A 409,264-nucleotide genomic window follows, 5' to 3' on the forward strand; every position below is an offset into this window, starting at 1 on the left:
TTAGCACCACCAGGAAACTCCACAATTAATGAGAACCTGGGCTGGGCCCACTGTGTACTTTTGCAATGATGGACCATCCGACCTATAATGGTTAGCTTGTGTTCAGAGAAAAATAAAATTGTAAGACTTCAGAATAACGGTTCTGCATCACCCTGGGCATAGGAGTGGGTGACCTCGGTCTGGGCTAGGTCAATCCGGGGACAGGTGGACACATTTCCCTCGCCCTTCCTCTGCTCCTGGTCTGGGTGTCGACAGGTGCTATTTGTACGTCACTCCACACCTATTTTTCCTCTCTCCCAGCTTTATAGCTGAGGAAGTGATCTGAATGACTTTCCCCGAAAACCGAGGCGACTGGGATCAAATCTTCTCTCGACCAAGGCCACCTTCAGTACGGGCTCGGGTCTCTTGCTCACTTTTAAAATGGCGGCCGCGACGCCGCGAGCTTGGCACGCGCACCTTCCTTACCCATGCCCCTCCCCCCAGCCTTCTCTCTTCCCCTTACCACCCCAACCCCCCCACCCCCAATCACACACACTACTCTCAGCATCGCTAGCCTCTACTCAGTGCCTCCCCACACACATACACACACCCCTAAGCGCCGCTCGCCTCCGCTCAGTGGCCTCTGGGGGCCGGAGGGAGACCGGGGAGACCGGGGAGACCGGGAATGCAAAAGACTAGAAAGCGAGGGAGGGAGAGGGCATAAGGAAGGGAAGAAAAGACTAGGAAATCTTGTCCCGCGCGGGACCAAGGAGCCCCAAAACGCCAAGCTGCTCAACGACTTAAAGGAAGGTGAAGAAGGAGGAAGAAGAAAAGAAGGAGGTGGAGGAGGAGTAGCAGCTTGAGACGTCTCCGCCTCAATTCCAGGAGAGAGGCAACATCCGGGCTACTGGCCCCGGAAGTGACGTAGCAGCAGGGGCGGCCACTCTCTGAAGCGCCCGTTTCGCTTTACCGCCTACCCCCGCCAGCGCCATGTCCCGCCGCCCTCTACCCTAACTGGTTTCTCCCTCACACTCTCTTTCGTTTGGGACGAAGCGGAGACGGGGGTTGGCAGGGGAAGTCCTCCTGTCAGAGCTATTCTCTTGAGCCGTTAGGCTTTTAAACTTGGAGACAAAAAGTCTCCAAACCCATCAAACCACCCGTCAAATCTCCCCCATCTCCTAGTTTCGCCTGCAGAAGCAATAGTGTCAGTTCGGAAGGAGCTTCTGGTCTCTCCTCTCCCGGCCCCTTCCCCCGCCTTGGATCCATTCCCGTCATTCGAGTCGCTAGTTTATGCTTGCCTCCGCCTTCTTCCCACTCCCACCGGGAGGTGTCAGTCACTGGACCCTGAGCCCGCCTCTTCCGGCGGCGGCGGCTCTCAGGTTCGGTTGCCTCCTCCCCTCTTCCCTCCCCCAACCCCCCCTCCCCGAGTGTCTCCCTCTCCCTCCTCTCTCCCTCTCTCTCTCCCTCTCTCTCCCTCTCTCTCTCTTTTGTGAGTTATAGCAACCGTTGCCTTGTGAATCAAGCGCCATAGTCACCGTAGTCCTGGCGACTGTTACCCATCAACAACAACTACTCCTCTCCTCCTCCTCCTCCTCTTCCTCCTCCTCCTCCCCACCACCACCATCTCCATCACCCACCAACAACACCACAATAATCCACAGCCAAGGTGAATATTATTCTATATCTACATGTGTGTGGGAGCGTGTGAATGTGTGTATACGCGTGTGTCCGTGCGTGTGTGTATTTGTGTGTATGTGTGTGCGCGCGTGTGTGTCTCACTCTTCTGCTGCTGCTGCTGCTTCTCCTCCTCACACCCCGGGGGCTGCTGCTGCTGCTGCTACTGCTGCTGCTGCTTGCTGCTGCTGCTTGCTGCTTGCTGCTGCTGCTGCTGCTTCTGCTGCTGCTGCTGTTGCTGCTGCTGCTGCTGTTGCTGCTGGGGCTTTTCCTCTCTTTCTGGAGCTTGTTTACAATTTGTATTTACTAACTATATAGATAGACTAGGATGTATGTGTACGTCTTTGGCCCCCCAACCTCCTCCCCCTCCTCTAGTTACACTTTAGGGATGGAGTATGATCTGGGGGGTCTGTGGGGAGTGAGAGAGGAAAATACAGTTTTCTGATTGGTATTGTGGAATATTTCTGATCTCAAGGTTGAGGAAGAGGGTCAGGTGGAGAGACCAGGAATTTTTCCCCCTTTCTTTTTTCTTTTTTAAACCTGTATGTTTCCTGCTTTTTTTCAAAACCGAAATAGATTACAATGTGCAGGAGGAGCCAGAGGTATTTTGTTGTTGTTGTTGACTTGTAGGGCCTGGTATGGATTTTTTTCCCTTTAACCTCAAACATTGGTGAACTTTTCCCACCTCTTTTCTCCATTCTGTCTTCTCTTTGCTTTGTGATAAATAGGGTATTCGTTAATCACCAGCAGTTTCATTGTTTTCTTTTTCTTTTAAAACTGTATTTTCTTTGTGCTGCAAACAGTCTTAATATCCATTCAGCACTCTTCTCCCTTCTCTTTCTCCCCCCACCCCCACCTCTGTCCCCCACCCCACCATACTGAAGACAGGGGCCTCTACCGTGCTCTTGCTGATTCGGAGAAAGAGATTTTTTTAAAGTGTCTTTTTTTGTGCTTGTGATTTAACCGGATGCAGAGCATCTGTGATAGTTCGGTTAGTAGTTATTGACAGAGCTTTATTTTCATGTGGAGATGGGAGGGTGGTTATGAGGTTCCATTTCACTTTGATAAACCTCTAAATAGTGTAAAAGGTCTTAGTAATTTACATTGAGGTATATTGACTGTATTTTAAACTGAGATAGGACAGAAGAAAGCTTTGAAAGAATTGTGTTATAATGGTATTTGTGAGTTATGGTACTTTGAGCTTTTTTCCCCCCTGTTCATTTTCCTTTGAGAGTTGAAATTGAAGTCAAGTTGTTCATAAAGAATGTATGAAGCTTCTCAACTTGAAACGTGTATATTTCCCTTACTTTGTGGTTTAGACCTGAAGACCTTTGTTGTTAACATATTCTTTGTATTTACTTTTTGTTTTCAAAGGACATGAAATTTATTTAATACTCTTATTAATTTAGCATGCTATTACTTCTGAAATATTTGTGTTTATGTTTATTTTTTCCTTTGTAGACCTAAAATATTAGCTCTTCACCAACAGGGTTGATCTTTAAAGTTAATCCAGTTTTACATTACAAACTCCTTAAATTTGTAAGTTGCATAGTGAAAGTTTTAATTAACTAATTAATAGTAAAGTGGTATTAGTTTTGTCAGTGTACATTTGTGGAAATAAATGTATTTTCCTATTTTAAATTGCATTTGTTTAGTTTGCCAATTTGGAACTTGTTAAATGATTTGAATATGCCTTGGTTTCTTGTAACTACCCCAACAACAACAACAACAAAAAACAAAAAAACGATATTGGCTTAATGGATAGGGCAGACTGAAGAATATGACAGCAATGAGATTGTAAAATGTTAAGCAGGTTAAATAATTGTAATACTTAAGTTGGACTAATCTTGCCAAATAAGAGTTATATTTTTCTAAGTTTTATTCCTTAACCTATTTTTCTGTGAAGGCTTTATATAAATGATGTTTTGGTCTGAGAACAGTTTCTCAAAGGATCCCAATTACTTTATGGTTTATCTTTCTGGATGTCAAATCTATAACTCTAACTTGTATTATTTTTTGCTCAGAGAAACGTCAAAACTCCTGGGTCTCATAAAGTCTCACTGAAGTTAATGGGAGTTTTGCTTTCATTAGATACTGGTTAGACTTTGTCATTTGCTTAATGGGTTGTCAGTAGAGTAGGTTTTGTTATGATGTTATGCTTTAGTATTTTAATGTTCATTTAAGGAACTTATAATTATTGCACATAGATTTTGTGGTGTGCTTTTTAAAAATTTAGTGGCATGTTGAAGTGAACACAGAACTTTCATAGGTGTAGCAGAATTATTAGTTTAAAAGAGATTATTGATAAAGTTATACTCATAGAAGATTATTTCCTCTTAAAAGTGAGTCGTCTTCATTTACTTAGGTTTTTAAAATAAATACTGAAGATGTTGGCAGATTTGTTAATCTTAAAGATAGTAGTGAGTAATTTTACTTATCATTTACATTATTGCCATCTTAATGTTTCTTAAGAGAAACATTTGGATTTTCCTGTTCTTAAGTTTTAGATTTAGCAAGTTATGCATTCTTTGAAAGTACAGTGATTTGGGGGGGTAAGGGAGGAGCCCCCCAAAATACTCACTTGAATACCTGTGTTATGTAGTTGAACATTTATGTTAATGTATCTTTGAATGCCCTAATATCTTTAATACATATTTTGAGTTTTCTAAATTGTTTATAGTATGTGCCCTGGTTTATTAGTTGCATTAAAAGAAAATAAATAATTTTTGAGTCATGCATTCATAAGTATTAAACAAAAATCTGTTCATTACATAGCTCCCCAGGCTTTTCATGAAATAGAAAAGTTAGGCCTACTTCACTATAATCATAAGGTTTTTAAATATACCAAGCCTTTCAATCTAGTATACTTTTATACAGTATACAGTTAGGTTAAAACCTGGATTTTGAAACATTGAGGTTTATTTTTCTTTTTTAAGGAAATGAACTAGCGATTCAAAATAAATGTACAACCTATCAAAGATAAGGTCATTGCTTTATTTCAATACTTGCACATGTTGCTTATTGGTAATATTTTAAAAATAAATCTTTTAAAAATTATGCTAGAGTTTACTTTAGTCTGAACTTTCTAATAGAAAAAAATGTAGGAGGAATATAAAGACTTCATTTTTTAGATTTTGAATGTGTGTTTTTCCTAGTTTTAGTACTTTTTACTAAAACAAATAACAATACAACAACAATACTATTCTTTATCAATAAAGTTATACAGAAAAATGGGACATGGAGTAAGGACTTAGATTACTGAAGAAATAAACTTTATTATTATGAATAGCATCATATGATAATTTTGTGTATGCTAAGTATGAGGATAAAAAAAGTCATATCCGGCCTTTAATATTAAATACTTATAATTCCTCAAACAGATTGGGTTTTTGCTGACTAGTATTATTTGTATATCCTTAGAATGGTCGCCACAAAATATATTTTGAGTTCTCAGCTCACAGGTGCATAGTGCTCCCATATTTTGGAAATCCAAGATTAAGTGGATTTGACTAAATCTAGCTTGTTAGAGACAGATGGCTTCTTTAAACAGGTGTCACTTTCATTTCTAGTGCATTGTGTTGGGACTTCCAGTGGCTCACAAAAGGGCTGTCTAAAGCAGGTGGCATCCTTTGCTTTTGTCATTAGTAAAATCTACTTTTAGAGCTAATTATTTTCCCAGGAAGAGGTACTTTTTTAATAAATGTTTTTTTTTAAATAGTTTAAAACTCTTGTAATTACTGAACACATTTCATTTTTAAAAATATACCTTTGTTTGAAAGTAGTTTAAAATGAACCTTTTTCTAAATCATCTAATTCTCGATAATATTGCTTGACTCCTTTTGATTACATAAAGAAAATTCAAAAGTTATCTGGCAATTCAAATAATGAGGTAATTTTGTAGGGCAAGAAGCCATAGTAGTTGAAAATGAAATACAATCTGATTACGATGACAAGTGAGCCCTAACTTTCACATATGATTGTACTTTTTAATGTAGTGTATTATAATGTGAACATATCTAAAACAGGTGAAGTTTTAGTTCTATTATATCATGTATTTTTACTAATTCATAGAGAAAAAAATCTTAAATTATCTTAATAACAGAAATTAAAGTTACCAGTATTTTTGAGAAGAAATATTATAAGAAGTTTCAAAAATAAAATTCTGTATCCGCCACTAAATGAAGCATATCCACCACCACCACCCCTTTTTAAGATGCCTTTCAGTGCTATCTTCATTGTGGGAATTTTATATTTCGTATAGCAAATGCACCAGAGGGTGCTATGCTATTTGGATTGCTGTCACTAAGCAACATGAACTTATTTGGACTTTTAGTTTATAGAAAAAAAGACATTTTTTTATTAGACTGAGAATATATGAGAAAATTGAGCGTAATTTAATTTTTAGAAGTTTTATATATACTATTTCATTATATGTCAATACAACACATAACCAGTATCAAGACCTAATCCTCACTATAATTTCATTCAAAATGAAAATCTGAAAATGTTAACTTTATTTGTATAGAGTGTACCCTGAATTTTAGTGTGTTAATCTCTGTTTCTATCAGTTTGCCTAACTTGAGATTTATGTCATTTTTGAACTATATACCTTCATAATATGTTGTCCTCTAAATTTGTTGATATACATCACACTACCGTGCACATTCATTTAAAACATTGCAAAATCAAATTCTGATAGAATTTGTGATTTTTTTTTTATTGAATGACTTAAGACTATCACTAGGCTGTCCCAAACAAGTGAAAATTTAATTGCTTCAGTTTAATAAATTAATGTAAATAAACTAGAGAATTTATTTACTTCAAATTCACTTTGGTTCTCACTAATCTGGTTTGGATAGATGGGGCTAATGTACCTCTTCTATCTACTTCGGAGGACTGTTGTAAGGAAAGTTCTTTGTAAACCTTAAAACATTGATTTTATAGTCAAGGGGAATTTTATGGGAGACCGAATGAATCTAAATCTTGTACTTTAAGTTAAACATACATCAATATGGACTGAAAGAGTCTGGTACTGTTTAAAACATAGCAAACATATATATATATAATTAATTTTTAAAATATTGCCTCATTTTATCCTGGAAGATCAATGCTATTATCTCCATTTTAAGGATAAAGAAACTGAAGCAGATAGATATTGAATGACTCACCCAGGGTCATATAGGTAGAAAGTATCTGAGATTGAATTTGAGCTTGGATCTGGATTTGAACCTAACAGCATCTTAAATGCAAGTAGTTATGGTAAACTGGGTTTGGAGTGGGAAAGCTTAGGCTTACCCTTAACTAATTTAGTTGACTGTGATCTTGAGAAATCAGTTTCTTCGTCAGTAAAAAGGAGACAATAAGGCTAACATTACTTACCGTGTAGTTGAATTATCATAAGGACAGTGCTTTGTAAATCTCAAAGTATAATATAAATGTAAACTATTATTAATAGTTAATATTTTTTTTCTTATTCAGGAGACCTTTTATACTGTTACAGAGCCAACTCCAATTGTAATTATTACTAAAAGTGATTTCATATTAAAGCATAGAACTATACATGTCCTAATACGGAATGATATTGTGTAGATATCAAAATCACCAATTTTAATAATGTATTTATATAGCACTTCAATTCAGCAAGCATTAAGCATCTGCTAAAGGGTTAGACATAGTTGATGCTAGAATACAGATACAAAACTGAAAATAGCTCAGCCCTCAGGGAGTTTATACTCTCCTAAGGGGTTTAAAGTTTGCCAAATGCTTTCTTCACAACAACTCTGTGAGGCAGACAGAGCTATTTTATTAACCAACATACTGAGGCTCTGAGAGATTAAAGAACTTGTTCATGGTCATATACCTAGTGGAACTCAGGTCTGTCAGTCACCTAATTTCAAGTCCAGCACTCTCCACTAGGGCATGCTGCACCCATACAAAATCCATGGTTTAGAGCTAGAAGGAGCCCTCAAGATCTCGGCTCAATTTTCTCATTTTACACATGAAGAAAGTGAGGCTCAGAGAAGTAACAACTAAGATTATAGATGTAGTGAGTGGCAAAGGCAGCACTGGAATTCCAGTCTTTTAATTCCAAGACCGGATTCCTTCTAGATCTTAAGTAGATGAGTCAGTTTTACTTAAGAGTTCTTTTTTTTTTCCCTCCCCCAAAGAATTAGAATTTAATAACTTCTCTCTCTCTCTCTCTCTCTCTCTCTCTCTCTCTCTCTCTCTCTCTCTCTCTCTCTCTCTCTCTCTTCCCTTTCTGTCTGTCTCTCTTTCTGTCTTCTCTATTTTTTGCCTCTTCTTTCCTTTTTTTTTTTTAACCCTTCTCCCCCCTTCTTTTCTCTCTCTTCTCCTCTCTCATACTAGCTATGTGATCAGTTAGTTCAAGGAAGACCCAAGTTTAAATCTCACTTGTAAGAACTAAATTAATTACACAGGTGTATACTATATGTGTACAATGTAAATAGTAGCTAAAATTATTAAGTCACTTCTCAACTTCCCAGATAACTCTAGAATGTAAGTTATGCTCCGACTGTTTATTTGCATCAGTGGAAGTATTGGAAGTTCCCCATCCAGTTAAATCATTGGTCAGTCCTTTCACCCCATCCCAAAACATTCATCTATCCACTCCTCTACTTATCAGGTTTCTCCCCAAAATTTCTTATCACAGTAAACATAACAGGTCAACATTTTTTGTCTGAAATTTTGCTAACCTCTGAAACTTTGTTATATTCAAAGAGTAAAATATAATTAATGCATATATGTCTATATTCCTCAGAGTAAATTCTGTATATTAAGTAGTTAACACTAAGACAACACCTATGATATGGTCATGTAACATCTATTTATCGCATTTATCTATCATCATGCAATGATTCTTAATTGTTACCTTTCTTTCAAAATGTATATCTGCCATATATGAAGAATTTTCTCTCTATGCACCCAAGTCAACCATATATTTCCATCAAAACCCTATTTCTAAGCCTTGTGTTTAGTATTCTGGTCATCATAAAAAATTCTTTTTCAGTTGATAGTCTATCTAACTTTTTGTACAATGTTGGATTTACCAGAAATGAGTCCCCCCAGTTTGTTATTTCCTAGGGACTATTAGCTGCATATCATGGAAGTATAAAATTTAAGACTCAGTGAAATGAATGTTTTAGTTAGCTTTTTAATATTTCACAGAGATAGCATATACAAAATCTTTAAAAACTGCATGTAGGAAATGGTAATTTTGGTTTAGTAGCTTTCTAACTTTATTCTTAGATCTATTAAGGGAATTTTAGATAATATCAGACATACACAAAATATAAACATGAAAGAGAACAAATATTATATAGTTGGCTCTCTCTTGAGTGCTAAAGAATGGTTAAGGATTTCTTTTGTCACCAGACACTTTGTATCATCTTTCAAGTTGCTGTTCAATACTTTGTTGCATTTCTGTATTTTGAGACATCTTGTAAAAATAAATATTTACTTGGGAGTTAAGGTCATATTTATAAATTTCTATAAATTTACTTGAGCTACATCAGGTTAGGTAGCTTTTCCCAAATTAGCAACCTGATTTATTTTAAAGAAAGTCGATCTGATAGTTTAGTTTATTTGCTCTTTAAGCTGAATTGGAGAAATTCTTACAGCTTCATGTTTTATCTCTTTTGAGGCCTGCCTTTTCATATAGCTTATAAGAGGTTTCAGACATGTAACCAGCTACACTCAAAGGGAACCCAAATCATATTAAAATATAATTGGGATATATTTAATGAAATTAATAAAAATATAATAAAACATACATAATATGAATATGTGGGTTTGTAAGTCAATATGTGGCCTATAGAAGTTCTGTAGAGTTTAGTGGGCCCCATTTCTATTTGGGTTTGATGCCATTGGGTTAGATTATATGTTTTCTTTTCTATTTTTTAATATACAACACTTTTTCTGTAAAAATTAATTTAAAAATAAAAAATAATGGCATTAATCCATGCCACTTTTTCCGATTCTTGTTCAAGTTTTTTTTTTTCTTTTTCTTTTTTTTTTTCCAAGTTTTTCAGTAGAGGATCTATCCTTTGCTTCTTTTAATATTTTATTTATGATGACTGCTTATTGTTCCTAATTTTCACTACTAGTCATCCTTCTTAGAAAGGCATAATAATACAGTTAGAGCACTGACTTTGAAATAGAAGACCTGAGTTTAGATTCTGCCTCTGTCATTTAACATCCATGTTATCTTGATTAGTTACTTAATGTCTATGCACTTCAGTCTCCTCATCTTTAAAATGAGAGGATTGTATTAATTGACCTATATGCTTCCTTCTAGTTCCAAGTCTATGATCCTGTGCTCTTCTTTGATGATGTCTTTTACCTTACTTGTCATGTACGAGTCATTTTTGGTAATGTGCTGTGCCTATTTTTACCTATCATTAAGCTTTCTTTTTAAAATCTACAGCTTGCCTTTCTTTTTCAGCATATAATTTATCTAACATGTAACAAAACTGTCCTGCTTATCTGTGATTCCTTTAAAAAATTTTTTTGGTGGTGATGGTGGAGAAGAGGAATCCTATCCTATCCCTAAACTCTCTTCATTTTCTATTCTTTCAATCAGCTGTAATTTGGATTCTGTCGAGGTCATAAGGGTCTGTGATTCATAGTCATATAATGCCACCGGGAGAATATCAGTGTTAAAAAGATTGGCTGTTGTGGCAATGAGCAGCTTGGGACTATTGACAGTACTGTACAATTTCTCAGATGCAATCTGGCATTCTTTCTTCTCCTATTCAATTCTAGGCTTAGATTATTGTCATTAATAGTGCCTGTTCAAAATATATAAACAAACTGACTAATCCTATGGGCTGTCATTCATTTGCATGTAACTTTGTTGGAGCTATTTTAGGTTTTCTTTTTTTTTTTTTTTCATTTAGTTCTGAAAGGTTCTAGTTCTCTTCTGCATTCAATGCAATGCCATCCACAAACAAAACATTTGAGGAATTTTACATTCTCTAAAAGATCTCTTCTGTTCTGTATATACCTATACTCAGCACATAAATTAGGCAGGATCTTAACTCTTAATACCCACCCCCTTTCTTTTTTGAAGATCGATTTTGTATGTATTCTTTTTGGATGTAGAAAGAAAGCAACCAAGAAGTATGACTTGGATATAAGATGACTACTTGACGGACCATCTTTCTTTTGGCTCACATTAATAAAACGTGCTCGCATGATGTCCCAATTGTGTTACATATTTCGTTGACTCTGATCTATAAACCATTAACTGGTCATTATAGTACTGTACTTGGAGCTTTACAATAGCTATTTTAGACTCAAGAAATACTCTCTAAGTGTGGCAAAATATAAAGGAACAATAAATTGGGAACATCAGGAAACTTTAGCTCTATTCACAATATTTTCACTATCCTGCTTATGACTTTGTCACTTGAACTCTTCTAGCCTCACTTAACCTATTTGCAAAGGGATGAGGTTGAGCTAGATAATCTTTGAAGTCCCTAGGTTCTAATATCTATGAATTTTGATGTTTCACATACTGGGACAATCATTTTTTCCTACCCCTTTGAGCTTCTTCCAGACCAAGGATTTTAGATTCATCCTTTTAGCCTGCATAAGAGACAATATAGCTGACCATTGAAACTATAGATTAATTCCCAGACTAGTCTAATTTAGACCTTTTTTTTCCCCCAGTTCACCTGATACTTACTCAAAGTAAACATTAGTAAACAAGAATATAGTTTGGGAAACCTAAGGTGAACAAGATAACTGGTCTGCAACAGGTATATAAGTCCATGCATGGTAGAGATAAAAGTTTGAGTAAGGGATGAGAAATAAGCAGGATGGCAGAGAAGAACCAACAATAAAATTGAGCAAAAATGGGATCAGAACAAAATAATGAATTATGAGTCTGGAAAACTCAGTTCTAGTTTCATTTCTGCCACTAACTAGTTGGAGGACTTTTGATAAGTCACTTAATATTCCCATCAGTTTTTAGTTTCCTTATCTGTGAAACAAATATGTTGAACTTGTTAACTTATAAGGTTCCTCGCAGAGCCACAGAATATGCTTCTTTAATTTTATTACTTTGGCAGCTAGGCAGCATCTAAATTGAGGGAATAGAACTGAAGATGGTTGCTGTGATCTCTATGATATTTGTGGCTGCTTACTGCATTCTCTATCTGGTCAAAACAACAACAACAAAAATTGTGAATCTGTGACTGTTTGCTGATCTGGCCACAGCTATGGCATCCTCTTAGAATCTTTCACTAGATCAGGGCCTCTACAGTAACTGTGGGCAAGTACACTGAACTCTTAACTGCAATTCAAGAGGTAACTTAGTTCTAGATATGGATTTTCAGCCTGAACAATATAATGAGAAGCTATTGAGGCCCCTTCTTTATCCCCTGAGGAGCTCAAGTCCAGAATGCCACTTCTCAAGAATGTAGATATGAAGTATCCAGAAAGAGGTCTCATTACTAGTAACTATAAAATTAACTACTTTGGGTACCAATGGCCTCATTTCTTAAAGTTTTTCTCGAATTTTCTTTTCATGTCTTTCATTTAAGGATGAGGGTAATTAGGATAAAGCTTATCAAAGAATCTGAAAATTATGTGGTAGCTTTTCTACAAGGCCCAGAGGTATTCCTGAGATTCTGCTCTAGGAAAAGTTACTTTCATACATGCCATAAGTTACACGTATATATATATATATATATATACATATATATATATATATATATATATATATGTATATATATATATATATATAAATTCATCGTTTTTCCATAAAAATTTTGTCAGAAATTTTTGCTTATTTCATGCAATTTTTTTGTGTGTACAGAGATCTTAACATATTTGTAGTTCTGTTAAAGCATGTTAGTTTGGCAAGTTGGGCAAATAAAGATTAAAAGTAAGCCACATGATTTTATCTTAAGTTTACTAATGTATTAAGGAGTCATTCTTTATCCCTCACCTTCATCTCCAAAAGTATAGCATCAAGAAAAATGTATAACTTTTTAATTAGTAGATTTCAGAGAGGGACACAGATAAGCAGTCCAATGTTAGCAACACACAGTTAAATTTAATGTGTTTTGAAAAAGAATGAGCCATATATTGGATTGGTAGTTTCATGTACAATTCCCATTTCTTGACTGCTTTTGTATATGAAAACAGTCACGTTTAATGATTTTCTAGTTAATTTTTTTTAAAAAAGGAAAACTGTTTTCTCTACTTTCACATTTGTCAAAATCTAATAGGACCCTTCCAGATAAATAAAAGGAGGTTCTTAATACTTTTAAAAACTTTTCCTGAATCTATTAGTTGGGTAATATAATTATTCTTATAATGCTTATCACATTTTATTTGTGAATTCATTTCTTCCTACAAAATAAGGTAGAAGTTGTTGAAGTGATAGAAGTAGAGCTTGAGTACGCCTGCATATACTACATTTGCCTTTTAGGGCTTTGCACTGCAAGTAGATTTAAGAGACATGAGTTCAAATACAAGATCTGATATTACTTGGAATGTTATCTTGTGCACTTAAATTCCCTGAATTTCCTTTTTTGCAAGATGGAGATAATACTATGTGTACTACCATTTTCATGGGGTTATTTGATAAATCTTATAAGCAGCAATAAAGAATCAGATTAATTTACAAGGTAATATAACTATCATAAAACTCTTTTCTTGCCTGTGCTGGATATACTACTTCCATTTCATGCCTTTGAGGCCACAAATTAGGGAAAAGAAAGAAACAAAAGTAGTGTTGCCAATAGACCTTGGCAACTAATATTTCCTACATGCTGCTTTCTAGCTACTCTAGATTTTTGCATAAAGAATGGAAAGATTTTTTTTATTGAAACATCAAGTTTTCAAGTATTATTTTGCTGTTTTGAAATAACCATGATTTTCCTTAGTATGGGTATTTACTCTTCCTTTGCCCCAAATTTGATCACAACTTCTTTACAATTTATGAATTGTTGGGCAAAAATATATATATATATATAATATATATATATATATATATATTATATATATATATAAATTCATCGTTTTTCCATAAAAATTTTGTCAGAAATTTTTGCTTATTTCATGCAATTTTTTTGTGTGTACAGAGATCTTAACATATTTGTAGTTCTGTTAAAGCATGTTAGTTTGGCAAGTTGGGCAAATAAAGATTAAAAGTAAGCCACATGATTTTATCTTAAGTTTACTAATGTATTAAGGAGTCATTCTTTATCCCTCACCTTCATCTCCAAAAGTATAGCATCAAGAAAAATGTATAACTTTTTAATTAGTAGATTTCAGAGAGGGACACAGATAAGCAGTCCAATGTTAGCAACACACAGTTAAATTTAATGTGTTTTGAAAAAGAATGAGCCATATATTGGATTGGTAGTTTCATGTACAATTCCCATTTCTTGACTGCTTTTGTATATGAAAACAGTCACGTTTAATGATTTTCTAGTTAATTTTTTTTAAAAAAGGAAAACTGTTTTCTCTACTTTCACATTTGTCAAAATCTAATAGGACCCTTCCAGATAAATAAAAGGAGGTTCTTAATACTTTTAAAAACTTTTCCTGAATCTATTAGTTGGGTAATATAATTATTCTTATAATGCTTATCACATTTTATTTGTGAATTCATTTCTTCCTACAAAATAAGGTAGAAGTTGTTGAAGTGATAGAAGTAGAGCTTGAGTACGCCTGCATATACTACATTTGCCTTTTAGGGCTTTGCACTGCAAGTAGATTTAAGAGACATGAGTTCAAATACAAGATCTGATATTACTTGGAATGTTATCTTGTGCACTTAAATTCCCTGAATTTCCTTTTTTGCAAGATGGAGATAATACTATGTGTACTACCATTTTCATGGGGTTATTTGATAAATCTTATAAGCAGCAATAAAGAATCAGATTAATTTACAAGGTAATATAACTATCATAAAACTCTTTTCTTGCCTGTGCTGGATATACTACTTCCATTTCATGCCTTTGAGGCCACAAATTAGGGAAAAGAAAGAAACAAAAGTAGTGTTGCCAATAGACCTTGGCAACTAATATTTCCTACATGCTGCTTTCTAGCTACTCTAGATTTTTGCATAAAGAATGGAAAGATTTTTTTTATTGAAACATCAAGTTTTCAAGTATTATTTTGCTGTTTTGAAATAACCATGATTTTCCTTAGTATGGGTATTTACTCTTCCTTTGCCCCAAATTTGATCACAACTTCTTTACAATTTATGAATTGTTGGGCAAAAATATATATATATATATATATATATATATATATATATATATTGCATGAAATCCTGTCTTCTGGTGATGATCCTCATCATACTAAGTTTCTTTTTAACAGACAGTCCATGTTTCTGCCCACTGTTCAGTATCTGTCCAGCTTAGTAGGACTTGCTTGATCTTTTTCTTCTCTACCATAAAGTTGTTCTTAGTGAAGGACAGATTGCACCTCTTCTATGAAGTTGATGGACACAAATTTTTTAGCCTCCAACATGCCTGATAATGAATAGACATACCCTTTATAGAGCTTATATTCTAAATTAAACATGCACATCCATAGAAAGGAGGAAAAAGAAAATCCTGCTTCTGTGCCAGAAAATAAAAATGATGGATTAACTCAGTTCCCTACCTTCTGCTCTGTGTGGGAAATTCCTAGTAGTCTTTGTGGATATGTTTGGTGATTGGACCAGGTTTTCTTTCCTACTTGTGTTCTGAACTGGCATTGTTTGGAACAAAAGAATGTAGCCTGTCTCATCCCTAATAATGCTTTGTTTGATTGACAGCCAATTATACCTAATGACACTATTAGACAATGGTTTTCAGAAAGTCTTAGTTTAGGAAAACTCCCCATCTCTTTAAAAATTAATTGATAGGACATTATTAAATTATTTGCAGATAAGTTTACCACTTCAGAATGTGTAGTTAATGCACAGAAATTTCTGGCTTTAAGTAGTCAGGGATGTCTTAATGAAAAACCAGTATGTAAAAATTCATTTACAGAACTAGAGTAGTTTGGAGGTAGTTGTTTGTATTGCAAATAGAGAATTCATTTTGGAACAATATTTCTTGTTCCACCCTTGGTGTATTTAAAAATATAAATCAGTTATATAAGATCAATTTATGCACTTTTCTAGGAATGTTTATGTGTAGTGCATTACCAAAATCAGACATTTTATACTCCATTAAGTATATCTTGTTTCTACATACAATTGAGTTTCAGTTCTCTGAATTGATACTTGGGACATGAATAACTTCTAGCATGGGTTTTAGTTTCTATTAATCAATAGTGTAATATTAAGATACATGAGCAATTTTTTTTCTGAGTTACATTTATGCAGATTAAGGAATATATTAAGATTAATACTTAAATTCATGTAACTATGCTGCTTTTTAGACAACACTTTTAGCAAATAATTCCATAAGCTTTAGAGCTGAAATGACTGGTTTGTTACTGTAAATGAAAATACTGCACCGTTGGATAGTAAACAGCTTTAAAATGGAAAATTAGCTTGCTTTTTTTTTTGATGGACATGGTACTGAACACTGAAGTGAACATATACTTCAGAATTTACTTAAAATTTTATCTCTTGAAAGCAAGTTGAGATTGCCTTGAATAAGGCATGGAAGCAAATTTTGATTGTATTGAACTAGGGTAGCATTTACCATAGTGAAGCTCTTAGAGTTACAAGTTACTGTGATTAGAAAGGAGAAGAATTTGAACATAGAAGGAAATGTGATAATTCTCTACCTGTTTCCACTTTTTTTTTATTCTCAATAACTATTGCTATTCTGAGTTTATAAAGATGTGGACCTAGACGCAGCTTGTCTTTGATGCTTTAGCCCCTATATTGAGTTGTGCTTGTATTAATTTGCATCACATTCTGGGATCCCTCAAATCCTATAATAATCTTGTATGATGCATGGTGCTTTGAGCTTTGGAATGCACCAAATTACCTTTTGCTTTGTAAGCCTTTTAGTCATTTCAATAGATGGCACAGCATATTTATAACAATAGTATTCTAATCTGAAGGGATAGAGTAAAAATCAGAGGAAGACAGGAAAAGAATGAGAATAGTACAAGTAGACCAAAAAAGGACAATAAAAAATTAGTAAAACAATGATTATAAAACCAAAGTAGTTCATCATATAGGCAATAAAGATAAGCAGTAAGGTATTTGACAGAAGGCAAAGGAGGAGAATGAGTTAAAAAAAACTCTGAGGAGGGAAGTAACGATAGATTCGCAATAAGAAGCTGGCATTATTCTAATTCTACGTTATAGCCACCCCTTTTTTTGTGAAGATATTCTATATATGAACCATGAGTAGTTTGGGGAAAGGGTATATGCCTTACAAAGGGAAACATTTAATAGAGATGTGTTTCAATTTAAATTAATATTGGCATAATTTAGTAAATTCAGGATATTCTTATACCTGGGATATCTGGTTATTCTAGAAACATCTTAATTTCACCTCAAGCTCAGTTATAGCTTAAAGATTTAGTAGTCTTTGGAAAATTACATTATAAAATTATCTTTTTTGAAAGTACCTTGCCTATTGAAATAAAAAGCAACTATTTTTTTTTCTGTTAACATTGATAATTGAAATATGTTATCAAATAGAACTTAATATGTACTGAAATCAATGTTTAGGATTATGTTTCAGGTCTTTTTTTTAAACTTATGTCATGATGTATGATTACATATTTCAAGTGTTTAATTTTTCCATTTCAACATATTTCTTAATCTAGAAGATTGTTCTTAGTTGTTGGTTAAGTATTCTGTTTAATAATTCCAGATTCCAGTACTTGAAATCTGACCGATTATTGAAAAGGGAGCAAGCAAAAGAGCAATGATCCATCTTAAAGTATACTAGAAAAAAATTGGTTTTTGATCTGACGAAGATGACATTGGTGCATAGAAGATTCATCATCTTCATAACAAGATTGCATAAAAACACTTCTCTCCCTTGTATTCTGTAATATTTCATTAAGCTTTCAGAAACCTTTTTTTAAATTAAGATTTTGGTCTTTTAGGATTCTGATCCATGTGCATTTTATTTGGAAAGTGGGTTGCTTCAACTTAAGGATATTTTCTGAAGCCTTATTTTAGTTGGTTGGAGAATGAAAGCAAAATTGATAATTTTTAAGAATTTAAATCTTAAAGTCAATTGAAATCCTATAAAAATCTTGTAATAAGAGTCCACAAATACTGAAACTAATTGCCATAGTAATATAAAATAATTTTTTATTAAACTTTAGTTTTTTTTTCCTCTCTCACCAATTAAAGTTTTCTTTAGTTAGCCAAACTCAAGTGTTTTAAACTTTTGCATATAATTCTTTTCATAGAATGGTAGAAGTGGTATGTGGTGATCTTTTTCTTCTCAAAAACGCAGCCAGGTGATAAAAGTTCAGATCTTTTATTGTCCCAATATAGCCCGGTTAGCTTAGAGGCCTATCTCTCTGCTTGGTTCCAAGAGCTCTCTCCGAATGTCACCAAATCCAAAGGTCTGGTCCTTCAGCCTCTGCCTCAGTTTTCTTCAGCCTCCAGCCAGCTCCAGTCTTCATGCCATTCCGGTGAAAATCCCCACTTGTAGCGTCTTCCTCTCTCCAGAACACTTCTGCCACCAGCCAGCCAAGTGGAAAATATTCTGCCTTGCCTCGGAGAGAGGGCTTCTGGCGTAACTCTACTGAAATCTGACCGAGAGCTTCTGTCTGTTTCTTTTATCCAAGAGGGAGGAATTGTGGGATACGAGAGAGAGGGATTATGGGTTTTCTCCCATAGTGCTCTCTGGCCCAACGAGCTTCAAGGGAGGTGTGAACTCATTGAACTTAGTTCTACTTAGTACCTTGTTTCAGGTTCTGCCCAAAACATCTTCTTGTAAGATTAGATCAACTCTAATTAGTTAGCAGTTAGTAAGGATTCCAACATCTCCCCCTTTCTTTTGTTTTAAAACATAGAGGGTTTCTGAAGGGGTACACATAAATCCATCAATATGGGCCAGAACTTTGTAACAGATATACATGGTATACATAAATCCATCAATATGGGAGGCATTATACATAATTTACAAAAGCACACAGCAATATAACACAGGCTAGTGGTAATGTAACAAATAACATGAATCAACATGAAAATTTAACTACTGCAAAAGTTTCATCAACAATCTTTCATCTCAAGAAATCCAATGATTCTTGCAATTGCTTAAAATACATAAGCACATAGTAATATAACACAGGCTAGTAGTAATGTAACAACATAAATCGACCTGAAAATTTACAAATGTCCATAAGTCCTAGAAATAGTCCATAAGGAATCCATTGTCCATTAGTTCATGTGCCAGGAATCTAATAATTCCTGTAAGCTCTGAAGTACTGCAAAAAGTCTCATCAACAATTTTTTTCATCTCAGGGAACCCAATGATTTCTGAAGATTTTAAGAATCCTTTTGACAGTCTCATTGTCAGCCATCTGATTCTTTCTTCATCTGTGGAAATATAAGCAGATCCTCTTCCCCAAGCACTTAACCTATCTAATTCTCTTCTATTTACCACTTTTGGGATTTCTCCTCATCATCTGGTAATTACATTGGAGCTGTTTGCATTGGATATTGTCTTGTTGTCTTAAAAGGCCTGTATTCTTCCCAACTGTAATCCTGATTGCTTTTCTGTTGGTTGATGACATCAGAGTTCTGAATTTCTAAAGTCTCTCTGGGTGTAACCTCAGCTGCTATCATGCCCCACCTGTCCTTTGATTGATACTTTGGAGCTGGGCCCTGCCTCTCATTCCTCTGGGTCAATATACATTTAGAGGCCCAGTGAAAGCCTCGGTTACATTTTGGACATGGGGTTTTGGGTTTTCTCTCACCCTGTCTTCTCACTCTATCTCCATATCTACAATGAGCTCTCAAATGTCCAATTTTTCCACAATGAAAACATCGACGAGTTTCTCTAGAATTCCTCTGCCAAGAAAGACCTTGTCTTTCCAAGTTCACCATAGTCTGGGCATAATAAGCATTTGTGCCCACTGTGGCACAGCGTCTTATGATTTCCTCTAAAGAAGCATTTTTGTCTAGCCCCCATATAATTCTCTTGCAAACCTCATTGGCATTTTCCTTAGCCAAATGTCTAGTCATTATTTCTGTGGCAGCATTATCTCCAATGGTTCTTATTACAGCTGTTTGCAGACGTCCCACAAAATCTGCGAAAGGTTCATTGGGACCTTGCTCTATTTTTGTGAAAGCATTATTTCCATCTTTCTGTCCAGGGAGAGAATTCCAAGCTTTTATTGCAGCCTTAGAAATTTGCTCATAGACTGTTATGGGATAATAAGTCTGTTCTGAACTCTCTGCATACTGACCTTCACCAGCTAGTTGGTCAAAAGTGATTTGTACAACAGCTCCTTTTTGCCTATTGCGTCCCAAATTAAAAGGAGTGTATTTTCTCTCTTTTTGACCTGAGGAGTTGAGCTCTTCAATCACAGGATATGCATTTATAAAATCAGATATATCTTCTCCTTCATTTTTTGCTTTAATTAATGCTTTTTCTAATCTTGTCAAATTCTGCTTTACAGGAGAAGCTGACTGTGTTTCTGTCTCTCTCCCTCCCCCTTGTTCTACCCATGAAGGGTTAATTGCGGGGGGAGGGTCATGAGATGTGGAATCACCTAATTCCTCCTTCTGTGAAGTATCATACTCAGAATTGTAATTAACTCCATTCTCATCTGATTTGTCCTCCTTTTCACCTAGTAAAGTTGGCACTTCCTCCTGTACTTTCCTTTTCATCATTCTATCACTTAAATAACTTCTTATAGCCAATTGTATTACATTATATGTATTAATTATTGAGTTAGGCCCATTTTTATCATAGAATTGACAAAGATCCTCTCCAACCAATTTCCATTCATTTAGATCTAATTCCTTATCAAGAGAGAAACAAGGGCATATGTCCTTTATAGTTTGTAAAAGTTCAGTGATTTGCTGTAAACTTATAATTAAACCTTGGCTTTCCATAACTTTGACAATACTCTCTAAACATTTTCCTTGAACAGAAACAGGCTGTTTTCTAAATATCTGTCCCATCTTAGATGAAATTCTACTTTAACTCTTCTAACAAAATTTCTTTGTTGCACTCACCCTAATTTCTGGGTTGAAGTCTTTTCCACTGGATCAGGATCAGAGGCTTTTCCACTTGAATCAGGATCGTAGCTTTTCCACTGAAATCCACTGAGGGATCTGTTAGCCCCACGTTCAGGGCGCCAAAATGTGGTGATCTTTTTCTTCTCAAAAACGCAGCCAGGTGATAAAAGTTCAGATCTTTTATTGTCCCAATATAGCCCGGTTAGCTTAGAGGCCTATCTCTCTGCTTGGTTCCAAGAGCTCTCTCCGAATGTCACCAAATCCAAAGGTCTGGTCCTTCAGCCTCTGCCTCAGTTTTCTTCAGCCTCCAGCCAGCTCCAGTCTTCATGCCATTCCGGTGAAAATCCCCACTTGTAGCGTCTTCCTCTCTCCAGAACACTTCTGCCACCAGCCAGCCAAGTGGAAAATATTCTGCCTTGCCTCGGAGAGAGGGCTTCTGGCGTAACTCTACTGAAATCTGACCGAGAGCTTCTGTCTGTTTCTTTTATCCAAGAGGGAGGAATTGTGGGATACGAGAGAGAGGGATTATGGGTTTTCTCCCATAGTGCTCTCTGGCCCAACGAGCTTCAAGGGAGGTGTGAACTCATTGAACTTAGTTCTACTTAGTACCTTGTTTCAGGTTCTGCCCAAAACATCTTCTTGTAAGATTAGATCAACTCTAATTAGTTAGCAGTTAGTAAGGATTCCAACAGTGGTAAGTGGTCAAAAGATTCCATTTTGAAAGGTGATGAGGAATTAAAATTAGCTGTTAATGACTGACTTGGAGAGGTATTCATAAAATAGAATTTATTCAAGGAGATAAGGGAGAAAGTTTAATTGAGAAAAAAGCAAAATATGGTAAATTATAAGGAAGGGCATATATTTGCTGACTTAACATCATTCAGACCAGTGTAATAATTTCTCTTTCATTGCCTTCAGGGAAAAAGGAGGTTCCTGTGGCCTATTTCTTTGGTTGAGGTCACATGGGTGTGAGGGAAGCTCATTTTCCAACGCTTAAGGCTATAACTGAAAAGGGAGTGGAAAGTAGAACTTTGTTTACTCATGATCAGAATTGCTCTTTTATGAACAGACTAATTTTATACATACACACATACGTATACATACCTGTATAAATAAAAATGTACATATTATATATAGAGAAATCTTACAAATGGTGATAAAGGGAATTTTAAAAATCAAGACAGAAATAAGAATTTCTTTTGCAAAGAAAATGCTTCTCTGTAAATGATCAAAGCATGCACAGATATATAGAAACTATATCTTTATGGGGAAAAATAATCCGTAATGTTTACTTCTGACATATTAAAAAGTTGAGTAGAAATGCATAGGCTACCAAATAAAATGTTCTATAGTGATCTTTTTCCCATTATAATTTAGCTAACCAAATAGAAGAGGGAAATTATATAAAATAGCTAGATATTATAGTGATGTTATATTGTAAATTCTGTTTCCAAAGACTCTCTCCATTTTATAATTAAAAAGTAAATAATCTTGTTTATATGACCTTTTTATGTATTGTAAAATCTTTAACAAATCACAATATAAATGCAGTATATGTAAGAAAAAATGTATGAGGTATATTTGGCCAAAAAAAATTTTGAAAAAATAAATATAACAAAAACAATTAACTCAATTCTGTATGTGCTAGTTTTGAGTAATATTCAGAGTAATATTTTATATGTGTGTAAATGGATATGTTTACTGATTTGAAATGACATTAAATTAAAAATAATTGAAAATAGTTTTCCCTCCGATACTATAGACTTCTACAATTAAATACATTAAATTGTTATTTAATTTGATGTTTCCTCATTTTTTACATTCATCATAAGTTGGGCAGAGATCTGCTTCATTTGTATGTTAAATGGTCCTCTGGATTTTAAGTTACATGATGTTTGACTTTTAAAATAGACCACTTTTATTTAAAAAATAACTTTTTTTTTAAACAGCTTACTGGACTTTATTCTTCAGGAAGGTAAATTATTTGTCCCTATCAAGTCTATGTTTGGAGAATGAACTCTTTAAGGGAGGTATCAGGGAGTTTTTCCCCTCAGTCATGAAATTATTTTTTTTTTCTGGCTTGACCTTTTTCATTTGAGCATAGATTTGGTATCACTTTTAAAATTAGGTTTCTGTAGCCTACTTCATACAGTGAAGTTGGAAGAGGCAAACAAGTTTAACCCAGATTTTAATAGTAATTGCTATTAAGAAATATTCAGGTAGCTATCTACTTATATAGCTTGAAGACCCTCCAGTGAAGAAGAACTCATTGAATTCCTAAGGCAACCTTTTAAATTTTTTGGTAACTTTAATTTTTAGGATATTTTTCATTACATCAAATCTAAATGTGCTTAAATCCCATCTTCTATAGGAAGCCTTTCCCAGTCCCTCTTTAATTCTAATCCCTTCCCTTTCAATTATTTGATATTTATCTTATATGTTGCTTCTGTGTACATTGTTTGTTTTCCCATTATATCCTTCTCCCCCTTCTCTATCTCTTTCCCCTTCTCTCTCTCTTTTTCTCCCCACCCTTCTCCCCACGTCTCTCCCCCTCTCCATTCCCTCCTCCTCCCCTAATGCTTAGCTGGTACAAAATAAGTACTTAATAAATTTTTATTGATTGATTGCCTCTTTTCAACTTCTACTCCTTGAACCTTAGTGTTTCTATGACCAACTAGAATAAACTTCATTACTTTTCTAATAGTTTTTTCCAACTACTTTGTGGTTAAATCATCTTTCCAAGATCCTCTCTTCTCAGACAACTATTCCCAATTTTTTAAACCGATTTATGTCAATGGTTCTTCATTATCATGGCTGCTGCTCTCTGGATGCTTCCACTTTATCAATGCACTTTTAATCTGACTAGGCAAGTGCAGCAAGATTTTCACTTTTACTTTAATTAAAATATAATTCACTGTTGATTTTAATTCATTTTGCCATGGTTCTTACCCTTATGTCTGACCTTATCCTGTCCTTTTCACATCATTGACCTGGTACCATTAGCCAATCAGCTGTCACCTATGGTTCCTAGACTGAGCAAAGGGGAGAGAATAGTTGGAAAACTATACAGTACCTCTATTTTTACATATTTACATATGTAAATATATGAATATTTATACATATACATCTATACTTATGTGATGCAAATATCTGCATTCTACCACATATATAAACATAAAGAAGTATATTACTATTTGCTGTGGTAATATTTTTATGTTATAAATGTTGTGGTAAAATACCCTTCTGAAAAGCGACTAAGAACCAGAGATATAGTACTAACCTTATTATTTAAAATACATTTATCTTATGCATAAGTTTTCTATAAATGATTTATTCCTAAATAAATTTAATGCCCTATATGCTTTTAAAAAAGAAATTGAGAAAATTTTTGTTTTACATTTCTTGTATTTCTCATCATATCTCTTTCCCTATCTTTTCACAGAGAATCACGCTCTATAATAAAGAGTAAAAAACAGAAATTTTTGAAAATTGGTGTTTATTTTTTTAAAAGTTAAAATATATTTAAACTTTTTTCTTTCTACCATATTGTTTAATATTTAGGTTATTCAGTTGTGAAATTTTTTTTACATATATGTAGTATATATGGCATGGCATGGAGAGTCTTGAGTATTAAATAACATCCACAAGCATATAAAATAAGGAGAGGGGAATGACTTACTTTAAAAAAAAAAAAGTTATCTGTGATGTGAATATAGATCATGGACCTTTATGATTAGAGAAAAGAACTTACAGGTTTTCACCTGCACATGATTCCTTTTTTCAGGAGACAAGGGGTGACTTTGATGATACAGAGGACTCTTTACAAACATGTATTTAATAAAAATATTAAATAATTTTCTAGTAGTAATGCTTATGGCACAAAAGTAAAATATTAGTGCTTATTGCAACTAGTGCTTGTTCAGAGCTGAAACTTGTCTCTACTCTGTTGCTTTAAAAGTGTTGTATCACTGTTAAGAAAAGTGAACCAGAAGAAATTGTCTTTCACTACATAGAGGATAAAAGCAATGCTGGTATCCTCACTATATTTCTTAATATTTATTAAGACCTGAGTTCTTGGTGGGATAGGTTTTTAGGATCATCATGTTTCTTGATTAATATTATATGGTGGTAGAATGAATTAATATTATATGGCTGTAGAAGGAATAATTTATGATTAAGGCTGTATCTTTCTTTCCTGATTATAAGAAATTTAAAAAAATGTTCAGTCAGATTTGAATTTAGTTTTTGTAACCATGTTGGATAAAATTAAGAATTGTTGGTCTGAGCATTAAGACTTAATTATTTGAAACAAATAGATTTTGAAAGAAAATCGGAATATGACAATAGGATTTTCCCAAAGTCACTTGATACTCTTGGCAGCCTCATTTGTGGTAACAAATATGAAAAGATACATTTATATAAAACAACTTTCCTATGGGGGCATATATTTGCTTTTAGTTCTACAGGAAATCTCTGTGGACAAGCCTTTCTTGCAAAACTATTCCCTTTGGATTTATTCTGACTTTCAATTTTTTTAAAAAAAAGTAGTATGATAAACAATGGCATGATGAAATTTTAGTAAGCTCTTGCATTTTTACCTAAAAGTTCTTTATTTTCATTATTTTTCATGGTTGTAATTTTCTATTTATTACTATTTCCATTTGACTTAAAATAAGGTTGAACTTAGAATGAATTGAATTTATTCATTTACTTTTAGTCTGATTATAACTTTGACCTATTGGCTTAGGTACTAACCCATGAAGCCAAAAGAAAATACAGATTTTAAAAACATGCTTGTAAGTCAGCAGAAAAAAAAGTATTAAATACCTTGAGGTCTTAAACTGAGATTTAAACATAGATGACAACTTTTAAGATTCAGTTACCAGAGTAACCAAATACTAGAATGCTAAATTTGTTGGCTATAGAAAGAAGTAATCTAAATAATGGAATGTGGTGTTAATATTTTATGTATTAAGATTAGCTAATAGTTTCACTTCAACTGTTTCTAAATAGAGATTTATAGAATACATTTAAAATGAAGTATTCTTTGTTTAAAATAACTAATAGACTTTATGGCTTAAAGACCTTTTATTGCTTTCACAGCTGTCCATTTGATAAAGTTCAGACTTTTTGGCCCAACCAAGAGACCATCACATTTTTCTAACCTGTTTTCCTACATTTTTTCTTTATGGTCAAACTAATTTAATTTGTTCTCAAAGCATGCTACTTCACTATTCTCTATGTAGGCTAACTAGTTTATTTTTTTTTCCCTTAGAATATACTGCTTTCTGCTAATTCCCATATAGTCAAATTAGTCTACTCATTATTTCTAGAATTTGCTTTTCTGTTGCTTTACCTTTGTTCACACTTTCCTTCCATCTGGAATGCCCTTTCCTACACCAGTGGTTTAACTTATGCAAATCTCATTTCTTACTGGAATCCTTCTTTGACCACATGGAAGGATCTGCCCCTTCCTCCAAACTTTTATAGCTTGTTTTGTACCACTTGCCTGTACCTCCTGTGTTTTGTGAGGTTGGCGTGTGTGTGTGTGTGTGTGTGTGTGTGTGTGTATGTGTGTGTGTGTGTGTACTTCATCTTCCTAATCAGATGATAATATTTTGCCATATAATTGTTTATATACCACTCAGAGCCAGTTATGCCACCTTGTACTTAGTAGGCACTTTGTAAATATTATTTGATCTTTATAATTAAGTTACTTTGAGGCTTTGAAGGATCTATAGTTTCATCATTTGGAACATAAATGCAGGTGTGATACTTCTGCTCAACCTTTTTAATCCTTCATAATTATTATCCATAAATCCCCTATAGAGGTTCCATCCAGTGTGCAGGAGGCCATCTTCTGATTATTTTAATAGAGTGGGAATATGAATTCAGCATTCAGAAGGTCTCTCCATTACTTCTTATTCTTGACACATGGCCAACCTCTTTTTCTGGTTATTCATGTTTTTTTCTGAATGATGCTTTTTCTTCTACTCCTTGTGCACAAGTTATTATTGATAATAATTGCAGTCTATTTATTCCATCATTTATCTTGACTTTGCCCTTTGAATTATTTGTAATTTTGTTTCCTCTGAGATTATACTGTTCATGATGCACAGTCATATATATCATCACTGGGTGGTTTAAAGAGATGGGCTTTTGTAAACACCAAGCAATTTGGGGTTCAATTGAAGCAATGTACATATTAAATGAAATTTAATATATTGAGTTGGCTTCCAGATATATCTGCTTGGGAATAATTTCTTTTTTACTTCTCTAAAATGAATATTTACTATTTTATACTCTTTTCAACTAGGTGGTGCAATGGATAGAATGCTCCTGTCTGGAGTCATCAGAAAAACCTAAATTTAAATCCAGCCTCAGATATTAACTAGCCCTGTAATCCTTCCTCCTCCTCTTCCTCTTCTTCCTCTTCCTCTTCCCTTCTTCTTTCTTCTTCTTTTTTTTTTTTTTTTTTGGCTGAGGTAATTGGGGTTAAGCAACTTGCCCAGGGTCACACCATTAGGAAGTGTTAATTGTCTGAGGTCAAATTTGAACTCAGGTCCTCCTGACTTCAGGGCTGTTACTCTATCCACTGCACTACATAGCTGCCCCACTACCTTTTTTGAAATTTGTAGGTGGTTTATACACACACATACATATATACGTATGTATATATTTTATGTCCACATACAGAATATTTACATGCATATATGTTTTGAAGTTTCTGAGTACTTGACAGGAGTCCCCTGATTCCTGATAAGAATATCTAAATTTATGGTTATGAGAATTCTCAATGTAGATTTGAGAATGGAGGCTGTGATATGAAGGCCCTTCCTCAAACTTGCAAATTGAGTAGCTATGGGAATACCTTGTTGCTTATTCCAGGCTCCTAAATAAAAGAGACACAAGAGAAGGGTCCTTTTTTTAGAGATTCGTAATTAAATTTGGCTTAGTGGAGACCTTGCTTTACTTTGCAGCATTGTTGAGTTGCTCTGTCCTTTCAGTGACCTTGGTGGACTTTCACAGTGTACAAGTAAGTCTTGGGACTAGGGGTCACTTCAGTGTAACTAGTAATATGTCATCCAAATTTTGTTAAGAAAACTGTAACATAGCTTGTAATTTGCTCAGAGGCACAGTTAAACACTGTTCCACTTGAGATGTGAACCTACATTTTCTCACTCTGAATCCTCCACTCTTTACATTGTAAAGCGTATATTAGATTTACAATTCTATCCAGTTTTCTAATCTGAGTGCCACACTAATTAATTTACTTTAGAAAGAGTTGTATCCCTTATTATCAATCTCAGAAATTAAGTATGTACCTTAAAATATCATTGTTTCCATTAATAGCAAATTATGGATTCTATCATCCATAAACTTATGTAAGTAAATATTTTTGAATATGTATTTTTAGCTTATAACATATCTAGGTATGATTAAGTCCATAAATGTGCTATTCATCATATGATGTAATATTTCTTTTTGTCCTAAACTGAGTTCTTTCAAACTTTTAAGGACTTGCCCTTTACTACAGTATTCTAGGAAATTAATCATGGGCTTTATTCACTTTTCTGGTACTACTCATGATTTGACAGATTTGAGTTTTTGTCTCATTCATCCTTATTTCTAGACTGGAGAATCAATCTTTCCCCTTTTATTCTCATGTGACACCTCTCTATCTTTTCATCATTGCCTTAATCACTTTATTTGTCCTTCTTTGTATATATATACCACTGTAACTCTGTATGTGTATGTGTGTGTATGTGTGTAGTTTAATAACCAAAAGGTATACTATCATAATTATGGATGTGTTTTGTACTAAGGAATAAAGTAGGTGGACTTTCAACATTCCTATGGTTAGAAAAGAGGAGAAAAACAAAGATCTTTTAGGATTCTCCATCCCAGATGAACTCAAAAGTCTGAGGTTCTTCTGATTATATTTCTGAAGCTCCCTTTGATGATGGAGCACATCCATGGGAATAGATTGGGATTATTTTACATGCAAGGAAATGGAACCCTAAATCACAGACAAAAGTTAGAACTAGCCAGCCTGCTTCCTAGGTTCATTATCTATCTATCCTCAGGAATAGTGTGACAAGTTATATTTTCAGTTTTCTGAATATGAACAATTTACATTGGAGAAAATTCTTAAAATATGGTAGTTTCTTGTTCTCTTATGCCTAAAACAGTTCATAAATGTCTTTTAAAAGAACTAAAAATGGAACATCATTTGCTATATAAAGAAATTTATCACTGTTCAGTCATCTTTAAAAACCATGAGTTTATATCAATGAAATTTATTTGTAGAAGATTGTATATGCAAAAAAAACATAAATGAGAGGTTATTTAGATAAATAAAAGTCACACAAATGCAGGAAAATTGCCTTGAATTCTGTTATTTTGACAAATAGATTGTCATGCTGATATTTTTAGAATAGATTTTTCAGTGTACTAATGTCAAAATCATATTTTCCATTTCACTTCAGTGTCAAATATTCAGCATTCTGTGCCTGTCATCCATTATGCAATGTACAGTTTGACAGAAATTGAGACTATCATCCTGTATTGGAATATTTTACCCAGAAGAGGGCTAATATATAATGTATTAACAAATATTTAAACATTGTAGAATTACTCAAGAACTTTCATCAAAAATAGATGTTTTATGTTTTTGTTTTTGAATGTTTAATTGTGTAAGTTTAATTTATGTCCATTTCTAACTTATATGCCTACAGGTTAGTGTTTTCTTGTTCATCTGAAATGTACATATCCAATTCTATATAACGAGATTGTGAGAAAAGATCTTCACAAAACTTAATTCATTATATTGTTATTTTATATATGAAGCTACTTAGATATGTCCTCATTTTAGCAAATTGTGGACCGTTGTTTATTTCACTCTTTGGCTCTGAATATGTCCATTTTGGACATAAAATATTTGGGCTCAACTTCCATATTTTTCATGACTTGAACATGACTTAGAACTCCATCTCACTTAATTAATGCAACACCTAATCTAAATTGTAAAATTTTAAGCATTTGAATGTCCAATCTTCTTATTTTAAATCTGAGGCTATAGTAGAGTTGGGTTTGAAACCCTATTTCTCAGTCTAGTGTTATTTTTCTTGTACAATGAAATATAGCCAACAAAGTATTGGATTAGAAGTCATAAATGTCAAGGTTTAAATCTTGCCTCTGACACCAAGTATATGTCAAGGAGCAAGTCATTTAACTTTTCTGCATATCACTTTGCTCAAATGAAAAGTAAAGATAATAACACCTTTTGTACTTAACTCTCAGAATTGTTGTGAGGGTCAAATGAGATAATATGTGTGGAGCACATTGAAAATCTTAAAAGCTATGTAAATGCAGTATCTCATCCTTAGCTTAGTGGACTATCAAAACTCAAGAGAGAATCTACTTATAAATAAATTTTGGAAATAGGAGAGCTCTTTTGTAATACCTCATTTTGGCTCAGAACTATGAGGAGTAATTTGAGTTTTCTGGTCAATGTTTTAACAGTTGCTATGCCCAAACAAGTTTTCAAAATTGTATGCTTACAAGCCCTCTGTTCCATCTGTTTTTCTCACATTGTCTCTTTATTTTTCTTTCTGTCTGTCTCTCCCATTCTTCCCTTTTCTCTTGCTCTCCCTTCTCCCATTTTATCCTCCCTTTCCTCCCGACCCAGACTTTGACCAACCTTCATTGCTGTAAATGTGACTCATCAAAAAAATAAACTTACATTCCAAGAGGAATGTTATTTTAAAATATTTATTTTATTAAAAAAAACTAACAAAAATGACCCCCTTATTGTCTTTTTTTATAGGATGTACTCTGCTCCTAGTTGCATTTTTGGTTAAAATGTGTTTGTTACGCTGTATTGTCAATGAAATACCATTTTGGCTCTTAGTATTAGATTTTTAATTGGGAATGACTGCTAGTCTTCAACCTTGGCAAAGGCTGAACAACCCAAAACTGGATGAATTTTGGGGAAGGGTAGTTATTCTTGATTGCTGGAAGTATGTAAACTAATTATTTTACTTTTAGAGCATTCTAGCCTTTTAAAGTAATTCATTGCTTTCCTGTAGTTCTGAAACTTGTGCTTGACTATAAAAGTACCCTATTAAGAACCCATTATCAGTAGTGTGGTTTAACAAATTAATTTATTTTATGGACCTATGTTAGTAATAAAGAAGAAACAAAATCCCTTTAGTAACATGCTATGATGGCAATTTAGCTTACTGAAGCAGCCCCCAATTTTTCTAAATGTGGTGTGTTTGCAGCATACATTAATGGAACTGAATAGATTATCAAGTTGGCTCAGAAAAAGGTCTTATTTGTTGAAAATTTGAGCACAAAGTTAATAAGTGGACTTTAATATTTTTGATATCTAATATTAAAGAAGTTCCCCTGAAATTAATACTTTTTTTTCTTTCAAAAAACTTATCTTAGATAAAGAATGAATATCTATGCGATTGCAAACTCTATAAGGAAGTGGTTTAAGTAAATGTGTACCTCCCTTATAATCCTCCGCCTGTTGTTCCTCATATGGGTTTTTTTTAATTGAAGTTACTTGAATTTGTTGGTGATGTATTAACATGCATCATAGTATTTGGACACTGCCTATTAAAACTTTTTTTCTAAATTAAAAATTCAAAAATTTGAAAACTATTTCTCTCTGTATAATAATTTGAATCTGTTATAGATTTTGATTGCTTAAATGCTCTGTGGCAGAAGTGTCAAACACATAGCTCAAAGTACTTTCAAGTGCTTCCTCAATCAGATTAAAATGTAATTGAGACATATTTAACATATAAAATAACAAAAAAATCAAAGCAAAAATATAACAAAACATAAATAATGTTAATATGTGATTTTCTAAATCATTATGCAGAACAACAGGGACCATTATGTTTCTATTTGAGTTTGACACTACTGCTCTGAAGAATGAAAATCTTTGAATTTAATGTTAAAATGTCACTTCAGGATTTGAATTGTTGATTTCAAGATATTTAGATGAGAATCCTACATTCTAAGGTTGTATTATGCATCACCTTCTATATTTTTGCCTAGGCTTAGGAGAAGTATTTGTTCATTGTGTTCTGACTCTAAAGAGAGACAACAAATACTCAAAAAACTTTGTTTGAGGTCCTTTCTATGAGATTACAGTAGGACACATATTTTGTGAAGACCAAGACTTTATATTAATTTTTTAAATGTTTATATCCTCTCTACCATACATCTAGACCAGTATTTGAGAAAGAGTAAGTAGATGTTTAATAAATACTATTGAGTTGAATTGAATATACTTTATAAGGAGATTAGTAAGAGTTTATGTGTCATGATAAATTATAAAATACATATGAGTCTGAATCTCAAAACATTCTTTTCAATTGTTCTTGAATAAATCATAGTTTTAAAATATAATTTTTAGTCAAGTATTACTAGATTTATTACTTATGGAATGTAGGTTAAAAAACAAGGAAATATTAGTGAATTTTTTCAGTATTTTTAATATGGTTTACACATGCTTTGATGTGTTACTTATCTGCTAATAACTGTGTATCAAATTTGACTTCCCCCACTGATTGAAAATCCTGGTTTGTGATAACAAAGAATGATGCCAATTTTCTTGAAATTTTAATGTTAGAAATTTCACTAATTAAAGTAATTTAAATGAGTATATAGGGCACTTTTAGGAAGATGAATGTGTAAAGTTTGCCATTTCAAGAAGTTTAGAAATTGCTACTTTAATTCATAGATTGGTTCTATTGATGGATAAGCTCTTTTCTAAAAATACTACTTTGTTACTGTAAATTCTGCCAATGTCCAACATAGATATATAAATATATGATGGCATTATTAGGGGTTAACTTCTAGATCCCAAAAGGTATTGGAGGCAGAAAGACAACCCTGCACTGCTGTGTACTTAATGGGACCTTTTAATGGTAGTCTTTGACAGAATCTTCTTGTGTTATTAGATAGTAGTAGAGTAAAACCTTATTCTAATCATGAACTTTGATATTTTTAAAATTTTGTAAATTAGTTGTATTAATCTATAAGCATCTTCAAACTTTAATAACAGATTTTTTTTTTTTGCATCAGGAGCATGTTTTAACCTTGCTATGTCTTCCAGAACCCCAAATTATGAGATGCTTTTCTAAGGAATAGGCATATTGAAATGAGACTTCAGATGTTAAATAAAATCGCTAAATCTAAATAGTCTCCTTTAGTACTTTTTCATTTTTCCTATTGTTTCTCCTTATATTTAAAATGAATAATATTTATTATCTCATATTCCAAAGATATATTCACAGAATTGTAGAATGTTAGAGCCAGAATGTTATCCCTTCAGGGAAATAAAAACGAGAAAAAGAGACGTGAATGGACTTGTCCAGAAACCAGATAGAGAGTTTTGGTTCAAGGACTTGATTCCAAACCTTGTAACACTTTTAAGTGCAGGGTTCTTTCTATCATCTAGTCACTCTAAGTATTCTTTTGTGTGGTGTTTTCAACTTGCTTTTATCTGTTGTTTTCCTCTATTTGAATTTCATCTAAATCCCAGGACATTTCAGTTCTCCCTCTTTCCCCCTCATACCTACTTTTTCTGTCAGATAATGCTTTTTTATTTCTCCGCCTCTATTTTAGCTAATTTCTTGGTTCTTTGTTTTATCTCGCCTTTACTTCATCCTCCTATATAATTACTCTACCTTGGCACTTTGTGTAATTCTGTACAACCTCTTTTTTAAACTTTACATCAACTGGTGTTTAAAGAGAAGAGGAAAATAGAAGCAACAATTGAAACACAGATAACAAGAACACCAGAAAGTGACATGTTATTTTAAAATGGACCCCTTGGTCAGAGTAGTTAATGTAATATTTGAAATTTGTCATGTATGTAAAGAAAAAGCGGCATTCCCTGAAGTTTTTTTTTTTTTTTTTTTTTTTAACTTCCCTATAGTTACTTAGTAGTGTCTTTGTACCTGGATCATCCCTGAAAAATCCCAGGATATAGATAGAGATAACAATATAGATTGTTAAATGATGGGTACCTATTTGAAATTTTAATTATAGAAAATCAATTGTTTTTAATTGATAGAAAAATAGCTTTTGTTTTTTTGATCAAGATAAAAAGCAATAAATATAGCAACCTGTGCCTACCTAAAGATCTCTGTCAATGTCTTAATCAAATTTAACCATAACAATATCCTGACTTTTTCTAAATTCTCATGGGAAATTATGCAATTTAAAGAATTTTTTTTAATGTTTCACTAGACTCTGAAATCTAGAGGTTTTTGTTTGCTTTTTAAATCAAATAGAATAACAGTTTACATGTCACTACAATTTTATAATTGGGTTTTTGTGGGGGGGTTCAGAAGAGGGACGCGTTTTTGTGGGGTTTTTTGTTTCTCTTTGGTTTTCAATTTTTGTAGGATCTTTATTTCCATTTTTTGAAGACTTCATGACCTGTTGTTCATGGGATTAGCTTCCATTAGTATGACTAAAGTTAAAGTACTTAGAGTTCTCATCAAAATATTTTCATGTGCCTCATTTTCCTGAAACTTTGCCATTTGTGTTTATGTTGTTTATATCCTTGTAGAGCAATCTAGAAATTAAAAAAAAATACAGGTGTTACAATCTATAATTGAAATGTAGCTCATAATCTATTCTTTGTTTTATCAAATTAGTTGGGGATTTTGTGGATAAATTTTGAATATTTGTGTATGTTTAGCATTTTGTTCCTTTGTTAGAAATCTCTCACTGTGATTTGTTTTTAATAGGATGTGTCTTGAATTGTGGGCAGATCACTCTAGAAGAGTATTAAGCTCTTTAAACATACTGGTCAGACTCATAAAGGGAAGCCTACAGGTTTATTAACACTCCTTAGCCTGAAAGCACGGCATACCCTTTTAGGTTGCACAGCAACAGACTCCTAGCAACCATAATAGATTGAATTTCTAAGAGTGACCAGGCCAGATGTAATAATAAAGCAAGAGGTACAAACAGTTGTCATGGTTTTCTTCTCAGAGTAAACTAGTCTAACTTGGGGGAGTTTTTGCCTTTTAAAGAATGACAAACTTAAAAACTAAGACTGCTTGTACACAGGACTTTGGGGATCACAATAGTTACATAGTATTATAAAAAAAAGGCCATAATTAAAAAAAATATATATATATATATATATATATATATATATATATATCAGAAAGCCACAAATAAAAAAGGAAAGGATTGTCATGTAAAGAGATTTTAAAGAAAACCAAGTCTATAGTCCTATGTTCTTTTAAAAATATTATTATAGTAAATTAAGAATCACACTACAGATTTTAGTTTTTTAGTCAAAGAGCTAAGGTATATTTCTTCATTTCTATGGTTTTCTTTTCCCAAATTCTTATTTAAGTTTTGTGTCCATTTATAGGCCCAATTTAATTCTTGCTTTTTCCTAAATACAAGTGTGTGTTTGAAACTAATGCTTTTAGTGCAAACAAGTCTTTTCTGTAAGCAGTAAAATAGTTTAAGTACTTACATAAACAACAATTTATGAAATTTATTATTACAAATTAATGAGAATTAGGATGTTGAAATAATGAAATCTGAAATGTATTTTTGCCTATAATTTAGGAAATGCTTGACTTTATTAATGCTTACCCACCTGTTTTTTCACAATGGAATTTCATCAGAAATTTCTCATGACTTTTTTATATAACTGTAGATGTTAATAAAAGTTTGAATTGAAGAGTAATTCAGGTACATTTACAACCAGAGACAGTATACTTCCATCAATAGAAACAGATTCTGATGTAGGAGCTTGAGTTAGGAATGGGAACTCTAGCCTTTGACAGCAGTAAAGCTGTAAATATACAAACATGCTAATACCCTTGATTTGTTCATCTTTTGTGTCAGCATTTGGAAAAGATTGTTAAAGTGGCAGTTATAGTAAAGACTGGCAATTACAGTAAAGAGCAGAAATTAGGTATTTGTGACCTATTATATTTCATTAAAAGACTTCCTTATTAAAATGGCACCGTTTATTCTGATTACTTGACAGCTGCCCTAAGCAGATTAGAAAACACACAGCTTTAGCTAAAGGTAAAATCAACCTCTCAAGTAAATGCATAGCAAAGAACAACTGAATGATATGTATAGCATATACTACTTTTGAAATAAATTTGCTTAAAGTAGATATATTTATTAATTATGTGGGATGCTATTTTGAATTGCTATAATAATAGGTTGATTACAATGCATTTTCCCATTGAGATCTTTTAAAACACCCACCTAACATCCTAACAGCTTCCTTCTCTAGAATTATATTGAGTTATATGATCAGAGATCATAGAGGTACTGTCAGTGAAGCTTTTTCTGTCTGATGAATTATTCTCCCAAAGAGTAATGTAAATATCACTTTTAAATGATAAAGTACAGTGCTTTAGGAGAAGTCATCACTGGCATGTCAATTTCTGAAACACTTTTAATGTTGGATCATCCTGAATTTTCAAAATTTTAATATATATATATATATATATACTATCTAACTAATAAAAGTATACCATCAGAATTAACTTTATAACTTAATTTTTTTTTTACATCTTTGGTCAGAAAAAAATTTTAGTGATTCATTAATCTTGAAATCTACATTATGAAAAAAATATTAGACTGGAAATCAGAAGATCTAGGTTAAAAGTTCTAGCTTTATCATCTATTTGATAGGTGACTGTAACCGAGTGTCCAAATCCCTCAGTTGCTTTGTTTCCTCATATACAAGATGAAAATAAACCCTATCTTGTACATCTCACAGGGTTACAGCAAGGATCAAATCAGATAATGTGTGTGAGAGTGCTTTATAAGCTTTTCAGTGCTATATAAATAAAGCATTATTAGGATGTTGGTTTAAACAATATCTGCTTATAACACTTTATATAGAACAGCAATAAATATAACTTATTCCATGTCATTGAAATTTAATATTTGTTTGCTCTATGCTATGATAAGTTCCTTTATAACTTTAGTGTATTCTTATTTACTGAATTGAATCAGTTTCACCACAGTTGTTATACATATAGAATCTGAGTTGGAAAGGAATCCAGACTATCAGTTCAGTCCCTGAACAAGGTATCTTGAGCTGCGAAGATCGTCTTTGCTTAAGGACTCCCTAATGAAAGGGAAAACATTTTTAAAAAAAATTTGTTAGTTCTAATTATTAGAAAGGTTTTGGTTTTTTACATCACACAAAGGATAATTCTGCTTCATCTCAGCCTATTACTCCTAATAATGAAAAACAAATCTATTCTCTTTCCACGTAGAGGTTATTCAAATACCTTAAGATAACTACCTTGTCTATTCCCTTATTCCCCTAGTTTTTTTTTTCTTCAAACAAAATATTGCCACTTCTTTTAGCTATTCATGATATATGGCTTGATCTCAAGGATCTTTCACTATCCTGGTCTCCCTCCTATAGATGTTCTCAAGCTTATCCTTTCTAAAACCTGCCCACATTTTTCTCCAGATATGGCCTAAGGCAAATATTATCACTCTTAATGAAGATTATATTGGCATATTTAGCTATATGATTATGCCATATCGAACTTGCTAAACACTAATGCTGTCTACTCTGTGTCCCTTATATAAAGTTTTTTTTTAGTCCAAATGTAAGCCTTTATTCCTATTAAATTTCAGTTTTATTCTGAACAGTGTTTAAGCCTAACAAGATCTTTTTGTATTCTTTCATTTAACTTACTAACCACCATTCCTAGCTTTATATTATCTCTAAGTTGACAAGGATGCCATCTATGCTTTATCCATGTCATTGTTAACAATGTTTTATAGTAAAGAGTCAAACATAGATCCTTAGAACATTCCAGTGGAGATCTCCAAAATTCACATTAAACTATTAATGACTATGATTGTCCAGGTAACTAGCTAGTTCTAGATATACCTAATTATACTATCTTCCCCAAACTACTCCATCTTTTATACAAAAATAGTATGAGAAACTTTGCCAAATATATTTTTAACAATCCTCATATCAACTATATATACATCAGTCCTAAATCTATCAGTATGGTAACATTGTCAAAAAAAAAATTAGTCTTGACATGACCTGTTCTCTTTTTTTTTTCCTTCTTTTTTTATTGAGGCAATTTGGGTTAAGTGACTTGCCCAGGGTCACATAGCTAGGAAGTGTTAAGTATCAGGTCCTCCTGACTTCAGAGCTGGTGTCCTATCTACAACATGACCTGTTCTTGATGAAGGTATTTGATTTCTGTTCACTATTCCTTTTAATAATACATTGATACATTATGGAACTATGCTAGTAGTAGAAGCGATGCTTATTGGTTATGGTTTGTAGATTCCATTCTTTTTTATTTTTTAAATATTTAAACTCTTTGCCTTTTTCTAATCCTCTAATAGCTCTCCTATTCCTATGCTTTTTTAGAAATCACTGCCAGTTGTTTTAGTACTATAGGCTATAGTCATCTGGGCCAAGTAACTTGAACTCAAATAGACCTTTACTACTTTGGTCTTTATCTTGGTTTTTTAATTCCCTATTAGCCATTTTTAGTTTATCTTGTCTACTTCAAAGATCAATCTTTGTGTCAGAAAAGAAAATCAGAAGTAAAATATGATTTTGAATACTTCTTCCTTCTCTCCTTCATATGTTATCACTCCCTCTTAAGTAATGTTCTTATCTTTTTGATCATTTCCCTCCTTAATACAATTTAAAAACCTTGTTCTTTAAGCACTTATCCCTATAAAGTTTTGAGTATTTTTATCCACTTAACAAATTTTACATCATGACTAGGTTTTGAAAATGAAGGTTCTAGAATGAAAAAAATATGAGAGGCCCTAGATGTCCACTGTCCTCTCAACTGCTTTTGATTATAGCTTCTTTTTGGAATTTTTACAACATTAGTAGAGAACTTTTGCAGGACCACTGTGAGATTTTGAGGTCCCTTTGGAGACACATAGACTTAAGTTTTTATAATATGGATATCACAGAGTATCAATAAAGCTACTTGAATATACTCTTCTGGAGATGTAATACTATGCTGAAAAGAAGAGTGGTCTAGAAATCAAGACTCTCAAACTTCTGTTCATATTTACCACTAGTTAGCCCCATGAACTTAAGACCAAATTTAAGCTTTAACTTGTCATCTGTAAGATAGGAATAATGTCTATTTTATCACTACCATAATTCAAATGATCAAGTTAGATTGGTGAGAGAGCTTTGTAATGCAAAGTATTGTTATATTTGTTCCCGCTTCACATATTAGTGACTTTTTATGATATTTTAATTTTTAAAATATACAGGCACACATATGTACATCTGTGTGTATGTATGTATGTATTGTACTCTCTGGGAACTAAATTTCCAGAGCCAAGAGGAGAGAGGAATCCCAGTTTCCTCTATCAAGTCACCATGACAGGATTTTAAGGAAATGAGAGGCATGAAGTAACTTTGAAGATGAAGGAGAACTAGTCATACTTAGGAGCCTAGACTATTTGCACAGAGGGAAATACTACAGAATATGTCCTATTAAGTTATTTTCAGTATTGGGAACTGGATAGAGTATTTTTTTTTAAAAAAAGAGTAGGAAATACTTGCTAGAGCAAATCATTTTATTCTGATGATATAGTTCACAGATTCACTCTTGAAATAATTTCTTATCTTCAAATATTTCCCCCCCTAAACAAAATATAAACTGTTAAATTAAAAATCATTTGTTATTCGGTTTGAAGTACGAGTATTCTGAAATCAAATGAAACAAAACTTAGTCATGTTGGTATTACCAACAGTCTTATATACTGAATGACACATATGCTCACTTTTATTTATATATATATATATATATATATATATATATATATACACACACACACACATATATATATGTATATTTGCAGTTCAAAATACTATAATAGCCAATGAATAACAAGTTATGGCTTAACTGTCAAAATTGCTGATCAATATAAGTGGGAGGCTGTTCTTAAAAATATGGGAAGGCAATAGTGGCAGAAACCACTTTAAGAGAAAGACTGGTTTCAAATATGTGCCTTTTTAGAAGAAAATTTTCATTATCTATTTGATAGATATGAAATCTATTCTATCTCAAATGCCATTTTATCATTTTACACTGAGAAATTCTTGAATGATTTTGGTTATGAAAAGGAATAATTTTGCAATAAGTGTAGAAATTGGGTAAATTATTAAGAAATGCAGTAGATAGTTGAAATAAACAGGTTTGAGTTCTAGTAACACAGCTGATATTTTGCAGAAGGTAGTTTTGGTTAAAGTTCAGGAAAAGAAAAGGGTATTGACTATTCTGATCACTGCATGAGCATTTTGAAGCTGAAATACCAAACCAAAGTCATATTTGGAGATGTTAACCTTTAGGTTGTTTAGAAAGTCTTTTAGCCAGCTATATACTTATAATTCTACTATCATTTAGCACTCTTTATATGTACCTGGAGCTTAATTACCTGACAATGCAGAGTTACATATTTCTTGACTAAAAGTTCTTTATTAACTTCAGGTAATCTAGCATGAAATGTTTTCAAATTATTTTCTGGTAAAGGTACATATTGACCTCAGTTACTATGTAATACTGACCTTTTATATGTGTAGTGATATTATCTAAATATAATTAGGATGAAGGAGCTATACTTTTTATGATAAATGGAATATGTTTTAGTTTATGTTTTCTAAGCACAGGATATCTTTTATTCCTCCCACAGAAGTATACTGCTGATAGTTGGCTTTTCTTCCATCGTAACCTGCCTTTGTTATAAGTACTTGTTAAGTGATGGAAATTTGTTATTTTGTTTAGAGTAAAATGTTTTGGGGAACCAGTTTTTTAAAAGGCAGTCTTTTTTCATTTTTTGAAGAATAATAATTTTTACAATCAAAATGACTGCTTATTCTCACTTAATCTTGAAACTATGTTTTATATCACCTAAATGTTGGAATACAAATGTTGATGTGCAAAATTTTAACAATGGTAACTTAAAGGAGAGAAGCAACAAAATAAGATAATTGTGAAAGTTTTAAAAATCATAAGTGATGGTGATGAATGGTATATTACCACAACTATTTTCCTCCAAAAGTATTGCTCATTAAATAAACATATGTTAAATATCTGTCATGCATCAAAGACTAGCTGAGAAAAGGAGAGGGGAAGGGAATAAGCACTTCCAACTATGTGCAGGCATTCTTCTAAGTACTTTATACATATTTTATCTTCACAATAACTGCAAGGTAGGTGCTATTATTATTCTCATGTTACAAAATAACAATGCAATTTGAACAACTTAATGAAGGTCACACAGAGAGCTAGTGTCTGATGCCAGATTTGAATTCAGGTCTTCCTTCAGGCCCATCACTCCATCCATTGTGAGACCTACCTAAGAAGAAAGTGATGTAAAGTTGCATCTCAGCTCTCTGTTTCTATATTCATTCTTTTGGGGAACTCATTTGATAAATGCAGAAATTGAAATCTGTATAGTTTAAAGGGCTTGCCAGAAATGACACAGGAAGTGTCAAACTGGATTTGAACCCAGGTTCCTTATCTATCACTTATTTTTAGTGTACCAGACTGCCTTCCTGATTATTATCTCACATTATCTCACTCATTATATCAAAACTGAATCCTTCTCCTATGTAATTGTTCCTTACTAATCTAATGCATTCAGTGTTAACACTGTCCTGCCAGTTCTTCAATCAGTAAATACCACTATAGACTCATTCTATCTCATCAGTCTAGAAACCAACATTTAAATTCCACTTGAGACTTTACCAAATGAGATGTTTAAAAGAAGGGTCAATAAGGAGAATGATGAAAAGTTCAATTTTGTACATACTGGATTTCACTTGCTAGCCAGACATCCAAGTATAAATGTTCATTAGGGAGTTGGCTATGGGACTTGACTTTAGAAGGACAGTGTAACAGAGTAATAAAGCCAGGAGGAATTGGGTTTAAGTCTTGTCTCCAATACATTCTTATTGACTGTGTTAACAGTGGGCAAAACATTTAAAACAACTCTTAAAACGGTCTTAAGACTATACATTGTAGAGAAAGTCATATTCTGTGTTGGTAGAGGGAATCACCGGAGAGTTCTTTTAAGTAATAAAATCATAATTTCAGTCCCTATTCCTATTTGGCTTCATCATGAGAGCTTAATGGGAATTGATAAAAGTGCATAGAAAGAGATAACAAAAGTCTTCCCAGGATGCACTCTTGGAGTGCACTGATACTTAGAGGGCAGAAGATGAATGACAGAAGCAGTAAAGGAAATTGAGAAGCAATAGTTGAAGAGGTAAGCGGAGAAATGAGAGAGCAATTTTATGGAAACCATATGAAGGGAGACTCATATTCCATGAGAAGGAAAGGTCAACAGTGGTAAAAGCTATAGAAAATTCAAAAGAAAGGTTAGAACTGAGAAAACACTTAAATGTTTCAATTAAAGGGCATCATTGGCAATCTTAAAAATCAATTTTGGTGGCATCAAAATCTTAAACTAAAAAGTGCAAGTAAGTGAGTAGAGACAATACAGGAAATACAGGAGTTTAATACAATTGAATTCTTATCAACAAATGTTAGGGAAAAAATGAAAACAGAATACCATAAGTCTGGCCTCGAGCAAAGGTTGTGTTTGGGCATATTCAGAAACATGAGACAGGATAGATAAGATGGGACCAGTATATGGAGTGATTTAGAATTATAGTCTGGATTTGCTCTACAAATAGGAAACATTTGTTAGGTTTTAAAGCAGAGGATTAAAATGAGAAGAAGTTAGGGATAGTAATGTGGAACACATGTTTGGGCTAGGTTGTGGGAGCATCTAATAAATGAAGATGGAGAAACTAGTTTAAGAGCAATCCAATATGATGAGTTCCTGGAATTAGATTGGTAGCAGTTAAAAAGAGAGTTAAGTCCATACCTGAAGGAGGAGAAAAAAAATCAAGAGACTTGATTACCAACTAAGTATAAGGAGATCATTAAGCAATTAAGATATTTGTGATAACATTGACAAAATTAGAAAAATTAAGAAGGGAAACTAAAGTGGAAAATTCTTGTTTTGGATATGTTGGGTTTGAACTTGAATTGCTTTCTATTATTTGGTTTCATCCCAAATCAGAACCAACATGGAAAAGGAATGCTTTCTACAGGGTTGCTCTCATATTGGATATAGCATACAAAGACTAACTTACATTTTCTATCACAAAACAATATGATCTTATGAGTTATCACCAGTAATTGATAGAATGTTTAAGTTGACTAGAATCTTGTATTATGAGCATATATATATATGACACTAGCTATAACTAAATCATTGTCACTAAAAATATAATGAAAGAGTGGTTCATTGTTGGAAAGTTGAACTTATTTTCAAATTCTGAAAGGCATCATGGGCATTTTGGAGAGAAAGCCTGTCTTGAAGCCAAGAAGACTTATGTTCATATTTAGTCTGACATACTGACTTTCTGATCATTAGTAACAGAAATACTGACTTCCATTAGTCAAGGAAGTTTCCTTGACTGGAAGTTCCCTAACTAATACAGTCACAGTTTTGATCCCTAAACTTGTTTCTATCATTAAAGCAAAATAATTCTTTTATCAAGTAACTGATTACTGAAGCTACAGTTTTTCAGAGTAGATCCAAGTAGAAGCATTTATGATTCAGGAGATAATAGTAGCAAGTCATTTGTTATCAGTACTAAATAAAAGTAAAAAAAGTAAAAAAAAAAAAAATCAGTAGTAAAAAAAAAAAAAAGGTAACTACAAACATTTACTAACCTAAACTTTGTACAAGGCATTGTAATATGTGTTAGGGGATATATAAAAATGATATGTAATCCTTGACTTCAGTGAGACTAGTAAAAAGGGAACAAATAACTTTGGAGGCAGAAGACCTGCATTTTAATCCCAGCTCTATCTGCCAAGTAGTTTTGTTACTTTAGGTAAATCCCTGGATCTCTGCTTTTCTCCATCTGAACATAGAAAATGTTACTCTTAGTACCCACCTCAGTTTTTTCAGGAACCAAATAGGTAATGTATATAAAGGATTTTATAACTTTAAAGTGATATAAACGTTATTAGAATAGAGATACAAAGTAACTAGCAATATAAATTATAATGCAAGACAAATAAAAAAGTAATCAAAGTACAGAGTGATTTTATAAAGCAGAGCCTTAGGTATGGAACCCAGTAATTTGAAATTCTTAACAATTTTTGTTGACTTCTGAACTTGTGTTTTATGAAAAAGGGAATCAACTTTATTATGATTGTATGTGGTGGAGAGGAGCTATCCTTTACCTTGGAATACAATATGCAATTTATTTTACTTGCACAAATATATCCTATTTAACCATTTTGAACATAATACTCTTTTGGCCTCATTTTCCTAGCATCAGAATCATTAATTTAGAACTGGAAAGGCCTCTTGAGGTCAGATAGTCCAATCTTCTCATTCTATAGAGGAGGACACTAAGGCACAGTACAACTTTGATAAAATAATACAAGTAGTAAATTGAGATATAAATCTAGGTTCTTGGATCAAATTCTTTTCAGTGCACCACATTTGCCTTCCTTTGCACATATGGAACATATGACTTAATCATAAATAACTGCTTGTTAAAGATGTCCTTTTACAACTTTTACAACTGTAAGCAGCACTTATTTTATTCATGTACATATTTTTGATATGCTTAAAAGTAACAAAATACATTTTCCCTGACAGCTATAATCCAGAGTTTTTACTAAATCAGATTAATCCCCAAATTATTTTGGGGTTTTTGTTCACTCATTTCAATTGTGTCCAAATCTTCATGACCCAATTTGGATTTTCTTGGCAAAGATACTGGAATGGTTTGCTGTTCCCTTCTCTAGATTGTTTTACAGATGAGGAAACTGAGGCAAATGGATTTAAGTGACTTTTGGTTAGCTAGTTAAATGTCTGAAACTAGATTTGAACTCAGGAAGATGAGTCGTCCTAACTTTAGTTCTGGCATTCTATCCAGTGAATCACCTAGATGTCCCATACTTTGTTAGTGAAGTTTTAATTTGCTTCTTTTCATCCAATATAAGTTAAATATATTTATTCATTGTTACTATATGTATTTCATGGACCTACCATATGTAATCCATGGCCAAGAATCAAAATTGTGACTTACAACATTTAATTTCAGACTCTTTAAGAGATGGAAAGGGCCTCAGAGTTCAGCTAGTTAAACAAGTTTCTGAACATGAATCTGTCCCCTCAAACAATGTACTCAATAAGACTCCATTCAGCCTTTTCATGAAGATCTCCAACCAAGACTTACTCAGTAATACCTAAAGAACCTGCATCTATTTTTGGACAGCTCTAATAGGAACTTTTTCCTAACATCAAGCCCAGAAGACTGATTGATTCCTTTGCCATGTGGAAGCCTTTTAAATACTTAAAAGTAGCCATGATGTCAGCTTCTCTTCTTCCTATCTTTGACCAGCTCTAGTGGTGTTTTTTTTTTTCCTTAGTCATATTATTTGAAGAAACTTGACCTCCTCTGAATGTTTTTTATCCTTCTTCAAAAATTATTACTAAAATTTCACATATTCATATTCTTTGACTTAAACCCTCAACTATGGTTTCTCATGGAAGAAACATTTGCCTCCCATATATGTGCTTAAATTAACAAGATCAAATAAAACTCAAAATAGGTTTTAATTTAAAATATCACAAGATTCATATCCTTGCCTATAAGCAAATGAACTAACTTTTCTCCTATCTACAGAGGATCTCCATGTTCCCAAGGAAGTTAAATAATTTCAAGATCAAGGAATTTTCACTGAGGTCTATGAACTTCTAAGTGGTCCTTAGATAGATTGCAGAGAGTCCATGACACTTTATCACAAAATTTTTAAAAAGTTAATTATATTTTTATGCATTAAAATACATTAAAACATTATCCAAGTCCGTTTGCTTCACCAGACTGCCCCAAAAGTTCACAAAATAGATGAACTACTACCTCAAAGCTAGAATTCTATCATTTTCCTAGCTCATAGCATATAATGGTGCTGGTATGAACTTCATTTTTCAGACACGTAGTTTATTTTATTTGACCAACATTACAAAGCTAGATAGTGATATATCTAAAGGCCAAACTAGACCTTCTATTAGCCAAATTCATTTTCTACCAAGTAATTTAACTTCATTAATTTCAACTCAATATCAAAGTCTATGTTAGGTGCTATGGAAATAGATACAAACAAGACCTGTTTCTTTTTCTCTTAGAGATTACAGACTTATAGAGGAATATAATATGTGCACATAAAACTATATTACCAAATAGTACATGACACATATATTGTAGAAGTAAAAGGGGAAAAAAAGTATCATGCAGGGGTTGAGAAAGGTAAGATTGATTCTAAGCGGGAATCAGGGAAACCTTTATGGTGGAAGTGGTATTTGGTTTCTATCTTAAATGATTCAAAGGATTTCAATAGTCTTAGAAAACTAAGGGGGAAAGAATAGCAATGCATTGTGGTATTGCATGAAGAATTAGATAAGAGCAAGGCAAAGAGGCTTATCATGGTGGTTGACTGTTTTGGTCCCCATTTGGTTCAAGATGTAGAATGGGGCCAGATTTTGGACAGTGAGAAGTGGCAAGATTTGATTTGTGCATAAGGAATGCTAATCTGTTCATCTAAAGTATGGATATGAATATAAAAGAGTAAGGGGGGCAAAGACTTGTTAGGAAGTTGTTGCTATTGTATACATACGTACTGGTTATTAGAATAGTGGAAGTAGAAACTCAAAAGGCCCAGGATTTCAGGGAGGTTTGGGTTTTTTGAAGGTATATTCTGTAGGAGGTAGCATCTGATGGGTGGTGATTAGAGAGGAAATATATTGGTATTTTGAATGTGCCATTAAAGAGATAATAAAATCAAAAGAGTTGAGGGAATAATAAGCTATTTTAGATAGCACTTTTAAGCTTGAGGTAGAGATAACTAGTTCTTGGAAATTCAGTTCTGATGGTTATAATTTTCAGTGCTAGAAATATTTTTTTTTCTCTTTTAAAAATTTTTACTAACTTTTAAAACAGCTTTTTGGATGTACCTCCTCCCTGATCCTTCACCACCAAAATTGAGCCCTTCCTTCTAAAAAAGATTAAGTTAAGCAAATACAACCGTACATTGACCACATCTGACTACCTATTGCCTCTCTTGTCCCTGGCTTCTCTGCTAAGAGTAGGAGACATGATTTGGATCTGTTCTCCAATATCAATGTTGGTTGTTATTATGATTACTCAAAGTTTTAGCATTTTTTAGCATCCTTTATATTATTGTTGTGATTATACATATTGTCCTTTTGTTCTGCTTGTATTACTTTTTATCAATTTATTCAAATCCTTTGTTTTTTCTGAACTTCTTAGAGTCATTATTTTTTCCTCTTTAATAATATATTTAATTTATTATCACAATTTCTTGACACCATTGAGGTTTCTGGTTCTTTTCTACCACAAAAATAGGTGTGGCTACAAATATTTTGGTATATATTGAACTTTTTATGTTTTTGACTAACTTGGGATGTATGCCTAGAAATTTCAGATTCATCTTCATTATGTAGTAATTATAATCATGGGAGGAAATTTCAAGGGAGAAGAAAATGAAAGGATAGAATATAAAAGTGCTAAGGAAAGAACTTTAGAGAACATCTACAATAATGCTTTAATAAGAAAGTGCCATTGATAGAGACAAAATGAGTAGTCAGAGGCTTTGTGATGAGAACTGTCTTTCACTATTTGATCCTAATTAATTATGTTTCCCCAAGGGGAAAAATTAAATGGTAAGTCTGTAATGCAGAATTTTAGTTATTACAAATTCCATTCTCTGTGGATTCTTTGTTCCTGAATTATCCAAATAGTTTCTCCCCTGTTCTTTCTTTTTATTCCCGACAGACATTGCTTGAGTATTTAGTAGATTTTCATTTGAACTAATTTTTAATTACCACAAGAAGAAAACTTTTAAGTTCTTGATTTCTGGAATTCCACTCATTTAATTTTATTTTAAATCTCTTGGTCAAGTTTATTGAAGATCTGTGTTTTCTTCATTGTGGTAATTCTGTGTGTGAATTTTCTTTCACCTTCAGAACTCTGCAATAACTAGATCTTAGAGTATTGCTGAAGACTCAGAAAGCTTAATAAGGTTAATTAATAAGTTAGAGTAGGGAATTGAACTCAGGTTTCCTGATTCCAGTATCTGAACTCTCTTTGCCATGACAAAACATCTCTTTCATATGTCCCCTCTCTTCACTCACTCACACAATCATGACCCTGTTTTAGCCTTTCTCATCTGAACTATTGCAATGATCTTCTAATTGGTCTTCCTTTCTAGTCTCTCCTTTTTAAAGCGATAACCGCAGGTATCAAAGTGATTTCATCTGTGTGTGTGTGTGTGTGTGTGTGTGTGTGTGTGTGTAGGGGTGGGTGTCTGGGTATAATATTGAAACCCAAAAACACAAGAAGAACACAGAACCAGTACATTCTTGCAACAGGAAGAGGAAGGAGCAGGAACTTATCTTCAGAGTACCACAGCCCCAATAAGAGCAGCAAAGGGAGGCCACTGTTGACAAAGTGTTTTTCTTAAAGCATAGGTCTATCCATATCATCCCCTTCCTCAAACTCTAGTAGTATCCTCTTACTTCCAGAATCAAATATAAAGTCCTCTGGATAACTTTTAAATTCTTCAAAAACTGTTCCCTTACCATATTTACTAGAAAAAAAAATCCATCAGCACACAATTCTACCGCCTTAATTTGATTTGCCATTCATTGCATATTAAACTGCATCTCCCATCTCTCCCATTTTTGCATTGGCTAGATCACTGTCTGCAGTGCTCTGCCCTCTTTTTATTAATTTTCCAGGCTTCTTTCAGGAGTCAGTTCAAACACTACTTTCTGCAAGAAGCCTCTCCCAGTTCTCCCATCTGCTAGGAACTTCCCTTCTTAGATTATCATCCATGTAGTCTATATATTATGCTTGCTTTTAATTATTTACTTGTTCTACCATTTTAACAAGAACTTCTTGGGGGTAAGAATTGATTTTTGCCTTTCTTTGAATTCACAGCACATAGTGTACTAAAATAAATTCTTGTGGACCAGCTGATCTGCTGAATACTTCTTGGTATTAGAATGTATTTAGAAAAACATTTCAATTTGACTTTGTTATATTTTAGTGGGGTTCAGTTTAAGGTTATTAAGTATTCTCTTTGGCGGTCCTAAGTTTTCAGATTACTAAAATGCTCATTTAAATAGTAAGAGGATTTAGAGGAAGTTTAGTCTTAACAGATACATAAAATTTGAACTTAATTTTTTGGTTAACCAGATAAATGGCTCAGGCTGTGTAACTGGTACTTAATGTGAAAAGAAAAACAGTATGTTTTGATGTGTTCAATTTTTTTTCAGTATTACTGTTGAGATTTAAGCATGATTCTATTAGGAATGACTCCTTAAGCTTATACTGAATTATAATATAAAATGGGTTGTACCACATTAGATTCTCCTTGATATTTAAACCAATCTCATAGTATAAAAATCAAATGTTAAGAAGAATAGAAACTGTATAGAGATCATGAATCAAAACCATCATTTTGAAATATGTTTTATGTTAAGCTTTGGACAAAGAGAATTCAGTAGGCTTAAAGCCTGTCTTCCATAAGTTAACAAGTTGAATTCATATACATGTGTAAAGCATATGCTGACAGTAGGAAAAAATATTATTAGTCATTAGTAAGATATTTATACCACAAATTATAGGTCATGAAGTCGGTTCATATTAAGGGTGATTAGAAATTAAGGAGATTAGACTCTCCAGTTTTCATAGGATAATCAATCTAGAGTGAGAGTCACTTCACTGTAGATTTGTTACTTCATTTTCAAGGTAACAGCATTATAATACATAATCTTTAAGGACCCTTCTATTTCTAGAGTCTAAAATTTGCAATGACTAAGACAGGGGAAAAGTATTCTTTTCCTGATGAATCCCAGAAGAATTTTTGAAGGAGACATTACAGGAACTCTTTAAATGATGGGAGCAATGGTTTGTCAGGCTGCAGAAGTGAACAAGCATTTAAAATAAGTCCCCCTGTGATTCGGGTACTGTGCTAAATGTTTTACAAATATTACCTCATTTGATATGGGGAGCAAAGCACTTTTAGACATATTAAGTTACTGCTTTGAAGCACATTAAATAAAGAAGTGAGATGAAGAAAGTGCATTATTCCTGAGATAGATATAATGAATAAATTTGGAATATAGGATGAGATGAGAAATAAAACCATTTGGGGCACTTCAGTAAGGGATTTGGAATTTAAGACAAGTATATTGGATATGACTTGTATGGAAATGAGAAGCCCCTCATTTTTTCAGTCATTGTATTGTTAAAGTAATGGGTAAAGAAATGAAAAGACAACTTGAAGAGATAGTAAAGGATTGTGGTCTCTGAAGAAACGTCCAAGTATTGAGTACCTCACATAAGGCAACAGAGCTATTATAGAAAGGTAGATGACAACAGAAAATTATATATAAAAAAGAGATAGGACTTAATAATCAATCGAGATTTGTATTAAGGAACAAAGTAAAAATGAGGATTATTCTAAGGTACCTCACTTGGGATGGTAGACAGATTATGCTATTAACCATTGATATTAAGTTCCTGGATAGATGAGTTATGGCAGTAATCTACATACAATGTATATATTTGTCAGGATTAATTTGCAGGTCCATTCATGTTCAGATATGGTAAATATCATTTAAATCAGTATTATATAGATCCCTACACAGGATATTAAAAATATATATATCATAAAAGCAAAAGAATATTCTGTTTTTAATAATAACTTATCTTAGCAAAATTAATGTCCTGTGTAATAAGTAATTGAGAAACTCACCTGTACACATTTTTACAAAAAGGACAAAGCCATGGTAACATAAGATCTCATTTTAGAAGTGTTTATTGAGAACATCTTATTGAGAGGTTGAAGCCAAATTTTTTGTGAAAAGGATGGCTTATTGTTTAGGCAAATTATTGCATTTTTGCTTTATCTGACTTGTTATCAGCTAAATACAGCAGAATACATTGTGATTATTTTAGGATTCACCCATTTTTTTCAAGTTACCTTAAACATGTATTTAGAATCCTTTTTGTTCCTAAACTCTGCTATTTACTGTTAATCTCGCAAATAAAGTGAATAATTTTAAAATGTATAAAAATGTCACCATTGCCAGAAAACCATTAAAAGCAAATGTTAACTAAAGTATAGCTGATAAATAAGATGAAATTTATAGTTACAGACATGGTCAAGCCTGCTATTTAATTAATCTATACTAAATTGAACTATTATGATATATGGATCAGATTTACTTTTCAAAATTTATGTACAAATGCAAACAAAAGTACATATATACACATATATCATTATTGCTTTTAGATTATATTAATGGCACCAGTAGAAAGCATGACTAAAAATAACTTCTTTTTTTCCCCAATTAACCGAAGAGCTGTTTTAAATCTCTGTAAGAGTCAAATTATTATGAATATCTGATTAATTTCTTAAGCTATGTGACCTGGCTCTCCATAGCTTTTATTTTTGAGAAACAGTCCCCACTTAATTATATTTGAGGAATGTGAACACTTAATGCCAACTGCTTTTGAATTTTTCCCTTCCAATGTTTCAAATCTAAAAGTCCGTGGAGGCATTATATACTTCATTCTTCTATCTTTCTACATTAGAATTTTAAAAAGCACATTGTTTAATATTTCCTACTCCTCATTATTTCTCATGTCTTATATATTTATTATTTGAATTCTGAAGAAATGTAAAATCTTTATTCAAAAACAAAGTAAATGTATTTTGGCAAAGTAATATTTTAAAATGTTTATATCTTATTATTTTGAGAATAAATAAAATGCAATGTAACAACATTTTACTTACAAAAGAAACAGTGTATAACATATTACATAGATATTAATCTATAAATCCTTCAAAGAGCTCAGTGGTTTTCTTCAAAAGTTAGTATTTTTTTCCTAACCACTAAAGAATAATTTTGTCAATCTTAAAATAACTGTTTGTTTCAAATATTCTTAATGCCAAGTTGATGAATCTGGAGCTTTTATGGTTGTGCTTGCATTACATAGTTTGGCTTGTGGAAAGAATACTTGCCAAGTAATTTGGTCACATCTTTTCTACATATCCAGAACTTCATGAATATCAGGTTGGGGCAAATATAAGACTTACTGTCAGAGAATTTTCAATAATTTTTTCCTTTAGATAAATTGTGGAAATAGTTTTTTTTTTCCTTGATAAAGGAAGGATTAATGATTAATTTGAAGAAGGGGGTGATTGTTTTTTAACTACTACATTTGTACAAAAGAAAACAGCACCACTGTTATTCACACTATTATGTGGTTACAGTTCATATTTTTAACTGCTTCAAATAGTCTTTAGCTTTTGTGGTGCTACAGAAACTGCAAAAGAATTTTACCCCATGCAGGAATTAAAGACAGGCTGTACTTGAAAATAATGGTACTCACACTGGGTTTGTAGGAAAGCATTTAGGAGAAAGCACGATAGTTGAATATAAAGACAGGAATAGAAAAAAATATTTTTAAGTTAGTTTTTATGTGTTAGGTCCTATCTTTTTGACAGATTTTGAAAAAATAAAAATGTTTTAACTTTCAAATAAGTTAATGGCAATTATTTAATACTTCAGAAATTTTTGTTTATTTGTTTTAAGGATTTTTTTTTGTTTGTTTTCTACTTCTTTCTCAGGACAAGTTATTTTTGAAATGTTACTTGATTAAAATCATTATTTGATAGAATTTAATATATGTACTTCCCATTCTTGGTTAGTAAGCAGAATTTACTAGTCTAAAACTTATTCAAAAATGTTTATCTCAAAATTTAGAGCTGGAAGAGAGCTAAGAAGTCATCTAACCCATTCTTCTCCCATTTTATAGTTGAAGAAACTAAGATCCTAAGAGTTACTTGCTTAAATTCACTTAAGTAATAATGACCCAGAATCTGAATACAAGTATTCTAACTATAAATCTAACTAATTCTATGCAGAAGGAGGTACTGTTAGGTCTTTGAGAGTACCCAGATGAATAATGTATGTTTTTCCCTTCAAGGAACTTATACTCTAGTTGTAGAAAGAAGTTGTTTGCAGCAAATAACATTAATACAAGGGCAGTATATACCTTTTTAATAAGGGTTTCTCATTCAAGTGGCATAAGGCCTGATGATAAATAAGACACAATTCCTAAGAAATTGGACTTACCTAACCATCAGGGTGATCTAAAGACATCACAAAGGGGAGCTTTTGGCTCTTGGTCTTGTCTCTGTATTCATGGAGCCCATATTTTACCCTTTCATGTAGCCCAGACATCATATTACATTCTTAAAAAATGGTCAGTTCGATGTATTTACTACATGTACATTTATAGTTTAGGGTTTCAAAGGTTAAAAAAAAAAAACCTTCAAGTCTTTATCAGTCTCATTCAGAATAAAAGGAATAGACAAAAGTAGGAACTAGTCTTAAGATATTTTAACCAATGACATGGTAGCATGCAAATCAGTGAAATCAACTTATTCAGTAGAATAATTGGCTAGGATACTTCTGATGTCATAATTCTACTACTTAATAATGGATTGATTATATAGAGAGCAGGTGTGTGAGCTTATGGTTCCACTTGAATAGCCTTTTAAAGAGGAGCTGTCCAGTGGTATTTGGAAAGTCCAAAAGAAGATAGGAGGACAAGGATCATCAGAGGGATGGGGATAGTGCCTGTGAGTACATGTAGACAGCAACACTGAACCTTGAGACGGTGTGCACTCTCCAAATTGCATCTTTGCCTTTTCAGGTACCATAAATGCACTGAGAAGATCCCATGTATTTAAGGATGACAAAGCTTTGCTTTTATAACGTATCTTTGTGTTGCTGCTCATTTAATGGGGGCATTCTAAATTATTGGTGGTAATTAAGAAAAAGAAAGCTGTGATTTTAAAATGGTATATTTTGATAATTGTTTGCTTAAGAGTGTGGATCTAGTTATTTTTAAATTTTAAAGTACTTGTGCTTACTCTTTAAAATTTTTAAAAATGCATTATTTAATTTTGGCACACATTTTTTTTCCAGCCAGGAAATGGGGGGGGGGGGGGCAGGAAAGGCCATCAACTGCACTAAGGAGCAAGCAGAAGTCTCTTACTAAATTTGATTTATGGCAATGTGGTGCAATGGAAAGAGGGCTAAACTCCAAGACCCAACATCCTTTTGAATCCTAGTCCTTCTTAACTACTTGGATTGCTCTGGGCAAGTTAGTCTCTCTCATTTCTAAAGTGTAGGAATTGTACTAGCACTAAGGGCTATAAGCCTGATCCACATTCTTAGTGCTCTATCCAGAATAAGGAGAAACCACTGCAAATTCTTCCTTTGACATTTAACTATCTCTGTGACCTTGGCTTTACCTCTCTGAATCTCAGTTTCTTCATTTGTAAAAAAAAAAAAAAAAAAAAAAAAAAAGGATAATAATACTCTTAAATCCATCACAAGGTGGTTGTGAGCCTCAATTATGAGATATGTAAAGGATTTTGTCAATTTTAAAGCACAAGTTGTTGGTTTTGTTTGTATTCCTTACCTTCTTTATTAAGGAAGCATTTTGGAATGGGGACTGAGCGGAAAATCCTCTGAGTCTTGATAGAGATTGCACAGGCAACTATCAGTTAAGCGAAAGAGGATTAGAAATGGGAAATATCTCAGTAATTTCAGATAAAGTACTTTTAAACTTTAATGATGAGCCAAAATTATAAAATCATAGATTTAAGTTGGGAAAGAACCTTAGAGGTCATCTAGTCCAACTTCCTTATTTTATAGCTGAGGAATCAGACACCCAGAAAGCTTAAAGTGGCTTGTCTTAGGCCATATTGATGGAGCAAATACAAGGCAGGATTTGAAATCAAGTCCTGTATTTCTAAAGCCAGTGCCTTTTCTTTTGTACCATATGCAGCCTTTTAATCTTAATGCTGAAAGGAAGGAACTTTTGGATTATAAATTTACAAGTAACATAAGTTATATAATTGTGCATTTGTAACTTGGGGGCATATATAATAATCACAAAATATGTATTATTAAAAAGTGTCATGACGATGTTTATAAAAATAAGTAAGGTATCTATATGTGTTGAGACTGATTTTTTTGTATGTATGAATAAGAGCAAAGCAAAATTTTGCCCACTCTTTCAAATAATAAAGGTAAATAGGGAAGTCTTTCAGTTTTGTCCACATTTCATAAACTACTATTGTTAATAATATTAAACAAAAGATTCCAAAATTTTGCTCTCTGCCCTATTTTGACTATCATTGTCAACTAGTGGGATAACCTTATTTAAATTTATTATTGTTGTTCATTCACGTCCAACTCTTCATTTACCCCAGTTGAGGTTTTCTTGGCAAAGATACAGAAGTGTTTTGCCATTTCCTTTTCCAATTCATTTTATAGATGAGGATATTTAGGCAGATAGGTTAAGTGACTTGCCCAGGGTACATAGTAACTGTCTGAGACCAGATTTGAATTGAGGTCTTCTTGACTCCTTTGCTGTATCCATTGTGCCATCTAGCTGCCCAACCTCATCTATGATATAGTGTGGAAGATAGTATGGGCCTTATAGATGACATTTTCACAGCTGTCTATGGGATACTGAAAGTATATCCATGAAATCATAAAGTTGTAAAAGACCTAAGAGCCTTTAGTCCGAGTCATACTTGTAGTAAAAATAGATTCCCTTTACAACATCTCTAATAACTGGTCATCTTGTCTTTATCTGATGAGCTAGATGGGTTTATTATTTCTTAAATGATACTATTGTATTTCTGGACATTCTAATTGTTAGGGAGCTTTTCCTAATTGAACCTCACTGCTATTACAAGCAAAATGGCAACCCGTGAGATGAACACTTATAACAAGGAATTCCTAAAATGCAAAGTGAACTACTGGTATTAATTAAACTTGAATTTTGATTTTCTTTGTGAATGACAATATTTATAACTTAACTGATCCTTACATTATTACTTCCAGTTTCTTAAAACCTCTCCAAATAATGGAAATTCTTTTAAAATCTATTGACCTGAACTGTGGTCTAATCAGTATGGAATACGGTATGACTATCAACCTGTCTTATTTGGACATTTATAATCATATTAGTGATCATAAGGCCTCCAAATCACATTGTTGGCTCATATCAGTTTATAGTGAACTATGTGTCTCCCCCCAGCCTTCATGAATTGTTTTCTAATCATGTCTCCCTCATCTTGTGTTTGTGCAATTGATTTTTAACTTGACTTTATGATTATACCTATTAAATTTAATCTTATTAGATAATCTATTGTTCTGGATTTTGAAACTCTTTGTGGGATGCCCATTTGACCATATATATATTAGCTATTCTTATCTATAGAATTGTTGACTATGACATGTTTGGCATGAAGTCAATTACTTTTTAAAATGTTGACTAGAACAAGCCACCTTTCACCTAGAGAACTCAACCCAGTTTCACCATTAATCTCCACTCTGTGTCTAGTTGTTCAATGAGTTTTGAATATACCTGTTCATAATAATATCTATCCTATATCTTTCCATTCTTCCCATTGCCCTGGAAGAAATATGGTGAAGGATTTTGTCAAACATCTTATTAAAATCTAGGCATTCTATCTATGTTTATGACATATCTCTGATCTATCACTGTAATATCTGTCAGAAAAGAAAATGAGGTTAATAAGGCATAATTTGTTCTTATTGAACCCATGCTGTCTCGGGCTGATCACTGCTTCCTTCTCTAAGTGCCTAAAACCATTTTTAATAATCTTTTTAGAATGATGCCAGAAATAATAGCAAGCTCATTGTCCAATAGTTTGTAGCATCTTCAATTTTCCATTTGAAAATTGTCATAATGCTTACTGAATTCCAGTTTCATGACATCTGTTTTTCTCCATGATTTCTCAGAGTGGTACAACAGTTACATCCACAAATTCTAACTTTGTGTTTTACAAATAGCAAGGCTTCAGAGGAATAGAGCAAAGACTGAAGTCAAGGATTCCCCTTACATTTAGGTAATTGTAGGAGAAACAGACTGTAAAGGTGCCTGAAAAACAACTTAAGCATGTGAGATTTTGTCCTGAGGTTAGAAGAGCAACTTTCCACTCATCTCTTACTTTCCACTCATTTATTACTACACTGTGTTTAGTCTTCATAGAATACAGTAGGGTGCTTTATGGAATATGGAAATAGCTTTGAAAGTTGCTAGTAAAAATTTTATATAAAGTAGAAAAATTACATATATATTTAAGGGCAGTACTACATGAATACCATATGTAATGAATTATTTAAGAAATTATAGACTGCCATATCTTTTCTTCTTAATTTTATATAGTTTTAAAAGTGATGGACTCCAGTTTTCATTAGGCATAATATATGCAAGCCAAGATACTAGATGGTATCATTGATTAGACTCATAGTTTCTTTATACCCACCCCAGTCCTCATCAACCAGTTTGTGTTATGCACATAGTATTCTAAGATATACTACTAAGTACTTGTACTACATCAAATCAAACTACTTTTTGATATCATGAAGTACTTCTCTCGGCAATTTGAGGCAGTAAAACAGAATATAGCAGATTGTGACTTTTGTCACTAGATCCAGCCTAATTAGAGCATATATTAAGTCTCACATATTTACTTTCAAGAAGGAATAAAAAGATAAGATTTTTAAAATGGGAGTAAGATTTCTTGAAATTAAAAGGCTACTTTAAAGGTAGTGGTAAAACTTCCTTGATAACTTTATAAATTACGTAGATTTAATATTGCTTGTTTTATGAATCAAATAAAACATTTCTTTACAGATGATGCTTGGATTTCTAATCAATAGGCTCTTCAGGGAACTGCATTGTTTCTTCAAGTCATGTCTAAGAACTACAAATTATTTTCAAATACTTGAAGATTCTAGTTTGTGGTGGTCTTGATGAGTAACCATAATGTCTTCTAGAATTGATTCATCCATATTATAGAATTTTTCAGGATTCTTGATCATTTTGAATTGCAAAATATGTGTCTATACTTTATCCATATGTAAGCATAAGCCTAATTTGTAATGTACTGAATCAGGCTGTGCAATTACTCTAAATATTCATCAGCAAATAGAAAATAAATCCCATCAGTACTCCTAAAAAAAATCATGAAATTTAGTAAGGATAAAATATGAATTAATTACCCAAATTCAAGATTCAACAACTATTTAGATTAGGATTATAGTGTTCTTCAAATTGAACATGAGTCAGTTTTTTAGTAAACTTAAAAGCATTTCATCATACAGGAATATAACATATAAGGAATGTGAAATACTATTTTTTCTATACTAAATGTTGGACACCTTTTTATTTTAAAGTATTATACTTGGATTTGGTCCCTATAGCTTAAAAATGAATATGGGGAAATTGAAAAACACTGTAAAAGTGCTCTAGACCAGAGTAAGGGCCAGACAGTGGAAATAAGCAAAGATACAAGATGCTCCAGTAATATAGTTAGTGCTGGTATAGTGGTTAACACAGTGCACTTGAAATCAGAAGATCTAAATTTGAGCCCTGGAGTTTCTGCTCCAAAACTTTTGACCTTGAGTTTTCTATTGACTAGATTTTTGCTTCAATTTCAATAAATTACTGATTGACTAATGAAGATGGATTTGGAATCCATGTCATTGCTATTCTTTAGGAATAAAGTGGGTAGTCATATATCTTATGATCTTGCCTGCCTGGATTTAGGAAGTATATAACTGATCACTTGAAGTGTTTTTCTGAGCTTAGAATACTGATTAAAATTATGGTACTTAACAGTTTGAAAACTTAATGCCATAGTATTACAAGTATATTATTAGTTTGATGCTCAGATTTGTGATTTTTTTTATCGGTTTGAGTACTTCCTCTTTTGATGTAGATTGCAGGCCCTTTACAATTTAGCAGATGATCATGTATTTCTATCATTTAAAAAAAGTCATTAAACTGTGGTGTGGCTTTTGTCAGTGAGTTTCAGTAGAATTAAAAATAGGATGATCCTCAGATAGCTTATGGCTAGATGTTTGTTCAGAACCTTTCTAGTCTAGAAGGAGTTGTGAGTTTGCACTCAGCTGGCATAATCTTTGAGAATCTGAGCTTCTATCCATACTGTTGAAGCATTGGAGGAGCACTTTAATGGAACTTTCTTATCGTTACATATACATAGTATATGTAACATTCTATATAATGTAGAAAAATGCTTACCATTTTCACAATGATTAAACAGGAAAAAAGTTAAGATAAAAATTGTAGATGCATTTGAAATTGGAGTGTAGGCTTTAAAAATAACTAAAATGTCTTTAATCTTAAAAATAAAGTAAGTTAGAGTTGGTTCAGTTTTTAAAAATACTTGAGGAAAAGTAAGTGAAGTGAAGAATTAACAGAGAAGTTTCATAACATTTGCTTTAGCCATTTTATTCTATCAGGGATTTGGGACATGTCACCTTAAAAAGATTGACCTTCAGTGTGATGTATTAAGTGCATTTTTCTGTTATAGTACATAGTCATCGTTTGTGGAGCTGAAAAAATATTCCCTGGATTTCAAATATTAAGACATTAGCAATGGATTAGCATTCCTGAAATATTCATTGCCTTCAGCTTCAGTCCTATTCTCTGTCATTCCTGGCATCAATCTTTATATCCATGAATCTTCTATATCAGCTTCTGTGTTCTCCTACTGTTTGCACAGTGAAAAGAGTTGGGTGTGAACTGCAAATTACTGTTATTATGTTTGTAACAACAGTAGTAGTATAGTAGAATAGAAAGAATTCTGCACTTGGTATCAGAAGATCTATGAGCTTCAGTTTTCTCAAATGTAAATGAGGGGAGGATTCTAACTGATGCCTCCTGAGGATGATCCTCTCAAGTGGATGATGTAAATTGTAGCTCCTGTACAATTTAGCAGATGATTTTCATGTGTTTTTGTGACCATTTTGTTTGTTATTAATGAAGTTTTCTTTGACTGTACCACTTTATACCATTTCTTTTTCTGAATAGTCAGTAGGAATAATTTAACAGTTTGCCTTTTTTCATACTTATTACTTTTGTCTTATTTGCCAAAATATAAATTGTTTGTTCACAGAACATGTGTTTGTGTCCTCTACATCAATGGTGTCAATCCCAAATAGAAATGGGGGTCACTAAACCATACATAAGTATCCTTCCTAGCTACATATGGGTAGATGATGACCTTTACATATTAATCTAGTTTGGGCAACCCTCTGAAGTGTTTTAACATTTCTCAGCTCTTCATTACCTAGTTTAGAGTACTTAGCAGAGTACTTGCTCAGAAAATAATTGCTCTTTTTCTTCTTCAGCTTTTTTATTCAGTTTTTTCTTCTATTCCCACCCTTCCCTTTCCTCCTTTTAAAAATAGCTTTCTGGGGCAGCTAGTTGGTATAGTGGATAGAGCACCAACTCTGAAGTCAGGCAGACCTGAGTTCAAATCTGGCCTCAGACATTTAACCCTTCCTGGCTGTGTGATCCTGGTTAAGTCACTTAACCCCAATTGCTTCAGGGGAAAAAAAAAGCTTTTCTAGGGTTCTTTGTAACTTATCTCCTTTAAACTTCCCAAAGTTACCCTAACCCCTGCTCTACTTAGAAACTGAATGGGAATTGTGAAAGATTGAAGAAGAAAAGTAAAAGATCACTTTGAAAAGTTAACCAAGTAGATATATATATATTTAATAACTAAATGTTCAGGCAAAGTTGTATCTAAACATAAGGTAAGCCTTTTGTGGGCCTTTTGGATAGGGCTGGTTTACCTTTCCTTATTTGAGCCACAGGGAAATGAAATACAGTCCAGAAGAAATTCTTCTCCTATCTCTAGTTAAAAACTTTTAATATTCTTTTGTAGAGAAGAAGTGGTGGTCACAGTAGATCTGTGTGGTTTTATTTATAATACGTAGTGCACCTTCCATTTATATATGAAATCAAATTTCTTGCCTTCTCAAGAAGGAGGGAGAAGTAGGAAAGAGGAAGAGAATTTGGAATTCAAAATTTTTTTTAAATTAAAATTTTCTTGCCTGTAATTTGGGAAAGATTTAATGAGAGAAATAAAAATAAAGAAATTTAAATAGGTCATGAGAGAATAATCTTATTTTATTTTTCTGACAATATTATTATGAGAGAACTTTGATTGTTATCTTATGGATGAGTAGGTTAAATAGAAGTCAGGAGTTAGGGAGATACTGACTATATCCAAAGAGAATCATTAACAGGTTGATATCCACTTGGGAAGATCTCTAAATTCAGATATGAGAAGGACTTCATAGGTAATCGATTGGACACTGCAACTCTTAGAAGTTAAAGATTTGCCCAGCAAAAAAAAAATCTTTCTCCAAGTTTAGTGCTCTCTCCATGATACTATGCCGCCTTGGAGAAGCATGTACAGTGGTAGAGACACCGAACTTCTGTTAGAAACCCTGTGTTTGGAGCCTTCTTAATCATATGACTTTCATCTGCCAGGAGAGGGAAGACTGACCTCTCAATCCTCTTAGCTCTAATTCTGTGAGGCTATAACTTTGCCTTTATTTCTGTAGTGATTCCAAAGAAAACTGTTGAATTTAACAAAAAGAAAGTGTGGTGATAAGGTCAACCAAATTCAGTGAGCAATAGAGCAGAATAACTTTCTTAGCATGTATGTTCTATAGTCAGATCAATTATTCTCATTCTAATGAGGGGAACTAGTAATTTCTATAATTGAACATAGGTAATTTACATTTGGCTTTGACATATTTTTCTGATATCAGTTTTGAATATAAATGTATTCAGTTTAAAGTAATGCATTGCCATTACCACAGTATCTCTTCCGCAAACATTTAGTTGAGCTGTAGCTTGAAAGAAGTCTGATTTCTCTATCCTGACCTTTATCAGCTTCTCCTTTTAGTACATGAGATTGTTTATGTCTCAAACTCATAGGAAACCTCAGCCTAGATAAATTTTTCCTTTATTATACTAGGTGAATATTTGGATCTTCAAATTCCCCCGTGGGAACTACACTACAGGTAGTGTAAATATAAATACATCATTCATGATTCAATAAGTGGTCATGCATCCTTTATTCAATGACTCCTGATAATGGAGGAAACCACTACTACCATTACTATTACACTTTTGAATAGTTCTAATTATTAAGAAGTTTAAATCCTTAAACCTAAACTTTAACTTTGCCAATACTCCCAGTTATTTTGAGTTCTGCCCATTGGAACTAAAAACAAATTGAATTCATCCTTGACATCAGAGGTCTTTAGGGTGCTAGCTCTTCCCTCTCCTGCCCCTCAGGTGGGAGAGGAGGGGGCTGTGTTGTTGTTCTCCTCCTAGGGGATATATATGTTGATTTTAAAGGTGGGAAGATGAATAGATCACTTTCCATCCTCCTCCTTAATATCCAATCATGATTCTTGGTCTCCAGTTATCTATTCCAATTCCATAATACTTTCCTACTTCTCCCTCTCCTGCTCCTTTGAAACTTCCAAACTTTAAGAGCTAGATGTTGGTTCCTCAGGGCATTTGTAACCCAACCACTGCCTAGCAGTGGCAATTGCACAGTTGACAATGGTAAAATCATTCTCTCTATCCCGAATACCTATCGCCTTCCTGGCACTTCTCTGATTGCACAGTCCATAGTGAATAAGAGCCCTGTCTCTTCCTTTCTAGATTTTAGATACGACAGAGTTGTATAGGATGGGTAGGCATGGATCAGATGTGTGATCTCCTTCAGTTACTTTCTCTCCCAGACTCATCCCTCTTCCACATTTCCTTATACTTCCAGTTGACCCTGATTCACAGTTTCAGCATCTATTCCTTAGATAGATAGGATGCAACTCACTCAACATATCCAATTAACTGCCATTTGGCTATTAACATCTCATTAACAACCCTTAACATCTCATCTCTGTTCCTTTATCTCTACTCATACAATCACCACCCTAGTTTAGGATCTTAACATCTCTTTCTTGGAATATTCTCGTTGACTCTGTCTATCCTTCTCCAATCCATGCTACACACAGCCACTAACATGATTTTCATGAGGTATGGACCTGCCCAAGTCACTCCCCTACTCATTAAACTCAAATGACTCCCTGTTGATCCTAGGATTAAATATTATTTCATCTTTATCTCATCATTTAAAAATTTATAGTTTTGCTGTAGTTTTATACTCTTAATACAAGAACTGCAATATTTATATGTATGTGTGTATATATCCATTACATATATCTATATATATGTGTGTATATATCTTATTAATTATTATTATTAATAATAATCTTCCTAATATGTAACACCCGGAACTGAAAGTCCAGATGTGGTATGACTGGGCCAGAATATACTGAATGAAACTTACTTAGCAGGCCCTTTAACCAGAAAGCTCTTCCTCTCTTAATGGGCATATTAACCTTTTTGTCTGTTGCATCATACTATATATATATATATATATAGTATATTAAACTTCAGGTCTTTTTAAGCATGCTGGTATATACCCACATCTCTCATGCTTTTATATTGACTTTTTGAACCCAGGTAGAAAGACTTTATATTTTTATTAAATGTCATTTTATTAGTCTTATATGAAGATTTTAGCTTATTTAGTATTTGTGGTCTTTCTGTTACTCTGAAAATGTTAGCTATCAGTTTCCTAGCTATGTGTGGTCTGCAAATTTGATAAATGTATCATCTATCACTTTATCTAAGTTAGTGATAAAAATGTTTCATAGCACAGGGCCTAGAACAGATCTCTGCGTGGAGCATTTTTCTAGAAACCTCTCTTTAAAATTACTATTCCTTGGATTTGACTAGTTCTAAATGATTTAGGCCACATCTTTCAACTTTGTCTACAGGAATAAAATGAGAAAGTTTATCTAATGTTTTGCTTAAATTTACATAAATATCTTCATCATTCCACTGATCAGATAATCTATCTAATGATCCTGCTAAAATGCAAGATTATTAATAGCATTAACTGTTTTTTTTTTAAGCTTTCCTGGCTTTTTGTGCTACATCCTCTACCTTTCTAAGTATTTATTAACCATCTTTTCAATTAATGTATTCTAAAATTTTGCCAGAAATCAAAGCCAACTCAATGACTTTATACACAAGTATTTTCTCATTTTAAAAATTAGGATTATAGTTCTCTTTCTTTACTTGTAAGTCATCTTTCTTCTTCTCCAAGAGCATTCAAAGATCCCAGACAATGAGTGGTTCAGCAATGCATAATACTTTTATTGCCCTACAAAGTTGAACTTAGTTTTCAGGAGGAAATAATCAAATCACCTCTATTTAAAGTGCCTCCTCTAAACTTGAAAACAAATTTCCTGTGGGTAATCTGTTCATGATTAATTGAGAATTACTCTTTTATTAACTATGAATGGGGAAATAAGCAGATGTACTCCCAAGTTAACTTAGCAAATGATACCAAAGGTGATAATGTATGAAATACAGATCACTTTTAGAATCTTAAGTTTCTAAAGAAAACATTTTCAGGCCATAAACACACTCTTGATCCTATCATCCCTACTATATTGTCTAATATCTTTCTGCCCCCTCCCCTCTTGAAAAAGACATTTAGGCACCTCTCCTATTCTTTCTTCTCACTAGTTTTTAAATCCTCTGCAATCTGGTTCCTGACCTCATCATCCAACTGTAATTTCCCTCCCCACATTACCAGAGATTTTTCTTAGTTGTCCAATGTAATAGCCATATATTAATCTTTCAATGTTTCACTATAGTCTTTGATTCTGTTGATCATCATTTCTTGTCTCCTCTCTGTGTTTTCTAGTCAATTTCCTGCCTGTTTGACTTCTTGTTTTCAGTCTCTTTTACTAGATTTTCATCCATGTTTCCTCTACTAGCCATGGATATTTTTTCAAAGCTGTGTTGTAGTGTCTCTTCTCCACTTAGATTGTCTTCTGAGATTTCATCAGCTCCTACAGTTTGAGTTATCTCTATCAATTATCTGAACTTTGTTATTCTCTTGAGCTGTTGTCTCAATATTACCAACTGTTTTTTTAAACTTTCAAACCAAATGTTACCTTGGCATCTCACACTCAATACATCTAAAAGAGAACGCGATATCTTTTCTCCAAAACCCTCATTTGTAATTAGATATTGCTGTTGTATCCTGCCTGTCATCCAAGTTTGCAATCCCAGAATCACCCCCAATACCTCAGTCTCACTTCATATATTTGGACCCTCCTCATGACCCATCTGGGGTATTGCAACAGCCATCTATTTGGTTTTCCCTGCCTTGCCTCTCTCCACTGCACTCAGCTACCAAAATGATTATACTGAAGTACAGATTTGACATCACCCTCCTAGTTAACGAACTTTGGTAGTTCCTTATTACCTCCAGGTTTAAAATTTAAAGTCCTCTTTTTGGCATTTAAAGTTCTTCAAGACTTGGTCTCATCCTATATTCCCAGTCTTATACTTTATTCCCTACTATTTATTCTGTGATTCAGTTGCACTAGACTATTGGCCTTCTTGTCTAATGCCCCTCCATCTACCTTGTCTTTGTACTAGCTGTCTTCATGCCTCGAATGCTCTCTCTTCATTTCTGCCTCTTAAAATTATTGACTTCATTCAAAATTCAGCTCAGATCCTACCTTCTGTAAGAGATCTTTCTAGATCCCCTTTAAAGATAGCACCTGCTCTCTGAGATTATCTCCAATTAATTAAATTATATTTATCTTGCATTTACCTAATTATTTACATGTTTATTTACATATATTATAAATATAATATTAATGTAATAAATTTGCATTACATATAAATATATTTATTTACATTTTTCCCAATGGAAAATAAGTGTTTTAAAAACATGGCTGGTGTTTTGGCCTTTGTATCCTCATTGCTTAGCATAATTCCTCAAACATGGTAAATGTGTGATAAATACTTGTTTACTCACTAGTACAGTTCCTATCATATTTTCTTATAAACATTTAATAAATGCCCTGTTTTTATTTTTTAAGAAATTGAATATATGTGGAATTGCATATTTTAAATAGTATAATACAGATGATGTATAACATAGCTATATATAAAAGCATTGTGCAAATTCCTGACATTTTTCTTAAGCCTTATTTCTTTTAGAGGAGAAAGGGAGTAATGAAATGTGTTTTCACTTGATATCACTCTTAACTTCAAGGTATATTTCTAAAGAATTTTAACATAAATCTCCTAGAGACAAAAATGTTTAAAGAAAAACAATTCTGAAATTGTTTCAGAGATGCAGTTAGCATTTAAGTGTTTTATATGAATTGCTCTTAGCAACTAAATACTTTCAGTCCAATTACTACTAACTATGTAAGAATTTGTTTCAGCAAACATTTGTTTTGCACCTACTATGTGCAAAGCACTGAATGATATATTTCATGTAATTACTCAAAAGCTTTGTATAATTATAACCCATTTTCCACAATATTGTTACTGTTATTTATTGCTTATGAATGCTACTCATGATTATCATAACACAGCCTTCGTGAGTAGAGAAAGGAACATAGTCACAAAATCACATCAGTCACTCTGTCTTAACTTTTTATAGTGGTTTATTATTTTAAAATAATTGACATATGGTATTTGATCTTTATAGAAGCTCTCCTAGGTAGATTCAAAACTCTGTTTAGCTATTTGTTAAAACAATATAAATTGTTTTATACAATTGTTGATTTTACTATACTACTTATCTCCAATTCAGGGCAGCTAAGTTGGTAAAGCAGATAAGAGTACTGGGCCTAGAGTCAGGAATTAACTTATCTAAGATCACATGGCTGTGGAGGGGATTCAAATCAAAGTTCCTTGAATCAAATTTACTTCTCTTTCCATGCTATCATTACATTTTCAGCTCCAGCCATATAGTCCTTCATTGTATGACAATAAAACATACAATCAAATTCCTCTTCCCTAATATTTAGTATTTCACAAGTTTTTCATAGTCCTCCTTATCATAGTATTTTATAAACCGATTTTGACATTATCTTTGGAAACTTTTTGTTGGAGGGGATGCCAGTGTCCTTGGATTGCTCTTGTGTTGTAAGACTAGACTGCCCTCACAAGTGTGGGCTACCACCAGTGTATAGCTATTTAAGGCTTATCAAATGATTTCCTTATACATCCCCGTGTAAGTATTATCATCCTTATTGTACAGTGATGGGATCCAGAAATGAGTTATCCTTTCTACCAATCGCCTTTAACCTATACCGTTTTCCTTCCAAACACCCAAGTTTACCACCCGCATTTGTTTGTCTAATAAGTTTTTGTAACACTCTTACTAGGTTAATTTGACATACTTTATCTTTAAAAAATCTTAAATTTGTATACTTCTATGCTTTGAAATTTATTAAAATGGTATCAGAACATCAAGCAAGTCATTTTTGTGGAAATGAATAATTATATTGTCTTCTTAACTAGTGATTAAAATTGTGATTTTTATCTGAATCTTAGAACTAGAAGGGACTTTTAGACATTATTTTGATTAAACTTAAATCTGCCTGATGAAACTCTTTTAGTTTTTAGTCTTTAATTTTATATTGAAGAATTATCAGTGCTTTATTCAGTAAATTATTATTGTTGATTTCAAGGTATTTTAGTTCTTAGGCTCTTATTTAGTAAGATTAGCATTATCTTTTCTTAACTTTTTTTCTTAATTCATTGTAAGATGTTATTTATTTAATATGTTTTCACTTAATTGTCTCAAGAGTCTTAGTGGATAACTGTAGTTTCCCCATATCCAGTTTCAGGATCAGCAGCAATTCTCAAACAGGGTATTGCTATATTCTTTCAAAGACCGTTAGCCTAGGATTGGCAAAATTTCTTCACTTTTGTACATTGGTTTTCACCTCATAAGCAGGAAGTGGGGAAAGATTATAAATATATATATATATATATATATATATATATATAGAGAGAGAGAGAGAGAGAGAGAGAGAGAGAGAGAGAGAGAGAGAGACCCTCTTCTTGGTTCAAGACTCAGTGAATGATCCTATCCTTAATTTAGGCTGCCCATCCAGAATATTACTTAAATCTTCATCCCTGTAGGCTAGGCCATAATCAGGCAATGAACTTTTTGCCTTATGATTGCCAAATATCTCTGGGGGTCAGGGTTCCCCAGTCTTTTTAAAACTTTAATATTCTCTTGTTGGACTGTGCAAACAACTGACTAGGAAAAAGTTACCAAAGCTGTGTATGCTGTGGTGGCAAGCTGACTGTCTCTATTGGTCTTTCCATATGTAAATTAGCTGCTCATAGTTCAGAGCCTCCAATCATGTAGTGATTCAATCACACCTGAAAAAACCTTGTCCTTACATCTCTTAGTCTCTGTCTCTATCTAGTAGAACATACAAAAGGACACACTCTTCAAATCCCAGAAGATTAATTTCTTTGAATAATAATACTTATTTTTACAGTTGAAGCATGATGTAATGAATAGAAGCAATCAGCTTTAGAGTCAGAAGAGCTGGGTTCAAATAATATCTCTATCACATCCTAGTTGTGCCTCTTATGCTGATTTTCTTAAAAGTATAAATTACAGATGGATTGCTGCATGGTGAAATTATAGTACCAGACCCACCCCCCAAAAAACAGTAACTTTCGTTTATATAGAATTATCATTCTATATCTCTTCTTCTTTTTGTGGTTAATAATTCTTCTTTCTTTCTTTCTTTCTTTCTTTCTTTCTTTCTTTCTTTCTTTCTTTCTTTCTTTCTTTCTTTCTTTCTTTCTTTCTTTCTTTCTCTTTCTTTCTTTCTTTCTTTCTTTCCTCCTTCCTTCCTTCCTTCCTTCCTTCCTTCCTTCCTTCCTTCCTTCCTTCCTTCCTTCCTTCCTTCCTTCCTTTCTCTCTCTCTCTCTCTCTCTCTCTCTCTCTCTCTCTCCTCTCTCTCTCTCTCTCTCTCTCCTCTCTCTCTTCTCTCTCTCTTTCTCTCTCTCTCTCTTTTTCTTTCTTTCTTTATTTCTGGCTTGGGCAAGTTATTTAACTTATGGTATGCCTCTTGTGCTGATTTTCTTAAAAGTATAAATTACAGATGGATTGCTGCATGGTGAAATTATAGTACCAGACCCACCCCCCAAAAAACAGTAACTTTCGTTTATATAGAATTATCATTCTATATCTCTTCTTCTTTTTGTGGTTAATAATTCTTTCTTTCTTTCTTTCTTTCTTTCTTTCTTTCTTTCTTTCTTTCTTTCTTTCTTTCTTTCTTTCTTTCTTTCTTTCCTTCCTTCCTTCCTTCCTTCCTTCCTTCCTTCCTTCCTTCCTTCCTCCTTCCTTCCTTCCTTCCTTCCTTCTCTCTCTCTCTCTCTCTCTCTCTCTCTCTCCTCTCTCTCTTCTCTCTCTCTTTCTCTCTCTCTCTCTTTTTCTTTCTTTCTTTATTTCTGGCTTGGGCAAGTTATTTAACTTATGGTATGCCTCTTGTGCTGATTTTCTTAAAAGTATAAATTACAGATGGATTGGATGGATTGCTGCATGGTGAAATTATTGTACCAGCCCCACCCTCCAAAAAACAGTAACTTACATTTATATAGAATTATCATTCTATATCCTCTTTCTTTCTTTCTTTCAATAATAATAAAAATTTCTTTCCTCTTTTTGCCTAGGGTTACACAGCTAGGATGTGTTAAGTGTTTGAGACTAGATTTGAATTCAGGTCCTCCTTGACTCCAGGTCTAGTGTTCTAACCACTAGGACACCTAGCTGCCCCTCAATAGCCTTTTCTTAATCCTTGTCCTCCTCAGCTAGATGGCACCTTGGATAGAGCCCTTGGGTTTAGAGCCAGGACAACCCAGGTACTTAGTGAGTAAATACTTTCTTACTTACTTACTTATGACTCTGGGAAAGTCAATTAACTCTGTTTACCTTCATTTATATCATCTGTAAAATGAAATAGAAACCACTCATTTATCTTTGCCAAGAAAACCCCAAATGGAATTATGATTGAATTACAACAACATTCAGCCTTTTTTTTGAAGCTTTTGACATTGTTGATAACTTTCTTCTCTTTGATAATCTCTTCTTTCTAGGTTTTCTAGATGTTGTTTTCTGGTGCTTTTCCCACCTAACTGACTGGTCCCTCTTAGTTTTCTTTGCTGGTTCTTTATCTAGATCATGTCTTCTAACTATAGGTGTTCCACAAGATTCTATCCTGGGCCCTCTCCTCTTCTACCTCTAAACTACTTGGTGATCTCATTATCTGCCATGGGGTTCATTACCATTACTGGACTTCAATTTAAGAGAATAACAAAGTTTACTTGTTTTTCCCCCCAACTACCTCCTTTCCTATTATTGTAAAAGGCATCATCATACTCTGTCTCTCAGATCCACAACCTAAGAGTCATCATTGAATCCGCACTCTCTCTTAGCTTTATCTCCTCCCATATCTAATTTACTGCCAAGATCTATTGATTTCATCTCTATAATGTCCCTCCAAAATGCCCTTCTTTCTGCTGACCTTGTCACCACTCTAGCACAGGCCCTCATCTTCTCACACCTTTTCTATTGGAATAGCTTGCTGTTGGGTCCGCCTGCCTTGTCTCTTCCTATTCCGATCCATCCTATATTTAGCCACTAAAGTGATTTTCCTAAAGCGCAGATCTGATCATGTCACACACACCCAATTACTCAGTTCAGTAAACTTAAGTGATTTTCAGTTGCCTTCAGGATCAAATACAAAATGCTTTGTTGGCATTCAAAAGCCCTCCTACTTTTCCGTGGTTTTTTATATCTTAACCCCTGCGGCATACTCTTTGATCCATTGATACCAGCTTTCTGGCAAACAGGATATTCTATCTCTCCATTTTGGGCATTTTCTGTGGCTATCCCCCATGCCTGGAACACACTCCCTCGTCATCCCCACAGACCCAGCTAAAATCACACCTTCTATTAGAAGCCTTCCTTAATTCCCATTTCTTCCTTTTTTTAATTATTTCCCATTTATTCTGCATAGAGCTTGTTTGTATGTATTTATTTGTTATTTCTACCTTTATATTGTGAGTTACTTCAAGGCAGAAATTATCATTTACCTTTTATATCTCCAAAAGCTAGCACACTGCCTGGCACATAGTGAGTACTTAATAAATGATTTTTGATTGATTGATTTTAATATTAACAAAATACTTTTCAAAAATCCTTAGGCGGTAGGTAGTGTGAGTGATATTACTCTGATTTTATAGATCAGGAAACTGAAATTTGGGAAGGTCAACAAGTTGGCCCATAGACACAGCCATAGCCATCATTCAAACCTTTGTTTCCCAACTATGCAAGCACAGCACTTTTACTTTCATTCTCACTTGCACAGGATTCTATTCTCTCTGATGTTTGTGATTATGCCACTAGACTTTCCTTTTGAAGGCTTTGCTTAAAAAGAGCCACCCTGCATGTAATTTGACTTATCAAGCTTACCTATCCTTATTACTTCCAAGATGATCTAGAGATGTGCCATATCATTTGATTGTGCTTTGTGTTATACTTAGTATGCTTGGTCCTTGATAATATATGGCTTCCTTATCAAATACATGATTCAGGGCCTGACCAAACTAAACCTACTTTTGTGTTTTCCTTTCTCAAGTGCCATTCAGGGAAGATGTATTGTATAACATGGGATGGCAAAGGTAGAGTTAAGTGATGAAAAGAGTGCTAGACTGGGAGTCATTTACCTGGCTGTGTGACATTGGACAAGGTAACCTAATTTCCCCAAGACTCTATTTCCTTTTTTATAAATTGGGGCAATATTACCTTCCTTCCTAACTATAGTAGAATTGTTAATAAAAATCAAATGAAATAAGGCTTAATATAATAAAGGCTAACAAGTCTGAGGTATTGAGGTTATTTTAGTGGCCTCCTAAAAAATCTTCCCTTCCCTGTTCTCTTCTTCCTTCCCACTGTTAGAATATGCATGATTCTGTTCATGTCACTCCTCAGCTCCAAAATAAGTCCCTATTGCCTTTTAAAGAAAATTCTTACTCCCATATTTGATATTCACCAGTTGCTACACCTTGGTAGTCATTTCATATGAATAGTTTCTACATCCAGCCAAATATATTCTCCTTTCTGACTCCTCAGTAAACTTGTGTTCTCCTACTTCAATGATTTTGTGTATACTGTTCCCTTGCCTGGAATACTCTCCTTCCTTCCCCTTCTTTGTCTGTTCTGACATATAAACTCAAATGCTGTTTCCTCCATGAAACCTTCCCTTATTCCATAGTTGGCAATAGCCTTTATCATTAGACCTCTTGTAATTCTTTTTACCCCCTTGATGCATTTATAATACAGTGTTGCCTATTATAGCTTTCTCTGCTTATATATTATCATTTTGTTAGATTATGACCTCCATAAAACTAGAACTTTTTATCTCCCTCAGGGCCAAGAATAATCCTTTCCACATTAAAGGTGATCAATGAATACTTGTTGAATTATAATGAATTTTGATATTGCAATAAAATTTGCTTTAATTCTAGAAGATTAGATATGTTACCTATGCCATATCCAGCTTTTAAAACAAGCTTCACCTGTATAATTGTTTGGCCTTGCTGTTTTGTACACCTTCAGTTTAGCCTGTAACTTGATCCCACATAGACCTCTCCCTATCCTTTATTTTATTGATCCTGGTTTTCTTCCTCTTGATCTGGTTGGAAATTCAGGGACCACTCTTAGGTCTTAGCCCATTGCTGATTACTAAGGAAGTTTGGTTCAATTTCTGACCAGGATCAGCTTACTTTCTTTCAGGAGCTCACCATATTTGTTCTGGATTTTTTGCAAATACTCATTTAACATTAGCTATATGATAGTGAGGCTGATATGATAGGTGATCTTGAGCTCAAGTGATTCAATAGTTTGTCTGCTAAGTAGCATGGAATACAAACATACATCATAGCAGTCAGCCATTCTCTTTATTATTACCCAAATTTTCCAATTTATCCAATATTATATCCAATATTTTCTGGATTTTATTTGAAGGCTTTCAGAGATGAGGAATTTATGAGGCAACTCTTGAATAGTTTGAATTATAAAGAGATTATTTAATTTGTGAGTGCCTTGAAATTAGGAAATATCCTTTGTCTTTTATCTCTAGCACTTAGCACTATGTTTGGCCCATGGTAGGTGCTGAACAAATGCTTGTTAATTGACTGACTTAAGGTGAATGGAAATTTGCTTCTTTGCAACTTCTACCCAGTGCTTCTAGTTTTAGGTTTTGGTTTCACGTAAAACAAATCTAGTAATTTTTCAACATGACATATTTAAAGATGCCTATTATATCCCACTAAGTCTTTTTTTTTCCTCAAGGCTAAACATGCTCACTGTCTCTTAAGTTTTATATGGCATTCTGTCTGAATAAACACTAGCTTTTCATTATCCATCCTAAAAAGTAGCATTCAAAATTGAACAATGGTATTGTGGATATGATCATCTTGGGTCAGAATATATAGCAGGGGCATTGTCATATCCTTTGGTTTGAATATTGTCCTAAAGATTCAGCCTTCCATTATGTTAATATGATGAGCTTCCATATCACATTGCAAATCTTTGATTGTATATACCATGTCTCTTGTTCATCTTTATGACTGTATCTTATTGTTCTATAGAGAGATGTCCTCTTTACTATCTTTTTGATTTAACTTGAAATTAAAGGGATTTTAGTAGTTCAAATGCATTCAAGTGCCAGTTTGGGAGTCAACGAGAGCTGGATTCAAGTTCCAGCTTTGACATCTTGGTTTTATGAAAATTCAACCTCTCAGTGACCTAGATAATTCTATGACACTAAGTTATGGATCTGGTTCTAATATATATATATATATCAGTAGAAAGGACTGACTTGCCAAAAATCCTATTCATCAAAGTCATACATCCAGCTAAAAATCAGCTAACCAACAAATCCATAATATTGTGCTATAATCTTTCTAGCTAGTTTAAAAAATGTTTCCCCTGCCTATCTGTCCTGAAGATCATATTCAATAACCTGACAATAATGATCTATCTAGAAAAATAACAAATTTTTATGAAACTATATGTCCCAAGTTTACTTTTTCCCCTCCAGAATCAAAATCAGTTACCTGCTCAAAAGCTGAAGACTAGAAAAATAAAAAAGACCCATGATCAAGTGTCTATACACATATATCGATATATTAGCTTGTGCTATTTTGTGTGTGTGTATGTGTGTGAACATAGGATCTTGAGCTAAAAAGGACTTTAGTGGACATCTAGCCCAGTAGTGTCAAACTTAAATGAAAGTATCCATGCAGGCTGTATGTTTACTTAGAAAATCACAAATCAACATTTAACCATGTTATGCTATATTTTTATTTTTTTTTATAACTTTCCCAATTTTTAGTATGATTCAGTCTGTCCTCTGGAGGTTTACTGGCCTGTGGGCTCTCCTAAGTTGATACTTCTTCTCTAGTCCAGGAGTCCTTCATTTTAAAAAACTAGGAATCTGAGGCAAAACGAGATGAAATGATTCACTCAAAGCATATATACTGTAGTGGCAAAATCAAAATCTGAACCTGTATTTGATTCCATTGCCTGCATTCTTCTATAACAAGCTGCCTCACTAGGTATTCCTTATGTGTTTGTAGAATAGCTTAGGTTAGGGTTTAGTGCTATACCCTTGCAATTGAATAGATTAACTTCCTAAATCCCAGCCTTGGTGCTCTATAAAAACACTTTTTTATATAACCTTAGAGTTTTAGAGATGAAAGAGGTTTTTAGAGTTTTCATTTCATGTTTTGTTCTGGGTGTTCTGAGAAAGCAAAAAGGAAACAATGTTGTTGCCTGTCCTGCCTAATAAATAGAAACAAAGGATTATTTTTCTGATAATTTAATAAGGTCCTAAATCTGGTTTACCTTTTTGGGGGGAGTGATTATAAAATTAATGTTCATCTTGGTAATGTTACAATTTAGCAATTCTTTTCTAATCATTTTTTAAAAAATCTTGGATGCCAAGTTCTGGAACTTTTACCAACTGAATATTTAGTTTCTAAGCAAATTTGCCTTTGACTTTTGAATGTTACACTTCACACAAAATGTGGTACCATCTCTGATAATGAGATTTTGGGAATTCATTCTGTCCACTGTTATCAAGATAATGGTCCCTTGAGCTCAGTTACACCGAGCTGACCATTTGATGAGAGGAAGATGACATCAGGGTGTCAAAGTAATTACTATATGACAAACCCAAAGAGATTGGTCTGATACAAGGTAGATAAAAGAAATGCTTCAATGATATGTTGAAGCCAATTTGAAACAGTGCAACATTAAAATTGACAGCCAGAGAATGCTAATAGTAGCAAATGATCTTGATAAGCGGCTGAAGAATGGACACAACTGGAAGTGAATGCTTTTTTTAAATGTACTTCTTAGGGAAGAGGTTTTTTGCATTACAATTTCATATTTGTTGAATTGAATTTAGGGGATCTCTGATGTAGCTATGTTAATTCTCAAGAAAAAAAAAACTGAAGCCAGGAATTGCATATGAAAGAATTGTGAAGCAGACATGTAGAATATTTGTCTTTCAATGTTATTAATATAGTTTAGGAAAGGAAAATTCAGGAATTGTAGTCAAGTAAAAGGGCTTTTGTTCACTTATTTTTAATTATATGCACAAAGATTGTTTGACTGCTGATCAGATTCAGTTTTTTTACCATTCCCTGACTTTTTAAAACAATTCCATCTTCATCAGATTTGAAAAGTTGGATATTTCTGGAGAACATTATTTTATTTGATTCAAAAGTAAATTAAAAGCTAACTAACTCAACTCTAGATTCTAATGGGACTTGTTTGGAAAACAGAAGGAAGATATTGGGAGAAAGAGAATGATATGGAAAGAGAAAACCTAAAAGTTTCTATGTGAATTCTTAATCTGTCAGTGTTAGAATATCTGTGAACTTTGAGGGAAGTTTTATAAATGAAGAACAATATTTCTTGCTTTTGATTATATCTATATTCGCATTATAACCAATAATTTCTATGCTTTATATTTCTTTAAACTTTAGTTTGTATCGAAAAGCTGCCTTAATTCTGGATATAGTAATTAGAGAATGAATATTACAAAAACTGGCACTTGAGTCTTTGAAATATTAAAATGCATTGTATATAAATAGGATGTAAATATGTAGTTCTATATATCTCAAGCCTTTCTGCTTCATTGTCTTTCTGAATGTTTATTATTTCATAATGAATTTGTTTTTTGAAAAAGAAAAAAAATCAATGAAATATATGAAAAATGTTTTCGTTTGTCCAAGGCTAATGTTGACTTAAATAGGTCTAGGTCTTCATGGTTGACAGCTGCAGATAATTAGCTTTTTCTTCCTTAACAAAGAAAGCAAATGGAACCGCAAGACATTCATTGCCTTTTCTGTCATCATAATAATAATGTATGTATTTAACTTCTGCAGTTCCTTAAATTGATTTAGTGCTAAGCTGCCTACATTACATATAAAGGGAGTGACAAGTGAAAGCTGCAGAGCATATTTGTGCTATAAAAGAAAGAAATGATTGACAGTAAGGTTCCTCTTTAGAAGAACTAGCAATGTTGTTGAGCTTTAAAGGGGGTTAGATTTAGCATTTTTAACTGTATATAGCATATTACAGAATATTTAGAAGTGGTTGCAACTTGGTCTTATTTTTGTTTCCCTGTGTTTTTGATTTGGGAATTTGGGGGAGGAGCTCGTGACTGAAGAATAGAAGGAAATCCTCCTTCATCAATATTTGTAATTTGTAATATCAAAATAATTTTAAATAAAAACACACCCATTTCTAAGGAATTTTCTTCTGAGAAAATCAAAAACTAAATAAATACATACAGATAAAGTATTTGGGGTGATAAACCAATATCTATTTTTCAGTAGAAATGAATTGTCATAATTTTTTGTAATGGCATTTTCTGAAGTGGAGAAGGATGCATGTTTTTATTGATTAGTAGGATAATTTTCAAAAAGAGCTTAAAATACTAGACACTTTTGCTCCTGAGGCACATGCCTCAATAAAAATGGCTTTTAAAAGGGGATGGAAGTTTATGGTGCTTCAGTTTGTATTTTAGGATATATTTTGGTATTTAACAAGTTTGATCTCTGTGGAACTGGGAGGGATAAGGAAAGGTACCATCTGTTCTAATGTACTGGCAGTCTCTATTGGTCATTAAAAAGAACAGCATTTGACTTTATGTTCTTTCATCCCTTGAAAAGGTGCTACTGATTTGGTTAACAGAGTTTGGAGGCTTTCTTGCTTCTGCAGCTCTAATCCTCTTTTCCCTTCCTTTTTGGAGGATGATTTAATTCTTGAGGATTAATCTTCTTATAATTATCAGTGATCTACCACTAATCCATCCAGTTAGAACCCTGTATGGAGTTGTGAATATAACCTTATTTTAAGAATATTTTTATCTTAAAATAAAATAAACCTATCTTCTGTGATTGCTCACTGTTTTTTCCATCCTAAATCTCTTGTCTCAGTCCCAGATAGGGAATTTAGATTTCAGAGAAATTTAAAAGGAACAAAAAGAAAAATCAAGATAAGATCGTTAATCATCTGAAAAGGACTGGTAACTTGGTAAAATCCTGGGCTTGACCTATTATTCTCTTCTATTTTGGTCCATATTCTTAGACATTCAGAAAATAAAGTATTTTATCTTTCAAAATGTACTAATAACCAAAAGCAAGGAAGATGTTAAGATCTGTATTTTTAAGTCTTTTACATCTGTCACTTTCTTTTTTTTAGCCTTTTTTTATTCAAAGTATTTCACTATATCACCAGAAAAAAATTGGCATGGATTAATCAAGTAATTTGTATACCTTAGGAATACATCATTTTGTATAGTAGATTAATGGCATCTAGAATAGATTTTTCATTTCTTCTTGTCTCTGTGTTTGCTCATTATATTTTATTGTTCTTTTATCTAATGTTGAAGAATCAGAGAATCTTGAGGTCAGAAGGGATGACCCTCAGATGTCATATAACCAAACCTATTTCTGAATAAAAATTCCCTCCACAATAAGCATGACTTTGATGGCATGGCGAGAGGCTAATTTGTAAAGAAGTCGCCTGATATATAGCACATAGGACTTGAGTCAACCTAGCTGGACTTAAATTTTTATTAACCAAAGTCACTCTGAGAAATTCTTTTACCTCTTTGAACTTCAGTTTTTTCATCTGTAAAATGATATTACTTCTAATACCAATTTTAGAAGGTTGTTCTAACTTATTCTGCCTATTATTTTTAATAACAGGCAATAAATTCTATTCTCATAATTTTCATTTCTCTTTAGAATCACTCAGGAGCAATGTATTAGAGTTCATTTTCTCACATTCTATAAAGTCCTCTGTCTTATCAAGAAATAGATTGTTTTCTTTAGTTTTGTAGTCCTTATTCAGACATGCTTGAAGTTGTTTAGTAGATCTAGAGACCGTAGTTCCTTCTGTTGTTACTTTTGTTCATTTATCTACTTATGTTCAAGGTCTTTTTTTGTTCTTGAAATCTTTGACAGATTTCCTCCCTTCCCCTAAGTCCCCAACCTGCTGCTGTAATTTCCCCCTATTGTTCATTTTCTGACTCCCTCCCCTCAAATTATAGTTTCCTTGGGGGATATAGCTCAAAGCATCTCAGCCTCTTCTCACACTGGGAAATTCAAAGTTCATCAATCTTCGTATTTGTTCTAGGTGATTTATGGAAGATCAGAACTGGCCCCTGTTGGAAACTGTCTACTTTCCTTTAAACTAAGTGGAATGTTGCATATAGCACCCTCCAAACAAAGGGTGTCCTGTCCCATTCTCTGATTCTTTGTTCTTTGGTCTGGCACCATAATTCAGAGCTTTGCAGCATTAATCCTATGAGGTTGTGGCCCCTGTTGAGCTTTTGCTCCTAAAGGGATATAATTGTATTGTTATGGCCAGGGCAGATTTCTGTAGTCTGAAGCTGCAAATTTAGACCTAGAAAGAGGTGTGATGTAGGTTGGTTTTGCTGTAAGCCTATGTTGGATCCTAGGTCGATTAGAGAAGCCTTACTGCTGGTTGTGTTGGAAGTGGGAGAGGGGTGCTGCAAGCGCTCAGGCTCAGTGAGCATCGTTGTTTTTGTTTTTTTTTTTTTTTTTAATCTTCTGGATCCCAGGTGTCCTAGAGTACAGAGACATCTGAAATTGTTCTGTCATCTTAGATATATAATTTCTATGTCAGAGAGGTTTGAGAGGTTGTGAGGATCAGAGAAAAATCTAGTCCTCTATCTTATTGCTCATGTGAGACCAAGGCTATAAACTAAGCACTTTAGAAACTATCAAATATGCAAATATGAGTTATTATAAGAAGATATTTATTGTAAAGTCTTCCTAATTGTAAGAAGCAATGTGACTTAGTGGTTAATAAAATGACTTTAGAGATGAGAAGGGCTGGTTTTTAAATCTTACCTGTGACATGTCACCTAACCTTTCATTGTTCTATTGAATTTTATAAAACTCGAAGTTAAGTTTATATAACCATCACAACAACAAATCAAAGCCTGATTGTTCTACTTATTCCAAAGTATAAATGTTCACACTGAAAATTTAACAAATGGCTGGGCATTCAAGCTGGCTCCAATACCTGCCTACACTGGTATCATAGTCCTAATTAAGTCACAGTATCAGACAAAGAACAACAAAATATTTCTTCATTGTCATTGATACATTTTCAGTGTTTCTGCTGATGTTAATCCTTTTCTGAAAAGGAAACTGATCTGATCTTTTATTATTCAACTCAAGAAGATATGTTATGATAGTAATGTATAGAATTGCTATTTAGAATGTAAACTGTAGATTTGATATCCCCAATTGACTACTTGTATTATTAAAGAGAATGAGCCATCATTTAAAAATCCTTTATGAAACATGGTATGGTACAGGATGGGAGGGAGGAACTATTATTTGTCAGAGTGTATAGTTATATGTGAAAATAGACACATCTTTTGTCATTTCTTGGTCTGTTTCCTTATCTATAAAATTAATTTGGATATGGAACCTGCCTTCAAATATTTGAAAAACTTACATAAAAAAAAAAGGGCTTGTTCATTCACTCTTTTCTCATTGACTTTTTGTGGGCTCATTTGGGTTTTTTTGGCAAAGATACTGGAATATCACTATTTTCTTCTCTATCTCATTTTACATATGAGGAAACTGAGACTATCAGGGTTAAGTAATTTGTCAAGGGTCACCCAGTTAGTAAATATCTGAGGCCAAATTTGAAGGCAGGAAGAAGGTCCTGACTTCAGGACCAGCCTCTAACCACTATGAACACCTAGTTACCCCAAAAGAAGGATTATACCTATTGTTCTATTTGACTCAAAATGGAAGTGTAATGGCTAAAAAAGTAGCAGAAAGCATAAAGAAACATTGTTTCATGAGTAGTAGGTATGAGAATTGTCTGAAAATGTGGAATGAGCTGCTTTGAAAGTAAAATGACTTCAGCCCTTAGTATCTCAAACAGACCTCACCACTGCTCCCATTCTTTTCATCTATCATCAGAACCTTAGGCACTTACTGAATCCTTATGGCTTTGGTTTCTTCTTCAGCAAAATGGAGCTTATAATACTTCCCTGATTAATTTTTAGGATAATTAGTTGTGAAATTTATATGAAGTGATATATTTTAAAATATTTTGAAAACTCTCAGGTGCTATAAAATGCATTGTATCATCATCATCATCATCATCATCATCATCACTTTATAAGATGTACTATGATAGAAATCAAACTTTTTTCCTTTTCATTCAAAGCTCTTTATAGCTTTATTTATAGCTCAAACATTAGGAAATGTTTCCAAACTATGCTAAGATAATAGGTTTTAAAATCAGAAGGAAAAACATAAATCACTTAATTTAACACTCTTGCATCATTTTACAGATGGGGAATCAGAAGTCAAAAGAAGTGAGTCTTGCCAGGTTCGCACAAATTATAAGAGAGTGAGGACCCAAACCTAGGTTTGCTGAACTTTCGAATGTAGCTTTTACCATTTACTAGGTAGCCTTTAAGTAAAAAAAGGTCTTTAACATCCTGTAGTACTTAATAAGTGAATTGATAACTAGGCATTTAACCATATTCACTGTTTCTCATCTCTTCTCTCCCCAAGTAGATCATGTAGTTTTAAGTCAGCATATACCATTTCTTTTCCTTCTTTTGTATCTCTCAAATCTTTCTCATTATTCAAAGTAAATATCTACTTCTTTAAATTCATTTATTTCTTTTAAGTATTACTGTGTACAGAATACTGTGGTGTCTTTTAGGTTTTAGAGGATATTTTTGTGAATTATCCAAATTTATATGATAATGAAACATGGAAGTAATAATTACATGATTATGAAATAGGGTTTTTATTATCACTAAGTGATAACACTGAAAACTGTGGGTTACAGTTCTGGTGTAGTAGTGACCCTAAAAGATAAAAGTCAAGGAGAAAAGACCTATGTTCGAAACTAATTTCTCTATCTTTCTTTGAATTATAAATTTATTTGAATTAATGTTTATCTTTTAAAATGTAAATGTCTCAGGAGGATATTTGTTACTAATCGATATCGTGGCCTAATTAGGTTACCTTTCTCTTAACATTTAGACATGCTGCCCTAAGTAAAGAGCTGTCCACAATCATTCAGATATTTAAACTTTTACTGAGTTAGGAACTACATTGATTATACATAAATTAGGAATATTCAGATAATAATCTGGGATATCTTTAATTTCTGCAAAAATTCCAAATGCACCTCTTTCATAATTCATTTGTTTATAAGGATTGTCTTATAAAGATTGTTTCTCCAAACTGTTAAAAATGTAGGGATTTTTTAAAAAGCTCAATCGATCTCCCTCTCTTCCCTCCCTCTCTCTCTCCTCCCTCCTTCTTCATCTCTCTCCCTGTCTTTCCCTCTCTTTCTCCCTCTCCCTTTGTTTGTCTTTCCCTCTCCCTCTTTCTCTCTCTCCTTCTTCTCCCTCCTTTTCCCTCTCCTTCTCCCTTTCTCTCTCTCTCTTCCTCTCCCTCTCCTTCTCTCTTCTTCTCCATTTTCTTCCCTCTTCCTCTCCTTCTCCTCCCTCCTTTTTTCCTTTCCCTCTTTCTCCCTCTCCCTCCCTTTTCTTTTCCCTCCCTTCCTCTCCTCCCCTTTTCTTTTCCCTCCCTTCCTCCCCTTTTCTTTTCTCTCCCTTCCTCCCCTTCCCTTTTCCTCTCCCTCCCTTTTCCTCTCCCTCCCTTTTCCTCTCCCTCCTTCCCTTCCTTCCCTCCCTTTTCCTCCTTCTCTCCCTCCCTCTCTCTTTCTCTTCCCCCCCCTTTCCTCTTCCCCCCCTCTCTGTCTTTCTGTCTCTGTCTCTTTCTTTCACAAACTCAGTTCTTGTAACAATTTTGTGAAACCTCAAAAGAAACATGATGACTAAGAAAGAGGATAATGCTGTTTTGAACAGTAAAGGATTTGAAAGAATTCTTATATAGTTCAATATAGCAATTCAAACAAAAATGTCTAAGAAATATAAATTGATTATGGTCATGTAACAATATTTTATTTTGCTACTGAAATATGATGTTTCCATGAGTACAAATAAAAGATACAAGTGCAAATTAAAGATATAGAGAATGTGCACGCTCAAAAAAAGACAAGAATCATCATGTAGCATAAGGTAACAGAAGAATATATCAAGGATTAACCTGGTCTTTTTCATTGAATACTCAGTATAAGGACCATAGATACTTTTGTGTATGCTTTGAGATGCAGAAAGTTAAATGAGATTTAAAGACAAATTTACCCTACCTTGCAGTTTGAAGTCATCTGCAGTTTTAAAATTCTTTTGAAATGGTGGCAGGTCATGATTATCCATCAAATAGAATCACAAGAAGAATTTATATTAAAATTTTAGTTTTATTTCCTGACAATAGCAATCTTTGTAGTCTCCTCTTATTGAATTCTGGGTCAAACATTGAGATTTTATATATTCAGTATGATAGATGAACAATGTATATATATGCATATATAAGTATATATATATATATATATACACTTATATGTATATGTATGCATGTACACACACAAACTGACTAATTCTACAGGATTATGCATCCCATTTTATGTCATAATCTGGGTAATAATGTATTCCCAATCCACTTGTTTTTTGCTAGGCCAATCCAGAGTGATGTATATATCTCATTGAGGAGGCCTTAAAAGTGTTAAAGGGCTAGATGCCATCCACAAACAGGAGTATCTGGACATTTGGTATCACCATCTATAGGGAATCCTTCTAATCCAACACACAACAAGTGTTTGTTAAGCATCATCTCCTAGGGAATCTTCCATGATACTGGGGAACAGCTTTGGTGAGCATATATCTCTTTTATGTCTCCCTTCATATTGATATTTAGAGAACTTAAGATAATAAAAGAATCAAAGAAGGATGTTAGATGTTTTATGGAAGATTTATACAAAAAGGAACACAAAATATATTGAATATATAAGAAATATGTTCAGAACATACTGAAAACTATATAAAGATTATATTGGCAATATATTATGAAGGGGGATAATGGAATGGAAAATTCTTAGAGTTAATAGTCTGAAAACTTAAGTTCACATTACAATTATTGGCTCTTTAATTTGTCCCTTTTTTTATCTGTGTAATGAGAAGACTAAATGAATTCTATTGATCTCTTCTAATTTTAAAGTCTAACTTATGAATCAAAAAGTTTTGTTTTAATTTATATCAATAGACATGGCATGATGAAATTGCATATATGTCAAAGTTTAAATGACAAAAGAATAGGAAATTCATCTAATTGTGTTCTATTTGGTTTTGTAAGCCAAATAACAACCATATAACAAAAAAAAAATTATTGGAATTAAGAAATTCAGAAGCCCACTAAAAAGTTGAAATTACAAGAAGGCAGGTTTTTATAGGGTGTTTAAATATATCCTTTTATTTTTTTCTTATTAAAGCAGTTCTGAAATTGGAATGTTTCTCCTGTGTAAATTTGCTAAATGTCCACCTCACAGTAGATACCACCTACATAATAACATAAGATAGTAGATTTAACTAAATCATTAAAGGATTTGTTGATGCTAGGCGTTCTTTTATCCCATGAGTTGCATTTGTGTTTATTTACTATTTGTAACTGTATAAAAGTAATTCTAGATATTTTGTATGAAGTGTAACAGTAAGACTGGGTTTGTTATTCAGAGTTATTTTGATTTTCATTTCTCTAATCAAAAGTGATTTAGAGCACTTCTTCATATGCCTATAGATGAAAATGCATTTTCATGTTCTTTTACCATTTATCAACTGAGGAATGGCTTGTAGTCTTTTTTTTTTATTTAATAATAACTTTGTATTGACAGAATCCATGCCAGGGTAATTTTTTACAACATTATCCCTTGCACTCGCTTATGTTTCGTTTTTTTCCCTCCCTCCCTCCACCCCCCCCCAAGATGGCAAGCAGTCCTATATATGTTAAATATGTTGCAGTATATCCTAGATATAATACATATTTGCAGAACCAAACAGTTCTCCTGTTGCACAGGGAGAATTGGATTCAGAAGGTAAAAATAACTCGGGAAGAAAATCAAAAATGCAAATAGTTCACATGGCTTGTAGTCTTATAAATTTTACTCAGTTCTCTATATATTTGAGAAAAAAAAAGCCTTTATCAGAGATGCTTTCTATAAAGATTGTTTCCCAGCTTTGTGCTTTCCTGCTAATCATGGTTACATTGGTTTTGTTTGTACAAAAGCTTTAACTTAATACAATCAAAATTATTTATTTTTCATTTTGTTATGGTGTCTATCTCTTGTTTGGTCATGAATTGTTTTTCTTCCCTTAGATCTGACCACATAAACTATTACTTACTCTTCTAATTTGTTTATAGTGTCACCCTTTATGTCTAAATTGTGTACCCTTTTTAACTTTATCTTGGTATGTGCTGTGAGGTATTGTCCTACATATAATTTATTTCTTATTATTTTCCAGTTTTTCCAACAGTTTTTAATTAAATAATAAGTTATTTCCAAATCTGGCATCTTTGGGTTCATCAAACACTAGATTACTATAGTGATTAATTATGTCTGCAGAAAATTTCAGAGAAAATGATCAAAAACCATTCATGTTTTAAACAGTTGAGTAAGTTGTCCTAGCCAAAACTAAGTTAAAACCAGTAGTCAATCTCTAGGTAATGAATGAGCCTCTTAACTCTTAGCTAGTTTTGGGTGATACATAGTGTACTGATTGGTTGACACAATTTATTTCTATGGGAAAAAAATAGAAAATGTAGAAGATCTGATACTTTTTTTTAGTGATGTTACAATTGCCAACCATTGCCTTAGTAACATCTTGATAGGTAGGTATAATAGGTACTATTCCTATTTCATCCTTAAAAAAAAAAAAAAGTTAACTGAGACTAAGAAAGGTTAAATGATTATACATGGTAAATAGACTTAATCCATATAGGAGCCTGAATTTGAACCCAGTGTTTTTTTTTTTTTTCTGACCAGATCTTTTTTTCTTTTTTTTAATAATTATAACTTTTTATTGACAGAACCCATGCCTGGGTAATTTTTTTTTTTACATTATCCCTTGCATTCACTTCTGTTCCGACTTTTCCCCTCTCTCCCTCCACCCCCTCCCCAGATGGCAAGAATCCTATACATGTTAAATATGTCACAGTATATCCTAGACACAATATATGTGTGCAGAACGGAACAGTTCTCTTGTTGCACAGGAAGAATTGGATTCAGAAGGTAAAAAATAACCTGGGAAGAAAAACAAAAATGCAAACCGTTTACATTCATTTCCCAGTGTTCTTTCTCTGTTGAAGTATATAATGATCTCCTGGTTCTGCTCATTTCACTTAGCATCAGTTCATGTAAATCTCTCCAAGCCTCTCTGTATTCATCCTGCTTGACCACATCTTTTTCAATGGAATATCATTGAAATGGTGCTGGGATTTGTTGCTATACTGCTATTTTTCTTTTATGTTTAGTGTTCTTTGGAGTATTACATTAGTAGGGAACACATTTCCTTTGTAGTTGAATAAAAACATTAGCATGCAAACCCTTCTGTACATTCAATGAAAGTATGCTTCATATAACTATTAGGAGAAATCAGAAATGGAATGTACTTTTTTGTTGTTGACATATGATTTGACCTCTTGTACTAGGTCTTTTTAAGCCATTTGTTCCACATAACTGATAGGTAACACATTAAAAATGTTCCTCCTAAGTTTTTCTGAATCACTCATATCTGGGCAATTGTAGACAATAGTTGGTTCTGTTTCAAGGTAGTTATTAATTGAGTTCTTGAGAGTATTTTGAGGTTTTTACTTTATTAGCATGGAAATAAATGTCTTTCAATTCATAATAGATATGAACTTTCTAATGTATGATTCTAGTCACCATTTCATATCTTTCTGGGCATTTAATACTAACTTTTGTAGTCTGTAGCAATGTGTTATGTTGTTCCTATCTTTTCCTTTTATTACCTGCAATCACTAAGTTCAGTATTTTCATACTTTCTCAAAATGACCTGGTCCAGATAATATCACAAATTGTTTTTTCGTTTCCATAAACAATTCTGTTTGATTCAACCATTCATTTAATATTTCATTTTTTAAATCTTTTCTTTTATTTCTTCCAGTATTTTTTCCCAAATACATATAAAGATAGTTTTCAGCAGGACTTTACATTCTAATTTTTTTCTCCCTCCTTTTCTTATCTTCCCCTACTCAAAAACAGCAAGCAATTTAATAGAGGTTAAATATGTACAATTTTTAAACATATTCTGTATTTGTCATATTGTACAAGAAAAATCAGACCAAAAGGGAAATAACCAAGAGAAAGAAAAACAAACACTATGCTTCAATCAGCATTCAGTTTCCATAGTTCTCTCTCTGGATGCAATTGGCATTTTCCCTTCCAAATCCACTAGAACTGCCTTTAATTACCACATTGGTTAGATTGGCTTAGATTGTGTAGGTGCAATGTTTTTATGGTCATGCTACTCGGTACAAAGACTCGATAATTCAAAAATAATGAAAAGCATTCCATAATAATCACTGGAAGCTATTTAAGACAGCCTTAAATATAGTTGGATGCCATAAAAATATTTTCATAACCAGAAATATAATAATCCATTTAAGTGTTAATAGATAGTTGTGTTAATAATATTCTGAAATTTATGGAAATTATGGGAAATTATGGAAACATAAGCTTAAGTCTATAACCATTGGGGGAAATGGTTGGATTTCCTGGATTACTTGTGAAGGTAGGGTATAGTTAGGATTGGGGAAATAGTACATAGATAATTTATAGTAGAAGTAAATCTATTTTTGCAGATTAGACTATCTTTGTGGGTGATGGAGTCAATAAACAAACAAGTATTCATTAAGCACCAACTGTGTTGCCAGACACATTCCTAGGTTCTGGGGACAAAAAGGGGAAAATGAAATTGTCTTGTGTTTGAGTTTATGGTCTAACTTGGCAAGACAGCATTTATATTTATAGATAACTACTAGATAATTTTGAGGGAATGGATAAAATCAGGAAAGACTTCAGTGAGAAAATGATCCTCAAAATTAGTCTTGAAAGAAATGAGGAAAACGGAAGATAAGGAAGGTATGTTCCAGGCACATGGATTATGCAAAAAAAAATATAAAGGCACAGGGTGGATGGAGTTGTATTACCACAAGTGTAAGAAGTTTGATTGGATCATAAGTGCATGAAGTGGGGAGTAAAATCCACTTTCATCAGAGTACATCCTCATACAGTATCGTTGTTTGAAGTGTATAATGATCTCCTGCTCATTTCACTTAGCATCAGTTCATGTAAGTCTCTCCAAGCCTCTCTATATTCATCCTGCTGGTCATTTCTTACAGAACAATAACATTCTATAACATTCATATACCACAATTTACCCATCCATTCTCCAATTGATGGGCATCCATTCAATTTCCAGTTTCTAGCCACTACAAACAGAGTTGCCACAAACATTTTGGCACATACAAGTCCCTTTCCCTTTAGTATCCCTTTATACCCTCTTTGGGGTATAAGCCTAGTAGTAGCACTACTGGATCAAAGGGTATGCACACTTTGATAACTTTTTTGAACATAGTTCCAAATTGCTCTCCAGAATGACTGGATGTATTCACAATCCCACCAACAATGTATTAGTGTGTGGGCAGTGATTTTTAACAAAGATGGAAAGGTAGGTTGAGGACAGATTGTGAAGGATTAAAGGCCAAATAGAGTAGATACTAGTGATAACCAGAAGGATTAAAAGCCAAATAGAGTAGATACTAGAGATAACCAACTCAATTAACCTGGGTTTTATTGAGTAGAAGGGTCATGGTCAGACTTATGCATTAGTGAAAATCATTTTAAGCTATATAGAGGCTAGAATAAAGTATGGGAAAATGAGGCAGATAATCTAATTAAATTATTGGCTCAATCATTGGTGACAAGGGGATTGAAAAATATTACTAAGTGAGTGGAAAGAAAATGGGGAGATTTTGTGAAACACTAGTGAAATGTAAAGTCATAGGAATCAGACAGTAACATATTTAGGGTAGAGTATGGTACAGATGGGTCTGCTCTGGAAACTCTAGGTAAACTGACTTGAGGATATCTGGGAAAGGTGGAAATATAATCAAGTGAATGGATTTAGGAAAGTTGTCACTTTGTGTTCTTATTTCACATAAATTCATTTCTTCATATTTGAATTTTTTTTTCTGATTTGTCCAGATACACCCCTCAAAATGAAGGAAATGATTTTGCTTCTTTATTTTTGATAGATTGATATTTTAATTTTCAACTTGTCATTAAATGACATTGCTATTGGCTCAAATGCTCAGTAGGAAAGGATTATTAAAACTTATGTAATTCAAAATGTAAACATAAATGAGGCCTCTGGATACTGCATTAGAGAGACAATTGGACCTGAAATCTGGAAAACTTGAGTTCAAATCCAATCAAGTACCTGAGACACTAGATTGGGGAGGGGGCGAGGACTATGGACAAGTCACTTGACAACCTTAAAACACTGTGTAAATAAATTTTTATAGCATTAGCTATTAATATTGATAATAAAATAAATATTTTATAATGTGGTATTTATGGCTACATAATCAATTTTAATTAAATTAATACTTTGCAAAACTGCTGGGAAAATTGGAAATTAGTATAGCAGAAATTAAGCATGGACCCACACTTAACACTATACACCAAGATAAGATTAAAATGGTTCCATGATTTAGGCATAAAGAATGAGATTATAAATAAATTAGATACCATAGGATAGTTTACCTCTCAGACTTGTGGAGAAGGAAGGAATTTGTGACCAAAGAAGAACTAGAGATCATTATTGATCACAAAATAGAAAATTTTGATTATATCAAATTAAAAAGCTTTTGTACAAACAAAACTAATGCAAGCAAGATTAGAAGGGAAGCAACAAATTGGAAAAACATTTTTACAGTTAAAATTTCTGATAAAGGCATCATTTCCAAAATATATAGAGAATTGACTCTAATTTTTAGAAATCAAGCCATTCTCCAATTGACAAATGATCAAAGGATATGAACAGACAATTTTCAGATGATGAAATTGAAACTATTTCTACCCATATGAAAGGGTGTTCCAAATCACTATTGATCAGAAAAATGCAAATTAAGACAACTCTGAGATACCACTACACACCTGTCAGATTGGCTAAGATGACAAGAAAAAATAATGATGAATGTTGGGATGCGGGAAAACTGGGACACTGATACATTGTTGGTGGAATTGTGAACGAATCCAACCATTCTGGAGAGCAATCTGGAATTATGCTCAGAAAGTTACCAAACTATGCATACCCTTTGACCCAGCAGTGTTACTACTGGGCTTATACCCCAAAGAGATACTAAAGAAGGGAAAGGGACCTGTATGTGCCAAAATGTTTGTGGCACTCCTGTTTGTAGTGGCTAAAATGGAAAATGAATGGATGCCTATCAATTGGAGAATGGTTGAGTAAATTGTGGTATATGAATATTATGGAATATTATTGTTCTGGAAGAAATGACCAGCAGGTTGATTTCAGAAAGGCCTGAAAAGACTTACATGAACTGATGCTAAGTGAAGTGAGCAGAACTAGGAGATCATTATATACTTCAATAATAATATTATATGAGGGTGTATTCTGATGGAAGTGGATTTCTTCAATAAAGAGATCTGACTCAGTTTCAGTTGATCAATGATGGACAGAATCAGCTACACCCAAAGAAGGAACACTGGGAAATGAGTGTGATCTGTTTGCATTTTTTGTTTTTCTTCCCAGGTTATTTTTACCTTCTGAATCCAATTCTTCTTGTGCAACAAGAGAACTGTATGGTTCTGCACACAAATATTGTATCTAGGATATACTATAACATATTTAACATGTATAAGACTGCCTGCCATCTAGGGGAGGGGAGAGGGAAGGGAAAAGTCAGAACAGAAGTGAGTTGAGTGCAAGGGATAATGTTGTAAAACATTACCCATGCATATATTCTGTCAATAAAAAGTTAAAATAGCAAAAATAATAAAAATTAAAACAAATAATAATAAAACTTAATACTTAGCAATTCATAAAATCTAATTGATGAAAATACATATTTTTATATTACTCTAATTCAACTTCAAGGTACCTATTTTTCTCTTTAATACATCCTCCCATTAGGTTGTCATTTAAGAATGATATTTATCACATATAAGTCTGAAATGATTTAAAATATCTGTTAGTGATTAGTCAGACCATCATCATATCATGAACATTATTATTAGCTTTTACATAACACATAAAAATTTGTATAGTGTTTTTTATAGTTTTTATTTGATCCTCACAATAACTCTGTGGGTATGGGTCAAGTAGTAGTCTATACATTTTCCACATGAGTACACTGAAGTTTTAAAAAATTATCATTTACCCAATGCAGTCATACAACTGGTACATAAGACTTAGATCTATGTCTTCCTTCTTAAAGGACTTCCTGCTATCCATATTATACCATACTTTTCAGATGTGAGATTTTAATTTTAAATATTATTAAAATAGTTGTATTTTTATTGAAGCTTTTTATTTTCAAAACATGCAAGAATAATTTTTCAACATTGACCCTTGAAAACCCTTGTGTTCTAATTCCCCCACTTCCCCTCATCCTCTCCCCTAGATGGCAAGCAATCCAATATATTTTAAACATGGTATATTTAAAGCCAATATACACATACATATTTATACAATTATCTTGCTGCAGAAGAAAAATCAGATCAAAAGGGAGAAAATAGAAAGAAAATAAAATTCAAGCAAACAACAACAAAAAATAAGTGAAAAGGCTATGTTGTGATCCACACTCAGTTTCCACAATCCTCTTAAGGTTTCATTTATAGCAAGATTACCAAGATTAATATGATTTTGCTTATTCAACAATACATCTACTTGTAATATACTGAATAGACAACTCATTTTTCTAAACTAATGATTAAATCAGTCTTTTTTGGTGATCTAAGAACTGTGATCTTAGGACAGTTTATCCCATCTGTCACATTATTACAGGAATGGAAGGGGGCTGCACAGGATTGAAGGCCATTTTTTTTCCCCGAATATTGCCAAGGTCATTAAAATGAAACCATCAAGTAGACAACTTTTTACTGGTTTACTACTCCATGAATAGCTAGGTGGGCCCTTGGAAAACAGAGGCAGCCTTTTTCCTGAGTTCAGCACTTGAAGACCTGTAAGAGTTAATAGTCTACAGACATAACCTTCAAGAAACCTGGGTCACCACAGGCAGGCATCACAATTGAACTTTAGTAGAGATAATTTTTGAAAATTATTTTCATATGCAAAATGAACTTTCTCTTTTAATAAAGAAAAACAGTTAAGAAAAACCAAGCAGGGTTATTCTAAACATTATTTAAGATCTCTGATGAAAGTATTGGTAAGGAATAATAAAGCTTTCCCAAATGATGTTCAACCATGAACCACATCATTGCCAATTTGAGACTGGCTGAAAGAAGTATAGAATATAAAATTACAATTGTGCCTCCAGATCATTAGAACTGTCCTGAATCATCTCATTGTTGAGAAGAGGTACAACCATCAGAATTGATCATCGTGTAATCATGGGTGTTGCCGTATACAGTGATCTTCTGGTTCTGCTCATTTCACTTAGCATCAGTTCATGTAAATCTCTCCAGGACTCTCTGAAACCATCCTGCTGATCATTTCTTATGGAATAAAAATATTCCATAATATTCATATACCATAACTTATTCAGCCATTCTCCAACAGATGGGCATCCACTTAGTTTCCAATTTCTTGCCACTACAAAAAGGGCTGCCACAAACATTTTTGCATATGTGGGCTCCTTTCCCTCCTTTAAGATCTCTTAGAAACACTGCTGGATCAAAGGATATGCACAATTTGATAACCCTTTGAGTATAGTTCCAAATTACTTTCCAGAATGGTTGGATCTGTTTACAATTCTACAACAATGTATTAGTGTCTCAGTTTTCCTACATCCCCTCCAACATTTATCATTATCTTTTTAAGATAGTTGTTTTTTAAATGCAGTTTTATTGGTGTTTTCTTTTTACATCATAGATTTTTTTTTGATATACTTGTCTTTTCTCTCTCTTCCCTAGTGAGCCTTCCCTTTCAACAAAGAAAAAATTCAGTAAAATTGAATGCATCTACATAATGAAAGCATACACAAATACTTTGTAGCAATGTTTCTTTACCTCTCCAAGAAAAAAGAAGTATAGTACTTTTCCTTAGCTTTTCCTTGAGTCCACAACTGGACTCATTATTAGTTATATTGAATTCAATTTCCTTTTTTTTTAGAAAGCCAGTTTTATTAGGTGAGATTTCAAAGGAAAATTTTTGAAAATGACTCCCATCTTTATAAAATAAGCTTAGACAGTGAGATTTACATTTCTCCTGCATTCCACTTATTTCATTCATCCATACATGATAGGTCTCCCTTTTTCAATGCAATCTTCTCATTCAAAAGACATAGAGGAAATGTTGAGAGGAGCTAGAACTTAACTGAACAGATTTCCTAGAAGAGATTATAATATGACTAGTTAAATAACAGATAACCTAGTTGAAATTGAAATCTAGAAACAAAGTTCAAGATAATAAATTGAAAAATCAAAACAAATCATACATGCTGGACACTCAGAATAATCTTAAGTAAATTTGCTTATGCATTTGGAAAATATCTCCTTTTCTGTGATGCATTTCTTGCCCCAAAGTTTTTGTTTTTTATCTTTCTATTGAAAAGTGCCCAAACTCCTATTTCTAGGCATTAGACTAATTCTATTATTATCCCCATTTAACCATCATATTTTCAAGGGGAAAATGATTGCATTTAATGCAATTTAAAATTGCTTCTCCTTTTTTGTCCCCTTTAAAGCCAAGTCCACTGTCATAGATTATTTGAAGATATTACTCTATATAATACTTTGGAGTTTTTGCTGTGTTTAAAAATGCATTTTAGTTCTTCCTTTGAGAAGAACCTTTTCAGCATAAATCAAAATGTTATTGCTATAATGAGACAGCATTGTAGAAGAGAATTACAAAAGTGTGAACTTCTTTTCTTTTTATCTGCATATATAAAGCATTAATTTCATAGATGAAGGGCCTATGTACATGTGAACAGGGTTATTTAGGGAAAGCATATTCTTCATGAATAAGTAGTGCTTTGTTTTCACACAGTGGATTGCTTTAGAACATTTCTTACATAGTTAAAATAATTTTTTCCATTACCTAAAAGTAGTCCCCAAAGCTTTTTACATTTTTAACCTTTTCAAAACTTTGCCATTTTGAAAAGAATTTTATCATAAAATAGCAATGTCCAATAGGAGTCTAACTTTATTCTATGTCACAGAGAGAACTCCAAACTAATATGTAAGAAGAGTTGTAACTTTTGTTAGCAATTTTTCTGCTCTCTGCTTATTCCATTCATTTACAGAGGATATATATATATATATATATGTGTGTATATATATATATATATCCCATTATATGCTTTTAAAGTCCAGAATTCGCTGAGTGTGAGTACTTCTTCCACTGATACAGGTCACAAACCTATGCTTTAGAAGATGGCTGTCATGAATTACTTTGAATAAAAATTTTCTCACTGAGGAGCCAACCTTGTGCTGAACCTCTCATTTTTAAGTCGGTCCTCAAGTGACAGATACAATCTGTTGCTCGAAACCTTTGCAGCATGATGGATGAGTCCTGCTAAAGTTTGTGGATCTTCAAGGTAATCTTTGAGAATGTAGGATCATTTACATGCTATGATGAGGTGCTGGAATTTGAAGGAAGACAGCTAGATTATTCTCTACAATATAGCCAACAAATTTTCTCTAGAAGTTCTGGAATTTAAAACTACTTTTATGGACTAAGTGGTACCAATTGATAACAGTATATTTACACATATTAGAGAGAGAGAAGAATGAATTTTTATTCCTCAAAGTGAACAAATAGTTCAAATATGGTCTCACCAACATCACAGAATGACTCTGGATATAAATCATTGCCTCTGACACTTTCTACCTGTGACTTTATACAAGGTATTAGGCCTTAGTTTACTCATCTCTAAAATGACAGGATTGGATTAGATGAGCCTTTCAATTCCTATAATCTAACTATCACTTCCCTAGGACGTGGTACTTCTTAGATTAGCCAAAGGTACTATTAGTATTTTTTTTTTTGGGGGGTGCTATGTCACACTCTTGATTCGTGTTGAGATTTTAGTACACTAGAAATCTCAAATCTTTTTCAAATGAGCTGTGATCCATTCAATCCAAGATTGTTATTCCTAGTTCCAGAACTCAAGGGAAGGGGAGGAGGAATAGGAAAAGGAGTGGGGATAAAAATTACTGATAAGGGAGGCTATGAGGAATATGGATGGAGAAGAGGGAGTGAAGTATTTCCTAAAATAATGGTCCAGGAAGGGAAATTACCAATCAAGAGAATCAAGTCCCAGGGCAAAATTTCTTTCAGGCCCTGGTCTCAGCAAGATGAGTGGCCAGGAGGTTATAAAATTTTATATATAGCTTGATAAGGGGTAGTGATGTAACATAATATAGTGACAAACTCCCTCTGGTTCAGAAATTCTGCAAAATTATCATCAGTATATATGCTTAGATTTAAACTGTGTCATTAAAATCTTACTGGTTTGGAGGTACTGAATATAATTCTGTTGATGAACTGTGAGTTCACCACAGGACCTGCATAACTCAATGTGAAACCACTTCATCAGTGGAACATTTGTCAGGAGATGATGACCATTCTTGTCCATTGTATCCTCTGTTAGTGAAGGGAACTCTTGCCCTGATAGAGATCTTTTAAAATACTGATTAGTAAAAGTATAATTTTTCAATATATTTATGGATACTGTCAAATTTTCTTTTTTTCCTTATTTTATTTTGCCTCTCTAATATCTTTATTCAATTTTATACACTTTGGAGACAGGAACCAAAGGTAAATTTTACTACATATCTGGAAAATCCTGCTATGGGCAACTTATCTCCAATTTATGACTTAAGTATGACTTAAGCCTGACTTAAATATGTCTCTTACATCAGTTCACTGTCCTGCTACCACTTCCATTCAACAACAGCATTAATTAGGGAGCTCCTTTGAATACATATATTCTCCTTCTTTCTTATCCTTCTGAATACAGGTGATCTTTAGAAAGGATATTGGGGTAGTCGAGAATGGGTCATTGATAATCTGCTTCTTTCACATATAGGCCCTATTATTCTTATTGTCTGCCTGCTAGAAATGGAACAATGTAAGGCAGGGATAGGAAATTCAGTCATTTTGTGAAAGGTTCAGGTACCATCTGAACAATGCTGGAAATGTTTCATAATGTTATTAATAGCAGCATTTATATAGCATTTCTGCTGTGTTAAGTATTTTACAAATATTATCTCATTTGATCCTCACAATAAGTCCAGATGATAGGTACTATTATTATCCCAGTTTTATAGATGAGGGAACTTAGGCAAACAGAAGTTAAAGTGACTTTCCCAGGTTCACACTGTAGGTATTGGAAGGGAGGAAATGAACAAAAGTCTTCCTGACCTCAGACCCAGTGCTCTGTCTTACCACTGTACCACTTACCCTGCCTCAAGATATGAATTTTTAAACAGCAAAATAGGTTCCCTGAATATTTCCAAACTAGGTAGATGATATCTACTACTACTACCATCATTACTACTAATAATAGCTAGTGGTTACGTAGCACTTTTAAGATCTACAAAGTATTTCACATATATCTCATTAAACCTGCAATATTACATGTGTCACAATCCCCAGTTTACAGATGAGGAAATTGTAGGCTCATTGAGACTAAGCAATATGCCCATGATCAGGCATATAAGTTTCCAAGGTAGGATTCAGACTCAGATTTTCCTGATTGCACATCAAGTGCTCTGTACATTATTCTGTACCATACATTATTGAGTTTGTGGTGCAAATACTGGATTCCCAGCTTTACTACTTCCCATTTATGGGATCCTGGGATGAGTTGTCCACCCTCTATGAACCTCAGTCATTTCATTAATAAAGTGAAAGGGTCAGAGTAAACATACTTAAGATTCCTTTCTTTTTTTATCTTGAGTAGTCAGGGAAATTTATTCACTGTATCTAGAGCATTACCTTTTGTGGTTCATTCTTTTTTGTTAGTGATCTAGTAATGACAGACATTTTTCCTCCTAACTGGGCCTATTTCTACTTTCCCAGTGTTTTCATGGCCCTTTGGGCTATGTTACGTATAGACAGTTGCATCATTTTTCTTTGTTCTTTGCAGTTTTTTTTTTCCCTCCAACAGAGTTTTGCCATGATGATAACCTTTAATTGCAGTTAGGAATGTAAAGCTAGTGTTTTCTTCATCCCAGTAACCAAAGTTTAGATGATTCTGAGATATTATGTCAAATAAAGACAAGAAGATAAGTACATGAATACTTCATAGCCACATCTGCTTCTGGTCATTCAAAAGTTACTATAAAAGTTACTTTATAAGATAGTGAAACTATGTCAATGAAATAATTTTACTGGAAGATTGTTTCCAACACCTTGATTTTCAGGAACTTTGTAACCAGAAATAAAAATAGTAGACATAAAGATGGTGATTCCCTCTATCTGCCTAGAGTTGGATTCTACCTTTCCAGCTGATGTGATTTCTTTCGGGCAGGGATGGTGACAGCAGTATGGGTATTCTTTAATGACTAGGTGCTGTCCAATTTTAGAGTGGCCCTTCCCAGTTTAGAAAAGTTTATACCTGATTAATTACCACTGTCTGCTAAGGATTTAGCATGGTGTAGTGACAAGAATATAGGAGTCTATCAGATAATCTGGGTTTAAATTCCAATTCTGTTTCTTCTTTTACGACCATAGAAAAATCTTTTAATTCTTTAGGTCTAATCTGTAAAATGTGGATGAAAGTATAGACTAGATGATTTTCTAAGGTAATTTCCAGTTTTAAATCCTGTAATTTTTAGCCATTTCTGCTGACACTAAAGAGATGCTAAAAAAGATGAGGACTTTGCTAAGTTTTGTGATCAGGCCAATCTTGTGAAAAGGTAGCTTTGTTCCTAAAAGATTTGTAATCAAGGTGTCATTATATACACTTCAATTTATACTCCTGAATACTTTCAAAGATGCTGACTGTAGAGTATAGCCTATTAGATGCAGGTGTTTTCTGTCCTATTTGCCTTGGAGAGCTGAGAGTGTGTTGTAGGTAGAAGTTAGAAACAACGATTTAAGCTTATGAAAGATGCCAAAAACTAAAATAATGTTTCATGAGTACAGTGGAGCCTATAGTCTAGTCTCCATGAATGTTAGGGCAGCATGCCAAGTAAAGCTGGCTTGATTCTACAAGCAGGAGCCCTTTGCAGAAGGATTCATGGTAATTAACCAATTCAAAGTGCAATATTTTCATTTCATTAATTTGGCAGAAAACAACTAAATATCGAAAGCAAGAGCATTTTTGACATTTAGTTTGCTTCTTGTAAAATAATGCATATTATGAGTTATGCTGTGAAAGACTTAGAATTTTCCTGTCTTCAATTCCAAACACTTGATGAAGATTCATTTTATTCAGTCTTTAAAGATAATAAATGGTAATGATGGGCTGCAGTGGTAGCTAATAAAAATACATTCTTATTTTGTGACTGTTGGCTTACAGGAGACTACATAGGAGGATGTTTCTGCTATGACCTGTTGCTTTCCAAATAATCTTTTTCCTCTGGCTTTTTGACATTTCTGGCATTCCAGTTAAATGCAACTTTTTTCACCCCTTTTTTCTTCTTAATTTCCCTTTCAGACAGTGAAATATTGCATGACTCCCACATGTTCTTTTTAAATAAAATTTTATCAGTATCTTTAATATTACTTACATTTATCTATTTATCCCTCTCCCAACTCTTCCTTGAGCACCATCATTGTAATAAAGAAAAAGAGTTTCAACTAATCAACGTAGCAAAAAATATTTTGACATCATATGCATATATCCATAATTTCCCCCTTTGCAAGGAGGAGCAGGTGATAAGAAGCAAAGGGGGGTGTCCTATCTCTTCTTTCAAACCAAGTTTGGCCATCATAATACTTTCAATTATTTTATTTTTTTCCATTTACATTGTTTTTGCTTACATTGTTCTATTTTTATTGTTTTCTTTCATATATATATATAATATATATGTGTATTGTATCTGATGGTTTTTCCACTTAAATATAAACATGTAATGATCTTTCCTTTTGGATGCCTTATTATTTGAAACACTGCTGTTTCTTCACTTAAACACTTTGCCTTTTATCTCTTTTTTTTCTGGATGCCATTTCTCTCCATAATCTTAGCAAACTGGGTGAAATTTAGTCCAAAAAGTATATAGTAGGAACAAATTACAGTTTCTAGAACATGAGAGTCTGTGATAAATTTATACATCCACACATGCTGAGCAGTTTCCATGAGCAAAGACACTTCTTTAAAGGATTGTCACCAGCAGTTCAAGTGTAGCGATCATGTTTTGCATCATTGATTTAGGTCAACATGAATGATTCTGAAATAGCCACAATCCTTGTGTAAAGCCAGGGCTCCTGTTAGCATAATCAACAACCTGGCATTTGTATGCTTGTCAAACTTAATGAGTACGTAGAGCCTCGTGGACTTTGAAATTTTTGAAGCATCAGCATATGGTTCCAGTGGTTCATTTCACTGACTCCAGTAAGCTTTTGAAATCTTAACTACTCAAAGCTGAGAGAGAATTGCTTCTTATTAACTAGCTATCAGGACAATATAACTTGAAGTGACAGCCAAAGTGGATTCATCAGTATACTTGTATGGCTAACATTATCTAGCAACTAGGTGTTTCCCAGAAGTGTGGCCTCAGAATCCTAATCTGAAAAATAAGTCAGAAATAAGGATCCTAGAACTTTATATTCCTCACAGAGCCATAGTGGCAATAATTTTTATAACATTAATTTTTATAGTTCTTGAGGTTTTTAATTTACTTTTTAAATAGCAATCTTATAAGGATAACTGGTAATTCAGATGTTATGTCCCTTTTACAGATAAGGAAACAAACATTATGGAAGGCCAAGTGATTTTCCCATGGTCATAAAATAAGTAGCAGATTCAAATTAATCTCCTTATCCATGACCAAAATTCTCTCTGCTATTCCATGTTACCTCCAACAAAAAGAGAGCATAGATAGGTGATCTTCTTTTATAACACTGAAATTGAATAAACTTTCCAGGATAGAAATTGGGAATTTACTGCTTAATTTGATAGACAAAAGATTTTTGCTACTTTGGCCCCATGCCAAGTATAATATCTGTTAGAGTGACAATAAATTTATCTTCATAAAACTTTTTATAATTTACAATGTGTAGATGAAATGAGTTATTCTTTGATAAGATATATTATAGAATTCCCTTTCCTTTGTCACAGCTTTTTCTCTTAAGAAAAAAAATAATTGTAGCTTTACTTACTGTGTTCAGAATTTTCAGATTTAGATGTCACCACACTTTCAGAACTTGTCTTTTCCCAGTTTCCAACTTTGGCCATTTTAAATCATCTCTCTGTGTTTCAAGCAACTGACTATGAACGCAAGTCATAGAACACTTCCTAATCTGCATTTGGGGCACTTTGCTCTCTAGGAATTCCTTCTACCAATGATAATCATAGCGGAATCTGATTCCCCATCAATGAGAGGAAAAAAAAAAGATCAATTTATCACTTAATCAAGAAGCATTTATTGCACCTTTATTGTGAGTCAGACTCTATGCTAAGCACTAGAAATACAAAGACAAAAGTAAACCTGTCCCTTCAAGGCACTTATATTAAAGTAGGGGAGAAAATATTTGTTTGGATTTATACTCATGCATGTGTGTACATACAAATACACACATATATATGCATATACATGCACACATATATTTATATGGTTTGGGAGATTTTTCACTAACAGATGGAGGGACCAGGAAAGGCCTTATGAAGAAGATAATGTTTGAGCTAAGTTCATGATGAAACTGTTGAATACAAAATGAATAAAGCAGAAAAATTAGGAGGCAAGTAAAACAATTCAAGTATCAGATGAATGAGAATCTGGCTATGAGGTTTTGAGAGGGAAAATGGACAGGGACCATTCACAAATGAGATTTTCCTTACTACACAGGTATTTTGAATGAATATCAAATACCTATAATGTTCAGAACTGCATTTAACAAATACAATAATTCACATATGAATGGGAAACATTTCAGTTCAATCAAAAATCATTTATTAAGTGCCTTTTATGTGCTGTATTCTGAGGATGCATCATTTCTGTCCTCAAGAGATTTGCATTTATTGGGGGCCACAGTATATATACATATGAATGTTTTCAAAATATAATGCAAATGCTAGCTATTTTGGGGGAGAAGACTCTAATAAATGGAAGGATCAGAAAAATTTCATTTAGAAGCTATGTGGTTCTGGAGCTGAGCTTTGAAGGAAACTATGAATTCTTAGAGGTGAAGGTGAGGAAGGAATGCACCAATGACTGGTGTATCAGTCAATAAACATTAAGTATCTACTATGTGGCCAGGCACTGTGCTAAGCACTGGGAATACAAAGAAAAGACATATACAGTCCCCACTCTCAAAGAGCTCAGTCTAGTAGGTGACTGGATAAATTGGAAATAATGAGTAGAGCAAAGGTGCTAGAATTAAAAGAGATGAGTAAAGACTTGCTGTAGAAGGTAAGATTTTAGCTGGGACTTAAAGCCAGGGAATCCAAGAGGCAGAGATTAAGAGGTAAGTATTCCAGACATGAAGGATAGCCAGATAAGATGACTAGAGTCAGAAGATGAAGTGTCAGGAGAAAGCAGCATAGAAACCAATGTCATTGTATAACAAGTTACAGGGAGGAGAGTATAAGGGACAGGCTATTCCTAAGAAAGAGAGATCGAAGATGGCATATCATGGCTATTCCTAAGAAAGTTAGATTGAAGATGGCATATCATATATGAGAAATAACATGAAAGCCAAATTGGCTGAATCATCAAATTTGTGAAGGGGAGCAACGTATAAAAAGGCTGGAAGGGGAAGTTGAAGCCAGGTTGTCAATAGTTTGACTAATTTTATTCAAATTCATAGAAATTTCAACTTGATTTGAGGGAAAATGAATAACTTACACTTCCTAGGCTCCATTATTATATTATTATTCTGCTTCTAAGGTGGATCCAGGGTTCTTACACTTTAAACTTATAGCTTGTCATTTTTCATTTCTTCAGTTTCCTTTTTTAAAAATGCTTTTCCTATTTTTATCTTGATTAAAAGCAAATTAACATACTGTAGCAAAGCTAGAAAATAAAAATGAATGTGAATACACAGTATTGCTGATGTTGCATGTTTTATTGTTGAAGTAGCAAAAAAGTAGAGGGATTTTTTTAAATATAAAAATATTAAACATATTAGCACCAAACTTTTGAAAGTAAAAACCTTGGTTAAGTCTACCACATTAATTACTACCACTTGTAATGACCACAATTACAAGTCATTGTAAAGAATGCAAATGACACACACACACATTTTTTTTTAATATAAAAAGGTAAACAACCATAGAATCTCACAGTAGGGAAGGACCTCAGAGACCAACCAGTTCTGCACCAGGAAAAAATATTCTTTCTCTGATATATTCAACAACCATTTAAAAGCATAGGGATAGAAAAAAAGATGCAGAAGAGACAGTGTCTGCCTTTAAAAAAGCTTACAGTCTTTAGGATGTTTATCCAGCTTTTAATTGAAGAACTCCATTGAGGAGTCATCTACTCCCTTCCCAAAGTTGGCTACATTGTTCAAATGCCAAATATATACTTGCCAAAAAGATTATTTTATGGAGAACTCACACAAGACAAGTGCTCACACACTTTGGTCAAAAAAGTGATACAAAAACACTCTCAAGGTCTCAAGAACTTTAGGAAGACATTGGGACAGGACCACCCAGCATGGCATGCCTTCATCAGAGAAAGTGCTGTACTCTATGAGCAAAGCAGAATTGAATTAGCTCAAAAGAAACATGAGATACACAAAGTTAAGCCCCCCCCCCCAATGTTCATAGGGACTATTTGTGTCCAACCTATATCAGAGCATTCTGAACTTGTATTGGTCTGATCAGCCACAGCTAACCACACTGTATCTCAACTCTAACATAGTAATATCATTTTGGTCCTCTTTGAGAGAGAGGACAACTACCACCTCATGAGGTACCATCATGGTCACCCTCTTTTGTTTATTTTCATTTATTAATGTTCTTCCTAAAATGTGGAACCTCCTCCTGAGCATAGTACTCTAGATATAGTCTAACCTTGTAACAGTATGATCCACAAAGCTCTTTATATATACAATCTGATTTGATCCTGACAACTCTAGTGAGATTGGGTTTATTATAATTCTTATTTTTTTAGATGAGAAAAATGAGACCAAGAAAAGAGAAGTTTACTTAGCCCAGGTCACATAATGAATGTCCAACTTGGGATTTGAACTCAGGATTGTCTGATTCCAGCATTCTATCCCATCTCAACTGAATGCCTATACCTACCTAGTAGAATGGATTCATCCTGTCTTACTGGACCCTTGCTTCCATCTTCTTGATGTATCTTCAAAGTCTCATTTGGCTTATGTGATTCCTTTGCATTCACGTTAATCTCTTTAGAGAGTTTTCCCTTTCTGTTCTCACTGGAATACTCTTAGAGTATTCAAAACATCATTCTTACGAGCTTCTCCTTTCTTTCAGAATGAATTTCCTTGTGATATTTATTCTAGGGGAATATGGGATTAGAAATTTAGTGTTCAAAGGAAATGTACAGGTCTTTTAGTTCAACCCCCTCAATTTACAGATCAGAAAATGGAGCCTACAAATCTTTTAACTTTTTGAAAAAAAATTTTTTTTTAATTTAGGATGCTGGTACAACTATGACTAACTTCCTTCTGTCACAAATTTTACAGATTAATGGTCACTTTGTTATAATGTTCTCAATGTTACCCCCAATCTCACATCATCCAGTTTCTCCTTGATTGTAAGCTTCACATCCAGAACAGTTATTTCCCTCATTTTTTCTCCAACTTTCAAAAGATGCAATTATCATTGAGGTGAGCTAAATAACTATTAGTTGCAAAACTGTTTCTACTATTACTATTTATTAGTTTTAACTATTAGTTGCACTATTTTTAGGAGAAAAATCAGATCGGCAAATGTACAGCTTATTGAAGTTTTTTAATCCCTGCTATATCATGCCTTTGTGCTAGGCTTGTGATCTATTGCTCAATTTTTTTATAGAGAAGAGGACATAGACAAGATATTTTATACATTTCAGTGACCATATCACCTCTCCTTATGTCTATTTATCTTAATCCAATACTCTTTTAAAATGCTTTGTCCTCTATACCACAATTTCTTGGTTTTGTCTTTTTACTATAATTTAATATGCACCAGCATTTTACATCTTCCTCTTTTCCCTTTTCTGTTTCTTTGGAATATATTACCATCCCAGAGCTATATTCCAGTTCCTGTCCAACAAAATATCATTAATAGCTGTACAATGAAATTTGTCTTCTTGAATTAGAGACTATAAATTATTTGTTATTCAGACTGTATGTTTGTTTATAGGCATCTGACATTCGTTTTATTATTAACTCTTTCATTAAATTTAATTTCCTCTTAATTTCTATCTGCTATTCTTCTTACATTGTATCTATTCCTTTTAATTTGTTTTTTCCTCCCTTTTTCCTTGTAGCTTATTGCCCTCCCCCTTCCCCTTTGTTTTTACATTTTGACGACTCCAGGCAAGTGCATTTTTTTTTCGGACCAGCCCTTATTGCACTCTGTCCTTGGTCAAGAGCCAATAATTCTTTTTTTGGTTGTTGTTAGCAGTGGTTCAAAATTCTAAATAGTTTTTGTCACCATCATTATAACTAGCCTTTTACTTTCTATTCCTTTCTTCCTATTCTAATATCTAAGTTTTTACTCATAACAGTAGTGAAATCACTAAGATGATCTTTTCTTGCTCAAGATTTCATTATCCATAGCAATATTTTCTAGATTCTTTTTGGGAGTATCATTTTTGCCCACCCAATGTGAATAGGAGTTTGACAAGTTTTGGATGGTTCTCCAACATATCCTAGATGCAACTGATACCTTAACAAGATCATAGACCTCTCTGTTACTTTTGTCAACTCAATAGTGTCTCAAAACTACTCAACAGGAAATAACTAAACATAACTATTTATCTCTTCCTCCTCTTATACTTATCAGATCATCCCTTTCTTGATATTATCTGTCACATCATCATTCCTTAGAGTATAATCAGCTACTTCCTTTTTTAGGGTATGTAGCTATTTCCTTTTAGAAGAGGAGATATCTATCACTTTATTTCCCAAAGCTTAATGATCTTTCTTCTCCCCATTATCTTTATGTAATATCCTTCTACCTGGCAACCTCCTGACACACACATTCTTATTTTTTGTCTTTAATATTGAAACTCCTTTTTATGATCATATGATCCTGTATGTAACTTTTAATACAACTTAACTGTTCTTCTTTGTATTTAAAAACCAACATATTGCTAACCTTTTATTTGATCTCTTAATGAATTCAAATATTTATCAGAGACTAGTTCTTTATCACTATTCAAGTGAAATATAAAGGTTCTTGCCTTTTACTGAGCAGCATCACTGATGTTTCTGCTTTCCTTCACATAGATGCCCCATCCTCTTGAATACATTTTGTTAACTGAAACTTTATATCATAAACTTTGTCAAATTATTGATGACTTTCTTCTGGGTAAGATTTTTTTTCTTTTGACATTTGAAAATTGAATAACAGTATTGCCTACTTCATTTGGGTATATATCAAGGAGAATAGGCATTTGAACTAAGGGATTCATCAAATTAAAAATGGATATAGTTGATCAATTTTACTTTGTTGCCATTTATACCTAACAAAATAAATATATAAATAAAATTACTGTGATATGGGGAAGACCACATGAAATCATAGACCCTTAGCGTTAATCTTTCAATATAGTACAGGAATCCCTTCTATAATATCTTGTCAGATAGTTAAACATCCATGGCACAAAAACTTTTTTAAGATAAGGCTCTTCCACCACTGGATAACTTTAATGGTAGAAAAGTTTTTCCTTGTGTTGAATTGAAATTGATCTCCCTGCCACTTTCATGTAGTTCTCATAGCCAGATTGAAACAATATTCAGTAATGCTCTAAATAAGTTACTATATCCTCTTCTCCTTAAAGCTCCTAAATGTTCTCTTCTTCACGATAAAAATCCCCAGTTCCTTTAGCTATTCCATATATGACTAGTTTCTTAGAATCCTAATTGTGATTACTTTCCAAATTACTTTACCAGTGTTCTATTAAAAAGATGGCCCACAAAACAGGACACATTCCATATGTGAGAATAATTTTATTCAAAATATCTATGTCTCTATTAGCCTTAATAATGGCCACATAACACTGTTTGTTCATATTAACTATACAGTTAACTGAAACACGCAAATATTTTTCACATGAATAGGTATTAAGTTAGCTTTTCACCATCATGTAATTGTACACTAATACAATGCTAAGTATAGTTGTTGCTAAGTAATTGCTCCATAGATTTTGTCCTTTTTCCTTTGGCCTCCATTTTTCAACTTCTTTGCTTTCCTCCATTTTTCCACAGCTTAAGTCCTTTTCTCACTCCATATCTCCTTTCTTCTCTGACTTTTACTTCTATTCTCCACCTCAGGACTTTCTACATATTTCCTTGCAGAGCAACTTAATGAAGATCGGAAAAGATTAGAAATTTTTTTAAAATGAAGGCTGTTTTTACAAACATTTAATTTTTTAAAAAATGCTGGAAGGTTGTTTCTTTTAAATTTAACTTATTTTTATGTTTTATTTTATTATTTTTGTTTTATTTGCACTGTTTGTTAATTTGCTTTTAAAGTCATTCCTCCATAGTGCTGTTTTTTTTTTCTGATTCCTCTATGCTTTCTATTTCATTTATGATACCATTTATTTTATTTTTTTTAATTTTAATATCTTTTTATTGATAGAACGCATGCCAGGGTAATTTTTTACAGCATTATCCCTTGCATTCATTTCTGTTCTGATTTTTCCCCTCCCTCCCTTCACCCTTTCCCCCAGATGGCAAGCAGTCCTTTACATGTTGAATAGGTTACAGTATATCCTGGATATAATATATTTGTGCAGAACCGGACAGTTTTCTTGTTGTACAGGGAGAATTGAATTCAGAAGGTATAAATAACCCGGGAAGAAAAACAAAAATGCAAGTAGTTTATATTCATTTCCCAGTGTTCTTTCTCTGGGTGTAGCTGCTTCTGTCCATCTTTGATTAATTAAGGCTCTCTTTATCGAAGAGATCCACTTCCATCAGAATACATCCTCAAACAGTATGGTTGTTGAGGTATATAATGATCTCCTGGTTCTGCTCATTTCACTCAGCATCAGTTCATGTAAGTCTCGCCAGTCCTCTCTGTATTCATCCTGCTGGTCATTCCTTACAGAACAATAATAATATTCCATAACATTCATATACCACAATTTACTTAACCATTCTCCAATTGATGGACATCCTTTCATTTTTCAGCTTCTAGCCACTACAAACAGGGCTGCCACAAACATTTTGGCACATATAGGTCCCTTTCCTTTCTTTAGTATCTCTTTGGGGTATAAGCCCAGTAGAAACACTGCTGGATCAAAGGGTATGCACAGTTTGATAACTTTTTGAGCATAGTTCCAAATTGCTCTCCAGAATGGCTGGATGTGTTCACAATTCCACCAACAATGTATCAGTGTCCCTGTTTTCCCACATCCCCTCCAACATTCCCCATTATTTTTCCCTGTCATTCTAGCCAATCTGACAGGTGTGTAGTGGTATCTCAGAGTTGTCTTAATTTGCATTTCTCTGATTAATAATGATTTGGAGCATATTTTCATATGTCTATAAATAGTTTCAATTTCTTCGTCTGAGAATTGTCTGTTCCTATCCTTTGACCATTTATCAATTGGAGAATGGTTTGATTTCTTATAAATTAGAGTCAATTCTCTATATAGTTTGGAAATGAGGCCTTTATCAGAACCTTTGATTGTAAAAAATGTTTTCCCAGTTTATTGTTTCCCTTCTAATCTTGTTTGCATTTGTTTTGTTTGTACAAAAACTTTTCAATTTGATATAATCAAAATTTTCTATGTTGTGGTCAATAGCGATCTCTAGTTCTTCTTTGGTCATAAATTCTTCCCTCTTCCACAGGTCTGCGAGGTAAACTATCCTATGCTCTTCCAATTTATTTATCATATGATACCATTTAAAAACTCATTTTAAAATCTAGCATTATTGTTGGTGGAGTTGTGAATGAATCCAACCATTCTTGAGAGCAATCTGGAATTACGCCCAAAAAGTTATCAAATTGTGCATACCCTTTGATCCAGGAATGTTTCTATTTGGCTTATATCCCAAAGAAATACTAAAGAAGGGAAAGGGACCTGTATGTGCTAAAATGTTTGTAGCAGCCCTGTTTGTAATGGCTAGAAACTGGAAAATTAATGGATGCCCATCAATTGGAGAATGGCTGGGTAAATTGTGGTATATGAATGTTATGGAATATTATTGTTCTGTAAGAAATGACCTGCAGGATGAATACAGAGAGGACTGGCGAGACTTACATGTACTGATGCTAAGTGAAATGAGCAGAACCAGGAGATCATTATACATTTCGACAACGATATTGTATGAGGACATATTTTGATGGAAGTGGATTTCTTTGACAAAGAGACCTAACTGAGTTTCAATTGATAAATGATGGACAGAAGCAGCTACACCCAAAGAAAGAACACTGGGAAACGAATGTGAACTATCTGCATTTTTGTCTTTCTTCCCGGGTTATTTATACCTTCTGAATCCAATTCTCCCTGTGCAACAAGAGAACTGTTCGGTTCTGCAAACATATATTGTATCTAGGATATGCTGCAACATATCCAACATATATAGGACTGCTTGCCATCTAGGGGAGGGGATGGAGGGAGGGAGGGGAAAAATCAGAACAGAAATGAGTGCAAGGGATAATGTTGTAAAAAAATTACCCTGGCATGGATTCTGTCAATATAAAGTAATTATTAAATAAAAATTAAAAAAAGAAGAAGAAAAAAAATAAAATCTAGCATTATTTCTTCAAGAATTCTAATTGATCTTGTGGGCAAGTTTTCTTTTTCTCTGATACATTGCTTTAGGTATTTTAGAATTATTCTCTTCTGGATTTGTGTCTTGGGCACCCTGACTTCAAAATATCTCTTTATCATTTTTTGCTTACTCAAACTAATTTTCTTTTGTGGTTTATGATCATTTTGGAAGAAAAAAACTTGATAGTGTAAAATATTAATATTTATATTCGTCTGTAAAAAAAAATCTTGTATTGGAAAGATGACTAACTTCTTAGATTGCAATTTCCTTCTTAGCTTGTTATCGGAGTGTTTGTGGGGAGAATGGGTCTATATATCTCTTCCTATTCCTTTGCCATCTTGACTGCATTTTCTATTTCATAGACTTTAGAGATGCCTCTGAATTGTTTTATTAAGTACTCTATATGTTTAGTGATTGTATTTTTGTATCATTGCAAACCTTTCTAAAAAAGTAGGAATAGATCCAGCATTTTGCCCATTTTCTTCTTCTATATCTAATGTATTAGATACTAATGGCTTCCATTTATTATGGCTTTTTACTCTTTGTGTTCACAGCAACAGTGGGGGGGGTTACATATTTTTAAAGGTCATTATTTCCATTTTTAAAAATCAATGAGAAAATTAAGGCTCAGAGAGGGATTAAATGATTTGCCTATAATCACTGCAACTTGAAAAGTGTCAATGCTAGGATTCAAATGTAAGGCTTTTGACTAACCTCATCTACAAGTGTGACTATATTTCCTAGGCCAAATAAAAGTCACCATGAAACAAAGTGCTGTTAAGTCACTCTAAATGACACTTTCCTGACAGTTTTAAGAGCATTTTATATTACTTTGAAAAGCCAGACAAATAATTACAAGGTCTTTAGCACAGATTTTTAAAAAAGAACTTCAAAACAGCTTTCACAAAATTGCTCAGACAGGCATAAGCCTATATCCTGACTCTGCATGTGCCATTAACTTTATGTGTAAAAAGTAGGCAAGAATCGTAATATATTACTTAGCTAACATTGAGTGAGTAGTGATATTCAAAAGAAGGGAAAGGTGGATCTTTTATGTTTGTGGCATATATTTGCAACTGTAACGTAAGCTCCTTAATAAGAGGGACCTAACTTTGTTTTCCTAATATTATCCTCCTAGAACTTCTATAATGTCTTCCATATTGTAAGCTCTTGGTCAATGTTGGTTCCATTTGTTCTATTCACTGGAATGCTTATCTACTTTGTACAAAAATATGAGTTGTGACTGAAATAATGACTGATTCTTTTTTATGGCTTGTGTAGTCCATCTTATTACTTTGTAGTCACCATAGTAACAGTTTAAGATGAGAGGATCTTAGAGTTGGACGTGACTAATGTTAGCTTTGGTCTTAAGTTTGGATTCTCTAGGAACAAAAACCCACAAATAATGCAAACCTCTTTTTTTTTTTAGAGGAATAAACAAAAATGGCATCCTGTATTTAATCAGTTCTCAAACTATTTCATGACTGAGTAAATATCTAATGAACATTAAGCCTTTGAAAATTCCTGTAATACAGCTCTGTCTGATTGGGCAGGTGCACCCCAGTCTAGAAAACTACTTTAATATTCTAATTCAATCCTCAATAATTACTGGAATGGGGATGAGAGGGAGACTCAATTCTGGGAATTCAGAGAGATGCCAGAATCCACCTATATTCTAAGGGCCACTGCTTTGAATAGACTGGAACTATTCTAACTTTTTTCTCTAGGAGAGGATAGAAAAATAATGAAAATTTTGCATTGGCATTTGCTACAGTGTTTTAACACAGAACTTTTTCATTTAAAATAGATTCCATAAATTAGGTATTCCTTCCCTACTATACAGCATTCTCCCGCTCAACTTTCCTGGAATTCTATTAAGTGCTCCAATATTATGATGACACCTAGTTATCTAATTGCCACTTTACCTTATCTCCAGGATGAAAGTGATATTGAGCCTTGACATTCTATCAGCTATTACTAAATTACCAATATGTTAGTCCCAGGTAAACTTTTTGGAAGTCACAGATCTTAGGTTTCCAAGGCAAATTGTTCCCTCCGATCAACACCTGCCAAATAATACATATTGAATTCTTTTTATGGTTATATATATATATATATATATATATATATATATATACACATACATACATACATACATACATACATACAGAGAGAGAGAAAATGAGAATGAAAAATCTAACATTGACCTGCAATTTTGCAAATGCTTCCTGACTGGATTTTTATGTCTCCTTTTCTTTTGCATTCAATCCATTCCTTCACACAGCTGCCCATAGTAATATTTCTAAAATAGAAATGATCATGGAATTTTTCTGCTCAAAGATTTCCAATGGCTCCTCATTATACCTATCCCATAAAGCTTTCTTATTTGTTAGAAATTTAAGAATCTCCACTGTATAATCATAATTCTGCTCTATTCTAATCTTATCTCATATTGCTTACCTTCACTTGTTCCATGTCCTGGTTAAATTAATCTACTCCCTTTCCCCATATGCTCTGTGCTTTCCCCTATCCACGATTTTGCTCCCATCATCCCCTACATCTCACTTTTTTGCTATTAAATGCCTACTTATACTTTAATCAACAAGGCAGTAAGCAAGCATCTTTCAAAGGCCAGTCACTTTAAATCAAATACTCTCTCCTTCATGAAACCCCTTTCCTACACCCTAGGACTTCACTTAGAATTTTATTTCCTACTTCTCTGATACACTTATTTAGTACTTTGTGTTATAATTACCTGCCTTGTTATCTTAATCTCCTGCTAGACAGTAAGCCCTAGTAAGGTAAGGTTCTTATCTAAACTTTAACTCTCTCTTAGTAGAGTCCTTTCTATCTACATGGCAATTCAATATTTATTGAATGTTAAATCAATGAATGGAAGAAGTGACCAGCAGAGAAACAGAAAATTGCACATGTAATCAAGGTCATTGTTAAGATTGATTTACCACTTACCTAGGGGCTTCTTACCTTAGAATTCTGAAAATTAATGTGAAGGAAAATCTTACTTATCATTAGATTCACCTGAACAGTCAGATTTCTTTAAGAAAGAATCATTCCTCCAAATAATAATGTCTCTTCACTTATGAAAACAATCTCCATTTTCAGCAGATTTGCGTTTTCAATTTTGATCATTTGCTCATAACTTTTCAGATGAGGGGTGGGTGTCAAAAGATAATCCAATCAAGAGTGGTCGTTTTATGTATTTTTGTCATATAAGGGAACAGCAGAATCCCACTATTTTAGGCCAATCCTTTGTAGGGATTCTGCTTTAAGTGCTATTGAAATAGAAACTTCTCAGTGTTGTAGTGTTTGAAGTTTGGTAAAGGTGCATATTTGCCCAGAGTTAGTAGAGTATGAGCAGTTGCCTCCATCTTGAATAGTGATCCCTGCTTCAGTTTTTTGTTTTTATTTTGTTTTTTGGGGGGGACCTGCATTAAACAATTCTAAAAATAGTTACTTCCAAGAAGTTTCTATATTCAATGTATTCATCTTCTTTTAGAGATATGTCTATTCTAGCCAAGAAACGATGGCTTAGAAGAGTACATATTTGCTAAATGGTAGTAAATTTAAGATATAAAAGGAGCACCTCTGAATAAGGGAATATGGAACTAAGTTAATTAAATGAATAGATTGAGTAGAGTCCCAGGTTAAGTCAAAGAAGCATGGGGGTGAAGAGAAGATCAGGAAGGGAGAAGGGGCCCCAAAAAGTAGGGTTTTTTGGGGAAAGGTAATAAAGAGTATGGGGGAATGTTATGACCCATCCCTCACCTTTTTTCTGTTTGCTTTATTCCACCTTCTATTACTGTTACAGGTCCCTTCAAATGAGTTTTTCTTTCCTTGTCTCTCCCTATTATTGTTTTTCCTGGCCACAATCCCTTCCCAACAATCAGTAGACTAAATACAGCTGTGATCCAGCTCACTCTTTCCCCACCTCACAACCTCCACAGCACAAGTTTCCCACCTTAATAGCCCACTTCCCCTAAGTGGTAAAAAGCAGCCCCACTGCTATTCCTTCTCAAAATTGCTTTCTGGTTATAATGCTTCTTGTGCTAGAAGAAGGAAAGGTCTAAAGCTGAGAGCTTTCATTTATCCTTTTTCTTTAACTTAAGGGATAGAGTAGGCCTGGGAGGCAGTTTCAGTGAGGAAACTCAGTAATGTTCCCCTATCACAGCTGTGCCTGGTTAGCTATAACCTTGATTTGCCTTCTGCTCACTGATGTCAGACTTCCATATATTTTGAGAGTAAATAAGCTCCATCTGTAGTGCATGAGAAGAATGAATGCTATGTATTTTTTTAAATGCAAAGTTCGGATGAAATTTCTGTCATATGTCAAAGGAACAGAAAAAAAAAATTGGTAATCGTTCATCTTAGTTCGCTTTACATGAGAAAGAATATAATTGTCAGACCCAGTCAGATCACAGTAATGCAATTGAACATTATAGAATGATTTGAAAGAAAGTATAGCCATCCCATTTGGTGTCAACCTCCAAAGAATAGGGCCTGGTTTAGAACAAAAATAGTTTTAAAAAACATATTAAAATACTTCTTACATTACTTTATTCATAAAGATTATGCAAGACAATTTTTTTTAAAGTCTCTGATATTTGGAACACATTATATAGTATAATGATATCAATTTGGTATTCTTTACAATTTGATAGTACTGTATCTATTTTTGTGCTTTTAGTAATGTATGCAGTGTTGAAAGCGTTGCATAAAATAAAAATGTGAAATTGTAGTCCACATTTTTTCATATCAAATGGAATTTGAGCAAGTAATTTGCTGCAGAATGCTAACTTTTTAGCCATTTCAAAACAAATTTAAAAATAAATGTTCTTTGTCTTTTGAAAGCTTTTTTTTTTTTTTTGGCTCATAAACTATCTGGTTGAATGAAAGCACATAATGAGTAATTTTGATGAGATAGATCTGAGGCAGCAGGACAAGGATAAAAGTGTAACTCTAGGTATTCTAGGTGTAACTTTAATAGCATCTCTCACATGCTATCATTAAATATGTATATATACATATATAATACATTTATATGTCAGTTAATGAAAAAGGCTTTAAAGATCTACTATACTAAAGCATTGTCAGTGGGTCCTTGTCCCATGTTTTGAGAATAATTGCCCCAGCTTTGTTTTCACATTGCCTTTCAATTAATTTCCAAGTTTTCTTTTAACATATATGAATTTCTACTGGCTCATTTTTCTATTATGACACCTTACCTTAATTACTGTTGTCTCTTACGTTTAAAAAAATAAAGAACACTCCATTGAATGTGTGATTTCATCAAATGGGGAGTTTCCTGCAAAGATGTAATCTATCTACTTTTGTTCATCCCATGCAACTCTTGTCCATGGCTTCCCAGAGTTTTGACTCAGGGTCCACTCAACATTCTGGAATTTTATTCCGGTACTATCAAGTACCAATGGAGCATTCTGGCCATTCTTCATTCTTAGCATAAGATTAACTTATCTTCTCTTTCAGTCATACAGAACCTTTGATATGGCATCTTTTATTTCAATTCTTTCAAGTTTGTCAGATATACACTATAGCTTGCTTGCACTCGCTGCACCCTTCCATTGCCCTCTTTGAGACAGTCATTCTTAGTTCTGAGGAAGCAATGCTGTTTTAGTTTTCAATGACATGCTGCAAATGGCATGCAACAGCAAAATGTTGGTATTGAAAAGATGGGCAACCAAGAGATGTAGTAGTTAGAGTTCTTGACCTGGAGTCAGGAAAACTTGTCTCCCTGTGTTCAAATCTGACCTCAGATACTTATTAGCTGTGTGATCCCAAGCAACTCACTTACCTTGCTTGCCTCAATTTTCTCATCTGTAAATTAAAATACATATTGAAATATGAACTATAGATGTGTTCTCCAAGAACCATTTGGTCTTTCTTGTGTGAATGGAAAAGCTGAACTCCTTTGAGTTATTACACATTTCTTCCTGAAGATTCTGCAATGCCATGGGGTTTGATGTAATCAGTACAATGTCCTTTGCCAACAGAAACAGCTGCAGGATCTTGTCATCCATTGGGAGTCCCTCCTTGTACTAGTTTCTTTACTGAATCTCCTCTATCCCAGGAGCAAATACCTTACATATCCCTGTTCATACATTTTGTGTGCATACACACATTCACATATACATATCATTTTGCTGTAAAAGAACTACTGTAAGTAGCATTTTATTCTGCCAAATTAATGCCTTTTTGTAATCATCAAGAAAAAGGCACAATTGTAATTTTATATTCTATACTTCTTTCAGCCAGTCTCAAATTGGCAATGATGTGGTTCATGGTTGAACATCATTTGGGAAAGCTTTATTATTCCTTACCAATACTTTCATCAGAGATCTTAAATAATGTTTAGAATAACCCTCATAAAGATTTTGTATAGCTAGAACCATAGGCATATTGGCTAAAAGTTTATATTTTATTAGTCATTTGGAGGAATTAATAAAATATAAGATTTTTCCCACACTATTGATATCTTTTTTTCCCTTTTTTAGATATCTTGATTTAATTCCTCAGTATCCTCAAAATTGTATCACTTCCATTATGATCTTTTGTCTTTATATTTCATACAGCTGGGATGCTTTCTCCATTTTGTCCATAGTTGTATTAAGGCAGACCTTATTAAAATTGGCCTTGGTTAATTTAGTTTTGATTAAATGAGGGGTTCTTAGAATATCAAAAGTTAGCAAAAAGGTTGTCTTAGTCATAGTATAGAAAAAAAGATTTAACAAAGATACTCCAATGCTTAATTTGAATAGACTGGTTCTTAGATGCTCTATTCCTTCCTACCTGTCTCTACATGGAAATGCATCTGACATCATTCTATCTTAGCTTAGTAGCCAAATTAGAAAGTCCTTGGACCCCATGTGAGTGGGACTTTTTATAACAATTGGGTGACTGGAAGCTACGTCAGTATCTGGGCCATGTTCATAGGTTACCAGAAAGCTGAAGTAAGGAAGTTTGCAATTTGAGGCTTGGCTTCAAACCAAGGATTTCTCAGAGAGAGATTTGTGGTATTTTAGCAAAAGACTACCACAACCCAAGTTTTGTGAGGTTTGGGGGGAGATCTTGATAGGCTGTCTTCCAATCACACACTGTTATTTCTGGGGACCATGTGGTTTTATCTTTAATTGCTTCTTTTTTTTAAAAAAATGAGATGATATTGTTCCTAGTCATCCATTACCCTTTCTTTTACAAAGGATAAAACTATTTCTTCTCTTCTTATCACCAAGCAGTACCTGAGTTCTATCTTTCTATTTACTTGAAACTTCTTCCCTTCTTAAGGTTTCATTTATAGCAAGATTACCAAGATTAATATGATTTTGCTTATTCAACAATATATCTACTTGTAATATACTGAATAGACAACTCATTTTTCTAAACTAATGATTAAATCAGTCTTTTTTGGTGATCTAAGAACTATGATCTTAGGACAGTTTATCCCATCTGTCACATTATTACAGGAATGGAAGGGGGCTGCACAGGATTGAAGGCCATTTTTTTCCCCCCGAATATTGCCAAGGTCATTAAAATGTAACCATCAAGTGGACAACTTTTTACTGGTTTACTACTCCATGAATAGCTAGGTGGGCCCTTGGAAAACAGAGGCAGCCTTTTTCCTGAGTTCAGCACTTGAAGACCTGTAAGAGTTAATAGTCTACAGGCATAACCTTCAAGAAACCTGGGTCACCACAGGCAGGCATCACAATTGAACTTTAGTAGAGATAATTTTTGAAAATTATTTTCATATGCAAAATGAGCTTTCTCTTTTAATAAAGAAAAACAGTTAAGAAAAACCAAGCAAAATATTCTTATCATTCTTCAACCTTAGTCTCCTACCTCTCTGCTTAAGAGAAGGGTTTGTATTTCATTGTTTTTTTTTTTTCAGACCCAAACATAGTCAATTTTAATTTCTCAACATTCAATTGAGTGAGAGCTCTATTCATTTATATTGTTATATGTATGTCATTCTCCTGGTTTTCCTTACTTTATATTAGTCCATACAAATCTTATCCCATTCTTCTGAATTAACTCACATTCCTCATTTATTAAGGTACAATAGTTGTACATTAAATTAATATGCCACTATTTGTTCAGCCATTTCTTCAATCAGTAAGCACCACTTGCTTCCTTCCTTTTTTCCTTCCTCCCTGTCTTCCTCCCTTCCTTCCTTCCTTTCCTTGCTTTCTTCCTTCCCTCCCTCTCTTCCTTCATTTCTTCCCTCCCTCCCTCCTTCTTTCCTTTCCTTCCTTCCTTCCTTCCTTCCTTCCTTCCTTCCTTCCTTCCTTTCTTTCTTCCTTCCTTCTTTCTCTCCCTCCCTCCTTCCCTTCCCTCTCTTCCTTTCTCCCTCCCTCTTTTCCTTTCTCCCTCCCTCCTTTCCTTTCTCTCTTCCTCCTTCCTTCCTTTCCTTCCTTCCTTTCTTCCTTCCCTCTTTCTCTCCCTCCCTCTTTCCCTTCCCTCCCTTTCTTCCCTTCCCTCCCTTCCTTTCTCTCTCCCTCCTTTCCTTTCTCTCTCCCTCCTTTCCTTTCTCCCTCCCTCCTTTCCTTCCTTCCTTCCTTATTTTTTCTTCCTTTCTTTCTTCCTTCCTTCCTCCCTCTTGAGCTGACTGTTCTTTACATATTCAAAATAAATTTATTATCTTTCTCACTGAATTTTGCTCCAGATCCAAATTTCCCTATTATTGATAAGGACATCAGCATCCCTTTGGTTACTAAAATATGCAATCTTGTTGTCATCATTGATTCCTCATTGTCATCTCATATATTAAATCAGTTGCTCATGATCCTTCTCTCCACTTATACAGCTATCATTTAAGCTGAGTCTTTATCATCTCTTATCTGGTTGCAATAGTGTCCTATTTGATTTTTCCTGCCTCTACTCTCTTCTTCACACCATCCTCCACACAATGGCAAAAATGATTTTTGAAAAGTGCAAGTTTAACTATGTCACTCCTGTACTCAGTAAATCCAATGACTCCTTATCCACTTCTAATATTAAATGTAAACTCTTGTATTTGGCATTCAAAGGTTTTCATATTCTGGCCTTTCCTGTCATATTATTAGAATGTAAAACACTAAAAAGAACTGCTTCATTTATATCTTTTTGTCATCAGAATTTGTCATCATAATTAACATATAGTAAGCATTAATTGATTAATGAACCTATGGTAGGATTAATGGATATTTTAAAATGTGATAGAATTTATGATGAATCCATTTCAACCAGTAGTATTATTTACCTCTTTCGTCCTCATTCCCCAACCCCCCCCTCGCCCCACATACATACACAGTGGATAGTTATGATGACTGCGTTTAGCACCCAGAGTATATTAAAATCAGCCGGAGTCAGGATAAGGGAAAATCCTTGATCTTTATTCTTTGTTGAGGTGAAGGGGAATGGCGATAGGAAGTGAGAGCAATGGCAACAGGAATTCGGCCAGCAGTCTCTCTGGCTCTCATACTCCACCCACCAAATCCTCTATGCAATCTCCTATACAACACATCAAACTTGCATAGAGAGTGGGCGGGGCCATTCTTTCTCAAGCTATCTTAATATTATACTCTATATTAATATAGTAATTAATATTTAATATTACTTATTAATTGATTACTAAAATTAGCCATCAATATCATTCTATATTAACAGAGCATTGACCAATCGCTAATTAGCCTCAAGTATTCGGGACCTCGGTGCAACGACTCAAGAGCTTCAGCCCATTACAGATAGTTCTTTCTTTTTTTTGAAATTGCATTAAAATCTCTTTGTGTTGTTTAGTTACTTGGGATATGTTTTAAAGCTATTTGATTCCTTTAAATTCTAATATTTGCTGTCATAAAACCATGTTCACTTTAAATTTAGCAACTTGATTTCTCTGGTCAAAATAGTTATATGTTCATAACTTTTGTGAATCTTTAAAAACATTGTTTGTAATTTTTATAGTCTATTTCATTTCATCAATTTCTCTCTTAATATTCAAAGTTCCTTTTGTGTTTCTTTTGGATTTGTTAATTTCCCAGTTTTCTAATTTAAAAAATATATACCATGATAAATTAATCTAATCTTTTTTGTATTTTATTAATGTGTGTTTTCAAAAATATAATTTTTATTCTGGGTACTTTTTAGCTTAATCCTTACAATTTTTGTTATTTTCTTGTTATCATTCTCTTTTTATAATTATTGATTCTATAAATTTGGTCTTTGATTCACCCCTTATTCTGAATCTTATTACATAGTTTTCATTTAAGTCTTTTTTTCTGTACTGTGTACTAGCAAAATTTTATTGCATTATTGCCCAAAATGTTTACTATTTATATTTATTTAGAATTTCTCTATGATCGTAGCACATAGTATTTTTCTAATGTATCTTGTGATGTTGAGAAATATGTCTATTCTTTCATCTTCCCATTCAGAAATCACCCTAAGTCTTTCAAATCTAACTTCTCCACTGAGAAGGCAGCATGGCATAGTTGATATTAAGCCAGCCTTGGAGTCAGGATGACCTGGGTTCAAGTACCACTTCTGACACATACTGGCTTTGTGACTCTGGGCAAGCCACTTAAACTCTCTGTGATCCAGGTAATTTTCTAATACATTAAGTTGCAGAACAGTTGCTGGTCTGTATTAGCAAAGAGAGAGGCTTTCTTTATGTGAGGAGCCCCCCACAGTAATGAAATGATAGCTCAGGTTTCCCCCACATATGCAATTCTAACTTTTCCAAGTTTGTTAAGTACTATAGTTCCCTTTTTGTTTAGATTCATCTGATTATCAGAAAGGAAGAGTTTATTGTGTGACTTTACATGTCTTTTTTTTTTCAATTTTTTAATTGATCATCTTTTCTTAATGAATATAGATGCTATGCAATTTGATATTATTTAACAATAATATTGTTTTGTTTTACATAATATCTTTAATATGTTTATAGATATTGATCTTGTCAATTGTTATTTTTTTAATGTGTTTGATGAAATGATTGCAATTTCTACTTTTTCTGTACCACATGATCTAGAATTTTATTCCAGTTTCTCATTTTCATTTTGTATGTATCTATTTTTAGCTATGTTTCTTGCATGCAGCAAAATTTCAGGTTTATTTCCTTATCCAATCTGCTATTTTCTTTTATTTTATTGAGGAGAGTTTAATCTACTAAGGTTTATTAGGGTTGCGTTTTCCCCTATTTCTTTTGTAATGATTTTTCTTCTTCCTCTTTTACATGAGCACTTTGTCTCTCTGATTAATTTAAACAACTGTCTTGCCTTATGCTAGAAACATGAAATAATTTATTACATTGCTTAGCATTTTCCTCGGTATTTATAGTTTATTTTTCTTATGTTTTCTCTTGTTCATAGTGTTTTGGTATCTTGGTTGCTTACGTAAGTTGTTTTGGAGAAGTGACTCAAATGTGCCTATATATTTTGTTGAAGGTACATATTTTTCATTGATATTATTGGACTCATCTTTACACAATAAGCTATTATAGAGTGTATCTCAGTTTCATTGATTTTCTGGAGTATTATTCTTTTCTGTGATTTCAGGGAGATGCAAATTAGTCTTGGACTATTCAAATGGACTTTCACAGCTAAGGACTTTTATCTTGGATACTCAAAATTTGATCACCATTGAAATTCTGAAATTTAATCATGTGCATTGGAGTTCAGACTTTTTCTATCTTTGTATTCTTTTTTTCAAAACTTCTGAACAGTTTTCTTTCACTATTTCCTAGAGTATGTTGAAGGCATTTTTTTGGGGGGAGTGGGGAAATATTAGTGCTTGGAGACTTACATTTCTTAAATTATTTTTATACAACTTATCCTCAATGACATCCCTTTTATGAGTTCTCTCAGAATTGTTTTTGCTTCACTTCTGTAAAATTTTCATCCCTTTCTGCACTTTTGAGTTCCAAATTTACACTTCAATTTTTTTCAGTTTCTATTCTTTTGGAGGAATGTACTATTATGTATTATATGTTACTTTCTCTGTTGTTTCTGATTTATTTCTTCTTTTTTCTGACCTATATTCCAAAGTATTTCTTTTAATTTGTTCTTTTTTCAAACCATTTTGAAATATTTTGCTATCCTATCACATCTGGGAAATCTATAAAATTTATTGTCTTGCTTTCTCTTCTTTGGGGATTATATAATTCACTTTTAATGCATAACATATTTGTTTTATTATGGCCTTTTCTGGAATGCTTGTTCATTTTCCCCTTTTCCTTATGAGCCTTATTTTTTTTTTATTTATCTATACAGGAACTGGGTATATTATAGCAAATATGCTTTCTTGACCTTTTTGTGTATCATGGATCATCTTCTTTCTTCTGTTTCTCTCATTCTTTTTCTTCTTGAACCCACAAAAATATCATGCATGTTTATTCTTTACCTCAGCCAGTTAGCCTCAGCCTCCTTCAGCTGGGTGACCCTATGCCTAAATCTTTTAAAGAATTTTTTGTACTGAGAGCTCCTATATTGTACTGCTGATCATGGGAGATTTTCCCAACTTAATCTAGATAATTATAAGTAGCTCTAATTGGAAGGATTGAATGCAAACTTCAATGATATGTGTTTTCCCTGGAGTTAGTATTTATTTCTCCTGTGTAACTTATAACTGCTATATGTCAAAGTAGATATTCTTCATTACATAATGTAACAAAAAACACTCATTACCCAATGAGTAGCATTATGATAGTATAGGACAGTAGAATAGGTCAGTTTAATATCAGACCTCAAAGAATTTGTGTTTTACTGGCATAACTTTCAAGAAGCCAGAGTGACTTCTATGTCATAAGGGGAATGTAATAGAGCTTTACTTTTGTATATAAACTATAACACCTCCAAATTATTTAGGTTTGGTAAAGATTATATCTACATATGCTCACATACTATTTTCTACAATTATGACCATCATTTTTGGTTGGAAGGAAGCAATTAAATAGTTGCTGCATTTTTGTATATTGTATAATTATCAATGAATATTAATTTTTAAGAATATTTATAGATACTATATAAATTGAAAATACATAAAATATAATGTATTTTAAGGAGAATTTACTAGTACTCCTTGCCACTAAATCATTAATTATACACACACACACACACACACACACACACACACACACACACACACATATATGTTAAAGAGAGCAAAAAAGAGATTTAAGCAGCATACTTTTTGATATAAAATTTAATTATGTCATAAAGTGCATGCATTTCTTATCACTTTGTTTTTTAATTATATGTTAAATGCCAGTACCATTTCATCATGAATAATAGCTCTTTTATCAATAGGATTTTTCAAATAAAGAATCACATAATTGAAACTGATATACTATGACACAGAATATTTTAAGAAAGCAAGAACTAAGATAATCAAGCACATAGAAATGTTTATTATAATTGTTATTTTACTGAATTCCTTTGTTAGACAGGTACTAAGAAATAAAAATATTTTTCCTCTCCATTTATTTTCATTAACTAAGAAATATATGTAAATAATTATCTTAATGATAAGATTGAATTGGAGTTGAATTTGGAAAAATAAAATGCTGAGTTTTGAGAGAAACTTTTAGAATTCTATCTCATGCATAACATGCCAACTTTTTCACACATTTTGTTCTCTAGGAAGAAAGTGCAATTTTTCCAGGTTCTTCATTCATTCGTTATTCAAGTTCTTATACCCACATTGAGGTGATCATGCAAACAATTTTTTTTTACATGTAAATTTTTACTCCACAGCATATTCTGTATTTGCTTAGAATAGCTTGATATAGATATTAAAGGAATGTCTTTGTTAGTTTGAACTCATAATTCAGAAGCTTTTATGCTTCATTTATCTGTTATAAAGGGAAGTAGAGACTGAAAAATACTTCAGAGATTTTACATATGATATTTTTGCATGTTGTTCAAAATCTTCTATTCAATTCTGTTTTATTAGAAATATGTCTCCTGTTTGTGCTTCATGGTGGCACAAAGTTAGTCTTAAATCCTGAAGGATTACACTAATACAAAAATAGCTTTGGTAGATTCTCTGGAAAGACATCAGATAGGGTCCTGGCAACATAATGCATCTATACACTTAATTTCAGGAACCAATTTATGGATAACAAACGTCATCACCACAAAGCTAGCCACTAAGTGGTAAATTCTTTGGCTATAACAACCTAAGAAATAAAGCCATAGAAATAATGATCCTTGATCCTTCTAATCATAAAGTAATGATGATAGAGAGTAGTTAAAAAGTATCAAGAGTACTATAACCAGTTTTAGACTACTTATAAAGGCTAACTTAATTGTAGGTATTTTAAATAAGATAGCTTTGTGATGAACAAATTAACATATCATTGGAATAACTGAATTTCAAATTTGATGTTGTCACAGTAAATGAAAACAGAAAGTAAGTTGCAACTAAATGAAACAATGGCTCATAAATCTTCTTTAACAGGGCAAAAAGAGATGAGGGACTTGGTTTCATCTGCACAAAAGCATAATGAAACATCATTTTATGGGATGCTTATCACCTCATGCACTGAGCTTATTGATTATAACAAAAAAGAATACACTAAAAATAATTGAACCTTATGTACCCAAGTACTGGAAAAGATTCTACAAATCAAGTGGATATATAGTCTGATACAGAGGAGAATGACAAAATGTTTTGATGGAAAATATGGCTTAGATTGAACCATAAGAACATAAGTTTAGAACTGAAAAGGACCATCAGTGCCTTGAAGAAAACCTTTGAATTCAAACCTTTCATTTTACAGATAAAAGACTTAAGAAAGATTAAGTGTCTTGTCCGGGATCACACAGCCAGCAAATGTCTGAGGTAGTATTTGAACTCAGGTCTTCATGACTTCAATTTTATTGACTAACACTATCCTAAATCTAACACATTATCCAAGTCACCCTTGTAAAGAAAGAAGCCAAATAATTTATAGATCATTCAGAAATCTGATTCATCTTCTTTCAGAAGAGAGTGAAAGATGTTGCCAAAGTCAAGCAACATCACAATAAGTAAAACTGACAGTATTGTAATGAACAGACAGTAACTGGTTACTATATGGGAATCCTCACATTCAGCATTTTGTGTGTAGTCATTTGACAACTTAAACCAAAGATGAAAATCAATATCTACTTAGAAGAAAGGATAAAAAGTGAGAAGTAAACACTGTGAACATTGAAGCAACTGCACGATGGTTCATTCAAATGATCCTTTGCTTAAAAATGGGAAATGGAAAAAGACAAAAATATTTATCTAGATTAGCATCATTTCTTGTATATACTTAACCAATGTAAGTAGTCATCAGAACAAATAGCAGAAAGAGGGAAATACAAAAACTACCTCAGTTAGCTAACACTTGATCATCCTGTCAAACATCTTCATAATCTTCTAGCATGCTAGCTTAATACATCACATAATACATCACATTCTTGTGAGTATTATGAATTAGTTTATATTCCAAAATGATATTGATATGTCATAAAATAACAAAAAGCAGCAGAAGCATAAATAAGTCTACAGAAACCTTGGAACTATGTTATTTCTATAATATTCTTGGTGAAACTGAATAAAAACTGAATGAAAAATGGAAATGCTTTTCATTGTAACTATAATATTGATATTAATATTGACAATAGAAACATCATGCTTAGACTCTAATATCTCTTAACATATATAAAAAGACTTAAATTTGTAGAACCAAGAAACTAATTATGACTAAACTAGACTAAATATAGAACTAGGAAATACATAATGGAAATAAAACAATATCAAAAGCACTGAGAGATTTTTTCTTAAAAGATAATCTCAAAGAAGTGAAGGTACCAAAAAAATAAAAATGTCATTGTTAAAATTACACCCAAAAAGTAATTGGAGTATTATTACACCATATTTCAACACTCATACAAAGGACTAAAAGGTTTAGGGAGTGTAAAATTCTGCTTTTTATTGTATATTGATTATATAAACAATGAATCAAACATATTAAGTGTTTATTGTATTCCAGGCACAAGGTTAAAATAGGGGATACCAAGGTAAAAATGAAACAGTTTTTGCACTTAAGGAATCTATTTTCTAATGGGAAAGACAATATGTATAAATAAAACTATGGCAAATACAAACAAAATCAATACAAAATAATTTTTGGAAGGAATTCCTAGAGCTCAGTTAGGAAAAACTTTTTGTAGACATGATGTTTGAACTGAGTCTTGAAGAAAGGCATCAGTGTGGAAATAGAATTATAGGCTTGGGGAACAGTCAGTGCAAAGCATAGAGATAGAAATGGGAAATGGGATGTCATGTAAGCAATAAAATGTGTGGAATAGAATAATATGTGAAATAATGTGTAAGAATATTGGAAATATAGGAAAGTGCCACATTAAATGACAGGAGAAATAGTTTAGAGTTGATCCTATAGGCAAGAGGGAGTCACTGGAGGTTTATTGAGTAGAAGAAGTAACATAATCAGGAAAATCATTTTAGCAGGTGATTGTAGATAGACTGGCTTGGAAAGAAACTTGAGGCAGGGAATCCCAAAAGGAAGCCACTGCTGTAATTTAGAAGAGAGGAATGAAGTGACCTGACTTTGAGTGGTAGTCATGCGAATAGAGACAATAGAGATTATGATTTGGAACTGATGGGATAAGTGGGATGTGTGAGAGTGAAGATTTGAAGGTGATATTGAAGTTGTGAACCTAGGTAACTGGAAAGATGGTAGTATGGTCCTTTCAGAAGTTCAGAAGAAGAATGGATTTAATGAGAAAGGCCATATTTTCTGGACATACTAAGTTTGAGATGCCTATGGGACACTGAGTTTGTGATGTCCAATGATGCTAGACTAAAGATTGGGAGAGAAACTAAGGCTGGATATATAGAATCTGGGAACTATCTGCAGAGTATTTGAATACCTGGAAGCTGATGAGGTCACCAAGTAAAAGTATACAGAGAAAAAAGGACCCAGAACAGAGCCTTAAGATATACTCAAAATAGCAAAATGCACTATTCCTACAAAGCATCTCTTGTCTATATATTATCTTGTGAACCCTTGATAAATGATAATGATAAATGATAAATGAAGCATAGAAATAATCTTATTCAATGACCCTTAGTTTTTTATAAAGCCAGATATAAAATAAGGGGATGAATGCTCACCCAGAGTCATGAGATGTTCTGAGTAAGGTTCTCAGTTTATGGTGATATTCTCTAATGTGCCCATTTGTGAGTTAATTTGTGATTCCTCAGAGAGATCTGTGATTACTTAAAAGAGATCAACCTACCATACAGATAAAGTATTTCAAATGAGATATTTGTAAAGCACATTAGCACAATGCCTGGCAATAAGCTCTTAATAAATAAACATGTGCTTCCTTCTCATGTTGAGAGCATAGATTTAGAACTAGAAGGGATCATAAGGATCTTTTTCAAAAGGATTCTTTTATTATACACATGAAGAACCTAGGACCCATAGAAGCAAAGTTAACTTGACCCAAGGTCACACTGAGCGAATAGCAAAAGTGGTATTTAAATAAAAGTCCTCAGACTCAAAATCCAGTGTTTTCTCCATTATGACATGTTGTTCCCTCTCCGTACCCCTAATTTGGGTAGTGTTTTTGTTGATTTAAAACATCGTATAAATGTAACCTATGGCTCATCTATGCCTCCCCATCCACAACCTATCTCATTTTCTCTCTTTGGCTCTTTATACCCTGATTTGGAGTTACTCCAGGAAATTTCTTAACATAACAATATGTGAGACTGGAGCTCAGTATAGAGAATAGAACTGGATACATAGAGATAATAGTTGTCTGACTAGTGAGAATAGGCAAGCAAAGGACTTACAGGAGACCACAAACAGATGTAGATAGAAAGTATTAGAAAATTCATAAACCTCATTATCCTCGTGCCCCAAATTATATTTTGGTACTGTTGTTTAAACAACTCTTCTCATTGGTCTTGAATTACTCCCAATCAGTCACTGTCATATTTGTTGCCAGAATATGATTTGTTTCTCAAAGTCATTAGTCCCCTTCACTGTTATCCTTTTGAAACTAGGGATAAATCTATCCCTAATGCTTGTAGTGCTGAAGATTTTCTTCTTTGATTAGAATGCTGTATTTTAGGATCAAGCGGTCTAGAACATGAAAATCCTCTTTCCTCTGGGTTGAATTAGGCATATCAAGGATGAGCTTACCTTTTGTTCTGAGTGGACACATACTTGTTTGCTTTCTTAAGAAATCTGTCAGTGCCACAGCTCTTGCCCTCTCTTTAGCTAGGAAAATTTATCCCCAGGAATTCTTCTCTCAGACTGTTCAGGCAAAATAATGCAACTTCCACCTGCTTCTAGCTCAGGATAACCATTAACATGTTGATACAGGTGTCACGGGAATGGGAGACAAAGTATGAGTAGTCCTACTCTCTTGTACTTTGGTCTGTCCTCTTAACAGGGTAAAGGTGAAAAAAGCAAAAGGACTAGGAGTCATCTTATATTTTTTTTAAACAGTAAAATGTTCTACAATGAGCCACTCCCATGATATAAGTCTATCATTCTGAGCCCTAAGTAGCGTACTATTTAGGTGTCAGCCTAGTGACTGGAAACCAGTCAGGAGTTGACAGCTGTCTTCTTAACAAGGTACCAGTGTTCATGAAGGGGAAGAGATTTGTCTGATACATCAGGGGTCTGTCAAGTCCCCTAAATAGATATTCAGAATAGTCATTGCAAATGCAAAATGACTTGGACTCAGAATTGAATATAAGGAAGAGAAGCCTGATTTACTTCTGAGAAAATAGATAGTTTAGCAATCACAAACTGCTCCCAATGAAAAACTTCAGCTTGCTCCACAAGAATTGTGACTTCTGGGAGGAAGAAAAGGGAGAGAAAGAAATTAAGAATGTATATATCAGCTACTGTGAACCAGGCACTGTGCTAAGTGCTTAACAAGCATCTATTCGATTTGATCTTCACCACAACTCTTAAGAGTTGGGGGTGTTATTATCCTCATTTTATAGTTGAAGAAGCTGAGATGAACTGAAATTAAGTTACTTGCTAATGGTCACACAGATAGTAGTGTATTAGGCCAAATTCAAACTTTTGTCTTTCTGACTCCAGATCTCATGCTGTAGTCCAATGGTTCTCAAACTTTTGTTTTCAGTATCTTTATCCTATTAAAAATTATTGAGGATCTCTTCAAAGAGTCTTTGTTTATCTGGATTATATTTATAGACATTTACCATATTGGAAATAAAAACTATTTTTGAATTTGTAGATCCTCTAAAAGGGTTTCAGAGATCCCCAGGATTCTCTGGACCATATTTTGAGAACCACTGCTTTAGGCACCAAATTGCCTCTTGAAAGACCACAGTATCTAAAATCACAATAGTAGATTCCTTAAGAGAAATGGGTGGAAGTAATCTGTGAAATAAAATAAATAAATAAATAAATGAAACACAAAGCATGGGCCACTTTGCAAAATATACTAAAGAAAACAATTATATTGAAATGCAGTTATCAATTTTTAAAAATGCACCCCAAGTTAAGCACCCTTTTGATCTAGAAGGTCTTTAACATTTTAGGGAGTTCTTTTAAGTATGACATGAACAAGAATCACAAAGGTTAAAAAGACATGAGTTGTATTCTATTCCAGAAGTTTGCAAACAACAATTTATAGGTCAAATACAGCTTACTCCTTATTTTTCTAGGACTAATGAACTTGGAATACTTTTTACATTTTTAAAAACAATAAAGCCTTATGTACATTGGTATAGGTTTTATGTCAATGGAGAGATGCCTTCATCAATAAAAGATAACCAATCCACAGAATACAAACATATTAAAACAAGTACAGTTGAAATACGTAATTTAAAAAAGTTTTTAGTGATATCCTTCATTTTTGTATCACAACTGTTTTAAAATATATCCATCCCTTCTCAGGGAACCAATCCTTGAAACAATGAATAAATATTCCTCTTCCTACCCCCATATCACAAAAAGAGGCAATTCATTTAACAAAACCAACTCACCAGCCAAATCTGATAGTCTGTGCAATATTCTATACCCAGAATCCCGTACCTCTGCCAAGAAGGGAAAGAGGGGTGAATTTTCTCATCTCTTTTCCTGAGCCAAACATGGTCATTATCATTTGAAAAAGCATTCAGTTTTGTGTTATTGTTCTTTACATTTATATTATTGGGCTCTTGTGTATTGTTTCCTTGGATATGCTTGCTTCTCTCTGTCCATTCAAATGCCTTTATTTCTGAATACTTCAAATTCATTGTTTCTTGAGACATAGGAATTCCAGTGTATATCATAATTTGCTCAGTCATTTCCCAATTATTGAGTATCTACTTTGTTTTCAGGTCTCTGTTACACTGTGATCTTGGAAATATTTTACAGTATATTTAATCTTTCTGGTTTTGACCTGGCAGGGGCATTTAAGTCCCACCTCTCTTTTTAAAGCATAATTTCGAATTGCTTTGCAGAATGGTTATACCAGTTCACACCTCAACCAATGATATGTGCCTTTCTGTAGTCCTTTCAGATTTAACTATCTTAAACCAAAACCAATATGATTCTCATTGACCACCAATAGATCCTAGGTGAAGTCCTATTTGTTCATTGTTTGGGTCCTGATTGACTCAGATTGAATGTAAATAGCAATCATTCCTGCTTTTCCCAGAAACTACAAGGGTCTTTCCCTCTTCTATCTATCTATCTATCTATCTATCTATCTATCTATCTATCTATCTATCTGTCTGTCTGTCTATCTATCTAATCTATCCATTCATTCATTTATTTATTGGTTTTTGTTTTTGTTTTTGTTTTGGGGGTATTTTTTTGAACTGGGTGAAAGAGATTCTTTGCCTCAATTGCTACCTAGTTGTAATCACTGAATGGATGCAGTCTCAGTCAAACTGCGATCTGTTCAAGACTTTAGCTTAAAAAGACCAAGATCTCCCATTTTACCCAGGGCCATCTCTAGTTGTCTTGATCTGTAGCTTGCCTCTGGTCCCAGATGGCTCTAGAGGGGAAAATGAGACAGGTGACCTTGTCCAACCCTCCTTCACTTAAATCTAATTCATTTGTACGTCATAGCATCCCCTCCTTGATGTCATGGTCTTTTTCAAGAAAAAAGGACAAACAACATTTCTGAGGTAGCATGATGTTGCAGTGAAGACAGCACTGAACTAGGAGTCAGAAAGATCTAAGTTCAAATTTAGTTCCAGACACTTTGTAGCTGTGTAACCCTGAACAAATCACTTAACCTCTATTTGTCTCAGGTTCTTCAACTCTTAAAACTGCATATAATAATAGGACTTAGATTGCAGGGGTTTTATAAGGACCAAATGAGACGTTTGTAAAGCATTTCAGTTCCTGACAATAGAATAGGCACTACTTTATAAATGTTTATTGCTTTTTCAATCTTTTCCAATCTTTCCCAATTTGCAAGATATGAGATATGAAATCTTAAGATCTTTTGAATCATATGCAATATTAGCAACCTCATTTTCTCTGCCAGAGCCAGCTGAGTCCAGTGGCCATATGTAGATCAGGACAAATGGAGATGACCCAAGATGCAGTGGAAAACCTTGGCCTTTTGACTGAGGCCATTACGCAATCAGTGATTAAGGCTAGATAAGAAAGAAATGAGGCAAAGAATGGTCTTTTTTATTTAGTCAAAAATAATTCTTTTTGAAGATTTAAAAATTAAATATTAGCCAGATAGATGGCACAGTGGATAGAATGCTGGGCCAGTATTCAGAAAGACCTGAGTTCAAATCCAGCCTCAGACACAGAGATATAATGTTAATGTATCTCCAAATGACCACCCCAAGCTTGTATGCTCAGTACAGATATGCAAAATAGAAGAAAATACCAATTTATTAATACAAGCTATAAAAACTAACCACCTACCAAATAATCTAGTAATACGTAGTCTCCAAATGCAGACCATAAAATATAATGGAAAATTCAACCAGTAAACTCCACTGGAATTAGACCTTTATTACAGTCTAAACTATCACTTACAATTGGCTAGATTTAACACTAATCTAGAAATATAAAAGCCAACCTTTTCAAATACTGTTGGTCCCCATACAAAATGCTCATAATCTCTAAGTTTCATGAAATCAAAAACTTTCAAAATGTGGAGATTTAGGAAAAAAAAGCACAATCTTATGGTACATAGCATATCTGTCATTCTGTCTGCTACTGGAATTGAATTGCCAAATGTTTTCACTGACCCTACTGAATAGAAACTTATATACTGTTATTTTTATTCACTTGTAAAAACGAAGTATTTCCCTACCTGTGCAATAGTCTGCAGAACTTTAAATTAAAAAAAAATTATAGCAGAATATATAACATTCATTATTGTTTTTATCCAAACTTCATTGAAAAAGATGAGTGAAATGATAATAGCTACCTATTCTGATTATGTCCAGCTGGTTCAAAATATTTTTGTCTATCAGCTTAAAAATATTTGAAAATAGCATTTTGAAAATTCTTAATGACCATGTTGTATAGAATGATGATTAGAATCGATAGAGCAGAAGTCAGTTTTTTAACATGAGAAATGATGCATAAAAGGCTCATCACTTTTCTTACCTCAAAAACGTAGTGAGCTCATTCTAATTGTTTGAGCGACCCACTTTCACTTATATAGATATAAAAACATACATTTATTTATTTTTTCACAGATTCCTCTTTTTTTTTTTTTTTTTTTTTTTTACTACAGATAATTTGCTATTCAGTGTTAAGGAAGCCTCATTAGGAAAGTAAGAGAGGAGTATGAAGTTTAGAAGTGACTTGTGAACTTGGCATAGGAGAAAGTAATACCATGGGATTATAGAAAATAGCCTCCTTATATTTTTATGTTTTATGTTTTTTTGACATAGAAGGATGAGCTTATTGTTCTGTACTAGTAGGAGATCATTCAGATTACTTATATGAGTGACTGCAAAAGAGATAAAATTTTATACCAGTTATGTTTGGAGGTATTAAAGCATCTGTCTTTACCTTGTAATAACTTTCAATACAGAAGAAGTATTGCTTCTTTGTAAATTAATTATGAACAACTTGTGATCTACAGAAAATCCAAATATGAGTCTGATGACTAATCAGAGAGAAAAACAATATAGTTGGTTCAGGATTTACAGCCATTCCTACAAAAACTACTTAAAGTTCATTTAAAAGGAAGAAAAAATGAGTATAACATGATATACAGAGATAATTGCAGAGATGTTTTAACATGGATAAATAGTACAAGTTCTGGAAAGCTTGTAAACCTGCCATGTAAAACTGATTATAGCTATGAGCATCTCATGCATCTGACAATGAAAAGTGCACCTTATAAAGGCTGTTTTTTTTTTTAACACAAACCATTAACATTGAAAAGATTTCCATTTTACAATCCCAAATTATACTTATTTACTACAAGTAAAAATTCAAAAATTTTCTTCTTTTTATTTTAGTGCCAAATTACTATTAGGTTGAATTTTGTTTTCCTCTCCCTTCTTCCCACTCCTATCCTTACCCCACCCATAACCCCCAACAAACAAGGAATTTTTTTTTGTTGTTCTTTTATTTCTTTGTAAACTCTGTTAGGCAGAATGCACATTATTGGTTACCCACAGAGATGATGCAGTATAAAATACTGAGTATGACACACCCAGCTATTTACATTGACAAATAACTATACCACACCTGATCCACATGTACAATTCTTTTAAAAATAATAAATTAGGAAATTAAATGCATATTATAGATGTATGTAATTACATGTGTGTATAAGTATTGTGTTTACATATTATACATCATATGGGTATATATAATGTATGTGTGTTTTGTATAAGTATGTATATCAAATGACCATAGAATATGTAGTATAGTCTGGTTGTTATCCCAAATAGACATATTACTTAACATCTTCTAAATTTCCACAAATTTTAGCTGATTCATCTATCTGATAAAAAATATTTTGGAAACCTTTCACCTTTTAGAAATCCTTCAATTATAGGGCTCCCCACTTATTTTACATTTTATATTACATTAATTGTATGTGGTTTTTTATTCATTAATCTCTATGTAGCCTGTTGTTATTAAGCTGTGATCCCTATTCCTCAACTTAGGTTTGCTTCTTTACTCATTTCCTTCTCTTTATACTCTCGTATGGTCAGTCAAGTGGTAGATTGGATAAAATGGCTGTACCTGAAGTCAGGAAGACTCATCTTCCTGAGTTCAAATATGGCATCTTATATTACCTAGCTGTATGACCTTTGTCAAGTCACTTAGCCCTTCAATTTTCCCATCTGTAAAATGATCTGGAGACATGACAAATCACTCTAGTATCTTTACCAAGAAAACCCCTCATGGAATCAAGAAGAGTCAGACACAACTGAAAGAACAATATGACTAAAGAACAACAATGATATTCCCTTATGAAACAGCTCCAACATTAGATGGTTAGGAAATAATGGAATAGAAAAATCACCTGAGAGTAAAATTAATTTGTTCCTCTACAGCAAAGTTAGGAAAGATAAAAAGGAAGTAGAAGGGGGGAGGTTATTGTGGTATAATTGTAACCATGAAAATTCAGTGTTGGATTTTAGGGGGAGTGTCTTGCATCATGACATAGAGATTCTATGAGAAGTTGAATAAATACCAGAATCATTTTGATGATGGTGGCAAAAGACAGATTTCAAGGACTATGGCCTTTTGTGAGAGGATATGATATGGGAACTGTTGATAGTACAGGTCAGCCTCTGGAGAAATTTGGCAAAGAAATGAACACTTTCAATTGTAGAGAACTTAAAATTGCTATTAATCACATTAGTATAAGGACTGTTAGATAAACAATTAAAAGATGTAAAGAAAAGACCCTTGAAAATATCTAACATAACAAGCAAGGGAATATGTATGGTATTGGTTCTAAAGAATATGAATTTATGAATGATAATGAATCAATATGAAATTAATTTAAATGCAGGATTGGTCTCACTTTTTGATGTGGCAATCTCCAAGGGAATAATATTTTATGTTTTCCTATAATATTTATATTTGCTGAGCAGCTTCAAATATTTGCAGAAAATGGTAATTTTTTCTTTGTGTGTAATTATTAAAAGTTCATATAATTATTTAGTGTGATTTTCATTCCATCTTAGAGCTAATTCTCCTTCCCCCATGGCAATTCTAATTTTGCAATTAAAGTCTAAGAAATCTTTCATGGCAAGAAGTTTTCTTTACAGCCAGTGTTTAAGGAATTCTGTAAGGTGAAATGCAAATTATATTCATGTTTACAACATTTATCAAATAAATTGTTGATGGCAAGAGTAATATGAATTTTTTTTAAAGTACAACTTATTAATAATATGGGATAGTATGAGATGTTAGTCTATAGATATTGATAATTATATATTATTTGTTTCAAATAAATGTGGTAGTCTCTTGAACACATTTAACTTCTCAATGCCTCAGTTATGTCATTTATAAAATAAGAAGGTGTGTATTCAAAGCTCTGTACAAGGACCCTTTCAACTGCAATCTGTGATGTTATGATCTCATAGGGGTGAAATAAATTGGATAATTAACAGATATTTATTAAGTATGTGTTGTATACCAGGCATTTTTGTAGTCACCAGAGATACAAAGATGGGCTATTGACTTTAAAAAAAAAAAAAAAAAAACATTTCATCAGGGGAACCAACATGTTTTGTTGTAAATATAAAAATATTTGTAAAGTAAATTACAAGGTAATTTAGCTTGGCATGGATTGTGACTAGTGGATGGAGAGATTAAGAAAGGGCTCAATATGATAGGATCTTTGGATTGAGAATTGAAGGTGGCTATAGATGCTGGGAGTTGGAAGTGAGAAGAAAATGTATTGTAAATATGGGACACAACCCATGCATAGGAACAGAGTCAGTAAGGGAATATTGACTGTGGGGAAGAGCAAATATCTTTGTTGTCCTTGATGGCATGATAGAAAGAGTGCTATATTTGGTGTCGACAGGACCTCTACCTGTGTAAACTTAAGCAAATCTCTTCTCATCTGTAAACTGTGAAAGTTGAATGAATTTTATGGAAATGTTTTGCATCATTTTACATGTGCCTTCTTAATGGGGGAAGGTAGAAGTGAGGAGAAAGGAAGAGAATCTGAAACTCAAAGTTTTAAAAACATGTAAAAATATGTTATATGTAATGGGGAAAGTAAAAATATTAAATATTTTAAATTATGAAGGTTTGTCTGTGCCTTCTAATTTAAAGCCTATGATGGTTGTTGCCTTTATAAAGAAGGAAAAGAAGAAATAGGATAAAGAAGATAGGGAAGAAATTAGAATATATCCATTTGGAAAAGAAGATTAGAAAAATAGGGAGACAGAGCTTTTATTATGGTAGGTGTAAAAGAAAAGTGGAAATTTGTCTTACTGTCTCCACTTTCCGTGAAGCCAACAAAAACTCATAATAATTGTAAGAAAACCATGATCTTTGTTTTGCTCTTGCAGGAATCCGCAATTTCCAGCTATTCTGGGTCCAATATCTGCTCTTCCCCTACTCCATCCCAAAAGAGAAAACCTCTTTGCATTGCCCCTCCTAGCACACAGCATAATAGTTGCTCATGATCTTTAAAAAATAAAAAAAATGCTAGTTTGTTTTCCAGATAATACTGAATGCAGGAAAAAGATACCTTGGGTTTGGGGTAGAGTTCTGAGTCAGTACTAAGGGAATAGGACAGCTACATGACTTAATGGAGAGAGTATTTGGTTTGGAATCAAGAAGACTCATCTTCATGAGTTCAAATTCAGCCTCAGACACTTGCTAGCTGTGTGACCCTGGGCAAGTTACTTAACTTTGCTTCAGTTTCCTCATCTGTAAAATGAGCTGAAAGAGGAAATTGCAAATTATTTTGTTATCTTTGCCAAGATAATCCCAAAGGGGGTCATGAAGAGTCAAACATGGTTGGAAAATGATTCAACTGGGAGGAAAAGAAAAGTGAAAGGGGAAGTCTTAATAGTCATTTATTTTGAATATCTGTATTTCTGGAAAACTGCTCATCCATAACTTAAAAGCATTGAGAAAAGAGGCATTGCTGTCTATAGGTGGGATAAGAAAGAATGCCCTTGGATTTTGTTGAAACTGCTTTGAAACGGAGTAGTGAAAGCAACCAGCTCTAAAAGAGGGAGGGGGGAAAACTCTTAGAATGAAGAGAGAGTAGAAAAGCATATCTGATACTTTGGTTTCCTTCCCAACTGACACAACTTTCTATTTCTTTCTGTTTTTCTTAGTGACTAATACAGTATTTCTTACAAGATAGGTACTCAGTCAGTTTTTGTTCATATGTGCAACTGCTATTATCTACTGTAAATAATTATAAAAGTATTTATCTATCCTGTTTTATAGAATGATATAGTCTACCCTATAGAATAATTTGTTGTGTTTATTCTGTAATTTTTATGTATATATGCATATATATGTAATATGTCTCTCCCAATAAAAATAAAGTCTTAAGAATAGTAATTATTTAACTGTTTGTATACCCAGCACTCAACACAGTACCTAGCACATCAAGTGCTTAATAAATACTTGTTTATTGATTAAATTAAATTCGAGGGTCTTGTAACTGAAACCTACTCTTTATTTATAATTTTTTTTTAACCCAAGTGCAAGATTTTGCATTTGTCATTCATTTTTTCATTTCATTACCTTCAACCCAGCATTCCTGGCTCCTGATCCTGATTTTGTCATGTTATAATAGCTTTGACTTCCAGATTTTTCATACACAGATTTGTAGATATGATAGTTTTGCCTTCATCTTAGTCCCTGGTAAAAATATACATAATAAAATTAAGAAGAGTGCCCTGTGACAGCCACTTGAAGAAACCCTTCAAATTAACATAGACTCACCAATCAATACAATATTCTTGGGGTCTTATAAATCAAATAGTTCTGGACACATCTAATAATACTATCATTTAGTTTATATTGATTTTCATTTATCCATTCATTTATTCAACAGGTATTAAGTGCTTACTGAGTTCAAGGTATAGTAATAGGCATTGAGGACACAAAGATAGTTAAAATTATATGACAATATTAGATTTGTTTTGGGTTTTTTGACCATGTGTTGCAGTAACTTTTAATGTAAAATTATTTAAGTATAACAATGTCTTTTAATCCATCTAAAGAGGAAAAGGTATAGAGTAAGGATATTATGACCAAGAGGTATTTCCATAGTGATTACTCCCCAGACACTATTTATGTGACTGATTCAAATTTTCTTTGGAATTAAGAAAAGGATTTAAATAAATCATCATATATCTGTTATACAATTTCAGCTGTTTGCTTTTTCTAAATAAAATGTGGCTTGAGTTATGTGTTAACAGATTGCTTTTATTTTTAATGAATTAAGCCTTTAAGATGAAAACTGTTAATTTAATTTTTCTCATGAAAGAAAGACTTTCATAATCTGCTCTGATTAAGAAAAGAATTGGCTTTTTAAAAAAGGAAAAGGAAAACCTTTGTTTAGAAACGTAAAAAAGTTACCCAGGCAACCTGTATATGTTACCAGTACACAGATTAATCATCTCCAGCATTAATCACTGACATCAGTTATCTCAGGAAGGTGACTGCTGAACAATCTGCATCATTATCATTCAGTCATTTTTCTTACAAATCAGTTTGGCACAATAGATTTATTTTATAAAATCATGAGAATTAGAATATTAAAACTAAATAAAGAAGCAGAGATTTTAAAAGAAAAATAAAAATCCCTTTTACATACTTCAATTTGTTCTACTTCTTCCTTTTTCTTCTATTCTCCCAACCACTGAATGTGAAAAGGTGCTGCACCTTGCAATCAGTAAATTTTATATTAAGTTGGGTTTCAAATAAGGAAGTCTTAGCATTAGACCACATCTTGTTTTATTTGTAAATAACCTAACTTCAAATCAGATTATAGATAAATTACTGGCCAATGAAAGATGGTATGATACTGTTTAAAAAAAAAATTAAAACTGCTTGCCATCTGGGGGAGGGGGTGGAAGGAGAGAGGGGAAAAATCGGAACAGAAGTGAGTGCAAGGGATAATGCTGTAAAAAATTACCCTGGCATGGGTTCTATCAATAAAAAAGTTTTTAAAAAACCATAAACAATATATGATGACCCTCCTGATTATAATGCTATTTTAATATTTTCTAATATGTTGAAAAAAAATTGCAGTTTTTGATGCTGAAGTTCTATTATGTCCAGCTGTTAATCTGAAAGTATTCTTCTCTTTTTTCTTTCAAATACAAATATATTCAACTCTAACAACTTTATATTCATGAAATTAAATGTCATGAGAAAACAAATTCTTCAACACTTTTCATTTTGGTTATATAATTTTAAGAAAAATAGAGCTAACAGTTGCTATGGGCATTATGCACTAAATTAAAGTAGTTTTTTAAAAATACATGCATACATATGTGTGTGTGTGTGTGTGTGTGTGTGTGTGTACATATATATTTCCTAGGAAACAGTTTGAGAAGAAAATTTCTTGCTTCTCTCATCAAAAATGTAGGTGCTTAAACTAGTATATCAAGAATAAAAGGTTGTGGATACTGTCCTTCAGTTGCAATAAGTATGGATATCGCCTATGTGAGATAGCACAGCAAATAGTTATTCTTTCTTTTGGGGAGTAGGAGGGAGTTGCCATTATTATGAAGAATTTTTAGAATTAGGTTCAATTTTGCAATTCCATTGAGTAGGGTTCTTAATTCTATTGTAAATATTTTTTTAAAGCATGTTCAAAATCTAGATTAGCATCCTTACTTGTCAATTAAATTGCTATCATACTAAGTTTAATTAGATGAGTAGCTCATTTTGAGTTCTGATCTAGCTTCTTTTGTCTTTCTGGAAGGAGAAAGAAAATCGCCTGTTGCATTTTGAAAGTAAATTACAGGCTTTTTTCCTCCATGTTGAATTAAAACCTGTTACATTCTAAAGTGTGAGACAATAAAATGTATATAGTGAAACCAAACTTTGCAAACTTTGCCATTTAGGAGAGCAAATTAGTTCAGGACGAAAGACTCCAATAAAAATTAAATAGATACCTTTTTTTTTTTACTTCATTTATGCAGCTCTATTTGATAGGTAATTGATTAGGTCAGACTATTAAACCATTTAGTCTGGCATGTACATTGTGTGTGGCAATAGGAACCCTACTGTGAATTGGAGTGTATTAAATAATCTTCAGGAAGTTTAACAAAGACTATGTGAATGCCTCAAAACTTGAAGTAAAGCATGTTTGTTCCAAACACAGTTGCTTTGCCTAGGTTTTGCCCATCAAATTGAAGAAACGGTAATCTTGTATTCAGCAGCTGGGTTTGTGCAATATTTTTTTCCCTTCTTGGAGGGGTTAATTAGCCTTCTTTCAAAATGTGGCCTATTTAGCTGTAGATTCACATGATTCAGCCAGAGCTAGCTGTACAAAGCAGAACCATTAACAGGCGGGTGTGTCCAACTGCTTAATTAGCCAGAATAAAAAGGTCCTTTGTCAAACAAGCATCTGTTGCTCGTGACACACCTGACAGCCACATTAGGCAAGGATGACTAGACTGAAATTGTGCATGTCTCTCCTGCAATAATATACAGTTCATTTACATATGGGCTGCATCACTGACAAACTGCAGGGGTTTATTTAGCTTATCAAAATGGATTAGTGTGACTGTATTTGTGACTGATAAACAAATATCACTTGAAAAGGAGTACTGTGAAGGAAGTAAACTAACTAAATTACTCCCAAACATAAACAAGGCCTCAGAAACTGCTGGAGGAATAGGAACCACTAAAATATAGATACAAACCATTGCATGTTATCTCTAATAAGAAACCTGTTAACACACCAAGACATTAATTTCATATAGGTGAACCATGCATTACAGAAATGCTGGGGGGGAAAAAAAACCCAAAGCCTTTGAATATACCCATTTTAAACCATTGGGATTAAATGATCTGTTTAGTGGAAATTGGAAATGGGGTTATATTTCCCAAACATGCTTTAACATTTTAATTGTGATCTGCTGTTTTAAATCAGTACATGGAATTAATCAATGAAAATGCCTCTGGCAAAGTGCTTATGGGTTTTATTGCAGTTTCATTTAGAAAGGGGAACAGTTACAACTTCAGTATGACAGATAAGATGTTTATCTTTTTAGAAATACTAATCAAATGTTTTAGATCTATCTTCCAAAATATACTCTCTTCTAAATATATAGACCATTGGGTTTAGAATTAAGAGATCTGCATTCATATCCTGGACTTGCTATTTGTTATACCTGTGTGATCCTAGGCAATTCATTTAACCTTTGAATTTGTTCAGATGTAAAATTAAGGGGGCGGAACTAGAGCATTTGTAAAGTCCCTTTCACTTCTAAATTCTTTGATCTGTATTCTCTAGGCTATAATTTGTGAGCCTTGTCATCCTTGAAAGGATGTTTCCTACTTCTATAAGTTCTAATGCACCTAATTTAATTTTCCATATCTGATCCTACTCTATAAAAGACAATGTATATGGGCTTTTTGCTTTTCTCCAAACCTTTCTCTACAGGGGTACCAAAGTAATCTTCCATGTCACTCCTTTACTCAGTAAACTCCAATCCCTCCCTATTGCCTCAAGACTTAAATTGTCTTTAAAGCCCTTCACAACCGGGTTCCAATGTACTTTTCCAATGTTATTTTTAGCAACTAAGTGGCAAGAAAATTGGAAAAGGAGAAACTAGAAAAGGAGAAGTCAATTGGAGTACTATTCCAATAATTCAGATGAGAGATGATTGGTATGGCAATTTGTATAGATGATATGGATATGAGAACTCTCCAAAGATAGACTTGGGAACCTGGCAACTGACTGCATATGGTGTGAATGAAAAAGAAAAGATAACTCTGAGGTTACAAATTTGAGTGCCTGGAATAATAACTTCCCTTAACAAAAATCAAGAAATTTGGAAGAGAGGTAGGTTCAGAGGAAAAGATTATACATTCCATATTTAGTGTGGAATTGTCCACCTAAAGTGGAAATATCCCATCTAAAGTTTATGATGTAAGCCTAGAGTTCAGGAGAGAGATTGGGGTTCTATAGATCTGGGAATTACACACACACACACACACACACACACACACACACAGGCAGAACCTAGAGAAATACCAATATTTAAGATATAAGAAATGAATAATAAACTATCCAAGAAGACTGAGAATGGTACCAGGATTAGCAGGAAAAACAAAGATCCAGAAGCCAAATATTCAAAAAGAGGATAGTGGTCAATAAACGGTCAGAAGTTACAGAGTAGGAAAATAGAGTAAAGTCTGAGAAAAACCTTTAACAGTTAAGAAATCAGTGGTAACCTCGAAAAGAAATTTCTGGGTATTGGTTGAATTGGAAGCCTGATTACAGTTGCAAAATGAGTAGGTGGTAGAAGTAGAGGCAATGAGAGTGGGTGATTCTTTCTAGGAATTTGGCAGCATAAGGAAAGAGAGAGATGGAAGCATAGCTTGAGGAATTGGCAGTTAAGTAAAGGTTTTTATAGGGATAGGAGATACCTAGGTAAAAGAAAGAAGCTAAGAGAAAAAGAGAGGTTGAAAATGAATAATGAGAAGGAAGGAATTGATGGGATCAGCACGTGAAAGAGTAAGGGATTGTGAACACATCAAAGGAGTTGGCCTTGAAAAGGCACTGAACCTTTTCCTCAGTGACTAGAGTAAAGAAGGATAGAATGAGTGATGATGTTGAAAGTTCATAAGGTATAGATTAAGGGAGATCAGAGAACTCAGAGTGAATGCTTTGAAAGGAGGAGATAGGGAAGACATCTGGGATTTGAGGAGAGGGAAGAGGTTTGAAACAATGTTATGGGGATTATTAAAGGTTTGAAATAAAAAAGGATTGCCATACAGAAGTCATTTGACTAGTTGAGATAAGAGGACATGAATCTATAGACCCAGGTGAGAGTAATATAACTTAATCCAGTGTTAGTCACCAGCAAAAGAGAGGGAGAGGTCATAGTAGTGACCCACATAATCTTGTTATTTTGAAGAGAAAAAAAAAAAAATGAACCAGGAGCAGAGTGCCAGAATGAGTAGAGGTCACAGAGAGAAAAAAGAATAATTTCAAGAAAAAGTTGAGGAAGAGAGTAAAGAAAAGAGATTATTATCAGAACAATGAGAATTTTACAGTTGAAAATCACTAAGAAGACATAGTTATGGTTGATAGTGGGATCTAACATATGACTATCCTTGGAGACAGCTGAAAATGAAGTTGCAGATCTTGGAAATTAAGAAGATTAATAAGCCTTAATTCTAGAGCATTTGGAGGAAAATCAAAATATATACACTGACAAATCCAAGTATGATAGTTGGAAGAATGGTTTTGAGGAAGGTTAAAGTTAGCAATGAACTTCATTAGAAAGGAGAATGGTGATTTGAAAGCTAATACATCATAGCAACAAGGATCTAGATAACATTTATGGAGTTGGATCAAATGAATTTCACAGAATGAGAGCTTGCAATAACAGCAGCATAAGACAGTTTGGAAGTAATAGGGAGCAAAAAATGTGTGTCAAGTGATATCAGGGAGTATAATCCACATTGGTTGGCCATTTGAGTCATTTGGAGAGAACCAGAACATCCCTGGTGTAGACCCTCTAGTTCTTCTAATTCCCTGAGTCACTATGTCACCATTGAATCTAAATCCCTTTCCATGTAAGCCATCCATTGTCTCTGGCTCTCTGAGGCTCAGGCTCTTTATCCTAAAGAGGACTAGATTCATGATTCATGTTCTTGAGAGAATTAGGAGCATTAGATAGTAGTAAAAGAATTAAAATAAGGTTTGAAATAAGAAAAAGCTATCTAAGAAAGAGAGGTCTAAAAGTAGAATTGTTTGCCTCAGCAGATAGTGGCATTCCATTCACCTTAGATCTCCAAGCAAAGGATAGATGAACAATAGTTAGGTATGTTGTACAGGAAATTCTTATTTAGATATCAGACTGATGATGAAGTTCTGAAATTCTGATTCTGCAAGTTGGAACTTAAAACATTTCTAATGGTCTTGTTATGTATGTAACTTTTTCATTTAAAGTTATCCATAGTTGCTTAAGAATTATGATTCTGTGTCAGCTTGTCAATTTTCAGTTGTGAGATCTAGAAGCAAACATCCAGTTAAAACAGTAATCCATTGCCTTTCAGTAAAGGCATACCTACAGTAGAATTAGGGGACTTAATACAAGTATTTTTAGTGGTATATCTTTAAATTTGGGGTTGTGGAATTTTTATTTTTAAAATGTACATATATGGTATGAACCCCCAGTGTTTTAACAAGTATGTTCAGGGTTCAGAAGATTCTGTCAAGTGGCTACAGGCTAGTTGGTGCTGTGTGGGGGGAAATTTTGCTAGTGCCTAAATAAAGTTGCCAACCAGTAGTGAGGGAAATAAGAGGAGAACTTTTTATTCAAGTGACTTTATTTCTGGAAACTCACCAACTGCAGCTTGAATGTTGCCACTACTGCTGCCAGCTTGAATGAGGAACAGTGTGATTGGCTTCCCTCCATATCTCAAGTGGACCAAGACAATGGGAACCATCATAGAGAGAGAATTATGGAAAAGAGAGTTACAGGAAGCTCACATGAAGTTCATATCCAGTATTTCTGTTTTGGTTTCCTCATTCTATAGTCATAAAGCTCTTTTATGACTAGTTTTTTCATTTCTGGTAGCAGCAAGAAATAATAAAGATCAGTTTTTCAAAAGTAGAGTAGGTCAAAGAGAGCTCTACTCAGGATTTTTTTTAAAAGAATAAATATGAATAAATACTTTAACTTCAATGAATTTATGATATCATTGATGTGTGTGATTTCCCCATCAGTGTAAATAATGTATGCATCCTCATTCTATGTCCTCTCTTAAAAACTCCTTAGAGAATCCATCCAAAACTTGGGAGATCTTTCTTTAGAGAAGGGGTTTCTTACCATTTTTTGATGAACAAAAGGTTCTAGTGAAAAAGGTCTGGTGAAAATGATCTGGTGAAATTGATGAACTTTTTCAAAATAAAAATTTTAAATCAATAAAATAAAATGTGTAGAGTTACAAGAGAAACCAATTATATTAAAATACAGTTATAAAATATTTTTAAATCAAATTTATGGACCCCAGGTTAAGAGTAATGTAAATTTTGTAGTGTAAATATTGGATTGTACTGGTATTCTTCACTCTTGCCACATAAGTGGTCCATTTTTTCAGATCAGAGAACTTTGAATGATAACTTTTACATGACTTTTTCCCCTAAGATAGTAATTAGAAATATGCCCTCTGCCTTCTCTTGTTCCCTATCTCTCCATTGTTCTTTGGATAACCTACAGTTTTCACTCTACAAAAAAAAAAAAAGAAAAAAGTTGGCTACTCAATGATTTGTATCCATACATTAAAGAACATTTGGATTAAAAATGGAGAATAGTTAGAGATGATAGACCAAAGACTGCATAATTCCTCAAATGCAACCCAAGACATTCTCTTCCTTTTATTCAACTCTGAGCCCAATTTATAAACCATGTTTAGTATCTAGCTGAGATATCAATATGACCAAGCAAATGTTTGCTCTTTGAGGACAGAAACTATTATGTTTCTATCTTTGTGTCCCCAGCACCCAGCATAGTTGCTTTCATGTAGTAGGTAAATGCTTTTTGAACAAATGTAGATACCTGTATACCAACTCAGTGGACTGATCTTCCAACTGCATTTTGCATCTTTTTTTCCCCCTATATATATTGTTATGGTTGAAGTCTTTTCAGAAACCATAGATCTTATTGAGAAACCACTGTAATGTACCAAGCACTGGTACTTAGATTCATTCAGTACAAAATTACTCAAAATTATTTCTGGAAGCATCTAGAAAATCTACATGGGGGAATCTCTCCATTTGAAACTTAGCAAGAAAATTCTGCATAGAATTTCATCATTTATGCCTTAGTGTTAAGAACCCCATAATCCTCTAACAAAATTGCCTCTGTGGTTGTACTTATCAAGTAATATTAGACAATTTTAACTCCTTATTTAAGGAAAGAGCTTTTTTTTTAATTTTCTGGAATAAATTAGTCTCATATTGTTTGAAAGCTATTTTGGAGTGATGAGAGTAGTTGATATCACCTTGTGTAAATGTTACATTAAGCTCTACTAAAGTTATCAAACTGTCCTTCCCACCCTTGAGATATATGATCAATAATGAAACTTAATACAGAAATCACACCACACACATACAAACACAGCTGTCTCTCTGGTTAACCCCTCATACCTACAAAGATACTCATTTGCATCTGGTTGGATCTAAGAAGGTTAAAATTTTGACTGCCTTGGCTGTTTGCTTGTTCTTTTTTTCTAGAAATGTACTCAATATTATACAGTTGTATATCTGCCTAAAGTACCATGTTTTTGAATAGATTAGGATGAATTATCATTCTTGCTTTTTATTCTGCTTGAGGTGCTACTTCTGAATCTTGCTTCTTGAATTTCACCTTGAAGAATTTGTTGTGATTCCTATCATAATTAGCTAGTCATTATCTTTGTATTGTTCCATTCCTATCTCTGTGTACTCTCTAAGGCTGTAATTTAAAGGTGACTTGCCAATCTACAATGGTAGAGGGGATTTCCTTTCTAGGTTTTCCTAACAGCAATGCAATCAACCATATAGACCAAAAAAAAATTTTTTTTTCTTATAATGAGGTTTAGTGCTAGCTATGTCCATCATTTGCTTATAAATCAAAATATTCTTAATATAAAGGGATGAGTATTCTGAGTAGTCTATAATCCTTTGGCTTCTTCCTCAAACCCAGGCCATTTTTTTGCCAACATCGTGTTGCCCTTTGCCTACCTTTTCATTAAAATTACTGAGTACCAAAATACATGTTAACATGGTTTGTAGAATCTTATAAAATTTCTCTTCCTTCTTCATCCTCTGTAGCACAAGTTAACAAATAATATTGTTATCTTTCCCATAATTCTTTTTACTTATATTTATTATGATTATTTTAAGACAAAATGACTGATTATTTCATGAAATTGCTGTTTCTTCTAGTATTTCCTTTCTGCATTTTTCCAATTAGAACCTGTGAACCATCTTTTAATTTAACTATAACTTACTTTTTGTCCTATCATAAGAATATCAATACTTACCTACTTGAGGTCCTTATAATTTGTCAGTTTGTTGGTAACTGGATAAAGATCTTACATTTAGAGCAGAGCTTTTTAAAGTTTTTTTTTTTAATTTCTAATTATAGAATTTGATTTATTTATGAATTTGATTTCATGAATTGAATTCTTTGTTTTTAAAATAGAGGTTAGAATCTAAAAAGACTTTAACATGCAAATCATGAGAGGTTGTTTGCATTGCTATTAAAATGGTTATGATTATTTTTTCCTCTAAAAATTAAATTCAAAAATTGACATTTACAGAAATTTTCAAAAATTTTAAACATGAACATAGTACAATATCTTTGTTCTGCCTTAACTAAGAAGATTGGTGGGGGGTTTTTTTGTTTTGTTTTTTAGTAAAGAAAAAACATTTTAATCATAGGACCATAAATTTAGAACCTGAAGGGATCTTAGAGATAAATGATACTCCCTTCTTTTATAGAAAAGGAAACTGAACACAGAGAGGTGATGTGGTCCACTCAAGGTCACATCACTAGTAGTAAAATGACTGTGACTTAAATCTAGATTCCTGGTTGGATAACCTTTTTGCTTCATTAATTTATCAATTTGTATTCCTTCACTGACACCAAAAATATAAAACTCTCCCTATAAAGAGTGATTTGTTTCAGGTTACATTAGATTTGATTCAGTGCTGTCTCTGAGAATTGGACACTTAAACTAACAGGAACATTTTGAAATATCTCTTAGTCACAGCCTTCCGTATAGTGTTATATCGCATTAGGTATGCTAGATTAATGATAATGTTTATTTGATTTGCTTTCATTTTACAATCTTCAGGCCCAGAAGAAGAGATTACATTTTAAAATGGTAGAGTGGCTATTTTTTATATTTCTTTACAGAGTGATGATCTGTTCATTGAAAATGGCATACCTAGCTCTGTCTAATCAAATGGCTTTTCACATTTCTATCTGGAGAGATAAAATATTTTGCTTTTGTTTTTGTTTGTTTTGTTTTGTTTGGTGTGTGTGTGTGTGTGTGGGTGTGTGTGTGTGTGTTTTGGGTGAGTGTTAGAATGTGGATAAGTGTTATGTTTTAAATATTAGAAGACAGTTTCATGAGGGAAGGTTGTTTTCAACCTGATTTCTGATTTTGTTTTTTTCAGAAACCATCATGCAGACATCAGAGACTGGGTCGGACACAGGTTCGACAGTGACTTTACAGACATCTGTGGCTGGCCAAGCAGCAGTGCCCACCCAAGTAGTACAGCAAGTACCTGTACAGCAACAGGTAAACGTTGCTTTTCATTGCTCAAGCCATGCTGCTAATCCATGCAGCATTGCTGTAATGTATCTTGAAATAGAGGGTTGCCAAATGAGTGCTGTTGAGAGCTGGGTAGACTATCCTTATATGGTGCTGAAGCAGTTATAGCCTCAAGGATTTTTTTCTTAACCCATGCTTATTTCCTATCTTGGAGCTCTGAAACTTTTTAAAAACTAAAAAATATGTTGCAGTTGTTCTTTCAAAGGATAATTTTAGTAAACATGTTCAATCATGTTTTGTATTCATGAAATGTTGAAATTGTTGAAATTGAAGGGCAATTTTCTCTTTAGGATAGTTAGCATATGAATGGATGGACATTGCTTGTGAGCAAAGATTTTGTCTCAGTTTTGTGCAGTGCTTAGCAAGAGGCCTTGTTTGTTATGTTGGCAAATGATGTTTAACATAAACAAATCTATCTCAGAAGCATATAGATTTGATTCATACTATTTTAAATGTGAAGCCACTTTTTTAACTTTATAACTTTTATTATTTATCTCGACAATTTGAGTTTTTTCAAAGGTTCTGGCAAAAAAAAAAATGTCATTTATAAAAATTAATAGCTTTACATGTAGCTTTTTAATATTTTGGTATGTCATGTTGAGGAAATAAATGGGAAAATCCATGTAGATAGTATCAACTTTTGAATGTTTAATTTGTATATAATATCGCAGTATTATATGTAAATATAATTTAATGCTATGTTCATAATTGTAGATGTGTACTTAGGGGAAGAGTGGCATCTAGGTGGCATAATGGATAGAATGCCAGGCCTTGAGGTTACAATGACATGAGTTCAAATCTGTCCTCAGATAGTTAATGACTGTATGAATTTGTGCAAGTCACACTCAGTTCTTTATCTGTAAAATGAACTGGAGCAGGAAATGGCATGCTACTCTAGTATCTTTTCCAAAAACCCCAAATGAAGTTATAGACTATTGAAACAAGTCAGCAACAAAAGTTGGAGAAAATAATTTTTTTTTCTACAGATGGTGAAAGTCTCAGAACCATCTTAACCTATTGATAGGAGTGGAGGAAAAGAGCAAAGAAGCATATGTTTAATTGCCTTAATGAGAAAAGATTGCGTTAGCATTGGCTTTACTTGATTGGGTTTTTTTTAGCCACTAAAGTCTTATATCTATTTAATTTTAATAAAGAACCTTTCTTTAAGACTTTCTTGAGAATACTAAAGGTCTTTAGCTTTTTTTGGTTTTATTTTGTCTTGTTAATGTCAAAACTCTGAAAGAAAAAGTGGAGGTTAGGGACATAATATTGAACTAATTCAGAAGAGTGTGAATACTGTTTAATTTTCCAAATAACAAGAGAAAAAAGATAGCCAGAAAAAAAAATAATCTTTCATTCTCATCTTTTGCAAAGGATAACAATTAAATGTACTTATTATTAACAAATTGTCAGATGTTATATCCCCTTTAATTTATCATTCCTAATCAATATTTCCTCACTTTTCACTTTTGTTCTCTTTTCCAAAAATTATAATTGATTTTTATTTTAGTTACTGAGTATTCTACTCAGACCCATAATTCAAATATTGTCTCTGTGTTTTGCTTTTATAGTATGGAATGACTGTGCTTATCTACCAAAATAAGTGTAGTAGGCACCTGACTTAAGAAACAAAAGATGAAGTGGAGGAAGAGTGTTAATAACTGACTTTACAGTTTCCATAAGGATAGCATGTATTATCTCATTTGAGCCTCTAACAACCCAATGATCTAGTTATTTATTGGTATCATTATGTCTAATTTGTAGATAAAGAAAACATCACTCAGAAAGGTCAGTCGATTTGCCCATGATCATACAACTATTAAGTGTTAGAGTTGGAATTTCAACTTAATTTAGTATATTAGATGTGTCAAACACATGCCCTACACAAACATAGTTTAGTCTTTGAAACTAGATTTTAATGAGATTGGAAAATATTTAACAAAATAAATAAAAATACAACAGTATATAGATTTATGTTAATATGTGATTTTCTAAGTCAATATGTGAATGTATAGGGATACTTATATATGGTTTAGTGGCCCCTGTTACCATTTGAATTTGACACCTTATACTATAATATATTTGAGAACAAATAGATGACAGGAGCACTATCTAAATTTGATCCACCACATAGATTTAGATAAAGCTCCCTCTTTTTGCAAGTTATGATGCCTGGTTAGAGACAATCTTAATGGAGGAAAAGGGATATGAAACACAGTTTTTCCTAGTACAGTTCCATTCTCATCTATAGTTTCTCATTAAAATAAAGGACTCTTCTCTATTATATTTCACATATGCTGCTAATATGAACTTTTTCTAGATTAGCTTTTTATGCAATTTTTCAGTCTTAATTTTGAAAAATTTTTCCTACTGTATTTTGCTCTCCTTTTTTCCCTAGTAACATATTTTAATCACCTTAGTGCCTTCAAAAGGTACCCATGTAGATGTAAAATGTCTATCACAAATTAACTGTCTATTTGTGTCTCATGGGCTTATGCCATATCTATTATTGCTAATGTACAGTCGTCACTTTGAATTGTCAAGTCATAGGGTAATAGTTTCAAAACTACAAGAAATTGTCAGTAACTTCTATTGGATTTCAGAATGATCATGCTGCTCTCTACAAATGATTCTTTGCATTTATTCGGATTATCCTGGAATTGACTTGAAATTTATTTGTTTCTATGTCCCCTCTGATTTTTCATACCAGGGTGACACCATGTTTATTGTATCATTACTCTACTCAGAAACCTGAAGGGACTTTCTATTGGCGTATTCAATATTGTCCATTGACATTGCTATTAAAAGTGTTTTGGAATCCTGAATGCCCAGAAACCTTTAAGAAAGCGGTATGCTGAAATACTATTTACTCTCAAATCCAGGTGACTAAAACTACTACAAATGGGTCAGCTATCTTGGCTTATAATTAGACCAAGAATTTAACTCTAATGGTAAGGTCACCTGCCTGATCACCAGGATATAATATATAACTTATGTATTAGTAGTGATTAATTTTATTAGGTTTAAAGAACCTAATATAAAAAAAAATCAAGATAAGCTAGGTAAATGGAGGGTCAGGAAATGAGGGAAGATGGTTTAGAGATGAAAGAGCCAGATGGACAGCCGTGCTAGAGAGCATATTTCTGCATAGGACTGCATGAGGACATTGAGCTGTTAAGGATGAGGGGATGGCAGTGTAACATCATGGAAAGGGCAGTTAGAAACTTTTGGTGTCAGGAGATAGGTTAAATTTAAGTTTTAAGCAAGTCATTCAATCTTCCTTGGCCTCATTTCTTTCCTGTGTAAAATGAGATACTCTATAAGTCTCTTATATAAGAGAACCTCTAGGTATAGCCCAAGGGAGGAAGAGCTTACTAAAGAGAAACACTGTTCACTTCTGTCATTTTCAGTAGGTCAGTTTCTGACTATTTGCACATTTATGTCAGGTACCTGTGCCAAGAAAAATGGAAGACTTATTTCTCTATCAAACTCCTCGGGAAGTTTTAGGGATCAGAACCAAAGTTATGCTGAAGGATCAGGACTAAAAAATACTTCTCAGAGACCACTTTGTTTGAGATTTTCCTGAAGTCTTAGGATAGTTTTAGATGCTTCCCGAAACCTTCATTTTAGTATAAACTCTTCTGTTCCCTGCATTGCCTGATGAAGAAAAGTTCTTAAGTGAAGGCCAGGGTGTATTTTCTCATTAGTAAGAATGGATTTGCATTTTTATCAGCATGGTACTAAATAAGTAAATCAACTTAGGGGGTAGTATTTTCATTTTTAATATTGAGATAGTCTATGGGTATTATTTTAATTTTTAATATTGGGACAACCCATTTGCATAATTATTTTTTCCGGGTGTATATTTCTATAAAAGCATTCATAAACTTCCTGTGTAGATCTTGGTAGAAAGAATCCTAGGTATTACTTTGCATAGAATTTCTCTTTCTATCCCTAATGGGTTTTGTTGGTAATATGCAAAAATATTGATATTTTATATCCTGCAATTTTGTAGAATTCATTAATTGCTTCAATTAATATTTGTTTGATTCTTTATTTTTCTAGGTATACCATGATATATGATAATTTTGTTTCCTCTTTGCTTGTCCTTATTCCCTCAATTTTTTCCCTATCTTACTGCTATAGCTCAATTTTTTACCTCTGTTAAAATGTCATAAACTATTCGTTCCTTATTTTTCTTCTTTTTTTTTCCTGCTAAGAAGTTTAAAAATGAAAGTACAAAATGGATAATAAGTAATTAATATCCAAGATAAGTAGGGAGATATAGTAATAAGAGCCTTGTCCTTAATGACATCTGTTGACCAGGCCTTGATGAGCTACATCTGAGGACACTGAAAGAACTCATGTTTGGATTTGCTAAGCTACTCTCAGTGATCTTTGAAAGATATAGAAAATGAGACAGTTGTTACAGTGCTGAAGAATATACAATTTGTTGCAATTTTCCCCAAAAAACAGAGGAATGGAATAAAGTATGCAAAGCTTATTAGCTAGTGAGCTTGATTTTAATTTCTGGCAAAATTTTAAAAATATTTTTAAAGGAATAATCAATGAGCATCTGTAAAAAGAACATAGTGATCACAAAGAATCAAATGACTTAGATCAGAACCATATTACACAAGACTAATCTCATTTCCTTTTTTGACAGGGTCAAAATTATACTTTCAAATGAGAAGTATCCTTAGATGTAGTTTTACTTGGATTTTTAGCAAAGCATTTCATTGAGTCATTAAGCATTTTTTTTTTGAATGAGCCTACTATGAGTTGGGCATAGTGCTAGGCTTGAGGTATATAAAAACAAAAACAAGATGTCCATGCCTTCAATATCAGGAGATTATGTTCTACTGAATGTGGGAAAAACACGTTTACAGGTAAAAAAAATTTTTTTTAGAAATATATTCAAGACAAAAGCAAAGTAATTAAATGAGGAGGGTTGGAAATAGTCATACTTGGGGAAAGCAGGAAACACCTTTTTAAGATGTGGCATTTGAGCTGAGCTTTGAAGGTAATGAAGTATTCCAAGAAGAGGAGGTAAGGAGGGGAAAGCATTTCAAGAAAGGGGGAGAACCTATGCAAAGACACAAAGGTGAGAGATAAAATATAGTTTACTGAAAACAAATCAGCCAGTTTTGCTCTAACTGAGTATGCATGAAGGGCAGGGTAATGTGCAATCACCCTGGAATGATAGATTGTAAAAGATTGGAAAGGTTTTTAAAGGCCAAAAAGAGACTTTGGTATTTTATTCTATAGGAAAATAGAGAACTATTGGAACCTTTTGTGAAGGGAAGTGACATTATCTGATTTATGCTTTTAAAAATTACTCCTTTGGTAACTATGAAGAATGATTAGACAGGAAAAAGGCTAAATATTGGGAAATGAATTAGGGAGCTATTCCAATAACTCGGGCAAAAGGTGATAAGGAACATTAAGGGGATTGTGGTATGCAAAGTCAAAGCAAGAACCTGTAAGACTTGGATACACAGTGTCTATGGGGAGTGAAAGAGAGTGAAGAGGTAAAGAAGATTCCAAGGTTGCACACCTGGGTTTCTAAGATAATGATGTCTTTGAGAGAAATAAGAAAATTAGAAAGAGGGATTAGGCAAGGACAGTGACAAAGATTGCAGACATGTTTAGCATATGACAATTTTCTCATGTTGTCACTTTTACTTTTTACTAATGGAAAAATGTAAGCTCAAAAACTGTTGGATTGATTAAGAAATAATTAAATGACCAAAACCAAAGAGTAACCATTAGTGGTTCAATGTAACTTGGAAGAAAGGTCTGCAGGAATCTGTACTTGGTTCTATCCTGCTTAGCACTTTTTTCCCTATGATTTGGAAAAAAAAAATACATTAAAAAAAAAAAAAAACAATAACAACCAGGATTAGGGAAATGATAGCACTAGGTGAGCCTCAATTTTTTCATCTGTAATGGGGATGGGGTGGGGTTGAACTAGATGGTCTCTGAGTCTAAGATCACTTTCTAAGATACTATTGAACCTTATGACCCTTAGTTGCTTTGCCAGTTAGATGATATACAATAGATAGAGATTTCGACCCACAATCAAAAAGACCTGATTTCATATCCAGCCTCAGAAACTTACTAGTTGTGTAATCTTACAAGACAAATCACTTAATCTTTGTCTTCAGTTTCCTCAACTATAATCTTGGGATAGTAATAGCATCTACTTCCCAAAGTTGTGGGAATCATATGAGATAATACTTGTAAAGCACTTTACTCCAGACTTGATCATAGTAGGGTACTTAATACATGCTTGTTTCCTTCTTCCTCATATCTCTTACTAAGATTTACATATACATTGTCATGTTTAGCTTTGAGATTTTTAGGAACAACATTAATAAGCTAGAGAGCATTCAGAGGAGGGTGAATACCATACCTTTATTATTTATTGACATTATTGTCAATATTATTTAAAGAAACTGGATCTGTCTAACCCAGAGAAAAGCAGGTAAGGGACATGGAAATATCTTCAAGAATTTAAAGAGATATGATATGGAAGAGGTAGATTTATTCTGTTTAATCCCTAGAGATAGAATGTGAAACAGTGGGGAAAAGGTACAAAGAGACAAATTTGTTCTTAGTAAAAGGAAAAACTTCCCAATATTTAGAATTTTCCAAAAGTTTTAAAAAAATTATGTTTTCCCTCTCTCTCAATGGAGATCTTTAAGCAAAAGTCAATTGTTCTACAAAGATTCTCATTCAGATACACTTTGACAAGAGACGACTTCTGAATTCCCTTCCTCTGAAATGTTCTCATCCTATGAAATGATATATTTAACATACTTGTAAACTAGGTTTCCCTTATTGCTTTGATGTAGTGTTTTTCTTTTCTCAAAAATATGATGGTTCTCTGTGGAGCAGGTTTCTTAGGGGACTTCTGAGGCAGCCTTATTTTCAGTTCAGAGTAATAATCACCTCAATGCAGCCAGGAGTTAAAGTATAGTCCTTTATTGTCTCTTCCAAATTAATCCAGTTAGTTTTCTTAGAGGCCTACTGCCTCCTTGGTTCCAAGATCTCTTGCAGCTTGTCTTTTGCCTCTGCCAGCTTCAACCTCCAGCTCTCTCTGAATCTTGGTTCTGAATCTTCTCAACTGAATCCTGCTTTCTCCATCCCTCAAAGTCTCTTCCTCGTCCTGGAGGCTTCTAGCTTATATAAGCTCTCTAAAGGTGTGAACTCTAAAATGTGACCTCTAATGAGTAAACTGTCTTAAAAGATGTGAGCTCTAATATGTGAATTCTCCAAAAGTGTGAACTCCAAAGGTGTGAACCAATTACATAAGCATTGTTTCTATCAATTCCAGTGAGTTAACACTTTGTAAGGATTCTAACACTTTGAAATAATTTTTAAATTGACTTTAGAAAATTTAAACCAAGAATTATTTCCATCTCTTGACTTATAATTCACATTAAATGTAAATTCAAATTGTTCCAATTTCAAGTGATCTTACCACAACCTTCTCTCTTTTTTTTCCCCTCCAAAAGACTACTAGTAAAAAACAAGTTTGCGAAGTAATATTAATAAGGCTGAAATGTAGTTATGCAATGAGAAAACAATAAAAAGGATCATATGTAAAATAAAAATCAGAATAAACAAACTGTTCTTATGAATACGATATCTATAATTTAGACTATCTAACAGAGCAAGCATATTAATATCGCTACTTTCTTCTTGCTAGTTATTTTAAGGTTTTTCAAGGAAGAACAATAGCTCAAAATACAAGAATAAAGCATTGTTCAATGTGTATTTAGCAATGGTAAAATTGCATTAATACAGTCATATTAAAGAGAGTTTTCCACTATTGCAATAATTATTTTCACTATTCAGTAATGTGCGAATTTTTTGAGGCAAAGTAAAAATAGTTATATTTGTTCAATAAACCTTATCACTTTTTATCTATTAAAAGTTCAATATGTAATTTGTCTTCTTTTGTCTTTGTTTTACTTGTCACTGATTTCATAAGATTTTCACACATTTTATTTATCATCATGAAATCATACATCATTTAATGTTTAAGTATGCCCTTCAGAAAGAGTTCATTTTTCCAGTTCTTATCTTGTTTATAGCTCATAGTTGTTTTTTTCCCCCTGAGGTAATTGGAGTTAAATGACTTGCCCAAGGTCACACAGTTAGGAAGACCAGATTTGCGCTCAGGTCCTCCTGATTTCAGGGTTGGTGCTCTAACCATTGTCACCTAGATGCCCCAGCTCATAGGTTTTAAAATATATTTAAATGAGGCAAGTTTCAAGAGCATTAAAGTATATATAGTTCTGTCTCGGATAATTTTCTTAATGTTTTTTGACATGTGACATGGTACAAGAGTAACATTGTCAGAAATGTGTTTTGTGAATGTTAGCTTGGTAGCTGGGTGGAAAACATTGCAGAAACAGTGAAGTAGTGGAGTTAGAGACTTCCTCCTTGGGCAAGTCACTAAAAGTATTTAAACTTTGGTTTTCTGAATTTTAAAATAAGCTGTCTTCTATCAGATGAGTTCTAAGATTCTTTCAGCATTTAATCCTACATTATATAATTATAGACCTTCTTTAATGGGAGGAGATAACATTTGGTGTAGGTGAAAAACCCTATTGAAATAACATCAGTTTGGCAAGAGACCAGTGATAATAAGCTTTAAATTAATAATGACCCTAGTTTTATTTTTCATGGTTATTTACAGACTGACCCTTCAATCCTTAGCAATCACATATTTTATATTAATATTTATGAGTTGAGATAGTTGTTAGGGACCTTAAAATCCCCCCAAAATGTTTTCAATTCTAATTAATAAGAATTATATCCACTTCAACAATATTATCTCTTTCCATGGCAGCATACTACATCTGTTTGCTTTGTTTCTTGCAGGGGACAGCATTGCAGTCAAAGAAAGGCCATGCTGGTTAATAATAGAGTCCTTTGAGAGTTCCTTTGATTGTAGTGATGGTAGTTGTTAAATATTTATTGATTGCCTATGGTGTGTTAAACATTGAACAACCAGCATATACTATTGGATCAAAGCTAGATCAATAACATATTGAACAAGAGACTCCAGAAATGGAACTCCTGGTCAGTTTGGAGAGCTAAACACTAGACTGTGTGCTGATGGTTATTTTTTTTTATCTTTCCCTTCTGTCCAGGGCCAAGAGGTTTGTTTTTCTGCTTTATCTTGGCCTTGATACAAATGAATAGAATTCTTTTCATTTAGGACTATTATCTCATATAATCAACTGAAACAAAGACATTTTTCTATGTTTTGTTCTTCTTTGGGACTCTATTGCTATTGGCTTGGTTCCCTGAAGGGACAGTGTTCCCATAATTAAGACCATGGCTGACACACTATGAGATGGGGTTACATTTTTAAATGAATTCTGTAGAGTACTTTTAAAAACAAAAGATAATGATTTCAGCTTTTGAAGAGCATATTCATTTTTAGAATCAGAGCTGCTAATTTTTAGCATCCACATAAAGGTGGAGTTTCAAGGGATCAAGATAACTAAAATTTGAAATATCACTATTGGGTAGATCTTATCTAAAGGCATTGCTGCTGACTATCAATACAAATTAGCACTCTACTGTCAGTCCAGGATCAATGATGCTCAGAGTCATCAATTTTTTTTTAACAATAAAATTATATCTGGAATGGAATGCTCAATGCTGAAGGCCACATTTTAAGATGGATTCTAAGAAGATCATGTTCATAGAGAAGATGACTAGAATAGGGAAGAGTCTGAATCTGTCTTAACAAGGAATATTTGGAGAAATTGTGTCCTGTTTGACACAATTCCCCATGAAGCAAACATATTGAAAAAGGATTTGGATGCAATAATTAGCCCTCTGTTAGGAGGATAGATAATGTGACTGCTAAGACCCCTACTAACTCCATATTAGGTGATTCTGTAATTTAATGTTATGTTAGAGGGGCGGAGCCAAGATGGCGGAGAAGGCACAAACAACTTTCTAAGCTCTTCTTCTGCCCTCATGACCAATTATTAAATTCAGCCTCAAAAATAGCACCTGACTGGTAAAACTCACGAAGTTTAGAAGCACAACAACTTACCAGCCAAAGATAATCTGGAAGATCACCAGGAAAAGTTTGTCCTGAAGAGCCAGGAACAGACCAGCGCAGGCAGGGAGAGACTAGCGTCAGGAGCAGACCAAGGCCGGGGGTGACCTCTGAGGCTAGAGATGACTCTACCATAGTCTAACTGCTCTGCCTTGATTACAAAGCAGTAAACTGGCAGAAAAATTAAAGCCTAAAACAAAGGATACTCTAAAAAACACCAGAAATTAATAGGATCTGGCTACACCCACCCAAAACCGGAAGTGAGGGACTCAGCACAGATCATAACACAGCTCTGCAGCCACATTCTGTAGTACAGACTTTCTTGGGGAAGTCACAAATCTGCACGGTAAGTGGGCGCAACCTGGGTCAGTCTCTAATCTGCACAGTGGAGGACTCAGTCTGGGGCAACAGAACTTCCCCAGCAGACTGTGCTTCCGGGACAGACACACTTCTAGTTTGTGCAGAACTATTTGCTGGTCAGCTGCTCCCCGGTGGACTTTGGCCTGGGATACTGACACTTTCACTGCTCAGCCTATAGCCTAAGTGCAGTCACTAATCTGCACAGTGGGGTTCTTCACTGAGCACTTCCACAGCTCAGCCGTGCTAACCAGGCCTGAATCACTTCTGGTGGGGGAGGGAAACTTCCCCAGAGCACTCCCATTCCTCGCTGCTCTTTGCAGCCTGTTTATACTGAGTCCTGCTTTGCAGAGGAAGCTGGTAACCTCCTTGCCCTGAAAGAAGACCCCCACAGACCTTAAAAAAATGAGTAAAAAAATCAAAAGGACTATTGATAGCTTCTGTACAGAAAGAGAGCAGGTTTGCAACCCCAAAGAGACTAATAGCAAACAGTCTCCAGACAAAACCCCAAAGGGAAATGTTACCTGGCCCCCATCACATAATGCTCTCCAAGAAGAGACCATTAAAAATCTTAAAGGAGAGCTAGAAGAAAAATGAGGAAAGGAAAGAGAATCTATGCAAGAAAGTAACAACTGCTTAAAATGTGAATTGGAAAAGGTAAAGAATTCCCAAGAAGTACAAGGAAACAGAATTTGTGAATTGGAAAAGGTAAAAAAAAATCCCAGGAAAGTAGAATTTGTGAATTGGAAAAGATAAAGAATTCTCAAGAAAGTAGGATTTGTGAATTGGAAAAAGAAAATAACTCACTAAAAAAAAAAAAAAAAAAAAAAACAAAAACAGTGAAATGGAAAAAAAAATTTCATAGAGCAAAACAATTCATTTAAAAACTCAATTGGACATATACAAAGTGAAGTTAAAAAAGCTAATGAAGAAAATAACTCGTTAAAAATCAGAACTGAACAAATAGAAATCAATGAATCATTGAGACATCAAGAATCAGTCAAGCAAAACCAAAAAATTAAAAATTAGGAAAAAGTATGAAATATCTACTTGGAAAAATGACAGACCTGGAAAATAGATCTAGGAAAGATAATCTGAGGATTATTGGACTTCCTGAAAATTATGATGAAACAAAGAGCCTACATACTATTTTACAGGAAATGATCAAAGAGAACTGCCCAGATGTAATAGAATCAGAAGGTAAAATAGGCATTGAAAGAATTCATTGAACACCATCTGAAAAAGACCCTAAAATAAAAATGCCAAGGAATATTGTGGCCAAATTTCAGAACTATCAGTCTAAGGAAAAAATATTACAAACAGCCAGAAAAAAACAATTCAAATAACAACATGCCACAATAAGGATCACCCAAGATCTGGCTGCCTCCACATTAAAGGATCAAAGGGCCTGGAATCTGATGTTCCAAAAGGAAAAAGAACTTGGATTGCAGCCAAGAATAAGCTACCTAGCTAAACTGAGCATTTTTTTCCATAGAAAATGTTTAATGAAACAGAGAAATTCCAATTGTTTCTAAGGAAAAAAACAGATCTAAACAAAAAATTTAATCTCCAACCATAAGACTCAAGAGAAGATGCAGAAAAAGGTAAAAGGAACTCTTGAGAACTGTATTTCTGTTGTGGATATACATAAAGACTATATGTATAATTTGATTTTATTGATATAATATTTTAAAAGGTAAGTAGAAATGGAAAGGGGATAGTGTCAGAAAAAGGGGAAAGGGGAGATAAAAAGAGGGAAACTATATTCCATGAAGAGACAAAGGAAACCTATTAAATCTGAGAGAAATTAGAGAGGGTGAGGAATATTGTGTGAATCTTACTCTCATCAGAGCTGGCTCAAAGAGGAAATAATTGACATAGTTGATTTACAGAGAAACTTCTCTAACCTCATTTAAAAGGGGGAGAGGAAAAGGGAAAAGGGAAAGAGTAATAAGGGAAGGGGACAAGAAAGGGGGAAGAGATTCAAAGGGGGAAGGGAGGCATCCTAAAGAGGGTGAGTGGTGTGACACAAGTGAGGCCCATAAGTTTAAAGCTGGGAAAGAGAATTGGGGGGAGGAGAGGGACAAGAAAAAGAAAAGCATAATCTGGGGATAATAAGATGGCAGGAAATACAGAATTAGTCATTTTAATTGTAAATGGGAATGGGATGAACTCTCCCATAAAGCAGAAGCAGTTAGCAGACTGGATCAAAAGTCAGAATCCTACAATATGTTGTTTACAGGAAACACATTTAAAACAGGGAAATACATACAGAGTTAAAGCAAAAGGCTGGAGCAGACTCTATTATACGTAAAGTGAAATCCAAAAAGCAGGGGTGTCATCCTTATCTCAGATCAAGCAGAAGCAAAAATTGATCTAATTAAAAGAGATAAGAAAGGAAAAATGCTAAAGGGTATCATAGACAATGAAGCATTATCAATACTAAACATATATGCACCAAGTGGTTTAGCGTCTAACTTCCTAAAGAAGAAGTTAAGAGAGCTGCAAGAATAAATAGATAGCAAAACTATAATAATAAGAGATCTCAATCTTGCACTCTCAGAATTAGATAAATCAAACCACAAAACAAATAAGAAAGAAATTAAAGAGGTAAATAGAATATTAGAAAAATTAGGTCTTTGGATGATCTTTGGATCTTTGGAGAAAACTGAATGACAGGAGTATACTTTCTTCTCAGCAGTTCATGAAACCTATATAAAAATTGGCCATATATTAGGACATAAAAACCTCAAAATTAAATGCAAGAAGGTAGAAATAGTAAATGCTTTCTTTTCAGATTATGATGCAATAAAAACTACATTCAACAAAAAGTTAGGGATAAATAGACCAAAAAGTAATTGGAAACTAAATAATCTTATCTTAAAGAATGATTGAGTAAAACAGCAAATTATAGATACTCAAGATAATAACAATGATGAGACATCATACCAAAATTTGTGGCATACGGTCAAAGCAGTAATACAGGGAAATTTTAGATCCTTAGAGTCTTACTTGAATAAATTATAGAAAGAGAATATCAATGAATTGGGCTTGAAACTTAAAAAGCTAGAAAAAGACCAAATTAAAAATCCCCAATCAAATATTAAACTTGAAATTCTAAAATTAAAAGGAGAAATTAATGATATTGAAAGTTAAAAAAAACTATTGAACTAATAAATAAAACTAAGAGTTGGTTTTATGAAAAAAACAATAAAATAGACAAATCTTTGGTAAATCTGATTAGAAAAAGGAGAGAAGAAAACCAAATTATTAGTCTTAAAAATGAAAAGGGAGAACTTTCCCTCAATGAAGAGGAAATTAGAGCAATAATAAGGAGTTACTTTGCCCAACTTAATGCCAATAAATTTGATAACCTAAATGAAATGGATGACTACCTCCAAAAATATAGGCTTCCCAGATTAACAGAGGAGGAAGTAAATTGCTTAAATAGTCCCATTTCAGAAAAAGAAATAAAACAAGCTATTAATCAACTCCCTAAAAAAAATCCCCAGGAGCATATGAATTTACATGTGAATTCTACCAAACATTTAAAGAACAATTAACTCCAATGTTATATAAACTATTTGAAAAAATAGGGAATGAAGGAGTCCTACCAAATTCCTTTTATGACATAGACATGGTACTGATACCTAAACCAGGTAGGTTGAAAACAGAGAAAGAAAATTATAGACCAATCTCCCCAATGAATATTGATGCTAAAATCTTAAATAAAATATTAGCAAAAAGATTACAGAAAATCATCCCCAGGATAATACACTGTGATCAGGTAGGATTTATACCAGGAATGCAGGGCTGGTTCAATATTAGAAAAACTATCTGTATAATTGGCCATATTAATAACCAAACTAATAAAAATCATATGATCATCTCAATAGATGCAGAAAAAGCATTTGATAAATCCAACATCCATTCCTATTAAAAACACTTGAGAGTATAGGAATAAAGGGACTTTTCCTTAAAATAATCAGTAGCATCTATTTAAAACCACCAATAAACATCATATGTAATGGGGATAAACTGGAACCATTCCCAATAATATCAGAAGTGAAACAAGGTTGCCCCACTATTACCATTATTATTCAGTATTATGTTAGAAATGCTAGCTTTGACAATAAGAGTTGAGAACGAGATTAAAGGAATTAGAGTAGGTAACAAGGAAACCAAATTATCACTCTTTGCTGTTGATATGGTGGTATACTTAGAGAACCCCAGAAATTTTATGAAAAAACTATTAGAAATAATCCACACCTTTAGCAAAGTTTCAGGATACAAAATAAATCCACATAAATCATCAGCATTCTTATATATCACTAACAAAATCCAACAGTTGGAGTTACAAAGAGAAATTCTATTTAAAGTAACTACCAATAGTATAAAATATTTAGGAATCTATATGCCAAGGGAAAATCAGGAACTTTATGAGCAAAACTACAAAACACTTTCCACACAAATTAAGTCTGATCTAACCAACTGGAAAAATATTAAATGCTCTTGGATTGGGCAAGCAAATATAATAAAGATGACAGTACTACCTAAACTAATCTATTTATTTAGCACTATACCAATCAGACTCCCAAAAAACTATTTTGATGATCTAGAAAAAAATAACAACAAAGTTCATATGGAAAAACAAAAGGTCAATATTCCAAAGGAATTAATGAAAAAAAATCAAATGAAGGTAGCCTAGCTGTACCAGATCTAAAATTATATTATAAAGCAGCAGTTTCCAAAACCATTTGGTATTGGCTACAAAATAGACTAGTTGATCAGTGGAATAGGTTAAGTTCAAAGGACAAAACAGCCAATAACTTTAGTAATCTAGTGTTTGACAAACCCAAAGACCCCAGATTTTAGGATAAGAACTCACTCTTTGACAAAAATTGCTGGGAAAATTGAAAACTAGTTTGGCAGAAACTAGGTATTGACCCACACTTAACACTGTACACCAAGATAAGGTCAAAATGGGTTCATAACCTAGGCATAAAGAATGAGATTATAAATAAATTAGAGGAACATAGGGTAGTTTACCTGTCAGACCTGTGGAAGAGGAAGGAATTTATGACCAAAGAAGAATTAGAGATCATTATTGATCACAAAATAGAAAATTTTGATTATATGAAATTGAAAAGTTTTTGTACAAACAAAACTAATGCAGACAAGATTAGAAGGGAAGCAATAAACTGGGAAAACATTTTTACAGTCAAAGGTTCTGATAAAGGCCTCATTTCCAAAATATATAGAGAATTGACTCTAATTTATAAGAAATCAAGCCATTCTCCAATTGATAAATGGTCAAAGGATATGAACAGACAATTCTCAGATGAAGAAATTGAAACTATTTCTAACCATATGAAAAGATGCTCCAAGATTCTCCAAGTCATTATTAATCAGAGAAATGCAAATTAAGGCAACTCTGAGATACCACTACACACCTGTCAGATTGGCTAGAATGACAGGGAAAGATAATGTGCAATGTAGGAGGGATGTGGGAAAAGAGGGACACTGATACATTGTTGGTGGAATTGTGAATATATCCAGCCATTCTGGAGAGCAATTTGGCACTATGCTCAAAAAGTTATCAAACTCTGCATACCCTTTAATCCAGCAGTGGTACTACTGGGCTTATATCCCACAGAGATTTTAAAGAAGAGTAAAAGACCTGTATGTGCAAGAATGTTTGTGGCAGCCCTCTTTGTAGTGGCCAGAAACTGGAAACTGAGTGGATGCCTATCAATTGGAGAATGGCTGAATAAATTATGGTATATGAATATTATGGAATATTTTTGTTCTGTAAGAAATGACCAACAGGATGATTTCAGAAAGACCTGGAGAAACTTACATGAACTGATGCTGAGTGAAATGAGCAGGACCAGGAGATCATTATATACTTCAACAACAATACTATATGATGATCAATTCTGATAGAAGTGGTCATCTTCAGCAATTAGATGAACCAAATTAGTTCTAATAGAGCAGTAATGAATTGAACCAACTATACCCAGCGAAAGAACTCTGGGAGATGACTATGAACCACTACATAGAATTCCCAATCCCTCTATTTTTGTCCACCTGAATTTTTTATTTCTTTCATAGGCTAATTGTACACTATTTCAAAGTCCAATTCTTTTGTACAGCAAAATAACTGTATGGACATATATACATATGTTTTATTTGACATGTTTAACATGTATTAATCAACGTGCCATCTGGAGGAGGGGAATAGGGGGAACGAGGGGAAAAATTGGAACAAAAGGTTTGGCGATTGTCAATGCTGTAAAATTACCCATGTATATAACTTGTAAATAAAAAGGTATTAAAAAAATGTTATGTTAGAAAGCACAGAGAGGACTACTGAAAAACTCTGTAGTGTAAATAAGTATTTTAAATTTAACTAAAGGGCTGCAAAAGCTAGGAGACATTTGTATTTCAACTAGTACATTCCAGAAAATTCCATTTTGAAAAGGGACCAAAAGTCCTTCAACCTGGGAAGAGTTAAACTTAAAAGAAAATGATTTTGTAAAGAATAAGCCAAGTCAAAAATTCCTGTCCATAGCACAGAATTGCAGCATAGGATTCGGCAATTTCTGTTTTGTTTGAATTCTTGCTTTTTACACCACTTTCTGTACCTTGCTGGGCACCCTTCACATTGACATTCTTTTCTACTTTCTTTTTTTTTTTTTAATTTACTGGGGTTTTTTAAACAGTGCCGTTTCCAGCAGCCCCTTTTCTCACAAAAAGTTTTCCTTATAACAAGGAACAGTTCAGCAAAACAAACTGACACATTTATCATGTCTAAAATTAACAAAAGGGACTTCCTACTTTTCAAAAACACATTTACTTCCTTAAGCATTCATTCATCTGTGTTCTGTGACTTCCATAATTCAGTGACATCCACTGAATTCAAAATTTATCTTTTTATCCCTGATTTTAAAAAATTAAGGGGCTTGTTGTAAGTAAGGTTTATCAATAAAATTGTTACATGACTGGGATTTCAGAATTAGCATATTAGTGATATATCAGTGTATTCTTGAAAAATATAATTTGTTATATGAGCATGATTACCATATTTTGTTAAAAAAGATTAGAAATAAGTATGGTAATAACAATAGTTGCTTGGGTAGAAGGAGATTAAATTATATTCAATAATCAACTATATCTCCACTATCCCAGACCTTCATTTCTAGATATTTAAGTAATACCCTTTCCATCATGTAGACCCTTCTCATTTCCCTTACTATGAGTCTATTGCTTATATCTTTAATCCTAGATCAAAAAGTTGGGGGGGGGGGTAGAAGATGAAGGTAATGATCAAGATGATGAACAGATTTGAATTCATTTCAGATATGACTAAGTTGTAGTAACTTCTGATATTTAATATGGGGGTAGAGAATACTAGAAGAACTTGATCAAGCTATGCCTGAGTATAATTGAAGGGTGTTATGTGTAAGAAGGGATTAGACCTGCTTTAAGCAACTATAGAGAGAAGAATTAAATAGAAGTTGAAGTGAAACAATGCTTTGCTTTAATTGTAGACTTTCTAATAAATAAAATTAATCTAAAATGGAATGATCTGCCACTATGTAGTGAGTTTCCTGTGACGAGAGTTCTTCAAGCAGAAACTATAGCACTGGGATATGTATCTTCCTCTGGGTCATAGTTGATAGAAAGTATCTATGGAAGAGAGGAAGGAAGGAAGGAAGGAAGAAATGAAGGAAGGAAGGAAGAAAGAAAGAAGGAAGGAAGGAAGGGAGGGAAGGAGGGAGGGAGGGAGAGAGGAAGGAAGAAAGGAAAGGAGGGAGGGAGAAGAAAGGAAGGAAGGAAGGGAAAGAGGGAAGGAAGGAGGGAGGGAAGAAGGAAGAAAAAATGAAAGGAGAGGAAAGGAAAAAGGAAAAGAAATGTTTAATACCTATTATGTGCTAGGCACTCTGCCAAGTGCTTTATAAACATCTGATCCTTATTGCAACCCTTGGAGGTAGACATTATTATTATCCTCATTTTACAACAAAGGAAACTGAGGCAGAGAGAGGTTAAATGACTTGCCCAGGTTCACCGAGGTAATGCTTGAGGCAGGAAGTCTTGAGGCTCAGGGCTTTATACATTTCATCACCAGTTGTCTCTGGAAATACAGCACTGGCAAAGCAGTAGTCAGTAGTATCAAAAGATTCAGGTAATTCAATATATTAATTACTTTTCCCAGATTTTTTTCATCTGTAAATGTAATGTTTTGCCTTTATTCAACTTGCCCACCTGGATGTTAAACAGCACCAGCCTAAACCCCCATGCTGGGGCTTTCAGAAAAATAACTCCTCTATCATTCAGGTTATTTCAAGTCTATGTAGTTGTCTTAGGTTTTGCTTCTATCTCTCCATCTTGATATGAATAATAATATAATACATATTAAATGATATTATAATATGTGAAATTTTGTCAAAACTAATACAAAGTATATCTATAGTATTATTCTTAATCTGTAAGGTTTTGGTTTTTTTTTCCCCCGTCTAGAAAAGTATGCAAGGATAGTCTGGCATGACTTACTCTTAAAGCTATACTGACTTTAAATATTCACTACTTTCTTTTCTAAATGTTTACAAACTATCGTTTCAATAATGCATTCTAGAATTTTGTCAGGAATTAAAAGTTAAACTTACCTTGCTATATATTTTAGATTTCTTTTGTATCTCATTTTTTTAAAAAACCAAGACATTGCCCTTGTCTAGCCCTGCAAAAATCTTTTCTATTCTCTATAAATTTTCAAAGATCATCTAACATTGTTTTAGTAATTCTTTCTGCTTGTTATTTCAATACCCCAAACTAGAAAGAATCCTAATAAAAATCTATATAATACTAACAAAACACAAGTCTTTTCATCCTGCAGCAGCTTTAGAGTGATTAACAAGGAAAAAAGAATGGATAGACATTGTCAAAGCACATGATAAATAGGTTTTAGAAACTTACAGAAATATTTTTAGAATATATAGATATCACTTCTGGTAAAAGGAAGATAGAATGTTGGATTTGGAAATGAGGAACAGATGGTCACCATCCATATAGTATTACTTCCAATTTCCTCCCTAGCCTTCTGTTGGGACCTTGGTTCTTTTTATCTTTTCTTATCTGACCATTTTCCAACTATTTAGACTTTCCCCCCACCCTTTTTTGTTTCTGCTCTCTGTTACACTTCCTCCAAGTGTCTTCCTTTACATTAAGAGTAGAAGATAATTTCTACAACTACTGTTTTCAGATGAATAATTTATTATCAAAATGATAAATTTTATATTACTACATATATAAAAATTCAGTTCATCATTTTTGATAATTGGGATAGTAATTTAAATAAGTTTATCTATATATAAATCTTTTATAAATTGTTCTCAAAATCATAATATAGCTAAATCAATTATTTGATAGTTATTGTCCTATATTTTAGAGATAAGGAAATAATATATTGTAGAATTATGTAAGTGGAAATGTGTAAATTAATCTTAAGTACTTTGCCTTGATATAAATACAATATAAAATTAAATACAAGGAATTAGTAGTGCAAATCAAGAAAATTTAACAGAATATATTATTTTGTATGTGTTAAAATTGTTTGGCTTTATGTTATTTTCAGAAAATATTTTTAATATTCAAAATGATTTATTTTTTTTAAATAAAAGAAAAGTACTACAGATTTTACTTTTTTATTCACTCAAAAAGGAATCTTTTATATTCTAGGAATGCATCTTCAATAGCAATGAGTTATATTTCCTCCCAGAGTTATATTTTCCTTCCCCTTTAAAGCTTTAAAGGAAAGAGAGAATCTTAATTTATTATTTTTCCAATTAAAAGAGGAATTTGGTCATTTTGTTTTCAATACATTGACATTACTTGTACTTTTGTTTTTATTTCTAATTTTTAAAATGACCTGTGGTTTTTATCTCTACTTTTTAAAATGACCTATTTCTAGTAACAACAAGAACAAACAAAACAGCCAAATTTGAGGTATAGGATAGATAAATGTACATTTTTGTCCTTACATAATTATATCAAACTCACTCCAACATTTGAATGAATTGACACTGGAAGAAATACAGCAAACATCTTCTCTTTGGGAGAAAAAAAGATAAAAAGGTTTAAAAATTTTACATAGCTATTGAAGCATGTAATATGTTGAAACTCACTTAGCAATTACAGTCTGAGTTAAATGTGTTATTTATGGAGGTAATAGGAACAAAGATGAATTCTATTTTTATTACCATATACTATATACCTATACTATGTTTATATGTGCATATATGAATATATATATGCATGATTGTATACATACATTTGGTGCTTACATATGTGTGTATATAATCATGTACATACATGTAAACATCAAGTTTATAAATTTATAAATTATTACATATATATATGAATCAATGTACATAATTGGTGTTTGGTCTACTAACAGTGAACTTTAAGGAGGAAAGGAAATTATCATTAAGTAACTACAATGTCAGGAACTGTACTAAGCATTTAACACATTTATCTTATTTGATCCTCACAACAACCCTATGAGGGTATGTATTATTACTATCTGCATTTTACAATTGAGGAAATTATGATAAGCAGCTTTAAGTGAAGTAAAAATACCTAAATTCTGTGGCCCAAAGTCATATAGTTAGTAAGAATATGAATCATTGTTTAGGCTAATTGTTTGGTTAATGATTGGAATTCTCATAATTGACACAACCAGCTATGTGAATGTGGAATCTTCAAGAAATCCTTTGCATCTCATAAAGAAATGAGATTACTTATTTGGACAATAATTTCATCTAAAGTAATGCGGATACCTCAAAAGAGATTATACTTTTTATTGGTAGCACCTTTCTCCTGGGAGCACAGTCATCTTCCATATTAAGATTATAAAATCTTGTACAAGGTAGAGCCAAGATGGCAGAGTGAAGTTAGGAAACTGCTTGAATCTCTCCCAGTTTCCCTCAAAAAAACACATGAAACCAAGCAGAATGATTAAATCAGAATGATTCAAGTCCAGTTCAAGATAGATTGGAAAAACTTCAAGAAAAGTCAGTCTTATAGGGGTGAAAAGAGTATGTAGCCCACTTCAAGCAGATTCTGGGAAAGCTGGTGAGAGGATCTTAATCACAGTAAATCAGCAACTAAGACCCTCAGTCCTAGTAAGCTAGATAAAAGATCAGATCAATGTGACAGCCTCTAGTCCCAGTTCAGAAGGCAAACTCTGGAAAACCAGGCTGTTTTCTGAAAAGAACAGGCAAAGTCTTGTACCCTCTACCCCTCTGCAAACACAAGAGGCCCCTGTGTTCAAAACCAAATGCTGCACAGGAAACATAGGAAACAGGGAAAGCATCTCCAGGAACTCCCCCCGAGAGGAGAGCTTAACCATAAAAGTTTTTAAAAAAGGAAAGACAAAATGTTCACTAAGGAAATCTCAAAGAATGATATGAATTGGTCTCAAGCCCAAAGAGCCTTCTTGGAAGTGTTCATAAAGACTTTAAAAGGCAAATAAGAAAGATAAAAGAAAAAAAGAAAAAAAAAAAGAAATGAGACATAATCAAAAGAGAGTCAACAGATTGAAAAAGGAAAGGAATTCCTTAAAAAATACAATTGGTCACATGCAAAACAAAACACTGAAGAAAATACTTTCAAAAATAGATCTAGCCAAAAGGAAAAAGAGAAAAGCTAACTGAAGAAAATCACCCATTAAAAACTAGAAATAGGTAAATGGAAGCTAATGACTTGTTGAGAGATGAAGAATCAGTCAAAAAAAAAAACTAAAAAGAATGAAAAAATGGAAGAAAATGTGAAATATCTCATTAGAAAAACAGCCAACCTGGAAAATAGATCCAGAAGAGACAATTTAAAAATTATTGGTCTACCTGAAGGCCATGACCAAAACACAACCCTGGATAGCATTCTTCAAGATGTCATCAAGGAAAACTGCCTCAATATTCTAGAAACAGAGAAGGAAATACTCATGAAAGAATTTATCAATTGCTTTCAGAAAGAGATTCCACAAATAAAACCACAAGGAACATTGTTGTGAAATTCCAGAACTACAATCTCAAAGAAAAATGACTGCAAGTTCCCAGACAAAAACAATTCAAATATCAAGGAGCAACATTCAGGATTACATGGGATCTGGCAGCTTCTACTATAAAGGACAGGAGATTCTGGAATATATTCTGGAAGGCAAAGGACCTGGAGTTACTACCAAGAGTTAGCTACCCAGTGAGACTGAGCTTTGTCCTCAGGGGAGGCCATAGAACTTCAATGAAGTGTAAGAGACTTTCAATGATTTCTATCAATAAAACCAGAACTAAACAGAAAATTTTATCTATAAACACAGGACTCAAGAGAAGCATAGAAAGGTAAATAGGAGAAAAATATATTTTATTTAAAGGTTAAACTGTTTACAACCCTAGGTAGAGAAAACAATATCTGTAATTCTTGAAAATTGTGTTTGTCACTGGAGCAGACAGAATGGGACATATAGACTGATGTGATGATATCAAAGAAAAAGACATTAAATGGTAGGAAAAGGACTGTATTGGAAGAAGATGAAAGGGAGAGGTATAATGGGACAACTTAGATAATATGAAGAGACACAAAAGACCCATTATAAATTGAGGGAAAGAAGGCAGGGGATGGGAATTGTCTGAAACGTGAACTCATAAGTTTTTGCTGTAAGAGGGAATAATTTAATCATTCGATTGGATATAGATATTTATCTAACCCTATAAAAAAGTAGGAGGAGAAAGAGGAAATAAAAGGGAGGGGCTGGATAGAAGGGAGGATAGAAACCCTAAGGAAAAAAAAGGTAAGAGAAGGGGAGAAGGGAGGGATGATAGAAGATAAAGTAGTGGCTGGGGTGGATAAAAGAAAAACACTACTGAGAACAGGGTGAAAAGAGAAAACAAAAGTGTATGCAGGGGAGAAAATAGGATGGAGGGAAATACAGAGCTGATAATCATAATTATGAATGTGAATAGGATGAACTCTCCCATAAAACAGAAGCAAATAGCAGAGTGAATTAAAAAACAGAATTTTACAATATGTTGTTTACACAAAACACATTTGACACAGAGAGACACAGAATGAAGGTAAAAAACTGGAACAATTTATTATGCTTCAGTTGAAGTAAAAAAAGCAGGGGTAGCAATTCTGACCTCCGATGAAGCAAAAGTAAAAATAGATGTTGTTGAAAGAGATAAGGAAGGAAAGTACATCTTGATAAAGGGTACCATAAATGAAATAGTAATGGTAGTAAATGTATATGCATCAGATGGTAGAGCATACAAATTCCCAGAGAATAGATTAAGCCAGTTACAAGAAGCAATAGATAGCAAAATTATATTAGTGAGGGACCTCAAACTTCCCCTCTCAGATTCAGACAAATCTAACCACAAAATAAAAAAGAAACTAAGGTGGTTAATAGGATCATAGAAAATCTAAATATGATAGACCTCTGGAAAAATTAAATAGAGACAGAAAGGAATACAATTTTTTCTCAGCAGTACATGATACCTACACAAACACTGACCACGTAATAAGGCATTAAAAAACTCAAAATCAAATGCAGAAAGGCAGAAATAATAAATGCTTCTTTTTCAGTCTGCATTTTCCTATCAAAACAACATCCCTTAAGTTCTCTGATCACAACTATCTCTGAAAGAAAAAGCCCATTTTCACTAAGTAAGAACATAATACTTTACTCCTATTGGAAGTATTTGCCTAATTAAGGGTTAGCTGAAATGAATTGTTGTGCTGAACAAAACTAAGAATTTCACAAATTGAACAAGCCTACTAAGTTCAGATTGCCTACAGATTGCAAAGCACTATACTAAGAACTAGAGATAGAAGGACAAAAAACGACACAGTTCCTACATTAAAAAGTTTAATGTCTACTGAGGAACTAGGAGATTTATTTTTGGCATGAGGATTTTGTCATTACCCTTCAAAATCATATATAGGTTACTTGTTCTATTTATGTGGGAGAATAAAGCTTGTAACTATATTAGTAACCAGTTCTTCTGTGACAAAACTTGTGGAGACTTGACAAAAGATCAATTTAAAGAAATTAATTTTCTGTTTTTAATTTTATTAAGACCATTTGCCAAAGCTACATGACTGAATTTCATTTCATTTTCAGGTCTATCACTTGTACTATTCAATTTAAATTTCTTAGAAAATGGATATTTGAGATAATGTGACTATACTAATATTGAAAGCTTCTTGTGCTTCTCAATTTAAATTTCTTAGAAAATGGACATTTGAGATAATGTGACTACATACTAATATTGAAAGCTAGATTTTAAAAAATATTAAAAACTTTTCAATAACCTTTATTTCAAATATGTTTGCTTGTAATCATCTTTTTCCCCCTCCAAACTCCTTTTTTTCTTAATGTATTAGCTGTGATCTGTACAGATATATACCTTATCATTATCAAATGTCATCTTTTCTAGTCTATTTTTTCTCTTTCTAATCTGATTTTTCTGTAGTTTCCATCTCCAAACTTAATTTCTTGTTTTCAGAATTCTCTTTTAAAATGACTCAGTGGTCTTGTATCTCAATTACTCCAAGTAGCTTTAATTTGGATTTCTTTTAAGTGTTCTCACCCAAATCCCTCAATTAAGTTCTTTTCAGGATATCTTTCCTATTTTTGTACTTTGACTGGATATTCAAATAAAACCATAACTCTGTTTTTACTCCTCTAAATTGATGTCAAAGCAAGAATAATTTCATTCCTGTATATTAAAGATGAGATTAAAAAGTGTATTTTATCTATCTCATAACACATTATATTTTAATGAATATAAAGACCAAAAAGAAATAACAATACTTCTTTCTAACAAGATGGGCAATTCAAAATTGTTTGTCATTTGACACAATTAATATAAGTATTTAAAAATTTATTCTTTTTATTTAAAAAACACAAACATGCTTTATAATGATTTACTTTTGAATAAGGAAATTTTGAGGCATAAAATGGTTTTATATTATTTCCTCTGTGTCTGTCTTTTAATTTTTGTAATCTATTTAGTCCTCTGTATTTATATTTTTCCTTTATGTGGCCATAATTAGTATGTATTGGTTCTGATTTCTTCTTCAAATTGTTTTATATATAAAAAGACAGCTCCAGTATGGTTATTCTTATTCTATATAGTTTTTCAAAACCAAAGCACTTCGCTAACTTTAAAATATTTGCTGCTTTTATATTGTCTTTGTTGACAGATATTCTATACTTCCAACAAATGGAATGTTTTACTGGAAAACTACTATATATTGTGTTAGGCAAAAAGAGAAACCGTTTTAACTTCCCCAGGATCTTTAAATTTTTTAATTTGGGTAGGAAAGATGACAGTGTTGGGATGGAAATTCTTGAGTGTATATGGGATGAGGGAAGCAATCGAATGGAAAGACTTTTGATAAAATCCTAAACAGTATACAAGAGGTAGGCATAAATCCTGTCTACCCTTTCTTTCCAGATGAGAATATCCTGAAAACATATTCACATGGTGCTAATACCTCTGAGATCAGCCAGATAAAACTGGATTTTTATATCTTGCTCATGTACACCTTCCATTGAACATTTGCCAACCTATTAAGACAAAAATTTTGACCCATTGCCCAAGCTCAATTAGTAAAATGAGTTATTTTTAAAAGGTAGGCGATAAATCAAATTTAATTAAAAATTTGCTCTTATTACCTATACACCTTTAAAATTATCTCTTCCAGTTAATTCAACTAAAGAAAATTTAGATAATTAATGAGTGGATTCATGGATAATGATCTTGATTGTGTGTTTCATTTCATTTTGAAAGCATAAGTAGAAATGTAAAACTATTCATAGTGGGTACTTTGTTAATGACTTCTTCATTAACATCACAACTTACTTCAGAAGTCTATCTAATTGGTTCAGTTAGATTACTGTACTTTTGAAACTAAATTCTATATTTAATACTCATATTACTGGATAGCTTAATTCTAACATCTTCAAAAAATTACCTCTCAGACTCACAGTCAACCATTTTGAAAGTGTTGTAATGGGATTTTAGGACTAAAAGAGCATATATAGACTGGCACATACAGTAAGGTTAACATCATACTTAATCTAATTATACAAGAACTCTTTCCCTAGCAATATTCCATCTCACTATACATCACTTTCTTCTTTAAGAAATGGACATTGTTGGGTTAGAATGATCTCGTAAAAATCCCCATTTGCTCTAGATCCTATAATCACACATTCTATTACTACTGTTAAAAAGAAAAAGGCTATATTCTCATTGTGTGTAGAAGATAAGAAATATAATCTAAATTGATATAGTTTAGACTATTTCCTGAACTAATTCCTATCACCTTGATAGTTATTCACTGTAAGAACCTGTGTTTGTTACTAGATAAATCCAATTCTCAATTTCTTGGTTATATTCTGGAGTTTTGGGTTATCAGGTATTCATGTCTTAGTCCTTCCCAGGTATTAGCCCAGAATGCCCAATGCTTTAGTATTTTAACCCCCAGAAATTATTTAGTAGAATATTATACATTTTTTAAAAAATATTTCTTTTTAATACAGATTATGAATCATGTTGGGAGAGGAAAATCAGAGCAAAAAGGGAAAAACCATGGAGAGGAAAAAAAAAACAAAAAAGAATTGAACATATTATACATTGATTTACATTTAATCATCCATAGATGGCATTTTCTGTCCAAAGTCTATTGGGATTGTTTTGAATCATTAACCACTTAGAAGAACCAAGTCTTTCATAGTTGATCATTGCAGAATATGATACTTAAATGTCATTTGAGCTAGTAATCCTATAATAAATATAATATATCACTAATAATAAATGCCCCATCATCATTTTTCAATAATATCACTGATACAATCAGATCCCACTTCAAAGTTGCAAAACTCTACTTGTGCTATCATTTATCATTTATAATATTGTTCCTATGCAACTAATTGCCCAATGTACAATAATGTTATTTTTTCATAGAACCTGTAGTAATAATAGGAGTTATTTATTTTGTTATTAAATGCTGTTCATTTGTAGTTTTGAGCTTATAAAAATACAATTGCCCATATTATATATTATTGATTAGATCAGGATAAGTAATAAGTTTCATTAGCCCAGAGAAGCATAAAGGACACACTGTAGTTTAAAAAAAAAAAAAAAGTGATGCTTTATTGCCCAGAAGTCTTGGATTCCAATACGAGTCCTGTCACTTAATGCTTTTGTGACCTTGAACAAATCTCTTTATCTTGAGAATCTCCAGATCTCTCATCTATCAAGTGTTTGGACATCTTAAAAATCCCTTCTACCTCTAAATCTATGCTCCTACGATAATACTATTAAGCTGTAAAGAGCTCTTAAATCTTTTTAGTCATTAAAATTCTCTCAGATACATTTTTGGATAATTTTCAATAATGCAATTTTAAAAAAAATAAGCACTTGGTATCAACCAAACAACTAATCAGAATACTCTATATACCACAAAAATAGATAGTAAAAGTCTTTACATAATAAAGAAATCTTCACAAAGGGGAGAGAATTGTTTTTAGCTGAGAAATTAGCTGAATAATTATAAATGATTCCATTTACTATTAAAGATTATTTCTATTTTGAAATGTGTTATTCATGTTATTTTCCCTTGAAAAACATCCAAAATAATGTGATGAATATATTAGTTCTTTAAGTATATGAATCCTCTCTGTAGAAATGTTGTTTCACTATAATACATAATTTGATTTATTATGCTTTCCTTGTATAAATAATAAGAATTTACTTAAACGTACACAAAACAAGCACTATTGTTTTTAACACTAGCTTTGAATGCAATTAGGAGTGCTCCCACTGTTTTAAAATATATATTAGTAAGGCCAAGAGCAAGTGTTTTATTAATTTGTTATCAGGTATGTAATAATTACTCATCAGGAAAATTGTTGGTGGGGTAGAGACAGGGAGAAATCTAGTTAAGGTAAAAATTGGACTAGATTCCCTGCTGAGATCAATACCAAATCTGAGATTCTAGGGTCCTGGGTAATATATTATTATACACATTTCTAATGGGATAGAAACTCCCTTTTCATTTGGCAATGAATATAAATGGATAGCTAATAGAACTGAGACTTACCAAGGACAGACTTTCTCTCTGACAATATCTTTGATACATTGAATGACTGACCTTAGGCAAAGTAGATTAAGTTGGATTTTCGCTTGACATGTGTAGCCCTATTTTACTTTGAGTGGTTAATTGCATAGACGATAGAGAATCATATCTCCTAAGTACTTCTCCTGCTTTTTCCTTTTTGTATTTCATCATTTTTTAAAAAATTTCCAAGCAGAGAAAGAAGAGGTTTTAAAAAAAAGAAAAATTAAGCTTGTTCAGTTCTCTCACTTGTTTGCAAATCTAAAAAGTTTGGTTGATAGAAAAGTTAATGTTAATAATCAAAATAGATTTTGAAGATTAGATTTTATCTAACCATGTTATTGCACTTTCCTTAAATGATTAAGTGAAGTTGAAAGTAAATGAATGGTCTATAGCTTATAGTTTCTATGTTTATAGGAAATAGTTTCCTTAAAAAGAGGACATAGATAGGGATTTAAAGGTTCAAACTGGTGATGTTGTAGGTATGTGTAGTGAAGTGGCTATATGGTGCTACTACTCCAGGCTTTTTAGAAATGCCATCTTCAACATTAAAGATGCTAATATACAAATAAGCAAAATATAGAATGGCTTTTATATCACATGATCAGGGAATAAATATTTGTCTAGAATATATATGCAGCAAAGAATAATTAACATGAGAACATCAGCTAATGATATATGAAGAATTTTGAATCATAGCAAAATGACTTGCCTGCAAGTGCAGATGAAATAAAATGGAATGTTGCTTTATAATTACACCATTGGCCTTTGTTGATTCATAAAAGCACATTGGAAACTTGATTTCTAGTCAAATCAACACTTGTAATTTTGGAAAATGAGTTGAGTTTATCATCAAATATAAAACCCAGAGTCACTCTAGGCATAATGAACACTTTAGATGACTTCTCTTTCTCTGCTAAAAAAAAAAAATTCTCTTATTTGTGTACAATTATAAGCTGTAATTAATTCATTCAGTGAGTATATTATTGAGTGTTCATGCATGCTGCAGCAACTTTGGGGACACAAAGTAAGAATCATCTCCATCTGGAAATTAAGCATAATTTTGGGGAGACAAAACAAATCTTCCTCTTTCTTACCTTCCTTCCCTCTCTCCCTCTCCCTCTCCTTTCTCCTCTCTCTTCCAAAGAAATCATAGTAGACGACATCTCTTTAGTAGTTATTATTTTAAATCTTACTAGAGCTATATGTACTTGATAACAATAAAGCTAAATTTCTTTAGAAAATATTCTTTAATCAGATTTTCCATCTTTGTATTTCCATGTTTCCCTTGCCCTGCTAATTAGGCTGATTTAGGAAAGTTATGTGTTCTTTAAATTCCTTGTGTTGTTCTCATTATAGTTCTTCCCTGGGCAAACTATGCTACTTTCTCTTCATCTAGTATACTTCAAAAATTGTCTCATGTATGCAGTACAGATCAAAACCTCACTGCTTGAAGGACAGAAGTATATATTGGTAATCTATGGAGATTTAGTTAAGATTTTGTCAGTGCAGCAAGGTGTCTTGTCAGAGTTTATTTTATTCTTTTCAGCAACCATTTATCTATTATATTTTCAGCTAACTCTTGGGGAAAGTTCAGTGGGGATTTTCACATAAGATATAATGTGAATTACACTATTTGGTCCAATCCCTCAAGGAATTATAATGTCATCCTTTATTTCTCCTCCTTTTTTCAGTCAAATTCCTTTCAGAAAAACCCAGTATACTTGCTTTCTATGGATTTCTGTTTTTTTTTTTTTCTTCTAAGTGCTCTGCAATATGGCTTCCAATTTCATCATTCAACTGAAGCAACTCTTCCCAAAGTTACCAGTGATCTCTTAAATTTCATATCTAATAAGGTCTTCTCAATCCTCATCCTTCTTGTTTTCTCTGGAGCATTGACTCTGTTGACTTATTGTATCTTCTTTATTCTCTGGGTTTTTATGACAGTGTTCTCTCTTTTGATTTCTCTACCTAAGTATCATTCTTTATTGCTCTCCTTTGATGGATCATTATTCCTGTTATGTCCCCTAACTGTGGATGTCCCCAAAGACTCCATCATGGGTCCTCTTCTCTTCTACCTTTGTACTTTCTCATTTAGTGATCTCCTAATCTCCCAGTTATTCAGTTATCACATCAATGCAGATGACTCCTATATCTGTATATCCCTTTCTGGCCTCTTTCCTAAATACCACATTACCTACAACCTATTTTATATTTTGAACTGTATTTCTTAGAGGCATCTCAAATTTATCATATCAGAAACTGAACTCATCTGAATTTCTCCATTTCCATTGAGGACACCATTATTCTTCTATTTTCTCAAATTCACAATCTCAGTGTCATCTTCTCCTATCTTCTATGTATTGTCCTCATATATTCAATTCATTAATAAATCTTGCTGATTCTGTTTTCACATTGTATCCTGTACCTTCCTGGAACCTTCTCTCCATTCACATGGCCACTAGTCTGATTCAGATCTTTAGGATCTGAATTGCTCACTTGGATTGCTGAAGTACTTTTTTTTTTTTTTGGGGGGGGGGTCTTCCTCCCTTCCTACTCTATCTTGTACTTAAATAGATGATGGTAAAGTAGTAATGCTTTAAGTCTTCCATTTCATTCTTTGCCTCAACAACATCCAATGGCTTCCTATTTACTTCTAAGACTGATTTCTCCAGCTTTTAAAGCCTTTCAAAGTCTTATCTTTTTTCCTTCCTGATTCTACAACCTATCTATCCTGGCATAGGATTTTGTTCCTCTAAGATAATATCCCATCTTCCATTGCTAAAGCTTTATATTGGCTATATCCAGGCTGAAAATTCTTCTTCACACTGCCTAATGAAACCCTTAATTTCCTTTAAAACTCAGTTGCCCCTTTCTACGGGGAATAATGTTCTCTTTCCCTAAATTATTTTTAATCATTCTGGTTATATTCTGTAACTACACATGTTGTATATAGTTGTTTCTCCCATTAAAATGTGAACTCCTTGAGAACAAGGAACTGAGATTTACTTTTTTTCTTTTAATCCTAAGTACATGGACAATCTTCGGCACTTACTGCAAATACAATAAATGTTGTTTTTTAGTAGTTGATCAGGGAAAAATTGTGCTCAATTCATATACATGAAACTGCTGGAGAATATTGAAGTATGTTCATGGCAGTGGAATAGAATGTGCATTAATGAGCAGAGTAAATACTAAAGCAAAAGAGGGATCATTTTAAGATGGGAAAATAAATAAGAGTTTTTAAAATATATTTTTATTTATATCATTAAGTATTTTCCAATTGCATGTAGAAATTTTAACAATCATTTTAAAAAAATTAATTCCAAATTCTTTATCTGCCTTCTTCTTTGAGAAGGCCAAGCACTTTAATATTATTTATACATTCAGTCATGCAAAACATATTTCTATACTAGCCATGTTGCAAAAGAAAACACAGATAAACTAGAAAAAGAAAAAGAGAATTTAAAAAGTATTCATCAATCTGATTCAGAGATCATTTCTCTCTCTGAAGGTGAAAAGCATATTTCCTCATGGGTCCTTTGAAATTGTTTTGCAACATTGTCTTTATGTCTTTTTATGTCTGAGGCCAGATTTGAACTCAGGTTCTCCTGACTTCAGGGCAGGTGCTCTATCTACTGCACCACCTAGTTGCCCCCCTTTTTTTCTCTTTTTAACAAAATTGTTGTTGTTTTTTTTAAATAGAACTGAAGCAAAGGGAATAAGCTAACTTATGATAAAAAGAAAAACATTGTTACAAAGTTCATATAGTTAATGATTTTCTGGAGACATTACAGAAAAACAATACCAAATAAATACATATCAATACCGTTTTCATTAACTACTTCATAACTATTAGCTATTTGTAGTTAACTCTTCCACAGTTGATCATTCTTATAATAGGGCTATTATTATGTACAATGTTCTTCTCGTTTTGCTTACTTCATTTTGAATCAGTTCATCTAAGTCTTTCCAGGTTTTTCTGATACCATTCTGATCATTTCTTATAATACAATAGTATTCTATCATAATCATATACCATAGCTTGTTCAAACATTCCTCAGTTGATGAGTATCCCCTCATTTTTCCATTCTTTCCCATCACAAACAAGATACTATAAATACTTTTTTGGTACAAATAGATTCTTCCCCCTTTTCTTTGATCTTTGTGAGATATAGACCCAGTATTGGTATTGTTAGATCAAAATATATGCAAAATTGTATAACCCTATGGCATAGTTCCAATTCTTCTTTGTACTTCTCTTCCCAGATCCAAGATTAGTGCATTAGTGTCTCAAATTTTACACATTGCCTCTAGCATTTGTCATTTTCCTTTTCTGTCATGTTAGTCAATCTGATAGGTGTGAGGTGATATATCAGAATTATTTCAATTTGTTTTTCTCTAATCAATAATGATTGAGAGTATTTTTTTTCATGTGATTATTGGTTCCACCCCAGGTAGTCAATCACAGAATACATTTGAAGGAAGTAATTCTCTGGCCCTGACTAAAGTATTGGATATATACTGGTATATTTAGGCAGAAGGACCCTTAGGAAGGAATAGAACACCAAGAATAAAAAATAAACAAGCTATAAATATGAGGAATAATAAGGCTGACCTAACTGGAGTGAAGTGACCACACTGACTCTTCAAATGGAACTAAATAAGAAAGAGGGAATTTCAGGTGCTCAGCCAAGTAATTTAGACACTTCTTCCCCACAAAAAATATTGTGATTTTGGAATATAGAGGACTCCCAAATGAAAAAAATTCATTTATCAGTGCAGTCCAACAATTTCTTTGCAATTTAGTTTAAGATAATGTCTGAGGCCATTGAAAGGTTAAGTGACTTGCTTAAGATCAAATGGCTAGGAGGTGTTCAAGCAACACTTGAACTTATGTCATTCTGAACTCAGAGACTAATTCTTTATACACTAAAAAAGGGCTTCTTAAATTTTTTTCCACTTGTGACCCTTTTTGCCTAAGAAATATTTATATGATTCCAAGTCTATAAATATAGAAAATTATATAAATCAAACATATACTGATAACAAATAATAATTTGTCCAGCTATTCCCCAACTGATGGATATGCACTCACTTTTATTTTCAGTCCTTTGCTACAGACATTTTTTTTGTCAGTCCTTTCCCTCTGTATTTCATCCTGTGGGGAAGGGACATGATATGTCTAGCAAACTGTCACTGAAACAAAGGATATACCCAAGTTAGTGATTGGAGGGAAGGGGAGGGATGGTTCCAAATTTCTATCCAGAAAAATACCTTAGTGTGCCTACAGCCTTTTTCATAAATGTCAATTTTCTTTTTTGAAATCTTTGCCAATCTATTGAGTATGGAGGATATTTTAATTTATATTTCTCTTGTTATCAGTGATTTGGAATATTTTTCTAAGGTTATTGCCAGCTTATGGAACTTTTTTCCAAAAAATTCCTACTTGTTATTTGACTACTTATCTTTTGTAAAATGGCTTTTGTTTTCAAATATTTATATTAGTTCCTTCTGTATCTTCTATATAATATCATTATCAGAGAAAATTCCTGCAAAGATGTTTTTCTTCATTAACTTTTTTCTTGTTTTAACGGTATTAATTTTGTGCAAAAAAGTTTTCATTTTATAGCTAAAGCATATTTAGTATTCATTGAGGAAGAAATCCTTATGTTGAAGAAAAATACATCGATATCTGAGCTACAGAGCTTCCAACAGCTTTAAAGATAACTTTTTAAAGAAATAAAGCAATAGTTAGCAATATGATATACCCTTTATAGAAAATTTTTAAAATGATATCAGTATGACAGACTATGTTATCACCACCTATGGAGGAATTGTTACTGAGAGGTATAAAATCTATTAGATCTCAGTCCTAATTGTTCATTGATTACAAGAACCATTTGACTTAATAGAGATAAGTACAAAAATTTTAAAAAGATGTCCTCCAACAAGCTTATTTTCGTATATGTATGAAGTCAAACAATAACTCATTGTCTGGTCTTGTCTGATTCTTTATGCAATGTGACGATGTTTTTCTAATATAGCAAAGGATTTATATAAAAAGTCTTTTGGTGATCTTGTTTCTTTTCATTTGTACAAAAATGTTTTTGTTACTTAAAAGTCTGGAGCTGTTAATTTTGAGGAAAGTGCTGTAAAACTCTATGTGGGCTCATAAATACTTGTCAGTGAAGGAGAGAAGTCTTTGGTTTAATGATGATCTGTACAACCTTCAATTTTTTTCAACTTTGCCAGTACCATTGGGCTCTTATGCTAATTAACTTAATTTGCATAGTTTATGCAGTCTAAGTGGGACCTGAGAATTGTTAGAGCATTTCATGTTTTCCTTTATATAACTCTATGAGGTTAATATTATTTTCATCAAACTATCTCTTGTAATATAACTTACAGTGCTCACAGTTCAGATGGTGGCTAACTAAATGTTTTCCCTTAATCATCCAGTACCCGTGGAGATTGTAGTCAAGGTAGCATAGATTGGACTGTGATTATCTGTGGATACTTCATGGTCATCTGTCAAAAATAACACTCTAATTTATAAAATCAATAATTTAAAATCATTATAGGTTTGTGTGATCATTCTGTGTGATTTCTTTTCACTGCTGATGCTGATTAACAGCTGTGAATACCATCAGAAATAAAAACTTTCATATTATTTACCAATTAGTCATACCAGCAAGAATGCTTTTTTCCTAAGTACTGTTAACAGTACATATGTATCATATAGTTTTATATGTACATCTGAAATTCTGATTTTTTTAGTTGATTGAAGAGATGAGCATTTTAAAAGAATTATTCAATTGAAGTCATTAACACGAATCCTTCAAAATTATAAACTCAAACATTTTAAAGTGTGTGCATTTATGTGTAACAAAATTCATGTACCCTTAATGTAAACACTCTCCCTTATCCAAAATTAAGAACTTAAATTTAAATTACTGTCTTATCTAGTGGTTTATTTTTAATGACATGATTGCATCTTTCAGCAACCATTAGAACAGACCTAATAATATACATTCATATCCACAATGCACAATGTTCTTCCTATTTATTTTTCAGGTACAGCAAGTACAGACTGTGCAGCAGGTACAGCATGTCTACCCAGCTCAGGTGCAATATGTGGAAGGAAGTGATACAGTCTACACAAATGGAGCAATGTAAGTAAATTAATCAGAAACCTTTTGAATCAGTGTGGTTGGAAAAAAGGTCTAAGTATCTAAAGCACTTATGAAGTACCTATTGTTTTCCAGGAACTATTCTGGGTGCAGGATGATTATAAAGGAAAAAACTGAAACAATAGTTGTCCTCAATAAGCTTCCATTCCTAGGGGTATAACTGGGGAAAAGGGAAAGCAAATAACTGAAAGCATCAGAAAAGGGCCTTAGGTAAGAGGAAGCACTTGGCCTAAGTCTTTTAAGGAAAGGAGAACAGATATGGAGAATAGGTTGTGCAGAAGTATAAAACCTGGAAGTTAAGGGATATAATAAGTTAGCCTATGGGAAGTTAATGTATGTCACCAATGTGAAATCAATCTAGAAAGACAAGTTGGATCCAGCTTGTAAAAAAGAGATTCATATGCCCAAAATAGACATTTGTATTTTATCCTAGAGTCAATGGGAGTCACTGAAACTTCTTGGTGAGGATAGTGAGATGATCAAACCTATACTTCAGGAATATCTGAGTTTTTTTTAATCTGTGGTAATGATAGACAAATTAGGAGGATTATTTATCGTCTATACTAGAGATAATGAAGGCCTGAATAAGGGCAGTGGATGGGTATGTGGAGAGAAGGAGATGGAAGCAAGAAATGGGGTAATAGAATTGATGAAGCTGGGTGATTCATCAGGTATTGGTTGTAAAAGAGAATGAATAATCAAGTTTGATACCTAATTTGCTATGGGTGACTAAAGTGATTCCTAAATAAATAAGTGAAAGAGCATTTTAAAGCTAAGAATAATACTAAGTCTTGTGTACACATGGAAATATAAATCATTCCTTGTTCTTCAAATAGGAGGGTTCAGTTGTAAATGAAATGTCCTCCAATTCTTAGAGCATAGCAATATAGTAGATAACAAGACCCAGGGATTCTTAAAATGCATCATCAAAATAGATGACTATTCTTAGGTATTAAAGAGCAATTATTAAGGCCCAGGAAACTTCCATCTTATTAGAAGAATTCTAATTGACAATTCCTTTCTCATCTAAGTGAAGTGGCCATATCCTACTCATCTCTACTAGTAGCTTAGAGGATCCCAGGTCTACAAGTATTGGGAATGGTGGACTGGGCTTTCCAGCAAGAGTAAGAATGGAGGGAAAAAAGATCATCCATGCAGAAGGGGGGAAATCAAAGGGAATTATTGGCAAGGCTATTGGGGGATGAGGAGAAAGAAATCCTGGTGAAATCTGAGAAGGGGTCAAGTTGAGGTGGGGCAGGAGGAGAGGGGGAGCTTCTTATCAATTAGTCAGCAAGCATTCATTAAGCACTTTGTGCTAGACACTAGAAATAAAGAAAATAAAAGTTAAACAGTCACTCCCCCTGAAGCTTATATTCTCCTAGTAAAGGAGAGTCCATAAATAATATATATGCACACACATCCTAGTAAAGGAGAATCCTAGTAAAGGAGTAAAGTCCATAAATGAATATATATGCACACATATCTTGGTGTGATTATATATGTATATGTATAAATAATGATATAGAAAATAAATATATGGTAAAGGAGGACTGAAAGGGAGAACACAAGCAGGTTGAAGGACCTAAAAAGCTTGATATAGATCAGAGATGTCAAAAAATCTCAAACTGCAAACCAGAATAAAATATAATTGGAAAGTACTTAAAACACACTCCAAATAATACAACAGGAATTAGATAATGTGACTAGTGGTTTACTTAGACAGTATGAAACCTTCAGGGATCCTTATGTATGAGAAAGTAATCTTGTTTCTATTTGAATTAGTTTGTTTAAGCCAAGGCTTGAAGGAAAGCTGGGATTCTAAGAGTCAGAGTGCAATCATATCCCTTGCACAGAAAACCATCAATATAAAGTTGCAGAAATGAGAACTATAATGTTATGAATGAAAAACAAGGAAAGCTATTGTAATTAGATATTTGAGATGAGAGATAATGAGAAATCAAGAATAATGCTAAGATTACAACTCTGTGTAACTAGAAAGATGATGGAAGAGGATGGGGGAAATGATGAGTTCAGTTTGGGATTGTTGAGTCTGAGATGAGATTGATTTGAATATCTTAATAGGCAGTGAGAGATGCACAACTCTATCTTGGGAAAAAGGGCTTAAACTAGTTAGATATAGGTGTTTGAGAATCATCCATATAGAAATCATTAAACCCATGAAAATTAATATCCACAATACATCTTACCATATGAAAAATAATAGAGAAAGAAAAGACTAGAGCTCAGGACCTTGAGTTTCTTCCATAGTTAGAGGTATGATATGGAATTGGAACTAACAAAAGAGACTTAGAAGGAACAGTTAGCTAGGAGAGGAAAAAGAAAAGATAATGAAATGAAATCCTGAAAAGAGAATAACAAGTGCCGCAGAGAAACTGAGAAGGATTGGGACTGAGACAGTCATCAGGTTCGGCAGTTTAGAGATCATTATTCTTTTCAATGTATTGATGTTTTACTGATTGTTTTTTTCTTTCTTTTTTTCTTTTAAAAACATTCTTTGTTACATATTGGGTCTCTAATGGGAAGAATACTGAGAAAAATATAGGTGATATAAAAAAAAGAAATCAATGAAAACTTGTTAAAGAGAATATTGATAACAGGAGAATTCAGTTTCATTTGATTGATGAGGTCAAAAGTCAAATTGTAAAGGATTTAAAAAGTGAGTAGAGAAGATGAAGATTGAGGAAAGGGTATGAATAGTTTTTTCTAGGAATTTGACAGCAAGGACAAGGGGGATTATATAATCTATTTTTTAGAATGGTAAGAACTTGGTCAGCAGGGTAGGGTACAATAGATAAGGAGAAATTGAAGATTAGAGACCAAGAAAGATAATTCTAGGCACAATTTAATGTAGAATACTGGAGTGCAACCAGTTATGCATAAGGATTTGTCTTGGTAAAGAAAAGAGCCCCTTTTCATCCTTAGAGTTAAGCAAGTTAGAATAGGAAATACTATCAATGTATTTTAAAATGAAGAGAAAGAAAAAAGAAGAAGCTCAGAGGGAGTGTTCCCTATTCTGTCAGTGAAATATGAATCATGGTATGAAGCATGAGAGGAAGGAAGAGGGAAGAAGCTGGAAATGAGGTTAGAAAGCACCTCTGTGAGGTGGGAGGAAAAAAACAATTACTTGGTCAATCACTTAATAAACTAGTATTTGTGATACACCAACCATATGTCAGAAATTGTGCTAAGTACCAGTGATACAACGAAAAGCAAAATACACTTCCTGCTCATTAGGGGCTCACAATCTAGTGAAGAAGACAGTGTGAAACCAATTATGTATAAACAGGATAGATATGGGATGAATTGGAAATAATATCAGGGAGAAGTCACTCAGATTAAGGAGGATTGGGAAAGGCTTTTCTTAGAAGGTTGGGTTTTAGCTGAGGCTGGAAGGAAACTAGTAGGCAGAGATGAGGAGGGAGAGCATTTTAAGTATGGAAGACAACTATGAGATTTTCCTAGATAAAATTTTTGGAGTTAGATGTATATGCAAGAAGTATCAAGGAGGCAAATGTTACTAGGTCATAAAGTAGGTGTAGGTAAGGCTGGAAAAGGAGAAAGGGATGAGGTTATAAAATAGGGCTTTAAAAGCCAAACAGAGATTAGGAGGAGGAGAAAGATAATAAATTCTGTTTTGGAAATGTTGAATTTGATGTACATATGAATCATAAAGGAGGAAATGCCATACAGTTGATTGGGAATTCAGGACTGGAGGTCAGGAAAAACATGAGGTTTAAATGTGTAGATTCAGGAGTTATCTATCTAGAGATTATAATTAAATCCATAGATTCTAATGAGCTCAATAAAAAGGGAAAGCCTGCAAAGAAAGAATAGAAGATGATGTGTCTTAAGGGACATTTACAATTCAGGGGTGGGAGATAGATGATGACTCAGCAAAAAATACTAAGAATTGGTTAGACAACTATGAGAAGCAAGAGCAGGGTCTTAAATATCCAAGTTGGAAGAAACAAGTTAAAGGAGAAAGAAGGGACCAGTATTATCAAACACTATAAAGAAATCAAGAAGGATATGAACTGAAGAAATGGCCATTGGATTCAGAATTTAAAAGAATATTAGTCATCTTAGAAAAAGTACATTTGATGAATGGTGGGTTCGAAGGTATTCAAAGAGATTCAGGAATTAGTGGGTTTTAAAGAAATGGAAACAAGTAGATATGACTTATTTGTCTAAGAAAGGTACAGTGGTTATAAAATGTTACTTGAGCAGATAGATTGGTAAAGTTAAGTCAAGATTTTTTTTTAAACGAAATACATTCTTATTAGGTAGCAGGGGGAGGAGCTAGTAGATAAAGAAATAAAAGATTTAGTACTGAGAGGGAATGATTGAAAGTGTCACTTTCCCAGAGGAAATAAAATGTGGGCAATAGTTTTTACTCTTGGAAACTAGTTAATCAATTGTCAATCAGTTAGCATTTATTAAATACCTACTATGTGCTGGACATTGTGTTCATTACCGAGACTACAAAGAAAGGCCAAAAAACAGTCCTTTCTCTCAAGGAGTTCACAGTCTAATAGAAGAGACATTGTGCAAACAATTATGTACAGACTAGAGAGTGATGGAGTCAAGATACAAACAGAGGAATTGGCTTCAGGTCTTTTCTTTTTCTGAGACCAGAAAAAAGGAAAAGAAAGTATCTGGCGATTTCTCAGCAAAATGTAAGACAGAGTCCTTTGGTGAGAATTTTTTGGAGACTTGAGATAAAAAGAGAAAGTTTTGAACAGACAAAATAGCAGAGAGTAGTATGGTATACTGGAAAGATTACTACATTTATAGTAGTAATGATAGATAGATAGATAGATAGATAGATAGATAGATAGATAGATAGATATACTAAATCCTCTTCTGTTACTTTGTGGTGAACCTGAGCAATTGGTCACATATCAAGTATTCATTAAACTTACTAAGTCCAGGGAATGTACTAGGTATTGAAGGGAAATAGATCCAATGAACGATAAGTGATTCCCTATTCATGATGAGCTTATTGTCTAATGAGGTAGAGTAACTGTACTACAGTTTTCTCATTTGTAACATGGAGATTGGAATGCATGATTTCTAATGTTATTTCCAGCTCATAAATCCTTTGAACCTATTATGGTCTGCTATATAAACTCAATCTAAATAACTTTCTATTGCATCATTCTAATAAGAAATAAGACATTTTAAACTTCATCTAAACATTAAGAATACTTAGCATGTTGTTTCCTCACATTTTATATAGCATTTTGACCTTTTTGGTCATGTATGATTTTATTTTTCCCTAGTCTATTCTTTTACAAAATAAAATTTTTGTTGACATTTTGTTTTTGCATAATCTGCATCATCTTCCTTGATCTCCTTTCTAGAGAATGATCCCTTAAAATGATATTTTGAAAGGAGAATAGTTTAACTAAACTAAGCAGTACATTATAAAAATCTGACATTGTATGTAGTGTTTCACATCCATTTTCCCTCATTTGTGTAAAAAAAAAAGTAGGAAAAAGACTTTCTTGTATTTCTTCTTTAGGCCAAAGTAGCTCATTATAATCTTTCAACATTCCGTTTCAGTTGCTTTATTGTTACTCTTTTCATTTACACTGTTATGGGCATTGTGTATATTTTTCTCCTGATTCTGCATACTTTACTTTGCATCAGTTCATTTAAGTTATTTCCATGCATTTCTATATTCAGTCACATTCACCATTTTTTGCAGCAGCAGTGATAATCCATTACATTCTTGAATCACAATCTGTTTAGCCATTTCTTGATTGATGAGCATCTACTTTGTTGCCAGTTCTTTGTTCCTACAAAAATTGCTATAAATATTTTGGAGCACATGAGACCTTTTGTTTTGTTTGGTTTGGTTTTGGTTTTTGTTTTTGTTTTTGCTATTGACTTCTTTGAGGATATTTGTTTAGCAATATCTCCAGCATGTTCAACTTGAGAGTTAACTTTCAGATTTAAAGAATGCCTTGCTATAGTTTGTCCTGAAGTATAATGAGGCTTTCCAAGTTAAAACTGTAATTAAGAAAAAACTTTATTGTCCCACTTAGCAATTAATAGTTTTTATAATTTATCAAGAAAACATTCTTTTTTTGGTATTCAGCTGTTTCCATTCTGACCAATTAAATGAATATGAAAAGTTCTCTGTAGAGTTTATCTGCTGTGGTGATAGCGGGGACCTCACAAAATATTAATGTAGCATCTCTGGGATCTGAGCATAAAGCCTATTTCATCAAGCTTAAAGTTTAGGACTTAGTCAAAGGAAATATTGTATTTAAAGTAAATGTCTTACTTTATTTTTGTGGTTAATCCATTTGATGAGAACACCATGCTAGTAAATCCAGAGATAAAATAAATTTAGTCCTAATCTGACCCAGATGTTTTGAGTCTGCTGTATAATATATTATAACCTTAACTAGCCATCTCTCAAATGTGTGCATGAATAATCAGGAAGGTACTAAGATGATAACAAGCAATATTGTACTAGTATGAGAGAATCTGGGTCTGAATCTTGACTCTTCCAATTGTAACTTACCAGTGTGACTACCTTTCTGGGCCTCAGTTTGCTGATTTGTAAAATAAGACTAGAATAAATTACTTCTACCTACTCTATGTCCTACGTAAGTCTAAATCTTGTGAATGCTGAGTATGAAACAGACTCCAGGCTTCACATCCATCACTATTACTGGACAGCCAATCCAAAGTACCCTACTAACTGATATGGGTTAATAGTATCACTTTCCTACATAGGATATCACACTGTTGTTAATTACACTTAGTGACAAATATCTGTCAGGATATGAGTTTGAGCATAAAAATTAGTCCAGAGAGTTTTCCTCTCTACTGTTTAAGTAGATTATAAAATAAAGGAAATGGAGTTTGTTGCATTTATTTTTAGCTTACTTTTTGAATATTATAATAGTGGCATTTATGAACATTTAATTTTTTCTCCCAACTCTGATTTTACCCTCTATATTTTGGATTTTTGTTTCCTTGATTTTATCTTAGGAAAGTGAATTCTAAATTTTTCTAATCCATAGCACTGGAATATTGCCAAACTAATGACTATTCCCTAACTAGAAACTAAATCATATTTCCTCCTCTGTATGCTATTAAATACCTTTTGATGCTGATGTTTTAGAGGATATGAAACTGCATATGATCTCTGCTATGAATTTCCAAGCAAAGTGCTGTGCAACCAGTGGGTGCTCAATTCATACTAGTTCAATAATGCTCATGTCAGTAGGAGTCTCCGTGATATATATCATCAGCAGTGCATGGAATCTCATTCAAGAGGTGATGACAGTATTCACAGAAATGTGTCATCACTTAGGAAAATGTGTAATTGTTATAAATTGATGCTATGACAGTGTTGACCTTGTTCTGCCTATTAAAATGGACAATTACGCCATCATAACAGTTTTACAAATTTGAATCAGTAAGCGCATATCAATTGAATGAGTATACATCACAGTTGAAAATATACTACTATTCAATGTGTTTGCAGAAGGTAATTCTTTGCTAAAAGAGTAGGAAACTGAATTTCTTCTTTGCTCATCTTTTTTGTGAGAGTATTACAGTAGCAGACTATGTATAAGACACACTATCTCTTTCTTCTGCCTCATTATACTAGTTTGTACTTTATATAATCCCACTTCACCTCTCACTCTTTGAATCTCTAATTTCCTCTAAGACACTGCTCAAATGCATCTTCTACATAAAACCTTTTCTAATCTCTTCAGTGTCTATTGCCTTATATTATAACATCCTCATATTACTTTGTTGTATATATGTAATCCCACACATTCCTATATATGGGTATGGTTGTTCCCCCCAATAGGATGTAAGCTACTTGAATGTAGAGGTGGTTTAGGTTTTGTTCTAATTCAACACAATGCCTGAAACATAGAACACATTTAAGATTTTTTTTTTTGCTTAAATTGGTTTATTTGTTGTGGTGTGATTTGACTTGTATAAAAATTTCCCAGAATTTAGTATGCCATTATTATATCGTCTAGTAGTGTATATTACAAATTTCTACGTTACTTCTAATTGTTAGATTTGAACTATAATTGATATAAAGTTTGCAAACAAAGTCATTTGTAGAAAAATAAATTTGAAGTGCATTCTGAAACCATTTCTATATGATTTTTACCTTGTCATTATGACAATGGTGACAATATCTGTGCAACAGATTTATTTCTTTTCCATTCTTCTTTCAAAAGTCTGTGAAGACATTTGAGAAAAGGAACTGTTCAAATTCTTTAGTTGTGAGGAAATAATGAAGTAGTATCACTAATTACAGTTGAATTGACTTTTGTAAACATGGTTAGAAAACATTTATGATGATGACTCTGTTATTTACATCTAAGTAACCATAAGACTCACTGTTTCAAATCTACTGCCTCATTTATTTCTGTGATTATCTATAGAAAGCCTAGTGTACTACATATATGTGAAATCTGTGTATAGAAATATGTTTCTTTGCAAATAGGCATGCAAAACGATTGTTCCAATTTGGGAAGAATCCTTTTGGCTGTCGCTTTGCAAATGGAGACAAAATGTTGGTGGAATAATATAAAATGTTAAAATTTTAAAGCTACAAAGAATCTTAAATTCATGTTATCCAATCTCCTTTATCTGATAGACAAGGAAACTGAGGTCCAAGGAGGTCAAGTTTGTTAGTAGTTTTTATCCTGTGTGCAATAGCTATTATCAATAGGATCAGAGATAGAATTTTATTCTTTTTACAATATTGGCACAACATAAGTACTTTATGATCTTAGATCCTGATCAAATTTAGAACTTTGAAATCAAGTTGCTTATTTTAGCCAGTAGACCAATTTCAAAGAAATACATTTCACTAATTTATGTGTATTTTTCTCAAACTCTTATTATAATGCCAGTGATTTCAACGGAGTTTTCTACATTATGATCAATGCCTTAAATTTCACTTCTTAAAGAATAGAAATGCTATTATAAATACAAATATGCTTCCAAGATTATACTGCACATTATACTTAAGTTAATTATATTTAAGTAGATTATTCTTTTGAAAACCATAGAATATTTATAAAAGCTCATATAGTTCAGTTTTTTGAACTTAAAATATTTTAGTTAAATAATTCTTCTGAAAATCATCTATCTACATTTTTATTATCAGTTAGAAGAAATAAAAAATTATATATTAAGATCAATTTATTCCACAGTTTTCAAACATGCAGTTGCATTCATGTTCAGAATGGCCCCATGTAACCTTAAATATGTGGTTTGTTTTCCTCGTGATTTACCACATTCTTGATTTCATTGATATGAATGTTCCCTCTACTAGTACTGATAGCAAAATATTCTTATCTCCTTATCCTGTGCAATTGTTGTCCATGTTTTGTCACAGATCCTCTTAAGAGGATCTGTCCCATGTGCTGGAGTACTTTTTGGGGAGGTTTTATCATTTCCTAGGGAACAGGGGAGCACTTGGGGATCTATCATATTTCACTCTTGTGATTCATGATCATGCCACCCCTTTTTAATTATACATTTTCTTGATTAATATTCATTACTTCCATTCTTAAATATAGTTAGTAATCATCTTGATCTATATCTTGCCACTGGACCCAGATGGCTCTAGAAGGGAAAGTGAGGCAGGAGACCTTGCCCAGCCTTTCTCACTTAAATTCAATCACTTGCATATCATGGTATCACCTCCTTGTTGTCATGATCCTCTTTGAGAATGAAAGAAAAACAATTGGAGATTTAATTAAGCCTTCCTGAACATCATAAGCCTCTCGGTTGCCTTTTTAATTACTTGAAATTTTAGTTAGCTCTTCGGTTTAGTTTAACTCTTCAGTTTGTATGATACTGATTACCACATAGCATCACTGGAAACCCATTTTCATTAAAAAGATGGGTTTTGGTGATGAAAAAGCAAGTCAGCAGCAATTAAAATTAAGATTGTAGTTTTCCGGATATAATACAGGCCATTCATTTACTTCAGTTCTGAGTCTAATTCACCTTTAGAATCTTTCATAACTATCTTTACTGAATATTCTAACTCATGGACTACTTTTCTATCTAATTATATAAACAATAGACTTTTTTTCTTTTTCATTTTTTTCATATTTTGTGTTTTCCCAGTTACATGTAAAAATAATTTTTCACATTCACTTTTTAAAACTCTGAATTCCAAAATTTTCTCCCTTTCTCTCCTTCCCCATGCCACGATTGAGAATGCAATCGAATATAGGTTATACATGTGTAATTTTGCAAAATATTTCCCTAATAGTCATGTGTTTAAAAAAACAGACCAAAAAAAAAAAAACCCTCTAGAAAAATTAAAGGTTTTTTTTTTTTTTAAGTATGCTTCGATCTGCTTTCAAACACCATTAGTTCTTTCTCTAAGTATGGATAGCATTTTTAATTTTAATTCTTTCAGAATTGTCTTGGATTATTGTATTGTTAAGAATAGTTATGTCATTCACAACTAATCATATAACAATATTGCTATTATTTTTATATGTAATTTCACTTTGCATCTGCTCATCTTTCCAGATTTTTCTGAAAGCATCCTGTCCATCATTTCTTATATAGCACAGTAGTATTTCATCATATTTACATCACATCACCAAATTTATTCCAACCATTGCCCAGTTGATGGGCATCCCCTCAGTTTATAATTTTTCTTTACCCCAGAAAAGAACTGGTATACATTTTTTGCGTGTATATATGTGTGTGTGTGTGTGTGTGTGTGTGTGTGTACACTCATATATATGTATGTGTGTCATTTTCTGTGGTGATTTTCTTCTTTTAAAATAATAGTTCTCTCTGGGGGAGAGCAGGTTTCTCAGGGAAGTTTTCCTGGAGGCAGCCTTAGTTTCAGTTAAGAGTAATAATCACCCAAAATGCAGCCAGCTGCATTTTCTCCTTCCAAAATAGCCCGGTTAGTTCTCTCTGCTTGGTTCTAAGAGCTCTTGCAGCTTTGTCCTTTGCTTCGCCTCTGCTTTCTTCAGCCTCCAAAGCCAGCACCAAGTTGAATCTATCTTGCCTCCGCGAAAGGGCTTCTGGCTCTCAATCTCCCTGCTCCTCTCCAATCTAATTCAGCTGAATTCTCTTGACTAGGCCTCTGCTTTCTTTTTATATATCAGAGAGTGGGATTATGAGTTTTCTCCCATAGTGCTCTCTGGCCCTAAGAGCTTCTAAGAGCGTCAAGGGAGGTGTGAATTCGGATATCTCATATTAAACCCTGAAATCTCCCAAACGTGTGAACTCCAATGAGTAAAGGTGTGAACACAAGCATTGTATCAATTAGTTCTACTTAGTACCTTGTTTCAGGTTCTGGCCCAAAACATCTCCTTGTAAGATCAGATCAATGATACTGAACCATGCTAAATTAGATAATTATTGTCTCTATCAACTTAATGACTTAACAATTTGTAAAGATTCCAATACTTTTCTTCTTTGTTTTTATTTCTTTTGGAATACAGGTTTTGCTAGATCAAAGGGTTTGCATGTTATTACAACCCTTTGGGTATAATTCCAAAGTACTCTGCAAAATGGTTATTTCCCAATTCTACCAACAATGCTTTAATGTATCATTTTTCCTACATCTCCTCCAATATTTGTCATCTTCCTTTTATGTCCTATTATCCAATGAAAAAATATGAAATGCTTCATGAATTTGTGTGTCATCCTTGCATAGGAGTCATGCTAATCTTCTCTGTATCATTTCAGTTTTAGTATGTAGGCTGCCAAAGTGAGCACTAAACATTTATCTTTTTAAAATTATTTCATCCATGTATTTTCCCTCTTCTCTCCTCATGGACTTTTTTTTGAGTGCTCATGGATTGCTTTGAAAATGCCCTGTATTATTCTGAAGCTTGATAAAATCAATACAATAACTTTCCATGACAGAAGCATTGGGAAGATATTTATGTCCATTTAGATTCCATGCAGGACATTTTCCATGATGGCAAAAATACTTTTGAGAAGCAAGTATCTCCTTGTATGTTTGACATCAATAATTAGAGATCCATTGAATGATTAATTCTGGAATGACATCTATCAAGGGATCTCAAATTATCTTAATATATGCATCAAGACTCCTTATTGGAATTTAAGGTTTTTTTGGTCTGATCAAGATTTTTAAAAAATGAATAGTCCACAAAAGAATATTCTCAGCACCTTACATTCCAGTTATTTATATACCTATAATAGTAAGTAAAGGATCAGTTATTTAAACCTAACTCAAAATTTGATAGAAGATATCTTGATAGGTCACTAGTTATCTTTTGGCCTAGATTAGAAATCAAGCCCCACAATTTTCAATCCTTCATCTCTGAGACTTCTGCACTGGGTCTAGCATTTTTGATAAGTAGGTGATTCAATAGGCCTACAGACAAAGCCATGTTTTATTTTATTCCTTTCTCCCTAGCTGTAATTGTTGCTATCCAAAGGTCAGTACCTACTCTTCTGTCCTAAAATGACTGTCAAATCAACACTGTCCTTGCTTCTGGAAAGAAATATGTAAATCTACTCCCCTTATCAAAAGTATTTTTACTGGGCCTACTACAAATTTATATTACATAATCTCAACTGAGCCCTCATTATAGGTAAGCATACTATTTCTCTGATTGATTTACAATCTCATTTCTCCAGATTTGATGATTTTTTTCCTCACACCTTTCATTTCACTCCTTCCTTCCATTCTCTCCTCCCAGGATTTTGCCACACATTTCAGTAACAAAACTGAGACAGTTTGATAAGAGATGCTCTTTTTTCTCTTCTTCCTTTGCCTTAAAAATGCTTTTTCATTCATTCTCTTCTCAAATCATTCAAACATTTCCCTCCAGTCTCTTCACTCTGATATCAAATAAAGTGGTAGCCTTTCTCCTTTCCAACACAAACATCCATCCATTCTATTAATTATATCCCTCCTCTCCATTCTTATTGTAATAATTCTAATTCAACTCCATATCACCTCTCATATGAACTACTGCAATAGGTTTCTAAATGGTCCTTTTATCTTGAGAGATCTAACTGGTCATTCTCCTTCTTCTATTCCATCTGCCACTGATTTTTCTAAAGCTGTAGATCTGATCATGTCAACCTCCTGTTAAGGGACAGGTCGATTTTCTGAGAGCTCCACAGCTGTGGATCATAACATTTGAAGGAATTGCAAGGCAGCCTTTGTTGACACAGGCGTTGCGGACTGGGCATGAGATAAATTGGAGGAAGAGGGAAGAGAAGAGAAGTCAGACAACACAACAGCCTTTTAATCAGAGAGGTCAGAGAACAGCAACTGCCTCTCAGTTTCCTTGTATCATCCTCTCACAAGAGGAGATCCACTCTGGGTTGGATCTCCAACAGCCACTGTCCAGTAGCTCCCGTGTGTTCCAACAGCCTTCTTCTTAGTAAATTTGTTTTTTAAAGTCCAATTTTGATTTTTAAATAAAATTTTAAAAGTTCAACAAAAATTATAAGCAAAACTTTTAACTATTACCTTTCATCTGTTCTCTATATCCCTTATATGTACCAATTTATCTATTTATTGTTACTTTTTATTATTTTTCTAGTTTTATATAGAGAGCTAGATTAATTTTTTATTTTTATTTTTTCATTTTTTTATTAAAGCTTTTTATTTACAAAATTATGCATGGGCAATTTTTCAACATTGACACTTGCAAAACCTTTTGTTCCAAATGTTCCCTTCCTTCCCCTCCACCCCCTTCCCTAGCTGGCATATAATCATGTTAAATATCTTAAATTATATGTTAAATACAACATATGTGTACATATATGTACAATTATTTTGCTTCACAAGAAAAATCAGATCAAGAAGGAAGAAAATGAGAAAGAAAACAAAATGCAAGCAAACAACAACAGAGAGAATGTGAAGGCTATGTTGTGGTCCACACTCAGTTGCCACAGTCTTCTCTTTCCTTGTAGATGGCTTTGTTCATTACTGAACAGGTGGAACTGATTTGAATCATCTCATTGTTGAAGAGAGCCACGTCCATCAGAATTGATCATTGTATAGTCTTGTTATTGCCCTGTATAATGATCTCCTGGTTCTGCTTATTTCACTCAGCATCAGTTCATGTAAGTCTCTCCAGGCCTTTTGGAAATTGTCCTGCTGGTCATTTCTTACAGAACAATAATGTTCCCTAACATTCATATACCATAATTTATTCAGCCATTCTCCAATTGATGGGCATCCATACAGTTTCCAGTTTCTTGCCACTACAAAAAGGGCTGCCACAAACATTTTTGCACATGTGGGTCCCTTTTCCTCTTTTAAGATCTCTTTGGGATATAATCGCAGTAGAAACACTGCTGGGTCAAAGGGTGTGCACAGTTGGATAACTTTTTGAGCATAGTTCCAAATTACTCTCCAGAATGGCTGGATATATTCACAACTCCACCAACAATGTTATCAGTGTCTCATTTTTCCTATATCCCCTCCAACATTTGTCATTATCTTTTCCTGTCATCTTAGCCAATTTGAGAGGTATGTAGTGGTATCTCAGAGTTGTCTTAATTTTCATTTCTCTGATCATGAATCATGTTGGGAGGGAAAAATCAGAAAAGGGGAAAACCACGAGAGAAGAAAAGAGGAAAAAGAAAAAAGTGAACATCATAGGTATTTATTTACATTCATTCACTGTAATTCTATCTCTGGATGAAGATGGCATTTTCTATTCAGAGTTTATTGGGATTTCCTTGAAACACTGAACCGCTGAAAAGAACCAAGTCTTTCATAGTTGATCATCACCTTCTCAGTAAATTTCATGGCTTTCTATTCCCTCCAAAATCAAACATTAAGTCCTCTTGGTCATTTAAGATTTATGATAAACTGACCACATTGCATCTTTCCAGCCTTCTTCAAATTTACTCCCTTTCTCACACAGTATGATTTAGCTACAATGATGTTCTCACAGTTCCTTAAACACAATATTCCATATTCTGTCTCCTTGGTTTTCTACTCTCTATCCTCCAAACCTGGACTATTCTACCCCTTCTCATCCATTTCTTTGTTTCCCTGATCACTTTAACAGGATTCAGTTTAAATGTCACTTTCTGCAGGAAACTTTTCCACATCCCTCCAGTAGTGTTCTTCCTTTTAGAATTACCTTAATCCACTGTGAATATTTACATTTAGTTACTTACATGTTATTTTTGCATTACAATATGTGCTCTTTGAGGACAAAGACTGGGTTGGTTTGTTTTTATATCCCTAGTGCTTTGTGAAATGCCTGTCACATAGTAAGAATTTAATAAATGTTTATTGACTAAGTAAGTAACTGGTTCAGTTTTTTGTTGTCTTTCATTCTTAAAGAAGACCAAAATTATATCACTATGTTGGTGTCAAGACATATAGTGTGTCCAGTTATAGATGATCATGCTGAGAAGGCTCTATCCCAAGTCAGCATAAGTAGTCCATGGGAACATTTGGAGTGGAGATGTTTCTAAATTTGCCCATTTCATGTTTCTTTTGAGCTACTGCAATTCTGCTCATAGAATACACCATCTTCTTTAATGAGCACATGCTGTGAATGGTCCTGTGCCAGTGTTTCCCATGTCTTACAATCAGTTCCAAAGTTTTTTAGAGAGACCTTGTGAGAATAACTAACAATGTATAGCTTCACTCACTTACTATCCCTGGTAACTATTCTCCTATGATTGTTATGTTTCCATTTAGAGTGGGAACTCCTTAAGGTCAAAAACTGTCTTAGCTTTTCCACTTGTCAATTTCATATAAATTGACAAATAATTTCATATAAAATGATGATTTTTAATTTATTTAGGATTTGATCTTGATTCTGGGCAATAGTTTGATCATATACATAAGCCATTTGTGACATCAGATTCTTGATAATAATAAATCATTTCTTGCTTCAGGCAAACTCAGTTTTACTTTTATGATATATTGTTCCTTGCATTGTTCTATAATTCTGGTTCTTTTGTTGAGGAAAGTATCTGTGCTCTAGGCATGAACCTTTATCATATTTTCCTACATTATTTTTGGCCTCCTTTTCTGTATACTTTTGTCTTAAAGCTACCTCTATCAAAATATGTTGATTTGATTTAGAATGTACAAATCTTCATAATTCTTCATAAAATTTGTCTAACTCTTCTTTTTCTATAACAAATGTTGATATATAGATATATATGCCAGTTATCTTCATAATGTCCCTTTTACATATAAGTCATTACTTCAAGATGAGATAACCAAATATCTAGTGAGTTTTCTTATTACCGTTGAATAAATAATAAAGTAAATTCATTTGCTTTTATCAGTGAGCCATCCTTCTATTTAGCTACAAGTTCCTTTTGTCATTTGGTTTTATTGATTGCAAGAATATCAAGATTGTTGTAGTTAAGTTCTTTGAACAGGATGTAAATTTGTTGGTCATTAGATAATGGTTTCACATTTAGAATACCAACAGTTTTATTTATAGAGTCTCTAAATCTGTGTGCTTCTCAACATCATTGGCATTCTTTTCTACCATTCCACTCCTCTGAGTATAGAAATAATTTTTAAAAAGAGACACATGGGATTTAGGATGATTTTTTTTCATGAGTTTTTATAGTCAAAAAAATTATCAGCTAATGATCCCAGATATGAGCCTCTTCATACTTAATTGGTCTGTTCATCAAATGGTATCATCAAGACTTTACTCAAAAAATGTATAGACTAATAGAACATGACAGAAGTTATAGACTTTTAGAATAACCTTTGAGAATCTAGCATAGCTTCAATGCCTCATAATGACACTAAAATTGGATTTCTGGGAGAGGAAAACAAAAATATATTATTTTTGTGTTTTTCATCAAGATATTTTAATATTTATAATTGGAACTGGAAATTTAGGTTCTATGTTGACACATTTTCTTACCTGCAAAATAAGGATGAAAACTGCCTGCCTACACTTCCGAGGATTTTTGAGCTTATTATAGTAAAGTAAATTAGAAAGTATTTTGAAAAATTAGAAGGCCCATTTAACCCTATAACCTAGTTGAAGTATGTACTGGAATGAAAGAGTAGAGAACTTTTAGTGATATATTTTAAACTAAGAAATAACTTTTAAAATATAGATTCTGTTTTCCACTAACTTTTTCATTCTCATCCTTCTTTGTATTCTGTATATATTTAGGAATTACTTTAAAAGCCCTCCATTAAAATTTATAGCTGATACATAGCATAGAAGAAGTAGCCTTAAATTTTTGAGGATTAGGCTAGTGTATCTTAAACTCTTGCAGGGCCTACTAAGCTGATGAAGCTTCACTTGTAAGTGACTATCTATCTATGCATCCATCTATCTATCTCTCTTATATATATGTGTTTGTATGTGTAGTGTAGTGTAGTGTTGGTAAGGGACTATATATCTGTTCAAAATCTAGCCTACCTATGTTTTCAGACATTTGTCTCCACTTGTGTTTTTGACAGCAGTGACTAATTGATTCCTCCAAGGACATTTATGGTATTTTTTGTTTTGTTTTGTTGTGCTTTGTTGATTGTTGTTCTTCAGTTGTGTCCAAACCTTTGTGATCATTTGGGAAATTTTTTTGGCAAAGATACTGGACTGGTTTGCCATTTCCTTCTCCAGCTATTTTATAGATGAGAAACCGAGACAAACAGGATTAAGTGACTTAACCTGAAGTCATACAGCTAGTAAATTTCTGAGGCTAAATTTTAAGCCAGGCCTTCCTGGCCTAGTGCTTAGCCTTACAAGTAGCACTTAGCAATTTGCAATGCACTTAGGTTATCATAACATTGTGAAAAATGAAGCACAAATATTATTTCCATTTTATGTATGAAGCACCTGAGAGAATGGAATAACTTCCATTGACATTAGTCACAAACTCACATCCCCTTCATGACCTTGTGTATAAGCCTTCCAAAGCCAAATCTCTGACCAAGTGTCAGAGGTATAGCTCTCATAATGCTACATCACCTTTCCTTGGCTCTAATTCATGCAAAGTGCTCCTAAAAAGTGCAGTGAAAGACACAAAAATCCCTTTCCAATATTATCCCGTGTGGAAAAATATCTAAGATGGATACATTATAAAAGGCTAAGTAGGTGATATAAACAAAAAAAAATGCAGTTGTATTTCAGAGAAGAGATAAATTGATGCTATTTAGATTCTGTATGAAGAGTTTTCCTTAAAGTTAGTACTTAAACTGAACTTTAAAATACTGTTGGCTAGGGAAGAATGTTAGAGACAATGAGGTGGGGGGTGAAGATTCTAAGCAAGGGCAACAACGTAACCATGTAATTAAATACTATAGGAATTGGTTTCAAAAGGAAAGCAACTGAGACAGGTAGGGATAAGAGAGTAAAAGCTAATTTGGAGACTGCTGTAACTTCAATTTCCTGTACCTAAGTTAAAGTCCCAAAGAATTTGAAACAAATTATTCTTTCTGATGTACTCACCAACAAATTATATGCAAATGGTTTTTATTTGGTATTAAGACATGATCAAATAATTCATATAACTGCTGTGTGTAAGTTGGCAGGATAGACTTTGCAACAATCACATCACTTGTAAAAATGATCATAGGACAGAAAAAAAAGTTGGCTATGTAATAATAATAACCTTATTTTGATATCCAAATAATTTCCTAAAACATTAAAGCAGTTACTTGACAGAACATTTCAGACCAAAGGGGTATTTTTTACATAACTATTTCCTGTCTACCATAGTCCCAGATGAAGTAGTTGGGACTGTTATTTAACCTTGTCTATTTAACCCAAAGTATGAATAATTGCATATGTCTTTGTGTAAAAGCAATATTTATCTCCATCCAAGGGGTGTAGAATAAGTGCAACATATCTGACTCTAAACTCCTCTAATATTTGTGGTGGTACTATGTCATATCATTGGAGTCCAAAGGTCTAGGTTGCAATCTTCACTTTGTCACTTAACTGGATACATAAATAACTTAAGGCAACTTGTTTAATTTTGTTTCAACCTATTTTTTTTCTCTATAAAAAAGGAATAGATAATTTCACTATCTAAAGGTAGTTCAATGAGGCAGTAGAGATCTCTTAATTTATCTCTTATGTCTACAAATTAGTGTCTTTGCCTTCATTTTCACTCCTTCCCAATCCACCCCATATATCATCACTACCTAAACATTACTTTCTTCATGACAATTTTCTGCTTCATAATCTACAATAGATCCACATTAAAATTTACCTAAAATCTATTTTCTAAATCAGCAAAAATGAAAGGCCTAAATTAGATTATATTTCTCTACTAGACCATAAAGTCCATGAAAGTAGTATCTTATTTTGTTTGATCTCTGTGTCATCACCAGTATCTAATATAATGTATAGTAGGTGCTTAATCAATGTTCATTATATTGAATCAAATATGTACTTTGCAAAGTTAGAACTTAACAGTAACACTTTGTCTTATACCTCTCAAATATATATTTCTCACATAATGTGCATTATCATTATTCATTCTGGTGTATTTTCTCACTCTACCAGATGGTTAGTTCTGTAGTGACAGAAACCATGTCTTCTCTAAATTTCATTATTTCCCCTAGCAACTTGTCTAGTCACAAAGGTGGCTAATGGATATTAGTTATGCTTTTGTTATTGAGGACAAAGCTATATCCAACTTTGTTGAAATGTATGTCATGGATTTAAAGCCCATTCTTATATTCCAGCCTTCTGCTGTAAGAACATAGATATATATATATAGATATATATATAGATATATATATATATATCTCCCCTCATACCATACTAACCTAGGTGACAGATTAAAAGCAAAAGTCTTCTTCTAATTATCTGTACATATGCAATTTTCTTTAGACTCTTTATGCCACCCATGTACACCATAGTTTACGAGAATAGTATATTTTTCTCTTCACAAATGTGTTAAATGTAATTTTAATGGTTTTTTTCTTTCTATTTCCTTTTTTAAGAACTAAGGAATTAAATGAAAAGCAATAGTAGGAGTTGCAAGTTACCTCTGAGAATTTATACCTGCTAAAGACAAGAAATTTAAAGTTATGATTCCCACTCCAAATATACACATATATAAAGGCATGAGAATAATCACCATATTCAGCAATAAAAGTACTACATGTGAGTAAAGGGAGCCAAGTTATGGTTATTGAGGGAATCATAACTATGACTGCCTGACTTTTTGTGAGTAGAAATAAATTTCAATCAGTAACTACTACATTGAGAAAGAGTTTAGTTACTGTTTTCTTCCCTTGCATTTAATATATATGCATTTTTATAGAAGATATAACAGAAGGATCACATATGTATATTTATCTACACTGGGTAAAAAAATGATAGTTCAATAAATGCTTTAGCTTTTCTATTTGAGAAATAGTATCAAATAATGGAATGTTTGATCCAAAATGTCAAAACGAGCATCAAACTTATCAAAAAAGTATACCTTCAAGAATATCAAACATTGCCCTTTAACCATAATAGGCTCTGATAAATATTTGTTTGATTATTTTTCTCACGCCATATTGCTGTGGTTGCAATTAAGGTAAAAGATTGCAGAAACAATTGTATCTTTTTCATTTAAATTAGGGTATATTACTACATTAGTAATCTTAACCAGTTTTATGGTTGTTCTTTATATGAATAATTTATGCAGTTTAGGTATTGATTATAATAAAAGATTTAGTGGAAAGGTCTTGTTTCCCTATTTAGTGTATTTCATAAAACAAATATGCCTTTTACTGGTCATTATCCACTATTTGCCTTGGAGCATTTAGAAGGATAGCAGATATATAACAGGCTGAATAAAGTTCTTGAGTTCCTAATGAATAGAGTGCTAAAACACATATACACACACACACACACACACACACACATATATGCATACATACACATATATATCATGTGTATGTGTATATGTATATAGAAAGAGAAACATATACATATACATATACACACGTACATCCATGCAACTTATTTAAGGTTGTCCAATGTGGTGTTCCTCTTGAATTTTTGTGAAATTCTTTCTAGGAATATCCAAACATGGCCCAAACTGCTATACAATATTTGAGAAAAGAAGTCCATGAAAATAGTTTAAAGCTAAATTTTTGAGATACATTGTTTCATGAATTATAAGTTCATATATGTATTCAGTTAATTATCCATTCAATAAATGTTTACCTATAGAGTAAAATACAGCTAGTCATTGCAGTAGCTACAAAGTTATTTAAATTACAATTATATTTTCTAACTCATTTGATATTTGTCCCATAATCCAAAGAATTGCTTGAAAAGAATCAGTAATCATGAAGTTAAAAATAACTGAGTTATACACATCTGAAAGAATTACTCTCTTCCATTATTTTATAGGTCTTTAGGGGGAACCTCAATGGGAAAGATCTTGCAAAATCATTCTAAAGAAGTGGTCTTAAAAAAACAGAGTACAGAGAGACCATCAACTTACTTATTCTGGATACTGTGTGGATACTGCATTCTATGACAGTATTAGTTTTGAGGGGTTTTTTTTGATGTTTTATTTTATTTGAAGTGAAGAATACCACTGTATGGTTGTGTTAACAAAAGTTTTCTATAGATCAGTCTAAGTGTTGTAAGGTTCTTTACTTCCATCACCAAGTAACCTGACCACTATGAGATGATTTCTTTAGCCATTATAACTCATAAAGCAAAGAAAAATGCAAAATCTCTCACATCTCACTTCTTCTCAATGGCAGATCACAATTCTTAGACTATCTATAAATATTAACAGCTATTGCTACTCTCAAATGTGAGATTTTTGTCCAGTAACCGATGAGTGGAGGAACATATAGATATTGATGTTCTCACTATAAATAATCCTAAATAAAAAGTAAGTTGCAGCTAAATGGAAAGATGGGTCATAAGTTGTTCTTAGAGAAATATTTAAAGAAGTTTGATAGATTGGTTTTAAATAGAATTGGGATACATTAAACATGGTAAGGAGGTCAGGTAGCATTTTAAAATGAAATTAAATATATCTTAATAGACTAAAAATCACTATTTACCATCATGGGATTCTTTTCTGAATCAGCTAGTTGTCTGTGTAAATCAGACTGTTGACTTAAAAGAGAAAAGAACAAAATTAATTCCAAATTAGAAGAAATGTGGCATGAAATTTAAACAACTCCAATATAATCTATTTTAGCAATTTCTTTATGCCTAGAGAAGCATAAAGTTAAAGAGATCATGTGCCATCAAATTATGGAGGGCCTTATATGTCGGGCAAATTTTTGCTAGATGACAATAGGAAACTACTGAATATTTTTGTGTAGGGGATTTTTAAGACCAAATCTATGCATAAAAAAAGATTAGCAAAAAATGTAGAAGGGTAGATTGGAAAATGGGATAAATTGAGGTGGGAAGAACTGATAAGAAGCTAATACTATAAGCCAACTAGATGGCAACCTAGCCTGTCCTGGTGTAGTATCAGTAACTAGCAAGAATTGGATGGATACAAGGGATGATATGCAAGTGGAATTGACAGAGCTTAGTAAATTAGAGGAGAGAGAGTAGAAAGAGTTGGCTATAACATCAAGCCCTTTGAATATGGAAACTGTGTAATTAGTATTTTACTTGACAGTGATATTAATTACGATGATAAGCAAATTTGGGTGGAAATATAAGTCTAATTTTGAATCTGTGGAGTATGGAAAACTGGGGGTCTTCCTCATTGAAGATATACTTATGGAATTCAGAAGAAAGACCAAGAATAGCATAGATTTGGAAATCTTCTATATGGTAGTAATTGTTCAATTCATGGGAGTAAATTATATTACTAAAGATAAGATTGTAGAGAGAAAAGAAAGAAGACTGAGAGAAGATCTATATGGAATACCCAACTTATAGGATGGCAAAAAGATTAACTCTATAGAGGAGTAATTAGAAAAATCTGAGGATCCCAGGAATAGTTACAAATCTAAAGCCAAGAAAGGAATGTTTGCATTCAAAAGAAAGATAGAATCAACAGCACAACAGTGTAGAAAAGTCAAGGGAGATCACAATTAAGAAAAAGTCATTTGATTTGTTGAAGTTGATAACTATATTGGGGTAGACAGATGTAGGGAAGGGTATTGTTATTTTAAGAACAGGAACTCCAATCTTATCCTAACACATCTCTAAGTATGTCAGTAAGCAAATAGTGGTATGAGAGAGAGTTGGGAATGGGGGGGGGCAAGAAGAAGGAATGATTGAGTATGGAGGAGAGGTAGAAGAGAATGGTATAGTTAGAAGGATTCACCTTAGTGGAGAAGAGGAATCCCTTTTATCAGAAGGAAGAAAACTGCAATGTTGCTGAGAAGTTCTAAGGTACAAAAGATGAGGGAGCTCATAAGAGATGGTCTTAATCCTAAAATCATATAATTAAAATTAAGTCAATAACATATAATAATGAGTAAGTATTCTGAGCAAAATCAGGATATCCCACCCCCCCAAGGTATATGGTAAAGCATGTTGGGATAAAAACAGCTCAAAAGCTGAATTTCAAAGAGAACCAGTGACATCATGACCTAGAGCATCCTAATGTTTACATGGAATCTAATAATAGTGATGTGGAGAGAAAATTATGTCGAGTCTATGGGTTCTTTCCTGTAGATGTAGAACAGAAAGGCTTTCCCCCTAAAGTAAACCATTAAAGGAGAAACTTAAAATGAGCAAAGCCAAATCTTTGAAATGTTACAGATTTTAGATATTTTGTTATTCCTTACAGTAAGGTTCAAAAATAGTGTTAGTTTCTACTCAGAATGCCAGAAACTGAGTCATTCTCTAAAACAACTGTTTTTAAAACATATAATTTGAACATTTCTGCAGAAAATTTTGTATAAGAAATAACATGTAAAAGAAATATAATCATCAAGGGCTAGCTGATACAGGATTTCACAATCATTAGCAAATTCTTTGATTCAACAAGCATTTTTCAAGCACATTCAATATGTGTGAAATATTGTTGGAAATGTAGATAAATGGAATATTTCCTTCCTGCTTCTCTCAACCCCTCCTTCCCCACCAAGGAATTTATTAATACCTAGCTGACAAGATAGAATAAGAATACAAAAATTTATAATGTATCTGAATGTAAGAGACTGAAAGTAACTACATAAAATAGGTGTGAAAACAAGAGTTCAAAACAAGGAATGATCCCTCTTGATAGAAATATATGGGAAGAGTTCTGGTTCTAGAGAAGCTTGTTTTGGAACTTTACCTAAAACAAAAGTATAGAAACAAAAAAAGTACATGATGTGGCCCAGGGTGAATGTTAAATGTTTAGGCCGAGCTTTGTAATACTATAACATGCATTCAAGTTTAACTATATTTACAGTACCTGAGAGAGCCATCTAATCCATGCTTTTGGCTCTGGATAGGACTATACATAATAGTTTAATGAGAATTTCTTTTTTAAAACACTTTGTAATAGATGGTTGTGCCATCTCTTTCTATCACCCATTCCAGTGTTTAAAAGCCCTTTCTGTTTATGTACCTGCTATTTGCAACATCTTAAAAATTCAAAATTGCTCATTCCTAAATAAAAGTCACTGTAAAATTGATTTCCTGAAAATTGCCCAGCCTTATCTAGGGGACAGGAAGGAGGTATTCAGGAGTCAAACTTCTCTCTATAAACTAATAAGAGTATCTGAATCCTAAGGAGCACTAGTTAGGTCCCAGAACTTAAATACTTTCCTTATTTACTTGATTCATACCTGTGTAGCTTATTAGAATAAGAATAATCTCTTCCATACATTGGTATTTCTCTAAATAGTCTAACCCTTACTATGCATAAAATGATAAAATTGTAGAACCAAAAAATTTTAGAAATACATAGGACAACCCTTTCATATTTTTGATAAGGAAACTGAGGCCCAGAAAGATAAAAATAACTTGCAGAAAGCCCAAAATTGAATGAGTAGTGTGTCTGAGTCTTCGAACCAATTTTTAATCATTTGTCCAATGTTCTTTCTATTAACCATGCTTTGATTCAATATAATTAAATGATCACAAATGGTACCACTTTTCATTTTTGATAGCCATGAATTTTAAAAAGCCTTGTAAAGTAAACATTCTTTTGTTTAATGGAAGAAAAATATGTTATCTGATTTTTTTAACGTTTCCAGAGAAGGATTACTTATGAGAAGTATGATATATGTTATACTTAAAATTCTCACTTCATTCTTATCACTAAAGAAGATAGACATATGGAGTTCCTTTTCCCTCTCCCCACTTTCAGGCAATACAGTAACAATTTCTGTACAAGCCATCACTTACTCTCTCTTTGGGTGATAAAAGGACACATCTGTATAATATACAAATAGATGGTGTTTTCAGAATTTCAAACATTATGTTTATGCATTTATTATTGAATGTCCAATTTTAGACTTCATTAGGCTAAAAGTACTTGTTTTGGTTAGAGACCTAGTACCATTTTTGTATTTAAAATATAGTGTAGTTTCTAAGTGGGAAGAGAAACAAAACTTGTGGTTGTAAATGTGTTTTTGTCATACTAGACTCGAAGATCTGTGAGAGCAGGGACTAGGATTTATTTAGACTTTGTACCTTCTCTAGATGCCTATCTCAATGGCAATTTTAAAAAATTATGTGTCAGAATAAAAAACATAGTAATAGCCTTTATCTAGAGGTCAAGCTAAAAAGATATAAAGACAGAAGACAAAGAGAGACAGTGAGATAGAGATCCATATAAATGTGTGGATATGCCTATTCTCAATAAAGATAGTAAAGAATATAGTAAACAAGACAGTAAATACCTTGTTTTTCTTTCTCTTTCCAAAGCCGAACAACAACTTATCCTTACACAGAAACCCAGATGTATAGCCAAAACACTGGAGGGAATTATTTTGATACCCAAGGAAGTTCTGCACAGGTGACTACAGTGGTCTCATCTCATAGTATGGTGGGCACTGGAGGGATTCAGATGGGTGTTACAGGAGGACAACTCATTAGCAGCTCTGGAGGAACCTATCTGATTGGCAATTCAATGGAAAATTCTGGCCATTCTGTGACACACACAACTCGGGCCTCCCCAGCAACGGTAAGTACTTTTTTAAAAAATTATGTTTGATTTAGAGTCCTCATAGTCTTTGATAGGTGTTTTTCTTTTAAATATTTTCCTTTATAACAACATAAACAATGAAAAAAAATGTCAAAAGGGGGGAAACCTATCAATTAGTATTGATATTATCTGCTTTATTATTCTAATATCTTGAAATTATAACTTTAATATGATTTTATAAAAGAAATAATTCATAATTTTCATTAAATTTCTAATTTTTTAGTAATTTTAAGTTCAAGTGACATATAATAAAATTTCACCAATTCTATTAAAACATATCTTTATGTTATGAATGGTTTTTAATATGATTTCTGGTATATAATAAAATAACCAAAGAAACAAAGAACATAGTAAAAAAAACAATCATTAAATTCAATATTCTCTTTTCTACCATTGACATTTAAACTAAGCTTATGCTTTAAAGAAAAGTTATTCTGGCATCAAGCTAAAAATAACACCTTTTCTTTGGATTAATTGTAATTGTATGACAACATCATTATTTTTATGGAATTTGTATAATTTGTTTGGAATTAAAATTTCATTTCTCAAATCTGGAACCAGGTTTGTGCTACAAATATTTGCTCAAAATTTTGGTTTCAGTGAATATGTTTTAGTGTTTTACAAAGAAGTTTCTAGCCAAAACCTTACAATCAATCTTTAGTTGGTCTTCCCAGCTTTACAGCAACATAAAAAGAGGGGAAATGTTCAGGGTCAAACAGCATGATATTTGGAATTACATACTCAGGGTAGAAAAAGAAATAACTGTTTGAATTGTTGCTTGAATTCTGACCCTTTTCTTACCAGTGTGGACCTGAGTATACTTGTACTATGAAGGAAAGAGTGAAAAATAATTTTGAGGAAAATATTAATCTATTAAATTTTTATATAATTAATGGGAGGTTTTTCAAGATTTTTATTATGCCCTGTGTATGTGTATGTGAGGACTAAGTAACTTTAAGTTAAGTTAAGTAAGTAACTTTATGTTCTTAGTTAGGGATCATGATTTATTCCATGGGCTGACATTTTCTTCATTGATTGTGTTTTTCAGAATCCATTTTTAAAGCATTACATTTTTAATTTGTTGAAACCACTGTTCTGAGTGAAATGTATTTATAATGATTTTTATTTTTATTTAGAATGGCCTTCAAAAATATACATTTTTCTACCCCCAAATACTTGTTTTTCTCCAGCCAAACTTTGTGAACTTTTATGTTGCTCTAGTTTATAATTTATGTAAATGCAATTAATAAGCTGTGAGATCCTATATAAGTCCCTTAACCTGGCTGACCTGAATTTTATTTATTTGGAAAATTAAGAAGTTTGGAATAGAAGTGTGATTCCATGCAATTTGAGAGGGTGTCAGAAAAAATTTTCATTTGCATTATTCTTCTCTCTAAACTATTAAACATGAAATTTCGTATGTCTCAAAGTGCAGATTAGGTTCAACAACAACTCTTTAGTATAAAAATAGGCTTACTTTGTTCTGCTTTAAAATTGCCACAACCCCCTTTTTTTTCAGGCTTATTTGTGGGCTCTACTTCCTAAAATAGTATTTATGGGTTCTGATGTAGTATTTTAAGTTTCAAAGTCTCTAAACAAATTAATTTTGGGAAATGCTAGACAAAGTTCCTTCCTTCAATAATAGTCTAATAAAGGAGATATACAAAGAAATGATAAGAAGTACCAAACTTAAAAATTACTTCATTATACAAAAAAGAAGCCCCAAGAAAAACAACCCCAAGACTTTTATAGAACTGTCCCTCTTATTTCATTTATGCCAAAACCAGAACAGATGATTTTTAGGGGCACACAAGGTTATCCCTCCTAAAATAGTAAGCAAAATCACAAGGGAAGTAAAGTTTACTTTCTCATCTGTTTTTTGGACACCCTTCTCCCTAATCTATAGTAGCCAGAATCTTTATGTTGCTCTCCAGTTATCCCAAATTAGTGCATCTTTAGAGACTCTACATTGGATCATGAAGGCCTGATGAGCTTTTCTCTTGAAATATCTCTAATATAATAGCCCCTTTGCAAGATACTCTCAACTGTTTAGATGTTAGGAAATTATCTTAGTAAAGTAGTTGACACTAAAGGATTAAAGATAAGGATTAATAAAATAAAGGATTAATAGACTTGACCAACTTAGAGCCATTTGTATGAAAGAATAGATTTTTAACTCAAGTGAAATCCTAATTAACAAAATGCATCTAGAAGATATTTTTGAATATATGTCCTTCTAGTGTGCTTTTGCAACTACTATTCCTTCACACTTTAGTCATTTAAAAAAAATTGAAGTTCAAACATTGACACCCTTCTTTTGAAAGGTTTGACCACATGAAGAAATGTAGTTAAAACTCCACTGAAAAATATTAATATTAAATTTTTAAATAAAAATGGAAATTAAAAGTAATTTTATTTTAGGATTTAACTGTAAAGGCCAGATTTAAATAAAATATAAGGATGTGTCATAAAAAATTTATATACAAGGATAACAAATTGACTTTTATCACTAATTTGAATGACTGACAGGGTTTTTTTTTTTAATGCTGAGTAATTTTTCACTGAACCAATGAATTACAAAAATCAAGAGATTGACCCATTCAAGATTTGTTTGTTGGTTTGTTTGTTTTGTTTTTTGGCATTCTAAAGAAAGTCTAAGTTTATTAGCATAGATTGACCTGCTCAGTGTCAGTATAAAAATTTAATTTTACAACTTTTAATAAAGATATAAATTTTAGCCCTTTATATAAATAATGGAAGATAGCATGCCCCATTTAAGTAGACAGTACAAGTGATGAATGTTTATTAAAATATTATAAAAATTAAATTAAATCCTACTGAATAATAAAAATGGAAAACAAACTCAGTCTATAATAGTAAATATCAATTTTAATTGTAATATGCAAGAATTAAATATATTTTAATTTTATGCTGAAAGAAATCCAATAAATTTTTTATCAAGTTGTTTTTGTTATTCTCTGTGTGTATGTGTATATGTGTGTGTGTGTGTATGTATGTGTGTGTGTGCATGTCTTTTATGCCAAAAGAAAAAAAACAAATTGGAGGGAGGGAAGAAAACAATAAGCAAAAAGTTGTATTTCCTATAGAACACTCTAAAGGACACCATCGAAATGAAACCAACTTGAAACTAGATACTTATCTAACATATGGATTTGCAAGTGTTTTATGTTACCCTTCATTTAATGACACAATTTTTCTTTTAACTCAACTGCTTCCCACAATATATAAAACATCTTCTTGATCTGTTTGACCCTGCAGTGAAATTTTAATTCTCGGTTTACAATATCATATCTATTAGCATCATATATAAATTAGCATAACAAAGTTGAAGTATCATAAAACCTGCTAAATGAAGGAAGTGGCCATTTTTTTAAAATCACATTCTTGATAGCTGACCTTATATTTTGGGTTTTTTGATAGTTCATCATTTGGAATCTAAAATACTTCAGCCTTTTCAGTAGGAACCATTTCATCAGTGATGGTTCTCAAGAAAAGTTTAATGTATATTTAATTCACTAAAGAATCAAATGTAAATTCTGAAAAAGGCTAAAATGTATAGTGTCCTTGTCAAATTTGTATGGAAAAGCTGTGATGACATTTATAATATTAGCTAGACTAGACTGACTTTCTTTGGCTACCTTTTGTTGTTCAGTTTATCTCTAAGTATGCTTAATGTGGGGACAATTTGTTGTAGTAGAGTACTAAACTGGCATAAGAGAAATGTGACCTCTTATTAGTTGCATGACCTTGGTAATGGTAAAGTCACTTGACCTCATTTGCCTCTGTGTCTTCATCTGTAACAATCATCTGGAGAAGGAAAGGGCAAAACATTCCAGTATCTTTGCCAGGAAAACCCTAAATGGAGTCACAAAGAGTTGGATGTGACTGAAGAACAGTGACAAAATACTTAATGCAGTTGGAAAAAAAAACAGAATTTAGTCAATTTTAGAATTTGTGTCCTGTGTAGACACAGCTATTTACAGAAGTAAAGTAAAGCAGAGTTGACTAATCCAGTGTACATAGTTAAATTTTATAGTACTAGGAGGAAAATCAAAATGTCCTTTTCTCTTGATTATTAACTAAATTTAAAAAAATTCTGGATAATTGCTTTAATTTTTCCACTTTCTTTAGCTCATGTGGATACAATTTTGTTTAAATTCAGTAGTAAGGGATTTCTTAAATAATATCCCAGCATGAAAATCCATTTTTGGAGTGGGAATGGGCAGAAGACAACCTTCTGGAATTTAAGATGCTATCTCGAATATATATTTAGCATTGGAACTGTCTTAACTCCAGTATTTAGAACATGATCATATTTGTGACCCTGCGGGACCATGGGTGTCAAATGAGTTACAACTAATGTTTCTAAATTGTAGTTTTTTTTTTTTGCCTTCATACACATTTAACTCGTTTTACAATTTTAAATACAAAAAAAAAATCATTGAATATTTTGATTTGGGGGATTTTGTTATTTTGGACTTTGGGTTTAGGTTTTTTGTTGCATTTTTTAACTATTTTTTTCATATAGCATCATGCATTTCAATCTTGGGTTATATGGGTTATATATTTTATAAATGCTATATTCTTGAATTGCATTGAGAATATTGACTGTAGTGAATACTACAGACTGCTTGTGTTACCATTTGTTTGAGAGAGGGTTTCAACTAAAAATTAAATTATTAATGCAACATAGAGAGTAAACTTTAGTTAGAAAGGTCTCCTAGTAATACTTTTAAATAGTCTATGTCCTTTTATACTGTAATACTTTTAGGCCATATATAAATAACTTTGCAAAATTAACAAGACTCCAAATGTAGAAGACATGTAAGCTATAAACTTTGTATTTGTTAATTTACCATAATGAATATGTTTAAAGATCATTTCACTTGCTAAGTTGTTAGTTAGGAAATTTGGGGAAAGTTGCATGACTTTTTTTTATCATGACTATGATATGTGCATAATTAAATATAATTTAATTTTAAAAGCATTATATCATTCTACACTATTACAGATTGATATTGATTCCATTTAATTTCACTCTTTTACTAGTACTTAAACTGTGAAATTAACATTATCTACAAGCATGTTTTAGACCTAATTGTACTTATAACTTTCATTCTGACTTATCATTATAACATATCTTTTTCTTGGTTCATTTGTAAAATCTGAAGAATTTTGTTTCCTTATGAAAAGACACAGTATACTCTTTATTAGGATTTTATAAAATAAACTTTTTTTTGAGAATGGAAGATAGATTATTTTTGTTTCTGGTACTTTTGTATTTATTGAAACCACTTTTTTTATTTGTCTGTACTACATGTCACTATTGGCATTATTCACATTTATCCCCACAAAATAGTATTGTTTCATAACAACATTATTTCATAAAATATATTTATGAAAATTATCTTTATCTAGATAATTTCATTAAATATCTTCTTAAAATGAACTTTAAAAGTTATTTTTAACTTTTATAGATCTCTAAGAAGATTGAGCTTTAACTCTTAATAATGACTATTATCTAAGGTATCAGGGTGAAAATATACCAAAATTCTGTTATTTATATCACTGACTTTTGCTCCAATAGCATTGTATTTTTCACTTATTAAAAAATTGAACTTCATTTAAACTATTATTTTTTTTTCATAAGTAGGATCAAAATAACTCCAGATCATATATTTAATCCATGGAAATGTAAAGACCTTGTAAAATTTCAGAAGTTCCAGACTTTTCTTGACTTTAATAAGATCTTTATAAGCAGATAAGATCTTTACGCAGAAATTATTTGGTTAAGGTTGTATGAAATATTCTATTCATAGAGTTTTGTATTCTTTTTCTAAGTAAACCATGAGTTAAAGACAGATAGAAAATGACCTTGACTAATTTTGACCTTAAGTAGAAGAAAAAAATTGATCAGTAAATTTTTAAAACAAAACAGAATATTTCCATTTAAATTGAAATTAGTTATAAACTCCTAAGTTTTATAAAATTATATTTAGATAGGTCATTCCCACTTCAGATGTCATCTTGATTACAATATGTGGTAGTATTGATAGACAGTTTCCTAATAAAATCATAAAGATTTAATTGTCATCTATTTTTTTCTTTTCTCCTATGTTAAGCCAACTTTTAGATTCATTTCTTATGTTACATATGATTTACTAATTGCTTTTCTAGCCATAAAGACAAAAATGTATTGGTTGAAAATGGAAGCTGATTACTGTCAACTTAGTTACATAAGATAAAAAACTATTGACCCAACAAATTTCATTTTCCACCTCCTTTCCTGGCCCATCCCTTCTGAGAAAATGATGCAAAAGAAACTTCAATGCATCTGCCCAATTGTCTGTTCTTAATATGAAAGGAAATTACTCTCTGCACCAACAGTCATCAACTCATACATTGAAGCATGAGATTTGATAACCACTTTCACAGTATGCATAACAACAATTGTGGTCATTGCCCACAAAATTATGCAGCTTCTTTTAAAATGTAACTACAGTGTTTGATTATAACTATTGCTGGCAGTAGATTTCATAGGCTATGAGTTTAAACATGCTAACTATAAGCTCTTAATATTTTCATGTGTTTTAAATTGACTTACCTTTAGTCTTACTGACTTTTCCTTCTGCCTTATAAGAGATGAATTACCAATTTTAACCATGCCTTCAAAATCTTAGGCAAGGTATTGATTTTTTTTTCAAAGAAAAGCATTACCTGTCCATTCTACTATCTATCCAACCATGGCAGTCCAGAATATTCCTTAACCCCATTTCCATGTTTCCAATGTAAAAATATTCCATATGACTTAACTTAAGACCAGTTAAATCATCCACTATGATGAAATTTAACAAGAAACTGTAGAAGTACCTTTCTGTATTTCAAAAGAACTTTGATTTCCTTATTTCCTAAGCATGAATGGTACTTTCAATAATGTAGATGTCAACTCCTCCCCACCTGACTTCATTTTTTCACTAGCTTGATGTGGTCAGTATTTGTTTCATGGCCAACTTTTCAGGGATGAACTCCATCTGTACTTAGCTAAACTGATTCTCAACTGGTGATTTCTTGTTGAGCCTATCAAATTTGGTAGAACTTAGTGGAACATAAAACCTCCGGCAGTCTTTAAGAATCTTGGGTGACCTTTAGGCCATGCTGAAGCAATGGAGGACAACAAGGTAAGAGAAATATGTAGCACTAAATAGTATTTAAGTTTTTAGATAAACTGGTATATGACATGGAGTGTCATATAATAAATTTTTATTTGAAAATAAATTTTATTTGAGTTTTATGTAAAAGTGTTGTTTCTTTTCCTATCACTTAATTTTAATACTTTTTAAAGAGCTAATAAAACCATGTACTTTTCTTGAAAGTAGCACATACGTCATATAATTGCATTCAATAGGATACAAAGACAGCATGGAAAATTAAGATATTCAAAAAGCCTTTTTAAATATTTACATTTGTTAGAGTTAGCGATGTAGTAAGTGATTGGTTTTATTTTCATTTTTACCTTATTCCCTCAATTGTATCTACCTTCTCTTAGTGGTTTTAACAAGATGGCAGTAAGAGTAAGTAAGAATAAGAAACCCATATTTTTCTATCATAAGAAAATAAAGAATGAGTCTGAATAAACTGCAGAATAGGCATTTGTCCCATGCAATAAAGAATTATTCTTTTAAATGACAAGTAATTTCTCTGTTCATTATTTGAGTTTAATAAAGTCATTTTTTAGTATTTATCAATGAACTGATTTAGTTTTTAATGATATTTAAAGAGGAAAAGGGGAGAAAGGGCAATACTCTTTGTGTGATTCTTTTTCTCTTTATATGTGTATATATTTACATTTATATAAATATGTATACACACACATATATATAACAATATATAATAACTATATATAACTCTCTCTATATATAGTTAAATGAGAAACTCTAAAAGGTGATGACTAGGTTAGAAGTCAATTTTTGCTTTACCTTTTGCTACTTAACCTTAACTTGAAAAGGTGCAGTAGCATAAATCTTGGAATAAATTTGGCCCTGTCTGGCTTCACAACTGATTTCTTTGAAACTATTTTTATCATATGTCTGTCTGTTTCATACCATAACAAATATGCTTCAGTCTGCATTCAGATATTTTTCATTATAAATCCTTCAAAGTTGTCTTGAATTGCTGAGAATAGCTAAGTTGTTCTAAGCTGATCATCTTACATTATTGCTGTTAGTTTATACAGAATACATTTCACTTTGCATCAGATAATGGGAATCTTTTAAAGTTTTTCTAAGAGCACCTTGCTCATCAATTCTAATAGCACAGTAGTACTCCATCATAATCACATGCCATAATTTATTCAACCTTTTCTCAATTGATAGATATCCTCTCAATTTTCAATTCTTTGCTCCCAGAAAAGAATTGTTGTACATATTTTTGTACATATAGATTCTTTTCCTTTTTGTTTTATGTCTTTACATCCTTGTTTTGTTTTATATCTTTTTGGGGATAAATACCTAATAGTGGTATTGCTAAGTCAAAAGATAATGCATGGTTTTATAATCCTTTAGGAATAGTTCCAAATTGCTTTACAGAATGGTTGAATAAGTTCACAACTCCAACAACAGTGCATTATTTCTCACATCTCCTCCATTTGTCATTTTCCCTTTTTCTGTCCTATTAGCCAGTCTAAGGTATAAGATTTTAGCACTTCAAAATTGTTTCAATTTGCATTTTTTAAAACAAATTACTTTTCCCCCCTGTGTATCCCAAATAAATTTTAGCAAATACAAGATTGTCAAAATTTCAGGGGACATCATTGACCTTACCCCAATGTTACCAAATTAACCAAGAAGTAAATTGTAAAAAAAAAAAAAAAATCAGGTTAAATAAATAACTAAAAGATTGGTCTTACTTGAACCAGAATGAAAATTTTGTAAGTCAAAGAGATTATTTTGGTCCATAAAAGCCTAAAAGTGATCTCCTATTTGGATAAGTTTCTTGGGTTTTTAGAGCTGAAAAGAATATAGCATATAGCAAGATATAAACATACCTGTGTTCCTCAAACAGCACTTTTAGTGCCAGAAATTTAGTGAAAGTTGGTAAGGAAAGTGGTTTATTTGTCCTTTCTGGGACCTAGGAAAATAAATATCTTTCTTTCATTTGACAGGCAGTCTTCAAGTACTTACCAAACACCAAGCACTGAGCCAGGTACTTGCTACACAAAGATGTGTCTTAACAAGGGTCTTCAAACAGCTTATATTCTGCTTGAAGAAAAAAAAAAAAAAAACCTAAATAGATATGTAAATGTGAAACTCAGAGACTGTTCTGATCACTTTAAATCTTCTTTTCCGTTATCTAAACATTCCCCATCTTCTTCCACCAAACTTCATAAAACAAGATCTGGTCTTATCACCATCCTGATTATCTTTATATGTTACTATTGTACCCCAATTTGTCAAAACTTTATTAAAATGTGGCTCCTTAAATTTAAGGCGTTCTTCCTATGACTTGACTACAGAAGATAATGGCAAAATTATCATCTCTTCCTTCTGAACATATTACTTCAAGTGTAGGTCATTAGCTCTTTTTGCTGTCATGTTATGTTATGTTATTGACTCATAATGACCTTGAATTCCACTGAAACACCATGCTTTTTCTCCTTAGGTGAGATATTATCTCTTATTCACTACCCTCCAATTTTGTACTGATACATTTGATTCTTTTTTTTTTTTTTTTTTAACCTGAGGGGTAAGACTTAGCAATTGTATTGACAATATAGACTATAGGACTGAGATTCTGTAAAGTCTGGGTTCAAATCCTGTCTGAAACTCTTATTAGCAAAATGACATTGGACAAATCACTAAACCTCTCTGTGCCTCAGTTTCCTCATCTGTAAAATAAAACTGTAAAATAACTTAATGTTCTCTAAAGTCCTTTCTAGTTCCAAATCTATGATCCTATGTTTATCTTTATTAAATTTAATTTTCCTAGGTTCAACTAAACATTTTACCCTTTCAAAATATCTTTGAATTCTTATTCATTCATCCATTTTTTAGTTAATCTCTTCCAGTTTACCATCTATGCTTTCGTCCAAATTCCTCTAGAATCCTACATTATATCAGCTTCTTGGTCAATTTAGAAAACTATGAGCTTAGAGAAAATAGAAAGCAAATTGTAAAATATCTGGATTAAAACTCATGAGGATTTCATAAACTAGCAAAATTGTAAAGTTGAAAGATATTTTAGGGACCATTAGTCAAGCTCAAAACTTTAAAAGAATTCCCTCGTCATACCCAACAAGTTATTTTCTTTTCTTTCCAGGAATTATTGTTAATAATTACTATTACAATTCTATAGAAACTTAACATTTAGAAAATATATCCTTTAGAATGTATTCACTCACAGCAATTTTGTGAGGTAGCTAGCTTAAGTAGTTACTTTCATTTTACAGAAAAATTAATTGATTTGCCCAAGGTCACAAGACAATTGTCATAGTGAATATACAAACTTTGGTATCAGAGCCATTTCCCATGCAAGATACTGAGGTTCAAATCCCATTTCAGATATTTACCAGCTTTTTCATATAGGCAACTCATTTAATCTCCAAAGGATAATCATTTTTATATATCAGCTTTGAAGATTACTATGAGTAAGGGGCCAAGCAAACCCTAAAGCATCATGTCAGTTGATGTCTTAGTCCACAAATACAATTTATTGAGCATTAATGACTTTCCAGAGACTGGGCTGAGCACTGAGAATACATAGAAAGGCAGAATTCTCTGTGCTCAAGGACCTCATCTTTTAATAGAGACAGTGTATAAATAAGTAGGCACATACCAAATGAATAAAGGACAAGTGGAAAGTGATCTTGGAAGGGAATGGGCGAGGGGAAGGAGGACAGTTCTCCTACAGAAAGGAGGATGTGAGCTGAAACTTGAAGGAAATCCAAGAAGCTAAGAAGCTGAAGTGATGAGAGAGAGCATTCCAGGCTCAAGAGACAGCTAGTACAGAGGCCCATAAATGGAGTGCTCTGGGTAGGGAAGCTGGATTGTAAAGCATATGGAAGGAAATTAAAGCATTAGAAGATTGGAAATATAGGAAAAGGAATTGCACTTTAGAAATATTGACAATCCAATAGATGATAAATTGGAGTGGGGAAAGAGTTGTGGGCAGGGAGAGCAATGAAAAGATTCTTGCCATAGTTCAGGTAAAGCCATCAGACCTTAACTAGAGTAGTGGCTCTGTGAATGGGAGTGTTTTGAAGGTAGGAATATAGGAGTTAGCAAGGATTAGAGATTGTCATCATCATTATTTGATAACATACTGCCTAACAAGATATCAGCAAGAAATTTGCTATTTAAATATCTTGCACATATTTCACCCTTTCCCACAACCCCAGGTCATCCAGACCCAATTTGGACTAGGAAATGGAAAGATGGTGGAGGAAAAACCTGCCACTATTTGAAGCAATTCATTACCTTCCATACAACCCTTATTCTGAGGTGCCTAGATCCAGTCCAAACTGTTTTGACTTCTCACACTGCTTTCTTGAGATATGGGAATCACCAATCCTATGCCTTAAAGGGATACTTTCCCTGTAAAGTATTTACCTTATTTAAGGTGTTATCATACCTTCCATTTGACTTGCTTCTAGGCCTCTAGACTGCTGAAGAACTGTCATCCCACATACTAACTCAACTTAAGGATCTCTGGGTCTTGTCAGAGTTCTCAGATTGTCTTTAAGTTTTCTGGATCTTTTCACCCTCTCTGCAGATAGACTTCCTTTTACATATCTTCAAATTAGAGGGCAGATTCCTTGAGATCAGGAACTGTCTCAGTTTTTCAATTTGATTCCCAGTGTTCAGTCTGTGTTGGCAAATAGTAAGCACTTAAAACATTTTTCATTCATCCAATAAATGTTAGATTAGATTGAATATGATCCCTTAGCAGTTATGATCTGACATCCTTTATTCTCAATAAGTACAAAAGAAGTACTAGAAGTGGTAGGAATCCTGATTTGGTCACAGCAGAATTTCAAGTGAATTTCTTTGCTAGTCCTATTTTTCAAAAATATATTAGAAAGAAGATATCTACTGCATGAACTCTTTACCTATTCTATATGGTGAGCCTATCTATGGACACTTTCTTGCAATAATGTTTGTTTTAAGTTCATAATTGAAGAAAATATTTTTTTGAATATTGAAGAAAAAATTCACTTAGCACTTAGGGAAGTAATTATAATTTTTCCCATTCAAGTTCATGGACTCCTTGAAATTTATGCATAGACTGCTTTCATTTGTATAGATCCCAAGAAGCTTTGTTTTTCATCCCAGCCTACTGAATAAGCCCCATATCATAATTAACCACTATTGGAAGTGACTGAAAAACATACTGAGATAAAACTTCAATTTTCTGAATGTTCAATTATATTTTAGCCTTTCCCAAACGTGTCCCTAGTGTTTGTAACATACAAGACTCAGGCTAGAAAAAAATCATCTAAATTTAGAAGATATAATGAAAGATTAATCATGCTACCAACATAACTATTTCAGTATTTAGAGAAATTGGAAAAGGAGAAAGGGAAGAGAATTTACATTTATATAGCATCCCCTACGTGCCGGGTGTTGTGCTAAGTGCTTTAAGTTGTGAGTACTGCCCTCCTCCACACTTTTCCTCTTGTTCAACTCTAGCCCCAATTCATTATTCATCTGTACTAACTGTCTTAGATATAAATGCTATTAAGACAAATTCTATAGAATACCTGTGTAGAAATTTGGGCAATAAATATTCATTTGCCCAGCAAAGTTACTTTGAGTTACTATGCTTTCTTCCAGGAAGCTCTGTGGTATTCTGAGGCTTTATGCAATTAGCCCAATATCATCCAAATAGAAATGACTAGAGCATCTTATCATCCATAGAGACTCCCTTTTCAGCCTGAAATCTATGCTAGACCTTTTCTATTATAGGAGCAAATACTTTTGGTGAACACATATCTATACATGTACACATTCCCTTTTATGCCTTTTATTATCAAAGAGTCATTAAACAATATTTTTGTTATACATTTTCCAAAGAATTATAGATGACCTTGATGTGTTTAAGAGATATCTTATTAGAAAAGAGCCTATCAGATGGTGTTTTTTTTCTTCTGAATCAAAATTTTAAAATAATTAATAGAAAATCAATTCCTATGGACCTGGCTCTCTTTAACAATGAGAGGACTCAAACCAATTCCAATTGTTCAGTGATGAAGAGAGCAATCTACACCCAAAGAGAGGGTCATGGGAGCTGAGTGTGGAATACAACATAGCATTCTCACTCTTTTTGTTGTTGTTTGCTTGCATTTTGTTTTCTTTCCCAGTTTCTTTTCCCTTATTAATTAGATTTTTCTTCTGCATCAAGATAATTGTATAAATATTATACATATATTGGATTTAGCATATATTTTAACACATTTAACATGCATTAGACTACATGCCATCAAGGGGAGGAAATGGGGAGAGAGAGGGGATAATTTGGAACAGAAGTTTTTGCAAGGGTCAATGTTGAAAAATTACCCATGCATATGTTTTGCAAATAAAAAGCTTTAAAAAAATCTACATGAAAAAAATAATTAAAAGATAATAGCCCCAATGGGATTTTACATTTTCTACATCTTTCAGCTAATTGTGAAATGATAAAGTGCATATCACTTGTGAAAGGCTGCTTGTTTTTTAATTATACGCTTGTGGAGGATGCCCTCAGATTATGTATAGATAACTCATATAGATGTTATACAGATAAAAGAATCCATGTTATAGTAGGTTAGTGGTTGTTGATATTGTTGATCGTTTTTTGGTATTAATAAAGTCTTGAGATTTTTCTAATACCTTTAGTCTCTTCCCCTCTTTCAGATACCTTGTATACTGACCTCTTCCTTAATATTAGAATATTGTATTACCTCTAACATAAATTTCCCCTTAACTATACTTGCTCAAACTTGTCTGCTTATCCTTTCTTTTGTTCTTTTTAGTATCATTTCTACCTTTTTTATAAGCATATTCAGACGATGATATTAGGGTACAAGTGTAGAGGCTTCACTATGCAAATTTTTTTTGCTATTTTCTGTTTATAGTCCTCATTCCTTTTGGGATGATTTTGCTTAGTTATATCCCTTGTCAGGCTTCCTCTGAACAGGTATTTTTTTAAACCACCCTGCTTCATCTATTATCTATCTGTATAAGATTTTAAATAAAATAACTTCTAGAAATCCTTATTGAATTCAACCAACATTGATTGAATGTTCAAGACACTGGAGGTATAAGATAAAATCAAGGAGATTAACTTCTATTTGGTAATATAGCATGTACACATGAAAATACAAAGTACATAAAAATAAAAATAAAATAAGTTCAAGATAAAGAGAGTTCTAAGAATGAAGTGGTGTGGCAGCATCAGAAAAGGTCTCAGGAAATAATATCTGAACTGTGATTTGGGAGAAATTAGGGATGCCATGAGGCAGGAATATTATATATAATAAATTCCACATACATTTGCAGATGAGTGATGAGATAGTAAACCAATACCACTAGAATAGAGAATCCAAGAGAGTAATAGCATAGTCCCACTTATGATCAGTTAGAAAGAGATAAAAGATAAGTCAAAGAAAAAGTAAGATAAAAGAGTCAGTGAAATTTAAAATTTGTTTCTTTGACTATTAATGCCTTGGTTTACCTATCTGATTATAATTACTTCTAGCAAAGTTGCATTTTCAATCATAAGTTTTCTTAATATATTGAAAATTAACATTACATGGAAGGGAAATGAACAGGAAAAAATTCAGTTCAGTATTCAAGTTATACCATGCTTCCCTGAAACTCATCAAGCAATTACATTTATTCCATGTAAAAACAAGATATTACCAAGTTTGCAGCTGCAACTTTCCTACCTCTAAATCTGTAGATAATACTTTATACATTCTCTTTAATACTCTGTCAGCACCACACAGGGATTTCATTTTGAATTAGAATCTGTTTCTAGATTTCTTAGTCCATCTTACATTCTGATGCCAGATTTAATTTCTGAAATACTCCTTTGAATCTTATCCTTTCCTTGCTCAAAAATCCTTAATAGCTTTCCATTGCCTGCCAAATCAAAATGTGTAATTTTGTATTTTGTAATGTGTAATTTGTTCTTCAAGGCCCCTAATGTCTGACCTTTTCCAAACTTTATAAATATCACTTCTGTTACTGCCCTATATGAACTCTAACATAGTCTATTCTTTCTTCACTTCTTTGCCTTTAATTATGCCATTTCCTCTTTCTAGAATGCTTTCTTTAAAAAGTCTGTCTATGAGAACCAGCTCAAATATCACCTCTTACATTCTGACTCCCTGATCTCAGATAATTTCCCTTTCTACTCATGTTAACACTTATTTTGTACCAATAGTATGAAGATTTAAAGTTCTGAATACAGCTAAAAAGTTTTAAATGATGGGCTTTGGGTCAGGTAAATAAAATACAATCAATGAACCAATTAAAGTGAGTTTGCATCATCTGATGACTGTCCCTAAATAACAAAGATAAAATAGCAGAAAGGAATCCTCAAGGAATCTACTTGGGGAACTCCATATGTTTACAGATAAAGAATATAAACAAAATAAATGCAAAGTGATGAGGAAGGAAGGGCTATCAGATTTAAAGGGACAGGGGACTGATTAATTGTAGCAATCTGAAAGACCTCTTATAATAATAGACTCTTAAAATTAACTTTTTAGGGAGAATCTCCCAAGAAGTGAAAAGAAGGAGAGAGCATTCTAAATATTTGCATATGCAAAGGCAAAGGACAAAGGAGATGGAATGTTGTGTATCTGGTACAGTAAACAGACCAGCTTAGCCATGGTATAGCTTCCATGAGATGGAGTAATATACAATCAGCCAGGAATTATGGGTTTTAAATGTCAAACAGAGGAGTTTGGGGAGACAGTGGATCTTTTTGAACAGATTATTATTGTCAGACTTGTTCTTTGGAACTACCAATTAGCAGCTATCTGAAGGATGCCTTGGAGAGGGAAGAGATACAAAAGTGGGCGTCACCTTGATGTAGAGAAGAGCGTATTGAACTTGGAATCAGGAAGATCTGGGTTCATATTTCTACTCAGAAACTCACTGTCTGTATGGCCCTAGACAAGCCACTAAACCTCTTTGATCCTCATAGATTAAACTTAGGGTTTGGACTTGATGCTCTCTAAGACCCTTTCCAGCTCTAAGTCTATGCTTCTGTGGATCTATATTAACATACAAGGAAACCAATTAGGAGGTATTGTGATGATCCCAGCACAAGATGATGAATCCCTGAACAAAAGTGATTGTGATGTGAAAAGAAAGGAATAGATATGAGAGGTCTTATGAAAGTAAAATCAACAAGGCTCAGCAAATGATTGTATATGGAGTAAGGAAAAGTCAAGGATGTCTGGATTGTAAATCTAGGTGACTGGAAGAATGATAGTCTCTTTGAAACAGGGAAATTGGAAAGAGAGAGAAGAGTCTTGAGGGAAAATAATGAATTTGGTTTTGAACATGTTGAATTTGAGAAGTATATGGGAAATCTGGGTGGAGATGCCCAATGCAGATGAAACAGATGCTCAGGAGAGATAAGAGCTTTGTAAAGTAAATGATCTTCATAAAAGTAATCACCTAACCCAAAGGTAGTTATGAAGTCACTACAAAATACTATGGAAAGAGAAGATGAAATGGTCTAGGACTTGTCCTGGTTGTACAGTCTTGCATATGACAATTATCTAGCATGAGAGGAATTAGTCAGACAGTTGTATGAAGTCACTACAAAATACTATGGAAAGAGAAGATGAAATGGTCTAGGACTTGTCCTGGTTGTACAGTCTTGCATATGACAATTATCTAGCATGAGAGGAATTAGTCAGACAGTTGGGAAAAAAAAATCTGTTACAGAATATTGTCATGAAAACTAAACCCAAGGAAGAGAAAAGGAAGACATTGTGTAGCAGTGTCAAAAGTAATATGTCAAGGATAAAGACTAGAAAAGGCCATCCTGTTTGGTAATAATATGATAATTGATATTAATAGTTTCCATTGTGATCAGGATGGAAGCCAAATTGTAATGAGTTTAAAAGTGAATTGAAGGTGATCATATAACTAATAATAGCTTACATTTATATAATGCTTACTATGTGTGATCTGTGTTTCAGAACAACTCTGAAAGAAAGGTGCTATTATTATTCCCATTTTACAGATAAAGAAACTGAGGCAATGGAGATAAAGTGACTTGCCCAGGATCACACAGCTAGTAAGGTCTGAGATTAGATTGGAATTCATGTGTTCTTTATTCCATGCAGTACTCCAATGCACTGCCTAGTAGAAAGTAGGATTGGAACATAGGTTTCTCCAGTTTTAACACACTTACCATGACATTACCTTCTATTGAAGAAAGACTTTAGCTATTTAGATATCTGCTGGAATTCTCTCTGCCAAAAGTAAAGCCAATAAGAAATGTCTGATTTACCTTAATGCTAATTCTGTCCTTGCAAAAGTAAAAAAGTGACAAGGACAACTGATAATTTAAAGCTGATTCTGACCAGAAAGGAAGATCTGGTTACTGAAATAGAGATGACAGGAATCTTGAGTGTAAGTAGCTATTCCATCAGAGAATTCATGAAAGGGCAAAGGAAAGCTAAAATTAGGCTAAAATACACCCTAGGTTTGGGGACAAGCATATTTTTAAGGGTTCAGAGAAAGTTTAAGTAGGATCTATGATGATCTGAAAGTGTCTTCTAGTTCTTATACTCAGTAATTATTTGGTGTACCATTTGTCACCTGCTACCTGCTATTATTACATTACTACCTACTATTATTTATATCTTATATATTTTTCTAGATGGTAAGTTCTTTGAAGAATGGGAATAATATTTCAGTTGTTCAATTCATTAAGAATTTACTGAATGTCAGTCATGCACAAGGTTCTGTAATTCTGTGAATATTAAGATAATAACAAAAGTATTATCCCAAAAAAGCTAATATTGTACTAGGAGAATGCAGCATATATTCTGATAAGTAAATACTAGGGTATTTAAGGAGGGAAGAGATTATTAATAACAATTGGGGATATCCCAGAAGGATTCTGGGGTACAGAGATTAATGGAGGGAAGGGTATAATATCATTAATATTTCTTGGGTATCCTCCTGTCCCTCATAATATTTAATACAGTTAAACTGAGTTTCAGTTTAGTATAGTAAATTGGTAATGATCAAAACTGAAGAAGAGTGTGATATACTATAGGCGAAAGATTTATGCGATCTGAAGAGAAACCAGAATATAGAGTGTGATATACTATAAAGAATGATGGGTCTGGAATCCAGGAACCTGGATTTTAGTCTTGCCTCTTCTGCTAATCACTAGTTACATGATATTGGGTAAGTCATTTAGGACAATGAAATAGAGGAGTCTGAAGTTCCTCTCTGCTCCAGTAATCTAGAATTCTATTCATTTACTTCTACTGTACCAGAAAAAAAATAGATCAAAGGAGCAAAAATAGGAAGAGTCTAGATAGTGAGTCAAATGCATACAAAAGATTAGTATCCAATTAGCCTATAGAGAATAAAACCAGGGAAAGGATTCATTCTTTAATAAGATATAGTTGAAGAAGTTTGTTAGAAAAGTGGTTTGAAAAAGAAAGATAACAGTTCCTTACTTTAAAAAAAAAATAACAATTCTAATAGGAAAGATAATGTAGAATGGAATATTTATCTTACTTGTAAAAGGAGAAATCCATTTTTTCTTCTATTATTTGGAGTAAGATCAATGGATTCAATTATATTAAAATTAAAAATTTTATACAATAAAAATTAATGAAATGAAAATAGCATTACAAAAATATTGGACAATATAATAAATTTAAACATGGGCAATGCTGTGATACAGTGGAAATAGACTTAACTCTTTGTGTCAGAGAAATATAGTATTTGTCTGACCTCAGACACTCTCTGTGTCACTTTGAGTCATTCATCTTCCCTGGGTGAAAGTTTCTTCATCTGTAACCCCCCAGTGCTTGAGAGCACTGGAAAAGTCACCGGCCTTTCTGAACTTCTAAGCTCTCTTTCCTCTCTATGATCCTATGACCTAATTCCAAATGGCTAAATATATAAATAAATAAATATGTAAGTGGAGAGAGAGAGAGAGAGAGAAAGAAAGAAAGAGAGAGAGAGAGAGAGATGTATAATAAATAATCTTCAGAAGAGGAGGTGCAAAGTTGTTTTAAAATAAGTTTTTTAAAAGTTCAACTTCACCGATGATGTAAATTAAAATAACTTTCAGGTACCACTTATTAAGCATGACAATGATAAAAGTTAATTAAAATGACAAAATTCAATACTAATAGGAATATGGAAAAATGAATTATACATGCATAATATTGTGCTAAGTACCAGGAATATGAAGGTGATAATAATAATAATTATTATAATTCCTGTCCTCAAGCAACTTACTTTAGGTGAGAAGAAATAAGGGACAGTATGTACATAGATAAATATATATAAAATATAGGGGCTGAACTTGTGATTTTTTTTAACATAAGCAACTTTCTGCGAGAATACAACTGTTATCAATGCTTTTCAGCAACTTACTTCATTAACTCTGATGTGAGAGCATTGCTGAAGAGTCAAATATTTTATTAGGGTTACTGCCAATATATGAAAGAGATGGGTTTTAAAGTCAGGTCTCTCTGACTCTGGAAATAATTCTTTATCCAGCATGCCATGTTGTCTCCCATATGCAAAATACATTCAGAGTAAATATAAGATATTTTGTTTTGTGGCGGGGAGAGAGTCAGAGAGCATTAACAAATGGGAAGGTGAAAAAAGAATGCCTATAGGAAATAGCATCTGGTAACTCCTTGAAGGTAGGTAGGGATTTGAGGGGGGGCGGGGCGAGGAGAGAGTGGTGGTAAGGAATTAGAGCATTCCAAATACAAACTATGCAAAACTATAGTTGGAATTTTATATCTGGAAGGAAAGCAAATAGGTAGATTTAGCTAGAACATAGATAATAATAGCTAATATTTGTTAACATTTATATAGTATATTAGGTTTACAAAGTGCATTACAATGTACAAAAATACATCTTATTTAATTCTCACAAAAACCTTGGCAGGCAGGTTATTAATATCCCCATTTTTGAAGATGAGGAAACTAAAGCTTATAAGAGGTGAAAGTGACTTAGACCTAGATTCACACAATAAAGTCCTTCTGGTTGGATTTCTCTAAATCCAAATCCAGCCCTAAATGCAATCTAGCTGCTGTCTGGAATATAAAGACTCTAGGGAGATTAACATGGGAATAATTTGGAAAGAGACTGCATTCAGATTACAAAGTACTTTAAATGCTCAGAGGCATTTATAGTACACCCTAGAGGATATAGAGGGACACTGAAGCTTCTTGAGCTGGGCAATAATATGGCAATATCTATACTTTAGGAACGTCAGTTTGATAACAGTGAAACATGTGTAAACTGCAAATAGAAAGACTATCTCTTGTATATAACTATAACTAAGAAGAAAAGAGTCAGGAAAGATATTAAGGGAATTTGAGATACAAAATTTAAGGAGAAGGAGCCTTTGGCAGACAAGATAACCTCCATTTTCTTGATAAATTATGACGTGAAGTCCTCTACTGGAAAGTAACATAAGTGGGTTTCAGAGAAAAGGAGAGATTTGGAACTGATGCTGGGAAGGATGGGGTTTGTATGGTTGTAAAACAATGAGTAGTCCATTGAGTTTGGATGATATAATTTTGTTCAGGACCCATTCATTAGGGGTAAATGATTTCCTCAAAAACTGTGCAATACTATGTGATTAGTAGTAGAAAAGGCAGAGGGTAGGGAAATAAGGACTGAAGTTTGGGAAAGAATAAATATTTATAAAACAAAGTATTCAGGGATTCATAAGTTAGCAGAAAATTGCACTGGTTAATTATTGCATTAAAATTTAAAAGGAAGTAAATAAAGCCCTTAGGGTAGATGAGCAGGGAAAGGAAGGGAAGGCATGAAGGGAAAGTAAGAATGAATGGAGATTTTGATGAAATGGAGAATAGGTTTAAGAGGGATAAGATAGGAAGAGAAATAAAAGCATAGGAAGTTATGGTCAGATAAAAGAATTTCAGAGTTTTTTGTAATAAAAATGGAACACATGATAATGAGGTCAAGAGCATGATTGTTCTTGTGATTCATTGAGGCAGAATGAAGGTACAGATCACATGAGAGTTGAGGAGGTTGTTGAACTTAAAGGCTGGTGGGTTTGAAGAGACTTCAACATGCATATTGGGCAGGGGTGTTAAAGTAGAGAGTAAGAGAGTGTGAGCCAGGTACTGAATGCATAAAGAAAGTGGAAATGACCTGAGTGGAAATAGATAACTTCTCCTAGAATCTGGGTTGGTTGACAAGTCCAAGTGGAAGAAAATATGCAATGGTGACAGTGGGAGAGTCTAGAAATAGTAGGAAGAAATAAGAAGTAGGTCTTATCCTCTTCCTGGGGGCAGGAGAGAAAAAACAATTCTATAGGGGAGAGGTTGGGCAGGGTTTCAGTCTCTTCTAAGAAGAGCCAGTTTTCTATGATTACAAGGAGCTGGAAGAAGTTACAGAGAAAGAGATCTAATAGGACGGGCTGTTAATAGGATACAGTGGGAGGGGAAGATACAGTGAGAGTAGAGACACAGAAAGGAACAAAAGGCTAAAATTAATGGGAATGAGGGAGCAGGTTGAATAGGAGAAAGTTATCATCTACATAGTGTTCTACCAGCACACCAGTGATTGGACCTCAAAATTTAGGTAAGTGTAGATTCATTCCCCTCCCCTACTTAGCAAGGACATGTCATAGATATTGATTGTTTTCATTATCAACTTCTTAGGTAGGAGGGGGATGCCAAATCTCATATATTGTTGCTAGAATTGCTGATTGGCTATATCTGTTTAGAGAGCGTGCTGATAGCACACTATAAGTTACCCAAAAAGTCATTCATCTTGACCCAGCAGTATTATCATTGTTGGAAATATCCAGAGAGAGTATTATCCAAAAGGAAAGAAGTTTCTGTTCAAAAATGTTTAGCAGCAGCAACGTTATTTTTTAGAGAAAAAATTAGAAGCCATTCAACTGGGACAAATGGGAAATAATAAATTTTGGCCTCTCACTGTAATGCAAGCATATAATGATAATAAGTATGAGGTATATAAAGAAATTTGAGAAGGTCCATACATGGAATAATGTGAATTTAAAAATACAGAACCAGATCAGAAGACACATTGATTGTGATTATGAAGGCAGGGAGGGGAATATAGGAATGGATATGAGATGAATGGACCAAAAAAAAAACTCAAATAGACACGTTGGACAATTGAATTGTAATAAACACTTCATGTATTGAAATTAATGCAAATGGATGTAAAGCATGCTTTTATTTTATGTTTGAAATAGTTGATAAGTGATTGTAAGAACAAGTTTTTGAGAAATAGGAATAAAATTGCTACATTTCAAAAATAGGATTTAGGTTTTTTTTTTCCTTTTGGTTAATGTACCATGCATAAACCATTGGGCTTCTTTTATTTATCTTTATTAAAGTAGAACCTAGGATGAGATCAGTGGAACTAAGAATCACCCTTTTATGTGGCAATGGAAATAGTTACTGAAGCAATGGAGTATGCTTCATAGCTAGATTTGAAATCAAGAGGCTTAATTTTGAATGCCAATTTCAAGATTTACCAATTGTTTAAACTGTATGCAAATAAATATCCTTTCTCAATCTAAGTTTATTTTATAAAATAAAGCTTGTGCTGCCTACCATAATTACAGAGTTGTGAGGAAACCCTGGCTTAGCAAGTTTCCCCTAACTTGAGGCCTTTAAAGCAAAATCTCTTCTGGTATTGATTGATCACAGAAAAAAAAAAGTTATCTACATCATTGTATATCAGAAGTAGGCAATCTCCTTTTTTCTTGCACGTTAATATTGTGTTGTAATATTGTAAAGAATTGGTACAGTTGACAAGTTTACAGATGGATAGAAATTGTTAGTAAAGGGAATATAAATGCTGTCAGGGCACCCTTAGATGCTTACCCTGACATTTTAAAAGAGAAAACAAAACCTTAATATTGTGCTATTATCTGCTATTATACACATTTTCACAAGAAATTATTAGAATTTTAAAATGTTTCATTTTTTCAGAATTATTTTTAAAGTATTATAATAGCATATATTTTACAGCATTTTATAGTTTTCAGTGTATGTTCAAATGAATTATATAATTTAATCTCATTTATACAAATAACCAATTAAGTATTTGTTATACCTATTCATCATGGGGAGTTTGGGGGGGCAGACCTGTGATTTCATCAGTAACATAGGACTTTTGAGAACTCCTCCAAATCTGCTTATTAGCAGCCCCTCTGTAATTAATTGTTTTCAGCACAGCATATGTCACTGACAGTTTAAGTAAGTAATAATACTAATAATAATCTATTATTAATCTATGTGATTAATGGTATGCATCAGGGACAGAACTTAAATCCATGTCTTCCTGATTCCAGCCTTAAAGTTGATCAGATTGTTACAAGGATGAAATTGGGTTTTTCCTTCTTAATTACATGGCCTAAATTTTTGTTACTTCACCCAGATTTTTCTGTAACTGGTTATACTTAACAGTATACAGTAAGTGGGAATCACTCAAGAATTCCATTAGGTAAAAGATAAAAAGTCATATTTATTCTTACCTATTATATGAGAAATTGATTTCTTGCTAATGCTGCAATGAGTTCAAATGGTAAGGCAGTTTCTGTGATTGCCCTGTCTCTGTTGCCTCTAAATTGTTTTTCTTTTATATCTCATTTCTACTGTCATTTCTGATGTCTCTTTGTCACCATCACCCCATAAGATGAAATATATATGGCTCTATAGGATAAGACATGATACAATTATAACATATTAATTCATGCTAATGACATTTTGGAAAGACCTACATAAAACTTCAGTTTTGCAGGCAAGGCAAAAACAAAAGCGGGGTAGGTGGAGTATCTTTTTGAATATTTGCAAAGATTTCTTTGCACATTAGCATTAAAATACTATAATACATTAAATGCAGGATCTTCAGTAACATTTTTCTTTCATGGCAGAAAAGAACAAATATTGAATACTCTCTTGGTGTGAGGATACAGAGAGAGAGTAGTTTCTGTTTCACATCTGTGTCTTTGAATTGTGAAAGTCAAGAATGTTTTCTCATAACCTTGGAAAAATCTGCTGGAGTTCTCAGGACTATGTTCTGATTGTAATTAGAGAATGTTCACAGTAGTTCCCTTTTGTGAGGGGGCTCACCATCCACTAGGAGTGGGGGAAGGGTGGAGGGAGGAGGAAAAATAATTTTTTTTATAAGTGAAATCTATTCATTAGCCAACTTTGAAGCAAAAATTGAACTTGAACAAACCTATCAAAATTTCTCTGGTCAGCCTTTTATTACTATCTTGTCTTGAGCCCTTTTTTTAATGACATCTATTATCAGATTGAAATGGCGATTGAGACGCTGCAAAAGTCTGACGGTCTGTCCACTCACAGAAGCTCTCTTCTCAACAGCCATGTAAGTTGCCTCTTCTTCATGTAAACTAATCTCTTTGCTTGTTCTGCATGTTTAGCTTGCCTCTAAATGCTTGTTTTATTTATTTTGCTTCTTAACCTTCCTTTCTCAGCCACTTACAATCTTCACATCATTCTTGGCTTAGCAAAGTATCTCAAAAATAGAGGCCTTTGAGTCTCTTAATTAAGTTTTGATAAAACTTTTTGGACAAAAACTTAACACATTTTAAATTTAGCAACTTTACACTTATTTGTAAAACTAGCTAGTAGGGAATTTGAAAATCTTTTTTTTTTTTATGTTGATTTACCATGGAGGAAACATATAAACCTACATCAGTTTGTGGTGTAAGTAGACACTATTTTTTTTACTTGCATATATAAATAATGATTCAATTTTTAAAGCAACTTAATAGTAGATCTAACAACAAAATATTTTAAGTGGTATAGAGATGCTCTTAAGGTGCTGTCAGGCATTTGAGTATATTTGTGTAGCCTCAAAGATCTAGGGGACCTGTAAAGAATTGAAACTGGTCCCCAAAAAAGAAGGAAGAAAGATAAAGAAAAGAAGAAAGAAAGTTAAGAGAGTATAAGAATGCCTTATTTTGAATTGTAGCTGAGAAAACAGAATGAAAATTATGTGCTTTCAAGTCATTAGTGTTAATTGTTATCAACCACAGTTATAGCTGGTGACCCTGGTAAGTGTGGAAAGAATTGAGACATATTTTATAAATTAATAAATTCATGATTTTATGTGAAATTTTATTAACTTATATTCAGATTTTTATAATATTTCATGTGCTTTAAAATGCTTTTAGGAGGTGTTTTTTGAATAGATTAAATAAAATTTCTTAACATGAATGGAAAAGTTTATTTTAAATGAACATTCTCTTAAATTTATAGCAATACATTTTTAGGAAAGCAAGTTCTCCCCTTTGATTATTTAATACCAAAATATCCTAAATTCAGAATTTAAATTATTTAGGATGTTTGCATGATTGATTCCTTTTGTGGAGAAGCGAAGGGAAAGAAAAGGAGAAAGCAAAGGAAAAAAAGGAAAGAGGAAAAGAAAGGAAAGAAAAGGAAGCAAGAAAAGGAAAAAAGAAAGGAAAGGAAGGAAAAGAAAAGGAAAGGAAAAAAAGGGAAAGGAAAGGAGGAAAAGGGAAAGGAAGGAAGGAAAAAATCATTGCAACCTCCTTTGTGTGGATTTGATGATTTGAATAATTCAGTTTAGTATAGTTTCATTTTATGAAAGTTATAACTTTATTTCATATACAGAAGTTATAGTGGTTTGTATGGGAACATCCATTAAGATGAGATTAAGATTCTTTCTATGAACTGAATGAAGATAAAAGAAAACAAATTATTCCAGAAAATTTGAATTAATATTGCAAAATTATAGTAAATCTCTTCATTTGTTCTGATATATTTCTATTTAGATGAAAGTTTTTAAGTTGTTTTAAGATGAATGGGACAAAGGTTCATAATAAACAGGCTAGGAGGTGTGGATGATAACTGTAACTTAGAAGAAATACTTAATTTGGTGAATGAGTAACATAAACATGGAGGGGAAATGATAGTATTTATTCCGTGGCTCCTCTTTTTTTGATGTTATCCTAAGTGTTGGTAATGTATGTGTAGTGTCTTTTTGTGGGAATTTAGATGGAAAATGTCATTCTGCACATTACAATTGTTCTTGTGTTTTTGTTGAAATCTGTATTGTTATAGAGATGGTATTGTTTTGGTAAGGGAAATTTGCAAGACATTAGCAGGCTAGAAGATAAGTATTAAACACTGCAATGTAAAATTTGTGGGGTTTTCATTGTCCTTGTGGGGAAAAAATTTTACAGGGACATGAGAATCAAAATTCTCTTAACTTTTAACTCTGTAAATGATTAGGCTCTTTGTCCCACAGTAAAATTCCATTCAGATTTTATTTTTACTTGGTTATTTTATATATGTGATATTGCATATGTTTAAATTTGAATTCTATTTTATCATCTTTTTCATATGGGAGTTTTAATAAACAATAATGTAGGTATAAAAACATATTTGTATGTTTTAAATTGTTGGTTTGTTTAAATTTTCAAATATGTTGTTTTTGACATTTTCTCTTGTAGAATGCATGAAGAAATAATTAATGTTAATGAAGGTGTGAATGAAGCAGCATAAACAGCAGACAAATGTTTCTCACTCTGTGTCTTCAGAATGTTTATTACCTAGTGTTGAAAAATCATTCATACTGTTTTTCAGTGCCAGAGGCTTTCTTAGTGCATGGAAAACAATGGTTATAAATACATGCAAATGCACTGATAATTTTTTTCTCCTTTAATTCATACTTAAGATATCCTCAAATTCCATAAATTTACTTATAGCCATACCTAAAGTAGAGTTCTTTAGAAACAGAGCTGATTTGTCAGCAAGATTTAGTGTAGTAATGTGGATCAGTTAAATGCATAGATGCTCTCAGATCAAGTTTCCTCATAGAAGCAACTCTATTAAATTAGTGATCTTCAGGATCTTCTCAACTTTGTAAGAAAAAAAACCTATTTTTTTTTTGCCCTTTGGAGTTTGATGATACTCTTAATTTTAAATATATTTAAGAAATTTGAATTGGTCCTTTGTACAGATTCCAAGTGATCAACTGCTAAGGATATTATAGACTTGGTAAACTTAATTGGTTTTCAATTGAGTGGAAATTTTCTAGTAAAAAGATTTTGAAAACCATTTACTTTTTGAAGTTCAGGAAATTAACTTACTGGTATGCTTTATCATGTTTAGAAAGATATATAGTATAAATTTAGGTTTACTGAATTTGTAAAGTAGATGTGAATTAAATTACTTTTATTGAAAGATTTTGATTTAGGAAAACTGTTCTATCTAGCCGAGGTATAATTAGTTCTCTCAATTAATCATTTTTCATAGAAAAGTGTCCTCCCTGTCACCTTATCTATGACTATCGGGACAAAAAGTCAGTCTTAATAGGATTATAGTATGAATTAGGAAAGAACCTTGGAAGGTTATGTGATCCAATACCCTCTTTTTCTATATGGGACACTGAGACAGTAAAAAAAGATCACTGACTCTGGCTAGAGGAATCAGGTTTAAATCTATACCCTAACACTACATGTGTGTCTTTGGACAGAAGTTGTTTTCTCTCCTTTCATCTCAATTTCTTTATCTGTAAAATTAGGGAATTGGGCTAAACGTCCTCTCAAATTCCTTCCAACTCTAGATCTATGATCTTATGATTTCAAGTGACATGGCCAAGTTCACACAGGTAAGATGCAAACAAGCCTCAGTTCAAATCCAGGTATTCCTCAAGGTCTTCCAGGGTTAAAATTCAGTTCTCTTTTCTATTATTTTGTTTCCTAGGCTGTTTTCCACATGAGAATAAGAGATTGTTTCCCAGGAAATAGATTAGATGGTAGGACATAAAGTTAATAGTAATCTTAAGAGATTAAGTATCTACTCATCTTAATGTCCATAAGGGCCAAAGGGATGAAAATAAAATTTACTTAGTAAAATTAATGGTTTTAAATTTTTTTCTCTAAAATTTTTTATTCAGCCAAAATACCAATTAAATTCTATGATACATTTAACAATTAGAAATCAAGTAGAACTTGTACAAAGGACCACCTAGCTGTCTGGAAACATTCTTAGTTTATAGAACCATTACTCTGTGTCCATTTTTTGCTCCTCTTTAGTCTGTGATCTTAATTATTTGTGTAGCTACTTCTTCACCTGGTGCAGATCTCACTTTTCCTCACATATTCTTATCCCAAGTAACCATCCCTCTATATTTCCTGATATTTTGTGGATTTCAGTGCCACACTCAAGTTGAACAATTCTTACCACTCAACACATGAGACATCCTGCTCAGCTCACCTCCTTTTGAAGGTTAAACCTATATTTATAGAAATCCATGAAATTAAACTTTCTAATTAAAACCATTGGCACATTTTGATTCTTCTTTGTGTATTTTTCTCTCTACTAATATAGGAAATATAGATTTCATTTTGAATTTTTTTTACTTAACACGCTGGTGATTATATATTTTTTTAAATCATCCTTTGAATCAAACTTGACAACAACAATTATGAATCAGTCCTTTGTCACCTGGATATCAATAATCTTCATAGTTTTCCACCTGAATTATAGGTACAACCACTAAAGTGAGGTACCTTAAAGTCAATTTCAAAAAATTTAGAATTTTTATATGTTGTGATTATGTGAAAATGTTACAACTTTATTTTTTGGTATTTGAAGGTTTTTTAAAGCAAAAGCACAACTCTAAATCAGCTCATAATAAAGTACATTAATACTCAAGTTTTTTTTTTTAAATCAAGCAAAATGTGCCCCATATATGATAATTGAAGGAGTAATGATTCAAATACAATCCCCAATTTAAGAATAGAATGTGTTCCATAATTTTGTGAATTCTTTGGATATAGAACACATTTCCCATCTAAACAATATAGAGTGTTTATATATAAATAGTGGCTTAGGTTCCTAAAATATTGCAAATTATCATTTATAATACATAGGGTAGCTAAACTACAGTATTAAAATCAAATTACCAATACCTCTTTATAACAGTTTTACTGTTGTAATTAATGTGGGTCATATTAGAATAACAATAACTCTCTCTCAATCATAATGCTAGCCACAAGAAGGAATTCCTATCTTCTATTCCATATCAACTCTAATAATGAGAATAATTACATTGACAAATCATAATCTTGGATTCCAGCAGCTGGAAGTGGGAATATACAAGTTAGGACAGCACTATCAGGAATTATCTTCAGTGGAGGAAAGCACCACCAAAGCAGTGTTAATTATCCTTTCAGTAGTTAGGTAACACCTATGAACCCTTTTCAGAATAATGTCTTTAAATGCATAAAATATGTAGAATTACAAAAGAAACCAAAGGGTAGTGAAATAAAGTTGAATCCAAGTTGATGGAATCCCTGAAATCTATCCACAAAACCTATTGGGATCTTTGGACTCTACATTAAAAAAAATCCCTACTATAGAAAGGACTCTGATTAACAAAGGGAGGGGACAGGATCCTTTGTAAACTATAATGAAGGACTATCTGTATTTTTAATTTCATATGAGGAAATGTACTTTGGAAGACTGCTTAGAAAGAAAGAACTAAATGAAGAATCCTTGACTTTTTTTATGTTGTAGACCCCCTTGTCTGGTGAAAATCTATTGATCCTGTCTCAGAATGTTTATAAATGTACAAAATGAGGTATATTGGATTACAAAGTGAACCAACCATATTGAAATAGTGTTATCCCCCCAAAATTTAAATTTGCAGATCCCAGGTTAAAAAGCCATGACCTAGATAAAATGAATTATAATCCGCCTAAATAAAAAATAACTCTCCCTCTTCATTACACTAGAATTTTATTAGTTCCCTGATCATTTTTTTTTTAATCTCTATTTCTTTTACATACTATGAGAAGAGAACAGTTAGCCACCTTTATCCCTACTTTGGCATGTACTTTGAAATGAAGCCCTTGAATAGTGTATTTCATAATGCTATAAATGTCAGTGTAAAATGAAACCATGTCTAAAACCTGGCTAACTTATCCTGTGCAAAGTGTACACAGTACCTGGTTGAGCTTGGTAATGTTAAATGTTAATCTGAGAAACTGTTAAGGAATACTGTATTTTGTTGCTCTCTGTAGTCTTTAATATGTAAGAAATAGAATTGGGGGAGGTATGATGGGTAGGAGAGAGACATATATTTTAACATAGGATATCTATTTTAACAAAGTCATCCATCTCTTTTGTGTTCTTTACAACAATAATATATCTCTTTTAGAGCCAAGTTCATTCAAGTATAATGCTGAAAGGATCACTTCCTTGTATTCTATGTGACTAAAAGGATTAATATATGGTCATACAGACCCTTACCCATTTACTACATATATAGTTTTTTTGACTCAATCAGCTTTTTGTTTTTAAAACATAAGTCAATTACAAGTATAATTTATGATTAAAAGATCTTACTGATTTTAAAAATCTTTTTAACGGTTAGCTATCTTTCTCATAGATTCCTGGGATAGTGTCTTACTGCTTGGCATTAAAAAAAAAAAAATCCTGACCTTCAAATGGTTTCATTATTTTAATGGATTTTTATTTCACTCCTAATTTAGTTTTTCATTTTTTAGCTACAAAGATCATATGGCTAAGAGATTTGCAATCTGCCTAAATAGCATTTTTTTAAAATAAAGGCAGTTTTACTGTTTTATATTTTTTCTTTATATTTATTGTTAGTTGCAAATGATTCAGCTTTGCAAATAATGATTTTTTTTACCAATGTATCTATAATGTAAATTGTTAAATGCATATTTGAAAATGGTTAAAATTTGTCATAATTTGAATTAATTATTTTTGAATTGTAGATATTTTAAAATTCATTTAAATTATAAAAAACCTTAGGGGCATTTATTTTCTTTCTTATTTGTAATTCAGGAAATAATCATCTCATGCCTTTTGTCATTGAAATATATCCAGCCTAAAGCAAAAATCTTCGTTTTATGTTCCTCTTTGACTTTGCTATGCCAACATTGTAAATATAAGTTATGACTGAAATAAGCTTTGTCAAAATGCATATCATTAGTAAAGTGCACTGAAAATGAGTCCTAATAGGTTATAATCCATCTGGAAAAAAAATCCCAAATGTTACACTTAGAAGCTAATTGGGAAATGCATTTTTTTTTAATTTGTCAATCAGTATTTCCCTTTGGGAAAAATAGGAAATTTTCACCTTTCTTAATCTATCCTGATTAACACAGATTAAATGCAAAGGTTGCAAGATGTAATTATCTTGGTTTCCACCCTAAGATATACTTATGTCTGTTCATTAGCAGAATAATCAGATTTTTATAAACTAAGCTAAAGGTTAAAAGTTCCCATGGTATATTTTATGGGCTTTTAAGTCACACTTATAAGCAACTGATTTAAAAGACATTTGTAAAATTTCATAACCAGAGAATCTTAGTTGTTTTTTTGTTTTGTTTTGTTTTGTTTTAAGGGAAAAAAGCCTAAAGAACTAAAATATAGTTTCCAACAAAATAAAAAGGCAAGATGCAAGATGTGGGTTTGGAAAGGAGATGACTTGGATTCAAATCCTTACTCTGCTACTTACTAGCTATGTGACCTTGGCCACTCTCTGTGATTCAGTTTCCTCATATGTAAAATGAGGAATTGGACTTCAAGGTCTTTACAGGTCTAACCTGTTATGATCATTTTATGCCTATCTTCCATGTAAAGTAAAAATTACTTTAAGAATAATAGATCTAGAAAGCTCAAGTATACCTCTAAGTATCTTTGACATTGTTTTTATTAGCATAACAGATTCAGCTTTCTTGATTAGTGACTTAAAACAATCCCTTGACTGCCCATTTACTGTCAAAATTTAAAAAAAAAACTTTTATAAATTATATTTTCAAGCCCAAAAATCCAGTTTGCAATTTTATAGTCTGTTTGAGGATCCCAAGTGTACAATTTTTTTAAAGAAGACATCTTCAAGAAGTAGATCATTTTCTCCTGCTAAAACTTGAATCTTACTTGGCATTTCTCAAACATTTGACAACTGTCCTCTTCACATCAACTGTCTCATACTTTTCCTTTGTAGTAATTTTCTGGGGTTGTCAAATGTGAGGGGGAAAAATCCAACAGCAAGGTCTTCTCCCTTACTTTTGCAGGAACTGTGGCACCTGCTCTTACTCCATCCTTCTCATCTATGCTATGAGCATATATGACTCAAAATAAATGAAAAGTAGCTCTTCTATATAAAAAAGATTAGGGGGGAAATAAATATTCAATAAAATAACACCTAATAAATTTGAGGGGGGGATCCTTATCATTGCAACCAAATCATAAGTAGAACCAAATTGCCAAAATATAACGTATGATATATATATATATATATACATATGTTCTCTAGCTATAATGTAGATATAGATGTATGTATTTAAAATACATATATGTATTTTATGAGTATTATAATCTATATCAGAAAATAATGCAATTGCAATGATCAATAGTTCTTTTTGGCCAAATACTCATTTCTTCCCTTTACCACTTCCCTTTTAACACATAGCTGATCCAATCTGTTTTTGGGAATGATTATTTCTATGACTAAAAAAGTCCAATCAATAATTACATATTCAAGTTGATGGCAATTTTTTCGTGGCCATGGTTAATGTGAATTGGTCCCCAATTGACTCCCAATAACTAATTATGTGAATCTTTCCATTTAAAGCTTGTTTTAGTTATGAATTATTTGGATAGTGTTCTTTGTTTTATTTATACAGATATATCCTTTTAAGTCTAAGATATTTTAAAGTTGAGCATGAGGTAGCAAGGATTGGTTATCTGCTTTCATGGAATAAAATTTGTGTTTCTATCCTAACTCAATATCTTTGCAGTATTATTAGTGAGCTATATATTTTATAAAATTTACTTGTAATTCTCATAAAATTTCCTCAGATGATTTATTTAAAAATTAAAAAGAAATGTTCTTAAGAAATTGGCTCATAAAAAATTTTAGGAGTTTATCTTCATGTCAACTAATTAGATTCCTACAGAAGATATACAAAATTAAAGAACTTTATAGGAAAAATGTATCTTTGTTTTTGATTAAGCAGGTTATTTTCTTTCAGTATTACAAGTATTTTGCATCGTGTTCTTTCAAATATCCTAAACATTATTTGCACAGTTGTGATTGTAAAGCCAGTTATATCAATTAAACTTTTTCTAGTCCCTTTTAAAATTCATCCTTTCAACTTTAGATTTCCCATATGTAACTTTAGGATTTTTTTCCTCAGCTATTCCCAGTAAGTTTGCTGAGGATTCTTAACATTTTTTACCCTTTTCTATTGAGATTATACTCCTTAAAGCTACCCTTAAAAACATTTTTTAATTTGTATAGAAAATAGATCTTATAATCTCCTGAATCAAATTTCCCTTTTCCTTTACTGATTTTGTGTATGTCTCATTGCCACTGCTAAGTTGAATAGGACTTTAACTTTTAAAAAGTTTCATGCATTTGCATTGTCAAATATTTTTCCTCTCTGCCCAATTTTTATTCTATTATGAATCGTTATCTATGTAGCAAATATGCCTTCTGTTGTTATTTGAATAATACTAACAAAAAAGCAAGCAACTCAACTATGCTTACATATGTAGTCAGATTGAAAAAAGATAAAAAATTTTGATCACTATAGTTTTCTCAACCCTATAGAAGTAGCCCAGTTTAACTGTATAGATGACTTCTGAGACAAATTGGAATAAAATAAAACTTGTCAATTCAGGTGCAATCATGTAAGTAAAATCTTTTATTTCAAAAACAAAAACCAATAAAGAGATAACTAGTTTGAACTTCAGATAACATTCTTGTTGCTGTCATTTAAAAGATGGATGAATACCAATTGTTTCTGTTCATTATAAGAGAATCAATCAGATAGCATTTAGAAAAGCATTAGAATGCCTTGGGGAAAACAATTAGAAGTGACACAAGTAAGGCATTTTTATGAGTAATTCAAGCTATTAGTAGGACCTGTAATAATAATAATAAAACTCAAAATAGCAACATTTTCCTTTTTCTCTTATATATTTGTAAAATCCTAAATATTTATGAAAAGATTATATAAACACTTCTGAGTTTACCAAAGAGATTAAATATATCATTAGGATAATATTTGCTAAGTTGACAAATACTTATTTTTATCTGTTTATTAATTATAAGAAAGAACAATTTTTTGGACTTTGTAAATAACCCAGTTTTTTTTTTTTGTTTTGTTTTGTTTGTTTTTTTTTTTTTTTTTTTTTTTTGCTGAGGAGGTCTCATAGTGAAAAGAACTCTGAATTTGGAATCAGAAGAATTGGATTAAAATCCCAACTCTACCAGTTACTATTAACTGTCTAAGTAACCATTGATCAAATCATTTGACAACTGTTTGGACTCAGTGTCTGCATTTTTAAAATATAGGGGTTGTGCTAGATGAACTTCAGTTTCCCTCCTAGCTATAAATCTGTGATCCTATGAATCCTAAAAATGAGTTTTTGTCAGTGTAATATGGTGTGTAGCTAGAAGCTGTTAGAATCATTTTTACATTCAGATTTTGCCACTTTGATGTAATATGCTAGTTACCTGAAATGTGGTCATAGTTAGTCTCCTCCATAGCACTTTCCTACACTATAAAGAACACCAAACTTGTCACTAGAAGACAAGAATTATAGTCCTTGTCTTGCTGCTAACTAGTTATATGAACCTTAGTTTCATTAATTCATTTATTCAGATTTTTTGGGATGAAGTGGAAAAGGAGATTCTTTATGTTTCAACTGATAGCTAGCCTTACTTGCTGAATGGGTATGGCCTCAATCAAACTGAGACCTCTTGAAGACTTTAGTTTAAAAAGGCCAAGGTCTCCCATTTCATCCAGGGCTGTCACCAGTTGTCTTCATCTATATGTGGCCATTGAACCCAGATGGTTCTGGAGGAAAAAGTAAGGCAAATGACCTTGCACAGCCCTCTCTCACTTAAATCCAGTTCATTTGCATGTCATGGTATCACCTCCCTGATGTCATGGTCCTCTGCTAGAACCAAAGACAAAGAACAACAAAGTTTCTTTATCTAAAAAATAGGAGTAACAATTCTTGTCCTTTTCTCATAGGAATTTGAAATGATCAAATTAGATACTATAGTTGAAAGAACTTAAACTATGAACACCTTTGCAAAATTTAGCTATCATCATTACCTAATAATCTTGCCTAAGCTTTTTCTGAATTGTCTCTATGTTTATTTCATGTAAAACCTAAGCCTTGTCATATGTGTATTTTTTGCACATAATGTGTGTATTTTAATATATCATATGCATCAACCTTATAAAATGGCATGCAATCATCTAAAATTTTTATCGTATGCAGGAAACCTGAAAAAAAAAACTTACTGAATGTTTTCTTTTTAAAAGTCTGCAAGTGGCACCCTATTAAGTTTCAGATTTAAATTCACATTCCAATCCTAATCATAAATTTCTGAAATGTCAGTGTGGATGCGGAATTGCTTAGAGAGTTAGTGCAAATTGTGACAACTTTAACAACTTCTCCTTGGCTTTCCTATTTAGGATTCAAACTTAGGAGAAGCTTCACAAATTCTATGTTTTCTCATGGAAAAGTATAGATTAACCATAGACATACATCTTAAATTACTGAATTGGGAAACAATATACAAGAGCTACATTCCTGGTATTGTGGTAGAAAAAGTAAGGGAATAGAAATCAGCAGATCTGGATTTTGATCAAAACTTTAGTAGTAATTTTTTTTTGGTGACTTTTGGACGACAATTTGCCCATCTGTAAAATGGGTGATTGATAATAAATAGTTCTACCAATTTTACAACTGTAATCCTTAGTAGGATCTCAGAAACTAGAATTGTGTACCTTAGAATTTCTTTTATTTCTTCCTATATGTTCTGGCAGAAGAAAACATAACTTCAGGACTATTAATAAGACTTAAATTGCTTTTGAGCATAGTCATGTCAGCGAAGCATCATTCTCCTATGGCACTGTGAAAATGCTCCTTGGAGACAGAAAATTTTGAGATGATTCTAATAAACTGTTGTTTCTAAAAAAAAATCAAAGAATTTAACATGCAATAACTACTTTTAACTACTACAAATTTCCCCATCACAAATAAATACAGAGATAAACAAGCAAATGAATAAATAAATAACTGCCCATGTTATAATGTTCTTTAACATGAGATACTGAGTTTCTTCCCTCATGGCAAGAAATGACTGAGTTTCTTCCTTTACTACCCTAGAATTTTTTTCATAGCAGATAATGCTATTATTATGTTATCTTTTGGTAATCTGAAACAAGTAGATTAGGAACCCTATAAAATTAATATAACCTTAATATAAGGGCTCATATAATATAGCTTTTACTGTTCATGTGTCATAACAAATCAACAATAAAGATGTATTATATGTCATGCCCTCAGTCTAGAGAACATTTTTTTTCTGTTCCATGATGGTATAAAATCTATTTATAGTTAATATGATTATATAAATTTCCCAAAGGAAATAACTGTTTGTCTCCAAAACAACAGTCAGTACAGTACAGTATGTCACTCCATACTTTTGAACATCTGAAGAGATAGGCATTGTTGGAGGTCACAGGTATTATGACTTCTGCTATTTAACAGACATTTCCAAGCATTTTCAATCCCATAGTATATTAAGCTTCTAAATTTACTTAAATAGAGATACTTATCATATTGTAAGGCTTTCAGGAGAGCTTCTAAATACTTTCTTGTGTGTGTGAAGTGACACTCTAATGCTTTTAGTGGCTTGTAGATATTTTGGTAAATTATGCTGTTTCTTTTTGTTTACTCTGTCTTACTTATAATAGCTCCAGTGGCTGTTGGACAATTATGAAACAGCAGAAGGTGTGAGCCTCCCTAGAAGTACCCTTTACAACCATTACCTACGACACTGTCAGGAACACAAACTGGACCCAGTCAATGCTGCCTCCTTTGGAAAACTCATAAGGTCAATTTTCATGGGGCTACGAACCAGGAGATTGGGAACTAGGTCAGTACTGAAAAAAAAGATCATGGATTTTCAAAAATTATTGCAGTGAAAGTATGTAAAAGTGTGTCTGTATGTGAAGAGAATACAAGGACACAGATTAGATAAGGCCAGAGAGAGACATTCATTTGAGACAATCAAATCCAAAAGATAATTATTTGTCCCAAAAATCACCCATGTGGAAAATTATTGGACCAGGAAGGTAGAAGTGTCTCTTCCACTAAAGAAAGTTGTACTGATTCAGAATTCACCAGCTAATTTCCGCATTACATAGTAATGAAAGGGGTGAAATGATTACCAAGCCAAAGAAAGAGTGATAGATCAACAATTTAGCACACAATTTGTAGGTGATATCTTAAAGACTGTATCATGGACATTTATAAAATGTTAATGATTATGCTCAGCAAAATTAAATACAAAGAGTCTATTCTTTGCCTCATACAAAATTATATTAAAATAGCCATATGAAAAAGTTTGTTGTCCACTTTCCTACAAAAAAATATGAAGTGCTTATTTAATTTGGCTCAGTTTCTAGAGAGGGTAAATCAACAACAAATCTTTTGTGGACATAGAAAAATGTATTTTTTTTTTTTTTTTTTTGCGAAGCTGTAGGAATTGGGTTCTTAAAAGCCTGTTGTTTTACTATGTTCTTTTTCTTTTTTATTGAGAAATGGGAAAATAAAAATTCCATTGCTTGGCAACTTTAATAATTTTAGTATGAAATTTTGGAATAGTTGTTACAAATTTTTTACTTCATTGAAAATGTATAATTGATATTTTGAGCAAACATGATGTGATGAAATGAATGAGGCACTCAGTATGTAGAGGAAATTACTTTGGATTAGGAGTTAGAAATATGAGTTTGAATCCCAAGCCTGCCATGATCTATTTGTATAACAAGTCTCCCTTCTTCCCCTCTTCTGGGATTTATTTCCTTTATTAATAAAATAAGAAAATTAGACTAAATGATATGCACAGGCCATTCCAACTCTTAATGGTCTGTCTTCTTCCATGCATTTATTTAAAACCAATCAATTTTATTTCTCTCCATTCCAGGTTTTTTAATATAATTAGTTGTAAGTTATATATATTCAAATAATCGAGGCATTGCAATAAATTCAGGAATTCCAGAGTAGATGTTTTCATTGTTTATAGGATCATAGATTTGGTGGTAGAGGGGACCTCAAGGGCCATCTAGACTACCCCCTTAATTTTGCAGATGAGAAGAGGAAGCAACTTTCATGAGGTCACAGAGGGCACAGAGCCAGGATGGAACCTCAGTCCTCCAACTTCAAATCCATCTCCTGCCTCTCACACCATGTAGCATTTATACGGATTAAATTTGGACAGCTACATTTTATTGATTAGGAATCTCATATAAAGAAGCAAAGCAGAGCTTCATGAATAAATTGTATTTTTAATTATTTTAGCAAGTGTAGTTTAGTTTTAATTAGTTGTGATTCATTGTACCATAGCATTCTAGTAAATATCTTCAGTGTGTTTAGTCAAATAACAACCTTTAGTGACCTCATTATAAATTTATTCTGAGAATGATCCTTTTAGATTCCTATGAATGATATACTTTGTGTGTTGTATTTATGTTCACACATACAAGCAAAATTCATATGTGTATATATATGTAAATAGATGCATGTCTATATACATAATACATATATGAAAATTACCCATTCTATTTAATTTTACTTACATAGAAAGCATTTATATAACAACAAATTCAGTTCTTCAGCAACTATTATATCTTTGAAACCAGATCAAAATAAAATAGCTTTTAAAATTGTTCATCCTAAGCAAAACCAGACTATCAAATGTTTGCAGATCTAAGCATCAGCCAATATGATATTTAATTCAACTGGTTTCTTGGCTACTAATTAAATTCTAGTGAGGAATTCATGGAATATGAAAGATTTAGAAAATTTTAAGCCACTGACTTTGCATATGATTAATTTAATCAAACTGAGTTTAATGTTCACAGCTTTCATGGTTTTCTGTCTCATCCCTTGTCCAGAGCCACAAAAAGAATGATTATGGGTAATTTTAGAATAAAAGAAAACACCTAAGCAAGAATGACTTGCAGGAAGTCCACTGCCACATAAGTTTAAATACTTTAACAAAATTGGCTTTGCATAATTCATGCTTGCTTAAGTTTTTTCTTGTATGTTGTTCCCTGGAAGAGATTTCAATAGATACTATACTTTCAAAGTTTTAGATTTACTAATTATCTGAAAAAGAGAAAAGAGACAAGACTTGGGTTTGGGAGGTAGAATGACTAGAGTATATTTCTACTTTATTTTGGTGAATTTACTTTCCAAGTGGTTCCTGCTATCGTTTTTGCAATCAAAATGCACCAAGAGTTTACCCTTATACCTTTTGAAAAATTAATATTTAAAATGAGGGAAGGGAATAAAATCTAGGCTAAGAATAAGAACTTATTCACAAATGTTGAATGTTTCTACTACAAGAAAGGCTCAATCTCCTCCCAAAACGGACTTAAACCAAGATTCAATCTGACCAACACTTTATCATGAGCCAAAGTGAACCAAGATATTAATTTTCTACCAAACAGCAGAAAAATCCATAAAGCAAAAAAATTTCCCCTTCAAAAATAAATAAATAAAATCATACCTACTAATTAGTAGAAATCAGGAAAAAAAAGCAAATATACATAATGAAACTATTGATTCTAAGCAGAATCAAAACATTAAATGTTTTCAGAACATTTTTGCCTAACTGATATTAGTTTACCCTGTCTCTTGGATCCTTTTGTGAATTTTTGTGAGGCCATCCATAGAGCAGAGGGTGCCATCTTGTTAATATATATAATGGAGCCAAAAATAAACCAAACAAAACGGGAAGAGGTCACATGAGAGAAATGTTACTGCATCCCTACAACAACTTCCTCACTGCTCTTTACTTTGTAGAATAAAAGACTATTGATGTAATTTATAGAACTGACTCGTCACTTTTTTGCAAGGCTAAAAACTCTAAAATAGACTCTAATTAGAATTTATCTTTAAAAGAAGACCTATTTTGATAAGCTTCAGGATTGCTTCATAATTTGGGTGGCTGACTACTCAAAGAGACTTATATACAATCATATATTTTTGCCAATTAATAGATCTGTATGATATCCTTATTTTAAGGATTTTGCAAGGATGTAGTCATTACACTGTATAGTTACTCTTTAAACTTAGAAGTAATCTAGCACAAATTCTCTTCAGATTTTATTCTTTAAGTGGAAGAGGAAAAAAATGGGAAATGTTCTAATGTCTTACTGAATTTAGACTTACTGGAAACTACTATTTTCTCATTGCAAGAATTTATATGTTTAGAACTGTTATTTTTGCAAATATTCACAAATTCTATTCAGAGCAAAAATTTGTCACCAAACACAGGCTTTTTCATGAAAATGAAGACATTGTGAAATCATTGGTCCCATGTGGAAATTTGCCATTTTCACAGAGAAATTTCTCCATGTGTGTCTGTTGTGCTACATCTGATTCAGCCTGCAAAACAGATATGCATTCATTTAAAAACAGTGACTAACAAAATATGCTTGAGAATCAACAGGGATGAAATAATTTCTTCTTAATGTCTACAAAACCCTTTATATTAAATTTTTTAATTAACTTAGTTAACATACAGCATTCTTGTAAGCTTGAAGTCAGTGTATTTATTCTCTTGCCACACTCCTTCTCATGAAGTAAATAAGAAATAGAAATGTTAAGTACTTGTCCAAGATGATAAAACAAGAACTGTAATTTTTACTGTAGGATCTGTAGGTAATTCTGCCCCACTAGTATTTCTTTTTTGATGAAAAATTACTTATCCTATATTATATCATTTTTACTAAAACCAATTTCCCACTAAAATAACTGATATTCATTATCATATATTATATGTGCATATATTTTATATAGATATAGATATAGGTACTTTGGTATATCTGTGAATTTATCTGTATTAAATACATGAAAAAAGATTATGCCCTCTAGGTGTCTATCTTTCATTTTACATGATTTGTGCTCAGAGGTATAGAGGTCTTCCTCTAGTTTATTATCTACCACTTAGACAGACTTCTGATTGTTGGTGCTTTTCTCTGCCAAATTTATTTCATTTTATTTTGTATATTTTATTTATCTTCATATATATTATCACCTGACAGCCCCTCACCCCATACAATAAAATAAGTTCCATGATGATTGGTACTGTATTGTGGGATTCCCCTCCCCCCCGTTTTTACACAGTGCCTAATATGTTGGATAAACTGTATGAGATATAGTAGGTGCTTAAATGCTTTTTTCATTTGAGTTGAGCTCTCCCCACATGACCAGCCATTTTGTATATGTGCAATTTATATGCTTTTAATACTTAGACTTAATTTTGCAGTATCTTAAATTAAATGGATATTGAATAAGCCTAATTTTATATTTACTGATACTAGATATTTTACTGATCCTTATACTTTCATTGTCTGTTGTTTTTCTTGATGAAGAGGGAACTCCAAATACCATTACTATGGGATTCGTGTCAAGCCAGACTCCCCTCTTAATAGACTACAAGAGGACATGCAATATATGGCTATGAGACAACAACCCATGCAGCAGAAACAAAGGTAAAGTCCAGATTTTTCACTGGAACTTGAAAAATCATTTTAACTCTATGTGCTATGTTGTTTCCTTCCTCTGATAACAAGAACAAAAAAACAAAAACAAAAAAACACCATCCTAAGATAATATGTTGCTTCTTCCTGAAAAATTATGTAGGTTGCTCACTGCTCCTGAAATACATTCCTTCCTAATCTTCATCTGTTAAATTTTTTTCTCTTCCTTCAAAATTTAATTCAGATCATTTTTTTTTATGAAACCCTCCCAAAGTCTTAGTAGCCAAAAGTAAATTTCTTCTTGTTTTCCTACTGTAATTTAGGTCTCTGCTTTGTCCTTCTATCTTACTCTATATAAATACACTGTATTTCTATGTATATCTGTCAAATCTCCCTAATAGATAGTTCCTTGATGGCAGGAAAAGTGTGTTTTTTTAATATTTGTATTCTTGTATCTACCATAGTATCTTAAATATGTAGTAGGTAATCAATTGTTTTTTTGAATTGTTTTCAATTGTTAGTGTGCTTTCAATGTTGACAAGTACAATCTTGACAGATACTAAAACCTATGTCTTAAGAAGCGTTTTAGGTTTTTTTGTTTGTTTTATACCAATAATGCCAAGTTTTTCCTCCTTTGAGAAGCATAGGATAATCCCATTTTTTTCAGATAGAAAAACTAAAGCTCAATATGTAATCTGTCACAAATCAAAACTTATCTATATTAGCTTATTACAAAACATTCTTCCTTAGGTAGCATAGAAACTTTTATAGAAATGCAATTATAAATCATAGAGCTGAAAGTGACCTTAGGAGAGAAGTAGGGAGATCCCCTGCTTAATGGCAAGTAAGATCTTTTTACCTCCATTTTATAGATAAAGCAAGTAAGGCCTTTTCAAGGTTAAATGACATTCATAATCATATAGCTAGCAAATAAAGCAGAAGAATAAGATCCCAGGCTTCCTGGATTTTGATCTCACATTCCATGTGCCTCTTGTAGAATTAGAGTTCTTTTTCTCTACTATTATGTCCCACTGTATCTTATATCGTGATTCCTTCATAAAGCATCATTCTCCTCTGCAGCATATCAGGTATTAGTCACAACTAGAGAAAAGATTCAGTGTGTGTCTATTCTCAAACCTTGAATGGAAGATTTTATGGAGGCCATAATATTGCTTTATAGAATACTAATCAAATAATTAAATAATACTGCTGACAGTGAAATTATTGAAGCATCCTTTTTTCATATTTCCTTTTGAAAAACAAGTAGGAGATATATTTGGAGAGAACTAAAGCAATTTCTAGGAAGACTATATCCTCACTACATAAATTTCCTTTTTTAGGGAAAGATATAACACACAGAATTAGAGAAAGGCAGTTTTTTAAGTAGAGTGAATCTTCCAGTGATTATATGAAAAGTGAATTCCAGGACTGCTCATAACATATTAATTAAGGGATTTCCTTTTTTGGAGGGAAAGTAGCAGGATCTTTATGTTACTTTTATTAAACAAACAATTGCTCTTTCAAGTTTTAATGATAAGTAGCCATATCTATATGGGAAATAGTATTAGATAAATGTTTCCAAACTCAAATTAGAATCATGGACCATATAGAAGAATCCCTGCAGGAGGATATATGCTGATTTGGAAGACTATATATTAATGTTATCTGTATCCCATTGTATTTTTTAAAACTTTGTTAATTTTCTTCTGGTGGCACTCTGGAAGTCTGTTTGACACTTCTTGGCTTGAGTTAAATCAAATTTGAAATCTTTGGTATTTATACTCTTTAAATTCCCCCCCCAAAAAAAATATCTCTTTCTTTCCCTCCTCCCATAGAACTATTTATTAATAATTGCTTTAAAAAAAGAAAAAAAATTATCACATCTGATCATTATTTAGGAAAAAAAATATGTAACCTACATGACCCCTCCCAGCCCTGCAAAGGAATAGGAGAGGAGTCGTCTTTGGGGCCAATTTCATTTTTTTATACTAATGAATTCTGATTGTTTTATGGTGCTTGGGTGATTCCTTTTCTTTTTTTTCCCACCATTTACATTATTATGGTCATTTGTTTCTTCGGTTTAGCCTACTTGATTTTAAATCAGTTCACATAAGTTTTTCTATGTTTCTCTGTATTCATTGTGTTCATCATTTCTTACAGCACAGTAATGTACCATTACATATCATAATTTATTTAGCAATTATCCAGTCAACAGTCATCTCCTTTGTTCTTTTCTACCACAAAAAAAGTGCCATTATAAATTCTCTGGCATATATAGGATCTATCTTGTTGTCATTGACCTTTTTGAGAAATATATTTATCAGTGAAATATCTGGATCAAAGTGTAATTGTTAGTGATTTGATTGATTCTTTCACATGACAGTTAAAATAAAACAATATATGTTTGTTTGCAGTTGGTGAACTTAAAAGAGGTTCTGACATAATTATTTAAAAAGTTAATTTAAAACTAGCAAAGTGAATATAATTTGTAGTAACTATATAATAAAAGTTTTCTTTTATCTATGTGTGTTATATATTATATATTAAATTCTATAGTGTGTATAATCTATAGATGTAAATTATGTATATTCACAGATATGTTTGTATATTTGTGTATATGTATACATATATACACATACAGTATAACCCATGATTATTTTTTTGGACAAATACACTGCCAAAAGCTAAAGATTAGAATGTAATTTAGAGGCAGAAAATTCTTTAAAAATGTAGATTGAGAAATTATTAAATCTAACAAAATTAAAAGATTTTTAAGTCACTAATTTCACAAAACAAAACCTAATTCTTCTGACAATGTATTCTTAAAAGAGATAATAACAAGCTTCCTTAGGAAAATAGTTTGTTTAAAAAAAACTAAGTTAAATGGTCTGGACTCAAGTTTGGATGACTAAATATTTTTGCATAAGAAAACTGGAAAGTATAAAGTTTGGAATCTACTCAGCCTAGAAAAATCTCTATTATATCAAAAGTAGTAGGAATAATTATTAAAAATGAAATCACTGGGTATGTTTTTTATAACTTCATATGCATATTAAGTATAGTATTTTTTTGCCTTTTTGATGAAAGAGGAAGGGATGGAAGGAGAAAGAGAATTTATAACTGAAAATTAAAATTTTTAAAGATGGGACCAGAATAAATGAGCAAGCAATTTAAGCATTTCTAAGACTATTACCAAGTTCTAGAATTAAGGTTTTGTTATGGAATTCCCTTCATAAAAAATGTTTCAAAATTCTAAGTTCTAGGTTTAAAATTTTTTGATGTTTTTTTTTTAATCAGACAAGCAAATAATGTCTGCCCTTTTTTTTTCTTGAATTTTTTCTGATAGCTATTTCCAATGACCAGTCATTCATTTTACAATTGTACTTTGTTAATTGATTCAAGAACTTTAGTGTTACCAAGTATATAGACCCCTTATTGTGAATAGCAGAAGAGCACCAGCAGGTGTCTGTTTTCACTACTAAGGAACCATCCAAAGACAACATTGATAAGCCATTGAAGCCAATTAGCCCATTGTTGGGGAGTGAGGGGGAGGAAACTTGGACACTAAAAAAAAGAAAATTTCTTTACATTAGTCCAAGAGTCTGTTATAAAATCAAGGATGGGCCCTATGACTTATAAATCACAAAATGTATGTAAACATATTATAGTAAGTAGGATATTATTATTGGAGCTTCGAAGTAATATAAACAGAATAAAGCATGTTTCTCTGAATATATTTAGATGCATATTTATGGAGACAATTTATTGCCTAAAATACAAATAATCTGTGAAAAAAGTTTGAAAAATTTTAGTTCCTGTCCCAACACTTAACATGTGAGAATATTTAAATAGTCTAAACCTCTAGAAGTCCATTTTATGTGATTGTGCACGTAGAGTTTATCAAAAGTATCAATTCATTTCTTGAGATAAAAGAATCAAAATACATATAGCATATAATTTATTGAGTAAAAATGGCATAAGATTTAGAACCTGAGATAAAAAAAAAGTTTATGAAGACATGAAATATATAGATATAGATATATATTCGAAATAATAATGCTTCAGTAGTTAGTAGTGGGAAAGTAGTAGAGGAACTAATCTGAGAAAAAAGGTAAGTCTTGAGGGCTCTACTGGTATTTCTATGCTCTTCAAGTGTACCACAGAGCCTCTTGAAAGAATCACAATAGAGTGACTTAGTGAGTAGGAAAGCAAAGAGCAAGTGTGGATCTGAGAATGTGCAGGAGCAACTTGACTGTCGATTTCTGGGTGTTCTTTGGTTGTTGAACCTTTTCCTTTGAGCATACCTTAAGCTCTGCTTAGCTTCAGAGACAGAACACAACACATACATAATTGGAGATCTCAGCAATGATACATGCTACAAATTTGAACTGAGCATGACATCTTGGTCCTCTTTGACTGGTCTCACATCCCTGTCACAGGAAAAGACCCCCTACTTGTGAGGACACTAAATATTTAGAGTCAGAAGCTAGACATCAGTTATCAGAATTCAATTAAACTCATTTAAAGAAACATTTTTGTGAAAGGCACTGTATTCAGTATTGAGAATACAATTACAAAAATGAATCCTGCCCTCAAAGGGTTTTGCATTTTATTAAGAGAAAATAACATGTACATAGAAAATTAAATATAACATAGATACAAAGTAATCTCAAGCAACTGGATAATTTTGGTTTCTTTGTAGGAGGTTTCTTTACAGGAGGAAGCATGAGAAAATTCTTTTTAAGGGGTACAGCTAAGGAAGGAGTGTGTTCAGGCATGGAGGACAGCTTCTACAAAAGTCATGGAAATGGAAAAACGGAATTTTTTTTTCAGTATGACTGTAGAGAACATGAGAGAGCATAATTGTCAGTAAGTTTGGAAAGGTTTGCTGTCTGGAGTCTGATTGTGAAGGCCTTAAAAAAGTCCAAGCAGAAGAGCTTATCCTAAAGGCAAGAAGGAAACATTGAAATGTCTTGAACAGTGTAGTAACATGATCGTACTTGTGTGTTAGGAATGTCACTTTGGGAATTATATGAAGGATGCATTGGAGATGTTGAGTCCAACAGGCAGACAAATTGGAAGACAGTTGCAATAATTTAAGCTAAAGATGATGGTCTGAAGTAAAGTAGTGGTCATATGGGTAGAGAGAAGGGGATGGAAACAAGATTTATTGTGAAGCTATAATTGACAAAACTTGGCAACTCCTTTAATATGAAAAACAAAGAATGGGGAGGAATGAAAAAAGACTGAATAACTAAAAAGTATATTGTAATGCCTTCAACAGAAATGGAGAAGTTTAGAAAAGGAATGTTTATAGAAACATATATATATATATATATACATATATATATATATATATATATATATATATATATATATATATAATATATAGAAAAGAAGTTTATAAAAGGGAACAGAGGTAATTTAAGACAATAGCAGCAGATATTCCAAACATGGCTACCATGTGAGGATCCTCTGTCCACTGGACCCTCTGTCCAGTGTCCTCCTTATCTCTACCTTCGCCTATACTTTAACTTTGCTTACCCAATAATAAACCTCTTTTATCAAAAAAAAAAAAAAAAGACAATAGCTTAAATGGATGGTCAGACCAAGTAAAGAAGGGTTTGAGTTGTTGTTGTTGTTTAAGATTGGAGAAGATCTAAACATGTTTGTAAGCAGGAGGATAAGATTCAATGGCTAAGGAGAGAGAAGATAATCAAAGGAGTGAGCTGTTGGAGTAGACAGAAGGAGATAAGAATCAAAGGCCTAAATAGGGCTGATGTATGTGAGGAGAATGACCCTGACTTTCTTCAAGACTGAAGAAAAGGAGGAGAGAGTGCTTAGGGATAATAATGTTGGGGTCACTTAGAGTATAAAACAAGGGAAAGAAGAGATGGTATAGTAGGTAGTTCAAAGAGAAAAGAAAAAAAACCTATTATACACCATGGGAACTGCATCCAGAGCAAAAGAATTGGTGTCAAGCAGTAAGAATCCAGTTGAAAACAACATAAGATTAATTTGTAGTGACTAACCCTGATGAAAGTATGATTGTGTGACTTCTTCCGAGTCTTCCAAAGCCGCCTACCAAAGAAAATTAGTGGTAAGAAAGCTCCACGTAATAAATGTAAGGTATATATAAATATAAACTTTTTCCAGGGTTTAATACAGTGCTTAGCATATAGTAAGTGCATAACAATTTTTTTTCATTCATTTATTCATTCTTGTGCAACTAAGATCAGCATCTAAGATGCTTTGACAAAGTAATGAAAATTGCTTTTTTTGTCATACATCTTTACTTTTTCAAATTAATAAGAATTTGTTTTCAAATATGTGATATATATGTTTACACAGAAATCATATTATCATTGTTATGAGGGTGGGATATAGCTGTGATTTCATCAATGTGAAAATTCAGTATCAAATCTGTCTATTAGTGCAAGTCCACATCTCATGTGTAACTTTTTGAGAGTGGAGCATATCATTTAATATTCCTGTGGCTCTGTCAAATGAAGGGTTTGATCTAGATAGTTGCTGAGTTCTTTTTAAGCTCTAAATCAGTGGTTCTCAAACTTTTGTTTTCAGTATCTTTATCCTATTAAAAATTATTGAGGATCTCTCCAAAGTGTTTTATCTGGATTATATTTATAGACATTTACCATATTGGAAATAAAAACTATTTTTGAATTTGTAGACCCTCTAAAAGGGTTTCAGAGATCCCCAGGTTTTTTTTTAAACCATACTTTGAGAGCCACTTTTCTAGAGCTATGATCCTGGGAAACACTTCTCTAAGGATGGTGATGTCCTGTATTGGAATCAGGAATATGACTTGGAGACAGACATACATGTATGTGTTCCATCCTACTGTACCTATAGAAGCCATTGCAGTGGCATGGAATTAGATCAAGAAAGAAAGATTTGATTCTAGCCTAAACTTAGAACTGAATCTATCTCTAGACAGGTGCCAGATCTTCATGCAGTCTCAGAACCATCCCTAGCTTCCTAAAGAGCTTCCAAGAAGGAAGGGTCCTAAACAATAGCAAGTCTTCCTAGGAACCTTCAAAGCTGTTATTTCAAGGGCTGAGCCTGAGTTGGATTAATCTCCAGGGCTGGATAATAGTCAGGTGGTATGGCACCTGAGCAGCTAACTTTAGTATGCAGGTAAGGAAGGTTTATGCTGAAAGCCTTAGTATTCACTCTGCTTCTAAAGCAGTCCCTGATGTAATGATCACATTTTCCATTGAAGTCAGAAGAACTAAAAATAACTAAACACTCCAACCTGTAACACCGTTTCTTGGAACACCATTGATTCCCTATTGTTGTTTTATAATCTTTATAGAGATATATGCTTCCTATAGCATTATAGCATAGGCTTTACTATTACTTATTCAGGGTAAAATTTCCCTTTTGCAAAAATATAGCTCATTTTGGATATTCAAAAAACTAAGATAAATATCTTAATTTAGTATGTTTTTAAAATTTTTTGAAAGGATTTCAACATTAAGATCAACTTTAGATGTCATACTCTTTTGATAAAATAAATGCACAATTCATATTGAAGACCATATTAATAAATAATCACATTTTTAATTTCTTTACCTTCATCAGCCTTTGGTTTTGCCATAGATAAAGCCATTTGCTTCTTGGGATATCAAAATGGCAGGAGAGAGGTAATTTGCCATCTCAACAAGAAGCCCAAATTTCCTGGGCTCCATGCAGCAGCAATAAATGTGAAAAAGGAAAAGAAAGGAAAAGGGATGTTCAAAAAAGAGATTTTGGGATAGGGACAAAAGCAAATTATAAGATTGCATACTTTATAGTTAATTGACTATATTTTAATTATATAATTACCTACATCAGTGAGTCAAGAAAAGTTAGGGACAGAGACAACTGAACTTATTTTGTTGATATCAGAAATTCCCTCTAGTAATATAGTTTAGAATCTTCTCAACAACTTATCATAGTGGATAAAGTAACATACTTGCAACCAAGAAGATCTCAGTTCTGATCCTATCTCATATGCTTAACTAGCCATGGGACCTGGGCAAGACACTTAAATCTCTCTTTTTTTCTGTTTTGTCATATACAAAATTGGGGTGATAATCACATCTATCTTCCAGGAAGATTGAGATAAAATGAAATAATATACATAAAGTGCTACATTAACATAAGCTATTAGCGTTTTTAGCTTACGGTTTTAAAGAGTTGCTTAAAGCACAACTGAATCAATCAAGAATACACTGTCATTTAATGGCAGAAAAGGTATTTAATCCCACATTTTCCTGTCTCTAAGGCAATCATTTTCCTACCCATTGTATTATGCTACCAGTTTTCAGTGAGATATAAAATAAGTAAAATCCAACAATAAGGCAAAGAATTTATTTTAGTCAATGGTTTCAGCTTTCCCCTTACTCAAAACCTGTATTAAATTCACTCTTAAAAAACAAAATCGATAGATTGAATCTTACATTTTCCCTCCTGTCCAACTATTTGCTGGTGGAGATTGTCTGTGAACAGAATGGTTACAAAATAGACAGCTGAAGGGACTAATTAGAGAAAAGGACTAAAGATTGGATTTAACAATATTGTTATTTACAAAGGATTTCTTCCATTTAGAGACAGAAGGAACATTTGAGTTCCTATAGTTCAATGTCCCTATTTTAAAGATGAGGAAGCTAAAGCCCAGAGGAATAAAGTGGTCACACACATAGAAGAAGGAGAGAGTTTCTAAAGATTCAATTAACTCCAATTTCAGAGTTCTTTGTCATACTTTAAATTTTCCTCCTGAGATACTATTTGCTTTACTGGATAGTGAAAGTCACTTAATTCACTATTTTCTAATGAGTTGTTCAGTTTTTGATTCTAGTTTTGTCATCACAATCCCATCCAAACTGTTTATCCCTTTATTGGGGCAGCCTTCCAAAGACTTTATGCATTTGCATCTGGCATGTTCAGATCACACCACTTTGTGAGAATAATTTTTTCATCTGTGGTTTACAATAAGTTGCATAATTCTTTAGGATAGTTTGTAGGATCACAGATTTAGACTTAAATCCCTCATTTTGCAAAAGAGGAAACTGAGGCCTATAAGAGTTTAAATGATTTGCCCAGGGTCACACAGTTACTAAGTAACTTAGATAGACTGGGATGAATGTCCTTCTGTCTGTTAAAGGATGGTTTTGTTCTTCCTACATACAATGTTAATTACTGTAAAGACTTTGGGATGAATTTCCCCCTAAAATCCTTCATTAGTGTAGAGAAGCAAATTTGGCAATTCTGATGATAAGTCTATGTCACTTTCCGCCTTCCATTATGATGTAATTCATGCATAGCCATATTGTCTATTTTCAATGGTGCTTTCAAAGTAGAGTTACAACTGTCCAAATTCCATGTAACAGCTATGACGAGCTCTGTATTGAAAAGATTCTTAATAACCTTCCAAGTTTTATGTTTCAGTGACAGGTTTCATGCATACACTAAGTTATTAAAGCATTAGAGTTTCTTTGATTTCTTAATCATTAACAATTTTAGCTGGTGGTTACCCATGGAGTTGCAAGCTGTTAAAATTATCATTTCTTTCTTACTAATTTTAAAACCAAGAGCTGTTTCTTCATTAGCAACAGCACAGGTCTTTTTTTTTTTCTTCTGGCAGCACAGATTTTCAGATATGGTCCAGGTTTATTCCATTTTTTTTCTTAAAATGCCAACCAATAGCTTTGAATGTTTCAAACATAATTTATTAAGGTGATGATTTGTCTTAACCTCCTTCCCCAAATCGAGAAGACTTTCTTTAAATAGTGAGCTTCCCTAGTGTTTGCAGTCAAGTGAATATTTACAGATGATGAATTATTTGACAGAATAGTTGAAGGCAGAAAAATTTGAAGTTATGTTTCAATGGCAAGAGTCATTGCCAATAGAAAATCAGTCAGAATGAAAATAAATCATCTTCAGCTTACCATGTAAGTCAAAGGGAAAGCATGATTCATTTCACAGAGATTCGATTTGCATGCACTCTTTAAAGAATACATGTAACATAAACATGATAAATATTTATTTGATTTTTGTATTAGCTTTAGTAGCAATAAAATATTTTGTCTTAAAGTTCATTCAAAAATGTTTAACTGTTAGAAAAGAGATAGTTTTTGCAAGGGATAATGTTGTGTAAAAATTATCCTGGCATGGATTCTGTCAATACAAAGTTATTATTAAATAAAATTAATTTAAAAAAAATAAAAAAATTAAATTAAATTAAATTTAAAAAAGAGATAGTTTAATGAAAAAATCAAAATTAATTTTGAAACTCAAAAAAAGTTGAATTTTCTTCTTAGTTGTTGATTTATTATTGATTTTTTTCTATAAGCGTAAGTTTGAAGAAACCCTCAATGTTCTATGTTCCATTATTTTATATCTATAAAAACTGTTATCATTACAAATATTTATCTCCTTATTAATATAGTTCCTATTGTTTCTGTTGTCAAAGGGATATATGTTACTTATTGTAAAAGTACCGAATTTGGAGTTAAGTCATCTGAGTTTAAGTTCAACCCTTTAGCAAGCTGGGTAATCTTGATCAAGTTAATTAACTTCTATGACATTTCCTCTTAACTATAGCTCACATTTATGTAATGCTTTACAAGTTAGGAAGAACTTTGTTTACAACAACCTTGTGAGGGAGATAATAAAAATATTTTATTATCTTATTGGGGGAATGTTCTAAATTATGCTTAGAACAGAACTAGAATTCTTATCAAGGGACAAGAGTCTTCTGACCCCATGTCCAGAGTTCTTTATATCACTATATTTTTGTCTCTATATGTCTCTATATGTTTGTCTATAAAATAAGGAAAAGTAGATATCTCTTAAAGTTATTGTGAGGCTTAAAGGAAACAGCTTTGGATACAGTAGATCTTATATATAAATGTGTGCTTCTAATATCATCATTATCTGATTGATATAGCTAATATTACCATAAATCAAAGGAAAATTATTTCACTATCTTCCTTGAGAATTTAAGAATTGTCTTACCACTGACAGGATCATCATCATAGGCATTCTAAGATGAAGAGCTTGTTTGCCTTCTATAAACACAGTCTAAGAAGAAGCTTCCATGAAGTCTTTCTTGTCTAATCTTAAATTTCATAATAGTTTTGAAGTTTGCGGTCATTTTGCACCCATGATATACTTGCTGGATGCAATAAACAATAAAGAAGTGCAATCAAAACACAGCTGGTCTCCATTTTATAATTTCCCCATAATCTCATAATAAAGCTTCATATAATTGAAATCTGTAGGAAGTTGTTTCAGCTTTCTCTTCTCTAGGCTAAATAATGCAACTTTCTTTCACCTCTGTTGTTTAAACTCCATGAATTCCAAACTACATTAATTTAAATTGATTAAACAAATTCAGTCTATTTTATTAGCAAAGTAAAAATTCATAGCTGAAAATAATGAAGCTAAAACCAAATTAAGTAGAATGAACTGAGGAGGATGGGAAGCCTTCCAAAATAAATTAAGGTTAGAATTAATTGATAAGGACCCTCCACCTTTTCAATTACTAAGGATCAAAGTTTCTTTGTCCCCTTCAAGCTGGAATCTTTACAGGATAGACCAATATGTTTTACCATAAGTGGTACCTCAATTCAACAAGTGTTCATTTAAGTGCTTCCTACATTTTAACCTCTGTTTCAATAGGCATTAGTTTCATTAGGTTAGAGTGCTAAATTTCCTTGTAACCCCAAGGTTAAAAACATATGACCTGTCTGTAAATTCATACTTGAAACCTTTCTACTTTTTGCAGCTGGGAGATACCTTGGAAAATCCAAGATCTCTTCTGTAACACAATGAGCAAGCTTTTTTAATCTAAAGAAAATACTTGGAACTCTTTGTTTTAATTATTTATTCTTAGATTTCCCAATTTCAGTTAGTTTCTGAGGGAAAAGTAGAATTGAAAACATGTTTAAATGCTACTTTCTAAAATTTATTTAACTTTCAACATGAGTAAGAAAAGAAAGCAGAATCAAGTCACATGCCTTAGTCATTTTTGTGTGGTGTGGTGTTTTGAAGACTCAAAGAATAATTTCTTTGTTGTTATTATTGTTCTTTCATTCCATATTTTAAGGTACAAGCCTATGCAGAAAGTGGATGGGGTTGCAGATGGTTTCACGGGAAGTGGTCAACAGACAGGCACATCTGTTGAGCAAACTGTAATTGCCCAAAGTCAGCATCATCAACAGTTTTTAGGTATGTTAAGATATAATGGGTATTAGCTGTTAGTAGGATCATGAAACCTACAAAATAGCAGCAGTTTTTTCTTCAAATATCATGATTCATTATAGACTAATTCTACTCTAATGTTCTTTCTGCTGAAGTTACATATCCAGTACAACATGATGATTTGGCTCATTCTTAGCCAAATACTCTTTTTTTTTAAAAGATCTGAATTAATGTCATATTTTAATTCATATGTACTAAGTAAATATGTATGGCATATCTGCTAAAATGGAAAACTCTATGCTATTTCTAAAAGTTCTAGTGAAACTTTAGGGTTAAAAAAAATCACACACAATAGTTTGTCTCTCTTATATAACCAAGACAGTCTTGTTATAATATTCTGGTCACAGCTTATCTTTTCTATTGTTCCTCCTGCTAACTTTTGATTGTAAAATATTAAGATGAAAATATGAAAAGTCTTAGGTTTTGGAACCCTGACTTTACAAAAACAAAATCTTTGTGTTCTTGATTTTTTTTCATTAAGCTGTAATTGGAACCATCCACAGTGGTTTTTTTTTAATTCTGTTGTCATGGTAACAGATGCATCTAGAGCACTTCCAGAATTTGGAGAAGTTGAAATATCTTCTCTACCAGATGGTACTACCTTTGAGGATATCAAATCATTGCAGAGTCTTTATCGAGAGCACTGTGAGGTAAGTAAGACTTTTCAAGCAAATTAAGTCTTGCTAAAAGCAGATGATATGTCACTTGCATGGGAGAGGAACTGATTCTCATACTGTTTTGAGCAAAGTCTATTCAACAAATACTTATCAAGGGCTTACTGTGTGTAAGGAACCGGCAGGTTTTTAAAAAAAAAAAAAAACCTTGTGCCTCGATCTTGACAATTAAATTGAATAGAACACATGCACACAAATAATGATACAGGAATGGAATTCATAAGAGAAGTGATGTAGACAAATAAAGTATTATTAGGAATCTGAGACTAGAGAAAGGATTTCATTCAGGGAGAAGAGAAGTTAGGGAAAGTCATAAGAGATATGGTGCCTATGTTGGAAGTTGAAGGTAGGGAACAAATTCAACAGACAAAGAGAAAGAGAACATCTAGACAGGCAAGGAGGCAATGTGGCCAGAGGCACAGATGTGAGAAAAGGTAGCATAAGAATGAGGATGAAGAGTAGATCAATTTGTTGCTAATATAGGGTTCATGAAAGGGATGTGATAAGACATAGGGTAAGTTGCAGGCAGATTATGGAAAAAAAGAGAGATTTCCTGCCTAACTATTGGGGTTAGAAGTTTAAAAAGAATAGGTTAAATTAACTGGAAAGCTTGCACTATCTACATTCCTTAGACTATGAAGTGCTACAGTTATTCCCTCCAAAAATCATTGAGGGCTCTATTCCTCTCTTCAGGTTTCTCCTTGTGTCATTCATACACACACACACACACACACACACACACACACACACACAAATACTGCACAAAGAAATACCAACATGGCACAAAGAAAAAGCTTGCATGAAAGTGTGTGCATACTTACTTTAAGGTTTAGTCATAGGAACCTAAGATTTATTGCTAGAAGGTAATCATTGTATATCAATTTTATATCAATTTTAAAAGGGACTCAAGGATCATGTAATCCAACCTTTACCTGAATAGGAATCTCCTCTAAAACATCTCTGGCACTTTGTCTTTCAGAATTTATAAGGATCTTATGCTTTAACAGTTCTTCATCAGTAAGAATCAAAAGTTTTTTGGCTCCCTTCAGATTGGCTCTTTATGGGATAGACTAATGCCTTTATCATAAGTGATGCTTTAACTCTATTTAATTCAGTAAGTGCTTGAGCTCTCCTTGGTAAAACCTCCAGTGATAGGAAACTGACCACATGCTGAGACAATCTGTTCTTCTACTGAATGGCTTTTATTGTGTTCTATTAAGGGACAAATTTTCCTAGTGGATTGATATGACCAGGAAAAGATTCTTTTTAGTCTAACCCACTCATTTTATGGTAGAGTAAAATAGGGCCCAAGAAAATCAAGTGATTTTGCCTCAGATAAGAGAAGTATTCAGTGGCAGAACCTGTATTTAAAAATAGATCCCATTACTCTATATCAGTGTCTTCCCTTCATCACCTCCACACATCCCATTTAGTAAGAATACTGAATTCTAGAAGCTCAGATTCAGACAAGAGTTCAAGATAAGAGTGAAGATTTTAAGCCATCTGACTCAAAAGTCAGAGCTCTGTTCCATGAAAAGTTCTGTATCCTCAAAGTAGGCACTGCTCTGTGTAGAAGAAATTCCTTAAGGCAATGAAATCACAAGTCTACCTCTCCATCAATGTACTGTACTCCCATCGCCTGGAAACTAGTTGAGGAGGAAGACATAGAAATCCCTGACATGGGAGACCTCAAAGGAAGCCCTTAGTCTTTTCCATCTAATCAACAAGAAAAGAGTAAGGGCAGACCCACTGCAAATCCTTGATCCAGGTAACTCTCAGCTGATGGGGGGAAATTAGCTAATAATCAGAATTATCTCAAATAGGGCTATACTACCTCAACATGTTGTGGGTACTCTCTTACTGAGTTCTTCCAAATGTATTGTCTGACCATTTTTCCATCATAATGGAGAAGAAACTTGCTAGGAGTGGGTTGGACTAAATGAGGTCTGAGGTGGTTTCCAACAAGTTATTTTTACTTCAGTGTTGTTTGTGGACTTGCTTGCTCTTAGTAGAATCTAATCCCTTGCTATTATAGACTTTTAACTCCCAACTGCTGACAATGCAATATGCAGTGAGATTTTTCAACTCATAACATTAATGGTTTGTTTGTTTTTTGTGGGTTTTTTTCTATCCCAGAAGTAAGAAATGTTTGAATGAACCTGAATGCTTCTCAGAAGTGTTGTTATTAACAACCAAAAGCAAGGTTCTCATATTATTAGTATAACACGACAGAAATTCTCCATGTGATCCTAATGGATTGTCTCAATCATTTTCTCCAGTGACCATTTTAACTATAAAATTCAGTGACTTTATCTCCCTGTTGATCTTTATGTGTTTCCAAGTGATATTATTGTTATACTTCAATTCTCTAATAGGAATTAATTTAAGAGAATAGTGTTAACATTCTCTATAACATCTATAATAATCATAGGATTTAGAATTAGAAGGACAATGGAGATCTTATAATTTATTTTGCAGATGAAGAAACTTAGACCTAAAAATTCAAAGTGACTTATTCCAGGATAAGGGAGTAAGTAACATATCTGAGTTTTGAATAATGACCTTCCAAGTCCAAAAATAAGGCCCTTTCTTTTAAACCGCATTTCCTTCAATAAAGAAGATAATCCAGATAATTCTTTAGAGTTTTTTGATTTCCTATGGACAGAATTTAAACAAAAGACAAATGAATATTTTTCCCTGCAAAAAGTTTTTTAAATACATTTTAATTGATATCATTTTGTTTTATATTACCCTCATTTCCCAAGTTATCCCTTATTCCATCTCCTCCCAGAGGATCATCCCTGATAATAAAGAGATGGGAAAAGAATTCAGCAAAACTGGCCAATACACTGAAAAAGTGTAACATGATTTTCATTGTTTCACCCTCTTATCTACCACCTCTTGTCTTTTTTAGGATCAAGCCTGGTCATTATAATTTCATGGCATTTAGTTTTGATCACTTTGTTATCATTGTTCTTTTCATTTACATTGGTCATGGTTTGTGAACATATTGCTTTTGTGGTTCTGCTTACTTCACTTTGTATCAATTAATATCTTCCCATGCTTCTCTATAATCTTTATTTCTTATATTCTGACAATATTTCATTAAATTCATGCATCACAATTTGTTTAGCCATTTCCAAATTAATGGGCACTTCTCCTTTGCTTCTGTCACAAAAAGTATTCTTCAAAAAGATTATCACAGGGTTCTTTACAGCCAAATTCCCTAGAACATTTAAAATAGGAATTAATTTATAAAATGTTTGTGCATATACCGCATTTCAAAGACACGGAGGGACAGAGAAATCATGGACTGTCAGAAGGAGCCTTGGATTCTATCAAGGCCAACCTGTATCTGACCTTAAAGATTGCAAATTCTGAAATTCTCCTCTTTGGTCATAATCCTTTCATGTGGTGAGCTTTTTCTTCTCAAAACGCAGCCAGGTGATAAAAGTTCAGATCTTTTATTATCTCCAATATAGCCCGGTTAGCTTAGAGGCCTATCTCTCTACTTGGTTCCAAGAGCTCTCTCCGAATGTCGCCAAATCCAAAGGTTTTGTCCTTCAGCCTCTGCCTCTGCTTTCTTCAGCCTCCAGCCAGCTCCACTCTTCATGTCATTCCGGAGAAATCTCTCCAAGAGCCTCTGTCTGTTTCTTTTATGCAAGAGGGAGGAATTGTGGGATACGAGAGAGAGGGATTATGGGTTTTCTCCCATAGTGCTCTCTGGCCCTAAGAGCTTCAAGGGAGGTGTGAACTCAAAGTTACAAAGTTTACTTTGTGAAGCTGGCAAACTTGTGAACTCCAATGAGTAAAGGTGTGAACACAAGCCTTGTATTAATTAGTTCTACTTAGTACCTTGTTTCAGGTTCTGCCCAAAACATCTTCTTGTAAGATTAGATCAAATCTAATTAGTTATCAGTTTGTAAGGATTCCAACATCTCCCCCTTTCTTTTGTTAGATGAAAAACCAAAGGAAATAGGAAATCTAATCAGATTAGTGGATTTCTAAAGGGGTACACATAAATCCATCAATATAGGCCAGAACTTTGTAACAGATATACATGGTATACATAAATCCATCAATATGGGAGGCATTATACATAATTTACATAAGCACATAGCAATATAACACAGGCTAGTAGTAATGTAACAAATAACATGAATCATCCTGAAAATTTACACATGTCCATAAGTCCTAGAAACAGTCCAATAGGATTCCATTGTCCATTAGTTCATGTGCCAGGAATCCAATAGTTCCTGTAAGCTCTGAAGTACTGCAATAGTCTCATCAACAATTTTTCATCTTAAGGAATCCAATGATTCTTGCTAGTTTTTCAAGAACTGAAACAGTCTCATCTTGTCTTAGGAAATCCAATGATTCCTGGGATTTTAAAAAGTTCTTTTAACAGTCTCATTGTCAGCTATTTGATTCTTTCTCCATCTGTGGAAATATAAGCAGATCCTCTTCCCCAAGCAGTTAACCTAATTCCCTTCTATTTACCAAATTTGGGATTTCTCCTCATCATCTGGTAATTACATTGGAGCTGTTTGCACTGGATATTGCCTTGTTGTCTTAAAAGGCCTGTATTCTTCCCAACTGTAATCCTGATTGCTTTTCTGTTGGTTGATGACATCAGAGTCCTGAATTTCTAAAGTCTCTCTGGGTGTAACCTCAGCTGCTATCATGCCCCACCTGTCCTTTGATTGATACTTTGGAGCTGGGCCTTGCCTCTCCTTCCTCTGGGTCAATATACATTTAGAGGCCCAGTGAAAGCCTCGGTTACATTTTGGACATGGGGTTTTCGGTTTTCTCTCACCCTGTCTTCTCACTCTATCTCCATTTCTATATTGGGCTCTTAGATGTCCAACTTTTCCACATTGAAAACATCGACGAATTTCTCTAGAATTCCTCTGCCAAGAAGGACCTTGTCTTCCCATATTCATCATAGTTTGGGTATAATAAGCATTTGTGCCCACTGTGGCACAGCGTCTTATGATCTCCTCCAAAGGAGCATCTTTGCCTAGCCCCCATATAATTCTTTTGCAAACCTCATTGGCATTTTCCTTAGCCAAATGTCTAGTCGTTATTTCTGTTGCTGCATTGTCTCCAATGGTTCTTATTACAGCTGTTTGTAAACGTCCCACAAAATCTGCAAAAGGTTCATTGGGACCTTGCTCTATTTTTGTGAAAGCATTATTTCCATCTTTCTGTCCAGGGAGAGAATTCCAAGCTTTTATTGCAGCCTTAGAAATTTGCTCATACACTGTTATGGGATAATAAATCTGTTCTGAACTCTCTGCATACTGACCTTGACCAGCTAGTTGGTCAAAAGTGATTTGTACAATAGCTCCTGTTTGCCTATTGCATTGGGCTTGAATCCTGCATAATTCATGAAACTCTGAAAGCCACAATAAATTTTGTCCTGGTTCAAGACATGTTTTAGCGATGGATTTCCAGTCATTCGGGGTTAAGATTTCATAAGACAAATTATCCAGTAACATCTTCACATAAGATGATGTAGCCCCATAAAGAGTGCAACCCTTTTTCAAATCTTTAATTTTTGCCAAATTAAAAGGAGTGTATTTTCTCTCTTTTTGACCTGAGGAGTTGAGCTCTTCAATCACAGGATATGCATTTATAAAATTAGATATATCTTCTCCTTCATTTTTTGCTTTAATTAATGCTTTTTCTAATCTTGTCAAATTCTGCTTTACAGGAGAAGCTGACTGTGTTTCTGTCTCTCTCCCTCCCCCTTGTTCCACCCATGAAGGGTTAATTGCGGGGGGAGGGTCATGAGATGTGGAATCACCTAATTCCTCCTGCTGTGAAATATCATACTCAGAATTGTAATTAACTCCATTCTCATCTGATTCGTCCTCCTTTTCACCTAGTAAAGTTGGCACTTCTTCCTCCTGTACTTTCCTTTTTATCATTCTATCACTTAAATAACTTCTTATAGCCAATTGTATTACATTATATGTATTAATTATTGAGTTAGGCCCATTTTTATTATAGAATTGACAAAGATCCTCTCCAACCAATTTCCATTCATTTAGATCTAATTCCTTATCAAGAGAGAAACAAGGACATATGTCCTTTACAGTTTGTAAAAGTTCAGTGATTTGCTGTAAACTTATAATTAAACCTTGGCTTTCCATAACTTTGACAATGCTCTCTAAACATTTTCCTTGAACAGAAACAGGCTGTTTTCTAAATATCTGTCCCATCTTAGCTGAAATTCTACTTTAACTCTTCTAACAAAATTTCTTTGTTGCACTCACCCTAATTTCTGGGTTGAAGAGTCTTTTCCACTGGATCAGGATCAGAGGCTTTTCCACTTGAATCAGGATCGGAGCTTTTCCACTGAAATCCATTGAGGGGTCTGTTTGTCCCACGTTCAGGGCGCCAAAATGTTGTGATCTAGTTCAGATGGATCTGAATCGGTCCCTGTTCGGGCGCCAAAATGTGGTGAGCTTTTTCTTCTCAAAACATATCCAGGTGATAAAAGTTCAGATCTTTTATTATCTCCAATATAGCCCGGTTAGCTTAGAGGCCTATCTCTCTGCTTGGTTCCAAGAGCTCTCTCCAAATGTCTTTAAATCCAAAGGTCTGGTCCTTCAGCCTCTGCCTCTGCTTTCTTCAGCCTCCAGCCAGCTCCAGTCTTCATGTCATTCCGGAGAAATCTCTCCAAGAGCCTCTGTCTGTTTCTTTTATGCAAGAGGGAGGAATTGTGGGATACGAGAGAGAGGGATTATGGGTTTTCTCCCATAGTGCTCTCTGGCCCTAAGAGCTTCAAGGGAGGTGTGAACTCAAAGTTACAAAGTTTACTTTGTGAAGCTGGCAAACTTGTGAACTCCAATGAGTAAAGGTGGGAACACAAGCCTTGTGTTAATTAGTTCTACTTAGTACCTTGTTTCAGGTTCTGCCCAAAACATCTTCTTGTAAGATTAGATCAACTCTAATTAGTTATCAGTTTGTAAGGATTCCAACACTTTCACCTCTAATTCTTCCCACTACTGAAATTGTTCTAAACTGGCCCTATGTCCTGCACTCCATTGATTTCTTTTTTTGTCCCCGTATACCATGCCTGTTTTAGTTTCACTTCTTTCCCTGGCAATCTTGACTCTATAGTAAAGCAATTCGAGAAGACATTATCTTCCACTTTCAAAATTTTCAAATGCGTGTTATTCTTTTTACTATTCCTCCTTTTAAAGAAGTAACAAAATCATACTTAGTCCACTAAAAAGTCATGCTATTCAACCTTACTACTCATTTCTAACAGATTCCCTTTCAGGCTTTTCACCACAGCTGTTCCAAACTCTCCCAGCTCTCCTCCATACCTCACTATCAGCCCATTTACCTTTGAAGATTTACCTTTCCTTACTTCCTACTTTAATGAGAAAATTAGAACTGTCCTTCCTAAGTTCTCTCATTTCCCCCCAAAATATCCTGCCTTTGCTCCATTCTCAAAGGACAAGGTAACCCTACTTCTTGTCAAATTAACTCCTTCTCTTGTGCTTTTTTTTCTTATTGTTTTCCTTATTCTTATCCCCCTCCTCATGGAATCATTTTCTGTAATCCATATCCTCTCTAATCATTCCTTTCCCATTGCTTATATTTTTACACTTCCTTTATTCTTTTCCACTGACCTTTTCATCCACTTGACTTAACCTCATATCTCTCCTCCCCTTTAATATTAAACTTCTAAAAAAAGATTACTATACACTCAGTGTTTCCATTTCTTCCACACCCACTTTGAGTTCCTCAACTACTTATTGCCACTACTCTGCTGAAACTTCTCTCTCCAAGGTTATATTAATTGCCAGATTCATTAACCTTTTTTAAAAATTTCCAACCTCTCTATGAAATGTCTTCAGCATTTGACACCATTGAACCCTCTTTTTGTACTGGCTTTCCTCTTTTGGCATCTTGATGCAACTTTTCCTTTGATCTTCTTATACCAGTCTACTTTATTGGTTCACTGTCCCATTGCTTCTTAGACAAGGTCTTCTAAGATTCTGTTATAGATTCTTTTTTCTTATTTTTCTACCTTATTTCCCTTGGTATTTCATAGCCCCATCTCTATTCAGATTCCTCTCCAATCTATAACTTTACTCTTAACCTCTTGGAGATTGGGTGCTACCTCTGTAACTGACTTCTAGGCAGATCTCTATCTGAATGCCCCCCCTGACATCTCAAATTCATTCTGTGTGAAATTGAACTCATCCTTTTTCGAAAATCTATTTTTCTCTAAACTTTTATATTTTTTCAATGCCACTACCTTCTTCCCATTTACCCAGGTCAAAACTTTAGTTACTGTTTTTACTCTTTTCTCTCCCACGTTCAATCAGTTGTCAGACTCTATTGATTGTACCTTTTGAATATCTTATATCTGTTCTCTTCTCTCTACTACCACCACCCAAGTTTACATCTTTTTAACATCTTCTCTAGCCTCCTAATATATTTGCCTTCATCTCTTCCCTTAAAAATCTATTTTTCATGCCAGTAATCTAGTGAATTAATAATCTAATGAATATTTCTATGTCACTTCCCTACTTAATGTTTTCTGTTGCTTTCTATTTTCTATAGAATAATATACAGACTTCTTAACCTGACATTTAGTCCTTCATATCTTATCTTCTCCTTTACACACAAACACTCTCTCTCTCTCTCTCTCTCTCTCTCTCTCTCTCTCTCTCTTTCTCTCTCTCTCTCTCTCTCTCTCTCTCTCTCTCACACACACACACACACACACACACACACACACACATTCCCACACACATACTCTCTAATGAAACTAGACTGCTAGCTGTTCTATAGTTTCCTCAGCATTACTTTTCCTCTTTACATTCATGCAGGTTGCCACCCTTTTGATCCCAATCATGTCTAGAATGCATTCCTATTCATCTGCATCTATTGAAATCCTTTTCTTCCTTCAAGGTCCAGCTCAGGTGTCACCTCTCCCATGAAGCTTCCTTGGATTCCTCTAACTGCAAGTGAACTTTTCCTTCTCAAATTTTCATAGAAAGTTTGGTCTTGATCCTTTCTTTACTACTAATTTGTGCTTTACTTACTTGTATACCTATTCCTTCCCTTAGATAACAAGGTCCTTAAGAGTATAATACTTTGCACATAGTGGATGCTTAATAAATGTATATTGAAATTAATTCAATTATTTGTTAACATTTTAAAAGGATTTATTTCTTCCAATTTTTCACTCTTTATTTTTTTGTGACATTTCCCACTGATTTCTGGAAGAGTATCCCCTCCACTCAAAGAATTTTTTTCTATATTTATAAATTGGACTTAGTATCTTTACATATGAAATCTCTAAGACTTTGTATTATGGTTTATACATCCAGAACATATGAAAGAGCCAAACACCAAATTTAGAGGTTTTTTTCTTTGTCTAAAGAATCCAGATTGACTTTCAGATTGCCTGAACTTTACCATCTAACTAGGTAGGTTCTTCTCTACTTTTCTCAGATGTGATAGATTAGCAGTTATTATGCCAATTCTTAGGAGCCAAATTATTAAATACATTTAGTCTAAACTCCTGTTTTTGCACAAAGCAATAATTTTCAGATTTCATGTATATTATTATTTGAGGCTAATTTATAAATTAATTTGGTTGCTCTGAGGAGATTTTTAAAATAATAATCAAAAGTTAATACAAACATTAGCAATTTTTAATACAATCCTCTATACTTGTTGAAGCTAGAGGTCTGCTCCGAGCCACTAAGAAAAAAATAAGTTAAGATCAGGGCCTAAATGAGACATGTATCATCAGGGACTTGATCAAAGAGCATTTATTAAGTTCTGTGCTCAGCACTGGAGATACAAAGATAACTAAAAACAATCCCTGGACTCAAGGTGCTCGTGTTCTAATGGAAGAGACAGCATGTAAACAATTCTATAATAAAAGATAGAAAAAATGTACATGGAAGATAATCTTAGAAGGAAGACAGGAAAATTGCTTCTTTTGAAATTCATGACATCTGATCTTCTTTCCTTGATCTTCATCCATCTCTTTTACCAATCTGCTGGTCACTCTCTTGTCTTTCTCTGTTCCTTTGGGTCCTAGCTCATAATTTTCATTTCTACTACTTCCTGCTATCCCATTATTTTTTTATTTTTTTCCTTACCCAAATATTTTTATTAAAACTTTTTTATTTTCAAAACATATGCATGAGTAATTTTTCAACATTAACTGGTAAAACCTTGTGTTCCAAATCCCCCTACACCCCCCCAGATGGCAAGTAATCCAATATATGTTAAACACGTTAAAAATATATATGTTAAATCCAATATATGTATAATATATATCAATTATCTCATTGTACAAGAAAAATTAGATCAAAAAGGAAAAAATGAGAAAGAAAACAAAGAACAAGCAAACAACAATAAAAAGAGTGAATATGCTATGTTGTGATCCACACTCAATTCCCACAGTCTTCTCTCTGGGTAGACGGCTCTCTTCACCACAAGATTGTTGAAAATGGCCTCCATCATCTTATTGTTGAAAAGAGTCATGTCCATCAGAATTGATTATCACATAATCTTGTTGTTGCCATGTATAATGATCTCCTGATTCTGCTCATTTCACTTAGCATCAGTTCATGTAAGTCTCCTCAGGTCTCTCTGAAATCATTCTGCTGATAATTTCTAACAGAACTATAATATTCCATAACATTTATATACCATAACTTATTCAGCCATTCTCCAACTGATGGACATCCCCATTCAGTTTCCATTTTCTTTCCAATACAAAAAGGGCTTCCACAAAATTTTTGCATACATGGGTCTCTTTACCTCCTTTAAGATCTCTTTTGGATAGCTCCTCTCCCTTTCTTTAGAAACTTAAGTATCTGCAGTGATGAACCTTCTGATCTAGTATTCTCACAGTTTCTCAAACTCTGCCACTCCTGTGATCCCCACATTCACTTAATTTGAGGTTCTTCCTGTTATAAACTACTTTCAAAATCCTAAACTCTGATGTCTCTCCTTCTGCTTAAGAGCCATAGTCCTTTTATTTCTTGCCTAATTCCTTGATAAACTCACTGTTTTTTGTCGTAGCTTCACTCCATAGATTTCTCCCTAATCCTTATCCAACTTGTTTCTCAGTTTTTTCCCTACCCCACAATTCTGTCCTTAGCTACCTTCTATCCTCTCTCCTCATAACTAACTATATCCACTAGCATAGCTTCATTTATTAATTCCAAGCTGATGACTCTCAAATCTTTATCAGTTTTTATCAGCTAACTTTACCAGTTACCCTTCTTAACCTTAAGCATCACTTTCCTGGGCTGCATTAAGAGATAGAACTTCAGGACCATTCTATGTGAGTCTGACCAAATGTGGAATATTATATTCACTTCTGAATGGCACATTTTAGATAAGACCTCTAGATAAATTAGATAGATCACATTTCCCATATGGTGATTAGTTGGAGAAACTGGAATTATTTTTTTAGTCTGGAGAAGAAAAGGCTCAAGAAGTACATAATAACATCTACTTGTTTGTAAAAGATTGTTATGTGAAAGAGAAATTCTATTTATTCTGGTAGAAAGAAGAATAATAAGTATAAGTTCCTAAGAAGAAAAATGTGGCTTGATGTTGGAGGAAAAACTTAGTAATATTTATACTTGTCTGAAAGTGAAATGGACTCCTCACTGCAGAATTTTAAAGATTGACTAAAAGGCCATTGATTGAGAAATCTTCCTAATATATCATTTTAATTTTCTCTCTCATTAGAAACTTATAATAGGTCTCTATTTTGCTTTAAGTAAGCCTTCAATTACTGTATAAAGTTAGGTATTATTATTATTATTATAGAATAAAGTTGACTTGACCCGAACACTGTATAGCTCCTGATCCTCCATGTATTTTTCCCCACAAACTACTCTCATTCATACATTCAGCTTTCCAACCAAGCTGGACTACTCTGTATCCACCATTTCTGCCTTGCCCTTCTTTTTTTCATGTTTTTATTCCTAGTATTTTATATTCATGGAATAGTCTTACTCTCTCCTCAATCTCCATCTGTCAAGGTCCTTACTTTCCTTGAAAGCCTAACTCATGTGCCAGCTGCTCCATCAAGCCTCTCCTATTTCTTTAGCCTCATCAGATTTCAAAAAAACACTTGTCTGAACTTATACTTTTGTCCTTCATCTCACTGTACCATAGTACATCATAGTCATTTGTACTTATGTGTCCATGTATGAATATTCTCATCATTGTTATTAAGCTACATCACCTATAAAGTCTGAGTGAACAAGCATTTATTAAGCACTTATTATATAGGCTAAGCACTATACTAAAGGCTAGGATTCAAAGAAACATAAAAACACTATCCCTCCCCTCAATAAGCTCACATTCTAATGGTGGAAGCAACAGCAAATAACTATGTACATACAAGGTATATATAGATATGCTTACCTATAGATAGAGAGATAAACAGACAGATAGAGATGGTAAATTAAAAGTAATCTCCTAGAGAAGTTATTAGTAGTGAAAGAGACAGGGAAAGGCCTTGCAATTGTGATAATTAAGCTGAGAGATGAAGGAAGCCAGGGAAACCAGAACATTCTAAGCCCGGACAACAGCTTAGTGACAATGCACAAGGCAGAAAGTGGAGAGTCCCATATAAGTACCAGGAAAAGGAGGCTAGTGTCACTGGGTCCTAAAATATGTGGAGGGGCAGAGAAAGCACAATGAAAGATAGAAAATCTATCAGGTTGTTATAGGTATAAAAGCCAAAAGAAGAAGCAAAAAAGAACATAGCTAGAGATCTTTGAAAACATTGGCTGGCTTTGTAATTTGGAAAGGAATTGGTTGGTTTTTCCCTAGTTAATATCCTTGTCTTTTTGGTAGTTCAACTTTCCTTTGTTCTGTCATATATCTTTAGCAGGTCCTGAAGAAATTTCCTGATGAAACACCTAATACCCAGAATGACTAGAAATAGCTATATCTTACCATTCTTCTGTGCTAAGTTACAAAAGAAAACAACTGTCATCTATGCACCTCTACTCCTTTTGGCTAATGTAAATACAACAAAAAGGTCATCTGCCCTTGATTTGTGTTTTTTTTTAGGCAATATTGGATGTTGTTGTGAATCTTCAGTTTAGCCTGATAGAAAAATTGTGGCAAACTTTCTGGCGTTATTCTCCCTCCACTCCAGCTGATGGCACTACCATTACTGAATCCAGGTCAGAATCCAAAAACTTTACTAATTTACTATGTAATTGAACAGATTTGACAATGTAGAGATATGTATACCAGTTGTGAACCTTTCCTGATATAATTTGATAGGCTAACATATAGAAACATATCACAAACTGCTCTTTCAAAGTTTTAACTTCTCTACATAGTTCCCATTTTTATTGATTTGGGTGACTGCAATAGACATCTTCTCCCTTTCCTTAAAAAAAAAAAAAAAAAAAAAAAGTAGTAGCCAGTCAACATGTTTTTAGAAAATTTGAAAGTAAGTAGAGAGCTTTGGGTGGGGGGAACCCTTTATCCCAACTATGTGGCACCAGTGCAATGATGGTATAGTCTAACCTCTATAGTATTTTATTCAATAAGAATATTTTAAAAGCCCATTATTCTTTTTTTTTATCCTCATTTGCCATCTATTCATTTGCGACATTTATTCACGCCAGCAATCTGAGTGAAATAGAAAGCCGACTTCCGAAAGCAAAGCTGATAACTCTGTGCAAAAATGAGTCTATTCTGAAATGGATGTGTAACTGTGACCATGGGATGTACCAGGCTTTGGTGGAGATTCTCATTCCCGACGTCCTTAGACCTATTCCTAGTAAGTTAAATGCAGACAAGTAAGGATTCTTTTGTTCTCATACATAACTCCCAGGAAGTTTTGGAAAGTGAATGAAAAAAATCTCAGTGATTCTATGTCTGAATCTTCATTCAGGTTTGCAAAACAGAAAAGCATATAATATTATGGAGTAATACATTAAAGCAGAGTAGTATGAAAGCTGTTCTCTCTCTTTTTTTTTTTTAACCTGACTCACCTATTTTCCAATCTATCATGCTTCTTTCTTGTAAGCCAACTAAGCCGATGGGTGACAGCCTTAGTATCTAATTGCAAGATTACTCCTTGGCCAGTCAACCATTATCGAATTATTTCCCTCAGAAGCACAGTTCCCTTCTTCAAGTAAAAATTATTGAAATCTGTAATTGCTAGGCCAGTCTCTTTTCTAGTTGCTTTTGATATCAAGCTAATTTACCTCGGTTTCCAGTGAAGTTGAATTCCTTTATAAAAGCATTTACTCTGTCACGTCCATCATGTTAAGAACTACAAATGTAGCTTCCATTAACAGTAATGGTTAACAGTATTCTGAGAGAAAAATCTATGTAACTACACAAGCATTGTGTTCCCACTATGAACCAGACAATAGGCATTACACAGATAAGTTAGATTATTTTTAAAAGAAATAGTGCCTCAAACTATCTTGTAACAAACAAAGCTATTTTCTACAGATGTCAATATAAGTGCTACTAGGGAGTCTAGCTGTTAGAGGCAGTTGAGAACAATTTTACACCTACATCTTTATGAGCAGATGCTACTGACCTTAACTTGTTAATGAAATGGAACAGAACTTCCACTCTTAAGCACATTAATGGAGATAAAAAGAATGTTAGCTTTAGAAATTAGAAAGCATAGATTTGAAGTGTACTTGCTCACAGGCAGCTATTGTCAATGTTTTCAACAAAACAAATAGAGATTTGGTTGAACAGAACATCAGGAGCTTCACATAAAACATTTGTGGATTTTTAACCTCATCTATTTCTAACTGTGGCAGAAATTAATAGAGGTCATGAAAAATAAACACGTTTTTATTCGTTTACTTTCGTTACCACCTAAGTGCATATTTATCCATAATATGTTTGTATGGTAATCTATGGATATGCATATGGAGTTATGTAAAAAAGTCAGAAAAATTTTTAATTGTCTTTATCTCAAGTTCCATATGTTTAGCAAACATACACAAAAGCTTTCATTTTTTTAAGCAATTAAATTCTAGTTTAAGAATATCATCAAAATGAATTAGGGATTTAATTAAGTTCCCAATAAGAGAGTAAAGAAAGCCCTCTGGCTTAATTTTCCATTCCATCCACACAAAAGTTTTCCTGATTAAAGATTGATTAACAGTGACGTTGTCATGGAAAATTTGTGTGCATATCTTGTACTGATTTCTGTTCCAGTACCTGATTTCCCTTGCCTTCCTCTTGCTCCCTGTGCACCGAGAGGTATTCTCTAGAGGTGTTTTAAGAGAAGTTTTATAGGGGAGCTCATTAGCCTATGACATCTTACTGCCTACTCACAATTTATCTCATGAGATAGATGAAGAGATGTCAGGGTTTTTAAAAACCCCACAGTATTCTAAATACAGAAAACCAAAATCACTCATATTTGTCTTAACACAACAGAAATTTGACTAAGGGGAAAAAGGAATTTCTAAAGTTAATTTTTAGCCTCTTCTAAAGTGACCACTGCTTCGCATAATAGGCAGCTCAAACTTTATCTTTCTTTTTTGAAAATTGTATATTTGAAAGGCCAACTTACTTTGTCAAATAGCTTTCCACAAATTTCACTGAACAAATAAGATCCAGAAATTTTTGTAAAACTATAATTTCAGAGTTGTTTTGTAACCAACAGATGCATTAAGCCATTCCAAAGAAATTTCAAGATTTCATTCCCATGCTACAACCAGCCTCAAAGAAATAAAAGCTCAAAATACATTTTAGATAACTATCTTTTGAATATGTGCATTTTAATACTAACCTTCAACAGGTTGAGACTAGTAGGCTTTGGAATAGACTTTGAATTTCAAACAATCCATTCAAGAATTTTAAGATTTGTCAAAGTCAATCTGTACAATTTTTTATTTTACATAAATTCTTATAGAAAGACCAAACTAGCTTCTCTGTACAATGAAGAATTTCTTTTCCTGGCGACTACTAGTACTTAGTTTTGCCATCCATCTTTTGCCTTCATAACAGAAGATATATTTTTTTTCTGTCCAGATGGGGTTCCTTTTTTGTTATAAAAATATCTTTGCCCATCACATTAATTTGAAGTCAGATTAACAAATTCTAGATCCTAAATCTAGAAAATGCGAAGTTGCTAAAAATAAGGAATTCCCTCCAAGCAATTAGTGACACAGATTCAGTCCTCAGTTATTAGTAAGGATAATTAGCAGGCCAAGACCTCATTCTTGTACAACAGGGGAAAGATTCCAAGTTATTTTCATTATTTCTAAAATGCAAAATAAAGGTAATTATTTCCTAGCCTTCTGAACATCAAATTAATTTGGATAAAATGAGATCCAAATTGAATCTTAATCTGTATCTTAAACCCAAATGTTCTTGAGCTTCAAAAACGGGTTAGTTTTTTTGTTACTCCTTTTCATTTTCATTCATACCTATCCTCCATGATCTTAGTGCATAATACAGCAGAAAAAATTTTTTCATAAGCTTCCCAGCTTTGACAAAGTGGGAAGCTTTGGAAATTTCACAAGAAAGATCAATTCTCACGAAATTTCCAATGCTGTTATACAGATTAAGGGTTTGCTTAATCTTCCATATTTGAGGCTGCTTTTCTCAGTCAAAATCCTGATTGTTTCAAGTTCATTCATCATTTGTCCCATTAAATAATACAAAAAGAAAATGATAATTTATTTATTTCATAGAGAAAAATGAATTGTTTATTTTGATACTAGTTTGCACTGTTAACATATTTTCTCAACTTTCTTAAACAAAAGTCATTGTCAGTTGAAGAAGTATGTTGGACTCATCTGAGCATTAGCCTGGAAAATCAAGGGATTTAATCCCAGGATTGCTTTTAATTTGCTTTTCAGCCTTAGGCATATCATTTAGCTTTCTGGAGTCTTATCTGTGAAAGAGAGATTAAAATATCCACCTACCACACAGGAGTATTCATAGATTAATTTTAGATTGTAAGGTGCATCAGGTAGTTATTTGGTATTTAAAGCCTGCTTCCTTCCATGCAGAGCCTTGGACACAAATAAAGTAAAATCACAAAGCCAGGAAAACAATAACAGCATTTTATTTACATACTTCATAGTTTCAGCCTAAAAATAAAATGGTGCCTTGAAGGCTTAGTATTATTTGAGTCCATTTTCTTATTACTTGCCACAGAATTAGTAGAGTCCATGTAAGTAAGGGGCAGACTCCATCAATGCTGGCTCTGCCTAACAGATATACTAGTTCTCTTCCTTTATGGCCAGGGAGGGTCCTATTATTTCATAGCCTGCATAAAATGTAGTGTTATGGGACAAACATATCTGTCTATATTACATACTGCAGAAAATACAGTATGTAATTCATATACTGGACAATTTTGAGTATTCTCATCAATTATTGGCAGCAGTTTTCATGACACTTGTCCTGTGTATAAAATGAAGAATTGATTAAATTATCCAAACTCACATGAAAATAGCTTTGTGCCTTATTCACTAGAGTGTTAGAGAAAAATGAGAAAATTGCCACTTCTCCACCTGAAGTCTCTAGTTTATTGAGAGGTACAGGTCAAAAACTTTTTGATGAGATTATGCTGTTATACTGAATTAGGAGCTGGAAAAAGATCTTAGAATATGGGGTTCCAATATTATCTAGTCCAATCTATACCTTAATGGGAAGCCTTTTTCCTGAATTTGTAAAGAAGATTATTCAGTCATTTAGCATTAAACAGTTGCTCAAAAATGCTTTGTTCAAAGTAGAAAAATCTATAATTATATTCACAACTGGTATATGTCACTGTACTCAAATGTTTGAATGTTTGGATTTCCCACCGATGGATAAGAATAATCTGGGAGTGAAACAATTAAATATATAACCTCCAAGAAGTAAATCATGGAGGCAGAACAGAGTTATGAATATATATTAAATATTTATCAAAGTAGAAAATAAAAATTCTCAGAGTATTTCAAATTATATGTTTATGTGCTATAATCCCTACCCTTCTTTACCCCCAACATAAAGATATTGGTTATTTGGCTTCTTTTCATAATGTTTTTATTTTTTAATATTTAGGTGCCTTGACCCAAGCCATTCGCAATTTTGCAAAAAGCCTTGAAGGTTGGCTTTCCAATGCCATGAACAATATTCCACAGAGAATGATACAAACCAAGGTACATTGTGTTAGCTGTGCTCTTCATTTTGTATTTTGGAAATTGTTTTGAACCATTGTCTTTGATCTCCCAGGTGGCATTGTGTTACATAATCTGTATGGTAGAAATGTAGGATTTTTTTGTTTCTTTTTAATTTCTCAGAAGCTTTCATTTTCTTTAATGAAGTATTTGCATTATTGTTTCATATTCAAACTCAGTAGTTTATAGATTTCAAGTTAAATTTTCCAAAGAAATTAGAGAAAGAGTTCCAGAAGTAAAGACAACAAATATATCATAAATCCAGCCTACAAAACGGTCAAGAACTTCCAGGTTACACAATTATGTTAATATACCTCCTCCATCCCTGCAAATCTCAACCCTTCATCACTTAGTAGAGTTTATTACTCCTGAAAAATGTGTCACTCCAATAGCTCATCTGGTAATGAACCTCACTAAAATAATCTGGGCTAACCCTCAGAGGACAGATATGACCATCTTTTACCAGATCCACTTTTGAAATCAAAACCTAACACTGTGACTCAAGCACATAGCTTTGTGCCTGGCATATAGTAGGTACTTAATACATACTTATTGATTGATTAAGATCTTCCAGAATTTGTTCTTTACTAACATAATCTTCAATAATCCAGGACGACAACCACATCATGCTAAGGCATCAGAGGAAAACTCTAGTACAGATAGTTGAAAGTATTACCCAGAGAAACAGAAAGTATTTAAGTAATTATATCTCTAGTAATAGCTTGCATTTATGTAATGCCTTCTAGGTTGCAAAGCACTCTACATATGTCATTTATTTGAACTTCACCACACTTCTGCTTCATTGGGGTTAAAAATTTGGAAACCTAGCTATATTTTGTCACATGGAGACAAAGCAATATTTTATAATATAATGTAATAACTTGCTGCATTCTCTAGTTCTAGAGAGTTTATTCAGTAACTTATTTTTTTCTAAATATGTACTATTTGCAGAACATTGATAGATATTGGGAGTCATACAAAAGATTAGAAAAGTCATGGGGTCTTGCCTTTAGGGAATTTATAGTATAACAAATAAAAGACAGAAATATGAAGTACTAATATATAGTATTAATCTGATAATTGTATCAGACCAAATGCAAAAAAGTATTGAGGTTCAAAGGGGAAGTCCAGTACTGCCTTAGAATATCACAGGTCTAAAAAAAAAAAAGAATATCAAAGATCCTTAGAATATCCATGGAAGAAGTGGTATGTGACTTTGATATTATAATGAATGAGAAAGATTCAGCATCTGTAGACAGAGTAAAAGGAAAGTTAGTGTATAAAGACTAGTGTGACCAAAGGTGCAGAGAACTCAAAGCATGTTAATTTAAATATAAGAGTTCACTTTGGAGCATAAAATTCATGGAAGACAATGATAGAGTACCAGAGGTGAGATAGTACCAGATTGTTAGAACCTGTATTCCAGGCATGAGATTGGCAATGCAATGAATTGGATGGAGAGAGAATAGAGGTACGAAACCTATAATGTGGTATCCAGGTGAATGGTCTTGAAGAACCCTGCTATAATAATGGCTATAAGAATAGAGGGAAATTATGTAAAAAAAAAAAACTTGAAAGTAAAATTAATAGAACTTAATAATTGTTTGAGATATGAGAGATGGTGTAGAAAGAACTAGAGATAACAAAAAATTTGCAGGCATGGTTCATGATGATTCCAAAGAAAGAACTGTGAAATCATAAGGAGAAAATTATGTTTATAAAGATAATTCTGGTTTGGGAAATGCTATAGGTAGGAAGATGTGTTGGTTACAGTGCTTGACACAAAATATGGAGGACCAAAATTCAAATTCTATCCTGAGAACAAGGGTACAATCACTTAATTATCTGTTCTGAACCTCAAACAAATCTCTTTAAGATTTACTACTCAGTTGTGGATAGATTGTAACCCTTATCATTGTTGGGAGTTCTCTGACTCAGATAATCATAAGTCCTTGATGTATTAGGCAATTTTGAATTTGAGGGTTTGAGTCAAGGGTGTGACATTCAGCTAGAGATAGTGGATAAACAGTTGAAAATACAAATCTGAATCTCAAAAAAGATTCTAAAATAGAATTAGAAATTTGGGAGTCATATGAATAGTGGTAGCAGCCATAGGAATGAATGAGATTCTTAGGAGCACAAGTATATAGCAAATAAATGAAAAATTTTAAGAATGGATTCTTGGGAAGCAATACATTAATCATTCTACCAATCATTCTTTGTGTACATCATTCCATTTTCTGCTTCCATGCTTTTGCAAAGGCTATGTCCTTATCACTATATTTCATAGACTTCCTAATCTCTTCAGGTCTCAGAGGCTTGAGGACCACCTCCTTAAATCCCTCAGATGTTGTTATTCATATCCTGAAATTACTTCATAGCCATTTTCTACATATCTTATTTTTGCTTATCTGTGAACATGTGCATGCCTCCCCTCTTCAAAAAAAGTGTATTTCTTGAGAATAAGGAATGTCTCACTTTTGTATTTGTGTCCCCATCATACAGAACAGTATCTAGCATACAATAGGTACTTAATAAATGCTTTTTAATTAATTCTGTGATTAATTGATAGTGTTCCAAAAGGACAAGAGGATGAGAAATGAAAAGAAATTACATTAGATTTGGTAATTTAGCAGTCATTGACTTAAAGAAGCAATTTCAGTACAGGATGAAGGAATGAACTATATTTCAAGAGACTGAGAAAAGGAGGGGTCAGAAGAAAATGGGTATAGTCATTTTCTTTCTTTTTTTTATTTTTTTTTTGTTGTTGTTGTTGAGGTAATGGGATTAAGTGAGTTGCCCAGGGTCACACAGCTAGGAAGTATTAAGTGTCTGAGACTGGATTTAAACTCAGGTCCTCTTGACGTCAGGGCCAGTGCTCTATCCACTGTGCTATCTAGCTGCCCAAGGTATAGTCATTTTCAAGAATTTTAGTAGTGAGGGTGAAAAAATAATAGGAAAAAAGCAGGAGGATAAAGTAAAGAGATTTTTTTTTGTGTTGTTATTGTTGTGTTTATGAACTAAGGAGATGTGGGTATAATTGTGGGGAAATAGGACAAAGCCACCAGAGGTCAGCTAGAAAGCTAACTGAAAGAACCTACTTCCTTACTTTCCACCAAATGGCGCATAATCTTAGAGCCTAAAAACTGTGGTCTTCTGTTTAGGGTGATATGTTTATAAGAACTGGAAATACTATCCAATTTCTCACACACATGTGTTCAACGAGGTTCACATTTTAGTACACTTCTTGGAACTTTGTTTACAATGTGCATTTTTGCACACTTTCTTAATATAGGAGGTTTCAAGGGATATTATACATATAATATATTTCTCTGAGAATGATATAAGGTTTCATTTGGGTTTTATGTGCTACATTATGGCTTGTGACGATCACGCTAGCACCCAGGACACCCCAGAATCAGCCAGAGTCAGGATAACCAAAAGTCCTTAGTCTTTATTCTTGGTCCTTAGATGCAGGATTGAACAGAATGGAAGCAGAATCTCTGCGACAGCCTTCTCCCTCATCTACCGCCAAAGTGTGACTCTGGCTAGTCTTACTCCGCCTCCTAGTCCCTCCTACAGTCCTCTGTATATACCAATTATCGAGCCAGCCCAGGATAGTGGGAAGGACCATTTTCCAAGCATATGCCCATAGAGTATTGTCTAATCGATAATTAGCCTTAAGTGCTTGGCAGTCCTGACCTCAGTGCATCAACTCAATAGTTTAAGCCCTCTACAATGCTGGCATTTTAGGTATAACTTTTTAATAGAAATTTAAGTTTTAAGTATGTCTGTTCCAATTGCTTGTCTAGAATAGGTTATTAAAAGTCTATTTCTAAAGAAATATCATCAAAAGAACTATGATTTTTATCAATATAAGCCTGCTTGTTACGATTTCTATGTACTTTGGTACTGTCTTCCATGAACTGTGGCCCAACATATTTCCTTATTGGCTGCTAACCTAATTATTTATAACTTGGTTGTTCCTTAACCAAAAGATATAATTTCTCAAGGGGCCCATACTATTTATAGGATAATAGCTTTAGATAGTAGAGATCTAGAGGAAGATACCTCAGAGGCCATATAGTCAGTTCTCCCTATTTTACAGATGAGGAAGTTGAGGTCCAGGGTAAAAAGAGGTAGAATTTGAACCCACATTCTCTGATTTCAAAGCCAATGTTCATTCCATTATACCACACCTTACTAGATACTATGCTTCCCACTTTGGGGAATGACATTCCAGCACTTATATTTCTGACACAACCTTGGAGAACACAGGTCTTCATGCCAACTTGGGGCATTGGAGGAAGACATTAGTAGCAAAGTGTTTCCCTCTTCCTCTCTCCCACCAAAAGGCTCCTCATCTGATTTAGATTTCTGTAGAATGATAGAAGAATTATTGGCAGGTTCCTGTTTCTCTTTTTGACTTGTTTAAAAATTGTTCTATGTATAGTTAATACAATAGTAGGGCCAATTCTCGCAAATTTTTAAACCTACTTTTTACTTGAATGTGATTGAGAGAGTAAAGAAAATTAAATTATCTTTTCACTTTCTCCAGAATAAATTATTTCTGGATGTGAATACATAATCACAGGCAAGGATGGTTAATTGATGATTCTGTGTCAAAGAATGTAGGAGCCTGTTTGAATCTTGACTTCAAAAAAAATTTTTTTTTGTCCTAGGAAAACTATGGGACTTAGAAATGTAAATGCTATAATCCGCAAGTGAGCTCTCTTACAAAGATAAATATAAAATATATCAAAAGGGAACACAAGAAATTAGCCAGTCATGGAAGATTAAAAAATTTCAGTAATTTCTTTTTCTTTTTTAAAAAATCCAAAGCCAACTGGGTTTCTTTGCAGGTTGCCGCTGTAAGTGCCTTTGCCCAGACTCTGCGAAGATACACATCGCTTAATCACCTGGCTCAGGCAGCTCGCGCCGTACTCCAGAACACTTCTCAAATCAACCAGATGCTCAATGACCTCAACCGTGTTGATTTTGCCAATGTCCAGGTAAACCATGGCTTTATGAATGGTCTCTCTATAAGGAAATATCTTCTTTTGTATCCTTGGTCTGAAGCACAGAATTTATCTTCACAATTCCATTTGGATATATTCATGGAATCACTAAGAGAAAAACTTTATTACAACTCTATTTTAAGTCTAATAAGCTTCTGCTCAGATTTATTGCCTAAATAGACAAAATCACAATTCCACTGTGGTCTGTACTTCTCACTGAATGAAATAGGAGGATATGCTTTGAAGATACTTAACTATTTTAACATATCTCCTAAAAGCATATTTTTGACCACAGTAATAAAAAAATTCACTTTTGAGAGAAAAATTTATTTGAAAAACTGACTTTAAAAAGAAAATAAAGACTGCTAATTTGAGCCCCAAAAGAGCATTTATTCTTTGAAGCTAACATTTTATGTTTAAGATATGTTGGTGGATGTGGCCAGAATGTAATTACATCAGTGATATAAGTCAAATTCTATATTAGTTCTATTTGGATAAAATTTTGATTTTCTTTTTTTTTTCTGGTCAAGTAATTTTAAATTATATTTAGTTTTTAACTTTAAACTGATTGTCTTCTGTTGATGCTGTAGTTTTTATTTCCCTAAACAAAATATATTTTAAATTCTCAACTCCATCAAATATTAATAGATGAATTAGGTTCACTTTAGGAGCCAGTAAGTTGATCACTGGCTCGTTCTTCAGGTTCAGTTTTTTTTTTTTAATTCCTTCTACATTTACCATTGTATAAGGACATTTATCTTATGGGTGGCTTCTGAAATCATTTTCTATATTTTAGTAGAATTTGAACTAATTATGGTTATAATGAAAATTTCTTATTTTCAAATCTATATTCTAATTTTTTTCTTTTTTTAAAGCACAAAACCATTTTTAATTCTTCCAATAATACATCTTTTTAACATAAAGTGAGTGATTCTCCCTCAGCTGACATCCCTGGGGCTCTTTTTTAAATATTTATTTTTAATACACATTGACTTTTGAATCATGTTGAGAGAGAAAAATCAGAGCAAAAGTGAAAAACCATGGGGGAGGAAAAAAATAGAAAAAAAAAAAAAAGAAGTAAGCATAGCTTGTGTTGATTTACATTCAGTCACCTTCCTCCTTTTTCTGGATGCAGATGGTTTGTTTTGTCCAAAGTTCATTAGGATTGCTTTGGATCACTGAATTGCCAAGAAGAATCAACGCCTTAATAGTTGATCATTGCACATTTTGTTGATATTATATATAATGTATTCCTGGTTCTGCTTATTTTACTCAGCATCAGATCATGTAAATCTTTCTGAGCCATTCTAAAATAGGCTTGTTCATCATTTTTGTGACATTATTTTCATGTAGCACAACTGGTTCAGCCATTCCCCAATTGATAGGCATTTACTCATTTTCCAATTCTTTATTACCACTAAAAGAGCTTCTACAAACATTTTTACAAATGTGGGTCCTTTTCCTTCTTTATGATTTCCTAAGGTTACAGACCCAATAGTGGCACTACTGGGTCAAAAAAGTATGCACAGTTTGATGGCCATTTGTTTCCAGATTGTTTTCATTGGTTTCACAACTCTACAAACAATACATTACTATCCCAGTTTTTCCACATCCCTCTAACATTTATTTTCCTGTCATCTTAGCCAATCTGAGAAGTCGTGAGGTGATACCTCAGAGTTGTTTTAATTTGCATTTCTCTAATCAATAGTGATTTAGAACATTTTTTAATGTGACTATAGATGGATTTAATTTTGTTATTAGAAAATTCTCTGTTCATATCTTTTGACCATGTATCAATTAGGGAATGACTTGTGTTCTTTATATATTTTGATAATGTGACCTTTATCAGAAACAGTGGGTAAAATGTTTTTTCCCCAGCTTTGTACTTCCCTTTTAATCCTGTTAATGTTGGTTTTGTTTGGCAAAAACTTTTTAATTTAGTGTAATCCAAGTTGTCTATTTTGCCTTTCATGTTTTCTAGTTCTTTGGTTGTAAATTCTTCCCTTCTTCAAAGATTTGATAGATTAAATTATTTCTTGCTCTCCTAATTTGTTTATGGTATCAGCCTTCATGCCCAAATCATTTGTCCATTTTGACCTTATTTTGTTATGGGGTATGAGATGTAGATCTATGTTGACTTTCTGACATATTATTTTCCAGTTTCCTCACAAATTTTTGTCAGATATTTAGTTCTTATTCCAGAAGCTGAAGTTTGGGAGTTTAATCAAATACTAGGTCTTGATTATTGTGTCATATGTATCTATTCTTTTCCACTGATTCACCACTCTATTTTTTAGCCAGCACCAAATGGTTTTGATGATTGCTCTTTATAATAATAGTTTTAGGTTTGGTATTACTAAGCCATGCCACCATCCTTTGTTTGTTTGTTTTTTTTCATTAATTCCCTTGATATTCTTGACCTTTTGTTCTTCCAGATGAATTTTGTTATTATTTTTTCTAGCTCTATAAAATAATTTTTGGCAGTTTGATTGGTATGACAATAAACAAGCAGACCAATTTGTGGCAGAATTGTCATTTGTATTATATTAGCTTGGCCTACTTCTGAGCAACTGATATTTTTCCAATTGTTTAAATCTGACTTTATTTGTGAGAGAAGTATTTTGTAATTGTGTTCATATACTTCTTGGGTTTCCCTGATAGGTAGACCCCAAATATTTTATTTTGTCTACAGTTATTTTAAATGGAATTTCTCATCACTTGCGGATGGGCTTTATCAATAATATATGTAAATGCTGATGATTTGCATGGGTTTTTATATCCTGCAATTTTGCTAAAGCTGTCAATTGTTTCCAGTAGTTTTTTAAATGATTTTCTAGGGTTCTTTAAGTATATCATCATATCATCTGCAAAGAGTGATAGTTTTATTTCCTCGTTGCCTATTGTAATTCCTTTAATTTCTTTTTCTTTTTTTATTGCTAAAGCCAATATTTCTAATTCAATGTTGAATAATAGTGGTGATGATGGGCATTCTTACTTCACCCTTGATCTTATTGGAAATGTGTCTAGCATTTAACCTCCATTACAAATAACGCTTGCTGTTGGTTTTAAATAGATACTTCTAATTATTTTAAAGGAAAGCTCCCTTTATCCCTAAGCTCGCTAATGTTTTTAATAGGAATAATTGCTGTTATTTTTTTCAAAATCATTTTCTGCATGTATTGAGATTATCATATGATTTCTGTTGATTTTGTCATTGATATGGTTGATTATAGTAATAGTTTTCCTGATTTTGAATTAGCCCTGGCATAAATACCGCTTAGTCATAGTCTATTATCTTACTGATAAGTTGCTGTAATCTCTTGGTAATATTTTATTTAAAATTTTTGCACCAATATTCATTAAGGAGATTGGTCTATAATTCTCTTTCTGTTTTGGCTCGTCCTGGTATAGGTATCTGTAGCATATTTGTGTCATAGAAGGAATTTGGCAGGAATTCTTCTTTACCTATTTCTCCAAATAAGGTTACATAGTATTGGAATTAATGGTTCTTTAAATGTTTAGTTGAATTCACTTCTTAACCCATCTGGCCATGGAGATTTTTTTCTTTGGGAGTTCATTAATGGCTTGTTCATTATTTTTCTAAAGTGGGACTGTTCAAGTAATTTATTTTCTCTTCTTTTAACTAGGACAATTTATATTTTTTGTTACCAAGTTACAGATATCATTTTCCCATTTAGGGATGTAAACAGTTTAACCTTTAAGTAATGTATATTTTGACCTTTCTATGCTTCTCTTGAGTCCTGTGTTTGTAGATTAAAATTTCTGTTTAGTTCTGGTTTATTCAATAGAAATGATTTACTTCATTGAAGATTCATCACCTCCCCTGAAAAATGATTCTCAGTCATTAGTTAATTCTTGCTTGTAAAACCAAGTCCTTTGCCTTCCAGAATATGCCATTCCAGGCCCTCCTTTATTGTAGAAGCTCCCAGATTCTGGGTAATCCTGACTGTTGCGCCTTAATACTTAAATTGTTTTTGTCTTTTAGCTCACGGTTTTTTTTTTTCCTTTCTGAAGATGATTGATGGAATCTTTAAATGAGTATTCCCCCCTCTGTTTCTAGAATATCAGGGCAGTTTTCCTTAATGATCTCTTGAAGAATGCTACCTAGGTTCTTTTTTTGGTCATGGCCTTCAAGTAGGCCAATAATTTTTAAATTGTCTCTTCTAGATCTATTTTCCCAATCAATTGTTTTTCCAATGAGGTATTTTACCTTTTCTTCCATTTTTTTTTCATTCTTTTTAGTTTGACTGATTCTTGCTTTGACATAGAATCATTCACTTCCATTTGTTTCATTCTAGTTTTTAATGTGTGATTTTCTTAAGTTCTCTTTTGTGTATCTTTTTCCAGTTGGCCAATTGTATTTTTCAAGGAGTTGTTTTCTACAGTATTTTCTTTTCCTTCCTTTTCCAAGATACTGACTCTCTCTTGCATGCCTCTTATTTCCTTTCTCATTTTTTCTTCTACCTCTCTTATTTGCCTTTTAAAGTCTTTTATGAATCCTTCCAAGAAGCCTCTTTGAGCTTAAGACCAATTCATATCACTGTTTGAGATTTCCTATGTGGACATTTTGTCCTTGTCTGAATTGGTGAGTGGTTTCATTCTGTGAAACTATTCAGAGGTTTGGTTTCATCTGGTTTTTTGAGGGAAACAGGGAGAGCTTGAGGAGCTTCCTAGCTTTACTCTGCCATCTTGGCTCCAGCCCCAGAAATCTTCTAATTGATTTCTGACTTGTTTCCTCACAGTACTGTTTTTCAATTCTTCCAGTTGTGTCCAATTCTTTGTTATTGATATGGTTGATTATGGTAATAGTTTTCCTGATAGTGAATCAGCTCTGCATTTCTGGTATATAAATACCACTTGGTCATAGTGTATTATCCAGCTGATAAGTTGCTGTAATCTCTTGGCAATATTTTATTTAAAATTTTTGCATTGATATTCATTAGGGAGATTGATCTTGCCATTCAAGTAGTGTTGTTAAAATCTTTCAGCTGTGTCTATTCCCATTGGAGGGACTTTCTTGGCTAGAGTGGTTTGCTATTTCCATCCCCAGTTCATTTTACAGATGAGGAAACTGATACAAACAGGTTAAGTGACTTGTCCAGGATCACATAGCTAGGAAGTATCTGCAGCCAAATTTAAATTTAGGAAGATGAGTCCACTTGACTCCAGTCCCAGCACTACCTAGCTGCCCTCATACTATTGAACAAAGTGTTAATTGATTACTAGCCAGTATCCTGGAAGAGGCTTCTAGCTTTTTTCATTTTGAAGACAGGTAGATATAGATGTAGACATGGGTATATGAGAGGCAGCTTGGCATAACAAGTAGAGAACCAATCTCAGAATCAGGAAATTCTAGATTCAAAATCTATTCCTAATAAATGGTGGCCCTGTAACTTTGAGCAAGTCACCGAAGTCCTAGTGCTTGCAGGCAATCTTCTCAGACTTACATTAGAGAGGAATTACTAATGTATTTTGATAGAAGGAATTTCCCCACAGGGACATTTACTGTATAAAGGAGATCCCTGATCAAGATTTTAAAAAATACATTTATATGTATTTATTTAGAACAGTTTTATTATTGAAAACTAACATGACTAAAAGTATAACTTTACTGTCAATGCCCACCAAATAAGTCACATCATGCTTCCTACCTAAAGGAGAAACATGAGACCTAGGCAGAGGCATCCCGACTAAGGAGATCCAGAAAGACTCAGAGCCAAGGAATCAAAAACTGGAAGTCAAAAGAGCCAAGATTTCTGATGGCTCAGTTAGCTTGCTGTAAGCATTCCCCTCAGCATTCATATGGCACACTCCTGTAATCCCCGAGAGGAAAAAGAGGAAGACTGGCTGAACTTGGGAGTTCAGAGTTGCAGTGGGACAAGCTGATAGGGTGTCCACAAGAGTGGGGCAGTTAGGGTAGGTGCCAACAATACCCTAACAAACCCCTAAAGAGGTGCAAACCATCCTGGGTCAGAAATGGAGCAGGAGAACCAATCATATATATGAGTGGCAGTTGTGCTTCCAGCTGAATGAGATAGGAAGACCCAGTCTTAAAAAAATAATAAGTTTCTTAGTCTAATAGCCATTTTCATACTCAAACATACCACTAGTGATTACTTACTGCAGCTTCTGCCATTATTCTGCATTTATGCTAGTGATGCCATCTGGATGCCATGCTTTCCTTCCCACAAGCTCAAGGCATAAGTTTGGAGATTATGGAGATGGAAAGCATTATTCAGAGCCACAAATTCGTCTTGACTATCAGTCATCACTAAGGGGACATCTACTACCATCGCATTAGTGTTCTGAGTGAGGGTAAAAGGTGAATATGCCATAAAGTCCAAAGTGGGTAGCAGTGTAGAAGGAAGGCAAAATAGTAGTCTCATCAAACTTCTCAACCATTTTTGCCCAATTCCAGACCTCCAGGTGACGAAACAAAAGTCTGGCCAGGATAAGTAATTTCCTCATAGTCACAAGTAATAAGCAGAATTCAAATTCAGGTCCTCTGACTGCAAATCCATGGTATTTTCTCTTCCTGTTTTATTATCTTCTGTCTGTACAAGTATTTATTATATGTATAAGCACATACAAATCATTTTGTAAACCATAAAGTTTACAGGTATCCACTAGACATTACATTTAAATTGCATATGAGAGGATCTGATGGCAATATTGTGACTGTGATGCATTTTGGTAACCAGATAACAGCTATGAGTGTTAATAAAAGAACGTGGGTGCCACTCTATGACACTCAGTGGTAGCAGAAGCTATGTGTCAGGGGTTAGGAGGCAAGGGCAAAATTAGAATTTCATGTTTGCAAAACGTTGGAATTATTATGGAAATCATGGTATTTTAGAACTGGAAGTATCTTAAAAGACCATCGAGTCAAAACCTTTCATTTTATATATAAGAAAACTGAGACCTAAATGGAGTGACTTCTGCTTACGGTCATCCAACTAGTCAGTGACAGAACAAGGAATAAGACCCATTTCTCCTGACTGTCAAGAAGAGTGTTTTGTAATTAATATTTCATTTGGTTACTATGCTTTGACTCAAATTATAAAAGGATCATTCTTATAAATGTTTGAGATAAAACATTTTTTTTTCCTTGGGAAGATCATAGATCATTTCACTATCATTAAAAAGTATCATCTAAAGAGATCTAAAGAGAAAAGCCTAGCTTTTCCCTTCAGACTTAACTGTAGATGAACACAAAGTTTCATAAATACAATCAATGCAGTAATTTTATAACCTGAACTCTGTAGATGATTGTTGACTTTTTGGCAAGTCACATCTCCACATTTCCTAAGGAGTGTTTTGTTGTTGTTGTTTATTTTTCAGTTTCATGAATTAATTTGCATTAGAAGAGCTGTTTTGATAGCCTTTGGGATTTATGTTGCAATCTAAAAACGGGATAAGGCATATGCTTCTACATAAAATCATGTCAGGCATACGCTTCTACATAAAATCATGTCAGTATACCTCCATTCTCTTCATGACAGACCACTTTGGGACAATTCAGTTGCATATATTTTATGCTTTGTAACTTCCTACAGATCTTCTCAAATGAAGAACTGAGCCTAATATTTTATCTGTTAGCATAAAATTAAAATTAATCAAATAAAAATAATTTTTAAAGAAATAGAATATTGCATTTCCAGGTCTTTTTTTTCCTAATGGAGTTTGATATTTATATTTTCCCTCATATAGATTAACCAATGTAAGTAAAACCTCTCAAGTTCTTATGGTTCATTTTTGTTTTTACTTATAGAATGAGAGAAGGAAATTATTGAACTCCAAAATGGCAAATGTTATTAGTTTCCTTAGCAACTGGAAAAAGTAGTTTTTCTCTTGATTTATTTAATTTTTGAGCTTTCATTATAATTTTCCATTCATGCATATAGTTTATATGATGACATTAATTGAAGAGGTGTTGTTACGCTTCTTTAACTTTTCTATGAACTATAACAGGAGCAGGCTTCCTGGGTGTGCCAGTGTGACGACAACATGGTTCAGAGACTAGAAACAGACTTCAAGATGACTCTTCAGCAACAGAGCACTTTGGAGCAGTGGGCTGCCTGGCTCGATAACGTCATGATGCAAGCGCTAAAACCATATGAAGGGAGGCCCAGTTTTCCTAAAGCTGCACGGCAATTTCTGCTAAAATGGTCTTTCTACAGGTATCATTTTAAATTCTTTTTAAATGCTATGTCCTCATATTAACATTGCATCTGTAAAATGTTTTTACTTATAACATTGGCACACCACTGAACAGAAAGGGATGGGGAAAGAAGAATATTTGAGTAGTTAAGAGGACCAAGATGGGAATCCTATTTTACTTGTGTGATTATGGACAAGGGCTTTAATTTTCTCATATATAAAATGAAGGACCCAGACTGGACAATGTCTACAAGTTCCTCTAATTTTGCTAAATTTTATGATCTTTAAGGATACTAGATCTTTAATTTGGAAGATTATTATTGTAGTTGTGGTTGTAGTTGTTTGGTTTTTCAGTCCTGTCCAATTCTTCTTGAGCCCACTTAGGGTTTTTGAGGCAAAGATACTAGAATGTTTACTGTTTTTTTCATCAGCTCATTTTTCAGGGTCACATGGCTAGGAAGAGTGAGACCAGATTTGAATTCAGGAAGATGAATCTTCCTGATTCCAGACCAAATATTCTATCCATTGTGCCACCTAGCTGCCCATATTCAAGAAAAGAATGCGAAGGCAACAAAGTCTTGTGGATTGCATGAAGTCTGTTAATGGAATTTTTTCCTGTAGAAAAATGCATCTTTCTCATGATTCTTTTTTTTTTTTTACAATTTGAGCAAATAAGCTGATTAGATAGCTTTTCTAGCACTTGAAGTGGATTTTCCAAATAGGAATAGCCAAGACTCAGCTAGTCAGCAAAATGCAATAATTCTTACCAACCACATGATGGTTAAGAGTTTTTCTTAAATTATTAGCACACAAAAATGCTTTTGCTATTTAGTTAAATTGTCAAATTATTCTTCTGGATAGTTAATTGTACATTTAATTATTTAAGATAAGAATAATTTAGCCTTAAATTTAAACTGGCATAGAAGAATATCAAAACAAAAACATGTGGGATACCTTGATATATTATTATCACAACTATTAGTTGCAGAGCTCTACTATTTATACAATCATAGAAATTATCAACTATATAAATGGCAATTGGAAAAATGTATAGGTGCTTATTATATATACATGTGTATGTATGTATCTGTATATATATATATACAGGCATACATATAGATGTGTGTGTGTGTATATATATATATATAATACATACATACATACATACACACACACACACACCCAGCTTCTTAAAGCTTATACCAGTGATGTCTTCTTTGTGCTTTTAACTCAAAGTTAACTTAAATTGTAAGCTTCAAATCTTAATTTATCTTTTTCTCTTATTCAGCACCTAGTATAGAATTCTGCACCATTATATATTGTTTAGGTGCTTAAGAAATTTTATTTAAGGTGAATTTAATTGCTTTTTTTTCAGTTGGTTGAGATGAGAAGCATAATGGATAGAGCACCAGCCCTAACGTCAGGAGGACCTGAGTTCAAATCTGGTCTCAGATACTTAATACTTCCTAGCTGTGTGACCTTGGGCAAGTCATTTAACCCCAATTGCCTCAGCAAAAAAAAAGTGCCTATAACCAATGTCATAAAGGATATCATAGTTAAATGTTTAAGGTAAAAATTATTTATTTATAAACTTTGGGAAATTTGCCACTACATCAAAGTGTCCCCCAAATAGTTGGCCATTCCTCTTAATTTCCCAATCATAATTCTTTAATTTCAGTAAAAGAAAGGCTTCTAGACTTTATTTCTAGTAGATTAACTTTTGAAAATACTGTTATATATCATTGCACATGTATAACATATCAGATTGCTTGCTCTCTTGGAGAGGAAAGAGAAAAAATCTGTAATTCAAAATCTTAAAAAAATTGAATGTATTTTTGGGGGGGTCTTTTTTTATTTATGTTTAATATGCATTGCTTTATGAATCATGTTGGTAGAGAAAAATCAGCAAAAGTGAAAAACCGTGGGAGAGAAAAAAAAACAGAAAAAAAAAGAAGTGAACATAACGTGTTGATTTACATTCAATCTCCTTAGTTCTTTTTCTGGATGTAGATGGAATTTTCTGTCCAAAGTCTTTTGGCATTGCTTTAGATCACTAAACCATTGAGAAGAACCCAAGTTTTTCATAATGATCATTGCACATTTTTGCTGTTATTAAACAGTGTACAATGTATCTGCTTGTTTCAGTCAGCATCAGTTCAAGTAAATCTTTCCAGGCCTTTCTAAAATCAGCTTGTTCATTTTTTATAGGACAATAATACTCCATTACTCTCATATACTACAATTTGTTCAGCCATTCCCCAATTAATGGACATCTACTCATTAAAAATGAATGTTGAAAACTTTAGGAAAAAAAAAAAACAAGTTCCTGTTAGGAAGAATTTTATTGGTTCACTTGATGTTTTAGTTCCCACTCCTTTTTGTCCACAAGAATTGGGAAAACTTTCTAAAGTTTTCTATCTGACTTTAGTCCTCGTTAGTTCTTAGAAAATCTATGGTAGATGTGGTTGTGAATTATTGAAAAGTTCATTGGCAGCAAATATATGTCTTGCTTATATATATGAAAGATTATGAAAGTAGCATTTTTGAGTTTATTCAGTAATAATTATATTTCCTATATAATCTAACAATTTTAGCAATGGAAATCTCTTACATGGAAATCTCAGATAGTTCTTTATTTCTTTGGAGCTAAATATTTATTTCCTCTATCTGCCTATTTCCTTAGAAAACCACGTAGATAGGAAATGCTTTTTTGGATAATTGATGAAATAGAATCATATTAATTTTTTACATTTAGAAACCTATGAGGCTAAAGCCACATTAATTTCTTCTATTAGAAAGAAAGCAAGGATTTTTTTCTCCTTTCTTCTGCTTTCTTTTGTTGCTAACATCAGACCAGCTGTATTTTTTTCTGATTTTTTTGTTTCTATATTTAGTTGGTATCTTTTAGTGACAGCCCTGGAGCCTTAGTCTCCACAGAGATCTATTGCAGGTATCTTAGTAGGAAAGAAAATTACTTACTTGTATTACTTGTCTTCTACAGATATAAGAACTCGATAGAGCATCACTTGTATGCCCTCTGTCCTCTCTGAGTTGGAGATAATTGGCTTGTTATTATTAGATACAATTATTGTTATTATTTTCATTTCAAAAAGATTTGAAAGCTTAAAGCTATTGGACGTTGAAAAAAAGAGATGTTGATTCAGGAAGAGGCATGCCTCCTGCTGGTGGATAATGTCAATGCTTAGAGCTTTTTTGAATCAGACCTGTCTTTCTCTGTAACATAAGGACATCTATTGTAATAAATTATATTCCCAGATCATCAGAGTAGGAGAACTGAATATAAGAAGTTTTATTGAACTTTATGTGAAATTGCTCTTGAGACCATCATATACACTGGCCCACAGATTTCTAATGCTAGGATGGGAGGGAAACGTCTCTTTTTTTTTTTTTTTTTGCACTTTTTAAATTAATTAATTGGATGGATTTGGAAGAGACTTGTCCATAGTCACACAGCTGGTGACTCAAGGAACTAAGATTTGGATCCAGGTCTTTCAACTACAATTTTGGGAAGTTTGCCACTACACCAGACTGTCGCCTAAATAGTTGGCTATCCTCCTTGATTTCCCAACCATACCTGAACATCTTCTCCAGCATACTTTTAAAATAGTTACCCTGCCTTTGCCTGAAAGCTTCCAATATGAGAGAACTCATATTGGGTCCCATTCCACTTTTGTCTGGCTCTCATTGTTTGGAAAGAAAGTTCCATATCACCCCTTTGCAACTTTCACACTTTGCTCCTAGCTCTTCTCTCTGGTGCCAAATAGACCATGTTCAGTGTCTTAAATACTTTAACACTTACAGCCCTCCTTTAAATCAAAATACTTGTTCCTTTTCCTTGGCAGGAGCACAGTATCTGGACCATGTGTTTCCTGGGCCATCTTGGCCCAGCACAGGGCACTGCTCTTAGCAAGCCAACAGCATATCCATTCAGATATTTCAAGAACAGGCATCACATTTTAGCTTCACTTTGTGTCTTAATCAGCATTTAGTGGTATCAGTGCTTTATATAAATCAGATACTTACAGCTTATTCAACTGAATTTCTTTGAACCTTTCTGATTGGCTTAGAAAGCAGCCAAGAAGCTGTAAAAACTGCGGTTTCCCCTCTCTAGCCCCTACAACTTACCCCCCTACAATCTATTATTATTTCTTTGAACTGAATACAGGCACTGAGAGGGACAAAGGTAACCTTTTCTTACCTCCACATGTGATAACGGTGTGGCTTCTGTTTGATGGGATTGAAAGAACGGAACTCTCTGTCATATACATTTATATGTATATTCCAATTTAGGTATGATGAGCAAAAAAAGATAAATACATAAAGATATTTCTTATTCATTATAAAATAATTAACAATTACATTTCCCTTCTAAAAAGGAGCCAAGTACACAGTAACTTAGCAACATGAAATTGAATGGAGTCAATATTGCAACATATCTTAAACAAGACAAAAGCAGACAATAGGTTTCAATTAAACTGCTAATTGTGTCATTTAATACTTGACACTAAGGGCAGACACACACCAGGAAGAGAATAACATAATACACAACACTAATAATACCTTGTTGCAGCTGATTTTCTATTTGATCTCCCTCTTTAAATATTTGATAGTAATGCCACCACAGGCTTGAGAATTATTTTAAAATAAAACCTTCAGAAAGATGTTGTGCTTGATATTCAGATCATTTCTTCATTTATCTGCAAAGTTCAGTACAATTAATTCTTTTTGAAAATATTTAATTGACAAAAGACCTAATAAAGAGATTTCAGATTTCTGCAGAAGAAAACTAATTGATAGCATCTGCAATTGTATTAAACAATTTTCCCTACAGTCATTTATATGATTACATCATTTTCAGCTATTAGAGGAGAAACACACTATTCTAAAGTGTGAACTCAGTAATATGTATGTAAAAGAACTGATTCCGAAATATATTTGTGGGTTTTATTTTGCAAAAAGTTCTGTTAACAGCCAAATAACTTAGGGAATGTGTTTGATATGGCTAAGGAACCACTAATAGCATCTTAATGAAGTCTGGCATCGAAATGCTGCATTATAGCATTCAACAATCTATTTTATAGTTTTTTTTGATGAGAAGTTACTCAAAATGCATCTAAGCTAATTTTTAGTTCTCAGCTAGACTCTTTCAGAAGCTACACACTTCGAATCAGTCAATCAGTCTACATTAAGCTCTTACTATGTACCAGGCACTATGCTAGAGTCAGGTTATACAGAGAAATGCAGAAACATAGTCCTTACTCTCATGGAGTATGTATAATAATGGGGAATGCCACATGTAAATAAATAGACACATAAGAAGAGATTGATACTTAGACAGACAGACATAAAGTAAATGGGAGATAATCTCATAGGAAAGTCACCAGCAGTGATTAAGATTGTGCACTGGGGGGTAAGAGCAAAAAAGACCTCTTGCAGAAAATGAGATTTGAGCTGAGTTTTGAAGGAAATTAGAAAACCAGAAAAGCCAGAAGGAAGAAGTGAGGAAAGTGAGAATCCAATGAAAAAAAGCTATGGAGCTTGTATAATAATGGGAAAGGCCACATATAAATAAATAGGCACAAAAAGAGATTCATAGATAGACAATCACAGTAAATGGAAGATAATCTCACAGGGAAATCATCAGAAGCACATAGAGTTTAGGGGATGAGAGCTGGGAGCAGAAAAGGCCTCTTGCAGAAAATGAGATTTGAGCTGAGTCTAAAGGAAACTAGAAAACTAGAAAAACCAGAAGGAAGATGTGAGGCAAGAGAGGTATCCAATGAAAAAGGAGAATTATATTCAGAAATATTAAAGAGGCCAGTGTAGCTGGACCATGGGGTTCTTGGAAGGAAATAAGTGTAAAAGATTAGGAAAGTAGGAATGATCAAGATTGTAGACTTGCTATTCAATCTTGAAGCTAATAGGACGCCCCAGAGTTCTCTGAGAAGGGAAGAGATGTAGTGAATCTTGTACTTTAAGAAAATAACCTTAGCAGCTGAGTAAAAGATAGATTAGAATGGGGACAGACTTTTCACAGACAGACCTGCAGGTTAATGCGGGTTTCCAGGTGTGATGTGATAAGGGCCTTCACCAGGATGGTAGCTCTGTGACTGTAGTGAAGGGGCTGTGAAGGTACAAAGCTAAAGAATTGACAGTATATTGCACTTAAAGGAATTGATGGGAAGAAAAATAATGAGATGTCAAGATCGACAGATTGAAAACCTAGCTGACTGGGAGGATGGTGAAGCTCTTGACCTAAAATAGGAAAACGGAGAAATGGGAACAATTTTGTGGAAAACATAATAAGTTCTCTTTCAGACATGTTGAATTTGAGATGCTTGAGATGAGATATCTAGTTTAACATGTCAGAAAGGCCATAAATGAGACAAAATTAGAAATCAGGATAGAGCTGAGAATCATCTGCATATATGCAATTTTTGAATCCATGGAAGCTGATGATGTCACAGAGATAATACAGAAGGAAAAGAAAAGGAAACCCAGGGAAGGAACCAGTTAGTAAGTGTGATTTGGATGAAGATCCAGCAAAAGAGACTGAGAAAAGGACTGAATGAGAAGTCAGACAAGTAGGGGAACCAGGATAGACTAATGTCATGAAAATCTGGAAAAGGAGATCATCAAGAATTTCAAAGTTATATTCCTTAGAATAGGGAGGGATGGATATATACATATGGAAGGAGCCAGTAGAAAAGGAAAGATTGAAAGTTAGAGAAACAATGGGCATGATATAGGGGAGGCAGACAAATGGGAGAATCTTCTGGAGAAAACAGTAAGGAATGAGTTCCTTTGTGTGTGTAAGAGGATTTACCTTGGCAAGAAGAAGGGCCTTCTTCATATGCTACAGGGATGAAGGAGTAGAAAGTGAAGGAAGATGTCTGAATGATGTAAAATAAAGAGGGGGCAAAAGCAATCCTGTTTATTGGACTGTTTGTAAGTAAATTACTACTTCAGAATATGGATTAGAATCCTAAAGTAATGGATCAGAGTCAGCCCACTTCTGCTGTTTAAAAGCTTTGTGTCTTTGACAAATCACTTGTAATTTTTGGGCCTTATTTTTCTCATTTGTAGAAAGAAAAAGTTGAAGTAGTTGATCCCAAAAGGTCTTTCTAGCTCTAAGCCTTTTCTATAGCCAAGAGACTTGGTTCCTAATTTTTTTTAATTTTTTCAAATCCAGAAAGATGCTCTAATTTTTCAAATTAGAGCAAACATAATATTTCTATATTCCTTCATTTCCCAGAATAATTGACTTTAATTCTGGAAAGTTGTGATGACAATATGTTGTTACCTAGTTTAAAATGTAGAAAAAATTAATATACTTGTAGATTATGAGTTTTAATTCTATGAATAGCTATGATCATAGAATCTAGAACTGGAAGGGATCTTAGAGTGTATCAATTCCAACTCCCTAATTTTACAGATAAAAGACACTGAGAATGATGAATTATTCAAGGTTCTACTGACAGGAAATAGCTGATCCAGAATTTAAACTCATCTTCTAATTGATTCTAAAGTCAGTTCTGTTTCTCTACTCTAGATTGCTTCTCATATTGTTGTCATACACATCATATTTAGATAGACATGTGAGTCCATGACAGTTTTTTTCCCTGTACAATCTGTCCCATCTAAGAATTGAACCACTAACTATAAGCACATTATCACCCTTGTCAAATTCTCAGAACTTTTCATACTTTTCAGTAATAAGTCTCCCTTTGTCTCACCTGAAAGGCCATGTTCTGGAAACACAATCTGTTTAAGTTTCTACCATAAATGAGTCATACAAGTCAACTACTACTTTGGCTGCCTATAATATTTGTTGTCTATCTATCTTTTCTCTTGGAACAGTTCAATGGTTATCCGGGACCTCACCTTGCGCAGTGCTGCTAGCTTTGGCTCATTCCATCTGATCCGTCTGCTCTATGATGAGTATATGTTTTACTTAGTAGAACATCGTGTTGCTCAGGCAACAGGAGAGACACCTATAGCAGTCATGGGAGAGGTAAGAGAAAGTAGAAAAGCTCTATCTTATTGTGAATTGGGGAAGTTCACTATCTGTAATTATTGACTGAAAATGCTTTGGGGGAATGAAAGCAAGAAGGCTGTATGATTGAGGAAATAATGGTCAAATGGTGAAACAAATAAGATGTACCTTTTTCCGTTTCAAAAAGCAAAAAGTATTCAATAAGGACAAAACAGAATAAATAATTCTTTTCATCAAAATATCTGCATAACACTGAAAATGTCTCCTCTTTAAAAGAGACAAATTTCCAAGCAAAAATTTTTTCTTGATTAAAAACAGTGGATCATTTAGGCTAATCAAGAGGAGACATAAATAACCAAATGGTGGCAGATTTACTTTATTTGAGAAAAACTACAACTTTCTATATAAACAGTATTACGAACCACTCAAATTCTTTTAAGCAAAGGATGTTTTTATGCTACATGTTTGACTCATCATTAAGAAAAAGATGAAAAATAAAAATTAAAGAATTTTCCCATTTTAACCATTTTTAAGATAATTATGTTTTGAATTGCTTATCTCAAAGATTGCCCCAAATATTAAAGCTCACACAAAATAAAGATCACATTTATTTGATGGACCAAAATACTGCCTTTATATTGCTTTTTTCTCTCCAAAATTATGTATTTGTGGACTTTTCTTCAAAGCTAAAAATACCCAAGGGCAAAAAATTTGTGTGCATCCAACTAGGACAGTACATAAATACAAACTAGGACAGTGCATACAAAAAGGACAGTAGTTGTTCAGTTTTAGGGGTAAGTCAACACCATCTTTGAAATTTTCTTAGTTTTTACCTTTTCCCAACTGCCTCTATTTTCAGTTTTGTTTTGTTGTTTTCATCTCCTAGTGTCAAGGTACCAGTAATTATCTAAATATAAGGTAAGTACTTTGAAATGTCTGATACCAGGCTTACCTACACCTTCCAAAATTGGCATACTCTTTAGTGTTCTTGACATATTGGCTAACCACACTAAATCCTCATGGGATTCTTTAATAGGATGAACAGGATATAACAATAACAGGAGTTCTCATTAGTTCTGGGTGAATAATCCTGATGAGAGATCCTTGCTTTCCCTTATATCTCTAAGGGACATAAAGAGTGGGTATGAGCAGCTTATATAACATGAAGAATTACCAGCTTCCAAGGGTGTTTGTACAAACAGTATTAGGTGGTAAGAGGCAAACGGAACAGCAGTTTCAGTATTAACTATACCATCGTTATATTTATGTGTGACTGTACAATTCATGATGCATTGCCAGATTGGTAAAGGAGGCAGAGATAGAAGCAAAACTCAGAACATGAGACAATTCAGCATTAAATGCCACTTAGGAGATCAAAAGGTCTGTAAACCTCATAATTTTGAATTTCTTGTCATAGAATTGACCAGCATGCAAGAAAGGCCCCTAAGCTATCTGGTCTCACCTATAACCAAGCCCAAGGGACCAATTAAGGCTATAACACCCTGGGCTTCATCACAGAAATCTGATGCTTCACACTCCTGTTTGATTCCTGGTCACTTTTCTACCTCTAAATTGGCTATCTAAGGTGGGGGCGGAGGAGAAGGAAACATGAGTGAACCACTTCCTGGTTTTCCTACACCTTTCTACCAGGCCTCCTTGAAAACCAGATCAGGAAAAAATTACTTTTGTACTTCCTTCCTTCGAGTTTAGAGAGTACTTATAAAAGCATTCTAGCCAACTCTAACGGTTTACTTCCAAGCAGCATGTAGATGAACAGTCCCAACTGTCTTAAGAATAAAAGCTCAAATAACTGTTTAGACATGTATACATATATTGTATTTAATTTATATTCTAACATATTTAACATGTATTGTCAACCTGACATCTGGGGGAGGGGGTGAGGGGAAAGAGGGGAAAATTTGGAACAAAAGGTTTTGCAATTGTCAATGCTGAAAAAATACCCATGCATATAACTTGTAAACAAAAAGCTATTTAAAAAAGAGAAAAAAAGAACAAAAGCTCATTCACATTGCTTTAGTTCAGGTGACCATTATTACTAGTGGTGGTAGTTTAATTCCATACTCCTTATCTTATGTATATTTATGATATGTATGTCATACTCCTTTTATCTGTATATGTCTTTTTCATCACCATCTGCTCTACTTGGTTTAGTAATAGTTTTCAACTCAGTCTTCCTTGTCTCCAAAGAATAGAGTTTCACTGGAGATGATGAGTGGTGGTTTTAGGATTTTCTTTTGGAAAATTTGTCTCTTAGTGTATTCCAGAAGAATTATTAACTACTCCATGATTTCGTTCTTGAATATTACCTTATTGGTGCTGTGATTCTAGGGGTGTTGGTACTTCCATTCAGTTTAGATCATACCTCCACATTTTATCCAATTTTTATAATGGGTCTTTTCATAAAATTTCTTTTCTTTTTTTGGAGTTAGGTCTGATACAAATCTGCCTTTCCATGCTTCATATTATAACCCTTCACACATTCACTGTTCCATCAAACACATCCCCCAATGCAATATGACATTGCATTCTCTGTCACTGTTTATTTATCCAAGCTGTCCCCCATTCCTGGAATGTACTTCCTCATCTCTGCCTTGTTTTATTTTTATTATTATTATTATAGCTTTTTGTTTACAAGATATATGCATGGGCAATTTTTCAGCATTGACAATTGCAAAACCTTTTGTTCCAATTTTTCCCCTTCTTCCCTCCACTCCCTCCCCCTAGATTCTGCCTTGTTTTTTCTTTCAATGTTTAATACTCAAGACAATTCATCCATGGATTCTTTCCTGATTCAACAGTTAGTAGTATTTTCTCCTTTCTCATTGTTTTTGTTTTATCTATTTGTTATCTCCTCACAATTAACAGAAGTTCCTTATTATCTCTGTATACCTCCTTCCCAGGCCAACCACAGTACCTTATATATATTATTCATATATTATGACTTTCCATACCTATTGTGGTTTATCCAAGTGATTTCTGGGTCCTCATATGAATACTTTCATCTGACCTCCCTGATTTTTTTCTTTAAGCAAAACTGCTATTTGGATATGTTGTAAAAGCACCCTTTGTCGTGGTCCATCCATTATCTTCTGTAGTCAGCTTAGGAATCCATTCATTTCTGAGTGGCAGGCAGCCCAAGGTGTTAATTTTAATCTCTAAAGCTCTCTACTTTATTTGATTATATCAGTAACTCCTCTTGCCTCCTTGCAGTCAGAATGAGTGTTCCTACTAAGACTAAGCTCTTCAGACACTGAAAGTCAGAATGTTTTCTGTGGAAAACTAAATGCTTCAATTCTTTTTGTCTGCTTTCTCCAAACAATAGTTCCTAGTTTTCACCAGATTAACATTTTGCACAGAAATTTTTTGATAATTCATTTTCTACTTTGATTCTATCATATGATATTTTTCTGTTTTATCACATGGAAAAATTGAAACAAAATTTCTTCTGAAAGCATGTTTGTATTATGATCTAAGTGAAAATATTTGCTCAACTGCCTAACCAGTCAGCATTTGGACAGAGATGGTATAGCTATTCTAAAAAAGGAGATGTAAAGGAATTGTTAATATTCTTAAAGACTGATTTTTTTAAGTTTTAAAATAATGAAGTTAGTAAGTCATTTTGGATTCTTGATAACAAATTTTAATGCAATAATAATTAGCATTATTAATTTTAAGCTCAAAATGACTTTTTTTATATTGAAGATCATTCTATCTTCCTAATCATTTCATCTTCCCAATTATATCTAGGCTCTGTATCCAGACTTAGCTTTACTAGGACAATTACCCATGCACATACACACACACCTGTGCATTTCTTTTGTACAAAACAGTTATACACACCAACATGCCTATTTCTACATCCTGGGTAATGCTTTTATTTTCCACAATGGAAAAGGAGAGGAGGAAATATTGTGAGGCTTCTAAAGCAGAACTTGCTTTACAAAGCCCAAGAAAAGAAAAGACTGTCTGCCAAATATATATATATATATATATATATATATATGTATATATATATATATATATATATATGCATATGTATATATATATACACACATATTATATATATATATTATATATATATATATGATTTGTTTAAAGTATTTGAGAATCTAAAAATCGGGGTTTTTCTTTGTAGGCATAAGGAGAGGGAAATACATGAGTTAAAATTTGTTTACAACTGGATTTATTCCATTTTTTTTTAATTTTGGTTTAAATTTTATACAGATGCCCAATGCTCTTCTGGCAATGGTGAAATTTTTAAGACTTCAGATAAAATATAATAAACAGGTTGCATCTGTCTGCACACCTGTTAAACAAGTTTATAAGACATTAACTCTGTGATGACATATATACCAGCCATTCACCATCCTTTCAAAATTGAACCAAAAGATAGTCTCTTTTGAATGATGCATAGATTTCATGTTTTTCTTTAAGTGAGCTTATTGAATACTTTCAAACAAAGCAACCTTTTGCAGAATACAAAGTATAATGGTTTTTTCATATAAAGAAGTAGAAAATTCACTTTTAAATAACATATTGAAAACTCTGGAGAAACTATGATAAAAATCATTTTAGGCATTTAAAAAAAGAATTAAAATCTTCTAATTATCTGGAGTTACGTTGTTCTGTATACTTAAATATTAAAGGTGAATTGCTATATAGATTCATATAAACCAATTTTTAAAATTGTACTTGTAAACTCTACTTAATGTAAAACACAATCTGATCTCTTTTTTTAATGATTCAGAAGTCACTTCTTGGTTTTTCAGGGCTTCAGGATTGTAATTATGAATATCAGCTATTATTATACAACACTAATCACAAAGAAGATGTGAAAGATGAATCTATACTGACTCTATAATATGCCCTGGAAATTGGTTTTTGAAAAATAAATCCCTGGTAGCTATTTGTTTAGCTGTCAGTTCTCTCTTTTTTAAGAAAAGCAGAAAAATTATCATTATTTGAACTTTCTGCTTGTTTAGATATTCTATATAAATATTTACTATCACATAAAAACATTTGACTTAAACTACACATATATAACTCAGAAAAGCATACCTGAAAAATTACAAAGATATTTAAGAATACTACCTTTAAAGATATGGTTACCTTGGGAAAATATGCCATGGAAGCCATTTATATTTGTGTCTACTAATCCAAGTTTTTAATAGTTCTGTTGTATCAGTGGTCCTCAAAGTGTAGTTCAAAGAATTGTTGGGGTTTCTGAAACCCTTTCAGAGGGTCTACAAATTCAAAATCATTTTTTATTTCTAATATAGTAAATAGCTATAACATGTGAACAAAAACTCTGAACAGATCCTCAATAGTGTTTTTTTTTAACAACATGAAGATACTGAGAACAAAAGTTTGAGAACCACTGTGTTATATCATATTGAAGCCATATGAAGGAATCATGTGTAGTGGATAGAGGGCCTCTCTTGGAATCAGGAATTACAAGATCATATTAGAATTGGAAAAGAACCTCAGTATTCCTCTATACTAAGTCTTACCTGAAAAAGAATTTTTACAACAAATCTGATAAATGGCCATCTAGCCTCTTCTTGAAGATTTCTAAGAGCCAAGGAACACCTCATCTCCTGAAGCAGCTCACTCTCAGTTCTAGTTTCTGGGAGATTTTCCTTTAGAGAAAAGTTAATAGTTTTTTATAAACTTAATATCTCAATTTTATTTATGTCATGTAACTACAATTTTCTCAATGTTTATTTTTGTGTTAGAATTTTTTTTTAATTTTAGTTTCATCAGTTCAGTACATTTTCAACTGGGGAAGACAATTCAAGTTCTGTTTCTGTTATATACAATGGTTATCACTATTGGCAAGTCATTTAATGTTCCAGTGCCCCATGCAAATCCCATAGATAAATAAGTAGATGATAATGGGTAGACGGTAAAAGATAGAAAGTCCAATAGTTACTTCACATACAAAATACTATATTGACTCAGGAGACTTGAGTTCTAGTCTCACTCTTTTCATTAACAAGCTCTTAAGCAAATTACTTAATCTCTCTGGACCTTGGTTCTTCATCTCTAAAAGATGAGGACTCAGAGAGATGATGCAAGATCTTCTAACTCTGTAATTATGTTTGTTGTGTAAAATTTGAATATCAGTGTAGAAATTAACATTCTAATAGAAAATTGCAGAATTCCAAGGGTATATATGATCACAAGTGAAAAAAATGTTCAGTTCAATCATACTAAATGATATATGAGCAATCTATGAAACTTTGCCATTTATTTTAAAACAAGAAAAAAAAAACTAAAACCAGTGAGTTTTCAGAAGTACAGTCATTTTGAAAGGGGCAAAAAGTCATGAAAGCTAAAAACTTGATAAAAGTGATCACAAAGAAACAGATTTCTTGAGTAAAAATCCATAAAACAAAAACTATTCATTTAATTGAATTAGGTTCAATAAGGTTGGATTTTTCAAGGAAAATCAGATCTGAAGAGAACTAGTTCAATGGCTGTTAGTCCATTGTAGTCAAGAATTGTGTATATGAAATGATATGCAGTGGTCCTCAAACTTTTGTTCTCAATATCTTTATCCTATTAAAAATGATTGAGGATCTGTCCAAAGAGTTTTTGTTTATGTGGGTTATAGTTATAGATACCGATCACATTAAAAATAAAAACTAATTATGAATTTGTAGACTCTCTAAAAGGATTTCAGAGATTCCCAGGCTGCTCTGGACCAGACTTTGAGAACCAACAGCTCAAACATTATCTGCTACAATGAATTAAATGGAAGATTTGAAAGGAATGAATTATGATTGTTATTATAACAATTCAAATTCATGTCTGAATAATTCCCAATTTTCCATAAAACCCCATCTTTACCACAGTTTGCAAAAAAAGTTAGCATAGATTTTTATGATAGTATAGAAGCAATGAAACATCTTTGCCAGAGGTGAATGCATCAGGTAGCTAATATCCTCACCAGAATTAGCATCTTTGGAGATTATCTCTGAAAACAGTTTGATTTCAGAGTTCCAGTTTTCCAATCATGTAGCTCCTCTGCATCCCCTACAGCACAGTTTACAACTATAGATTGAACTATCCTACATTTTATTCTAAAATTGATTTCTCCTCTATAGCAAGGTGCCAAACTGCCTCCCTTCTCAACATTGCATTTGGTCAGTATGTGCAAATTAATTTAAAATTGGAAACTCATTTGAGTATTTGTTTAAGCAAAACACACTTTGGAAGGTAAATCTACTATCACAGTGCAGAATGTTCACATCCTCTACCACCTCCACAGCCATCTGTGGCCAAATAGAAATTATTTTTCTATTTTTTGTTATTTCATGTTATCTGTCTCCCTCCTCTGTATTACTGAAAATTTTAGCAACTGGGATATAAATTGTAATGTGGAACTTAGTAGAAGAGGTACAAGTGGGGACTTCCCTCAGAAACCCAAGAAATACCGACTCTCCATTCTTCATAGCAGAATGTCTTTTATGCACTTGTTTTTTCCTTCTCTCAATTTACAAATGAGGAAACTGAGTCCCAGAGAGGTCACATGACTTAATTGTAACAACAGCTGCTTTGTAGAAGAAAGGAGAACAAAAACCAGGTCTCCAGAAAACAGATCAGAATCCAATCTACTAAAAAAATTATTGAAGCAGTTGACCTGTCTCTTTGGAATAGTGCATATGACATAAAGTAGTTCCCACTTTGAGTATGGAATATAATTCAAATGATCCTTAACTGTATTAGCACTATTTGAAATGTATACAAACCCAGAGCTTAAGATAAATTCTCATAAAACTTTATTTTCTGGATTTTTTATGCTCCTCAATACCTTTTATTTCAGAGAAGGCCTTAGTGTCCAGGGTCACACACCACATCCCTTCAGTAACTCGGCACTAGAGGCTTGTTAGTTTCCTACATCTTGCTTCTCTCAGCATTGTTGGCTTTGTGCCTCAGAATCCTCTCAGAGGGATGGAGAAACTTTGGCCTAAAGGTGTATACTAGTCAACAGAGGTTCTAATTGGAGTTAAACCTCCAGTTGCCCATCAGTTAGGAGATTGTGCACTAACTGTATCTGCCCTTGGAGAAATAAGGTACCAAGAGGGGAGAAATAGGTCCCTTGTGGTTGGGATGTGCCCATCAGAAGCAGGAAAAAAATATATAGCATATAAAATGGATAGAGCACTGAACTCTCCTACTCTTAGTGCATAGTGTCTAACACATAATAAGTACTTAATAAATCCTTGTTGAGTAATTAATTGGTTGATTTAGAAGCAAATATATGAGTTTGAATACTAACTTTTGCCTCTTGAGAAATTACTTTGGAGCATAGTTACCATAAGTACAAAACAGCAAGATTGGATTAGATGTGTGTAGTCCTTTCTGGCTATAAAACCTATAGATGGTAGAGATGTGGGGAGAGCAAAGAGTTAAAACTAAACAAAAGCTTAAATCATTTAAATTATTTAAAGGAACCAAAAGAAGTAATGAAAGCCAAGTTCCCAAGACAAACTTCTAGACGCCCTTCTGCCCAAGAAAGCCCATCATCAGACATCTAAGAAAAGGGAAGAGGGCGCTCTTGTAGCTCCTCCTTTTGACTTTCTTGGTTACCTGCATTGCCTAAGATGGGGAGAAAAGTTCCCAGTTCTTAGACAAAAGAATGACAGCTCCACCTAGTGACTGTTGTACCACGTAGGTTTACTCTGCCCTGGAGGGTACACTACAGTGGTGGAAGTAGGTAGCTTTGAGGTTGCCAGCTATTCTTTGTGGCCTGCTACCACAGCAAGGAGGGGGAATGGTTCGTGGTTAGGTGGTAACCTTAAAAGAAATCCTTTCTGATTTAACTTCTGTTGCCATCAAACCACAGACAAACATTTTGTACATGCTGAAGGATACTGGGCAAAGGTATCTAAGCGAATGTAGAGGAATTCATCCTATTTGTTTCTCAAAATGTTCTACATGTGGGCTTGATGGTGCTTTTCTTCCACGGTACCATGATTTAGTAGTGGTAAGGGTTGATAGAGTCACAAGTAAGTGCTTCGAGGCTAGACAGTTGGTATGTGAAGGCAGGAAGACAGTTGCTGCAAATGGCCCTAAAGAGGCAACCAATTCTCTCCCCATTCTGCTCTTAGCAACATTCAAAATCAAGGGGAGCCCCAGGACTTTCAGCTGCCATTCCTACACTGGCCTGCATACTCTTTCTAGCTATAATACCTGATCATATTTGGAAGGAAGGGAGAGTTAGAGGCAGGTGAGAGCTCACTGTGGCAGAGTAATACAGCTCTGGGGAATTAGATTGCCTAGCTGTCTTTCTTTGCTTGTCTTTCCCATCACAATCATCTATTTTTCACCATTTAGAATTCTGCCCTAAACAGGAATATAATGTTTGTTGCCTGCTTCTTCCTTGATCACAAAGTTTAGCAGTAGAATTGATCCCATGATTCTTTATGTAAAGGCATGGCATATGAAACTTCACTGAATTGAAGCTATGTTAGTTTTTTTTTTTTAATATCAAAAATTATATAACTAAAGAAAGCTGGGGTATTACTCTTTAGCTATACTTCTATTGAAAATATGGAAAAGGTTTCATAAAAATCATAGACAGGAAGTCCTGAATTTTCTTTTCAATTTTTTAAGTACCCTCAGTACACAAACTACGTATGACATAAGAAGAAACTCAGTGGTTAGATAAGACATGGCCTTTACCTAAAGAAGCTGATAGTTTGATAATAAGGGTCTGTGATATCAGCAGATAGTGATAAAATGTATTTTGGAGAGGGAAGCATCAGATTTCATTGGTTCAGAATTCTCAGTGTGGAAACTCTCCTTTCATTGATGCAATTCAGTATCTTTTCTGCTACTCAGTCTTAAAGAGTTGCCTAAGTTACTGAGAGGCAACTTGTGTCCATGATCAGAGAACTAGCGTATGCTAGAGATATTTGAATCTGTCTTCCTGATTGCAAGACTGTACTATGCTATCTCTAATACATAATTAGAGGACTAAATACATTATTGAGGTATAATACAAAATGATCTGTAAAGTCTGCTGGAAGAAATAAGTGGGAATTTCATGGAAAGTTGTAAATAATATCAATAGGGGAAGGGGAAGGAAAATAAGTATTTCTATAGCAAATACTATGTGCCAGGCACTCTACTAAGCACTTTATAAATATTTTTCATTTGATTCTCACAACAATCATGCAGGATAGATGCTATTATAATGTCCATTTTACAGTTGAGGAAACAGAGGTTAAGTGACTTAAGAATCACATGGCAAATAAATGTCTGAAGCCAGATCAGAACTGAGATTGGAACTTGCTGACTCTAGGCCCATACTCCATTTAGTGCACCATGAGCTAGTTGTCCCTATGGTGTTTTTGAAACAAAATTACAAAATTATAATATAGCAAAAGAGTTTTTAAAAGCAAAACTTTTCAAAAATTATGTACTCTTTGCTCAATGATGTTGTTATCATTTTCTATTCCAGTTTAGATTTTTAAGTTGATGCTACCTTGATATCTACTCTTCTGACACTGTTTTCTCCAAGTTTACCAATGATCTTTCTCTTTGTTTGTTTTACTGCTACTTTTTTTTTAACACTATAATCATTACCTAATATACTTTTTTCCCACTCATTAAACCCTTCCTTGAAACAAAAGAAAAACCAATCCCCAAAATGACCACATCTGACATTATACACAGCAATATCTATTCTCTATCTTCTACTCTATCAAGGGAAGAAAAGTATCTTTCAGCCTCTATTCCCCAGGTTCAAGATGATCACTGAATTAATCAGAGTTCTGACGTCAGCGTTATTCTTTTTTACATGAATTTATCCAGTTGTACATTATATTGTTCTGGTTCTCCTTGCTTCATTCTGCATCAATCCATGTAATTCTTGACCTTTTTCTCCAAATTCCTCATATCATTTTGAATGTTAAAAAAGTACCATAGTTAATGGGCACCAACATTGCATCAGGTTTTTTGATACATTAGAAATTACTAAAAATATTTTAGTATATATGGGACTTTTCTTCTATTTTTTTAAGTTTATTCCTAGTACTATAGTTGCTGGTCGAATATGAGCAGTTTAATTGAAGTTTCCAAATTATTTTTCAGAATGGTTAGATAAATACACATCTGTACCAACAGTATATTAGTATTTGTCTTCCCATAGCCCTTAACTTGACCATTTCCATTTTTTTATCTTATTTGTGAATTTGATTAGAATGTTACAAAACCTGCTATGTTGCTTTCATTTGCATTTCTCTTATTAATGGTAGGATAGCAATAGAGACTGGACCTTTGATTTTATTGCTGTTAGAAATATAAAGAAGTCCCCCACCAATGCAAGCCAGCACCTTCTCTGTAGCTTACCACTATAGAGAGCTGCCTGAGACATTGAAAGGGTCCTCTAAGGGACTCTTAAGTCACTTGCACAGGGTCAGTTACATAGCCAATATGTGACAGAGCCATGTCCTGAAGTCAGATCTTCCTGTCCCCAAGACACTTTGTCACATTTCCCCTCTGTTAGTAGTGATTTAAATCATTGTTTTATGATCTCAGTGATTTATAACTGCCAAGGCCCAGACCTGACCATGTCACTCACCTTCTTAAAACCTTTCAGTAATTCAGTAAATTTAATTCAGTAGAACCTCTAGTGTAGAATACTAACGCTTCAGTCAAACATTTAAGGCCCTTCACAGTCAATCTTTTCCAGCTCATTCTCTATTTATCTACTTCATACACTTATAGATTGTAACCAAATTTCACTAATTGTTCCCTTAATTCAGCATTCTTCTTCCTGTCTATGTGCATTCATGTCATGTCTTAAATATACTTTCTCCTCAGCTCCGCCATTGAAAATCCTCTTCTCCCTTTGAGTTTCAGTTCAGATCAGATCCACCTACAATCAAAGCCTTTCCTAGTCCCAAAATGTTACTGTTTTTCCTCTTTGAACTATCTTGTGCTGTACTTGCTAGTGCGTATACTCTTTACTATCTCCCTATTTTTATCCTCACAGCCTCTGTCCTTAAAGTCCAGAAAGGCTCCTTTTCTATCAGTGCTTTGCACGTAGTAGATGTTTAACAAATGCTAGTTGAACTGACTTGAAAATAATTTAATTTAAATGACAGAATGTGAAATTAGACCCACTAGTTTTTAGATCATGGCAATATGAAAATGTTAATTAAAGATAACCTAATGAATTAAATAAAAGCTCATGAAGGATTTAATGACACTGTATGGTGGGGGGAGGGGGAAGAATAGCCTGTAGACAATTTGGGTTTGGATTTTTTTTTTTTTTAACATTCAGACAAATAAATCACAGAATTACAAGGAATCCAACAGTATTCTTTGGGCTATAGCCAAAGTGGTAATCAGAGGCAAACTAATTCAGTGCTTTGCAAAACACAAACAACAGAAAAAGAATGGAGAAAATAAGTCAATTAGGAAAGAAAACGGAAACATTAGAGAAGGAACATAAACATAAATTAGATCTTAACCAGACATTCATAGCTATATTTGAATTAAATCTTTAACAAGCTAGAATGAAAGGAATATATAATAAAGTACTTGTGGAAAGAGTGGGGACAGAATGGAGAGAATATTGAAATATATATAAATTAATAGCTAAAATATAAAGAGCAGTCTATCACAACTAAAAACTAAAAATTATTTCAGAGAATACTGTAGGCATCTTTGTTTCAAAAAACCTTGTTTTTTTTTAAATTAAAAATGATAGGCTTAAAGTCATAGATTCAGAAGATTTTCAAAATTAAAGTTCTAACACAGCCCATTTACATAGGGAAATTGCCAGTCAGAGTAGCTTATGTGATTTATCCAAAGTCACACAGCATCTATGTGCCAGTACTGGCACTTCTCATTTACCTATCCATTGCTTTTTCTTCAACAATAACAGACTCATAAAGGATGAATGATCACTAAAAGAAAGGTATATGTGTCTTTACACACACATTTATGCATGTATATTTAGAATGTACATGCATATATTTGTATACATGTATGTATTGTGTTATGCAAGTATGTATACATGCGTTCGCAGTGCAGTAATACTACAGCAAGACAACAAAATGGAAAAGTGCAGAAGACAAAATGGGGGAAACATAGTAGAATCAAGATCCCTGAGTTCTAATCCCAGATGTGAGACCTTAAATAAATGTAATTTAATTTCTTTGAGCCTAAGGAACCTTCTCTTTAAAATGAGAGTGACTTCAAAGAGTTATTATTAGAAAAGCACTGTGTCACCTTAAAAACTAAAACAGTTTTCATTACTATTATGGTTATTTTGTCCTTCCTGTCTAAAGCAAATCACAGAATGCTAGAGTTAAAAAAGACATTAGAGATCATCTAGGGTGTATGTGTGTGTGTGTCTGTGTGTCTGTGTGTCTGTGTGTGTGAGAGTCTGTGTGTCTGTGTGTCTGTGTGTATATCTCCAAGATTGAGAAGTAACTTGTCCAGGACCACAGAGGTAATAAACAGGACTCAAATTTTAACTCGGGTCCTCTGACTTTAAGACAAAATGGCTTTACTTTTAAACAAGTTTTTATTGATTTTTTTAAAATTATAATTTATCCAGTATCACTCCCTTTTCCGTCTCACAGAACCATCCCATATAAAGAGGGAAATATCAGCACAATTAATCAATACATCAAAAAGTTTGAAAATATATGCAACACATAAGATCCCTAGATCTCTCACTTCTGCAAAGGGGTCATGGTGGGGCAGGGTATCTTCTTATATTTCTTTCTTCAAGTCAGGCTTATTCTTTGCAATCTTGTGACATCCACTTTTTGGGAGGGCGGATTTCTTAGTGGTTCTTTTCATTTATATTGTTGTATATTTGTTTTTGTGTATATTTCTGCAGCTTGTACTCACTACTTCTAATTTTTATCTCTAGAACCGAGCAAAACATGTTTGACCTCCATTTCTTGATATACATGACAGTTTAGAATGTAATCTCCTGAAGGGCAGGCACAGTTTCATTTTTGTCTTTGTTCCCCTATGACCCAAGATAACTGTGTTAAGGTAATAGGTGTTTAGTAAATATATGTTGATCAATGCCTCCTCTAAATGTACTCTTCTCCAGACTAAACATCCCCAATTTTTCCAGCCACTCCTTCTAATAGGATTATAGATTTAGGATTTGGTTTAGGTTTATTTCTCCCTCTGAATCCAACACCAGGGATAGCAGAAGGGCAAAAAGCAAATTTAAATTAATTTCTTTACCAATAATTTAGTGCAGTTGAGCATTAAATTCCTATATTAAAAATTAGAGGAAGTATCCATTTTTTTCTTTTTTTTAATAAAGTTTAGCTGCAGAATCTACCAAAAGAAAAAAAAAAAACAAGAAAATAGTTTGATCCTATTGTCTAAAAAAGCACTATAGTTATTGTAGTTATTTTATAAAGAAAAAGTTATATGCAATCTAGACTTCCCCAACCATTTTTAAATTGTGTACTTTATAATAATACAATTTATATCACATTTTTAAGATTTTCAAGGTTTTTTTTTTAATATTGATTTTATTTGCTCCTCATAACCACCCTGTGAGATAAGTACTTCAGATAATACTATTCCTTTTTTACAGAACAGGAACCTGAGACCTAGAAGGATTATATGGGCATATATTAATATCTGAAGTGGGATTTGAACATAGATCTCTTGACTCCTTCTAACCCTCCTTCCACTCCACCCTATATCCTCTACATAAATGCAGTGGACAAATGTACAATACATATAAACATATACATTCCTACATGCTTTATGACATTCTCACATATTCATTGTAGACTCCAGATGGAAATTAAGAGATATGAAAAGTCTATAATAATGAAAAGGAAAATAATGTATGGGAGTTATGTGTATATGTATGCATGTATATGTTATGTGTGTATGTGTGTGTGTGTGTGTGTGTGTGTACATATATAGGCATAGAGAGAGATAATAGATAGATAGATAGATAGATAGATGCCCGGATCATCCAATGCATCCAGGGCTATCTCTAGTCATCTTGATCTATATCTGACCACTGGACCAAGATGGCTATGGAGGAGAAAGTGATTCAGGTGACTTTGCACAGCCCTCTCTTATGTAATGACAACACTTTCCTGATGTTATGGTCGTCCAAGAGAATGAAGGACAAACATATATGTATATACACATATACATACATGTGTATATACCAGTGTGGTGGTGGTGGTGATAATGGTGTTGGTAATAAACAGTTACAAATAACAAGATAATTTAATTTGGAACAATCTGAAAAAAATTAAATATATGTAAGAAAGGTTTATCATAATATTTGAGTATGATTAATTTAATTAATATCAAATTTCTTCTAAAGTATTAGTATCGATCTGAAATATTTAGTGGCAATTACAAAGCTCTCATCCCCAAACTCAGAAGTTCTTCTAAATTACTGGCATCCTTTCTAAAATATAGTACCAGGACTATTATCTCCTTCATACCATGTTTCTGTTTATGCTATCTAAGAGTACAATCCTTTTTTTTTTTTTTTCCAAATGTTGACTCCTACTGAGCTTGTGTTTAGAGACTTTTTATCCAAACTATTTTCTAGCAATACTTCCTGAATCTTGAATGTGTATGTCATTAATTTTTTGAATCTAGGTATAAGTCTTAATTTTTAAATTCTTAATATTTTACCTTATAAGATCCATCCAATCATTCTAGCCTGTATCATTTTGGATCCTGGTCCTTTCATGGAAGAATAAAACCATAACTTGGTTTTATGATCCATAAAACAAAGTGAAAGGCTTTATGTTGAGCTCTATTAAATTTTATCTTATTGAAACTAGCCCATTTCTCTAGTCTAGTCAGGATATTTTAAAATCCTGATTCGGCCATCTGATCTATTAATTATCCCCCCCCCCCCCAGCTTCATGATCTCTATAAAGCTGAGTAGTATGCCATCAATCCTTTCATCCATAGTATCAATAAAATGTTCTAAAAAGAATATGGGAAGCTGCAGGTGAATTCATACTTTGTAGCACTGATATATACTAAAAGAGACATGGTCTGCCTCAGAAAGGAATGAGTTCCCTGTCACTGGCATTCATAGGATCATAGACGGTACTGGAAGATATCTTAGCGGCATTGTCTAGTTGGACCCCTTCGTTTCACAGGTGAGGAAACACTGAGGGCCAATTAAGGTAAAGTGACTTGACTAAGGTCTCACAGATCATGGTAAAACGAAGAGGAATGATCCCTTGTCAAAGAGGTTACAGGGAGAAGTCTTGATCAAAAACAGATAGAATCTTCTCTGAAACCTGTTCATATTATGAGCTTGCAAGAGTATCTGAATTGTCCATCAAAAACATTCTTTTCTTGAAACGTATCAACATCAAGTAGCCTTTAACATTCTCCCTGCTTGGAATTTTTCTGTCTATAATCCTCCAGAGTTAATATGGAACAGAAATTGGCTCTATTGACAAACTATCACTCATGCTTATTAGTTACAGTGAGTTAGTTATATGCCCTGTATTAATTAGATGTTTTGAAATGAACCTTGTCATTTTTTAGTCATTCCTAGCAGAAAGAGACACATCAGATTATGGGAACTTTTAAGAGTACAAACTTCCATATTTTCATCAAACCTGTTTTATCCGTTTATAAACTGGTCAGATGTGGATTTCTCCTAATGACAAACAAATCTTCAGATTTAAAAGCTTATGATTCAAAATGTGAAAGCTTTCAAGTCAGAGGTTTTCTTTGAGTAATCCTTCTACTCTTTCAAGTTCTTAATTAGTTGTTCACTTAATTATCTTCATTCCCAGCTTTCCAAGATTTGTTTTCTCACCTAAGAATGATTATTTAGGATATGATCAAGACAAGTCATTTTCCACCTTTGTGTCCCCAATAGCAAGGCCAGTGCTTTGCAAGTAGAAGACAATAGGTATTGCTGAAAATATTATCAGACATACTGTTATATGGTATCTCCATAAATGTTTTTGCCCATTCTTTTAAACCTTTGTACTTTCATTGGTGATCTTTCTGGCATTTTTTGGTAACTCATAGTAACATTGCCAAAGTGAAAAAGAGACTCAAATTAATTAAGAACTTTTCAAACTTTTAAACCACAACTTCTTAATCTTTCTTGTGTATTTTGGATCCCTCAGACAATCTAATGATACTGGTATTACCTCCTCAGGATGTTTTTAATGTATATAAAATAAGACACATATGAATATACAAGAATTTATGGAATTAGTGAACCCCCAAAGTTCAAAGTGTCCCTGAAACTTGTCTGCCCCAGGTTAAGAACTACTCAAAACATATTAATCCCTGGTTGTCTTTTCATTTTTATAAGAAGAAAAGCCTTAAAAATTAATGTTCCATTGTATTGACTTTCTCTAATACAGTGAGAGTTTACAGTGATAAATTTTTCAGTGGCTAATTAAGGTGTAGAGAGTTAGCACATTCTGAGCTGGTCTTGGTCCAGTCTTTTCCAGAATTCATTTTAAAATATCCATTTTACTCTGGAGAATTTGATTTCATGGGCCTCATTTCTGAATGATTTCTTTAAAGAGTAAAATGAGCCAGCAATTTTTAAAATTGTTTATAATTTACAAAATGGTTAGGAAAGCCAAATGAAGATTTAGTTGTAAATTTAGCAAATTCAGTTGAGAACTTATTTGTCTTGTGTAATTAAAGAACAAAAGGTTAACAAATAATGTTTTTAAAAGAATGATCTAGAGTATATATTTTATTTATTATTCTGTTTTGTTCTGACTACAATATAAATGGCTATTGTTTTATAGTTTGGCGATTTGAATGCCGTGTCCCCTGGAAATATGGATAAAGGTATGTATTTGTTGCTTTCTTGACTGAAATATTCTTCTAAAACTAGAAGAAATATATAATTTGTTTAACTACTATATTTGCATAAAGAATTAGACTTTAGAGTGTCTAGGATGTTCTCCTAGAATCTTAGAGTCTTAAAAATCTTGTATTTACTGAGTTTTAGAGCTAGAAGGGAGTTTAAAAATCCCATCTGGTATAACTACTTCATTTTATTGTTGAGGAAACTGAGTGTACATAGGTTATATAACTTCCAATTCAAAATGCAGGTCTTTTTACTCTGTAACATGCTGCCTTCAATTAGATTTAATGTCTTTAAACTTTACAACATTCACTTTTATCCTAATAACTACATGTACCAACACAGGCATACACACACATATATTTTTAATTTTACTTTTTATTTTTATATATTTTTACTTTTACTATATTTTATATCCATAAATTTACTTGAAATTCCCAATGAGGAAAGTCCCTATACCTGTGCACTGCTCTAAAACTTTATTCCTAGACAGTTTTCTAAGAATATAAAAACACAATTTATTTTTCAGTGTTATCTAACCAATTTCACCATAATATTAATGAACAAAAACACCTTGTCTCTAATGGACTGCCTCTGTTTTACCTATAATATAGTATCACACATACCTTGAAACTGAGCTGTAGATTCCAGTTTAATGTTCCCTAGAGGAGGTCATTAATGTAGATACTAGAACAATCACCCATCAAATTGATGGCCATCTCTAGGGTTCAGTAAACAGGGGTGATGACCCTGAGTGTCAGTTTGGGGGGAATACTATACTACCAAAAAAAAAAAAAAGAAGCCTTAAGAGATAAGATGACTTCATCAAATGTTTACAAAATATAACAAAAGACCAGAGACTTTTATTCACATTATGCTCTAAACTGTACCCTGTCCCATTCTATCTCCATTCCACAATCACCAAAGTAGAAGGGACAGGACTAATTCTCCTGCATTCACTACACATCCTAAATATGGCCTTTTTCTCGTATCTTTTTTCCTTAGAGGATATCCTGGATGTTTCTTTTAACATGATTCCACCAGACCTTTCATGCAATGTGATCTTTAGGAAAAAGCAACCAGGTTGTTAAACACAGGAAATGATTATCAACTTATTTTCTCTATGATATTTTAAAAGGCCACTATAGGACACAAATAATAGTAATGGAGGCCAACTCACCAAGAGAAAAGCCACTAATTTGGGCTCCTCTGAATGGGGAGCCAAGGAAATTATTTTCTCATTGCAGCTCTTTAAACTTTTCTGTTGATTGGGACTCCTTAGGTTATGATGCAGAGACGGATAGACTTTTCAGCCTTAGTCTTCATGGTTTTTTTGTTTGTACAGATGAAGGCAGTGAAGTTGAAAGTGAAATAGATGAAGAACTGGATGATTCTGCAGAGCCTCAAGCCAAAAGGGAGAAAACAGAGCTGAACCAGGCATTTCAGGTGGGCTGCCTACAGCCAGTCCTCGAGAGTGGGGTACAGCAGAACCTTCTGAATCCCATTCACAATGAGCACATTGTTACAAGTACTCAGACTATCAGACAGTGCAGCGCCACTGGAAACACCTATACTGCAGTCTAACAAATATTAAAGCTTATTTTTCCAGATTATATTTAACCCTGGTGATATTGGGCTTAAGTTGACAAAAGAATAAGCCTGAAGGTCGACTGTTGTCAAATTCTATCTGTGCTGAACATTACCTTTTTTCAGAGTTGTGAAATGGAATGGGTGTATGTATTTTTGCCAGGTCTGTTTAATTTTTTTTTTTTTTTTGTAAACAAATCATTTGCCTCTCAATATGAAGAGTTTTCTTAGTTTCAGGTGTCAAGAAGGATTTTTGCAAAGCTTAATGTCAATGTTTTTGTCCTCTTATAATTAAAAAGTAATTTACATTTTTTCATAGTTTAAAAAATATGTTAATGTTAATTGTTAGTCATGGTGTATGATTTCATATGTAAGTTTTTTAATTAGGTGCACTTCTGTGAAATATCAAAAGAAACAAATTCCTTTGATTTACACTGGAGGCATATACTCATTTGACAGCAGATGCATCAAATTTGCTTCTGAAAGGTGCTTTTCATTGGACAGAACCATAAGACACTTTTTTGATAATGTTTCTGAGTGTGGAGGGAAAATACAGAGCATTTTTATCATAATGCTAGAGGGTTGGGAAGGTCACTTATTTTTCTCTGAGGAAAAAAAATTAAGCTGTGCATTTTTCAGCATAGAATAAATGACAAAATTACCAGAGATTATGTTGATGTGTACATAATATGTATGCATAATTATCAAACCACATTAACAATTCAAGCTTCCGTTAAACATCAAGTTTTAGATATTATTTGCGTACCAATCCCTCTGTTTGAATACTACTGAGTCTGTATTTGGGACCACTGCACACAGATGCTTTCTGCTGTTAAGTGGAGCTGTTGTAGTTTAGATACTGAAACAGAAAAAAGTGATGACTTTTTTTTTTTATTAAAACTTTAAATGTACATGCTACTTATGCTCAGCTGGACATACAGGAAACCATTCCGTCTGGATGACTTTCTTCTATTCCAGGTCTTTTTTTTTTTCCTAATAGTAGTTCAATGTGCTGCTATTCTAAAAGATAATTTATAGAATGCAAGGAATGTAGCAACCTGCATCATTATTTCCTTCAAAAAAAAAAAATTTCCTGGTTCCTAAAGTAAGTGGATTTAAATTTTAAGAAGAAAACTAAGGCAGTGTAGCTGGCACACCTCACTTTTACTTATTCCCAACTCGATAGGATTGGAGTAGGTGGCTAGATGTATCATTGCCATTTAATTAAGAATGTACATCAGGGATCATCGTACCTCGGCTATTACATGGTGCCTTAAAAACAGAACTGAAGCTAAGGTTTAGTACTTTTTGTTAATATGAGTAACTCTGAAATCCATTTAATCAGGTGTGCCTGTCATTTTCCAATTCCCCGAAGTAAGGGCAGGTAACAGTCTTCAAAGGAAATTTCAGATGGGGAGGGGATTGGAGAAAGGGAGGTTGACATACCTCTCTTCCAGTGATGGCAAACCTAGTTTTTCTTATTTAGAACTGAATTTCACTTTCTTACAAATCAGATTTGCTTAGGGTTGTGGGGTAGCAGGCTAGTTTTAATACCAACTTATGTCATTCAAAGTAGGGTTCCCGTACCTCCAAGCAACATGACATATTTTCTAAGCCCTCCTTGTCTCATTTTAATTTTAAAAAGTAAACAAAATGAGCAGGTACTTATCGCAGTGCATCTTTTCAGTGTATGTATGTGTCTATGTGTATGCTTGTGTTTGCACGCACACATGTGGGCGCTCATGTGTGAGCACAAAGGGGGAGCCATCTGCCACCAAGTTGGAAGGTGAGCTTATCCCCATTATTATCAATGTGAAATAGCGCCACTGTGTTAAATGGTCCATCCTTTTTGTTTGTTTGTTTGTTTGTTTTAAATGTGGGCACACCCATTTACTTAAGTAGTAAAAATGAATAAGCAAAAAAAAAAAACAAAAAAAAAACAAAAAACAAGCCAAAAATGAGGGAAAGCACAAGAATTTGCAAATTCCTAATAAGGCCTATATAAAATTAGATGGTTGAACTTACCCAGTTTGTCTGGGAGGGTAGGGAGGAGCCCATCTGTCATGTTTACTATACCAAATGACTTAACTACATAAGCAATGAATGACATATTTATTGCTTAATTTTCTTAGGCGCATCAAAAAAACAACATCAACTAAATTTTCCTAATTAAATTTCAAACATTATAAATGTAAAGTTTTAAAATTGATTCCTATATTATGCTATATAAATCAAGCATATTTTTAGAGTCTTCACAGGACCATGTCCTTTTTTTTAATCTTAATGGCATTTAAATGATTATCCTTTTATTCCCTTCTAAATATCAACATGTTTGCACCCCTCACCAAAAAACTTAAGCTAAGCTTCAATAAACATTTATCCACTTCATTGTGCATTATGAAATGTTTACAAGTAAAACAAAGTGAAATTAAGATTAAAATGGCAAAAAAAAACTTTTCATTTTCAACATCAACAATTTTTGTTTTTATTTGTGAGTTGTATGTTTTCCTTTAGAATTGATGTTCTGTATTAGACCAAATGTAGTTATGACTTTCCTCCTATGTGTCAAAAAAAATTCTTAATGCATTTTTTTTTGTCGTTGTCCCTTTTCATTTTAATGGTGAATTTGTTTGTACCATTAGAGGCCTCTGGTTGCAACATGCAAATTTGGATGGAGATGAGAGGTGTAAGGTCTTTGGAACCCTCCATGATTCACCTCTTCCCCTCATTGTTCACTGTTCTCGAAAGGAAAACATGGTAGAGCCTAGCAAAATGAAGTCATTTTCCAACTTTCTGATTAATTGCTTTCTGATCCACAATGTGAAAAAAATTTAAAAATCGAGTGCCAGAAATCTTTCATAGTGAAGAATGTGTATACACATGCACCAGCATTTCCCTTTGTGTCCTCCTCAATGGTTTGGACTCTACAATGGGCTATAGATTCCTCACATAGAACCCCCAGGTCCAATTTGATTTAGGGTATTCATTTGAAAGCCTAATTATAATCATTCACATGTTTAAAAAATTGGAGCAATTGCATATTGTTTGAAAGTCTTATTCCAGTTTTTATCATTTGTTGCTACTGGTATTTTTCTAAAAGACTTTGAACATCTATGTCATCAGAGTCACATATTTGTACATGGAGTATAGATTTAAAGAAAGGATTTCTTTCCATTTCACCTGGGGTTACAATCCAGCACTAATAATCTATATAGATGTATAAGATTATTATGATTTTATAATCTATAATGATATTATATGTTATAATCCAAAAGAACCTTGTGAGCTATGTAAATAAAGTTCTCATGGGGAAACTTCCTATTTTTTCAGAGAGCAACAGATGGGTAGAATTCATTAATTTGGGAGATTAATAAAAGACATTTCTAGCCCTCAAGAGTAAATATGATGCATTTTATTTGTTTGAAACCTATACTACACACCCCAAAACTTTAGGATCCAAGAAAACAGTGAGCATTGAGGAGCAAAAGAGTGGAAGGAGTAGGGTATGAGGGAAGGGATGTTTAAATTGGCAGATTGTTTCTCCCTGAAACACAGGACTCAGTTTTCAAAAGTTTTCTGTGGATACCATGTGTCATTCTTTTAACTCTGAAGTCGCTATATTGATCTTATTGCCCTTTCAATCTGTTTTCCTTTCTCTGCTTATTCTTGTACTGCACCGCACAGCTTGTGTCCCTCTTGCTAAATGTTGAACATTAAGAAAATGGTTTTAATGCGGTGTGTGTAAAGTGAGTCGTGTGCAGCATGCCTGCCTTGGATTCATAAATGAGGGAAAACAAACATGTTCTCGTCTAGTGCTGTGAGCGTCCTTCAGGCATGTATGTGGTCTGTAGATGGTAACCATGAATGCTTTCCCCCAAGCCCAGTCTCCACAAGGGGTGGCTAGGGCATATTTCCTTTCTCTTCAGATGATGTATTTAAAGTATCTGAAATGTTATGCTCTTGATGATTTGAATTTTTTAAATAAATGTGTCGGTTATTGTGACATTTGGTCCTCACCATGTGGACACAAGTGAAAGGGGTTGGCAGTTCTCTTTCATGAGCAATTTGAGGAAGTGATTACAACAACCAAGCTGACCTTTGTGATATCAACCCTTCTCCCAAAAATTATATTAAAATAATCTTTGAATTATTTTAATGTTTTGGTGATCAACAATTGTAAATTTTGGATAAAATTCATTCCAGAAAGTGAAAGAACAATTTAATTTGGCAAATGTGGTCATCTTTTCTGAAAATTGGGCCTTGTCTCTACAGAATAGGACAACCTCTGTGTATACAGTTAGAACAAGTCAATGAGTGGGATCTGAGTGTTTCTGCTAGTTCGGTGATTTGAAGAAAATTGGGATAGGAGCATAACTCAGTACTTAGTTCTAGTGTTAGAAAAATCCATTTGATGTAATTACTACCTTGTATTAACCCTTTGAGCATTGTAAGATATACAATGGGGACAAAAGCCTTTTGCATCATTTATTTTAACTAGTCTGGTTAAAAGACTCTATATATCCAAATATCTAATTATTGTTGGAAAAAAAGACAGAGAGAGAGAGAGAAAGAGAGAGAGAGAGAAGAAAGATGAGTTCCCAGACTAATATTGGCATGAAAGAGAGAGAGAGAGAGAGAGAGAGAGAGAGAGAGAGAGAGAGAAGAAAGAGGAGTTCCAGACTAATACTTGCATGAGAGAGAGGAAAGAGAGTTCCCAGACTAATATTTGCATTTTCTATACATTTTATAATTTTCTGGAAGAGGGCTCGAGATACTTTTTCCCAAATAGTCACTGCCATCCAAGTTATGTGTACTGTTTACAACAAACTAGAACTTTCACTTTTTCAAACCATGTAAATATCTAGGAAAGGGGGACAAATCTGTGGGCCTGTACACCTATGTCATAGCTGAAAACCACACATGGAAGGTAGATTGCCTTGAAAAGGTAGGATACAAAAAAAGATGAATTTGAATTTTTGGACTTATTTTTTCAAGTTTCATTTACTTAGCACTGCAATGTACAAGTCTTTGTGAAGCCTTAGGAATGAAAGAGGAGTTTTAGTAACTAAAGAAAAGATAACTATTGCCAGGCAGTTAGGCGGATCACCGCTACATCTTTCACAGAATAACGTTCGGGAATGCATCCATAGTGGACATAATTTCATTCATGCTATGATTCTTTTGTATTTTGTCATAAAGATCATATATAGATAGAATGGAGAGTAATGGTACTTGATTTAGGCTCATCTGTCAAGAGATGCTATGCTATGTATTCTGCTTTTGACATCTGTAGATGTCAGTTTACTACACAGCAGTGGATTCTGTTCAAGGGATACTCTTGGTGCACTTGGTCCCCTCTGTCCCCTGTTCCAATCAGGCCCAAGAATGGGGTTGCCTGCAGAGATTTCGGCCTGGCAGGGTGCAGAGAAGAACGTATCCTAGTAAGATGTCCAGCAAAATCACATCACTAGTATAGTGCAAGTATGCTGGATACATTGGGGATTTTTTTTTAGGCAGTTTAGAAAGTCAAACCATGCAAATTATTCACATGTTGAAATTAGTTTAAAACAAATGCAATACTCAAAGGGTTTTAATTTAACACTCTTTTTTTAAACAAAAAAATTCTTCATAATAATTTACTGTAAATGCTTCTCAGTTTGCATGCCTTGATCATTGCTGCTAGTGATTTTATGTGCCAGTAGACCTGAGTTTAGTTTACCAATTTTACTTAAAAATAGTAAAAGCCACTTACAAAGTGACTGCCTAGTTTTCATTTGAAGTAAACTCTGATATGCCTTATTTTCAAAAGGTGTTTTGTCTGTTCTTTTCTTTGGTTCTGATTTTGATTCTTTTCCCACTTTCCTTTGTTTTTTTCAAACAAATTATGGTGTTGGGATTGGAAGCCCTGAGTAATGAAATCTTTGGTAAGAATTGTTTATCTAGCTCACCAATAAATCTCAGTTAGAGGAATTATGATTCTTGGGAGGACAAAGCTTCCCATTGATTGTTGACAACCAAGTAAAATTTTCCTGCAAGAAATTGATATTTTTGAGTAGTGATTGCCTTGTTTTAACTTCCTGAATACAATTTTAAATAACCCAATAAAGAGGTATAGAATTTTATTCGTTTAAAAAGCATCTTTTGTACCAAAGCAAATTTTTTTTCTCCACTCATCTCCATCATCAATTTGGACCTATAGTAGCAACCATCATGAATGGTTACAGAAACTTTAAGTGAGTGCCTTTAGAAAACATGGAAATTTGTGCCTGAGGTGATAAACTTTTAATTAGGTTAATTGTAGTGCTTACCAATCAGTAATTCTACTATCACTCAGGGCTTTCGTACCTTCTAGGTGACTTCTTTCATTGTGTTTTTTTAAAATACTGTATTTTTTTTTTCAGTGCCATCATTTCAATTTCACTTAGTAAGTGGCAGATTACATTATTCAGTCACACAAGCACAGGAACATAGCAACACTAGGAGATATTTGAACATTTCTTTTACAATCGACTGAATAGATTATGTAAATGAGGTAAGCAACTTTTTGTAGAGATTGTATGTGTGAGATAATGTAATGTTCTTTTCCAGTTTTTGGACTACAGTTGAATATACTTTTTAATTATTTAAAAACATCTTTACAGAATAACATGTGATGGTTTTTTTGTATAATGTATTTGATTTTGTAAATACGTATTTCCTGATGTGATTTTTGTGAGAAATGCTAAATCTTTTAGTATATCATGTCCTCTCAAAATTGGCAGGAGCTAAATAATAGTTTGTGGGCGATTTGTATTGTGTACTGTACAATAACTGGGGAACTTTTATAATTATAAAAATATATATTAACTTTTAGTGTGTTGTTTAAACAAATGACTGGAACATACTAAAGATATTAGTAGGATTTTTCTGAATATTTCAGACTTGAACTCAGGCTAGCTTTCTTGTGTTTTTCAAAACAAAATTGTGTCTTGTCTTTTAAAATCAATAAATTTGTTTCCTTGTTACAAATATATGTGAAATGTCCTCTTTTGGTGTGGCATATTGTTTTAACTTTATAGCATTTGATTGCCAAGGAATAGAAGTAGCAGTACCTGGTCTCATGATCTCAGGATCATTTATTTAAAGCTAAAAGGGACCTAAGGGGCCATCAAGTCCAATTCATTCATATTACAGATGGGGAAATTGAGAGAGAGACTTGTGTCTAGCATCACACCACTAGTAAGTGTCTGAGGTGTAATTTGTGCTAGCAAACAGAGGACCGGTCACTGGCTTTGCATGGTGGGGTCCGAGGTGTTGGCAACTTCCACTGCACTACACTGTTGTGCTGGGGTTCCAATATGCCTTCTGTACTGGGGCTGGAAGCATCACTGCTGGCTTGCTAAGCCAGGACTGAGAGGCTTCCCATTGCTTATTTGTGCTGTGACTCAGGGTCTCCTGCTGGCTGGCCCAGCCAACATCTACAGTGGACGGTGCTCCCCTTTTATTCAAATGAGACAAACCTTTCCTGAAGTCCTTCTAAGTTATCTTAAGCTGGAAACTTGTTTCATTCCTTTTTTCTTTTTGTGGGTTCTGTCGCTCCAGAATCTGTTTAAAAGCTTGATTTAGCGGTTTCCAAGGGAAACTGGGGAGAGCTCGGGCAACTTCCTGGCTTCTCTCCTCCATGTTGGCTCTGCCCTGAGGTGTGATTTGAAAACAGTTCTACTTGATTCCAAGTCCAGAACTCTGTTCTCTATACCATGTTGCCTCCATGGTGGTTCTCTCTAGCAGTCAACAGATTAAAAACAAAAAGTTGTAACCATTTTTGGAATCAAACAAAAATTGTAAATACTGTATCTTATTTCACATCTTTGATCTGTGAGAGTACAATCCCATCCTTTATTCAGCAGGTATTGGAGTAGCAGACAAAATCAGCTCCTGGTGGCCAGTCTTCCTGTAATAAATGAGCACCTCCAAACTTAACAGAGCTTTGGACTGGCTACTTTGTGATCTGACTGCTCCACACACCAGCCAGTCAGGAAAGATTTTTAAGCATTGAGTTTTTATAGCATTGTCTCCCCTGACGACCTTGAATTTGCATAGGCTTTGAGTACCCAGGTTTGCCTCCATCCCCAAGGGAAGGGATCACAAAAAGATTCTATTGGAAAATGTGTATATTAATACAAAAAAATTAGAAATAAAATTAAAAACATTTTACCAGACAAGACAATAGGTATGGCTAAATGAAATTTTCGAGAATCTTTTTATTCTGATGTAGATTCAAATGCTTGCAAGTTTGTCATAATACACTTAAATGTCTCTTTCCACTGATACTTATATATGCTTGCCTTGTGCAGATTGAAATCTTAAATTATAAAATAATTTGTAGGTAAATCTATAAACTTTGCTCGTGTGGCTTTTCTAATTTTTTTTTCAAAACATAATTTACAGATCATCAGATTTAAAAATTTTAAACTCCAAAGAGGAGTTTATTCTTTCTATACCAAAAGGAAGACAGGAGGGAAAGGGAAGGAAGGAAGGAAGGAAGGAAGGAAGGAAGGAAGGAAGGAAGGAAGGAAGGAAGGAAGGAAGGAAGGAAGGAAGGAAGGAAGGAAGGAAGGAAGGAAGGAATAGCGAAGGAGGGAGAGAGGAAGGAAGGAAGGAGAAAGAGAGGGAGGAAAAGGGAGGAAGGGAAGAAAAAAGGAGGGAAAAAAGGGAAGGAGAAACAAGAGAGAAAGTAGTCGAGAGGTAAAGGGGATAGAGAGAGAAGGGAAATGGTAGGAAAATCTTGGTTAAAAAGATTTTCAGTTTGTTCTTATATTGTGAAAGGTCATTTCTTGAGCTAAACACTAAGATATTAAGTCAGAGTAGCACCAAACATAACCCAGCTTTTAACATAAATATTTAACAAAGATAAATAAAATTGTAATTTTACAATTAAATTGTAAAAGTCCTTAAAGGAAATGATTTAAAAACCTTGATTACTAACAGAGACACAGTATGGGACTGAATGAACCATGAATCTGGCCCAGTAGAACATTTCTTATGGAATCGAATGTTTTAAAGTATATTTTGGTTCCCATTTTGCCCCAACATTTTTTGTCTTTCAAACATGACTTGTGACAAATGCTTCTTGTTCTTCTGATCAGTGTTTATTCTTTCTCTTCCAGCTCCTTGAATTTTTATGCTGAACTTCTACCAGATCTCAATACTCTGACTTTTTCTGGTACCAATGAATAAAAATAATTTTTTTCTATCCTGCTCAGTTCATTCCATTGACTTTTCCCCCTTCGTTATTATCTAAGTAGTGCTATTTTATTTTCTCAAAAAAAAAAAAAAGCATTAAGAAAGCAAGAGTAGTTTTAGAAGTTTCCTCATGGTTATTAAGACTAATGTGATCTCATGGTTCAAGCACACTACATAGCTAATGTGCTCTTCTCATGGCATTTTAATTAGCCAACCCAGAAAACATAAAAGAGGTTTTTTTTTTCAAATATAGACAAGTTGTAGCTGCATGTGAGTTCTTTGTCGCCATTAGAATATATATAGTTAAAGATATAACTCAGTTTTTTGTTTTTTTTTTAGCATAACCAAGCAAGGGTCATGAAAAGCACCTTCAGTAGCAGGAGTGAGGAAGAAGAGACAGAGACTTTCCCTATCTAGAGGAATTAGGTCCTTAGATAGCTTTCTTTTTAAACTTACTTTAGTATCTAGCAATCAAGAATAATGAGTTGTTTCTTCATGCTTGGCAACCAAGAAATCTGATTCCTAGGGGATGAGAGTGACAGGCAACCTTTCATAGCAATCAGCAGCCTTTGGGAACAGAACTAAAAGGGAGATTGAAGTGCTCCTCTCCCTCAGAAAAAACCACCTTAAAGTGCTTTGTGAGTACTAGAAAGAATCTCAAGAATTTTCCAAACTCTTCCATTTTAGGGAAGAAAAATGAAGTCCCATAAAGAACAAATCCCAAATGAGGTCCTAAGATCATAGAGGAATAAGGATCCTTCAACTCTTTATAGAAACTGAAATGGAATTAAGGGAATTTCAAATCACTCAGGGGTCCTCAAACTGCCTGTGGGCCAGATGCAGCAGCTGAGGCCATTTATCCCCCTCACCCAGGGCTATGAAGTTTCTTTATTTAAAGGCCCATAAAACAAAGTTTTTGTTTTTACTAGAGTCCAGCTCTCCAACTGTCTGAGGGACAGTGAACTGGCCCCCTATTTAAAAAGTTTGAGGACCCCTGAGTCTTAGATTGACAGAGTTTAAGGTTAGAGACCACTTTGTCCAATCCCCTCATTTTACAGCTGAGAAAACTAGTGTTCTATACACTAGAGAAACAAAGAATGGCCCCTGCCCTCAAAGAGCCTACTTTCTATCTGGAGGGGAAAACTCCATAAGATCAAAAATTTTCAGTAACAAGTATTCAGAGGCAAGGTGATAGGGTAGAAATAGTTAAAGTCTCCCATTTGTTACCTGTAGGACCTCAAGAGATGATTTTCCCTTCTGGGCCTCAGTTAAATCTCTGTAAAATGAAGTGTGTTAACTAGATATTCTCTTAAGATTCTTTCCAGACCTAATGTCCTAAAACCTATTTCTGGGAAAGTCAGAACTTTTTTGCCTTTAAAGTATTCTTTGCACCCAATCCAGCTCCTTTTGTTCGTTGACAATACCATATTGCCTCCTAGACCTCCCATAGCTTTATTTTTAAAGCTTTTTTTATTTTCAAAACATATGCATGGGTAGTTTTCAACGTTCACCCTAGCAAAACCTTGTGCTCCAGTTTTTTCTCTCTCCCTTTTCCCCACCACCTCCCCTAAATGGAAAGTAATCCAATATATGTTAAACATGTGCAATTCTTCTATACATATTTCACAACCATCTTGTTACACACACACAAAAAAAAAAAATCAGATCAAAAAGGGGAAAAGTGAGGAAGAAAACAAAATGCAAACAACAAAAAAAGTGAAAATGAAATGATGTGATCCACACTCAATCCCCACAATCTTCTCCCTGCATGCAAGTGGCTCTCTTCATCACAAGTCTATTGGAATTGGCCTGAATCACCTCATTGCTAAAAAGATCCACATCCATCAAAATCGATCATTGCATAATCTTGTTGTCGCTATGTATAGTGTTCTCTTTGTTCTCCTCACTTCATTTAGCCTCAGTTCATGTGTCTCCAGCCTTTCTGAAATCATCCTGTTGATTGCTTCTTTATAAAACAATATTTCATAACATTCATATGCCACAATTTATTCAGCCATTCTCCAACTGATGGGCATCCACTCAGCTTCCATTTCCTTGTCACTACAAAGAGGGCTGCTACAAACATTTTTGCACATGTGGGTCCTTTTCCCTTTTTCATGATCTCTTTGGGATATAGGTCCAGAAGGAGACACTGGTGGATCAAAGGGTATGTACAGTTTGATAGACTTTGGGTATAGTTTCTTATCTACAGCTTACTTTAATATATGCTTATGAAATACTAGCCAATAAATGGCCAACATTGGAAAGGTGATAGTTAAAGACATAAAATAGAGAAGGGACATTGTAACTGGATGTTTTTACCTGTTGTCTAAGACCCAGTCCTATCCTCTATTCCTCTTTTCTCAGAGTGAGACTTCTGTTTACCAGGTAAAGTTACCCATGTTGTCATACCACTCACCACTGGAGCCTGTCAAATCATATGGTATAGTTTCATGGAAAAAGCACTGGGGATAGTGATAAGGAACTATGGGTTTAAAATTCTGGTTTTGCCACTGGCTCTATGATTTTGTGGCCTAGACTTCAGTTTCCCCATCTGTAAAATGAAAGGTTGTGTTATATGACCTTTAAAATCTCTTCTAGTTCTTAATTTGTGATTCAAAGACCAGAACCCAGTCCTTTTTTTGCTCCTGAAATAAATTCAGCACACTTCATTGTGTATGTTAACGGGAAGAGGGGGAAAATCACATTTTTAAAAGAAAAAAATTTGATCAAAAATGTTGTAGCATATTTGTAGTATCATATAGTTATCATACTTGTGTAGCCAAATTCATACATGGCCAAACTATTCTTAACACTCTCAATCTTCAATTCAAAATGAATTTTATTTTAATGTATTAACATTTTGACTAACTATATGAATTCTTTATAATTTAAAGAAATGATTAAGAATAAAATCATTCAATAAAAAATATAAACCATTTTCATTTGAATCACATAAGGAGGCTAAAATAACTATTATCCCAAAAGGTAACATGTATTTCAATTAATTCAACCGAATTAGAAATCTACTAGTGGAATATCTGATGGGCTAACATTTGAAAAGAGGGATTAGATGGGACTTGATTGGCCCCAGAGGACAGAACTAACTAGGATTAATGGGCAGAAGTGGCAAAGAGGCTGATTTCTGATGTAAAGAAAAAACCTCTGAACAATTAGAGCTGGCCCAAAGTGGAATAGTCTCCCTTAGGGAGAAATGGGAGGAGAGGGAAAGGGAGTTCTATATCATTATACATCTTCAAGTGTAGGTTTGATGAGCACTTGTGGGAAAAGTTTTTAAAAGGAAATTGAGTTCAGTTAAAAATTAGACTGAATGACCTCTGAGGTCCTTCTAATTTGGAGATTTTATGATCCTGTGGTTCATTATTTTGCATGTCATAGTCTTAGTTTTTTTTTGAATCCTTCCTAGTCCCCTGTTTCCAAGCTGCTAATGTCTTCCCTTCTGATATCACCTTCCATCTGTTCTGCATATATCTTATATGTCCCTAATTCTCTGGAGTGTATGTGGTATTCAGGAGGGAACGATACCTGTGGTCTTGACAGGCTCTTGTCAGGGCTATTCATCCATCTTTGGTGTCCATTATCATCCAACTTTCATCTGTGACTCCCAAAAAGCTGTAGCAAGGACAGCAGCCACAACCCTGGTAAAACCATCTCAGCAGAGGATAACTGATAGACCTCAAACCCAATGGTGAGTGAGAGGATGTTTACCCCAAGCATGTAAAGACTTCCCCCAGCAGAAAGAGTGAATGAGAATTATGTGTTCCAATAACCATGTGGTGGCTGAAGTTGTAGAGTGATTAATATTTGGTCAGACATAAAAGCTGCCAAGATCATCCATTGCCTTCTGGGCCATTATGGCTCATCTTGACTTGTCTTGCCACTAGACTTTAATGACTCTAGAAGAATCCGAGGCTGACAGCTTTGTACAAGCCATCACCCCCATGACATCATCGGTTTTCTTCCAAAATAAGACCACCTAATTATTTCCATATTGTCTCTTTAAGTAGAATAGGACTCCCTAAAGGCAGAGTTCCCTATTTTGGTCTTTCTTTGCATTCTCAAAACTTAAAATAGAACCTTGTGGATAAGAGGTACTCAGTAAATTGCTGACTGTATAATTGACATTATACAAGGTGTCCCAAAAGTCTTTGCACACCAAAGATTTTGGGACATCCTGTTGGTAGAGTTAGCATGATTCTCTTCTATTGGCATTATATGCCAGATGATGAATAAAAATTCCATTACAAAATATATATAGTATTAATAAAACCATTTATGTATCTGACATCATAAAGTGTAAATTATCTTGATAGTCAGACAAATCAAATAATAATAAATGCATTTCCCTAGCAGTTGCAAGTAGCGCAAGAATTTTCATTTTACAAATCAGGAACTTGAAAAATGAAGAGCTCAAGTGACTTACCTTTGTTCAAAAAGCTATCAGGTTTTGTGTACTAGGTAATACAGTAGGAAAAACACTGCCTCTGGAGTTAGAAAACACTGGTCCAAATTTCACTTCTGACTCTTACTACCTGTGTGACTTCAGGAAAGTGACTTCACTTCTTTGGGCTACAGTTTCTTCATCTGTAAAAAGAAGAGGGGAATGAAATCATATGGCTTCTGAGTTCCTTCTAACTCTAGTTGTACAGTTCTTTGAAAATGAACTCAAATTTCCAAGTCCAAAACCAAATCCTATACTCTTTCCTCTATAACCCCCATTGCCTAGCAAATGTCTCTTTGTTCTGAATACAGGTAAAATTAGCGTAATTCTTTGTACTTTGAGCTTCAAATAACAGCTCTAGTTTAACAAAAAGCAATTATTAAGCATCACTATTTACAAAGCATTATACTTACCACTGGAGAAGATATAAAACTTCAATAACAAGCCCATTCAGGAAACACTGGTTAATTAGCTACACTGCAGAACATTATGCAAGTAGTTACAAGGGATAGAAGATACAGTTCAATTCAACAATCCCTAAGTACATATTATGCATAGGACCCTGGACTTTTGTAATAGGGGATACAGAAAATTGATAAAGCACCTGCCTTAATGAAGCTTATATTTTAACACATAATAAACTTCCCTCTGGTTTTTACTCCATTCACCTTGGCTTCAGAATCTCTTGAATGAAAAAAAATCTCTTCCCATAGTTTTATTGAAAAAAAGGAAGGTGGCAGTCAGTCATTGTTATGACTGAAATGAGCTACATCCCTAAAGAACACGGGCCAGGAAGATTCAGATCAATTTTAAATTGGTCTTAGAGTCATATTATTGTCTCTTGGGGGAGAAATAACTTAAATATTCCACTAATATTTAGCTGGATGTCCTAGTGTACATGAGCAACCTATAGAATTGTATTTCCATATAGGGACAAAGACTTAGAGAAAAATCATATCAGCTGACCAAGTTAGTTGTTAAAAAAAAACCAAGATATTAAGCCACTGAACTGATAAACTGAGAAAAAAATCAATCAAACAAATACAAGAAATGGGTGAAAGGTAACTACAAGCACTGAATGCACATGCTTAATGAGTCAATAGTAACTTCTCCCCACAGGACGAGTTTTCCACCATTTTTGAACAGGGGTTGTATGATGAGAGAGGGGAAATATGTCAAAGAGGAACATGTAACAAACCAGGAAGTCTGTTAACTTTGTCATTCCCAGCCAGTTGGGATGAAAAAGGAGGGACCTTGCACTTCAGGATAGTAAATACAAAGGCTCATTCCTGTGTCTATAAGCAGGGATTCAATCAGGATTGCCCTGGGTGGATCCTCATTTCAAAGACCGTAAATAAATCAACTTATTTCATATATTCCTGAATCCTTTTTATTTTTGTAGCATGTTTCTAACTGTGCAATTAAAATCCTTGATAAAGCTTGGTTTCCTGATTTCCTGCAAAGCAGAAAGTTGATAATAAATAGATAACTCAATGAAGAAAAAAAATCATTTTAGTCACTGTGCAACCATAAGTTGATCTGAAAAGAATTTTAGGGGTCATAAAGTTCAATCACCTCATTTGACAGAAGAGGAAACTGAGTCTCAGAGACAAGAAGTGATTGGCCTAAGGCCATCAATTTAAAAGGCAGCAAGACTACACCCTAAATCCAGTTGATTTTCTTCTAAGTGAAGCCCTCTCTATTAACTCATTTGAGCCTCACTATAATCCTGTGCTTTTGTCATTCCCATTTTACAGATTAGGTAACTGAGAGCAAGAGAGGTTAAGGGAAAAAAGGAGGGAGAAAAAGAGAATAAATATTTATATAGCACTCTCTCTGTGCCAAGGACTGTGCTAAGCATTTACAAATATCTCATTTGATCTTTATAACAAACCTGTTGTTTTTATCTCCTTTTATAGTTAAGAAAGCTGAAGCAAAACTGAAATAAATATAGCTTACGTGAATTGCCAAGGGTCACACAGCTAATGCATGTCTGAGTTGCTATTTGAACTTGGGTCTTCTTGACTCCAAGTTCAGCATTTTATCCACTTCACCAACTAAGCTAACTCAAGCTTCAGTGACATGCAAAACACATTTTTCTGTGAAGATATATCTTTAGCATCAGTACATGCAAACATGAAATATTTAACATGCAAAACTGAATTTTAATGGAACTTATTTGATTCCTGGACCAAAAAAAGGAACAAGATGAGAAGACATAAGGGATCTGCCACCTATTATGGTAGAACCAGGACCCATGTACCTGAAGGATACCTGGGAGGTCCAGAGATGTCAACCATGTGGTCCACAATCCATACACAGTCCACATCACTTCCAAATAGATTAAAATGTAATTGTGAAGTATTTAACAAGATAAATATAAAACATAGATAATGTTACATTTCAAAACTAAGTCAATATCCTAGAAGGATCCTTATGTACTAATTAGTGATACCTAGTTTTATTTGAGCTTAACTCTACCACTCCAAGTTCATTTTTCAAATGGAGAAACCGAAGCTCAGAAAATCATGATTAACCAAAGGTTACACGTGTATTAAGGAGGAGAAGGGCAACTTCTGCCCTTCCTGTGAAAGACTGAAACATGGAAGAGCTAGTTCTGCAAAGTTCTAACCTGTGGGTACTAAAATATACCTGCTGGTGTTAAACCAGAGATGTGAAAAACAAAGAGAATGGTATTAGCAGGTCACTAGAAGAATATACCATGCAGGTAGGGGAGGAGAGACTAAAAACTCAACCAAGCCTGAAGAAAAGAGCATAGCATCCAGCTGGAGCTAATTTTGACCACCCAAAAATCAGGGCAGAGACCTAGGCAAGTGAGCCATGATTACCAAGTGTGGGAGGAGATTGAGATGCTTTGAGATCCAGTTCTCAAGAAAACCATAATCAGAGGATGGAGAGTGAACTTGTGGATGATAACAGAAACAAAGGGGGGGGGGAATGAAAGGACCAAAGATTTTAGGAAGAAAGAATCTCAGAGACCTTGAACATAAACAGATAAAATAAAAGGAAAAACTTATAATAGCAGAAGGAAATATGGCTTTCAAATCTTGAAAATGAGTTCAGGAATCTATGAATAAACAGTGAAATAAAGGCAAATGATTGAATGTTTCATGAGGCAGAGGACCCTGTGGAATTTGAGGACAATATGAAAGTACAACATGCTATTCCTGAGTGGTTTAAAAGAGAAATGAGAAATATGAGAGCAAAATTTATCCTGCACAGCAAAAATAATAAGCAGATGGGAAAAAACTTTACAATGGCAAGCCTCAGGAAAAAAATTAGAGAACAATAGTTTGGGAATGCAGTGAAAGACAACCTAGAAGAAGAGAAGCAGAAAATGATAGTATTAAAAGAAAAGTATGTTCCCTATGCAAGCAAATACTGATCATGAAGACATGATGGGTAAAGATAACTTAAGTAGCATAGATCTTCCAAAAAATCATAACAGGACAAAAAGTCTTAATATCATAATGAAAGAAGTAATAATAAAAAAAAAGAATAGCCCAGAATTTCTGAACTTAGAAACTTAAATTTCAATCAAAAGAATTCACAGATAACCTGCAGAAGAAAAATCTAAGGCACCAAATTCTAAGATACATAGCAATTAAATTTAACAATTCAATTTAGAAACAAGTTCTATGGGCCAATGGGAGAAAGACGTTCAAATACAAAGGAAAGAACATTCAAATAATGCAAGATATTCTATACCTATTAGAAAAGGAAAGAAGAAATATAATAATGTATTCTAAAACACAGTGAAGCTCAGGATGTAGCCCAGGATGACATCTCCTATAAATCGAATTTAGCTATTCAGACCAAAAAAGGGATATAAAATAATAGAGTTTGAAACAGTTTTTAGAAACAAAAGGAACAGGGTAGGTAATGGTGAAAGAGCATAGCATTTTACATTAAGATTTACTTTTATGAGGAAAATCAGGAATCAGAGTGGGAAAACATGTATAAATAATAATAAAGGTAGAAACAGAAATGATTTTGTCATCAGTCTACTACAGACAACCTGGACAAAAGAAGAAAATGAATAAAGAGTAAGAGAAACATCAGACTTAGAATAGGTATATGCTAATACTTCAGTTATCCAAACATTTACTGAAACACTTTCTTTGACTCACATACACACACATACCTATATATATATATATATGCAGACCTGAACGCACACACACACACATATATATATGTATATTTCTCTGTGAGTATATATACATGTAAAAACTTTCATCCAAGTTATACGAAGATTGGTTGAAAAAACTGGATATGTTTAACCTTGGGGTAGGGGAGCAAAGAAAAGGCTCCAGAGAGGAATGAAAAATGGGCTTAACTAATATTTAAATAACTGTCATGAGAGAGAGAGATTAGGTTTGTTCTATTTTACTCCCCAAGAAGAGAAGAAATAGAAACAGAGTGTTATTCCATTCCTTGAGTGATTATCATGAGCCAGTTCTAAATTAAGTGCTGAAATATAAGCACAAGAAAACAGTTCCTTTCCTCAAGGGGCTTACATTCTAATAGGAGAAGGCACAAATAAAAAGAGAGCTGGAAAGGTGGGAGATGGGAGAGGGTAGGAGAGGAAGCGCAATAATGGAGACAATCTGAATGTTTTGTTAAGGATCTGAAGATGTTGAAAAGTTGAGCTAGAAATGAAAAGAATATTGCAGGGAGACTACTTGAAATGGCAGTTCAGGCAAGGTACTTACCAATCAGAAGAGCAAAACCAAACTTGACAATATCTGCAAAGGGGCAAAGTCTGATATCAGAAAAAACTTTCTAACAATCACCTGCCCCATAGTGGAGTGGACTACCTTCAATGGTGATGAGGAAGTTCTCATTGGAAGTTTTCAAGCAGAAACAGGACAACCACTTCTCAGGGACATTATAGTAAGAATTCCTGTTACATACTGATGGGACTAGATGGATGCTGAGGTCCATTCCAACTTTAGATTCTGTTGATCTATGATTTTTGGCTTTGTTTTCTTCTCTATAAAATGAAGAGTTTGGATGAGACAGTCCTTATCCTTAAAGACTCCTTCCAGCTCCAAATCCTGTCACTTTCCATTCCTCTTTGCCTCAGTCTTATTGTCTATGAAACAAGAGTAATGAAATGAGGGGTTTTCTCTCCAATGCAAAGATATATTGAGAAAGTGGAGGGTGAAACATATTCCACTTGTCTGGTAAGAAGTGTAGATGGATAAACTCCATAATTGGAGGTAATTTATTAGATCATACTAACTGCAGCAAGCATTTGCCTCACTCCCTCCCCCTTCCTTCCCAGGCCCTCTGGACTAGTATAGAGAATTTTCCATTTAAAAGAATCATTAGTATATAAAATTATATGAATTTATCACAAACTTTAGCTTCCACCTAGAGTTTAACCCAAGAATCTCCAAAGCAATGTAAGTATAGCTGGTATTTTATTTACCATTAAGATTTTCATGTCATTCCCTATTCCATGGGACCCACAAGGAATTTTTGTTGCTCAGTCATTTCAGTTGTGTTTGATTCTTCATGACTCAATTTGAGGCTTACTTGTCAAAGATCCTGAAGTGGTTTCCTTCTCCAGTTTATTTTATAGGTGAAGAAACTGAGGCAAACAGGGTTAAGTGATTTATCCAGGGTCACATAGCTATTAAATGTCTGAGGCTAGATATGCACACATAAGATGTCTTCCTGACTCCAAGTCCAGAACTCTATCCAAACCTAGCTGCCCTGCACAAGGAAACACAATCACAATATAGTTTCCTGTATATGCATCATAAGGATCATTAAGGATAACAAAACACAGCATTGAGACTCATTACCCAAGTAAAAAGGGCATTCACCTCCAAAACCCGAAGCACCTGCCACATTCACATGAGTTAATACACTGACACGTTGACTCTTGTGATAGAAACCTCTCCTGTCCCTATCCCAAAGACATCAATATTACCTATAATTTGCTAAGCCAAATTTTCCTCACCTCCCCATCCAAATCTCAGGGAGTCTTGGTGTTTGGCTTCCATTTATTGTTATTTTACTCTCTCCCAACTTAGATTTTTGCATTTATTTTGCAAACTGCGCTTTTGGTTCTTCATATCTCCCTTGGTATCATTTCATATAGATTCCCTGTGTTTCCTTGAATTATCCATAATCCATATTTTTAACTACACATAATATTTTAGTACACCCTTGTATCACTTATTTTCTAACATTCCTCAATCACTAGACACCCATTCTGTTTCTAGTTCTCCACTAAGAATATTGGGATGTAGGTGAGAGCTTTCTTTGTCTTTAACCTCCTTGGCAACAGAAGTATTTTCTAGATGAGGAAACAGAGCTTCAGAGAGATGATTGTTTTCTTTAGAGAGAAATCACTTTGCTTGTGCAGATCAGTCAGTCAACAAATCCTATGCCCCAAATCTTCAAATCTGCTCCTAGGTAGTCAAGCTCTGAGAAGTATGCTTTCATCTTATTTTGTCTTGACCCAAGATCGCGTACTTTTTCTACTCATCTCCATACCATGCCATCACACTCTAGCCCTCCCCTTTCCACTTCTCCTTTATGTGTTTTGCTCCTATATTCGAATGTATGCTTACTGAGGGCAGGAACTATCTTAATTGCTCTTCTTTGATTCTCCATCACTGAGTATAGTATCTGACACAAAGAAGCCTACTAAATGCTCTAGCTACCTTCTTATTGTGAGGAACTCACAGTCCAGTAAACAAGTTTGGGAAGAGGTTACAGAGGAGGAAGATTCAAGAACCAGATGTAGCTATAAAACCTAGTTTACATGTTCCATATACTATTAGAGCATTGGTACTCAAAGGGTCTGCTCAAATACCCAGCTTCTTAAACTATGACTCAAGAATCTCTCATAACTGAATGTGGGGATCATAAAATTATGATTATCAGTAAATGTTTGATTTGTATTCTTGTGCATATATACATACTTGCACCTGGGATTACAGAGGAAAAAGTGCAAAGTGCCTTGAGACAGCCCAGAGAGAACTCCAGATAGGGCTGGTCCGGAAACTTTCCTTAGAATGGAGGTTTGGGGAGAAAGTGACCAAGCAGAGGAAGAGCTAGCAGGGACAAAGCATACTTCATGTATGAGAAGACCAGAGGTCAGTGAATATCAAGGATGAAGAGGATACCCTTGACCATATTTCTCTCAATAAACTATTAAACTGATTATCATTAGCTGGAAACTGCTCCATGACTTAATTCTTCATATAAATCCATTATTTATGCCCATCTTAAATCTGTTCTTTTAGCCTGACACAAAGAAGCCTACTAAATGCTCTAGCTACCTTCTTATTGTGAGGAACTCACAATAATTCATGTTTCCCCTGTTTCTCTTTTTTCTCATGACTTTTTTTCTTTCAAAATAGTTCTCATGATTAAAAAAAATAAAAAGTCTGGGCACCTGAGATCTTCACAATCTACAGTACTGTTAATGGGATCAACTCCAAATGTAATACATTGAGAATTTGGGAAAGCCTTCCAAAATCACAAGCTGTTATTATTCTCCAGAAATGATTCCCAGTTGCTTTAGAGAGTATGGGATTTTCCCACCTTGCCCAAACTGTTATTCAGATGGTTAACTTCAGCAGGCCCTGTGCATTAGAAGGCCAGTCCTATGATCTTTAGAATGCAGAGCTCCCAGCATGGAACATGGCAGCTATCCAGGATCATGGGATATGTCTGGAGGAAATCACAAGAAGGAGCAGGAATTACTGGCAGAAAATCACACTATTTACATTGCTATTATAGTATGGTTTTCTTGCCTAATAGGAGTACTATTTATACTTATATGACAGGTCCTGTGAAAGTGTAATTTAGAGCACAATTCTGGTTGATTTTCCTAAATGGTTGGCTGATTTCTATATTGCAAAATGTCACATGGCTTCTGACCAGTGGAGCGGCAAGAACCACACTGTCGACATCAATGGCTTTGCCAAGCATTATCACACAAATAAAGCCAGCCATGGCAGCTCACACAGTTCTGGCCTCTATAGAAGAGACTGCTGATCCATTCTGGCCTGGGAGAGCTGTGCTAAATGGAATTACTGGGCTCACAAGAGGTTTTATTTATTCTGCTGGTCTCCTTCCAGCTTTTGCAAAATCCCATTGTATGGCCTTTTCCCCCAGTTGCTGGATTAGCCTAGCAGTAGGACATTTCTATTTTTTTTTAAATCACAATTCCTTGACAACAGTGTTAAAACATCCCTACAGCCATTCCTGACTGGCAAGTTTTATGAGTATCTATTGAGATTGGGGGAGGTGAGGAAGGGAATATCAGTTGAAGCTATTTCTCTGTTCCATGATCTGCTGTAAAAATTTCTTGTTAAAACTTTCAGAAGTTGTTATCATAATCACCATCATTGTCATGTTGCTGTTGGCAGTGTGGTATAGTAAATAGTTGAGAATACCTAAGTCCTTCCTATTTTGTTTACTAGTTATATGATCCTGGGTAAATCATTTAATGTCTAAATACCTGCAGGCATTAAGACTAAGTTGTCAGTAGCTAGCAATATGTACATATATACAAACATGTATGTAAAACATGCATATAAAACATGTATGTGTGTCACATGAATTTATTGCAATCATGTGTAAATGTGTACATATGTTCTCTGCATATATACTTTCCTACTGCCAGGTGGTACAGTAATTAGAGTAACAAGTTTGGAGTCAAAAAGACTCATGTTCCAGAGTTCAAATCCATCCTCAGACATTTACTAGCTATGTGATGTTGGGTGAGTCACTTATTTCTGTCTCAGTGTCCTCATCTATAAAATAAGTTGGAGAAGGAAGTGGCCAACATTCTAATAGTTCTGCCAAGAAAATCCCAAATGGGGTCATGAAGAGCTGGACAGCTGAAAACAATTAACCATCACCAACAAATTGTAAACTCCTTTTGAGTAGAGATCATGTTATTGATTACATTTATATTGCCTCTACTCAGTCACAGTGTCTGATGCATAGTAGGTGCTTAAAAAATACTTATTGAATGATTAAGAAAATCAAGTGAAATGGTAGGCTTCTCCAAATCAGTCCATTTCACCATATGGAAACACATATTGCTGGCCGACTCTTTGATCAACAGTACCTGCTATCAAAAGGAAGCTGTTCAACTATGTCCAAATCTTTTTTTTCTTTAACTAATCAAGTAGATATAATGAGAGATAGGTATGAATTCTGATGGAATTGGAATATGCTTTGCCTCTATCTTTCAATTAGTTTTCTTACAAATCAGTGCCTTTGAGCCAGTTTGAGTCTATCTATAAGGTGGCTTTGTCCTTCCTAAATTGTTCCACTTTGGGAAACTATAAGAACTTTACTATTCCCTCTTTGAATCAAGTTGACTCCCCTCCCATTCCTCTGGATTCATATTGGAGCCTCTCTCAAAACAAAATATCTTTTTAGTTTGTGTTGTGAGTTTTTCTTGGAAATATCCATTTGATTCATATCTTTCGGAGAAGTCTACAAGCACTCAGGCTAACAAGACATTGGATAGAGAATAAATTTTGTTTAATTTGTTTGACAAAATATTCTGAATGGGCTCATGCCAAAGTTATTTGACAGTCACAGAAATTCTCCTCTTTTCCTGAGGGCATCAAGTGCCCTCTAATGGGTTCCATCTTGTTTCTAGACTTATAGCATCCAGTGAAGGAGTACCAGTCTGAAGTGCTCCTTGGGTATGTGTTTCTTTGTCTTGATGATGATCCTTTCCTTTGAGCCATGCAGACAGCATTATCAATAAACTTCTGTCCAAGCCTAAATGGAGTTAACATTTTTGACTCCTCTTTTTTCTTTTCTTATCAAAATTCCAAATCCCTTTCTTTTTTCACTCCTTCTCTGAGGGTCATTCCCTCTTCCCGTGTCTATATCTAATGTTAGCCTTAAAGTATATGTGGTATACCTTCATTTGAATTTTAACATTCCCGAGATATCAAATTGGTGATCCTCAAATGCTGCATTAAATTGGCGAATTTGTGCATAGTTCCAAATTGCTCTGCAGAATGTATGGATCAGTTTACAACTCCACCAACAATGCATTAATGTTTCAATTTTCCTACTTCTTCCACATTTATGGGGGGGAAAATCATATTTTGTTCAAAGAATTCACATCTTTTCTTAAATATCACAGAATATTTATCCTATTTTATTTGGCATATGCTTTGATTTATGCAGTTGCTTTCCTCCACCTCTCAGTTAACAAATTTTCAGGTGCTGCAAATTAAAACAAGGTACTACACTCCCCTAATGCATTAGACTGTTCTATGTCAGAAAACAACAATGAGCTTTACAAGAAGCATTTTTAAACACCACTTGGGGGATATCTTACAGCAGGCTGGACCCTGATCAGAAAGCCCAGTTATTTCCATAGTGGCTAATTATTTCTTCTGAACATTCAGTCACACTTTCCTCTGTAAGGGACAAGTGTTTTTAGTCATGATACTGGGGAACCTCATTCTGGACCTGTGAATGGGCTAAGATGAATAAAACTGTCTTTTGTTGATGAGGGGCCAGATTCTACTGGTAGTCTTTGTTCCATTAGTATTTCTAAAACCAAAGTAATGGTCAAGAAATCTATCTAGAGTTACCTATGGACAGAAGTCTTGGTCAATATTTTGCAGTCTTATCATACCTCTTAAGGAAAGGTTTTCCCCACAACAAAGCAGTGATATAGTATAGGTTAGATCATCCCCATTTTCTCATTTTTTCTCATACCACTAGCTAGTAACAGAGTTGGAATTCAAACCCAGGTTTCCTGACTCCAGATCAAACACTTTTCCTCCTGTCAATTTACTATATAATGACCTAGCTGTTAAAAGATTAATCCTTCTCTAATATGTGAGAATCAATTTAATTATTCCTAAATGCCTGTCACTGTTTGACCAAGGGTAGGTCACTTCCTTAAATTTCCTCTTTTTTAAAGTAGAATTCACTCATTCAATTAGTACTTATTAAGCACCTTCTGTGTTCTAAGGGCTAAGGGTATAAAAAACAAAAATAAAATATTCTGTGCATTAATAAAATCTGAACATAGAAAATTAAAAACAAAATATAAAGAAAGTAATTTGGCAGGGGCTGGGAACTGGAAAGAATATTAGAAACAGGGAGATCAGAAATGACTTATTAAAAGAGGAAGTCTCAGACATAAGGTAAGTGACCCTAAGGAAGTCATTTGATCTGTTTGTCTCAGTTTCCTCATCTGTAAAATAATCTGGAAAGGAAAGTGACAAACTACTCCAGTATCTTTGCCAAGAAAACTCCAACTGGGGTCATGAAGAGTCAGATATGATTGAAAACAACTGAATAACAGTTGTGGCACTAGATTTGGGCTTTGAAGGTTAGGAATTTGAGGTGGCAGTGATAAATGAAGGATATATCCTGGGACTTACAGGACTACTTGCCTCAGGGCACAGAGAGGTACAATATTGTGTGTGAGATAACAAATAAGCTGGTTTGGCTAAAGCATAAACTGAAAAGTATGTATACTGGAAAGCACTCCTGAGCTTGTTAAATATTCAGTATATTTACCCTTTGTAAGTCTTTATTAAGGATTGAGTTATTGTTTTATTGATTGTTTAGACTTAAGAAAGTGTTAATAAGGCAGATAAAATTTAAAAGGAGGTATATATACACTTTCCCCTTCCCTCCAAGAGAAATCTTGTTAAACATTTATCAGCAACCCCCTATATTGCTGTATTATCCAAGCTCAACAGGAATGCAATAAAAGCTTGAAGGAATGAAGTCATCAGATCTGGTGGGTGGAGATTAATAATCATAACAATGATAATTATTACTTAAAATATAATATCATGTGAATGCAATGTTTATTATATGATATATGTTATATGCTATGAGAATTATATAAAATTATTATTATTACATTATTATCATCATTATAACTGGCATTGATATATGTCTCAAATGTTTGCAAAGTGCTTTAAATCCACTATCTAATCTGAGCCTCAGAATAAACCTGGACTAGAAGCAAGGAAACCAGTTAGGAAGCTGTTGCGGTAGTCTAGGTAAGTGTTGAGGAGGGCTTCATCTAAGACCATGAATGAAGAGAAGACATTGGGGTATGAGATACTATGAATGTAAAGATGTGATCATGGAAGTAGGAAAAAATCTCAGTGGCTACCTAGTTGTACCCTATCCCCATTTTATCAATCAGAAATCAAGGGCCAAAAAGATGGACTAGCCCAAGATCACAAAGATAGTAAAACAGAAGGATCAGGATTGGAACCCAAGTTCCTAATTCCAACCCCAATGTTCCTTTTATTGTACTGCACTACCTCACACTTATCTTAACTATGTCATAGAGCTGTTGTGAAGGAAGCTCTTTGCAAAACTTTAAAATACAATGGCAATATGTAGTTAATTATGTTTAATATAATTAATTATAATAAGTATTTATCATAATTACTGATATTTTAATATTATAATACTATACTATATTTTATTATAATAATTAAATGTAATAATATAATACTTAACATAATTGATTATTAATGTAATTAATTATATATTAATGTGTTATAGATAATTATAGTTAATTATATTCAATATATTTAATGCCACCCTTTATTATATTAATTTGTGTTGATTAATATTAATATATCAATTAATCATATACTTAATGTCACACTATTCATATGTTATTAATTATATATTTAATATCATACTTGGGTTAAAGATAATCTTGTTTTTTGCTCTAGACCTGTGATTTCATTGACAGACCAATACAGTTCAGAAACTGTCCTATAACTTAAAGTTTTAGAAAATAGCCTGGGACAAGATTTTTTGCTGTTGTTAGGAATACTCTGTAAAAAGTCACACTTAATCCAGGTCTCTTTGATTCTCAAACCTCCTCTTACTTCATTGTAATACTATTTTCTGTAATGTTCTGGTTAGTTTTCTGGAGGTCTTTGGACCACCCTTCGTTTCAGCTGAGTAATCACCACAAGAATAGCCATGTGATAAAGTCCAAAAGTCTTTATTGCTCCTTGCCTAGGGCTCAGCTAGCTTTCTGGAGATTCTCCAGAATGTGTCTTGGTTTCTGTGGGGGAGGCAGGAGGATCACCACAACAGTCTCTGTCTTGAAGTCTGAATCAGTCAGAAAGCTTTTGCTCCAGCCTCCAGTCCTCTGTCTTCTCCAAGTCTGTCTCTGAGTCTCTAGGTCTGACTCTGACCTCTTAAATACTCTATTACAATTAAATCCATTCACCATACTAAGTATAAGCCAATCATTATATCACTAGGGAACCATTATTTGTTGTAAGATTAATTCAATCATATTGAACTAGAGAACTATTAATCACCATGCTAAACCAGATAATCATTGTCTTATCAATTCTACTTAGTTACCACCTTGTTTAAATCAATCATACTGAGACTTAAATATCCTGCCCTTTACAATTTTCATACAGGCTTTATGTAAATATATATATACATATATATATATATACATATATATATATATATATATATATAGAGAGAGAGAGAGAGAGAGAGAGAGAGGAGAGAGAGAGAGAGAGAGAGAGAGAGTTGCTTCCCTAATAAAAGGCAGAGGGCATTGGTGGAAATAGCTCCTAGTCCTCTTGTTCTGTGAAAGACAGGTCAGTTAAGGGTACTATACTTCAGTACTAAGGGTACTGAAGGACCTCTCCAACTGAAGTGAATTCTGAAAAAAACTTAAGGTTTTCAGATATTTGAATACAAAGACATGGCAAGCCCAGCTATAGAGTACAAGGTGCAGAAACCAAAAAACCTAAGTTTAAATCTAGCTTCAGATACTTACTAGCTATGTGACTCTGGGCACATTATTAGACCTCTGACTGTCTCAATTTTCTCAACTATGTAATAGCAATAAAATACCATCTATCTCACAGGATTGTTGTGAGGTTCAAGTGAGATAATCATTTTAAAAATTTTAGTTGATACATGTCAGATTAATAATAAATATGTTTCCTTCCTTCTTATTGAAGCTCAGAGAACTAACTTCTTGCCAAACTTGAACCACTGTTTACCTAAGTCCTGAAGTCTGCTGATAGTCTTAAATTGTGATATACAATTATCTAGCTATAATTAATAGTAATGGTCTCCTTCTTTTTCTTTTTATACAGACCTGTAAAAATCTGCATTTAAGGAACTTCTAGTGCAGAAACTCCCTCCCTATGTACAGAAAAACCACTAATCTGTAACTTCGTTTCAATTAAATCCAAATAAACATTATTATCTACTAAGTGTCAATTATGTTGCCAGGCACAAGCAGACAAGAATGAAGCATTCCTTCCTCTCAAAAAAGTTTACATTCTATTGGGAGGAAACAAAATGTAGTTAAATGAGTAAATACAAAGTTAAATATATAGCAAATAAATACAAATATCAGAGGAAACAATAACAACATGTAAAGGGCTGAAACTCTGAATATATGCACTGGAATCAGACAACCGAGCACTTAAGGCTAATTACCTATTGGACAATACTCTATTAGCATGGAAAAATGGCCCTTCTCACTATTCCATAGTGGCTGGATCTTATAGTGTATACAGATAATCGTAGGAGGGATTAGGGGGTAGAGTGAGACAAGCCAGAGTTACTTTGGAGGAGGATGAGGAGAGGGGAGGTTGATGGAGAGCTTGTGGCAGTTTTGTCCATCCCCTTCACCTCTCCCCCTAAAGACCCAGGACTTTTGCTTATCCTGACTCCAGGTGATTCTGAGGCCTCCAGGGGGGTAACCCGACTTCACAACAACATCTAGTGAATCAGGAAAAATCTTGCAGAGAAAGTGAAACCTTCTAGGATGGAATTGAGAATGGAGGGCACCTTAGGCTTGGGGTACAACCTATGCAAAGTCAGGTGAGAGAAGAACAAAGAAAAAGAAAGCACGTCAGTGTGACTGGGATAGAGAATTCATGTTAGGGAATAATAGAAAGCAGTTTGAAAAAATAAATTGAAACCATATTACAAAAATATTTAAATGTCAAACAGAACAGTCAATCAATAAGCATTTACTAGTATGTATCAGGCATTGAGCTAAACATCTGGGATACAAATAAGGCTTTTAAAAAGTGCCTGCTCTCAAGGAGCTCACAAGAGAAACAAGAGCGAGCAGATGAAACTTGGGTTGCCTAGGGACTGAAAAGTTAAGTAGATTAACGTATGACTTGTGGTGATACCTTAATATATCCCCGAGGCAGAAGTTGAATCCAAGGCTTCCTAACTCAAAGGCCAGCCTTGTATCCATAACACAAAGAAAAATTTAAATTTAGCTTTTTTTTTTTTAAGAGAGAATAATTGACTCTATCTTCAAGCTAAAAACTGCCTTACCCCCACAAGGTTTTAATAGGATTATAGGATCATAGATTTAGAGTTGAAAGGGATGATGGAATCCACTGAGTCCAAACCTTTCTTTTTTTTAATCTGAGGAGATTGGTATAGAGAAGTTAAATGATTTGCCTAGTCAGAAAGAAAGATTTTCTTTAGAAAGCAACCACACACACACACACACACACACACACACACACACACACACCATCTCCATCCCCATCATAAGACAAAAATAGTAACATCCTTCATTGAATTCATAAGGCTTATTTTGTTGCACTTTAGGCAAGCACCGATTTAATGTACCCAAACCTCTGACAAGCATGAAAACACATCTCACTGAACCTAAAGCTGAGGCAAGAAGAGCAAGAGCAATGAGTTTCTCGGCATGGAGTTTATCCTACTAGCAAAGTAACAACTTCATCACTCATCATGATGAAGCTCAGAACCCATTAGGAAGGTGTTTGTCCATGAATCAGATTGATTTCACACTCCACGGATGCTCATTACATACCAGAATGTCTCTTCTTCTGGGAAAAAGAGAAACCGCAGAACACAGAAGTTCCCCCGTAATTGTTTCCTAACTCACATCAGGCAGATATGCAGCTGGGGCTGTTGAATGACCACAGGTGTTTCCAGCAGGCACTTGGGGGTTGGCCAAGCAACACTCATTAGAGATATATTTTCTGGTCTCTCTGACTGTTACTGGATTGACAATTCAACTCAATCCAGTAACTATTTGAGTGCCTACTATGTGCCTATAAAGGATGAGATGAATAAAGTGCAAACTGCCTTCAAGGAGGATGTAACCAACTCAGGAAGATGACTGATGCACAAATAACTATTGTACAAGGCAGGAGGACATACTTATATTTTTAGAATATCTATGGTGTTCCCAGAGGAAATTTCAGGAATAATAGAAATTTCAAAGGAGTATTTATGTGAGTACTTTCATCCAACCCTATACAACTTACAGGGGTAGATTTTTAAGAACAGAAGAGTAATTACCAAGATGGCAGCCTGAGTATGAATTAATAGCATGAAGATATGGTTTGAAGTTGAAGTCAGGGCTTCTTCTGCTCTCATATCTCACAGTGCCTGTTCTCTCTTCTATGATTATACCCAACAAGTTTTTAGCACAACCAGGGAGGCAGAATGATTAAATGTTGTACCAAGAGGGCAGTAGCTGTTGCCAGGATCCAATTGAGGACACCAGCTGCTCTCTCACTCTAAGGCTTCCTCTAGGAAACATACAGAAGCACGGAGAAGCCAGGTACCTTTGCCAGTTTTCCTAAACAAACTGGCCTTGTGAATATATAGCTGATTATACTGAAGAGAGGGAAAGGAAGACAGTTCAGAAATGCCTTTTCATGGCAAAGCAGTATAAAGCTAGGAAATCTAGTTATCTCTGTTACTTTGCATCTATGTGTTTAAGTTCCCTAAATTGTACATCCCAAGGAAACGGTATGACCTTGGGCTGCACTCAAAGCTGCCTAAGGACAAGGCACATATTTACAAAGAGCTAGTTATAATAATACCATATTCCAAGGTCACCAACACTTGGGTACTTGATATCTTCTAAATCCTCCCCTGTTCTCTCATCCATACATGTATCATGGGATCATAGCATAAATAGAATTACAAATTGAGAGTTGTAAGGAACCTTTGAGATAATCTAATTCAATTTCCAGGATCTCAATTATAAATCCTTCTATCTACCCATTGTACCATACTGCCTCCCTTACTGTTAGGGGTTGTAAGACCCGTACAGGGAATTTTCGAGTTGAAAAGCATTTCAGAGGTCCTTTAGTCAACTTCCCTATCATTATAGTCAGGAAAACAAGGTATTCTAGAGCATAGAAAGTCTTAGAATTTGTGCTGCATATTGAAAATCCCCCTAAGACACTAACCACAATGTTAGGGCTGTGGTACATAATTAAGATGATTAGCAGATTAATCTACTGTCATTTCTGTACAGTTATTTAGGGAAGTCCACTACTATTCAGAAGATGTGAATAGGTCTATGAGGCAGAAGGGAGAAGTCCCTGCAAAGGTGCATTGGCAAAAAAGTTGTAGAGAATCAAAGAACAAATGGAAAAAAGGCACCAAATAGTACCAATAGATTGTTCATTCATTCATTCATAACATTCATAACATAAAAGCCTAGCATAGATCTAAATTTCTGAGAGACCTAGAGGATATCTGGTTCAGTCCCCACATTCTACATATGAAGAAATCCAGGGAATCTGAGGGACCTGCCCTAAGTCTCAAAGATAATAAACATCAGAGATGGGATGAATCAATGTCCTCTCAATCAAAAATTTACATTATTTACAAATTCAGTATACCAACCAGTTCCCAATCAGTGCCAACTACTTTCTCCTTATATGATTGAGCTAACAAAAACTCATTCATTTGAATCATTAGTATAAGATATCGACAAGATTGAAAAATCCAACTTCTCTATAAAAGTAGTGAAAAAGAGCAATGATTTGGATCATTGGATTTAGAGATGGGTTTGACTCTTGGTTCTTCCCTACACATGTTATCTTGGCCAAACTATTGACTCCCTCCTAATCTCAGTTTCTTCTTTTATATTTTTGGGGAGGAGAGTGATCTCTAATGTTTCTTGCACATCTAAGTCACATGTAATATGGTGCAGCTATGCAACTGAGATCCAAAATGTACATCCTGTACTTATATGCATTCTCTTCTCAAATCTTAGATGAATTATTTAAAGACAAAGTTCCTTCATGGATTTATACTGGTAATCAATAGGCGATATCTGATAACATAGGCTGAGCTAAATAATTCCACCTTAGTATTAAACATAAAACCAGGGGACCCAGTGGAATACTTTTTTAGTCCGAGAACCTGCAGGGAGTATTCCCCTGGAAAATGGATGCTTATTCCTAAAATAGAAATTGGGAAGGAAATCAGAATTGAAGCTGGGACTATCTCCAAGATATACAAAATATGGTTAATATCATCAAGCCATGATGAAATTAACTACAGAGGAGAAATCCAGCAGAAATGGCCCCAGTAATTTCATTTCTGTGTGTATAGAAAGGACATCATTTTCCTGGCGCTATAAGAGGAGAGTGTAATCTCAGCCAGACTAATCAAGTAACTCCTAAATCATAATGGTAATGGAACACAACAGATATTAATTAAGCACCTACTGCATGTAGAGACCCTGCAACCAGGGACCCAGGAAAAATGTCTTCATGGAACCCAGAAAAGGACTCTATGAGTATATTTTTCAGAAGGGGGCAGCAGAGATCTGTCTGGGAAGGGGGAAGGGGTCACTGGCAAGAGCAATAAAGAAAACTCACCAGCAAGGGGCAGCAAAGGCATGAGTGCTATATATGCAGGATAACAGTAGGAAAATGTCCTTCATTTTCCAGAGGCATATAATATTAAATCACATATCTCGATATTATAAGCTTTGCAAAACACTCCCTTCACAATGATCCTATGATTTAGGTAGTTTAAATTTCTTTATTTTGTTGTTATTTTAAAAAGAAACTGAGAATCCAAGAGTTGAAATGATTGTTGTCATACAATGACATCTAGAACAGGAGATCAGATGTAAAAGTAGAAAGAACCATAGAGATCAACTAACCCAACTCCATCATTTTATCTCTACATGAGACTGTCTTGATTCTCCAAGCCTCCGCTCCCCATTACTATTACCCTACATGTACCATGTATTTAGATCATGTATTAGAGAGAAGTAGCTTAGCATGGTAGATTGAGAGACACTAAGATAAGACTTGGGTTCACGTATCACCTCTTATACTTATTGGCTTTGTAATACTGGGCAAGTTTAATATTCTATGTAACTCTCCACTACTACAAGTTGAAGAGAAGGGGACAACCTGCATGGTAGAGTTTTTTCATCTGGGAGTTTCCTAAATCAATTAAATCTCAGATCCAATCCTATCCCTATACACTATGTATACATTTGTCCTCTGAGGACAAGTCTAGTTAAATGGAGAGTGAATCATCAACAAAGGATTGGTGGTTAGTGTTTTTTTTTTTGTTTTGTTTTTTTGTTTTTTTTTTTTTTTTTTTTGCTAACAGTAACCCAGGAACAGATTAGTCACTTTTGGTCAAAGCAATGCATATTTTGTGACTTTTGTTGTATAATTTCATATTTCTTAACAAAAAAGTAGATAAATTCACCAATCCATCCACAGTGTAATGGCCTGGTTTTTTTTTGTTTTTTTGTTTTTTTGTTTTGCTTTCTTTTATTCTTTTGACTAAATTGATAGGTCAAGTGAATCTCAAAATTGTTTTAATTCAATCAAATTTGATTATTTGATTTTTTAGCATTTCATATAATTATTGCTATTTTTTTCAATATAGTCAATTCAGATCCATTAGCCACTTACTAACTGAAGAAAAGCTCTTTTTCATGAATTTGTGTTCCTTTTACATTTGAAATTTTTTTTGTCACAAGTGTTTGCTTTTTTCCCCATTTGTTTCTTTCTCTTTCATCCTGAAAAAAACTTTGTCGTGTAAATGCTTTTAAAAAAAAATCAAGTTCTTGTATTTTGTATCATAATTTCCTCTAACTTACAGGCTTATTAAGAATGTGTACAGTCCAGGCATAGCCAAGGCATAGACAGGTCTTTGTTTGAGCTCTTTCTGACTTCCTTCCAAATCAACACCAGATGAAGCCTCTGAATGGGTTTTGAAGTGACAGAGCCCAGAAATATTTTGAATGTAACAAATTTCCAACAGAAGATATTTTAAAAGAACTTTAGAAAAGGTCTGTCTCAATTTGGCAGGGGGAGGGGGAAGGAGTGGGGGTGGCTCAGCATAGCTCAGCACAGGGCAGCCCAGGGAAGCCTATGGTGGAAAGGCCTCCATGTGATGAGGGAATCTACTGGGAGGCTCTTAGCCAATGTACAGCAGCATTGGCTACTCTGTCCTGATTCAGAAGCCAGTGTATCAACAGACTATCTGTGAGACCTCCAGTACTACTACTACAAAAGGCAAATAGTGAGCCCTTGTACTCCAGCATAACAAGTAGGATTTGGCCATGCCTACATAGCAGGAGGAGAAAGTTGGCTTCAGGGCAGTGTGAAGCACTGTTGCCTGTAGAGGAAGCTTAGAAAAATCTCCCCTCAGCCCTAAGAACAATAGACCTCAACCTTTAAAAATGAGCAAAAAATCAAAAAGAAGTCTGACCATAAATAGGTATTATGGAGACTGGGAAGAACAGACCCCAAACCCTGAGGACACTAAAGGCAAAATACTTCCAGATGAAACTTCAAAGGATAGCATGAGGTCTCCAATTCAAAAAGTTCTCCTGGAAGAATTCAAAAAGCATCGTAAGAAGACAGAAGAAAAATAGGGAAAGGAAATGATAGCTTTGGAAAAGGAAACACAGAAATTCTCTGAAGGAAATCACTCTTTAAAAAATAGATTTGGCAAAATGGAAAAATAGATGTGGTAAAAAGGAAGAAGAAAACAACTCCTTGAAAAACAGAATTGATGAAATGCAAACAGAATAATTCCCTAAAAAATAGAATTGATGAAATGGGGAAAAAAATCCAGTGAACAAAACATCTCATTTAAAAGTTTAAATGGCCAAATTCAAAAGGAGATAAAAAAAATCTAACTGAAGAAAATAATTTGCTAAAATTAGAATTGAACAAATGGAAGTTATTGACTCAATGAGATATTAAGAATCAAACAAAACCCCCCCAAAATGAAAAAATAGAAGAAAATGTAAAATATCTCAATGGAAAAACAAATGACCAGGAAAACAGATCTGGGAGAGACAATCTAAGAATTATTGGACTACCTGAAAATCACAATAAAAAAAAAAAAAAAAAAAACAGCTTACAAGGAAAAGTTCCTGATATCCCAGAACCACAAGGCAAACTAGCCATTGAAATAATTCACTGATCACCTCCTGAAACTCCAAAATGAAAACTCCAAGGACTATCATAACTAAATTTCAGAATTATCAGGTCAAGGAGAAAATACTTCAAGCAACTAGAAAGAAATAATTCAAATATCAAGGATTCACAGTCAGGATTACAAAGGACACAGCAGCTTCCACTTTAAAGGATTAAAGGGCCTGGAATATGACATTCTGGAGGACAAAGGAGCTTGGAAAATAGCCAAGAATCAACTATCCAGCAAAATTAAACATTATATTTCAGAGGAAAAGATGGACATTCAATGAAATAGAAATTTTTCATTTATTTTTTATGAAAACATCAGAGCTAAACAGAAAATTTGATCTTCAAATAGAGAACTCAAGAGAAGCATAAAAAGGCAAAAGAACAAGAAAAAAAACCTGTTTTTAAAGGTTAAAATGTTGAAATCCCTATATAAGAAGATATGTTTAATTCTTAAGAACCATGTCTTTGTTAGGGATATACTTAGACAATGTTGGTATAATTTGACTTCATTGTGATTATATAAAAGAGAAACTAGGCATGGAAAAGGGATTGTACTGCAAGAAGAGGAAAGGGGAGATAAAATGGGGTAAATTCTATCATATGAAGAGGTTTAAAAGACCTATTACAATTAAGGGAAAGAAGAGAGGGAGATAAGCATTATGTGAACCTTAATTTCATCAAATTTGTCTCAAAGGGAGAATATCAGATATATTTGGTTTGATAGAAAAATCTGTCTCACCCTATAGGGAAGTAGGAGGGGAAAAAGGAAAATAATAGAAGGAAGAACAGAAGTAGAAGGGGGAAAGGATAAGAAAGGGGGAAAGGCTGTAAAAGGGGAGGGCAGATTGAAGGAGGTAATTAATAGTCACAAGCAAAACACTGGGGAACAGGGAAAGGGGGAAAGGAAAGAAAAAAGCATATCTTGAGGGAAATAAGATGGCAGGAAGTAGAGTTAGTGATTTTAACTGTGAATGTGAATGGGATGAACTCGGTCATAAAACAGAAGTAGATAGCAGACTGGATTAAAAACCACAATCCTAAAATATGTTATTTACAAGGAACACATTTAAAGCAGAGTGATACATATAGAGTAAAGGTAAAAAAACTGGAGCAGAATCTATTATTCTTCAACTAAAATTAAAAAAAAAAATCAGGGGTAGCAATCCTGATCTCAGATCAAGCAAAACCAAAAATAGATCTAATTAAAAGAGATAAGGAAGGAAACTACATTTGGCTAAAGGGTACCATAAATAATGAAGTAATATCAATACTAAACACAAATGCACCAAGTGGTAAAGCATCCAAATGCCTAGAGGAGAAGTTAGGAGAGCTGCAAGAAGAAATAGATAGCGAAATTATACTAGTAGGGGATTTCAATCTTGCTCTCTCCGAACTAGATAAATCAAACTATAAAATAAATGAGAAAGAAGTTAAGGAGGTAAATAGAATTTTAGAAAAGTTAGGTATGATAGATCTTTGGAGAACATTGAATGGAGACTGAAAGTTTGCTTTTTTCTCAGCAGCACATGGAACCTACACAAAAATTGACCATGTATTAGGACATTAAAAACCTCAAAATCAAATGCAGAAAAGCAGAAATAATAAATACATCTTTTTCAGATCATAATGCAATAAAATTACCTATAATAAAGGGACAGGGCAAAAAAAAGAAGAAAAATTAACAGAAAACTAAATAATCTAATCCTAAAAAATGGGGGAGAGGAGTAAAACAATAAACCATGGACACAACTGATAATTTCATGCAAGAGAATGATAATAATGAGGGAATATACCAAAAATTACGGGATATAGCCAAAACAGTTCTTAGAGGAAATTTTATATCTCTATAGAAAGAGAGAATATTAATGAATTGGGTATGCAACTAAAAAAGCTAGGAAAAGAACAAATTTAAAAATCAATTAAGTACCAAATTTGAAATCCTGAAAATAAAAGAGGAGATTAATTAATTTGAAAGTAAGAAAACTATTGAACTAATAAACAAAACTAAGAGTCGGTTTTTTGAAATGCCCAACAAAATAGATAAACCTTTAGTTCATTTGATTAGAAAAAGGAAAGAAGAAAACCAAATTGTTAATATCAAAAATGAACAATGAAGAGGAAATTAGAGCAATAATTAGGAGGTATTTTGCCAAACTGTATGCCAATAAATCTGAGAATCTAAATGAAAGGGATGAATACTTACAAAAATAGAGATTGCCTAAATTAACAGAGAAGGAAATAAATTACTTACACAGTCCCTGTATAGAAAAAGGAATTGAACCAGCTAATAATCAACTCTCTAAAAATAATCTCTAGGGCCAGATGAATTTACAAATGAATTCTACCCAACTTTTAAAGAAAATTAATTCCAATATTATGCACACTATTTGGGAAAACAGGAAAAGAATAAGTCCTACCAATTCCTTTTATGACACAGATATGATACTGATACCTAAAATAGATAAGGTCAAAAGAGAGAAAGAAAATTATGGACCAATTTCTTTAATGAATATTGATGCAAAAATCTTAAACAAAATATTAGAGATGTTATAGCAGGTTATCACCAGGATAATATACCATGATCAAGTAGGCTTCATATCAGGAATGCAGGGCTAGTTCTATATTAGGAAAACTATTAGCATAATTGACTATATCAATAGTCAAGCTAAGAGAAATCACATGATTATCTCTTGATGTGCATTTGATACAGAAAAAGCATTTGATAAAAATCCAACACTCATCCTATTAAAAACACTAGAGAGCATAGAAATAAATGAAATTTTCTTTAAAATGATCAGGGGAATCTAGCCCTCAAAGCCCTCTGCAAGCATCATATGTAATGGGGATAAACAGAAGCATTCCCAATAAGATCAGGGGTGAAACAAGGTTGCCCACTATTGTCATTACTATTCAATATTGTATTAGAAATGTCAGCTTTAACACTAAGAGAAGAAAAAGAAATTAAAAGAATTAGAGCAGGTAATGAGGAAAAAAATATCATTTTTTTGCCGATGATATAATGGTATACTTAGAGAATCTTAGAGACTCCGCTAAAAAACTACTAGAAACAATGAACAACATTGTAGGACACAACCTAAATCCAAATAAATTATCAGCATTTTTACATGTTACCAACAAGGTCCAGTAGCAAGAGATATGAAGAGAAATGCTATATAAAATAAGTGTAGATATTATAAAATATTTGGGAATCTATCTGCCAAGACAAAGTCAGGAACTATATGAACACAACTACAAAACATTTTTCCACACAAATAAAGTCACATTTAAACAATTGAAAGAGTATCAAGTACTCATAGATAGGCCAAGTATGAAGTGTTCATGGGTAGGCTGAGCTAATATAATAAAAATTATATATATATATATATATATATATATATATATATATATATATATATATATATATATAATTCTACCTAAATTAATCTATTTATTCAGTGTCATAGCAATCAAACTGCCAAGAAATTTCTTTACAGAGCTAGAAAAAATAATAACAAAGTGCATCTGGAAGAACAAAAGGTCAAGAATTTCAAGGAATTAATGGAGGGAAGGTGGCTTAGCTGACCAGGTTTAAATATAAAGCAGTGGTCATCACAACCATTTACTATTGGACAAGAAATAGAGTAGGTGATCAGTGGAATAAGTTAGGTTCATAAGACACAATAGCCAATCACTATGGTAATCTTGTGTTTGATTAAGCCCAATGCAGTATTGTCTAACTTCTGGGATAAGAACTCAGTATTTGACAAAAATTGCTGAGAAAATTGGAAAATAGTATGGCAGAAATTAGGCACTGAGGAACACCTAACATCCTATACCAAGATAAGGTCACAATCTGTTGATGATTTAGACATGAAGAGTGATACCATAAACAAATTAGAAGAAAAAAGAGTAGTCTACCTCTTAAATCTATGAAGAATGAAGAAATTTGTGGCCAAAGAAGAACTAGAATACATTATAAATGCAAAATGGATAATTTTGATTATATTAAGTTTAAAAGTTTTTGTAAAAACAAAACCAATACACACAAGATTAGAAGGGAAACAGAAAACTGGGGGAAATTTTTATATCCCAGCGTTCTGATATAGGCATCATTTCTAAAATAGAGAGAGAATTGACACATTTATAAGAGTATAAGTCATTTTCCAATTGATAAATGGTCAAATGACATAAACAGACAATTTTCAGATGAAGAAATTAAAATCATTTCTACTTATATAAAAAAATGCTCTAAATCACTATGGATCAAAAAAATGCAAATTAGGACAACTCTGAGATACCACTATTTACTTCTCAGATTGGCTAAAATGACAGGAAAAAATGATGATAGATGTTGGAGGGGATGTGGGAAAACTGAGATACTAATACATTATTTGGAGTTGTGAACTGATCCAATCATTCTAGAAAGCTGTATGGAAGTACCTCCAAAAAGCTATCAAACTGTGCATACTGTTAATCCAGCAGTGTCTCTATTGATCTTATATCCCAAAAAAAAGATCATAAAAAAAAGAAAAGAACCCACATGTGAAAAAATGTTTATAGCAGTCCTTTTTGTAGTGATAAGAAACTGGAAACTAAGTGGATGCCCATCAGTTGGGGAATGACTGAACAAATTATGATGTATGAATGTTATGGAATATTATTGTTTTATAAGAAATTATCAGAGGGATGATTTCAAAAATGCCTGCAGAGACTTACATGAACTGACGACCATTGATTCTGATTAACATGATTCTTTTTAACAATGAGGTGATTAAAGTCAATTCCAATATACCTATGATGGAGAGAGCCATCTGCATCTAGAAAGAGGGGACTAAATATAGATCACAACATAGTATTTTCACTTTTTTTCTTGTTGTTTGCTTGCTTTTTGTTTTCTTTCTTATTTTTTTCCTGTTTGATCTTATTTTTCTAGTGTAGAATAATGGTTGCGGAATAGGTATAGAAGAATTGCCCATGTTTGTCTAGGGGAGGGGGCAAGAAGAAAGGAAGGAGAAAAAATTGGAACACAAGGTTTTGCAAGGGTGAATGTTGAAAACTATCTTTGCATATATTTTGAAAATAAAAAGCTATTATTTAAAAAAGTATTTATACTCTCTTCACATTTGTGAATGAGATAATTTCTTGTCCTTTAGGATTGTTTTTTTTTTCTATTGAATGCTTTTATATTTAGATTATTGGTCTATTTACAATTAATTGTGATGTGTGGTATGAGATTTTTGTTTCTTCTTATTTTGGACCAAGTTCCAATACATTTTACTCCCAGCAATTTTTGTTGAAGAATAAATATTTTCCCCAACATTTTGTGGTTCTAGGTTTATCAAATATTAAACTATTAGATATATCTGGTTATAATGCAGTATTGTCTAATCTATTCCAATTATATATTTTTAAAGTTTGTTTTGTTTTACCTACTGCCAGATTGAACTGATAATTATTACCTTATATATTATAATCTGAAAGCTAAGATTTGAAATACCCTTTCCTCCTTTTCTTTTCATCATTTCCACTGATATTCTTGATATTTATTTTCATAAGAATTTTATTGTTATTTTGTTTAATTCTATAACAAATGCTATTAATATTTTAATAGAACACTGAACTTAAAGATTTCAATTTCAATCCAGGATCAAACAGATAGTATCAGAGTATTCTTTTCACTTTACTTCTCTGAGAGTATTGGACTCAATGGCCTCAGGATTCTTCCAATTCTAAAACTATAATACTATGAAAAGGTTATAGATTAATTTGAAGTATGTTTTCAGCTTCATTATATGGGGCTGACCCAACTATGAAGGTTGAATATTCCAGTTATTTTGTTCTTTATTTTTTTTAATTTTGCTATATGATTAGTTTTATATGTCACATGTATATTTTTGTTAGGTTAATTCAAAGATTTTTCTGATATCCTTCACAAATTTATATATAATTTTAATTTCTTCTTTTACAAATTCATTTAGAAATCCATACCAACATATACCCATTCTACTAATTAATTTAACAGCCAAAATGATCTTTTAGTTTTTTTTAATTAATTAGTTAATTTAAAACTGAAGTAGAAAATTATTAAAAAGAAAAAACATAATGTGCACAGCAGAACCTTAAGGAAGGATTCATAAAATATCAAATTTCCATTTCAAAAAAGTTTATATAATTAAAACTACACATTGCATTAAGAATTGTCCATCTTTATTTTGCTTTCTTATAGATTTACTTTTCTTCTCTGTTATGTACTTTTTATTTTATTCTTTTCTCTTTCTTTCCTCCCCATTCCTTTTTTTTTATTTCTTCTTTTTCCTTATAATATTTTCCCAATTACATGTAAAAGTAGTTCTCAACATTCATTTTTATAAGAATTTGAGTTCCAAATTTTTTCTCCTTTCTTCCCATACTTCCTTCACTCCAAGACAGCAAGCAATCTGATATAAATTATACATACAAAACAGCTTAAACATATTTAAGTATTGGTTTTATTGTGAAACAAAAATGGGGGCGGGGGGAGGAGAAAGGGAAAATTCACAAGAAAGAAAAAAAAAAAAGGTTGAAAACATTCAGTTTCCATAGTTCTCTCTCTGGATACAGATTGCATTTTCCATCCCAAGTCTATTATAATTGTCTTGAATCACTTTATTGCTGAAAAGAGATAAGTCTAACATGTTTGATAATGCTCTTACTGTATACAATGTTCTCCTGCTTTGGCTCATTTCACTCAGTGTCAATTCATATAAGTCTTTCCAGGCTTTTCTGAAATCAATCTGCTCATCATTTCTTATAGAACAATCATATTCTATTATATTTATATATCATAACTTGTTTAGCCATTCTTCAGTTAATGGGCATTCCTTCAATTTCTTCTTCTTTGCCACCAAAAAAGAGCTGCTAAGAAAGAACACTGGGAAACGAATATGAACTATCTGCATTTTTGTTTTTCTTCCCGGGTTATTTATACCTTCTGAATCCAATTCTCCCTATGCAACAAGAGAACTGTTCAGTTCTGCAAACATATATTGTATCTAGGATATACTGCAACATATCCAACATATAAAGGACTGCTTGCCATCTAGGGGAGGGGGTGGAGGGAGGGAGGGAAAAAAAATCGGAACAGAAACGAGTGTCAATATAAAGTAATTATTAAATAAAAATTAAAAAAAAAAACAAAAAAGAGCTGCTACAAAGCTTTTGCATATGTGGGTCCTTTATCCTCTTTTATGATAAAAAATATATATTCAGTTTTATAGCCCTTTGGACCTTGTTCCCAATTTCTATAATCACCTTTATACTTCCCTTCTAATCTTCACTGCACTGATTTTGTTTGTGCAAAACCTTTTTAATTTAATGTAATCAAAGTTATCCATTTTGCATGTCATAATGGTCATAAATTCTTCTTTTCTCCAAAGCTATGACAGATAAATTATCCCTTGTTCTCCTAATTTGCTTATAATATCACTTCTTATGTCTAAATTATGAACCCATTTCAACTTTATCTTGGTATAGGGTGGGAGATGTTGGACTCTGTCTAGTTTCTGGCATATTATTTTTCCAGTTTTTCCAGGCAATTTTTGTCAAATATGAGTTCTTATCCCTGAGTCTGGGGTTTTCGGAGTTATCAAACAGTAGATTACTATAGTCATTGACTATTGTGTCTTGTATACCACTGATCTACCACACTATTTCTTAACCAGTATCAAATGGTTTTGATGACTGCCACTTTTTTTAATTAAAGCTTTTTATTAACAAAATATATGCATGGGTAATTTTTCAATATTGACCCTGGCAAAACTTTCTGTTCCAAATTTTTCCCTCTTTCCCCCCATCCTCTTCCCTAGATAGCAGGTAATCCAATATGTTAAACATGTTAAAATATATGTTAAATCCAATATATGGATACATATTTATATAGTTATCTTGCTGTACAAAAATATTCAGATCTAGAAAGGAAAAAAACCTTCGAAGAAAAACAAACATTAACAGAAAGCATGAAAATGCTATGTTGTGGTGCACACTCATTTCCCACAGGCTTCTCTCTGGGTATGTATAGCTTTCTTCATCACTGAACAATTGGAACTGGTTTGAATCATCTCACTGTTGAAGAGAGCCATGTCCATCAGAATTGATGATGACTACCACTTTAAAATATCTAAATATATAATACCTAAAGATCTGGTATGGCTAGGCTACTTCCTTTGCATTTTTTTATTAATTCCTTTGATAGTCTTGACCTTTTTTTTTCTTCCAGACTAATTTTGCTATTTTTTTCTAACTCCATAGATTGATTTTTGGCAGGTTTATTGGTATGGTACTAAATAAGTAAATTAATTTAGATAGAATTGACATTTTATTACATCAGCACAGCACCCATGAGCAAATGATATTTTTTTTCAGTTTTTTAGATCTGACTTTGTGTAAAAAGTGTTTTATAATTGTATTCACATAATTGTACACATATTTGTGTACACATAATTGTGTTTGGTTGAGCATTTGCTAATTGGAAAACAGTATAATATGGAAAACATCCCAATACTTCCATAGTGGCTAAACCACAGGATATAGAATCTAGAAGAACTAAATTCAAATCCTACCTCAAGCATTGCCTATCCATATGACCCTGAGCAACTCATTTAACTTCTTTATGTTTCAGTTTCTTTATCTATAAAATAGAATAAGAATAGCACCCCCACACACAAAGAGTAGTTATGAAGATCAAATAACTTAAGATTTTGTAAAGTGTTTCCTAAACCTTAAAGTTCTATATAAATGCTAGTTATTATCATCATGTCATTCTCAAATCTGACCCCATCATACTTCTTGAATATAATTGCAGATATCCCAGTTCTTTCATCAGTACTTTCATTCCCTTGAGACCACTGCAGATGTTAATACCACTCTGAATTTTTGTTTAAACTTTGAAACATTTTTGATAGATCCCCACTTAGTTTTTTCCACCTATCCCTTAAGATAATTTTGGGTTCTATCACCTCCACTTCTGTTTGCTAACATTTAGCATATATATGGAATTTCTCTCTGGTGATTTAATATTTCATAGTTTTATCTGGTGTTCAACATTGATTGTATGTCAAATATCTCTTATTAATAACTTGTCTCTAGAAATTACCTTAAGGCAATTCCAAGTAGATGTTGGATGTCCACTTGACAGCTGTATTATAGGGGAAATTAATTTCATATATTGGTTGGGCTAAATGGCTTCTAAGACTCCTTCCAGCTTTCAAATTCTTAAATTCTGGTTTGTTCTGGGGCAAACTTGTATGTCAGAGGTTTCAGTCAGGTTTCCTTTCCTGTATAAATATTTGAAAATCTTGCATGGGATATTTTTTCCTCTTGCCATATTATTCATAATTTAGCTAAGAAGGAGATTCTAAAGTGAAACCTATGTTCCATATTTTTCTCCATTTTCTTGTGATGATTGAATAATCCCCTAGCTAGATAAATTGTATAGCTTTCTTTTTAGCTGTTTACAAAGCCTTCTCTTCCTTGATGAAATTTGGAAGTGTGATGGTATTATATCTGAGTGAATTGAAGCTCATGATTCTCTCTGAGGTCTGTTGAACTCTATTCATTTGCAATTTGTCATTCTAGTTCTAGCTATTTTTCTTGAGCAATTTCCTGAAAAATGATTCTTGGGTTTTTCTCTTGTATATTAGGGATAAATGAAATCATTCTTGTATTATCTCTCCAAGTTTGGTTGTCTACTTCTATTATCTTTTTTTGTTTGTAAAGTTTTAGAATCTTCTTTCTAGTCATCTTATCTATTTGTTTTATTTTGCTAAATATTCTGTTACTTTTACTTCTTGATCTTCCAATCTGATCATTTTCTTTTCCATTGATTCTATTCCTTTATTCAGATTTTTCAATGCTTTTTCCATGTTGATTATTTTCATGAATTTTTCTAGTTCCATTTTCATGGATAATAGATATCTCATCATAAATAACACTTCTTTATTTGCTGACACTAGAATTGGTGTATCTTCTGATATAAATTATTCCTTCATTTACTTTAAAATGCTTAATATCCAGTTTGATATGTTGTATGTTAGATATAGTTCCATTTCTGGAGCTGTTGTTGAAGCCCTTTGACTGCTGAACACATTTTTTAGGCAATTTCTAAGAAATTCTTTTTATACCTTCTTTTTAGGGAAGAGGTTTTTTTTTTCCTTCTGCTTGCTCATTTTCTTATCCTTTCTTTTTCTTTTTCTAAAAAATTATTCTCCTTGAGAGTGAGTTTGGTTGTTCTTTCATTTTCTCTCTTTCTTATCATCTTTATTTTTTATTTGAGGTGGGGAATGTTTATATTTATTCAAACAAAGATATTGGGGGTCATTGTCCTCATGACATATGACTTCTTCAGCTAGTCAGAACTTGCAGAACAGTGTTTTGAATGATAATACTCTTTTGGTAGAAATGTATAGCTATAATCATGAAAACCATAACCCCTGAACAATCACAATTGTGGGTTATATAAAGGACAAGGGAGAAATATATATTGTGTATAAATGGATATAGCTTACAACCAATGAACTGGATGAAAGAAGCTGTGGGAAATATATAGTCAAAGAGATGAATGATTAGAAAAGGAGATGATCCTATCATGCAGTGAGAGCATGGCTTAATAAATAGATAATTGGGTACAATACAGCTATTTATGTAATATTAAGAGACCCCGAGAAAGTTCACAATATGCTGGGTAGAATTCTATGGAAGACTTTTGGGAAGCATGGAAAAAAACCACACAGGATAAGAAAGTATGGATGAGTTATAATAAATACCAGTAGAGGCAGTACCCACACCAATGTGGTAGCACCCATTTAACTACTGATGTCAATAATGCTATGCAGTCCTCACCTCCCTTGGCATATCATGTTATTCTAAAATTGGTATTATCTTCTAGAAGCCCCTTTACCTTCTTTTCTATTAAGGAAACCAGACATACTTTGAGCAATAACTTGTCTATGGCAGAAGGACAAACATCATTCTTATTTTATAAAATAAAATACTTACTTTATAAATAATACTTTACATATTTTATAAAGACTATTCCAAAAGTCTTCTTGCTTTCTATACTTTATGAAAATAATATTCACTCTCATGGTCCACTCCCATCAAAGCTAATGTGTCTCTATTCATTAGCTTATTTTGCATGTTACTTGTACCTCTCATTTGTATACAGACATTTCAGGTCACTGGAATTCACTATTGGCTCCTTCCTTGGATATTTTTTCTTTGAATTTCTGATTATTTTTGCTTCCTATTCATGTATTGATTTTTGTTATACCATAGTTACTCTTTCTGGCATTTGACTTGATGACTGTATATAAACATTTTTCTTCCCCCATTCTCTCTTTCAATTTATCTTTGTTTATCCAATCAATCTTTTGATTACATTTGCAAAATTCACAAATACGTTTAATCAACATTTCTCAGATGCATTCCATCTGAGACAAAATCACATCTTTCTCTTAAAGAAAAAGAAGTGACTAATTACCAGAAGGTCAATACAGATTGTGAAGACTGCCCCATCCCCTGCATTTTAACCATGGTTCAGAAATCCATATTCTTTTTTCAGATAGCATCTTGCTGACCAGCTGTTCATTTCTCAAAGCTGCCTTAATCTGAGCCTCATTTTCCTCATCTGTAAAACTTGCTTGGCCTATCTCACAGTATTGTTAAGACAAAATCCTTTGAAAAGCTCAAAGTGCTATCAAGATGAGTGACTATTTTTATTAATAATAATTGTTCGCATTCACATAGTCCTTTAAGTTTTGCACAATGATAAATTGATTAATAGCTATCTTCAAAATTCTGATAATGATTTATCTTTTGCTAAGAAGAATGACAAGAACCTGAACCTGCCCTTTTTAAAAACATGATAAGATGACATTAATGTATCCTTTGTGATATTTATGTAAAAGATAGTATGCAATTCTCCAAATGTTTTTTTTAAAAAGCACTTCATTCATTTCAAAAAATCATGCCATCAATTTAACAAACAGGTGTTGAAATAAGTACATATCCATGTGCTCAGAACCAAAGACCTTAAAGAACAGAATCTACTTTATTCCTCCTTTGTCACCAGATTCTATTCCTCCTTTTGTCTGTACATGGAGAAAAATAAGAGGTGGATCTAGTTAAGATGGTGTAGAGAAATCTTGGTAAGAGGGATTGGGGTACAATACATGTTTCTGGTCATGCAGATGGTTTAGGGACCATCTAATACATATTTATTGAATTGGATTAGTGATTTTTTTTTTGTAAACTCTAACACTGAATATTTTTGTCAAGCATTATCAACTCTTTCAATGAGATACCTCCCCAATTCCAATCAGGTTTATATCATAGCAGGAAACTGATTGGGTGTCCTGAAGAATATGCTGTCAGTTCAAGCTCTGGCATGTCTATCTAATCTTGTAAGGCTTTGGATATGGAACCAGTGACGAATTGTGTGACCTTAGACTAACTTAGCTAAATATGGAGAAGCCCATCCATTACCAGGGTTGGCTAAAGGGCTAAGATTTTTTTCAGTGCAATTTGCAAAGACTCTGCATTGCAACAGGGAACGGTTGTGATCTGTGGCAGTGGAAGGGTTACTCAAACTGCCTGGAGCTTTTTGCAGTGCTTTAAGGTTACAAATTTCCCTCAAAACACCCTGAAATGAATCCTGTAAGTATCATAATCCCTGCTTCTCAGATGAGAAAACTGACATTCAAAACAATGAAGCCCTTTGCTTGCTCATGATAGCAGAGCCAAGAACTACATCCTGATCTTCTGACTTTAAGCCCAGTGTTTTTATTATGATGCCATGCTGTGAAATTAGAGATCCTTCAACTGTTGAGAGTGGTGGATAGAACACTAGACTAGGAATTAGAAAAACCTGGATTCCAAAACCAGTTCTGATACATACTAGTTGGTTGGTCCTGTATAAGTTCCTTAGCTTCTGTGAGCCTGTTTTCTCATTTAGAAAATGAGGATAATAATAATAGCAGAAAATTTGGTGTAAAGATCAAATGACATAATGTTTATAAAGTGTCTTAGTAAGTATATTGTGTGCAAGAATGTTTGTGGCAGCTCTCTTTGTAGTGGCCAGAAACTGGAAACTGAGTGGATGCTCATCAATTGGAGAATGGCTGAATAAATTGTGGTATATGAATGTTGTGGAATATTATTGTTCTGTAAGAAATGACCAACAGGATGATTTTAGAAAGGCCTGGAGAGACTTACATGAACTGATGCTGAGTGGTCCTGAGCAGGACCAGGAGATCATTATATACTTCAACAACAATACTACATGATGATCAATTCTGATGGATGGGGCCCTCTTCAACAATGAGATGAACCAAATCAGTTCCAATAGAGCAGTAATGAATTGAACCAGCTACATCCAATGAACGAACTCAGGGAAATGAGTATGAACCACTATATAGAATTCCCAATCCCTCTATTTTTGTCTGCCTGCATTTTTGATTTCCTTCACAGGCTAATTGTATACTATTTCAAAGTCCAATTCTTTTTGTACAGCAAAAAAACTCTATGGACATATATACATATATTGTATTTAACATATTTAACATGTATTGGTCAACCTGCCATCTGGGGGAAGGGATGGGGAAAGGAGGGGAAAAATTGGAACAAAAGGTTTTGCAATTGTCAATACTGAATAATTACTCATGCATATATCTTGTAAATAAAAAGCTATAATAATAAAAAATAAAAATTTAAATATATTGTGCTATTATTAATCACACTAATAAGTACAAAAAGTCTAGAGAAAGCCTCAGGTATTTGTTTCTATTTATTTTTATTATCTACTTTATTTATTTATTCATTTTATTTATCTACTTGTTATTTTTTTAATTTCTACTTATTTTAAATACTAGTTTGATATTAGTTGCTTCCTATCTTTCTTATTTCACTGAATTGATTTCCACCTTTCAGGAAGATAATTCATTCTCCATTTTAAGGGGTGGGGGGAGTTTGCTATTTGCAGAATAGAAGAGAAAAAGAAAGAGATAAATGCTGATAGGATTGATGGAAGGTGGGGGGGAGAGATTTCTCCCATAAGCCTACCTGAAGTTAAAATGGTTTTCTATTTTTAAAAACTAGAGTGCAGTTGCTCCTGAGCACATCAGTGCATCTTGGCAGGTGCCCCAAGGAAGGTAATTGGCAGGTACCACTGAAGGTCAATGCAGAATGTGAAGACTTCCCCATCCCCGAGGGATTCATCGACAGGGGCCCTGCAAGAAGTAGTACCTGTGCTTCTACTTAAACCACTTCTGTTAATGGAATTTCATTTCCCTCTTTGGGGAGCAATTACTTAATAAAGACATCATTGCCAACATCTTTGAAAAAACTGTCTTCCCCATACATGCTGAAAACTCCCTTCTTAACATTAACTGGGACAGGGATTCACAGCAAGAGGAATAGATCCTTAATGCGAAACCATTGAGGAGCTGACATTTTTCCCCCAAGTTTTCCAAATCAATGCCACATTAAATCAACTAGACTTACAGACCATCATGTTGAATGTAAAAATTCAAGTTAGAAGTATAGTCTGAGGTTCCATGTATTCAACTGCTTGTATTCCAGTATATTTGACCTTTAAAAAAAAACTTTATTTTTATTGTCTGCATTTATCTTAACCAGTAATAATTACCTATCTTGAGGCTGCTTTAGGCTCTGGACTTTTTATATCTTACTTCTTTAGTAACTCAGTACTCTCCAAAAAACAGTACAGCACAACTCTCCTCCTGGCAAGTGATATTGCATCTTTGTCCTATTATGTGGTTCCTATTTTTAACTTGTACAGTAAAACTGTCACAGTAATAATGTCCTCACGCCAAAAATTATTTTTGATCCTTGAAAGGTAAAATTTATGTGCTCGGTGTGTGTCAGTATTCTTGGCAATCTAATTGAGCAATTTTTTCAGACCATTATTATAAATTTGACAAATTTGGCAGACCTATATGAGCTATTGAGCTGTGAATATGGTTTTGCACTTATACATTTGAAGAATTTTTGCTTGTAATTTATTTAAATTCTATGTAGCAAGATAAACTTAAGAAATATAGGTTAAATTTTTCATAGAATAAGAAGAGTTTGGGCAGGAAAAAATGTAAAAACTCAAGAAGTCATCTCATCCAGTTCCCAGACTGGGCAGGTAGTGTCTAAATCTTTGAAATGAGGGGTTGTGGCAGCTAGATGGTGCAGCGGATAGAGTACTGACCATAGAGTAAAAAGGACCTGAGTTCAAATTCAGCCTCAGATACCTAACACATACTAGCTGTGTGAACTTGGGCAGGTCATTAATAATTGCCTGAAGGAAAAAAAAAAAGGAGAAACCAGGTGATTACCAAAACCACTCATTCATTCTTTCAAAAAAATTTTATTCAGTACCTACTATATGCCAGGCACTGGGAAAACTAATACAAACATGTAATAGTTGCCATCCCCAGAAAACATATTGTAAAGGTAGAAACCTAGTTTTCTAGGAATACAATCTGTTTATACTTTATATCTTTTTACCTCCATACTCTTATTTTTCTGCATTTCATTATCTTGGGTAGCTTCTTCCAGAGGTTTATCCATTTTCTCAGTCATTGATAAAATGTTTCCACCTTGTCTCCACAATTAAAATTTTGAATAAAGTGTTTTAGATATGCTCATTCTGCTGCATAATTTTTGTAGAAAGATGAGTGGACAATTATTATTGTGATGTAAGGTCTAGGACCATTTGAATCAAAGAAACTCCATTTATACTTTCCTAAAATTCCTATATTTTATTTTTTCCAATCACATGTAAACTTAAAAAATTTTGAATCAAAAACAATTAATAAGTCTAGTTGACCATGTGGAAATCTATCCAAAATGTCTGTTAATAAAGTTATCAACCCCAATTACCTACTTTTAAATTCCAGATATTTGTAATTGAAGAATATATCCAACCTCACTTTCTGGCTTGTGTACTGTATGTTTTTAAGCCTATGCAACCAATAATTCTCTAGGACTTCTTCCTTTCCTTGCCAAATGAGTGCTAGAAGAATGTTAACTGATTTTAGTAACAACCATAGCAAAAATATAATTAGAAAGGTAAATGTGCTATACTATTTTCTATATATTAATGTTTACTTTTTAATATACATGCATCAATGTATTTGCCTGCCTTAATCCATAAAGATCAAAATTCATGTGTTATCATCTTGGAAAATTCTTGTGTAGTCCTTCTCTAAGTCCTAAATATACAAACTACCCAAAGCACTAGAGACTATTCTCTGAGTTTTTTTTTAATTTCCTGTTTAATATCACTCAGTCTGTTTATCTGTGAGCCCTGAAAATTGCTACATGCTTTTGATGTTTGAACTTATTTCTTGCAAAAAAGTCATCATTGGTAATGGTCTACTGCTGATATCTACCATACCTTTTTTCTATTGACCTTTAAAGTACCTACAATTTTTTTATTTTTCTGGGATAGTATTGTTTTCTAAATCATAGCCATAATGCATTTTCTTTTTTCTTTTTCTTTCTTTCTTTTTTTTTTCACTGAGGCAATGGTTAAGTGACTTGCCTGGGGTCACACAGCTAGGAAATGTTAAGTGTCCTAAGGCCAGAATTGAACTCAAGTCCACCTGCCTTCAGGGCAGGTGCTCTATCCACTGCACCACCCAGTTTGCCCCAACCATAATGTATTTTCAAGAGAATATTCAAGTTGAAAAGATGGTCTTTGGAGTTATATTAATACTGTCAATGCAAAAAAGAAATATTTATGTTATTGATATGGATACTCACCAACATAAGATTCTAACTTCTAACTACAAGTCAGAAGACAGCTATATAAATTTCTATGGGTTGAAAATAAATATTCATTTGGTGATATGGTTTACTTAATGTTTGGTTTACTTATATTTGATGATGAACCTTTCTGCACTCAATACAGGAAGCCTGTCACTAAATCCATTTTCAAGGCCTTTCTAGCTTCTTAGGACTTTCCATAACTTCGGTCTTCTACCAGAAGAATCTTTGAGAACTCAAGAATTATTTCCATTTTCTATCAGAGAAAGAACTCAGTGGGTGACATTAAAATATATTATACATGCATTGCATATATAATAATATAATATATTAAATATATAATAATAATTATATATATTGCAATATTAAGAGATCAAGATGAAGAGCAAATGGAAATATTTATCTCAGTATATGCTAGCACACCTGGCTTATGCTTTAGACATGTCTATGAAAGATAAAATGTATCAAATTATTTACAAAATATATAGATATGCACATCCATATGTGTTCCTGATTTGATTATAGGTAGACAAGAGTAATATTAACATTTGATTTACATATTATCATTTCTATTACTCATTTATTTTCTCTAGTTTATATGTAAAATATGTAATATATCTATATCTTTTTATATCTCCCTAATTGACTCATCATCCCATATATCACAACAGCTTTTCCAAACCTTTGTAAACTTTCCCATAACTGTTTCTCTAGGAGATGGAGCCAAGGGGGACAGAGTGAAGGCAGGAATTTGTCCAACCTCTCCCCTAAATGGCTCCAAATTCCTTTAAATAATGACTCTGAATAAATTTTAGCATGTCAGAACACCCCAAAAGACAGAGATCATTTTCTAGCTAAAGACAGCTTAGAAGGTCAGCAGAAAATGTCTATGACACCAGGGTAGGAGTTCAGTGTGCAGTCCCAGCCCTAGCCCTAGCCCTAGCCCTAATCCCAGTTCCAGCATGGGTAAAGCAGGAACAGGTGTAGAGACTTCTAAATCAGCTTTCAGCTGATGGCTTTTAGACTCTCAGTCAAGAGACACCAAAGAAGACTTGAAAGTTCAGCAGAAAGGGTCTGTGGCAACAGGATGAGAGTCCAGCACAATCCTAGAACAAACCATGTCAATGTATCCCCTGCCCAAGCACCAGCAAAGCAGGACACTGTTGCTTTATCACCCTAGATCTTACAGTTACAATGGGTTGGGGATACTTCTAATAATTCCAGGGCAGAAAAGAGTGCTTATGAGCAAGCACCCTAGAAGGGTCCCTAGAAAAATCCCTAAATCCCTAGAAAGACTTCTGAAAACATCTGCACAAAACCTTTGACACGTGGGACAATGCATCCTCCACCTTGGAAACAGAGCCTACTTTAATGAAGAGTTAAAAGCCAAGTAATAGCAGATAACAGAAAAAGGTTGTGACCATTGATAGTTATCATCATAACATATCATAAACACCACTCAGAAGAAGATAAATTCAAAACTCATACAACTAAAGCCTCCAAGAAAAATAAGTATTGGTCTCAGGCAATGGAAGAACTCAAAGGGGATTTTGGAACTCAAGTAAGAGAGAGAGGGGAAAAGTTAAGAAACAAATTGAAAGTGGTACAAAAGAAAACACAAAAAGCTAATGAGAATAATACCTTAAAAATCAAAATTGGCCAAATTGAAAAGGAGGTACAAAAGCTTACTAAAGAAAATGATTCCTTAAAAATTAGAAGTTATTAAAAAAAAAAAAAAAAAAACAAAGAAAGAAAGAAATTGGCTCTTCCCACTATCCTGTACTGGCTTGATAATTGGTGTATACAGAGAATTGTAGGAGGGACTAAGGGGTGGAGTAAGACTAGCCAGAGTCACTTTGGTGGTAGACGAGGAAGAAGGTCTCGGAGATTCTGCTTCCATCCCCATCACGTCTACCCCTAAAGACAGAGAATAAAGATGGACTTTTGCTTATCCTGACTCCAGCTGATTCTAACTTATCCTGGGTACTAGCGCAGTCATCACAGCTGTGTATATATAAATACATATATACATAAAAAGATGTATGTATATATGTATGTATATGTATATATATATATATATATACATGCCTAAATGTATTCAATCATACACAAATGAAAATCATCATTGTATAGTAGAACCAGAGTTATGAAAAACTAGGTTCAAGTGATGATTTTGACAAATTCTAGCTTAGTTATCATGAACAAATCATTTAATTTTTTAAATTAAAGTTTTTTATTTTCAAATATAAACATGTATAATTTTTAACATTCACCCTTACAGAATCTTATGTTCTAATTTTCCCTCCCTTCCTCCCACTCCCTTCCCTAGATAGCAACTGATCTAATATATGTTAAACATGTGCAATTCTTCTATATATATTTCCACAAATATCATGCAGCACAAGAAAAATCAGATCAAAAAAGAAAAAAACGAGAAAGAAAACAAAATGTAAGCAAACAACAACAAAAAAGTGAAAATACTATGGTGTGCTCCACATTCAGTTCCCATTGTCCTCTCTCTGGGTGCAGATAGCTCTCTTCATCATAAGACTATCAGAACTGACCTGAATTATCTTATTGATGAGAGCCATATCCATTAGAATTGATCATCATATAATTTTGCTATTGCCATGTATAATGATCTCCTGGTTCTGCTCATTTCATTTAGCATCAGTTCATGTAAGTCTTTCCAAGCCTCTCTGAAATCATCCTGCTGATCATTTCTTATAGAACAGTAATATCCCATAATATTTATATATCATAACTTATTCAGCCATCCTCCAAGTGATGGCCATTCACCCAGTTTCTCCTTTCTTGTCACTACAAAAAGGGCTGCTACAAACATTTTTGCACATATGGGACCCTTTCCCTCATTTATGATCTCTTTAGGATACAAGCCCAGTAAAAACACTGCTGGATCAAAGGATATGCAGTTTGATAGCTTTTTGGACATAGTTCCAGATTGCTCTCCAGGATGGTTGAACCAGTTCACAACTCCACCAACAATATATTAGCTTCCCAGTTTTCCCACATCTTTTCCAACATTTGTCATTATCTTTTCCTCTCATCTTCACCAACCTGAAAGGTTTGTAGTGGTACCTCAGAGTTGTCTTAATTTGCATTTCTCTGATCAATAGTGATTTAGAATACCTTTGCAAATGATTAAAAATGGTTTTTAATTCTTCATCTGAATATTGCCTGTTCATACCTTTTGTAAGTCACTTATCTTTTCAGCATCTCCAAGCAATTTTCTAAGACTGTAGATTACTGATTTATACTGATAGCAGGTGTTTCTACACTGGGAATTCCCTATAGTGGTGAATCATATGTATTATATATCATACAAACACACACACACACGTATATATAAATTAAATAAAGGACAGCTATTTTATTGCATCTGAATGCTTTTGATCATCTTGAAAATACTGCCAGTGGTCACAAGTGAGAGCTGGTCAAGTATGTCTGGATGTCACAAAGCTGCTGCTTGTATTGAGTCAGTAAAATTATATCAATCTATGAATGACAGGGTGTCTACAATAGGGGGTATGCTCCTAATTTGAATGTGGGTAGACAGATGAGTATTAATTACATTCAATTTACATAGCATTGCTTCCTTTCCCATCTATTTTCTCTGGTTTGTTTTCCCAAGCAAATTTTTATGTTTGCTTTCACCTCTACATAGAAATGCTTCTGAAAATGTAGCTGCTATTTATTTATTTGGCAGATTTACAAAATGTGCCAATGTGCCTCTGGGTACATGAACAATATAAATTGCAAATCATAAATAAGCTACAAGAAAAAGAGGCTGAAATGGTAATGTTTCCTTGACCAATTTTCTCTTTCTTTGAAAAGAAAACTAAATCAAAGACAGATCTTTATCTTTTACTCTAGTGTTAGTTCTAGCCTCTAACTCTGACTCTACTTCAGTTTTGACCTTTAGCTGCTTAAGCAGTCTCCAAACCAGTAAAACTGGCCCTTTTGCTGGGCCTTCCTCTATCTCTCATCTCTGAGTCTTTGCACTGGCTGTCTCTTATATCTGGCCTTCACTCAATCCTCACCTCCACTTCTTAGCATAATTAGTTTACTTCCAAGTTGTACTAAAGCACCACTTGCTACATGAGTACCTTCCTGATCCCATCAAAAGTTGGTTTCTCCTCCACTATTTCCCCCCAAATAGAATTAACTTTATTTATTTTGTATGTATATCAATAAACATGCATTAATTACCTAATATGTGTCAAATACTATGCTAAGTATCAGATTTACCCTAAAAGTTCATGTTCTTTCCTCTTATATGATTATCCTTTAGGATAGGATCTTTCCTATTTTTGTTGTTATATCCTCAGTACTTACACACTTGTTGATCAATTATTCTCTTTCTGTCTCTTTGTGTTTGTCTGTATATCTCCCTAAAAGACAAGTATATATCTTTATATGGATATTATATAATCCACATTTCTTGTGAATTATATCTTTCTTCAAAACATTGGTTTGTGAGAGCAAAGATAAAAATCAATACCAAATTAGAAGAAATGATAAAAATAAGAATAAATGACATGCAATTAAAAACAGGTTCAACCTTAACTATTAAAAAATAAACCTGACCAAAATAAAATGGGAATTAGATAAAGGAAAAGACATTATACAAGCTTATATCATTTCGTGAAAAAATTTAACTGATATAAAATAATAGATACAATTAGTAGGCTAATAGAGGCCCAACCCAGGCAGTCAGCATTTACTTGAAAAGTAAATGAACATGGTAACAAAAAGAAATATTGTTTCTATTGTCTATTTAATATGAAAAAGCATTTGACAGAGTAAAGAAAAAAATTAAACATTTAATTTCTCTCTTCCCACAAGGAAATACTCTAGTACAAGATTTCTTGACTTAAGGAACAATCTGATTTTTTTATCGGATTATCAATACCAAGGGAGGCATTAAATAGGGAGATATATTATTCAAGGGGGTTTATAATTGTTCAAGATTTCCAATACAGAGTGCAAATGGAAGTTGTCACTTAATCTATGAGATCTTCTATCTTCTTATGTTTGCTAATAATATATCGATTACATAAGGTCCCATATTTCAGAGTCTCCTATAGGATGCTCATAGCATCCAAAATAATGTAGCTTAACAATCTACACAGAAAAGACACCCCCCCAACAGCTACCCAGACTATTATATGCACTTAGATGAACAAACCACTGAGCTAGTCTGTAATCACTACATGCTTGTAAGTATATTTTAGACAGATATTTCATATCAACAAAGAATAGGCTTAGAAATGAAGTTTTGAAAAGAAAGAGAGAAAAGGAGAGAAACAGACAAAGAAGGGGAAGGAGGTTAAGAAAGAGAGACAGAGAGATAGACAGAGAATGGAGGCTAGAATACATTCTGGAAATTGCCCAGTGTTTTCATTTATCCCAAGATTTTCCCTGGAACCAAACAAAAACTTGTGTTTTAAACACTACAATGCATCCATAACTGATCTTTACTATTTTTGCACAGTCTGTCAAAGTTGAAATTATAGGTCACTCATAGGGAAATGGAAAGACATAGAGGACATAAAGAGACAATAAATATCACTAATGATAACTTGCATGGAAGAAAAGATATAAAAGATAACTTTCCTATGTAGGCTTAGAAAAGGAAATGGATCATATAGCAAGACCAAGGGATAATAGACAGATAATGCTGCTTTGGTACCCAAAAGACCCATAAAAAGTTCCCAACAGGGCTGAATGAAATAAATCCCTATAGAGGATTTATAGGAAGGTGTACATAAGAATTGTACAAGATGATTTTTTCCATCAGGGAGAATCTACATTGTTAGTACATAAAATAGCTCTAAAATAATAATCACAAAGACTTTAACATAAAGTTTATAAAATGCTGTACATATTTTCTTTCACAATTCACACAAAAATCCTATATTGTGGATATTATTGGTATTTATCCCATTCCAGATATTATATACTTCATTTCACAGATAAGAAAAGTGAGCCTCAGGATAAGTGACTTAAATTAAACATGGTGACTAGTAAATGACAAAGATCTAGGAAAGATTCTGATTATAGGACTTCTTGATTGTAGTTCCAATTCTCTATCTACCATGCTTTGCCCAATGCCAATATATCAGTGAGTTAACAGATACAGAGTTTTGAAATATATCAATATAAATATGAGTTATTTGTCATAGGAATAATGGATTGTAGCTGAAAAGGATCTCAGAGATTATCCAATCCAAATCTCTTACTTTACAAATATTAAAAACTAATCCCAGTAAGTCTAAATGACTTGATCAAAATTGTATTACTATGAGTTGTAGTATAGTTATTGGAGTTGGAACTTGACTTCTCCAGATCCAAATCTAGGTTTTGGAAAATTTTGCATTACAGACAAAAAAGTTTGCACTTTGGAGGGGAAGAAGTAATAGCTACACAAGCTAAGATGTTTGAGTAGTGGGTCAATATCAACAAGATCAAGATAGATCATGGACAGAATTCTATTGCAATAGTTGAATTGAGTTGTGATATCAAGATTTAAAGAACTGAGAGAAAAGTGAGAATAGGAGGTAGTATTGGCGTGTGTGTGTGTGTGTGTGTGTGTGTGTGTGTGTGTGTGTGTGCATTGCTGAGGCAATTGGGGTTAAGTGATTTGCCCAAGGTCACCCAGCTATGAAGTGTTAAGTGTCTGAGGTCAGACGTGAACTCAGGTCTTCCTGACTTCAGATCTGGTGCACTATCCACTGCACCATCTAGCTGCCCCATAGTTCATATCTTTTGATCATTTATCTATTGGGGCAGGCTCTTATTTTTCATAAATTTGATTCAGTTTCCTATTTGTTTGAGAGATGAGGTCTTAACAAAGAAACTTGCTTCAAAATTCTTTTTATAAATACTATTGCTAACTCTATTTCCTCCATTTATTCTATTCTCTCTCTCTCCTTTCACCCTGTCCCTCCTCAAAAATGTTTGTTTTTTGCTGACCACACCCTTCCCCAATGTGCCCTCTCCTCTATCACCCTCTCCCTTCCTGGATCCTCTTCCCTTTTTACTTTCCTGCAGAGAAGATAGATTCCTATACCTATATTGAGTATTTATGTTATTTCCTCTTTGAGCCAATTCTGATAAGGTAAAATTCATTCATTTCCCCTTCCCACCCCTGCCACTGTAAAAGCTTATTCTTGCCTCTTTTATGGCAGATAATTTATACCATTCCTCCTTTTTCTTTCTCCCAGTATATTTCTCTCTCATTCCATAAATTTATTTTTAAAATATTATCCCTTCATATTCAAATCAACTTGTGCCCTCTGTCTTTGTATACTCCTTTTAACTCTCATAGTAAGGAGAAGGTTTGAGTTACAAGTAGCATACTTCCATGTAGGCATGTAAACAGACAAACTTTATTGTCACTTATGATATCACTTTTCTGATTACCTCTTTATGCTTCTCCAGTGTCCTGTATTTAAAAATAAAATTATCTATTCAGCTTTAATCTTTTCATTACAAATATTTGAAAATCTTCTAAATTACTGAATTTCCAGCTTTTCCCTGGAAGGATTATACTTAGTTTTGCTGGGTAGATGATTCTTGATTGTGATCCTAGCTTCATTGCTCCCTAGAATATCACATTCCAAGTCCTCTGGTCTTTTAACGTAGAATGTTGTAAATCTAGTGTTATAATAATTGTGGTTCCACTATACTTGAATTGTCTCTTTCTGGATACTGTCAATGTTTTCTCATTGACCTGGGAATTTTAGAATTTGACTATATTCCTGGGAGTTTTCATTTTGGGATCTCTTTCAAGAGGTACTAATAATTGGCAGATTCTTTTAATTTCTATTTTACTCTCTGGTCCTGGAAAATCAGGATAATTTTCCTTGATAATTTCTTGAAAGATGATATCCAGATTTTTTTTGATCATGACTTTCAGGTAGACCAATAATTTTTAAATTATCTTTATTGTCTTTCCAATGAGATGTTTCACATTTTTTCTGTTTTTTCCCATTCTTATGGTTTTACTTTCTTGTATCATGATTTTTCACATTAACTTCCATTTGCTCAATTCTAATTTTAAGGATTATTTTCCTCAGTGAACTTTTGCACCATTCTCAATTTTCTTTCTAATTTTTCTTCTATCTTTCTTACTTGATTTTCAATATTCCCTTTTGATGTCTATCATGGTCTGAGACCAATTTTAATTTTTCTTGGAGGTTTTGATCTAAGAGCTTTGACTTTATCTTTTTTCTGAGTATGTTTTGATCTTCCTTGTCAGCAAAGCAATTTTCTATGGTCAGAATCTTTTTCTGTTGTCTGCTCCTTTTCTTATTACTCAGTTTTTAACTCTTCGTTAAAGTAGAGCTCTGTTTCCAGGGTGGAGGGTTCACCATCCCAAGCTTCAGAGATTTTCTGTAGCTGTTTTCAGGGATATTTCTAGGGTCCTGACCACAAGCACTCTTTTCTATGCTGGAACTGTTAGGACTGTCTCCAACCTACTGTATCTATAAGATCTAGTATGCTAAAGAAAAAAGAGTCCTTCATCAGTGATAGTAAAGAAACTTCCTGTAAGCTGAGGTCTTTGGAAGCTGCTACCATTACCACTGCCCACACCCCTTTCTGATATGTTGGTTTTCCAAGGCTTTCTCATTCTACTCATAAACCTCTCTTGCTGACCTTTCAAGCTGTCTTTGGTGTCTCTTGACTGAAAGGTCTAAAAACCATCAATGCTGCTGCTGATTCAGAGGTCCCTATGCCAATTCTTCCCTTGCTGGTGCTGGAGCTGGGGTTGAGGCCAGGGCCAAGGCTGCACTGGCTCAGTCTACACTGCATTGTGGGCTCCCATTCTAATGGCACAGACCTTTCTTGCTGACCTTCTAAATTGTCTTCAGATAGAAAATTGTTCTACTTTGTTCTTTTGTCTGTTTTTATGCTTGAAATTTGTTTAGAGTCATTATTTAAAGGAATTTGGTGTGATTTGGGGGAGAGCATAGAGAGTTTTTACCTTTACTCCATCATCTTGGCTCTGCCTCTCAAAAGGAATTTTTAAAATCAAATAAGAAAAGTAGAAGAAAAATTGGAAAGAGAAATGAGAAAGATGCCAAAGAATAATGAAAAGGAGTCTATAGCTTGGTAAAGGAAGCACAAAAAAATTGGAAAAGCTATACAAAAATTCACTGAAGAAAACAACTCCTTAAAAAGTATAATTATTCAAATGGAAAAAAGAGATACAAAAGCTAACTGAAGAAAATAATTCCTTAAAAATTAGAATTGGACAAGTGGAAGCTAATCGTTCCATGAGACAACAAGAATTAATAAAACAAAATCAAAATAATGAAAAATAGTAGAGAATATGAAATAATGCAATGGAAAAACAAGGGACCTGGGAAATATATTCCAAAAAGATAATTTAGGAATTACTGAACTACCTGAAAGCCATTATCCAAAACAACAGCATGTACATCTTATTTCACTAAACTTTCAAGAAAAAACAATCCTAAGATCTTAGATTCAGAAGGTAAAATATAAATTGAGAGAACTCATTGATCACCTCCTGAAAAAAAATCCCAAAAAGAAACCTCCCAATAATATTATAATAAAATATCATAACTCCCTTATCAAGGAGGAAATACTGTAAGCAGTAAGAAAGAAACAATTCAAATATCATGGAGCCAAAGTTTTATAGGCCTTTGGATTGTGTTTTCTCTTTATCCAAGTGAGACAGATCTTTTCTGAAGTTCATTCAAGATATCTTAAGCTAGCAAATTTTACTTCGCTATGAATTTTTATGTGTTTCTGTTACTTAAGAATCTGTTTAGAGCCTTGATTTAGCATTGTTTCTAAGGGAAACTGAGAAGAGCTGAGGCAAGTTCCTATTTTCTCTCTAATATCTTGGCTCCACCCCAGAATAAATGCTTTACAATTGATTAATTTGAAGGTAGATTCAGAGACATCTTGGTTCCTCTTCATGAAAAGAAATGCTTCTCATATACAAGCACTTTTTGATTCATAAGTTTATTAATTTCATGTAGGGATCCACCACAATTCAATTAAAATATTATTACTCACCTCACACAAATTTACATAAATCATCACTCCTTATTCCATCTCTTCTAGAAATAATAAAAGCTTTTTAGCATTTTTATTGAAAATGTCAATACCATCTACCTGTCCCTTCACATATGCAGTGTCAAATTCCACCCCAACCCAGGTCTTTTGCTGATTGTTATAGAAACAATTCTTTATAGAACAAATTAATATCCAATAGACAAGTGATATAGAAATTTAAAAAAAAAGAATAAGACTTGAGTGTGTTGGGTGAATGAAAGTGATACTAAGGTCATCAATCTCTACATCTGAAAGAATGCTTGTGATCTAGAGAAAAATGGGAAAAATTATAAGAAAGATTTTTTGAAAGGCAAGGAGGAAGAAATAATGAGGAAAGTAGGTAGAAATAATAAGCATATTCACTTTTTTTCAAGGAGTTTGACTCATTTTTCCCCAATCTCATGTCAAAACAATTTTTAACATTCATTTTTACTAGATTTTGAGTTCCAAATATTTCTCCTTGCCTTCCTCTCTCTTTAAAATATAGTGGATAATTTGATATAGCTTATATATTATCATGTAAAACATTTCCATAGTAATCAATTGTGAAAAAGATCAAAGAGAAAAAAATTCTGAAAACAAATTAAATGGAAAAATATGCTTTAATCTGCATTGAGAGTCCATCAATTTTTGTCTGGATGTGTCTAGCATTTTTCTTCTTGAGTCCTTTGTACTTGTCTTGGATCACTGTGTTGCTGACAAGAGTTGAGTTATTAGTTCACATGATGTTGCTGATGTTGTATAAACTGTTTTCCTGGTTCTAAAAACAGAACTTTGTATCAGATGTTTATGCAAGTCTTTCTAGGTTTTTTTTGCACAATGCACAGACAACAGAACTTGTTCTGCTATCTTAAGCTGGAAAATTGCTTCATTTCTTTCTGCATGGTTTTCAAATAACTCTCCAAAATGGTTGGATAAAGTTGTGTCCTGTTGTTTTCTAGTTTTCCCAGCAGGTTTTGTCAAAGATCTTGTCAAAGTTCCTATTAAAAGTTAGAGTCCTTGTATTACCAAACACTAGGTTACTATGGTTATTGTGTTTTGAGAATCTAATTTATTCCACTACTCTTATTTCTTAGCCAGTACCAGATAGTTTTGATGATTACTGTTTTATTATATAGTTTGAGATTTGGTATTGCTAGACCATTGGATTTTTTTTTCATAAATTCACTTGATATTCTTTATTATGGTTGTTGCTGCTGAGGCAATTGGGGTTAGGGGATTTGCCCAGTGTCACACAGCTGGGAAGTATTAAGTGTCAGAGACAAGATTTAAACTCAGGTCCTTCTGACTTCAGGGATGGTGTTCTATCTACTCTGCCACCTAGCTGCCCCAATTCTCTTGATATTCTTGACCTTTTATTCTTCCAGATGAATTTTTTCTATTGTCATCAAATAATTTTTGGTAATTTGTTTGGTACTACATTGAATAAGTAAATTAATTAAGGCAGAATTTTAATTATTATGTGACTGGGACTACTCATGAGCAATTAACGTTTTTCTAATCATTTAGCTCTGACTTTATTTATGTGAAAAATATTTTATAATTGTGTTCATATTGTTCCTTGATGTGTTTTAGCATATATATTCCTAAATCTGTTATATAGTTTACAATTATGTTAAATGAAATTTATCTTTTTATCTCTTGCTGCTAGGCTTTGTGATCATATAAAGAAATGCTGATGATTTGTGTGGTTTGAACTTAAATCCTTCAACTTTGCTAAAGTTGTTAATTATTTCAAATAATTTTGTTAAATCTCTAAGTTTTCCGAGGACAGTCTTCAGACAAAACTGCAAAGGAGGATGTAACCTGATCCCTATCACACAAGAGTCTTCTAGAAGAAACTATAAAAAAATTTAAAAGGGAACTAGAAGAAAATTGGACAAAGGAAAGAGAAGTTATGCAAGAGAGTAACAACTTCCTGAAATGTGAATTGGAAAAGGTAAAGAACTCCCAGGAAAGTAGGATTTGTGAATTGGAAAAGATAAAGAACTCCCAAGAAAATAGGATTTGTGAATTGGAAAAGATAAAGAACTCCCAAGAAAGTAGGATTTGTGAATTGGAAAAAGAAAATAACTCAGCAAAAAAAAAAAAAATAAAAAAAAAATTAGTGAAATGGAAACAATTCCATAGAGCAAAACAACTCATTTAAAAATTCAATTGGACATATACAAAAAGAAGTTTAAAAAAGCTAATGCAGAAAATAACTAATTAAAAATCAGAACTGAACAAATCGAAATGATTCATTGAGACATCAAGAATCAATCAAACAAAACCAAAAAAAAAAAAAAAAAATTAGGAAAAAATGTTAAATATCTACTTGGAAAAACAACAGACCTGGAAAATAGATCTAGGAGAAATAATCTGAGGATTATTGGACTTCCTGAAAATTATGATGAAAAAAAGAGCTTAGATATTATTTTACAGGAAATCATCAAAGACAACTGCCTAGATGTAATAGAAGCAGAAGGTAAAATAGGCATTGAAAGAAAGAGATGCTAAAATAAAAACTCCAAGGAATATTGTGGCTAAATTTCAGAACTATCAGACTAAGGGAAAAATATTACAAGCAGACAGAAAAAGACAATTCAAATACTGAGGTGCCACAATAAGGATCACTCAAAATCTAGCTGCACCCACACTAAAAGATCAAAGGTTCTGGAATCTGATATTCCAAAAGGTAAAAGAACTTGGAACACAGTCAAGAATAAACTACCCAGCTAAGCTGAGTGTTTTCTTCCATGGAAGAAGAAGGACATTTAATGAAATAGATGAATTCCATTTGTTTCTAAGGAAAAAAAAAAGAGAACTAAACAAAAAATTTGATCTCCAACCATAGGACTCAAGAGAAGCATAAAAAGGTAAAAAGAACTTTTGAGAACTGTATTTCTGTTGTGAATATACATAAAGACTACATGTACAATTTGATTTTACTGATATAACATAAAAAAGGGAAAAGGGGAGATAAAAAGAGAGAAATTACATCCCACGAAGAGGTAAAGGAAAACTATCATATATCAGGGTATTTAGAGAGGGGGAGGAACATTGTGTGAATCTTACTCTCATCAGAGTTGGCTCAAAGAGAAAATAATTAACACATTTGGTTTACAGAGAAACTTCTCTTACTTCATTAAAAAGTGGGAGAGGAAAAGGAAAAAGGGAAAGAGTAATAAGGGAAGGGTACAAGAAAGGGGAAGGGATTCAAAGGGGGTGGGAGGGATCCTAAAGAGGGAGAGCTGCATGATGCACGTGGTGCCCATAAATTTAATACTGGGAAAGGGAGTGAGGGGTAAGAAAAAGAAAAGCATAATCTGGGCATAATAAGATGGCAGGAAATACAGAATTAGTAATTTTAATTATAAATGTGAATGCAATAAACTCTCCCATAAAGCAGAGGCAGATAGCAGACGGGATCAAAAGTCAGAACCCTACAATATATTGTTTACAGGAAACACATTTAAAGCAGAGAGATACATACAGAGTAAAGGTAAAAGACTGGAGCAGAATCTATTATGCTTCGAGTGAAGTCAAAAAAGCAGGGGTAGCCATCCTTATCTCAGATCAAGCAAAAGCAAAAATTGATCTAATTAAAAGAGATAAAGAAGGAAACTATATTTTGCTAACAGGTAGCATAGACAATGAAGCAATATCAATACTAAACATATATGCATGAAGTGGTATAGCATCTAAATTCCTAAAGGGGAAGTTAAGAGAGTTGGAAGAAGAAATAGACAGCAAAACTATAATAGTGGGAGATCTCAACCTTGCACTCTCAGAATTAGACAAATCAAACCACAAAACAAATAAGAAAGAAATTAAAGAGGTAAATAGAATATTTATAAAATTAGATATGATAGAAGAAAACTGAATAGTGACAGAAAGGAGTATACTTTCTTCTCAGTAGTTCGTGGAACCTATAAAAAATTGACTATGTATTAGGATATAAAGACCTCAAAACTAAATGCAGGAAGGCAGAAATCATAAATACTTTCTTTTCAGATCATAATGCAATAAAAACTACATTCAACAAAAAGTTAGGGGTAAATAGACCAAAAATTAATTGAAAACTAAATAATCTCATCTTAAAGAATGATTGGGTGAAACAGCAAATTATAGACACAATTAATAATTTCACTCAGGATAATGACAACATTGAGACATCATACCAAAATTTGTGGGATGTAGCCAAAGCAGTAATAAGGGGAAATTATATATCTTTAGAGGCTTACTTGAATGAAATAAAGAGAAGATCAATAAATTGGGCTTGCAATTTGAAAAGCTAGAAAAAGACCAAATTAAAACCCCATCAAATACTAAACTTGAAATTCTAAAATTAAAAGGAGAAATTAATAATATTGAAAGTAAAAAAAAACTATTGAATTAATAAATAAAACTAAGAGTTGGTTTTATGAAAAAAAAAACAGCAATAAAATAGATAAACCTTTGGTAAATCTGATTAGAAAAAGGAAAGAGGAAAATCAAATTGTTAGTGTTAAAAAATGAAAAGGGAGAACTTTCCACCAATAAAGAGGAAATTAGAGCAATAATAAGGAGTTACTTTGCCCAACTTTATGCCAATAAATTTGATAATCTAAGTGAAATGGATGACTACCTCCAAAAATATAGGCTTCCCAGATTAACAGAGGAGGAGGAGTAAATTGCTTAAATAGTTTCATCTCAGAAAAAAAAAAAAAAAGAACAAGCTATTAATCAACTCCCTAACAAAAAATGAGCAGGACCAGATGGATTTACATGTGAATTCTACCATACATTTAAAGAACAATTAGCCCCAATGCTATATAAACTATTTGAAAAAATAGGGAATGAAGGAGTCCTATCAAATTCCTTTTATGACACAGACATGGTACTGATACCTAAACCAGGTAGGTTGAAAACAGAGAAAGAAAATTATAGATCAAAATTATAGACCAGAATGGTTGAACCAGTTCACTATTCTATCGACAATTTAATGTATCTATTTTCCCTCATTCTCTCTAGTATTTGTCATTTCTGATAGGCATGAGGTGCTACCTCAGAGTGATTGTAATGTGCATTTCTCTAATCAGTAGAGATCACTATTGACCACAAAATAAAAAAATTTGATTATATCAAATTGAAAAGTTTTTGTACAAACAAAACTAATGCAGACAAGATTAGAAGGGAAGCAATAAACTGGGAAAACATTTTTACAGTCAAAGGTTCTGATAAACAAAAGGTGCATACCCTTTGATCCAGCAGTGTTTCTACTGGGCTAATACCCCAAAGAGATACTAAAGAAGAGAAAGCGACCTGTATGTGCCAAAATGTTTGTGGCATCCCTGTTTGTAGTGGCTAGAAGCTGGAAAACGAATGGATGCCCATCAATTGAAGAATGGTTGAGTAAATTGTGGTATATGAACGTTATGGAATATTATTGTTCTGTAAAGAATGACCAGCAGGATGAATACAGAGAGGACTGGCGAGACTTCCATGAACTGATGCAAAGAGAAATGAGCAGAATCAGGAGATCATTATATACCTCAACAATGATACTATTTGAGGATGTATTCTGATGGAAGTGGATCTCTTCGATAAAGAGAGCTAATTCAGTTCCAATTGATCAAAGATGGGCAGAAGCAGCTACACCCAAAGAAAGAAAACTGGGAGATGAATATAAACTGCTTGCATTCTTGTTTTTCTTCCCGGGTTATTTATACCTTCTGAATTCAATTCTCCCTGTGCAACAAGAAAACTGTTTAGTTCTGCACGCGTATATTGTATCCAGGATATACTGTAACCTATTCACCATGTAAAGGATTGCTTGCCATCTGGGGGAGGGGGTGAAGGGAGGGAGGGGAAAAATTGGACAGAAGTGAATGCAAGGGATAATGTTGTAAAAAATTACCCTGGCATGAGTTCTATCAATAAAAAGTTATTAAAATAATAATAATAAAAATAAAAAGACAAAGGTTTTGATAAAGGCCTCATTTCCAAAATATACAGAGAATTGACTCTAATTTATAAGAAATAAAGCTATTCTCCAATTGATAAATGGTCAAAGGATATGAACAGACAATTCTCAGCTGAAGAAATTGAAACTATTTCTAGCCATATGAAAAGATGCTCCAAGTCATTATTAATCAGAGAAATGCAAACCACTACATGGTCTGTCAGATTGGCTAGAATGACAGGAAACGATAATATGGAATGTTGGAGGGGAAGTGGGAAAACTGGGACACTGATACATTGTTGGTGGAATTGTGAATACATCCAGCCATTCTTGGAGAGTGATTTGGAACTATGCTCAAAAAGTTATCAAACTGTGCATACCCTTTGATCCAGCAGTGTTACTACTGGGCATATATCCCAAAGACATTGTAAAGAAGGGAAAGGGACCTGTATGTGCAAGAATGTTTGTGGTAGCCCTCTTTGTAGTGGCCAGAAACTGGAAACTGAGTGGATATCCATCAATTGGAGAATGGCTGAATAAATTGTGGTATGTGAATATTATGGAATATTATTGTTCTGTGAGAAATGACCAGAAGGATGATTTCAGAAAGACCTGGAGAGACTTACATAAACTGATGCTGAGTGACATGAGCAAGACCAGGAGATCATTATCTACTTCAACAACAATACTATATGATAATCAATTCTGATGGACATGGTCCTCTTCAACAATAAGATGAACCAAATGAGTTCCAATAGAGCAGTAATGAATTGAACCAGCTATACCCAGCAAAAGGACTCTGGGAGATGACTATGAACCACTACATAGAATTCCCAATCCCTCTATTTTTGTCTGCCTGCATTTTTTATTCCCTTCACAGGTTAATTGTACACTATTTTAATGTCTGATTCTTTTTGTACAGTAAATAACTATATGGACATGTATCCATATATTGTATTTAACTTATACTTTAACATATTTAACAAGTGTTGGTCAACCTGCCACCTGGGGGAAGAGGTGGGGGAAAGGAAGGGAAAAATTGGGACAAAAGGTTTTGCAATTGTCAATGCTGAAAAATTACCCATGCATCTTGTTAATAAAAGGCAATAATAATAATGGTGATGATGATGATGATGATGATGATGATGATGATAATGAGAGATAAGGTGAAAAACTTTAAAAAAGATATATGCTTTTTTGTTCCATTAAGTTTTCTTTAAGTTTATCCTATCTAACTTTTCTAATATACTATTGCCTTCTTTGTTTCTTTTTTGATTGGATTTGTCAAATTCTGAAAGGAACAGTTAAGGTTTCTCACTAGTATAATTTTGCTATTTCCACCTAAAACTTACTTTACTTCTCCTTTAAGAATCTGCATGCTATACCACTTGGTGCATTTGTGTATAGTATTGCTATTCCTTCCTTTCTATGGTATCTTTTAGCAAGATGCAATAGATCCTTATCTCTTTAAATTAGTTCTGTTTTTGCTTTTACTTTTTCTGAGATCAGAATTGCTGCCCTTGCTTGTTGTTGTTGTTGCTGTTGTTGCTGTTAGTGTTTTGTTTTGTGTTTTTTTTTTACTTTAGCTAAAGTATATAGATTCTGCTCTAGTCCCTTAATTTTACTATCTGTGTGTCTCTCTGCTTTAAGTGTGTTTCTTGTAAACAATATGTAGGATTTTGTTTATTTTATTATCCACTCTACTATCATTATCTACTTCAACAACAATACTATATGATGATCAATTCTGATGGACATGGCCCTCTTCAACAATGAGAGGAACCAAATGAGTTCCAATAGAGCAGTAATGAATTGAATCAACTACACCCAGCGAAAGAACTCTGGGAGATAACTATGAAGCATTACATAGAATTCCCAATCCCTCTATTTTTGTCTGTTTTATGGAAGATTTCACTCCATTCCCATTAATAGTTATAATTACTAATTGTGTATTTCCCTCCATCCTTTTTTTCTTCCTGTTTTCTCTACTTTTCTTTTATCCTTTTCCTCCTCCCCAGTTTTTTGCTTCTGTCTACCATCTCCCCTGATTTGTCTTCTCTTCTTTCAAATCTCCATCTTTTTTATTTAATCTCCCTCCTTTTCTACTTCTCTGTCAGGAAAGCCTGCAAAGACTTACATGAACTGATGCTTAATGAAATGAGCAGACCCCAGAAAACATACACAATAATAACAAAATTATGTGATGATCAGCTGCAATAGATGTGACTCTTCTCAGCCATGCTATGATTTAAGACAATTCCGATAGACTTGGGATTGAAAATGGCATCTGTAATGCAGAGAGAGAATTATGGAGAGTGAATATTAAAGAAAGCATAATATTTTCACCTTTTTTTGGCTTCCTTGCTTTTTCTTTTTCATGTTTTTTCCCCTTTTTATCTGATTTTCTGGTAAAATGTGATAAATATGGAACTAACTTTAAAAGTATTGCACATATTTAACCTATATCAGACTATTTATTGTCTTGGGTAGGGGGAGCAGTAAAAGAAGGAAGAAGAAAAATTGGAAAGCAAATTCTAATAAAAAAATGAATGTTGTAAACTATCTTTATATGTATTTGGAAAAGTAAAATACTTGTGAGTAAAAAAAATATATTTTTAAAGAATTGCAGAATAAATGGAGCTTTCCTTAAAATTAAAGTAGTATCTATTTTAAATGATCAACAAGCATTATCTACAATGGGGATAAGCTAGAATTCTTGGAAATAAGATCAAGGATGAAGCAAATAATCCCATTATTATCACCACTATTATTTAATATTGTTTTAGAAAGATTAACTAGAACAATAAGAAAAGAAAAATTGAAGGTATTAGAATAGACAATTAGAAAACAAAACTATAACTCTGCAAATGTTATGATTTGTATGCTTAGATATTCTTAGAAAATCAACTTTAAAAACCTTGTTGAAATAATTACCATCTGATCAAGGATGGACAGAAGCAGCTATACCCAAAGAAAGAACACTGGGAAATGGATATAAACTGTTTGCATTTTTGTTTTTCTTCCCGGGTTATTTATGAATCCAACTCTTCCTGTGCAACAAGAGCACTGTTCGGTTCTGCACACATAAATTGTATCTAGGATATACTGTAACCTATTTAACATGCATAGAACTGCTTGCCATCTGGGGGAGGGGATGGAGGGAGGGGAAAAATTGGAACAGAAGTGAGTGCAAGGGATAATGTTGTAAAAAATTACCCTGGCATGCATTCTGTCAATAAAAAGTTATTTAAAATTTAAAAAAAAATGTTTCTGTTATGGACAAAAAAAAAAAAGAAAGAAAGAAATAATTAACATCCCCTGCAAAATAATAGGATATAAAATAAATCCACATAAATAATCATAATTTCTATATATTATCAATACAGTCCAACAGCAAGAGATAGTAAGAAAAATTTCATTTAAAATTACAGTAGACGATATAAAGTACTTGGGAATCTACCTTCCAAGATAAACCCAGAAACTATATGAACACAACTACAAAACACTTTTTACACAAACACAGGTGTAAGCAATTGGGAAAATATTAATCACTCAAGGATATACTAAGCCAATAAAATAAAAAATGACAATTCTACCTAAAGTAATTTACTTATTCTTTATCATAACACTCAAACTACAAAAAAAAAAGTATTTTATAGAGCTAGAAAAAATAACAAAATTCATCTGGAAGAACAAAAGGTTAAGACTATCAAAGAGAATCGATGAAAAGAAAATAGAAGATGGCCCAGCAATACCAGATCTCAAACTAGATTGTTGTTGCTGTTTTTCAGTCATTCAATTGTGTGCAACTCTTTGTGATTATTAGCATGTCAGGCCCTTCTGTTCTTGACTATCCCTGAAATCTATGCAAGCTTATATTTGTTGCTTACATGGCATTATCCATCCACATAATTCTCTGCCTCCCCTTCTCCTTTTGCCTTCAATCTTCCCTATATCAGTCCTTTTCAATGAATCATATATTCTCTTTATAGGATCAAAACATTTAAGCTTCAGTTTCAGTATTTGTACTTCCAATATAAAGTCTTTTAAGTATTGATTGATTATTTTATAATGATTGATTGCTTTAATATCATTGGTGTCCAAGTGATCTCAAAAGTCTCTATTTCCACAATTAGAAAATATCAATTCTGCAGCATCCAGCTATCTAAATAACCCATCTCTTACAGCCATACATTATTATAAGAAAAGCCATAAATTTAACTTTATTATTTTTACTTGTCTCCTCATGAGGATGATTTGGTACTTTCATCTCTTTCAAGGCTTGCCAAAAATTGATGTCAACCACACAATAAAAGAGTTTAGTAACATCAATATATTTCTGATTCCCTTGCTTTCTCCAGATTCCAACAACATTTGTAATTTGGTTTCTAGTTCCATTGTCTCTCTGAAAACCATCCTGTACTTCCAGTAATTCTCAGTTTACATATTGCTGAAACTTACAAAATCTTAAATATAACTTTGCAGGCATGCAAAAAATGTGACAGTTGTTTGGTAATTTGAATGTTCTTTGGCATTGCCCTTCTTTAGGACTGGGACAAAAACTGATTTTTCCAACCATTGAGCTTTGCAAATTTGCTGGCATATCGAAGGAAAAACTTTGGCACCATCATATTTTAAATTTTAAAATATTTAAAAATTTCATTGCCTTCACTAGCCTTATTGTTGCCTCCCTAAGATCCATTTGACTCTCCAGTATGTATGGCTCTAGTCAGTAACCACATTGTCATGTTTATCAGTGATGTTAGGATCTTTCTTGTATAGTTCTTCTGTATATTCTTGTTACCTCTTCTGTATTACAATGTAGCAAGCATCAAAACAATCTAGTACTGGCTAAGTAATAGAATGGAATTGATTAGATACATAATACACAGTAGAGAATGAACAAAGTAATCTAGTGTTTGACAAATACAAAAATCTCAGCTTTGGGGACAATAACTAATAAAAATTTCTGGAAAAACTGAAAAGCAATATTTCTAAAACTAGCTATAGAACAACATTTCACAGTATACCAAGATAAGATCAAAATGGGCATATGATTTAGACAAAAAAGATAATATCATAAAAAGATTAAGAGAGTATATCCTTGGACAAATTTGATTATAGCTATGGAAGTGATGTGGACATAATTGCCTACAATAATGAAAATATAAAGGAAATTTGTTTATTTTTAATTTTCCCCATATGAATATTTAGACAACTTTTTCCAGTTATATCATTCAGAGAATGTGTGTGTGTACATGTTACAAAGACAACTACCATGTTAATAAAATATTCCATTTGAAAAAAATTAGAACATGAAATATTTTACCTGTCAGATATACAAATAAAGGAAAATTTTATAACCAAATAATATATAGAATTTTAAGAGATATAAAATGGATATTTGATTATATTAAATTAAAAGGGGATTGAACAAACAAAAACAATACAACCGAGATTAGAAGGAAAGCAGGAAACTGTGGCGGGGTGGGGAGGATTTCATAGCACTTTTTTTCTGACAAAGGCCTCATTTTTTCAAGTACGTAGGAAAATGTGTCAAATTTATTTTTTTAAAAATGTCATTCTCCAATTAATAAATGGTCAAAGGTTTGAATAGGCAATTTTCAGGTGAAGAAATCAAAGATATTTATACTCATATGAAAAAAAAATACTCCAAAACACTTTTGATTAGAGAAATACAAATTAAAATAACTTTGAAGTACCACCTCACATGTATCAGACTGGCTAATATGGCAGGAAAAAAATTAAATAATAGAGGGAATGTGGGAAAATTTGAGACACTAACAGATAGTTGATCCAACCATTCTATAGAATAATTTGAAACTATGGCCAAAGGACTATAAAACTGTGCATACCCTTTGGTACAATAATATTTCTAATAGGTATATATCCCAAAGAGATTTATTTAAAAGAAAAATTACCTATTTGTATATTAATGGGGTGTCCATCAAATGCCCAGTAATCATTGGGTAATGGCTGAACAACTTGTGATATAAGATTGGAAATACTATTGTGCTTTAAAAAATGATGAACAAGGACTAGTTGTGGATCACAACATGAGTATTTTCACTTTTTGTTGTTTGCTTGCATTTTGTTTTCTTTCTCTTTTTTTCTCTTTGATTTTTATTGTGCAGCATGATAATTGTGGAAACATGTATCAAAGAATTACACATGTTTAATATATATAGGATTACTTGCTGCCTAGAGGAGTGGGTGGAGGGAATGGAGGGGAAAAATTGGAATGCAATGATTTGCAAGGATCAATGCTGAAAATTATTTATGTATATGTTTTGAAAATAAAAAGATTTAACAAAAATAAAACAAAAAGAAATGATTAACAAGATATTTTCAGAAAAACCCTGCAAAGGTTTATATGAACTGATGCAGAGTGAAATAAGCAGAATGAGGAGACCACTATAAAAAGTGACAGCAATATTGTGCAACTGACTTAGCTATTTTCAGCAATATAATGATCCATGACAGTTCCAAAGGACTTGTGATGAAACATGTTATCCACCGTCAGAGAAGAGAACTGATAAATTCTGAATGCATATCCAGACATACTTTTTACTTTATTTTTCTTTTGTTTTTCTCTTTGTTTTCTTTAGCAACATAGCTAAAATAAATGTTTTTGCATGACTGCATATGTATAACCTATATAAAATTGCTTCTCTTTTCAAGAATGGTAGAGAAAAAAGGAGAAGAGAGAATTTGGAAATCAAAAAACTGTATATGAATGTTTAAAAATTGTTATTATATATAATTTTAAAAATATAAAAATTTTCTAAAGTAAAATAAAATAATTACAACAATTTAAAATATTTGGGAGTCAACTTTTGAAACCAAACCCAGAAACTATATGGACACAATTAAAAAATACTTGTCACACAAATACAGATAGAATTAAGAAAATTATAACAAAAATGACTGTTCTTTCTAAATCAATTTACTTATTCATTACCATACTAACCAAATTACAAGGAATTATTTTACATAGCTAGAAAACAAAAGCAACAAAATTTATCTGAAAGAACAAAAGATCAAGAATATCAAGAGAATGAATGAAAAAAAGTGAAGGAAGGTAGCCTAGAAGTACCAGATTTCACAACATATTAAATATTAAAAAGTAATGATGAAAACATTCTGGTACTGGTACTCTAAGAAATAGAATGGAATAGATTATTCACACAATGCACAACAGTGTATAATAATTACCACAGTAGAATTTGATAAAATCAAAGATCTAAATTTTGAGGACAAGGACCTACCACTTGTCAAACTTGGGGATTTTTTTGGGAAGTATTTTGGAAGAAATAAGGCACAGATAAACATCTCACAATTTATACTAAATAAGGTCAAAATAGGTACAACTTCGACTTAAAGGGTGATATCTTAAGCAAATTTGGAGACATGAAAAGTTTGACCTATCATATTTATGCAGAAAAGAAGACCAAGCAAGGATAGAAGTGATCACAGGAAATAAAATGGATAATTTTGATTATATGAAATTTAAAAGAGTTTATACAAATAAAACCAATGCAACCAGAATTAGAAGGAAATCAAGAAATTAAGGAAAACAGGTTCTGTAATTAAATTCTCATTTCTCAAATATATAGGGAACTGGAGTAAATCTATAAAATGCAAATTGTTTCCTAGTTGATAAATGGTCAAAGTTTTTGAGCAGGCAGTTTGCAGAAGAAGAAGAAATAAAAGTTATCCAGTCAAATAAAAAAAATTGTTCTAAATCATGATTGGTTAGTTAAATGTAAATTAAAACACTCTAAGGTATCACTTCAGACTGGCTATTAGATTGGTAACATGACAGAAAAGTAAAATGACGTCAGAGAAAGGATGTAGACAAATAGGCACATTAATGTATAGTTGATGTCATTGTAAATTGGTCTGACCATCCAATGAACACTTAAAAATTATGCCCAAACTATAAATCTTTACATACTCCTGTATATATCCTGTGCATACTCAGCAATACTGTCATGAAATCTGTACCCCCTGAAGAGATCCAAGAAAATAAGAAAAGGACCTATGTGAAAAATATTTATAGAAGCTCTTTTAAAAAGCTATTAAAAAACTGGGAAAACATTTTTACAGTCAAAGGTTCTGATAAAGGCCTCATTTCCAAAACATATAGAGAATTGAGGCTAATTTATAAGAAATCAAGCCATTTTCCAATTGATAAATGGTCAAAATATATGAACAGACAATTCTCAGATGAAGAAATTAAAACTATTTATAGACATATGAAAATATGCTCCAAATCATTATTAATCAGAGAAATGCAAATTAAGACAACTCTGAGATACCACTACATACCTGTCAGATTGGCTAGAATGACAGGGAAAGATAATGCGGAATGTTGGAGAGGATGTGGGAAAACAGGGATACTGATACATTGTTGGTGGAATTGTGAACACATCCAGTCATTCTGGAGAGCAATTAGGAATTATGCTCAAAAAGTTATCAAACTGTGCATACCCTTTGATCCAGCAGTGTTTCTACTGGGCTTATACCCCAAAGAGATACTAAAGAAGGGAAAGGGACCTGTATGTGCCAAAATGTTTGTGGCAGCCCTGTTTGTAATGGCTAGAAGCTGGAAAATGAATGGATGCCCATCAATTGGAGAATGGTTGAGTAAATTGTGGTATATGAACGTTATGGAATATTATTTTTCTGTAAGAAATGACCCAGCAGGATGAATACAGAGAGTATTGGCAAGACTTACATGAACTGATGCTGAATGAAATGAGCAGAACCAGGAGATTATTATATACCTCAACAATGATACTGTATGAGGATGTATTCTGATGGAAGTGGATCTCTTCAATAAAGAGATCTAATTCAGTTTCAATTGATCAAGGATGGACAGAAGCAGCTACATCTAAAGAAAGAACACTGGGAAATGAATATAAACTGCTTGCATTTTTGTTTTTCTTCCCAGGTTATTTATACCTTCTGAATCCAATTCTCCCTGTGCAACAAGAGAACTGTCTGGTACTGCACACATATATTGTATCTAGGATATACTGTAACCTATTTAACATGTAAAGGACTGCTTGCCATCTGGGGTAGAAGGTGGAGGGAGGGAGGGGAAAAATCGGGACAGAAGTGAGCACAAGGGATAATGTTGTAAAAAATTACCCTGGCATGGGTTCTGTCAATAAAAAAAGTCATTTAAAAATAAAAATAAAAAACTATTAAAGCTTTTTATTTTCAAAGCATATGCAAGGATAATTTTCCAGCATTCACCCTTATAAAATTTTTTCTTCCAAATTTTCCTCTTTTTCTCCCATTCCCTCACCTAAATGGCAAGTAATCCAATATATGTTAAACATATTTTTAAAAATGTGTTAAATCCTATGCATGCATACAGATTTATACAATTATCATGCCACACAAGAAAAATCAGATCAAAAAGGAATAAAAATGAGAAAGAAAACAAAATGCAAGCAAACAACAAAAAGAGTGAGAATATTATGTTGTGATCCACACTCAGTTCCCACAGTCCTTTCTCTGTATATAGATGGCTTTCTTCATCACAAGCCTCATTGGAACCAGCCTCAATCATCTCATTGTTGAAAAGAGCCATGTCCATCAGAATTGATCTTCATGTAATCTTGTTGTTGCCAATGATCTCCTGGAATTGCTCATTTCACTTAGCATCAGTTCATGTAAGTTTCTCCAGGCCTCTCTGAAACCATCCTGCTGATTGTTTCATATGGAACAGTAATATTCTATAACATTCATATACCACAATTTATTCAGACATTTAAGATCTCTTTGGGATATAAACCCAGTAGAAACCAACAATGTATTAGTGTCCCATTTTTCTCACATCCCCTCCAAAATTTATCATTATCTTTTCCCATTATTTTAGCTAATCTGAGAGGCATGTAGTGGTACTTCAGAGTTATCTTAATTTGCATTCCTCTGATCAATAGTGATTTAGAACACCTTTTCCTATGACTAGAAATGGTTTCAATTTCCTTATCTGAAAATTCTGTTCATATCCTTTGACCATTTATCAATTGGAAAATGGCTTGAATTCTTATAAATTTGAGGCCTTTATCAGAACCCTTGAATGTAAAAAAAAAAGTTTTTTCCCAGCTTATTGCTTCCCTTCTAATCTACATCGGTTTTGTTTGTACAAAAACCTTTTAACTTAATATAATCAAAATTATCTATTTTCTGTTCAATAACGTACTCCAGTTCTTCTTTGGCCACAAATTTCTTCCTTCTCCACAGACTGAAAGGTAAACTATTCTTTGTTCTTCTATTTGACTTATAACATCACTCTTTATATCTAAAGCATGAACCCATTTCAACCTTATCTTGGTTTAGGGTATTAGATATGGGTCAATGCCTATTTTCTGCTATACTAGTTTCCAATTTTCCCAGCAGTTTCTGTCAAATACTGAGTTCTTATCCCCAAAAGCTGGAGTATTTGGGTTTGTCAAACACTAGATTACAATAGCCATTGACTATTTTGTTCTATGAACCTAATCTATTGTATCGATCAACTACTCTATTTCTTAACCAATACCAAATGGTTTTGATGACCACTACTTTATAATGTAGTTTTAGGTCTGGTACTGCTAGGCCACCTTCATTTGCATTTTTCATTAGTTTCCTTGAAATTCTTGACTTTTTGTTCTTCCACATGAACTTTTTTATTATTTTTTCTAGATCTGTAAAATAATTTCTTGGCAGTTTGATTGGTATGGCCTTGAATAATTAGATTAATTTTGGTAGTATCTGGCTTTATTTGTGTGGAAAGTGTTTTGTAATTGTGTTCATATAGTTCCTGACTTTGCCTGGATAGGTAGACTTGCAAATATATTATCTACAGATATTTTAAATGGAATTTCTCTTTGTAGCTCTTGCTGCTGGACTTTGTTGGTAATATATAAAAATGCTGATGATTAACATGGATTTGTTTTGTATCCTGCAACTTTGCTAAAGTTGTCCATTGTTACTAGTTTTTTAATGGATTCTCTAAGATTCTCTAAGTATACCATCATATCATCTGCAAAGAGTGATAATTTGATTTCCTCATTACCTACCCTAATTCCTTTAATCTCGTTTTCTTCTCTTATCGCTAAACCTAATATTTCTAATACAATATTGAATAGTAATGGTGATAGTAGGCAACCTTACTTGTTTCACAACTGATCTTATTGGGAATGGTTCTAGTTTGTCCCCATTACATATGATGCTTGTTGATGTTTTAAATAGATGCTACTGATCATTTTAAGGAAAGTCCATTTATTTCTATACTCTTTAGTGTTTTTAATAGGAATGGGTGTTAGATTTTATTAAATCTTTTTCTGCAACTATTGAGATAATCATGATTTTGGTTAGTCTGATTATTGATATAGTCAGTTATACTAATAGTTTTCTTAATATTGAACCAGTATAAATCCTACTTTGTCATAGTGTATTATCCTGGGGATGACACTCTGTAATCTATTTGCTGATATTTTATTTAAGATTTTGGCATCAATATTCATTAGGGAAATTGGTTTATAATTTTCTTTCTCTGTTTTGACCCTACCTGGCTTAGGTATCAATACCATTTCTGTCTCATGAAAGGAATTTGAAAGGACTCCTTCTTTCCCTATTTTTTCAAATAGTTTGCATAGTATTGGAATTAATTGTTTTTTAAATGTTTGATAGAATTCACATGTAAATCCATGTGGTCCTGGAGATTTTTTCTTAGAAAAATAATTAATAGCTTGTTCTATTTCTTTTTCTAAAATGGGAATGTTTAAGTAATTTGTTTCCTCTTCTGTTAATCTGGGTAATCTTATTTTTGTAAGTATTCCTCCATTTTGCTTAGATTATTTGATTTATTGACATATAGTTGGGCAAAATAACTCCCAGTTATTGCTCTAATTTTCTCTTCATTGGTAGAAAGTTCTTCCTTTTTGTTTTTGATACTAATAATTTAATTTTCTTTTTTTCTTTTTCTAATCAAATTAACTAAAAGTTTATCTATTTTATTTGTTTTTCATATAATCAATTCTTCATTTTATTTATTATTTCAATAGTTTTCTTACTTTCAATTTTATTTATCTCCCCTTTTATTTTCAGAATTTCAAATTTGGTATTTAATTGGAGGGGTTTAATTTGTTTTTTTCTATTTTTTTTATTGCAAACCCAATTCATTGACCTTCTCTTTCTCTATTCTCTGCAAGTAAACATCTTCTTTGATCATTGTGTAATCTTGTTATTGCTGTGTACAATGATTTCTTGGTTCTGCTCATTTCACTTTGCTTATCATTTCTAAAAGCACAATAATTACATTTTGTCCAGCTATTCCCCAACATCCCCATTCTTTACTATCATAAAAAGAGCTTCTATAAAGCACAATACTGAGAAGGAGGGAAAGGGGTAATAACTGCTTTGGCTGAATCCCAGAAATTTTTATATGTTGTCTCATTATTATCATTCTCATGGATGGCATTATTGATTGTGTCTATGATTTGTTGTTTCATCCATTCATTCTTTAGGGTTGGATTATTTAGTTTCCAATTAATTTGTGATCTATTTTCCCCTAGCCTTTTATTGCATGTAATTCTTATTACTTCATACTCTGAAAAAGTGCATTTATTAATTCTGTATTTGATTTTTGAGGTTTTTGTGCCCTAATATATATCAATTTTTGTATAGGTTCCATGTACTGTTGAGAAAAAGAAAAGTATATTCATTTCTTCCTTCATTCAATTTTTTCCAAAGATCTATCATACCTAACTTTTTTAGAATTCTAATTACCTCCTTAACATCTTTCTTATTTATTTTGTTTCTATTTATTTATTTATTTTTCTAGTTCTGAGAACACAAGATTGAGATCCCCCACTAACAACTTTGCTGTCTATTCTTCTTGCAACTCTCTTAACTTCTCCTCTAGGAATTTGAATGCTATACCATTTGGTGCATACATGTTTAGTACATTATTTATGGTACCTTTTAGTAGGATGCAGTTTCCTTTCTTATCTCTTTTAATTAGATCTATTTTTGCTTTTGCTTGATCTGAGATCAAGATTGCTCCCCTTGTTTTTTTTGTTTTGTTTTGTTTTGTTTTGTTTTTTACTTCAGCTGAAGCATAATAGATTCTGCTCCAGTCTTTTATCTTTATTCTGAATGTATCACTCTGCTTTAAATATGTTTCTTGTAAACAACAAATTGTAGGATTCTGGCTTTTAATCCAATCTGCTACCTGCTTCTGTTTTATGGGAGAGTTCATCCCATTCACATTTCCACTTAAAAATACTAATTCTGTATTTCCTGCCATCCTGTTTTCCACTGCCTATACTTTTCTCTTCCCTTTCTGCCTTTCCCTCATTTCCAGTATTTTGCTTTATAGAAGCTCTTTTTGTGGTGATAAAGAATGGGGATATTGGAGAATAGATGGACAACATAAAATGATTGTGCTTTTAGAAATGATAAGCAAAGTGAAATGAGCAGAACTAGGAGATCATTATACATGGCAAAAAGAAGATTGTACAATGATCAGTTCTGATGGATATGGCTCTCTTCAACATTGAGATGATTTAGATCAGTTCCAACAGTCTTGTGATGAAGAGAGCCAAATACGCCCAGAGAGAGGACTGTGGGAACTGAATGTGGTTCACAGCATAGCATTTTCACTTATTTTATTGTTTGCTTGCATTTATTTTCTTTCTCATTTTTTCTGGTTTGATTTTATTTTTCCTGTGCAGCAAAATAATTATATAAATATGTATGCATATATTGGATTTAACATATACTGCTACCATGTTTAACAAATATTGGACTATTTGTCATCTAGGGGAGGAGGTGAAAATTTTGCAAGGATTAATGTTGAAAAATTATCCATGCATATGTTTTGATAAGTAAAAAGCTTTAATTAAAAAAAAAAAAAAGAAAGAAATGATAAGCAGGTTTGATCCAGCAATACTACTACAAAGTTTGTATCCCAAAGAGGTCACAAAAAAAAGAGAAAGGACCTACATATGTAAAAATATTTATAGCAACAATTTTCGTGGTAACAAAATATTGTAATTTAAGGGAATGTCCATCAATTGGGAAATGGATAAACAAGTTGTAATGTATGAATGTAATTGAATACTACTGCAGTAAGAAGTGATGAACAGGCAGATTTAAAAAAAAAAAACTAGAAAAACTTGTAGGAATTGATATAAAATAAAATGAGCAGAACCAGGAAAACATCTTACATCGTACTGATCAGCAACATTGTGAAATTATCAACTATGAATGACTCAGTTCTTCTCAACAACCTAATGATCCAAGACAAGTACAAAGGATTCAATGAAATAAAATACTGTCCACAACCAGATAAGGAACTGATGCACTCAATGAAGATCAAAGATCAAAGCATACTTTTCTCCTTTTATTCTTTTTATGTTTTATTTTCCTTGTGATTTTTCTTTTTTCATAACTGTGACTGATGTGGAAATGTTTCACAAGATAGTACTTGTATAACCAATATCAAGTTGCCTACCATTTTTGAAACAGGGGAGGAAAGAGGATAGAAAAAAATTTCAAACTCAAAATCTTGTTAGAAAAATGAATACTAAAAATTGCCTTGACATGGAATTGGGGGAAAATAAAATACAATTTTTTTTATTTTTTTTTAAATTTTATTTTATTTAATAATAATTTTATATTGACAGAATCCATGCCAGGGTAATTTTTTTTTACAACATTATCCCTTGCACTCGCTTCTGTTTCGATTTTTCCCCTCCCTCCCACCACCCCCTCCCCTAGATGGCAAGCAGTCCTATATATGTTAGATATGTTGCAGTATATCCTAGATACAATATATGTTTGCAGAACCGAACAGTTCTCTTGTTGCACAGGGAGAATTAGATTCAGAAGGTAAAAATAACTCGGGAAGAAAATCAAAAATGCAAATAGTTCATATTCGTTTCCCAGTGTTCTTTCTTTGGGTGTAGCTGCTTCTGTCCATCATTTATCCATTGAAACTCAGTTAGGTCTCTTTGTCAAAGAAATCCACTTCCATCAGAATACATCCTCATACAATATCGTTGTCGAAGTGTATAATGATCTCCTGGTTCTGCTCATTTCACTTAGCATCAGTTCATGTAGGTCTCTCCAAGCCTCTCTGTATTCATCCTGCTGGTCATTCCTTACAGAACAATAATATTCCATAACATTCATATACCACAATTTGCCCAGCCATTCTCCAATTGATGGGCATCCATTCATTTTCCAGTTTCTAGCCACTACAAACAGGGCTGCCCCCAACATTTTGGCACATACAGGTCCCTTTCCCTTCTTTAGTATCTCTTTGGGGTATAAGCCCAGTAATATCACTGCTGGATCAAAGGGTATTCACATTTTGATAACTTTTTGGGCATAATTCCAGATTGCTCTCCAGAATGGTTGGATTCGTTCACAACTCCACCAACAATGCATCAGTGTCCCAGTTTTCCCGCATCCCCTCCAACATTCATCATTATTTTTTCCTGTCATCTTAGCCAATCTGACAGGTGTGTAGTGGTATCTCGGAGTTGTCTTAATTTGCATTTCTCTGATCAATAGTGATTTGGAACACTCTTTCATATGAGTGGTAATAGTTTCAATTTCATCATCTGAAAATTGTCTGTTCATATCCTTTGACCATTTATCAATTGGAGAATGGCTTGAAAATACTATTTTTTAAAGAGTATGCACAGGACAGCTAAGTGGCTTAATGGATTAAGCATCAGCCCTGAAGTCAGGAAGACCTGAATTCAAATCTGATCTCAGATACTTAACACTTAGCTGTATGACCCTGGCCAAGTCACTTAACCCCAATTGCCTGGGGGGTGGGGTGGGAGCAAAGAGTATGTACAGTTATGTGTAGGTCCACATTGTTCTTCAGATAGTTGGACTAATTTACAACTACCAATAGTGCATGGATACCCCAATTTTTCCACATCCCCTCTAATATTTGTCATTTTTCTTTTCTGTCATGTCAGTCACGCTTTGGGGTGAACCTGAGAGTTCTTTTGATTTTGAGTTCTCTAATCAGTAGTAATTTAGAATATTTTTTAATGTGGAAATTGATAGGTTTTTTTTCTTCTGAAAATTTGCCTTTTCATACCCTTTGATCTTTTATAAACTGGGGAACAGATCACATTTTTATAAATTTGGCTTGTCAGAGAAACTTCCTGTTTTCCTTCTGATTTTTAGCTGCTTTGGTTTTGATTATGTAAAGATTTTTTTTCAGTTTCACATAATAAAATTATCTCTTTTACTTTCAGAAAAATCTGGGAAGACATGAATTGATGCAAAATAGTGGGCAGAATCAGAACATTGTACACAGTAGCAGCAACATTGTAACAATGAGTATTTGTGAAAGACAGAGCTTCTCTATCAAAACAATGATGCAACACAATTCTAAAGCATCTATGGTGAAAAATACTATCTGCCTCTAGAGAGAAAACTTATGAACTCTGAGTATGGATGGAAACATACTTTTTTTTAAGATTTATTTTTCTTCATTTTATTCCAATATGCATAACATGGAAATATGTTTTCCATTATTTCACAAATAAAATTAATATCTTATTGCTTGCCTTTTCAATAGGTGGATGAGGGGCTGGAAGGAGAAGAGATTTTGGAACCAAAAATGTAAAAAGAAAAAGTTAAGAAGGAAAAAAATTAAAAAGAAAACAATAATAATAAATAATAAAGGAAATTGATCTTGACAACATGGGTCATCTCATATTTGAAACTGAAGTGAAAAAGAAGAAGTAGGATTGTGAGAGACAGAGCCGAAAGCAAGAGGAAGCTGACCAAGTATGACTCTCAATTTACTCAATAAAGTATGTCAAAGTCATCAGATGAGAGATCAGAGAGAGAGAGAGAGAGAGAGAGAGAGAGAGAGAGAGAGAAAGAGAGAGAGAGAGAGAGTCACTATCTAGAAGGGGTGAAATAATCAATGTGAGGAGAGAAGATTTGGAAGAACTAATGAGGGTTCTAGAACAAAGAATCAATTAAAGTTGAAGTGATAGCTTGTCAAATGTGTTTTTTTAAACTTTTGTAGTTTTCATTTTTTTTTTTTACTTATTAATGGGAGTTCTTCACTGATTTTTGTTACAAATGAATTTGATGGTTTGCAAATTTAAATGGGCTTAAAATTAAGCTTTGATATAGTTCTAATTAGATCTGTTTTATCAGGGACATTTAAACTGATTAATTTATTATTCATAGCATATTTGATGGACTTTCACTGATGGGAGAAGAGGGCTCCATCTCTTATAAGAGTGTTGAACTTTGGAGTTGATCTCTTTTCTGCATAGTGGATTTCTGAATTCATTTACCATGAACTGTTAAATTGGGAGCCATTGGCTTGGAACAATTAGGGCATTTGCAGCAGAATAAAGTAAAATTTATCAAGGGAATTAACTGAGATGTCCCAGGAATCCTGGGCTTGCAAAAATGGAGTATCCTTTCCTTGCTGACAGATTGCCAATCATCCATATTATGATTAGATCAGTATTGTGGAGATACCTAATTAGAGAAGATGCTCTGGAAACTTTGCCTCACTTGATTTGATTTGGAGTAATTCATTGACATTAAAATTCCTGCTTGGTCCCTGCTGACATTTATGAAGAAAGCTTGTGAACACTGAACAATTGCTTCCAGATTTTGATACAAAGCCATGTAAATCCAGTATAAAGTACCTGGCTATGGCTGAAATGGTGAAGATGGAGAATTTAGTATTTTTTCCTTTAATATGTTTTTAAGAAGTAAATGTATACCTTAACCAATTTTTGGACCATAATTTTTTTCCTTCATTTTTTGGGGGAAGCAATCCTAGTTAGGTGACTCACCCAAGGTCACACAATTAATAAGTGTCTGAAGCAGGATTTTAACTGGGGTCCTCCTGACTCTAAAGATAGTGTGCTCTATTCATTACATCACCAGCTGGCTCTCATAAATTTCTCTTTATATTTTTATACCCTGATTAGAAAAAGGCAAGTAGACCCAGCTGAGAGCTATTATCTTTTTTTTTTAATTTTAAATTTTATTTTATTTAATAATAACTTTGTATTGACAGAATCCATGCCAGGATAATTTTTTTATAACATTATCCCTTGCACTCGCTTATGTTTCGTTTTTTCCCCTCCCTCCCTCCACCCCCCCCACCCCAAGATGGCAAGCAGTCCTATATATGTTAAATATGTTGCAGTATATCCTAGATACAATACATATTTGCAGAACCAAACAGTTCTCTCGCTGCACAGGGAGAATTGGATTCAGAAGGTAAAAATAACTCGGGAAGAAAATCAAAAATGCAAATAGTTCACATTCATTTCCCAGTGTTCCTTCTTTGGGTGTAGCTGTTTCTGTCCATCATTTATCCATTGAAACTCAGTTAGGACTCTTTGTCATAGAAATCCACTTCCATCAGAATACATCCTCATACAACATCGTTGTCGAAGTGTATAATGATCTCCTGGTTCTGCTCATCTCACTTAGCATCAGTCCATGTAGGTCTGAGAGCTATTATCAAAACATCCACATGGGTCCTTCCTCCTCTCTCTTTTTGGGCCTAGGGTTCTATGTAACAGAGCTACCCTGAAGTTTCCTCCCTAGTTGTTGATACCAAAGGAATCTCCATCTTTTAATGGATGACACAATT

At 33.3% G+C, this 409,264-nt stretch overlaps 1 protein-coding gene and 1 non-coding gene across 9 annotated transcripts; one reads left to right on the top strand and one right to left on the bottom strand.

Annotated features, from left to right (window-relative positions):
• Nucleotides 1-1,436: 1,436 nt before the first annotated feature.
• Nucleotides 1,437-331,980, top strand: RFX3 (regulatory factor X3). Of its 8 annotated transcripts, XR_007952236.1 has the most exons (19): nt 83,043-83,231; nt 147,010-147,134; nt 182,878-182,975; nt 208,802-209,060; nt 233,643-233,717; nt 246,145-246,326; nt 250,837-250,956; nt 263,060-263,181; nt 263,752-263,864; nt 276,981-277,096; nt 277,550-277,704; nt 281,964-282,061; nt 286,942-287,091; nt 295,090-295,298; nt 303,160-303,313; nt 321,100-321,142; nt 322,507-322,607; nt 329,150-329,280; nt 331,895-331,980. XR_007952236.1 is itself a non-coding variant. In XM_051987969.1 (18 exons), exons 1-18 carry the CDS (start codon nt 83,210-83,212, stop codon nt 331,913-331,915), a joined length of 2,163 nt encoding a protein of 720 aa, XP_051843929.1. In that variant the 5' UTR covers nt 83,043-83,209; the 3' UTR covers nt 331,916-331,980. The 8 variants fall into 8 exon arrangements, 7 of the variants coding, with proteins under 7 accessions (XP_051843885.1, XP_051843903.1, XP_051843894.1 ...); XM_051987969.1 differs by lacking the exon at nt 329,150-329,280; XM_051987959.1 differs by lacking the exon at nt 331,895-331,980 and having other exon boundaries at nt 329,150-329,756.
• Nucleotides 194,665-194,771, bottom strand: LOC127546003 (U6 spliceosomal RNA). Its single transcript, XR_007949876.1, has one exon. It is a non-coding gene; the product is annotated as a U6 spliceosomal RNA (small nuclear RNA).
• Nucleotides 331,981-409,264: the final 77,284 nt, after the last annotated feature.

The sequence above is a fragment of the Antechinus flavipes genome, chromosome 1 (assembly GCF_016432865.1).
Source record: "Antechinus flavipes isolate AdamAnt ecotype Samford, QLD, Australia chromosome 1, AdamAnt_v2, whole genome shotgun sequence".
In the NCBI taxonomy this organism is placed as follows: Eukaryota; Metazoa; Chordata; class Mammalia; order Dasyuromorphia; family Dasyuridae; genus Antechinus; species Antechinus flavipes.

What these genes read in the sequence shown, in the direction of transcription:
- RFX3 (XM_051987918.1), top strand. Translation starts at nt 83,210, where the DNA reads ATGATACTGGGGAACAGCTTTG. An exon ending in GCTCTCTTCTCAACAGCCAT is followed by an intron (nt 233,718 to 246,144) that starts GTAAGTTGCCTC and finishes TACTTATAATAG; the next exon opens with CTCCAGTGGCTGTTGGACAA. An exon ending in CCCATGCAGCAGAAACAAAG is followed by an intron (nt 250,957 to 263,059) that starts GTAAAGTCCAGA and finishes CCATATTTTAAG; the next exon opens with GTACAAGCCTATGCAGAAAG.